A 570,693-nucleotide genomic window follows, 5' to 3' on the forward strand; every position below is an offset into this window, starting at 1 on the left:
AGGAGCGTTAGAAAGGTTTGTTTTAATCCAGTGAAGAAACTGGAATAGCTGGAAAGACAAAAGAGTATATAAACGACACCCATCATTGAGTGTGCAAGACTGGTGTATCTTCCCAGTGTAACCTAACATACCTGTTGCATCACCCCTATTCGAGGAAGACCAGTACCATGTTCATGCTAAAGGGGGGACAGAGCAGCTTTTCCTTATACTCCTTACCCTGTGACCTGCAGGCATCGATATTCTCGGGGATTATTGAGCCAGCGTGGCTGTATGTCTGCGTAGAAGTTAGACCTTTCATTTTATGCAGTTCACAGAACTATTGTTTTTCCTTTTGTTCTCTCACATTTTAATTTAAAATGTTCAGACCTATAGAAAAGTTGGGAAAAAAGCATAAAGAACACTAACTTAACTAGTTTCACCAATAGGACATTCTCTTATAACTATCATGTCATTCATACTCAAGATACTCAGCATTGATACACTAATAAAATCCATTCTTATTTTTATTTTATTATTTTTTAAAGTCTTTATTTATTTAAAGAGCGAGAACGATCAGGGGGAGGGGCAGAGGGAGAGAGGAACTCTCCAGCAGACTCGGAGATGAGCGCAGAGCCCAATGCGCTGCTTGATCCCACAGCCCTGAGATCATGACCTGAGCTGAAATCAAGAGCCAGACCACCAACTGCCTGAGCCACCCAGGTGCCCCATAAAATCCGTATTTAAATATCCCCAAATGTCTCAGCGATCTTTTATTATCTTTTGTGACATGGGCAATTTTTGAAGAGTCCAGGCTAGTGTTTTTTAAAATGTCCCTGTAATCTAAAGAAAAATAAAAATAAAAATAAAATGTCCCTGTAATCTGAATTTGTCTGATCATTTCTTTGTGAGTAGAGTCAGGCTGAACATGTTTGCCAAAAACACCACGCATGTGAAGGTGTGTGCTTCCCTTATATCATTTCGGGAGGCAGTGACGTCACTGTGTCCTGGTGTTGGTGATATCAAGCCTGATCACTCGGCTCAGGTGGTGATTGCCATATTTTCCATTGTAGAGGGAGTGTTTTCCTCTGTGTTTGAATCAGTTACTGCACGGGGTTAGCAGTGTTCATATTCTCATTTTTCATTCCTTTTGTAGATCTTAGATGGAATCCTTAGTCCTAAACCCAGGTCTCTCTCATATCAAAGTTCATGCTCTTTCTGCTACAGGAGTTCTCTCTCTACTATGAAAAAAATGAAACGGGTCACCTGAAGCTGCTGGGACAATAAAGCATTTTAATTTCATCTCTTGTTTAGCGCTCCATTCTCTTTTATCTTGGCAAAAATGGACCCCTTCCGGAACTTTGAAACCTCCTTTAAAAAAAAACCCCAGACCGTAGCACATGCAGGCTATTTCCAGGGCTCACACGTAGAGGAACATATCCAAAGGGGCAGAGTATCCAAATCAGCTTCTCTCCCTCAGTCAGCATCGGTGACGTTATCCCACATCTTTTGGGGGTCTGGATTACATTTTTTTTTCTTCTTTGTTTCTTCTTCTTCTTCTTCTTCTTCTTCTTCTTCTTCTTCTTCTTCTTCTTCTTCTTTTTAGTGGCAAAGCTGGATTTAAAAGTTTGGTGCAACTTCTGCCATTCTTTCCTGAGCGAAGGTTGCTGGATCCCCTTGGGTGAGAGGGAAGGTAGGGTCTGCAAAGCAGAGAGCAAAGACCTTGACCCCACCGCCTTCACAGAAGATTACAGATCCACCTTCCAGCGGTGCCGAAGGGGAGGCAGGGAGCCCCGGAGGGGGCAGGAGGGGGGCTCTGTGAGCCTTGCTGGCTGCAGACACCGGGAGCACAGATGACATGGCCCAGCTGAGAGGAAGCCCTGGTCGGAGGCAGAATTACACTTTCTCTTCTTTCCCAGTAGCTGCCCTCCCTGAAAGTCCCTGTGCTTTAAGGAAATTAGTGCGGATAGATTCCAGCGGGAAGGGGCGGCTGGGAAACACCTTGTGAGAAATCCCTAGCTCTACCTCTGCCCCTTCTCTTCGTTGCACTAAGGGGCAACGACACTTCTCATCATGGGTATACTCAGGTTCATAAGCCACACTGGCCATGTCAGGCTTAGCCTGTCAGTGTTACAAACACTAAAAAATCCCCCCCAACTTAAAACAAAAAATATTCTCTTTGTTTGCCATCCTTGTACTGTTTAACATGAGTATTTCAACAGTCTTTATTTTCCAAACATGCAAACAGGAGAGAGTGATCTGACCCATGGTATTTGACATGTCACATAGCTATGACCTTGAGATAAAAAGTAAAGGAAAAAGTCAAAACAGCCCAAACCGAATACTAACACAAACACGTCTTTCTTCAGCCCAGATCCCTTGCCTCTGTCACCAGGGGACACACTAGCATTGGCACGCAGCGGCGTCCTGGACACACACAGCTTTAGGCCGGGGCAGACCCTCGGGGCCGCAAGTACAGCGGGAAGGTCTGAAGTAGTCATTCATTAATTCAGCAAATGTGTGTTAAGTCTCTACCATGGGCCAGACACAGTTCTAGGTGTTGGGAACGTCTTATACATCTAGGGGATGCATAAGGCTCGGAAGGCCTCTACCCTCGTGGAACCTACCTCGTGGCATGAGGAAGAAAGAGAGAGAGAATATACTCCCGCAGTGTTGAGAGGAGATGGGAGATAACAGCTAGAGCAGAAAGCCTGAGCTGGTTTCCTCAGTCCTGTGGATCCAGGAAGCAACTGCTCCAAAATCTGGGTCCCACGGTGGAATGGCTATTAAAGGCAGAAAGACAGAAAGAAAAAAAAGCAGAGAATCCGAGAGCAGCTTCCCTCCTCCCTGGACATGGAAGGTTCCTTTGGGAGCTGCGTAAGATGCAGTACGATGCAATAAGATAATGTATAAAAGCAAGAGTAATGACAGGGCCTCTGTCCCTTGCCGAAATGCCCAGCGTAACAATAGGTAAAGGACTAAGCTTCTTCGTTCTGCGGAGCCCGGTGCTGAGCGTTTCACATGTATTGGCTCATTTACTTTTCTCAATCACCACCTGGTGAGATAAACACTAATTTTATTCCCATATGAAGAAACAGACCTAGAAAGCGAAGTGGCTTGCCCTTGCCCAGGGACACATACCTGGCAGATAATGGATCCTCCGTCTCATGCCAAAATCCATGTTCTAAACCACTGCATTTCCATCCATAAAATTATTTTTCATCATCTCATTTAAGGGAAAGGCATTTATATTGAATAGGAAAATTATTCAGATATCTTCAGAAAGTGGTCTGTGTTTCCAAGATTTTATCTTAGAAGAGACAAACATGTCCTATTAGTCAAAAGCAAATATGTACCACTTCCTCAAATGCGTGAGAAATTAAGAAATGAACTTTTACAGTCGCTTACATGTACAGGAGCCCAACATCCAAAACTTGAATTATGATTTAAGAATGATTGGAGGTCCGAATTTTATGCAGCTAATAATTACTCCTCAAAGTTTATTTCACAACTACGTACATGTCCATCTTTGTCCTCTACCTGATATTTGAATTAACTGTAAAATAAGGTAAAGCTGGTTTCATGAAAACAAGCCAGAACTCCATAATGAAGCCTATGCCTCTTTGGGAATGGAACCGTGTCAAAAATCTTTATCAAAAATTCAAAACTAATTGTCGTAGAATTGAATTTTGAAAGATGGGGAGAGGTCTTGTTTTTGCTCTAAATCATTTAAATTCCATGTAATGAAAAGTGATCAGAGTGCTTATTTTTACTTTGTTTTGTGGGAAATTGTGCTGGGAATGTGGATCTATTGTGCACAAAGGATGTTGGCTTTAGGCTGCAGCCACCAGGCGGGTTGAGTTGAGAAACAATGAGCTCAGTCAGCAAGCCTTTGAGTCTGATTAAGCCCGGAAGTGGGCGCTCACCACGACAGGGCAGAATGAAGGGAATGGAGGCCGTAGTCCAAAACAAGGAACGACTTCTCTCTCTCTCTCTCTCTCTTAGTAAACTAGTATTAGAATTTATCCTATCAAATTTATGTCAAGGATTATTTCATTACATGTTATTATCTTTGGTGAAACAAATAGAAGCTTGTTTCCAAGTAGATCAACAGTCCACATGTGTCATGGCTACCGTCTCTAAGACACTTCTGTTTACTGAGGCCTCACATACCCTCATGTTTTGGTAACAAAACATCTTTGAGATCGAGGACCCAAGTCACAGAAGAAAATGCAGAGCCTATACCAGGCTGCTGGCCGGATTCTCATTTCCCTGGGGATTCTCAGTGTGTTCTCTGGAGTTATCGCTTTCTTCCCTGTCTTTTCTTGCAAGATTTGGTTCACAGGATGGAGTGTCTGGATTGCTTGTCCCATCTGGAATGGAGCTTTGGTAGGAAAATGTTTGATTACGTATATTGAGAGAATAAAGAAAGAAGGGAGGGAGAGAAGGAAAAGAATAGCCCGTCCTTTCTAGGTTTTCTAACAATACAGAGAAATCCAAATTCTAAGGAAATGAGAATTTACCGTAGAACATTGATTTCCATTAGTTGCCTCTTAAAAGTAGGATCTTTCTTAATACCATTTTATCATATATACCATCATGTGTACTATAATGAAATGCTGTTCAAGAAATTCTTAAAAAGTTATTTTAATCTTCTCACCTTGGTATTCTCTTTTGTGAAATCTGAATTTATAAAAAATGTAAACCATAAAAAATAATGTAAAAATGGAGAACAAAGTAAAATAATTTTCAGACTAATGCTTTCACTGGAAACACCGAGGTGTGTCGACATGATCCAAAGATTTGCAAGCCCCAAATCTTAGTTCTCCCACATTTGTCCTTGCATGCACCTGTTTGCACTGAAAGTCATTCTAGAAGTTGGGTGATGTACCTCTCGAACGTCGCAGGTCATTAGGAAAGGGTGCATGGGCCCAGTACAAGCCCGCGCTCCACGTCTGCTGATTGAATGACTGCACAAATGAAGGGTTGCACTGGTACCCCAGCTCTGGGGGTCAAAGAAATGAACACATCTAGCCCTGCGAATGCATGTCTTCCATGGTGGTGTGGTTTAAGAGGAGTTACAGAGGCTTGCAACAAATCCTTCTCTCATTGCTTCCTGCGATGCCAGACATTCACCACTGGAGACTAGAGAATTTTGACTTTAAAGGCCTTTTGATCTTTAGCAGTTTTCTATTAAAACGTAGCCACTCTTGAGAGAGGCAATATCTTAAGTCTTAAAAAAAAAAAATTCAACTTTAGCTGGAATATCACCTAGAACATACCATTTTAATCTATTTATCAAATAAATATGTATTGATAGCCTACTGCATGCTTGAGTTACGATGGAAAAAAACAAACAAACAAGGTCTCAATTGTTAAAAAAAAACAAAAACAAAAAAACTCCATCTAGTGGGTTCAAGGATCTCAAGAAGATGGGAGAAAGCAGAATGGTGGGAGTGTGGAACTGAACAAGGAAAGGGTGGGATGGTGTTTTCTTTTTTCTTTTCTTTTCGAATACGTTCTTTTACATCTGCCTCCCCAGTCTTGCCCATCTGCTCTTTCCGCCATCTCCTGCCTGAAGCCATACGTTCATTCAAAGAAATATTTATTAAACATCTACTGAATGCAAAGATGACAGTTACATTGATTCAAGCCGCTGCCACACTTTTCACTGATCACCCAGAGTAAGAAAAACATTTCACATCAGGACCTACAATGTACGTAAATACATCTATATAATTCTCTCTAGGTAAATAGGTTGATTTGGATACATACATATAACTAAATCTATATAACAAAAGTTTCATAAAACAATATTTAGCTTTCTATGTGAAATGAATTCTGGCATTTTCTATTCTATTAATTTCTTTTAATTCTGATTTCAGAACTGACCCAAAGTTTAAAACCACAATTCTAGTCCAACACTGTATCCCTTTTTAAAAATTCTTTGTTTAGCCCTGCTATCATAGAATATTCAACAGACACTGAGATTTGATTAGAATCAAAAATTATTGAATGTAGGCTTGTTCTATGCCAATATCTGTTTTATCAGTTAGACCCAGAGAAATGACGAGATCTGTGTCCAGCATATAGCTAGTTGGTGGCTATTTGATTCCGAGATTGACACATGCGGAATTGGAATCCAAAAGGTAGGACTGGGGCAATGGGGCCTATGTTCAAGTCCAGATTCTGACATTCTTGGTATATGGCAAGAGCTGGACCCTCACTCAGCTAGTTCTTCATTGCTTTTACCTAGAGCACAAGGAATTTTGCAGGTAAAGAGAGTCTGTGTGACACTATCTAACCCTAAGATGGTCAGTGAGAACGACCAAATTTGAACAAAGCTTGTATAATAAAGAGCTTTGCCAATTTTAAAGCTCTACACACATGCTAGTTAATATCATGCCCTTTGTTTGTGCTGTGAAGGAGGAAACCTACCCTCCAGGTGCAGGGAGGGTACCCTTCACATGGGGACTTCATTTCCTGCTCTCAGGGAGACAGAGGAGAGTAAGTGTTCTTGCACCAGCTGTTTCTTAAATAACTTTAATTCAAAATAATCAATATGCCAAAGTTGCATATTTGGGGGCCACCTGCCCTGAATCCCATCAGTGCCCAATCTCTGTCCAAACCCTTCCTTCCTAATCTCTTGCCATCTGCTCACTTTCCCATTCCATCCCCTGATGAGCAGCCGAGTTCCCCATCCTGTTACCTTCCAGAACCTCATCTCCTGCCACTCTTCCCTTAGGTCATTCCATCCCCCTAGCCATCACACTGGCTCCTTGTTATGTTCAAATATTCCAAGGTGTGTTATTTGCCTCAGGGCCTTTGCACTGTCTGTTTTCTGCCCTAAGCCTCTTCCCACACATGGCTTGTTCCCTAACTTCCTTTAATTTTTGAAGACATGTCACTTTCTCCTTGATGCTTTCCTTCATTACCCTCATTATTCTACTTAAAATTGTAAATTTCCCTCACACCTGGCATCCCCAATTTCTCATTCCCGGTTCTGTTCTTTTCCCCATGGCCCTTGTTACCATCTAATATACTATATAATGTACTTATTTATTGTTTGTTTGTATGCCTCCCAAAAAAAGGTATATATTATGCAAGGGTGGGGATTTTTTTTTTCTTTTTGTTTACTGCTGGACCTCCAGCACTCGGAACAGAGTGAGTCACATACTAGGTGTTCAATAAATATTGTTCAATAAATACGGTTGAGTAAGTGAATGAGTCCCATGCTCTGGTGGTACAAAATTTTCACACCATTGAACTCTGATTAGGTTGCAAGGACTAAAAGTCAAGCTGGTATTGATACTAAAGCAGGGGGAAAAATCCTCATGAGAAGGAAAGCAATAAGAATGCTCACTCTTTCAGTGATGTCTAAGTTTGGAACAATGTGATTTTTTTCTTTTTCCTAGTGAGTTTCCTAGCGAACCACAGCTCTATCTCATCAGGGTCAACTTCAAAAGGTCTCTGATTCATTCCACAACCTTCTACCAGTCACTTTTGTTTGTTTTGTTTTTAAAGATTTATTTATTTATTTATTTATTTATTTATTTATTTATTTATTTATTTGAGAGAGGGAGAGAGAGAGAGAGCATGGAGGGCGGGGCAGAGGGAGAGAGAGAGAGAGAGAGAGAATCCCAAGCAGACTCCCTGCTGAGCTCAGGGTCAATGCAGGGCTCCATCTCACACCCTGAGATCATGACCTGAGCCAAAATCAAGAGTCGGACGCTTAACCAACTGAGCCACCCTGGCGTCCCTACCAGTCACTTCTTAACTTGCCTGCAGAGTGAATCTTCCTCTGGTGGAAAGACAATTTGTACATTTCAATCATATTGATATTTCCTTTTGCAAAAGGCTCCATATCTCTTTTGAGACTTACAAAAGATAGATTTTTATGAATGATACAGAACTTTGTATTTGTTCAGCGCTTTCATTCCAGACTTTCTAAATTCTTTGCAAATATCAGTCCTCAGACTCTCCTAACTCTCTTCTGACAGCCACATGATAAGCAGATTTCCTCTAATTTCTGAACTAGGTTATTTAAAGGCATCAGCTGCTAGAAAGTATGCAGCAGAGAGATCACAGTGCCTTAAGGACTGGGCTCTACTTGGCTCCTGGAGAACGTGGCTTGGCAACTCCGGTGAGTTAGTTAATGGCAAGTGGAGTGCTGCACCCAGAATCCTGCCTGGAGACAAGACCTTAGGAGAAAGGCCCCAGTGTCCTCCTCAGTCAGAGAAGGCACTTGATTATACCATCACTTGAGCCTCTTACAGCTTCAACAGTCCTATGATTTCCAAACACCTGATGGCCAATTTTCCACTTGAATATTCTAAACTTCTTTTTTTTTTAAAGAGTTTTATTTATTTGAGAGAGACAGTGGCGGGGGGGAGCACAAAGGGAGAGGGAGAAGAAGACTCCCCGCTGAGCAGGGAGCCTGATACGGGGCTCGATCCCAGGACCCCGAGATCATGACTTGAGTTGAAGGCAGACGCTTAAATAACTGAGCCCTCCAGGTGCCCCTAGAGATCCCAAGCTTCTTTAAGCTCAGCTTGTCCCCTCCAAATCATCTCATCACCAAAAGCAATGATTTCGTCTCCTGACTTTCCTGGCTCTGAACCCAATTTCAAACTCTAGAGTGACTTTTGACTCAATCCTTCCCACCAAACTAGTGCTTCTCAAACTGTAATGTGCATATGTATCACCCTGGGGATCTTGGTTAAATGTATAAAGCTTGGTTCAGGCCTGAGACTCTGCCTGTCTCACAAGTTTCCAAGGGATGCCAATTGGTTCTAGGACTGTGCTCTGGGCAACGGTGCCCTAAACCAACCTACCCTTGGCCCCACTCCTACCCCACTGCATCCAGTCCATTGCCAGCTAACTTTTATTTTTCCTGTGAAGCATATCCCTATGCACGCTTTCCTCTCATTCTCAGTGTGCACCACCTCCCCCTCAACTCCTTATCACTTCCCACCCCCACCCAGGTTTTATGCCTACATAACTTCAATAGCCAAACTGTGGGAACCCATTCATGAATGAGTTATAAAACCAATCTATTGGGTAGCTAGCGGCATTTATAAAACATGGATAGGATAGGATAGGATAGGATAGGATAGGATAGGATAGAATCAGACTGTATCTCACATAGTAACAGTATTATGATTTTGGTTAGATATAAAAATATTTATAACCTGGCCATGATGCAAAATATATTTCTTGCTATGGATAGAGGTTTAAATAAAAGATCGGAGAGGGGGGGTGCCTGGCTGGCTCTGTCTGTGGAACGTGCGACTCTTCATCTCGGGGTTGTGGGTTCGAGCTCCACATTGGGCGTAGAGATTACTTTATAAAGGTGAAACCTTGAAAAAAATAATAGTAAAGAAAAAGATTTGTTTCAAGTTCCTACAGAGACACCTAGACCTCCCTGCATCCCGACCCAAATGCACGTGCTCACAGGCTCCTCTTTCTGTCAGTAAGGCTCCTTCTTTAAGAGCCTTCAGTGTCACTTCATCGTCCAAAGTCCAGATATGTTAGCCTGATTTTCCAGGCCTTTCTCAACCTGGCCTCACGTGGCTTTCAAGCCTGATTTCCTACTCACTTGTGCCCAGAACCAGCCCTGCCCCCCATCTGGGCCCCTGTCGCACTGTCCCCCAAGCCTGCCTGCTGTGTTCCCACCTTTGCACGTGTCACTCACTCAGACTGCCCAGACTGCCCCTTCCTCAGCCACCTCCCACTGGAATCACATCCACCCTCCAAACCGGCTTCGGCTCCTGTTTCCCCCAGGGTGCTTTCATCAGCGATCTTTCCCGCGGAAGTGGTATCTTGTCACTGGGCTCTTCTCACACGGAAGGCACTCACTCGTCTTGCCTCATTCGGTGGACGCTCTTCTAGGTGCATGACTTTCCCATCTGGACTGTAAATCCCGAGGACAGTTGGCATCGTTACATCTATAATCATTACTTGGTGAGCTCGCTCATCTGATTCAGCCTCTCGGTGCCTCGTTTGAAAAGTAGGAGGACATCTCCATCATCATAAGGATTACATGAGTTAACACGTGTAAAGTGTTTAGTGTAGTGCTTGGCATACAGTCAGCGCTTATAGATGTTAATTGTTATGATGCCGTCTGTACAGTGCCTATCACACCCCTTGTTCGTAGTAGACCCACAATAGATGTTTGTAAGTGAATACATTAGTGCATATTAAAATGATTCCTCTAAAAGTTTCTATTTCTGTTGTGACTGTTCCCCACTTCCTTCAATTCATCAGCTTCTGGGAACTGAGTCCTTTACGTGGGCTTTAAAGATTCAGAGGGAGGGCTCACAAGCATCATGCAATCAGAGTGTTAGCAGCTACTCTTGCAAAACCCAAGTCAAGTCCCAGGAACTGCCCGGTGGAGCAGAAAGCTAGCCTGCCAGAAGCAGCGGAGGGAGGAGAGTGCAGGACGGGCCTTCTCTCCAGGCTCATACCTCCCCAGGCACCACCTCCTGGTCCTTCCTGAAACCTGACTGCCCTGCTTGCCTCTCAGACACTGCCTCTCCCATTTCCTTTTCCCTCTTCTCTTCCCTACCCTCAAAACTCTTCCTTTTACATTCTTTTCCCTCTCCCTCTCTAAGTATAAGGTTTTTAAAAAGAAAAGCGGGCCCCTGGGTGGCTCAGTCAGTTGAGTGTCAGACTCTTGGTTCTGGCTCAGGTCATCATCTGAAGGTGGTGACATGGAGCCCAGCATTCGGGCTCCGCGCGCAGCGGGGAGCCTGCCGGAGACTCTTTCTCCCTCTGCCCCCCCCCCCATATGTGTGCTCGTGCGCTCTGTCAAATAAATACATAATTTTTTAAAGAAAAAGAAAAGAAAGCAAGGAAAGGGAGGCTGTGACTCAGGGGACACCTCACCCTCTGTCTCACAGGCCCGGGGGGGGGGGCGCCCCAGGAAAGGTGGGTGTGCTCGCTCCTGAACCTCCCGCGTCCACAGGGTGGATTTCACAAGTTACTGAATGGCATTCATACACCAGCCGAGTCCATGAAAGATCTTTTCAAAGTTTTGTGTAAACAAAGCAAGATTCAAGCTGGCGGCTACCGCAGAAATAACAGGCCACTGCAAGGCTGCAGCATTTTTCAGCGTTCGAAAGGAGAGCAACGGTTCCTGCCAGAGTAGCTAAGGCAGCGTGCGTGCGGGCGTCTGCTAACGCCAGCTGTCTGCGCGCAGGCGCACCAGCAGCGACTGTCGCCTCTGCTTTTCTCCTGTTCGGGCCAGTGTTGCTGTCTCACACGGGCGTGACGCGCGCACTGACGGCGCCTTGCCTCTGAAAGCAAACACCGGCCCCGGCTCGGCATCGGGGCTCGGCTGCTCTTAGGAATTCGCCTGTTTTGGGGTGCTATATATGCTGGCTCGACCTCCGCAGGGTCCCTTGGAAACTTTCCTCTTGGAGAATCAAACCAACCTCTTTCGACTAGAGAAGGTTCTGTTTTTATCCACGGGAGTTTTATGCTATGGCAATGCCACGTCTGGAATTTCGGACTTAGCTATCCGAGAAGCCCGGGTGAACACACGTGTGTGAGCTTCCCCCCAGCCCTCCCCGCCCCCCGGCCACCAAATTCTCCAAGTCGGACATTCGAAATAAAATATGCCAGGAAAGGGAAAAGCTGGATCTCAAAAAAAAAAAAAAAAAAAAAAACCACCCGAAAAAATCAAAAACAACAGACCAGGCGGGACACCCCAAAAACCGTATTGCTAGAAACTGATTTTTCCCCACAAATTTGTTGATACTCTACATACAGTCATATTTGTTTCTCTGTCAAAAACCTAATTTGTAACTACTTTTAGTCCTGCCCTCATTCTGTATCTTGTTTCAGGCACATCTCTTCCTGGTTTTCTCTCTCAACCTCAAAACATTCCCCCACCAGGAACAAATGATTTATGGGCCAGGAAGACGCGGTTTCCAGGCTCAGTGACCACAAAGGTCTCCTTCATCAGACCCGGAGTGGAATCAAAGATGAGCCCAGAAATTTTTTTTTTTCATTATATATTGCTCAGTTCTGGTGATACCATTCCCTCCTTTGTTTAACTATTTTCATTCTGCACCTTCGGTCTTTTTCCCTTAGAGGAGACTAACAACAACAACAAAAACAACAAAACAAAAAAACCTCTTGAAACCTGGACACACTGCACCCAGAATGATTAACGTCCCACCACGCATTCACTCTAATTATAATCTTTGTTACTATTTGCATCCCACCAGCAGGCCAAGGCTGCAGAAGCTCGAAAGAAAAGCAGAAAGTAAAAGATAACGCTGTTGCTGGGTGGGTTTTCAGGGTTCTGTGGCATGTTTCCTTTCCGGTTCCTCCCATTTGTAATTTCAGCAATTTGTGAGAAAGATGAACGATAGACAATGAATCAAAATAAAACATATGGCAAGGGTTATAAAGCCAAGCTTTTATGCCAGTGACACCTTACAGTAGTGAGGGTTATAATTGTGATGGCAAAGGCAACACAGAAAATCAAAAAATGAGCTTGTATGAATCATGTCTTTATGACACTGATGGCTTCTTTGCCTCATTGTCATCCCAGATGAGGAGGAGATCAGAGCCATAAATCCATTTAGCCATTTGCTGTTCTTTCTAGTTCATAATAAAGTTGTCAAACCGTGAGACAGATTGAACTCTTTTCAGAGCTACCTTCTATCATAGATGTTATTTTCCCATTTTCCTCTCACAGGCCGTCAAGACTGGGATACTTCTGCTGTTGGCTCACAAACAGCGGACCAAGAGATACCTGGTAAATATGTAGACATGGAGGAGGATGGTTGAATAGATTTGAAGGTCAAATCTCTACCAGTTCAGGATGGAACATGGGGAACGTGATTTCCAATTATCATTGAATTCTGTCTGATTGATGTCTTACTCTAATGGATTTCAGCGATAAACTAGGTTTTAAATGGATAATTTTTATCTGATTTCTTCTCCAAACACTTTCTACAAGTTCCTGTGATTATTCTAAATATGTAAGTGTTCCAGTTGGGAGAGGACACAACCAATACTGATGGGCCTGAACTTCACTTTGAATAAATGGATCTTTGTTTTCTTATTATTTATTTTTTTTATAATAATATTTTTTATTATATTATGTTAGTCACCATACAGTACATCCCTGGTTTCCGATGTAAGGCTCGATGATTCATTAGTTGTGTATAACACCCAGTGCACCATGCAATATGTGCCCTCCTTACTACCCATCACCGGTCTATCCCAATCCCCACCCCTCTCCCCTCTGAGGCCCTCAGTTTGTTTCTCAGAGTCCATAGTCTCTCATGCTTCTGTAGGTTCCTCTGTTTTTAATCATGTATTTTTAAGGCTCACCTCCTCAGTTTGGGATCTCCTTCCAATGTCTCTGTTACTTCTCCCCCTAAAAAAGGATGCAAAGTCTATGATACCTTGCATTTCAATCGTATGGAGCCAAGTACTCCCACAGTATAGAAAGACTACCTTGATGTGATCATAGATTTAATGTACATGTGAATCTCGTGGGAGTCTGGTTAAAATGCCAAGTCTGATTCAGGAGATCTGGGTGAGGTGTGAGAGTCTACATTTCCAACAAACTTCCAGGGACGTCAGTGCTGCTGGACCACGGACCATGCCCTGATTAGCAAGGTACTAGGATAAGGCAAGGATTCTGTGTAATGTTTGTTTTTCCCAGCCCAGACTGGCTGTCAACACATGACAGAAGAAAAATAAACACATGTTTGTTGAATGGAATTCATTTCAATTTTGGCCCAGTTGGCTGATATGTTATTCTCCTATAGCGTAGATTCAGAAGGAGAACAAAGGGGCCTGAAAGAGAAAGTTGTAATGCATTTCTCCTTTGCTTCCCAGTAAAAGAGATTAATACCCGACGTCTCCTTCTTTCTTCATATTGCTGAGAAGCTTTTGAAGTATTCGTTCCCAAAGTAACAATTTGTTTTTGCTTTCTTTTCAGTGGGAAGCTAGCTTCACCTTTGTGATTGTAAGCATGATGGCATGTCCACTTCATTTTGCAGTAGCCTTGGAATCTGCTCTCCTTGGCCCATATTGCTTCTACTCATTTTCAGGGATAGCAGGGACCGGTTACCTCGGTTATGCAGTCGCCTTTCCTTTCCCATATGCAAACTTCCCATCAGCTTGTGTGGACCCGCCACACTATGAAGAGTACCACCTGACGCTTCAAGCCTTTGACCTCTGCCTGAGCTTTGCCATGCTCTGTGTGTCCCTGGCAGCATTCATCAAGCTTTCTGCAGGACTTATCTGGAAGAGACACTTACAGGTAAGTTTCCAGAAAGGGGGAACAAGTTCTTATTCCATCCGGAATGCTAAAATGGAAAGTCTGCCAGATTTGTATTTAATCTGCCTCTCTTATTTATCACTGTATCTTGTATAACCAAAATTTTCCCACCCTTTCTACCTTTGCCCCAGCAGAGAGGCTGATATAACATCAAATTTAGCTTTCTAACTTTTTCCCAGATGGTTAAGAATAATATTGATAATACGATAGTAATAGAAATATGAACTGAATGTTTACTGTCAGTGTTCTTCCCATTTTCTAAGATAGTAGACTGAGCTTAAAGGGTTTATGTAACTTGTCCAAGGTCACACAGCTAGTGAGCAGTAGGGTCAGATTCAGAACCCAGAACTCTTTCTCTCAACAGGCCAGATTTATCCTGGGCCCCCTTGTCACACACCTTGTACGCTCTCTCCTCCGTTAGATCATTAAGATGCATGGTTCCAGCCTCCAGGACGGTTAGGACAGAACCACTGGGAGTGATTTCTGATTCCAAATTCCTATGCCTGATGCTGGGTCACTCCATTGTGAGTTGAACAGCCTCCTCCTGGAAAGAGATCTTTCCCACAACAAACTCCGATACTGGCTTTATGATTCCAGTTAGTATTATACGAAGGTCAGGTGAATTGGGGTTATGTTAGCCAATTTTTTTTCCAGTTTGATCCCATCAACACAAATCAGCAAAGCTAGAAGACAAGAACTTGGCTCTCTCAATGCCTTTTGTGGTCAGTCTTGTCCTCTTCCACTTCTGCATAAGTCTGCAAAGGAAATCCTGTACATTCTTAGGAACAGAGTGGATTTTACAAGGACGCCTACTGAGAATTGAGGCTAGCTGACTAAAATTACCTCCCCTGCTGTACTGCCAGTGCATCTAGAAGTTTAGAATTTGAGATTTCTCCCTTTTAGGGACCATCCAACTTCCTAGAGCCCTTTGTTCAAAGGAACATAAACCCAGGAGAATCACACATTAAAGCATTGGCTACCCATAACCTCTTGGCCTGAACAGCTAATCAGACATCTGGCTGCCATCTTGGGCATGACACCCAATGTTTAACACTGAATGGAGGGCAGAGAGAAAAGAATGAAAAGATATCTGCAGAGCCTGGTAATTCAGCCTCATGGAAACCCAATAGTGAGGCTACCTAAAGTGCCTGGAAAGAGAAAAAATTAATTGAAAACAGAGCAAAGTTCCCCAGCTTCAGAATTTTGCCTTTGCCCATCTTGCTCAGAGTAGTTTCTTGGTGTGTGATTTCTAAACTAGCTGTAGGACCCAACACAACTACAACATGTTTCTCAAAGTGGATCAATGACAGCAGAATCACCATGGTTCTTGTTAAACCATATTTCTGGCTTCCGTCCTGGCCCATTCTTAGGGCAGAAACTCTGGGGTTAAAGGCAGGGGATACACATTTTTAACACATGCCCCAAGAGATTCTGGTGAAAATTCTCTTCCTAGCACAGGATTCTCTTAATGTAACTTCTGGACAGAATCTCAATTTTCCCATCTGCATAAAATGCAACGCTAGTTTGGGTGAGAGTTCTCAATAAATTTAATAAGCAGCAAAACTTCAGTGAGCATTTTTGGATGACTTGACACAACTTAATCCATAATGATGGCAGATCATGTTTCATTAGCAAGGCTGAGTGGCTGACATAACGGGACATGAGTTTCTGTATTAATAAATACGCCATTGCCCCCTGAGCCCACAAGGAGCACATGTAGCTTGAACAAACCTTTGTTACCATGTGGGACACCTCAGTGGCTCAGTCGGTTGTCTGACTCTTGATTTCAGCTCAGGTCATGATCTCAGGGTTGTGGGAGAGAGCACCACGTCAGGCTCTGTGCTTGACATGGAGTCTGCTTGAGATTCTCTCTCTTCCCCTCTGCCCCTGCCCCCACTTGTGCTCTCTCTATCTCTCTCTTTCTGTCTCTCCCTCTCAAAATAAATAAATAAAATCTTTAAAAAAAAACACCTTCATTACCATGTTAGCATGTAGAAATCTCAGCTTTTTGAGGCACAATTTCCAGCAGTGAAATAATGTATTGTTTGTCAAAATTCTAGAAAACACATAACTTTTTTAGAAGAAATGGCAAATCACTTGTTAGGATATAGAATCCTACAGGGTGATTCTGCATTTAATGAGCCTCCATATAGTTATATTGTTAGGTTCCCTTCATGCTGAAAGAGATAAGTAATATTTTTATTTTTTAAATATTTTATTTAAATTCAATTTAGTTAACACACACTGTATCATTAGTTTCAGAGGTAGGATTCAGTGATTCATCATTTAATGATTCATCGTTAAAATCATTTTGCATCCCAGTCAGCTCGAGCTGTTATAAGTAAATACCATAGACATGGCGGCTTAACCGACACATTTGTGTCTCTCAGTGCTGGAGGCTGGAAGCCCAAGATCAAGGTACCAGTATGGTCGGTCTTTGGTCTATGGTCTTCTCTTCCTGGCATGTGGACAGTCACCTCCCTGTGTCCTCACATGGTCCTTCCTGTGCCTGCTCCTGGACTGAGAAGATCTCTGTCCTCTTCTTATAAGGGCAGTAATCCCATCATGGGGGGTCTCATCCTCATGACCTCATTTAAACTTAATTGTCTCCCAAATCACTTACCTTCAGAGACCATCCCAGTGGGGATTAGGGCTTTAACATGCAATTGGGGAGGGAGACACTAACAGTTGATAGCGTCTCATGGAAGGTCACACAGTGTTGGTGTGTGAGCATGTGGTCAGTTGGTACCCAACCAAAACCACAGTGAGAAATGCTTGAAAGAGACATAAAGAGTGTGATGATTTGGATAAAAGCATTATACGAGCGCTACAGACCGAATGTTTGTGTCTTTGCAAAATTCCCTAGCCCCTGCTGTGATGATATTAAGAGGTGGGGCCTTTGGGAGATAATTAGGTTTAGCGAGGTCAGAAGGGTAGAGCTCCCGTGATGGGATTAGCTTCCATGATGCTCTTATAAGAAGATGAGGAGGCCAGAGTTGTCTCTCTCCGCCATGGAAGGAGACAGCCAGAAGGTGGCCATCTGCCAAATAGGAAGAGGGCTCTCCCCAGACGATGAATCTGCTGACACCTTGATCTTGGCCATACAGGCACTAGAACCGTGAGAAATGGTTGTTGTTAAGGCACCCAGCCTATGGTATCCGTGATAGCAGCCCAGGCTAAGACCGCGAGCCCTTCCAGATTTCCAGAGCCTCATGGGAAGAGGTGGAACTGGAAAAGGAATAGGAGCCCCCCTTGTGTGGCTCTGTGCAGCACGCTCAAGTGACCCTGTCGGCTTAGGACTCAGTGCAGGGGGCAAAGGGGCACCACATAGGATTAAGTCGAGAAACTAAAACGCAAAACAACCATAGCCGAAATTGTCTACATTCTTGGTCCAGTAAGTAATAAAGGGACGGGAAAGGAAAGAATTGGGACACCAGACGCGCCGCAGCTGTCCCCTGCAGCTACTCTGCCCCTCCTCCGACGAATGGAACGGCTCCGTCTGTTTTCCTTTCATTATTCATTGTTATGTTTGGGGTTTTGCTTTTTTTTTTTTTTTAATGAAAGGGGAAAGAAAATATTTTCCCCCTTATCATGTGATACAGTGGTTTTCTTCCTTTCCTTTTTTTTTCAATGAATTGGGAAATATTTAGTTCCCATAACAGATGTAGGTAAACCCTTTAAACAGTTCAAAAACATAGGAGGACAGAATATTTACCAGCGGAACAGCCTCTTCCTCCAAACAAAAGACAAATTTGCGGAAATACACTGGCCCCAAATCTTCCAGCAAATGTACCCTGTATCATTAGCAGTAGAAATGTGTTTTGAAACAAATTCATCTCTGACTCTCATTCTAAAGGTCTGAGACCTCATGTGGGGCTTTAGCAAGGTCTCTCTGGTGCTTCTGGGAACTAAATCCCCACGGGGAGATTCAAGTAAACCTCAAGCAGGACCACACAACAGTCAGCATCCACTGTATTTCTTCCTCACAAGTTCCTTTATGTGGTCTCCTCGAAGTGGTCAACAGAAAAATCAGAATCCAGAAAGATAATTGCGGTTCGGGGCATTAGCATTGCCTTCAGCTCATGATGTCGTCTGGAGTAATGATGGTGGTGACATGAGCCTGCGGAGGGCAGCGTAATTGTGGGGACTATTTATTGGGCAGTGAATACTTGTCGGGGCTTCACCTCCTTCATTCCTCACTGCCCTGCAAAGCTCATCAGCCCCGTTTTCATGGAGGACAACATTGAGCTGGTCAGGGGGAGTCAGGATTCGCTCCCAGGCTCAAAGGGTCCGGAGGCCAGGCCCTCACTGCTGGCCCACACCTCATAGGCGGTGTTTCTTCAGTTTTACAGGATCCAAGTGGCTTTGCATAGGCATGCGTTTTGTGGACAGTCTTTCTTATGTTTCTCACAGACAAAAAATTAGAAATGGAAGGTATTTTTTTTCCAGAATCTTTTCATTTCATTTAATCAGTGAGACCACACCAAGGATGATAGCAACGTAGGAAGAGAGGAAATGAGACCAAAGTGTCTACCGTGATGTGTTAAAATAAGCTTGGCATTTCGTCAGAACAGAAGCAATAGGTGAGGAGGGAAGTGGACAACTGCTTCTTGTCAGTTTTTACTTATAATCATTGTGCTCATCAGCATATTTTCCTTTTGACGTTCAGCCGGCTTAATCTTTTAATATAAAATGTCCTGCTGGGTTTTTTCCCCCTGCTCCTTACTTTTAATCTAAAATGGTATTGTTATGGGACGCCTGGGTGGCTCAGTCGGTTAAGCGGCTGCCTTTGGCTCAGGTCATTATCTCAGCGTCCTGGGATCGAGTCCAGCATCAGGCTCTCCACTCAGCAAGGACTCAGCTTCTTCCTCTCACTCTCCCCTGTGTTCTCTCTCTCTCAAATAAATAAATAAAATCTTTAAAAAAAAACACACACTGAAGGAATTTTGGCTTTATAAAAGGGCAGAAACTTAAGTAGAAATCAGAAGCCTCCATTCTCTATAATCCTATAAATTCAGTTTCAACAAAGAAAACTGAATTAATACTAGTGAATATTTCAGAATGGCCATGATGGTGCTAATATGTGAACACAAACCATTTAGGAAAGTAACTATGTTGGTGGGACTCTTCTCACTGTATTAATTAACCAGGAGAACATGCAGTGGTTGTTACTGGGTGTTACAGGGTTCATTCCCCCAGGAAAGAGAGAGAAACAGACGAAGTCATTAGGGTCAAACACAACGAAGGCTGTGAGGGGTGAGGAATGACACAATGTCACTTCCCCTCCCAGACTGGCCCTACAAGCCGGGGGCTGTGGACAAGGCCGCGGTTCACCCCTGCGTGCGTCCGTAGTTGCAAACTTGAGCCTCCTCATCTAAGACCGCAGGGCTTGGCCAGGCACATCCAAAAAGCTTTCCAGCTCTGCTGCAGTCTGTGATTTTCGTTCTTTCTTTTCTTTCCTTCTTTCTTTCTTTCTTTCTTTCTTTCTTTCTTTCTTTCTTTCTTTCTTTTCTTCCTTCCTTCCTTCCTTCCTTCCTTCCTTTCTTTCTTTCTTTCTTTCTTTCTTTCTTTCTTTCTTTCTTTCTTTCTTTTTCTTCCTTTCTTTTTTTCTTTCTGATTTTATTTATTTATTTGCAAGAGCACACGAGTAGGGGGAAGGATAGAGGGAGAGGGAGAAGCAGGCTCCTCACTGAGCAGGGAGCCCAACTTGGGGCTCAATCCCAGGACCCTGAGATCATGACCTGAGCCCATGTCAGATGTTTAACTGACTGAGCCACTCAGGGGCTTCTCAGTCTGTGGTTTTCAAATAAAACTTTATTCCACTGGAGAAGATTAACATTCAGAAGGGAGGACTGTTAGTAGCAAGGAGTGGCTCTTTACTTGTCCTAAGCCTTACCAGTACGTCCCTGGGGTACATCACACTGCCTTTACTCTGCTAGCTCAAGAAGCAATATATGCCAACAATATTACTCAAACGAGACGAGTATGAGAATTGTTACAGATACACGGATCACTTGAATCATTTTAGAAAAACCATTTTCTTTGCTCAGTAGTCAATCTATTGGGGTGCCTGGGTGACTCAGTGGGTTAAGCATCGCACTCTTGATTTTGGCTCAGGTCATGATCTCAGGGTCATGAGATCAAGCCCCACAAAGGGCTCTGCATTTGGCATGGAGCCTTCTTAAGATTCTGTCTCTCCTTCTCCCTTTGCCATTCCCCACTTGCACTCTCTCTCTCTCTCTCTCAAAAAAAAAAAAAAATCAATCTCATATCAAACCAACCAGAATTATCTTGTTGGTTGTCTTTCTTTTTTAATTATTTGAGTATAACTGACATACAGTGTTATATTAATTTTAGGTGTATGATATAAGGATTCAACAATTCTATACATTTCTCAGTGTTCAGCAAGAAAATGTACTCTTTGTACTCTTGTCCCCCTATATCTATTTTACCCACTCCACCACCCACCCCCCTCTGGCAGCCACCAGTTTGTTCTGTGCTTAAGGGTCTGTTTTTTTCATTTGTCTCATTTTTTTGTTTCTTCTGTTTCTTAAATCCAACATATGAGTGATATTGATGGTATTTGTCTTTCTCTGATTGACCTATTTCCCTTAGCATTACATTCTCTAGATCCATCTGTGTTGTTGCAGAACTTACCATTGTATTTCTAAATAAGTGACGAACTTAAAACTCCAGTTTATTTGCACAAATATTGTTCCAAATGTTTTTTTCTCTTGTTTCATATAATTAACCTAGTGTCATGGATGAGAAAGAAAGCTGCTACTTAAAGCAATAGAATTACTAGGTACTGGCTGGTAATTCGTACCTATTTGACAAGAGGAATATCTCGTGTTCACTAGTATGTGACTTTCCTCTTGTCATGTGTTGAGCAATATGCCTCCAAAGCCCTAAATACAACATTCATTACTTATACTTGCCTCTCAACATTTACTGAGCATATATTATGTGCCAGATACTGTGCTAAAGGCTAAAGGTGGAGACAGACATAGCCTGGTCCTCCACTGACTTATAGGAACCGAGGGGAATTGTCACCTGGGCCAGGAGGACCAAGAGCCCAGATGAGGAATAATGAGGTTTGAATTAGATAGTGCTAGTGGGCATGGAGAAGAGGTGATGCATTTGAGAGATATTTAGAAGGTAGAATCAGAGGCGCCTGGGTGGCTCAGTTGGTTAAGCATCTACCTTCAGCTCAGGTCATGATCCCAGGGTCCTGGGATGGAGTCCCACATCTGGCTCCCTGCTCAGCGGGGAGTCTGCTTTTCCCTCTGTTCCTGCGCCCCTTCCCCCTGTTCCTGCTCTCTCTCTCTCTCGCATGTGCACGTGTGTGCAAAAATAGATAAATACAATCTTTAAAAAAAAACAGAAGGTAGAATCAACAGGACTTAGTAGCAGTTAGCATGTGGGACAAGGAAGGAGCCCAGGGAACTATAAAGGGGTTTCTTGACCAAGACAAGACAGAATGATTGGATTTAATGTGTGAGTCCTACTCTTGTCACTTAAGGTTAATTCAGTTTCACATCTCATCATTAATAAAAAGCCGTTTTAAGAACCTAATAGAAGGCATTAAGACGATTTCTGCCTGGGATTCTAGCCAATGAGGTACGGAAGCTTGCCACAGGACACTCCACGGCTTCAGATACAAATGAAGCTTTGCTTTGAGTCCATAACAAGCCTAGTTCATAACAAGAGCACGTGCTATAAGACAGTTTCGATCTAGGCTACATTTAACAGCTTATCTCTCCTTTTCTTCTCCTGATGCTCCCATGGCGAAGATTGTCAACGAACACCTGTACATAGCCAAGCCCAATGGAGTCTTTTCGATCTGTGTTTTCCTTGACCTCTCCACAGCCTTTGAAACTATTGACCACTTTCTTCATGAAATCCTCTCCCCTTTGACTTCCACCCACCATTTGCTTTGGTTTTCTTCCTTTTCCAAGGCTTTACCTCCTCAGCCTATCTGAAGGCTCCTTTGCTCTGCTCACTCCTTAAAGGCTGGTGGCCTCAGTTATCACCTTTGGGCTGATACCCCACACATCCATATTTGCAGCCCAGTCCCTTCTCCTGCTCTATTGAGCTCTACATTGGACTATTTTCTGGATACTCTCCTGGGTGTCCTACAGACACATCAATCTCAAGACGTTTATAATGGAGCTGATGATCTCCTTGTCCCCAACACCTGCTCATCTCCCTGCATCTCCAGCTCGATTGCCAGCACTCATGACACTCCGGACAAGCCTAACACCTAGAGTCACCCTCGACCTCTGACCCCTGAGTGGATCACCATATCCTGGCAATAGCACCTCTTAAATATTTATTCCCTGTGTCCCCCTTTCTCTGTATGACTGGGATGGCCCTGGTTCAGCTCTCCATCTTCTCTCCCTCAGATAGCTTTGTTTCCAATCTCGTCTTTCTTAAGAAGTATCCTCCACACAGGCTCTGGAATGAGCTCTCTCAAGTCCAAATCTGCTCTTATTACTCTCCTGTGGAGTAATAGTAATAGTATAAGTAATAAATATTATTTTATACTAATAGTATAAGTAATAAATATTATCTCATTATATCCTTATGTGGCTCCCCTTAACACTCAAGACACAGCCAAGCTCCTTCATGTGACATTCATGTGTGCGCAGCTCCTCTCCAAGAATATGGACTAAGGTGAGCAGAAAAGGTGCGACTGGGAGTGTGGGGGTCAAAAGAGTAGCAGAGTGGCAGGCTGCAATACTAGATGTCACTCTTATGGCTTCCTAGCCATAGCTAAAATCTTACATAAATGTCTATGTCAGGAATGTTTCAAATTTAAAAACAATTCACACATCGTAGGGGAATATTTACTGTGGTCATGGAATCCAAGAAGAATCTGCAGGAAGGGAAACAGAGGAAAAGTCGATTTGAATTTCCATACCAAGGAATGGTGCCTTATTGAAGACGCATTGGGTTCAGCATTATTTATGACACATGGAGAACCTGATATGCCATGGTACGTTCGAAGTCAGACGGTTTGAGGTATAATCGTTTCCTTCATCACCTACCACCGAGCAGGCTTGAGCAAATCAATATTGAACCTCTTTGCACCTAAGAGACAAAATGTACCTCACATGTTGCCATATGAAATGGCATAATGACTAGTGAGAGCCTTACACAGGCTTGACACTTGATAGTTGCTCAAGAAATGCTTGCTTTCTTCCCCTTACTTCTAATCAAATTTAAATTCTTGGCTCTCATTTGAAGATTTTAGAAAGTACCCTTTAACCCTCTGTTAATTTTCTTTTTTTTTTTTTTTTTTTTTTTTTTTTTTTTTTTTTTTTTTTTTTTTTTTTTTTTAAAGATTTTATTTATTTATTCGACAGAGATAGAGACAGCCAGCGAGAGAGGGAACACAAGCAGGGGGAGTGGGAGAGGAAGAAGCAGGCTCATAGCGGAGGAGCCTGACGTGGGGCTCGATCCCCTAACGCTGGGATCACGTCCTGAGCCGGAGGCAGACGCTTAACCGCTGTGCCACCCAGGCGCCCCCCTCTGTTAATTTTCAAAGAGCCCCAAACCAACCCAAACCAGACAAAACAAATAGCAAATGACCAAAAAGGATATTCAATGGAGAGATCCCTCACTTCCTTAGACAGTCCCTGCCCACAAAAGTAATGGTTCTTCTGAATTGCTTTATGCTTATGCCAGATATTTTATTACACATCTATTTCTTTTTTATATTTTTCTGCCATCCCCCTCCACCAACATCGCCAATATTGTTCTCTCTGGTGATTCCTCTTAAATCCTTAAATGGTACCATGTTGCTGTTACTTGAATCATCCTTCATTGGGTTCCTGTGACATAAAAAAGGCTAAATTAAATGTCAGAAGTGACACTCTATTTTCTTTGATAAATTGTAGAAATAAACACTACTTCATTTTTTTTCTTCCTAGGGTCAAAAGAATGGACAATAAATTTGAAGCAGTGTTCCTCTTAAATTTGTTATATTCGTGGCCATTATTTTGAGATATTTGCAAAATAATTTTATCCTCAAACTTTTTCCTCTAAGGTCTTATGAAATAAAAAATCGAGAGAATAGTTCATTGCAGCCCTTTTAGATTGTTAACCCCTCTTATTGTTTTTCTGATTTACCTGTTATGATTTTAAAAATGGAAATTTTATCATCATTGTCATAGAAATTTTAAAATCTGAAATATAAATTTGGAGTGAATGGATGTTTTCTTTAAATTCTTCTTGTCCCTGTGTGATGTTTTATTAAACTATAATCCTATATTCTTACCTACACTAAGGAACCATTTTTCTCAGCATTTCGTCATTGCCATTACCAAGGCAACTGTAGATCTTCCGGTACAATTAAAACATGAAATAGTGCCCGTAACGAGAAGGTCCTTCTGCAGGGGGAGAATGACCCTCCCTCCTGGGCTCTCTGTAGCTCATCTATGGCACTCATGACAGTTTAATAGTTAGAAGGGACCTTAGCTGTCCTCTGAGCCAACTTCTTGTCAAATGTCCCAAGATCTAAACGCCCCTGACAGCTGAACCATTCCCAAGAGGGAAACTCATTCAGCTGTTATGTGGCTTTAAAGGTAAAGCTAGGGTGCCCAGCTGGCTCAGTCGGTAGAGCATGAAACTCTTGATGTCAGGGTTGTGAGTTCAAGCCCCACGTTGTATGTAGAGATTACTCAAAAATAAAATCTTAAAAAAAAAAAAAATGTCAGAGGTCTTTCTTAATCTGGCCAGAGATTTACTTCTTATATTCTCGATGTCATATATTCTTTTTTTAAAAAGATTTATTTATTTATTTGAGAGAGAGAGAGAGAAAGAGGAAGGGCACAAGCCGGGGAGGGACAGAGGGAGAGGGAGAGAGAATTTCAAGCAGACTCCCCACTGAGCACAGAGCTCCACTTGGGGCTCGATCTCACGACCCTGAGATCATGACCTGAGACGAAATCAAGAGTCATCTGCCAACTGCCTGAGCCACCCAGGTGTCCCTCTATGTCATATATTCTTAAGAGTCTCTATGTCTCTATGCCTGCAACTCTTAATAATACAGCACATTGGTTCTCACATGTGATTCCCATGCCAGCAGCATCAACCTCACCCAGGAACTTGTATGAACTGGAAACTTGAGGGTTGGGTCCCAACAGTCTGTGTCAGGAAGCCCTCCTCCTGGTGATTCTGATGCATGCTAACGTTTGAGAAGCACCGGTGGAGGGTAGCAGAAAGGGGGTGAGACTTCAGAATGAGAAACATCTGGTTTCAAATCCTGGCCTTCTTTTGGGCTTAGGCAAGAGCCTCAGTCCCTCCCCGGTCTGATGGCACTGATGAAGATAGCTAACTCCCAGTCTTGCTGAGAGAATTCAATTTCACTATAGAGGTAAACCACACAGCAGAAAATCTAACACTATTTAAGCACAAAAATAGTGTCTAGTGTTCTTGATTCAACTCAGCACATTAGACGCCTTTGGATATCAGTCTCTATAGAGTCCATTCATTTGAGAATGCACAAGTACAGAATGAAAATTTCAGACATATCATGAAAACTGTGATATGTAGAGAAGCTTAATGACATGTTCCAGGACACACAGCTCAATCATTGGCGTCTGGAAGTCCTGTAGGTGCCACCCAGACCTCAACTCTTCAATCAACCCATGTTCATCTGTCACTTAATGAAGCTACAAGACGTCTAGTTCTGGGCCTGGTGATTACACAAGTAAGGATTTAAATTTTCTCAGTATACTGTCTGAATTCATTTTAACCTTACTGAAGCATTTCTCCCCAGTACTGAGTGCCTGGCTATTTACTTATTTACTTCCATTTTCCTTTCTCAGTTGTATGCCTCTCTGTTCTGAAAGGGTTTAAGGTGACCATCGGACATTCTGTCAAGAGTTGGCATTCCGGCTGCTACGGCACCAACCGTGGGACCAGCGAGGTGCAGTGATTGCTTCCCAGAACTTTCGTGCTCAGTAAAGTGTGCACAGTTCTGAAGATCCCAAACTGATTCATAAGTGAAGTGGTCTAAGACCAAGTGCTTTAGGTTAACTGGGATCCCATGTATAACGTGTTAAAAATTATATTCAGTCATCAAGAAATATGTTATTTTTGGGTTATTTCTTGCCCTTGCTTTCACAAAGAAATGTGCAGACATTTTACTATGCCCTTGCTGGGGAGAAGTAAATTGTTAATGTTCACCATCACAGGCCAAAAACAGTCTGCTCTACAGGCCTTCCGGAAGGAATAAGGCACCTTTACTTTCAAACAGCCTGTTTCCAGTTTTGTGTGGTTGATGATATTACTGGACTAGTGACAGAGGCCGAGGTAGAAAAATAGACTGGGTTACTTATAACTCTTTGAATGTGGACACATCAGCTTGTGGGAAGGAAACTATTTAAAATGGGGCTTAGGGAAAGGGGGGAAAAATCCCCTTTCTCCATATGAGATTCTTCCACAGTGTTGTCATGCAATCTTGAAAACCTCCATAGAACAGTGGATCACTCTCATTGGATATATGCAAATTATCTGAGACCCAGTGGTTTCCTGCCAGGCAAAAACTTATAATAACAGAGCAAGAATGCAATCCGAGCCCTTGCTCTCTGAAATCCCTGAAAGAACAGAGTCGCTCTTGACAGGGCGATTTCAGCCCTTGACATTCCAGGAAATAGCTTAATAATGTCATTTAGGCTGGGGTTGTAACCAATCCTAAGATACAGAGACACAAATGCTGTGTGTAAGATTTAAAATATCAGTTCAGGAACCATTTTTCATTTTCACAGAGAGTTTAACAACAAAAGCGCCACTACCACAAAAACGAAGCAATGCATCCTAATTAAATTTAGCATTGTCCCCGCTAATTAAACCCAATCTAGGAAAAAGGAAGGGATTCTGCCAAGAAATTACAGGCACATCCTGAACACTATTTCTTTTCCATTTACTTTCCTAGCTACTAGGTCCGTGTCATATCCAGGATGTGACACCCAAACAAAACTGTGTTCTGATCATTAATATAGGTGTAGAAGTGAACCCCACCCTTGGGGCCTCAAAGGCCTTTATGAGACACGCTGGCCTTTACATTTCAATGTGTTTCATTTTCTCTGGGTGCAGCACAGCTGAAAAAGGTTACAAGACTCAGGTTAAAAGTCAGGAAGTGGATCAGGGCCCCACACTCTGACATCACTTTCTTACAATGCAATGATGTAATGACATTTCCTACAGGAAAATGATTCGAGCTGACAGGCAGCCTTAGTTCCCTGCTGTGGAAGGTGTCAGGCCTCCCTCACTCCAGCTCCTGCCTCCCTCCCTCCTGCCCCTTGTCTGGGGCTTCTCAGAGGTCAGAGAGAGAGAGAGAGACCCAAGCCACTTTAATTTGCGGCAGTCCTGATGTATTTAAAATGAAGATGTGCTAGAATTTAGTTGAAAAATTGTGAAATATTTTAACTGTTAAAGCAATTAATGCTTTTAAACACAACATATGCAATTTTGCCATTCACAAGACAGTTTCCAGATTTATTATTAAAAGCGACATGCAGGCAGAGGCACAAGGGATGGTTGTTCGTGTTGGCCGAAGGGAAGAGCCAGGGTTCAAATCTGGCTCACTCTCTGATCGCGAACCACGCTTGCTGGTGGAGCACTAGATCTGCCTTTTTCTGATGCACGCGCACGTCTCACCGCCAGTGATGGATGGATGGTCTTGTAACAGACCCAGGTTTAAGTCGAATGATGAATTCGTCTTCTGCTTTCAGTCCTGGGTGTCTCTATAGCTGCAGGTGTAACATCTTTCAGAGGAGTCTCCAGATGTGCCCATTTGAGGACCCGCCTGGTTCTGAATTCTGGGCAAATGAGTCTCCTGGCAGTATCACCCCAGCCCATACAGAGCCTTTGGGGAGGGGGGACTTATAAACAGGTGCTGCCCATGAACCCCCACAGGCTGTGTGAGGAACATGGCTTGGTGAGTAGCAGCGCTGAGCTGGGTTCCAACCTGGCCAAGTAATTTTATGCTATAACTGTAATACCGTAACGGTGCGCCTGGCCCCCAATATGGTAGACGCCGCTCTGGACTCCCATGCAGACACAGCTGCTCCAGCCCTTAAGACTGAGTTAGAGACCTGAATCCAGGCAAGAAGAATTTAAGGGCTGGCGCTAGTCCTGGGACTCCACATCAAACTGTCCTTGCTTTTGCATCCGTGGCCTTGTAACTCGGGTCCTGGTTTCTGCGTCTGTGTGAGTTCTAGTGGCTGGTGCCTGGGCAGTGCTGCCTGGGACTAAGCATTGATTGCCTGATTTACTTACCGTGCCTCTTCTGGAGACCTCAGGTCTGCCCCATAAAGCACGGAAGGAGGAGTCCAGACTTAGAACCTTCTGTCATTTTTCTTCTGTCTGTCGCCCTGCTTGGATCGCCTCGGGAGTTCATGGAATCTGCCAAGCCATGACTGCAGATAAGACAAGAGAACAGCTTCCTGATGCTTCTTTTGTCTGTTTCAAAACAAAATTCATACTAAGTCACGTTGATGTCAGAGGAGAGTCACCAGGAGAGGTCTCAACGACAAAAAAATCAAACAGTATGACTTCAGAAATGTAAAGTCCTACTATCCGTGATGGATTTATCTGCCAGAAGCAATGCTTCTAGATACTCTGCTAAGTTTGCCAGACAGGTTTAAGCTCTCTATGGCCGTTGAGTGGCTAGGCATCAGGGATGCTTTGAGACACGGTTTACGCAGCGCCCCCAAGTTGGGAGTGCCTCTTCAAATCATTACACTGTAACTGGATGCAGCTTGCAGTGACAAATACGCTATCTCTGGGAAAGTTCACCAATATCTGAAGACCTAATACATTCCTTTAGGATGAGTCAAAAACACAAGGCAGTTGTCACACCTTTCCTCATTACCCTCTGGCTGTTCCCTCAGACGTGTGGGGTCTTCATAAGTGAGTAACTGTTTCCAAAGTCTTTCAAAGTATCAGTGGTTACAACCTGGGAAGCATAACATGCCTAGAAAGGAGTATAGAATGTAAAATGTCCGAAATTACTGGGGTTTTACTACTCTGCCAAGTTTGCATTCTTACACTATCTAATCACTCCCTTTTTAAGGCCTCGTTATTTCCTATAGTCAAACTTCCGAGGAAAACAGGGATTTCTTTTACATTTGGTACATTTGTAGAGTCACAAGATCTGGGGCCTGTATTTTTCACCGTTTGAGGAAACTTCTGCTTGCCCGTACGTGTTGGAAGTGTCATTTCACCTGAAAACACAGATCAGACTTGCTGAAGACTGTACCCTTTCACCTTGCTCGAGGCGAGGAGAAAGATCAAAGCTTCCTGTTTTTTTAGGGATGACCCCTTCTTTGTTCCGAACACTTCTCACATCTCCTGTTTGTGGAAGCTTCTGCAAAGACTGAATTGTTTTTCTATTCCATAAATCCGCTTCGGATAAGCAAGTCTGTCATTGCCCATTTGGCCTCCTAGATGAGGGAACTTACTATGTGGTTAGATTCTTTCCTTTATAATGGCTCTTTAAAATCATAGTATCTAAAACACATGTTTTAGGAGAAAGAATTGTCGGAATTAGATTTTTTTTTAAAGGTATTTGTAATCAATACGCTACAATGATAAGATGGCTATAGACCAAGGAAAAAACTCTTGTTATCAAGTCTGCAATGAACAAACCAAATGTCTGAACGGCTTTCTGTATTTATTTGTTAATTTCCTTAGTTCTTTTTGGGTTGAAGTAGAATACAAACTAAACCATGATATATTGTTTCACTTAGTTCAGTCCCTGATTATTGATTAAGAATATGTGGAGGGATTGCCAGAGGACCAGGTGCAATGACTCAGGAAATGAAATCTCCTCGTTGACAAAAGAGAGATGATACAGAGATAAACACCACAACGACTACTCAGGTTCAATACTTCCCAGGCGAAGGACTGGAAAGCAAATCATTTCACCTTTTTTGGTCTTAGTTTTCTCATCTATAAAACGGAGGAGCCAAATAATTGTACGGTCCCTTTAGCTCTTAAATTCTGGGACTAAAAGAAATACAGGCCAGTGTTAAAAAGCACATTTAAAAAGCGCAACCCCTCACGGGCTTTGTTTGGCAAATAGCACGAGGGAGATAAGCTCAAATCTGAATTACGACCACTGATAGGGAGCCGGCCGCTATTACAGACACAGTGAACAACGGAAGGAAAACGATGGAGCTTAGCCAGCGGTGGGAGAAAACATCGAAATGGCACAGACAGACTGGCCGGGAGGGAGCCGGAGCAGAGAGCTATAGAGCAGGATGGGGCTGAGCGCACTGCAGGTCTCAGATCAATCAATCAGCGAGGATTTTATTCTACTCGGGTTACTCTATTTGTGAAGGGATTCTTAAGGGGGCGCCTGAGATAACATGGCCAAGGATTATAAGCCATACTAAGTATAGAAGACTGCGAAAATATCCTAGCATCCAGCTCTCTAAGGCTAGCGGAGGAAGGGCATGTGTAAGTAAAGAGGGCTTAGAAAATATTTTAAGAATGCTCTGAGGTTCCTCTTCAAACAGAGGGGTCTGGCTAAGGATTGGGAAGAAACGGCAGTTACAAGCAGCCAGGGGACGGCAACCAAAATGGAGTTACTCTCCCCAAGCGAAGACCTTGGACAACACCAACTGGGGAGGGTATTACCAAACTGTTGCAAGCCATCAGTGCGGCTGCCCACGAAGGAAGACTCCTCACATGTCCTCAAGACACAAGCGACACCTCAGTGTCGTAGGAAGATTTCCCGCAGGACTCATTTGTCTCAGAGATAGAAAAGTACATGATGCCGGGTAATGCTGTGTTCTCTTCCACAGTGAGAACTAGGTGAAGCCCACTGCATTGCCCTTTTTGCTCTGCTTGCTAGGAAGCCGGAGACAGACTTTAGATTCAATTTCGGGACTTCCACTTCAATATCTAACCTACTGTTTTAAAATGGGTAACTTCTCACCTGATCTGTTGTGCTTAGCAATTTTGCGGTATTTGTGTGTTTACTTACATGCCACCTCCTTCATTCATTTATTTTGCAGGGCATTCATAAAGCATTTATTATGCGCCAGGCACATCCAGTCATTTAGGAGGGCAGGTGGAATGTGGCTCTGGCCTGGCAGGCAGGAGACTCGGTCTCTGGCTTGTGCTGTGTTTAGGTCTTACGGCTTGGTGTTTATATTCGGGATACAGTTCAAGCATTTTCCAGATGAACAAGGGTTCTGGGACATATAGCTAGTTTTCCTAAAAACTCACTCCATTTCATCTCAGTTAGGAGTGGATTTTTCCCCTGAGGGTCTTTGATCCTACGGCTGCAGACATTCTGGCACCAGGGAGCCTTAGAGGTCAAGGCTCCAGGACACACAGAGGTCAATGAAATCAGGGGACATCTTAGAAACCGCTGACAACCAACAGGGGTGAGCTCTGTGGCTTCCAAGATGGATGGATGATGTCATGTGTGGTATAAATAAGTGTGTGCTTCCTAAGCTCTGACTGGGATCCAACAGGTGTGTCCCTGAACAGTGCTCTTCGGAAGAGACCCTCTGAGGAAAAAATAGTCAATAAACTTTGTGCTTCCCTGAATCTAGGAAGTCTCCTTTTTTATGTCAGCCTACCCAAAATTGAGCACCGTGACGTACAAAGGCAAGAGTTGGAACTTGCGTTTCAATTTCCCCATCTGTAGAATAAAGGAGCTGGACTTACTAGACTTCTAGCCCCTTCTAGCTCTAATCATCTGGCATTTTATGACCCAGTTCTCCTTCCAGTACTTTGGCCACACCGCTCCACACAGATAGTCATCATTATCATCCTCTTCAAAACTAATAAAGAGCAATACATAATATGCAAACAAGTCCAGAGGTAACACCTGTGTATTGGCAACACTGAACGACAAGCTTGAGACCTACTGAAAGTTATGGCAAAGACCTACTAGACACGGTTGCTTTTCAGGATAGATCATTTTCCTCATAGCATATCCAAGTCCATGGCAAAATATTGACACGAAGTCTTAATGTACACCTACATTCGTACCCACAGTCACATATTAGCACAGCAATGTGTATATAATACGTGTGAGAAGAATCCAAATAACGTGTGAACTTAGGAAGTGGTTTATCAACATTTTTATTTCATATCAGTGATTTATATATAAAACAAACATCTGGGAGTATAACAGACACAAATAAAGGGAAGACACAATTTCTGTCCCGAAGAATTTATGACTCGGCAGAAGTGTTTAAAAATGTAACCAGCATTGCGTGCAAAACATTTCAATAGGTTCAGTGATATTTAAAATATGTACAGAGGAAAGCAACACAGTCATTTATAGTGAAATATCAATATTGAGTACTATCTGCTATGCTAAATGCTGACTAAAAATGGTAACAGAGGGGCGCCTGGGTGGCACAGCGGTTAAGCGTCTGCCTTCGGCTCAGGGCGTGATCCCGGCGTTATGGGATCGAGCCCCACATCAGGCTCTTCTGCTATGAGCCTGCTTCTTCCTCTCCCGCTCCCCCTGCTTGTGTTCCCTCTCTCGCTGGCTGTCTCTATCTCTGTCAAATAAATAAATAAAAAATCTAAAAAAAAAAAAAAATGGTAACAGAGATCTCTGCACTTTATACCCTTAACATCTGATTAAAAGGATACTTATTTCATTCATTCATTCATTCATTCATTCATTCATTCATTCAATTTATTCTGCAAACAATTATTGAATGCTTACTATGGCAAAAGCACAGTGATAGGCACTTTGGAGGACAGAGGCATGATCTCTTAAGGATTCCTGTCTTCAAGGATCTTAAAATTTAGTGGCAGTAAGGAAACAGCTAACAAAGCAGAATGGAAAAGAAGTATCAGTAAAGGGCCAGGGAACACTTCGAGGACAGAGTAATCATGCCCAGAGGTTAGGAAAGCCTCCTAGGGGAGATGGCCCTGGAGCAAGAAAGATGAGAAACATTTTAATGATGGAGGCAAAGGGGAAGGTCATCTCAGAAGGAGAGTTCAGTGAGAACAGAGGCACAGAGGCATGAAAATTAATGCATGCCCTGGGAATAGCAAGTAGCCTGGGATGGCTGAGCGTGGTATCCAAAGAGAACAGGCGAGACGAGGCCAGGAACTTAGGATGGAGCCAGCACATGGATCACTCCCAAAGGCACATTAAACCTACTGATTCTATTCAGCTAAAGTAGGGAGTCAGCAGAGGTTCGTAAGGATCCGGACAAATAGGAGGCTGGCCACATCCTCCATATCGAACATGGAACTTCCGTAACGAACTACTGCTAACGAGTAATTAAGTAGGGTAGGGGAAAAAAGGGCCTTCTAGATTAGAAGATTTAGGGGCTCCAGGGCAACAAGAGGAAGTCTTGTGTGGGATGTATTCACCTAGCCAACTCCAACACATCCTTTAGATATCAAAGTGAACATTTCTTCCTCACGAAAGCCTCCCTGCACCCTGATTGAATCAGGTCTCTCTACTGTGGAACCACAGAGATCCTTGCACCTTTCTTTCACAGAGTTTGTGATTACACACTTGGCTGCATTTGATTCATGTGTGTGTCCCTCATTGGACTGTAAGGTCCACAAAGGCAGGGATTCTGTGTTTGTTTCGCCCTTCAATTTTACTGTAGGCTACTCGATATGTCTGACCCAGAGTAGGGACTAAAATATCTGATGAATGAATGAAAACGGAAGGACTGAAGGATTGAAGGAGGACAGAAGGAAAAAAAGAAAGGAAGGAGGGAAGAAAGAAGGAAAGAGAGAAATATGGGAATGGACACATTGTTGGAGAAGAGTAATGAACAATAATGTTTGGGAACTTACAAGCGGGTGTGGTGGTTTTAAAATACAGCTGCAAAATTCTTTGACATTGCTCTCATTGAAAGGTGGGATAGCCTTCTCCCTTGAACCCGAGCAGCCTTGTGATGAACAGAATGCAGTGCAGAGGATGGTGTATGATTTCCAAGGCTAGGTTGAAACTACTTGGTTCTCTTAATACGCTCACTCTGGGAGAAGCCAGCTACCATGTAAAAAGTTGGACCACCTTGAGACCACCAGGCTGAAGAAACCACCTTGCTGGACGTTCCAGAACAGACTGAGCTCATCTCTGCCAAAAGGAAAAAAAAAAAAAAAGTGAATCAAGTTGTCTCGAACCCTTGAGACCATCTCACTGCCAGCTGAGTGCCTTTGAGTGACCTTAGTAATTTCCCCGAGAAGCAAAAGAATTGTCCAGCTGAGCCCAGCCTGTAGAGCTAACCCACAGAATCTTTTGCACAATAAAATGGTTTTTGTTTTATGCCAGTCAATTTGGGATAATTGTTAATAGCAGTAGTAACTGCCACATCAACCAAAGTCTCGGTAGAATCCTCTCCAATCACCACCCGCCCATAGCAGTTCAGGAAACTGAGATCCAGAGAGATTAGCTTGTTTAACCATGTTTCTACATTGGCAGCAGTAAAGCAAGGCATACGAACAAATCTTCTGACCCCCAGGCCATTGCCTTTTTCTTTCTAATACATGATAATGCATTAAGAAAAATTTCTGTTTAATTATATGCAGGGTCCCGAGAACAACTCTTTGTCATGCCACAATTTTATTCCCATTGATGCTTTCTTTCCATTGATAATTAATGGATTAGTCAAACTCCTTGACGTATATACAAAAAGTGAACTGTGGGCTCCCCGTGTGCGGAGCTTACAAATGCTGTCGATGATTTGGACATTTGAATGCAACTACCTCCCAATTAGAGGAAGAAGCATGTTCAACTATATAAAACACAATAACATTTCTTCTCAAGTTTGTGGCATTCGAATTCTTAGCTGACTAGGTTTTCAAGGCTGTCAGTTCCAAATTCACTGAAAGATCTTTTCTGCTGAAAGAAAAATGCCGCCTCTATTAATATCCACCTTTTCCTCTGCAGACACTTGCTAGCTGGTGATTTATTATGGACAAGCTGCTTCCTGTTCCTTTTGAAATTTAGATTCTTTCTTTTCTCTTCTTTTTCTTTTTCTTTTTTTTTTTTTTAAATTCTGCAAGTAGAGGAAGAATGCCTCATCTCTTGTCCCCAGGGCGATTTAGTTAAAGCTAATCTTTAGGACAGAGTTTGGGTATTTACAACTCACAAATTAATGCGGCCTGATCCCACACAAAAGAGAGAGGGTCTCGCGGATGTATCCGATGTCAACTGGGAATGAATCCGAGCAACAAATAAGGAAGACCAGCTCTCCCGCACCGTGTATGGGAAAAGGTTCTTTGAGATTTTGGAACTCCGGGATTACATTGCAAAGATGGGAACCTTTTCCCTTAAAAAGATCAAAGATATTAATTATCCTTTTGTTAGTGATAATGTCACTATTTTTTAGAGAGACTCCATCTGAGGAAAACAACCAATCTAACACGTATGCTCTCCATTAACTCTATCTCAAAGAAAACCATGTACACTGGTGACTCAAAAGTTAATGTTTATCTTACTACATTTTTCCTATTCCTACAGTGAAACCCATGAAAAATCTAAGGAAAAACAATGTCGAATTCAATTTTATTCAGAATTTCTCATAATCACAGCTTCACAGATTGTAACGAATGCTAATCTCTTAAAAATCCCACTCGTGATGTAGAAAGTACTTGAGAAGAGTGTGCGGATGGGGCCATTAGGTGATGTTAGGTATTAGGACTCTCTCAGTTGCAAATGCCAGAACACCCAACTCAATCCAGTTTTAACAAAAAGCGGAATTGATTTGCTTACATAACAGAGAAGTACAGACTTAGAATGCGCCTCAGGCACAGCTAGAAGAGGGGGCACTTTGGGGCTAGGCTTCTACCTCCAGATGCTGTCTCCCTCACTCTGTTTTCCTCAGTGTTGGTTGGCACCTTTCTCAGGCTGAACCCGTGTAATGGAAAAGATGACCACTGGCAGCTCTCAGCTCATTCGGCCAGCTTCCAAACTCAGCAGAAGAATTCTGGGTCACTTCAGACACAGGCCTGGGGCCCTGATCCTGTCTGGTCCCTCTTGAGTCATGTGCCCACACTTGTGGAATTCTCCGTGGCCACACCTGTAAGGTACTGAGGATGTATTTTAGAACTTACCAGGAGTTGTATTTAGATTTTGGCATAATTTATTTTTAAATAAAATCTTTGCCTTAAAGACAGTGTGTAAAATGGCATGCCAAGTTATACAGCTAAGCTTTCCAGAAACTCTGCCTTTCTCTTAAGCTATTTTCCCATACATATCTTCACCTTCTTTTCAATACCAAACTTACCGAAAGCTTAATCTATATTTGCTTATTCTCCTTTCCTGCCACAATCCTCCTGCCATCTAATCTCACTTCTTTACTAAAGTGGCTTTCCCAAATATCACTCGTCACCTCTCCACAGCCAAATCCAATGGCATCTTTCTGGTCTCCTCCTGCTTGTCCTCTTGGCAACATTAGACACTCTGAGCCACTCCCCTATTTCTTGGCTCACTCTATTCCTGCAGCTTGTGCTCCTTCTTTTTCTCCAATAGATTCTTCCTGGTTTTCTTTACTAGCTTCTGCTAATGTTCAGCAAACTCCGTAAACATACATTTTCTCCAAGGTTCGGTCTTCAGTCTTCTTTTCTTCTAACTTTATAGTCTGTTATTGGGAACCTTCATTCAGTTCCATGGCCTCAACCTTCTCCTAACTGTTGTTGACTTTATGATCTCTAAGTTTAGTCTCCTGTCTGTTCTTAGGTGTTAGACAGTAATTTTTGAGTGTTCCTCAAAAATTCCACTTTGATGTCTGACTTTGTGTGTTCGGACTACTGTAACAGAATACCATAGACATGGTAGTTATGAGCAATAGCTCTGGAGGCTGGGAAGTCCAAGATCAAGGCATCAGCAGATTCGGTGTCTGGCAAAGACCTGCTTCCTGGTTCATAGCTGTCTTCTTGCTGTGTCCTCACATAGCAGAAGGGGTGAAGGCACTCTCTGAGGTCTCTTTGATAAAGGTGTTGATCTTATTCATGAAGGCTCCATTCTCATGACCTATCACCTCCCAAAGATCCCCACCTCCTAAGACCATCACCTTGGGCATTAGAATTTCAGCATCTGAATTTGGGAGAGGACACAAACATTCAGCCTATAGCAATGTCCTTCTATCGTCAGAAACTCAATATTTTCAGAAGCAAATTTATCAATTTACTCCATGCTGTCCTCTGTAGCCTTTGAAATGTTACCACCATTCTTCCAGTCATCCAGGGCAGAAGAAAGTGGAATAATTTCCGCTCTTCATTTTTGCCTAATATCCAGATGGACCTCCAAAGACCCCAACCTGCGCTTTCCTATTCCAATTGCCTCTGTTCTGGTTCAGGGCTTCATCCACTCTTCCCTGGCTGTTACAATAACATCCCAATTTCTTATTTATTTTATCTAAGCCATCTTACTAAAAAATCCATGTTCACTACTCTCAAAATTGTTCATTCCATCCCATGCTCTAAGTCCAAAATACTTCATTTTCGAGACTTTCTATTACTAAACTCAATCCTTCTTTCTAACCTCATCTCCCATATGTTCATTTCAGACATTTTCTGGTTGAGCCACACCACCCACCCCTCCACATCTCTGTTCATCTTATTCCTTGGGTTTCAACAGTGTTCTTTCATCACCTGTCAATATTCCGCTCATCCTTTAAGATCCACTTGTGGTAGACAACAGTGTGGGTCATCAAGTATTTTTGGTTCTTCCCCCTTCTAAACACATGATAGATTGTGCTCTTCTCACCCCTTTGCATTCGGCAGAGACATGTGACTCAATTTGGCCGGTGAAATATAAGTACAGTGACACATGACACTTCTGGACAGAAGCTATATAATTTAGTGTGAGTTGGACTATTTTTTCTTTCGTTCTTCTTTTTTTTTTCTTTTTGTTCACTGAAGTGATTGGCAATGTCCCAGATAACAATTGCTCAGACAGTCTAGAGTAAAGATGTCATGGACCAAAGCTCCCACTCGAACTGTGATGGGCAAGTAACATGAGCAAGAAATAAATGTAGGTTGTCTTCATGTAATAAAAAGTCTGACTCCATTTTTTGATGTCGGACTGCTGACATCTTTTAAGCCTCACCCCTCCCTCTTCCCTTCTGTCCCACATCTGCAGGAGATGATAAAAAACCCTGGGTGCACCTTTCTTTGATGGGAAGTTCAGACCATGCAAGCCTCTTCTCTCATCAGAGAACACTCCCCTGGCCCACCTTCTAACTATTATTAAAATCTCAGGCTGGTCTCCTTTTTTTGTTCTCTCAAGCCGTTTTTAGACCAGTTTGGGAGAACTTCCCTACTCCCCCCAGAAAGCCTCACTATGTGACAAACCTCATATCATCTTGCTATATGTGTAGTGTTATTACCCTTGACATCTGAACCAAATTTGGTATGGGAGGCCCCATCCTGCTTTTGAGAAATGACCATAATAGTTTGTGAGTTGGGCTTTGGTTTCCTTTTCAGAGGTCATAACTAGGCTCCTAGGAAAGTGCTATTTCTTGATCTACGCGTTTGTTATAGGCGATTGTTCACTTTGCAAAAACTAATTGGTCTGTATGTTTATGATCTGTGCACTTCTTATAAGCATGTTATACTACAGTAAAAGATTATTTTAAACATTTATTGGGAGTATCCTTAAATAATCTCTACCTTGTTTTCTTTATCACTATCTGAGTATATTTATTGAAATAAGGCCATGTATATGTATGTATATGATGAAAAAGTAGTTGATGATAGAAGAAGGAAGCAGACATTTAACAAGAAAGCTAATTATTAAGAAAGGCAGAATGATATAAACTTTAAATAGAAAAACAAGCAATATTCCTTTGTCATCGCAGAAGGAGAATATCAGATAAAGCTTCAGAGAGAGGGTGGCATTTTTCAGAGTGTATCAGTCAGGGTGGGTGAGATTATGCTGCATAACCACTATTTTGATATCTGTTACCATGACTGTCAGTGAATCTTGCCTGTCTGTGAACTTCATATAAATATAATCTTAGGGTATACTTTTCTTTTGTGTCTAGCTTCTCCCGCTTAGCATTACATTTATGAGATTCATTCATTTTGTTGCATATATTGGGAATACAATCTTTTTTGTTGTTCTGTAGTATACATTGTATGAATATACCCACAATTCATTTCGCCAGTTTCTTGATGATGGTCAGTTTTTGACTGCTATGAATAATGCTGCTGTGAACAAGTCTTTTGTACACACACGAATGTGTTTCTATTATGTTTATACAGAGGACTGAAATCATTTGGCATCTGATATACTTATGTCCTATTTTAGGAGATATCGCCAAATTGTCGTCTAGAGTGATTATACCAATTTACATTTCTACCAGCAGTGTATGTTTTTCTGTATCTTTGTCAGCTCTTTGTATTGTCAGTCCTCTTAATTTTAGCCATTTTAGTTCAAGTGCAGTGAAATCACATATGTTTTTCCCTAATGGATAGTAATATTTACTGGCCTTTTGAGTATCTTCTTTTGTACATCTTTGTTCCAGTCTTTTGTGCATTTTTCTACTGGATTGTCTGCTCTGTTTCTTACTGATTTTTAGAAGTTCTTTAAAAATTGTGGCTCTGAGTCATTTTTGAGTTCTATGCATTGCAAATATATTCTTCTGTTTTGTGGCTTGTGTTTTTATTCTCTTCAGGGTGCCTTTTGTGTGACAGAAGCTCTTACTTTTATCAATGTCTAATACACCAATATTTTCCTTTATTGTTAGTATTTTCTATGCCCTGTTTAAGAACTAGTTTTCTACTTCAAAGTCACAAAGATATTTTCCTGTTATTTTCCAGGGGCTTTATTGTTTTTCCTTTTACATTTAGTTCTATAATCCATCTGGAATGGCTTTTTCAGTATGGTGTGAGGTCAGGGGTCAAGATTCATTTTTCATATCTGTCTATCTATCTATCTATCTATCTATCTATCTATCCAATACATGTATGCACATCGATTCTTGGTGTAATTTAATCCATTAAACACATTAATTATTTCTCAAATCTCAGTTTCCATAAGTTTATTATATCATTCTTGAGATTCCCAAACCACTAACTATAAAGTGGCAGGCTCTGTTGAAAACTCCTCATGGTTTCCTGAAATCATTTTATTGATCAGGAGTAGGGAGAAACAGTCATGCCTCCTTATCACTAGTCCTAGAGATTGGTGGGCTGGTACTTCCTCCAGAGCCAGCAATTTCAAGGCTTTGAGGAGATAACAATAATTTTTGTCCACCAAAATAAAGACCCTCTGTCCTTCTTTCTTGGTCCTTTTGGCCCACCAGCAAATATATATTCTTTATTATAAATTAAGTTCCATTCTCTTGCACAGTATTTTGTGAAAATATTTTTTTCTTGAGTTTATGAGTTCTAGCAGTCTACATAGAGGCAGTGCTCAGCAAAGAGTGGACCACAGCCTCTTAGCTATGGGAAGATGTTCTCTTACCTCCCAAATGATGAGCTACAAGGAGCAGCTTGATGCAGCTGTGGAAGGGCCAAGGCCTGGCTTTGGATAAAACTGTCCAAGTTCTGATTCCAGTTCTATTTCCCATGAGCAATGCAACCCTATGCAATTCCCTTAACCATCCAAAGCTCAGTCTCATTCCTCTGCTCACTCAGGATAATACTACCTTAGTATTATCACGGGCTCTGTCTTAGTATTATCATGGGGTTGTTGTGCAGAATAGGACATGTAAAGCGGTGGTCTCACTGCCTCTCGTATAGTCTTCACCTAATAAATGTCAACTACTATTATTTTCTGCTATTAATGCAGAAGCCCAACCAATCCTCATCGTAGGGGCCCTTCACAAAAGGAAGTTAAAAAAAAAACTGTTACAAAGAGGCGAAATGCTAGTTTTTATTAGTGTACACATAGCCAAATGCCCCACGATATGTTCTCAGGTTTCTTCCTCACAACCCAATGACACACTTTGAAAAAAAGAAAAACATCCTTAATGTCAAGCTTTTTCCAGAGATAGAAGGAGTGAAATAAATAGGTAATAAACATGCCAGCAGTGAAATGAAAAAGAAATGTGTTCTTTGGTTACAGTCTCCTTGGATTATCACAGTGACATTGCTTTAGGGTGTCACTTTCAAAGTGACTTTTTCATAGGACTCTAAATCTCCAGGGAAAAGAGAGTCCTCTCTTATTGAATAGGCCCTTAATGGTATGGGGGGGGGGATAATTATAGTTATAAAAAATAAGTCAATATTAAGATTATAAAGTTTCTTAGACTTTAATTGATATAGTAATAGGGCTGGAAGGCCAAATTTCTAAAGATGGGGCTTTATGCGGACAGAAGATAAATGTAGCCATCAGGAGGGCTAAAGACAACTTTTACTTTTTCTTCCACACAAATCCTAAGAATTACTGTGAACCTATTTAACTAAGGTAGCCAAAAAGTCTTTCCTCAGAGAACGAAGGAGACTGGCCTCTTCAAATAAGAATACTTATCTCTTCCCTAGAAGTAACTTTTGAATGACTTTGTGCTTTGCTTGATTTGATCCTCTTTTTTTCTCCAAAAACATTCAGGGTTCCCAACACCCACTTGATGAGTAGTTTCAAAGATGAGGCCAAGACTATCTGAGCTGTGAAGACTTTACTAAGTATGCAAACTCCTCTTCCTTTTAAAACATTCCTTGATACAGAGAAAAGCAGAGGAAGGAGAAGAGTTACCTCTCCTCCATCCAGCTTTTCCAGAGACCCACCAAGGAGGGGACTCCCTTAAACCCAGTTAAGGTGATTCTTGGCTAAGGTGATTCTTCCACCTTGAAAAAGCGTGGAATTCTTTCACATTATCAGGCTTGTGGGCCAAGAATTTAAATATTGACAGGGACTCAGTATAATGCTTCATCCATGATGTTTAAGTTAGAGGAATATAATCTTGCTCCCCAAGCAAGTGAGCAGAAAACCAGGCATATCTGAGCGGAGATAGGATTTAAGTTGGATAAAAATCAATTTTACTAACAGTTGCACCTCTCCAGTTGCAGTCCTTTTCCCAAGAGGGAAACCAGTCACAGCCCAAGGGGCCTACTCAGAGCAAAATAGCATCCCAAGATGGATTTCTTTGGTCGTGTGCAGAGAAGCGTCTATGAATCACCTGGACAGATCTGGAGATGAAAAAAAATAAGGCTCCAGGTCACTGCAGGTCATTTACTGAATTCAGGAGTGATAAGTCAATGGGATGGGGCCCTGGGGTTGGCCTCTAGAAACTGAGATTCAGTGAGACCCAGTCACCTCGCTAATACCCTCCGCACCACACCAGAAGTCTGACCCCATCCTCCAATTCTCCCAATGCATACAAATCAACCCAAATAAAACAGAAAGCATAGAGCCTAAAACTGTTTAGGAAAGGACAACTTTGTTGTTAGCTTTTACATTGAGGTTCGATTATCTAGCTACTGTGGTGAACAACTCTTATTGTAGCTTTATATGCCCTTCTTTTTTTTTTTTTTAAAGATTTTATTTATTTATTTGACAGAGAGAGAGATGGCCAGCGAGAGAGGGAACACAAGCAGGGGGAGTGGGAGAGGAAGAAGCAGGCTCATAGCGGAGGAGCCTGATGTGGGGCTCGATCCCAGAACGCCGGGTTCACGCCCTGAGCCAAAGGCAGACGCTTAACGACTGAGCCACCCAGGCGCCCCTATATGCCCTTCTATACACAAAATTATTTTCTTCATGCACTATGTTACTCAAAACTTCTTCGATCAGTATTATTTTGCTGAAGTATCCCTCTGATTCTTCACAAATAAAAACCACAAACAGAAGACTTCTACCACCCTACAAATCAGCAGATAATGGGTAGCTCTGGGATTATTTTTCCTTCAAAATTAGAAAGGAAACATGGACAACATTTTTCTCTCGGGAATTGTGGAGCATTAATACTGGAGCACTGCTAGTAACATACTATTAAATTTCAGGCAAGCCACTTAACCTCTCTGCCCTTTCCCCATCTGGAAATTCAGAAGATAAGTAGCCTACATCAACAATACTGTTTCAAAGGCAGACTGGTAAAAGATTGGTAAGCACTTCACAAATATGAAGTACTCCATAATTACTGCTTGTCGTGACAAACTCTATTTTCAATCCATCCAGGATACAAAAAAATACTTCCCTGACTTCTAGTCTAAGCTGAACTGTATGATCTGGGCAAAAATATAGCAAAAATGGAAAATGAATCCTTAGTAGATATTTGGCTACTATGAGGAATGGTGCTCCCAAGAGAAATTTGAAGAAGCAAACTTTGATATATTGAAGGGGGATATGAAAGCACAAATAATGCTACTCCAGCCACTGATTCCTTCTTTCCCTATAACTGGTACGACACAGATGTCCTCAAAACCTCTCTTCTGTTAAAATATAGAACTTGAAATGGGTACTACAACCAGGGTGGCTCTTTTACCAATTAAATGTAAGGCATTACGACCAGAGCAGAAGTGGAATTATCCTCAACCTGAAATCACACAAACTTAAACCTTGAAGGCGTTCAAGGTTTCCTCCATAGAGAAAAATGTCTGGGCATGAAGATTATTAAATCTCCATCTTCTTTGGGCCAGCAAGGTGGGCTTGCAAAACATGTTCCTTTTCCAAATTTTTAATCAATTAACAAGTACTGATTGACCACCTACTACTGTGTGTAAAGTACTGTGCTAAACTCCTATGTGTGATACGGTTGAAAATAAAATAAAATTAAATTAAATTAAAAAAAACAAAAGATAGTTGCCCTTGCTCTTAAGAGCTCTGGATCTAATTGGACAGATAAGACATACACATGGGGCGAGATAAGTGGCACCACCAGGCTGTCATTGATACGGGCCAAATGGCTAGTGCAAATAGTAAGTGAGAGACCAACAGGGCAAAGCGTCCTGGGCTGGGGTGGTCAGGGAAGGCTTCTGAGGACAAGCGGGATAAGCACTGGATTTTAGTGTTTTGGGGGGGGGGAGCGGGGGAGCAGATTGTAGAGAATGAATTTAAGGATGACTGTGTGAAGTAAATGAAATGAAGGTCAGGCTATAAGCCCACTGTACCAATTCTCTTCTCTCCTCTCTCTCTCTTCCTCTCTCTCTCTCCCTCCCTCTTTCTCTCACAGGCAGGCACATATATACACATGAAATATAAGGGGAGAAAGTGCTCAGAGGTAAGCATGCCATACTTTTTGGCCATTAAACATTAAACAAATTTCCACTGTACTTATCTTTCCTCCCTTCTCCTCCCTGCCTCCCCCCCCCCCTTTCAATTCTTTCCCTCTTTAGCCCTGGTCTGCTTGGGAATTGGAGTACTGGTCACTTTCAACTGTCCTGGGGCACTACAAAAGACTCTAGAAATTCTTGCGGCTGCTTCTGGGGAATTCCAAGGCTCTGGGTCTCAGAACCACAGAATCCTATCAACAAAGGAGTTTTAAAAGCCACTTAGTTCATGCTGCTCTAAACAAGCCTGACACTGAACCCTTGCAACAACTAGCATGATGTTCTGGCCCATTCCTAATATGGCTCTGATGCTGTTAGAAGAAAATACCTCTGGGGACCCTTCAACTTACTTTGTGCAGAAACTAAGTCTAAGCTCTGATTGTGATCCATTTTTTTTGGCCATTTATTGTTTGCGTTATTACACATCACTGAAGTATTTTGGTAAAATGCTGATAGCATCAGTTTGAAGATCTAATTTCAAATCCAAGAGCAAGCTATAGCTCACCAGAAACCAGTTGCATACATTGAAGTATCTTCCCTGATTCTGGCCAGTGGACATCAAGGAAGAACAGGAGAGAAGGGGAAAGGGAAGGAAGGAAATGCCTTTAATTAAGGGCTTCCCGTAGGAAATTACCCAAAATGTGAGTTGAGTTACTAGAGAGGTCACGTCGTTCAGATTCATGTTCTGTAACACTTAGAAATAACAGCCAAGTCAGCTTGCTGGGCATTTAAATTAGGGGAGCAGTAGGCTTTCCCAGGTTTGACTATCTCACAAGTTGCACTTAGACTTGAGTGTGTCTTATTCCCTCCAACCTCCCCACCCCCACACATCCACATAGAGGGAGTCTTTGACCACCACCACCCGTTATATGTAGGGGGATCCGAATCTAGAAAATGAAACTGAAACTCATTCCTAGAATAACAGAAAACTAGCATTCGCCAAACAATAAACAAGTGACTTTTTATAAATCATGCTGTTATAATAACTGTGTTCGTTAATAGAAGAGTTTTTCACAAAATATATCCTTTGCTCCTTGAGCAAAGCATTTCAATCCTCAGAGGGGATTTGTGGGTCTTTGTGGTTTCGAGAACAGTTTACAAACTGGCATAACCCTGGATACAAGTTCTGAACAAAACTCAGGGAAGTATAGAAGCCTTTAAAATGGAATTTTAGCCATTTGGATTATAATGTTTGGTAAAGTAGTCTGTTAAAATCCACAACTAGGCCTGGTCATTTCCACCCACCTCTGGTAAAACCTAAGAACTTTATGATAAATGGATGTTTCTCTTAAACTAGTAATTGATTGGAATTAGCAGTTTTTATTCTTTTAGGAAAATTTAACACATGAAACTAAAATGGAAAAATGAAGGCATTGTGGCGTTCAATCAAGCAGGATCAAGCAGTCCTTTTCATTTTAAATGCCAGGTCAAAAGTAAATAATTGTGAGGAATTTTTATTGTATTACTAACATGTTCCTTTCTGAACCAACTCTTTATTTGCCCAAAAGTATACTCAGTATCTTACTGCAATACAGTGACATTCTCCATACATCCAAGGACTCTGTAAAACTGTCTTATTTTTATTTATTTATTTATGTATTTATTTATTTATTTTTAGGCAACTCTCCTCAAATGCCTGAAACGAAAGGGAGTTATTGATGTCTTCCAGGACTTTAATTGCAAGAACAGCTTTATCTCCCAGGCAGACAGACACTACACAAATGTTTGGTTTACTCCGTATCACACAGTTAACAAGGTTCTTGTAGGTTCAAGGAAAACAGATTGTGAGGCTTTGCCAGGAGGACTTAACATTCTAGGGGGGAAAAAAAAACCAACCCTGACAGATAACTCTGAAGGGAGTGAAATTAAAATAATTTCAACTTAGACATAATCCTCCAGGAAAAAGTAGAGTGTGGAATGGGAGTTTTTAGACAAGATGAGAAAAAATGTAAAAGGCAAAGAAAGAAATTGTGATTTTTGACTCCTGTGCCCTAAGTACAACCATCCTAAGAAGCTGGTCTGTGCATTGCAATTGCTCTCATTTCTGACCTAATAATCCAATCTTCCTAATTCCAAATCGTTCAAACTATAGAAAAAACCTGATGAACAGAGCCCTCTCAGCTGACTTGCGGGTGCCAGTTGAATACTAAGTAAATCTTTCAGCGGAGCTTTGGAAACGTCGATCACGTGTGCGCTGCGCAGCCTCGCTCCGCAGGCCGGCCTCGCACGCACGGGCTCCCCACGCCGGCCTCGCACGCACGGGCTCCGCACGCACGTGCTCCCCACGCCGGCCTCGCACGCACGGGCTCCCCACGCGGGTCTCGCACGCTCGGGCTCCACACGCACGGGCTCCTCACGCGGGCCTCGCACGCACGTGCTCCCCATGCCAGCCTCGCACGCACGGGCTCCCCACGCGGGCCTCGCACGCACGGGCTCCACACGCACGTGCTCCCCACGCCGGCCTCGCACGCACGGGCTCCCCACGCGGGCCTCGCACGCTCGGGCTCCACACGCACGTGCTCCCCACGCCGGCCTCGCACGCACGGGCTCCCCACGCGGGCCTCGCACGCACGGGCTCCACACGCACGGGCTCCTCACGCGGGCCTCGCACGCACGGGCTCCCCACGCCGCCCTCGCACGCACGGGCTCCCCACGCCGCCCTCGCACGCACGGGCTCCCCACGCCGGCCTCGCACGCACGGGCTCCGCACGCACGGGCTCCCCACGCCGGCCTCGCACGCACGGGCTCCGCACGCACGGGCTCCCCACGCCGGCCTCGCACGCACGGGCTCCGCACGCACGGGCTCCCCACGCCGGCCTCGCACGCACGGGCTCCGCACGCACGGGCTCCTCACGCGGGCCTCGCACGCACGGGCTCCGCACGCCGGGCTCGCACCGCGCCGGGGACAGAAGGGAACAAACTGTGTTCCCTCGCGTGTTGTGAGCGCACATGGCGTCTGCTTTACGGACTTACCGATGGGCGCTGTTTGTGAGGCAGTTACCAGACTGCCATTTATGGCTCTCCAGGCAACTGAGAACGAGAAGAAGAGATCCCGGATCTTAAAGCCGTTGACCAGCTGCAGGTAAAGGTCGACTTCGGGCACCAACCCCCGGACCAAATCCGAAGGTATCAGAGGCGGCTCTTCTCCTCGTCTCGGGTCAGGCTGTAAAACGCAAATGCTGCGCGCGTAGGGCGATCTCGTGCCGGCCTCAGTGAAGGCGGGGGGAAGAAATTCCATGGACTTCTGTGAGAAATGGAGTCTGGGAAGACCAGCTCTTTGCTCAGACGCCATGAGTTAAATTGCTTCAGAGCAGACGCTGTGGTTGTGGTTCCCCGCCATGTGGTGTTTGCTGAGCTCTCTCTGGATATCCTAAAACACTTAAGCCGAAAGGGTTTAGGATGTCTTTGGAGGCCGTAATTTGGAGAGAACAACTTTATCTTTGTGGGAGATGCAGGACACAACACAAATGCTTGTTGGATTCCTCCTCTTCTTCTCGACAAGGGGCTTATCAGTTCCAAGCACATGATTTCGTGGAGGAGAGCCATTGTGGTTTAGAACGCTGAGGCTCAAGGCTTCGGTCAGGTGATAGTCGAGGTTTACAGAGAATTAAAGACAAGCTGGAACACAGTTCATCAAAAGTCAGTAAGGTACGGGTGATACACCTTGACGTGGGATTTGTAGGGGAATGCCGAGAAATTTCAAACGTGGGGATTTGTTACAATGGTAGCGAGGTAAACATTCCAGACCAATGCGATCAGAGGTGGCGGGAGAGGTCAGCAGATACCTAGAAAGGGATTGTCTAAAACAAGGCCTACTCTTTAGATTGGAGACTTTTCTCTCCTATTGAAGGGGCTACTTGGGCCAAAGAACTCGCAGGGGGTAGTCAGAATAGAACTTTCAAACTGACAGGAATGTTGAAATATTCATAAACCACACAGAGATCATCTCATCTCTGCTTAAAATCTTCCAGGGGCTTCTTCCCACTGCTCTTCATGTGAAACTCATGGCCTGGCTCCCCCATACATGCTTGCCTCTGCAGCCTCCTCCCACTGGGGCAGCCTCTCCAACCCCCACCTCAAGCCCCCTCCTCCCTGCACCTCCCACCACCCAGCCCCACCCCTGGCACCCCCTCTGTGGGCGGTCCTCATACTCACCTAACTTGCCAGCCTCAGGGGCTCTGTCAAGCTCCAGTGGCCTGAGTGCTCTTTCTTTGCCTGAGGGACCCACCCCCATTTGTATTATTCATTTAATGGTTTATTTGTTTTCTGTCTACTTGCACTAGAGGATAAGCATCGTAAAATCAAAGACCCTGTCTCTCCTGTTCTCTGTTTTATCATCAGGGTGAATCACAATACCTGGCCCCTGATAGGGGCTACACAAAAATTTGTTAAACAAAAGCATGCAAATGAGGGCATTGAGGTTAAAAGAGGTACTTTCCTGGAGCTCTCCCAAACAGTTGGGAGTGGGTACTCAGGTTTCCTGAGAAGCCCTGGTTTCTGAGGGTAGCTGGAATACTCTCAGGTAAGAGTTAGGGTCGACATTTATACAGGAGTTGTGACTTATGCTTTTGGAGCAATCATTCAGGAGAACAAGTTTTGAGAATGAGACTGAATGAAGTCATCTGCCCTGGGGGTGTCCAGAGGTGAGCTGACACTCAGGACCACATCTGCCACCTCCCACGCCTATTCAAGGGTTCCCTCCTCTCTCTTCTCTTGGAGTTACTCTCCCATGGCTGCTGGTTCTCACTCTCTGGTTTTCTTTCTTATTTCTATCCATTGCTCTGCTCCACCCTTTGGAATGTCCTATCTATATACCTAGACCATTGCTTTGAGGTGAAATGACAGCTTTTACTTTCTTGTGCTTATTTTGGGGGGTGTGGAAGAGCAAGATGGAAGGAAGGGGCAAGGGATTGAAATAACACTTTGGTGTCAGCCAGGGTATGAAGCCAGCCATTTATGAGATGTTATCTTATATTAAGAAGAGGCCACTTTATTTATTTACTTTTCTATTAATATGTTAAAGGAAATCTCAGTCTTGATTTTGTAACTCCCCAGAGGACATTCAGTAGCACAAAGGGTGTTACAAAAAAAAAATCTAAGATCTCAAGCAGCTAAAATCATTTAAACTAATAAACGTGTCACAGGATACTTTGTGGGACCTTAGTATCGTGAAATCAAGCGATGATCAGCTTTTAAAACTCCCCAAAGGACAGTCATCACAGGCTGAGTGATTTGTTGGTGTTCATTTTTTTTTTTCACCTTGTCTTTCCTTTGTAATCATCCCAGTTATGCTCCTAGACCCTTTTGCAGGCAATAATACTAATGATAGCTACCCTTTATGGAATATCTACTATGAGCCACACATTACATTTTCTCTAATCCTTACAACAACCTTAATAGGTTGGACGGTTATTAGCATCTCAGACAAAAAAAAAAAAGAACATTTAGAGAAGTTAAGTATATTGCTCAAGATTATAGCAAGTCAGGTCTGTCAGATACTCTAAGTCTGTACCTAACACCAGAGGCTGGACCCTTGGTAGGGGATTGGGGTCAGGGGGGAGACTTCAGTCCTGCCCCACATCCCAATCTCCACCAGCCCAAATACACAATCCAAAGACAGAAAAACTGTGTTTGCAAACCCTACTTTGGAGTAATTTGCTTGGTCTCCTCACCCTTTCCAACAAGTTTGCCACATCTGAGATCACTTTATATGTATCATTATATTACATATTATTATGTCCTATAACATGCAAACAAAATCAAGTGCCAGGGAAATTTGAACAATTGGATTTGAACAATCTCGTGTACTGGATTTTGCATCATGGGCAGCAAACAAATTTTTACACAGCAAAATTTTCTTCAGCTCTCTGTATTTCCAAAATGCTTGTGTTTGACGCTCTCTATGCACTTGTGAACTACATTAGGACATGAAGTGCCCATTTGATCTTTCGGGAAGCATCGGAGTCTTGGGAAGCCCATTACATTAGAACTTCTTTGTTCAATATAAACAGGGAGAGAAACCAAATGTGTCTAACTGATGTACGAATCTTGGAAGTCTGATTGCTAGCAGCAGTAAGAAGCTGCTGAAGGAGATTGTAAAGTCGCTTTTGGTACACAGCCCCTCCCCCATTGCCCTTTCTGTGAAGCCAGCCCCAGTGAAGCCAGCCCCAGTGAGGTTGGCCCTCACAACCAAAAGAACACAACAGATCCTACACCCTTGTGGAATTGAAGTAACACAGCACTAGACAATTTTAGGAATGATAATTTTAAAGACTAGGTAAGAATATGGGATGTGCTTATAGTCGATTTAAAAAGTAGAAAGGAAAATTTTTATCTATGTTACTGTGTCAGAAGAGTCTTTTTGAGACATTAATTTTCCTCAGTTTTTCCTTTTCTGCCTTGACCCCTCCCTCTGCTCAAGCATCTGATTTGACCTTCGTCATCTCAGGAAAAAGTCAGGGTAGCATCAAGCAGAGAAAGGGAGTCTTCACATTTCTGAACGGAGTTCCTTAGGAGAAGAGAAAGGCCTCAGACTAGAAAAAGATTGGAAGAGGAGAATTGGAAGGGGAACAGAGATAGCAGTGACAGGGGCCCGTCCTTCATGCCACAGGCCAAGCTCTGGGGGAAGGGGGGATTCGAGGTCACAGAGAAGAAACGGTGGCATATTTAATGGTTAAGCTCCCCTTCCCAGCTCCCAGCCCTGCCATGGTGTGAGAGTTCAACAGTGATCTCCCAACCCACAGGTGGCGCAGAAGCAGTCCTGAAATCCCAGGGGCCACATGGGTTGTTACGATGGGAGTCTCTCCAGTGGCTTCTTCAACGGCTGGCACTAAACACTGCTCAAGGAACAGTCTGGGTGATGGACATCTCAGAAGATGCCAGTGTGGCAAGATGAAATTGAGGATCCAGCGCAAGCCCCCGGAACAAAGATGCGACCAGAAGGAACAGAGCTACGTATGGCAAATCGACCGAAATCACGTTTCCGCCACACCCGGAAGAATTCATATCCTGAGTCAGAGCCAAGTAAAGAAAGTTAGGTATCTTGCTCTTCTTCATTTAAGGACTAAATTTCATACCTTCTAACCTGTGATTAAAACCGTGGTGAGATTTGTGAAGCAACATTTTAAAAAATGAGGAAACATCATGATTTCTCTGAAACGTGTTTTTGTCTTCAAAATAGAGAGTAATAAAGATGTCTACAGTCTAAACAGAAGTCTATAATCTAGAGTTAGTGTGCATATAAAGAAATAATAAATTGCTATCAAATGATACTAAAGTAATTAGGCGTTGGGGTTGTTGGATTGTGAGTTTTTCTTTTCTTTCATTTTTATTTCCCATGTTTATGGGTTTTGTTATTGTTCCTGTTGTTTTAAGAAATAAAGATGAAAGGAGAAAGACGGGAGAGAGAGAGAGGAATGAAAGAAAGGGATTAAGAAAAGAAGAACCTTGAAGTAATATTATGGAGCTAGAACAGGAGGCCAGTGGTAAACGATGGTGTGGGAAATGCGGCTGGGGAGGAAGTGTAGAGGGTCTTAAATCTCAGACTAAGACATTTAGACTGTATCCTGTAATCAATGAAGAGCTTCAGAAGGTTAAAATAGAGGAGTAACATGGTCAAGTCTGTTTAAAAGCAGCACTTTGGTAGTTTGGGGTGGGGCTCCTAACAACAGAGAGGGGGAATCCATGCCCAAGTTACTGCAATAAGGAGACAGAAAATCGAGAAGAACTCAGGCAGTGGTAACAGGAATGGAGAAGCAGGGTGGAGGAAAGAGCTGTTTAGGAGGTAGCAAGTTGGTGATCGATTCGTGAAAACCATCACTGCTCAGAACTACACAGAGATACCAAATAGTCCCCCTCATCTTGATGTGGCTGGGTTGAGCAGGTTGGGTGACACTGTGAAACTGGACAGAACTGAGGACGGCTCAGGAACGCTGGCCACTTAGCAGCTGCCAAGTTAGCAGTTTGAGAGCACAGCTACCTACGGGCTCACCTGTGGCCCTAGGCCTCCTCCTCCCCCACGGCTCCACGCTGCCTGGCAGCGGATGGGAAATGCCTGCAACCAGAACAAAAATAAAGCACCAAAGCTTCCAGATCCTCTCCTCACACCGTCCCAACTAGGAGAGGAAAAGCTGAGTCAGGAGTTCCTGCCTCCATTTCTGTGAGATTCATCTCCTCCTTTCAGCAGCTCCTTTGCACCACGCTCCAGCTGGTGGAGCATGGCTCTCCCTAAGCATGGCCACAAGGATCTTCCCTTTTTGCTCTCCAAGCCGAAAGGAGGCCAGTGTGTTTGAACAAGATTTTATTGAAGGCTTGGGTATTACAAAAAATAAAACTATTCGGGGGACAACATGAATCCCCCAAATTCGTGAGCTACAGCACTCCGGGATCACGCAGCCCATTTCATCCCCATGGGCTCCAGGATAGAAGCAGGAACCCCCTGCACTCTCCATCCTTGGCCTCAAACTCCTTCCTCTTGGTAGAGGCCATCTCCAACTCCTGCCACTCCAGGGGCACAGCACTCCTGAGCATTTGTACTCTGGATTTACTGTTTTGTTTACAGTTGCCCTTGGTCCCTGGGAATTCTGAAAAAAGTAGTTGTGCCGTTTTTATTAATATTTTAAGTTTTGAAATAAGCCACCTTTAAGAAAGGTTAAAATTAGGGGTGCCTGGGTGACTCAGTCAGGTAAGCATCTGCCTTTGGCTCAGGTCATGATCTCAGGGTTCTGGGATCTAGCCCCGCATCGGGCTTCCTGCTCAAAGGGGAGTCTGCTTCTCCCTCTCCCTCTCCCTCTTCCCCCCACCCTGCTCATGCTCTTTCACTCTCGCACTCTCGCGCACTCTCTCAAATAAATAAAATCTTAAAAAAAAAAGGAAATTTTTAAAATTGCTCATAGATTTTAAAAACCTTCAGAAAACATGAACTATTAGTGTTTCTGTACATTCTTTCTTCTAGTGTGTATATTTAATATATATCACATAATTTTAATCATACCAAATATACATATACTGCTTTTTGTCATACTTACTATATCATAGTCATGTTTTCATACTGACTTTTATACCCTTTATCTTATCTTTTTTAATGATTCCTAAAGTTCCATAATTGTATTACCATTTCTATATTTGGGGCTTTAGATTGCTTCCATTATAAAATTACTTCTAACTCATTTTTTTCTGCTTCTATAAATAAAGATTCTCATTGTAGAAAATTTGGACTATCAGGAAAATAACAAAAACTACCTATACATGAAATTGTGATATACAGAGGTATGGATTTGATTTCAACTTTTTCTCGTTTACTTTAGCCTTATATGGTTCCGTGGCTTGCGCGGTTCTAAGGATTTAAGCTTATATGGTTATTCCTCCTAGAGGAAATGTGCTCTAAGGTTACTGTCAGTCATTTGATCCCGATGAAGCTCTTGTCTCAGCACAAAGTCCCAGGCTGTCCTTTCCCACATGGAGGCCAGCCCAAATATCAGTGTCTAGATAGTACCACTGCCATCAGCAGCCAGCAGGCAGCAACCCTGTCTCCCCTTTGGCCCACCCCTCCAGGCCACAGATCTTAGTCTCCCACTTTCTCTTCTTTCTTCCTGTGGAAGAGGCAAGTTCGTGTAGACTTGCACTCCTCTTGTGATACCAGCAGAATCTCCGAGAATGTGTCCTCCCCAGGGCTGGTGGTCCTACATCAAGAGCTTGCCTAGGAGCTCCCAGTCTGTAGCACCCAAAATGCTCAAAGCAGGAGCAGCAGATTTCTTCATTTCTACATTATTTTTTACATTGCTGAGTGTTTTATAATTGCTTTGCTCAGCAAGCCTGGGAAATATGTAAGTAGTCATCAGTTTTACAGATGTGGGAATTACGGTTCAGAAAGGTTAAATGACCTGCCTTGAATAGACACAAAGTGATATCATTAGAGAATCAAATGAGAACTCTCTCTTCTATCAAAATTACTTTCCTCTTGGGGTAAAGAGAAAGGAAGCTGTAATAAAGAGAGTACAGGTGTTGGTCTAATAAAGAGGTGGGGGGGCGAAACAGCAGAGGGAAGGTGAAGGAGAATGGACAAACGGAGAGCTGCAACGAAAGGCAGAGGTTATAGGGAGAAAACAATTTTGTAGCCCTGTCCTCTTAAAAATGTTCATTGTTCGTGGGGCTGCATGTCGGTTCCCAGTTTGATCTACCTGTGGGCTGTTTGCCAACTGGCTCACCTCCATTCTTGTAAGAGCAGGAAGGAGCCTTCCCTCCCATTCCCTGCCCCTTTCCATCAAGGGTCACTTTTCAGTTGCACATTTGTAGACGGAGGCTTTGGGCCTCACCCCAGATTCGAGTCAGTGCGCACTGCAACTCGCACCTTCACTAGGTTTTCAGCCATGCCTCCAAGCCATGCCGTGATCTTCTGCTATCCCTGCTGCTCAGCACTATCCCGAACTCCTGGACAGCTATCTCCCTCCACCCTACCCCAAATCATGCTGTCCTTGCCAAGCTGGCTACCGAGGAGGGGTTGGGCTGCAAGGCTACATGTCTCTTCATTGTCTCAACCCTCAGGTCCTCATAGCACCATTGAACAAGACTGCTCTGTTCAAGGTTTGAGGTTGATCAGAGGAAATGTTTATGGGTGAAGGGGGAGGGGAAGGTTTCCTTTCCCTGTGTACTCTTTGTGTAGCTTTTACATTTTGTATTCATTTTGTTTATTACTTGCTCAAAAGTAAAAACTAAGATAAAGTCATGAATACTGTATATAACTTTCCAGAGTCCAAATAAAGGAAACCTCTTGCAGAGTTCTCACCAGGTCTGACTTTTTTGTTTTAGGATCCCCTATTTCCTCCCTCTCTCCTGGTAAGGGTCACGTTCCAGTTCTTACAGTGAGAATCTCCAGTCATTCATAGAAACCCCAACCTCCTGGCCACAATGGTATGCCTTGACCTATGATCTGTTTCAATAACCAAAATGACCCACCAGACACAATAATCAACAGAAGTCTAATTCTCAAAATCTGAATGATTCCATCTAAAATAATCATTATAAAATTGTAACCTAGAACAATAGTAATCCAGGATGGCCTTTGCCAACCCATTTCCCAATATTTTCGGGATTCCCTCTGCCAGGGTCAAGCGGAGACACGATTTCTCATCCTCTTTGTGATCTTCTGATCTTGACTGTGTGTGTCCTATGGGTAAATACACACCCACACACACTTCTGAAATAATAATTCTTAGAGATCATATTGTCCAAATCATATTAAATGGAAAAATCTTTCTAAATGTTCTGATAATCTGCAATGACTTACCCTGAAATAAACTCTGAAAATAGGCCTTTACATTATTACCCAGTGTCATTATTCTTTTCCTTTCTTCAGTCTCCAACTTCCAGGGTATGGCTTTACAGGTGACAAACACATTGCCATCACAAGTCCTGCTCAGACAGAAGAACTATTTACCTCTGATCTTTATTCTTAACTACATTAAAAAAAAAAAAAAAAGCCAACCCTGACAGACACTTTGAATTCACAGGTTCTGATAAGGTCATTGTCATCTGCGAATAGAGATAGCTTTACTTCTTTCTTTCCACTCTGGATGCATTTTTTTCTCTTTAATTGCTTAATTTCCTTGGCTATAACCACAAGTACAATGTTGAATAGAAATAGTAAAAGCAGACATCCTTATCTTGTTTCTGATCATAGGAAGAAAGCTTTCAGTCTTTCACTATTGTGTATGTGAGCCATGCATATTTTGTAGATGCCCTTTATCTGCTTGAGGAAGTTCCTATTCATTTCTAGTTTGTTGAGTGTTTTTAACATGAAATATGTTGGGGTTTCCTTCAAATGCTTTTTCTCCATCTATTGTAAAGATCACATGGTTTTTATCCTTTATTTTATTTATACGATGTATTATAATAATTGATTTTTGCATGTTGAGCTAACCTTGCATTCCTGTGATAAAACTGACTTGGTCATGGTGTATAATCCTTTTCATATGTTGCTGGATTTGGTTTGTTAGTATTTTGTTGAAGATTTTAAGATCTGTATTTGTAAAGGAAACTGGTCTTTTGTTTTCTTGTGAGGTCTTGGTCTACTTTTGGTTTCAGGGCAATACTGGTCTCATGAAACGTGTCAGTAAGTGTTCCTTCCTCTTCCATTTTTTTGAAGGAGTTTGTGAAGGATTCATGTTAATTCTTCTCTAAACATTTGGTAAGAATCACCAATGAAGCCATCTGGGCCTGAGATTTTCTTTGTAAAAATTTTTTTGAGTATAGATGAATTTAATGGTGAATTCTTTTCTTGCTTCTTAACAAATATAGAATGATTCATGGTCCCCAGAATTCCACTGTACTTCAACTCCTCTTGGTCTGGGATTGAGGAGAAGAATCACTGTGGAAGAGATTGGATATGAGTTGTTAATTGACCTCAGAAGTGATTTCCTACACTCTCTTTGGTGCTTTTGCCAAGTGAGGATTTTCAGTCTTTTCTAACAAAGAGTCAGGGACATAGATAACAATGAGAATTGAGCAGTTATAGCTTCCTGACGAAAACTTTCTGTTATAAATTGCAAGAAAATTTAGACATAATATTTATAAATACTATTCCTATTTATTTTGAACCCTCGTTAATAGATGTTAAACTACTTATTTATTAAAATGTTGATAATCTAGTCAGTTGTAAAAATTTATTATTAGCCACCTGTCTGCACCAAAAGTATAAAAATATACATGGGTGGGATACAAACAGGATAATAGTTTTTTCTGGAGAGTGGGAACGAATTGGAGGTAGAACTTTAGTTGTATGGATAAATATTTGTTTTTTGCTTTTTGGGTTTTTTTAAGAGAAGAAGACAGAAATTTGAAGCAAATGTGGTATTCATGATGACATGTAAAATTTGGGTAGAATCCTGCGTGTCTAGTTCTGATGGGCAAATCAAAACGGAATATTTAAATAAAGAGAACATTGATGTTCTTCGTGGTACTTTTTAAATTTAATGTTATGATAATAAGTAAAGGAAGTGAACAGACAAATTACAAAGAGGAAATGAAATTGCCCCACCCTAATTACCCTTCTAGACTGAGGGACTTACGCCCCCAGCTTTGGGAATTGTCTTGGCTAAAGAAAGCTGCCTCACGCATGAGCATGGTCCCCTTATTCAGTCTTCCTTCATCCATTGATTGGTCAATGCAGGTATGAAAGTCTGTTCCCCTTGCTCTAACTTGGAACAATTCTGAGGAGACACCCCAGGTTCAAAATCCCCCTATGGTTCATCTGAGACATTTGTGAGACTGCCCCTCAGCCCAGCTTCTCCCTCTGTTGAGTCCTGCTTTCTTCCCCTCCCCCACAGGTTTTTTTATTTTTATTTTTTTGAAGATTTTATTTATTTATTTGCCAGAGGGAGAGAGAGAGAGAGAGCACAAGCAGGGAGAGCTGCAAGCAGAGGGAAAAGCAGGCTCCCCGCTGAGCAAGGAGCCCGATGCGGGACTCAATCTCAAGACCCTGGGATCATGACCTGAGCCGAAGGCAGATGCTTCACCAATTGAACCACCCAGGCTTCCCTGGGAGTCTTATAAATGAAACTTTGTCCACCTTAGGTATTTTAGCCACTTAGTTTAGGTTTTTTTTTTTAACTTTTAATATCTTTATTTTTTTGAAGTGTCTATTACAGTGACTTTATTCACTTGTTCCTTTGTTTTTGCCACTGTTAGTTTTTATTTTCTATCATAAACTGCCAAACCTAATTATCATTGAAACAAATGGATTATTTTATGGTCTGCAGGTGAAATAGAAAGTGAAAATGTAATTTTGGGAAATAATTTGGCTTGTAAACGTTCTTATGGGGTAATTCTATTTGCAGAAACACATCCTAAGGAGTGTGTGTGTGTGTGTGTGTGCGCGTGTATGTGTGTGTGAGGTTTTAACAACAGAGACATTTATATTATAAGAAAAATAGAAACTACTTAAACAGCAACATAATGGTGTGGGTAATAAAATATTATATATTCATTGAATTAAGAAATTAAAGAAACAAAGAACACTTTTATTTTAAAAAGCATTTTGTGGTAACAATTTAAAAATATAGAATTTTATGAAGTAAAAACAATGGTCTCCCTCGCCTATTATAACATCCTCACTCCTGACTGTTGACAGTCTAATGTATATCTTTCCATAATTTTTCCTTTGTCTATACAAATAAATACAGATATGCATTTACATTCACAAGGTATTTTAAAATTGGATTATAATACGCAAATAAAAGAAAAATTATCAGTAACATGTAAACATGCTCATAGTACAATAAAAAGTTTTATAAATAATATGTAAGTTTGATATACAGCAAGATCTCAATTACTTTTCAAAGCGTGCCTAGAAAGAAAAAAAAAAGACTAGAGTAAAATATATAAATAAATCTGTAAATGAATGACTAGTAAATTCTAATTGCCAGTATTAATAAATAGTTTATTATTAGTGATAAATATATGTTCTCTTAGAACTAATGCAGAGTTTTTTCCACAATCCCCATAAGGCTAAAGGTAAAAAAACATCTTACTAAATTTCAGGGGAAATACGGGATACAGAGGGCACATATTTGAACCACCTGCCTCTCAGTCCCATTCAGAATGACCTAGAAAATTTAAAAATATGCAAAACCCAAATCAGTACTGGAAGCTAGGGAAGGAAACCATACAAATGCCAGAAACTTCAAAGAATTTCTTCTAAATCCTGTGCAGTTGGGACCAGATTTAAAAAATACATCCAAGGCCAACTTACCAAATACCAAAGGCGCAGCTTAACCTGGAGGGGTGAGGCCTGGAAGCTGACTGCAGGACCACATCAGTGATTCTTTTGGCTCTGCAAAATTGTGCAAGCTTGAGAGTAGCAAAGGTGGCAAACAACAATAAAGGCTTCAAGCAGAAAGCTCATTCATGGTGGCCATGGTTATATTATTGGATGGTTTCCCCAAGCTTTGGAGACCTTCACTGATTCTGCTGAGCTGGGCATGAGGGCAAGGCCTGAGTGCCCATCCCCTCCCCCCAAGCAGCAGACTGTCACTAGCAGCAGTATTTCTTGATGATGCCCGGGGCACTGGGCTAGAAACCTTGGCCTGGGTAGTTATATCACCCACCAGCAGGGAGCTCAGAGGTGCCTCTGGAAGCCCTAGATAGGAAGCCCGCCACAAAATCTGTCAAATTGCACAGCCCTTTGACGAAATGCAAAGAAGAAACTTTGTAAGTTGAAATTTAGATAACCATATTTTTTTCAATTTTGACCTCACCCTCACACAGTACATAAGAATTAATTTGAGATGGATCATAGACATAAATGCGAAAAGTAAATCAATAAAGCTCCTAGTGGAAAGCTAAATGTCTTCATGATCTCTGGACAAAATTTCTTAAATAGAACATCAAAAGCAGCATCCAGAAAATACAAGATTGGAAAACGGAACTTCATTAAAACAAAGAGGTTACATTTGTCAAAAGACAATATTAAGAGAGTAATAATGCAAGCAACAGATGGGGAGAAGATATTTACAAAACATATACCCGACAAAGGACTCATATCCACACTATATAAAGAATTCCCACCAATCAATAATGGGTAAAGTACTTAAACAGTCACTTTAGAACGTACCCAGTAAGTGTGAACATTATTAGTCACGGGAAAGCAAATGGTTAACAATACCAAGTGTTGGCAAAGATGTACAGCAACCAGAACACCCATACATTGCTGACATAGGTGTCAGCTGATTTTTAAAAAATCACTTTAGGAAGATGTTTGACGATGTCCACTAAAGCCAAACATATGTATACCCTAGGGCCCAGAACTCCACTTTTAGGTATACATCCTACAGAAATGATTACATGTATCTATCGAAATACATGTGCAAGGATGGTCATAGCTTTAGTTATGAAGCCCAGCATCTATAGTAGAACAAGTATATGTATTTTAGAATATCCATATCCATGTCCATATCCATATGAAAGAAGAACAGACTATTGCTATATGCAAAAATGTGGATGAGTCTCAACATCATATTGAGCAAAACAAGCCAGACTCAAAAAAGTAGGATGACAGTTGTGTCCTCCAAGAAGCAGATGTCAAAACTGAGTTAGAAGCCCACAAGATTTGCTGGAAATAGGAATGGGCAGGGAGAGCCTCCAAGCCTGACATTTAGAAGAGAAAGGACACAAGCTGGGTAGAAGGAGCCTCAGCCTTCAGTGCGGCTCCGGGAAAATCTCGGTGAGCTCAGTGAGGAGCTTCAACATAAAGAGGGGTCTCTCAGTAGCCAGAAGTGAAAAGCCCTGGTACTGCCATGTTCGATCATTGACTGGTGCTACCCAGGAAGTACATGACCTTCACTCAAAAGCTGAAGGGTCACCAGGACAAAAGGCCCAGCTTAGGGAATATGGTCAATGTATTGGAATGGCGTTGTGCGGTGACAGATGGCTGCTACACTGTGGTGAGCAGAGCATGACATAGACTTGTCAGATCACTATACTGTACACCTGAAACTAACGTAACAGCACGTGTCAACCATACTTCGATGTAGATAAATAAATAACAGCAACATCAACAAAAACTGAGACACATACACACCTGGAGATTGTCAACTGACTGCACTCCTTGTGGTGGGTTATCTCTTGAAGATGATCTGAGTGACACACCCAGGTGGCTGCCACAGGTACACACCAAATGATCCCACGTGTACGAAGTCCAACCAACGTTGTCTAATCGCATCTAGTCCACAGCGACAGAGGTCAGAAGAGCAAGGATTGTGACTGGGAGGGGGGTGAGGGGGAGCCCGATAGATTGTAGGAAATAAGCTATTTCTAGATTTGGATGGTAAATACATATATTTGCATCGATATAATTTATGCAACTTATGATATGTAGGTTATACTACTGTTAAAAAGGGGAGGGAATGATAGGGATGGAAGTTTCCCTTCCAGGATTGCACATGGCCCTGACTCCCCAAGGTTGTTTGTCTAAGGAACCAGCCACACACCTCCTATTTAGATTTAAGAGGTCCCTAAAAGTATTTTTAAGAAAAAGAGTCAAAAGATTTTTTCAATCCCCTTACCTGGTTTCTGGAGACAGCTAAAAAATAATTCCCAATGTTTAAATGTAAAGACACAGCAAAGTCCCGTATCAAGCAGGACTAGGTTTAGCCGTGACAGACAATCCAAAGTAATAGTGACTTAAAGAAGATAGAATTTATTTCACTATCACCTAAAAGAAGTCCAGAGGTAGACAGTCCAGTCCTAATTTGGTGCTGATCAATGGGCTCCTTTTATCTTAACATTCCGCCATTCTTGGCACATGGTTTTTACCTCACTGTCCAAGAGGGCACCTTCAGCTGCAATCACTACATCTGCATTCTAGCTACGAGGAAAAAATGACAAAGGGACAGACACTCTCCCATATAGAGACATGACCCAGAAGTTACACATAGCGGTGGAACTTGTTCTATGAGCACGCCTAGCAACAAGGCAGTCTGGGGCACACAGGTTTTATTTCAGGTGCCGCGTACCCAGCTAGAAAGCAGAGTTCTATTGCTAAGGACAAAGGCAAAACAGATCCTGAAGGACAGCAAGCTAGTCCTGCCATAACCCACAGATGAATTTGTAGGATAAAGGAAAGAAAACAGCATGCAAAAGGTAGAAGAGGATCATATCAGAGAAACATATATACTTCAAGAACAAAACTTTTTAGATGCACCTGTATTATGCTCTTAATTTAAAAAAAAAATGCTATACACTCAAGGATGCCTGGGTGTTGCAGTTGGTTAAACGTCTGACTTGATTTCGGCAAGCTTCCTGATCCAGGGGTTGTGAGATCGAGCCCCGAGTCGGGCTCTGTCTGCACTCAGCGCAGAGTCTGCTGGAGATTCTGTCTCCCTCTCCCTCTGCCCCTCCCGCTCATGCTCTCTCTCTCTAAAATAAATAAATCTTTGTCAAAAAAAAAAATGCTATACCCTTGGAAACAAGTAATACAAGATAAATTGAACAGACAGAGTTTAGGAGGGCATCAGTTAAGAAATAGAAATAGAAAGAGAACTGGGTGACGAAGGAAAAAAGCATCTTGAAATTAATTCTGCAATGGCGAGATTTCGTACTTCATAAGAAGCAGCGGAGAGCAGAACTGACAATGTAGAAAACTGTATCATTAGTACAGTTGACGAGCTTGCTGATTTTTTGCATGGCAACAAGAAAGGGAAAGCAGACGGGAGAGATGTGCCTTTGGAGAGAAAACAGATGTGGAGAATTTACAACGAGGGGCCACTGTGTGGATAATCGTAGTTTTGAAGAAAAGATCTAAACAAATGGAAGAGGAACAATATTTAAAGCCACAAACAAAGAAAATGTTTATAAGTTAAAAGTAGAATTAAAAAAAAGATTTTATTTGTTTACTTGTGAGAGAGAGAAAGAGAGCATTAGAAAGAGAGAGAGCAAGAACGAGTTGGGAGCAGAGGGAGAAGCAGATTCCCTGCTGAGCAGGGAGCGCGACGCGGGGTTTAGTCCCAGGACCCCGGGATCATGACCTGAGCCGAAGGCAGACTCTTCACCAACTGAGCCACCCAGGCGCCCCTAAAGGCAAAACTTAATCTGCAGATCAACATAGCTTCCTAGATAGCAGGAAGAAAATAATAAATGAAAAGAAACCTAGACACATCCTGGTGAAAAGTCTGACTTTCAAGGTAAAATAAAGATTCCTACGAGAATCCAGGCAGAAGAAAAATATCCTTCACCTAGAAAGGAAGGAAAATAATTTTTTCTTCAATTTCTCCCTTGCTATACTTGAAGCCTGGACATAATGGGGCAACATCTACGGAGTGGAAAAGGTGCGAGCAGGAAGAGCTAATCCTGCTGGTGACTTCGCAGGATTAGGATACAGAGGTCGTACACTTGTGTTAAAGAGAGCCATGCTCCCTTTCTAGATGGATCCATTGTGTCTTAGATATCTAAGTAAAGACTTTGAAGATGGGGATATGTGAATACCTGCTAGAAAATCCCAGTGATTTCTGCCAGCTGTTTTACAGTGGATGAGTCCTACGGGACAAGAACAAGTGATTGGAAAATGATGGTGGACTCCCAGTCAGAAGAGCGGGAAAACCTTGCAACTTCCATAGCTGTTATCCAAGCAAACCTAGAGCAGTGGCAGTAGCACCAGGCCAAGTGGACTTCATGCGTGTGCAGGAACACACGCTCACTTTCTGAGCCTCTCTCCCTTGCTCTTTGATACTGAGCAGGGACAGAACTTCGTTTAGACCAGGAGTCCCTCACGGGGACAGGAGCTTTCATGTAGGGATCACAGAGATCTGAAGAGTTGGTCTGTGAAGTGATATGTGACTATGATGTGGCCATTTTGGGGAGGGAGGATAGAATCCAACTTTAATTGAGTTCTCAAAAGAGTCTGTGACCCCCCAAAAGATCCAGAACCAGTCCTGATGGCTTTGTAAACAAACTGAAAACAGTGATAAAATGAGAGAAAATAAGGAAAAGATAAGGGAGAGATCCCGGAAATACAGTCAACATGTCCTAAGCATCCAAGAAAGAGAAAAGAGAAGAGATACGATATTCCAATATTCCAATATTCAAAGGAATAACGGGGAAATTGCTGAGTTTATAGAATTAAAGATTACCAGGCGGTAAGAAAGAGACATAGGCACCTAGACATATCCTGTTGAATATTTCAAGATTTAAGGAGAAGTAAAAAACCTCTAAAAGCATCCAGGCAAGAAGAAACAGCTTATTTCTTAAGCAGTGCTTCTCAACCCCAGCTATGTAGTAAAATCATTGGGTGAGCCTTTAAAAAATACTCATGTCTGGGCTCCATCCTTAAACATTCTGATTTAATTACTCTGGGATTGAGCCTGGGCATTGACATTTAAAAAATCTCCCTCAGTGATTTGAACATGCAGCCAGGGTGGAGAATCACTGCCCCTAGGGAAGAAAAACCATCCACTTCTCCAGAGAACCAAAGAGCAGCAGTAAGGGGAGACTGGCTTCCAAGCTGGGGAGGAAAAGAGCGATATGCTCAGTCAAGAGATTATCTGTAGGGGAGACCAGGCTGGTGGTCAGAAAGTATTGCAATCACAGTTTAGAGATACGATCCAGCCAGCCCAGGGATGGACCGAGATAAAGACCTCGATAATGAGGGTAACATGATAAAAAGCGATGTTAGGAAGCAGTGGAAACTAAGTAAACCTAGAGTAATGTCTGGAAAACTGTCATCAATATGATTATAAGACAAAACAAATTTCAAAAATCAATCTCCAAAGAAAAGTTAATGTACAATAACAATAAAAATTTAGATCTAGGGCACACGGGTGGCTCAGTCAGTTAAGCGTCCGGCTCTTAATTTAAGCTCAGGTCTTCATCTCAGGGTGGTGAGATCCAGTTCCCATGTCGGGCTCCTTGACGGTCTGTCAGCTTGAGATTCTCTCTCTCCCTCTGCCCCTCCTCCACCCTGGCCGCTTGCCCTTTCTCTCTCCCTCAGAAAACAAAACAAAACACAAAAACAAAAAAACATTTAGATCTAAATTCCAGAGTACATCAATCGAAATTTTGAGGTGGGGAGAGACAGCAAAGACAGTAAAAGCCTGAAAGAGTTCTCATTTTACACAGATGATAATTAATAGTTATATTCTTAAGCTTGATAAGCAGAGATAAACATATTTCAAACTATGTTTAATTACAAAAAGATTCTCACTAATCGAAAAAAATGTAATTATAGCTTTAAACTACTAAAGAAATAAAAGCTAAAAAACCTAGTTGGTGAAAATATAGCAGGATATGAAAACTATTATATAATATGATCCAGTTTTATAAATGTATAAATAATACATATAAAAGAATACAAAAAAGAAACAGCCCCTTATTAACAGTGGTTGTCTTCAACAGGTTGGGATTATGGAATTTGTGGTTTATTTTTTTACTAATGTGTTTCAACTTTTTCTAGATGTTTTACAATTAGAATGCTATTTTTTGTAATTTAAAAAAATCAATGAACACTAAAATTTCAAATTAATACTCATCTATCTTTTATCTTCTATGCAATTCCATAGTGCTTATTTACTACGCAGGATAAAAGTTAAGTTTTTTAATGTGCTAATTATAGCAATTATAGGATTTAAAAAATCCGATCCTACATATTTCTGAAGACTAAACAAAACACCTATGAAGAGTATAAAGGTGTTTCTATTAACATTTCTTACTAAGTCACTTTCTGGAAGTAACATGTTTGTGTAAAATCTTGCCAAAAACAAGAATATTAAAATGTGTTCTGCATTAAGAAGGAATCCACATCACAAGTATATTAGAAGTTAACAAGATTTGGGAGTAAAAAACATGAAGCCAGAAGAACTTGGGGAAATGTGCTTGCAACTATAAATTCTGTAATTAATTTGCTTTACAAGTTTTTTTGGAGATGCTAGGTCACCAAGTAACATCTTGGATTTGCTTTTTATTCAGTAAAACATATAAAAGCTTACATTACTTGCGGCAGGACTGTGGTCTCAATGTATTTTCCAACCAACTCTCCAATTTTGATATGAAGAACACCGCACAAAGTCATATTGTTCTTTAATTTCACTGCAATTATTCCTTACATCTGTCCCACGCAGAGCTCAGGATTTGATTTAATCCATGTTTTCCCAGGCTTCCACAGCCTAAGGGTACTAATGGAGTCGCATTAAGAAGCATCCAAATTCAATGGGCCTCTAACCTACCTTCCTTGGGTACCTTCTGCGGGACCTCAATTGCCTGCGGCAATTAAGTACTTCTAGATGCCCCTGGGTGTATATACTACACGTGCTCCCAGAGGGGTCTGCCTTTGCTGGTTGCTCTTCCTGCTGTGCTGTCCCACTGGGCAACCTCTGCATGCTGCCACGTCTGGGAATCCCACTGCCTTTTGCCACAGTGGATTACAACATCCTTCCCGAAGGCTTAAAGCTTCAGAGTGTTATGGTGGGTAGAAGGCAAGAATATTTCATTCCTCTCTTGCCATTTTGCAGGCAGCCAGTTTTGCTCCTGCTTTGGCGTCGTGTTTTTAAATAAAGCTCCTCTTGGTTTTGCTTTCTGATAACCCTGCTCTCTCTTTCTCTATGTAGCTTGGATACAATTCCAGTGGGGCTTGGGCCTGGAGTGAAATCTGAGTGACAACCACCTCCCAAACTCATTTTTCCCTCCCCTCCGAAGTCTAAAGTGTCTTAGACTCAAGCTGGGACTCCTGTTGCATTCATCATACTCCAAAAAGGCTACATCCTCCTTCTAAAGAAATGTTTCACAATCTTGGTGTCGGATAAGTTTACTGTAATGAATTCATTGTGAATAGAGATAAATGTGGTCTTTCTAAAATAGCACATTATTAAGCCATTGAGTTAGCTATCAGTCTCATTCTTGGGAGTTGTTTGTGGTTTCTTTTCTGCACTCTATTCTGTGTTGGTTTTCATTTTAGAGAAGATTGCTACCTGGTCTAGTACTGCTAACTAGGAGATAAAATCACCCTGGGGTTAAAATGTATTTTACTCACCCAGCTAGTTAGATAGTTCTTCTTATCAATATAAATAGATGCATTGCCAAAATACAAGAACAAACAAACAAAAAACTTCTGGGAATGGTGAGGAAAGCCCTTGGCCCCCAAAGACCTAAAACAAACAAAGCACTGTGAAGTATGTGAATTAAAAACAACAACATTGACTCTATTATCTCTTAACCACCCCCTTTTTAAGTTGTCTTCTAATCAATCAAAATCCTTGTGATCCTTCCACATTAAGATATTAATTTTGTATCATCACTCACTACTACATAGAGATTCACGGGAACTCCCTATTCCCACCCCCCAGCTTCACAAGGTCTTGAATATTTGTGGCTTGCTTATTCCTTAATTTCCTTGGCAGCCAATGTTTTTATTTCCTGAAGGATCCCTCCTTCCAAAGCAAAATTTTTCTAAGCAAAGCTATCTTCTCTCTCCAATTCTGTGATTTTTTATTTTAAAGAATTTTCGCCCACTGAGCATCTTTCTGGAAGAGTCTTCAGACTTGTTCCTCAATAATTACTTTTTCTCCTTGATTCTCAATGGGAATTTCTCCTGAATTACTCTAATATATGTGGAATTTTAAAAAGTACTCTTCATACATGGAATTTTAAGAAGTCAAACTCCTAGGAACAGAACAGAACGGTGGTTGCTAGTGGCTGAACGTTGTGGGGAAATGGGAAGATGTTGGTCAAAGGCATATAAACTTTATGAATAAGTTCTGAGGCTCTAATGTACAGTTTGGTGACTATAGTTAACAATACTGTATTGTATCCTTGAAATTTGCTAACTGGGTAGATCTTAAATGTTCCCACGACAAAAAAGAAAAATGAGAAGATAACTATATAAGGTGGTGGATATGTTAACTAACCTTGTTGTAATCATTTCATCATGTATTGATATATCAAATGATCACGTCATACATCTTGAATTTATACAATATTATATGTCAATTATATCTCAGTAAAGCTGGGGGTAAAAAAATATTTCACTATAGTTCCTAGGATAAAAGCTCCAAAAAATGTAAGACCTTTTTTAGGTTTTGGTGTGAAATACCAAAGAAAATATAATTTAAAAATCATATTTATTCATTCGAGTACTTATTAACATCTTGGGTACTGGCTTAGAGCCTATGATTATAGTAAGTTATGAGATTCTGCCCAGGGTCTCAAGGAGCACACCATCTATTGGGGGCTCATGCTGTGCTCCAGGGAGAGTGGCCTCTCTCCTTTCTCCAGCATGCCAACCTCAGTCCTTCCTTGGGGACTCATGATCCAGCCCCAGTTCGGTGTATAGTTTTCCTCTCCTCCAGCTTCTGGCCTCTACTTGAATATCACCTCCCTCAGAGAAGCCTTCCCTGATTCCCACTTACATACCCGCAACACTAGCTAATCAACATTTCACCCTATTTATTTCCTTCCAAGATTTGTAACACGTTTTTATTGCAAAATAAATTGTTCATATATTTATTGTTCATTTACTTCCGCTACCAAGCAGATTCCGAAAGAGCAGGATTTTTTCCTGGCTTCTTAATGGCACCAGGATCTCTTAACATCGAAGAGCAGCTGGTAAGCACACTATAACAGCATTGAGAAAGAGAATGAATGAATGGAAGTTAGATGCATGAATGCGGCAATTAACTCGTTGCAATCCAATACAATTATTGCCATGGTGGAGGAAAGATCTGGGTACTTCCTTATATCTAACAATCGACCGGTGTGGTAAACAAGGATTATTCTCTAGAGGGCATGAAAACATGGACTTGAGAGAGGGGCCTGCTCTGGGATATCCTGTAGCTTAGTATGTCTGGAGATGAAAGGAAGAGGGGAGTGGAGAAAGGGCTGGAGAAGGAGAAAATGGGCAGAAAGCAGGGACCCACCCTGAAAGGGTTAGGGAGCCCCAGGAGGGCATTCAGCCTTTATCCAAGGAGCAGTGGGGGAGCGGATAGACCCTGAACACTGACAGGTGAGGGAGAGAGAGGGAACAGGGACAAATCTGTTTTACAGAACGCTCACCTCGGAAGCAATATGGAGAACGGGATGGGATGGAAGAGACCAATAAGCCAGCCTGATGATTCAGTCATTTGGGCAAGAAATGATGCAGAATTGAACTAAAGCCAGGGTTATGGAAACAGAACACAGGGGAGGGTGCAAAATCTGGAAGTAAAATCAGTTGCAGAGGGAGGAGTCAAGTTCAATTTCTTGGGTAGCTAGGGTTCCTCAGCGGAAGTTCTTCACTTTCCATAAAGCAGTCCCAACGGCTGCTATTTGTTCTTTGGAGACTAGACTGAGCCTGAGAAAGCACCTTCCAGATCAACCTGATGGTTGAAAGGAGAGCCTCAGGGATCAGGCACTCCTGCCAGAGGCAGAAAACTTGGACCACACCTCTTTGTGTTGGCCCAGAGGTCAGCTTTTGCTTGGGCTGCTTATATTCTGATACATATGGTAGGATAGGGTTTCTGAAGCTTCTAGTTCCTTATTCATCAAAATTCCTTTTAGATAAGGGTATCTATTCACTTCTACACTTACCTAAAAAATATTTGGAGAAAGCCTACTAAGTGCTGGGTTCCAGGAACAAAGCCCCCCACCCTCAAGCAATCCAGAATTTATTTATTTATTTTTTAAGATTTATTTATTTGAGAGAAGAGAGTGTGTGTGGGGGGGGTTGGGGTGGGGGGCAAAGGAAGAGGGAGAGAGAGAATCTCAAGCAGACTCCCCACTGAGCGAGAGCTGGACCAACCACAGGGCGGGACTTGATCCCAGGATCCTGATATCACAACCTGAGCTGAAATCAAGTTGGCCTCTTAACCGACTGAGCCACCCAGGTACCCCAGCAATCCAGAATTTAGCACAAGAGACAAGAAGACCATTCCAATGCCCTGTGATAAGTACTGTAATAGATGTCCCAGAGACCCCTTAAGTCAAAAATGAGTTTAGGAGTGGGGGGTCTTAGATCAGCCAAAGATAAGAATCCTCAGAAAGAAAAACAACTTGTAACTAAAGAAAAATACTCATTAAAAAAATAATGCCAGCTCATGTCTAAATAAACACAAGTGCATCAAAAACATCCACAGTTAATATGAATACGTGACATTTATTGAGTGCATGAAATGTGTCAGGAGCAATGGATCTTGTCTATGTTTTCCTCATTGCATTCTCATACCAACCTTATGAGGTAGTCACACCTCCTCAATTCGCAGGTGAGAAAGCCAAGGTTCACAGAGGTTAGACACTTGGCCCCAGGTCACACAACAGTGGAGCTGGGATTCACACTGGAGGATCTGAACGGAGTTCTTAGCAGGGATGTGGCCCTACCCTCGGCAGTTAGAGCCATCTGCCTACCCACCGGTCAGTGCTCCACAGTGTTTAAAAGAGACCTGCCCACTGTCCCCATGGTACGAATGGATGAAGAACTCAATCCAGTTGGCTGATCTCCAGGGCATCTGCTCTTTCCACAGCCGTGTCTTTGGGCTGAGCATACAGCTTCCATGGAGAAAAAGAATGAGGAAATACACTGTAGAAAATTCACTTTCCCCTCATTTTCTTTGTCTCAATTCTCTACAGGAGGAGCCAAGTGCCGCCTCCTGCCTCAGTGCCTCTGTTCCACAGGGGACTTTGTCAGAGGTTACAAGGCCAGGGGCAGGAGAGGGTGGGCTGGCTCACACGGTGCTCCACCGTTTGCCTGCGGGTGCTGAGAAAGCTGGCAGTCCATGATGGGAAGTCATTCTCAAGGAACATTCAACTGTAACTGAGGTATTGTGTGAACAAATAAATACTTTTTTTTCCCCAAAAACACTAATTGGGACTGTGCAGTTGCTATAGTGTTTATGAAAAACTGGAAGGTTAGCCAGAATTTATGCTGAGATTCTTCCGTGTTTGTATGTCAGCATCCCAAGAGCTGGCTCATCATAGTGATAGAAGTCCATATTACCGCATTACCATTGACAGCTCCCTCCCATATGCTGCAGGACCTAGGTCTTTCCCCACCTGAAGGAGGCTCCACGTTATTTTTGTGAGAGTCTGGGATGATTCTCTTGGATGTCCCTCTCAGGTCTCCAGAGCTCAGAGCCACTCCTTGTGCTCCCTGAGGGAGAGCTGCTTTCATGCCCCTTCCTGCTGCATCTCTCAAAGGCACAAATGAGCTGGGCTTTCTTTAGGTTTCCCTCTGCAAGAAGGCTGGCTCTTTCCATCAAAATTTGGACATGCCTTTCTCCTCACCTTTCCCTTATGTCTTTCCAGCTGGGACCTGCTCCAGCATTACTTGAGTCATAGCTCTTGGGAAGGCAAGGCCCTCAACATCTGCTCCCAGACCCTTTCTCCATGCTCAGACTGGAAAGAGGATTCCTTCCCCATCCTTCACCCCGCCTCCCTCCCAGGTCTCTGCAGCAAGGAGACTCTTTTGCTCTTATGCCTACTGAAGAGCCCAAAGCGAGGCCTCGTTCAAAGTGGGAACCCAGGGGGCCCATTCACCCCACCCAATCTAAACCCTTGCCTTGGCCCAGAAGCTACCTTGTCTAATGAATACAATCACCTAAAAAATGATTGAGGAGATACTGGATTATCTCTAGTAGGAGTAAGGAAGTCATGGGATGAGAAAGAAATGAGAGATGACATCAATACTGAGACGAATCCAAGTACCCATGAATCACGGATTCCTACAATCCCTGAAGTACATGTATATAGGGACTTCAGAAAATGGAGCCCAAGAAAGAAGCTTTCTCATGTCTTTTTGGAGCCTTTGGCCCACACTGGGAGCCCGGGCAGCATAAGGTAGAGGAGATGCTGTGGCCTGGCTAGTCGCAGAGCCTGCATGGTTGGGGGCAGGAGCCCAGCATGGAGAACAGGACGACATGAATCTGTGCCCAATGCAGATGATTCCACCATCCTGACTGGGTCGTTCATGCTCAATGTAATTATCTACATTTTGTAAACCACAAGAATCAAAAAATATTAGCTATTATAATATTGCTTGCAAGGAAGAACTAGAACAGAAGTTGAGTTGGGGGCAAGGGTGGGGAAAGGGGAAGGAGCAGGCGGTTGAGGCAAGGGGAGTGGCCTCTAAAGACTATGGGACACGGTGTGGGTAGCGGGGTATGGAGGGGGCACCAGTACAGGCCAGTGGAGGTACCACAGGAGGGGGGAAGACGTCCCGGGAGACAGGAAGAGAAGACTGAAGGAGGCAAACAGGGTCAAAGATGCAATCCAGAGGGAGGTTTTCTCAAGAGTCCTAGATGCTTTTCAAATGTTCCAGCCATTCCCAGCTTGGTGTCAGAGATCGTTCCTCCTTGGCATGCTGCAGAAACCTGAGGTCAGGAGCCTCGGAAGCCGAAATACAAGCCAGGAAGTATGAATCAGTGCCACTCAGACTTCCCAGCTGAAAATTCTGTGAGGTGTGTGTGTGCACCTGTCTCACAAGGGCAGGCCTCAACCCCAAGTCTGAGCTACACAGAACCAAAAAAGCAGAGGTTCCCCAGTTCACCTCTACTTGCTGAGCTCTTTTTAGTATTGCTGACGTAATATTCAAAATTTCCTTCAAAGGCCCAGTGTGATTCTGGCAGGAGGAGATGGTCATTCAGACTGGTAATGAAAACAAGTTGTTTTGGGGCACCTGGGTAGTTCAGTCGGTTAAGCGTCTGCCTTCGGCTCAGGTCATGTTCCCAGGGGTCTGGGAATGAGACCCATATTGGGCTCCCTGCTCAGCGTGGAGTCTGCTTGTCTGCCTCTCCCTCTGCCCCTCCCCACCTCTCGTGCTCTGTCAAATATATAAAATCTAAAAAGAAAAAAGAAAAGAAAGAAATTGTTTTGAAGGGATGGCTAAAATTATGTATGCTAGGAATTAAATATTCAGGGTAATATTTAATTGTGAGAGTGGTTTTTTAAGACTAATGCAATAAATGCTTCCCTTGAGACTTCTGGCTGAAGTACAGGGTTTCACCTCAGGAAGCATTTAAGTATAAAGTATTCTAATTGTAGAGGTTGCAAGGGAGGGCATTTAAAATATGCAGAGTGATTGGCACGCTCTCAAACTCCAGGTGCGACTCTGTCCCTAACTGATAAGGCAAGAGTTGATATCCAGAGGCCCCATTCAAGAAGTGGTTTTGTCCCCCAAAATGGGGGGAACCACTTTGACAGTCTTGGATTCTGGTCATGGTGGGGCAGCTCTAAGGAATTCCAGGCGGGCCCATCCTCACAGTCGGAAAGCAAACAAGGCAGAGAGTCAATTGTCTAATCTCAGTTCTTCCCATCTGCCTCACCTGGAGAGTAAATTACTTTGTGTTGTGTAAAAACAGTTCACACCCCTCTTAAGAAGTAGGAAGGAGGAAGAGTGGGCAGCAGGAACGAAGGAAGCACCTGCTTGAAAATCACCCTTTTCACTCGTTGCCTCAGGGGTCCCTGTGCTAGGAGCAATAACTCAGGTTTTGATACAAAAGAACTTTGGATGAAACTCTACAATGCTCCCCTACCCTAGGGTTAGTTAACAGGGTAAGGAAACTTTAGGGTGAGTGTAATGCTGACTACAAAGGAAAGAAGCAATAATGGTTGAATCTTAGGCACCTAGACAGGCGGTCAGAGAATCTTTGGGATGATTTCCCTGGCTCCTTGCACACTGCAAGCCACTGCCTGACACACAGGACTGGCCTCTGTGCATATAGACGTATGTCCAGTGTGCAGAGGAAGTTTGCTTTGGCTTCTCTTGGACGCATCCATATGTCCAGGGAGGTCTGGATGGCCAATGAAGGCCCTGCTTTCCTTGCCATCTTAGCAGCTTTAAGAGGGTGGAGTATTTTTCTTTGAGGCCAAGGTTGGCACAGACAACTTCCTCGCTGAAATTTTCTGCCAGGCTGGGTTGCTTTTCTTGCATAATTCCACCCCCCCCCCCCAGCCTTTGGTCAAATTTCTGGAGATTTTAGCATATGTTTGTGGGATTGTATCTATTCTTTCCTGATGTGGTGGATGCAAAGATAGGCTTTCTCTTGGGTGAAATTTACAAGCACGTTTTCCTCCTTGACAGGAACAGAGAGCCACAAATATTTCCTAAGGGGAGAAAAAGGCTTCCAGATGCAAGGCTCCAAATGTGAGGGTTGTTTTTTATTTCCTTTTTCTTTGGCATTTTTAAAGTTTAATAATTACACTGGACATATTTATCCAGAAGAAGGTCCACAATTTTCATCCTAACAAGGACTTCACAAAAAGCTCCAAGTCACAAACACATCTGCATCTCTGATCTTCTTGAAGCAGAGACCACAGAGGCCTTGCGTTTCAACCCTGACTAGAGACTGCAGAAGATAGGAGAAGGCCCCCTTTCCTCCCCTTTTCCTTAGCCATGGTAGCCCAGACTGCAGAATAAGAAAAGGGGGGGACCATTTCTAAACTCTTGAACTCTCAACAAACTACTTTTAAATTGTCTCTAGTTAAAGGGCTACTGGGAAGAGAATTATAAATGTCAAGAAGACCTTTTAGCAAACTTTTACAACCCACAGCAGAGTTTTATATTTTTAAAACTAAAGCATTCTAATTGGTGTCATTTTCTATTTTAGAATAGTATTTTCCAGGGTTAAAGAAATCTTTAGTTTATATGACCTATAATCTAAAAATGTTCTGTCACTATGATCAGAATAACTGTGGGAGATACTTCGCTCACATGTAGAAAATCACTATCACCCACAATTTAAAAAAAGAAAGCTTTGAAGAAATAAGCTACTTTATATTTGATTAGAAAAACATTTCTTTTTTAAGTGTTGGCAAAGAAAAAGACTAAGTCTTAAGAAATCTTTTTGGCTATATATCTTACCTTGACTTCTAAGCAATTGTGGAGACATTTAATGCAGGTAAATGGCTTTAGCCCATTTTTATTCTAAGAGGGACAAAACTCAGGTGCATATGAATCAGGTTCTGCCTTAGCGGGTCTGGGGCTAGAGCGATAGTCTGCATCTCTAACAAGCTCCCAGGGATGGACACACTGCTGGTCCATGGAACACAGTGCACAGAGAATGTAGGGGACAGTACATCTGCCTTTCCCTCAGCCTCCAGTCAAGGGTGAGACAGTGGATACTGAGTCACACAGCCCCAAGATGGCGGGAAAGGGACTGGACCCTCTAGAGATTCTCTTGGCATGTTCTCATAGTGAGGTGAAAAGTAGTTTGATCTGAACTATTCGAAAAATTGGTGAATCCCTCCTAAGTTCAAAGCCCTAAACTAGGTACCGTATAACATTACGTAATACTATATAATTTAAAGATAATAATCTCTTTAGGGGCACCTGGGTGGCTCAGTCAGTTAAGCACCTGCCTTCAGCTCAGGTCATGATCCCAGGGTCCTGGGATAGAGTCCTGAGTTGGGCTTCTTCCTCAGCAGGGACCCTGCTTCTCCCTCTCCCTCTGCTCCTCCCTCTGCTCATGCTCTCTCTCAAATAAATAAATAAAATCTTAAAAAATAATAACAATAATCTCTTTAAATTTAACATCTGTGCTCTGATTATCACCTCTATTACTGTTTCTCCTACACACACACACACACACACTTTCTATTTTGAAAATTTGCAAACTTGGAAAGATGAAAACTAATGTAACAGCTTTAAGTTTAGATTTACCAATCTTGAACATAAATAGACATATCCATTTATACATATATAATGTATATTATACATATATAAATAAATATATATTTAGCTTATTTTAATGTTTGTGGCCAAGTTGTTGAAAAATAAGTTGCAGGTCTTGGGGCTCCTGGCTGGCTCAGTTGGAGGACCATGAGATTCTTGATCTTGGAGTCGTGAGTTCAAGCCCTATATTGGGTGTAGATATTACTTAAAAATAAAATTTGAGAGAAAGAAAGAAAGAAAGAAAGAAAGAAAGAAAGAAAGAAAGAAAGAAAGAAAGAAAGAAAGAAAGAAAGAGAAAAGAAAGAAAAAGAAAGAACAAAAAGAAAGGAAAGAAAGAAAAAGAAAGAAAGAAAGAGGGGCACCTGGGTAGCGCAGTCGTTAAAGCGTCTGCCTTCCGCTCAGGGCGTGATCCCGGCGATCTGGGATGGAGTCCCACATCAGGCTTTTCCGCTATGAGCCTGCTTCTTTCTCTCCCACTCCCCCTGCTGTGTTCCCTCTCTCGCTGGCTGTCTCTCTGGCACATAAATAAATAAAATCTTTAAAAAAAAAAAAAAAAAAGAAAAAAGAAAGAAAGAAAGAAAGAAAGAAAGAAAGAAAGAAAGAAAGAAAGAAAGAAAGAAAGAAAGAAAAAGAGAAAAGGGGAGGGAGGAAGAAAGAGAGAGAGAAAGGAAGGAAGTAAGGAAGGAAAGGGAGAAAGAAAAAGAAAGTAAGTTGCAGGTCTCCATTGTTCTTTATCATGCTGCTATCATTTGTCTCCATTGACGGGCCCAGCTACAAACTGACTTGTTAACAGAGAGCTTTGTGTGTGCAGGAAACCAAAGCAGCTTGGAGTTTCCCAGACTTTCTATGATTGGGGCTTACAGAGGAGAAAGCGGGCGGTAGAAACATCTCCACCTTAAAAAAAACCTTCAACAGTTCACCCTTATGTTCTATCTAGTCACCCAGCTCTACACCATCTTTAAAAAGTTATGGAGCAATCAATCTGGAGACCACCAGAAACAGGGACTCGAAGATGAGAAGTGAAGAATGACTTATTTTGCTAAGCTATATGAAAATAGAAGGTGAGTTTATTTCTTCCTCAGTGAGTTCACATTTAGCTAGTGAATCTTTGTGTCTATGCTAGGAAAGGCAAAGGTCAGTCTTATTCCAATGTGATTAAAATAATTGCCTATGCAATTATTTTGTGACATTACAAAAGAAATGTTTCAATGCTTGCTTAATCTCTATGTACCTGACTTCACCTTTTTATTCCAAAATGGCCAAAAATGAGTGCCCTGCAGAAGATCTCTACATTACTTGAGAATTTTCTAGAGAAATACCCCAAATATTTTCCTGATCAAGTCTAACTAGTATTTCCACCCTAACCTCCCCATCCTGCCATCACACTGCTGCCTCCATGGCTTATGACCAGAGGAAGAGCCCCCATGCCCTATGATCCTCTTACTAACTCCCCTGCTCTGTACCACACACGTACTCTCTCTCTCTAGCTCCCACTCTCTCCACTGGTGCTGAGCCACTTCCCATCCAGCCTGGTTCTTAGAAAAGTCTACATTTAGATATGGTTAAACAAAATATCTCAAATTACACAGGGTAGAGTCTTACAAACACACCCAATTTACATTCCAAAACAGAACATTAAAATGTTCCTACTTGGGGCACCTAGTTGGCTCAGCTGGTAGAGTGGTAGAGCGTGCAACTCGTGATCCCAGGGTCATGAGTTCGAGCCCCACATTGGCCATAGAGATTACTAAAAATTAATTAAACTTAAAAAAAAAACCCTAAAATATTCCTGCTTAAGCAGCTGCACTGGATTACTTTCCTGCATTCAGTTCTTCCCCAAAGGCAAAAATCAGCTTGACGTTTTAAAAAGTCATAAAATCCAGTTTCTATACCATTATGCAGAAACCATGTACCACCTCCAAAACAACAGCCTAGCTACCTCTAGAATGCTCTTTGCTGCATTTGTATAAAGTTATCCCAGGTCTCTCGAATATTCTGCAGTGGTTGTCTCCTGAATTCCACTGGTCAGCATTGGTATATGGTGCCAGAGTCTATACCTCAGAGTGACTTTTAAAGGAACTGCCAGAAAAAAAACCACATTTCAAATAAAAGGAAAGCAACATTTTTTTTCTTGTTAGTTTTTATTTAAGACAATCACACTGAGAGCAAATAGTGAATTAACACAATGACAAAAATTTAGAAAAGTTTTTTACAGCATAGAAACATTTCAGGAGTAGAATAAAAAAAAACATTTTACACATAAAAACCCATCTTGACGATGTAGAATTTGAAACTAATAAAACTTAAAAAATAAAACTGTTAGCCTATGATTTGGACTCCCACTGAGGCCAAAATAGATGAGAAAAGTTTGAAGAGGATCAGATCCTTTTATATTGGATTTTTACATATGCTAGAGAAACACGACACTAAAATTCCAGCCACTGCCTTATTCATAAGAATGCACACTGAGATGTTATAATGTTGATGATGTTTTCTTTTCGACTGACTTGATTAACACAATAGCATAGTGGTTTATAAATTTGGGACAAAGTAGGACAACATATCTGACTGCCTTAACAGCAGCTGCTTGGCTAAATGTTTTGTAGAATGCATTGAGTTCCACTAAATGGAAAGCTGTGTTTTTATTTTATCATGGTCAAACCAGTCATCTAGTGCTAAGGCAGCTGTCATGGTTGGTTGGCCAGAACTCTAGCCCGTATGTGAAAGAGGACACTAGATTGATCATTTTCAGCTAATTGGCAGTAAGCAACTGTTCACAGCCACACAATGAGGATACTTCTGAAGCAATATCTTCAAACTCTGAGCTGCAATCTGTTAATGGTCATGAAATCAATTTAGTGGATTGCATTTAGCATTTTTTAGAAATTGAAATGGAATAAAAAATATTACTAACATAGTAAAAGTAAGCATGGTTCTGTGAAACTTAAGTTTCATCTATATATACACTCATATATAGATCATTACATATGGATATATAAATATATAATTATATATAAACCTCTTTCTTTATAATACACATATTCCATGGTTACTTTGGGCAGTGTATTTCTCACTGTACGTCACAGCCAAAATAACTTAAAAGCCACTGTTCTAATGGTAGTGGGAGAAACCATAACTATCAAATCTCCTTTTACCAATGGAAAACATTTTATTTTACTTTTAAAAAATATTTTATTTACTTATTTGAGAGAAAGAGAGAGCACAAGCAAGGGAGAGGGGCAAAGGAGAGGGAGAAGCAGGCTCCCTGCTGACGAGGACCCTGGGATCATGACCTTAGCCAAAGGCAGATGTTTAACCAACTGAGTCACCCAGGTGCCCCTAATGGGAAGCATTTTAAAGAAATACCTACCATTCTCTTTGTTCAGCCTTAGATTGTGTTTCAAATATGTTAATTTCCGCAACAGGTCATGAAAACCTCACAAGGAACCTCTCCATCTGCAAAACTAGGATGTCAACATTCCCAAACGCACCATGTCTCAACACTTTTTCTCCTAGAACACACGAGAGAAATGACGTTCACATGAGTCTGAGCCACACAATCCTTTGGCCATGTCTGGATTTCACAGCTGTGGCAGAGATAAGGTCTTGGGCATGTGATATTCCTTCCGAACTCTCTATAACGTCATTCCCTTCTCTCATTCAAAAAAGCACAAGGTGATAGAAATTAGTGACAGTGGCCAGGATACTTGCATCCACTCTAATACTTTAAAAAGAGAGAGACAGAGAGAGAATAAATCATTTGCAAACTTTAATTTCTTATAATCCTTATTTATAATGAATGTTTGAGATGCCTCACAACGATGTCATTGACACCATGTAGCAGAGCATTGCTATAGGGAGCTGAGGGTATATTCATGTATCTCTCTCTTTTTCCACAACTGCTCATGGTTTTCCACACAACTGGCCGATTCACTATCTTCTTGCAGAGGACATCCAGGTACGAAACACAAAGGAGCATACTCAAGGAGTAGTGTCTAATTGCTGCCAGAACAGGGAATGGTCATGATTAAGAAAGGCTCCAGAAGTTCATCAGTGTGGATGACTTGACCTCAGGTCCCTTCTTTTCTGGCTTAAGATCAGTCATGAAACATATTTATCTTCTTCCCTGTTTTTCCTTCTCTTTCGATTTAGGGCTTTGGATAAAGAGCAGGTCTGGGGTTGGAAGGTTTGGAGGTGATGGAAATGCAAAGAGCAGATCATAATAGGTGACAAATCCCTGTACTTTAGAACTCAAACTTCATCTGTCTTTGATGGGAAATGGAAATTCAGGGAATTGAAAGGACTTGCCAGGAGTCATGAGGCTTCCTAGTGGCAAAGACAGGGGAAGGGTCCTGGCACTGAGATTCCTAACAGTAGCCTCTCTCGGCGGGGGGGAGGGGGGGATGGGGGGTGGAATTAGGCCCCAGCCTGCTTGATTTATTAGAAGCTCTTCCAGCTGATAATCATTGTGCCTCTCAGAGTGAGGAGTGTCAGGCCTGGTGGCTGCATTTGGGAAAGAGATAACAAAGGCAAAATTTTGAGACACTAAAGAAGTGCTACTTAATTTATTCATTCACATGTGCACAGGATACAAAGATGGACAAGACCAAGCCCGCTCTCATAGAGTGTATACTGTAGCACAGAAAAAGATCATATATGCACCTAATTATGAAACAATCCTGGGAGGTTATAATGGTGGAATAAACCAGGGCCATATCTAAAGAGAGGTTGTGGTTCATTTTGCCTGGGCTTGAGCTGGTGTAGGGGATATGGGGGTATGTGCGGGTGTTGGGGGCTCATCCAGAAACCAGGTCAGCTGTGAAGAGAAGCAATTATGTCAGCAGTCCGTTTGAGAGGCCAGGTGGTCTAGCGACAGAGTCTCAAACTTTAATGTGGGAATCTTACTAGAACGCAGATTGTCATTGAGCAGCCAGAGGGGTGAGGCCTGAGATTTTGCATTTCTAACTAGATCCAGGTGGTTCCCTTGCTGGTTCTCCACAGTCCACACTGTGAGGAGCAGAGGTTTAGGAAAATGAGTAGGGATTTCACATTAGAGAGGAGAGAGTTTTCATCGGAGTCCTATCTCCTGTCGTTGGTGATGTTTGGGTAAATTCCTGAGACTCTGCTTCCTTACCTGTAAGAATGGCCATCATGTTATATACCTTGCGGCTTGTAAAGACTGAATGAGAATGTAAGCACGGTGCTCAAGACAAAGTAAAACTCAATTAAAATTAGTTCTTTTCCTATTGATTTTGAATTACACAATATAATTTGGCTCCAAAGAACAAGATTCACGTAGAAAGCCTTCTCATATGAATCCATTCAAAGTCTCATAACCCTTTTTCAAAGTAAGTATTCTTGATATGTATTTGTTTTTACAGCAAATTAAGGCATTAAGATTTTCCCTGAGGCAATAACAAAACAATGGCCAAGTCAGATAAGAATGCAGGAAGTATTATGCCTGGTCCCATAACTTAACCACTAACCCACTCAACCTTGCCCCTAATGAAGTAATGTAATAAATGGGTGAAACATGGGAAATTTTGGAGCTTCCCTATACAGCCAAGGGAAAAGGCCCTGCAATCATGTGGTTTCATAAACCTAAACTTTCTTTAATGTGTTTGGAAATTAGATAATCTGAAATAAACAGTAACCACATTTGCAAAGGGTTTTCGTGTGTCGTTTTCTCATGTATCAAGACATTGAACTTCAGAAAAACTGTGAGTCAGGAAGGTCAGATATTTTCACCTGTTTTGCAAATGAGGAAGCCGAGGCCCACAGCGGTGAAGTGACTGCCTCACTATACTCTAAGTCGTTGGGGTTTTTTAACGATTTATTTATTTTGAGAGACAGTGCGCATACGCGTGCTCAGGTGTGGGCGATGGGACAGAGGGAGAGAATCCTAAGCCAACAGACTCCCTGCTGAGTGCGGAGCAGAGCTCAGTCCTACGACCCATGAGATCAGGACGTGAGCCGAAACCAAAAGTCGTCAGGCACCCCTGTACTGCAAGTTCTTAAGGAACAGAAAGCCATGGCCCGTGTGGCTCATCTCCCAGGAATCTGCTTTGGTTTGCCGGGGGTGGGAGGTGATCATAGAGGGAGGTGGGAGTGCAAAGGTAGAGGTTTGTGTTGAGGGTGGGCAGCGGGGCAGCAAAGATTTCCTGAGAATGGAGTGTGGCTTTTGCCTTCTGGTCAACTGTGGTATTAAAGGCTTAGTGCCTGTGTTCACAGCTCCATTTGTTGGGCGAGAGTTAAATAAATCACATTGAAGGGGGAATGAAATCTCATATGAGATTTTAAAATGTTTTGGCAAATTCACAAGGAGCATTTTTGGGATTCACCCAATTTTTTTCTTGATTTCAATAAGCCTTCTTTTTTTTTTTTTTGGCTTCAGTTTTTTCCTGTTTTCTCTATTTTTTTCTGATAAAATTCCAATTTGAGGAAGTTGGCAAATTATGAAAACACTTATGTGAAATTCAGATTTCCTTCTTCCTGTATATATTTCAATATTTATTAATACCTGGGAAGCATAAAGTTATTTTAATGAAGAACATTTAAGTAATGGGATTAGCACTTTAAAGGTACAATTGCTATTTTGTACATGATGACAAGTCATTTTGATTCTTTTTTTTTCCTTCAGAGGAAATTTGTCCTATGAAAATTGAAAAAGGAAAAAAAGATAAGTACTTTAGAGAACTTTATAGCACAGACCACTGGGAGATAATGTAGTTTATTTGACATCCTACTACCAAGCAATCTTTAGTTACTAACTTTTAGACTCAATGATCATAGATGTTTATAAAAATAACACAAAGGGACAAGATTCATTGAACAAATACCCTTGATCAATGTTCACTGGGCACAGCTGAAACCATGTTAGAGAAGCTCCTGCCCTTAAGAAGCAGACATTCCAGTGCTTTCTCAAATATTTCTGTTTTTAAAGAAGATTTTATTTTATTTATTTGAGAGAGAGAGAGAGAGGGAGAGAGAGAGAGAGGGAGAGAAGGAGCAGGGGGGAGGGGCAGAGGGAGAAGCAGACTCCCTGCTGAGCAGGGAGCCTGACACAGAGCTCAATCCCAGGACTCTGAGATCATGACCGGAGGTGAAGGCAGATGCTTAACCGACTGAGCCACCCAGGTGCCCTCTCAAATATTTCTGATCATGAAATAATCTGTTCATATCTTTGGAGTTGAATGTTTTATTGTATTTAAAAAATCGTAAATTGGCAATTGATTATAACATGCTAAATGTCTGTCCTTCACTTTGTATTAAAGAGTCCTTGAAGGCAGGAACCATATCTTGGCCATCCTTTTATATTTCTGTAATGACCAGCAGAGTGCTTCGCTTATAATAGACACTCAATAAACACTTGTGAATTCAAGTTTTTGGATGGAATTATTCGGAGAATTTGACAAACTGCATTAAGTACCAGAATTTATTAGATAAACAGATCTTTTTCATCCTAAATTCTCTGTTGCTTTTCAGGATCAAATATGAGACTGGGGTGAATAGCCAGTCGATCTCTTTGAAAGAATATAAATAATCCTCTTCTAGCTTTAAAGAGGTAGGTAAAAAGCTGTTTGAACATTTTTCCCCCTGTAATGACCGGTCTGGCCCTCGTCATTGGTTCATTGTTGTTACAAAGCAATAAAGCCTGGTCACAAATACATAGGTGCCTACAGGTCAGCACACATCAAAGCTCAAATTCCAAATAGGTTATAAGATTCATCAGGTTGGATTTACATAAGCAATGACATTTAGGAATTCCCTACAATCACAAATAGCACTCACTGGTTGAGTGAGTGCTTTAAATGAACTTGTCTATCTCAAGAGTATCGAATATCCAGATAATAGAAAGGCTTATACCCACCCTGATAAAAACAAGCATCTCCGTGGAGGCTTGTGATCCACTTCTAATCTAAACGTGAAGCCTGAAGTCTAATATTTGCTTCAGTTACTTGTCTATTTCTTTCAAGCCCTATAAGGATCTGACAAATGATATGATTTCTTGAAGCAAAGATTATTAGGATCATATTTTATAAGAGTACTGACCCTCCAGACTTTATTCTTTTATACTCAGCACATTTCCATCTGTTTTGTCACCATTGCTCAAATAATTTAATAATTCAACTGGACTGTCTGGATCCCCATAAAATACGAGTAACAAAACCAGCTTTCCTACCTTGCCCATTGTGCTGAGGACTGACCAGCTGTAACAATTTACATTTCTTATTTAGGAAAGAGCCGTAGGTGGCGGCAATTGAATCTAAGACCATGCAACGGATCTAAAGCATCTGATATACCCAGTGGTGTGCTGGTAAATGTTTAACAACCAACTCCCTGAAAAGAAAAGAAAATAACCGTGATTTATAGCATTCGTTGATTTCATAGGACAAATACTGCCACCATAGCTGTTTTCAATCTGACAGTGTGAAGTCTCTGAACTCAGTCTTGGGAAGATATGTCACAATGGGCTCTCACCACTCGGTAGGAGCCGGCTCCATCACACTACTCAGTAAAAAACACAAATGGATCATCTTTTCACAAAACCACTGAAAAAGTTTTTAAGGTCTGATCTGATCTAATGATTGACATTCAGAAGAAAGGCATTCCAAGACATTTCTCGATCTATAAAGCCCTTATGGAATAATAGGGATGACATTTCACCGACTCAGAAGTCTGCAAAGATGGAAAGTTCGAGACCTCAGCTTTGGTAGCAGAGGTAAGTGTTATTACTTTTCTTTATCAAGATATTATTACCCAACCTTGTATGATTTTGATGGGTCAACCTTCACTAATCTTAAGAAGTAAAAAGTGTCTTATTCATTGTTGTCAGGGAATAAGGATTTTACAGAAGTGTTTTTTTAATAAGTAGAGTTTATCCCTCTAATCAAAAATGTTTAAATATTATTCTAATTGCATTGCGTTAAAAATTTGAGAAAATAGAGCAATTCTCTGACTTCTTAGAAAATGTATAATGATGCCATCACATTCCTGGTTCTTCTTTTAGGAGATTAAGAAAGACTTTAGACTGATTCATAAAACACTGCAGTGCACTGAGGAGTTATTTAAATAAATTGAGCTGCGGGAATCCCCCACTTACTGTTGTGTGCTTGAGTATTTAAGTTGGCTTTTTGTATTTCTCCCCTCCCTTCACCCTTCGTGCCTGCTGTGAGCTGTCACTTGCTGTCTGAGTGACGGCCTCTGGCTATTTCACTGTCTCCTCCCCATTTCTAATTTGCGGCTTCCAACCTGCTGAGGGCTAGGAAACAAAGCAGCTAGCCCACCTTCTTTTGCCTGATGTATCAGATAGACTCGGAGAGAGGGCCTGGGGGAGTTAAAGGGCAATGATTTCCATCCGTCAGTTCTGACAGCTGGTTTTCCTAATGGAACTTAATCTGTACATTTCCTAAGACAAAGGGGAAGGTACCAGTGTGGCTCTCATCCCGTACCACTGAAGTTGGGGCTGAGATCTATGTTGTCCACAAATTGACTAAGATATTAGTATTTTCTCTCATCTTACAACACCTTGAAATATTAAGAGTGTCTTTTTTCCTATCTCAGGACGTCTCAAAGAATTAGACCCATCCCACTATTCAGAGTTGGATTCCTGTAATGAAATCTGTCACCTCGCCCCCTCCCATTCAGAGTTCTCGATTGCCTCTAAATTGTCATCTGTAGTCACACACAGAAAGACAATTCGGCCTACAACTTGGGATCTTTCTTCCCTAGCCTTCCCTCTTCCCCTACCACAGGTAAACCTTATATACAGGAATGTGCAGATCTTAAGTGTACAATTCAGGGAGTTTGGGTCAAGGTATACATCTGAATATCCATCATCCCAATCATGATATAAAACATTCCTTCACCCCAGAGAGCTGTCTCATGCTCCTTCCGATCAGTTCCCACCCAAAGGCAGTCCCTGTTCTGATTGCCTGTTTCAGAGTTTTGTCTCTGACTTCTTTGGCTCAACATAGAGTTTCGGGGATTTAGCCATCTTGTACGCATCAGTGGTTCATTCCTTTTTTACTGCTGAGTACCACTCCAGTGTGTACATACCCCACAGTTTGCACACCCATACTCCTGGTGATGGACATCTGGGTTGTTCCTAGTTTGGAACTATGACGAAGAATGCTGCTGTAAATATGCTTGGAGAAATCTCCGTGTGAACATATTTTTTTTCATTTCTTTTGGGCAAGTACCTAGGAAAGGAACTGCTAGGTCAAAGGGTAGGTGTATATTTAGTTTTTTTCTCAATATTTTTTAATGAAAAATTTCAAATATACAGAAAAAGTGGAAAGAGCTATACAATGGACAACTGTTCCCCAGTACCTAACTCCTAAATTCCACAAGTAGCGTTTTGCTAATTTGCTTTATCCCATATCCCATATCTTTTCCTCTATTCACCCACCAATTCATCATATTTTCTGATGCATTTCAAAGTCAGTTGCAGACTTCAGTCTACTTTGCTCCTAAACACTTCAGCGTGTATCTCACTGACGAGAGTTCAGTATTCATTTACAGATTTTTTAGGTATAATTTATATACAGTGACATGCACCAATCTTAAGTGTGGTTTTGATGAATTTGGGCAAATATAACCCAAATTCTTACCAAGATATAGAACATTCCCATCATGCCAGAAAGTTCCCTCAAGAAAATTCCCTTTTCCCACTTAATCCCCACTTTTGTTCACCATATGCAACCACTGTTACGAATTTTTTTTATCATAAATTAGTTTTGCCTGTTCTAGAACTTTTTATAAATGGAATCAATCATATCAAATGTAGTCTTTGGGATAAGGCTTCTTTGACTCAGCATAATGATTTTATGTTGCCTAAATAAGGAGTTGTTCCCTTTTTTTTTTTTTGGCCTAGCGGTATTCCTTTGAATGGATATACCACACAGTGGTGTTCTTCTGTTCATGGACACCTGGGATGTTTTCAGTTTGAAGCTATTATGAATGAAGCTGTTATAAATTTTTTTTTCATTTTATTTAAGTAATCTCTACACCAGCATGGGGTTTGAACCCATGAACCCAAGACCAACAGTTGCATGCTCTTCCAACTGAGCCAGCCAGGCACCCCCCTTTTTTTTTCTGTTATAAATTTTCTTATACAGATCCTTTTGTTTTCATTTCTCTGGGGTAAATATCTAGGAATAGAATTGCTAGGTCAGAAAGTAGGTGTACCCTTAGTTTTACAACTATGGGACTGTATTTAAAATGGTTGCTCCATTATATGTACCTACCAGCATGTGTGAGGGTCCCAATTTCTCCAGAACCTTACCAACACTTGGTAAAGTCAGTCTTTTAAAATTTAGCTATTCTAACAGGTGTGAAATGATATCTCATTTGTGGTTTTTATTTACATGTTCTTGATGACTGATGATATTGGCTATGTTTCCATGGGCATTTTGGCCATCTGTACATCTTCCTTTTGAAGTGGTTGCCTATTTTAAAAAATTGAGCTTATTTTTATTGTTAGATTGTATCAGTTCTTTATATATTCTGTGAGACATACATTTGTAAATATTTTCTTCCAGTCTGTGACTTGCCTTTTTAATTTTTTTAACAGTATCTTCTGAGGAGCTGTTTTCATTCTGATGAAGTCCAATTTTTTACTTTTTTTATGGTTAACACTTTCTGTTTTGTATTTAAGAAAACATTGCCAATGCCAAGGTTGCAAAAATTTCTCTGTTCTCTTCTGGAAGCATTATAGTTTTAGCTTTTACATTTAGCTGGGTGATTTTAAAGGCCTTTTCCGAAGTCCCGAAAACACTATTGATACACGTATTGGTAATATACAAAAGTTAGAACCAACAGCTAAGTTCATTATCTTCATCGTAAATCTTCTTCTTTCTTGAACCATTTGTTTCTATTTCTAAATGCTACTGGAACCGTTGTGGTTGTAAACAACAAGAAGGAATTCGTGTCTCCTCATTCCTAACACCAGGAGAAAATCTATTTTGTAGTCGAGTCGTTCTGTTGAATGAATGCTTCCCAGTTTGTGAGCTGACCAGGAACGGGAGTCCGCAGAGGGACAGAGCCCAGAGCAACGTGCAATGCTCTACAGCACAGGGTTGCTTTTGGGCCAGGGCGCCAGCAGGTGTTGTGGGTCTGGTTGCCTACTTGGTGTAGCAGAATCTTCTCTTTTTTACTCATTTTTTTTTAAAAGATTTTATTTATTTATTTGAGAGAAAGCATGGGCGGGGGAGAGGGAGGGGCAGAGGGAGAGAAAGAAGCGGACTCCCAGCTGAGCACAGAGCCCCACGTTCAGCTCATTAGCAGGACCCTGCAAGATCACGACCCCAGCCAAAGTCAGACACTCAACTGACTGAGCCACCCAGGTGACCCAAGTAGCAGAATCTTGATTAAAATTGTCCAAGACTCTTGGATCAGCTGTGTATTCTTAACAATATAATCTTAAAATCTGGAACCTTTTGAAGTTTTATTATCTGAGAATGACGACAGTACACTATAGAACAAACTTGTGCGTGTGTGCGCGCCTGCGTCCCTAGTAAAACACACGCGATATTTCTCCTGTGAGGTCTCCAGCCGTCCTCGCTGACAAAATGTGAAAGGCCTTCCAGAATCTCAGGGAATTTCCTCTCTCCTTTGGGCAGCTTTGTTTCCTTTCCCATGATGCCAGTCCTGCACTGTCTGGTGCTCCTTCGCTCCGGGCCGTGCGGTAGTGGCTTGGGAGCAATTCTCTGTGTTCAGACACTTAACACCAATTACAGAGAGGGTTCTGGCTGGCTCTGTGCAGGTGCTCGAAGATCAGGCTTTTCACTTTTTTTTTCTTTTTGACTCTTCACCAACCTCTTTTCCACAACTCTGGCTAACCTCATATTAATCTTACAGAGCAAAAGGAGGTCCCCTGTGCCTCCTGCATACTCCACCCAATTCCTGGGGCCAGTTGTGCTTTTGGCCCCCAGGAGAGCAGCTAGGTTCTTGAGCTCTTCTCTACCCTTTTGCTCATGGTCTTGAAACGATGGCAGCGAGAGGGTTACATACCTCACTTTGGCCGTTGATGGAAGACGGTTTGTAGATATTCGAGATTGAACAGGTTTGAGACATCGATACTCCAATGTTAACTTTTAACAGCCCTTTGATTCTAGTGGCTTTGCTGCTCACTGTGTTCCAGTTAATTCCCTGAGTACACAGCCTCCATGGACTAGTAGGATTTGCTTAAAATAAGATAAATATTTAATTAAAAATCTATTTCTATCTTTTAAGAAATGGGATTCCCGTGATGCCAAATAATCAGATGAACTAAAATTTTAACTTTTTAACAGTTGTTTCGGTTTCTCGCCAACACAGCCTTTGTTGAGATACTTACTACTTTAATTTATGCAACCGTTAGTAATTCTCACTCCACGACTGGTTTAGTCTAAAAATATGGACATTTAATTATACCGAAGTCAGTAAATACGACCGTTTTTGCATGAGAATTCTCAGGAAAACATTTTAACCATCTAAAATATCATTAATTTAAAAACTAATTAGACTAAATAAGATTTGGCAAGTTCCACCCTAAAGACAAATCGCTCATATTTTTCTTAATTTGTTCGTGCACGTTACCATGGAGACAGTGAAGTCAAAACACACAAGCTAGTGCATTGTTCAGCTCTGCATTTCCTACTATAGATTTGATTAAGTAATTCTGGCCTACTCATTTGGAGAATTTGAGAACATAGCATTGTTTCTTTTGTAAAAACATGGTCAGCACTCAGACATGATCAATAATAAGGCAAGAAGAATTCGATCTTACTTGTAATCTTTGCTCCTTCTAATGTGATAAGAAAGAGGTAAATCGCTTCCTTCAATTAGTTATTTTTGTGGTAAATGTAATGCCTCTGATTCATTCCTCAGAGCAGCGGGGCTTGATCTTGTAAAAAAGGCTGAAAAAAACTGCTTATTTGGTGAATGAGGCAGGTGTCCTTTCAGACTAACGCACCAAAAAAGGCGATTTGGAGGCTCATTTCCTTTGCAGATGCCTTGAATATTATTCTCCATCTTCCTCCCCTACATTATACTTAGAACAATAGGAAAATGCACCTCCTTTTCAATGAAGTGTGTTTGTGGTCTTGTAATTTTGCCCTTATGAGACCCATTCGTGATGTGCTTCTGCTCTCTCGTGATAATGTCGTTTCTGTTTCCCCTGGAGCTCACCTAGAAAACCAAGATATTATTATCTCTGTATTCTATTTCCTTTGCCCTTAAGACTGGCAGAAGAGCCATTCTTAATGCTTTCACTTAACCCATTTCATGAAGGATGATACCAGTGGCTTAATAAAAGTAGGTTCTGCCCACGTGAAGAGTCCCTTTCCCGGCACTTTGGGAGGGCATGGAAACAAAAATGCCTTAGATTTGTTTTGTTTCATTTTTTAAGTGAATTGTCTGAATCCCAGAGAATAGTCAGAGACCACCCCATTCTGCCGGTCTCCCACCACCAGGAAAACAAAAGTGATCCTCTTTAGGTGATCTCTAGTTTCTTTGTATCCAAACACTCCTGGGGATTTTCAGAGCTGACCAATGGTAGCAGTCTGGCTTCCTAGCCAGGGTTTTATTCAGTAATGGTCAAGTCACTCAGGCAACTGAATCATTTTGGTCCTTTTATAACAATGTTCCTGCTGCAGCAAACAATGAAATGATTTCGTGGCGACTACAGTGAATGAGCACAGCCTCACTCTTCAGGTTTTCCTACTTGACTCTATATGGAAGATATTTCAATAATAGTTCATTAATGTATTTCTTTCCAATAATTAAAACATGAATATTTAATCCCATAATTACATTTCATCAGTGGAAAAATTATGGGTACAATTTCTAGACCAATTCATGGAGTACGAAACCGCGACCCCAATCCCAGAAACGATCTCTCTCACAGCACTTAACTCGGGGCAGGTACCAGATGTCCGCGGCACACATCTCAGCCATGGTCACTCTGTAAATACCAGCATCGAGAGTGAGCTCATGAGCAAGGAACTCTCCATTTGAATCAGCCCAGTACATGGTCTGTTGGAGAGCTCAGAGCTGAAGCAGGCCTCCTTCCCCCGTCTTGCTGGTTTGGAGGTGGAGGTCTGGGGACTGTTCTCTGCCTCAGGAAGCCTCGGCCCTCCCCTCCGAGGAGAGCCGGGACAGATGGGCAGTGTGTTTGACAAGGAACCCCTGCACCCTTGCTTCAACGCCCTTCTCCTCTACTTTAAAAGCAGTACTGTATTTTTTAAGTGTTGGAACTGGCAGCTCTGCCGGTCACTGGCTACAGTGAACAATCCTCCATTCAAACCAGGCAGCCCCAGCCCAGATCCAGGGGAAAGCTGTGATGCAGGACACAGAGGGAGGCCTCTCTGCCCTCCACCGTGCGGAGGGCGAGGGTTATGTCAGGCGCCCCGAAGATTCCAGAGTGGGGGAATTCAGCGGAGTCCTCATACAGCAGCTATTATACCAGTTTCACAAGGAGGATTTACGAACTGGAAAAAAAAAAAAAAAGACGAAGAAGAAGAAGTTTACCTTAGTTGGCTTCCTTTGACTGGTTCCACCAGGGTCTGAGCCTCCCCAAATCTCCGCCAAGCAGGAGGCCTGTCTCCCTCCCTCACTGGAGGCCTCTTCAACCAGGCCAGATTTTGTAGTGCTAACATTTCTAAGTAAACAGCAGAATAAAATGTCCCTTTTAAAGGAGCCAATGCAGAAAGAAGGTGAGGTAGGATTTGCAAGTTGCAGTAAGGCAAGGAAAGACAGAAGGGCAAAAAAGGAGGAAGAAAGGTGAAGAATCTGCTAGCCGTTTTAGACGGCTGGGGTCGGCTGAGTCTCCGAGGAGCTCATCCAGTACCTTCCAGCACCAGCAGCGCCTTCCCCGCACACACAAGTGTACGTGAGTACCCGCACACACGCACGCATGCCCCGCCCCTCCTCTGTGCAGCCCGCATCGCCAGCCTGAATCCTTGATGCGCCTCCCAGAGCGGCTATAACAAAGTGCCCCAAATTGGGTGGCTTAGAACAACAGAAATGTATCGGCTCACAATGCTGGAGGCTAGAAGTCCAAAATCAAGATCTTGGCAAGGCCAGGCTCTCTGTGACAGTTGTAGGGGAGACTCTTACCTTGCTTCTAGCTCCTGGTGGATGCCAGATCTCGCCCCCGCCACCTAACCATCTTCCGCCCGTGAGTCCTCACCTCATCTTCCCTCTGTGTGTGTGTCTCTGCGTCCGAGTTTCTCCTTTTGATGAGGACACCAGTCATAGTGAATTAGGGCCCAGCCCTAAAGACTTCATTTTAATTTGATTAGCTCTGTAATTGCCCTGTTTTCATATAAGGTCCCATTCTGGGGTACTAAGGATTAGGACTTCAACCTGTCTTTTTTAGATGACACAATTCAACCCATAACAGGCCCACATTTGTGAAGCACCTCCCACTACCTTGCACTTACCTCCTCAAAGTTTGCCCACAGTAGGGAGACGAACGTCTAGATCAGGGCAGTGGGAAAAACAGGGTAAGACTGGTTTTTCTAGTACACTGGGGTGTAGAAATAAAGGCATCAGGAAGGAATACACGAATAAACCCCTCGTGTCTTGGGGTCTCTGTGTACTAGGCCTGTAACCGGCACTTTCATGATCACCCTGTGTCTAAACAGCTGGATCACCCACTTCATTTTCACTTTGCCTTTTCCTCAAACCCCCCTTGAAGATTTTTGCTCTATAGGCGACTATGGATATGCCTTAGAAAAGAACATCACCCTGGACAAATTCTTAATTTTGTAGATGAAGAAACTTAGGGTCAGAGAGGCCAAGTAGTCTCTCCCAAGTTGCACAACTAGTTAGTGTCAGAGTAGGGCTAGAATCCAGTTTGATTCACTCCCACTCCAGCAGTCTTTGTTTCAATGTTGCTTTCCTATTTGACTTGATGTTATTTGCAGGTAGGAAATAAATCAACCTTATTTTACTCCTACCTTCCACAGAGATGAAATCACAGGCAGAGTAAATGGGAGGGCTGGCAGACCCTCCCTGGGATCATACCACTTCTTAGTTGTTTGTCCCCAGGATGGGAGCAAATTGCATATGACTAGGGTATAATATGTATGTCTCAGACCAAAATAACTCTGCCCTTACCAGGGCCTGTGTGGAAGGTCGAAATTCAGAGAGAAATGGATACAGACCCTGCCTTCAAGGCGTTCCGAGTCTTGCAGAAGATTTAGAAATGTAAAAAATAAATCATGCTCTGATGGAATAAGTGTCGCAATAAAGATTTTAAACAAGTCTAGAGGGAGTTTGGCAATGGCTAAGTTGTATGCGTCCCACGGACAAGTTTACCAGGCACAGTCAGTGGAGCAAGTGGGTCCAGGAAGAGAACCTGGGCTGTGGCCTCCAGTTCTGGGGACCAGCAAAGGTTTGTGATGGCTGATTACATAGGGGCTTTGGGGCAAACAAGTCATGAGTGTCAAAAAAGGAAAAAGGAAATGTAGGTTGGAGCCAGTTTCTTAAGATTCTTCATGCAATACTAAATCACTTAGACTTTGTCTATGGATAATAAAGGTGCAAAGTTGGTTTTAAAGCAGGGAAATGACAAGAATCAGATTTCTCTCCTCGGAAACAGGAAGAAGGCAGGGCTGGGACCAAGGAACCGTTGCAAGCACCAAACCTCACCTCCCTCGACCCCCAACACTAGTCCAGGGCCTTCAAGCTGAAGTAACCAACATCAGGTGACACCCCCAACCCCCAGCTGGGTTCCAGATCACACACTAGGGCTTCCAAGAAATGCAGAGGTCCGTAGTAAGCACTGCATACCCAGTTTACCTGTGGGAAAATGCAGCTCCAGTGCCACAGAGAAAGCCTCTGACAACTTGTTAGGGAAGTGTCAGCAGGAGGGAGTCCCTGACATTTCAGAAATCCCTTTCCCCCTCTCTTTGTCCTTCTCAGTCCGTGTCGTTAATTTCCAGGCCGTCTCCATAGCAGAGTCCAAAGCGCACCTCGGCATGTGTGTGGGAGTGTGTATCCGGCAGGGCCTTTTGGAGCCTTAGGTATGTTTTGAGTTTGATACCCAGTAAACTCTGAGTGGTAGACGCAGCCCCTTTCCTCAAAGGTTAAAAGCAATAAGACCGTCTTTGTGCCTTTGTGGTCTGACTTTTCGCAGGCTATTATGAAGGTTGGGGGGTGGGGTGGGGGAGAGCTTAATCCATATAATTTGCATGTTAATGTCCGGTCTAAAAATACTCACTGCGAGAGGAAAAAACACACTTTAAAATATGCTCCACGGGAACAACATTTCAATTCTTGTGATCCAAGTGCCTAGCGGTAAGGAAAAGGACATCAACTCATTTCAGATTAACTTCATTCATTACATGCCTTCGGATCAACAGTGGTATTTAGGGTTTTGGTAAAACGTCATGTTTTTACGCTTATTAAACTCAGAATAGATTAAGGAAGTTCAAAAAGAGATTCTTTTCAAAAATTTCCGTTCTTCTCGTCCCTCAGCACACGTCTCAGCCACGTGCTGGGAGCCCCGGACCCTGCAGCACACTGAGGGGCCTCTACCTGCCTCACCCAGTATTTTATCAGGAGCCGAAATTAAATTGGGGTGTGCTTCTGGGCAGTCCTTTCCATAACAGAAGGAAAGGAATCCATATTGCCGTGATCAAATTCACAAGGAGTTTTCTGATTTATGCAAATCAGGATACCGAGCTCTCCTAAAAGGAAAAACAAAATTCGTCTTTGAGGAAAATAGCACGGGCCACTAGGAGTGTGGTCTCTGTCCTCCGAGACTCTCTGAGAGGGTGAGCCCCTTGGGCGTTCCTGCAGGGCGGCATGAAAGGAACTGCTGTTACCTGCTGAATCACCCTCCCCACATCCTGGCCCGCCTGCCTGCTCCCCGGGGGGTGTCTGCCCTTTCAGTAATGGCCACACTTGCTCAGAGAAAGATGAGGTCACCAGCTGCGTACATCTCAAGGATGGCCAGAGAATGGCCTCTTCAGATGAACTGGGTCCACCCCCAGGAGGCAGGAAGACTACTACCTTTTCCTGTGTACTTAACCTAGCAATTTGGGCAAATAATAAATAGAACTTGGAGGTTCTTCACAGCTTTCTTCACAGTTTCCATTCCCTTAATGTCTTTTGAAAAGAAAACCTTTCAGGTCTCTCTCTCAGTCTTCAGGGGTGACGAGGGTAACACATGAAGCTTTAGCAATAACAATTAAACATGCAGTGAGAGTGAAAACTAGGGCAAAACAGATCAGGGAATCTGGGTTCTGGGTTTAGTTGTCATCTTCCTATGTGATCTGAGGACCATCAGCTGACCTCTGTGGAATGTCCTCCTCTTTGGGGATACTGCGTTAATTCACAGGGACATGCACTGTCGATATGTGTCATGAAAAGAGAAGGGTGATCTAAAATAATTTTTTCAAGTAAGCTCTATGCCCAAAGTGGGGCTTCAACTCATGACCCCAAGATCAAGAGTCGCATCCTCCCTGACTAAGCCAGCAGGGTGCCCCCCCAAATATTTTTTGAGAGCAAATACAGAAATAAACTGACAAGAAGGCAGAGGTTGGGGGGTGGGGAGAAAGGAATCAGGTCATGGACCAGTGTATAGAAGAAGGATATGGACGATATAAGGAATTGTCAGCAGAGAACTGAAGGGAGGAAGCCCAACATAGTTTTGCCCCTAGCTTTATTGAGGACCAGAAAAAGCATTCTTCTGCTGGATCAAAGCATGAGATGAAAACAAGAAAAGAATTTTTTAAAGACAAGATGGCACATGAGCATCTTTTTTGAAGCCTTTTTGATGCATGCTCACTCAAATCAGTTGTCTTGTCCATCTTGGCGGATTTATTTGGGGAGAACACATGCCAGCCTGAAGCCCACAATAACCCATAGGCTGCCTTTAATTAAAGATATTTATGTGTGTTGGTTTTTTTTTTTTTTTTAAGATTTTTTATTTATTTACTTGACAGAGAGAGAGATAGCCAGCAAGAGAGGGAACACAGGCAGGGGGAGTGGGAGAGGGAGAAGCAGGCTCCCAGCAGAGCAGGGAGCCCGTATGTGTATTGGGTTTTTATCCCAAGAAGCACTGGGAATTGATGAGCTTGTTGTCTTCTTCCCTGTTGCAGAGCGATGTGCATTGCTGTCCTCAGCTGGGGTTCTGAGTAGCGTGCACATGTCAGCTGTGGCCATGACAGATATTCAAATCAATAAACATTGATGGGACACCTTTTAGATTTTAGGTATCACTTGAAGACACAAAGAAAATACGACTTGGACCCTGCCCTCAGAAAGAGGCAGATGTGTAAACAAGCAAATTACAACATAACATCCTAAATGCCATGACACACGGTGGCCAGGGCAGCAAGGAGGAGGAAGTGATTAACTCCTTCTGGGAAGGCTTTGCAGGGATGACAAAGATGGGGGCAGGGAGATTGTATTACACAGTCTCTTGAATTATTTATAGAAATGTTTTTTTAAATGTGGGGAGGGGAGGGTTTCATAATCAAATAATTTAGACAGGCCCTTTACTGCAAGATTTACTATTACACGTGTGATTTTAGGTAAGTTTCTTAATCTCTCTACACTTTTATTGGTTTAAGTATAGATTGGTGATAGTAAAACACACCTCATATCATTATTGTGATCATTGCAAGATATATCTATATATACAGATATAGACACACACATCTCTAATAAGTGGTACAGGCTATGCCCACCCACCAGGAGACACCCAGTAACAAAATAATTAGGGTTTGTGTGTGATGAAATATAAGCACAAGAAAAAAAATGACAAAGATTTTCCTAGCAGTGAAGTGGTATCTTGAATTCTCTTACTTCCCCAAAAGAGAAAAAATCAGTGGAGAGAACAGAAAATCATTATGGCGCATGTGAACTGGAAAAGACATGTTAATAAATACGTGTTCAACGAATTCCAAATAGTCTTCTTCAAGATCAGATGCAAAGATGAAATTAGCAATACCTCCATTTGCATGACAGGATGGGTCGTGACTGGGGATGAACAAATGACACGGTTTTAGATGCTGGGTATGAAGAGAGCTTTTGGAATGGGACAGTTTGCTTTTCGTTTTGTAAGACCCTGAATGGAAGAAATGAGAAAAAATGTTGACCATATTTTGTAGAAGTACTCTTGAGTAGACTAGGGATAACATTCCACCAAATCTTTAGCAATGAAACATTGCTAGTTCTAATTGGACTGCAGGGACCTGCTCTAAGAGAAGAGATTTCATTTTTTTTAAACCTTGCTTTTTTTTTTTTTTAAGCTTGTTTATGGATGGATGGATGTATTCTCTACACCCAATGTGGGGCTCAAACTCATAACCCCAAGATCAAGAATCGCATGCTTCTCTGACTGAACCAGCCAGGTAGCCCCTATAAAAGAGTTAATATTAATAGCTTCTATTTTTTAAAAGCCAAATAGTTCAAAGCATTGGCTTTGGGGTCAAATATGCCCAGAAATTGAAATCCCAGTTTTCACTCTTGCTGGTGCAGGATTTTGGACAATTTACTCTCTCTCTCTCTCTCTCTCTGTCTGTGCCCTCATACATAGAAGAACTAGTAACACCAACTTCGCAGAAGATCATATGAGGATTTAATGAGCTCACATATGTAAAGCACATAGCATAATACGTAGCAAAGTCTCCAAAATTAGCTATTCTTGTAATTACTGTATTATTCATTCCTGTGAGAGCAGAGAGAAAATAGGGGTTGATTTTTCCTGGAAATAGAGAAAGAGTCAGAGATGAATTCACAGAAGAAAAGTATGTACAGTACCCACTAGGATGGCTGTAATTTTTTTAAGATTTATTTATTTTGAGAGAAAGAGAACATGCACACGGGGTGCAGGGCCAGAGGGAGAGAATCTCCAGCAGACTCCCTGCTGAGTGTGGAGCCTGACACAGGGCTCCATCTCACCACCCTGAGATCATGACCTGATCCAAAATCAAGAGTCGGACGCTTAACCGACTGAGTCACCCAGGCGCCCCTGTAATTTTTTTTAGAAAAAGAAAATAACGAAGTATGGGCAAGAATGTGGAGAAATTAGTTTGACCATTCCTCAAAAAGTCAAACACAGAGGTATGATACAACCCAGCAGTTCCCTTCCTAGGTATACACCCAAGAGAAATGAAAACATATTGATGCTAAAACTAGTACATGTTACTAGCAGTTTTATTCTTTTTTTTTTTTTTAAAGGATTTTATTTATTTGACAGAGAGCACAAGCAGGGGGTGTGGAAGGCAGAGGGAGAGGGAGACACAGACTCCCTGTTGAGTAGGGAGCCCCATGTGGGACTTGATCCCAGGACCCTTGAGCCAAAGGCAGCCGCTTAACCGACTGAGCCACCCAGTTTTATTTTTAATAGCCAAAAAATAGAAACAAGCCAAATGTCCATTAGCTGATGAAAATACAAACAAAATGTGATGTATCCATACAATAGAATATTATTCAGCCATAAAGAGGAATGAAGAACTGACATACGCTATGACATGGATGAATCTTGAAAAAATTACACTAGGTGAGAAAAGCCAGTCACAAAAGGCTATATATGATTCCACTGATACAAAATGTCCAGAAGAAGGAAATCCAGGGAGACATAAAGTAGTGGTTGTCAGGGGCTGGGGGGAGTGGGGAGTAGGTAGTGACTGCTAATGGGCTTCTTTGTTGGGCGACAGGAATGTTCTAGAATTAGGTAGTGATGACAATTGCAGATGTACTAGAACCACTAAAGTTTACACATTAAAATGGCAAACATATGTGAATTATTTCTCAAAAAATTTAGGGTGGGCCTTCAAAGACGAATAAGGATAGGCCAAGCAAAGGTAGGAGAACAGGGGCTGAAGGATAACCTAAGGTCAGAGTTCAAATGCAATAACAACCAAGGTTTATTCAAAACATAGTAAGCACCTGGTTTCTTTTCTTCCCACTGAGCACGGAGCCCAACATTGGAGCTCAATCCCATGAGCCCTATGGCTATGCTACTCAAAGTGTGGTCAGGGGACTGTGAATTGTTTGTTACGCTCTATGACCATATAAGGAAAGAAATCGTGAGTGAGCGAGCTATAGAAACGTTGGCAACTTGACACTGCACGGTCAGTGGCCTCTTGTCCTAGGACAGGATATGGACCAGGTGTGGTCAAGCTTGCATGGTGAGTGGCAGGTCAGCCAAGCTGCGCACTAGCCCTGCACAGTAGGACCACACAGCCAACCTTGATAGACGGGAAATGAGACAGCTGGTTCTGCACTTTGTGCAGTTTGAGAAGCACTGTCCTATGGGATGCATTATAGGGGGTATAGGCTGGAGAAGCATGTTGGGAACGAAGTGTGAAGGGCCTCATTAATAAAATAGTTTGGGATCACCTCTTTGTCCAGAATTCTTTACTAGGATGTGCCTCGTGATGCACCATAATTGTGACATTGTGGTATTTTAAAGCATGGATTATCTGTGAGGCCTGGAGAAAACAGAGCAATGGGGCAATTGTGGGGGAGAAAAAAATCTTTAAATACAAAACAAAACAAAACCCCCCGTGAAACAAGTAAGGGCATATCTACTCCTCTTGGAGTCAGCAACAAGTAGACGAAACAATCCCAAGGGTTAAGAGAGGCGTAGAGCACACTAATCAGCATCCAAAGGTTTGTTTCTATTTACTGAAGAAGAGAAACCAGAGTAAGCCATCCCAGGAAGAGAAAGAGTTGAGAGCGAGGTTAGTGGTCGAGAGACAAAGGAGGCAGGCAGAGGAGCAGGAGGAAATCCCACAGCTCAGCCTCCCGCAAAGGGAAAGCGCAAAGCCCGCCAGCTTCACGTGTGGGAAAATACTCAACCTCTCAGAAGAAGAGCGCTATATTGATTCCAGACATTGTTATTCCTGCGTGCAGGGGGGATGAAGAAAGGAAAGGAAACCAAGGTATTGACAGAGAAACCAGCTTCTACTTTCTCAAATGTCTTGGATGTCACTATGAAGCAACCGCGAGACTTCCCCTGTTGACTCATTCTTCCCCTGGCCAAGGCCATTTATTTAATGTCTTGTTTCGTTAAAGCCGATGAGAATTTGTTTCAGAGGCCGGGGCAGCGCTAATGTAAATGCTTGTTTGTCCGGGTGGCGCAGAATGAGGGAAGTTCAGGCGCTGCACAAGCAAAGCAATGTGTCATGTCATATTGCCAAAAGGTTGCATCATTTCTAAACTTTCCGGAAGGCTGGATGGATGAGAGGTCATCTATGTTTATTTTGTGAAGTTTGGCCTACCAGGAAATGTGTGGGTACAAGAGATATTTTAGGCCCAGGAGACTCTCACTTTAGAAGCTGAATCCAGCAGCATGTGCTATAAGCTTCAGTCTCTAACTAAATCTTTGAGAAGAGTGGCAAGTTGTGAAGTATGCAAGGTTTTTTGGCTGTGCTAACAGAGCCACGTATAAAACGCTGTTGCCAAACAGAGACTAGAACCAGATGACAAAGACTGAAAACACACACCATGGATTGACTTTCTCTATAAAATACTCGTTACAACTTGATCCAGTACTGTTCATTTCTAGAATTGCATAATCGCTTACCAATCCATATGAATTAAATTTGTAAATTGACCTTGAGAGAAGATTTTTAAACAGAATTTTTCATGTTGAGTTTCTTTAAGAATATAATGGAATTACTTCAACAAGGAAGAAAAAAAATGTGTTAAGGGAGTGATTTCTAGCATACAGGGTTTTGGGTTTTTTTAAGATCTATTAACTTATTTTAGAGCGTGCAAGACGGGGAGGGGCAGAGGGAGAGGGAGAGTCTCAAGCAGACTCCCCACTGAGTGAGGAGCCCGATGCCAGGCTGGATCTCCGGACCCTGAGATCAGGACCTGAGCTGAAGCCAAAAGTCGGACCCTCAACCGACTGCACCCCCAGGCGCCCCCAGCATACAGTTTAAAAGATGTGATCATTCGTGGCCCACCAGCAACTCTATTCCAGCCTGTTCATGGACGTTTTATTTGTAGTCTTCACAATTCTCTGTAATCCAGAAGGTAACACTATTCCTTCTCTCTACTTTTTTTCATATGGTTCTGGAGGGGGGAGGCTGCCAAAGAATATATCACGCATACACACATAACCCCCATGGACCTCAGCAAACACATGCACCCCTTCCTGCCCACATCACACTTGAAGCATAGGGCAAACCCAGAAAAGATACTCACACAGAGGGGAAGGTGAGGCCAACAGATGGAAAAAAAGACCAGCTCTATCCCTAGGAGGCACAGAAGTGAGCCAGTGTATCACCTCTATTGTTTCAGCTGTCTGAATTGAGTTTCTGTGACTTGCAACCAAGAGAATCCTAACGCCAAAACTCAAGATGTTCCATTCTGGAATGGGGGCGGTGGGGGCGGGGAGGTGGAGGGAGGGCAGACTAGAATAGTGCAGTGAGGAATACTAGCTAGAGGACTGGCTAGGGAATAGTGTTTATGTGACTGCCACCACCAGGAACATACCCCATTTCCATAAGCTACGTGTGAGTTGCGCCCCCCGGAGTTGTGCAGTGCAAGAATGGAAGGGATCATAAACTCTCCTTGCTATACCCATCAGTGCCACTGATTTCTCCGCATACCTCCTGCTGCTTGGGTTTGGGTGAGCCTGCTTCTTCTCGAGCTTCCTTCGTAGCACTGCTATTCCTGCCACCACCACAGCCGGTTTTCATGAAATGTCTCTAAGAGAATGTTCCTCCAGTATTTTCCTTCTCTGGGTCCTCACAAGGCAGGCACACCTTCTCTATGGAGAATCTTTTAGTTCAGTCTCCAGGTGGAACAAGGCCACAGCAGCTTCTTACAGCAGCTGGGGGCCGATTGTTTCTACCCAATTCCTGGCTCCATGATTCTTGCCCCTAGAAACCATTGTATTCCCCATTTTCTTAGGGGCTACAAATGTCCTTCTCAAGAATCATCCTCAAGTCAGAGGCCCTTCCATTTTTTTTCCAGTTCCGTGATGGTTTCTTCTTTGACCTGTCCTCTCCTTCCTTATCAGGTGTGAAAATCCATCTTTCCTCTCTGCTTTTAATGTAACAGTAACTCAGAAAATGTTACTACCTCTTAAAAAAAAGATTAAGTGTTGGAAGCAGTATTTATCATAACTAGAAAGTTTCTTTACATGCAGGAATTTGCAGGCAGCCAAACCCTAGATTCTTTTCTAACTGGTTGCAGATAAATCTTTCCAATTCACTGTACACACCTCCAAGGGTCCTGTTAATTTATCAATAAAATATCAGGACCTCCTCTCTTGAAGAGAGAAGAGGGGAGGGGCCCCCTCCCTTGACAACGCACTTGATAAATATGTAAGACAAACTTCCTTGTCAAACCTCCGACCAAAAGGTATACAGTAAAGGGAGAAAATTGGAAGGAAAGTTAAAGATTAACTATTAAAAAAAGAAGCAACAAATGGACAATGACAACAACAACAACAACAGTGACGAGAGTTGCTGGCAGGAAAGAATCATCTCTCAAAGACACACGTACACAAGGAAGTAAGCTGATATGTGGGAAACCAGTCCAGCCATGTGCTCAACATTCTTCCAGGGACCAAGCTGGAAACTCTCCCCACAGCATCTCACAGCTTCTGCCTCCCACCTGTCCCGCGTCGGTCATTTGTCAAGTCACATCAGTTCTATTTCCACACTAGTCATGCGGTCACTCAGCACATGTTTATTGAACCCCTGCTGTGGGCCCGGAACCATTGTAGGCACTGGGAGGCGGAGCGAGAGGAGAGACAAGGCTCCTGCTCTCAAGGGGTTTATCATCTGGTGAGGGGGAAAAACTGTAGCCACATGAACATACGAGCAAGGTCATTTCACATTGTGACAGATACTGCAAACACAGTAAAGCAGGATCTCCAGATCTCTTGATCCAACCTTCTGTACATTCTCACAGTTACCGCCCTCCGGTGACCTTGCTTCCTTCTTGGTTGGTTGGTTGTGGTCACTTCCTACCGGTCTTCCCATTCCCTGCCTGCTGTCTGATGCATGGCCGGTCATGTGATTTCTCACCTCCAATATCTCAGATATGTGCCAGAGTGGCGGCCACGTGAAACACAGATCCTCACCGTGCCATTGAAGACACTCATGTTGGGATCCCCAGCCCCCTTCTGGGCCCATCTCCCACCCTGCCGCTTGTGCATTCTGCGTTTGAAGCAAACTGGACAACGCAGGGGGCCTAGACACTCCACAGGCTCTCCTGGTTCCCTTCCCTCTCCCGCAAACAGTTCACTTCTGTACGGCTCATCTCAGAGGTCATCTACCTATGGAAGCCATCCTGATGCTCTTCTCCCCTGCTCCCCCCAAGGGAGAGAACAACTGTTCCTTCTTTGGTGCCCTGAGAGAATTTATTTGTTTTTGTCTCTTGGGCTTTAGCTTACACTGCCTATCTTAGAATTTCTGCTGCCCTAGCTAATCACCCCTGAGAGCAGGGATGGTGGCTTCATAATTTCTGGATTCCTAGTGCCCATCACTGTGCTCAACAAACAGTAGCTTCCATATATTCATTATGAAAATGATTTAAAATGAAGTGAGTAACTAACAGTAACTTCTGATGAATTATTCCATCACGGCTGTACCTGAAGTCCCTCTAGATTGAGGTTAAGTGATGCTCAAGGCAAGCCTCACAACACTTAGTCTTGGTGTGCAAAACCACCTTCATGGATTAGCAGCTCAAGTTAGGAAAGGAGCAAGAACAGATATTATTGAGCACCTATTATAGAGACTATGCTAGACGCTTCACATCTGTTATCTCATTGAAGCAAGGAGACCACCTGCATGACAAAAGCAGGATTCTCAGGGTATAATTTTACCTGTCAGAGTTCTGGACAATTATATATAACAAACTATAAATTTACTTGTTGATTTATTATTTTTTAAATATTGTCCATCTTCTGCTATCTCCTTCCCCAACTAGAACAGACTTGTCTCTGTCTGTCTTCTTTTTCTCCCTTTTTTTCTGTCCGCTGCCATGTTCCCAGCACCTAGAAGAGCTGGTGAACCAGAGTAGGCACTCAAGATACATGTAAAGATGAGATGATTTTACCTTCCTATTTTCTTTTCATGTCCCTGCAAACTCTACCCTAGCAGGTCTTGCGGTTGATTCCTGAGAACAAAATGACCATTTTGAACATTTGCATGTGAAGATCACATTCTTCTCTGCTGTAAATAAAACTCAAACATTTCTCCCAAGTGACCCAACTTCACAGGTGTACATCCTGAGAACCAGAAACATCTGGGGGAGGGGGGAGGGGAAACCTGCAACGTTCCAGCCCCACAAAATGCTTTTCAAAAGACAGAATGCAAGAAAGCTTTAGGCACAGCCAAAGCCTTTTGCAAAAAGAACTCCCTTGTGGAATGAGGGAAAAATTCGGAACAGAGGTTTCCCTGGGGCTGGAAGTGTTACTGGTCTCAAGAGTCATCTGAACTAACAGCACTGCTTGAGTGAGTGTGGGTTCCAAGCTCAGCACCTGCCAAGTCCAGGATTTCTCCTCCCCAGATCTGAGGACAAACCAGATAGAAATGAAATCTGTTGGAGATCTGAGGTACAAGGGGAAAGTACATGAAGCTATAAGGGAAGGAGTCATTTCTATTTATTTCTTAACACTAGGCTGTTCTTTGGTTGGCGTTCCCTACATTCTTGCATAATCGTGTTTCATTTACTTATGTGTGGGTGTTACTAGCAACTGCACACTCTTTCCTTCAATAAATAGGGCAGGTGGGACCTTGTCATTAGAAAATATATTGATTTGCCTTTGTTGTTGTTGTTGTTGTTGTTGTTGTTTTTAAACTTGTGGGATAAAGTAGTTAGCCTGTTTGTTTCAAGATACCTACCTAAAGAAACATTAAAAATTCTCAACAGTAAATATTTCTTAAATTTCAGCCCAGGAATTTGCTGCACTTCTGGGGGGTATTTTCTCCTCTTCCATTTGAGTTTGTACTTTTTTTCCATTTGAATTATGAAAAGAAAATCAGAAAAGACTTATTTCTCCCATCCTGGCTCATCCTTTGTTTTCAGTATCATCTTTGAAATGGCAATGCCAAGGTCAGGAGAGGCTTCTCCAAGGGGCAGGTGTTTTTCCCTTGTCAAAGGAGATAAAGGGTAAGGGTGGGGAGCATCTGGCTCTCTGGCCTTGATACGAGATGCAAGGAGGAAAGTCTCTTTGGTCCTTTATCCCCTTTAAATCCATCTCTTGGGGCGCCTGGGTGGCACAGCGGTTAAGCGTCTGCCTTCAGCTCAGGGCGTGATCCTGGTGTTATGGGATCGAGCCCCACATCAGGCTCCTCCGCTATGAGCCTGCTTCTTCCTCTCCCACTCCCCCGCTTGTGTTCCCTCTCTCGCTGGCTGTCTCTATCTCTGTTGAATAAATAAATAAATAAAATCTTTTAAAAAATCCATCTCTCATCTCCCTAATATTTCCCTCACCTAAAGTTCAAATTAAACTAATTTTTTATAAGTGTCCATCATATGTTATTCATGTGATTAATAGAGGTATTTATTCCTTTACTTAATAACTATTGAGCTCCTAATATGCACCAGGCACTGTCTAGACTCTAGAGTTAAAACCACAAAGAAGAAAAGGGTTCTTCCCTAAAGTCAAAGGGTAGACGGATCATTAAAGCAAACTTAGCACTGCGATGGAGGCAGACACATGACAGAAGATGGGAGGGACATCTAACTGTTACAAGGAGGCCATAGACGGCATCATGGAAAAAGTGATGAATAGGAGTTAACCTGCCAAGAGGGAAAGAACAGGGAAAAACATGTGCGAAAGTCCAGAGAAGGACACAGCGAACAACCTGATAGAGCTACAAATAGTTCAGTGTAGTTGAAGGATAAGTTGGGGGTGGCGGTGGTAAGTCACTGCGTGGGAGAGGACAGACCATGGAAAAGCTTTCTAGCCTGTGCACAAGAGAAAGTCAATGAAGAATTTTAAGTAGGAGTGAGGGAAGGGACAAGATTAAAGATTCAGAAAGATCACGATGGGTGGAACATGTGGTCGAATGGAAGGCAGGGGAAGAGAGGCTTCCAACAGAGAAGGGAGTGGTGGACAGTGTCAAATGTTCAGAGGTCAGGTCAGATAAGAAATGAGCACTTGTTCACGAGATTTAGCGATATGGCAACAGTTTCTGACCTGCGTGAGAGCAGTTTCTGAGGAGAGGTGTGGGCAGAAACAGATTGCAGTCAATTGAGAGGAAAGGGAGGTGAGGAAATTGCAAAAAATGATAACAGTTATTTCAAGAGCTTGGGTTGTGACAGGGAGGAGGGATAGGAAGAAAGTGTGGGGCAGTGAGGGAAGGGAAGAGTTGGGGGGAATGGTTTCTGCTTTTTGTGTTCTTTTTAAGATGGAACAGACTTGAGGATAGTTAATGGGAAGGAGCCAGTGAAAATGTCAAGATGGAAATAATAGAAGAGGATAATTATTGGAGGGAAACATCCAAAGAAGCCCAAGATGGTAAGAGCCTGGGTTCAGGTAGAGAGGTCAGGTAGGGGAAGGTAGGCACAGGTGAAGGGACAGGTGAGGTGATGGGAGGGGTGACGGGAAATTGTAGGCATTCTCATCGGGCTTCTATGCTTTTGTGAAGTGGCAGGCAGCGTCATCCGAGGACTGAGGTGAGGCAGAAGTACAAAGGAGCCAAGTGGAAGGTCTGAGGCGAATGGAGGAAAGGTATTTTAATAAATACTATGGAGGCTGAAGGATCATGCTGACCAGGGAAGCGAGAGTTCCAGGGCATGCTGATAGCCCCAGTGGCACAGAAGCAAATTTGGACCACATACGTCCAGAAAGCTGGGTGCTTTTCTCCAGCAGTGCTCCCCAGCCCAGAACATGAAGAAGGCAGACAGCTATGGGTGGAAGAGTTCTGCCTGAAAGCTCTGAGGAAAAGTCAACTTGAGGATGCTGCAGGGGAAGCACAAAGTTCAAGAGTGAGCCAGAAAGTGGAGGCAGTTCGTGGAAAAGTGGAGAAGTGGAAGGTGGGTGTGAACACCTTCCAAAAAGAAATGGAAATGCTCAGGAGCAGTGGAGCAGGGGAGTGTGAGTTAAGGAAAAGGAAACCCAGAGCAGAGGAGTGAAACAGGAGAAAACGGTTGTCCCAAAAGAGTCACACCTTGGCCAGGGACCAGAGAAGGCAACAAGATAGAAGAAATGGTGGGCTTAGCTGACAACCAAGTATCTCCCCAAAATAAAACCCAGCAGCCATCTTGTAACTAGGAAAATCTCAGTCCTCCGTGAAGAAGTGAAGCCAGGCTTGCATTGATTGTCCGGGAATCCTGGCCCGTTCCGTAGGCTTGTCGGGTTAGCTGGTTCCTGTGACACTCCTGTTACAAACCAGAGGGACTGGAACACTCTAGTGCCTTTGGAAGCAGTGAGCCATATGTGGTTCAAAGGTGCTTTTCTCTCTTGAGCTCTCACCTTGTGTGATGAGTGGTAGTATTTCCCATTCACAGGTAAGGCTCAGAGCGTTTAAGAACTTGCTCGAGGCCCTCAGCTAACAAATGGCAGAGGCAGCTTTAAGCAAGAATTTTCTCCAAGTTCAATGTTCTTTCAAATTATAGTCCTCAATCTTAGAGACCTATCAACCTCTCAGTTACGTCAAATCATATGGGGAGATGCCAGTGAAACATCTGTAATATTTTTGAAAATAATAAACATATATTTTTATTCCAATTAACTCCCAAAGTGTAGGTCCTCCTGATTCACATACTAGACAGGTTGTCAATGAGGGGTGAAAACTGCCTATCTTAGGGATGTTGCAGGGGCACCTTTGATTGTCACATTGACTATGAAGTGCTGCCAGCATTTAGTAGGTGAAGGTCAGGAGTGCTGTAATGTTCAGCAATGCCTGGGACAGTCCTACCTAATCAACAGTTGTCTTACCCCACATGTCAGTGCTGTTCCCATTGAGAAACACTGGCAGAACAATGTGGTGGACAGCCTCCAAGATGGCCCCCGTTGATCCCTATCTCCTGGTATTTACACCCTTCTCTTGTCCCTCCCACTTTGGAGTAGGGTTGGTCTATGTGATCAGTAGAATATGGCAGAAGTGAGGGTATGTCACTCCTGAGATTAGATTATCTGGAGTCACTCACTCTGAGGGAAGCCATGTCATGGGCAGCCCTAATGAGAGGCCCACCAATGAAGAACTGGAACCTCCTTCCGGCATCCACATGGGTGAGCTCGGAAAAGAATCTTCCAGTCCCAGTCAAGTCTTCAGAGACAATAGTCCTGGGTGTAGTTTGACTATGACCCACCCAGCTAAGCGACTTTTGGATACTTGGCTCCCAGAAACTGTGTGAAATTATAACTGTTTGTTATTTTCATTGCTAAATTTGGGGGGTAATTTAGTTCATGGCAGACTTGATATGACAGCCACACCCAGTAGACTCAGTTCATAGGGCTGTAACATGAGCCATAAGAATGGTAACTCAGGATATGACATAAAGGGAGTTTGTGACCCCAGAGAAAGGGGAAGTGGGAGCTTTTTGGGAAGGAGTTGAGAAGATAAGAGAAGGGAAGAAAAGAAAGCATTCAAATATTTGGGTTCTAGCTTCTTCCTCCAGCGCCACTACATGGGTTGTGCACTTTGCTTGCTGCACACAGATACCTTGCCAGGGAGCCAGGTAAGGATGTCTAACCAGGCCTTGTTCTACTCACCAAGCTTTGCAGCCTGGCCCAAAGGTACGTTGACTGGAGGAATGTCATTGTCTCATTTTCCCGAAGGTTCTATATGGCTAGTCACCTCCCTGCCCCTCAGATATGTTTTGAGGTTTTCCAGAGCTTCTCTGGGTTTTCCTAACTTCTCTGGATACACACTGTGATGATTTCAAGTCCCTTAACGGAACCCCAGCTTTAACATGGCACAGTCCAAGCTGTTTCCAAGTCTAGTTGGAAATAGCCGAGGAGCAAGTCCAGGTTGGAAATAGCTGAGGAAAGAAGGCCAGAGAAGTGCCCCTAAGGTCTCCCTTGGCTTCCATGGGAAGTTCCCACATGACCCTTGCTGGGGATGACTGAGTAGAGAGCTGGTGACCTGCCAGCAGGTTGCCGAGGCCCCAGGGTAAGAGTGGACTTTCCCAACCCTGTTGGCTGGGGATGCAACCAGAGCTCTGCAGTGCCAGCAATAGCCTAGATCTTGGCTGAGTCAAGAGAACGCACACCAGTTTCATAACCAGAGATTTTGGCAGCAGATGTCAGCAAGATATGCCTGTAACCAGGAGGGATAAGGGACATCATCCACAAGCCATCACAGGCCTATTTTAATCCAGCAGCTCTAGGAGAACTCAAGGACCATCACCCCCTCTCCCAGCCTCACCTAGGATCATTAAGAGAAGACCGAGGGTTGAGGGAGGGTACCCAGAAACAATGAATATTTACCCAAAATGCATGAATTACCAAAAAAGGCTGTTTTAAAATGGAAGATCTTAAAATGTCTTTAACTGACAAGTTTATGCCCCATCCCAGCTACTCATGGAGTGGGCTAGAGAGCTATAAGAAATAGTTTGTAGAGATTTGCTAAAGCTTTTCTTTTCCTTTCTTTTGCATTTTCCAAGTTGTAGTAGGTTACTTTTTTTTTTTTTTTTTTTTTTTTTTAGAGAGAGCACAAAAGTGAGGGGATGGGAAAAGGGGCAGAGGGGGAGGGAGAGAGAGAATCTCGAGCAGGCTCCACGCTGAGCATGGAGCCTGACACAGGGCTCAATCCCACCACCCTGAGATCATGACCTGAGCCAAAATCAAGAGTCAGGCACTTAACAGACTGAGCCACCCAGGCGCCCCTGCAGTGGGTTACATTTTTGCTCTCGCTAAAACGTCAATGTAGTAATTACAGCAATTGCTTGATTCTTTCCCTCTGAACTTTTTAAAAAGAAAACACTAAATGCAAATGCATTCTAAACTTCAAATAACATGACCATTGACTATAGTAGAAAAGTTATTTCCTGGGCGCCTGGCTCAGTCTGTTAAGCGTCTGCCTTTGGTTCGGGTCACGATCCCAGGGTCCTAGGATCAAGCCCCGCATCAGGCTCCCTGCTCAGTGGAGAGTCTACTTCTCCCTCTGCACCTCCCCTCACCCCCCTCGTGCTCACTCCTTCTCTCTCTGTCTCTCTGTCTCTCTCTCAATCTAAGAGAAAGAAAGAAAGAAAGAAAAAGAAAGAAAGAGAAAGAAAGAAAAGAAAGAGAAAAAGGAAAGAGAAAGAAAGAAAGAAAGAAAGAAAGAAAGAAAGAAAGAAAGAAAGAAAGAAAGAAAGAAAAGAAAAGAAAGGAAGAAAGATTTCCTAATAAAATGGGGAAAGATCTCAAAGATTAATAAATTTACCTGAAGTGGTAGAAGTCTGGGGTCTAAGTGCCTACAAAACTGTCTTCTGTTCCACAGTGGAATACAAAAAGGATGAGGAAGAGGTAAATTGGGGAGAATGATAATCCCACTTCTTAGCATTTACCCTCATTGTAATTTTACCTCCTTATTCTCCATTTATATATTATATTCTTCCACAGTCTCTTAAAACCTAGAAATAATCTTTCTCAAACTGAGGTCAACAGACTGTCAAGAGGTTCAGGCTGTTCTTGCTCTAACTCTTTGGAAAAGGGGGCAGGGATTGTAGCCCGCAAAGAACAACCAAAGAAAAAGAAATCTGTGGATGTGTAGGAACCTAGGAGACCCCCAAAGCTTAAATGGTCCATCTTCCTACTGGACTCGGAGTCACCAAAAGAGGGTGTGGACCCCAGTTTTGCTGTTTACTTCCTTTGTGGAAGTTCCCTGTCAGAATTCTTGGGCTACTTTGTATCTTGGCTTTCTCACCCATAAGATGGAAATGATAATGTCAATACTGCCTACATCACCGAGCTGCTGTGAGAATTCAGGGAGATAACATATACGAGGGTGATGTCCCAAATCACACAGAAAGTATTACGGTGCGGGGCGCCTGGGTGGCTCCTTCGTTAAGCATCTGCCTTTGGCTCAGGGCGTGATCCCAGGGTCCTGGGGTCGAGTCCCACGTAGGGCTACCTGCTCGGCTGGAGCCTGCTTCTTCCTCTCCCACTCCCCCTGCTTGTGTTCCCTCTCTCGCTGTCTCTCTCTCTCTCTGTCAAATAAATAAATAAAATCTTTAAAGAAGAAAAAAAGAAAGTATTACACTGCTATGCAGCTTATAGATGAGCAAGAAGTCATTCTTGTTGCCCCTTCCCCCACCACTTACCTCCCCAGCAAAACAAAGAAAATCTAAAGCACCAGAGAAAGCGGTTGCCAGCACCGGCATCCAAATGGTGCACAAATTAGCAGGCAGCAGCTGTTCCGGGGTTGACACGTCCATCCTGAGGAATCCGTGTCGTCAGGCACGACGCCCTGCAGCAAACGCAGACACCCCAGGACGGGCTAGATGACCTTCTAGCTGAGGCTTAGCAACAAGTCTGTGATGTTGGAACCAAGGGGTAACAAAGCCCTGGTACCTTTAGACGCCTGCTGCTGGAGTGGCATCGACCGAGCACCGCAGCAGTGTCGCCTGGGAGCGTGCTGGACAGGCAGCGTCTCAAGCTCTGCCTCAGACCCAGGGACCAGAATTTGCCCCTTCACATGCGCCCCGGGTGAACTGTGCACAGTACAGCTGGAAGGGCACCGCGCTGGAGGTCACTGGACACAAGCCCGTAAGATAAAGTGAATGCAGTGCTCAACCTGTGCTTCTGAGCGTTCGTGAGATGTCTGATTAGAGAACCCCGCTACGTATTATTACATGTAGACGTCTCCTGCAGGTGAACTCTCCCTGGCCGTTACTAAAGACTTGGATACACAGATGAGCGAAAAGATAAGCGTCCCCCTCGGGTGGATGTCTTCAATGCCCATCTGTGTCTGGGCCATGCTGCTACAAGCTCTAAGAGCGCTTACTGAGGACCCCAGTAAGAGTTTAGTTTTGTATCTTGAGCATTCATTTAAAAATCACTTATTCAGGGCGCCTGGGTGGCTCAGTCCTTAAGCGTCTGCCTTCAGCTCAGGTCGTGATCCCGGGGTCCTGGCATCGAGTCCCACATAGTGCTACCTGCTCGGTGGGAGTCTGCTTCTCCCTCTCCTTCTGCCTGCCACCACCCCCCCCCCCGCCTGCTTATATGCTCACTCGCTCTCTCTGTCAAATAAATAAATAAAATCTTTTAAAAAATCACTTATTGGACACATATTATGGGCAGGCTTCTATTCTTAGAGGAATAACCAAACCCGGAGTAAGTAATCTTTTTTTTTTCAACTTAAATTACACCAACCCATAAAAGTCAAAATCGACACATAATTGGAAAGCTTTTAAGTAAGGAAATTTAACGAATTTTACTCTTCTGTTTTTAAAACTGAAAAAAAATTAACAAAAAATTTTATGGAGAAATATTAGAAACCATAAAACACACACTTGAAATATATTTTCTGGTCAGTTGACATGAACAACCTGGGAAAGGAAGGAAGGAAGAAAAATGCACCAAGCAAAGAAGCAGCAGGTGGGCTCAAAGAAAGGAGGTGAAGGATGAGATAGTGAGAGGTGAACAGAAGGGAGGCAGAGACACACAGAGAGTGAGGCAGACACAGATGCAATGGTGGGTGAGGTATTAGACAAGTTAGAGCCACTTCTGCCACACCTGACAGTCATTTGAGTTCATGGTAAGAGATCATTTCCTGTCCCTTCCTTTTGTGAGATTCTGTACTACGTAACTATCCACAGCTCTTCACCGTTCTTATCAAATATTGTTGAATCTAAAATTGAGGGGTACAGCAGCCCTTTTGTGCTTAGAGGTACTCAAGTATCACCTCCAATTGTGAGAGGAGGATTAATTAATTATCAACAGGGATAATTTGTAGAGTTCTAACATTTGTTGTGCTCTGTAAGACCTGCTGCAAGGACCCTGCCTTCTAATTAACCATTAGTCCTCAAAGCAATGATGTAATTAAACTGATTTGCACACTACAACACCAGGCTAATTGTTGTCTATTCTTCTCTAAAAGATACAGGTGACATCTCAGCAAATAAATAAATTTTTAACAGTTAAGGTATTCATCAGAAATCTAAAATTTATTTTAGTAGAGGACACATCAAGCTGTCTGAAGTGAGACACAATGGTTTTATTATCCATGAACATAGAAAAGTCTTGCTTCTTTTTTTTTTCACTTTTAAGGTAGAAATTCTTATTCTTCTCAAGGCTTACGTTGCTCCTAGGATGAAGTGACGCGCACAACTTAGGCACATAAACTCACGCAGACCCCGTTTATATTTCATGCGTTGTGCCAGCAATGTGCAAGGAAGCAGAGAGACTAGTGAACTCATAGATCTAGAGAAATTTGAGAGTTCCCATACAAGTTATTCTAAAAACGGCAAGTGTCTTGTTTATGACAAACCAAGAACTGAAATGTTGCTTGTCATATTCTATACCACGCAGAGTGAAAGGCTTTCACATTTCAAATAAAATACACACGGGGGAATAAAATACACCCGGGGGCGGGGAGGGCAGGATTCATCTTGCTGAAGCTCTATTAGGCAAAATTATTTAGTTGGTTGTGAATGGAAATAAAATATGGTTGTGTATTGAAAGTAGAAAACATAACTTTAAGGGAGATCATCTGCTTTTTAGGAGATGAACCTGTGGGGGCTCCTGGGTGGCTCACTGGGTTAAGCATCTGCCTTGGCTCAGGTCATGATCCCAGGGGCCTGGGATGGAGCCCCGAGATGGGCTCCCTCCCTGCCCAGCAGGGAGTCTGCCTCTCCCTCTGCTCCTGCTCCTGTGCTCTCTCTCTCCCAAATAAATAAGTAAATTTTAAAAAGAAAATTAAAAAAGAAGATGAACCCGTGATTCCACAACAACGATATGGAAGCCAAAGTGTGATTTCCTCGTCCTTATTACATTTTAGCCGTCCCCGAAACTAAAGTAATGGAAAAATTATATTCCTATGTACAAAGTGACTATAAATTATCCGTTCATTACAGAACATTTTACCCCTTATCTATTTAGATACAATTATAGCCTTGCTCTCCAGCATTTTAGAAAACAGGATGTTGGTTAATAAAAATTCCAGTTAAAAGTAAGTATTCATTTTCTCTGAGCTAGCCTCACTCTTATTTTGTCCCTTATTCTTTCCTCCTAAGCTGGGCAAAAGACGTGTCCCAGTGATCTGACTTTACTGTTCAAAAATTAGCAAGAGCAATACAGAACTGTCTAGCTAAAGTTTCCACTCTTTTTATAGTCTTCTGACATTGTCATTCAGTAAAAAGTTTTATAGGATGAACTCTCCGATGCACCGAATCTAAATAGACTAGTAAAATACCGGATAATAGCATTTGGCTGAATTACACTTTTAAAAACTGAGTATACAGATGCATATTTTTTCTGTGTGATGTATGTCTGTCATTTCTACTGGATTGCAAGCTCTGTGAAGGTAGTGATGGAGCTTGTCTTGTTCACTTCTGTACTCCCAAAACACAGCATAGTTTCTAGCATATAGCAGGCATGTACTCATTGGCCAATCTTCATTGAGCACCTACTCTCTTCCAGGCACTGTTTCTAGATGCTGGGGATATAGGCTTAAAGAAGAAAGAGGAAAAGAAAGTTTCTACTCTCGTGGTGTTTTATTCTAGTAGGGATGAACGAGCAAACCAATAAGTAAAACACACAGTAAGCACTTTGAGAAAAAAGAAAGCTGCATGAGGGAGGCAAAGTGATGGGTATGAGAGGCTACCAGATCCTGGGTAGTCATCACGGAAGCCGTGCTACCCAGATCCCCCATCCAGGTGAGGCCCTCATTCCCCAGCTGCCATGACCATTGACTGCTGAGCAGTCATAGCTGAGTCCTCTCCAGGAGCCACTCTCTGTAGGAGGAAGCTGCCTTGCCCAAGGTCGTGGCCCTCCTGGGGCCGGGCAGCCTGCATCGATGACTAGCTCATGCCACGGTACAGATCTCTTGCCTCAACTGGAACGATTCTGAGGACCCATCCCAGCTCCAGAGCTCCCAGCGCCATCAGCTGAGGGCCCTGCTGTAACTGCATCAACAGCTCAGCCACTCCCTCCTTCCCGGGCTGCCTCCTTCATCCTCACTTGTCACAGATACTGGTCCCAAATGCACTCCCCCCAAGTCTCAGAGTGAGCCACGGGGAAAGTGGCATTTGGATTTTATTCCAAGTAGAGGTGCTTGGTATGTAATTCTGGAGCTCAGGGAAGAAGTGGAGCGGAGGATATAAATTTGGAAGTCGTCAGTGACAATGAAACCCATAGGACTAGATAAAAACCTCCCAGGGAGTAAGTATAAATAGAGAATAAAAGAGCCCCAAGGGTGGATTCGGGAGCCCTCCAACACTTAGAGATTAGCAGGAATGGAAAGAAACAGCAAGGAAAACTGAAAAGAAGCGCCATTATGATAGCAGAATCATGGGATGGAGTCCTGGTAACCAAAAGGGGGTAATGCTTCGAGGAGGAAGGAATGATCAGCTGGTCAAATGCTACAGACAGATCAAGCTGGTGAGAACTGAGTTGGTGATTAGATTTGGCCACATGGCGTCACTGACGACAAGAGTGGTTTCAGTGGAATGGTGGGGCAAGAGCATGATTCATGGAAAGAGCAGAACATATCTTAGTCAAGATTTATAAGATGCCTGCGATGTTGACTGCCTTTGTACTTCTTCCGTATTTGAGAGGGTAGGTGATCTGTATTCCCAGTGCCTAGGACAATACCTCGTATGAAGTATGTGCTTAATGCATATTTTTTAGGGAATGAGTGAATTACATGATGTCATTTTTGTATGTACACAAGCCTCACTGACCTTAACAGTATAGAATTTTTAACATGAAAAGAGATTATAATCTTTCCACTAATTCAACTGCCTCTTTTTACGATCCAATGAGCCGTAGCCTGGGGAGATAGCCATACAGCTGAGCTGGGACCAGAATTCAAATCTTCGAAGCTGAATTCTTCATTTTAACCACTGCAACATTCTGGGATATGAAAACGTTTGCTTTTACGTGACTCTGAGGACCTATAATCACCTTCAGTTCAAATTAGAGAAAAATCAAAGATTTTTTTCATGATGTTAAAATAGTTATTCGCCTAATCCCTCAGTGAGATTTCTTAATGCTTCTAACTGGAGTACATTGCATGAAACTTTCTGATTAAAAATTTTACTTTTTAATTCTGTATTTTTATTTGATAGAATACTAAGAGGTGCAGATTGTTCTTACTTCAAAAGTAACTCTTTGAAAGAAACAGCATGGGATTTAGGTTCTGTTGTTCTCACTCTAAGCAAAAAGTTAGGTTACTTCTTTTCAGATAAATCTTTAATAGAGCAATGAAACATAAACCTTATCATCTGAACAAACTTTAAAGTTCTTTCATATACATGGAAATTCTCTTGAAAAATGATTTCAGATGAAGCAGTTTGAACTGAAATAAATTTCTGTTGTACTAGGCACTTGTACTCAGAAGGGTCTACTTTATTTCAAAGACTCTAAGTATTTAACATCAAAAACCAGACAGTAAAAAGTGCAGTATTGTGAATTTCCTAATCTATTTTATAGAGGCAGATTTTGAATGTCATACTCAGAAAAATACTGCTTGTGGGTAAGATCACTGAACCAGGCTTTGGCAAAAACTTCAAAAAGAAACTGTCAAGTGCAGAAAAATAGAGACTAGATTAATAAAATTTTATTCTGGTAAGTTTTACTAATCAATACTGCTAATGCAGGTGCCAGAATCAAAAGTACAATATACTTATCGCATTGGCTAATATGTTACATTTTTTTTTTCCTGGAAGTGTCAGTCTAAGAGAAAACAGAAAGTATCAGCTGTGTTCAGTTTGGTCATGGAGACAATGAGCAAGCATGAAGTATAAGCCTATTTACGTTGGGTCTACGCAGGCCAAGACAAAAAGAAAGGAAGCCATTGTGTAGGTCATTCAGATTTCAAAACCCACCAAGGAACAAATACAAGGTTTTAAAAATGATTCAATGTACTTCAGTAAAGTTTATTTTAAATAATATAAGAGATACATTTGCAACCACCTAATGTAATTCATTTGGGCAAATATACAAAATCCACTGGATGATTGGGGAACAGGTTATTCATCTGGCCTCAAAGAAGCATCTCATATATTACTTGTTAAGGATAATGGGAAATGGTACTTTTATAAGGGAAAGCTGCAACAGATAGACACATTCATACACATATAGGCATAAATACGTAACTTTAAAAAAATCTACATACCTCCCTGCAACTTGCTTTTCTTGGACAGTAATAGCTGAAAGAATTTCTAAATCGACTAGTATCTCTATATTTTGCTATCTCTACCTTTTACAGTGATTAGAAAACATTCTGTGGTTGTGGATATAATGTGACTATTTCAACCAATTCCTCCATTGAGCTGCATTTTCTTTTCCCTCCAATCTGCCACCTCTATGGACAAGGCTATGAAATAAGCATCCTTGTGCATATTTCACATGTGCTGGTCCTTTATGTCAATGAAATTAACATCTAAGAGTGGTTCAAAGTGTGTCTGTATCTTATATTCATGCATGTTACCAAATTGCTTTTCAATGGCCTGATAACAGTTTGCAGTTAATATGAGGAAATATGAGATTTCCTATGAGGAAATATGAGATTCTTATTCTTCCTTAATCTTATTCCCACCAACAGTAGGAATTATTGCTCCATAATTTTCCCACTTTGATGGGGTAGAAAGTGATACCTCATTGATGCTTTAATTTGCATGATCTCGTCATGCTTCAGTTTATGCATGTGCTTAATTATCTATCTATCATCTATCTATCTATCTATCTATCTATATCTATCATCTATCAACCATCTGTCTTTGCTCTTCATATTCTTTACCTAATTTTCTTTTGGATTCTCTGCCATTTTCTTGTTAACATCTAAGATTATCTTGGGCTGTTGTTTGGGCAGGGGTGGTTTGGTTTTTTTTAGATTTTTTTATTTATTTGAGAGAGAGAGAGAGCACAGAGAGGGGCAGGGGGAAAGGGAGAGGAGCAGACTCCCCACTGAGCATGGAGCCTGCTGTGGGGTTCGATCCCACAATCCTGAGATCATGACCTGAGCCAAAATCAAGAGTCAGAAGCTTAATCGACTGAGCCGCACAGGAGCCCCTAAAATTACCTTGTATTATCAGAAATATTCATGCTTTGTCACCTGCTGACACTTTTCTTCAAATATATTATTTTCTCAGTTCATATCATTTATGGCATCTTTGGTCATAAAAGTTTTTAATTTTTTTGTATGCATATATATTGTTATAACATATAGAAGTGTACTTTAGGATTTCCTATCTTAGTTCACAATGCCTCCCACACCCACAGAGGGAGAAACATGATTTTACAGTTTTCTTTATGTAAGTTCTTCACTTTCCTTGTTAAATATATTTCTAAGTTTTTCATTTTTTGTAATAGTTTTGTTGAGGTAGAACATATATACCATAAATAACCCACTGTAAATATGTAATTCAGTGTTTTTAGTGAATTTATATAATTATACATCCCTCACCACTATCCATTTCTAGAAGATTCCCATCACCCCAAAATGTTGCCTCTGCCTAGTCAGTCAATTCCTTCTCTTATCTCAGCCCTTGGCAACCACTGGTCTTTCTGACTACAGATTTGCCTTTTTGAAACTTTTGTATAAATGGAATCACACAGTATGTGTTTTTTGTTTCCGGCTTCATTTTCTTAGTTGGATGCTTTTGAGGTGATACTAGTTTCCTAAGGCTGCCGTAACAAATGACTACCAACCCGGTAGCTTCAAACAACAGAACTTTGTCGTCTCACAGTTCTGGAGGTCAGAGTCCCAGATCGAGGTGTCGGCAGCGCTGCACTCCCTCTGGAGGCTCGATGGGAGAACCTTGCCTTGGCTCTCACAGCTTCTGGTGGTCGCCAGCATTCCTGGGCATTCTTGGCTTGCGGCCACATCACTCAATCTCCGTCTCAGGCTTTATATCACCCTCTTCTGCATGCGTCTGTGTCTTTTCCTCTTCTGTCTTTCAAATCTCCTTCTGCCGTTCTCTTATAAGGACACTTGTCCCTTGTCATTGGATTCAGGGCCCACTTGCATAAAGGATGTTCTCTTCATTGGAAGATCCATAATTGAATTATATCTGCAAAGGCCCTTTTTCCAAATAAGGTAACGTTCACAGGTTCCAGAAATAAGGAGTAAGACAATCTTTTGGGGAGGCCGCCACTCACCTCACTACGCAGGTTCACCCATGGTGTAGCATGTATTACGACTTCATTCCTTTTTATTGCCAAGTAATTCCATTGTATGGATACGCCACAGTTTTTATTCACTCTTCAGCTAATTCACATTTGGATTGTTTCTGCGTTTTGGCTCTTATTATGAGCAATGCTGCTATGAACATTCATGTGCAAGTTTTTGGTGGACACGTTTTCAATTCTCTTGGCTGAGAAGTGAAATTGCTGAGTCTTATATTTACTCTATGTTTAATCCTTTTAGATATTGCCAAGCCATTTTCTCTAGTGACTATAACATTTTACATTCCCCTCATCAATTTATGAGGGTTCCAGTTTCTCCATAGCCTCTCCAACATTTGATATTGGCCATCTTTTTTATTACAGTCATTTTAGTGGATACAAAGTGGTATCTCATTGTTATGATTTTTAATCTGTGTATTTCCTAGCTCTGTCCACTTAGAGAACCTGAAAACAGTGATATTTCTATAGCAACCAGCCACACCTAGTACCCAGATCTTGGCTTCTAAATAAATTTTCTTTTAAAGCAGTGAGTCTTTCTAGGGCCTCCGGGTGGCTCATTTGGTTAAGCGTCCGACTCTTGGTTTCGGCTCAGGTCATGGTCTCAGGGTCGTGAGATTAAGCCCCACATCAGGCTCTGAGCTCAATGAGGAGTCTGCTGGAATTTCTCTCTTCCTCTGCCCTTCCCCTCTTTCTCTCTCTCCCTCCCTTCCTCCCTTTCTCTCCTTCTCTAAAAAAAAAAAGGAAAAAGAAAAGGAAAAGAAAGAAAAAGAAATAGATACGTACTAGGACATCTGGGTGGCTCAGTTGGTTAGTCTGACTTTGACTGATGCACTTTTTATGCATGAAACAACATAGCAGCTAAATACATTTAAAAATATTAGAAATGCACGGGGCGCCCGGGTGGCACAGCGGTTAAGCGTCTGCCTTCGGCTCAGGGCGTGATCCTGGCGTTGTGGGATCGAGCCCCACATCAGGCTCCTCCGCTATGAGCCTGCTTCTTCCTCTCCCACTCCCCCTGCTTGTGTTCCCTCTCTCGCTGGCTGTCTCTATCTCTGTCGAATAAATAAATTAAAAAATCTTAAAAAAAATATTAGAAATGCAATATAATATTTTATACAAGCAAGAAGTACTTAAGTCTATAAGTGAAAAACCTGAATATCAGGATTGGCCAGTTCTGATAGAGGTAGATACAGGTAGACAGACAGATAAAGACATAGAGGAATGAAATAATATAGTCATTACACTTGTTTTATATAGATAGGATCATCTTCGTTATTTGTAGATTCCATATTTGTGAATTTGCCCACTCACTAAAATGCATTTGCAACCGTCAAATCAATATTTGTGGCACTTTTGCAGTCATTCACAGACATGTGGCAGGACGGCAAAAAATTTGAATTGCCCGATGGTCACGTTCCCAGCTCAAGTCAAACGAGGTAACACTCTGCCTTCTCATTTCAGTTCTCATACTATAAGCAAGTATCTTTTCCCCAGGATATTTAGTGTCATGTTTTCCACACTTTTATGCTTTTTGCTGGTGATTTCACTGTTTAAAATGGCTGCCTGCGTATAGTGGTGAAGTAGAGAGTGGAAATACTGTCTAATGTCCTAAGCACAAGAGAGCTGGAATGTGCCCTGATGGAGATAATACACATAAAGAGATACGTTTCATTCAGACATGAGTTATTGTGCTGTTGGCTGTGAATTCAACCCTGATGAATCAGCAATACCTATTAATCTGTCTTTAAACAGAAACACATATAAAGGAAGGTTATATATTGGTTGGTTGATGAAAAATGTTCTAATCAGAGGCTCAGGAAGCCTAACCCTGTGTTTCCCCTAGGAGCAACGGTTCAGTGTTCCCAGTGACTTTATAGAACATAGTTACTGTACCGGAAATAATGAGGATCACCTGTATACAGATTTAGAGAGAACTTTTAAGTTCTTCCAATATAGAATATCCTTTTTTTATATTCCATGGAAGATTTCTAAAAATTATTATGTGTATTTCCTTAAGGAACAGCTAATTATGGTTTTCTGATCATAATTTAGTAAATTTAGAAATAAGTAAAAGTGATAAAAACACCTTAACTACATTGGAATTGATAAGTACATATCTATTTCTTTTTTTTTTTTTTTAAGATTTTATTTATTTTAGAGAGAGTGCACGAGCAGGGGGAGCAGCAGAGGGACAAGCAGACTCCCCACTGAGCACAGAGACCAATGCGGGGCTCGATCTCAGAACCCTGGGATCATGACCTGAGCCCAAGACAGACGCTTAACCAACTGAGCCACCCAGGCGCCTCAAGTTTAGAGATTTTAAACTTAAATTCCAAGTTCTGCAGTATCAATATTATAACACCTGCTTTGAGAGTTTGCTCTCCTTTTGCATTGTGTTAATGGTTACTTTCCCAGCCCTCAGAGAAAGTCAAACCAGTATTTCCCTAGTATTGCATGAAAAAAAGACACCAACTTTCCCCTGAGTTTCATTACCCCATCGACACTCCCCACCCACCATACACAACTGGAGGAAAACGTCCATTGCAATTTCCTCCTCGATCACCTCCCAAGAGATAAAGCCTTTGGGATATTTGTGCTTCCTTCCTCCTCATGTCCCTCCCCACAATTCTTTAGTTTTGCTGAGGTCGTTCAGTTCTTTAAATCCAAGATTATTATTAGAAGTTTCCTTTTTAGTACACTTCTCTATTTCTAGGATCTTTATTTAGTACTTGAGTTACACGTTCCCACTCTATCCTTGTTCGCTCGTTTGAAAGTAGGTATCACAAACTCATTGCTCACCATAGCTTTCTCTCCTGGTCAAGTCTGTGTTTTATTTGCTTGGGTCTTTTTAGTATTATTATTATTATTATTATTATTACTAATAAAGTCTTTTTCTAGTATTTTTCCCAAAAGAGTAATGAGATGTGTGGCTTTTCTGAATTCATACATATCCGCAAACATCTTTCTTGTACCCTAACAGGTGAGATGTATTTTTACGTTGAAAATTCCATTGTCTTTCAGCTTCCAGTGTTGCAAGGGAGAATTTCAATAATAGTCTAATCTTTTTCTTCTATAAATAACTTACAGGCTTCTACACAGAAAGAATGAGATTTTCCACTTTATCTTTGGAGTCCAAAAGTTTTACCAGAATATGCTTCGCCATTTCAGTGTGCACATATACACATATAGAGAAATGTGATATGTATACATATATAGATGAATACGTACAGATGTCCTTATCTCTCTATATAAATAAGTCGATTTTCATAAGTATCATTCTTGCCTCACCCTTGGGGGTCCTTTCTTCAGTCCAGAGAAATCTGTTTTGTATGCTTCTTTCTGCTTTGCCTAAATATGTCCTCTCCTTCATACGCATCAACTTCTTTTTCTCCAGATATTCTCATGTCAATTTTCTTAAATCTCTCTTTCATCTCTCTACTCATGATTTCCTTTTCTTTTTTTTTTTTTTTGGCGCTGAGCTTTGTAGTATTTCTTGCCTCCAGTTTCTAGGCAATCCGTTGGATGTCAACAGTTAACCATTTTCTTCACCAGTGGTTTTGAATTTAAAAATCATGTTTTGTTTTAAAATCCAGGAAAGCCTAGTCTGTGTACCCCTTGTATCTGGGTAGGTACTGGCATTACCTTTTCTGCTCCAGTTTAAGTTATGCTCTCTGCCCTCCAGCAAGTCTAACTCAGAGGGAGCCCGTTCTGAACGTTCGGCTTGCACTTCTCACTCTGGCTGCTTGGTCTTGAGTGACGTGCTCATCCAGGCTCAGCTCCAGCTGCTGGAACATGTCACACAGTGACAGTTCAGTGAACGGTGGCCTGCCTGGAAGTCTCTGCCTGTGAGGACCCACATGGTGACATTGGGCAGGCCGTCAGTGCCCTGTGAAGGCAGCAGACCGACGGCTGGCTGCACCCCATTTTATGGTTTCCCAGGAGAGATGATTCGGTCTACCTGTCTAGCTCCACCTGGAAGCCAGAAAGAATGTGCACATTCCCCTCTCGGATGTTAGGGTCTCTCACGCCTAACTTCACCCATTGTATTCTTTCGCTGATGTGTATTTTTTTATTTTTCTACAATTTTATTTGTAGGTTTTTGAAAAAAATAATAATTTATTTTGAAATGCTACTGCCCTTTCTCTACTTTTAAGCTCTCATACTCCTTATGAAGAAACTGTACTAGAATTCCTCTGTTACCAATTTATATTTAGGGAAATTAAGGAGGGGCAGAAAGTGTTTCTGGGGTAGGAAGAGCTTCTGTTTGACATGAGGAGATATACTTAATAACAGAGAGATGTTGAAGTTACATTAAGCCTCGGTAATATATTGGTTTCACATGTACATTGACGGAAGATCGGTTGTAGAATTTGAAAGTGAAGTCCAGAGTGTATCTATAATTCACATGAGAACCTATTTTTATAGAAAAATATATGAAAATGATTATTGCCATGTTTATAAGTTTTATTTTTAATATATGAATTAACATTTTAAATTGCTTTTTGAAAAAAAGCAAAGCACAGCTTGATTGCTTTGCTGAATTATGGTCCTACCTACAATTCTGTTAAGAACATCAAATTCTGTAGCCTCCAAGAAGTACTGGGACCTTAGAAAAAGCATGCAGGATTTTTTCTTTTTTCTTTCTTTCTCTCCTTTTTGTTCCTTTTGCTTTTTTTTATTAAGGTGAGATTCACACAACATAAAATTAACCATTTTATTTATTTAAGATTTTATTATTTTTAAGTAATCTCTACACCCAACATGAGACTCGAACTTACAACCCCGAGATCAAGAGTCGAGCACTCTGTGGACTGACCCAACCAGGTGCACCTAAAATTAACTATTTTAAGGTGAACAGCTCAATGGGATTAAGTACGTTCACAATGTTGGGTAACCACCACTTCCATCTACTTCCAAACCATTTTCATCACCCCAGAATGAAACTCTGTATCCGTTAAGCAGTTATTCCCTCATCTCCCCTTCCCTCAGCCCCTGGCAACTACCCATCTGACATCTTTCTCTATAGATTTACCTATTCTGAACACTTCATAAAAATGGAATCATACAATATGTGACTTTTGTGTCTGGTTTCTTTCGCTTAGCATGTTTTCAGGACACCTCCACGTTGTAGCATGAACCAGGACCTCATTCCTTTTTATGTTGGAATAATATCCCGTTGTATGCATATGCCCCAATTTGCTTATCCATTGATCCATTGCTGGACATTTGGATTGTTTCCACCTCTGGACTATTGAAAATAGTGATGCTAGGAAAATTTGTGTACAAGTATTTGTATGAGTACCTATTTTCAATAATTTGGGTATCTAGAAGTACAATTACTGGATCATATGATAGTTCCAAGTCTGGCTTTTTGAGGAATTCTATTTGGCTTTATTTTTGCTTAACTAGCATGTAGCACTTAACTTGGACCTCTGTTTATTTCTGTTAGATCAATGAATTAACAGTTAATAGTCTAGGATTGTGACGACAATAATGATGCATATTCTTTTTTTTTTTTTTTTAAGATTTTATTTATTTATGTGACAGAGAGACAGCCAGCGAGAGAGGGAACACAGCAGGGGGAGTGGGAGAGGAAGAAGCAGGCTCACAGCGGAAGAGCCTGATGTGGGACTCGATCCCGGATGGCCAGGATCACGCCCTGAGCCGAAGGCAGACGCTTTAACGACTGCGCCACCCAGGCGCCCCAATGATGCATATTCTTAATCACAGTTTGGCTCATGGAGCATTTTCTCTTTCCTCATTTTCTCTAAAACTGCCTCATAAAGTATTAAAGATCCTAAGAAACCCCGCTGTTCCCAAGTATACACTAAAAGACAGATCTTCAGGGGTGCCTGGTTAGCTCAGATGGTAGAGCATGCAACTCTGGATGTCAGGGTCACCAGTTCTAACCCCACATCGGGGGTAGAGATTACTAAAAAATCATTAAAAAATAAAAATAAAAGCCAGATCTTCCACTCTAGAACTAAGAGAACTTGTTAATAATCAATAAGGGATTGACAAACACTCGAGCTACAAATTCCAACATTGTGTTAATTATCAAATAAGTCCGGGGGGAGGAGAGAAAGGCAAAAAGAATAAAAAAGTGTATAACATTTAATAAAATAATATGGAATTTTATAGAATAAAATGTTAAAATCCGACCCTTGACGTCCATGTAGTACCAGTTGATCTTAAATCTGTGCCCTTCAAAATCAAAACATAAGCACGTGCAGGTAAACCTTTTAGAGCATAATTTTTAAGGAGAACACCACCTTTTTGAAATGTTTTTAACCCTTTTGATGTTTCTGAGAGCTACACACACCTACACACACTAATATATACCCATGCTGTGGCTGTTTGTTTTCGCTTCTTTTTAAGAGACAGCCAGCAGTCGTAAGACGACTGGGTTTATTCCACAGGCGTCACTATTTAAATCATATTTCAATTTCCATTTTCCCTCATGTCTCGCTCTCTTCTTTCTTCTCCTTCTCCTTCTCCTCCTTCTTTCTTAGTTGTCTTGAATGACAAAGAAGAAGAGAAATCGAGAGTTGTAAAGCGTGCTGCAGGGGAAACTCAGGGGATATAACTACCTAATTATGAATTTCCTGAATGTGCAACTTGACCACCAGCAACTGGGTGTGATGAGTACAGTGGGCCTCACCTCCAGCTGTTCTACGAAAACAAATCAGTGAAGGATTTCCAAGGCACATTTTCCTTTGGACCTGGTTGGAGTTGTAACAATGCAAACAGTGCAGTGTTGCTCCTTTTTTTTTTTTTTTTTTTATAGGTGACAGATTGTCTGAAAAGAAGCAAGAGTTTCCTACAACAAAAGAACTAGCCTATGGCGCAATATACTTTGGCTTGCGGCGAATGTGTTTGAATCTGTATAAAAAAGTAAAAACTGCAAATCTGTCTCCTTCTATGTGGAACCAAATCTGGAAATATGTGCTGCAGAGACAACTGTAAAATCATATTTCATTCTGGCAGATGGGCCAATGATTGTGTTGTGTGAGTAATGAGTATATGTAATCCATGTGGCAAGCTTTGTGGACTGAGAGAAAGTCAGCGTTATTCACTGAGGCTTGGCAAGCAGGAACCATTGATTTAGAAAAATTTACATGGGCTGAAATAATCTGAAAAATGTACTGTCCGGTTTGTCAGTCTGTGAACATAGCAAAAACCATAGCACTCCCGATTAGCACAAAGGGTGAGGGAGGAAATCTCTTTTTGCTGTTTTCTAGTTGACACGTACAGAGGAGTGATTCCTCTTGTACAATAAGGGAATTTATAATTCGTACTATCTTTCAGCAAATCAAGAAATCCAAATGGGTATCTGTAGGACGAGAAATCCAAAAAAAACTTTAGCCATATGATACACTTAGAGGAAAGTAAAAAATCTTTATAGAGTTTATTGTCATTGTGTTCAGATCAATTCTTAATTGTTTTTAGCTACGGATTCTTGAGTTTCAAAGTAATTGTAAAATCTTTTTACTAAGTGCAAAGTAGCTTAAGTTCTCAAGGATGTACAGCTCCATAGGAGGGAAAAACCGTGATGATAAACTTGGAGAGGCCCATTTATCTTTGTGAATAACAAGTTATCATTTAGACAGCAATTTTTTTTTCTTAAGCCCAAAGGCATTTAAAAAAGTAGAATCTTCAGCTCATAAAGGACCTTAGAAGTGATGCAGAGCGGGTAGGAGAAGACAGCATGGGCAGTTGGTCGGGGAAACTGGGAGTAAAGGTGGCTGGAACTCGAACAGAGTGAAAGATGATCCAGAACTGGGAGTTGGGTGAGCAATTATTGTTTAACAGGTACCGAGTTTCCGTTTGGATTGATTTTAAAATGCTGGAAAAGGCTAATGGTGATGGTTACACAACAATGTGAATGTAACTCATGCCATTGAAATAGAGACTTAAAAATGGCTAAAATGGTAAATTTTATGTCATGTGTATTTTACCACATAAAACCATAGTATGTTATGTTATTTATATTTTGCATTTAAAAATATTTTTTTAAAAAAAGGGACACCTGGGTGGTGCAGTTGGTTGAATGTCTGACTCTTGGTTTCGGCTTGGATCGTGATCTCCTGGTCTGGGATGGAGCCCGACGTAGGGCTCCACGCTCAGCATGGAGTCCACTTGAGACTCTCTCTACCTTTCCCTCTGCCTCTCCCCCCACCTCCATCTTCTCTCTCTCCCTCTCTCTCTTTCTCTCTCAAGTAAATAAATAAAATCAAAAAAATACAAGCTACCAAAACTCATTAAAAAAATAGATTCTCTGTATCTATTAAAGAAATTGAGTTTGTAGTTAAAAACCTTCTCACAGGGACGCCTGGGTGGCTCAGTCAATTAAGTGTCTGCCTTCAGCTCAGGTCATGATCCCAGAGTCCTGGGATGGAGCCATGCATCGGGCTCCTTCTTGGTCCGGAGCCTGCTTCTCCCTCTGCCTGCTGTTCTCCCTGCTTGTGCGCGCGCTCGCTCGCTCTCTGACAAATAAATAAATAGAATCTTAAAAGACAAAAAAAAAAAAAAAAAAACCTTCTCACAAACTCCAGTTTCAAATGGTTTCACTGGTGAGTTCTACTAAATATTTTAAAAAGATAAAATATCAATTCAATACAATACAATTGTTTTTGTGAAACCAGTATTATGGTGAGGTTAAAACCAAAAGCATCACAATATGTATGTCAGTAGGCACAAAAACCTTTAACAAAATTTTAAATATATAAAAAATTTCAGTAGGCACAAAAACCTTTAATAAAATTTTAAATATATAAAAAATTTCAAATCTAGAAATATATAAAAATGATATTATGTCATATCCAAATGAAGTTTATCCCAGGAAGGCAAGGTTGTTTTATTATTGTTTAATTGAGATAGAATTTGTAGGCCATAAACCTCACTCATTTAAAGTGTACCGTGCAGTGGTGTTTACTTAGTATCTTTACAAACTTGGGTAACCGATCTAATTCCAGGACATTTTTATCACCCGAAAAAAGAAACCCTGCGTCCATTAGTAGTCACTCCCCAATCATCTCTTCCCTGTCACCGCAAGCCACTACTCTGCTTTCTGTCTCTGCATTTGCCTACTGGGGACATGTCATATCAATGGGATCGTACAATATGGGGTCTACTGTGACCGGCTTCTTTCAGTTCGTGTAATGTTTTTGAGGCTCATCCAAAATACTCAGTTTGTAGCATGTATCAGTTCTTAATTTCTTTTTACAGCTGAATATTATTCCATTGTATGGATAGGTCATATTTTGCTTATCTATTCATCAGTTGATGGACATCAGGGTCGTTTCCCCTTTGGGGGCTCTGACGAATAAGACTACCATGAGCGTGCATGTACAAGTGTTCAGGGGGATATATGATTTCCCTTTTTTGAGTATATATCTAGAGTAGAATTGTTAGGTCATATGGTGACACTATGTTTAACTTTTTGAGGAACTGCCAAACTGTTTTCCAAAGTAGCTGCACCAGTTTACATTTTTCTCAACAATGTATGAGCGTTTCGCTTTCTCTACATCCTTACTGACGCTTGTTCTCGTCTGTCTCTTTGATTGGGACTGGTAGTAGGATTGGCTTGATATTTGAAAGTCAATCATTTTAGTAGACTTAAGAAGAAAAATTGTTTGATCATTTCAATAGATGCAGGAAAATCATTTGACAAAATTCAATACTCATACTTTATGACTGAATAAATAAGAACTCTTAGCAAACTACAAACAGAAACTTCTACAACTTGATAAAAGAGCATCTTTATAGGGGATATCACACTGAGGGGTGGAAACACTGAATGCTTTTCCCTTAATTTGGGTAAGAAGCAAGGATATTTACTCTAAAACTTCTATTCAGCATTGACCTCGGAATCCTAATCAGTAAAGTAATACAAAGAAATAAAAGACATAGAGATTGCAAAGAGAAGAGTAAAACTGTATTTACTCACAGAGAACATGATCACATACATAGAAAAGTTTAAGAAATCTCCACAAACACTACTTGATCTAATGAGTGAGTTTAACAAAATTACAAGAAACAATGTCTGCATACAAAAATTAATTGTTATACTAGCAACAAACAATTAGAAAGTGAAAATTTTAAATATCATTTGCAACAGCATTGAAAACATACTACAGGAAAATTTTAACAAAAAGTGTACTAGACTTATACACTGAAAACTACAGAAGACTACTCAGAAAATTTAAAGAAGGCCTCCAGAATTAGAGGGATATATTATGTTAAATATTATTTATCAGTTAAGATGTCAATTTTTCTCAAACTTACCTGTAGATTCAATGCAATGCTGATCAAAACCCCAGAAGACTTTTTGTTTAGAAATTGAAAAGCTGATTATAAATTCTATATGGAAATGCAAAAAACCTAAAATGTGAAATACAATTTTTCAAAAGAAGAACAAAGTTGGAAGAGACTTACTATTTCAAGACTTACTATAAAGCTACATTAATCGAGATTATGGTGCCAGCATAATAGACAAAGAGATAAATGGAACAGAATAAGGAGTCCAAAGATAGACTCACACACGAAAGACCATTTGATTTTTGACAAACACGTACCAAGGTAATTCAGTAATGAAATAATGGTATTTTCAACAGACGACGATGGAACAATTGCATTTCCGGTTGCAAAGGTCTTGACTCTTGACTCTTTTACCATATTCAAAATATACCTACCGCCACAGGGATCTAGACCTAAGTGTAACGAATAAGCACATGAAAAAGTGCTCAACATCCAGAATTACGGGGGAGCGCCAATTCCAACTGTGATGATCCACCACTACGGGTCTATGAGAAGGACCCCGACTTAAAGACTTACCATACTCAGTGTTGGCAAGGGTGTGGAGCGACAGGAAATCTCATACATTGCTGGTAGGAATGTAAAATAGCACACCCATTTTGGCAAAGAGCTTCTCAAAAAGTGAAATGTGCACTGTCCATGTAACCTAACAATCTCATTCCTAAGTGTTTACCCAAGAGAAATGAAGACGAATGTCCACAAAAACATTTTTTTTTAAAGATTTTATTTATTTATTCAACAGAGATAGAGACAGCCAGCGAGAGAGGGAACACAAGCAGGGGGAGTGGGAGAGGAAGAAGCAGGCTCACAGCGGAGGAGCCTGATGTGGGGCTCGATCCCAGAACGCCGGGATCACGCCCTGAGCCGAAGGCAGACGCTTAACCGCTGTGCCACCCAGGCGCCCCCCACAAAAACATTTGTACATGAATGGTCATAGCAGCTTCAAGATAACAAAAATCTGGAAACAAGCCTAATGTCCACCAACAAAGGAATGGGTAAACAAATTTGGTCTATCAATTCAGTAGACCATCACTGAGCAATAACTACACATGGTCAGCTGACACCTGCTATAACAGTGGTGAATCTCCAGAACCATGCCCAGGGAAAGAAACCACACATAAAATGTGAGATAACATTTACATGAAATTCTAGATTTAGCCACCAAAATCAGATTGGTGGCAGGCTAGGGCCGCGGGCAGGAGTGGGAGACTAACACAGAGGAAAAGGGAACTTTGTGGGGTGATAGGAACCTCCCATGTCTTGATTACAGTAGTTACATGGGTGTTTTCATTTGTTAAAATCCATGAAAATGAACATCATGGATGCATTTTTATCATATGTAGGCCAATACCTAAAGAAAGTAGATTTTTAGAAAAATTGCACAGAGGGCAATAATTTTGGAGAATGCGTGAGTTGTTTCCCTCACCCACTTGGCTATCTTGTTCTTTCTCCCCCCACGTCTCCTCCCCCACACCCACCCCCAGTTTCTGCTCTTAAGCCACAGCCTTCTTTCATGTGCCGGCTCTCCAAATATTTGGAGAGGTCTCTATCAATGGCTTCCTTCACCAGCCTCCCCCACCAAAATCTTCTCTTCTGTGGGTTAAACATTTCCAGTTCTTCAGCCGTTCACATCTCATGTCGTTTCTACTCTTGATAAAAACAGAGCTGGAAAAGCTGGGGGGCTTGCACAGGGAGGCAAGATCTGGAGGGGTGGTGAATTCCCCAAACCTAGGGAGAGTATTAGAAGGGCAAGCAAAACAAAACAAACAAAAATGTGAGTGCTCACAGTGGAAAGGTGTACAGGGACCCAAATCATGGCAGGCACACAAGCCACAGGCAAGATTTTGTTTCCTCTTAAGCAGGTGCTCTACCCCAGGATACTCTCCTGCATTGGGCCCAGAGAATTTCTTTCACTTAGCGTCCTTGGTTGCACACATCAGGGTACTAGTATCTAAGCAGCCCATCATCCCTACCACTATTTGTCTTTTCAAATTTCCTGTACTCTATGAAGATCAGTATCTTTAAAACAGTATTTACATTTTGTTTTATCTCCCGTGTTCTCATCTCTTGAGCAGCTATCCTGGCTCAATTATGTGTAGGTTATTTAACTGCTCTCGGTTTTCCCACCTGTAAAATAAGGATAGCGATTGCAATAGTTTCAAAGTGTTGCTATGATGACTACATGTATTACTGTATGTGAAATGCTTTGAATATCTCCTGGCACGTAGTAAGCACTCTTTAAGTATTTAATGTTATTGTTTACCCAAGGATAAACAAGGGAAATCTTTTTTTTTAAATAGAGAAAGAGAGAGAGCAGGGTAGGGGCAAAGGGAGAGGAGGAGAGAGAATCTTAAGCAGGCTTCATGCCCAGTGAGGAGCCCAACGTGGGGCTCAGTCTGATGACCCTGAGATCATAATCTAAGCCGAAGTGAAGAGTCCCAACATTCAACCAACTGAGCCATCCAGGCTCCCCAAAGAGGAAAATCTTACGAGCTTCTAGAAGAATGAATAAGTTATCTGTAAAGAGGGTGGGAGTGGGGCTAGGGGGCGGGGAATAGGCTGGCAGTGAAATTCTTCTTTGCAGCATTAGAAGGTAGAAGGTAGTTTGAATACATTTCAAATTAAAGATCCTGTGACCAGTTGCTATATGTTTCACTTGTCAGAATGAAAGGTAATATTACATACATGTGAAGTGCTTTCCCTACCCCATACTAAGGGCTCTGGAAGGGTTTTCTGTTACTGCTACATAGGACCTCAATCTGAGATTTCTAATCTACCTTCCTGCATTGTAACTATCTTCCACACGCCCACTGCCACTCTTTCATCTGACCCACCCTCCTTTCTGTCCTTTCCTCATTTAGATTTCCATTATTTCAGCCCTGGGAAGCCAGGAAGCCAGGAAACCACGTTCCATCTAAATTAATGGACTATCTCTCCCAATTTGGCCAGCTTTGTGTTAGTTATCAAAAGACTTCGATTAGAGGAGTAGGAAAAAATATATATATATACTTGGCCTACCAAAAATCTTAGAAAATGTAAGAATCCTGGAAAATACCAGAAAAGATTAGGCCTGTTTGATGAGGAGATCTCCCTTGTAATTTTTAAACTCCTAACTATATCTAAAAGGATTTCATATAACTGGAAAGTTCATTATTTTTGTGATTTGTATTATTTTTCTAGTTACCCTATTCATTGATTCGATTGGCTTTATTTCTTTAAAAAATAGATTATTCCATTATTGCTAAATTGGGAACTGTTTATGAAAACTGTAATTTGAAAATTTAGACTTTTTTTTAAGAGGAAGAAAAGGTTAAAAAAAATCTAAAGCATATTTGCCAAGAATTTTATGTCTGAATTTTTTTTTTAAGCAATTTAAGGGAAAAAGTAATTCTTATGTTTCTGATTCATTTATGCTTGGATCATCAAATTGTTGTTTTTTTAAAAGCTATTTGATGTTCCACTAGCTTTTGAATCCTTTAAAACTTCTAATGTCTCTTTTTACGCCTCATTAAAGACGTTTTGCTCTCTCCGTGGGTTTTATCAGTCAAGTGTGTGTCTTGTATTTAATCCATCCTTATCAAACTGAGTGATTGCTTGAACAGGCTTATTCTTACCTTGGTGTCCTTGTGTGGTGCTTTTCTCCACCCGGAACATTCCTTTCTAGATACCTTCATGGCTAACTTCTTTATCTCCTTCGTTTCCAAGTCACATTTTCTTTCTTTTTTTTTTTTTAAATATTTATTTATTTATTTATTCGACAGAGATAGAGACAGCCAGCGAGAGAGGGAACACAAGCAGGGGGAGTGGGAGAGGAAGAAGCAGGCTCATAGTGGAGGAGCCTGACGTGGGGCTCGATCCCATAACGCCGGGATCACGCCCTGAGCCGAAGGCAGACGCTTAACGACTGAGCCACCCAGGCGCCCCCCCAAGTCACATTTTCAATGAGGCCTACCTTGACCACCCAATTTCAAATTACAAAAATAAAATGTTGTCTGTGATGACACGTACAAATAATTGTGTAAATTAGCACAAAAAACAACCTATCCAAGTAAAACTTAGAATCCAAAAATGTTAAAGAGACTTTGCAGTTCTTCTAGTCCAAATTTCTCACTTTACAGATGAAGGCTTGAGAGGTTAAGTGGCTTCCCTCAGATCAGACAACCAATTACATTCAGAAATAAGTGTATCTAATAGGCATCTTACACTCAACATGCCCCAAACCGAACTCCTGCTGTTCCCCCAATCCTATTCCTCCCACAGCCCTCCCTGTCTTGGTTCATGGCATCATTCTGCCAATCGCTCACACCAAAAACCTTGGACTCATCCTTATCTTTCTTTCTTTTACACCCCCATATCTAATCGTCAACAAATCTTGTTTGCTCCATCTTTGAGATAGATACGAAATCTTACCACCTTTCCATCTACCACACTGTGCAAGCGGCCATCACGTCCCTCCTAGATGACTGCAGTAGTCTCCTAACTGTCTCCCTGCTCCTGCTCTTGCCCCAATCATCTATTCTCAATCAGTAGCCAGAGGGACCCCTTCAAACCTAAGTCAGTTCTTGCCATTCTTTTTCTTTTTCTTTTTCTTTCTTTCTTTCTTTCTTTCTTTCTTTCTTTCTTTCTTTCTTTCTTGTTTCTTTCTTTCCTTCTTTCTTTCTTTCTTTCTTTCTTTCTTTCTTTCTTTCTTTCTTTCTTTCTTTCTTTCTTTCAAGTAAGCTCTATACCCATCATGGGTCTTGAACTCATGACCCTGAGACTGAGAGTTGCATGCTCCAGTGAGTGAGTCAACCAGGTGCCCCAGTTCTTGCCCTTTTGAGCTCTGTTCCAAACCTTGTGTTAACTCCTCATTTCATTCAGGTAGTGCTTACAGAACCCTCCACCTTTTGGCCTCCATTTGCCCCAAACTTGACTTCTACTACTCTAGACCTTGCTTGCTGCACTCTAGATATAGTGACCCCCCCGCTATTTCTCAAATAAGCCAGGCGCATCCCCACCTTATGGTCTTTCACTAGCTCTCTCCTTGCCTGGAATGCTCTTCCTCTAGATATCCCCACAGTTAATTCCAAATGCTTTGTTCAAAAGGCATCTTCTCAATGACCATATCAAGCTTCTTGTTGAAAATTTAAACTCCCATTTATATCCCAGGGGCACCTGATTTCTCTTACCACGTTCTTCTTTACTTTTTCTTTCAGAACATATCAACTTCTGGGGCGCCTGGGTGGCACAGCGGTTAAGCTTCTGCCTTCAGCTCAGGGCGTGATCCCGGCGTTATGGGATCGAGCCCCACATCAGGCTCCTCCGCTATGAGCCTGCTTCTTCCTCTCCCACTCCCCCTGCTTGTGTTCCCTCTCTCGCTGGCTGTCTCTCTCTCTGTCAAATAAATAAATAAATTCTTAAAAAAAAAAGAACATATCAACTTCTAATATAGTATATCATTTACTTAGTCATTATATCATTTAGTGTCTATCTTCTCCTTGTTGTAATGTAAGCTCCACAAGAATAAGAATGTCTGTTTTATCATTGCATCCTCAGTGCCTGGAACTAGCACAAAATAGGCATTCAATAAATATTTTTTTGCAAGAAAGAAAGGAAGAAAGAGAGCGAGGACAGGTCTCCTTTCCCCTAGACATAGAGCCATTGGAGTATTTTACATTGCCCATACCAAGTGGACGAAACTAACTTCATTGCAAAAAAGCTTAAATAGAAAACAAGGCAAACCTTAGATTACCAGGAATTGGGTAGTATTGTTCTTCACATCCCCTTTCCAGTGCCTTCTTCATCAGGCAAAACTACAACTCTTATCTTTTATTCCACTCAGAATTTTTCTCATGGAGCTATTCATTTACCTGAAATCATATGAATGTTCTCACTTCCGTTTGGGTTTCCAGTGCGCTACACTTCCTTAGGTTACTAACATTTTAAGAGAAAATAGCAGAAATAGGAAAATACGTAGCCTGAAGCAGTGAGTTTTTATTGGTAAAATTTTAGGCGGTATGGTATATGGATGGTGAGAGAAGTCTCAGTTGCCCAACATAAATATCTATTTACTCTGGGTGAAATTAGCCAACTAGTATGGCTTTGCCAAAACACTTTAAAATCAATGTAAAGTATTAATTACAAATTGCAAAATGGAAACGACTGACGAGCCCAGATATGGCGAGGTCAATGGCGGGGATTAGCTGGACATACTCAGTAAGAAGCTCATGAAATTTAATAAAAAGTGGTTTATTTATTTTAGTTTATTTCCTTTTTTTTTTTTTTGAGAGAGAGAGAGAGAGAGAGTGTGTGTGAGGTGGGGGGAGGGACAGAGGAAGAGGCAGAAGAGAATCTTAAGCAGACTCCATGCCCAGCGAGGAGCCCACTGCAGGGCTTAATCTCATGACCCTGAGATCACGACCTGAGCTGAAATCAAGAGTTGGATGTTTAACTAACACCCAGGGACCCCATAGTTTATTTACTTATTTATTTATTAAGTAATCTTTATCCCAACATGGGGCTCGAACTCACAACCCCAAGAGCAAGAGTCACATACTCTTCCAACTGAGCCAGCCAGGCACCTCATAAAACGTGACTTAGAAGAAAATTAAAATATGATGAAAGGTAAAATTGTATAACAGAAATGTAGACGTGAATATTGAGTAGAGGGAGAAGAGTTGCGCTAAAGTATGGATGTATAAGGGATGAAAGTTAAAACTTCTCTGATAAACAACGAAGAATTAAATCAATTTTTCAGATATTTTAGGCAAAACAACCTCTCTTGCATTTTTAACCAACCTATGCATTGCAAAGCATCAAGGGAGACAAGGTCAAGTTAGAACCACAGACAATGTATTAGAAAATAGATTTGGCTTTGACTGTGACATCTGGAAAGAAACAGAATTGATTGGTTGAAGTATAAGAATGAAACTGTTTTGGAAGGAGTTAGGAAATTAGATTGTTTAATTCTAAGAATAGACGTAATGTCCCATTTGTGTAATATATTGATTATACATTGTATATTTTTGCAACACACAAAAAAATCTCTGGAAGCTTACACAAAATAATTATTATGGTTACTTCTGAGGGGAAGATATGGAGTGTACGTGGGGCATAAATAAGGAAAACTTTACAAACATTCTGTGTACCTCTGTACTTCTTTTGTTTGAGCATATTCCTTTGAGGATGTATTATTATATAGGAAAAAGTTTAACAATTTTAAAGGACAATATTTAATAAAAGTTTAAGGAAAGATAAAGTAACTCTTGATACTACTTCACATCATACTTAAAAATCACAAATAGTGGGGCACCTGGCTGGCTCAGTCAGAAGAGCTTATGACTCATTTGGGGTCGTGAGTTCAAGTCTCACTTAGGTATAGCGATGACTTAAATAAATAAATAAACTAAAAAGATCATGAATAGTATTTCCCTTGGCAGTTATGTAAATTTCAGTACCACATTTACATTTTATCTTTAAATCAAATACAACATACACAATGTCAAATGGCTAAGTGCTAACAATTCTTTGAATGGTCCACAAATTCAACCCATTTTCATTTCTTTAATGACTGTAAACCAAGATGTTAAAAAGGTATTAGTCCTTTTTTGTTCATGAGTTTTAGCAAATAAAATTAAACTAAGAACACTGCACAAGGGTTCCTGCTGTTAATAATGGCATACAAATATTTCAATTCCATTTGTCAGTATTTAAGGGCCATCTATAATAGGCTCTATGCTAGACCCTGTGGGATGCAGAGCTGCCCTGCGCCCCTGACCAGTTCAGTGCTGTAAGAGATCACTGAGAGCGCATGATTATTATAGTAGGGTATGATGTGTGTAAAAGAATGCATACAAAGTACAAAAGTAGCACAGAATAAGAAAGGATTATAATCTCAGCAGGTCAGGGAAGGTCTCATAGAGGAGGGATGTGAAGGATGAATGGATTACCAATAGAATAAAACTTGGGGAAAGGTAGGGCGTTGGAGGCATGGAATATCTTGGTGTTCTCAGAGCACCATGAGCAGTTTGTTACTGCTGGAGCTGGGGATGGAGGGGCGGCGCAGCAGGAAGGAGGTAAGACTGAGAAGGTGGACAAGCCAGCATGTGATGCGGCTTTGGTGCCAGGCAAGGAAAATTGGTCCATGAGGGCAGGGCGCTGTCTGTCTCGTTCACTGCTGATATCCAGAGCGCAGTGCCTGATGCATGATAAATAGAACCTCAATACGTGTTTATTGAATTATTAAATGAGACAAAAATGGGGAGAAAACAAGGAGAACATGTAGCGTTAGGCACCGAGGTCAAGGCCAGGGAGCTTTGAGAAGGGGGTTGTGGATGGACGCGGGGAAGGCAGGGGTTTGGTACTCCGTGACACAGGCATCTTTGTGAATATGAAAGGCATTTATGTGTTAAATGTAAATATATAAAATATCCCACAACTTTTGGAACCTGTTTTTCTTAACCTTAATTTTTACTATACCCAGATCCTCAGCAGATGAAAACATGCTCCGAGTTAGCTAGTTTCTACCATCCGATGGTCACAGGCTGAAGACGAGCTGAGCTAGCGGCTGGAGCCACACCGTTAGCTGGATGAGGAAATGGTTGCTTTAGAAAGGTCCCCCGTTCTGACTCCCTTTTTGCCATCTGGCTCATGATCGCAGCACTGCTGTAAGCACAATGCACACACTGGCTCTTCTGTCACCCGCCTCGACCACTACTTTCATCGGAGGCTGCTCCGAAGGGAGAAGCTTTGTAGAGGGCGGTCCTCTGCTCCTGCTCCCCATTGGCTTAGGCTCAGGTGCTTGAACCTCTCTCAACCTCTGCGAGGCCTTGATTAGGAGTCAGAAACCACTTCCATGGAGTGCCACCCGGAGAGTCTGGTTGCCAGCACGGATGAGGGATGATTGTGAGCCCAGAGACCGTGGCTCTGCAGCGCATTTTGGGTCTTAAAGCAAAATATATTCTCTTCAGAAAGAAAAAAAAAAAAAACACAGAAAAAAGTTTAGCTTGGCTCTTTACATGGAAAATGTTCCTGTATTATAACAAAAAATATACTGCATGCCCTTTTTAACACTCTATCATGTTCACTTCACTCTTCCTTTGCTTATCTGTTACTGGAATGCCCTCCCTATCCTCCCTGCTTCCCTAATGTCCTTTGCTACCAAATATTCATTTCTCCACTTCTGGGAATATTTCACCAAATATCTTTTGAGAAGGCTTCTCCCCTGTTTTTGTCACTGGTTTTGGTGGGATTGACTCTATTCAGAGCTCCAGAACTAGGCCCAGATTGTTGTTTTTTTTTTTCTCTTTTCTTTTCAAGATTTTATTTATTTATTTGTCAGAGAGAGAGAGAGAGCAGCAGGCAGAGGGAGAAGCAGGCTCCCCACTGAGCAAGGAGCCGGATGTAGGACTCCATCCCAGGACCCTGGGATCATGACCTGAGCCGAAGACAGATGCTTAGCCTACTAAGCCACCAGGCATCCTGGCCCAGATTGGTTTAAAAGCAATCACTATATCCCTTTGCCCAAATCACCATGATTAGTTTAAGGATTGACACATAACCTAATTAGAGCCAATGAGGTGCTAGAATTCATTTATTAGGGGTTCTGGGAAAGAGGCACTTCCTTGCTTTCTCTCAGGCCTACTGGAAAAGACTTAATCTTCTGGAAGTTGTGATATGAAGTATGAGGTCTAGAACTACAACACACATTTTGCTGCCCAGAAGGAAACCAGCTAAAAAGCAAAGTTAATATTATCTCTCATTCCCTTTATCACAGACTTGGGTACTTTAGTACTAAATCATATCATTAGATAATAGGTATAGTTATTTATCAATATCATAATAGGATAATACCAAATATTGTCATTAGAGCTCATGGCAAGATTTAAAGATTTTATTAGATTTAAATCCTGCCAATGCCACTGTCTAGGTGTATGATGTAAGGAAAATTCCTTAAATTTTCCATGCCTCTGATTTCTCATCTATGAAATGGGAATAATAAAAGTATATATTAGTTGTAGAGATTTTCACTTCTGGGAAAGCAGTGGACAAAGCTAATGCTGACTACCCACCACAAACAGTGAGAAATACTGGACAAAATACAATAACAATAGTAAAGTCTAATGCACATTTGAGTTTGGAAAAAAAAGAAGCTCTTCTGTGTCATGATTGAAAAGTATCTTATTCTTCTAAAGCTTTACTGAGGTAGTATCTTATTTTTTAAGGAGCCTTAACATATCATAGAGTGTACAATTCAATGGTTTAAAGTGTACAATTCAGTGGTTTTTAATCTATTCCCAGAGTTGTGCGTCCATCAACATAATTAATTTTAGAGCATTCTCATTACCCCTAAAAGAAACTTACCCCTTTAGCCATTACCCCTCAAACTCTCCAAGTCCTGCCATTCTTATATAGCCACTAATCTACTTTCTGTCTGTATATTTGCCTATTCTGGACATTTTGTATAAATAGACTCATATAACTTATGGGTTATGAAACTGGCTTCTTTCACTTAACGTAATACTTTTAAGGCTCATTTGACATAATAGTCATGTATATCAGTACACTGTTCCTTTTTTCTTGCCAAGTAATATTCCATTGTTTGGCTATACCACATTTTATTTCTCACTTCATCAGTTGACTGACATCTGACTTCTTTCTACATTTTTGTTATTACGAAGACTGCTACTATGAACATTTGTGTACAAGTTTTTATATGGACATATGTTTTCATTTCTCTTATATATATAACTAAAAGAGAAATTGCTGGGTCATGTGGTAATTCTGTGTTTAATCCTTTGAGAAAATATAATCACAAAATTGAAAACCCAGCATGCAAGTTAAAGAGAAAAGTAGACACAGATGAAGGCAGAATTAGTGAACTAGAAGATAGATTTAAGGATATTTATGGGAGGCAACAAAAAGAGACAAAGAAAGAGATAAATGAGAGAGTAAGATCCTACATTTGCCTAATAAAAGTTCCAAAGAAAATAGAGATAATGGAGGAGAGACCATATTTGAAGTGATAATGACTGAGACATTTCCAGAATTGATGAGGGACTCAGATCTTCAGATTGGATAAGTACCCTAAGCCCTATGTAGGATAAATAGAAAGAAATTTCTGCCTGAGATTTTTTTTCTTTTTAAGATTTTATTTTTAAGTAATCTCTACACCTAACATGGCGCTTGAACTCACAACCCCGAGATCAAGAGTCACATGTTCTACCGGCTGAGCCAGCCAGGCACCCCCAGCTGGGATCATAATGAACTCAGAGAACTCACAAAAAAGAGTCTTAGCTTGGCTCTCATGGTGGCGATAATACAATTTCCAATTTGATGATTCAACAAATATTTATTGAGCATCTCTTATTTGCAAGGCAGTGCTAGACATATTGGAATAAACTAAGACCCCTATGATATCAGTTATACTCTCAGTCTAGTTGCTCTTAAAGTCATGTGATCATTAATTTTATTTTCCAGATTTAGCCCTGCCTCAGTACCCAAACATTTGGTCAAACACCAGTCCAGATGTCATTGTGAAGGTATTTTTCAGATGATTTAACATTTAAATCAGTAGACTTGGAGTAAAACAGATTATTCTTTATAATGTGGATGGACCTCATCCAGTCCGTTGAAGGCCTTAAAGGAAAAATGGCTGACATATCCAAAGGAAGAGTCTGCCTTCACGTTGCTTTCAGACTCAAGCTGCAACATCAGCTCTTTCTTGGGTCTCTTGCCTGCTGCTCTCATAATCACATGAACCAATTTGTTAAAATAAATCTCTTTTTTTTCTCTCTCAATCTTTTTATCTTTTCTTTTTTTTCTGTGTATCTGTGTATCCATCTATCTACCTACCTATCTATTCTATTGGGTCATTTTCTCTGGAAAACCCCGATTAAACAAAAACAGTACACGATCAAGCTATGCATTTATTTCTCAATGTGTGATGATGTCACTTAGATTACAAATTCTTTAAGGAGAGGGATGTTTAAACTTATTCAATCTTCTTTGGAATAATTATCATAAGGCTGGACAGAAAATGTTAGTTAATCTACGAAAAGTAAGTGAAAAATGTTACTGTATCCTAATAAAGCATAAACAATGTATTTGTTGATCCATCACTATAAACCATGGAATTAAAAATGAGAGAGTTATTTGTATTAGTACTATTTTGGTTCAGGAATTTTTTAAATTTTTATTTATTTATTTATTTATTTATTTATGGACTGCTTCATGGATTTGTCTGTCGTCCTTGTGCAGGGGCCATGCTAATCTCTGTATGGTTCCAATTTTAGTATCTGTGCTGCTGAAGGGAGTGCCTGGTTCAGGAATTTTAAACTGGGTTTAGAATAAGCTGTTTCATTCTAAACCTAATGTATTTTTTTCCTTCAATATAGTCTGAATTGGTTTCCTGTCACTTGAAGCCAAAAAGTTCTAAATAAATACCTACCTCCCATAAGAATTGAACAGCATATAATAAAACAGGCATAAGATAGGTTCATTAAAATAAGGATTAAATGAATATGAGGTACGCAATAAAACAGGAGGAAGAATGGTCTTACCAGAAATTCCAGGCTAAGGATAATTGCCATAATTGAGAACAAAATTTATCTTGACTTTCTTAGCAACGAAGGAAAAAAGGAACCTCAATAAATTACCTTATTCTCATTGTTAAATAAAGGAAGCCTATTTCTTCATCAAGATAATGGAATATTATCCAATCATCAGAAAGAAGGAAATCTTCCTGTTTGCGACAACATAGATGGACCTTGATGTTAAGTGAACTAAGTCAGACGGAGAAAGACAAATACCGTGTGATATCACTTGTATGTGGAATCTAAAAAAGCCAGGTTCATGGAAACAGAATGTGATTTATAGACCATGAGATACTGGGAGCCAAGGAACCTCTATTTGGTGACCCGTAAAACAGAGTTTGTCCGGGGAGAGGAAGTGAGTCTGTGGTGCTGGCCTTATGGGTAACTGGGGTGAACTGTCCAAATTCTGCCCATAGCAGGAGGCTCAGCACAGAGGCAGGTACAATATTAGCTGCCCTGGCTAGGTGAACAAGTTACTGAAGCCAGCTGAAGAACTTGCTCACAAGTTCACAGGAAACTTCTAGAAGGAACTGGAAGAGCACAAGGGGAGTGAGAAACCTTACAATAATGGTGGCTGTCAGCATCAGAGAAACGGTGTTTATTAATGTTAATGTGATCAGAAGGTAACCCTCACTAGGGAGGTCTGAGAGCCAGAGATTACAGGTAGTATACCAAAGGGTATGCTTCCAAGAACTAAAAGAAATAAAAAGACTACAAGTGATTTCAAATAGAATATCCTGCCCTTCACAGACACAATGGGCACTGAGGCCTTTATAGTAAGTTTACTCTGTTTTCAACTCATTGCTTCCTGGTCAAATTTCAGAATCTTTTCTTGATCAAAATGGTTTGTATCTTAAGCATGTAGCTAAGCTAAAGACTTTTTTTTTTTTTTTTTTGCTCCCTTTCTCTGTGAAAGACAGATATATTGAGCCATATCTATACCTATATGTGCATCTACATGTGTTTCTATTCAGGGCAAATTTTGAATCTGTTTGAGGAAGACAGTACTTAGCATAGTCATTATGAAGAGGCTCGGTATCATACAGAGCTCTCGCCCTTTTAGGAGGAGAAAATGACCACACAAGTAAATCAGGTGTGAGAGTGGGCAAGAGTGGTAACAACGACTCTGAAGGAAATCAGACCAACTTGCTCCTCTATGGTTCAGGAAAGTCAGGGGGATGGGCAGATAGCTTTTTAAAAAACATTGCCTCAAATTTGCCTCCCATTGGGGAAAAATTACTAGTGGTAGTCCTTGGCCTTGTTTTGTTTTGCATTTTTATTAGTGACTTGGATGGCAACATGGAAAGCATTCTTGTCATTCTTATCAATGTCACAAAGCCGGAAAAGGTTGTTTGGTGATAGACTCAATGTCCAGAAAGTTCCTGGTAGGCTGGAATGTGAGAAAAAAACTTAATAAAATTTAATGAAGTTAAATAGTCAACCAATTAACATTAATTAAAATCAAGTAAGATGAAATCAATTGCATTACTAATACACCCAGCTTGACCACTCTCCATGGAAGAGGAAACATGATGTAGTAGGATGGGAAGGCAGCTAAGGAAATCAGCATCGGATGAACTTGTAATGACAAAGCGTTTTGTCCAAATTGAGGCTGGAAAGGGTACCACTCTGGGGTTGTGTTCCGACGCTGCCTGAAGCATGAACAGAATATGGATACCCACCTTTTGGAGATGTTGAACAAGTAGGCCCCCAGACGTGGCAGAAGACAAGAAAGGAAAGAGATCTGGAAGCCATGTGATGAGATAAGGATTCAGCATATCCGAGATGTTTATCCAGGAAAAGAGAGTCTTCAGGGAGCATGTGACCAGGACGGGCAGTTCATTGGAAGAGAAGTCATGTGGAAGGCCACTGTTATTACTGTGTCTGCCCGCACAGGACCACTGGGGGAAAGTTGCAAGGAGGCAGGGGTCGGAAGACTTGGTATAGATCTGGAGTTGCTGATAAAAGGCCGTCTCGGCAAGAAACATTTCCCTCTTCCTGGTGGTGTTCGGGCTGGGCTGGGTGCTTAGCTGTCATGGACACGGGAACAAAGATTCTGCTTTGGGAGGAAGAGCAGGCCGAAAACCTTTAGCTCCCTATCAACCCTGTGGTTTTATGAGCCCTGGTGGTCATACAGCTTCTACCTGGATAATTTCTGATAACTGTGGGACAGATATTCTTGTTTGAAATGACTTTTAAAATATATGTATTGAACTACAATTTGCTCTTGTCTTGCCTTGAACAATAGTGAAGAAGGTGAAGTCGCTGCCCTGACTGGTTGCATTGTTCTGGAGAAGCGGGTTTGGCTGAAGTTGCAGTGTTGCTCTTAGATTGTCTCCTTGACTGAGCTGGCTGTCCTTTCCTCTAAATAGTACTCTAGTAAATTCTGAACCCTCTACAAAACAGGATTAATTGGCTTTTTGTCAATATTCATATTGAAACTGGTATCAGATCTGGCTCAGGACATTAGAACAAGAAGTAAATGCAAAGAGTTAATGCCCTCTATCTAAGGTCAAGATTGGGTTTCAAGATTAAAGGCAAGACTGAGCGTGCCTGCGAGAATCTAGCAACCCTAGCTGTGGGCAAAGAAAGGAAGGAAGGGTGCTGAGACTGAGAACCTGGCTAGGGCTTCTCCGTACTATGTATTACTGGCTGTTGTGATCTCTGAGACATTCAAATTTAGGCTGAGAGAAGTATCCAGAGGTGTAATGGTTTGAAATTTCTTTTAGTGCTAGTTTTAAAACTCATGCTTTCTGATATGTTAAAGTTGCATTTCTTTTGTTAGAAGGTATTTGAAATCAGGAAGTATCACTTTGAATCTTTTTTTTTTAATACGACTCAGCTTACATTGCACGCACAATAGAAAGACTTACAAGTCTGTATATTTTGTTACATGCCCTCACTTCCAGGCATCATCATTTGGATGTTAATTTTTGTATTTGAGCAAATCCTAAACTGCTTTTGGAGCAAAGTTATGACTACGGGTCCACAATGTAGGACCTCGGGTGGCAGGTGACTTGGGTCGTCAATACCACAGGGTGAGACTCATTGCCTTGTATTACCCTCCTTCCCATTTGCAGACCATCGCACTGGCTTAAGTCTGTCATTTCCCCTCCAGGCTGGGTTCAGGGCATGCCTTTCAGATGAGAGGCCTTGTTCTACATCTTGCTTCCAGAATAGTCAGCTTTGAAACCTACTTCAATCACTCCATGCCTCCGTAACCTCATTGTATTAAATTTAAATCCTTCAACGTGTAGTTGAGAGCCCTCTCAAAGGTCCCATCTTTTTCCTTGAAGTTTCCAATTTCTGTTCTCTTAATTCCCTCCAGGAACGACATCTTCATTCATCTTCAAAGAGGGACTGCTATTTATTTACACCTGAGTATCAGGGCTTTGAGGCTTTTAATTCTCAGGACCTGAACAGAAGGCAATACCACCATTTAACAAATAAATGTTCATTTAAATGTTTACTTAACAGAGGACTCAGAGAACTTGAATAACTTGCCTAACATCACTGGCTTTTGCCTGATTATAATTTCCAAGTTCTTTGGGCTACACCATGCTTCCTCTCATTTTGCACACGTTTACTGTGGCTTCTGTGCTGCGCCAACACTGGTGTAAGGTGTTAGGACAAGAAGATGAATGAAACACTGAAATCACATATATGAACATATATTTACAATCTTAAGGCATTTTTGTATACATTGATTCTTCACTAGAACAAAATCAGTCTAGTGGAAGAAGTAGGCAGAAATAACTGAAATCTGCAGAGAAACAGGAGTGTGCAAAGAGAAATAAGTTTCAAGCATTTGCTGATTTAGGACCCCCCCCCCCAAAAAAAGGAATACTGAGAAATAACTCCTTTCTTTTTGTAACTTACAATTTGATTTTGGAGACGTGTGGGATAATAGTGAATACAGGCAAATGGGGCTCTCTGTTCTAACTGGCTTCTTTCACCCAACGTCTCCAAATGGGCTCTTGAAGCCATCTTTCTAAAACATATTCCAATCCTGGGGGTAGTCCTGCGCCGGAAGGGCAAAGAGGAAAAGCAGTGGCTCCCCAGCTCCCACCTCTGCTTCTCCAGCTTCGCTTAGAGCCCTACCCTCCAGCCCAGCTGAACTTTCATGACTTCGAAGCACACCTCCGTCCTTGTGTACATACTTTCACTCTGTCTGGAGCGTCTGTCTTCCTCTTCCCTATCCTAAGATCGTTTCCTAGTCTTTGAGCTCCAGCTGAAATCATTCCCTCCCTCCCCACAGTCGCATAGCTCTTTTCCCCAGAAACTCACAATTCTTTTCAGTTCTTCTCACATTGCTCTGAAGCTGCTGTTTATGTCCTCCACTTGACTGGGTCTTGTTCATTTTTGTATCCCCAGCATCAACCTAGCATTGTGCTTTGAATAAAGTACCCCTTATATATGTTTGTTGAACAAATTAATTGTAAAGATGTGGAAGAATCCAAATGAGTAGATAACTTGAAAACTTCAGAGAGCACAAGGTTAGATTCAAGTGTGGAAGGACAGGCTTGGCAAAGGAGGCAGAAGCAGGCAAGAGAAATTGAGAAGACTCGGGTTAGGTGCTTGCCCTGAAATTTCAGTTCTCTGCCAGGTTCAAGAAAACTCATAAACACGAAATCTGGACACATCTTTCTTTCTTCTCCTCTCCCCGCACCCCTCCCTTCTTCAACAGGCAATTGTGATGCTAGTTCCATTTCTCTACATGTCTGAGCTAAGATCTGAGTGCTATACGTTTTTCATCTCAGTATTCTTTTATGTTTTTCTGGCTTTAATACAGTACTATGTACAATGACCTTATCTGATAGATGATTGTTCTTTTTAGGTCAATGAAAGTAATGCATTGCCTCTGGTCACTACTGAATACTGCTTTGTGACCAATAAATGATGCTGAATGTAATTATTTAGGATACTTGGGATGCTAAGGAGAGAAGGGTCCTCTGTGGGAGAACTTCTGCCTTCTTGCCTCCTGGATAATTTCAGGGGTGGGATGGGATGCTGCCTGTTAACCATTCTGAGCCTCTATAACAGGAATACATTACATTTAATAATATAAGCCTAACAGTTATCTAATGAATCACATTATGCACGATGCCATGTTTGACAGTACAGAAATAGATAGGAGTATGGATCAGTTTCTGCCCCTGTGAGTGCATATCGGGTTCTGAAAGGGGGAAATAGACATTTTTACTTTGGTGGTAGTAAAATCTGTTCACGCTATGTTAGTTGTATGAACAAGTGCTGTGGGAAGTAGACAAGCGAGTGACAAAACAGCTCACAAGGTTGTGGGGATTTAAAAAAGTTAGATGTGTAAATGAAAAAACGTCTTAGCTCTGATTATTACTCAGCAAACACTGCATTTATATCGGTGTTTGGCGATCTTTTGCAGAACATGCAGCCCTCGTTTTTTTAGGAGCTGCTAGATCCCCTAAGCCTCAGACTTCTTTAGTCTGGCTGAATCAAAGAGTTTCTCCTCAGCTGTGCAGGCCTGGGAGCAAAGGAGGCTCCCACAGTCCTGCGAATCTGAGCTTTTTGGCGGCGGTTTTACTCTGCAGTTTACGGCAGTGGGCGGGCCCCAAATCCCCATGTGGTCCCGACATCATTGACATGGCGGAATCCCCCATCAAACCCTCCTGGTAGTTATTTGAGCGGCGGCGGCGGCCGGAGGAGGAGGAGAGCAGCGGCGGCGGCGGCGGCGGCGGCGGCAGCGGCGGCGGCGGCGGCGGGAGCAGCGAAGGGGGCAGCGGGGATCCTCGGGGCTGCCGGCTGGGAAGGCGTGGGCAACCTGGTGTGTGGCGCGCCCGGAGCCCCGCGTTTCAGCCCGAGAGAAGGTAAGGCGTGCAGGATCGGGAGACTGGAGGGGACCGGGACCCCGCGCCTCGGCCGCTGGGTCCCGCGCGCTGGAAAGCCCCGGCCGGACGCCGAGTCCGCCGGAGTGCGATCCTGTCCCGGAGCGCTCCTGGCGCGCCGGGCTTCCCGGGGAAAACTTGGCGCCAGGCTGCTGGGGCGCCCCGCGCTCGTCTGGGCACCCCGGGAACACGGGGCCCGGGAGGGGGTTTGGCCTCCACTTTGGGACCGCATCTTGCTGGGCTCCGGTTCCCCGCCCGTCCCCCCAGCTTGCCTCGGCTTGGAGGAGGGAAAGAAGCGGGTAGATTCTTCTTGATGAAAAAAAAAAAAAAATCCGGGCAGTGGCTCCCGGGCTCTCCCTCCCCCCCTCGCCCTCCCCATCCTTCCCAGCAGATTCTGTCCGAGGAATCCGCTCCCCCTCCCGGAATCTCCGCGGCAGGAACGCTGCCCGGGAGGGGGAGGGTGGGCGGAGAGGCCGAGGAATCTTCGACGTGTCACTTTCAGAGGCTGTAGATTTCCATATGGTGGAGGGAGGAGGGCGGGCGTGCGAAGTGGGGCTGGAAGTTGGGGCCGCCTCTCCGCGCCGGGCGGGGGCGGGCCGGGACCTCGGACCCCGAGATGCTCGCGGGGAGGGTCCGGACCCGCAGCCCCGGGAGCCGTGCCGGCCCCCTGCCCCCGGCCGGGCCTCTCCAGGACACTCCCCGCCTCGCCGCTGGCCACCTCCGTGCGCGCCACGTCCTCCCTCTCCGTCCTGCCCCCCGGGCTCCCCCCGGGCTGGGGGCGGTAACCGGCGGCCCCGGCCGGACTCGGCGAGCCCTGCGGCTGGAAGATCGGGCGGGGGAGCGGGGCGCGGCGGGAAGGAGCTGGCGACCCGGTGTGTGGGCCAGCGTAGCTCCGGTCAGTCGGTCACCCCGAGGGGCGCCCCGGCCGGGGGTGGGGCGGGCGGCGGAATCCGCGCCCGGAGGCGGCCGGGAGGGGCCGCGCGGACCGTCTGGTGCCCGCGGCGGGGCGGGGGCCGGCCGGCGTGGGAAGGGCCTGTCACCCTGGGAGGAAAGTGGGGCCTCGGGCTGTGCCCGCGAACTTTCCCAAAGGTCCGGGCGCCCCGTGGGAGCCCAAGCACCAGGGCCCGGTGTCCCGGGAGACGGGGCTGGGCCGCCTGGCGGCGCCGTTGGCGGGGAGGCTTCCAGGAGTGCGCGACTGGAGTTGGAGCTTTTCGAATCCCAGCTCCCACCCTGCCATCCCAGACGAAGGGAAGCAGTGGCATATTATCCAGACATTGCCGTTTTGCTGACTTCCTTAAAAGTTACAACTTTTTATTTTCTTTTCAGCCTAGCATTTCCTTGGGAAAAAAAAATTGGCATTTGGCCGCGATGGGCCGACGCTGAGGCCCCAAATCCACACGTTTATCTCTCCATCCCTGCCGGTTTCTAGTCTCCCTCCCCTTCTCACACCCAGGCTTAATCATATTTTGGAACGGGAGAGATCTTTTGTTGGGTGGGCACCCTTTGATTTGCTTGTCCGTTTATTTTTTAATGTGCGGCTAATTTGATTTGAATTTCCTCCAGTTTCCAGGCCCTGCTGGGGAAAACTAAGGGAGAGGAATAAGCCACTTTTTTTTTTCTTTTTTTTTTTAAGAGTTGAGAGAGGTGGGGCATTGGGAAAGGGGAGGCACCGCGGTTGTGGGCAAAGAGTCAGAGGGAGCAGACAGACCCGGAAGAAAAGGAATCTGCTCTGGAATAACACTTTTTTTTTTTTTTTGAGGCTACAGGCCTTGGGCAAAAATGCAGCGCTCTGTTCTGATTTCTACTGTCTGAGTTGCTCTTCCACTCTTCAATTTAATCTGTGACTCTGGGGTCCTGGACAGGCGGGGGAAGAGGCCTGTGCCCCAAGGCAGCCAGTGACCCTGGTTTTGTGCCTTGTGTGGGGGCCCTTGGTTCCCCCTCATTGGAGGCAGGCTTTGTGGACCTAGCGTTCAGTCAGTTTCCTGGTTCCCAGGGAGCAGCTGTTAACCAGAGTAAAGTCTTTGGACATATTTCTGGCCCTGCAAGGGGACCTCACCCATGAAGGTGTAATTCTCACTTTGTTTAGACACTCGAGGTCACCCACAAACTGGGTAAGAATGAGGTATAGCTGGTTAAAAAAAAAATCATTAAAAAGTTCTGTTTAAACTCCTATGTGCTTTTGAAGTGTTCTGGTTTAAATACTAAGAAAGAAAAACTTATCTGTAAAGATAGTGTTCATTTAAAAGAGATGTGAAAAGTGCAAGATATCATCATGGAATAGGGGTTGTAGTTTCTAATTACAGTATATACAATTTCAGAAGGATATTCCCGTAACCTTTTAAGACCGACTTTATAAATAGCCCACATCAGACTGTGGACTGTTGGAGAGCCAATCTTCTGGGGTTTTTGGAAGAATGCTTGGGATTGGTTAGGAGGCTATAGGAGCCTAGGTAGTAATTTATTCAGTAAGAGATTGTGCCCCTTTTGCTTAATAGTTCATTTAACATGGTAGGATTTGATAGTGTCATTAGACGTTAGCCAGAAGACTTTCTTAACCTTTTCAGTTTAGGAAAATGAGGCTCGGGAGGGAAAGCGACTTGTCCAGGGTTGCCATTATTGGGTAAAGTCTAATATAGGATTGTATTAATAACTACTCTTTCTTGAATATCTAATGTGTACTAAGCCCTATGTATTGCACTTTTTTATATATTATCTCATTAAAATCGTAATAACAGTCTTTAAATTTACGTGATGTTATGGACCTTTTACAGACAAGGGTGTTGATGTTCACAGGAATTAAACTCACTTGTATAAGATCACTTTGCTCTGAAAAGGGTTTTCTTTGATGGCGGAAATGGCACATTAGTTGTGCCTTTGAAATGTGGCTAGTGAAACTGAGGAACTCCGTTTTACATTTTATTTACTTTTTAAAAAAATTGTATTTACTTTTAATTATTTCAAACTACTTGTGGCTAGTGGTTACCATATTGGAAATCACAATGTAGAACTCTCTGGCTCCCGAATGTGTTCACGTTTAACTGCATCGTACTGCTTTTTAGGTCTAGTGCACTGTTCTTACCACCAGAAGATGCTTAGACTCTGCCTTCCAATGGAATTTAAATGCTGAGTCAGCTATACCTAATTTTTGCTTTTATACCTTGAGTGCGTAAAATACGCACATGTTTTTTTAAATGCTTACATAACATAGTTTAAACTGATGGACAGAAATTTAAATGACATTTTCTTGTTTGGTTGAAATAATCGTTTATAGTAACTGCTGAAAAGGCAGAACTTGTTGGTTATTTTAGTGTAATAAAGGGTTGTAAATGGAGGCAATATGAAAAATCACTGATGGGGGTTAAAAAAAAATGACCCACTAATAACCATGTTCACCTCTTCACTGGGTGATTCTTTTCATGTGACTTCATGTCAGGGAAATTGGTGAAACCATCATTCACTTTGCCTTATATAGTTGCAAAATTAATCTGAAGAATTCAAATCATTGCTTTACTACCAAAGAATAAATTCAAATATAATACACTATATTTCATCTATGAATTGGGAAGAATATATTTAAGAGGAAAACAAACATCCAGAAATACTCTTGGTGGCAAATGGTGAAGTAGTTTTCTGATTAGTGAGTTGAATTTGCCTTTGTTGCATTTTAGAATTCATTTGATAGAAGGAATTTCAACAATTTTCTTGATTTTGTATGAAATAGAAAATTCCAGCTCCTGTTAAAGTAAGCATTTATCTGGATTCTATCTATAAATGTCCAGTAACTGAATACTTTTTGGAGGAGGGGGGCATACTACTTTCAGGAAAAGACAAATGATAAAGTAATCTTATTATTAGGATTTTTAAAGAAGTAACTTCCAGGTTCAGTATAAATATATCTGAATCTATTGTGCCTTGCATAGTTACTGTACTTCCTGGGATTAATTGCAGTTCATGATCCTGGTGCTAGAGCATTATTTGACCCTGAGAGACCTACACTTGTAAATCAGCTTTAAATTGATCTGTATTATTTTAGTGTTATGTGAATTGAATGGCCTCCATCTTTTTCAAACTTGTAAATTCAGTTACAGGTGAGTCATTGGTTAATGACTCTGTTGAGATAGCTGAAACACCCTTTTCATACCCATTCCTGACCCTGGGAAGCATAGTTATTTTCAAGGAACCAGGATAAAGACCATGATACAAATAGGATTACAGTGTTCTCGTGAGTGTGACCAATATAGGAAGCACCATTTAACTCATGATACACAGTTCCACTTGTCGAACGTCAAGGCGATTAATACAGACGAGAGACTTAACTAAAATCTTAAAAGACAAAAGATGTTGAAAGATGGGCAAATAATGGGCAAAGATTAGAAGTCTTAAATGTCTAGTGAGGGCTGCCTCTGAGCATGAGTTTGAAATCAGAATATCTATTCTGCCAAGGACTGACTTTACTTTTTAACTGTATATTTTTGATAAACTTCTGAACCTTTCTCGGTTTTGGTTTCCTGATTTTATTATAAAGAGAAAACACCTCATCCATACCTTTTTTTTTTTTTTTCCAAATGGTCGTCCAAGGGATTAATGAGTCAGTGTATTGAAAAGCGTTTGGTAAAGCCTTATGCAAACTCCATAGTCCGTTATATTCCAAAGTTTAAAATAGCTGTTCCTATTACTTTGCACATTTTTAGGGACCTCCAAATTACATGTGGACAGTTTGAAAAATAATTTATTTTTCCCTTTTTGATGAGTAAGTCAGGCTTAAAGCTCTAGATTGCTGTGTTCATTTTCTCCCTATTCTGATAGAATAGTTGATTTGTGACCTCTCAAAAATCGTACTGTGTATAAGTCATCCCAGCTCCATGTTTCGGGGAAGTTTTTCCTTAGATGTAGCTTATAGCTGGCTGGCATTGCTGACGTGGACAAGACAGTCTGCTTCATTTGGGGTTTTTCTTGAGATTGAGGGGAAAAAGGGCAGTCTCTTAGAGGAACTTTAAATACTGAATGATAGAGGTGTAAGGCTTTAGTCATTGTATATTATCTTAGCCTATTATTTGAGCTTTCAGTAATTACAGCTGAGAATGGGGGGAAAGAATATTTTCAGGTAGAGGGAGCTTTACAACTTACCTATGTTTCCATTTTAGAAATCATAATTGCCATTTCCTCACATTAGCGAGGTTAATCCATTAAATGAGAGTTTTTTGTGGTAAGACATTTTCAAGCAAACCTTAATTCTCATCCTATGGACGTTGGGAATACACTTAAGTGCTTGAGGAGAAGGTTGATTCTTTAGTTTACTCTGAGCACCTTTGAATATAGGAAAATATTCATAACTGTGTATATATATACTTTTTTGCCTTAAAATATAAAGTATGGTGGGGCCCCCAGGTGGTGCAGTGGGTTAAACATCCTGACTTGTGGTTTCAGCTCAGGTCGAGATAGCACCTTGAGATCGAGCCCCACAGGGGCTCTGTGCTCAGCGAAGAGTCTGCTGAAGTTTTTCTTTCCCTCTCCCTCTGCCCCTCCCCACACTCTCTCACGCTTTCTCTCTCTCTCAAACAAATAAATAAATCATTAAAAAATAATAAATAAAATAAAGAAAAATAAAAGGATAGGCTGGTGATGGGTATTAAGGAGGGCACATATTGCATGGTGCACTGGGTGTTATATACAAATAATGAATCATGGAACATTGCATCAAAAACTAAGGATATACTGTATGGTGACTAACATAATAAAAAACTATTATTAAAAAAATATAAAGTATGGTATGGTGTTATGTGCTTCAACAAGGCAGAAAACACTTCAGTTGTGATTAGACTGCGGCAGCTCTCTGTAGAAGTCAAGCAGAGCCTTACGGGGAGGATGACCTGATGGTACTTGGGCGCTTTACAAGGTACGGCTCAGGAGAGTCTAGTCCCTAGTTACGAGCTTACCTGGAGGGGAATTGTTTATGGTGCAGTTTTACTGTCTAGGATCAGTCCTTGTGGACCAAAAATATGGGGGGTTGGACGAGGGGATAGGGGGACAGGAAGTTTGTTAAGCCACCAAATGTCAATCAGGTAAGGTAGATAGACCCATTGTTTAGCCGTCTGAAGGTGGGGTATTTCTCATTTTGAAAGTGGATCCATCTGTGAATCTCTCTTTTTTGCCACTAGCTGAGTTCTGCAAGTTTAGCATTCTGTAGCTCCTGGATTGTAATTTTCAGTGCCCTTGGCTGATGAGATGCCCTTGGCAGTACTCACTGTTGTTTCAGGCACTGGCTCCTAATGTTTTGTTTCTTTGATATCTTGACAACTGCTTGTCAGTTTTAAGTAACTGGAGGGAGAAGAGTTTAGTGAGATGGTATTTAATTTTATTTCATTCACTTGTTTATTGCCTCTGAAAGCATTTATTGAGTTCTAGATTCTTTGAAAATAGAATATTCTACTCTATTGATTTTGGGGGGGCAAATGCAAAGCATTTTTTCTTAACTTACATGGGTATTTTGCTCATGTTTTTGGAATGTTGTGTAGAGAACGTTGTCTGCCACCAAACTCCTAGGGCAGGATGGTGGCAAGTTCAATTCTTTAATGCTTTCTGAAATTTGAGAAGTGCTAAAATTGGAGCACTTACAGGCTCTGTTTAAAACTACATTTATATTCAAATTTAAGGCTTCTGATACATCCTCGTTTTGACTCTGGAAGATGAAGATTTTTAGAAAGGCAACCAGTCAGAAAAGTTTACTTGAACTAAGTATAATACCAACCCATAGTCTTCAATTATAAAAAGCTTTCTGTTGAAATAACTATCTAGAAAATTGTCTTTGTACGTGAGCAAATGTAGTAAATTTGAGAAGTAATTGAAGACTCTAAAATCCCAGGAAATAGCGTGATTTAATTTATTCTTAAGGGACTCCGCTTCTCCACAACTGGTGAAAGAGGGGTCTCTATTAAAAATAACTCCATTGTTCTTGATGTAACTAATTAGGAATTTGCAATTATCCAGGCGAGTCTAGGATACAGTTTGGTTTCCTATTCTATATGAAAAGGTTTTACTGTAACAGAAGTTTAAATAGATCATAGGAGGGAATATTTTCCAAATTAGGAGAACAAACTACTTTTAAGCACTTTGAAAAAATCAGTTTACTTAAAAGCGGTGTAGACCTGCATAGGGATTGAAGCTAGTTCTACTGGGGGGCATTTCATAGAGCTGCAGGAGCCCTTGGGCGTTGTTGATTTATTCAATGCGCTCCCATGCTAGGAACATTTTACAAGCAAAAGTTAGAACTACATTTTTGTATGCAGAGTAGGTCACAACAAGCAAATATCTATCACACCCTACCCCCACCAATAGACTCCAGCTATGCCTGTTTATTTGTTTTGGAGTTTTTCTGTTGACATTTGCTTCACTGCTTGTTAATTTCTTTTATCACCTGTAAGCACTTGATGGCAGATCGGTGAGTGCAGGTGTTAAAGGTTTAAGAACACCGTTATTCCTTTTAGTTGCCCATCTCCCCTGCCTCCACTGTTTGGGCAAACTTGTGGAAAGTCCGGTGAGTAGTATTTAAATAAGCCTATTACCCACCCTCCTCCTCTGCTTTTACTAAAGCAGGACCTTCCTGCGCAGCTGAAGGAACTGACCGGTAAGAAGAGTAAATTTCTTTAAAAATACTTCCATATATTTATATCCAATTACTCAGACAATGAAGTTTTCTAGTGTATGACTTTTTAGGGGTCAGATTGACCAGTTTTTACAGTACAAGTTGTATGTGTGGGATACTTAATACATTTTTAGGATATTATGCTTCTTTTTATATTTTGAAGTTGTTTTTTTTTAACTCTATCTTCCATTGTTCAAGTTGTTTAGGAGGAAAATACTGTCTTTAGATATTGCTGTTTCTGGTTTTTCTTTTGTGGTTTTTCTTAAGAAAAATAATTCCAATTTAGAGTAATTGAAGTCAACATTATTCTGAATTAGTGAATCAGAAAAGACTTGAAAGTACATTGAATTGGAACCCTCCTGTATTGGTGTTGAGAACGTAAAAGATAGAGCTGCGCGGAGAATAGTTTTGTGGTTTCTCAGAAAATTAAATGTAGAGTTACCTAGCAACTCCATTGCTAGGTATGTACCCCAAATAATTGAAAGCAGTGACTCCAACAGATACTTGTACACCAGCGTACAGCAGCAGTATTCCCAACATCAGGAAGGGGTGGAAACAACCCAAGTGTCCATTCACAGATGAGTGGGTAAACGAAGGGTGGTATATACTTAAAACGGAGTATTATTCAGCCATAAAAAGGATTGGAATTTCTATACGTGCTACAACATGGATGAACCTTGAAAACATGATGTGAGTGAAATAAGCCAGACACAAAAGGACAAATGCTGTGTGTTTCCACTTACATCAGCTGCCTAGAAGAGGTAAATTCATAGTCACAGAGTAGAATAGAGCTTACCAGGGCGAGGGGCAGGGGGAACAGGAGTTACTGTTTAATGGATACAGGGATTCTGTGTGGGATAATGAAGTTTTGGAGATGAATCATGGTGATGGTTGCACAACATTGTGAAGGTACTTAATGCCACTGAATTGTATGCTTAAAAATGGTCAAAATGATAAATGTTTTGTTATGTATATTTTACCATAATAAAAAACAAAAACTGTTGAAGGAAATTTATTCCACACCATCTCAGCTTGTCTCTATTTGCTCCCCTTTGTTCTGCCTCCTTGCTGGTCTGTAAGTTGTTCCCCCCCCTTTCCTCCTCCTCCTCCTCCTATTGCATTCTAAAGGGAGATTGCCCTAGGCCGTTTTTAGAGATCAGAGTGTCCTCATTTTATTAACTGGCTTGAATTTAAGAGACTGTTTAAAAGTAGTAGATCTCTGGAGGGGGGAAAAAAAGACATCTTAATATTGAGATGAACCCGGTAGTTTGTGAACATTCACAGACTATGTAGGCACATAAAGGTAAAGTAATCTATCCTGAATTTCACTGTGAGTCATCTAAGAACGAGGGATGTACAGTTAGACGTGTCATATTTTCTATTCCGTTTGGTCATCTGCCGTACTTTAGGAAAAAGTTGGATTTCCACTCAGAAACGTTCTAAGTCATCTCAGTTAGTACTCATGTTGGAAGTGTTCAGGTGCTAACATTCTTCAGTTCCTTAGGCTTAAGCCCTGTTGGAAGGGATAGAGTGAAAGAAAGCATGTAGTATTCTGTTTTATTCATTATGAACTTGTCCTTAGCAGCTAATAATTTTGTGGTAGTTATTGCACTCTGAATGTTGGTGGTTGGTTTTTTGTTTTCTACTTCTGAGATACTGGTGTTCAGTTTGGGTAGGTCATTTATAAAAAGATGTCGGGATTTCCATTAAGTGATTAAGTATGAAACTTAAACATCGGATATAAAGTGCATGTTAGGAATACTAGAAATATCATAAAAATTCAAGTGGAAAGATTTCAGTTCATATACAAATAAGTTATAGGGAAAATTACATTACTTTAATTATATCTGTATGTAATTAAAGTGATTTAAAAAACGTATTTGTCATCCATAATCGTTCATTAATTCCTGAACTCCTGGAAAACAGTATGAAGTTGCAAGGGTTTTTATGATGGCAGTGAATGTGTGCTCTGCTGTCCCTATGGGTGTGCTGTATTTTCTTTGCTGTGTACGTAAATAGAATTCATGCCATAGCAGGCCATTTTTGTGGCCTAATTATTCCAGAGGCACTCTCATTACCACCTGATATCAAAAGGCACTGAGAGCCATGATCTCTTTATATCTCGGAGGGATATGAAGAATTATAACATGTTTGCAGAGTGCTCTTCATTGACTTTTGACCTCAAAAGAAAAGAATGTCCAATTCCATTGCATATCCTCATTATGTTCCAGAATCTCCTTCTAGGTCATTTGTGGTTTTCTTTAAATTCTTCTGGCACTTTATCTGTACTTTTGAGAACAGTCGTTTTTAGTGTTGTCTGATTGTCTCCTTGCCCCCCTAACTTGAATGTAGGGATGATAACTGATTTAGGGTCTTTCATGGTGAGTGCATAGTAAATGTCCCTTGGATGGTTGAAAGAATGGATTCCCAGGTTGAATGTGCCATTCATATATACTTCCTGCCTTTCCTCAGGTGCTCTGTCAGTATTTCTTCTACTGAAGTTGACCTCTTTAAGCATGGGCCATGGGCCATGGACATTTTTGTGTTTCCAACAGTGTTCCTGAGTTTTGTTTTTTTTCCCTCGTAGTAGGGATCTAATAAATATTTAAACAAAGTAAAACAAAGGCATGAGTCATCTTCAGTGCAAGTCTGGGTTTGCATTTATTACTGTTTTAAAGAAATGAAAGGGGCACCTGGCTAGCTCAGCCTGTAGAGCATGCAGCTCTTAATTTTGGGGTCGTGAGTTCAAGCCCCATGTTGGGTGTAGAGTTTACTTTAAAAAGGAAAGAAAGAAAGAAAGAAAAACAAATGAAGGTTTTCCAGAGAATAAATGGGCTTTTTCATGTCTATGTTAGGTTGCTCATTGATTCTGACAATTTTAACAAATAGCTTCTATTTCTGTTCCCTAAAAATGTGGTCCTTGATTATATATATTTTGCATATCCATTGGACTCAGTTTGGGAATTAAGAAAATTCTTTTATGAAAAAGGCAATTTTTAGAGATTTGTGGTAGTTTAAAATAATCCTTTTATAAGGAAATTCTAGAAGGGTGACATGAAGGGATAGAAATAAACCAAAATGTGCCTTGCTGAGGTGTTGGGGGCCCAGCTGAAATAGTTGATTCTGCTAGACTGGCGGCCAACGTGTTCGGTGTAAAACTAAGCCGTGGAGAAAGGGTCAAAGAGCATATCATGGAAACCTGAGGAGAGTGACCTAAGCTATTTGAAGGTAAGGGGTTTTACCTTATTCAGAAGGTGGAGTTAAAGTATGCTGGAGAAGAGAAGACTGTCTTGGAGCATTATAGTGTGAGTGGGGTAAGGGTGCCAGGGGCTCTTATTCACTGTGTCTGGGGTGGCATCTGGGAGTCTTTATTTTTTTTCAAGTGTTTCAGGCGAATGATACGATCAGGCAAGTTTGGGAATTTGACCTTCTTGACCAATGGCTGGAGAGAAGTTGTGGAAGGAGTGCTTAGGAGACCAGAGGGACTCCAGTTAGGAATTAGGGCAGAACTGAAGGGTTCGGACTTAAAATGATTTTATTGTCATATTCTTCAGGGCAAAATGATGACCAGCTCTTGGCAGTTTTATATAGGAATGAGTTTAGGACACTTGTCATTTGTGCACTAAACTTACAAACACTCTGTGACCACAAGTCAGATGTAAAACATAATAATAGTGACCAGTAATTGTCAAGCACCTGCCATGCACCAGCCATGTTCATAAACCTAACCCTGGAAGGTAGATGTTGTTCTCTGTTTTTCTGTGTGTTTCTAGTATCTGCAGCAGAAGCTGGTACATACCAGATGCCCTATAAGTGTTAAGTGAATCGAAGATTAGAAAGGCATAGAAGGTTCAAAATACCACCGAGACTGATTACAGAACTTTTTTCAGCTGCATCACACTGTTTCTCAGTAGTTCCCGTGAAATACCTTATTTGTATCTCCAGACTTGGAGTAGTGTCTGTGTTCCCAGGTAGCTCTCTGGATTCTAAGGCTAAGTAAGAGTTGAAGGCCTTCTATGTGCTCAACCTGAGAAACATAACATTTATTTTTAAAAAAAAAATAAGGGGCACCTGGGTGGCTCAGCCAGTTAAGCGTATGCTTAGGACTCAGGTGATTGTGGGGTTCTGGAATCAAGCCCCACGTGGGCTTCTTGCTCAGTGGGGAGCCCGCTTCTCCCTCTCCTCCTTACTTGTGCCCTCTGTCTCTCTCAAATAAATACAATCTTTAAAAAAAAATGAATAACACTCTTCTGGACATTTCCCAAGAGATTTTCCTAGATTGTTTTCTGTAATAGCAACTTAATCTTGGGATGAGAGAAACCAGAGAATAAAAGTATACTTTGTAGAAAGTAATATATAAGAAACTCAATATAGTGAATGGAAAAAATCTAGAGCAGTCGGTTAGGAAATGGTAGTGGAGTTTTTACCTTATTCAGACATTTGAAAAACTCTGAGAGGTTTTTCTCTGAGTGGTAGTACGATTTTGTTCATCTGACATCTGTCTCCTCGAAGGCTTTTTTTTAAGTTAATTTATACAGAGCAAGATCCTGTACTTACAATGTGCACCTGGAAAAGCAGAGCTTGCTCGTCCTAATACTAACCCTTTCTCTCCTTTTAAGGCTAATAGTTTGTGGTGTTTGGGTTGTCCCAGAGGCAACCACAGAGATGGGACCAGCACAGAAGGGACTAGAGGGAGCCTCGTCTCTGAGCTCAAAGCAGCAGCTCCTGTGGTAAATGAAAGGTGACCTCAGGATTCAGAGGGGCCCTGTTGCTGTCCCAGACGGCCCAGGCTAGACCTGGGGAGCTGGCAACCCTAAATGCTTCCTTTGTTAGAAATCATTTAGTTCTCTACTCCATCTTTAGAAAGTGAGTTCACTGAGGTGAGTTGAGGACAAGGCTCTGAAGTGGGGCCCGACTTGCTTTGTTCCCTGTGTGCGGTGGTGTGGACTCAGCTAATGAAGATGCCGCCCTCAGGCTGTCTTACCTCCACAGTCTGCTGCTTCCCGGAAATGCCCCTCTGGGCCCAGGAGGAGCTTTGCCCTGCTCTGGGAATTGGGTTCCCGCAGACCGGGGAGGGCTGTGAGAACCTCCTTTCCTTCTTTCTCTTCTGCGCAGGAGGGAGGCTGTAAATGGGGAAACGTGTTCCAGAACTGCTGCTCCAAGCCGGCTGCCTGAGCGCCTCCTCTTTGGGAAGCTGGGGGCTGGGACGCCTCAGCCCGCTCTGAGCTTTCAGGGCTGGCTGGTGGCAGGGCCGCAGGTGCAGAGTACCCTGGCTGTAACTCACAGGAGGACTGACTTTTCAAAATCTGGGACGCCTGTGGCTGTCGGTTAAGTGTCCGCCTTTGGCTCAGATCGTGATACCAAGGTCCTGGGGTCGAGTCCCGCATCCGGCTCTCTGCTCAGCCGGGAGCCTGCTTCCCCCTCTGCCTGCTGCTCCCCCTGCTTGTGTTCTCTCTCTCTGACAAATAAATAAAATCTTAAAAAAAAATAAATAAAATCTGTTATATCCGTTAAGATGTAAAGAGAGCAGTTTCAAGCATCTATTAAAAAAGGAATGTGTTAATTTTAGGATTTGGGCATTTTATTTGCTTATTTTTATTTTAAATTGCTCTGACTCTCTTCTGTCTAACACTTACATGCTTTTGCCACCATCACCCGAAGGTGGAAATTTACTTAATTTTGGGTAAGGGATTCTACAACTCGCCCATGTATGTAGACTCATGTTCAAAGAAATTATACAATCAGTAGTTTTGAGCCTCTTAGAAAGGAAGTAAGTTTAATTGTTAAAATGCTGTTTTCCTTTTCTTTCTTTCTTTCTTTCTTTCTTTCTTTCTTTCTTTCTTTCTTTCTTTTTTTTAAGGAGAGATAATGGGAGGAGAGAGAAGAAAGGGGTAGCAACTTTTAAGGCTTATGTTTTATTTCAGGGTTCAATTAGCAGCGGCTCTCTTAACTTACCATAAGATTTCTTCATTAATGAAGAAACAGTTATTTCCAGGTCTGTTTGCTTTTGCCATATTTTAATCCCTCTGTGTGATTACTGAGCCGTAGCTTTAACTGGATCTTAATGATACCTGTAAGAATCTGAAGAATTTCAAAACCTAGCTTTTTAGACTTGGCCGTTTGCTTGTTATATTAAATTTAAACATGGAAACAGTGTCACTTCCTATTTATATTTCATTTTCTGGTTCTCTTCACCTAGTTCAGTGTGCTCAGGAGTTTGCTCCGACCTATCAGGGCATAGTAGTTGGTTAAAAGGTGAAAGAATGAAGGATTCAAATAAATTTCACTGCTGCATTAGCGTTAGCTTCATCTCGTTTGGAGTAATTTGGGGGTCCCACGTGTTTGCCGTCAACTTGCTAGTTCGCCAGTCTCCCTTCTCTGCTCTTTGTGAGGGGCAGGGATTGTAGCCCGAGGAGAGGAGGCCAGCGTTTGGGCAGGATGTAGCAGCAATAAAGGTGAGCGAGTTTGTTCCTATTATATTTCATGTGGGATGGCAAGTTTTCCAGATTCTAGTTTCCACTGAGTCATCCGCAGGTTCAGTAGAGGGACAGTTCTAGGCTGCTGTCAGATGTTCTGCTTGGCAGATGGACGGAGAACCTTTTTTAAAAAAAGTGTCTTTAACACGGATTGCTGTGTTCGTGTATCTTCAGGAAGTTTCAAGAAATAACTTTCATAATGTTTTTCATGAAAAAGTGTAGAATGATTTTTCTAGAAAGTTTGATGGCAAGGTAAGGTAGACTAAAAGGAAACATCTTTTAAAAGAAATCCGTCTTGGGAATTTGTCAGCCGCTGTCTATAAAAGCAGATTGTCCATACGATTTTTATATTAGGAGGGCATGGGAAATTACAGATTTAACTTGGAATTAATATTTTTGGTAATAACTGTCATTTGTAGTGGAATGACTGAACCCGTGTGCTCTGGAGAAGAAGACCTAAGTTTGAGACCGCACTGCGTAGGTTTCTAAGTCTGACTTTGGTTGAGTTACCCAGTCGCAGTGGCTTTTTAAACTCCCTGGCTTGGCACAGAGCTTTGAACAAGGGCTTAGCAAGTGACAGATGCTATTTTATTATTCACTGATTACAGACCAATGTAACTGTTGGACATACTTCTTAATAGGATGATCATTATGTAAAAAATGTTCCCAATTATTTTAAGTGTATACGAATATTAGCCATTGGTTTTCTCTTGGCCTTGCCACTGACCCCTTGAGTTATCCTTGTATAAGTGGCAGCTTTGCAACACCTCTCTGCAGCCATACTTTGAGCTCCTTTGCCTGAGTAACATAGTGTGGGCAGAAAATGAAATAATGTATATAAGTAGCCCTTTGGGGGAAAAAGAAGCCTGTCTGAATGCCAAGCTGTACTAATTATTACAAGTGTTACTTCTCCCCGTAGTTTTCTTCCTTCCTGCCCCCTCAAAGAGAGGTTGTCCCTTTTTAAGTACATATATGACAGCTCTGCTTCCTCTCCTAAAGTCTAGGATCAAAGGAGAGTTGTAATAAAGGAGAGTCCCTCCCTCCCATTCCTTCTCGCTTTTCTTGTGGATGTTGTTCTGTTTTTAAGAGAGAAGATCAGACCTTGACATCAGTGGGTGAAACCATGGGGCTCCCAAGACCTGCCTTTCACCTCTGGGTCCCCACCTCAGACAGTGTTCCTCATTTCTGTAGTGGCATAAAGCCGCCACTGCTGGGGAACAGTGCGCTGCAGGTTGAGATCCGAAGTATTTCGGGAAATCTTAGCCACCCTTGCTGCTCACCGTGGGGACGCTCATTTCTTTAGCATGACACGTGTTCGGCAGAGGTGTCCGGGAGTAGAATAGTTTTCTCTGCTTTGGCAGTTCCTGAACCTCACCAGCTTCTTAAAAATTGGGAGCCTAGGTCCAAAAAAGTAAGAGAAGAAAAACAAAACCGAGTTTTAACGGGTTGTTTACTGGCAGGGTTTTTCTAGACATAAACACAGTTGAATGGAAAGGATAATAGGGATTGGAGCCTGTCTTGCTCCGTGAGTGTGAATGAGCCAGTGTTAGACCTCAACATTGGAGAAAAAAAAATAACCTTCACCTTTATTAGAAAAACAAAAACAAAACCCAGGCAGTCAGTGTAGGCTAACTGATGAAAATTAAAGGTCAGTTTCTTCAGTGCCCCACCTCAGTGCATGCCTCGGGCCATGTTAATAATGGCAATCCTATTATTTTCTTACAGTAGGCAGGAAATGCTGTCTACGCCCATTAGATTTGTTTGAGTGGCCCCTGGCTGGAAATGAAGAAAATTAAATTTTCTGACTTGCAGGGAGGGGAAAAAAAAATCATACAATGCAGCAAAGAAGTTGACTGTTGGGCTAGGAGAAGAACAGTGTCATTTAAAAAACAAAACGACACCTTGATACCCTTCATCTTGATTATGGGGACGTTTGGCCCTTATCCACATAGAAATCATGAATGGATTTCTGCAAGTTAGGTGTGTAGAAACCCTTTCTGAATCTTGTCAGAACCGGCACAGTTCTAGGCTTCATACTACAGGTCTGCAGACTGCCCAGTTTCTCACACCCCCCACCGGCTGTTGGAAACTTGCTGGAAGGAAGGCTTTGTCACAGCTTTTTTTTTTTTTTCCCCTCCCAGAACATGAGTTTGCTTTTCACAAGCAACATTCATGTTGAGGAAAATCTGTTTATTCATTAGGTCAATTACTTTGTGGTCTTAATAACAAGAAGAGAAGGTTGGTATTAGTTAATGTTACGGAGAAAATACGTCAGCCTGTCCCTGCCCATCCTAATCATACTGCCTTTCAGAGTTACATCTAAGCTCACAGCTCCCTTGGTTTCCACTGCTGCTTTTGTGTCTTTGTTTTGGACGATCTTTTAAAAGATGAATTTTTTCCCTTCTTTTTAGCGGGTTGATACCCCTCCTATATCTTTCTTGTTTTTTGAACAAGGTAAAAGGTCTTTATTGCTATTTTGATGTTTGCTTTATTGGGATGTTCGGTTACAGATTCTCAGTTGGTATATAATTCTTCTAAGACGTTCAAAAGCTATTGGATTTTCCCAGAAATATGTGATGAAAGGAGGATCTTAAGTTGAAGGGACTTGCTTAAAAATCACAGGAGTAGCCAGTGCTAGAAGAAGCAGATGTTTCAGTCTTTGTGTCTAGAGGAGGTAAAAGAAATCCTTCTATTTTAGTGGATCTGTCGTTCACGTGGAACAGAACGTCTCGTGTCCCATAGCTGAAGCATCAGAATGGAAGGCCGTGGCGTCTGTTGCCTTGACTGCACACTTAGAGCTTATTCTTTCCTTCCTAAGAAGATCTATTAGAAAGAAGTTTGTAACATCTTTTTAGGAAGAGAACAGTGAACCAAGGGAGCATTTATGAATGTTGTCCTTTCTCTTTGTCTTAATTCCTAAAACCTATAAGCAGTTTGCTTACAGTGGTGACCGTTCTGCTCCTAACAGCTTGCTTCTGGTTGTCACGAACCATGACATACTACTTTTTCATGACGTTTATTTTCCCCATTCGCTTGTCACTATAATTATGTGTAAGAATAAGCAAAGCATGGGATTCTTTTGTAGTAATTGTAGTATACATAGCTTATCTGTGTGTTTTGTAAATTACATTTTAACAGCACATGACAGAGAACATATCTTGGGGACACTTTTAAAATCCGTATTTATATTTCATTTGTAAAAGAAATATGGCTTGCTAATAGCTTTTTCCGTAATGAGGGTCTCAGGAACCATAGAATCCCATCCTACCCCCCCATTTTTGTTTGTTTTGTTTTGTTTTTGACAACTCTGAGATTAGTTCTCCTCAGGGCTTCTGACACGAATTGCGCCCTAAGGCATGGGGAATTTGAAACTTACATATAAAAATAGTTTAAGGGCTTTGGGAAATTTCACCTGATATTCAGAGAGTGTTTGGGAGTCAAACGTTTTGATCTGAAAGATTTTTTTCATGATTAGGAATTTAGGCTTGAAAGGGTTGTATTCTATTTGGATTATGTATTATGTATGGATTACTAACTGACTAGCTAGAATTTGTTATAGATTGTCTAACCTATTTATTTGAAATACATCTGGTGTATTTAAGTTTGGCAAGAAATCAGGGCAAAGATACAAGTTAGGCGTTATTGTTTATTTTCCTTAATCAGTAACGTAATTCGTGTTTTGCCATGGAAAAGTAATCATTGGAAACATTACACCTGATAGCCTATATAAACTTGTTTAACCTTTAGCGTAATAATATTTTTTCCAGGATACTAAACGGATGATTGCGTATAAGGATGTTTATCTATAGTTCAGTGAATTAAAACTTTTAGACAAATAGAAGCCATGTAGCACTTCTTCCTTCTTCCTGGCGCTGTTCATTTGAATGATTTGGTTAGTAAGAATCTTCATTTTGAAATGTTTTAAACCAGTTAGGCATCTGTTGACCTGTATCTTCCAGCCTTCAGCTTCAGGGAATACATGTTTGAATTTACAGGAATGTGAAGATTTAACCAGGTATTCAGTTCCTGTTAGCTGTGAGAGGTCTCTGGCCTCAGCTGACTGTTGCTTATTAAGTGTTGTTGTATGACACGCTTCCATCTTGAAGGGAGGACCCTCCTAATGAACCAGTTGACACTTAATTCTCAAGTGTTCTCTCTTAGGATTCTCATGACTCAGTTTTGTAGTGAACCTCTGAATAAGTAAGAGTGAAAGATGGTTGGGGTGCCTGGCTGGCTCAGGCGGTAGAGCGTGTGACTCTTGATCTTGGGGTTATGAGTTCGTGTCCCACATTGGGTCTAGAGATTACTTAAAAATAAAATCTTTTAAAAAAAGTGAAAGTGGATTTTAATTAGAAATGATAAATTCCTCTCTAGATGTCAGTCAGTCCCATTGCTCCGGGGTAGGGGGTTGGTGGTAGTTTGTTCACGGTTGTAGGTGGCGTTCAGGTGAGAGTTGGTGGTGTTAGAAGACAGTAAGGCACATTTATGAGTTGGACCCATGCCCAAGCTTTCCTTGGTGTCCCCTATGGGTTATGAGGCTGACTACCCACTGTGGTGAGAGAAAACCGTAGTGGCCCACATCCTACTTTTCATTTCTCCTTTAGAAGTAGAAGATTGGAGGAACTGATGGGTTGCATGAACCAGTACCTGAAGCTTAGGGAGCCTTCAGTTCAATTAGCAGTAGCCTTCGAGTCTCACGGTCAAGCTGTGTGGCGAGGAAAGGAGCAGGGAGACTTCTAATTCCTCTTTGTGTTCTTCAGTAACAGAAATTCCTTGAGGGCAGGGACCATGTCTTTCCTTTCTCCCTTTTTTTTTAAAAAAGGTTATTTATTTGAGAGAGAGAGAGCGAGAGCGCTTGTGCGCCTGAGCAGGAGTAGGGGGAGGGCAGAGGGACAAGCAGACTCTCTACTGAGCGGGGGAGCCTGATTCAGGGCCTGATACCAGGGCCCTGAGATCATGACCCGAACCGAAGTCAAGAGTTGGCAGCTCAACTGGCTGAGCCACTCAGGCACACCTCCTTTTTCTTTTTATACAGTGTCTGGCAAAGAATAAATACTCAGTAAGTGTTTACTGAATAAATGACTTAACCACAGCAATACGTTGACACTGATGCCCCATGTGTTTGAACCAGGAGAAAACTTGCTTGATATTAATTTTAAAGCTGTGTTCCAATTCTGATTCTTGGAAGTATATGAGATTTTTCACTTTAAAATACCTGAGGGTGGGGGCTGGTGCCTGGGTGGCTCAGTTGGCTCAAGTGTCTGACTTGGGCTCAGGTCATGATCTGAGGGTCCTGGGGTGGAGCTGTGGTGGGCTTTGCGCTCAGTGGGTGTCGGCTTGTTGTCCCGTTCGTCCCCCCCCCCACTCCTGCTGGCTCATTCTCTCTCTCTCAAATAAATAAAAATCTTTAACTGCCACCCCCCCCAAATCCCCAAGTTGCTTTAAAAAAATAAAATAACTGAGGTGGGGTGCCAAGGTGGCTTAGTCAGTGGAGCATGGGACTCTTGATTGTGGGGTTGTGAGTTCGTGCCCCACATTGGGTGTGGGGATGACTTAAAAATAAAATATTAAAAAAAATAAAATTACTGAAATGCCTGAAAATATGTGAAGAGCGAAAAATTTTTGGTGTTAATAACAGTCAAGAATTGCACCCCCCATTTGTCTTGCAAATAAATCCACTCAAACTAGCTTAAGCAGAAAAGTTGAATCTGTTGTACAAGATACAAGGGCAGTGTTCCTGGACCCCTTGCGGTCATGGAACCAGCCCTGGGAAGTTGCTGGGAGCCATAACCATGGCTTTTCGTTCTCTTCTCTCTCTCCTTCCTTTTTGATCAGACACTTCTTCCTCTGCAGCGTCCATTCTAGATGAATGGTTGATGCTTCTGAACTCGTAAAGGTTTATCAGTTTTTATTTTTTCCTTCCAAAATGGCAGAGTCTGCACATTATGTTTTAATAATGAATTGAAGGTATGGATGGTGGATATATTGTTACAGCCGTTTTGAAGCAAATTCTTTTCCCACTGTGTCATTTACAGTCTGTTTGTGGGAGGAAATTTATGTAAAGAAAGAATGACCACTATTCAACCAAACAATGATATCTATATTTTCCCGTTTCTTGTTTCTTTAAAATGAACTGCAGTCCGACATGGCCAGGTTGATTTCTTCCCTTAAATCCTCTTAGAAACTGTGCCCAGTCCATTAATTGCTTTGTTCAGTGGGCAGGAAGTGGTTATGTTTGTACAAGTTACACAGTCTTGACTAAGTTGGAGCAAAGAACTAAAGAGATCTCTGATCTTTTTTTCCAGAATTAACTTTTCTGTTCCACAAACTTAGGCATGATGTGTGAACCTGGGGAACACTTAGCAAAATCCTAATTTATTTTATGTATCAGCATAGCTGCCTGTTTAGGGATTCTGAGAAAAATGGTTGCATGAGATTCTCATGCTGGCATGGAGGTTAAGTTTGTGCAGTTCTCCTTCCTTCTTAACAGTTTCTCATGCATGCAATAAAGACGTCTGCCGGCGTTACCATGAAGAGTCAGGCCCCACTTTGTCCCCCCACTCTCCCTCGCAGGCCCTTTGGAAATTTGCTCTTTTTCTTTTCTGTGGTTGACACGTTCCCCCTCCCCACTCCTGTGCCCATGCCTGTTACCTGTCTTTAGTACCCCAATCATCTGCTATTTTTCTGCTTCCCGAAAGTGGGATTTTTCTCTTTGTCACTATTTGATGATTCTTTAAGCATTATGATTGACATTTTGCAATTTGAGCAGACTTGATTTTATGTATAGTATTTCTAAGTACTTTTCTCATCTGCCCATTCATTCATTCAGTCATCGTTCATCCTTCTGTCATTTTGATTTCTGCTATTTCCTGAAGCCCGTATATCACTGAGAGAAAATATAATCTTAATTAAGTGAATAACTAATAGAGATCAAAATGAGAGGAGAATGAACGAAGAAATGAATTTAGGTGGAGTCAGAATATAGTTTCCCTCTTTAAAATGCTAGTTATCGGTGACTCCTTTGAAGGAGAATTGCTGTTTCCTTTTTGCAGCAAAAATCACACGTTCTCTCTTCAGATCATTAAGGTTTCTCTTTGGAGTGATCCATCGCCATTACTTGTCTGCTTGTATCTTTTGCTCCCTTTCTTCCTTCTTAAATACTTCGGAGGCAAGCCTTGATTTTTGTATATTATTGTCATTTTTCTTCAACTGTTCTGTAGTATGTAGCATTCTTGGCCTTTTCTTGCTTGCAGTCTGTTTTTTGTACTTATCACCTGCCTCACCCCAAAATGTCTTCAAAAAGTCCCACTTTTCCTTATAAGTCTTCCTCTTGTTCAGAATCTTGCAGTTGTCGATGCCCTCTCCTCCTACTCCATTCCTCCCAGAAGTCTCCTTTGATGGTGATACTTGCCTTGGAATTTCCACTCGAGCCTGTTAAACCCTTTGGGGAAAGGTAATTCTGTCGGCATTCACTTCTCTTTCTACTGTGTCAAAGGACTAAAGGACAAAGAATCCTCCTTATGCATTCTTGTGCTGAGGATTCCGCTCTATAGTTTCTGCTCCTGTTTTCTTACCAGGATCTGAATTCTCTCGCCCCTGTGCCTGATTGCCCATCTCTCTCTTCCCTGTTCTCAGAACGGGACAGAAGGGTTCCATTTGGAATTGGCTCAGGACACTCAGATACCAGTAATTTGGTAATGATTATTCGATGCTTTGAAGGCAGACACACACAAGAGCTTCTCTAAGAGGTGAGCTGGGTAAAATCAGGGTGCGGTGGTCTCGGATGAGTTTTCCAGCTCTCTGAACGCGTGACTTCATCCTCAAGGAAGAGTTCGTTCATCAGAAGATGGAGACTCGTAATTGCCTCTCTTCTGCCCATTTGTGATCTGTCTGCAGGTTAACTTTGTGATTTCTATTTAGCTATGGTTTCCTCATCTGTAAAACTCCTTGTAACTTCTCTCTGTGAGCAACAGCCTGCTGCCAGACAGATTTTCAGTTTGTTCAGTTTTAAAATGTTTTTCTTAAAGGATAAGCTAGTTCCCCAGTGGAAAGTGTGACTTTGGAGATAACTTCCATGTCTTTGAAATCTGGAAAAAAATATTTGCAGGAAGTCCATAGCCATTGCCAGTCAACATCTTTCTGCTGCGTATGCTCCAGGGGAAGGTTACCAGATTTAAGCCTCTGAACTTTCACATTACTCTTATTCTGAGCATATTACGTGAAATTGGTTTTGAACTTTTCGTATTTATGTTTTTGGCAGAGATGTTGAGCAATTCTATTTCCATTCACCATTTTTGTGTGTACCTGGTATAGAGTAGGCTCTCCATTTGGTTCATTGGATGAATGAAGAAAGTGATCCTGCTTGTTCGGGCAATAGGGGTGAAAAAGAAGTCTGCACCAACTTTACAGATCGCCATTGATCTTGGCTTCGGCCCTGTTGCCCAGTGTAATACATGAGCCCACGGTTACTGCAATCTTACAGACGTCTCAGTCACTGTAGGGGACAGACTCAAAAGTACCTGGTAGATTTCCATGTGCCATTTCTGGAGAACTGAAATACTGACATACACAGATTTCATTCTAGTTTAGAGCTGGCTCTTTTTAGTGAAACTTGCAGGAGGTCCCACTTCCTACCTGGGAGATAAGGTAATAGCGTCGCACCCTAAAAGTGCCGCCTTGTTCAGAAGTGACATGATCGCTTTTCAGCCTGGAATCCCCGTAAGCGGGCAGATTTATGTGGAGGCACTTTGTTTTTACGACATGTGTAAAACTCCAGGGACGCTGACTAGGATATGAGGTGCTCCCTTCTGGCTGTGCGTTAGCAACGTGGCGGTTACTGATCTGTCATTTACTTTGAAAAGGAATCGCGAAGTTTTGGCCTCATGCCTGGAGCAGCTCCAGATGGTCAGAAAAGATTTTTGTACTGAGTATATTGCAGTGATAGAATTGGGCCTGTCATGTTTATATTAGAACGTTGGCTTCTTAGTTTATCCCTCTGTGAGGTTTTTATTTAATTTTTTTTTCCCTGAGGAAATGAGTGGAATAGGGAATCTAATATTTGGAATACCTTTGTTCAGGGTGCTGGTGATTCCGAGGTGGGATAGGGGGTCGGTATACGTGCTTTGTCAGTCTCAGTACCCCTGATAGTATTTACAAAGGATGCATGAAGAGTTGGAATGTAGAGGGGTACCCGGAGACCGTTCTAGCTGATTTGGGAAATGCGGGTCAGAAGCTTCATTGGGGTCGTGTGTGCTTATGTGATAAACTGGCTGTTCGCCCACAACTGTTACTTAGCGGCTTCCCTTAGCCGTTTGGCCCATCTCTGATGGGCGCTGGTGTTACTTCATCTCTTCTCATGGTTCCCCATGATTCTGTGGCTGATGGGACAGCAGTGAGGTATAGGTGTTCCAGGACGGGTGGGAGGGGGGGCCTGGGGAGATGCGCCGGGGAGAGGTCATGGTATTAACCAACACTTCCCGAGCTTTGCTCTTCTGGGCGCTGGAGCTCAAGTTCCACACGTGACCTTACTTACAGACCTTCATGTCAGTCCTCGAAGGGGAATGATGTGATTCCTGTTTTCTAGATGAGAAAGCCTAGATTCAGAGGGAGAATAATCTGCCCAAGGTAATAACTAGGTAATTCTCTTTTGCTGCCTGCTCACGTACAATTTTGGAGAAATTTATTACAAGTTTCCTGCCCTTTGAGGTTAGAGGTGACCGTGGGCTTCAGGAAATAAAGCTCATTTTCCTCTGGGAAACCTGGAGCTTGCTGAAGCTGAGCCTTTTAGTAAAGCTTGGTCACAAGGCTCAGATTAGGACCCTAAGCCTCCAGGACGCTGCTGCTCCCACACTGTTTTCGGTTACTCTTGTGGTTATTGGGTAACTTGGTGAGTCTGAAGAACGCGAACAAAATTTCTGTCTTCGAAGAAATGCGACCCATGGGGAAGTGACATTCAGTTGCATACCACACAAAGGAGTTTTTATCTCTTTTGAGATGTTGGTATGTAAGTTGAAAACAATGAGAAAAATCTAGAATTTGGGTTCTCGTACTCGCTGTTGATTGTCCAGGGGTTTGATAGAGGTCGCTCTTTTGAAACACTCGTATGGAGAGGCAGTCAGCGAGCACATGGTATTCCTCGCCCGGGGCTTGTGCCAGCTCCCCCTTTTCCAGCATCGGAGCTCCTCCTGAGTCTCTGCCTGGCGTGGGCTAGTTTCTAAATTGGTGATTTTCTCTGCAGACCCAAGACCTGGTTAGCACTTCTTTCCCCTCTGATTCGGTCTTCATGAGCGTCCAGAATCATCCTCCAAACTTGCTTCTCAAGTTTGTCTTCTTTTTAAATCTGCTGTTTGGATGTTGTTTAGGCAGTATTAATTTTCTGTCTAGTCTGTGGCACTGTCATCAGTTCATGAGTTCTTTTGCGATTGGGTCCTCAACTGCAGGAACACCCCGTTCTAGTTGATGGGCTTGTTGAAGTCGTGCTACCTTTTCGACGAGAAGGATCGAAGTGGAGTGGAGGTGGCTTAGTCTAGCTCAGTGTAAATCTGATCTCTGAGGCTTTTCCACATTCACCAAGGCCCGGACTGGGGCTTTCCTTTTAGTTGCTGTTACTTTATTACAATTATGAATGGCATATTATTTGCTCTTATTTTGTAAAAGATGATAAAATAAAGGTACATTTTCTTAGTGTTGGTGGGGGGGCGGGGAAGACAACTACCATGAGCCTTAGAGCTACAGTTACATCAGGAATTTTTTATCTGACACAGTCTCGGGTGGGTTTTTGGTGCAGTCTCCCTGTTTTGGGAGTGGAATGTCATCACCCTTAAAAAAAATTACTCGAGGCCTATTGAGAGTCTGTAGAAGATTGTCGTTTCCTCTGGTCTGGGAGGCAGTCCTATAGCACAAGCTCTTTCAGAGCCCTTGGGAAACCAGGTTCTTCCCTACTGCTTACCTGATGACAGTAAATACACTTGAAGGGGTTTCCTCCTCCTGTTCGTTTTGAAGAGACTTCTCTGAGAATGAAAAAATCCTTATTTTCAGGCATCCCCCCCCCACCCCGGAGAATGTGGTATTGTCAGTGTTTCAGGTTGTGTGTTGTGGTATTACCCAAAGGCTCCTGAGCGCAGGCAGCGTTCAGGGCGGCTCCTCCCCCCACTCTGCGACCTCATGCTCCAGTGCTCCCCGAGCCCGCTCTGCCGCCCGCTTAGGAATCTGCTTCTGGGCCCTTGCTTGGAGTGCTTCCTCGACGCCTCCTTTGCCCCTCAGTCATAGGGTGACCATCTAGATTTTAATCCACATTTCTTAACACTCAGGCCCATCCGAGTGGAACCCACGTTACAGCCCCCTACAGCTTTTTCCAGGGGCTTCTCTTCTGCCTTTTACGCTGCTGTCATCACCTACCCGTTCTTTCCCACCGAACTCAGACTACGGGCACCTCAAGGAGGAGGGATTTTAGGTAGATCTCCGGCGTCAGAGCTGATGCCCTGCCAACTGAGCGTGGAAGAGCATGAAAGAAGGTAAGAAATTCGTGGCTGGCTATCCTGAGCATGGCTCCGGTACCCTCAGCACTCATGCCCTCTGTTGTCTCAAGCATTCTACTTGAATGAGAGTGTGGTTCTGTCCTTCCAAACCACTGAGCAGGTATTTGGGCCACAGTGTTTTCTGAGGAGTCATTATTTATAGCAAGCATAAAAATGTTTTGTAGGGAAATTTAAGAATAATTTAAGAATAAGAATAAGAATAATCAACACAGACGGAGTCCTTGCTCTGCGGGACACTCTTCTAAGTGCTTCATGCGCATTTCTTCACCTCATCGTCACAGTTTCAAAGATAGGGAGCTTATCCTCTTGGTTCTGTAAATGAACTAACTGGCACTGAGAGGGCTGGCAAGTTGTGGAGTCCGGATTTGAACCCAGGCAGTTGTGGTCTTTAGGTAAGTTGGATTGGATAGGAGAGGGCGTAATAACATCCTCTCCCGAAATGCCATATTCCTCTTGAATTCTTGTCCGTGTTACATATTGTGGTGTTCCTTGTATATTTACTTGGGTGAGCGGCTTGTGTTTTTGCTGAGAGACATCATCGTGCACTTCCTTGACCTGGTAACTGCCTGTTGATGGGCCATTCCGGAAAGTAACCGCAATTAAGCTTCGGGAGATGGCCTTGTTAGGCTAGTTTTGCATATCTTAATGAGATCGAATCAGAATTTCTTTGGTATTTATTTATTCATTCTCCTTTACTGAGCAAAATGTTTTGTAAATGTTTGCTGGCTTTTCTGCAGCCCGAGTGAGCAAATAGAGTTAGCACTATTAGGCAGCTCCTTGAAGAATTAGTGAATCTTAGAAGTTATCGTCAAGAGCCTTTAACCTAAGTGACCGGCCTCAATTCCTGAGCCCTTCAGACCCCCTTGTTCACCGCTCAGGGTACCTTGATGCCTCACCTGCTGGTAGTACGTAGATGCTTTGGCCCTGAGTCTCATGTTTCCTCACCCTGGGAAGGAAGTCATGGAAACTAGCTAACAACTCAATTCAGTCCTCTTCATTGAATTGGCCTTTTTTTCCCTTCCCATTCTAAGTAGGGGGATAGCTTGAAACCACTTTTAGAGGGGCTGCTAAAGCCGTTTACAAGCTGATGCCTTTTATTCAAACAGCACTTTATTTGTAAAACAGTTTTCTACTTACTATCTATTGTGTCATTTTCACAGGACCCTGTGAAGTAAGCAAAGTGAGGATTGTTCCAGTTCACAGATAGGAAAACCTAACCTGAGAAGGCGTGAGGACGCCTCAGCAAATAAAGGGACGAATCAGGCAATAATTCCAATTGCAATTTCCTGATTCCAGACCGCCCTCACTTCCCAGTGCATTGTATGATCTCAAAAGTGAAGAACCTCTCCCTGAAAATCCGTAGGTGCATGGATTCTGCACTTTTAATGATAAGAACATGGAAAATATTTTTACTGTGCTAACATTTTCCCAGACTGTTAGTAGAATATTTTGACATTTTTATAAATGACAAATAGAGTTTGAAATCACTTAGGTTACCATAATTGTGTCATTTTAGATGTTTAAATATTAAACTGGGATCCATCAACAAATGCAGCCTCTTGATAGCCTTAAAAAAAAACACATCTTGAGTCAAGAATTATGATATTAAAATAAGGCCCTTGGCTATTTCTGGAGTATGTTAGCTAATCTACCTTGTGGTTTTCTTTCTCTGGAATTGGTGAAGAAAGAGACAAACAAAATCCCAAACCAAGTCACATGAAAGAATTAACACTCCTTTGGGCATACGGTTGTTTGGGATAATCATAAATTCTGCTGCCCGTAGTGGATGACGGGGGAAATAGGAGAATTGTAGCTCTTGGCTGTTGACCATGGACCAAATGAACATGTGTTCTGACTTTTAACCTGTACCTTTTACTTTAAGCAAGAGAGCCTTATAATTAGGTGAGTTGGGTTTTTTTAGGTTACAGTTATGAAAAATTATATTCAAAAGTAGAGACTAGTAGTGGGTCCCCGTGTTCTTGTCTTTGTCTCGACCAGCAGCACCTCACGGTCAGTCTGGTTTCGCTTTACCCCTGACCCTTCCTCACTTCCTGCAGTAACATTTTGAAGCAAATCCCAGACCTCTTATCATTTAATCTCTACATATTTCAGTATTTTTTTCAGATAAGGTCTTTCCAAAGTTTATTTTCTTATTTAGAAGAGTTTTACAAATGAAACATTGGAATTTTTTGCTGTACAAATTTGTGGTTGAGATTATGCAATTTCTAACTAATCAGCACTTTTCAGATTTTTGGCTGACAACCTTTTTCTGAAACAGGGAAAAAGTTCACGCTAACAAACAAATGTATGTCTTGCTAGTGCTAAAAATTAGTTTCTTTTTCAGACTTAACATTTGTTCTTATTGAAAATTAAGGTGTTTCATAAACTTTTGAACTGTTGTGCGGCACTATTCATGCTCTTCTGCTCCGTGTTGTTTTCAATCTTTGTATTTCCCAGCCCTTTCAAACAGGCTAAATAGTGCACCTTAAGCTTTAGGCTTCATCATTTAGGCTCTAATGGTAGGGAATTTTCAGTAAGTTGGGTATAACTTTAGTAGCAGGTTTCCATTTAGGGACTGTATTTGCTAATTGCAGGTGCTTATTAAGGAGAATTCTCAGGTTTTATAGAATAAGTAAATGGATTTATGGGCCTTATTTATATGTGTATGTATGTATTTTAAAAATGTTTATATGCTATGAATTTAACCGAAGTTGGGAAAACTAACCTAGTTTACATATAACCAATTAATTGGTTCATTGAAATTTTAATTTTATTGTATGTAATAAAGGATCAAAAATTAATCTTTATTCTTTGTAGGGGAGGAGCTTACTTCATGAATGGTAGTCAGACTTAAAAGGCACATTTTGGCTAATGAATCTTACCTTTTCACTTAAGTGTCCCGAGATAGCACGGAGACTGTTACAGGCAGTCACACATAGGAAAAAGAATAAAATACTCATTAACTAGAAAAAACTAGGAGCATTTTTAAGGCTCTGAAGCATACTGTCAGGCTTAATAATAACAGCAAATATTAGCTTAGTATTTGCTGTTCTGAGCACTTAACTAACTCATTTAATTGCTCCCATAGCCCTCTAAGGATAGATGTTGTAATGATCCTTGCTTTATAGATTGGGAACTTCGGCCCAGGGACGCTAGCAAGTACTAGAGTGAACCCCAGTTGGTAAGTTGTCAGTTAGAATTCAGCGGTTACTCCAGAGTGTAGGCTCTTAACAGTTCTGCTAGAGTGCCTCACTTGGTTTATAAGGTGAAATACTAATAGTTCATAGGCCTTGCATTTTTGTCGATGAGAACATGTCATTTTATTTTATTTGTTTTATTTTTTTTTAAAGATTTTATTTATTTGACAGAGATAGAGACAGCCAGCGAGAGAGGGAACACAAGCAGGGGGAGTGGGAGAGGAAGAAGCAGGCTCCTAGCGGAGGAGCCTGATGTGGGGCTCGATCCCACAACGCCGGGATCACGCCCTGAGCCGAAGGCAGACGCTTACCCGCTGTGCCACCCAGGCGCCCCAGAACATGTCATTTTAGAGCACTGCTCGCCAGCGGAATTTTCTGAAATGATGGCGATATCCTATCTGCGTTATCCAGTAGGATGAACACTAATCACATTGAACTTGAAATATGGCTAATGTGACTGAGGGGTGACATTTTAAATTCTATTTAATTTTAATGGCCACATGTTGCTGTAGTGGCTTCAGTATTGGACATTGAAGTTTTAGAGTCCAAGAAACCTGGGAGAATTTAGTTTGCGTTTTTTCCCTGGGGAAATGACAACTTCTTGACATTTTATGATTCACTATCTTGACCTCACTAGGGTAGTCAGTGATTGTATCATTAAACAGTAATGATTTTAATGAGTGAAAATATTTTCACAAATCAGATAATTGAATGTTTAAAACCGTAATACCTAACAACCAAATCCTGTGTGATCACTAACATAAGACATGGTCAGCCTACGACATCTGGAGGCATCCTTGTGTTAATATCCCCCCCCGCCGTAGCTGAGCAGAAATTGCTTTGACGTTCCCTTATGCTTTTCAGCCTTGGAGAGGAGTTCTTGCTTGTGAAGAGTCCAGCTCCTTGGTCAAGCTTAACATCAAGGAATGATGATAAGATAGTAAAATGGACTTTGTGGGCCAAAGGCAGCTCTTAAGAAGTAAGCGCTGAGCTTTTCATCTTTCTCCTACAGCCGTATTGTGTTCACAGAGCTCCCATCTATGAAATACAGCAAGAAAACTCATCGGTAATGAAGCCAGGTTTCATTTCAGATGAGACCACATAAACTATGGTATTGATGCCTCCTATAATGTGCTTTCATCCAAGTCTTTATGAGGCACTTAAACCTAATTATTTTAATCTTTTCTTTATGTCGATGAAAAGGGCCAGAGTGGTTGTTTGCATCAGCAGTGGTGGGGATCTGAAATGCAGGCCAGCGGAGCCTCCAGATGGTGGCGGGTTTTGGACCTTAGCCACTCAGCAGACATAATTAAACATGTCTGCAGTTCTGAAACAGACCTTTTCTTTGTTTATGGGATCGAGCTGTTATCATTAGCATTGAAGTGAAGGACTTGAAGTGCTGTAGCCAGGTGCTGTATCAGCTACTGTGTTAAGTCCTGGGTCTGGAACTCTGCTTTGAGAGGTTTGTGTGGAGAAGTTTCCGCAAACATTTGGGAATTAGGATGGCTGGGGGGTGTTTGCAACAGGTCTTGTTTGCTCACTTCTGTTTGCGATTCTCAAACGTAGCAGAGTTAGAATGCAGAGAGTCCGGAGTGGATGTGAAAGTGGACTGGGACTCCAAGGCAAAACGTAAGGAATGGGGGGTGAAATCCGCCATGTTTCTGGCTCCCGCACTGGCTTCTGTTTGAAGTTGAGCGGGGCACTCAGTGACTGTGGACTTTGACTTCTCCACTTGGTAAAACTTCTTTAGAGATGGGAAACCGCTTATCACGAGAAACTGCTTTGACTTCTTGAGAAGAGAATTGCAGTTTATTTGTAGAATGAAAGATAGCTGTGAGGAGTGAGGTCCCATGTTCACTCTAACTGCCCCCATTGCCAATCAACTCTCCATTTACACTTTTAATGCTTTAAGGAGCAGGTGAGCGTTATTTAAAGACACGTGGGGAGCGTTTCTCTTGCAGCTCACTGTATGGTGTGTTCTGTAGCTGGCTGCCTTCACTGAAGCTTGAGAGCTGAGTCGGCCTTGTGAGGGGGCGTGTCTGCACAGCTTAGGTCAGTTTAGGGCCTGACCTGCTTCATGTCCTCTCCCCTGAGAAACTGGCCATATTTTAGCCAGGAAAGACTATTCCCTTTCTTGTGTGTTTCCCTCACCTGCTTTCCTTACCACATGACCTGTAAGAACTGTTCTCTGCCCGGAAACCAGGCCTTCCCTCGTGAATTTAGGGCGGCGCTTGCTGCATCTCAGGCGAGGGCGGTATCCCAGGATGACGACTGGGGACGGGGACTTCATTGGGTTACGACCATGCAGAAGATGTGTTGAAATAGTTGCCTACAAAGGAATTGACATGTTAGACCCTGGTTTTTTTTTCAGTCACTTAGTGGAGTGTGTGCCTCTGTCCTGAGAAGGTCTTTCTACTGTTGACTGTGTATTGGCGCTGGGCTGTAGCCTGTGACGCTGGTGGCTGCCCCGGGGGTGGCCCTCTTGCTGTGCCAGCGGTAGCAGCGATTCCAAGATTGCGCTGGGCCAATAGGCAGGTCTAGTTCTCGGTTTACAAATCCTGTGTGTTCTGTGACTTAGAATCCCATACACGCCTGTGTGCTCACACACATCCCATCAGCCTGTGCGCACACACAGCAGCCTGTCCCATGGCCATGGAATGACAGGTGAGCCTTGCACTCTTTCAGCACGAAGTTAAAACTTGGCTCACTTAGAGATAGGTCCGTTCTGTTTTAGAGCAGCCCTTTACCTTGTGCTTTTGCATGTTCCTTCTTTTCGCGAGGTGTGTTGCTTATGACTGTAGAATCTTGCCCTCTTGGTATTGAGGCTGATTTCATGGTGAAGGATGTCTCTCCGATATCCTAGTTTGTGACTTGATAGCGTGAATTATGCTTTAAGGCCTGGAAAAAAATAAGGTAATTTAAAGTCTGTTTGAAACACACGCAAAGGAAGCTATTGCATAACTGTCGGGCACATGAAACTTGGCAGGCCCCAAGTCCATTAGTGGCCACAGTCACATGATTGATTACCAGTTGGGAACTATAGTTAGCTTATTGCAGACCTGCATCTGGCATAATTGATGTTGTCATCAGTGTCAGACTACTCACCCTGTTCTGCCAACTTCCTTCCAATAACAAAAGTTTCTTGCCTTGCATGTGTGAAAGTGTGCGTGACTATGTATGTGTATGGAATTAGAGAGTTTTCAACCATGATCCAATCACAACTACAGGCCTACCTTGGATTTGGCTTGGCTCCAGACCACCACAGTAAAGTGACTATCACAGTGAAGTGAATCCATTGACTTTTTTTGTTTCCCAGTGCGTAGAAAAGTTACATTTGTACTATCCTATAGTCTGTTAAGTGTGCAGTACCATTAAGTCTAAAAAAAAAATGTCCACACCTTAATTAAAAAGTACTTTATGGCTAAAAAAGTTGCTAAACCATGTGAACTTCAGCGAGTTGTCATCTTCTTGCTCAGGGAGGCTCTCGCCTTGATGTTGCTGACGGATCAGGGTGGTGCTTGCTGAAGGCTGGGGTGCCTGTGGCAATTTCTTAAAATAGGACAACGATGAAATTTGCCACATGGATTGACTCCTCCTTCACAAACGACTTCTCTGTAGCATGCAATGCTGTTGGATAGCATTTTATCTGTAGTAGAACTTCTTTCAAAATTGGAGGCAGTCCTGTCTAACCCAGTACTGCTTTATCAGCTAAGTTTATGTAATGTTCTAAATTTTTCATTGTCATTTCAACAGTCTTCACAGCATCTTCATCAGGAGTAGATTCCATTTTAAGAGATCTCTTTTCTTTGTTCATCCATAAGACAACCCCTCATCCGTTCAGGTTTGGTCATGAGCTTGCAGCCATTCAGTGCCGTCTTCAGGCTGCACTTCTGACGTCAGTTAGCTTGCTGTTTCCACCACGTCTGTAGTTACTTCCTCCACTGGCATCCGTGACATCATCCATGAAGGTTGGAATGAACTTCTTTCAAAATTCCTGCTCATATTGATATTTTGATCTCTTTCCGTGAATCGCGAATGTTCTTAATGGAGTCTAGAGGGGTGAATACTTTCCCGAAAGTTTTCAATTTACTTTGCCCGGTTCAATCAGGGGAATCACTGTCTGTGACAGCTATAGCCTTATGGAATGTAGTCCTTAAATAATAAAGACTTGAAAGTCAAAATTAGCTCTTGGGCTGCAGAATGGGTATTGTTTTAACAGACATGAAAAAATATTAATCTCATTGTACATTTCCATCAGAGCTCTTGGGGGATCAGGTGCATTGTCAGTGAACAGAAAGGAGTCTTTCTGCACGGTAGGTCTCAGCGGTGGGCTTAAGACATTCAGTAAACCATGTTGTAAACAGATGTTCTGTCATCCAGGCTTTTTATAGAGCACAGGTGGAGTAGATTTAGCATGATTCTTCAGGGCCCTAGGATTTTCAGAATGGTCAATGAGCGTTGCCTTCAGCTGAAAGTCAGCAGCTGCGTTAGCCCTTAGCAAGAGAGTCAGCCTGTCCTTTGAAGTTTTGAAGCCAGGCATTGCCTTCTCTCTACTTCTGAAAGTCCTAGATGGTATCTTCTTCCAATATAAGGCTGTTTTGTCTACACTGAAAATCTGTTGTTTAGTGTGGCCCCCTTCATCAGTTATCTGACTAGATCTGCTGGAGAATTTGCTGCAGCCTCCACATCAGCACCTGCTGCTTCCCTTCGTACTTTTATGTTGTGGAGACGGCTTCTTTCCTCTAACCTCATGAACCAACCTCTGCTAGCTTCGAACTTTCCTCCTGCGGCTGTTTTACCTCTCTCAGCCTTCATAGAATTGGCAAGAGTTAGGGCCTTGCCCTGGATTAGGTTTTGGCTTGAGGGAATGTGGTGGCTGGTTTGATCTTTTATCAAGACCACTAAAAGTTTCTTTAAATCAGCAGTAAGGCTGTTTCTCTTTCTTATCATTTGTGTGTTCACTGGAATAGCACTTTTTGTTTCCTTCAAGAACTTTTCCTCTGCGTTCGCAACTTCGCTAACTGGTGCAAGAGGCTTATAGCTTTTGGCCCATCTTGGCTTTCAATATTTTTTCCTCCCTAGGCTTAATCATTTCTAGCTTTTAATTTCTACGGAGAGACTTGTGACTCTTCCTTTTACTGGAACGCTTTGAGGCCCTCGTAGGGTTATTAATTAGCCTGATTTCAATATTGTCATGTCTCAGGGAGTCGGGAGGTCTGAGCAGAGGGAAAGAGTTGGGGGAATGGCTGGTTGGCAGAGCAGTCAGAATACACACAGCAGTGATGGATGAAGTTCACCATTTTATATGGGTGCAGTTTGTGGCGTCCCAAAACAATCACAATAGTGACATCAAAGATCACTGATCACAGATGACCAGCAAATATAATAATAATAATGATGATGAAAAAGTTTGCAACGCTGTGAGAATTAGGAAATGGGACCCAGAGGCACGAAGTGCGCAAATGCTATTGGATAAATGCTGCTAGTGTCCTTGCTTGCTGCCAGTTGCCACAGTCCTTCAGTTTGAGGCAAAACAAAAACCAACCAAAACAAAAAACAAAACAAAACAAAAACCCCAGAAAACCCAAACCAAAAACAACCCCACACAATATCTGTGAAGTGCAATCAAATGAGGTATGCTTGGATTTGAACTTGTTGATTTTAATAAGACATTAGAAAAATTGAGGATCCCATACTTCTCTGTTTGGAGAACCTGTGGGTTTCTTCCCATTGAGTTAATTAAGAGGGAGAAGGAAAGATTAACCCAAATCGTGTCATCTTGTGCCCAGGGCCTAAAAAAAATAAAAAACAAAAATAAAAAATGCAGGGACAGACAGGCCTCTAAAACTTAGTGACTTAAAAACGTGAATTAATATAATTTTAAATGTTCATTGTTGGGTCTTCATGGAAGTTAAGTGTTTTTTTTTCCTGAGGGGTTTGCTCTTAAGGAGTCATTTTGTGCTCTTATGAAAGGAAATGGAGGGGTGGTGAAAATGTGGGTGGGACTGGACTGGCTGGAAATTGGATGAGCAAGTCTCATCAATGCTTCCTTTCTACTTCGCTGCACATACTTAGAGATTGGGAGTTAATTTCTCTTCACGGGGGAAAGTGTGGCAAGGGGCATTCCCATTTCAGAGATTTTAAGTTTTGTGACTTAACGTAGAATTTCTTTTTCTTTTTAAGACTTTATTTGGGAGAGAGAGAACATGAGTGGGGGTGGGGGCGGGGGCAAAGACAAAGGTAGAAGCAGGTTCCCTGCTGAGCAGGGAGCCTGATGTGAAACTTGATCCCAGGACTCTGAGATCATGACCTGAGCCGAAGGCAGGCGCTTAACCGACTGAGCCACCCAGGTGCCCTGGGAATTTCTTTTATTTAAGGGTTATCGAATACTTTTGTGTGTGTGTGTGTGTGTGTGTGTGTGTGTCAAAAAATTGTTTTTCCTTGTCTTTGTGTCTTCTCAGACTTCAAAAGAAGAGGGTTTTATTTTTTTCCTTAATGGTTCTTACCATGTTTGAAGTCCTGAGTTCTCTAAGTAATGACATGTGTGCAAATGAAGCCCCCATTATCTTTTTATACTGAAAATTTATAGATCTGATTGTTAAAAGATAAGCTACAATAAAGTACTGTACTTAACATTAAAGAATTTTGATCTGTAGGCACCAGGGAGGCCATCTAATTCTTTATTCCAATGGGTGGCAAGGCCAGCTATGTGACATCTTGACACATGGTCACCAGCCTGTGCTAGAATCATTGTGATTCACTAACAGGATAATTGTACTAGGATCCTGGAGACCCACTTCCAGTTCCGGATGTGCTCCTAACTAAGGGTGAGGTATCTTTTCCTTTCCTGAGTTGTGAAATGAAAGAATTGGACCAGGTGGTCACTAAGGTTTCTTTCAGTTCTCGATCTCTGTGAATATCCATTGACAGAATGTCTTCAGCTCTAACAAGCAATCAGTTTTGTTGTTGGGTGTGGTGTTTTTTGTTTTTGTTTTTTTTTTGTTTTTTTTACAGCTTTCATTTTTATATTGAACCCAAATTGTCATGGTTAAGATAGGTTTTCTCTTGCACTGTTTTTTCATGTATTTTGATCAGGACACACTTTGAGACACAGTAGCCCAGTAAATACGCAAAAATATTTATGTATGGCTAAATCAAAAGTTTCATTAATCAGTACTTGTCTTTATTCTTTGTGATGCAATTCAATAATACTATTCTATTTTCTTTAGAAGAATGCCAGTCAGTGACCCACTAAATTGATTATATGACCCAAGAATGGGTCTTGACCTCTAGTTCAAAAAAACCCACTCCATAGCAACCTAGAGCAAGTTTGTTTCTTCAAACTCAACTCAAATTCAACTATAGTTAACTTATTTGCCTTTAGTTCTTCTCTTTTATGGGCTTTAAGGTCCCTGGTTTTTGAGGTTTTTCCTTGTATGTTTTTATATTTTGACTGCCCGCCATCACGGTCATCTGCCCCTATATACTTAAAGTTTGTGCCCATCTTAAAAGTAATGGTGCCCAGGAGAAATATAATCTCCAAATAAAATTTAACTACTGCCAGGTCTTTTTCCTATCTCCTTTCCTACGAATGTCTGCTGTGTGTTACATAATTTTTTACAAGTATTTATTCCACACACATTTACTGAGCACTGTTAGGACTGTTCTTGGTGCATGGGGATACAGCAGAGAGCAAAACAAAACTTTGAGCTTTCAGAGAGTGTCCATTGTAGAGAATTGTGCTAGCCGCTAGGAGTAGGACTGTGGGTCCATAGAGCTCTCCTGTGGCACTCAGTTGCACGTGGTCTTTTATGGCTCTGTTGTATGCTTGTTAGGTATTTGCCTTCTGAATCGTGAGCTCTTCCTGCCTTTCCGCTTGAGTGCACATCTCAGCAAATGTGAAGTGTCCATTTTTAGGGAGAGAGTGTATGTATGAAGTTTCCCTTTATTTGAATTCATTAAAAAAATTAAATGGAAATTAGTTAAAAAAATTATCAAAGTACAAAAATACTCAGTTATTTTTCCTGAGTTTCAGGGTGGTTAAGGGAAGGTTGGAAGTTTCCATTATATGTGATGAAAGCCTGTAGATTCTGTTCAGGTCACAAGGGCATCAAGAGGGGTCTTCAACTTTCTAGGACAACGAAGTATACTTTTAAAATAAAGTTACAAAAAATGAAATAAAATTACAACTATTTCTAGAGTAACTTTGGCATGGGTAAATTTGGACCAATGTTAAAATTAGTTTTAGAGATTGAATTTTTAAAAAATGTCTGTAAAGTTATATATTGGGGAGAAGAGGTTTAAGTGAACAAAATAAAAATGTGGTTCTTCAAAGTTTGTGTTCACGTTAGAAAATAAAATCTACATACACAAAGTTAAATAAATGAGTGATCAAGCTGAGTACAACTTGAATATGATTGTAGGTAAATAGAATTATTCAAGATAGTAACTGGAGGCTTAGCATTTGCAGTAGGTGGGAATGGATCGGTTAAAAAAAAATCATGTCTATTCTAAGTTGAATGTATTTTAAAGGATCTGAAGCACTTAAAAAAATCTGTGCTTAGGTGAAGTTGCATATTCATTTAAATAAAATTAGAATTAAAAAATGGAATTTCTATTTTTGGATTTTTTTAATGGGAGATGTAAATATATTTATAACATGAGAGAACTAATGTGTAGAATGAAAGAGCAAGGAAAGCAAGCCTTAAATGGGACCTTATTCGTTCAGATTGGGATTGCATTGATCGAGGGGCAGGAGAATCTTTATGAGGTGGCGATTTCACACAGGCCTGCCTCTTCCTTTACCTTATTCTGAATTACCTGTATATCAATTAAAGCTTTCTAGTCCAAGTTACCAGGTGGCAATTTATGCTGGACTTAAAAAGAAAGCCCTAGATCATTACTACACTTAATTGATGAATGCTCTCTTCCCCTTCCCTGGACAGAGATTTTGGCCTCCAGTGTGGTTGTCTGAGAGAGAATTAATGGATTCTTCTCTGTGATCTCATGTAGAAGGGCTCCCACTATAGAAATATTTGACTTTTTTTTTTCCCAAAGAAGAAAACTGGAATACTTTTAAGTTGCCTAATCATTTAAGTTCGCAGAGGTGAGCTGAAAAAGTATTTAAGCAGCTAGTACTAAAATCACCTTAGGAAAAAAAAAATCATATTTTTGTCTTCAGAAAGAATGATGCCTCGGAGCCAAAGATAGTAACCGAAATAAAATACACAGAAAAAGAGACTCTGTCTGGTTGTAGAATCCAAATTAGATTTCATCTTAACTTTTTCTGTCAACTTCCTTCCTCCACTTGACATTCTTTAAAGTGAAATGACACTTTGTACTAATTCTTAAAATGCCCCTGCCCTCCATTTAAAGCATGTGAAGACAGTTACTTTTTAAAATCGTCATGTAAATGGAATTTTGGGGTTTGGGAGGGTGAGCCCAGGTGTCCAAGTCCAACAGAATGCAGATTTCTGCCTCAGAAAAAAGGAAGAGGTGCCGTTTGACCAATATGACACCGTCTGTAGAAAGTGCTCATTTTCATTTGCATGGAAATGGTAAATTTCAGATTATGAAGGAATCTGCCTTTTCATCCTAGCTTCTCTGGGAGCAGTGGATTGATTGAGGTAAATATTTGAGTATACCGAAGCATTTAGATTGTGGCAGATGAAAACACAGGCGCCTTTGGTTGAGGGCAATCTGCACAAAATGCTTCTGACTTTAATGATAGCTTTCTGCCTGCTGCCACCCAGGCGTCTTTCTTCTTCTCATCCGTTTGAGGGGCATTCCCTAAAATGAGGGAGGAAATTCAGATAATAGTTTTGGAGATTCCTGGCCAAGGCAGCCTTTTACAGGAAGTTTTTCTGGTGATGAGTGTCCCATGATTGCCATGGGAATGTGTTTACTTGACTATCTGTTGACACTTTGATACAGGAGATAAAGGACACACTAAACTCCTCCCCCCCCCCCCCACGCAAACGCCTATGTAGGTATTTTAGCCACCTTTGAGATAATGGAACCCACACCCTACACAAACTGTGTGTGCTAGGGCAGGGATTGACATGTGTATAAGTCAGCATCTCTCCAGGATTAGGGAGACATCAAAAATATGATTCGTGATTTCTTACAGTAAGTAGTATACATGTCGTGCTGTACGCAGTTCGAATCTGAGATGAGGCCTCAGGATCTTTAGTCCTGTGCGGACTAGGGTAAAAGAATAGATCTGTGTACATGGCAGGAATCTAGAAGGTCCTCGTGCCTTTGAAATCCAGAGCAGGTCTCTGCCTTCCTCCAAAGCTGCTTGTTTGGCCTGGGTGGGATTTTGTTTGGGAGTTACAACTCGAGTGTTCCTGCTGGCTTAATAGGAGGAGAGAGCAGGAGGAACAGACTGGCAAGTGAATTGGGTGGATATTGACACACAAGTGTTTAGATGGCTGGAAGGAAATTTCACATTTCAGGACATTTTTACCACTGAAGCAGAGGCATGGGGATTATTCCTGTATTGCATTGTTGAGGTCTGTCTTTAGCACCCAGTTCTGTGCACACGAATGTGTGGAGATGGCAGATGATGCCTGGATAGCCACAATGTGGGAAATTGTCAGTATCCTTCAGAATGATGAAATTCAGCTTCCAGGCAAGACCGGACCTTGGGGCCTGTTTCAGAGTGAGGTGTTGGGTGAGGGAAGGCTGAGTTCTGATCAGTGCTGCTCCTTGTTTTTCGGGCTTCTGCTTTTCGTGAGAGAAGTATTGTTCCTGGAAATGAAAAGCATGGAGGCAGAAAATCTGTTTCTTTAAAAAAAAAAAAAAAAAGTCTGGGTTTTTGCACTGCTGGACTGGCTGTTGATTTGGCAGCCTTGGTAAGTGAGATCCTGGCTACGTGGCTGTACGAAACCTCCAACGCTTGATTTCTTTCTTTCTTTTTTTTTTAATTTTTAAAATTTATTTATCCAACGCTTGATTTCAAATCTGAAGTCACAGACAGGGTTCTAAAACAAAAGAATGGCTTTAGAATAATAGAGGGTGGAGAAAGAGAAAAGATTGATAAATAGGCCAGTTTTTATTTTTTAAAAATATGAATTGGGAGGTTGTTTACATTTCTCAATCAAGAAAACAGAACTACGGAAGAACCTCAGCAGAAAAATAAGGTTTATCTTACAAAAAGTTCATCCTTCACTCTTAGGCCTAGTTGCTAATGACATTCAGTTACCTGAAACGATTATTGGGGGGAGGGGCGCGTTACCCAGTTTCACTAATTGCCTTGCATCTGGGGCTTTGGAAGACGATTGGCTATCTCATGGATTGACTATTGAAGTTGAATGTCGTTCAGCTATGACCTTATCCTGAGACTTCTTGCCCTTGTAGGTTGAAGATACCCTGTTGAATCTTAGAATTTTCAGCAATAACCTGAAGGGGTGGAAACTGCCCATGTGAGGTTTCATCTTGGCATAAAGCCAGAAGGCTCTGCTTTTGCCTGTCATTTAAATGTGGTTTGCTGGTAAACCCATTAGGGTTCAAAGTTGATATTTACATAGTAAAAAGCCCGGAAGCCCCAAAGAGGGGTTAGAGTAGGGAGTTCCTATTGATTGTGTTTGTTAAGGACATCCCATAATTATGCATAAAATGTATGTGTGTAATAGAGTCTCTGTACCTGGTGGTTAGGTTTTTTGTAGGTCTAATTCATTTTCCTTATAGTAACTTCCTTAGGAATTAGAATCCGTTTAAAATCAGCTACTTAAGTTGTTTCTCAATATTTGGAAATAATGGATTAATGCTTTTTTGAAAATTGATTAACTGACCATCAGGATGTCATATTAGTGTAAGGTTTTAGTTTAAAATCGATATATAAAGGTTGGAGGTTGTGATTTATTAACTCTTTTTTTCCAAAGATTCATTTGTTTAGTCAACTTTTTTTTTTTTTTTTAAATCCCTGTTCTCTTTTCAGGACTGATTCAAAGACACTGGTTGTTACTAGTATTTTTCAGTTAATATTAGAAAACACGAAGAGTCAGATTACCTCCTGGATTCCCCCGTTTGGCAGTCAAAGAAATTTGCTCGTGTCTAACTTTACCTCACCAATCATCTCTATTTTCTCCACTAATCAGAAATGTAACCATGGTTTCTGTGTAATGTCTTTTGTTTCATTGTCTCTCTGATCTTTGTTCTCTTTGTTTTTTCTTTATGTGGCACAAAAATTGATTTGAGTCTAGAATTTGAGGTAAAGTTAATTATGCTAGTATTGTGCTTTTCCGTGTTTCTGCTTTATAGGTTAATAGGTTAAAATCTTAGGATCTTATTGGGGCGCCTGGATGGCTCAGTCAATTAAGCGTCTGTCTGTCTTTAGCTCAGGTCGTGATCCCTCGTGGGGTCCCACATCAGGCTCCCTGCTCAGCGGGAAGCCACTTCTCCCTCTCCCTCTGCCTGGTGCTCCCCTTGCTTGTGCGCCCCCCCCCCCCCCCCGCCAAATAAATAAATAAAATCTTAAAAAACTAGGATCTTATTTCATACATATATTTCAAAATAGGGCATTGACTTGATATAAAAGTTATTTTTCTTAAATCTGTAATATACTGAATACATTTCTTGGAGGTTTTTGTGTTTTTTTTAATTTCATTTTTAGAGCAGTTTTAAGCTCACAGCAAAATTGAGAGGAAGATTTCTCAAATACCCCAAAATAGAGATTTCTTAAATACCCCCTGCCCTCCACACACATAGTCCCTCACCAGAGCAGTGCATTTGTTAAAAGTGATTGACACTCTGTTGACACATCATTATCACCCAGGGTCTGAATATGTTTTTAAATGCAGAAAGTAAAATTGTGAGCAGTGTTGTAAATTAGAAGATTGAATGCCTGTGTAGGTAAGTTTAGTAATAGGTGACAGATTTTGTATTCATACCTGTTTGCCATTAGTCTTGGATTTTGTCAGTTATTCCTCAGAGCAATTCGATTAACACATTAAGGTTTTGGGTTTAAGAAATGGACTTCAAAGTGTAAGGTAGTTAATGCTTACCTAATTGGCTAGGAAGAGCTTTTATTTCTTTTCGGGAAAATAATTTCCTCTTGTTTCACGTTATCCAGCACGTTGGCTGAGTGAAATTAATTGTTAACTTGAAACACATTTATTTCCTATGGATGTGAATACTCCCAGAGTACATTTGACACTTTGATAGTACTTAATTGTGGATTAGGTTCATGGTTCCATGTGATATGTTGACATTCAAGTCAGGGGAGCCTATTACATTTTTTATAGAAGTTCAATAACAAGAAACTCATCATTAACTAGGATTGCAGGAAATAAGGAAATAGTGTTTTGGCATATGAGGTATGTATTGCAATTCTTTTCTGTACCAGTCTTGTAAACTAATAAGGAAGTCCAACCACTGTATATTTTTTTCTTTTATAAACATTTCTCCCCTCCCCAAATAATTTAAATAAAGTCCTTTTTATTCCTGTCTGTTGTAGTCATTTACTTTGTATGGATAAATAGTATTCCTTGTTATTTGCAAGGCTGATGTAATAGCACAGCTGTTGTATGCTTGGCATTTCTGCTTCTGGTGAAATGCTATTTGTGCGGGTTTATCTGATCCAGATGTGCGACCAGCAAGTTACATTTCTAATTATGAGGATAGCCAAATTCCATTATAAGCACATCATGGGATTATAGGGCCAGGAGGTATCTTGAGAGGACATGTAGTTCGTTCTCCAGCTTTTCAGCAGGACCACACTCCATAAACCACTCCAGCACTGAACAAAGCGGCAAAGAATGTTCCACCCGTGTATAGGCTGCGTGTAGAATCGTCAGAATTATAACTGGAGAGAGAGATGAGTCCCTCTGGTCCAGCCCTCTTATTTTACGGGTAAACAGATTCAGGCCCCGAGAAGTTTGACTTAATCCGCATTTTTTAGAACTCTTTGCCTAGCACTTTCTCTGCTATCTCCTCAAGTGGACCGGCCCGAGGGAGACAGGGTGGAAGACTTGATTGGAAGTGCCAGGTACAGATTCACATGTAGCTCTCTAGTTACTGAATTCAGACGAGGTAAGGGTAGTGATAACTGAATTCCATTGGAATTTATTAACTATTTCTGAAACCTAATGTGGAAGTACTTTATTATGTAGTAATATGTGTATATGTTTGAGGACATTGGTTCTAAAGTGCAGAAGAAATTAGGCCTGTATTTAGGACAAGATGGTTTGCAAGTGTTGTCACTCCCGGTAAACTTACATACATCCACGAATGAATATATGGTTCTTTAACTTGATTTGTTGAGTCTGGGTTTGACTTACCTGCAGCTAATCATTACGCTGTTGCTGTTTGCTCTGTGCTGGCAGAAGACAGGGGGCTCCTGTGCCACAGACAGGGGCATACCAAACAGCCCGAACACGAGCTTGCTTGTATCAAGTTCCTCCTTGTTCCCAAGGCCCACAGGGGTGATACAGAGTGTCCACACGGAGCTGCACACACATAGGCTTGTGTTTCTGCTGAGGGACGCTAAGCTGGGGGGAACCCACTGCTTTTGTAGTATGCAGCAAGTGAACTTGCTCTTGATCCGGAAGAGAGACCTTATCCCACCTGTCAAGGTTGTTTGCTGCACATGGAACTCTGAGAAACAGCCTGGGTGCAGAACGGGCAGGGCCTTGCATTTTTGGTTACCTGGCAGGACGTGTAGGAGCAAAAGAGACTGATGGAATGTGTCTCACAACAATAATGCCCTGTAATTTCTGTCCATTTCTTTGTGGCAAGAAAGAGATGATCAAATATAAGGCGTTATTAGCAACTTCACAGAGTAAAAGACACGATGTAGGTGTTAGGAAGCAAATTCGTAATAAGAGAAAATGGTCAATGCTGGATAATCAGGAGAATGAAAATGGGAGGAAAATATGAACAACTTCATTTTATTTCTTCTGAGAGTTGACATCTTATTACGGTACTTCAGGATGTGGTTAGATCATGTTAAAAATGATTACAACCAAAACAGGAGGGATTATAAGTCTTGTTTCTATACCGTTAAGTTCACGTATCCTTTGTGAAATGAAAGTGGTAGCCATGTGGACCGAGGGATAGGTTTAGCTCTGTTTCTTCACTGCAGTGTGGCCTTAAGTTTTATTATTCGTATTTTGTTAAAAAAAAAAAAAATTTAAACCGGGGGGGGGGCACCTGGGTGGCTGTTGGTTAGCTCAGGTCATGATCTCAGGGTGGTGAGTTCGAGCTGGGCATGGAGTCTGAGATTGCTCTCTTTCTAAGATAAAATCTTAAAAAAAAAAAAAAAGATTTAAACAGGGAGGTATAAAAAAGTAAAAGCTGCCTTCTCACCACACTCTCCCTAGCCCAGTCAGAGTTCATAGAGGTCACCAAGGTTCTGTGGCCTTTGGATCAGTCAACATCAGAAGGGAGAGGAAATGTTAATAGTTGCAGTGGCTACTTGTGGCATCTGAAGCACGGAATCTAATAAACTCTGGGGGCATTTAAGAGACCTTCTGAATGCCTAGACTTAAGAGGCAGTATTATTCTATCACTAAAATATAATATGTTCACTTTTCTCAAGTAATAGCTGGAGATTGCCTTATAATAAGGTGTGTTAAGTAGGCCGGATAACCGTATCTTTATTTGAGGGATAAGGGACCTGAAGCATGCAAAAATGATTCGCCCACTTAGAGGTCAGCCATGTTAGCCTTCATAACGGCTTAGAAAACATTTTGGCCCCAACAAAATCTTTGTACCACATGAAACTAAATTTGTAGTACTCTTTTTTTTTTTTTTTTTTAAAGATTTTTATTTATTTGATAGAGAGGCAGTGAGAGAGGGAATGCAAGCAGGGGGAGTGGGAGACGGAGAAGCAGGCTTCCCGCTGAGCAGGCAGCCCTGTACGGGGCTCGATCCCCAGACACTGGGATCATGACCTGAGCTGAAGGCAGACGCTTAACGACTGAGCCACCCAGGCGCCCCTAAATGTGTAGTACTCTTAATTCCACTTACTCTGCTCCGTTTCTAAACATCAGGTATCACTTTATTACATACTGCATAACTTACCTATTATGTTCATTGCCTGTTTCCTCTCACTAGAATGTAAACTCCAGAAGAGAGTTGTTTTTTCTCCTGTGCATTGGTGAATTTCCAGTGTCTGCAACAGCATCTAACTCACAGTAGGTGCTCAGTAAATTGGTGATTAAGGGAATCAGCAGGTGGTGTACGCATAGCAGATGGTGCCATAAATGGATGAGACTTAGTCTTAGATGATGTGTCCAGCCCAGAGCTGGGCAGCTCTGATTGGACATGTCTGGGTGTCATTGGTCGCTCCATCTGATTTGATGAGATTGAATTTGTAAACTGGGCTGGAGGATGGGGCCTGCAGATTTTGTTTTTTTGGCTTTGGACCGTGTTTGTTTTTAGTTTGGGACCAACACTTAGAAATGAAGGGATTTCACATGAAATGAGATTTCTGGTTTTTCTCGAAAATCTGGCAGTATGGGCCTGCATTCCTGCATGGTAGGAAGGGCTGAGTGGAGCTCTCTGGTTTTTTTTGTTTTGTTTTGTTTTTTGTGTTTTTTTTTTTTTCAAGATTTTGTTTATTTGAGACAGAGGGAGGAAGGGGGAGAGAGTGCACGAGGGCAGGGGCAGAGGGTGAGGGAGAAGCAGGCTTGCCCGGGATCTGAAGGCAGACCATGCTTAACCGACTGAGCCACCCAGGCGCCCCTGAGCTCCAGTTTGTAGAGGTCCCCGCCACTCTCTGTTGACTTCTAGAGACTGAGGCTGTCAGGGTTTGTTTGTTTGTTTTTTCCCATCATGTGTGTACTTTAATTTCTCAATTTTTAGATGTGAAGAGATCTTTCTCTCTAGCCATGTTTTCCAAAAGAGAAAAAAGGAAAGGTAGGCCACTTTGGTCATTGACGTTGCCTCCTTGGCTCTTGTAGGCATTTGAACAGCGCAGCCCCTTGATGTAATAATTATCTAAGATCTCTTCCTCTTTTAGGTCTAGCCTTTTTATGATTGTAGCTGTGATTGCGGATGGTATGTAAGGGGAAAGAGCGAGCTGCTCAGACTTACAGGAATGAACTTCAGTGCTTTGACTTCAGTGAAGTGGTAGCATGGAATGCGAGTCTGGGAAAAAAGGCTTCCTTTGTTGAACTGTTAATGCGTAATTGGTTCAGATGTTGAAAGTGCGTGGCCGCATGGTTGAGTGCTCAGGTAGGGCCTCCGAAGGGCCCTGGAGGGGTGTGTTCTCCCTCTGTACATTTCCTGCCCGCACGAGAGGCGAGTTTTCTATTCGTAGTGGTGGCCTGAAACACAAAAGATGGAGAAAACATTTGATTGTTTGGGGAAAGTGATACTTCAGGGAAAGCGAATATTGTAGATTTGTTTTTGCTTTGAAGACTTTTAAGTTGAGCCTTGGATCTCTTTTATTTCTTTTTTATTTTTTAAAGATTTTATTTCTTTATTCGACAGAGAGAGAGACAGCCAGCGAGAGAGGGAACACAAGCAGGGGGAGTGGGAGAGGAAGAAGCAGGCTCATAGCGGAGGAGCCTGATGCGGGGCTCGATCCCACAATGCTGGGATCACACCCTGAGCCGAAGGCAGACGCTTAACCGCTGTGCCACCCAGGCGCCCCTGGATCCCTTTTAATAGAACAAATGGCATACTATTCCTCGGGGAAATTTGAATAATTAGACAATTTCAAACCATGTTTAATGTGGAAATACGACTTATATTCTGATAGTATGTGGGTGAAGAAGACTGTACAATCAGCCCTTTAGACCTGTGAATTGCTTACTTGGTTATGGAGTTAACCAGTGGATCCGGTTTTCCTTGACTCTACCTGAAAGCTGGGCTAAGTTCTTCTGTGAAGAAACAACGTAAGTGAAGTGCTAATAACGTTTCTTATTAGATGACTCTATAAAATAGAGATTTCACATAACTTCATTAAGAGAGTTGAAAATAATTAGGTAGCTAGAGCAGTGGTACCCAAAGAGCATTATCTGGTGCCCGCTAGCTCTTGAGACAAGTTTGTTCAAAAACGTTTGACCTTGTTGAGATACTCCGTGCATATTAAGTTCGTGGAAGCCTGATAGTAAGAACCTCTAGCTGTTCCATCTAAAGGGTTCAAGCTTGGTTGATAGAATTCTCTTTCCATGTAAGATGTATATATACGAAGCAGAGTATTTGTTCCATGTCCTATACTTTGGAAATTCCCACCTGAATGGATTTAGGGGAAAAAAAACCCCAAAACTGATACAACATGTAGTTGGCTCCTGTTTCCATATGATTTTATCTGTTTCCCTTACTTTTACTTGGGTTTGCAGTTACTTCTCTCCCACACTACTCCCAGGAATATTTTACAGTGACATGGTTAAAACTTAGTGTAGAATCCGGATGGAACGTAGAGGCTAATTCGAGTCATCTCGTTTGTTTAGAAAACAAATCTATCTGTGATTCCCTATTTTTTAGGTAACGTGCTTCCAGTTAAGGCACATGACTTACCTGTATCATACAGTACCATTATTAGGTGGGGTCCTCTTCTCCTGGCGTTGTTGCTCTTTCCTATTACTAACTTAGGTAAGATTTGTTTTCTCTGAGAGCCGCAGTAGTTGCCTGGTTCGGGACTTTGCAGATAGAAGCTGATGGGGGTGTGGGAGATGGGAGGGGGAGGCAGGAGGATAATGAACAGTTTGGAATTTGATAAGCAAGAGTTGGTGTGTGCGTGAGTGGTGTGGTAAAGAGCCCATGACCTGGTTGAGTTTCCTTTATAAACTTAAGCGGAAAATACGTTCAGAAATTTGAAGTGATTGGAGAGGTGCAAGAAACGTTACCCCTCCATTCATCAGTGGTGTGACCTCTCAAAAATAAGGGATGAATTAGGTACTCTTGAAGGTGCTGCTGACTTAAAAACAAACTTAAAAAAAATTTTCATTGCAAATTTTTAAATGCTGAGGTTGCATTTTTGAAATCCGTGTAGGTTGTAACATGCTAGGAGGGAAATGAAACCCTCATGGTAGAAAAGTGAATGCCGATGTAAAAATATGATTTGGAATCTTTGGTATTTGCCAGGGGCTACAAGATTTAAAGGGCTCTGTATTTGTGACCTTCTCATACCACGTGAAGGCTGCAGGAGAATTTGGAGTTGTAAGCGGACCACATTCAGAGATCTTCAGGACGCAGTTCACTAAAGCAAGAAATGATAGTCTAGTATATACCGCTTCTGCCTTCAGATCTTGACGGTTTTAACATTCATCAACCGGCCACTCAGTGTCAGAGTTAAGTAATGAGAAGCGTAGCACCAGAGAAGTGCTTGCCTCATCTTGTTCCTGGAAAAGCCGACAGCCTATAAATGCTTCTCATTCAAGGTGTGACCCGAATGAGTGTTGTACAGCTATTGTAATTTTTCTTTAAAGATATGTGGCTAAACAAAGTACTTTCTAGGGAAAATTTCTTCTAAGTAGACATTTACTTATGACTTAGCCGAAATTAGTGAGACTGCTGTCTAAACAGAATTGAGAATTAGAAGGGAATCGGGGATCGTCTAGTCCAATCACATCGTGTTGCAGACGGACGTAGGCCCTGAGAAACCTAAGTCACACCGTTGGCATATGTGATAGAACTTGAATTAAATCCGGATCTTCCAATTGCCACCCAAGATCCTCTTTCCTCATATCATGGGGATTTCAGGCAATGTGCCCAGTGCTAGAATTTCTTGTGAACTCTTTAAAAAATTGGAAGATAATCTACATACAGCAAGTTAGCCAGATCTGCATCTTCGTATATTCTGATATGTAATCGATCATTAAAAACGATTTTTAAAAATTTTACAAAAAGCTGTCATGGTAGAGGGTATGATCTTATTATTTGTGTTGACAGCAATTCTCTTAGGACATATGTGGTATTTAAAACAATTAGCTTGTACGGAAGGTATAAAAAAAGTAGTATTTTTAGTCATTTATCCAGCAGTTAGACTTTTAAGATACCTAGACAATGGCCAAATAATATTCGGGGTTCTAGTTTAAGTGATAGGGAAATAAGCTTTCTTATGGACTGAGTGGGCATTGGGAGAGAAGTGATTTGTCATAGTGTTGAATTTCATGGAATTAGATATGAATGAATAGTATTTTCAGCGTGCTGTGAGTTAATTACTATTTTTTTAAAGTTATTTTTTAAAAAGATTTAATTATTTGATAGCACACAAGCAGAGGGAGCAGCAGAGAGAGAGGGAGAAGCAGACTCCCTGCTAAGCAGGGACTCTGATGCAGGGCTCAGTCCCAGGACCCTGAGACCATGACCTGAGCTGAAGGCAGACTCTTAACCGACTGACCCACCAGGTGCCCCTAAATTATTATTTTTTAAAGATTTTTATTTTTACGTAATCTCTGCACTCACCATGGGGCTCAAACTCACAACCCTGAGATCAAGAGTCACATGTTCTATGGGTCGAGCCAGCCAGGAGCCCCCACTACTGTGAGTTTTTTAAACTCTTAGTGAGTAACTCATCTCTGTAGGACTTTGCAAAGTAAAAATGAGCTCTGAACAAATGATTTCTTTTATTCTTATTTCTGAATTAAGTATATGAGTCAAGAATATGCAAAAACATCTTGTAGAATGTATGTTATAGGAGTATAATAAAGAATTTGGGGCAAGGTGGTTAGCACAGGATTTTCTTAAACCCTGGGGAAAAAACAGTAAGAATTTATTAGGGGTGAGCAAACTCCCTTAGCGAGTGTTGGAAACCGAGTACGATGTGGCACGGCTGTCGGGGGAGGTCTGGAGCATTTTCGTGGGACAGTGAGTACGGAGTCGTCAGTTGATGGAAAGTCGGGGGTAGCCGGCAGCATACACCACACACAGGTTGAATGTCAGCTTTGTTAAGCCTTAAGCAGTATGATTTTAGGTCATAATTTCAATCATAGCAATATCTTAACACCTTCCACAGAAGGATCTGGGAACACTAAAAAGAAAAGATTCCAATCAGGCTGTCTTGGAAAGATCAAGGAGATGGAGGTTTGAAAATCTCACTCACCATTCATTCTTACTGAGATTACAGCTCAGTCACATAGTTAGCCAAGTGTGCAAAGCTGGATTTCCAGCGTCTGCACGCGCAGTGCCAGGTGTGTAAGATACCCGGGAAGCGTTTGGACAGCCAAGGGAATGAATTTCCAGATCTGTCCACTCAACTTGTAAGGACTCCAGTCACACGTAGGATTTCCACGTTTGTCGTTCAGAGCGGTAGCGCTCTGCTTGTGATTCGTTAAACGAGTTGAGTGGATGTGCTTCATCCTAAGTCTGTGTTTTTTTTATAGTTATAAACCTTTTTTATCGAAGTATAATTAACAGAGTGTTACACTAGTTTCAGGTGTACGACATAATGATTCAGCTGTTCTGTGCATTGCTCAGTGCTCACCACGAGAACGGTCATCATCTGTCACCAAATGTTCCTGCGGTCTTACTATGTATACATCCTGTGCTCTGCTTTCATCTCTGCGACTTACTTATTTTGTGAGTGGAAGTTTGTACCTCTTAATCCCCTGATCTGTGTCACCCATCGTCCCACCCACCAGTCTGAAATCTTAATTATTAGATGTTGCTTAACATTTAAAAAATCAGTCACTTTTGAATGATCAGATAGAAATACGGTCTTTGAGGGGCGCCTGGGTGGCACAGCGGTTAAGCGTCTGCCTTCGGCTCAGGGCGTGATCCCGGCGTTCTGGGATCGAGTCCCGCATCAGGCTCCTCCGCTGGGAGCCTGCTTCTTCCTCTCCCACTCCCCCTGCCTGTGTTCCCTCTCTCGCTGGCTCTCTCTCTGTCAATAAATAAATAAAATCTTTAAAAAAAATTAAAAAAAAAAAGACGGTGTTTGAAATGTTGAATGAATTAGAGGCGGAGACGGGAGATTTTGTCGCCGCTTCTCGCCCCACACCAAAAGTACCTCTTCTTTTCTGCCCCCGCAGTTCTTGATGTACTGAGAACGCCTAAGTGGGGAGGGTCTGTGGTGCTTTTTCTAATTGGTGGGTGGCAAATATGTGACATGCCCCCCCACCCCTCCTTAATCTCAGGGCCGTGGCAGCTTTCTCTCATCATCACTAAGCTGGTGCAGTGACTCTTTCTCAACACTTTTCTCTAGGCAGGCTCCGAATTAATTGGAATGGGCCCCTGAGAAAACCCCTAGGGCTTTCACCAGACAGCGCACGGAAGGGGGCCGGAGAAGGGGCTGTGCCTGGAAGCTCTGCCTGGGAGCCGAGAAAGAACTCTCGGTGGAATCCTGATACTCAGGTGTCCTGATTCTCCGGGGTAGCATGTGTCCTCGCTTTGCTCTCGCGTGGAGCAGGATAGGGTTAGGAATACAGATTGATACCCTCACTTAGGGTCCAGCTCACAAAACCAGAACTAAATCATTCTTTACCTTGTTTGATCTGGGTACCGAAGATAAGGTGGCAAATTTAATTTTTCATGCCAGTCATCCCTTCATTGTCTATGAAGAGTTTGAAAAATAATTTAGCAAAATTAGGCCAGGATTGGGGAACTGGGGAGCGGGAGTAGAATATAATAAAACTTCTGAAGTACTTGGGAAAATCTTTCTTAAGCAGCAGTTGTTAGAGGTACAAGTGTATCTTACCTGTTAAGTTGAGCCGGCGGGGGGGGGGGGGGGTGTTCCACTTGGCAATGCTGTTGAAAGGTTTAGCTGCATTTGAATTTTCTGTTGCAGATGCTACTTTTCATATATTTAGATGGCCTTTCCTCAATTAATTTGAATTACCAAGGTTTATTCTATCTGTATAATATTAAAATGTAAGAAGACAGTCCAACCTGAAGAAGTAGATATTTCCTCTTAATTTGCAAACATCTGAAAAAATATTAGAAATTACTGAAGGCAGCTATTCTGTAGATTTAGAAGTGGGCATTGTGATATCCAGCACTCGGTAATTTCCTAGTATGAGAGCGAGAGCGAGAACACATGTGTGTATGTGTGTCCCTGTGTATGTGCAGAACGCGTGTGCGTGTGTCCCTGTGTACGTGCAGAACGTGTGTGTGTGTATGTGTCCCCGTGTATGTGCAGAACGCGCGTGTGTGTGTATGTGTGTCCCCGTGTATGTGCAGAACGCGTGTGTGTGTATGTGTGTCCCCGTGTACGTGCAGAACGCGTGTGTGTGTATGTGTGTCCCCGTGTACGTGCTCTAGGCATCTTGGAGTTAAGCTTTACGAAGTTAACGTCGTCACTGTAGTTGCTGGAAATATAAGCATGCATAGCTGTACCCATAAAGTGTGATTCAAAAGTTACTAGCTTCTTCAAAAAGTTGGCTTTTCTTAGTAGGCAATGCCTTTTGACACACATTTTCATGTGGAATTTGTGTTTATTCATCTTGACAAGAGTAGTCACTGAAGAGCAATTTTCAAAATTGTGTTGCTTCCAGTAATATTACCCGAGTGCTGTGGCATTTCGCTGACCTTGCGCTGTATGGGGGGGTGGGGTGGAGGGCTGTAATGAATGGCTGTAGCCGGTCTGAAAGAATAAGATTGCACATTGCTCAGAAGATGGGTCAGTTATCCTTGTTCATTTCGTGCCGTGGAATGTACCTCTAACCTTAACCACTTTCTCTCAAACACTGTCCTCCAGCCATCATTACTGGCAGAAAAACCAACACGTGTTCCCGGTGTTTTGGATAGGGGTTGGTAGTGTTGGAAAAGAGGAACAGCAAAGATCGTATGTTACACAGAAGCAGTACGGAAAATAGAGGTCTCCCCACGCAAAAGATCTGTACGGATACCTCAGCGAACCCAGAAGTCCGTGAATAGACTGCAGCTGCGGGAGTGACTTCTTTGGGACGCAGGAACTCGTCAAATAGCTGAGCCCTTTCCACTTGCCACATCCTATACCAGTACCCTGAGGACCCTTTAACATGCACACTTTCTCTAGCCTTTAAAAAAACAAGTTATTTAACTTCCCATTGCATTAAATTAAGTAGGGGAAAAATTTGCACAAGACAGTTTATTTGGATGAAACAAGTAAATTGAATGGAAAAGTCTGCTTGTCTAGAATTTTGAGTCTCTCTTTGGAGACGCTCAAGCTCTCAGATGTGGAGGCAAGTCCAGTGGTCAGCACACGCCTTTCACACTTGAGGCTATGAATGCCCAGAGGGTTCTCAGGAGAGGTCGTTGTGAACTGGAGTAAGCTTGAGGTAACTTTAAGTAGCAGGTCAGGCCCAGACAAGAGTGGTTGGATGTCCCAGGAGGCGGAGAGTAACAGGAGCAAAGGTCCAGCGGTTGTGTGCTCCCTGGAGAGTCACAGGTTAGAAGGGACGGTTGTGCAGGTTAGGGTAGGAAATACATTTATATGGGGTGGGTGACAAGAGTGGATGTATTGGGCCGGAGACACATTTTTGAGGTACAGAATCTACGAAGTCTGTGTGTATAGTGTTGGGAAAAAGCTCAGGCAGGGTTAACTTTAGCGCCTTTTATGACTTTTCTGGGGTAGTTAGTGAAAATGCGCATCCTCTGCCCTTGTTCAGAGAGGAGATTTCCAGGCCTCCCTCCAGAGATTCTGCTCTGTGGTGGAATTGGGGGGGATCGGTATTTTTAAACGGTTTTATTGAGGTATAATTCACATACCATACTGTTTACTCATTTAAGATATAAAATTCAATATTTTTAAATCCTATTCACAGGATTATACAACCATCACCACTGTCAAATTCTAGAACATTTTTGTACCTTCGAAAAGAAACCCTGTCCTAACAGTTAGCTCTCACTCCCGACTCCATCCCCGCACCTAGCCAGCCCCAGGCAGCTACCAATCTACTTTCTGTCTGTAGAAGTTCACCTATTCTGGACATTCGTAGAAAGGAAATCATACAATATGTGGCCTTTTGTGACTGGCCTTTTTCACTTAGCATACTTTTTTTTTTTTAAACCCACAAAAATGGTTTTTTTGGGGGCGAATAGCAGAGAGTTGCAATCTGGTCAAGCAGACTATGGCAAAACCATAGGCAAGCCCCTTACCATACTCTTTTTAAGGTTTATGTTGTAGCCGGTATCAGTACTTCATTTCTTTTTATCACCAAAGAATATTCCAGTGTATGGTTGTACTCCATTTCATTTACTCTAAAGTTGACAGATATTTGGGTGGTTTCTGCTTGGTTGGCACTTATGAATAATGCTGCTGAGGACCTTTGTGAGGAAGCTACATTCCTTAGCGAGCGCCCCACTTGAATTGGTCGCAGAGTTCCTGCATCTTAGCTGGAGAAACTCGAAGCTGAACGATTAGTGCTGTGGGTCAGCTCCTCCCACAGTATGAAGTCCCTCATTCCGCATCTCCCACGAGTGCTTCTCCAGCCTCTGCTGGAAGGATCGCTGGTTTCGAGCGAGTAGTGACTTAGTGCACATGATGTTCCAGAAATGAATTACATGGTCTGCATGTGCCAGGTAGAATGGATGGAAGGGGGTCATAGAGAGATGGTAGGCAGGATAAGTTGGTTTCAGAGGTTTCCAGAAATCTAGAAGTGATTTGATTTAATTCCTGAATGAGGTGGTAATGGAAAGGAGGGGTCAGGGATAACCTACTTCCATCAAAGGAAGAATCCTTTTCATAGTGGTGATTTAAAAATAATCAACAACTTATGTTTTTCACTGACTCAGACACAGTTCTGTCTAATTCTGACCGTATCTATTCCTATCATCCTGTTATTCCGAAGAACTGTATTTTTACTGACTGTTTGGGAGAGGAAATCCTGGGATCACTAACCGGAGGATATAGAGTAATAAAAAAAATTGGGTTGTAATATTTTCAAGCCTCTGGTCTGTTAGAGATGTTTAGATATCGTACAAGTCTGACTCAGAACTGAACTTTTCAAGGTTCCGTTTTCGACTTAGGATTCTCTGATCTATCTTGAAACTGAGAATAGCTTCTAGGAGGTTCACAGTCCTGGGCATCAAGCTGGTCTGCCCAGCTGTGCCTAGAGTGACGGGGACACCACACCTGCGAGCTATTGCAGAGCTTTAGACTTGGCGCTGTCACAACCAGCGGCCTTGATCAGGGAGTCAGAGAGGTGTGTCTTGTAGAGTAGGCTTGTCATTGACCAGATACCCATTATCCATTTCTCATTTTTCCGTTAGATTCTTTGACAAATAATAATGAGTACCCCTAAGAGGCTTTGTGTTCTATATAGACTGCACCCCCACCCCCAACAAAAGCATCATTAAAAAAAAAAATCAGAACACGTTGATAAAACCTCATCCTGCCTTCTCACCATAATCACTGTGAACACTTTAGAGTATATTCTATTTTTTTTTCTTTGTGAAAAATAAACATATTCCTAGTTTTGCACAAATAAGACCAGGGCATGGGGCGCCTGGGTGGCTCAGTCATTACGCGTCTTGGGATCGAGCCCCACATCGGGCTCCCTGCTCAGTGGGAAGCCTGCTTCTCCCTCTCCCACTCCCCCTGCTTGTGTTCCCCCTCTTGCTGTCTCTCTCTGTCAAATAAATAAAATCTTAAAAAAATAAGACCATGGCAAAGACCTTTTATTTAACATGTGATTCCCTTATGTTGTTATTTCCCTATAAACGGTGCGTTGTGAACATCTTCCTTTGTTAATACATCCATTTCTCTAGCATTTAAAATTAGTCTTCTGTTGTATGGATGAGGTAGTTTCCAATTTTTCATTATTCTATGCCGTGATACATGTGTTCAGACTTAATGTTAAGATACTTCTGTCACATCAGAGTCTTTGCCAGTTTGAGTCTGTTAATAATCTTCCTGGCATCGCTGCACCTAGCTGCTCAGGGATAAGTGTTTTGGGGTGTAGTGCTGTTGACCTTGATTCCTGATATATACGTTCTGCTGAGAGGCTAGGGTAGGTTTATAGTTGTGAAGGGAGTGTTATGAACAGTTAACTTAAAACATCCTACAGCTCGTAGGAGATAGAGAATAAAACTTTACTTTTTAGAAACATATGTATTAAACTTGGAAGTGAACTGAATTTACAGTAATTTGTGGGGGCCATTTACTTCCTAATTCTAGTTAAATAATTGTACACATTCTAAGAGTATCATGTCATTGATCTGATCCCGTCTAGAAAGAAGTTATGCCTCTGTCTGTGCACTGGGTTAAGTGTGTGTTGGGCATATGGGTTAAATATGTTTCCCCTCCCCTATCTTTCTGCCAAGGTCAAGGACCCTAGAAGAGGATTTTTGCTACCATCTCTGAAAGTGGTTTTTAGGAACCAGTTCTTATTTTTTTTAAGTTGTCACTGTCACTGTTATGATCATGAAGTAGCGAATAAAACAGTAGGCAGATTGATCTGTACTGTGTAGATTACAGCCCTCTGACAGTATACATTTCATGTGGATAGAAAAAACTGAACTGAAACACATCACCATTTTACCCGTGGAGGTTTCTTGGTGATAGGACTATGAAGAAACGAAACTTCTGCTTTTCTGTATTTCCAGATTCCTAGAGTGAACATGTGTTATATGTTATAATATATGGGGATGAGGGAATGAAAATATGGGACAAATATTTTTAGAAGGCTTCACATGAGGGAGGGTGCGGTGGCAAGAACCCACAAAGATAGGAGTGGGTAGTTACTTTTCCACTGAGGAGGAGGCCTGCCAACCCTGAGGGAGCTCTCCAACTCCACCCTGTACTTTTCAGAGCCAGGGTTTTGGAAATCCTTTGTGCTAGTTAAGGACTAGCATAGTTAGCACAGCTAAGTAAGTATGTAACAGATTTCTATTATTAGTTTATCTTTGCTCAGTCTCATTTGATTGACAGAGAGTTCTCCACCCAGAAAGTTTGATTTATTTTGGCAGTTGGAAGAGGATTTTTTGGAGTGCTTGTTATCTAAAAAAAGTAAGGCTGGGGAACCTGCCTTTTGCCTACTCCCTTAAAAAAAAAAAAAACCAAAAAAACCCAAGAAAAAACAAAAACTGTTTGGGTTGGTCCTGGTGAGCATGCCTAATCTGGGGATTACGCAGCAAGCATGACCTGAGGGCTGGTTTTGTAAATGTTACCAAATCTGTTACTTAACCGGAGATGTTCTTCCATTGTTCTCTCCCACAGTGAAGGTTGAGTGGTGGAAACCAGTTCTGTGAGACTTGGATAAAACCCTTATCCTTCTCTTTATGTTGGGTCTCCACTTTATGTTGGGCAGTGATTTGAAAGTGCGTTCATTACAAAAATGTAAACCATATCACGGAGCAAAGTAAATGGAATTATACCACATTTCTGAAAGTTGACTTTTATCATTATCATGATAAAAATTATAGTTGCTCATTGTAGGATACTTTAAAAACTATAGTAAGTACAAAGGAAAAAATATAGAACTCATCATTTCATTATCTGTAGGTTAACCAGTGTTAGCAGTTTGATTCTATTTCATTTCAGTCTTTTTAAACAATTAGATGTACCTGTATGTTCTGACTAGGTACATTTCACCAAACATTGTGTCGTGAGCATTTCCTCGTGGTATTTCTGGTTTACTTGTGTTTTATAAAAGTGACTTCCTGTGGCTAGTAAGTGGTATTATTTATGGTTGGCGTGGGTGCAGATAGCTTCTATTCTTCGGTGGCTGCCTTAAGTATTATACTTCTAATAAATTCAGGTATGTGTTAATTGTGATCGTCTTTGTTGCTGGGCCCAAACTGATAGACTATTAGAGCTGGCAGGGACCTTGATCGTAGAGTTCAGTCCTTTAATTAGAGAAATGAGAAAAACAGTCCAGAAGAGTTGCCCTTTGCCCAATATCATTAAATTATTTAATGGTCTAAAAATATTACTGTAGGAAACAGCTGTTACCTCTCTTTTGCAGGTTGAGAAACCGGGGCATTGAGAATTTAATGAACATTTTGAAAGAACCAGGTTGTGTTTTTTACGTCTTGAAGTAGGGAAGAAAGAGTTTGCAGTAGTTCAGTAGTTCAATATTGAGTTGACAGAACCTATTTACTAACTGTATTTTTCAGCCTCCTGTTGGTGCATTTGATGGCATGTAAGCGGTCACCGTTACCCCCTCACATACGTGTACAGAAGCCATTACTGATGTGATGTTGACCACGCCTGCTTTTCTGTGAGGCGTTAAATAATTATTTTTTCCCTTGCAGTTAAAAAAAAAAAAAGGTTAGTATTTAAGGAAGCATAATTTTCAGCGGAGATAATGAAGTAATTTTTGAAGCTTTGCTATTTTAAATTATATATTCAGTGTGAACACTTCTCATAGGACTTTGAAAAGCAGTAGATTCTTGGAGTATTTTACAGTGTATTTGAGAAAAAAGTTACAGCTTTGTGATATATATATATATATTATACACATAATATATATTACACACATATAATATATATCGTACACATATAACATATATATCGTACACATATATATCATACACATATAATATATATAGTACACATATAATATATATATTGTACACATATAATATATATATTAAAGTGATGTCCTGAGAGATTAGCTAGAAAAATGGAATGGAATTTGTGACAATTTGAATTTCACCTTGAAGAACTCGGGGCAGTGGTTGTGGACAACACCGGCTTTGTGGACCGTGAAGTGGAGGCAGTCAGGGCCTGTGAACATGGCATTTACAGTGGTTCACCGGCCCGCTGCCTTGGAAAAGTTCTCTCTGGAACAACCAGAGGTGCTCTTAGCAAGGCCTGCTTCCTGTGTGAGTACCTATTGTGGAGCCCGCGTTGAATGGGAGGTTTGTGAGAAGTGGTTTCCCACCAGCGCACAATGCGGCTTCTCGGCAATGTAAATACACATGCCACTCGGGGTCAGGCTAACATGGACTGGCCAGAACGCCCTTGCAGAGAAAGATATTTTGGAGTTCCATTTATTTATAGTGGCCAGTGGAAAATTAATATGCCTGTTAAATCTATTTTTAAAAATAAAAGGGAAGTCTCTTATCTGGTATTGTTTCTTGAATGCAAATCAGTTAGCTGTGCCATATTTTAATTTTGCTAATTTGTTGCTCTGGGAGGTGAATTGCAGTCTTGCTGACTTGTCTATATTTGAAACTTGAGTTTCTTGTTTTAAGAGTTCTACTTAGGCCACAGAGAACTTTTTTTTGGATTCTTTGATGAAAGACTTAATAGGCTGTGGCAAAAGAAAATAAGTTAGTGACCCTAGAAAATACTAGATCAAGTTGTCTCTGGGTTTAGAGTGGGCTCATTGAGCAGTAGTCTAGAGATCAGAGTAGGTACGATTCTTACTTGGGAATGGCAACATAACATTTTTTTTTTGTCTTTATTCCTTGGGCTTGATTTTCTTTTTTTTTTTAACCATTTAAACTTTTATTAATAAAATAAAACTAAACTTAACACACCTGCTTTTGTTCTTGCATCTTACTTGACCATATACCAGAGAAGTGATTTTCAGTGAGGACTTAGGTGAGAACTGTGAATATACAGGTTCCATCAAAAGTGTGTTCTTGCAATCTCTAATAAAGTTAGGTAAGTGAAATTAAAAAGAGAACAAATTAAATATTAAAAATCACAGAAATCTCTCCCTCAAATATCAGGGGCCTCCTTTAACAGTCTTCAGTGTAGCTCATTTGCAGTCATAAAAAATGCATCGAGATCAGTCATTATTGCACAATCCCCAAAGGAAAACTGGGGGAACCCATGGGTGATTTTTCACAGCTTCTTTGTAAAGTCCAAGATCAAAAGGATGGTTCTCTTCTGTAAACTGGACTTAAGACGCACACATAATGGTTGCCTTGGCCATTATTCTTCCAGCTACTTCCATAATTCCAGAAATTTCTTCAAGGGGCTCCATCAACTCAGTGGTCCCAGATTTTCCTTCTCCATCTGAAAGAATAAACATTTTTCCAGTAGGATATATCTTTCCAGCCTCCCTAACGAGCACACCAGCCTGTCAGTGAACTAAGCTAGCATGCTAGATGTGTGACCGGGGCAACCCCATCACGTCCACCATGATTGTGGTTCCAGTTGATCGCTTGCTTTAAATGCAGGGCATGAGTCTGACCATAGATGCTGAGCGCGAGTCCCAGCTAGTGGGCCTGGGATTTATTGGAGTCAGGTCCCACCCTGTTCCTGAACTCTAGTTTCGCTGACTGTCCCCACAGGGGAGGACCTGGCCCTCAACATCCATTTCTTATCCCTCCAGCCTACTGCTCTTACTTCCTTCAAGATTTTACCAAATGAATTTGGTTCACCAAAGTGCTTTAAAGAATGTATCATAAAGTCCTGGGGAGAGAAATCCATGCTTGAATTTGGAGAGCTTTTCATTTTCATTAATGTGTTTTTTGTTCAGACTCTTGTCAGGTGAGTTGTGGGTGTACAGAACATAAAATAGGGACCACAATCTTTGTCTACTAGAGAGTGAATTTAACATTTTCGTCTTTTTACATCTAAGCAAGTTAGTTTGGTGCCTTGGTTCTCAAAGTGTGGTATGGGGGACCCTTGGGCATTCCTGAGACCCTTTTGTGAGGTCCGTGAAGTCATAACTATTAATAACCCTAAAATGTTATTTGTCTTTCTCATTCTCTGTGCTTGAGTTCTTCAGTCACGTTAATGGAAACTCTTTCTCGTGTGTTTTTCATGCCTTCTCATACGGGGAAATCTGAAAATTGGAGAACACGGGTTTTGTATCAGAGTTGAAATTTAAAATTATTTTGTTGGAAAAATTTTGAAATCTGCCAACAACAGACTCCTTAGATTTAGAACTTGCATGATTTCAGTATAAAAGTAGAACCTAGATATGTATTCATTAAATAAATGAATGCAGCCCCCTTACATTTTCTTAACAAATTATATTAGTATAATTAAGGATGTCCTCATTATTCACAGGGAGTATTTAGAATATAGGCAAGCACCGTACATTCAAACATTTAGATTCATACATTTGCACATAAATTGTGTGTGTATACCAGTCATTATTTTCATCTGTTAAACCAGCCTCCTTAATGATCTGTGGTATGTGATGGTTTTTTTTTTCTAAAGAATTCCACATTTTTGTAGTTTAAAAAATGTCAGTCTGATTTAATGTGGTTTGCATACATTATCTCATTAAAATTTTATAGTAATGGGCTAATCTGAAATCATAAATAGATGTTCCCTTACAGGAGTCTATGCACCTGCTAATTTGTTTCTTTGCAAGTTTTGTCATTTCATGTGAATTTTCTGTTTCAGTACGTTATAAGCTCTAAGAAACACCTGGTGTTTGCTTTGTGTTCAATTACATTAAGTGAAATACAAAGCTACTTATGAGATTGTCATCAGTTGTAGTGATTCTTCAAGAAATAACACCATGCTTATAAACTGATTTTCAGTGTTTCATATACTGTTCTCTCATTGACACCCATTCCCTTCCTCATAGAGGTGGAGAAAAGAATCATATTTAAAACGTGTGTGTGTGTGTGTTTGTGTGTGTGTGTATATTTGAACCAACATCTACGGTTAGTAATGAAATGTCAGAAATCTTTAAAATACATATTTAAGTATAAATCAGACAAAACATCAATGATCTTAATGATGCAGACTGTTTTCCTTATAACGGATGTTATATGACATCTATATAAGTAAACAAAACTGAGTTTGTAAAATAAACATGGTTGGATCCTATATGAGCTGATTAAAGAAATAATTTTAGTATCCTCCTGGCTGATCAGAAATGAAGATTGAGGTGTTGGGGGCATGTTTTGAAGACAAATTCATCTTCTGGAACACTTAAGACTAGAAAAGAGGCCACAGCTGGGAAACCAAATTTAGACCCTGGAGCTTATCTCAGATGAAAGGTTGCATAGAGCATGGAGGTCTGCTGACTTTGTGTTGTTTCATCAGAAGTGTCCAGTGTGGATTTCGTTTTCGTTACTGAGTATAACGTTTCACTGTAATGCTGTTTAACCCCATGCCTGTATTTCTAGAATCCTAGGATTCTAGTTCCATGCCTGGCATATAGTGGGCACTCAGTAAATATTTGTTCCGACAACGGATGGTGATTTTTGTTCAGGTCCTTTGGTTTGATGCTATTTTAGAAGGTGTCTTTTCGACTAAGTCCTTTTTAGATAATCAAAAATAATAGAATCTTGAAACCCTTGGTAGCAAAGGCCTGTTCTTGCAGCCTCCTCAATACTGGCTAAGCTGCCTGCCTTTGTGAAGTAATTTTGCTTTTGTATTTAGTCAGGGCACAGCTCCTTAAAAATCCCCATGGAGGATATCCCTTTGGGAGTTTAAAATCTGGCTTATGCAGGGTTTGTTTTCCTCCCTGGTTAATTTCTAACCATCTAGACTACACGATGATACAATGAATTAGCTTAGCCTTCCTTAAGCTACTTTAAAAAGGTTCTAAAAATTGTTATATCTGCACCTGGGTAAGGATGTAAGGGAGCAGCTGGCTGGATAGGAGAGAAATACACTTTTATCAGGTTTCTTTGAAAGTTACTTTTTGAATTTTGTATCATGTGCTTGTTCAATTAAAAAAAAAAGAGGGGGGAAGAAATAGAGTTGACACACAGTAGCCTGTTAGCTGCAGGTGCACAGCAGTGACTCAACAATGAGATACACTGGGAAACACTCACCATGATAATGTTTTATCGAATTTTTAAAACCACTGACCTGTGAATTCTTCGTCAGCTTTTCCACTTCTCTGTTGGTTGCGGGATCCTTGAACGTTATAATCAGCTGGCCAAGAGAGCAGTGACTCCTGACCGTCGCTTCCTGTTTGAGTCTCCTTGGGCCGATTAGTCGATGGTCGCTCCGTCTGGTAAAGGGGAAGCCCGCCGACTTCAGGTGACACTGGTGAGGCTGGATGAGCACTAGTGTGCCGGTGCTTCGCACAGTGCCTTCGCCCCACCGGGCTGAAGGAGGAGCCGCGGAGCTCTTCTAACTTTTCCAGAAGCAGCCAGTCATTTGGTGCTCATAGCACACATTTCTCCCCAAATAAATGGTGTTAACGCATGGCTGTTAGGTATTCAGCGGTTGCAGAAAAGTGGCTTGAGTGCACCTAGAAACAATAATAGTGGGGCGCCTGGGTGGCACAGCGGTTAAGCGTCTGCCTTCGGCTCAGGGCGTGATTCCGGCGTTACGGGATCGAGCCCCACATCAGGCTCCTCCGCTATGAGCCTGCTTCTTCCTCTCCCACTCCCCCTGCTTGTGTTCCCTCTCTCGCTGGCTGTCTCTATCTCTGTCAAATAAATAAATAAAATCTTTAAAAAAAAAAAAAAAGAAACAATAATAGTACATATTGGGTTTTTTTTTAAAGGGGAATCTAGAAGTTGTGTTAAGGACCCCATATTACAGATGCACATGCTGAGACATGGAGAGCCTGTGCGGGACATCCGGACCCACAGACCACATGCAGCGCTCTGGGGATCTCAGGCAGATGGTTCTGCCCGAGGGCTGGGTGAGGAGTGAGATTCTGGTCCTGGGAAGGAGAGCATGTCTTCTGACTTCCCCTATCATCTCTTCCTACCTTCTCATGCAGCTGGGAGGTAGAGGGGTGCAGGGGTGGGAAGGCCTTGAACTGGAGGGGGCTTGAGAAATGACCTTTTCATTCTTGGACTGGAGTTTTCTAGCCTTTCTCCAATGTCCTACAGAAAAAGATAATAAACAGCCGCACAAGTCCGAATGTCATTGAAAATACATATTTTCAGTTCTTCTCATGCATGGATAAAATCTGTAGGACAGGTAGCCTGGATATATGTACGGATAAGTGCTCATAGCTTTGGAATGCTTCCTTGTAGGTGCTAGACTGTCGTCCTTGGGATGTCAGATTTATTGTGCTGAGTGTAGCTGGAGTCGAGGTGTTCTAATAAAAACGTCTAATTACACCTGTAAACTTCTTTAAACATCATTTAAAAACAATGAACAAAACAAACAAATGTTTGGTAAACTTTTTTGGTAGATAGGCCCCCTTTCCTTTTAGTTGATATTTGCAGAACCGAGTTGTAACTTATGCATGGATTTGGATCTCAGGTCCAGAGATTGCAAATATCTCGTGACATAATTTTTTTTCCCTTCAGGTTTTAGGTTTCCTTAGAGGTTTGGGACATCCTGGGGGGGGGGGTGCTATGGAAGCAATATTTCTGGAGAATTACAAAAGAAGCCTCAGATTACTATAATGTTTACACATAATCCTTAGCTATAGAGACTCCTCCCCCCACCGAAGCCTGTGCCTTCTGTATAGTAATTTTGAGTTCGGACATGGCTGTGCCTTGTCCTAAAGCCAAGGCAAATGAAAAGCACACCACAAAAAGCATCTAGGTCTTCTCGAAGACAGGGCCTATACATTAGATTACTTGGCACCCCTCCTCGTTTCCCAGATCACCGTGGACAATTCTTTTTTACTTGTTGCGTAAACCATTATTTATTTTAATCCAGGGCTGCGGCGGTGGTGGTGTTCTTCATCTAAACTCGATTTCACAGGATTTCTTTGTGGATTTAAACACTGCATCTAAATATCCTGTGTTTATAATTGGAGGCAAAAGGCAAGTGTGTTTTTAAGGTTGAGAACTTTTTTAGACGGCTGTGATTTAACTTCACTAATGAACCCATATCAGACAAGAAGACAAATTCCAGACAATTTGTGCCTCAACCAACCAGCTGGGTGCATACCTCCAGGTACTGCTCATGTCTCAAGAGGTTTTTCTGCATGAACAGTTATCACCACTCCTTCTTTCATTCAAGTGGCAAGCCATGGCAAGAGTCTTTCTTCCACAGCTGTGTGGAACTCAGCTGTAAAATTAGATTTCGTTGGCATAAAAACAGTGATTACCATCGCTATTTGCTCAATACGTTCTTTTTCCAACATTTTACTTAGATTCTTCTTCTCTTTTATGTATGAGGCTCAGGTTCTCTTTTACGAGTAAGAGTAACTATAGGTTTTCCGAGTTTCGAGTACACCTCTCCTAGCTTGCGTTTAATCCGTATGAAGTTGGCAGTAGTGTTTGAAACATGATCTGTTAAGAGCAGGAAGGAATCTTAAAGGCTAATCTATAATCTCGTTGTTTTATAAAAGAAGAAATTAAGTCAGATTCAGAGTCAATGGGCAAAGCCTGGATTAGAACTCAGATTTTGCAATAGCCAGTCCTGGGGTCGCTCTGCTGTAATTCTGTTTATCATAACACACTGGTCCTTTGAACTCTTAATTGCCGAGGAGCTGTGAAAATTTCTGATAAAAATCCTTAGTCCTTCTCCATATCCTTTCCCCCTCCCCCACAATCTAATTTGATTTATTAAAAAGCAAAGGGGCATGTTTGCCTGTACCCAAGTACCTTTCCAGCCCACAGAGTGTGGGAGAGGTGAGTGCAAGAAAAAGCCCTGAAGCCACCCCAGCTTTCTCGTGTCCAGGGTCATAAATGGCCACATGGTCATCTGCATGGGCAGAGCCAGGCGCGGGGCATTGGTTTCGTGTCGCTGGCAAGGGAAAACTGAACTCTGCTGTCCTCGTCACAGGGAGGTGGCAGAAACAGATGTGTGTTGATTGATGAGTGGCTTTTTCTCAATTTCGGAGGGAAAGATGGTTGTACAGTATTTGTTTTGTTTGAATCATCCCCCCCCCCTTGGTGCTTCCATAGTTATTATTAGAAAGCTGTTTCTAGTTTTGCTCAGAAGGCTAGAAATGACAACCCTTTTCAGAGTTTCTAGGTCTTGCAATACCAGTCTGGGGGTTTACCTCTTAAAACCCGAGTGGAGCAGTAAGGAAAGCGTTTTTCCTGATGAGGAAAAGAAAACAGCAAAGGGTCCTGTGACATCACATTAGCTGTAGGAATGCGTGCAGCTAACTTTCTTTCCTTCTCTCTCCTCATCTCTCCAGCTCTCTCCCTCCTCCCTCTTTGTCTTTCTGAATCTTGCTAATAAAGCTTACAAAGGAAGACCACACATGAGGAATTGTCAGTCTTTGTGACTGACGGCATACATGGATAAAGCCACGGGTATGAGAAGAGGTTCGTGAACACAGTTGTTTCTTTTTTTCCCTATGCTCTTTGGTTCTCTGTCAAAATGTGACTTTTCTGCGTTTTTATTTGTTACTACAGCCATGGCACAAACAAGTGTAAGTCAGCTGCACAAACGTTTGTCATGATAAATTTTTATTAGACTTAGGTTTTATATTGGAAGCCGTTCAGAAACTTGTAATCGCTCATAAAGCGTTAGCTTGCTGATAATTACATTCATTTAAAAGAGAATACAGTAATTTTTTAGTAACCTCTCAAACCCCTTTGCCCCAAACACAACCCAGCAAAGCAAAACCCCTGGCTTCTGTGCTGAAAAGTTGGTCCTGTTGTCTTTTTGACTACTGCTGTTTTTGTTTTGTTTTTTGTGTTTTTTTGCCTTCACAACAGGAAAAAAGTTGTTGGTTTTTGTTTTGTTTTTTTTCTTATTACTATTACATAAATCGCTAGAACATTTCTCTGATGTGTTTGTGACAATTTTCTGAAACTGGGCCCACAATATTAGAAGTCAATGGGTATTTTTAGCAGAGAAGGACATTTTCTTGAAGTATGAATCAAGCTTTGATTTTACTAATGTGCCCATGATGATATTTTTCTCAGGCTGTAGGACCGGCATGTTGCAAACAAAATGTTTACATGCTGTTTCGATTATGTGAATGTGATTGGTTAATCTGTATTTTATTGGAAAAAGATACAAACTTTATAGAATCACAGTTATCTTTAGTGGTGTGAATTTTGAAGATTATTTATTAGTATTTATTAGGTTATTTATTTGCCCAATTGTTTTATAATAGGATCCTGTAATTGATGTGTTTCCATCAGTTTCCCTTTCATCAAGGAACCATTTGGTTTCTGAAAGTGCATTTTAAATTGCAGAATGGAAGCAAAAAGTTAGCACAGATCATGTGCAATCTTCTTCCTGATTCCCCTACTGCATCTGCTTTTTTAGACACTTCCCTGGGACAGTCTAGAAGGCAGTCAGAACCCACATCAGAGCGTAGGTGAAGTGTGAGCCTGGGAGCCGATGCCTCCGCGCTGACTTGATTTAACACGGAGAGTCACCTCCTTCGCATGCAACCGGGATGGTTCCTTCCGTTCTGATGGTTATACTTTGTTCCTTTTGCTGCTGCTACGTTTCTTTTTCTCTTGTCATCTGAAACTAATTTGGGTACTGTACTGCTAATTCACATCTTGAATTAATGTAAGGAAATTTGGGTCATTGGCCCACGGAGTGAGGGACCAGGACATTTTGTTACTAATTTGAAGGCCAGGTCCACGGACTTAAAACTCTCCCAGCAGTGATTAGGGCTTTGGTTTTTTTCAAGTCAGAAAAGCTTCCTAGCATATAATTGCTTTCTCTGGCCTTTGGAAATGGATCTGCGGTTCTCTCCTGAGAATCAGGTTTTTCATGAATTTGGCCAGTCTGTTTCTTGGTATAGGCTGGGGCCAAAATACCGTGGAAAACCTTTTTAGACTTGGAGTGGGGGAAGCAACATAAGAGGAAAAGGTAATCAGCCAGTTGCCTAGAGTAATGTAAAAACTGAAGACCTTTTGTAATATTCTTTTAAAATAAGGTGTTCTTTAAAAGCTTTGGGGGCATATTTGGACGGAGTTAAATGTCTTACTAACAGTGAGGATCTGTTCATTTTGTTTCTTGGAGCGCCCAGCCCCCACCCCTGCCACTATTGCAGGAGGGCCTTCTTCCCTTCACGCCCGCCGGGCTGGCAGGTACAGAAGGTGGCAAACGACCTGCTCTCCTAGGAGAGGCGGAAGGTAACCACAAGTGCTCACGTGGCATCCCTCCCCTGGCAGTCAAAAGACTACAACTGGCTGGGCCTGAAGCACTTGTGGTTTTAGTGTTAGGATGTGTGGTTAGGGGGAGAGGTCGTGAAGGCCTGTGGTTGTTACCAAATTCTTTGAAATGGAAGTATGGGTAAGAACACAATGAAGAAAAGGAGTGAAACCTTGGAGCTCTGTGAGAGGAAAAAAAAGTTCAGAGGATTAGAAGCATTGTAGTAGGGGTCATCTATTTCCATTTTTTAATCCGTGTTAGTTTTGCAGCACATTTTTATTCTTCATGTGTGAAGGGTAGGTGGTCTAATGAATGGGGTCCTTGCAAGAACTTGGTTGTGTATGAGGGGGCAATGTGAATGTGGTACGGCCTTGAATAAAATACCTGAGTTCTGGGATCCATTTGGCCAGCTCGGATGCACATCTGTCTACGGGAGAAGGAACCCAGACCAGGAAAATAAGTGTTTTGTCAGGGTGGTTTCTCCTGAGACTTTCTGACTATAACAAAAAACAGTCATAGCTCTATTTTCCGGAGGTTACCCGTCTGGCCATTCAGCTTCCCTTAGAGCTGATAATCAGCAAATGATCAAGGAGTTTGGTTGAAGGCACATAGGGGAGCTTCAGTGATCCCGCAGGGATGTGCGTACATGTGCGTACAGGACTAGCAATCTGGCTTCTTAGCCCAAGGAAGATGGAAGACAGCAAATTTAGGATACGGTCCCCAAATGCACGGGGGGTGTGGTTTGCAGTATTGGCCAATGAGAAAGAGGAAAAAACCAACAATCACACATAAGATCTCAAAGTAGGGGTGAATTTCCCCGGATATGTAAGGTCAGAATGCCTCAGTAACTCCTTAACACGTCACCTTGTGACTGAGCACAGTATTGTTGGGAACAGTGACCCACATCCCTAAGAAAAAATCGAGTTATGGCCAGCCTGCTCTATAAAGAGCGAGATGTGCCCTTCCTATCCACAGTCATTACAGATAAGGGAAGTTTTGGTCCTTAAAGTTAACTGTTTGGATAATACGCCTTCCACATTTATTGCTTCATCTGTGACGCTAAACTGTTTGTAATTCATGATCATTTTAAGGGACAACTTGGCAGGCCGTCGCCTTGCTAAATAGCTGGGCATTATCTTGCTTAGAGAGAAGTTACTGACTTTTTTCATTATATCTCTTGCATTCCAGGCAAATGAAACTATTCTATGTATGGGCATAGAGCCTAGAAATGGGAATTTAAGTATTGCTGGCTGCATGTACCACCCCACCTAGATGAATCTTGTACCTGATACTCCACTCAGGATAAAGTCTGGTTTACCCCTGATAAAACTCTTAGGGATTAGAAAACAGGCTTTGGATTTTAGCAAGCCCGTGGCCTAGGGACAAGAGGATCAACAGCTTCGGTTATGGAGAAGTGAGGCTCCGTGCCAGGCTTCACAGTGGTTTTTATTCACTTTATTCATCCTTCAGTTTACTCCATGAGCAACAGTGTTGGTTGAGTTGAGACATTAGGAGAGTGTGATGTTTATAAATTCGCACTGATTGCTGTCTGAGTGATTGTCATGTAGTTGACTTTCTTATATGTACGGTTCCCCCTCTTCCCTTCCTGGCCCCCCCTCCCAGTAATCTGCAGCAACCACTACACATCTGTGAGGGAGGTAATCCATTGTAGTAGGAAAAAAAAAAAGGATTCAGGCATCTTTTTTCTTTATAGAATAGTTGCATTACAAAGTTGCCTGTACCGTTTTCAAAAGCAAATAAAATTATAATCATCTCCTTTCTCCAGTGGACTTCGTTTCTTTGGGTTTTTTTGTAGCTCTGTGTGGGTCCCCTACTCTCCCATCCTACATGGGACCTTTGTAGGCCTCAGGTCTATCCCCTTATCCCACAGTTGGCAGAGCCTGGAGCTTAACTCCATAATTTGGACCTGACCTCTTGTGCTTAAGAGTGTTCCTGTTAATAGCGAGCGCCATTGTTTAACTTGGCACCAACCAGAAGTTTTCTTAAATTGGAATTGTCACTGTTAGATACAGTGTTGGCATTGAGCTCTTCCTTGGTATTAGGGACAGGGGACCAGAAATACCGGAATCCGGTTTCAGATTACAACTGTCTCCTGCTACCCAGTACCTGCAGTGATCCCCAAGGGACAGAAATAGGAATAAAATAGCACCGGTTAATTGGATTTGAGTCTCAAACCCCAGTACTGAAAAATCGGGCAGCTGTGTTGGCCCACGTGGAACATAAGGAGCTACAGCCCAGAGCAGGTCCTGACCAGGGACCTCGGTCCTGTGCGTGTGCCCCTCCCCCATTCATTATTTACTATTCTCTGGCGTAGTGGAAGGACCTCGAGTAGAGGCTGAACGGACCTAGGGGCAAGCCCTGAAGTCAGTTTGCTCCTGCTGCCTCTTTGGGTGAGAAAAGAGGAGAGGTTCCGTCCTTGTGCTTGTCTGTGCGAGACGCCTGGGACTGCTCGTGTGCCAGAGGGCCTTGGCCCCTCACTGCTTCAGCAGGGAAGGGAGAGAAGACGGAGCCCTTATCTGCACCACAGCATCACCAGCAAGTGCCTTGGAACTCTCCGGGGCGTGGTGAGGGAGAGGTGGAGGAGAGGGCTGCCTCACCCCAGGGGCTTTATACTCAGACCCCTGATGTAAATTACTGCCCTGTTTATCCAACCTGCAATTTGGAAGAAACATGAAATAAAACATTCCACTTAAGAAACAAGCCTGGGTAATGTCAGCAGTCTGGGGCAAGTAGCTGTCCTTTCCTCATGCACTAGTAGGATTAAGTATATTAGAAATAAAATTGCAATGGACACCAGTTCTCCCTCCTTTGACCTACTCAATCAAACAGTGATGTCATGATAGTGTCAATGGAATTATCTTAGTTAATTTTATTGTGTAAGAATCTGTTTCCTTCATCAGGATAAACTATTGGGCTTTGGGTTTTGTACTTTTATTTGCTTAGGAACTAAGTAATTGCCCCATAAAACAGCATGATGGTACTATTAACGCTGAATTATAAGACCTGTTATAGAATGTGCTTCCCTAGTTGGGACAAGACTTCATTGTTTGGTGCTTAAAATAATTAGTTTCTCCAAATGGGGTTATAATGAATAGTGTAAAATTTTACCTTTTTAAAATGAAAAAGTTTACAGTCTCTTGGGTGGCTTTTATGCATCATTTGATACTTCCAGGGAAGGAGTTTCTTTTGGGTGGGATTGCGGGAGAGGGAAGTGTATTTAATGTTCAGACGGAGGGGTTTAAGAATGAGAAATATTTTATTTGTCATACCTGAGACACATTTGAGACAATCATCAAAGGATTTGTCCCACTGTTTTACCTGATTTGGATATTGGGGTTTCCAATTGGGATTTGGATTAAAGGTTTCATTGATCAGATAGCCTTGATTTGATATTTGGAGGGGACTTCATTATGAGTGATGATTGTACGTGTCCATTTGTTTGAGTGCATTTAAAATGTGTGTCTTTGTTTTGTCTTCTTTGCACATGATATTAAGCTTCTTATGCCATAAATTTTTAGGCATAAGTGAAGGATACGTGAATACTTCTTAAAGAACAAGTTAAAATTTTGAACCGGAATTTGTTGCTGTTTTCCCACTGTTGAATTGGCAGGCTAGGTTTTGGAGCAAGTACCATTTTGGAATGACAATGGGCTTTGTGCTGTTTTGAATACTTGCATGAAAATCATTTATTCTGTAGAAGTAAGGTGGTCTGCCTTTCAGCCCTTCTCCGTGCAAAGTGCTATGGGTTCTGTCTGAGATACAGGGAAGTTCAAGATCTGCACAGTGATAAAGACGTAAATGCACAGCGGGTTAAATTCAATTCAAGGAAATGACGAGAGCAAGAGATAATTAGAACATGATTAATTACCAAATTAGTGGCAAGGTCAGCAGTCGCAACAATTGCAGTATAAGCTTTGTTAACTTGCTTGGATTAACTGCTTATGAAAAGTATTTTTGATCCTAATGGAAGGGAACACCTGCTTTTACAGGTCATCCTCTTTGGCCTTATTTTCTGTAATTAAAGATAATGATACCACCAGTTTTGGTTTGACACCTGACCTTCTCGCAGTGTTGTCTCCTTTTAGCCCCTGAAAGATCCCGGGGGTAGGGTAGTTACTATTACTGATATATTTAAAAAATCTATAACTAAACGACAAAGTCTGGGTCTGGGAGGTGATGTTCACACGGCTGCTGGGAGACTCAAGTCGGGGGTCTCCTAGTTCAGGCCATTTCCTTGCTTTGGCTTTACCCGTCCTTGGGGCCTGGCACGGTAGTGCGGTCCTACAGGGATCAGAATAATTTGATTTTCAGCTGACTTCATGGTGCTGCGCTTAAATTGCTGATGTTATAGGTGACTTTTTGGGGTCCTGGATCCTTTTTTAAAAATGGTGGTTCTTTTGCAGGAAGCCAGTTGAGGGAAATTCTCCATGAATGTACGTCACAATGATGATGACCGACCAAATCCCTCTGGAACTGCCACCATTGCTGAACGGAGAGGTAGCCATGATGCCTCACTTGGTGAACGGAGATGCAGCCCAGCAGGTTGGTGTAGTGAGAGGGAAATTTAAGTCAATCTGTCTGAGCGGAAGCCGTTAACCCAGTCATTGTTCTAGTTTGAGATTCAAAGATCTGTGATTGTGAACGTTAATAGTTCTAGAGGTAAGCGTGTTTGCTGTAGAATTACTATATGAGTTTTAAAAATACCAGTGATGGCTTTTGATAACAGCAAATCTTACCTCATGCAGTTGGTATTACTACGGAAGCATCAGAAAAATGTCTGATTTTTTAAATGAATCATTTTGAAAATATGTACAAGTCTTCGGAATAAAATGTCTGTTTATTCATGTCCTGTATTGTGCTTGACTGGTTGGCCTGGTTGGCCAGAGCAGGACACTCAGAGGGTGGGTCAGGTTTTGATCTCACACTGGGGGTGACTAACCTCGGCAAGATGCACAGGTGCACGCGAACCCACCCTGGCTTCTGGAGCGGTCCTTCCAAACCTACAGCCCGCTGCTCGGAAAGTGACGGTATCTCTTCTCTGTAGAACGTCTCTGTCAGTATTACCGAATATCACAAAATAGAAAAGATATTTCTGAGCTCATTCATGTAGCACTTGGGAAGAAATTTTAATGGTAAGTAAAGCTTTAAAAATTTTTTAGATGAACTGTTTTGATAACAGATTTTTTTTATTGACTGCAAAAACCGGGTTTGCTCAGTCTTCTAAATAAAGAGCTACGCAAGGCAAAAGGATATTTAGGAGCATAAAGGTAAAAGTTTTTGTCCTATGAAAAGTAGAATTGGGAACAGTTGCATAAAAAATATTTGCCCAAACTCTGTCAGTAATTCAAATCAGTTATCAGCCATTCATTTGCTGTCCGTCGGTGCCTGCTTCCCCATCCCCCAGTCTGTCATAGTACGTGAACGCCCTTTATCCATCACAGTCCGTTCATACTCTGCCTCTGTTGGATCTTACTTTGCTGCCTAATTTATTTCTACTTTCTTGTGCTTTAGACCGTGAGCCTTTCAAGAACAAAGAATATCTAATGGGTGTTCAGTAAACGTTCATTGTTTGAATGCATTTCACCCCTTCTCACCACTGATACAGGCACCTCCCTTCCTGACTCTCAGTCTTTCTCTCTCTGTGCTGGATCATTTCCACTAGACATCCTGTAGTATCTTTTACCTCAAACCCACAAACAATTATCCAGCCAAACAAGATCCTCTCCCTGGACTCCACATCCCTGTGTAGTTACCACTTCCTGTCTCTGCTGCCCTTACAGTAGGTCTTCTCTAAGTAGAGCCTCTGCTTCCTTCACCCCACTGCTCTTAAGCTCAGTCTTCACTTGCGTCTTCTCATCCTCCTCTCCCAGGCCTGTCAGCAAGGCCTGTTGGCTTCATCTCAGGAACATGTGCTGAAACCATAATTTGCCACGTCTGCTTCATTTCCGCTACCACCACTGGACTCCAAGCCAGCATCTCTCTCCAGGGTACGACAGTCCTTCTCACTGGTCTCTCTCGTTTTTTACTTTTGCCCCAGCAGAAAGTATTGGCCACACAGCAGTCGTTTGAGAGTTTCCAAAAAACACCCACGTCAGGGGAGCTTGGGTGGCTCAGTCGGTTAAGCTTCTGACTCTTGGTTTTTCCTCAGGTTATGATCTCAGGGTCGTGAGATCGAGCCCTGTGTGAGGCTCTGTGCTCGTGTGAAGTCTGCTTGAGGTTTTCTCTCCCTCTCCCTATGCCCCTCCCCCTGCTTGCACATGTGAGCGCATCCTCTTTCTCTCTCTCTCTCTCTCTCTCTCTCTCTCTCAAATAAATATGTAAACAAAATCTTGAAAAACACCCACATCATGTCAGTGCCCTGCTCAGAGCTGCCCTATGACACTTGGAGTAACATCCCCATGTTGGGCTGAGGCCGTCAGCCCTCTGGGTGTAGCCCTTGCCCTCTTCATGGTTCTCCCTGTGCTCTGGTCACGGGAAGATCTCCAGAGTGCCAAGGACCACTTAAGGTGCAGTGTCTGGTCTCCCTTTTCACTGATTAAAAGGATAAAAAAACCAAGGTATTCAAATGTGACTCAACTTGGGAGGCATCTTGGGCCTCCGCTCAGTCACCTAATTCCTGCACATACGTACTTGGAGACCCGAGACCACCTCTCCATGTTACTGTGCACTGTTTTTGTGTTTTGATGATTTCTTCCTCAGTACTGTGATTCAGTTTGCACAGAACACCCTTTTGCAGTTTCTGATCTCTAGCACACCGAGTCCTTAGTTCCAGAATTTTCTAATTCTCTCTTCAGACGTAAACTTTTTTGCACCTAGAAATGACCAAAGCCTAAAAAAAACAATGGCTATCCTCCGGCCATGCGGCACTTCACTGCTCTGTATGCCTACCTCCTCTATAAGTAGAAGCTACTTAATAATTTTGGTTAATAAAAATCACATTTTTATTTTATCTTGGAAGCTTTCTGTAAAACCAGGAATAGGAAAATCTGCTAATTCGTTTGTTGTATGCACCATCAAATATCAAGCTTTCTCAAACTGGGGCTGTACTTACTCTAAAAATTCTTATTGGAAGGAAATGTTTTAGTCTTTCTAATTAGCAGATATGATTGTGCTAACAGCATTAACATTTATAGGTTTTGTGTGCCAAACTATTGATTGGCATGAACCTTAAATTTCTCTTGATGGAGCACACTTGTTAAGTGGGCAGAGTGTGTTTGAAATACCCCTGTTGGCAGGATCAGCCCAAGATTTATCATGCCTTGACGTTGCCTCTGTGTCACTGTGGCTCAGCCTAGGCACAGGCCTCCGGGCCTGACATATTTCTTCCTCTTGCTGCCCCCAGGGTCTCCATCGGTGTCTCCCTCATATCCTCAAGCCTCTGCCCTTTCCTTTGGGCCCTAACATTTAGCTTTGGCCTAGTTACGGATAGTAGAATCCTCAGGGCCTGTGCGTGGAACCTGGGCTAAGGCACAAGGTGAAGACAGACCCAACCAGAAACAGTGGGAAAATACCAGAGAGGAGGTGAGGAGAGAGGAGGGCCACAAAGAGAACAAGGACCAAAGGTCAGGACCCAAAGTCAGGGACTGCGTGAGTTTTGAGTGCTCGCCTGAGACACCTGTTGGTATTTGCTGCTTGCTCCTAAGAGCCTGTGGGTGTGGTGCTCAGGAGAACTGTGTTCAAGGATCGGGACACAGAGGACACACTGGAGAATAGGATCTCCATTCATGTTTTCTGTTTTGTTTTTTTTTTTAATTATTTTTCTGAGCATAACCTTAAGATTTTATTGTCTTCATAGCATAACAAAATACAAAGTGTAGAACTGGATCTCTTGGCCCTTTCTCTTGCATCTCCTCCCAGTTCAGAAGGCTTGCATCTCATTTTTTAACTAATCTCTCACCCAACGTGGGGCTCGAGCTTACAACCCCAAGATCAAGAGTAGCCTGCTCTACTGACTGAACCCGCCAGGCGCCCCGCTTGCATCTCTTAATAGCCCGCATTGTCTTGGATCTGCAGTTGGGCCCAACACGTTCACGCCTAGCACAGTCTGCTCTGTCGTTTAGCCTTTCTGCAGAAAATCGGCTTCGTCTGCCCACCATAGGCACCGTGCTTCCTCTCCTAATGCTATTTCCCCTGTGCAGAAAGAGGATCTGCCTTTCTGGTCCCATGTCCCTTTGTGGGGTTGGTGCTTGCCACACTCGTTGCAGAAAGCCCGGGTGGGTTTTAGGAACGTTCACCGTGTTCGCGAGAGCACAGTCGGCACGGAAAGCCCTACTCATGTTTTCTGAGGCTTCCCTGTGCTGTCCCTCGGAGACATTACCTTTTCATCTCAACCAGGACTTTTTGGAGACACAGGTTTGACTTCAGTGGTGGGCATGGTGGACACTGTCCGCAGACCCTTGCGGGTGACCTTTTCAGGGAGGGGCGGACAACATTTGTATGCTGTTGTGTAGAGCTGCCCTCCGGCCGCGGGGCTGTGCGGCTACCTCTGTGTTAGGGGTGTAGACGGCACAGCTTACCTTGTGTGTGTTCACAGCATTCTTAATACTTCACAGCTGTGTAGAGGACATTCTAAACATTTCCATATATGCAAAAGAACCACTGCAGTTATGAGAGAGCTCCCCAGTCCCCACAGGCCTCTTCCTCCGGAGTTTTGTCCTGATGGTTTCTGGATTTAGTTACTATGAGTTCTTGCCAAGATGTCCACTCTGTTTTGGCTTTCTAAATAAGAGACACTGTTAATTTTCATTATTCAGAGTCATGTTAAGTTTGAAACCTCAGTTGGTCATTTTATAGTGGTAGCAGGAAAAGGATGATTCTTTTCTTAAAATGAAAAGCCATCCTCATGATGAATGACGATTTAAAAAAATACATTATCAGCTAAATGAACACGAACAGCAGTAAAACACAGTGTGGATAGAAGCAACTTAACAGCTTTGCTTATTTAACAGCTTTATTGAGATATCATCCACATTCCCTATAATTCACTTATTTTAAGGTATACAGTGGAATTTGCTGTATTCACAGAATTGTGCAACCATGACCTTGATTTTTGAACCTTCTAATCATGATAAAAAGAAACCCTGGTCCAGTCACTTCCCAGTCCTTTCTTCCCCGTATTCCTAGGCAACCACTGATCTACTTTCTGTCTCTGTAGGTAATTGGCCCATTCTGGACATTTCATATAAATGAAATCATGCAATATGTGGTCTTTGCCTCTGGCTTCTTTCACCCAGCATAATGTTTTTAGGGTTTATCTGTGTAATAGCATGTATCAGTACGTTATACCTTTTTTCCTGGCAGGTGATGCTTCACCACGTGGAAATACTACATTTTGTTTATTCATTCATCAGTTGATGGACATTTGGGTCCTTTTCATTCTTTGGCTATTATGAATAATGGTGTTGTGAACATTTATGTGCAAATCTTTGTGTGGATGTATGTTTTCGTTTCTCTTGGATATCTAGGAGTGAAATGGAACAGTTTTATTTTGAGCTGTTGTTTTCTAAATAAAGTATCTCTGTTCCTCTTGCTATAATTTCTTTTACCTCTGAATAGATCAGCATAGCTAAATAAAGTTTGCTGCCCTAAATATGCCTGACAACATACTATTCTTGTCAGGTTTCCTGACCTGAGTTTTTGTGTATGGTTATATAAATTATGGCAAATACCCATCAGTGATCAGAATATTGGTGTCTACATTTTCAGAACCTATGGTATATACGTTTGTCTTTGGTCTTAGAGGTTTAGACATGTAGCCGCTAGTTTGAAGCATGAAAGTGTAAGGGCAGCCCAATTTCCAGCTTTTTCTATTGGTTTTAGTATTTTATTTTTTTCTTAAAAGATTAGTTATTTGAGAGAGAGAGAGAGAGCAAGAGAGAGCACAAATGGGGGGGGAGGGGCAGAGGGAGAGAAACTCCAACAGACCTCCCACTGAGCAGGGAGCCGGATGCGGGGCTCGACCCACAATCCAGAGATCATGACCCGAGCTGAAGTCACGAGTTGGACACTTGGCCGACTGCGCCACTTGGGCGCCCCTCTATTGGTTTAGAATTTTAATAATCTCTGAAGAAGAATTACAGCAGTCACCAGTGTTTAAATACGGAAACATTAGGTTAAGAACAGAAGTGTTACCACAGCCTCACTGATTTGCTAATTTCATCTGTGATACTTACAACCTACAGGAGGTGGTGTGTGTGCCTCTTTATATTCCTGTACTGTTGGTGACTCTTCTCATGTATATGTTCATTAGGGGGTCCCTGGGGGTGGGGATAGATTTAGATGCCTCTTTGTCCTCCTGTTCTTAGAGGGCAACTAGCAAATGTTTTGTTTGTCGTATTTCTTAGGTCTTTTTTTTCCTTTTAAGCTAGCAGGATATTAATTGCTAATGAGTGTTCTTACTGCCTCTTCTTCAGGAAGTAGATCTCCTTAAATGTAAACAGAAAACTTGTTTCTCCCAGTGGCTCAGGATAACATGTGAACAGGCTTGCCCTGAAAGACAGAAGGTTAAAGTACCTCATCCGTGTCCACAGTTCTCTTGACTTTGTCTCTGCCTTTTGATCAGCATTCAGCATGTCATTTTATCAAGAGTGAGTTTCTTCCCTCCTTTGGTTTCTTCTTGCGAAAGCCTTTGTTTCCCCTAGACGGAGTACACAGCCAGAGATTTCCTGGAGCATTCTTTTGAGTACACATTTCCAGACAGCACATTAAACATATTAAAACTTTCCACGTTCAGATGGTGCTCGTCATCGGCGTGTCTTTTACATCAAATGTGCTTCTCCTCCGAATCCAGTGACCTTTTCTGTTCTGGTTGATATCTTCTTAATAACTTTTCCTTGATGGCTCCCTCCTTGCATTCAGTAGTTCAAATCCTCTCACCATGCAGGTTTACTCTTGAAATATCCTGATAGCCACCATGTCAGGGAGCCCCAGAAAGCGTTCTGCAATCAGTATAGCATAGACAAATGAATCAACAGTTCTTGGGACGTTTGCTGGGGAAGAAGAAAGATATTCAAATGCGAACGGGACTGGCAGTTAAAATAGAGGCTGTAGCTGTTATCGTTGAACAATATTATATGACAACTCTCTTTATGACAGAATCCTGTTTAGAGGCTGGGGTTTGGGTTGAAAATGGAAAGAGTTAGGTTGGTCACGTGGTTGGGTTTGGGGAAACTCGGCATGGGGAAGCTTGGTCTTTGGGCAGACTCTTAAGGATCAAGATGTATGAGACGTGTACAGCTTGTGCAGATGGTAAAGAAAACGGCCACTGCAGACTGCCATCCACATTCTGTCTACCACTCACACTGAAAAGGCCTCAGGTGTCTGGATACTGTCGTTGTCTTGGCTTCGAGATTTGGGATAGAAAGGAGGAGCGAGAGGGCAGGACTTAAGACTGAACGTAAGGAGGCACTGAGTAATCGATTTGTTCATTTTAGTAAGTATTTGTCAGATGTCTCCTGTGCTCGCACTCTTATCAGGTGCGGGCAGGTGCTGGCACCCCGAAGATGGATCTGACCCTGTTCTTGCCCCGTAGGAATGAGCAGTCGAGTTGGGGAGCAAAGCGTGGTTCACCAAAATAAAAAGGCTGTATTTACACACATGTAGAGCCCCCGGAGAAGCGCTCGGATTGCAGAAGGTGCCCGTACCCTGGGAGCCCCGCGGAGGGGTGGGTCAGGGCGTGGATGAGGCGGACAGGAAGACAGACCGGCAGGGAGAAGTGTCCGTGGGGAGGCCGAGCCTGCACAGACCTCTCACTCGCAGTCCAGTCTGGAACTGTTACTCAGCTCGTACACCACGTCATCGGTTTCCGCTTCGTGAAGTGAGGCCGCTCTGTAGGGCTAGTGTGTTCCGTGGAGAGCTCATGTTCGTGGCATCCCAGACACACCGTCTCGGCACATTCCACCAGCTCTTCCCTGGAACTTTGGCTAGTCCGTGTTCTTGTGAGTGAAATTTTTTTTTGTCCTCTGATGCATCCGGTGTGGCTGTCCGCCCCTTGATGACTGTTCCCCAGAATTAGTGATCCCGTAGCGACGCTGACTGCGAGCAGGGCCCCCCCCCGCCCCCCGCGGGGCTGCTTGCCAGCAGCACAGGCAGCTACCCCTGCTTCTGAGGGCCTGCTGTTCACTGGAAATAAAAAGGTGTGAGTTTATCCAGGTCTGTGGTCTGATTTTACAGTCCTCCCTGCCTTAGGTCTGCCAATTCCGCTCACTACAAAGGCTTCTGGAAAGTCATAGCCTCTGCATAATCTCTGTCTCGTAAAGGAAAATGTTGATGCCATATTATCAGAGGGTGTTGTTTATGTGGCACCCACAATAATTACACCATACGACATGTAATTATGACAGCTCTGAGCTGTCTGGGTTGAGAGACACTTCAGAATTTAATTAGCCAAAGGCAGTAATAATAAGAGACAAACTGTAGTCCGTATCCTTCAAATGGTAGAAATTGAGCTGCCTTCAAAAAGGAGAGGATTAAGGAAAAACACTGGCGTGGCAAAGTTACGCTGCAAAATAACGGCAATTTTCAACTCTGCAGTGCTTTCGACATTATGATTGTTTTCAACTTACTGCAACATTGGGCTGTGCGGCTGCGCCGTGAACTCCAGGACAGGGATGATGCCTGGCGTCAGTCCTTCAGAATGGTTGAAGCATGAATGAAATGAACAGATTGAATTCATCTGAACCAGGGCTTGAAAGCTGACCATTTGTCACCATTTGTCATACAGGCCTTCTCCTCCTCCCTGCCTCTTTATAATTGATAGCATTATTTAAAAAAAATAATAATTAGGTGCCAGTACTTAAAAATTGGAAGATTTACATAAAATTCTGGATCTTTCTGTTTATCTGGAAAACCCAGAAGATCTGATAACCCTGGGCTGGTCTTCCCACTTGGCAACAGTGGATTGGCAAAAAGTGGCAGCTGCCTGCTCCAGCTGGGGACTGTCCTCCTCAGTCCCCACTCTGTCCCCTTCACTCTGTTTGTGTACTTGCCTGCCTTCTCGGGCTCTCCAAGGTTGGAACCTGGAAATTAATGTTTTTACCTTTGAAATTTTGTGCTCACGCATCTTCTGTTTCAGAGCAAAACTGCTCGATTTTTCAGGCACGCTCGTTTGTGTAACATACTTACCAAGTGATTTTAAGCCTCTTAGTTTTTCCCTCATGACTTGTGAAATGAACTGGTGTGGGCTCTGGTTCATCTGGCTTAGTGGGAGGGTTTCAGTTATATATCTTACAAGTTAGGACCCATGTATTGGTTTTTTTTGGCCTCTGCTACTCAGTGAACAGAATTTGAGCCCCCAGTCCGTGTCACACTGAGCAGTCACTAAAGCGTAGGAGGGCAGAAGGAACAAGAAGGTGCCTTGATTTGACTGTTTACAGACTGGTTAGGGATGTTAAACACAGATGCAAGCTATCAGCGTTCCAAGGGCAGAGATGCAAATCCTTGTGTTTTTATAATCTTGTTTTAGAGGCTCCAAGAATTGAGACTTCCTTAAATGCTTATTATAATAGAATTTTTTAAAAGCAGACTTTTTCTGGTATTACCTCGATGAGGCATTTAATACCATTTCTATATTGCCTTTCTCTTTGGATAAGATTAAATATGATGGCTTTCCAACCTCTAATGTCTATTGTCTTTTGATAATATGTATTTGTCACATTAGATGTGATGTGACAGCCGTGGCTGTATCTCCTAGCGCGGTAAAAATAATAGAGACACACAGAGAAGAAAAGATGGGATAGTTCTCCATCTACATGTGTTAAGACATATGTTTCCATATAACCGTTTTCATGTTGGCAGACTTTTTTTTTCTCCCAAATGATTGATTTTTAAAAATAGGATCCTATAGAAATGATATATGTTATACTCCCAACAAGACAATAGTGAGCAAGCGGCATAAAATTAGTAACATGAATCTTTAAGTTCCAAAGGCCTGTGCAAAAAATAAACGGCCTGCGGAGGAGCCGCTGCTGAAACCACACAGGATTGTATGGAGGTAATTCTGGGTTTAGCTGCCTTCAGACTGCATTTCTTTCCCGGGTTAAATCGGGATTGGCCAGAACGAGGTGCCTCTTAGTGATTTTCCAGCCAGCTCTACCTTTAGAATGAATTGAAGCTGGGCTGTAGTGGGTCTCCAAAAAAAACCCAGAATTCACGTGCCCCGTTAGTGTTCATTCCGGGGACGGGGGTTGCTTCACAGCCTTGGGCCTTTTTCCTTAATAGGAGGCCAGCAGATCAGATCAGTGCTGAGAGGACTGTATTTTATGGGCAGCAGGTGTGTTTAGCATGATCCTTAATTAGAATAATTTGCCCCTGCCTCTCCTAGAGCCACTCTTTATTGCCCATTCCTTACTCCTTGCGGCAGAGTAGGTGTGCATTTGGATAAAATGGACAGCCTGCGCTTAGAAAATTACTTCGCTAAGAGTTTCTGCTTTGCAAATAACTGGGCAGTTAAACAGAGACAGCACGGAGCGGGAGCAGACCGGTCTAGCTTTGGGGGCAGGTGGACTGGAAAGTATATATATCAGTAAAGCTGTCATCGGGGTTCCATTCCTATTATTTTCAAGAAATGGACATTAAATCGTGTGAGCCAAACCGTAGATTTAGAGAGAAAGCACAAGTCTTGTTACCTGGTTATATTACATGACTTAATTTTTCAGAGGTGTTGTTAAAATGTTCTTGTGTCTTCTGAGTAGTTGGAAAGATGCTGCACTGACTGAAACGCATTACTGCTTCAGATAGAAGTTTCGTGGGTCTTTGTATTGGATTGCTCTAGTTCATGGGAGAAAGAAGCCTTGACCCAGTGAAGCATGTGCTTCGGTAGCTGACTTGGCCAGAGCTGTGCACCCCAGATGCCTTTTCCAATTTCATCACTTTAATTTTTGTTTTAAATTGTCAGAATGGGTCTATTGGAGACCCATCTTCTTATTACCTTGCAAAAAGTCCATATAAAAAGCATCCTTAAAAAATGTCTGTTTATTTATGATTTATGTGGTAACTTTAGTCATGACCAAAAATAAAGTAAGATAAAACATGAGTATAATATGAATCATGAAGGAATGGCATCCGTATTTTTCTTTTAGGGGTTGTGATGGGAAATCAGAACTTAGGCTTCTATATACCTTGTCTGTGAATAATACCTGTTTTAAAGACCCAGGGAGTCCATGGAGGCTGGAGTTGGGTGGTAGAGGACATTATCCTTTCATAGATGGGTGTTCACATCCACTTTACTTCACAAGAGCCTCCGTTTTCTCGTTTTTAAAGTGGTTTTTCTCAGGGTCTGGCACAGAAGAGTTTTCTCATTTTTTATCGACTGCCCTTGCACATCCTGTTTCTTCAAGGGGCCTTGGAACGTCCAAGAGCCTCCCACAAGGAGACTGGAAGATGGGCACCACACCAGGAGTGTGCTGTTTCTTTGGCGGGAGGCAGGGGCTCATTTTCTAATTATTCCCACATCAAGGATAAAAGATTCTGTAAGGTTGCCTCTTCCAGAGATTTCAGGGCCTTAACAATGTAGAAGATTCATTAAAGGTCAGATGTTTGACATTGAAGGAATTCCAAGTGTCTTGAGTTTTTGGCATTTACCTCCACCCTACATGTTACTCTGTAAGCTTGCTGGTCACCAGCAGGCTTTCGGTGTCCACGTTTAGTTGAGTGGTTATTTGTGGGCAGTAAGTTGAGTTGTTGGCAAGAATGGCTTTTATTTGATATTTTGATTTCGTTGTTCCCTCTGCGGTGGAGGGAGTGAATAGTAACTGTTTGAGGGCTTATGAGGTGCTAGGAATGGTGCTAAGCACTTATATACATCATTTCATCCAGTAATCATACACCCCATAAGGCGGTGATCATTTTTACAGACAGAACCGGAGGCAAGAAAGGTTAAGTACTTCCAGCTGGCAAATCGCAGAACTGGGATTTGAGTCCATTTAGAACCTACCTTCCCGGAAGGGTAGAGTCACTTGGGTTGGGCATATCTCATTGTCTTGTTCGGGTGAACAGTTGGGAGAGATCTGGGGAGGGGGTTTTGGCTGATAGTAAATTACAAATTTCATTGCGAAGACTCTTCCTGTTCTGTGATCTCCACGGTAGCGCTGGATCTGGAGCTTCTGAAAATTGCCGACCAGGTGCTGGTGATGGTGGTGGTGGTGTCTGAGGCCTGGAGGCACGGGTTGAGTTTGGAGGAGGAGTTGGGAGTGAAGTCATCTGAGGCCCAGGTTACTAGAGCTCCTCACTTTCTTTCCTTAGGGCAATGCTTCTTTCCCTGAGACTAGCAGGGGTGGGGAATGGTTCCCTCTGGGGTCAGCAGCTTTGGACTGAGAGCCATGGTGATTGAAGGGTAGCTGGGGTTCCTTGTTGCCCCCCCCCCCCCCCCAGGCCCACCCTGGGAGCTAGGAGATGACCTTTTGGTCTGCCTTCCTTTCCTCCCAAACCCCGCCTTGCATTTTCATTCAAAAATTACATCATCCCAGAGGCACAGTTTTTGTGTCTGAAGAAATCTAAAAACTGATTGTAAGACTTGAACTTATTAGCTTGTTTGTTTTTCATTCTGAATTTATAATTATGTCTCTTAAGTAATGCCAAAATTACAAGAAAAAAAACACCCTAAGTTTATCCTTCAAAGAGAAAGAAAATGGCCACTTTGCTACAGGAGCGGTTCTTAAATCTCTCACGGCTGCTGCCTGTTCTCAGGGGGAGCACAGAAGTAAGTGTCCGGCAGGGTTTGTACCCTGAGCCTCGATACCGCACCCATTCGCTCGCCAGTTCCTCGTGTTCTTTGTTTGAGATTGATGAAGGGCTGCTTGGACTTTGTCTCTCCTCAAGATGTTAATTATATGTTTCAAAATCATGTGTTCTGTTAAAAATCACTTACGCATAGCCTTGGAAAGAGACCTGGAGGCCGGGAGTTGCTTCAGGGGTGCAGAATATTGTTTTGGAGGCCTTGGGAAATAAATCTTAAGAGTTAGTTCATTTACCACCAAGACATATTTAGTCAGTGTATATAAACAAAAGAAGTCACAGTGTGCCTGGACATTATTTGTCCCAGATGGAGTTTAAACTTGGCTCCTGATCCTGCGCTGATGTCATGGCGCATAAACCGGCCCCGAATGAGAGCTGTGCATAGAATCCGCTGTGTGCTTGTGTGTGCTGAGGGCGGGGGAGGACGAGGGGAGGGGCTGGCCGGAAAATCTTTGTCACATTTTTCCTTCGTTGTCTGCAGAGACTAGTGTCAGTCCTGAATTTGGACTTGGTGCAGAATGAGGGAAGAATTGGAATAATGTGTTCATTTGTACAAGTCGGTCTGTGTGTGCACCCAGGGATGTCATCATTCCAAGTCCGAGCCTACAAATGCGCGCCGAGCTTTCCAGCGGTTGCTTATTACAAAGCGCTTGGTACTAAGATCTAGAAAGGAAAATCTTAAAGCATGACATTTTTGAAGAGCGTTTTCAGTCTGTTTGTCTTGAAACCTGAAATCTGGACAGCTTCTTTAAACTTTCTAATGGTCTTAAGTATCCAGCTGTATAATTCTGTTTTCCTGGAATGTATGGTGGATAACCTCTCAAGCTCCTTGCTTAAGTGTTTAAAAAGGCAAATGCCTGATGCTCCGTAGAGAATCTAGCCAAGTTTAATTCTTCCTGTGTGCTTTGAGAAGGCAGCTTATGGGTCAGGAAAGGGTCTTCTGGAGTTCTGAGCAGTTAGTAGGAAATTTCCACCACTGTGGTGTTACTTTATTACCTTTCACGGCTGACTTTCATTATGAGAATCTTAATTAGACGTGTTTCCAAGGAATTCAAACCATTTCGTAGATGTAAAGGGCTTAGATTTCAGAACTTCTGTGAATGGATTCCAAAGTCACTATTGTTGCCTGAATCCACGGAAGCTGAACAGACACCGGAATGCAAATGAGTTGGGAGGTGAACCTTAAAGGAAAGCCAGAATGTTTCTCAAACAGAAAATCTGGTCAGAGGTGAGAATTGGCAGTGTGGTTTTTTGTTTTTGTCGTTGTCGTCATTGTTTTGAGAAGATAAAAACGCAGATTCCGGTTAAAAAAAAAATTTTTTTTTTTTTTAATACTCTCTCTTTAGAGGCCACATTTTTTTCTTAGAGATTGGTCACTGGTAGAAGTTTGAAGAAAAAGAAGAGTTAATAGTTCTTTATTGAGCACATATTATGTGTAAGGCCTTGTACCAGGGCTGCATTAGGGTTGCTCTTTTCCTTAAGTGCCCATGTGAGGTATTACCCTCCCCCCCATGAGGAGCTGTGGGGACGGGAAGGTTAAGCACCCTGTGCAGCAGAGCCAGACTCACCTGCCACCTGTCCCATTTGCTCTCCTCACTGTACCGTGTGGTTATCTTGGTTGATTTTTTTAAACTCTAAAAGTCACAAAATGAAATTAAAATAGGATTAGCAGAGAGTGAGTTAACCACTCAATATTTACAGTCTAGCATGTTACTTAGAAGACAGCTCTAGCCTGAGCTCCATTTAATTTTATCTCTGCATAGAGCATGGCAGGAAAAGACACTTAAACGTGTAGAAGAAATATGTGCTATTAAGTATTCATTTTTTAAAAATCTTTAAAGTGCTTAAGATTGGTTTTCTAAATTTAAAGATGGCGTTGTAGGTAGAATGATTTTATCTAAAATTCTGAGTCCTTATTCTTCAGACCTTGGCTGTGTATGTACAATATGATAAAAGGCAAACTTCAGCTTCAAGATTTAAAAAATGAATTAACTAGTTTGAAATGGAATTATTTAGGAATCAGAAAGTAGATGTTTTGGGGATATGATTAACTTTAGACCCTTGAAAATGAGTAGTGGTTCTCCTTTGACTCCTAATTATATCTACTTCTCCAGTATCCTGACAGTCCCACTAGTCCTTCTTTGCTTGTGGTGCACAAACCGATCAAAAATGTGGTAGGTGGACAGCCTAATTCACTGTGACCGCTTGGGGGAGTTGACTAGAAAGGAGGGAAAGGAATGCTAGGTTGGCTCTTGGGCTTAGCTTTTTAGAGTAAAGGCCAGGAACCCAAAGAGAAGAAACAAAGGCCAGAAAAAGTGGAGGAGGAGGTGGAAGAGGCACAAGACAGGGGCAGACTGTGGATGCCTATTGATGGTGGCTGGGTAGAAATGGAAGTGGCAGAATCACATAGAACAGAACCAGAGTGACGGGAAGTAGGAAAACAGGAAGTAGTTCTGGCTTGCAGAACCCTAGGTGTGGAGACTTCACCTCCATCATCTTAGAAACTTCAGTGTTGGTTGAGAGGTAGGGCGAGCTTGTCTGCAGCAGACCCCGTGACCCCGGCTCACCATAGTCAGTTATTTTTGAAAACTTAAACTTTGAACAGCATAATCTCTGAATTATGTCACAGGTGGATTTTTCATTAACCTCTCTACTGCTTTCCGTGTGCCCAGTGTCTCCCATCTCAGTTTGAGTTTCTCACTGCTGTCAAGTCATCTGGTAATGTTGCTCCCCCTCCTTGGGAAATACTACCGCTCACAGGATAAAGTCCAGACTTCTAAGTGGGGCGAACAGAGGCTTTTCCTAGGTGGCCCTGCTTGGCAGTCTCATCTTTACCCCCCTGGACCAGGCATAGGCCATTAGGGCCAGGTTGGGATTCTTTTTTTTTAAGATTTTATTTATTTATTTTTGTGAGAGAGCCAGCACAAGGCGGGTGGGATAGGGGAGAGGCGGAGGGAAAAGCAGACTCCCTGCTGAGCAGGGAGACAGGTGCGGGACTCTATCCCAGGCCCCCAGGATCATGACCTGAGCCAAAAGCAGACGCTTCACCGACTGAGCCACCCGGGTGCCCCCACATCGGAATTCTAAACACATCCTACAGTCCAGGCTTCTGTGCGTTTGCTAGGGCGATTCTTCTTTGGCTTATCCGCTTGCAGTCTCTCGCTCCTGCCTTAAATGTCACTCTCAGTAGTAACGTAGCCATGATTTCTCACGGCTTCCTTCAGTTTCCGTAGCTCTTAGTAGCAGTCATATTTTATTACAGTTAATTGTATTTTCTACCCTTGTACCAACACACAGATAAGTAGGATGTCCTCTTTCTTAGTATCACCAGTGCTTTATGAAGTGTCAGGCACAGAGTAACCACTCAGCAAATGCTTTTGAAAAATCAAGGCTTTGATAATTACATTAGGCAGTGATTTAAATAAGTTTCATTCATGGAAAGTCAAGGCCTGAATAAGTGAGAATATACGGTATAGTGGTGGGGAGGGGGAGTACTCTCTGTTCTGTAAAATCCTTCCCAAACCCTAGCATATGACCTGTTTGTGTTCACCTCTGATTTGATGTTAGTGGCATAAGCTGCCAGGCAATCGTAGTGTTCATTTTATATGATTAAAAAAGTATAGTAATATAGAAAAGTCAGCTCAAGAATATTGAGCAAAATAGTGGGAACTGCTTTCCTGTCAGTTATAAGGATGAGAACATTCTTCATGGGTACATTATTTCTTGATTATGCCTTATGGGGAAGAACCGTGTTAAATGAATGACATGGCCCACATCGAAATAGGTTTAAAAAATATTAGAATATTGGGGGGCACCTGGGTGGCTCAGTCGTTAAGCGTCTGCCTTCAGCTCAGGGCGTGATCCTCCGCTATGAGCCTGCTTCTTCCTCTCCCACTCCCCCTGCTTGTGTTCCCTCTCTCGCTGGCTGTCTCTATCTCTGTCAAATAAATAAATAAAATCTTTAAAAAAATATTAGAATATTGGGAATTTAGGCAGTTAAATATCTCTTCACTGAACTGCCTTGAGATTCTGAGAGGAGAGTTGTTTGCTTAGGTTCAGTGCATAGCTTAGCAGAGCTGTGTGACGGGAAGTATGGCGTCGACATGGGTCGTGTTGCTCTTTCCCAGCCGGTCAAAACTAGACATGAGGTGGCTGGATCTAAATGGTGGGAGACATTTTAGACAGTGTGCCAGCACACTCAGGGTAGGGCTGTTAGGTGAAACGTAGCCTGAACTTAGCCTGAATTGCTCGTTCCCCGTGGAGCGCAGCCTGTGGACACGGGGCGCGTTGATGGAATGGAGGGGCAGAAAGGGGTTGTACCTCACCTGATGGACGTTTTTGACAAGGATTAACCCTGAAGTGGTGTTGACAAGAACCAGATTTTGTCCTCAGTGAGCATAATTTTCAACTAAAGAAGAGTTACAGTTCCGGTACTGAGAGCTATGTGAAAAATGTATTTAATAAAATGGAAATTATGTAAGTAAATCTCATGGTGCTTCAAATGCACAAGGGTGTTTGGCGGCTGTTACTTTTAGCCAGGGAAAAACTAGACTTAAACCTACATAGACTTTTGGTCTTCTGTATTCTTGGTTTTTATCTTGAAAGTTCTCTAGTTGAAATCTTAGACTCTGGCATTTGTGGCTCTCTTAAAAGAGGCTTTTAACCTAGTTTTGGCCATCTATATTACATTTTGCATTTTTTCCATTTAAGTTAAGCCTGTATTTTTATTCTTAGCAAACAGCAGCTCTTTTTGTAATAGAATCTCTTTATTCGAGGCAGTATACAATTAGAGTAGAAATGTATGACTTCTTACAAGCTGCCATTGTATTCTCTTTATAGCCCTTACCACTATCTATAAATGTTTTTGTTTAAACTCTACCCCTTCGCTACCCCTCCTCAGCCCACATAAGTTCTGTCTGTCAGCCTGAGATGGACAGAATTTTGTATTGTCTAAGGCTCTGTTCCCAATGCCTGGAGGAATGCCTGACCCATTCTGGTCACTCACTGATATTTGCTAAATTAATAGAGATATAGTAGTTATTCTTCTGAGGACACTTGTTTCATGAAATGGGCTTTTTTTTTTAACTCTTTTGAATGTATAGATTTTCAGCAATCCCTGGCGTGATTTCAGTGCATAAAAATGTCCTCCTTGGTTTGTCTAGTTTCTCCTCCCTTGGTTACCTTTTAATCCATTCCTGTCTTTTTTGTTAATCATGGGTGACTTTGGGAAGATAGAAGCTATAGATGCCATTGTCTTGGAGTCCTCTTATTTTTCTTAGGCCTAGTGTCGGGCCGTGAGAAGTGGCATCTAGTGATTGTGATGGTCCGGGATTAGCTCCTTGGTCTGTTTTAGGATTTGAGGGGAATTTAAGGACTTGGCAAGGACTTTATGAGAGTAAACCTTGCTCAGTATAAAAGCCACTGTTGGTTGTTAGTTAAGGGTTCCCTTACCACCCAACCTGTTGTATCGGAAGTTATGGGCTGTGGCTCAGGGAGTGGGCTTGGATTTCCTAGAACAGATCCTGTCCTCAGAGCCTGTCTTGGAGACACGCCCTTGACCCAGTGAAGTGAGTTCTCTCCTGATAGTTTATATAGCTACAGCTTATAGCTGTTTATTCAAGTATCTTCATGAAGAATTGACTGTGGAGCCCATGCCTATCAGAGGGGGAATCTGTGTAGTAGAAGAGAAGAGCCTGCGTTTTGGTCTGATGGGGCTGGATTCCAGTGCTAACTCGGTCACTTTGTAGTTTAGTGACTTCAGACAAGTCACTTACCCTCTTTAAGCCTCCGTTCCCCATCTGTATAATTTGGTTAGTAATACCTACCTGGCCGACCACAGGGGTTTAGTAATATATATATATATATATATATTACTGTGTATATAATCATTGTAGGGAAAAAAGCTGTTAAAAGGAGTTGATAAAGTAGCCTGCCTCATTCTGAGTTCATTTTAGAGATATGTAATGGTCTGTTGAGGGCGACAACTTCTGAACCTTCCATTCTTTGAAGAAATCAGAGGACTAAAGATTTTGGAGCATTGGAGTATTCTTTGCTCCTTGCTTTAAACTGGACAGGTCCGAGGGCGCCTGGCTGGCTCAGTTGGTGCAGGGCGTGACTCTTGATCTTTGGGTTGTGCGTTCAAGCCTCACATTGGGTGTTAAAATCTTTAAAAAAACAAAACAAAACAAAACAACTGAACAAGTCCTAAAGCCCAGGAAGAAACAAAGCAAGACTATTTTGTGCTACCAGTGTTAGAGAGCAGGCAACAGCTTCAGTACCATGCGTGTCCCTGTGCCTTGACCCAGGGTGTAAGTACTCCTGGAGGCTTCCAGGTCTTGTGTGTGTTTTTTCCTGCCAGCTTTGGAGTCAGGATTCAGGTAGGACAGGTGAGCAGATGAGACAGTCAATACTTTCCCATTGTCTTCTAGTACCTTTCTATTTTACCTGTCACATTTTAATCTTGGGACATTTTCTTTGTGTATATTATTATACACAGATAATTATTGGTTATTTGCCGCCCATCTTCTACCTTTTCCTGATTTGGAGCAAAGGGAGGGGACTCAGAAAACATATGATGCCCACCTTTCAGTTTGCTGGAGACCAGCTCTGGTCTCTAACCCCAGGCACCAGGGTCTCAAAGGTGTGCACTGATGGATGGTTCGGGCCTTCCAGGGCCCGGGTGGAGCTTGCCAGGATTTCTCTGGAGTTTGGGAATCTGGGAGTGTGCGTGTGTGTGTATCCAGAAAAAAAGTGATATTATTCCTCTCATGTAATCCGAAGTCACTTTTTAAAAGTTCTTAGATATTCTTGGGGCTCCCGGGTAGCTCAGGCGGTTAAACATCTTGCGATTAAGCCCCAGGTGAGGGAGCCTCCTTCTCTCTGTTTTGCTCTGCCCCACCACGCGCGTGCGCTCTCTCTCCCTCAAATACATAACTTAAATCTTAAAAAAAAAAAAAAAAAAGTTATTAGATATTCTTGGATAGAATCCTTCCTTATGTGGAACTCTTCTGCAGCTCTTAGGTCGTAGCCTTTTTTCCCTCCTAAAGATGTCTGTAGGATAATGGTAAGTGCTGGCTGCAAGCGAGAAGTTCATTTATACCTAACACAGTTAAGAGTAAGGCAAGCCTCACAGTGTGGCAAGTGCAAGAAGCTCCCAGAATGGAACAGGATCTCTTCTCCTGCACGGTTTCTATCTCGAGTGTCTGGCTGTTGGATTTAACTTTCAAGAAAACCGCGCATGTAATGTTCCATCTTTGGTCAGTCACTGCACTTCTCCCAGCAGAAGCTTCTGTGATGGGCACATCCATGACTGTGGCTGTTTGGTTAGGGGGCTGGGAATTTTTTTATTGGAGGCGTAAATTAGGAATTTGCCTCCAAGAATGGTCTTAGATACTGTTGGTCTGGGTCATCAGCCACCCACAGTTGACGTGGCGGTGGTAGCTTGCTTTTTTCGCCTCTACTGGGTAAGAAACCGAGTTAGATTTACACCTTTAAGGAAAGATCTGTTGACACCTGTTTCATTGTCTTGTTGGGCAAAGCTTTCTCATGATGCTGTTTTAGCCTTTTGCTTAATTATATCAATTCTACCTCTTGTTTTATTGTTTCAGATTTTGGAAGGATGGTCACTTATTTTTCATTAATTTTTGAGAAACTTGCCTCTGGTTATTTTGGGCTGCTGGGTTCCTGTAGCCCTGACGGATTTTAAACTGATCTGATGAAGCAAAAGTAGCCTGAAGTATGCTGTTACGATTTGATTAACACGGTTCTATTTTAGCATCTCTGGAGAAGAAGAATCTGTCAGTGGTTAAAATCTTTCTTCCTCTGACGAGACACAGAATGCAGCGTGAGTTGTTTTAACGCTGACTTTGGAAAAGCAGGAAATGCTTAGTGAGTGGACAAAAAAATGATGAGGTTTGGGCAGTGATAGGATGTCTTACGTTCTGCATTTATGAGAACTTGTAACATTTCTGTCTGCCTTGTGGCTAGAGAGAGGAAGGAGGGAGGGAGACGGGGGCAGTGGGGCAGAGAGCGGAGGGGAATGAGAGAGGGGCAGGCTGCTGTGATAGGAAAGGTTAAGCGCCAGGGAGCCTGCCAGGGTGTGACTCACGTGCCTCAAGGCTGGGTGATTCGAGGCGGCTTCTGCCATCTCATTCATGGCTGTTGTCAGGGACAGATCACTGGGCTGGTGTGTGTCAAAACTTTATTTATTTTTTTTTAATCTCTCCTTTATTGACAGTGAAAGCAGCAAGGTGGGCAGTCGACCTCAGTATAATAAAATGCTTTCTTTTAAAATAACTCCGTGCCAAGATGAATACAGGTTGCTCAAATAATGACTTTTGCTCTTACTAAGAAAAATTGATATTGGGACGCGGGAGATTTGCCTGGTTTCTGAGGTAACTTAGTAGATTATGATCTGGTTGCCATAGCAACCCAGCAGCAGGGAAAATTACAGGAACGAAACATTTGAAGAGAGGTATTTTAGTAGGATGCTTAAAAGCTCTTTACCTATCATCGTTCCCCCTGAGCAAGCAGGGTGGGGGTCAGGAATTGGCCTCCAGAAGCAGAGAGGGGATGGCATCGATGGCTTTTGGAGGCTTTGAATGGTGGCCTGGTGTCAGTGACCGCTAAGGAACCGTTATAGATACTTTTCATGCAATGTGAGGAGCAGGTAATGTGACAGAATTTGGGGTGCACCCCAATTCAGAAATCCCTTTTCTTGTCTGGGACTTTCCATAATACTGGTGAAATGTACTTTCAGGACCTGCGTTCAGGACACGTTGTCTGACAATTACGAGAGAGGTGGAAGAGAGAGAGTACATGAATTTGGGATTGCCAGAGAATATCTGGGGCATAGTCTTGATGTCCTTTGATTTTTTTTTTTTTTCCTCTCTAACTAATTAATTCTACAGGTCTATATTATAGGTCTTATCCCTAGAGGTTTCAACACAAGCAAATTATTTCTGTTCTATTACAGTAATGTTGGAATTGGTCTAAGGACTTTTAAAAAGACATGGATAATTTTCTTTATTGTTTTTTTTTATTCTGTTGTAGTCGAGTTATGTTCTATGTTTATGTAAAGATAAAGTTAAATCAAAACTATTTTCATGTTAGGAATGACTTTAAAAGCTCAGTTGCAAGAAAGCAGTTGAAATGTTTTAATCACTCTGTAGAGATCTGAAGGGATTTCCTTTTGAGTTCTTAAAATGGCACAGTGTGTTTACATTGGTGAGAATTTGAATACTTAAGACTGAAAGATTATTGACACAGTTACTGTACAGGAAAAATAAATTGCCTTGAAACCACCGTTATAATTCAAGATAATGAGAAGCACCAGGGATAGAGCTTGGACTGCTTTTTCCTGAATGATCTTGTTTTCTCCAGTTAATGCATTTCCTGATTTAAATAATTTTAATATCCCAACAGTGTCTCCTGTGGTGAGTTGTTAGAAGAAGCAAAATACATGGATATTAAAGGTTTAGGTTTTAAAGATGAAACAGCTTTGGTCTCAGACATTTTTACGGAACAGAAATTATGACTTTTTTAAAAAAAAGTTGACTTTTTAAATAAATATTATGAAAGTTAATTTCTAAGTTAAAATATTGTTTGCAATGGCTTTCCTTGTGTTTTACAACTTTCATTCATTCAGTGGAAATGGTTATCAAGCACTTACTGTAGGCCGGGTACGGTTGTGAGCACTTACTTCATGCCAGACGGTGTCTTGCCAGAGTCGATATTGAAAAAGCAAAGACAGACCCTAGAATAATCGCTGAATTAATTGGAGTTGTAAGTTCCAGGAAGAAGTATAGGTGTGAGGGCACATGCGCCTGTGGTACAACGCATGGTGGGAGACCCGACCTGTCCTGAGAAGCAGACACCACTTCTTAAGCTGACAAGAATCAATAGGCATTAGTCACTCATCAGGGAAGGAATGAGGTGGGTGGCAGGCAGAGATGAGGAAGGACAGGGAAACCATTACAGATGGAGGGAACGGTATGCTTGATGGTTTCCATGCAGGGAGGGACGTGGCTTGCTCCAAGAACCCTAAGATGAATGGGAGACTGACATTCTTCCAGTTTCCAGAACTGTACAGTCATTATTTTAATGGTGTTAACCTTGCACATGGTGATTTTTAACTACAGTTTTTAGATTACGTCCTTTGATTTGTATTTAGATGTAAATTAGTGATTTTTCCTTTTGTTGCCTAAAGGAACTAGGTTAGATCTGAAACTGAGGCTCTCCAAAGAACATACCTTGCCATTGCTGTGCATGGTCTAGTCTTGGAAGTTGTCTTAAATATTAGGGGCGCCTGGGTGGCTCAGTTGGTTGAGTGTCCGACTCTTGGTTTCGGCTCGGGTCGTGATCTCAGGGGTTGTGGGATTGAGCACTTGTGGGGCTCCTTGCTTCAGCGGGGAGTCTGCTTAGAGAGTCTCTCCGCCTGCCCCTCCCCACTCCTGGGTACTCCTGCGTGTGGGTGCGCGCTCGCTCGCTCTCTCTCTCTCTCTCTCAATAGGTAAATAAATTTTTAAAAATAAATAAATATTAATGTTCACTGACATTTAGATAATAGATTTAAAAATGTGTTTAAGGCCTATTTATAATGTTGTTATTCATTTATTTTATAGTGTTTATTATTTCCAGAACTTATACAGATACTTTATGTTCCAAACATTTTTCTTATCACTTGCTTTCTTTTGTTCCACAGTAGGCTCCTGGAACCCAAGTCAGTAATGGACACTTGGGAAGAGTGTGTGCCACAGCGCTTGGCCAGAGCCACGTTTCTCTGTGCCATTTTCCTTTATAAGCATGGTTTCTGGTCTACTTTCTTCTTGATTTGTTGTTTCTAAATTAGTGAAAGAAAAAAAGGAATTGTGTGAAAGGAAAAAAAAATTGAGCTTTTTAGGTCCATAACATCATAACCAACACAGGAAAATTCACTGAGCTAAATTCAAATACATGTACTTACTTACCCCTTCAAATCTGAACCCCGTCTAAGACCTAAGTTTTGGGTTTAACAGGATTCTGTGCCACGTACTTCCTGTCTAGGACATAAATTCAGATAATAAAACTGTGGAAGAGAAACCCCAGATGCTCTAGTATTAAATTGAAATTAATGTGCTATTTTGCAGGTCATTCTCGTTCAGGTTAATCCGGGTGAGACCTTTACAATAAGAGCGGAGGATGGAACACTTCAGTGCATTCAAGGTAAGGAAATTCTTGTAAGCTTTCTAATCAGAGGAGTTTCTCTTTTATTTATTGTTTTAAGGACGTAAAGTTTTTCTTTGTGTCTCCATATTACTTTGCAGAAGTAAAATTTATCTTGGACTTTTAAAACCTTTTTAATCTTTCTGTAAAATAGGGTCTCAGTGCTAATACAGGCCTGCGATAAATATAAAAAGGACAAAGTTAAGCACCACCTCTGGTATTCTGTTGACTTTTAAGTGAGTTAATTTAACTTGGGAAGGCTTGCAGTATCTTTTAATATATTAGGGAATTTGGAAATGTTGAGATTTTGAAGGACTTTAAATTTTCAATTGAGAACAATAAGAACTTTTTCAAATTAGTTCAAAAGTTTCAAATACATATTGTGGTGCTAACCAGATGATGTTTTTTGAGGTAAAATCTGTATGAAGTATCTGTTGTTACTGGTTAACAGATTACTCCAAAATTTAGAGGCTTAAAACAACAACATAAATTATCTCACAGTTTTTGTGGGTCAGGAATTTAAGCAGAGCTCAGCTGTGTCCCATGGCCCTGGGCCTCTCAAGATACCGAAATCCAGGTGTGGGCTAGAACTGCCATCCCTGTAAGGCATGTCTGAGGATCAGTCTTTTTCCAGGCTTGCTTGAGAGGTTGTTGGTAGGATTTAGGTTTTGGTGGGCTATTGGCAGGAGGCTTCCCTCAGTTCCTAAGTTGCTAAGTGGCTTCTCTGTGAGACAGCTGGCTTCATCAGAGCAGCGACTAGAGGGCAAGGGGGCAGTACGGGATCCGGCCCACTCGAGAAAGGGAATTTGCACAATGTGGGAACACCAGCAGGTGGGAATCCCTGGGGGCCATCTTGGAAAGCTGCCCGTCATGGTCCACCCTCTGTCCCTAATAATTCACGTCCCTCCATATGCAGAATACTCCCTCGCAAGTTCTCTAAATGTCTTATTCCATTACGGCATCCGCTCAGAGTCCAGAATCTTGTCATCTAAGTAAATTCCAGGTAGGTGACATTCCTTGGGTGTAGTTCTTTAAGTATGGCTCCTAGGGCATGTCAGTTACTTTCTGGTTGTATAATCCAGCACCTCCTCCCTGTAGTTCACTTTGGAAAGAAATGACTTAGGTACTCTGAACTATAGGAAGCTCAGTCCAGATCTGTAGTTAGCCTGGAAACACTGCTGTGGTGGAAGACACTGTTGTAGCTATTTTTGGCAGTGATTGGGATTATAGGGCAGATGGCAAATTGGCATGTAATGGGGTTCAATACTGGATTATTGATTGGCCGAGAATCTGATCAGAGGCCTCATCTTTAATTTCTGGACTTGCTCACCGCATAAATGAATGAAGGGAAATGCCCTTTAGCTTTAGTTTCTCATAATGAGCTGCATGGAAGAAGCAGCTTTGCTTAATAGCAGAGTGTGCCACTTTGTAGGTTTGCTACTTAATTTTGTTCCTGCAGGTACAAAAACAAGGAAAAAAACTTTTGGAGAAATGAGTGTGTTTTCAAAGATTCAAGCCTAATGCTTTTTAATTGCAGTTAGACAATCTGAAATGACTTAACTATTTTATTAATGATTTTTACTGATTGCATTTCTCTGACCATTATGTTCCTGAAATTGATCTTTGGTGTTCTAAGCCATTTAAAAACTGAATCTAATCTTTGGTGATGAATCATACAAAGAAATTTTAGGTAAAAGAAGAGAAGAAATAAATATTTTAAAATAGTATAGGATATAGAATCTTCTACCTCCTTGTCGTTCTATAATAAATAGATATTGTCAACAAATAAAACCTCAAAATCCACTTTTAAAAAGAATCATGCTGGAAAAATCAGATAAAAAGTTATTTCACCTACATGGAATGAACCAGTGTTTTCGGTTCAGTAAGAAAGCATTTGAGCTTATGATCATGGTAATATTGGAGCCCTGTGAATTAATTGGCAGGTAGACTGTGTTCCTCTACAGTTGAGTGTGTGTAATAGAATCTGTAAAAGCAAATTGCTGAATAGATCTAAGATAGGAAATCTACTCTTCTGTGCCACCTGCTTTTTCTGTTCTGCGTGTATGCGTGCATGTGTGTTCATCAGGTTAGCCTCTCCCCCACTTTTTTTTTTTTTGGAGTTCATGTCAGTAACTGATGTATTCTGCAGGGAATGTTGCAAGTATATCACTCTGTTCACAATGGGAACTTTGTATTTATTCACGATGATACTTTGAGATAAGTGACATTAACACCCCTTCCAGTGATTTCAGAAATGCCTTTGACTAAAGCAGAATTGTGAAGCCATTTTTCTTTGGCTTCCCCAGCCTTCCTATCCTTTGTTCTCTTCTGAACACCCAGATACTGTGGTTATCTCCATTTGGGGCATGGTGGTACCTGGCCCAGTTAATTGAAATGACACAGGATAGGATGCAAAAGACCCGGACAGGGAACTAATTGGTTTTCTAGGGCTTGGGAAGCCCTGGGCCGACAGGATGAACTGCAGGAGCTAGAAGGAAGCTGGAGTCCAGACCCATTGACTGTCACCATTGCATAATAGGCAGTCACTGAATGCCCCCCCTCCCCACCCCCATAAGCCTTCTTTTGAGTTCCGGTGTAAGTTAGTGAATGCTTCACTCCAGGCGGGTAAAGCATATCAACATAGGATGTGGGAATAGGCAATATTTTTATACATTCCAACACAAATTGTTATTATCCTTTGACTGTGATTAACATCCCTAATACCTATTTAGCTCTTAGGCTGTGCTTTGTATTCTCTCAGCTAATGGGTATGATAGATAATCATGAGGCTGAGGCCCATGGAGGTTAATTTACACACCTAAATTCACATAGTTAGAAGAGGCAGAGTTGAGGTTTCTTCCCTGGTATGTCTTGACTCGAGAGCATGAGCTCTGCATTGTCTCGCTCTGTGGCTTTTACGTCAGGGAACTCCAGTGGTAGGACTCCATTCTCTGTGGGCATATGACAAGAGCAAGGTGGGTTCCTCTTCCTGGAATAACAGGATTCCGGGCAGGATACCAGCATGAATACTCAGATGGTCAAGACCAAGTAGAGATGGTCTGCAGAGACGGGGTCTTTGGGGTGAGACAGATGTCCTGTTAACAGAACTAACAGAACACAGCATGACACAGGAGTACTGATTTAGAATTCCTTAAATTATTTCTGCCCCAAGTTAGGACTGGGCCCAGAGCTGCGGTGGGCTGTGCTTCTAGGTGGGGTTTCCAGTTCCAGCTGCTGTAAGAGGAAGGGTCCAGGGGGAGAGGGCTGGTAATGTGGGAGGCAGTCTTCTTGCTTACCTTTTAAAAACCTATTGAGAAAAGATCTGAAATTGAATCATATTGTAATGAGAACTTGTGAAAGAACCATTTGCGTTCCACTGGAGATTAAAGTAAAGAGAATGAGGCCCTAGTTGTGCTCTTTCAGCCCCAGCCGGCAGGTGGGGAGGTGGTAGTTTTGGGGAGTGTGGGTGGGAGGAGTGGTGGTTAGAAGTGGCCGTTCTGGAAATTCTGAAGTCATAACCATTGCTTATCCCACAGTTGAAACTGTTGGTTTAATAACTTGGCTATTTCAACGCAGCTATTTCAGCAGGTTAGGGATTGCTGCCGGGGGTCGTGGGGGGTGGGGTTGGGGTAGGGAGCCGAGCTGGTTGCCTGGCCTTCCTGGAAACTTTGGAATTATGCCATTTGAGGTCAACCCTCTTTACTTGTAGTCAGATTTGCCTGCTAATGTTCTCTCTAAGACATTTATGACGTCACTAGAAAGACGGCAGAAGCTCACTATGATGTCATGAAGAGGCAGTTTGGAAATTCAAAGCAAATCAATATAAAGCATATGGTTACTCAGGGGGGAAAAACAAGATTTTGTTTTCATGAGAATGTCCTTGGTGATAATGAAGGAAGAAAAACACAGGAAACCTACAATATGCTGTGAAAGCAGATTCAATTCTAATGGAATATTTCTCAATATTTTCCATGAAACATGAATCAGAGGTCTTGAAGGGGCCACAAAAGGTCATAGTTTATTCTCACTTGGAGGCAGCACTGTACCTATGGCATCCTAGACAAAAGATTTTTCTTTCCTTGGCCAGATGAAAGTATAAAGAGCCAATTGTTGGGGTGGGGGGAGGAATCTTAGCAATCAATATGAATTCTTGCCTTTGCTTAAATTCAGGAATTAATAGAGGGCAGCTGCGGGTCTGTCCCATTATTTTCATATCCTTGTCTGTGCTGAGGTGCTGGCAACGCAGCCTTCCTTCCTGTCCACACATGCCATCTTTTTATCTGGGCCATTTCTCTGTTCCCTGTAAAATCCTTCAGCCAAAACAAATAGCACACTTCCTTTGGGGCTCCAGGTCTGTCTCCTCCAGGAGCCCTCCCAGCCCACTCCATTCCATTCCTGGAGGAGCAGGTGGAGGTGGCATTGTATACCACAGTCTGGTTATCTGTGTGGACCTCTCTTGAGCTCTTGAATTCGGCTGCGAACGCAGTTGTGACACAGTATCCTCACCCTACCCACCAGCCCCGCAGCCTCTTAATAATTGCTAACCAGATCCTTGACTGGCCCCGGCATCCCATCAGGTGTGATGGTCTTTCTTTTAAATTTTATTATTGTGCTGGGAGCTTAAAGATGTTTAGTTCGATACTTTTTCGTGGTCTCTCAAGTCTCCATAGAAGAACTTTACATTTCAAAAACGTTGGAAATTGAAGCTAATCAGTTTCCGTTAGAGAAACATGTTTAGAAGCTAAAGTACTTTCATATTGACCCAATATTAAAACTGTGATTAAAAAAAAAAAAGATTTTATTTATTTATTTGAGAGAGCGTGAGCATGAGCGGGTGGAGGGGCGGACTCCCTGCTGAGCAGGGAGCCTGATGTGGGGCTCTGTCCCCAGACCGGGTCATGACCTGAGCCTAAGACAGCTGACCAACTGACCGAGCCACCTGGGTGCCCCAGCTGCAGTTTTTTAAAAAAGATTTTATTTATTTTATTTGAGAGAGAGAGAAATGGAGTGGGGGAGGGGCAGTGGGAGAGGAAGAAGCAGCCCCCCGCCCCCCAGCTGAGTAGGGAGCCCAACATGGGGCTGGATCCCAGGACTCTGGGATCATGACCTGAGCCAAAGGCAAGACCCTTAACCGGCTGAGCCATTCAGGTGCCCCTAAAACTGCAATTTTTATTTCTGTGGTTTGTGGTGTTTTTGTTTTAGTTTTTTTTTTTTTAATTCGTGTTTTAAGACTTACATACAGACCGTGAGCCTGAAGAAAATAGGTGGATGTCATGGTGATAGAAGAAGAAAACATATTAAAGTAAAATGCTTGGGCAACACCATTATTTTAATAAAGAATACCATTTAAAGATATGTAATTGCTGATGTTTTTTGCCCACAGTAAGTAGACACCTTTTAGAGATGTGGTTTACTCTGCTCGCTTGTATTGAGTGGCTCGAGACCTTGAAATGACGGCAGAATGTGTGGTAGGAGGGGAACTCGAGGAGACCCCTGCTCTGACACGGGGGTAGCTTGGCTGCCATTAGAGTGTGGAACTTTTCCCTCCCCTCCTTATTCTCCGCAAGCCTCCTTCGGCTCTGTGTCCGATTCTCCTCCTGCCCCGCTGAGTGTGGGAACTGTATCATTGATGAACACCACGCTCTGCTCAGGGACTCTGTGAATGACGCCATTGAGAGCAGTTGCACATTTCTGAATCTCCTCGTTTGTCTCCCAACCCCCTCCCCTCTTTGTATGATTCAGCACTCAGGCTGCCACAGGGACTTTAATGTTACTTTTTTTTTTTTAATTCCCTCATTTGGTACTTTAAGTGCATTTATTAGACTTGTTTGGCACATTAAAACACTGACCTGTCATTCTTGCTAAGAATTTTATGACAGGTCCTGGGGAACTCTCGTCTCTTGCTTTGTGTATCAAGAAATGACATGAATGGTGTCAGAGCGAGGGTTTACAAGCTGAGGTAGACTATAATTTCGCAAGCAAAGCTTCATGTGGTCTACTCCTTTAAAGCAGACTTCGCATATAAATAAATTCTTGTTTTACTGGCTTAAAACCAAGGGAGAGACCTGTAGTGAATGAAGTCTGTCTTCCAAGGTTGATTGAACCCTTACGTTGGCTTACATCTGCAAACAAGTTTTCATCCATAATATTTGGGTGGTTTGTATGTGAGTGCCTTACCTTCTTCTGAATCTTGGCAAACTTTCATTACATTGTTATTTGACTAATATTTGTAGAATGTCTTATAAGTGGAAATATTTTTTTCTTATTACAGGACTAGGATTTTGAGAGGTTCTTTTGCTATGTAAGAAACTGCCCTGAAAACTCCCTTCTTTTGCAGTGGGGAGAAGGGTGGTTTGTCAGTGATTGCTAAAACCTGAAATGTCATTGTGAAGACTTAGGCCTCTCTTGAAAATCTTCTAGAATTGCCCAGGCTAGGTCCAGTGTCCTGTCATCTTTCTGACCGATCCAAAACTGTATTTGGTGAGAGATAGTTCACAGTCCTCCAGTGGGGTTCTAAGCTGGGAGAGTCTGAGTTTCTAGGAAAACTTTGAATTAGCCCATCGATTTCCCAGCTCATTGTATAGGTCTTAAAGGGTAGCTTCAGGACAAAGCTGTCTTTTGCCTGGTGTGTGTGTGATATTGGGTCACAAGTCACTTTTAGTGTTTTGGAGTATATCTGATCCCTGAAATGTTTGAGAGCTTTATTTTGAATGTGATGATTTGGCTTTTCTGTCATACAGAGACATGTTTGTTGCAAACAGGCATTCTGTAGATGGAACTGAGAGGCCTCTTTCAGACCATAGCTTGTTGCTGAGCAACTAGACGTTGACCAGTAGCATGGTCTCCATGAGGGCTAGTAAGTGTGATGGGCCTGGAGCAGAAAGTCCAGTTTCTGGAAGGGATGGGAGGCAGGTGGTGGTACTTGCAGCTGCCATCATGCTGGGATTGAGTAATGTCAGGAGACTGGGTTACATCAGTGCCAAACTGTGTTGCTTCCCAGGAGGTGTAAAGTCCCTCTCAAGGGAGGTACCCAGTGTGTCTGGTGCTTTCTGTCCTTCTCCTTCTGCCCTTGCCTGTTATCTTGGTGGTTTATAGCTGTCCTTGCATTTAGACAAAAACCTCAGCCAATATTATATTTGTCAGACGCTGGCCTTTTTCTCCAAGTAAAGTTTTAGTGATTTGAGTTGTTAGAAGTTATCAAGATGATGTTTTAAGAGTCAGTGCTATGCGGTAGGATCCCTGGTTGTTTTCCAGCTACTGCCTAACCTCTTAGCCTCCGTTTTCTCTCATAAGGTGGGTGTAATGCTAATACCTATCTATTGGAAGAGCCATCATCATCACCATTATCCAGTAATGGACGCAGCCTTGCTGATTATTGTTGTTCTAAGGAGATGTCATGATAAATTGTGGGCCATGACATGATTATCCGACTCATGGAAGTCAGTGGAAGAGGGTCTAGTCTCCATTTTACTGCCTGCGTGCACTAGGCTTGCTTTCATGGGGTTGATGGTGACGGCAACAGATCAGCCCTGGGAATGTATGTATCGTTCAGATGCAGGTTGTGGATAAAACCATGGGCCCACTGTTCCACGCTCTTAAAGTACGCTCTGTTGTAGTTCAGGCTTCAGTGGCTGCTTTCCTTTGGGGGTAATAAGTAGTTAACTCTCACAGCAGGCCTGAGCAGCTATATTCAGACAGGCTTACCAAGGAGTTCCTCTGGGTATGCCTTGCCTTTTAGATTTCGATTAAATTCCACAGTACTTTTTTTTTTTATGTATATATGTATGTTTGTTTGCTTGCTTATTTTTTAAGTTAGCTCCATGCCCAGTGTGAAGCTTGAACTCATGACCCTAAGATCAAGAGTCACATGCTCTGCCACCAAGCCAGCCAGGGGACCCAAATTTCGTACTACTTTCAACCTTCACTTAGCGCGTCCCACTCTTAGGCATTATTGAGGGCTGGTAAGGCATATGGGTAAGATCTGGGTGGGGTTTGGAGTGAATTACCTAGTTTAGAAATTACTTGCATCTTACTTGTATATCACAGGATCAGTTACTTCTTTACACCTCTGTTTCCTTATCTGCAGAATTGGAATGACCATATCGGTCTTGAAGTGTTACCCTAGGATTAAATGACATATTGTGTAGAGAGTTTGGGAGTCCTTGTAAGCTCCAGGAAATAGGAGCCATTGTTAGGCTCCCAGTCCCCGTTATGGCCAGACCTTGAACGACTCTTCATTTTTGTTGCCTGTCATTTCTCAAGTATTCCAGGAGAACCGATGTGAATTTGCGCGATTGGCTAGGATTTTCTCTTAGACGTCTTCACATTCTTGTCGTAATGCTTTAGATTAATACATTCAAAAATCAGGCGATGGGAATTTAGCTTGTGTGCCCTTTTGCCTTGCGGACTTGTTGAACAATGGTTAAAATGTCATTTCTGAAGGTAGCACTGCTTGGAGTTCCTTAAATGTCGCAGATCTTTGCGTGCCGGATAATTCAGAAGAGCAAACGGTGTCCCATTACCTCACTTGTCTGCCACGTTTCATAGCTTGTAGTCTTTGAGGTCTTGCTTGCTTGTTTCTGTATTTTTTACTCCTAGAACTTGGAATGGAAAGCGTCATGTGGGAAGTGTCTTTAAGGAAGACAGTAAAGGGTTCTTCAGAGGGTAGGTTTCTTCAAGGGTAGGGGTCAAATCTGTCAGCTGATCTTTGTATCCCAGTGCCTCTCCAGCACCTCGTAGGCATCCAGAATAAAGGAAAGTCACTAATAAACTGCTACAAATTCATGTCAAAGTGATGGGGAAATTCTGAGTTACCTCACAGAGGTTCTTTTTTCTTTTTGTTTGTTATTGTACTTAATTATATTTACTCTCAGTTTTTCAAATTAGGGTAATGAATGCAGGTGAGAGTGCTTTTTAAAAACACACGGCAATTCTGAAGAAGCCCATTATATGGGTTAGGTCCACTTACCTATGAAAAGCATAAGGGAATAATTACTCTATTCATTCTCCTGATAACTTTTTTCCTTTTGTGAGGAGTAGGCTGAGAACATCTTGGAAAATATCTTAAGGCTATTTAATAGTAAAAGATAGACCAACTTTATCTTGTGTTATTAGCAGTTGTTTCTGTGTAGATTACTCATTAATGTTTTATAAGTGTTTTTGTGCAGTTAGAAATTATCGCAGTTTTCTATAGTAGTAAACTCTCAAACTCTCTCAGACCCAGGAATGGAGAGAGTACACTTTAAATTGTAAATGAGCCTGGTTACTGAACTAAATGAAGTAGTTATTCTCTACCACCAGTGTGATCCAAGGGGGGTGAGGGAGGGAGTGAGATGGGTGACCGGGAGGGGCCGGCAGTGTCGAGGGCGGCGTGTAGAAGTGGGAGCAGAAATCAGAGGTGCCTAGGAGGTGGTCATGACTTGCTGGCCAAAGGGACATACACAGAAGAGAGGGCGTGAGCGATGGGCACTAACTAAATTATACATTTCTCCAAGTTTTCCTAAGATAGGTGGAATCTGGTCTTTTAGAAAAATTTGTGTCCTTCAATAGTGAACATTTTGTACTCCATCCTAATTGGACAAACCATGCGATGAACACAAAAGGGTTTAAAGAAAGGGCAAACTTCAGAAAAAAAAAAAAGTAAACACTTTTTTCTGCTTGTGAACTTGGGTATTGCTCCTCTGAGGCAGTTTTCAGTGACTTGGAAGGTATTTTGCACACTGTTTTTGAGGGTGTGAAGACAGGTGGGTAAAAGGGGAGTGAATTTTTCAACTCTTCAAGTCTTTCTGTGTAAGTGGAAGCATCACATGTTTAAATGTAACACCTCTATGGACACTTTATGTGGTGCTTTATAGAGCCAGGATTAACATCAGTTTTGTGGTCACTTTCTGGCTGTAGGAATGTCCACATTTTTACTTAATTTAAAAAGCTTCCAATTATTAGCAAATTGTAATTTCTTTTTTTTTTTTTTAAGTGTATTTATTTTAGAGAGAGCATGAGCAGGAGGGGCAGAGGGAGAGGGAGAGAGATTCTTAAGCAGGCTCCACGCCCAGCCTGGGGCCTGATGCGGGGCTCCATCTCATCATGACCTGAGCCGAAACTAAGAGTTGGACACTTAACCGACTGAGCCTCTCAGGCGCCCCAGTACTTAAATTGTCTTTGAGTATAAGCATGAAATAAAAACAAATATTAGTAAAATATAGCCCAAGCATGGCATGTTATCCCATACATTAGAAATCAAGATCTGATTGATTTGGTTAATTTATTCTTTTTAAATTTATTTATTTTTTGGGGGGGAGAAGCAGACTCCCCATTGAGCAGGAAGCCTGAAGCCAGCTCCCCAGCTCCATCCCAGGACCCCAAGATCAAGACCTGAGCCGAATGTGGACGCTTAACTGACTGAGCCACCCAGGCACCCCTGGTTGGTTAATTCTTGATGATAATGACAGTTTTTATTCTGCGGGTCAAGCGTTCACATTTTGAGTGACCTAGGTCCTGCATCATATGCTTAAGATAACCTCTCTGACATCTCAGAATTTTATTAATATTTTTTATTTATATATTTATTTCAGAATTTTAAAGCTGGTTGTATTAACATAGTGGTTTGTAAATTTTACACATCAAATTACTTGGGGAACTTGTAAAAAAAAAAAACAAAACACGCAGTTGATCCTTAGGGTAATTTTAGGAAATTGTCAGTTTATAGGGGGTAAGGCCGGGGCTTTAGGAGTTTCAAAACGTTTCACAGCTGATCTAATACGCAGTGGAGATTGAGAATCTCTGGTTCCCTTAATCCTCAGGCTAGCTTCAAGACCTTTCCCAGTGCATCGCACTGCACCTGCTGCGTCCCTGCGTCTGTCCGTCTTATTCAGGCTCCTGTTCTTTAGGAGGCGTTGCCGTTTCTCCAAGTGCTTAAGGGCCTTTCATCTCGCCTTCATATGCTTATTAAGGAACCTCTCCATGGTGGTTGTCTTTATTGAACTTACTAATTGAAATAGCTGTTCAGTTTTTGTTATAAACTTCTGTAAGTCATTAACAAGGGTCTTCAAAGAGAAATTTGAGTTTACCCCTCTCAGCAGGGTACAGATTTGTTTTACCTTTGTTTAGATATAAACACAACATTTGTTCACCTGTTCTGTTGTAAACTAATACAATTCAGAGTTGATTACAACAGGTAAGATTGTGCAGGGTGGATGGAGGTGAAAAAGTGAGATGGAAAATAGCCATCTTACAACTTGGTGTTCACAGAAGCTGCATTTAGCCTCTTTCTACGACTTAAAGAAATTGGGCTGGCGCTGTTGCTTCCCTCTTTGTTTCCTTCATTCTAGGTTCTGCCTGGTACCTTGAAAAGGGGGGTAAGTACCCAGGAAACATCTTGGCATTTGACTCAGGTGGTCCCTGAGCATACCTGAATCCACGGTATTATATCTGGTGTCAGATGCTGATAATTACCAATAGCTTTAGCATGGAAGGCTTGTTAAATACCCACCCCCAGGGTTTCTGAGTCAGTTTTGGGGTGGGGGTGTGCTAATAATTTGCATTGCCAAGAAGTTCCCCAGGCGATACTGATGTTCTTGGTTGTGGGACCAGGCCTTGATAACAACTGAAGTGAAGTAGGAGATTGTTGGGGTGAGGAGCCCCTGTAGGGAAACGGGACTTACGGAATTAGTGCCCTTAAACAAGAGAGAGAACTCCTGGGATTCAGTCTGGTCACAAATTGGACAAAAGGGGAAAAAGTCCCTGTGAATGCAGAAAAATAAGAAAGAATTGGCTCAAACTCTTCAGTCATTAGCTCAAAGATAGAAGTTTTTCTTGGTCTGAAATTTTTCCCCCTTCCTTTTCTAGAATTTTAACGAACTGATGTTTGAGTCGGGGACTCTATTTTCAAAGGATTTGTTTGTAAACAGTCTTTCAAGTTTACATCTTTTGATTCAATTGCCATTTTATCAGAAATTCCTCTTTCTTGGTGCTTCCGTTCCCACATAATGAGAATAAATATGATTGGCAAAGATATCCTAGGAATATTTTAAATAATTTTTTTAAAGATTTTATTTATTTATTTGACAGAGATAGTCAGCGAGAGAGGGAACACAAGCAGGGGGAGTGGGAGAGGAAGAAGCAGGCTCATAGCAGAGGAGCCTGATGTGGGGCTCGATCCCATAACGCCGGGATCACGCCCTGAGCCAAAGGCAGACGCTTAACCTCTGTGCCACCCAGGCGCCCCCCTAGGAATATTTTAAAATTTAATGAATAACATTATGTGTATTTGGGGATCATGGAGTTAGGAAACTTACATAAATATGGAATATATTGCAAACAGGTGAACAGTACCACACTGTATGCAGGTAATCAGCAAGTGCATTCCTTTCCCCAGTTAGCTGTGTCTTAGTAAAAGAAAAAGCCAAAAGAGGAGGATAAAAACTGGGTAGACCCATGCGGAAATTGGCTTCAGAGTGTATTCTAAAGAAACAGGAAGGTTTTAGAGCATAAAACTAGGGGGAAGGGAAGTGACTCAGAATTCAAAATAGATAGGACTCCACACCAGTAAGGATCTGGAATGGAGGAAGGGCTCTTGCAGAAGAGAGGAGAAGCGAGCCATGGGAGGCTGTTGGGGTTAGTGAATGACTCCATAGTAACGTGGAAAACAGGATTATACATGTTGTTTCTTTTTTTTCCTCCTGTGGACAGGGCACCATTGTAGAAATTTAGAACTTTGTGCCCTGTTGAAAAAATCTGTTTCAAGGGTCAAATTGAATTCCAGACCGATTATTAGTAATTAAAGTTACAGCTCTTGGGAGCTTTCTCATGGTCTCTAGTTCTGCTGCTGTTCTGTGACTTGAATTCATTGATCATTTTTCTACTCCTCATTGCACCTGTCATGCTGGTATCAGCAATTAACATTCCTCAGAGGCGAATAGAATGCCAGCCTCCATCTCAGATGGAATTCAAGAACAACAGGTGCATTCTACCTGTTTCTTGGCTGTACCCGGGGTAGTCAGAAGGCAAGTAATTAACCGCAGAGCAGACTTTGGAGAAAATGAGAGCCTTTCGAATTTGAGCCAGAGTGCTGAAAAGTGGCACTGGGTAATATATTTAGGAGACCTAGGGAATGGCTCAACAGGAAGAGTGAAATAGCTTTGCTAACCTGGCCTCTTTAAATTTATGTCAAGCCTGTTTCCCTTTGTCGATACAAATCTTAACTCTGCACCTTCCGCAGACCCTCTGTTTTGTGCAGCTTTTTGTTGTTGACTTAAGTTCACATCCAAGGTCACTGGACTTGAACTCACAGAGTAAAAATCAGCTGATTATATTGTTAAAAACTGAAGAAACCTGACAAACCCTTGTGGCTCTGATTAGAGCAAGAGTCCCCTGATACAGGTTTAACTCTCTTCTCATTCAATCTAGTTCCATTGATCAGAGCCTCACTTTCCTCACCTGAGAATAAGAGGATTGGACCAGAGGCACCTGGGTGGCTCAGTCCACTGAGTGTCTGCCTTCGGCTTGGGTTGTGATCCCGGGGTCCTGGGCTCGAGCCCCACATCGGGTTCCCTGTTTCCGGAGAGCCTGCTTCTCCTTCTCCCTCTCCCTGCCGCTCAGCCTACTTGTGCTCTCTCTCTCTGTCAAGTAGATAAAAAAATCTTAAAAAAAAAAAAAAAATTGGATCAGATCATGTTCTAAAGTTCTTACCTTTCAATTTCTTGTTCCTCTCTCACTTTAATTCCTCTGGCGTTCTCTGCCATTTATATGTTCCTAATTTTCATGAAAAGACTAAGCTCTTCTTAAATAGGTTCAAGTGTGGGCAGATTTCAAGAGCTTAATTATCTGGGATTTTCTATTTGCAAGTGAGATGGTAAATTATCATTTGAGACTCTTTAGGGTACTATATGAATTTCTCTAAAATTTATTAGCAGTAAGTTAATCTTGACTAGGAACAAAAAAGGGAAAGAAAATTACCCAGAATAATTTTTCTCTTGTTTCAATAATTGCCACTTTTTTTTTTAAATTTAGAGAATACTTATATTAGGTTCTGTAATCAAACCCATGTAGGTAAGACCTTACATATTTAATACAGTGAGTTACCCCTGTACAAATGAAAAAATTATGTTTAACATTTTTAGACCAATATGACTGTTAATTTCTGTACAATGCCAACCCACCACGGTATAACTGGGATACTTTTCCTAAAGTTGACAGCACAGCTAAAGTTTCCAAAAATTCAAATTTTATATAAAATGTGAGTGTATATATGTGTGTGTGTATATATATATATGTATTTATGTATGTGTATGTATGTTTGTATTTATTTATATAAAAAGACCAGTAGCAGTATGTTATGTATGAATAGCAGCAAAAGCTTTCAGGCTCTGCAGTCATCTGAACACAATTATAGAGACATCCAGCATATTCCGTTAATAAAAAAAGAAAAAGGTAAAAAAACAAAACCCCAGAAAACAGCAAAGTTCTGTTACTATTGTGATACCTGGCACCATTTTTTAAATTGGTTTCTCAATCAGTAATTGCCGCATTTTAAAATGTATTTGTGGGGGTGCCTGGGTGGCTCAGTCAGTTAAGCGGCTGCCTTCAGCTCGGGTTATGATCCCAAGGTCCTGGGATCGAGCCCTCCATTGGGCTCTCTGCTCAGCAGGGGGCCTGCTTCTCCCTTTCCCTCTGCCTGGAGCTCCCCCTGCTTGTGGGCACTGGGAGCGCTCTCTCTCAGCACTCGCGCTCTCCCTCTGTCAAATAACAAAATCTTAAATAAAATAAAATAAAATAAAATGTATTTGTGCACCTGCTGTATGCCGGACACTTACACCACTGGTCATCCCTGGCTGTCCAGCTGAATCACCTGGGATTTCAAACAAGTGATGCTTGGGTCCCTGCCTCCAGAGATGTAGGTATAATTGGTACCCCGTATATTTTTAAAGATAGAGTTGTCCTTAGTGTCATTAGTTTACATTGCACTTGGTAAAAACATTTGGTGGATTTTATTGTTGTCATCTACTGTTTAAGGTATTATTTGTGAATGGAGAAATTCCTAGAAGCACAAAAAGCGATGCTTTCTCATCCTGGGTGTCTTGCCTCAGCTAAAGGGTCCGTGTTTGTGTCAGGGCGCTCACCTTGTGCTCACCTCTCCTCCGTGAGCTGGATGGCGTTGCCTTGCTGGTTGTCTCTCATCTGCGAGACAGCACACACGCTTGTTCACTTTGCATCGGTGTCGCAGAGGTATTTGCTATCGTGTTACTGAATCTAGAATGCCACTGATGTTCAGGTATGCCATTATTTTACGTACTCTACAAAAGAGGAGACCCCATCCTCAAATAACGCCTTGCCGTTAATGTAAAACGCATTCCTATTTCAGGAGATGTTAAAATGAGGGGAAAAGTTACTTGGAATCAATGAAATACACTAATTTAGTTTTTAATTTCTCTTCCAGATTTAATTAGGTTTTTTAAATAACAGATTGATGTGGGTTTTTCCCAATTCTGTGTGTGTGTGTGTGTGTGTGTAAGAATCGGAATAGCTTACTATTCTACTTTTCAGTTGTAGAAATGTGACTCATTTGTTTAAACATTATCCCTTCTAAATATGTCCTGGAGGATTTATATACAAATCATAATCTTGTGATGCTTATTGTTCGTTTCAGCTTCTTACCAAATGTAGCTCTCATTAGGCCAAAAGACTTTTCAAAAAATGTGCGTGTGTGTACGCACGTGTGTGTGCGTGTGTGTCTGTGCGTGTGTGTGTGTGTGTGTATTCTTTTGCCAGTGTTATCACTTGTGTGTGTTCTGTCTGAAACTTTTGGTAAGATTTTCACTTTGGGTTTCTTTTTACAATTTTCAGGGCTCCTCTGTGGTTCATCCTATTAAAAACAATATAACCCCGTTCAGCAACCTTGTCATGTGCTTCTAACATTTGTATGGAAAACATTTAGTTCTTGTGACTTACCCCTGCCCCCACCTTTTTTTTTTTTTTTTTTTTGGACTTTCAGTGTTAACCAAGAAATATATTATCTTTGGATCTAGACCATCTACCTCTAAATACCTTCACTGCCTAAGAACTAATTTAAACTTAGTCCAGGTGTACAAGCAATATATGAGGTTTGGTAGCTTTTGTTTTTGAGATGCTTTTAAAGCTTCCTTGTCGTTTATCAGGGCATCGAGTATTTTTCTTCGGTGAAAATGTTAGATTTATGTAAAGCCTGTGGTAGCCAGTTAAACTTAGAATACTTGTTCGGTTTTCAGTCAGTTACTGAGGTAGCTGAATCTTACATTTTCTTTCTCCGCCGTAAGGAGGTGCTGATGAGATCTGCTTAAGCTCCGCGGTTCCTGTCCGAGGACCCGGTTTGAGGGGCCGCTCAGATGAGCCGTGCTGTGGGTGTTCGTTTTCTGAGTAACTGAAGATGAAGAGCGTACCTTCTGTATCACTGATCTCTAAGTACCTGTAGTGTGTGGTCTGCTAGTCTCTAGTTCTTCACGGAAAAGTGAGTCCTGCGGCCACATGGAGCCTCCGGGCTCTGTGCAGTTTTCTTCCTTCTCTTGTTTGTTCCTAATGCTTCTATTCCCATGGACTCCCCTTGGCAGCTCCAGTGTCCCTTTTGCGTTTGGGTTTGTGTGTGCACCTGTGCGCTCGGGGGACTTAATACCTTCTCTCTGCAGTGTAGCTCAGTGCCTTCCAGAACTGGCGGGATCGGACTGCCTTCCTTCGCTGTGTCTTTGCAGTGTCGATGTGACGTGCTGCCACTCTGTCCTCTGTTCTGTGCCTTTTCCCTCATTAGCACACCCGCCTCCTTGTCTTCACTTCCTTTCTCTCCTATTTTCCTCTGTGAATACTCTCCATCGGGAAGGATCTTTTTTGAGCACACATGGTGTTTCTGAGAAGCAAGATTGACTTTTTGGGCTGTCCACTTAAGAAGACCTTCCAAGAGTGGAGGGGAAAGCCCTCAACTTAGGAGGTTTCTGAGGAAGAAAAAAAAAAATCACATTTCTTCTTTTTACAGGATCCCTGTTCTCATTTGCAACAAATCAAGAAACGTTTAGGTATCGTGGGTGCATAGGAGCCCTGCTGTTTTAGCATGTTAACCTTAATCCTGTTGGTTTACGTGAGCGGGATTGATTTTGGCACTTGCTGGACGGGCTCCATGAACTATGGCTCAGTAGTCCCCCACCCCTTATCCAGTGGGATACGTTCCAGGATCCCCCGTGGATGTCTGAACCTGCAGATAGTACCAAATTCGGTACATACTACGTGTTTTCCTATGCATACATACCTGTGATAAAGTCGAATTTATAAATTGGGCACAGTAAGAGATTAACAACAATGACCAATAATAAAATAGAACAGTTATAACAGTATCCTGTATGAAAGTTGTGTGAGGATGATCTCTTAGAATGTCTGGTTCTGGGCTCCTCCTCCTTGTGATGATGTGAGATGATAAAATGCCTCTAGGATGCGATGCAGTGAGTGACGCAGGCACCGTGACGTCGCGTGAGGCCACTGTTGATCTTCTGGTGGCAGGTCAGAAGGGGGATCACCTACTTTGTGGGTAAGGAAGGCTGCTGAGCAAAGCCTCGGATAAGGGGAAGCACTGTGTTGTCACTCGTTCGTCGTGTCTCTTTGTCCAGGGTGATTCATGTGCTGGTTGTCATAAATCTCTCCTGGGAGCTATCACGATGACAGCGGGCACACCTTATTTGTTTACTGTTTTTACTGTGTGTGTTTGGAAGGAAAAAGACCCGCAGTGACCCCTTTGTGTGTCAGCCCCTTAGGTCAGGTTTTCCGTCCTGATTCAGTGCACGTCGGGGCCGCTGAGATTGGTCGGGTGTGCAGAATTTCCTCTGTCGGACTCAGGAGCCAGAAAGCCACGACGAAGTTTGATTTGGCTTGTGGCGGCCTTTTCCAAATATGAATTTGGAGGCAGTACAGTAAGTCCTCTAAGAAAAGAAGGAGAAGGGAAACCAATAACTATAATTGGGAATATTTGGGGAACATTTAGAAATGGGGCAAGCACCCCGTAGTGCTTGGAGTCTCCCCTAAGCCTGTGTTGCTGTGGCCCTCGGAGGCCAGCCTTTCTTCCCCGGCTGAGCGCTCCCTGCCCCTGGGAGAGACCATAGAGCCGGCTCTGTCCTGCGGGTGCTGCGCGCGGACTTGCTCCAGACGGTCTCGAATGTGACCTGGCAGCCAGCGCTGTTTCCTGCTGACGTGGCCTCCCACCGCCGAGCAGAACAGAGCCGCCTCAGTGTGCTGAGGAAGGAGCGGCCGAGGGCATGAATCACCAGCGGGATAAGGAACAAATTAAGAGGGGAAAGCGCCTAGCTGTTCAGGTTTCCTTCTAGATATACTTAAAAGACACCTTTTTTATAGGAAGGGAGGAGGAGGAAGGAAAACAGGAGTGGTGATTTGCTTGGCCATAGGAAGGGTTTCTTATCAGCAGGAGTTGACTTCTGGGGTGAGAGCCGGTGTGCTGGAGACATCGGAGGGGTGCTTCGGAAGGCCGGGGCGGCGGCGCGCTCGCACAGCCTGGGGGGGTATGGGCTCCCGGTCATACGCTGCAGACAGACTTGCAGAAAGACCCAGGAGCACTGTGGTGTGTTGCTTGGTGGAAACCACTCTTGCGGCTCGGTAGGCACCGGGGAAGAGGCTGCGAGAGACCAGAGAGGAGCAAATCCTGCCTCGCGGTGCTCACGTCCGTGCTGCTGGCATCCCACCTGCCGCTCAGTGTCCGCCTGTTCCATCCCCTGCCTGGTGCTTGTTTGCTGCTTCGAGAAGGTCCAAGGACAGCTCCTTGTTGCCTTCTAATAGGGCCGAAAAAGTCACGTTAGCATGGAATTTCTGATTGAGGTGGGACTTCTGTTTGGATCTGGACCTTTAGTGGCTTCCTCTATTTCTAAAAGTTGTCGTAGAATCTTTTCTTCAGTTAGTCTTTTTTTTCTTTTTTTAAATATTTATTTGTCAGAGAGAAAGAGAACACAAGCAGGGGAGCAGCAAGCAGAGGGAGAAGCGGGCTCCCCGCGAGCAAGGAGCCCCGATGCAAGGCTGTATCCCAGGGCTGTGGATCAGGACCAGAGCCGAAGGGAGACGCTTAACGACTGAGCCACCCAGGCGTCCCAGTGGTTTAGTCAGTCTTAAGTGGAACTGCACTCCCCGGAACAGATGCTGGGGCGGGGGCGGGGGGGGCGGTGCGGGCTGGGGCTGGAGAGGCCTGGGGCATGCCTGCTCATCTTTCTTCTGGCAGTGGGGCAGTGGCCCTTAAAACTTCTCCCCTGACCACCCTGTGCTCCTTCCGTCCATACATTGACAAACCACTGAGCTAACCTGCCTGTCTCATTTTATAGATAAGAAAATTTCGCCTTTCGGGTGTCCAGTCTGTGGGGTAATATTATAGAGACTTTCAAGGTGTTTTAGAATAAAGTTCTGTTCTCTGTCTTCTGCCTTGGAGCCTTCATCATCTCTCAGCTATCGTAAAAGCCTCTCCTGGCCTCCCTGCCTCCAGCGCAGCTTCCGGACAAGCGGTGCATATTTGTGGGCTGGAGAGCTAGAAATCATGGAGTAGGACCCAGATGGTGTCACTGCTCTAGGTGTGGGGTGAATGTGGGGTGCAGTAGGATTGCAGATGAAAGGAAACCTTTGAAAGGAAGACCCATCAGCACCTTTGAGCACGGTTTAAATTTTTTAAGTATGGTTTAAATTACAGAAACTGGAAAATAATAAAGAGAAAGTCAGAGATGACCCTCAAATACTCAGCCAAAGCGATAGGGAGAATGTGGGGCCCATCTGTCGCAGAGATTGGGAAAACTTTTTCAGTTTCCAAAAAGTTCTCTTGATCTTTTAAGCTCCTACGAGTTCCTCTCACTGAGGACTCTGGCGATGGCCGAGCAATTTGACCCCTGCTTTGCTTTCTCGTTGGAGCACCCCTGAGCAATTGCTGCTGGGTGGCTTTTGGCTTGTGGTGGAACCCTGAGTTCCCAGGGTACCATTACCGTACATAATTCACTGGAGTGTGTGAATTGTTTGGTGGGTTGCTGATCCTTGCTTATGGAATAAAACCGAGGCAGGTGCAGGTCTAGCCTACGGTCTCATTCCTGCTCCAGTGTCGGCTGTATGTGGATTTGTGCTTACTGCACCTTTTGGAAATCCTTTACATTGGCCATGTTTTCCAGCATTTCTTCTTCCCTGTAAGCCTTTCTTCTGTTGCTCCCCAAATTACCACCCTCAGCTCAGTAAACAGAAGCCTCTGCCCATAGCCAATGAATTCGTAGGAAAAGCAAGCCGGATAAGCGTGGCATGGGGAGGATGTATAATAACTCTATTAAATGTATAGTTACGGGTGTACTTACATTTTCAGGAAAGTCCTCTGGTTTCCTCTAAAGAGGCTTTGGTTTATTTTCCATAGACCATGCATTGGTGGAATTAGAAAGTTACCCCAAATCGTTCATGGTGTTTTGTTGCTGTTGCTGTAGGCTGGGCTTACACTCTGTGAAGGACTAGATGGGGAGAAACAGCTTTATCCGTTAATCCTATTTCAGTGGCAGAGGTGCTGTATATGGAATTAATATGCTTTTTTTTCCCCCCTCGCAACTCATACTGTGGGGAGGAAAAAAAAGAGACTCTTATTTCCAAATGTTCTTGGTAAATCTATTCTTCAAATACAACTGTGAGTAGGAAGCCAGGGCAGTGGGAGTGATCATTCTTTTGTGTGATGGTAATGAGATAATTTGTGCATTACAAATTTTCAGGACATTCTTTGTTGAGATGAAACTTCAGAGACTTTGCAAAGCCACATTAGCAAGTCTCTTCACTTTACTGAAAAAAAAGTCTTTATTAATTTCATATGTTTTGCTGTCATCAGTTGCATCAACTAATGCAATTATTTTGGAAAAAAGAACTTAGGCCTTCGTTTGTTTGGTGTTTTGGTTTTTTTCCGTCTCTTCCCCAAATTCAGTTTGACTAAGTCTGGGTAAGAGTCGCTGGTGCCCCCACCATTCGCCACCCAGCCGAGTGGCAGTTGATCGCGGTGGTGGAGGAAGGCGAGAGGAAGTGTTGAGGGGTGGGTGCAGGAGCATGGCTGGGCCCTCGCAGGGGCTGCCGGGAGGGACGGCCGCAGGGACGTCGGTTACGCTGCCGGAGGGAGCGGGTCGGCCGGACAGTCACCCTGCTGGCCCACATCTGGAACAGGTCTTTGCATTGTTTGCTGATCAAACCTGGAAAGCCTTACTGTGGAAGGGGGATCTACAGTGAAAAGTGGCCGTTGCTGATTTTTGGAATTTTATTTCTGTGCCCATTCTCCAAAGCAACTGGAATTTATTTGGTTAAAAAGAAGCTAATTAGTCTGTTTGATCTTCATGTGGAAATGAACCATATCAAGTTCCAGGTCAAATCGCTTCCCTTTGTAGAATGTTTGCTTAACCTTTCGAGGTTTATTTCATCAGCTCATGGACTATTGGAAGTTTATTTGTCCTCAGTATTCTAATCTACGTGGTGGCATGGCTATTGCTGTCATAATGCTCTTAAGTGTAAAATGAATTTTGTTTACAAATAAGGAAAGTCACATTTACAAATGGATTGTAAAAAGTTGTAGATACAGTGTGACTTAATCTTATAGGCAGTACCATATAACCATTTTTTGAAAAATATTTTGCCGTCTGGTCCCATTTATCGTAGATGAAATGCTTACCCCCCCTTTCACATTCTCATTAAGCTGCCAGCTAATGTTATTAAGCTTATTTAAAATATGAAGACACTAAAGTTCAGAATGGCCAGATAACTTATCCACAGTAGTAAGTAGCAGAACTGGAATTTGAACTCAAGATGATTCTAAAGCTCCTGATATTTAAAAAAAAATTTTTTTAAATTTGAAATAATTATAAATTTCACAGGAGTGTGGGGGGGAGGCGGGTCGATTCCATGTATTCTTGATCCAGTTTTGCATAATGGTAACATCTTGCATGGCTGTAGTACAGTCTCAGAAGCAGAAATAACACTGGTACAATCCAGAGTTTATTCACATTGTACCAGCTTTACATGGACTCGTGTGTGTGTGTGCGCGCACACGCGTGCATGTGTATAAGTGTGTGCTTAGCTTTGTGTAGTCCTCACCACAGTCCAGGGTGTTCTTTTTTTAATTTTTTTTTATTTTTAAAGATTTTATTTATATATGTGACAGAGAGAGAGACAGCCAGCGAGAGAGAAAACACAAGCAGGGGGAGTGGGAGAGGAAGAAGCAGGCTCCCAGAGGAAGAGCCTGATATGGGGCTTGATCCCAGAACTCCGGGATCACGCCCTGAGCCGAAGGCAGACGCTTAACCGCTGTGCCAGCCAGGTGCCCCACAGTCCAGGATGTTCTTTCACAGAAAAGCTGCCTTGTGTTATATTATAGCCTCTCCCTTATTCTCTTACCACCTCTGACCTGTTTCCATCTCCCTGATCTTTTTACGTAAAAAATATCCTATACATCGAATCTTACAGTATATAATTTTTTAAGATTGGCTTTTTTTCTCTGAGCTTCTTTTGAGATCCCCCCAAGGTGTGTGTACTGACAGTTCTTTTTATTGCCGAGTAGTTGTTCTGTGGTATGGATGGATCGCAGTTTGATAGTTCACCTGTGGAAGGACATTTGGTTTTAGGTTTGGCAATTATAAATAAAACTGCTGTGAACAGAGGTGTACAGGTTTTTGTGAACATGCTTTTCATTTCTCTGGGATGTACAGTGCTATGTGGTATTATAATTACAGACTTTGTTTTATAAGAAACTTCCAGGTATTTCCAGACTTGGCTTTACCATTTTACATTTACTGGCAGTTTATGAGTGGCCCAGATTCTCCTCATCTTTGCCAGCATTTGGTCTTATCATACCTGTCCCCCAATCAGTGTTCACTTATTCCAGCACCATTTGGTGAAAAGATTTTTTCCATTGCATTGCTTTTGCACCAAATGCTTTGCATTTGGGTGGGGGCACCTAGGTGGCTCAGTCGGTTAAGCATCTGCCTTTGGCTCAGGTCATGATTCCAGGGTCCTGGGATCGAGCCCTGAATTAGGCTTCCTGCTCAGAGGGGGAAGTCTACTTCTCCCTCTCCCTCTGCTTCTCTCCCCACCCCCTTGTGCTTGCTCTCTCTCACTCACTTTCTCTTTCTCTCTCAAAATAAATGTTTAAAAAAAAATCATTTGTGTGTGTTTATGTATGTCTGTTTCTGGGTCCTCTGTTTCTGTTCCATTGATCTATATATCTATCTCTTCTTTAATACAAAGGGTCTTGGTTACTATTGCTATGTATAGTAAGCATTAACATTGGCTCCTGGTATTTTTTAAAATGATGTTTATTTTAAAATGATTTTTAAAAAATGGTTTAGATATTTAGAGTAAAGGACCAAAAGAAGCATGTCAGTTCTTCTTAAACAAATACTTGTAAATATGAGTTTTCTTTTAGGAGTTTTGGTTCAACTCTGACTTACTCTGAGAAAATCAGTAGGAAAACCACAAAGGAAGTGTGCAAAAAACATGAAGACAGGTTAAATAATAATTGGTTTGTGGGTCTGAAGTTCTGTATGGCTGTCACTGAGGTCCCCGAGCGACTTTATATCTAGAGTGACCATAAAGACCAGATCTTTGGGTCTGTTTGGCTTTAAATGCCAGCTCTTGATAATCAAAAAAAGGAACTACATGAGTAGAAAGTTAAAAAAAAAAAAATTAAGGTTCAAGTCCATTTTCAAAAGCTCGTCTCTTATTTGTGCATTTTAAGGTACCTCACCTGCACTCAAGCCTTGTCTGTGTTCTGGCATCTTCTGAGAGCTGTAACGTTTCAGGCTGGGAGGATAGGTAGAGGTCAGTGAGTTTTGCCTTCACATTTTACAGGTAGGAAACAGGGTCCTTCTGTAAATGGGCCCATACCTCATGCGGGGCGGACAGCCTGTCCGTGTGGAGAGAGCACTTTGGTCCGGGGCAGTTGGGTGTGTGCTGTGAACACTCAAATATTCACTTTACCAGCCGTTTCGTAGGGAAGCCCCTCATCTGGGCCCAGCGGAAACATTTTCTGGCAAGCATGTGCCGCAGACGGAAGAGTGGGATCTTAGCTGGTTCTGTGGCCGGCATGTGTGTGTCTGCATCTCTTATAACCCGTTGCTCACACCCTAGCTTTACCTGACACTCAGGAAAATTCGTGGGTAGCCCACCCGTCCCTGCCGTGACCCAGGGCCATCTCCTCTCTCTTGAGCTGTAACCTGACTGTCGTTGTGGGAACCTGGTTCAGGAGCTGCAGCCTCATGAACTTGGAGATTCGAAGTAGTTTTCTGTGACTCTAAACCGAGGGCCACGGGCCGAAAGCACACTTTCAAACGCAGCTTTTGCCTGGAGGTGGGGGCCTTCTTGGACCCGTGTTGCAGGTGTATGAGATGCACGTGGGGGTCTAGTCTGCGTACCTGGGTCTTCTCCTGCCCTGGGCTCCTCTGCGGACAGGATCTCTGGCAGGGGGGGCTGGGAGGAGGGGTTGGGGAGGCGGCAGCTGATGACCGGGGTCTGCCTTGCGAGGAGGGTGTCAGCCTTCTGCCTCACGGTAAGCGGTTCTGTGGCCTCTGACGTGGTCCTGAAGCCAGGCGCAGAAATGGGCACCACTGCTCTGCAGTTCCACACACCACACGGGACTCAGCCCCCAGCCTTTCCCCCTGAGCGGAACATCTGTTCCTAGACCTGTGCCTGGAATTCGGTGGAAGTTTGCTGTGCTCCTTGGACCATACCTGGCGTGGATTTGACTTTCCACCTGCCGGGAGGAGCTGCCCCTTGTGCCCTGCAGGTGTCGACTTGACATTTCCTCAGGTTCTTCTCGGTTTTTTTGTTCTTTTTTATGGTCACCAGTTTGAGTCTGGTCCTTGCTGTGGTTTATTGTTAACATCTAGGGTTTACACCCCGACTCTAAGAAGTCCTGTTAAATCTTACCGGAAAAAATGCTAAAAAGTTAAAGACCTTAAAACTGCCTTCTAAATAAAATTGGTCCTCTCCTTTCAGGATTGTCGTAGAACAGAGAAATGAAAAGGCCAACTGTAAATCAGAAACGTCGGTTCGATGAGCTAGGGAGGTGAGATCCAATAGTGGAGTAAGATTAATAGAAAAATGTATATGATTGTATTTTTTGAAGTGTACTCATTGCCTGTAAAGATGAGGGTTACACTCTTATGACGTTGGCTTTTGGTTTTTTTATGGGGTGCTTAAAATAAAGAAGCTGCCTGGTAAACTATTATTGAACCTTTATCTTGGCCGTCACTGTTACAAATGCAGAACGATGGAAGGAATCCCTTTTGTTCAGCTTCGGATTTTGTGTTTTCACCCCAGCCTACTGTTGAGTGGATTGTGGGCAGCCTACAATTATGCATATTGTATGTTGAGATAAAATAAATTTAAAAGAGGTGGAAAACAGGGGATGTCAAGAAAATAAGGCCTCCAAAGGCCACCAAAGAGGAGGCCAGGAGTGATTTTGACTTTCATTTTTAGGAAGTTCTCAAAAATCTCCTTCTTGTTTCTGTCAGTGATTATTCTTGGGACAGTATTTCTATACTTTTTCAGCTGTGTTCATTTTTAACTGTTAGAACTTTCATTAGAAATAGTACGACACGACATTGGAACGGTTTTACTTTCACGTCTGCATTCGGGCAGGCTGTTGGACATTGGTGGGCTGGAATGCAAACTAACTGATCGCTTTTCCAATCCTGTTATTTTCCAGTGTGGTTTGGAAAAAAATCTCTACATATGAAGTCAAGAAAGCACAAGGAAGCCTTCTGGTTAACGAATTTAGTGAGTTTCAGATTTTCCTCTCGCGGAGAGTCCTGGAAAATCACTTCAGAAGAGAGGTTATGGGTCGCTTATAGAAGAAACTGCTTTGCGTGCATGTAAGACTTAGCACGTTCTGCAGGCAGCCGTGGATTCTTGCCCAACCTCTGATGGATAAAATCAAAACCTATTGATTACCGTACCAAGAATTGGAAACAAAGCCATTTTGTGCAGCATTTAGGTTTATGACGAGTCAGATTTCTCCAGACTTGGGGAGAACATAGAAGTTCATTTGACACATGCATGTGTTTACCAAAGCCTGACAAGTTCTAAGCACTGTTGTGTTATTAATGGCAGGGATCACCTGTAATGCATTTTTTAATAACAGTTTTATTGAGGTATAATTCACATACCTTACAGTTTGCCTATTTAAGTGTACAATTCAGTCGTTCAGTGTATTCACAGTTGTGTAACTATCACCGCAGTTAATTTTGGAACATTTTCATCACTTGCAAAAAGCCCTCCACCCACCAGCAGTTGCCTCCAATTTCCCCACATCCCCAGCCCTAGGCAACTGTGAATCTACTTTCTATCTCTAGAGAGTTGCTTTTTCTGGACATTTCATATTAACGGAATTGTAGCATATGTGGTCTTTTGCCATTGGCTTTTTTCACTTAGCATAGTTTTTAAGGTTCATCTATTTTGTAGCATGTATCAGTACTTCTTTTTTTCTTTTTTTAATTGCCAGGTTAATATTCTACTGTGTAGGTATACTGTACTTTATTAATCCATTCATCAACGGATGGACATTTGAGTTGTTTCCACTTTGCCATTATTAGTAATAATGGTCCTAGCGGCATCTGTGTACAAGTTTTTGTGTGCATAGATGTTTTTATTCCTCTTAAGTATGTACCTAGGAGTGGGATTAGCTGGGTGATATGGAAACTCAGTATTTAACTTTTTGAAGACCTGCCAGACCGTTTTCCAAAGCGGCTGCAGCAGTTCACATTTTCACTGGCAGTATGAGCTTTCCCAGCTTCTCCACATCATCATCAGCACTTGTTGTTATCAGGTTTTTTTGTTTTTTTTCTTTAGTGCACTTTTACTCCCCCCCCCCCCCCCGCCGCCCCCCTTTGCCTTGTTAGTATTTCTTCCTTTGAGGGCTGGGTATTTACATACTAAAGGAAGTAGAATGTGGTTTACCTTTGGCATGGGTTTGAGCTCTAAGGAAGCTCTGTACCCGAACCAGCATGGTTCCTTATTTCTGACCTTGACCCCAACTCAGAGCATTGACAAAACCACAATGGTACCACAAAAAGTAATTCCTTTTTAGAAGCTCAAATCTGATCTTTTTAATGTAATCTGGAGCTATCAGACATACATGAGAATGCATAAAAAACATATAAAATATGTGTTTATATGTAAAGCATATACATAAAATACGTGTTATAAATACCCGTATAACCCATCTAGATCATAAAATAGAAATCTGCAGTTCTAGGTAACAGTAAATAAGAAAGGCAATTGAGAAAGTATATGAATACTGTAAACATGAATAATCACTAACAAACAAATAAATCTTCTGTGCCCTTCCTTATCAAATCTGTTCCCCCATGCCCCTTTCCCCCAATCACTTACCTTTGGGGATAATCATTTTTCTTGTTTTTCTTTGTTGCTTTACTGTATGCACACAAGCTCTCGTAGACACCTATGTGTGCGTACACACACACGCACATACACACTGAGAAGTGTAGTTTAGTTTGCTTGTTTTTAATCTTTACGTAAATGAAACCATACTATATGCATTCTTTCCTGACTTCTTTTGCTAAATATTATTTTATGAACTTCAAAAATAACGTGTAGGTCTTCATTCATGCTTTGGTTATAGGGTTTGAGTTCCTTATTTTCATGTTCCTCTCTTGACGAACATTTGGGTTGTTCTTGGTTTTTGGATATTACGAACAGTGAAGCCACATACATTCTCATTTGTGTCTCCAGGCCTATAGGAGTTTCTCCAGAATATTTACCATGGAATGGAATTACACCTTCACTAAACAATGGCAAACTTTCCCCAAAATGCTTCAGTGCTTGCTTCCCCAACCTTACCAGCCTTATATAATGTCAGACTTTAAACATTTGGCAGGGGTGTCTGGCTGGCTCAGTGAGTGGAGCATGCCACTTTTGATCTCAGGGTCATGACTTCAAGCTCCACACTAGGCATAGAGTTAACTTAAAAAAGAAGCCAGCAAACATATATATACATTGTGCCAGTCTAGTAAGTAGTTCTGTAATGATATCTCATCATGGTTTTAATTGGCACATCTCTGAGTGTTTTACTACTTTTAAAAATTTCACCAGTTATACAGATGCAGTTATATTTTCTATTTCTTCAAAGGGAAGTCGGCATTGAGTTACATGAAAATTGTATCTGTGCTATTGGAAAACTCCTTATATATCTTATAACTTAAACTAGATCACTTAGATGTGCACCATGAGATTTCTTTTCTTGCCATGTAAGTAACTCGTGTAACAAAGTTAAAAATGTATGTAATTGTTTATCAGTTGCTTGGTATCTTTTACTGAATTTACAGGCAACTACAAGCAGTAAGTCTGTGGTTTGCCAACATTTATTCTAAGCCCACTTTATTTTTTAAAAAAAATTTTAATGTATTTTTTTGGGGGGAGGGGCAGAAGAGAGACTATACCAAGCAGGCTCCACAACCCTGAGATCATTACCTGAGCTGAAGTCAAGTGTCGGACGCTTAACCTACTGAGCCACCCAGGGGCTCCTAAGCCCGGTTTATGTAAATTGTCATTTTTTATGTTGAATCGAGAACTTATACTTTAGAGGAATTCACAACATCTAGATACTAGGAAGTAATACTTTTTGTGTGTGCATGATATGTGTCAGTGTGTGTACGTATATTTGTGCATATGTGCAAGGAAGTACTGAAAGATGTGGCATTTTGATCGTCTTGGTTATTATTTGGTGCCAGAAGCAGGAAGTTATTGATTTTAAAGGGAAAACTAATAATTTGAAAATTTAACAGCAACCTAAAAGGAAATCTTGCTGAATTTAATGAGAAAAAGACTATCACTTCAAATGTGTGGAAATGGGCCGAAAGTGGAATTTTTTTGGTACGAAATTAAGAAAAAAGGACTTATGAATATGACTTGTAGAAGTGGAAAATTTCACTATAGTACACTGTACTTGGGGTTTTGCTATTTTGTGTGTGTGTGTTTTCAACTTGAAAAAAAAATAGCTACAGGTGAGCATCATCTTGTTGGGGGTGGGTTGGCGTAGTGCTTTAAGACAGAAAAAATAATGAATTACTGCCGTTACTTTCAGTTCTTGGAATATAGATGAATATGGATGAATATTAGGTTGTTATTTGGGAGAACATACTTTCTGTCCCATCACATCAAGTATTTTATTATAGTTTTCAGTTAGTAGCATAAATTATTTTCATACCTTACTCTTGAATATTTGTATTTTTCAAGATATTCCAGGAATACTGCACTCGTAGTACTATAAGAAGAGCTTACCCAGAACAGAATTCTGTATTTCAGCGAATTTTTGTGGGGGAGAAGGGATAGTCTCAAGCAGTTTCCCTCATTGATACTGGAAATCTAAGTAGGACTGTTGAATCACTTTACATTTTTTGTTTTTATAATTAAATATTTGACCAAATTACAGTTTGTTTCCCCATGTATACAATTGCAATATATTTTACAGACTTACTCTAGATTGAAAATTTGTCCTGCACCATACAGAGCAGAATTAGTCTTTGTTTTTTCAGTACACTAAATTTCAGTTCTAAAGTCACATAAATTTTTATTGTTTTCTACAAGTAAAATCCTATTTTATAAATTGTCTCATAAAAAGGTCCACTTGATAGAACAACATTTACAAATGGCGATGGTAGGTACGAAAAAAAAAAAAAGGAAAACTGCCAGAAATTATTTACTTACATGACTTGGGTGTTCACAGACTTGAATTTTGCTGTAATCTTTGTGAATCACATTAAGTCAAGAAATGCAGGAATATTCCAACATACATCTATTTGTACTAGAAAATAACTTGGTTGTCAAGACAGATTGTTTCATTTTGTTCTTTTGAGAAGTGCTTGCTTTTATTGTTTGGAGGGTATTTCTGTTTCTCCGGAGAATGACTGAGTACTGTGTACGTTGGAGACTAAGGGTGTCTGAAGATGTCTTCTCAGTATTATTTGATACATGAAAGGCTTAAAACACTCTGATTTATATTACTAGATGTATTGACACTTCAGGAAATTATATTTAATTCGTTTCAACAAATAATTTTTTTTAACCTATATTACATCTTGCCAGGGGCAGGGTATGCTAGGCACATTGCAGACTGTTGAAGTTGAAATGAAGGAGATTAAATTGTATGGAATCCAGGGACTAAAATATGTACATTTCAGAGTAAGCATCTCTGAAGTTTATTTCAGATTTTTATATCCTAGATTAATTAATCTAGATTAGAGTGTGTGTGTCTGTTGACTTTGGGTGAAAAGTCAGCATGTTAAAGCTACCTATTTCACTCTCAATTAGGAGGATTGCAATCTTATAGCTAAACTTGGGTATCTTTGGCTATTTCCAGTATGTATTGGACTGTTTGGATCACTGCTGTATTTCTAGTGCGTCAGAATATGTCCTCTAAATTTTTATTGAATGACTTCGTAGAGTGAATGAATGAATGAGTGAGTGAGTGAGTGAGTGAGTGAATGATTATTAGCCCGTCTTTGATTGTTTGAGAGCATGTGAGGTATGTTGAGTTGTTGCGTCTCTCCCTATTGAAATGGTTCTTATGAGTATAGTCAGAAGTAATTCACTTGAATGCATGTGCTCTCGTCATAATCTGCTTGTCCACACACTCTAGAATTGAGATCCATAGCTCTCCTATGTTCATTTCTCTTTTAAGAATAATTATGACTGTCCACAGGACACCAAGGTGGCACAGTTGGTTAAGCATCCAACTCTTGATTTCGGCTCAGGTCATAATCTCATGGTTGTGAGATCAAGCCCTGCTTCTGGCTCCATGCTCAGTGCAGAGTCTGCTTGGGATTCTTTCTCCCTCTCCCTCTCCCCCTCCCGCTTATGCTCTCTCTCTCTCTCTCAAATAAATAAATCTTAAAAAAAAATAATAATTATGACTGTCCAAGGTAATGACTAAAGAATCAGAATCTGTAAGAACTCTTGGAGGTCAGAATAGTCATATCTTTATATACCTACTCAAATGATTTAGAATTTTGGAGGTCTCTTTATCTCTCTTCCTCTTTAGCTTTTTCCCAGGAAGATAATAAAAAAGATCAAAAATGTTAGTGTCACTTACTTTTCTACAAAAGGAACACATTTAGATAGTGACATAAAGAGAAAAGTTCCCTTTGTTTCATTTGCATTTATCATCTTGCTCATTTAATTACTCTATTGTTCTACTAGGTTGGAATAGTGATGTTCTCTCATTTTGTAGTATAGTGTCTGGTGCACGGTGTTCTCTCATTTTGTAGTATAGTGTCTGGTGCACGGTGTTCTCTCATTTTGTAGTATAGTGTCTGGTGCACGGTGCGTAAATACAGATTGGCTTTACTCTTGTCTGAGATCACACCGTTAGTTCTCTCATTTTGTAGTATAGTGTCTGGTGCACGGTGCGTAAATACAGATTGGCTTTACTCTTGTCTGGGATCACACCGTTAGTTGAAGCAACCGAGATTGCATGTAGTTTTCTTCCATTTTACAGCCTATTCCTCTTTTCGCTGGAGTTAAGTTTTCAGAGAGACGATTTTGAGTTATACTTTTCTGAAAAAAGTGATCATATTCCAATGGCATGCTTATCCTGTATTTCCCAACATGGACAGGATTTTGGCCTAGCCCTGTTTTCATGCTGTGGCATAGGTCTTTTCCCTACACGGAACATGCTCCTGACCGTTTGTTGGCTGCTTGCGGTGTGTTCACTAATACATCCTCTGTAACACACTGTTTACCCTCATTTTTCAAGTTACAGTTTCACATTGTTACGGTCAGTGAAGATAACAGAAAATACCTGATATTGGCCATTGTGACCCATATTGCCATATCGTGGCATGGTTTGCTGCTCCCTTGAGTCGGCTAGCTACAGACTATAGTGTGCCCCTCCCACTTTCCTACTAATGTTATAAAAGGGCTCTGCCAGCGTAGCCCTTCTTCTACTCTTTGATTCCTGCTATATTGAAGTTGGGGGAGGCAGAGAAGGTGTTGCTATTTCCCTACCATTCCATTGCACTTTAGCCCAGGACGATGCAGTGGGACTGAGCAGGCCACGTCACTGGAGTGCCGCAGATGGCTTGTCCCATCTCACAAGAGCTGGTTGTCAAGTTTTCAGACATTTCATGAGCTGGTTGTTAAAAATCGCCATCATTGGGGCGCCTGGGTGGCACAGCGGTTGGGTGTCTGCCTTCGACTCAGGGCGTGATCCCGGCATCCCGGCGTTGTGGGATCGAGCCCCACATCAGGCTCCTCCTCTATGAGCCTGCTTCTTCTTCTCCCACTCCCCCTGCTTGTGTTCCCTCTCTCCACATCAGGCTCCTCCACTATGAGCCTGCTTCTTCCTCTCCCACTCCCCCTGCTTGTGTTCCCTCTCTCGCTGGCTGTTCCTATCTCTGTCAAATAAATAAATAAAATCTTAAAAAAAAAAATCGTCATCATTAAACCATACAAACGTACAGCTTAAATTATATTTAATAACAAAGATAATAATTACTTAAAACTTCTCACTTCCTGGTTATTTTACTCCATGTTGATATGGTCTATGCTCTCAAGGTTTTATAGGTCAGGTGTATCTAGATGGTGGAAATGCTGGATAGCAGGGTGTTGCTCTACTTGTCTTTTCGAGTCCACGTTCAGTGCTGTCATGTGGTGGTTGATATTGGTCCTGGACTGTTTATATGGAGGAAATTGGCAAACACTACAATCTAGGACGTACCTCCCCCTTTTTTTCCTGGAGAGCCATTTGTTATTAAATATTTACAACCACACAATGCCTAGAAACGAGAAAGAGATTGATACTGTCATCTTTTGTGTTATTTGTTTGGTTCTCTTGATAATATTTAGTCACAGTGAGGGAAAGAAACAGCTAGGAGATAAGGAGACAACAGTGAGGAAGAGAGTTGAGGCACAGAGGCACACCTTAGCCTAGGAGCCAACACAGAACCACCTCAGATACATGCGTATGGTAAAACTGTACTGATTTCTTCACTGGCATTAGAGGTTATTTTTAGAGAATTTTCTTTAAAAAGATACAGTTTTGTAAAACAGTAATTACCTAATATCTCATTCTTAGCTGAAAACCATTTATCATAATTATTTAGGTTTTTTGTGCATAAATGTTATATAAACAGATCTAGAATAATTTAATAAACTTTATTTTTTTTAAACAAGTAGGATGCTTTTGAAGATTTATTTATTCTAGAGAGAGAGAGAGAGAGCAGAAGGAGGGTCAGAGGGAGAGAATCTTCAAGCAGACTCCCTGCTGGGTGTGGAGCCCCACACAGGGCTCCATCTCACAACCCATGAGATCATGACCTCAGCTGAAATCAAGAGTTGTTTGTTCAACCAACTGAGCCACCCCAACTTCATAAACTTTTAGAGCCCAGGGAGCCAGGCTTGATTTTGAGACGCATTTTGGTACCTTTACTCATTTTTAATGGTGTTGGTGGTGTATGTGTGCATGACTAGTAATTCAGCATTTCATAATTTAGGCCCATTTGTAGATACATGTATATGGGCCTCACTGTCAAAACAGCTAAGCTGGATTGTTCAAGCCCCCTCCCCCACCTCAGTGTCAAAGGTTTTCTTGGGCCACACAGTCATATTTGCTTAAGTGGCATCCCAGAATGCATCACTGATGTTTGAGGTTCTTCACCGGCAAGCCCATGTCAGTACCCATAGTCCTTTCTGTTCCATAGGGGCCTTGAACACTTGTAGACACCGAAAGCCTCGTCGATGCTGCCGGAGGTGCACAAGAGTGGCTGGAGGGGTTGCCTGAGCAGGGCTCTGGAATGTCATGCAACCTTCTGCTGAATGCACATTACTGAGCGTGAGGCCTACGGGGGGAATGAAGCCAGTTGGTGCACTTGGGAAGGGCGGGGCTTGTGTGTGCTCACAAAGTGGTTGCTACATATTAAAATAAATGCAGGGTTAAATGCTTCCTAAAGGGATGTTTTGTTAAGCAGGACGGTTTTGTTTACTGCAGAGATTAGGGGACTTTGTTGGGAAAACAACATGGAAGAGCAGTAGAGATGAGTCATGTATTTCCTGGCTACTTGACCAATATCAAATAATTAAGAACCATTTCATGGATAGGGCCAGGCAGCCAGAAGAACCTTCTACAGGAAACGACTTCATGATACCCGCTTTTTGAACAGAGGGGGCTGAGGTTAACTTGCTCTCATTGGGAAGCATGCCCCATAACGCTGCATGATGAAAGCCGCGTGTGCGCCGAAGAGGTGGCCCAGGTCCGTTCACTTCTGTCGGATGAGTTACCTTGTCCCCCGTCCTGAAAGCTCAAGGCTGCTGTTCCCATTGCAGTAGCGCTTTATGAAAATTCTCACGTGGTATCTCATATTTTATGCTTACCATAAGGAAGGAAGTTCATTGCTTAATTAGACTTAAAAGTGGGATTCTTGAAAACTGAAGGAACCTTCTGCCTCTCTGACTCCAGCACGTGAGTTTAAGCCCGGGTGGTCAGGCTCTGTCCTGCTTCTGCTGTTTGACGCAGGCCAGCTTCCTGGCAAGCTTTGCCATTTACCTTCCTTCAAGTAGGATCCTTAACATTCAAATCTAAGGGTTTTTTTGTTTGAATTTTATTATCTTTGTTATTTAATTGATATATTTCAAAATATTAGCCAAGTTCCACTCTTCTTCCCCCCCAATGACTCTTATTAAAAATAGACATGTGAGGCTAGAGGGGAAAATTATTTCCTAATCCTGTAGATTCCTGCAGCATTTTCCTTCCAAGAAGCTGGTCGTGCCTTCTCTGTCACTCTTCAGGTGGGTGGAGAATATTCAGAATTGTGGACAAATCATATAGTTATTGTCACGCATCCCCCCCCCCCCCCCCCCCCCCCCGCTGTGGTCAAGGCCACACGTGCCACATAGAAGAGAGGCCTTTGGTGAGTCAGGGCAGACACCCAAATTTGACCTTCGCTGTGGTAATGGTTGGGGTTGGGGGGGGGGTGAGGACGGTTATGATTCATTTCTTTCCTTCCTGGAGTTGCCCCCAGTCTCCATTCCATGGTGACGTCCAGAGCTGATGGAGAGAGAGGAAGGAAGGATATGATTTGTTCCCCTCCCACTCCAGGAGCCAAGTGGGCTTGGTGGGGAATGTGAAGGAGCCGAGTGGATGGAGATGATTGGGAGTGTCCATGCGTAGTTTCTGTTCCTCTCACTTGGTCTTCTCCATGGCCCCTAGTAAACCAGCAGAAGTCCGCGGCTGAAATGAAACACGTTCTGTAAATGCAGCTTTCACGTATTGAAACCTACTCTTCCCACTATTGACCTCTCTGTCTCTGTCTCTCTCTTTTTACTAGCTAGTTTTGAGTTCAAACCAAGACAACGGAATTTCATTATGCAAATCTTTGAGCCATTTGCATGGCATCAGCGCCTTAGTATTGCTCTAATGTTAAAAGTCGTCTCTGTTTACTGTAAGATAAAACCTTTGTGTTTAGTTGGAAAAGAAAGGGACTCCTTGGAGGCCTTTGCCAGTGGCTGTATGAAGATCTGTGGCTGAGACCTATACACAAAGGCCTTCTGTGCTGGGTCTCCGTGGCCCTACAAAGGTGGTAAGCCGAGCTGAGAGGGGAAGGCTGTGGAAAAGCAAAGCCAAAACTCCTACGTCCATTATTTCAAAATGAAGTTGCTCCTTTATTTAGAAAACAAAGTGACACACCAGACAAGTACATAAACATTTCATATGATTATATGAAGACAGGCTAAAATGTACTTTACAAACACGTGGTTCAAAAGCACACACTCCTTCATCTTCTCTGAAATTAACTGCCATTTTCTGTATGATGTAGCACGCGCACTCTGACTTAGTAGAAAATTCTGCTTGCTTTCCGTGTTTTCCCTTGCTGTAGATGTGGCACGTATTACTGCTGGATACTTAGATGCCCAGCATTTTTTCCCCTCCATTTTTTTATTAAAGAACGGGATATCTTTTTAAACCTCCTCTTCATATATTAGTAGGAACAGGGAACATAATACTGGTAGAAGTGGGCTTGGGGGAGGCTTGGAGGGAGGGATTGCATTCTTTGGACGTTCCTGAGAGGAAAACAGCTGTATTAACTTTTTTTTTCCCCCCTTCTTCGGGGGCGGGGGGGGGGGGTCCCTGAGGGGGGGGGTGGAGGCAAGTACAAGGGCATCTCCCCTGACACTCAAATTCCAGCTCTTTACAGCTGAGCACAGACAGCTTGGCACAGCTCTGCCTGGAGCTAGTGTGCATGTGTGTTACAGTTCTGATTATTAGCCAACAGAAAACAGCTGTATACATTAGTAATGAAAGTACTTTGAAATAAAAAATCCAATAGTAGTGTTTTCCCCTATAAACACCAGATGTGTGTAGGGGTTTTACCCCATGTCTGCCCTGTATTTTAGCACCATTGTTCAGGGATATAAATGGAAGCCAGCATTTGAAAGGTCGACATGTGGTAAAAGTAGATATGTTTGTAGCAAAATAGGTATGTTGTGGTTGACTAGAAACATTTTAAGGTTTATTATTTTAAGGAGAGCCATTGCTGCCTGGCCAGTCATTCCATTCCTCCTCTGCCTCTTACAAAAAGAAAACATTGTGTGTCTGCAAAAATATGCTCTACTATCAGGATTCAAACACCCCCTGGTCTAAATCATTTAGCAGCTTTTAGTGCTGTCAGTAGGTAAATGATGGTTTAACGGATGTACGGTTTGATACATGTTTTCTAAGGCATCTCTGAAAATGAGCATTTTCTTTTTGATGCCTGTGGGAATTTCTGTACTTTTGTTGGAGTGTATTTAAACCTGATCAAAAACTATCTGCATCTCATTTTCTGGATTAAAAAAAAAAAAAAGTGACCAAGTAAGGAATATTTCAGATTAGAAGTAGGAATATCTTGCGTTCTTAGGTCTCAATTTCTGGATTTTTTTTTATGTGACTAAGGGATGTCTGAATTTGCAAATCTGAGAGAAAAATCAAAGATTCCCTCCTTCTCCCCCCCCTTCCTCCTTTTCCTCCTCCTCCTTTTTTTGTCCCAAAGCAATACGTTCCTGGAGGAAAGGAGCATTTCCTGACTGGTCCTGGGGAAGAAATGAAGTAGAACTGGTATTGAAAAGGAATCTTTCAATGGGAACACAGCAAAAATACAGTTCCAAAAACTCACCTGGGGAATTCCCAGATTCTTTGAAACCTTGCATGTCAAATAGCGTAATATAAATACAGGTTCACACAAACTGGTTTGATGTTTCAATACCTATTTTTGTATGCATTTGCAGTTGTTCTGTGACATCATGGTTTTAAAAACAATCACGATTTGAATATAAGGAGCCTTTCTTTCCTTTCTTTCATTTTCTCAAATTCTTCAATGAAAGATGAAAGGCAAGCCCAGGGGTGGATTGCTAAGGGTTTATTCTAGTCTGAGTGACGTCAGTTTTCCTACAGCTGTAATTAATCTTCTATCTTAATGCCTCTCGTCCGTAGAATGTGGGCATTGAAATGATTCTTCAGTTTGTTGGGAGAAAATTCCAGTAAAGTCACTTATAGAAAACTTTTAAAGTTAAATTATTAACTTTTCCTAAGGAGTCTCTTAAGGGAAGTTTTCTTTCCCCTTTGCATTAAGTGAGAGAAAAAGAAACCGGGATACAGTAAAATGAAGGAGGAATGTTATGAGCCTTTTGCTCAGGGGTGAATGATAAGGGAATTAGGAGAATTCGCTTTTCTGCCTGTTATAAGGGTTATCTGTTCCTTCCTTTGGACATCTCCCTGGTGGTCCCAAGGCTTGTATCACATTCTTTTTTATCCCGAGGGTCCTGAACTTGACCATTACCATTTTAAAATCAAGCCCAAAGGGTTACCACACACCTTCATGGCAATTTCTCCATTCAGATACAAGAAGTAAACAACAATTCCAATGGCTTCTTTGAACCCACTGTCTGTAGAAGACCCGATGTGTAATTTTGGAGCTACTGCGTGAGTCATGCTGGAGATGCTCGAAGCCTCACGCTGCCCGAGGACAGAGGGGCTGTTGCTGTGGCAGGAGGGCTGAGATGGGAACCGGAGGAGCTGCCAGTGGGATTCGTTCAGTGTTGATATAGCCTGGCTCAGCAATGTGTTATTTACAGGGAAAACTCTGAGTCCATCCTCGAACTGAGAATCCATTCATGCATGTCGTAAAAGATGCCCTTTGGGGGAATGTTTCTGTGCTCTGCGGCCACCTCCTCTGACACGGAATCCGGAGCCTCTTGGTGAGGGCTCTGAAGGCCCTGCCGCTTTCACACCTCTAGGCACAGAAAGATTCCCGTTTTCCCGGACTAAAGGGTGGATTCATCATTCAACTCGTTATGACCAAAAGCATTTGAACATATTTGGAGAAGACTACTCTTGTGTTCTAGTGGGAAAATTCTAAAAGACCAGAAGTTTCCAAATACTGAACCTTATTCTGGAAATAGCTCAGTTTCTGCCTGCTTTGTTTTCTGCTGCAGGGTGAGACCCCCATTTAGTTTAGTCTTGTGAATTGAAGCCTATTTATACACTACGAAGTCTGATAGACGGACTGTTATTTTTAGCCTGAAAATCATGTATTTGAAACTCCTAAAGCTGAATGACAATCTCGTCTTGCTTAAAATTCCTTCTAGTACTTTTCAGCCAATGGAAGGGAAAATATAAACAATTTGTTAATTGCAACAGCTGGTCTCTGATTATTTTTATGTTAATGTTTTGAATGGGTGGATTCGGAAGATTTTTAGAAAGAGCATCTGGCTTAATGTAGTCCTATTCAGACCTCAATCTTGAGAAGTGGAACCAGCCTCTTCAAAACAAACAAACAGAAGCCTCATACGGAATCAGAGGGTGACTGCAAAGGCACGGTGAGCTTTCTGTACGGTCGTAGAGGAGAGGGAGGACAAATGGTCCCGGTTAGGCTGCGGCCCAGCAGCGTCTTACTGGATTTAGCATGGTGTTTATCTAACTGCTGTGGTAAATGAGGTGAAGTCTTTTGCGTATACAGTTAATTCCCAATTATTCATACATGCTTTGGCCACATTGCTGATTCTCTATGGACTTTGGAGACCTTTCCTCTGAGGACCCCCCCCCTGCCCTCCGATTTGTTGTCCATCCGGTCCCCTTGTCTAATTTCCTCTCTCACCATGCTTTCTCAGAGGGGTTCCCAGCTGCTCTCCTCATTTTCATTTTTGTTTCCTTCTCAGGCCCCTGCTGCTTTGCTTTCCCTGCTCTGGTCCCTGGATTTACCTGACAGTCCAAGGCTCCTGTCTCATGGCGCTTTTGTGGCTCAGTTATGTCAGGTTTGTGACAGAGAAGCTAGTTATCGTCAGGGAAAAACTCCAGAAGATGATGTCTGCTGCCCCTTGTTTCTCCTCCTGTCATCTGTGGGCCTTGGCGGAGTAAAGGAGGGGAGACTGAGTGGAGAAAGTATTTTCCCCAAAACATTTCTGAGCTGTTCTTTTAAATGGTTTCTTCGGGATTTTACAGACCTGTGGAGGAGCTATTAGAGCCAAATGCTTGAATAGTCTTTCACCCTTCATTTTCTCAACTCAGACGTTTCTCCGTCCCATTGCCGAAAGGCAAATAATTAGAGAGGGGCCACTGAGAGTGTGTTTATCTGAGGAAAGTCCAGCTTTGGGAGTGAGTGCGGCTACAGCAGCAGGAACAGCCTCGGGTGGTTCTTCATTTAGCAAATGCCTAATTTATTGAGTTCTTTTTATATTTTGAATACTGTGGAAGATAGAAAATGAATTTGACCTATATTCTTTCTTTAAAGAGGTTTAAATAAATCTAAGAGAGGAGTCTGCCCAGAAAACCGTAAGTCGAACGCCAGTACATAAACACTTGATGACCATAATATGTGAGAACCTTGTTGAGTGTAGATGAGGTGTTGGGGCTCGCCCAAGAGGACACCGTTTCTCCTGGGGAGGGGGCTAGAGTTAGGAGCTGTAAGAACTTCCGCCCTAATACTCCTTTTCTGCACGAGGGGATGGGAATGAAAATTCCTGTGCTGAATAGTCTTATCTAGATAGTTTTTATGAACCCAGTTTTGTATTTTAAATGTCTACAGAGAATATAAATTTTCTCCCATCATATGAGTGCTCCGTTCCCAAACCAATCCCAAGCCAGGTAATTGGTTGAAAAGCCTTTGATTAGCCAATCAGATTTTGGATAAATCGACACTAAAGCAGTGTACATCGGATTCACAGAAGAGTCCTTCCTTCCCTCACCGATGCCTCGCGGTGTTTGGTTGATCTGTGCTCCCAACTGAAGCTTTGGTTTTCTCAGACCAAGCGAGATGAAACTCAGCAAATTTTAAGGAAGGGGAGCTGTAAAAGACAGAGGTCTGGTAATAACAGGACTGAAAACCTACAAGGATTCTGAGAACATGGTAGTTTTCAGTGAGATTTCTGTTTAAAGTTTGATGCTTTAAGAGGCCTAACCTTCCATGGAATGTCTCAACTCATTCTTGGTGTTCATGAGATGTTTTTGTCACCTTTAAATATGAGCCAAATAAAAATCATCTCTACGTTGGGGTAGAAGACTTCATTCCTGCTGTAACTACGGATTTCATGGGGAGGATGAGAGAGGGTCCTGGGATTAGAGATGATTTTGGTGCATCCCTTTAGAATTCCTGTCCAGGATGGTGATGGTCAAGTGAGATCATGTGAGAGTGCTTTATAGTTGGAAAGTGCTAGAGGAATCATGAGTTTATCAGAAACTAGTTCAGCAGTTATTAAAGTGTGACCGATGTCACTTTTCTGAATGACCTATAGTGCCTGTTAAAGATTTAGGTTCTTGGGCCTAATCACGAGTCTGCTGGTCAGAATCTCTGAGGGCAGGGACCTGAGAATCTGCATTTTAACACACTCCTTGGGCCTTCCTTCTGCACTTTAGACCAGAGCACTTACCCTAGAGCTACAGCCTTTGGAAGTGTGAGGTTGCCAGTTGTGAAGCTTTGCTGTTGGATAGCAGGGGAGTGCGAATATAGCTCAGAGCTGACTATAGTGTTAGCTCGAAGGGGTTGCAAACATCTCTTCTGTCTCGGAAATAGGTGTGAAAGACCTTCCTCTTGAAAGCCTATTATGTGCTCGACATAATTTGCTTATTTGATACCACTTTCCCAATAGCCCCGAGGAAGGTCTGATTCTTTATAACCCCTGTGTTTTGCACAGGGGCAAGCTGAGGGTCAGAAAGGCTAGGTAACTTGCTTAGGACCACGCAACGACTCATGAAGGAACTGACCTTGAATCCGATCGGAGTCTGAAACGTAAGCTCTCGGCTGCTGTCTGTTCTAGATTGCCAAGTGTCGATGGTCCCAGCCCGTGAGGGTGAGGGGGGTGAGGAGAGGCGGGCAGAGGCTAACATATCATTGCAGCTGTAGGCTAGTATGGCCAGAATGCTGGCCCGTGGAAGCCAGACAAGCTAAAATCCTGGCAAACCCATTAGGCATGATGTACTGATGGGTGAATTGGAGGCCTAGGGAACATTTGTAAGAAGTTGGCTGCCTGTCACCCGAAAGCTCGCATGCTGACTTTCTAAAGCAGGTGGGAAGAAAAGATCACAAGCTTTGCTTAAAACTGCCTGTGAACTTTTTATGAGGCTTTTTAAATCACCACTCATAATGCTCTTCCTTGGCAGATGGTAAGACACAGTCCGGTAAGAGTTAAGGAGCTCCAGTTTTGCAGGGGGTCAAGGCTGTCTCGTTAGGAACAACAGGTAAATGGGAGGGACAGAAGGCAACAAACAAAAGCTTGATGTGTAGAAACCCAGTGAGCTGGGATATCCCTGCAATCCCACGTTCTTGTCATTTTAATATGTCTTAGAACCAAAGATATCTGTGGAGAGATGGTAAAAAGGATAAAAATGCAGATTACGATAGAAGTCCACAGGTAAGGAAAATTGGAAGAAGTCCGAAGTTGTTTGTGGGTAGAAAGCCTGTGCCACACTCTGAGCCCCGCGTCCTTTGCTCCCGCGCTGCCCGTTAAGTTCAGCTCCCTCACACAGCCAGTGGTGAGCGTTCGTGGTTTTCATCGTCCTGGCTTGGGATGTAAGCATGAATATACCATACATCTTCGTGTTTGATCAGGAAGTTGTTTGTTTTTGGAATGTATAGTTTTGAAAAGGTTTACTCTGTATTTTGATGTTCTCTGGGGACCAGTGGGCCATGGAGTATCATAAAAATAACAGTTGTGATCGAGGTAAATATAGGATGTGAGGTTAGAAATTACGTTGAGGCAATCACAGCATCTATATTAAAACACTCACTTCATATCTATAGGGGAGATGGTATGAAGTGGGATTACCTGGGTTTTGTGCCATCCCCTCCCTGCTGGCAACATACATATAGTCCCCAAATACAAGGGTTTAGAGAGGTAATTCTGTCTCCTGGAACTTATTTTCCTCATCCGTCTGAAGAGGGGAATGACTGAATGACTTCGTTCAGGTTTTGCATTCTATAGTCCTCAACCACAGCTTTGTGGTGACCCTGACTGGCCCCATTCTGACCTAGCGACTTACGGAAGCATTTCTGGTCTCTTCCTTGCTTCACATTGGCTTCTTTTGATGGCACTTGTTCCTTAGTGGGTCCACAAGCAGAACTACGCGTCTCTTCCTCTGACGCACATGGCAGTGGGTGCGGGCAGCGTGGTCCCTTGGCTCCCCTTGTGCATCGGCTGTGCACCCAGCTCCGCAGTGTTTCTCCAGTGTGGTTGGTGGGTCTCCTGGGTGTTTGGAAAGCATGCAGATTCCTAGACCTCTCTCATCCCTATTGAGGATGAATCTCTGGAGGTATGGCTGTCTGCAGTCCATATTTTCCCAAGCCTCCAGAATTCTCTTCGGGCTCCCTGCACTTGGAGAGCCTGAATGATTCACCTCCAAGTATGTGCTGTGGTCTTCGGCTTTAACCCGCGTTTCCCTGAAAGCAAGCAGGCAGTGTGTGTGTGTGTGTGTGTGTGTGTGTGTGTGTGTGTGTGTGTATGTGTGTAAATAAAACTTCTGAGAATAAGTTGTACTCCTCTGGTTTATTCCCTCATGTAACAAATATTTGCATGCTTACTGCGCACAAAGCCCTGTGTAGTGGCTGTAGGGGTGGAGACAGGACAGAGCTCCGCAACGGATGGCATGTGAGGGATGAGGGGGAGGTCCGAGCACGTTTCTAGCTGGGTCTGGGAATCTAGTTGTGCCACCGAGAGAACTGGGTATACGGGGAGAGCAGGCAACAGCCCTGGAAGAGAAGAGGCCCATATAACTGGGAATTCACAGGGTGATGGTCAACTACGCCTGGACTTCTGGACCCGGTTACAAACTGGTACTACTTACTAGGGTCATAGTATCTTCGAGTTGGGAGGTGATGGTCTAGGTCCTGTTCAGTCTCCTCAGAAGCGGGAAAACCTGAAATCACTTGGAGCCTGTGGTTTAGGTTGGGGGAAGAAAATCCCGAGGGGAGCCACGATGTGTAAAGGTGACCTTTCCTTTCCCACTTGACAGAAACTGGTTTCCTTAATAATCTCTAACTGATTTTGGATCTTTACCAGAATAAGCTGGAAAAAGATTCGAAATGAGACAGGCCTTCCTAGCAGATACATTCATTTGATATTTAAAAAAAATGCTTTTAGAACGTACTGTGGTCGGTCAAGTAGTGTTGGTATGTCTTCTTTAAAGATAGCCACTCAGTACCTGCCTCCCTCCTGTAGCTAAGAGAGAGGGAGGCATCGGGGCCTTTCGGGGAGACAGACCGCTGCTCACCCGCTGAGTGGATGTCCTTGGGAAGCCTCCTAGTGTCTTCCCAGACTGCTTCACAAATCAGGATGTGTGCTTGTGTTTGTCCTTACTCTGGCCTGTTGAGTTTGAAGGGGTCTGGAGCTTCCACACCAGAAGTAGTTTCCAGTGTGTGTTCCTGTCTCAACAGCAGCGACCTCAGCATGGAGGTGGTTTTGCCCTTAGGGCAGTGACTTCCTTTGACCCACCAGAATCAGCAAGGTCGATGGCGAGAAATCCTTTGCCAACCGGACGGGGAGGCCGCAAGCGGAGGCTGGGTCAGCGGAGAGAACAACTCACGAGGCCGATTCGGTCACAGGATGGACAGAGTCAGGAAAGAAGTGTGAGTCAGGCTGGTGACTGTCCGTGGTGTCCTCACAGCAGCAGCTGGAGAGCCGGGTAGGAAGGCTGAGTCAGAACCGCCTGGGCCGAGGTCTGGACTGCACGGTGGGTATGGCGTGCCAGGCTCCAAGGGGACTTCCTGAGGCCCCGAGCTCGCTGGGCTTTTCCTCTTGTGGGGAACTAGTGATCAGCACCTTGGGGGCTGTGACCCAGTCCCTGTCCAGAGTGTCAGCCCAGGCAGAGTGTGGTGGCAGTTCCAGGCACGCTTTTGCGAAAGGTATTTGCAAGATGACTGGTCCGGGTGTGATTTGCATAGACCGTAGGAACTGTAGCGTCCCTCAGCAGGGAATTCGAGCCTGGGATCTTGAGGAAGTTTCTCTCCCTTAAGATGTCATCTATGTTTTTTTTAATACCAGTGCCAGTAAAACATGGTGATATTTGGAATAGATTATAAATGTTCTTATAGAATCTGTTTACTTTGGTGCCAGGATGTAATGAACTTGAGGTGCGAGAATGAGAACTAGAGGTGAAGTATGTTATTAGTGTAAGAAAGGGTTAAAAAGGAACTCAGAGTGTTATAAAAAGTTTTCTGCTCCTGAGCCCCGCCCTTTTGCCACACCAGCAGCAGAGAAATTATAGAAAGCTGATTGTGTTGTCTGTTTGGCAAGTCAAAGCAAGATGCAGCAAGCTAAAAGATGAGTATTCTAGATTGCTTTCACTTTCTGTGACATGAAGGTTCTAAATACAAAAAATAAGAAGCCCTTGGGCGGTTGCTCTTTGGAATTTGTATGGACAGATTCAGGTCGTCCTTATACTTCTTTGTGCTTTTTAAGAAGTGAGACTTCTGATTACTGAGTCAGAATTTCTGATAGCTTTTAAGTTTGATTATTTCAAAACACAGTTGGTTATATAAAATTTACATTTATAAAATGTCTGATTTAGTAGGAGGTAAAAATTGCCGTCCTGCTCCCAATTTCATTTCCAGAGGTTTATAATTGCCACGTACCGAAACCTAGAACTGCCCCTCTACTTAACAATATATTTGAAAGACGGATCTTTCTTTCGTTTTGTCATTAAAGTGAGTTGCTTCACTTAATTGTAGGTGCAGTACGGTTCTTAGAATGTTGTCAGATTGTGTGTCATTTTAATCCACTTTTGATTGTTGTTGGAAATACAGTTAGGCGGTTTTATCCATCTTACTGCCTGTTTACTTCTGAGAAAATTTTGTTTTGTCTTTGGATGACATTACCTGTCTTTCAGTCTTCTGTGGCATTTCATATTTCCTCTTATCCAAGTTTTGCTAGTCTTAGCACTTTATGTGCCTGGTCTATTCTAGTCCTTGACTGGGATACCCTTTCAGTATTGGTAAATTCAACTACACGATAAGTTTATTAAACTGTAGGAGAGATGTATCTTCTTCCTCACTCAGCCTCCCTTCCAGGGAGGAGATGTAAGTCTAGAAGTCCAACCATCTGATAAGTCTGGTAACTTTCCAATATTTCAACCGGTTACCTTGAGACTAAGGATTTCTTGTGTGGTTCTCCCTCTACCCCCTGCACCTCCATTTTGGCTTAGAGTTTTGCTCTAATATTGCTAGCTAGCTTCTATTCATTCTAGTGTGTCTTAGGTGTGTGGCTAGGTGTGTAACCTGCTTCTGATCCCCATGACGACGTTGAGATAAGTGCTGTTATTTAAAATACCAATGAAGACATAGAAATATAGAAAATATAAGTAATTCATCGAATTACTATTAAGAGATGGAGTGGAAATCTGAAGCCAGGTCTCAATTGACCTCAAAGCCTTCACTTTAAATTTCTGCTGCCTCTTGCATTGTTCTTTTATTCAGCTCATCCTAATGAGCTCTGACCGTCGCCATTTTGGGTGTTCGCGTTGAGAAGACCACAGCAAGTGGAACAGAGGATACAGACAGTAAAGAATTAAATGAGCGAACATGTACCATTACGAGAGGTGGTGATGGCTATGTAGAAAAGATCATTGCATAAGAGGGATGACGGGGGTATGCTTTCTGGCAAAACTTACAAAAATAAGAGAGAACTTTTCTAGTTATTGGTTCTGTTTAACATCCTAGAACGGTATGAACAAAAGCAAGAAAAAAAAAATTAAAGCCTTAAAAAATATTCAGGATCAGTAAAGTTTCAAGTCTTAAATGAAGTGGTGATTTTACTGGCAGATTGGCCTGTCAGCCTGCACACCGGAACGGCCGATTGCTCGTATCCCTCCCAGGGCGGTGTGACCAGCCAGCGGGTAAAGGTGAAGGAGCTGAAGGTTTAGAGGCTGGGAGCACCAGCAGTCCAGTTATTCCCAAGCCACAATACCAGTCTTTCAGATACTGGTTGTGAGAAATTTTCTTCTGGGGTTTTCTTTTCTTTAGGAAATACTGTTTTAAAATTATCTCACTAGGAAGTGCTAACAGATCTTCTCTGTTAGCCCTTTTGATAATTCTCACATACGAATATTTTTTTCCACTGTTCAGTGTTTGTTCTAGTCGGCGTGACACTTGGATGGTTGATTGCACTGTTTATATGCAGATTTTTCGTTTTACAGTGTCTGGCAGTCCACTATTCTGAGGCATAAGGCACAGAAAACAATAGCCTTCAGAGCAGTTGTGCACAGTCTGGGCGATACTGGATCGATACCTTGGATCCCAGGATGTGACTGGAGAAAAGCAGTGGACTAGCTGTGTTGGGTGAGGGAACCGAAGGTTCTGTAAGCACGCAGCGAACACGCATCTGGTTTGAAGAGCAGCTGGGGCGTCTAGAGCATTGGCAACGGGGCTTCCGAGGTGCGCGGAGCTGTTCGACCTAAGTTAGCTTAGGTCTACGCAAGATAGGTGCCACCCAGCATCGGGATATAGCTGCACGGTTTCGTGAGCCGCTCCTATTTGTAACGTTAGGAGATCGATGTTCTTCCTAGGCCCTTTCCACATTGCTCCTTGCAGCACTGGTCAGATAAAAAGGACAGGATGCACAACCGCTAAGCAAAGTCCTGTTGCAGCCTAGACAGCCAAGTGGCACATTAGAGCCTCAGAGCTGCAGCTCTCTTCCGATCATTCTGGGTGTGTCTGTGCTCTTCCTCAGATGGGCCTCTTCCTCAGGAGTCCGTCCCCCTCGCAACGTCTGAGATTCCGTTCTGTCCCACGATGTAAGGCACACCAAGGAAGACAGCCTCTTTGATTCCATAGAGACCCTTTATCATGGTGGAAATTGGACCCACCCCCCTCAGATTCTTCATAATACTTCCTGCCAAAATTGCCACAGACAGTCCGGTGGCCCAGGATGCGCAGCCTTTCGGTTGGATCACTTCATAAGCACTGTCAGCCACCTGTTCCACAAATGAAGTTTTTAAGATTCAGAAGTAAAGAAAAAAAAAAAAAGACCACAATTCAAATATTAAGAATGCATGTTGTTGACCATTCTGGAACTTGGTGTCCAGGCAGTGAACTACTAGCTATAAATTTTTTCCCCCCGGGGATGGTAGACAAAGGCGATTACTGTTTGCCATTTTGAAGATGCGGACTTTTATTAATGACTTTTGTCATCAACATTGATCTATCACAGAAAACCATTTCAGCTCCATTGTCTACTTGGTTGGTTCTTCTCTGGTAGGTTCTGTCAGTTTTATAGCATCTTTCATGTGACACATAACCTTTTCATTTACGAAAGGTCAGAGAAAGGATTTCCCATTTCTTTCCACTAGGTAGACTTAAAAAAATGTCCTAGCCTCATTCTGGCCCTTTTTCTTTCTCTCACCATACCCATTGATTGGCCCGATAGCCTAGAAATCTGTAGGCCAGCAATCCAGATAGACATAGAAGACCCTTAATCCTGTGTAAGGCCTCACCTCTGAAAAATAATTTGTGCTAAATCAGAACTTTTCTGTTTTCGTTACTCACATTCTTATTTTAGGGAAGTTGGAGACACTCGGTTCTTTTACAGAATGTATTTATCTTATTTTCAAGTGTTTAAAGATGGAGTTAGTTCTTTTGCAGTGATCTGTTCCTTACTGAGATTGGAAAGCAAATGTTTTATTTAAAAAACTCATGAAAAAAACTTAATTCCTTTCTATTTGCAATATGTCATGTTACCTTATATCATTTAATTTAGAATATGTTTATCATAGTTACGGGAAAATTGAGCTACTGTTGCCACAAAACAGGCCAAAGGATTCTGTGAACTTTGTATTGGTAATTTAGTTCCTTACAAAGACAGATAATTTGTCTCATGTATTCACTGTGTTTGAATTATGAGGAAGTAATTATACTGCACTAATTTAATGTAGATTTTGTGCCTTCTTTGCTTCTCTTTAGAAAACTTAATAAGTGTATATTGAATTCTTACTGAATTGCTAGCTCTTGCAAACCATCACTACTTTTGGGGACCATACCTTCTATTTTACTCAGAGACTAAGATTCTTGAAGACCAGGCAACAAAAAGGAGAGTGACTATAATTGACAAGAACCGAATTGTCGACGTTGAGGCTGGAAGAGGAAGAGCGCTGTGAAAGCTGAAGTAGGGCTTTCAAAAGTTGGGGAGCTTCACGAATTTCCGTGAAATAAGTGTTCTTAGAATTACTTGCCTCACTGCCCTCCTCCAGCAATGGTACTTTTTCTGTGTTGTTCCATCTGCTGTGGTTTTTTTAATTTATGGAAACTGGAAAAAGTAAATAATTGAGTTCATAAAGTCATCTGTTTCTTTTGATGTCTAAATAAAATCCGGCATTGCATATGCTCTTATCCTCACCTCCATGGCAATATTTTGTAGAGAAAAAACCCCCAAACAAACAAACAACCCCCCCTGAACTCCAAATTTGGAATTTGAACAGTGTGGCAGAATCCTTCAAAAAGCATCTGAAATGCTTGCTTTTTATTCAGTTAAGAATTTAAAGATTTATGGGTAGGACACATTTATGGGTGTCCCCTGTCACCCCTGAAAACAGCCCCCAGACTCATTGACAACCCCCACAGTCTTGGAAAGGCCTGACAAGCTGCGTAAATTTGACCAAGGGGGAAAATGCACATGCTATTTCCCCAGATTTCTGGTTTCTAGTTCCTTTGCACTATGCTATTTTTGTTCCTACTTTACAAGGCCTCCGCCAGCATGAGAGAGTGAAGTCGATGGGAGGAGAGAATAATGGATATTCTAAGTGTCCTCCTCTAGCATCTCCACTCTTTGTGTTTGTCTTTAACAGATGAGGTGGTGAGGAGAGGCTGGGGTTGAAGATTTTTCTGTTTCCTCGTTCTCTCCCTTGCCCTGTTCTCTCTCATTCATTCTGTGAGCTGCGTTATCAATTCATATTCATACAGGCACCTCCCTGTGGCGTTTCGGTGTTGTCATCAACAACCAGAAGGGGTAACATGGCCCATAGTTTGGCTGATTTGAGTTTCAAAGCCAAAGTTGTCGTTGGCAACATGATTTAACTTGTTTTTTATTTTTTAACTTATTTTTGTTTAGCTGCTGGAGGTATGAAACTGTTGTAAAATCTTGTCTCCAGGGGCGCCTGGGTGGCTCAGTCGTTAAGCGTCTGCCTTTGGCTCAGGGCGTGATCCCGGCGTTCTGAGATCGAGCCCCGCATCAGGCTCCTCGGTTGGGAGCCTGCTTCTTCCTCTCCCACTCCCCCTGCTTGTGTTCTCTCTCTCTCGCTGGCTGTCTCTCTGTCTGTCAAATAAATAAATAAAATCTTTAAAAAATAAAAAAAAAATTTTAAAAATCTTGTCTCCGGTATTGCTTAAGGTGGTGATAAACTTCCTGGTTTTTCTAAATGAGTTCTTCTGGGTTATTACCCAGTGGCTCGCCTCACAGAACCACGTGTCCTTGCTTCTCCAGTTGTATCAGAAGTATATGGCAAGAAGTAGAATCCTTTCGAATGTTTGTATTGCTCCTTCTAAAACTGGATCTTAAAATCCTATTATAAAAAATCCTATTTGTTTTGAAAAATGGATGCAGTTCTCTTAGGTGAAAACATTACTTGACCTCTGCTTATTTATTACGTAGTAGTAATGTGTAACAGAATACCTTTATTGGTTACTGACCGTTTGAGTGCTCTCAGCCGCCCAGCCAAAAGGGTGAGCTTCGTGTGAGTAGCGATGGCGGTGGTCTTGTTCACCTCTGTGTCACTCAGAGTGATACTTGCCACTTGGGCACTCAGTACATGTTGGAGAAATAATTGTTTTGTTTTTGCTTTTAAAGATTATTTATTAGATAGAGAGAAAGAGAGAGCGCACGATATGGGGGAGGGACAGAGGGACAAGCAGACTCCCTGCTGAGCAGACAGCCCCCATGCAGGACTCTACCCCAGGACACTGAGATCATAACCTGAACTGAAGGCAGATGCTTAACCAGCTGAGCCATCTCGGTGCCCCGGAATGATTTTTTTTTTTTTTTAAGATTTTATTTATTTGTCAGCGCAAATGTGTGTACATGAGTGGGGGGGAGGGGCAGAGGGAGAGGGAGAACAAGCTCCCCGCTGAGCAGGGAGCCTGATTTGGGACTTGATCTGACCCTGAGATCATGACCTGAGCCGAAGGCAGACGCTTAACGAACTAAGCCACCCAGGCGCCCCATATTAGCGTTAATATTTGCTTCCAAGGAACGGTGAACTTGGCTAAACTTTGTAAATTTCAGTCATAATAATGGGATAGTCACAATTTGTAATACTCATTTCTAAGATACAGTTCGCTTTCTACCATGGTGACATTTTAAAGGGGGAAATTTGTTTAAAAAAAAAGGTTCATTTTTTGATTTGTTTATTTGTTTCTCGTGTATTGAGTTTGAGAAGTTCTTTGTAGATCTTGGATACCAGTCCTTTATCTGTAGTGTCATTTGCAAATATATTCTCCCACTCCGTGGGCTGCCTCTTAGTTTTTCTGACTGTTTCCTTGGATGTGCAGAAACTTTTAATCTTGATGAAGTCCCATAAATTCATTTTATCTTTTGTTTCTCTTGCCTTTGGGGATGTGTCATGAAAAAGGTTGCTTTGGCTGAAATGGGCAGAAGATATGAACAGACACTTTTCCAATGAAGACATACAAATGGCTAACAGACACATGAAAAAATGTTCAAAATCATTAGCCATCAAGGAAATTCAAATCAAAACCACACTGAGATACCACCTTACGCCAGTTAGAATGGCAAAAATAGACAAGGCAAGAAACAACAATTGTTGGAGAGGATGTGGAGAAAGGGGATCCCTCCTACATTGTTGGTGGGAATGCAAGTTGGTACAGCCACTCTGGAAAACCGTGTGGAGGTCCCTTAAAAAGTTAAAAATTGAGCTACCCTATGATCCAGCCATTGCACTACTGGGTGTTTACCCCAAAGATACAGACGTAGTGAAGAGAAGGGCCATATGCACCCCAATGTTCATAGCAGCAATGTCCACAATAGCTAAATCGTGGAAGGAGCCGAGATGCCCTGCAACAGATGACTGGATTAAGAAGTTGTGGTCCATATATACAATGGAATATTACTCAGCAATCAGAAAGAATGAGTTCTCAACATTTGCTACAACATGGACGGCACTGGAGGAGATAATGCTTAGTGAAATAAGTCAAGCAGAGAAAGACAACTATCATATGATTTCTCTCATCTATGGAACATAAGAACTAGAATGATCAGTAGGGGAAGAAAGGGATAAAGGAAGGGGGGTAATCAGAAGGGGGAATGAAACATGAAAGACTATGGACTATGAGAAACAAACTGAGGGCTACAGAGGGGAGGGGGGTGGGGGAATGGGATAGACCGGTGATGGGTAGTAAGGAGGGCACATATTGCATGGTGCACTGGGTGTTATACACAACTAATGAATCATCGAGCCTTACATCGAAAACCGGGGATGTACTGTATGGTGACTAACATAATATAATAAAAAATCATTATTAATAAAAAAAAAAGGTTCAATTAAAATATTCTCATTTACATACTCTTTATTTTTCTGGATGTCATAAAAACAAATTTTCACTTAGGGCAGGTTTGTTAGAGGGCCCCTTATGCCCCTCTGGCTTTCTGCTGGCGTCTCCTCTGCAACACCCTTCCTTGAGAATCCACTGCTTTCTATTTCAAACTTTGTATGACAAGGTGCTCCCACCTCAACAGGTGCTCACCATGGCAACGGAGGTAGTTTTTTCCATTTTTGGAGTTGAAAGCAGTGCTTTCTTATCTCTAATAATAAGTAATAGTCCCAGAAAACCAGTGTTTAGAATAAATTTGGCTGTTTGCTTCCTTTAAAATCACATCATTCGGTTAAGTTTCTTACGTTGTTTGGAATGAAGAGATACCAGGGAACTGATCGAGTTGTGATCCTTTATCATTCTCACATACCTAGCAGCTGGTGTTTGCTAGTTGCTCAGTGTGTCTTGACAATAAACCGTGTTTATTCCTGTTGCGCAGCTGGGGAAGCTGAAGCTCAGTGAAGTTAGGCGCCTTGACCAAATGCACAGAGCTGGCAAGAAAGGGAATTGGAAGGTCAGCCCAGGCAGCTGGACTTCAGCTCTGCGCCTCCAATATGGCTCTGTCCTGCTGGAGCCTTGTTTCTCTCTTGTGAGTCCAGCCCACTCTGAGCGCCTGATCCTTTATAAAGGCGCTTTATAAGGTGTGTGGCCCCAAGCAAACAGGACTGGAGTGACCAGAACAAAGGGCAGTGAGCGTGAGGCTGTGGGAATAGTGGCAATGCAGAAACACCTTGAGATTCATGTAGTGAGCTGGCCTCTCACGGAGCTTTAAAATTGTACAGTCTCAGGTGTAGCCTTCTCAGCAAAGGCTGCGGATGGCCACGAACTATGGGAGATATCAGACGATGAGGTGGAAGGGCTTACAGTGTTCTTCAAAACAGTAAGGTAGGAATCTGATCGCAGCATCTGTCGCACACAGCATTTGTGATGAAATTCTTCCTTTCTGTAGTCAGCTCATAAATTTCATCCCTGTAAATAGTTGTAGGCATAAATAGATAGGTTAAACTAAACCGTAATGGGTAAGTTTATTCAGTGTAACATCTGGGTGTGGGGAGGTAGAAGATTAAATATTCAAAAATTTGGTGGATAACCACTGTGTCTCATTTAATGAGAAAACATTGAACTTGAAATTATCTTTATAATCTCATTTCACTTATAAGATCATACAGTGTTAGAAGTAAATGAGACCATGAAACATAACCAAGCCTCTTTATTTTCCAGGTGGAGGGACTGAGGCTCAGAGAAGCTGTGCCATTTGCCTAAGATCACACAGCACATAGCTGATGATGATTGGAGACTGAGTCCTCTTGGTCTCATGTCACTGAGTTTTTTCCTGTGTCTGTGTGTTTAGTTACTGTTTTAAGTTAGTCCTGGTCCTCACTATTAAACTTACAGACTCGCTTACTCTTGTATCAGTATTTGGTGTATGTGCTGCTGTTAATCTCAACACAGTGGTATATTTTGGGGGCAGTGGGAGTGTCTTAGAGGAATTTAACATACAGTAAACATTCGCTTTGGGCCGGGCAAATTTTGCTCTTAATCTCAACCATCGCTGTTAATGCTATGAAAACTGACATGGTCATCACTAAAGGTCAGGAGGCCCGAGTTTCTCAGAACTTAAACAGACTATTTAAGTGGTGGATCGAGGTTTCAAATTCTGACTTTCCAGTTTTGTCCATTTTGCAGCAAGGAAAATGCAGTTTCCACTTTCCTGCGAACTCTTGACTAATTGATTGTAGTTGATTGGAGTGCCGAGTGCAGGATCCAGAAATAGTCTCTGGGCTCAGGGGGAAAGGTGCAATGTTTGGTGAGGTCTGCCGTGGTCTCGGGTTGGGGTCCGAGGTGGTACATGTGACATATATGTTGCCAGACTGTGTCTCCTAACATAACAATCTGATTCTTGGTTTCTCAGGGTAGAAAACTCAATTTCAAGCTTCCATGGGAGGATGGAGGTAGGGTTTGTGATCAGGCTCTAGAAAACCAACTGCTATTAATCAAATTCACGGAAGACCGTTTTATAAGTACTGGTGCTAGTTCAGTATTTTGCCTTTCTGTTACTGGGTATGCTCACATGCATTTATTCAGGAAGGATTAATTCTGTAAGTATTTTATCTCCTATTTTATTTTGACTGTTACGACTTCATCCTACTTTTTGGTATTTCCCCTGTGAAGAGTCTGTAACCCCCCATGTACTTACTGTGGTAGCAAGGACTTAACTGCAGAGCTCTGGAGATACAAATTATTATCTATCAAGGTTGGATGTGTCAAATGCAGCTTATTTCAGGCTAGAAACAACAGTGTCTTCAAAATTCAGATAACTATTGGAACGAGTTCATTCTCTAGATCTAGCTTCAGTATCTAGAGGGATGCAGTTTATTTGCAAAATAGCGAATGTCTAAAATGTACACTTGGGATTGTCTGTTCATTCCTCATTTCAGCCATTTGATTCCTCTCTAAATCTGTAATGCTGTGTTCCCGGTGTTAAATCCTAGGCGGCAGTCTGTCTTCTGTCCTCTTCCTCCGACCTCCTTTCTCACTTGTACTATCATTTTTTTCCCCATGATATTTGAGCTGTTAGTCTTAGATATATTATTGAAAGCTACTGCAGAATCCTCTTCAAATGCACAGCAGGATCATATTACTCTTGTTTTTAGAAGAGCGATGATTTTGAATGGCTTTTATTTGGCTGGGGCTCCTAACTGTTGACTTGTCATCTTGGTCTTGGTGGCACTTCCTGCTGCACATGCCCCGTAGCATCTTGGTTGCTGGCTGAGGACATCTCTGCTATTCACCACCTCTGCTGGACTCTGTCTAGGATTTGGGATGCCTGGATTTTGTCTAGGTTTGCTTGGTCTGGTGCCTTTCTTCCTTCTCATGCTGGGACGCTCTGTTAGAAGGGAAGATGTTTTTGATGTCTAGAAACGAGTCCTCGTGAGGAAACTACAGTAACTCAAGGTTGTGCCACAAAAGGAAGATCAGATAAAGTTTTTCAAAAATTGCATCATCTTTATGATAACTGACATGCCCACACTGAAAGGCGAATGGCAAAAAGAATATGTTAATTACGGGTGAACAAGCAAAGTTTATACGATTGTATTAAGATTTATACTGTTGGTGGAGTAGTCCCGATTCAGGCATTTGTCCAACCGGCAGGCCTTAGTGAGCTCCTGCTGTTTGCTAGGTACTCCAGTAGGTATTTGGAGAGCTGTAGAGAAAGGATTCTTGCCTGAGACGAGCTTTCCTGCCATGTGAAATAAGACAGAAACAGGATCTATATTATACAACTACGAGTGAGGTTATGTGTAACTATTAAAGATAACGGTCCCATTTGATAATCAGGCTTATATTTCTTGTGGAATATTCTTTCATTGGGTGCGATGAGACCGAAAAGCTCCTAACATGACAGCCTCGCATTTGTGAAAAACATTCTGTTTTTATGAATGATTAAGTGATCTTAGGTACAGGAAATGACTGGGGTTGCAAGTAAAAATTGAAATAAAAATTGAAAATTGAATAGCTCACGTCACTCTTCATTGCAGTGTTAAACGTATATTTTCCCGACACAAACAATGTCTGCTGTAGATTTTGGGAAGTGTTATTTATATAAATTCTAAATTTCTTTCCATCTATAGAATGTTTATTAACCTTTTGTAATATGTGAACAAATGTTTATATAAATATTTGACTTTAAAAGCAAATTATCACTCTTGTTTCATGGATGTTTTTAATGAATTGGAAATCGTTGTGTTTTTTTGTTGTTGTTATTTGTTTGTTAATGGAATTTTTTATTAAAAGATTTTATTTATTTATTTGACAGAGATAGAGACAGCCAGCGAGAGAGGGAACACAAGTAGGGGGAGTGGGAGAGGAAGAAGCAGGCTCATAGCAGAGGAGCCCGATGTGGGGCTCGATCCCATAATGCCGGGATCATGCCCTGAGCGGAAGGCAGACGCTTAACCGCTGTGCCACCCAGGCGCCCCTGTTAATGGAATTTAAGACTACTTTCATATACACTCCAAAGTTTTGATTTTTTGTTTGAATTATAACTTTCTGCTTCTGCAAAATCATCTTCTCATCGAAATTATACATTGTACTCTTAACTTTATACTGTTGGTGAAAAGACTCTGTTGAAAAGAATCTAATTGAACAGATATCATATACCCTTGCTCCAAATTTCTTCAAGAAAAAGGTATTAAAAACATCAAGGATTGTTGTGCAATTGGGAATTATGTTTCTACATATCTCCTCATCCAGTCTGGCACTGAAAAGTCACAGAAGAGCTTAATTTCATAGGCGAATCACAAGTGGCATTTTAAAAAATGGTGTTTTTCTAGTTACCTTGGGCCTATAGATTTAATGAGTTTGAATTATTCCTTTGGCCTCTACCCGGGTGGGTAACCTAATTCTAATACCATGGTGAATGGTTACTGTGACTACCATTGTTGCTAAGAAACCTGTTCTGTTATCAGGTTGCCTTGGTGAGGCGGTGGCTTCTTGGGCCTCCTTAGCACGGGCTGGGAGGTGGTTCATCGGAGCTACGAAGGGCCTGCATAGAATTTGTTTCCCAGGTTATAACTAATTTTTCATCAGGACGGGTACCAAACCTGGGTCTGTAAAAGTTGATATAGAGAAAGTCCAAGTGATTTTAAATTAAATCATGACCTTTAGTTAATTTTTTTAAAAGTTGTGAGCGAAGGTACAAAGCTGCTCTTACCCGTATTAGGTTAGAGCCATTTGTGTATTGAATGGTACGTATTTCTCTTCCTCCTCAACTTTGCGTTGCGTTTTTGTTTTCTTGGAGTGACTCTTGGCAGTGCCTTTACAATGGATGGATGAGTGTTTGAATTGAGACTGTGAGAAAAACAATGTGTGACATTATTTCGCTATGAAATGAGTTTATAAGAAAACAAATGCTATACTATGTTGCTTTTTTCCTCTTTCTTTCTTTCTTTCTTTCTTTCTTTCTTTCTTTCTTTCTTTCTTTCTTTCTTGATTTCTTTCTTTCTTTCTTTCTTTCTTTCTTTCTTTCTTTCTTCCTTCCTTCCTTCCTTCCTTCCTTCCTTCCTTCCTCCCTTCCTCCCTTCCTCCCTTCCTCCCTTCCTCCCTTCCTTTCTTCCTTTCTTCCTTTCTTATTTTTATTTTTTTTAAATGTGCCCAGACCTGCTATTAGGTGAAGATATTTCTGTTCAGGGCAGGGACCTGGCTTTTGCTGGTTTTGCTCCGTGGCAGAAGGCTCTTAGATAAGTTTGTCATCACTGCAGCTTCTTCAAGCTCCACACCGCAGGGTCGAGTGTGGAAGGGCCAGAGAAGCCGTGTCGTAGGCTCTTCACTGTCTGGGTGGGTAGCTGTGGTTCCCTGCATGGTATTTTCTTCCCATTCCCACCTTTTCGATGGGCTCGTTTTTAGCAAATCCAGTTCTGAGAGCCCTTGTCCTGGACCATTGTCCCAACTGGAGAGTGCCGAAGGAGCTCCTTGCCCTTTGACTCCAGCCTTCTTGGGGTGGTGGCGGTGCAGTCACACGGTGGTGGCGCAGGGGGGCGGGCGGGTCAGGCACCCGGCACTGGGCACAAGCAGGTAAGAGCCCAGGCTTTGGACGTCAGCCTGTCAGGGTTCAGTTTTGGGTCTTCTGCCTCTGATTTTCTGAAACGAGGTGCATACTGACCCTAATCCTGAATTTCCTCCATGGTGAAAGAGGGGTGATAAACGTCTGCGTCAGAGGCTGTGAGGGTTAAATGAGATGATGTGACGTGCGTTGCATGATTTGTGGCATGTAGTAGGAGCCTTCGTAAATGTGAACACTGTTCATTATGGTTACAGAGGGCAGTGAGTGGTTCCTTCAAATCTGAAAGAGTTAAGGTAGCTGGCATTTGACAGGCCTCCCCCGTGAAAGCTCTTAATTTTTGCGAAGAGCTTTTACATTTTGATGTTTTACTTTCTGTAGTTGCTTTCCATTTGTCCTTTTTCCTTGAGCTTGGTGTTGCCCTAATTCTTGGTTTCTCTAGGGCCTCAGTTTTCTCAGCTGTAGAATGGAGGGGTAGAGGTGGGATCTGGTTGACATCTCCAGTAATGCCTAACACTGTGATCCGAACTCTGGGAGCACGTAGTGAACGGTTCCATTCTGAACAGGAGAAGGGGATCTAGAGTTTAAGGCCAGCCTCAAAGTCTGATGAAGTCAGAACGGGCCACACAAATGAGAGCATCTCGCTTTTCTCTTTTCCCTAAGAAAGCAGCAAGAGCTCTCAGGGGACAGTGAGCACTCTTTACCATGTTTGGGCTAAATATATGCTTTAAGCCATCACTTTCGTCTTTTTAAAAAAATAATTTTTTAAAATTTACGAAATAATCTCACAACTAATAGAATTGTTGCAAATACAGTACAGAATACCTTGTAGCACTTGTTGGCTAAAACCAGACTTTTTGCGGGGGATGGGGATTGAATGGTACAAAAAACTGAACTATTCAGTTCAGAATCACGTGTGGCCTTAAGTTGGTGTATCTGTTTAATTTCTTTGGGATGGGGACAGTTACACAGTGTTTCTTAGAATTCTGCAGACTTCATACTTTCGAGGATTACTGGCCAGTTATTTTGTAGAATGTCTTTCTATTTGGTTTGTTGATGTATCTTAGATTCACATTATCCATCTTTAGCAGGAACATCACAGAAGCGAGGTTATGTTCTCATTGTCTCCCATCGCGTGGTAAGGTTGATTTGTCCCATTACTGATGATGATCATTTTGGTCAGTTGATGAAGGTGGTGGTATTCTGTATTATAGATGTTCTCATTTTCTCTTGAGGTAGTAAGTATTTTATAGGGATGTAAATAAATCAGTGTCAAAATGTCTGATTATTCGTTTATTCATTCAAGTGTGAACTCATGGTTTTTGGTTTACTTTTTTTTTTTTTTAAAGGAGGCTCCATGCCCAGCGTGGGGCTTGAACTCACGACCCTGAGATTAAGACTTGCGTGGACTCATGGTTTTAGTTTAATTCCGTGGGTTATAATCCATTAGTAACATTATTTAGTATGATGTACAAATAAAATCTCTTCCAGCCATCTTCCTTGTCCTTTTAAGATGTCCCCATCATTCTTGGAGTACGTCCTGTCTGATACAAAACGATCTCCCAGGCTTATCTGAAATTTTCCTGCCATAGTCCTGAATTAAGCATTTTCCTAGGAAATCCTGGTTTCTTTTAGTAGCAAATGGTATTTAGAAGCCAAGATCTGGGTAGTATGTGTGTCTGTTCCTGGAGGGGTTGTACTTCTTCAGGACCGTCAGTGGACAGAACTGGAGAATATTTGTATGTATGTATAGACATACACAGTCACATCGATATAAATGTACATAAAAACACAGACCTACATACATAGTTTATATTTATTTTTACATCTCACTATAATATATACCTTGAAATCTGTGTTTGCACTGATATATCCAGTTCTAATCCAAAACCAAGGGTTCATTTTAATTTCCCTTACTATGTTTGTATAAAACTCTGTATGACCGTGACAAATCTGACTCCGTCCATATGTAATCAGCCTCCTAATGCTTCCTCTCCCTCACCCCTTGGGCCCCTGCTACCACATGCCAGGTCTCCTCCTTGCCCCACTCAGGCTCTGACACCAGTGCCCAGTTGCCATTATGCTCGATGTTTTCTTCAGCCTGGTCTCCAGATTCCCGTGCTAGGCCACACTTTGATGTGGACACCCCATCTGGGCTGCTTCCATCCCTGGACATCCTCCTCACCCCACTCCAGCTGTCGTTCCCCATGCTAGGCTGACCCCCTGGCCCTGGGTTGCCTGCCTTGGGGATAGGGACTCGGAGGAGGAAGAAATGAATGAAGAGCTATTCTCATGTTTTACACCTGCCAAGTGAAGGAGTGGTAACTATTAGGAATGCTTTGTTTTTGACAACACTATTAGTGACCACACTATTGTACTAGTAATTGTTCTGTGTCATTTGAGTGGAGCGTAAATGCGTGAATGCAGTGGTGTATGTGCCCTGAGTTTATTGGCTTAGTTGGAAACCTAAAATTCTACCTGAAAACCGGGTGAAAGTGATTTTGTAGTCTGGGCAGGGGAGAGAGGAGCATTTGAAGCAGTGCCGATTTTTTTCTGAAAGTGTACCTAAGTACCTTTGCTTTGATTTAATTTTTAATAAAAAGGCTACCTTTGTGGCCATTGTTGTCGACGTAATTGCTTCCGTATGCCTATGTGGGCACAAAGTTAGAGTTTGAGCAGCACTTGTTAGCTAAAACCAGCTTCTTAGTGGATTCGTTTGAACAATGCTTCAGAATTTCTACGCTTATGATCTTCTCCCTGTGTGGGTGTTCGGGCCAGCCATATTTTCAGAGCTCCCTGTTCCAGCCAGCCTCTGTAAGGGCTCCTACAGTGAAGTTCTGTTCCCGCTTCCATTGGAAACCTAGCAGAGGGGCTGGGCCCTGGCCGAGTGCCCCTCTCAAGAAAGCCATAGGCCCAGCGGGGAAAGTGCAGGGTGGAGTTTTTCCACCCAGATTCTGGCTGCTTTCCAGACCTTTCAGTGTCTGTGGGGTTTCTCCTCTTTTCTTTCTCCCTTTAAAAAATACTGTAACACTACTACTTGGGCACATTAGGGATGTGGGCAACGTTTTTTGCGGGGGGGGGGGGTAAGGGTGGGCCTTGTAGCAGGCTCCCCAGCGGTGCTCTTCTGCCACTGTTTTTCTTGTGAGGGCGACCTCATGAGAACTCATTGCAGCCCTGTAAGGTACGTCTGTACGTCTTGAGGGTTTCCCAGTCATGGTGTTTTATTTCCCTGTGGTGGTCTGAGTATGGCAACGAGAATCTTCTGCTGGGTCTTTAACTGCTTTTCTGTAGCATTCTTTGCACAGATTGCTGACATATTGAGAGTCTAAGTCACCCTTACCTGTTTTTCACCTTCCAGCCTATAGATGATTACCAAATGGCTGCCACGTAACAGATACTGGGTTCCCCTTCACGTCTTTATGGACAGCGGCCAGGTTTAGCAAATAAAAACCCAGTTAAAGTTGAACTTCATAGATACAAATAATTTTTAGCGTATGAACCAGGCAGTATTTGGAACACAGTGACGTGGAAAATTACTTTGTATCTGAAATTCAGATTTAACTGTCTGCTGACTGTGTCTTTTATCTGGCAACCCTACTTCATAAGTTTTTGCATGATGCAATAACTTGGATCCAAGTTGTACTTAAAGTAATACATATATATATATGCGTGTGTGTGCGTACACACATAAAATCAGTTTCTGAAGAATTGGCAGCCTTCACACAAAAGCCCTTGGGTGTATAAAAATTTGAGGCTTGATCTTAGCCCTCCATAAGAGGCAACTTGAACTGCAGTTGAGCCAACAAATCACATTTGCCGGATTCCCGGACGAAGTCAAGTCGGCCATCTTGAGGTAGGACCCTGAAGTTGTAGCATCCAGAATTTCTAATTATCTCTTCATTCCTCCCTCTCTTTAATGACTCTTCAGCTTGTAGGTTAGACATTTAGGCTCTCTAAGCATTCTCTTCATAAAAAATCTCTTTCCTTTATTTACTGAAAAAAGCTAGCTATCAGGTTTATATTTGTGCATGTAGGAAACAAAAAAAGTTTTGGAAAGCCTTCTGCCTTTTTCTTTTATTTGTTCAGTATTTCCTTTGGCCTATTCTACAAGAAGACCAGAGAGCCCCATGTGATACAAAGATCTTTCTCACCCTCTGTTAGGTACTTCTTTCATATCCTTTGACTCACTTGATTCAACTACCACCCTCTTGTAAGAGCAAGTGGTTATTATTCCTAATTTTGTAGGTTAGGAATTCTCCCAACTTGAATGATTTATTGGGTACATTTCCAAAGGATAAAGAGTTTGTCTTATTATGAAGGCTTAGGATTGTCTTATTAACTCTCTGTTGTTGAATGAGTAAAATCCTGGTGGGGGCACTTCTGTCCTCTGCTCTGTCATGGAAGAGATTATTTGAAAGCATATTCGTAAGTGGGCATCACATCCACGATTTGGCTTAAATAGTATCTGGAGTTATTATTTGAGGCTTTTTAATGATTTACTACAGGATTGGCAAACTTTCTGTAAAGGATAAGATACTGAATGTCTTTCAGATGTATGGTCTGTGATGCATATTCCTCTTTCATTCTTCTACAGCCTTTAAAAACGTGGACACCATTTTTAGCTCCTAGGCTGTACAAAAAACAAGCCATAGGCTGGCAGTAGTTTTCCTGAGGAAGGGTGTTTACTCTTAGAAATCTATTTCATGGAGAATTTTCTGGGTTCTGAGATTTACCCTTCATTTTTGACATATATAGAAGTGATGTTGATGGGGAGGTCAGGTACAGATGAATACTTAGTAACAAGAACAGGTTATGAGCTATGGGCAGTATAACGTCCTGGGGGACACTGCCCCCTCTCCTTCTGACCTTCCCCTGGGACATTGTATCACGCTCCTGTTTTCATTCGATTTCCTGTTTATGCTAAGTAAAGTGACATCTCCGGCAGATTTCTCTTATCAGGAATGTAGGACTAAGTGATCATACAGCAAGTTCATGCCCAGAGTGGGAGAAAGCAAGATAGGCTTTGAGTTTGTCTTGGGTCTTTAGGGTTTTCTTTTACTCAGGCAGGATTTGGTGTAAGGTTGGGGGGAACTGGATGTCTTAATGAGTTATGGTGTGTTTCAGAACCGACAGTTCTTAAACAGCGTAAGCTTATTATTTCAAAACCTCATGGGAGGGGATGTCATGTTCACCTGCATCCTTTACTCCATCTTCCCTCTGACTTCCCTTTGAGAGGTTACACTTGGTGTTCAGCCACGTTGCAGTGGCAGCAACATCCGTGCTCCCCAAAGCACCCGAAGGGGAGAGCAGCCTATTAGAGTCATCATACACTTTATACCTTTCCTGCTGCTGTTCTTGCTGATTGGTACAGAGCCGTTCAGTCATTCCTTGTCTGTTATTGTAAATGGGAATTGGGGTATTTCCCGTTACTTTTCCTTCCAGACCTTTACAAATGACTTTTTGGGCCCGCGTGCAATTGTGAATAGTCAGAAATAGCTTCTAGGAAAGCCGTTGGGACCCACTGAATTGTGACTGTTGGACAAAGGCATTTTGTTTAGAAGGCTTGTCCCAAAGTGGTGTTGGAGTCTGAAAGAAGGGCCGCCAGCGTCTGGTTCTTTCTGCTGTGAACTAATAGGAAAGCTGATGTTTGCTGAGTGGATGGCTGTGCTCACTGTCCAAACAGATCTCTGTTTGCCAACTGTGAGCATATTGCTGCCTCTGTGAGGCACTCCATCATGCCTTGAATGGATCCTCTTGTGTTCAGAATTTTCTGACTCAAAGAGAGGGAGAGAGAAATATTTCTTTCAGGCTTCAGCGTTCACTGTAGCATCCACAGTCTCATCAGACCTTTAGAAACCAAGCACACACCAGAGACACTTCTTAAGGAGAATGAATGAGAAAGGGGTAGAGAATGAGGAAGAAAGTAAAAGACAGCCCCACTGAAATGCCTTTATGCTGGCCACTTGTGGCCAAGTTTTCGTAAATAAACCAGGCCGCCTTGGTAAATAGAAAGGATTGTGAGAATATTCCTGATTTCTCCGGAGCAAAAGAAAACTCTCAGCACTGAGTTTCCAACCCACGATTCATTTCTGTTCACTTTTATGGACACACACCTCCCAAGGCATGTAATGCATTCATAATCTGTTAATGGGTAATAGAGTTTTATTCCACCCGGATAATTTCTTTAAAAAGGTTAATTGATGTAAGGAGGTTTTCCTTACTTCATAAACTCTTTTAATTTTAGAGTTCCAAACTTCTTCTGTATTCAAGGGTGCAAATAAAATGTCACTGTTGTTGTCATTTTAGTCACTTCAGTTATTTTCTGTCCCAGAGTCCCTGCTAGTATTAGTGGCGTGAAGTGAGGACACTGCTCAGAAGGACAGGGTTAGGCGTTCCTTGCAATTCCCCGTTGGTTGTTTTAAGGTGTAGAAACCTGGGTTGAGTGGGGGCGGTTGAGAACCAACTGTGTTGACGAGCATGGGCAGGACACATCCGTTTGGGCCTGACTTATTTCCAAGAACCTGTGATACGCTGGGCAAACATTGCTTGGCATTGTGGGGGAGATGCAGAGGGTGGTTATGGTTGACGGGAAGGACAGATGCTTTTATGAAGGGGAGGGAAGATTCCCATGCAGCAGTAGACCGCATTGCTTTCCCTCAGGCAATGAGAAATCAGCATTGATTTGCCCACTGGAGTAAGTGATTTTTAAAATGTTATTTATTTTTTTGGCTTAAACTGGTAAAAAGCTTAGTGTCAGAATCACTACCCCATCCTAAGCTCTGGTATTAATCACTTTTGTTGTCTGGATATTTTTATTCACAACTCTGTGTACCCGTAGAAAAGTCTGGGTCCTTTACCGGTGAAAACTGGAATATGACAGGAATAGTTGTAGGGACCGTTGGGGTAGGAGAGGACACGGCTGCTGTGGTGTAATGGTAATGGTCTCAGCTAACCCACCTGGCGAGCTCCACACGTGCCAGGCCTCCTTCTAAGCACTTTACATCGAACTCACTTCTTCGCACGATCTCGTGAGATTGGTACCATTGCTTTCTTCTTGGTAGAGATGAGGAAGCGAGGCACAGAGAGGGCTTTAGTCATCTGCCTAGGATCGCACGCGGATAACTGGTGGAGCTTGGAATGAAATCTACAAGGGCTCGGCTCCAGTGTCTGTGGCACAACCACTTCACTCTGGGTGGCCAGTCACGAAGCCTGCATTCTCTGGAAGCAGCCCCAGAGTCCATCAATAGACAAATGGATAAAGAGGTGCTGTATGTACACAATGGAGTATTACTCAGCCATAAAAAAGAGTGCAGTCCTGCCATTTGCAACAACATGGATGAAGCTAGAGTGAAAGAAGTCAGAGAAAGACAAGTACTATATGATCTCGCTCATGTGGAATTTAAGAAACAAATGGGCAAAGACAGAAAAAGAGAGAGAGAGAGAGACAAATTAAGAAACAGATTCTAACTATTATAGAGAACAAACTGATGGTTACCAGAGGGGATGGTGTGGGTGGGGGTTGGGTTATAGGTGATGGGAATTATACTTGTGATGAGCACGGGGTGGTATGTGGAATTGTGGAATCACTATACTATACAGCTGAAACTAATAAGACACTGTAGATTTTTAAAAAGCACCTGCATTCTCCTTGCAGAGTTCTCAGTTTACCTTTGCTTTGCAGTGTGATTATGGCTAAATGTTTAAAGTTGCTCCAAATGCAAGTACTGGGAGGCTGAGATCACTTCAGAGAGATAATATATTCTGTAGGTAAAGGAATTTGCCTCTGTCCTGTAACTGTTTTTATCACAGAGGGATGTTCCATATTTAACTTATTCTTTAGTAGTTATTATAAATCGATACTGTGGTCCAGTAGATAGGGGTGGGCAATAATACATTCTGTTCAGTGCTTAATTGGCATCTTGATTTTAAACTTAAAACCAATCATTATGAGGTATCTTAATATAAAAGCAGGATATTTATGTATACTTGCATGCTGTGACTAAAAAATGAAAAGCAGATATATAAGTTATTCAGCTATGTATTTCTTTATGATGTGATGATAGAGAAAGTAATAAGGAGTATAAAGCTTGGAAGCAATGTTTTTAGACTTTCACTGCTGTAAGGTTATATGGCTATTGGCAGCATAATTAGTTTTGCTCAAGGGACTTTAGGGCTGATTGAAATTGACCAGTTTAAGATGATTTTTATAGGGGCGCCTGGGTGGCACAGCGGTTAATCGTCTGCCTTCGGCTCAGAGCGTGTTCCCGGCGTTGTGGGATCGAGCCCCACATCAGGCTTCTCCGCTATGAGCCTGCTTCTTCCTCTCCCACTCCCCCTGCTTGTGTTCCCTCTCTCGCTGGCTGTCTCTGTCTCTATCTCAAATAAATAAATAAAATCTTAAAAAAAAAGATGATTTTTATAGGAGTTGTATTTATTGCAGCTCATTAATGCTGTTTTAGTAGTTACTGGTCATCTGAAATGTTGCACCAAGTAAAGAGGAAGTCTTTCGACTCCTAAATACGAGACAAAATAGTTTTGCATGAATAACATAAGGCATGTCTTGTTTATTTCTAGGAGCCCATCAAAAAGTAAGTTTGTTTGGTAGTACATCCTAGAGACTGTGTTCCACAAAACCAGTTATAAATAATAAAAGTAGATCATACATATTGTGAAGTTTTATGTAGTTGTAAGCCTTGTAGCTGATACAAAAAGTTTTGCAAATGTGTTGAGTACATGAAACTTCTACAGAATTTTTAGTATGGGGTTTGCTCAGACTACAGTGTGTTCAAGAGTCCTCTCTTTTGAGGGAGAAATTGGGACAGAAAAATATAGCTCGGCTTTCTGCCTCATTGTCCATAGGAAGCTTTGTTTTAGCCATCTTTGCCTTTGTTAGTTTTGTCAATTTTACGTGTGTTGGGTCTGTCTTGCCTGTCTCGAGCCTGTTTTTATGGAGCTCTGATGTCACACCCAGAGAATTCCCAGCCCAACTTTCTGATCCCATCTGCAGTCACTACCTTAATATTCCCACAGTTGCCAGCTGGGACGTTTCAGCAGTCTTCTCTGTTCGGTTTAGGATTAGTCTGTGAGATGCAGCTAGGCTGTTAATTTATGTGAAAACCTGGAGAAATCAGAAAACTCGGTTGGTGTTAATTTTGCCTGATGTCTGTGCACTCAAAAGTAGAAGTAATTGGTAGCATTATTAGCACTTGCTCCCCAATCATTGAGAGCAAATGGACTGTGAATATCAAAGAAACAATAGAAAGAACTGGGGGAAAGTGACCGCAGTGCCTTGTGGATCAGATGTGACCGCCTCTTGCTTTCGTGTGCGAATACTTCAGACTGTTACGTCTGTTTGGTAAATTTTGATAGGCCAGGTCTTGAATCATTTCGTGAGTAGTGAATTTAGTCAAATTAGGAGAGTAAAAGATAACTAAATAAAATTTTGGCATTAACAGTGATTCTTTTTCCAGAGTCTTTAGAGAGAAGATTTCTTTTTTAATTTCCTGGTAATTCTCCTTCTGTAAAGTCCAGGTTAGGACTGCACTTGCCGGGTAAAGTCTGAACTCTCATTTCCTTTCATTTAGCTGACATTAATAAGAATATTTAGGTAGGAGCACCTGGGAGCAAGAAAAACAGAGGGTATGATAAAGCTCAAATTGAAGGAATCTGACATTTCTCCCGACTACAGAAGAACAGTAATAGTTCACACGGTAATTTACCACGTGGTTACAGCAATCATAGGTAGACATACTTACTGTCCATTGTCAGAAATGGCTTTTTCAAAACATGAATAATAATACGTACATTTTTTTTTAAATTATTTGAGAGAGAAAGAGGGAGCATGTGCATGGAGGCCTACACTAGACTTGATTCCAGGACCCAGACAACCAAGACCCCAGCTGAAACCAATTGTCAGATGCTCAACTGACTGAGCCACCCAGGTGCCGCAATACATGGATTTATCTTAAGCTCCTCCCCATACAGCCTTCTTCAGAGGTTAGATAGGGGGACAGGGCCGGGGTAGGTAGGAAGAAAAGAAGAAGCAGAGTATGATTTAATTTTTTTTTTTTTTTTTAGCAGAGAGTATTGTTTATTGGTTATTACATTCCAACAATTAATGAGACTAAGGGGGGATGTAGAACTGTTTAAAACATGGGATAGAGCAATATTTTTCATTATGTTGAGACTGAGTTTTTGAAAACACATGCATATGTAAGATACAGCGCTTTAATGCAAATCAGATGTATTGTAGAGTTTATGGGATGACGGAACTTTCCTAGGACTGCTTATACTCCATCTGTCCAGAGACACCAAACTTTTTTTAAAGTAAATTTTTTTGCTTTGCTAACCAGTTGTGTCGAGACTTCTGAACCAGTGGTTGTATGCTTTCAGAATATGAGGACACTAGATTAGTGGCTGCTCGGAAATTATCTTCAATTTTAGATTTAGTGGATAGTAAGACTGCCAGTCTCTTCAAGGGGATAGTGACCCATCTTTTTATAAATTTTGGATATTTAAAAAATTAGACTAAAAATTACTTGGCATTTGAAGTAAAATGAATGAGTTGGTTATAGGCCTACTAAGTTCAACCGAAGTATAATAGATCCTAATTTGAATTTAAAAGAAGGGGGTCAGTTGCATTTATTTAGATAAGCTACCTTATTGTGGCATTTTGAAGGTTTTGTGCACGAGATGAATTCAGGTGATTTCTGAGACATCAGACTTAAAGCTGGATAGACCCGTATTGGGTTGTTCACAATTTTGTGATCGTGTCCACGTATGTCTTATATGCACGCTGGTCGTCATTGGACCATCAGATGGCTCTCCAGATTTGGTTTATGAACTTGCTGATTTCTTTCAGTTTATTCTCAAACTGGATACCATAGTTCATTAATTTTTTTTTTTTAAAGATTTTATTTATTTATTTGACAGAGAGAGACAGCCAGCGAGAGAGGGAACACAAGCAGGGGAGTGGGAGAGGAAGAAGCAGGCTCCCAGCGGAAGAGCCTGATGTGGGGCTCGATCCCAGAACGCCGGGATCATGCCCTGAGCCGAAGGCAGACGCTTAAGGACTGCACCACCCAGTCGTCCCCATAGTTCATTAATTTTTAAAAGCACACTTCCGCTCCCGTTTTAACATCTTTTAAATTGGCCATCGTCTTAACAATTGATTGAATATCAGTTGAAGGCAGTTTCGGCAGTGGTTTTGTCTTTTTTAGTAACATACGCAATTGTTTTGCATCTTACCATTGGTATCCCAGATTTGGTGAAATAATATGATATTTATTTTAAAACGTGGCCCTATACTACACACGAAAAGATGCATCATTTTTCCCCCTCTTCCTATTCTTTTGGGTCACAGTAGGGATTCTAGACTTTGGACTGCTAATAAAAATAAATGAATGTTTATTTTTATTTTTTTATCATTTATTTATTTATTTATTTATTAGATTTTATTTATTTATTTATTTGACAGAGATAGTCAGCGAGAGAGGGAACACAAGCAGGGGGAGCGGGAGAGGAAGAAGCAGGCTCCTAGCAGAGGAGCCTGATGTGGGGCTCAATCCCAGAACGCGGGGATCACGCCCTGAGCCGAAGGCAGACACTTATCGACTGAGCCACCCAGGCCCTCTATTTTTATTTTTTTTTAAAGATTTTATTTATTTGAGAGAGAGTGAGAGCAAGAGAGAATGAGCGAACACAGGAGAGGGAGAGGGAGAGGGAGAAGCAGACTCCCCACTGAGCAGGGAGCCCAACTCAGGGCTTGGTTCCAAGACCCTGGGATCACGACCGAGCTGAAGGCAGATGCCCAACCGACTGAGCCACCCAGGTGCCCCTCTATTTTATTTTTTTGAATGGATAATCCCTCTGTGAACGTCATCAGTTTAAACAGTTTTGTAAGTTGCTATAAGCCCATAGCAATATGATTATATGATTATGCCACAGTCTTCATGAACAAACCCACAGACTGGGGTAAAATGAAGAAGTGAGTTCTCACAAAAGGAACATTTTGTTTTTTAAAGTAACAAAATCAAATAGAGGCAAGCATCTGTAAGTAAAACCTTTCCAGAATATTTCATGAATTATATTGGCACTTTCAAAAAAATTTGTGAAATTTAACTGGAAAGTATTTACAGACCTCCTTGCTACGTTGTAAGCTGTTCTATTTATTATTTCTTTTTCTTAAGTTCTACATTTGTTGTGGTAACTTTTAAAAAACTTTCTAGCCATGTGCAAGAAATGAAAAGATTTGCTTTATGAACACCCAGGTTATGAACAGGTTACCAGAAAGGTCCCCTTGCTTTCACTGCTGTTTTTTTCTAAGCCGAAAAAGCAGCAGGCTTCTCAAGAGAATGGGTATGTATTTTAGATACACGTTTTAAAGTTATCTCCTCCGGACAACCACCAGCCCTCAGTTTACTAATCGGGAGTGCCCAAAACTGTGCTTACACCTTATTAGGGTGGGTAAGAAGGGGAGAAGGCAAAATTACCAACGTGTTCATCCAAATGGGAGTCTCCCATACAGCGCGATGAGTGGTTAAACAAGAGCGTCACCACCAGCAGAGTGCAACGACTGGGAATCCACACCTTGTTCTCACAGAGGGATAGACCAGTGCTTTTAGAACCTAATTTTAAAAAGGGCCATAGAAAGGTAGGTTGTTAGAGTGACCCATAGGAATGCCGTGGGAAGCCATTCGATAGAAAGAAAACCCAAGTGGATTTGTCTATAGAAGAGGAGGCCTGATGAGATTTCACTCTCCCAAAAATCTGAAGGATTGTTTTACGGGATTGAGGTTACATTTAGTCTGTTTGTCTCTTAGGAACAGAATTCAGATTTCTGCTTGTTGAAAGGTTATTAAAAATAACAAAAATTCAATCTAGTACATTTTAAAGATTTAATTGGCTTTATTAATTGATTAATGAAACAAGCAGCATCCCCTCTAGCAAGTGTAAGGGAGCTCCAAAGAGCTACAGAAAGGGAAAGGTTTTTAAAGCTAAGACAAGGGAGTCATAAACAGAAAAAAGGATTATTTCAGGTGAGGTCACCTTCCTTTGGGGACAAAAGGGTTTTAGTGGGTGGATTACATCATTTTCCTTTGGGGGATACAGAGGGCCCATGTGACAGATTACCTTATTGGTGCTAACCAGAAAATTCCTGACTGACTGGGTAAAGGTTAAATTCCTGAGGGGTTGAAACTGCAGTTAGATTAGGTATTAAGTCTTGGCGTACTGATTTGGGGCCTTAACCTAGGAGACGCCATTTTGGGCCTGTGGTTTTTTTTTAACAAAGGAGAAACCATTTATCAGTTAAGATGACTAAAAAATGGATTTGCTGCATTTTGAGGAGGTGAACTTTACATTACTTGAAGTATTCTGGTCCCTTGCTGGAGCGTTTGTTCAGCAGTTCAATTCTTAGGTGGGGAACTGGACTGGATAACCTTTAAGATCCTTCCCACCCCCAGGGGAATTCTGATTTCTGTGATTTGGCTGTCCGCTAAAAACATTTATAAAGATTTTATCTATCTGCTCTACCTTTTTACCTGTTCTTAGGTGCATAGAGTTTCATGGTCAGTCATCACTGGTGGCCAGTAATCATGTAAATATGACTGCACTGCTTACAAAGACTGCTGCTTCAGAGTGCTTATTGTTCTATATTATAGAGAATCCTGTGGTCATTTTGTTGTTGCCTTGAAGTATACTGTTAGTTGCTTTATTGTGATTAAAACAGGAGGACTAGTTTTCACCAAATTATAGTCCTCTTTGTTAGTTGAAATGTATTCAGTTCAATACCATCAGTGGGATCAAATTTATGGAACTCTGCTGCCTTATTTTCTCTCTTCGCTTTTAAACATTATGTTGAAATTAAGACTCAGCTAATTTTGCTTTAAGTAAGTACAGATGAGATGTGCTCAAAGATCTTGAATATGCTTGATTTTTTTTCTTCCTTTTATTTATTTTTATGGTGCTCTTTCTAGGTCATTATTCCTCTGATCCGTAGAGCACCCATATCAGAATCAGTGGAGTGTGTGGTTGGTGGGAGGTGGGGAGGAAGGGAGAGATGCGTAGCCCGTGAAAAAAAGCAGATTCCAAAGGCCTGGAAATCTACATTTTCAAAAGTCTCAGGGATTCTAATGTAGCTCACATTTGAGGTTCACAGCTGGATTTTAGGGATTGTCATTAACAGCTGTTTTCTAGAATCTGCAAGCATAGACATTAATGGACAACAATGCCATGCAGCATATTATTCTTCAAGAAAGCATAGAATTTATTAGGTTCCCTTTCTTTTACTTTGCAGTTGAGGCAGTTAACATAGACAGTTAAGTGACTTGCCCAAGGCCCTGCAGATTGGAACCCATATCTCCACTGAGCACTACCTGGTTTGGGGATGGGGGACATGTTGAAGAGAAGAACTTTTACAAATACCATTCAAAAGCTGAAATGAACCAGTGACCAACCTACAGTGATGCTCTTTATATGTTGCCATTTTGAATATCGTGAATGTGTAGTCACCATAGACCTTTTAATACGTCACATTGAATTGGAAAACAATTCAGTTGAGATTAATTGGGGCCATATATTTTCTGAGTGTGGTTTTCTGCCTGGTTTGTAGCCGTCCCCCCCCCCACCCCTGTCCCCCAGCCCCACCAAGTCCACAAGATTATTTTCTCTTCCTGCTTCCCCTACCCCTTCTTCCATGTTAGGTTATCCGTCTAGATCCTCCCCTCTTTTCAAAGAGAGGGTCAACTTTCTACCCCAAACCCTTCCCATTATCAGATTATCAGCTCTTCATTTCGTTCTAGCCACACATTGCCCAACAGACCTAACCTGCTATCTGTGGCCAGGAAATTGTTAATCAAATATTTTGACATTGTTTTTGTTATCTAAAAGTGAGTGTGGTACTCCTGGATAAGTATGAGGCTGAAGGTGTGTCTTGAAGCTCAGGACATGCGCGCATATATACATGGGGTGGTTTTACAGGTGAAATCAGGAGGAAGAGAAGTCACAAGACAGTGGTTTCTCAAAGGCAGTGATGGAGAAAAAGACAAAAATTCATGCTCACAATTCAGTCTGAGTAGCAGTTCCTGGAAAGGGAGGGGTACAGTCCTAACATTCTACCTTGAAGGAGTTCATGAGTTGCTCGTGGTTTGTGTATCATGCATTCTGCTGGCGGTGACGCTTTGTTTAACCACTAATCGTGCTGTATGTGAGATTCCCATTTGGATGTATTTTTGTTTGTTTTCATTGAGCATGTTGATAATTTTGCCTTCTCCCTTTCTTACCTGTTCTTATATGGTGTAGGCATAGTCTTGGCCATTCCTGATTAGCAAACTGAGGGCCGGTGGTTGTCAGGATGACATAACTTTGAAATACATCCATCCTCAGGGGTGCCTGGGTGGCTCAGTCAGTTGAACGTCTTGATTTTGGCTCAGGTCGTGATCTCAGGGTCGTGAGATTGGGCCCTGCGTGGGTCTGCTTGAGATTGTCTCTCCCTCTCCGCCCCCTCTCTAAAATAAATAAATAAATCTTTTTTAAAAAAGTAAAATTTAAATAAAATATATCCATTGTCTTGAGAATCCTGCTGCTTTTTCAGCTTAGAAAAAAAAACATCAGTGAATCATCGAGGAGACCTTCCTGATAACCTCTTCCCTAAGCATAGACCCTTTATCTTCATTGGTCTCAGGTCCCCTTAGTGAAGGGAGGGTTGATATTTAAAAGTGAAATTGTAGCCTGTTCAGTAAAATTGTTTCTGTGAAACTAATGTGCCAGGACTAAAAAGTATTTATGCCATAAAGCAGGCTGCTGCCCCTCGAACAGTAACTACGTCAGTACATTTTTATAGCTGAGAAAATAGCTGGCCAGGGTGACCCAGCCTTCCCACAGTTACTCGGAGGTGTTTGCTGACTCCTTTGATCAGACTTCAAATGAGAGCGTCTAACCTGTTTGTGGTTGTTTACTGTCAGCCCTCAGCCTGCCCTTTGTTTTTCCCATACAAACAAAGAGTAAAAGCACCAGGCTGTGTAAACATGGCTGGTCTATAGGAACTCTCATTTACTTCCCTGCCTTCCTCTGTGTGGTTTGGTAAGGCAGAGACCAGAACTATCCATTCAACTCGTCATTTCAAAACCTATTATTAGATCCCAGCCCCTGGACCATGTAGAGAATTTTTATTAGCAATCAAAACACTTTTGTAAAATTAAGCTAATTTCGGAAGATTGCCGGTCTTGGTTGTGAGAGACCCTTTCCAGTCTGGCATTGGGGGGTCGTGAGTGAGTGAGTGAGTGAGTGGCCTCCTAGATTGGAGAGAAAATGGCATCAGGTAGGTAAACTGTCATTGGTGTCTTATGAAACAGGAAGTTCCCTTTTTTCCGTTTCCATAATAACCATTGCTTTAAAAAAAAAAAAAAAGAGTTCCGTTCCGTGGATCTCAGACATTTCTCTCTTGCCTTTAGATTCGAGGTGCATGAGTTCAAAGAACTAAGCTAGTAAACCGTGGTGGGATGTTGTCAGTAAAATGCCTTTAGAATGTTGTCAGAGGCCTTCCCTTTATGGCAAACACTCTTGCAGGGGCAGCTCAGGAGCCAGAGTGTAGTTAAAAGGGATCCTCTTTGGTTTGTTTCGTAAACCTCATTAGAGCAATGGATAATTGCACTCCCCTAAATATATTGAGAAATGGTATGTCGGTAAAGCGGTGTGCATCGTTATTATTTGTAATTCAGCTTTCACGTGGGTGATGTTTGTAATGTTCTTTCCTTTGTAATGTGACTGATGTCACACAGCTACGAGGAATGCGATCACATATTGTCTGGTTAATAATTTCGGTACTGTTGGCACACTTGCCCCTCCAGAGCATGATCTTGGCATTGCGAAGCGGAGCACAGGTAGATATGAAGTACACATGTGCCCCCTCAGGTCTTCACAAAGTTGTTACGAAAATAACCATTTGCTGTCCTGTGTTTTGCTCGCTGTTCTTTACCGCTCCTGGGAGAAGAGGGCCTGTGGCCAGCCAGATGGGGTGGGAGTGCGGGTCTAGGGAAGAAGAGCGGACGTTTTACTCATCCTGCTTCCCCTTTACAACCCTTCTGCAGAGAAGGCTGGCGAGAGAATGTAGGCAGCCCCTTTAAAATACTCAGGGCCACCGTGAGTACGTTCCGCCCCGTTCCTGCTGGCCCTTCGTTGCTCTTCTAGCCATCAGCTTTTAATGAACAGTCTTTCTGATTCTTTCCCCTACAAAATTAATAGTCTTTAATGCTTTCTTTAAAAACAGCAGTTTGTGTTTTGTTTTAGGACCTTTAGAAGGAAATGTAAAGTACTCTGCTCTAATAAATTGTTACCCTCAACAAGACTGTCTGAGGGGCTCCAGTGGAATTACGCTCAGCTCTGTCGACTCCCTCTTGGGTTTGTTCTTAGCCAGAATACCAGCTGTTGGGTGAAATGGTCTTCTTTACTCTGTGTGGGGAAGGGGCGAGGGCCTCTCTGATGCCCTTGATGGGCATAATAGGAAATATGCTGCGGAAGAAGGCTTTGAAATAAAGTGCTTAATGCCCTGTTTGATCCCTTTGTTTTAACTTTGCTGCTAATATTTGCAGAGACTTTAAGAAAAAAATATCAGAAGCCCTTTCTTAGTATTATTGTGTTGTATTTGTATCATTTCTGAGAGCTTTGAAGTTTATAAGGTTCTGGTTTAAATGTAAGTAAGCAAATCCATGGATTATCTGCCATTAAAACCTGACATTAAAAATCAAAGGCAGACTGGATGTTAGTACTCATTTAGATAGTTTAACTAACAGGGTGATAGTGAATGTGGTTCACTTGTAGACTGGTCAATTGTATTCTGAATTTGGATAAGGCAGTAAGGATCAACTTGAAAGCTGGGCCCCAACACCTTGGGAGGTCCAGCTTCAGCATCAGTGTGAACGCGCTTTGTTTTTTGTTTTGTTTTGTTTCCAAAGCGCAACTTCTTGAACTATTCCTCGTAGACCTTCCACCTAATTCTTGAATCATTTCTATTGCTAGACTACGGTTTCACCAAATAGTCCTGCTGCTTGAGATGCCTGGGCTATATGCCTGACTCCATGCTGAGATACGCAGTGTCGCAGAAGCCTCGGGCCAAGAGCAGGACCCAAAGCTGGGTTGCCCCTCCCCCACGCACTCTGTGCACCTGTGCATTACTCATGCTGCATGCCATTCTCCCCATAATTAAGAACAGAAATGCTTGTTCTCTTCAATGTCATTGTGTCCTTGGCGTCCTGCACAGGGTCTGGCAACTAGATGGGGTTCAGCAAAGGTTTGTTGAGCTGAACAAAGCAGCAATCAAGGGTTCTAAAATCAGGAATTAAGGGCTGTGTTACTGGCCTCTCATAGTACCTGATCTCTTTGACACTCTTAGTTTGTATTCCTGAAGCCTTGAATGTAAATCAAGTTCTTTTTAAAGCTGTCAGATCACCATGCCTGTTGTGAATGGATTCACCAACTTTCTTCCCTCTTCATTGCCAGTCCCTGGGAGTTTTCAGTGTGCTCCCCTTACGTACCCCATGGATAGTATTTATTGTCCAGCTCTAGAGCTCCTGGCCTCTAATACAGCAGTTGCTGCTTATTTATAGTAGTTTATTGCTAACCTAGCTGTCGTAAAATCCTCTCTGTGGCTTTTATTCCTTATAACATCACGGATGATAAAGGTTTATTGAATCGAAGTCAGTAAAATATTAACTAGTGTCAGTGGTTACCCTGGTCACCCAGTAATTATAGATGGGTCTTATTAACGTTTAGGCCTTCCAACAACTTGATAAGGTAGATTGGGTAGCTATCTCAATTTTATTGAAAGTGAATAAATTGGGATTCAGGAAGTTTAGTGTCAGGTGAGAATTAAACCCTCCCAACTCCTGATGCCCTTAAAACAGCTAAATAGCAAGACAGGTCCCAAGAGAAATATTTGGAAAGGAAAGACTTGCATTTCAAATGGGCAAAACAGGCTTGATAACTAACATAGCACCTCCTGTGTGTTGAAAGGGTTACGTGATAAGAGGCGGCCAGCCATTATTGATGAATTCTGTCAGGGAGTCGGTTTTGGTTCTTGGTGTAGTGGTTGCTTGAAGCAGGTTTCGGCAGGAATGTGTAGTCATTAGGCAATTTGTTGTTTTGGTCACTCGCTACTTTTAAGGACAGTGGCTGAGCCAGACGAGAAATTCTCGTAGTAGGGGCGCCTGGGTGGTGCAGTCGTTAAGCGTCTGCCTTCGGCTCAGGGCGTGATCCCGGCGTTCTGGGATCGAGCCCCACATCAGGCTTTTCTGCTGGGAGCCTGCTTCTTCCTCTCCCACTCCCCCTGCTTGTGTTCCCTCTCTCACTGGCTATCTCTCTCTGTCAAATGAATAAATAAAATCTTTAAAAATAAAAAAAAAATAAAAAAGAAATTCTCGTAGTAAAGCCAGTGTCAGAGAGCTGTAGAGGATGACTTCCAGAAAACACGGGCTGATGCTTTGATTTAGAGCCGTCTCAGGACATTTGGAAGTTAGGCACACCCAACTTTGTAAGGTTTCCTGGAAATTAGGGAAAGGTAATGGGTAACTGGGGAGAAAGGTAGAGAGCTAGGATGAGGATGGGGAAGTAGATAACCACGGGAAAGCGTCCTTCCTTCCCGTTTTCAGATTTGGTTCTTATTTTTTTCATCATAATTAGTATATCTTGAATGCATTACATTTTTAAATGGAGGATACTGTTTCCAAGCTACAAGATGGGAACATTGTTTTAGAAGAAAAAATGTCAAGAACAAAGCAGTTACCTTGCTCACTTGAGAGACTGTAATTCTTTTCTCTCTGGTAAATGGTTGCACAATGTTAATCTTTTTGTTCATAGAGTATTTTTCTTCTTGTGGCACAACGTTAACGTTTTTGTTTTTGTTTTTAAAGATTTTTTATTTATTTATTTGACAGAGAGAGAGACAGCCAGCGAGAGAGGGAACACAAGCAGGGGGAGTGGGAGAGGAAGAAGCAGGCTCACAGCGGAGGAGCCTGATGCGGGGCTCGATCCCAGAACGCCGGGATCACGCCCTGAGCCGAAGGCAGACGCTTAACGACTGAGCCACCCAGGCGCCCCACATTAACGTTTTTTAAATACTATTACTTGTCCAGGCACCCTGCTAGGTACTTTTATATACATTACATCTTGCTGTCCTCAAGAACAGCTCTGGAAAATACCCTCTGGTCGTCCCTTTTTTTAGGTCAGATAAGTGCTAATCATGGAGAGATTTTAAGAAACTTGTCCAGGGTGGTGCCAGAAGGTGGTGAGGTTCATTCAAAGCCAGGCCTCTTCAGCTTCCTGGCTTTTGTTCTTTGCAGTGCTCAGGTTCTGCTCTTCCCAGCGTTATTTCCTCTCTGGCAGGATGCCTTTGGGACGGAGTAGTTACAGGTCAGAGGGACCAGCTTATCTGAGCCACAGAAATGTGCCCTCTCCACCTGGCTTCTGTATGAAAATTACACCTTGAGGGAAAATGACTTCGCAGCAACATTTTCAGGAATAACAAATCTTACTCCCGAAGGAAAGTAAAATTAGAAACAACTAAACTACTCTACTAAATCCAAAGGGCCTTATAAACGCTTATTTCTGTAATTACAAACGTGTCCGTGGGATGACAATCTTTTAAAATTTTGCTAAATTTAGACAGTGCCTGAAATGCCTCCTTGTGTTTATTTGTTTATATGTCTGTATCCCTGTAATTAGACTATCAGTCCTTTGAGGATAGAGAATGTATCTTCTGGTCTTTGCAGAGCACAGCATCTCGAAATAGCATCCTCCCGAATACAAATGCATAAGTAATGAAGACATGCTCCAGGAGATTTCTACTCTGTTGCTTTTTGGTAGTTTATTAGAACTCCAGTTTTCCTGTCTTACATTTTTTTTTAAAGATTTTATTTATTTATTTGAGAGAGAGCAGGTGAGGGAGAGAGAGAGAGGGCATGAGTAGGGGGAGGGGCAGAGGGATAAGTAGAGTCCTGCTGAGCCGAGCTGGGATCGCAACCCCGGGACTCCATCCTGGGACCCCAGGATCATGACCTGAGCTGAAGGCGGACTCTTAACCGACTGAGCCACCCATGCGCCCCTGCATTCTTTTGGTTATATGCTCATCGTCTTAAAAAAAAATGAAGTAAAAATGCACATAACATCAAGTTAACTATTTTAATTCATTGGCATTTAGTAAATTCACAGTGTTGTGCAATCACCGCTTCTATTCTTAAACATTTTCATCATCCCAAAAGGAAACCCTGCACCCCATAAGCATTTCTCTCCAGATCCTTCCCACCCCTCAGCCCTTGAAAACCACAAATCTGAATTCTGTCTCTGTTGATTTCTTTATTCTGGAAATGTCATATAAATGGAATCATATAATGGGTGATCTTTTGTGTCTGGCTTTTACTTAACATGTTTTCAAGGTTCATCCACGTAGCACGTATCACTACTTGATTTCTTTTTATGGCTGAGTAATATTTCATTGCATTATATCATTTTATTTATCCTTTCGTCGTTGAACGAATGGATGTTTTGGCTATTTCCATCTTTTGGTTATTGTCAGTAGTGCTGCTGTGACCATGTGTGTTTATGTATTTCAGTCCCCGTTTTCTGTTCTGGTTATATACCTAGGAGTTGTATTGGTGGGCCATGTGGTAATTTGATGTATAACTTTTTGAGGAAGCACCAAACTGCTTTCCACGGGGGCTGTCCCATGTAACATTCCTACCGGCAGTGTAGAGGAGTTCCAATTTCTCCACATCCTCCCCGACACTTATTTTCCATTTTTCTGAGAATAGCCATCGGAGTGGGTGTGAAGTGGCATCCCACTGTGGTTTTGATTTGTGTTTCCGTAATGACTAATGACGTTCAACATGTCATGCTTGTTGACTGTACATCTTTTTCGGTGAAATGTCTATTCAAGCCTTTTGCCCATTTTTAAACTGGGTTGGTTTTTGTTGTTGTTGTTGTAAAGAATTCTTTATGTATTTGGGATACAGGTCTCTTATCAGATACATGATTTGTAAATATTTTTCCTCATTCTGTAGTTTGTGTGTTCATTTTCTTAAGACTGTCTTCTACACGAAAGGATTTTATTTTGATGAATTCCAGGTTTCTTTTTCTTTCTTTTCTTTCTTTCTTGCTTTCTAATTCATTCTTTCTTTTTGCTTGTGCTTTTGATATTATCTCAGAATCCATTGTCACATTCAGTATCATGAAATGTACCCTGTTTTCTTCTAAGAGTTTTATGGTTTTAGGTCTTATATTCAAGTCTCTGATCGATTTTCATTTAATTTTTGTATGGGATGTCAGGTAGAGGCCCAGCTTCATTCTTTTTTCCTGTTTGGGGCATTTGGCAATTCCATATGACTTTGAGGGTCAGCTTTTCCATTTCTGCCCAAAAGGTCATTGGGATTTTGATGAAGATTACCTTGCCTCTGTCCATAACTTTGAGTAGTATTGCCATCCTAACACTATTCAGTCTTCATCCCCTGTCTTTATTTAGGTGTTCTCTAGTTCCGTTTATTTAGGCTTTAATTTATTTCAGTAGTGTGGTTTAAGTGTGTAGGTTTCATGCACCCGCCCCTTGGTTAGATTTATTTCTAGGTGTTCTTCTGGATGCTGTAGTAAATGGAATTGGTCTTTTTAAATTTCCTTTTCAGATTGTTCATTGCTGATGTATAAAAACTCTGTGGACTCGTGTGTTGCTGTTGTACCCTGCAGATTTACTGAATTCATTCATTAGCTCTAGTAATTTTCTTAATGGAATCTGTAGGATTTTCCACATACAGGATTAGGTCATCTGTGAGTAGATACAGTTTTACTTCTTCCTTTACAATTTGGACGCCTCTTCTTCTCCCCCCACCCCCCATTGGTCTGTTGAAGAGTGGTGGTGAAAGTGAGCGTTCTTGCCTCGTTCCTGATGTTAGGGGGAAAGATTTCTTTACCCATTGAGTACGATGTTAGTGATGGGTGCTTATCCTCTTGTAACCCCCCAAGTCAGAGGTAATCAAAGTGTGGCCCTTTGGACAACAGCAAGTCTATCACCTGAAAACTTGCTAGAAATGCTAATAGTTGGGACCTGTCCCAGACTTTCTGATTATAAAACTGTGGGAAGTAGAGTTTAGCAGTCTGGATTTAAAGAAACCCTCCGATGATTCTAGTATACACTGAAGTTTAAGAACCATTGCACTAGATTTTGTTTCTTTGAGGTCAGGACGTGTGTTTTGAGGACCTGCTTTATTTCTTTGTATTCTTTTTAGCTCTCTTGTGAGATTAGTCAGTGTTGAATAATTAAAAAAATAAAAATAAGACAAAGAATGTCAGTTTCCCAAAGTGCCTGCACAATCTTTTAGCTTGTCTGCATGTCTCGAGTCACCATAAATAATTGGAGATTATTAGTTTTTCACAAGATTGGTCAGAAAACCTCACATTTCATATTCAGTCTTAGATCCATGGCAAACAGCACAAGTGCACCTCTATGTAGACCATTTGTTCTGATAATTACTTTCTCTCCTAATTATCTGCTTACCATCTAGCTATGGACGCATGCTTAGGCCCACTACTGCTGGCAAGAATGTCTCTTCCGGCTATTTAGAACAACACAACGGTAACTTTTTACAGGGTTTATTGAGTTTTTGTCACATCATTATTTTGCCTTTGTTTTATTTTTCTCAGTTTCTTTTATCTTGCACTGTTGTCATCTGAGCCCCTTTACATCTTTTTTGAATAAGATAATATTTAAGTATCAAGATAAGAATGTGATCCATTGCTATTAAAGGCTGTTGTTGCAAATAGCCATTTGGACACACAGGTGCCCGTTTGTAGACAAATGTACTAATAAATTCCGTTTATTCACTACTTGTTTACCTATTGGTGAATACTCAGCTTTTTAAAATACCATTTAAAACTGTCCAAAATCCTGGTGTCATTATTTATTTATAGCTGGTCTTTTTCTAAAGTTAGTTTAAATGGTAATTTATACCCCTGTACTCCAATTTTCCACCACTTTCAGATTTCTGTCCCACCTTTGTGCATTCACCTCAAGTCAATCTAGGTAACCTTGTCCCCAGAATAGGTGAATATTCTGAGTTTAGCATCAGAGCATGGATTATGTACATGTGTGAGCTCTGGGGGGTCACTGGTAGGAGGAAGAAGAACAGAGTGAGGCAGAATGTCCTCACTCACAGCCTTGGCAGGGGCTCAGAAGCTCTCCATGGACATGTGTGGTCCTAAAAATACAACACTGCTGGGCTTTCCTTCAGTCTCTTTGATGTGGGAGTGAAGTCCTAGCATCTTTGCAGGAATTACTGTTGATTGACTAAACTGCTCTCCAACCTTTCTCGTTCAAGGTTTGCTATAAGCAAATGAAAAATCAATTCACTAACAAATGGTAGTGGACTTTTAAGATGTTAGACCATGTACTTGCATGTTGCAGTTAAATTTTTTAATGACTATAAACAATCATAGTTCTTTTTGTGTCTCACATCTTGTTCAGCGAAAAAAAGGAAATCTTGACATTTGAAGTCATAGGCTAAAACCTGAAATTGATCAAATTTCTTCTCAAGGCATTTTTCATGGAATTACTTGGCTCTTAGCGAACATTCTACTTCCATTCTAAAAATCGTGCATGTGACGTTTTTCATCTGTCTATGGAAGAGTTCATGTGGTCTCTAGCTGAGCTTGCTGCTTAATTACTTTCTCAAAAAAAGAAATCTGACTAGCTTGGAAGTATATGTTTGTTTACTTTTGTTTTCAGATTATTTAATCTATAGATACATATATCTGTGTAGACCCCCTATATGTAACACGAGTGTTTAAATAAAGGGGGTTCCAGATACCTCAGAGATTTAAAGTTTTGCTTTGTTTTGTTTTGTTTTCAAAAGTGGAATAGGTCAGTGATTTCCCAGTAAAGTCAGGAGGTTGGCTTGTTTGAGAAAATTATGTGGCTTCCCGGCCTTATATATCCAGTGTTAGTTTGAATAAGAAGAGAGCATTTTCACCGTATGCTAAGAGGCTTATCATTTAAGTCTTGTGTGTTGGTTAAAGGGTATTGATTAAAAAATCAAAAGGAGCCTAGCAGTCCTGGAAGTTTAGGAGGAGAAGTTTGTTTTCATGAGGGGAGGGTTGTAATAAGATCAGGAGCTTCTCAAACACAAACAGTGGAGCAGAGGCAGTAAACTTACTCATCGGGAGGTAAGTATTTAGAGACACAGTAACTTCTCCTACCACCATTGTGAATGGATTTCATTTTGGTAGCGTTTCCACTCCGAAATGCCTGTGGGTGCGGTGGTCGATTTCAGAAAGGAGAGGAACTTAGGGCTCCAAGGCACAGTTGAGTTTTGGGAGCCATCACTATCTGTTTCGCGATGCCCTTTGAAAGGGTTTGATGACAGTGACAAGAGGAAGGGGGAGCAAGCATGTTAAAGTCATTTGGCTACTTTGAAATCAAGGCCAGGAAGAAAACATTTTCTGGCTGTAAATCACTTACTTGTCCTACATGCTTTAAAGCATTTTCTACAAATGACTTTAACAGTTTTAGGGGTCATGCCTGGGGTTAAGAGACTGTTTGCCTGGTATATATTTCGGCGATTAAAAAGCAATACTTTATGGAGATGGTAGCATTTCTGTTCACAGTCTGTACTGCATTTATCCCATGAGCAAGGTTTGCCTCTTAAGTCAATATTGTCCATAGTGTATACTTGTTGATTTTATGGATTACGGGAACGTGATCTATTGAAAAAAATTGTACTCCACGTAATTGTAACAAACAAGAAAAAGCAAAAAGTTATGAAAAAAACAAAAAAACTTGTGAAGATTGCTAACATTTTGATGGCAGTCATTGTGCCCTGCAGTGCTCTAAGCACTTTTGCACGTATTATTGAACTTAATCTTTAAACCCGATTTGGCGAGGTAAGAATTGTTATTCTCATGTGCACCTGTTGAGAAGTGAGGCTCAGAAAGTCTACATGAGTTGTCTGAGGTCACACAACCAGCGTGAATAGTGAGCTAGGGACCGAAACCCAGGCCGAGGCCATGGTTTTGACGCCTGTTCATGGAGCCGAGTGCATTGACTCCCAGGTTTCACAGACGGTGCTCAGGCGAAGGCTGATGGACTTGCCTCTGACCTTTTTTTCTTTATAGGTGAGTCAAATCAAGTAAAAATATTTACTAAATACCTAAATACCTTGATGGCGATGGCCAAACTGCTGAAGCTGACGAGAAAGATGGATTTGGGAGCTGATTTGGAAAGTGCCTTCAGTGGCTGGTGGATGTATCCGTTTAAATCCTACTTCAGAATGGAATGGGGTCATGCAGTCATGCGCTCTCATGTTGTTGTCTTTCGTTTTGATCGATTACCAGTGTGTCAGCCGGTGAGCCACTGCTGTGGTTCTGTATGTGTTAGAGCGTCAGACGGTGTGGCTGTTTCGGTGTGTTGTGCATGGAGTTGGCTTGAACTGTAGTCATACCGGGCTTTACGTGAATCCTAGCCTCTTTCCTGTCCTGCCCCTAGTTGTTTTGTTTGTTTGTGTTTTTCTACACTTGCAGACCTGCTGATAGGCACCCAGTAGCCTTGTCTCTCCACACCCTGCACTGGTCGTCTCCCGCAGGTGTTAGAACACTGGGTTGTACCGTGGGGTGAAAGGTGCCTTGTGCTGACGATGTAAACCAGCACTGGTGGAGGGTCTGTCTTCTTCTGCCAAGGAAAGTGTTGTGTTTTTCTTGGTTTTTGTTACAGCCGAACAATTTTAATTACCGGCAGCACAACACACATTAGGAGAAAGCAAATAAACAATACAAGGCCCTTGGAGCCAGGAAGTCGCATCTCAGACTAGAAACACAGCTTTGGATTGACTTTGGGGCAGTGGGTTGCTAACTAGGGGAGCCAGGTACCAAACTGAAACCCCGTGACTGTGAGGTTCTGGCGCTTCTAGGGAAACCATTTAATCATAGGATCGTTGGAAGGGTGTTAGAAGTTGATTTTAACGCTATGATGATCAGTTTCTTTGTAATTAAATACTCAAACCGTGTCTGAAGTAACTAAGTGCTGCTTAGCTACTCTTCATTTGCCGTAGACATGTGATTAACATTTATTGACTATAATATTTTGAAACTAACACCTTGTTAATTGAAAGCTTTACTTTGAAATAATCCAGGTGATTTTGACATGAATCTTCCTAATTATGCCTCGTTTGAAAATATGATCTGTTTTCCCCCTGCCTTATAACATAAGAGGCAAACGAAATTCATTTGGAATATTTTAAAGGTTTCTTCTATTTCAAATAATTGGTATGTTATAGTAACCGATTGAAAATTATAATTGAAATGAAAATGAAAATTATAAACCCAAAGTATATAGGAGCTTTTTAAACCGGAGGAGATGGACATATTTAAACATTTATTTAAGCATTTATTAATCATACATTCTATTAAAGGCAAAAAAAAAAAAAAAACCCAACCATATTACCCTACTTTGTTAGATGACTCTTAACTGAGCAGCCTTGGTTTATGGAATTTGAGGCTTTGGGAATCATTAAATATTTATAAAGATGCTCATAGTTTTGTGTTGTTTTGTTTTGTTTTACCCTTGATTTATATAGCTGGAGATTTCTTTTTCATCCATGATTTCAGTTTTTAGGCATGATGTACCACTTATTGAAGACAAAATAGTCAAAGTAATTCTCTTCATTTTTGATAATATATTAATTTTTAAAATACCAATAATCATTTTGAATAATGTGTAGTTCTTCAACGGTTAATATCTTACTGTTGTCTCTCATAGGACCTGCTGAAGTTCCCATGATGTCACCCAATGGATCCATTCCTCCCATCCATGTGCCTCCAGGTTATATCTCACAGGTAAACCACAGGACAGGCTTCTCCACCCACTATGGGCACTATCATTGTTCCAAGAGAATATATGCTAAGGCTTCAAAAATTCATTCCAAGATTAATTGAGTTAGGGGAATGTGAGAGTTGTCGTCATTTTGGTAGCACCACATGGCCCTTCCCAAGTCTTGCTTCTTGACTTGCCAGAGAGTCAGAGGGAAAGAAACACAGTAGGACTATCAGGCAGTCCTCAGCCAAGGTGTGTTCACACTTGATTGTGCCGTAGAGATTTCCTTCCATCTGTACCACAGATTGCTGGGGGAAAAAAAAAAAAGAATTTGTAGACTTAATTGGTAAAAATACCAAAGGAGATATTGTTAAAGCAAATAGAGAATGGCCCTTTATTATCGGAGTCCCATCTCTCTGTGCCGTGGCCCCACCTGGGCTTGGTGAATTGCTGAGTATGATGTGAGAAATTGGCTGTTTGTACTTAAATTTCTCTGAAATTTGACTTTTTTCTTAAGAAAACAGCAATAACAATTAAAAAAGTAAAAGCAGTTTCAGAGGTACACTGGAGGGATTTTTTAAAATGTTCCAGGATGAACTAGACAAGGTACACCGTGTTCAGGGTGCCTGGAACGTGGGTGTCTGTACGTTACTGTCATGTCGTCCTGTGCTTGGTGCAGGGCGAGCACCTCCCTGCCCCTCTCCCTGGACAGCTTCCTTTCCAAGTGCCTGACTGTCTTTCTCTCTCTGCCCATTTTGTTCTTTTTTGTGTGATTATAAGAGCATTCTATACTCCTTAGAAAAAAAATCAGAAAAGACAGAAGAGAGACAAAAATATTTATAGTTTTACTACCCACAGAAGATAATCATTGCATTAACATTTTTTGGATTATCCTTCTGGATTTTTTTTCCTTTCTCTTCTTTCTCTGTCCCTCTGTCTGCTTTTGAAGTGGTTTTAAAAATCTATAATTTTCAGTTCTTAATGATTTTGCTAGGGTGAGAAAAATTGGCAGCTGCATAGGAAAATTGCTAAAGTGCAGGCAGGAATCAAAGATTTATCCTCCTCTGATGTTAAAACTTAGCCATTTCTTCACTGTCTGAGCCACAGTGCAGCCACTATAATTTCATTTTTTCCATCCCTACTTTTGTGTGAGCCAATTTGACATCTTTTTTTTTTTTTTTTTTTGAGTAGTCAAAATGTTGGCCCGTCTCCCCACTGTTGCAAATAAATGACTTGTTTTATACAAGTCTTTGTAAATAAGAATCATGGGGAGGAGACAGGGTGCAGAGCAGGCCCTTCCAGCCGGGACACGTGATGATGGATCACGTTCACGTCACCAGTCAGTTAACAGAAAAGAACAAGGAATGTAGAATGCCATTATGTCTCCTGCTCATTTATTTTGAGGAAGCGTTTCATTCCGTTGAACCGAGTACAGTTCTTACAATTGTGATAGCAGAAGTAACACCTTTTATACTAAAGGCCCATTTAAGAAATAGCAGTTAAAAAGTTGGGACATTCTAGTGAAGAGAAGCTGCAGTGGGCTTTTTCTTGCTGGTGGTGTTGCTGTGATCACACTAATTGCAAAACATTTATTGGGAGTCCTAGGAGAAATAGAGAAGTTTATACTGTGGTCTATTTCTGATTCTATAAAAAACTTCTATAGAAAATCCAAGCAGAAGGATTAATAGCAGAGCTGTAAACTCACTTTTGTAAACCTGAGATGGAAGTAAAACGAAGCACTTTTTCAGCTGAAAATTATGGCAGAAAATGCTAGAGGGTATTGGAAGAAGAGTAGGAATGGAATAATTTGGATTCTGAATTGAGAAAAGAGAAAAAAGGCAGTCTGTAAGGCATATATTCGACTTCCTGTAGATGGGCTCCCGGATCAGAGGATGGGCCCAGAGTTAAATGACCTTCGGTGGTAGCACTGTCCCTTTAATGATACCCGACAGGGAAGTGACCGGGTAAAACCGATTATTAATAAGGAAGAAAACTGAGAAACTGGTAGAATGCTTGTACAACATCTTTTTAAAGCTCACGTGGCACATATCCCTCAAAGAAATGAGGAGGGTGGGACCTGGAACCAGGTGTCAAATGTCTTAGGAGACTTGTTGTCACCAAGGGATCTAAGGAGCAAAGTACGTTTTGTTGTGTAGTTCTGGAAAGAAAGACACACACACACACACACCACACAGATTCTCCTCCCAGCTGGACATATTTGAGAAGTGCCCAGCACTATTCTGTCCCTATGCATATCAATTCTGCATTGGATCCCCACAGTTCTTTTCCTCAAATATCTGTGACTCCCTCATTCAGATCTAGAGTTGGGTGTACATTGCATCAAAGCAGAGTTCAAGTTCTCTTAGTGTGCTGGATAAATTTCTAATAGTTAACTTTGCTCTCCTTTTGAGGGTCACCTTTTCCTGTGGCCTGTGTTGTTACCACCTTAAACTTCGGTCCCTTGGATATGTCTGGCCTTTTCTCAACTACATACTTTTGTGCCCATTATATCCCTCTTCTTGGAATACTCTAGAGCTGTTCTTTGTCTAACAGTTCAGTCATTCTTCTCATTCAGATGGCCCTCCTCAGTGTAACCCTTTCAAGAACCCCCAACATGGAAATGGTGGTTCTGTTTTTTTCAGCATCTTTGGTCCTTCGTCTCCATCTTCAGCACGAAGTACAATACAATTTTATAACCGTCCTCAAGAACTCCTAGTGCCTCGTTGGTATTATATCTGGGAATCTAGAATACTGTCTGGTACATAATAGTAGGTACTTGATAAATGTTTTTAAATGTAAGCAGCTGGCCAAGCTGAAACAAAGTGAATGTAGCATAGATTTGCTTCAAAGATTTGAAGGTTCAAGGAGAGTAACAAAATACCTGATAGTTGGAAAAGTAGTAAGATCAGAGGGATATGTACCTAACAGGAGTGAAATTCACTGAATGTGGATTTAAGAGAGAGGAATGCCGAGACAGTGCAGAAGAGGAAAGAACAGCCTCTTCAATGAATGGTACTGGGACAACTGGATATGCAAGTGCAGAAGAATGAAGTTGGGCCCCTACTCCCTACCAATAGACAAAAATTAACTCAAAATGGGGTATAGACATAAGTGTAAGAGCTAAAACTATATAACCGGAAGTAAAATTTCGTAACCTTAAATTAGGCAGTTGTTTCCTAGATGTGACACTAAAGGCACAAGCAGGAAAAAAAAAAAGATAAATTTAATGTCATCCAAATTAAAATTTTATGTGCTTCAATCAAAACTTTTTCACCATCAACAAAGTGAAAAGGGAATTGAAAGAACAGGAGAAAATATATGCAAGTCATGTATTTCAGAAGGGACTAGTAGCTAGAATATGTAAAGAAATCCTACAACTCAAGAATAAAAAGACAGCCCAATTTAAAAATGGGTGAAGGATCAGAATAGACATTTCTACAAAGAAGATGTATGAATTTGTCAATCAGCACAGAAAAAGATGCTGAGCATTGTTAACCATCGCGGAAATGCAAATCAAAACCACGATGAAATATACTTCATGCATATATACTAGGACGGCTGTAGTTAAAAAGATCGATAATAACAAGTGTTGACAAGGATGTGGAAAAATTGGAACTGTTCTATACTGCATGTGGTGATATAAAATGGTACAGCTGCTTTGGAAAACAAAGCATTTACTCAAATAGTTGAATAGAGTTACCACATGACTCAGCTGTTCCACTCCTGTGCGTATACTCAAGAGGAAGGAAAACATGTGTTAACACAAAAACTTAGAGGTGTTCATAACAGGATTATTCATAATAGCTCCCAGATGGAAACACCCAAAGGTCCATCGGCTTTATGAATGAATAAGCATGATGTGATATATGCATACAATGGAATATTATTCAGCCATAAGAAGGAAATACTGATTAACGCTAAAATGTGGATGAACGTGGAAAATACTATGCTAAGGGTGAAGGAAGCCAGACACAGTATCATCCCATTTATTTATAATGTCAGGAAGGGGCAAATCCACAGACACTGAAAACAGGTTAGTTGTTGCCAGGGTCTAGGGGAGAGAGTATTAGGGGGTGACTGCTAATGGGTACGGTACTTCTTTGAAGGTGATGAAACTGTTCTGGAACTTAAAAACAGTGGTGATGGTTATTCAATTCTGTGAATATGCTAAAAACCACTGCATGAGATACTCTAAAAAGACAGATTTTATGGTATGTAAATTATATCTCAGTAAAGCCTTTATAAAAGAGAGAGGGGGAGAGAAGATGTGACTAGTCCTGCTAATGGTTCATTATGGTACAGCTGGGAAACCTGGGCCAGCCTGTTCTGACATGGTTGGCGATCGCAGTCGTAACTACTGTGTATGGTGTCCCCTGTGCTAAATGCTTTCTTTACTTCTGCACTTTACATATGAGGAAGCTGCGGTCCTGAGTAGAACCAGGACTGCAGCCTAGGCACTTCTGAGTTCACGGCCTGTTTCCCTCTGTGCTGTGATTTCAGAGTCAGCTTCAGAGCCTGCCTTGATGTGTATGTTTGCTTTATGTTACATTACCTTCTGCCAGTGCGAGTGCGGACGTGTGCCGTGCCTGCTTGCGCATTTCCAGTGCTAAAATACCAGCTGCTCACATAGTGAGCACGGTCCATGGTTGGAAGAAAACTGAAGAGGGAGGCAGGTGAATGATTCAAGATGTTCCATTAGTAACTCTCATCTGAGTCAATGGAGAAATTCTTGATTATAGCATTCATGACATAATTCAGTAGCTGAAAGTGCTTTAAAGATAAATTGATGAGATTGATCAAATACAAATGTCAGCAGTGAACAGATCATCTTACAGAAAGCTAAACATCGAGCGGTAAAGATAGCTCTGCTCTGCACGGTCTGGTGTTTTTTGGAGGAGGGTGTTGAGAAGGACTGAACCCATGGCCCTGAAATAATGTGGACTTGGGGTCGGGCAGGAGAGCCATGGAATCTTGTCCTTTCAACTCCGTCGTCTCTGATACTGCGGGTTTTTATATGTTACAGCGTGTGTGTATTTTGTGCTTTACTTTTTGGTGAGACGCTGGGAGAGGTATGAGGAAAAAGTAACCTGACCTTTTCAACTTAAGAGAAAATAGAGTCTAAGCTCCCCCCCCTCCCCCGCCAACTCTGAGAAAGTAGACTTAGATAAGAGGGTATTTAGTCTTATCACTTTCATCAGCATTATTTCCATTTCGTAAAAACAACTGTGAATGTGATTAGGGTTGAAAGTCCGGGGAAGGGCGAGTACTACAGCTGGGAAGAATATGGACAGTACTGGAGGAGGCCTGCCTTCAAATTCCACCAGATTTCACCATGGCTACTTTCCATGTAACTTTGGCAAGTTCTTTTCACATACTCGAGTACCTACCTGATGTGGTAGAGGTAAGGATTAAGAGGAGTGTTAGGTGAGGCACGTCGTCCACAGTGGGCATTCAGGAAGTGGGAGATACCGTTGTGAAGAGGACTGCTAGAACAATTTCAGTGAAAGTTTGGCAGACTTTGCCTTCCTTAATACATACTGAGATTGCACGGGATGAAGCAGATTTTTCCTTTCCCTGTATACTGGCCATGGTGTTCCTCAGCTTTTTTAACCTCATCATTAACTTTATGAATAATTCTATGTAAAAATTTCTTAAGCAGATGTCTTGAGTTTTATTTTCCATGCTTCCGTAGTAATTTATGAAATGTTTTTCAGCTGTTATGGGAAATTTTACGTAGACCAAAAGATTTAAGCATATGAATAGAAAAGGTGAAACATCCAAGTTAATATTCTGTCATTTAGGAAACTACTCTTAGGTTAATTGATGTAACTGAAACACTTCAGATAGAGTGTTTTTTTCTTAAAGCACAAGTACGCACTTTACCTCATTTCTTTGTTTTGGGGATTCGTTAATGGGTCGGTACCTGTTGAAATTGTATATATTTCATTTCCCTTGACCGGGGAGAAGCAAGAAATGTGTTGAAAAATGCATTTAAATTTTGGTTGGTCATTTTCCAGTGGGGATTGTTTCAAGAGTTGGCCAGAAATCAGAGCTCCTGTGAAGAAATAATGGGGTCTGTTAGATGGAAACCATGGAATGCTTTTCCCCATTTTGCTCAGCCAGGCCAGCTGAGAGCTATAAATATTAGCCTCAACCACTTCCTTTGGATAATTACAACCTGGGATTAAACCAATGCTGGGTTCCACCTTCAATACTGTGAAAATGATGAGCAGAAAGGAGCTCGGGGATTGCCCTGAGCCTTGACAGTCTGAGAATCAGACCCCTTTGGTAGCCAATGATAAGAGAATTAGTGTCTCTTTCAAGACTTTAAGTCCTTGGGAAGAATAGATTTTTTTATAGGAAGTTAGGAAAATTTCCACAATGGGCAGAGTATGTGCACGGCAGTCGGGAGCTTCTGTGGAAAAGAGCAGAGAACTTACATGTTCGTTCTGTTTGAATTCCATTATTAACAGATTCACAGCAACTTTCTTTTTCGTTTTATGGCTTATTTTGTCTGAGGAATGAATTACAGACAGGGTTGGCAGCGCAAAATTAAAGAAATGTACCAGGGACGTACCCTCCCTCAGAGCACGGTGTGAGTTTCTTCTTTCTGAGCTTTTTTCTTTGTCTCCCTGTTCTGCCTTCTCTCCTGAATTTCTTCCGTTTCTCAGATCCTGACATTGTGGCATAAGAGAACGCAGGATTAACAGAAGGAAACGTGAGCCCGGTGGGCTGTGTCCAGCCCCTTGTGTGATTTTAGGAATTTTTTTTCAAATTTTTATTTAAATTCTAGTTCGTTAGCATGTAGTGTAATACTGATTTTAGGAGTGGAATTTAGTGATTCATCACTTACATATTAGGAATATTTTAAAATTATTTGGGTGTTCCACTTGTTTGTTTACTTGATTGTGGGCCTTCCTTCCCTTTAGCGCGTAAGCTTCACAAGTCCAGCGCTCCTCTGTGTCCTGCATCACTGGGTCTCTAGTTCCTTGAAAGGTGCCCAGCACATACCAGGCATTTATCGCAGTTTGGCTGGCTGGCTGGCGTTGTTTTGACCTTATAGAGAGAGGAAGGGAAAGGAAAATGTTGGAGGATCTCTGAGGTTTTTTCCGGATCTCAATTAGGTGATTCACTCTACTGTTCATATTGTTCCTTAAAAAGGAGACTAAATGAGAATATAAGTAAGTTTCCACGAGCAATACCAAAACTGTGGCACCCTCTCTTAGTGTTTAGTGTTCTTTTGACGGAATGCTGTCTTTTACTTCAATAGGAAAATGATAGTTGATTTTCACAATAATATTGAGACAAGGGCGCCTGGGTGGCTTAGTTGGCTAAGTGTCTGACTCTTGATTGAAGCTCAGGTCATGATCTCAGGATCCTGAGACTGAGCCCTGTGTCAGACTCAGTGTGGAGTCTGCTTAAGATTCTCTCCCCTCTCCCCTTTCCCCTTCCCCCCTTCTCTCTCTCAAATAAATACATAAATCTTTAAAAAAATAATGTTGAGGGGCACCTGGGTGGCTCAGTCATTAAGCATCTGCCTTCGGCTCAGGTCAGGGTGCTGGGATCCAGCCCTGCATCGGGCTCCCTGCTCTTCAGGGAGCCTGCTTCTCCCTCTCCCACTCCCCCTGCTTGTGTTCCCTCTCTCGCTGTCTCCCTCTCTGTCAAATAAATATATAAAATCTTTAAAAAGAAAAGAAAATAATAAAAAATAATATTGAGAGTCGCATGTAGAAATGACTTCTGAATCAGTAAGTGTTAAATTATACACATAATACTATATTTAACTTTATTGCACAATTTGTCTTTATAAATTAGTAACCCACGTTTGTCATATATAACAGCCTTTTTTGGAAAAATACCTTTGCTCAACTTGTGTACAAAACTTTACCAAGGTTAGGTGGATTTTATATTCCTGCACACTCTTTGAAATCCATCTGGTTTATGAAGTTGGACTTAGAATTATAATATACTTATTTTGCTCTGTGATAAATATGATCTGAGTATCGTCAGCACGGATTCCTAATCCTTGTGCCATGGAGCCCATTGGCAGACTGGTGAGGCATTTGTGAATGTAATACATAAAATTCATAGATACAGTCTAGAATAGTCTATGTTTCCGTGGGCATGAGTGTGCCTGAGACGTTCGAGAGAAGAGATGTGATTGGCTGTCTCTTGCGCGCAGGTCCACGGAGACCGCCAGGCCAGCACACTAACCACCCGCAGACTCCCACAGTGATGTCTTTAGTAATGCATTAAAGGCAGCTCAGTTTGGCACAAATTACACCATCAGACGTCTACTCACCTATTTGTCTTCTGACAAATATTCTGTTCCTTAAACCAGCATTTCCATTTAGTCTGAAATAGTTGGTCCGTGTGACTGATTGAAACTCTGTGGATGTAACTATTCTCGCTGTCCAGTGTGCTTATGTGCACATTGGGGAGGATTCGATTTGGGTTTTGATCTCAAATGTGGTCCTTTTTACTATTTAGGTTGGTGATGTACAAGAAACTAGGCTAGAAAAGGCACCGCATTTCCAGAGTCCTTGGGTGTGAATCTTGACAAGCGCTCACCTGGCCTTAGGTTAAGTTACTTAATCGCTCCTAAAGGTACTTCACCTCGAATCGAGGATGGTGGTGTTGCCTATGTTAGAAGTTAGAGGTTTGCTGCATATTATGCAAGTTAAGTTTTGTGCCAAATGCTTTATAAGCTGTTAATTGACACACAGATCACAGGCATTGTTACTGTCACCTTTCATTGTACACCAGATGAAGCCATTTGCCATTTTGCCGTCAGCCGCAGCACAGTGCTGATTTGTGCTTGGAGGAGGCCTCTGGCTGTCTGCAGCGTCTTGAGACCTTAGCTCTTCCGAAGCAGGGACCTCTGTCTCCCTGTGGGATCCTCAGGTTGCGGCAGCTGAGCCTACGATGTTTCTCCGATCTGGCTGGGCATCCTGTGTAATTTGGGGGGTCTTAGGTCGTTGCCAGTGTCCCCTCGACTACAGCATTTGCACGCTTTACCAAGCTGATGGGTTAAAGAGGTACTATAGGCCATGTGCCTGTTTCCATCCTCCTCTCTAGCTCTCAGTGGTCTTAGTTCTAAATCACTGGGTAGTTATCCAGAAAGAGCTAGTTGTGTTTAGTAAAGCACTAAATATTGATTTTATTTATATGGTGCCTTCATTGTGTTTTTTCCAGGTTCAAGATTTAAAGAAGTGTGAGTGGCTTGACATGTTTCTGTGTGTGTAAGTGTTGGCATATATAAAGCCAGCAGCGGGGCTGTGACTGTTTATGAGGTTATTTCCTCATACTGGTCACCTCTGGAGCAAGCCTGTGTGTGAGCGTCATCCAGAAGTACTGAAGACAAACGCCACGTAATTGTGACCCCCAGAGAGGGAAAAAATAAGATGAAGTCAGAGAGAGAGTTAAACCATAAGAGACCCTTCATCATAGGAAACAAATGGAGAGTTGCTGGAGGTGGGGGGAACGGGGTAACTGGGTGATGGGCATTAAAGAGGGCACGTGATGTCATGAGCACTGGGTGTTATATAAGACTGATGAATCACTGAACTCTGCCTCTGAAACTAATAATACATTATATGTTAATTAAATTTAAATTAAAAAATCCTTAAAAAATTAAAAAAAAATAAACTTAAAAAAAATAAATAATTGTGATCTCCTGTACAGCAACCTCAGATTTGTATCCGGATCTAACCATTTTCTGCTTAGTCTATACTAGCCATTGCCTGGAGCTGGCATGTGGGTTAAAAATTAAGGACCAGTGGAAAACTGAAGGTTTCTAGATGTAATGAGTGTGTAGGTAAAAATATTTGGGGAATTTTTGTTTATTCGTGTATCACCTTATTACTTAAAACCTTACGTTTAGTTATCGATAAAGTAAATGAAATGAGTTGTTTAACCATTGGCAAGAACTGTTTGAGAAAAGTAATTGGAACTTTCATTTCTTGATCCAGGGAAGGATATTTATTATCAATCTGTAGCTCTTCTGCAGAATAATCTTATGATACCATTGAAAGGGTTTTTAGAAGAAACCCAGAAACATCATCAATGATTTATTTTTCCTTTTGGCTACAAAACTAGCCACGCTGTATGGCAAAAGGAGCTGGTCCTCAGCCTGCTAGAAAGAGCAAATAATATTTCATCAGTGTTAGCCATTACGGATAGGAAGAGTAGTGAAAATGGGAGGTAGTGTTTGGTGTTTTCAACCACAGTTGTAATCATTAAATTTGTAAAGACAGGAAGAAGTAAGTCAGGAGATTTGGGAAATACATTCAGTTCTGCCACCCTTTTTAAGTCCAGTAACTAACTTCTATCAAATGGAATGACTGCCTGCTCCTGTAACTTTTGGATTGCTCTTTGAATATTCGTTTATTGCCAGTTTTCACTTTCTTCTAATGGCACTTGGGGGTGGTTGTGGGAGTTTCCTCCAGGATAGCAAGAAGGGGATGGGCTAGGGGAAGGATGGTCTTTAAGTTTCAAATCTCTGCCTTCCATGGAGAACAGACCTGCTTTTACTCTTTTATGCTGTTCACTATATTAGAAAATGCCGAGTGAAGCATTAGCGCAAGAAAGAAATGTGGGAGCTAACACTTTTGTATGAATAAAATTTCTCAGCTGCATTTGGGATTGAAGTAGAACTTATATTGGAAATGTACATTTGTCCCTGTCTTTCTTTTGGTAAAATCACATTTATGTAAAATAAGAGAGTCAGGAGTGACAAGTCTGGAATTAATTGGGTTTAGATTAAATGAGATTTTAGAATAGGATGTACTTACCTGAATTAAGGGAGAAAATTTGATAAGGAATTTGTAAATAAGTCTTGGTGGACATCAAATCAGAGTCATCTTCCCTCTCTCCCTCTCTCCATCCCTTCTTGCTCTTTCATTTATTTGTTTACTCAGCCAGCATTTATCAAAAGCCTCCTGTGTGTCCAGGTGCCCTTGGGGGACTTGGAGTGCGGGCAGGAGACAGATCTGTGACCTCTGCTGCAGGACGGAGGTGCTGCGGGGGCAGGGGGCACCAGGCTGGCTGGGAGAAGCCTGGACTGTTGGCCTGCCCATTCCACGCAGGGGTTTTGTACTGCCTGGCCTTTTCTTCTCCTTGTTCACTGCTTGCGTGCTTAGTTTTAGCGGAGACTTCTTCCCTTCCTGGAATAGCCTGGGAGCCCGTTTCAAGTATGTTGGCAGCAGTTAGGAATTGAGCTGGAGCCTGACTTTCACGAACTCATTTGGTCCCAGTTTCCTGTGTGCAGGCAGCTCGGTGTTCTTGCCGCTGCAGCAAGCTGGCCACCCGGCCTCACACGCTGCCTGAGTGCGTGTGGGTTCTTGCGTGTCCGTGCGCATTCTGCTCCACCCGCCCCCTGGATCATTCTCGGCTGTCTGCAGCAGCCTTTTATAAAACTTCTCTTTTGTTACCTACCATTTAAGCTCTTCTTTTGATTGTTGTTGCTTGCAACCCAGAAGTAGAAGGGAGAGAGTTGGAGGAACAGAGGAGTTAATTAGAATTTCCTGTGGAGGGGCGCCCGGGTGGCTCCGTCGGTTAAGCGTCTGACTCTTGATTTCAGCTCAGGTCATGATCTCAGGGTCGTGAGATCGAGCCTCATGTCAGGCTCCGTGCTCAGCGGGGAGTCTGCTGGAGACGCTCTCTTCGCTCTCTCTCACTCTCAAATACATAAATAAATCTTTAAAAAAAGTTTCCTGTGGAGCATTTTATTTCAGTAAGGGGAACTACCTTCCTTCTCTGTTAGCTACGAGAAAAGACGCTCAAAATATAAGTGTTGTTAAGAGATCTGTTTTAATTCTTGGGACTCAGAATCGTTCCCTCTCTTCCCCCATCGCTCTCTGACCTTGGGCCAGTTGCCTGAACTTTCCCGAGCTTCATTCCTCTTCATCTCTAAAATGGGGATAACTGGCCATGCCTCATAGGATTGTTGGGAGGAGTTAATGAGGTGTAATCTTAATAGCAGTAATGGCTAGGTAAGATTTTTCTTTGAGGTGCCTGTAGCTGTTCCAGGACCTTAATGTGTGTTGCCTTATTTCAGACAGAGGGTATTAAAGCAGCGCAACGAGTAGTCAGTAAATACTGGTTTGTCTGGAATCCTTTCACATCTCTTGAGAACCCAACTATTCTGTTTCCCGTGGTTCATTATTCACATATTTATTTCTCAGCATACCTAACTTCTGTATAATTCTCCACATAACAAAAACTTTGGAGTGCAGACCAGATCAGGTTCTACAGCTGAACTAGTTGTACATTTGAATCATGCCGTGCCTCAGTTTCCTCATGTGCGACAGGGATGCAAACATCTGTGTAGGCGCTAAGGAAGTTAAACAGATAAGCCATGTCCCCCCCTGGCGGACCCAGCCCTGGCTGTGAGTTTCTTCCTCTCCCTCTCCAGGCTGCTCCCCTGACCGCTCCCTTTTGCTCTCCCCCCTCCCCCACCAGCGACGTTATTTTGTTTTAATGGTTCTCTTGGTCATACTTACGAAAACACTGGTGTGCTAGGACAGAGATTCTCCCTCTTGGGAACACCTTGTTCTCCAGCCTCTCATCCTTGTGTCTAGATCTCCGCTTAGGAAGAATACTAGACACGTACAAATTTCTCAGTATTTATATATTTTTAAAGATTTTATTTCTTTATTTGAGAGAGAGAGCACAGAGGGACAGAGGGAGAGGGAGAAGCAGAGCCCGACACGGGGCTCCATCCCTGGACCCTGAGATCACGACCTGACCCGAAGGCAGATGCTTAACTGACCTACCCAGCCGGGCACCCCTGTGAACCACATTTTTAAACAAAGAGCAGTATTACCACGATTTCCCGAGTTATTATTTTGTGCATTTTTATTGCTCCTTGGACTGTCTTATTCTTGGGAGGAGCGTAGGCACAATTTCCTCAGCCGTAGATCAAAACTGAATTTGATCATTAAATATATTGCAGTCTGTGTTATGGAAGAACAATGAACAAAATATTCAGCATATTTATTTTTGTTTCTGATTATTTCAGAAATATTTTATTTTTGTTTCTGATTATTTCAGAAATATTTAATATTTGATTTCTTTAAAATATTTTTAATGATGAGGTAGGCCTTGACTGGCGAAGGAGCAGTTTTCTGAAAGAGTCCCATTACTCAAGCACATGTAAATAGATGTCTTACACAAATACCGCAGAATAATTTAAGATAATTGGGGCTGTCAAACAATTTTCATATATGTAGGCAATTTGTGGTGTCAAAAAGCTATTTGGTTTTCTGACTGGAAACCTATTTTTTTTGTGAAGGGTAATTTATGCATCAGATTTATGATTTTTTCAAATTAACCATAATACTTATTCTTACAAAATACAGTGGCAAAAAACTAATGTATTAGTTGTGTATCTCTTATATTTTTGGGTGTTTTTCCCCCCTCTCGAATTCTTTGTTAGTGCTTTTTGTTCACCTCATTTTTTTAAGTGCTTTGTTTTTGTGATGAAATTAAACTAATTTCTTCTGGCTATAAGTGCTCCTGTTTACAAGCCCAGAGCTCTTCCTATTTAGCGAGGGCCCAGTTCTTGTTTTACTGCATTGGCTGGGTCTGTGTGGCTGGCTCACCATTGGAAGTTTTACAATAATGAAAATAATGAAAGTTGCAAATTTCAAGAAAACAGATACTTTGCTTCTGTGGACCTCCCAGTGTCTAGCACAGGATTGACTTGAAGGTTCTGTGAAAGAGAAACAGCTGGAACATACCTTATTTTCTTCTTACTAGTCAGTGGCAGAGTCGGGGAGAAAGAAGACTATAGAATAAAGACAGATAGTAAGAAATCTGTACACATGCAAAAATTGAACGAAGTGCACTACCAAATGTCCTTTTCACGTGCTGCATTTTTTTTTTGAAGATTTTATTTATTTATTTGACAGAGATAGAGACAGCCAGCGAGAGAGGGAACACAAGCAGGGGGAGTGGGAGAGGAAGAAGCAGGCTCATAGCAGAAGAGCCTGATGTGGGGCTCGATCCCAGAACGCCAGGATCACGCCCTGAGCCGAAGGCAGACGCTTAACTGCTGTGCCACCCAGGCACCCCTCACGCGCTGCATTTTAGATGATATAGAAGATGCCAGCATGTACATTAGAATTTCTGACGTCATAGCTTAAGCATCATTTCACCTCTACCTTCAATTGACAGCTGTGCCTTCGTAAATGAGGTTAATGTGATTAGCTTGCCAAAACCCAGAAGTTACATTTATTAAAGAGTACATAAAAAGCCACATCTTGAGCTCTAGTAGGGAGTATGATGCAGAATCTTAATTTTAAGGAGTTAATATTGTTTTCTTAATGAACTGTTAACATAGTGGTTAATTCTGAAACTGTTCTGTTAATTGGCTCATTAATAAACATAAAGATTTTTGCTTTCTTAACATAAAGATGAATGGCTATTTATTCAAACAAGACCTTTCTTGTACACTCACGTACAGGCTGACATTGATAAACTGGACGTTTTGTATCAAACAGTATTTTAAAACACAAAGCTTATTATAATTTTTTTTTATTAGAAGTTTTAGACATGATTAAGTAACTTTATTTTGGCCTGTAATCAGCCTCCCGAGGTGTAATGAAATCCATTTCAATATACAAGTTTAATTTTCAATGTTTTTTGGTGGTGGTTGTTTTAAATTTTTTTTAAGCAAGCTCCCTACCAGCATGTGCCTGATTGTCTTAAATACTTGATTAGGCCAGCTGGTCTCTTTGGCATCTAGGTTTACTCTTAGGCCCTGACCCAGGGGCCTCTCTCTGAGCCGTCCCAGCAGCAGTACCAGTTCTTTCAGATCCCTGAAGCAACTCTGACTCTGCCTTTCCCTGCTCCTGTTCTCGGCACGCCTCAGCTTTCCCTCTTGATTATGGTATCTGTTGTATTATTTCTCGTCTTGCATCTCAACAAAAGCCTTTGTTTTGAGAGCAGGTCGCGTGGAGTTGGCAGAGAGGCAATAAACGTTGTTACTGTACTGCCTCAGCTGCCTCCCTTGGGGATTAGAAGGCATTTGAAGAACATGTGGAAAGAGTGTTGATGGGGCTCCCTTTGCTCATAGCAGGTCCCCCGTCCTCATGTCTCCCTTCACAGCACCCGTTACATGGTCAGGACATCTTGGAGCAAAGGTGTCTGTCGTGATTTGGTACTGCTCGAGTTTTTTATTGGTTGGAATCCCCTCATTTCATCCGCATCCTTGGTCCCAGATTAAATGAACCTTTGGCACGAGAAACAAATAAACAAATCAAAAAATGGGCAGAAGATATGAACAGACACTTTTCCAATGAAGACATACAAATGGCTAACAGACACATGAAAAAATGTTCAAAATCATTAGCCATCAAGGAAATTCAAATCAAAACCACACTGAGATACCACCTTACGCCAGTTAGAATGGCAAAAATAGACAAGGCAAGAAACAACAATTGTTGGAGAGGATGTGGAGAAAGGGGATCCCTCCTACATTGTTGGTGGGAATGCAAGTTGGTACAGCCACTCTGGAAAACAGTGTGGAGGTCCCTTAAAAAGTTAAAAATTGAGCTACCCTATGATCCAGCCATTGCACTACTGGGTGTTTACCCCAAAGATACAGGTGTAGTGAAGAGAAGGGCCATATGCACCCCAATGTTCATAGCAGCAATGTCCACAATAGCTAAATCGTGGAAGGAGCCGAGATGCCCTTCAACAGATGACTGGATTAAGAAGTTGTGGTCCATATATACAATGGAATATTAGTCTGCTATCAGAAAGAACGAGTTCTCAACATTTGCTACAACATGGACGGCACTGGAGGAGATAATGCTTAGTGAAATAAGTCAAGCAGAGAAAGACAACTATCATATGATTTCTCTCATCTATGGAACATAAGAACTAGGATGATCGGTAGGGGAAGAAAGGAATAAAGAAAGGGGGGGTAATCAGAAGGGGGAATGAAACATGAGAGACTATGGACTATGAGAAACAAACTGAGGACCTCAGAGGGGAGGGGGTTGGGGGAATGGGATAGACCGGTGATGGGTAGTAAGGAGGGCACGTATTGCATGGTGCACTGGGTGTTATACACAACTAATGAATCATCGAGCCTTACATCGAAAACCGGGGATGTACTGTATGGTGACTAACATAATATAATAAAAAAATCATTAAAATAAAAAATAAATAAATAAATGAACCTTTGGTACTCCCCTGGCCTCTGACGTTAATGTTCCCTTTGTTTCCTAAAGCTCTTGTACGAATGGAATGGTCATGCTAAAGCAGGAATCGGTCGGAAGTCGTCAGGCCGATCTGGAAAGCTCTGCCCTGTAGTACATTTCTGTTGCTCAGAAATCTCTTCTTTCTGGAAAACCACTGAACCCTTAGTTATATTCAAAGTCATTCCTCAAATCAACTAAATCACACATTAAAATTCAGTTGTCTTAGTTGAAGTCTTCAGAAGTATTCTTCCAAGTCTTCTTGGAAAATTTTATGAGACAAACAAGATTTATTATCAAGCCATTGATCTCTCCAAAAAGTTTTGTGTAATTGAATCAAGTGGTTGGTGAAAAGTTTATTTTCATAAATTTTAATTGTTAAACATTATTATTTCTAAAACTCATTTAAAAACTGGTTGAATTAGAGAACCAGAATTCAACATGCACCAATTTTTTATTCCTTGAGGAGAGAAAATTAAATTAAGGAAAGTAATTAAACAGTATATATGTTCACAGGATGTTTGTTAATAATACATACGACATTCTTCTTTCTGCTCTTTTCTTTAGGTGATTGAAGACAATACTGGAGTCCGCCGGGTGGTGGTCACACCCCAGTCCCCCGAGTGTTACCCTCCAAGCTACCCGTCAGCCATGTCTCCAACCCATCACCTACCCCCCTACCTGACTCACCACCCCCATTTTATTCATAACTCGCACACGGCTTACTACCCACCTGTTACTGGACCTGGAGATATGCCGCCTCAGTTTTTTCCTCAGCACCATATTCCCCCTACAATATACGGTGAGCAAGGTGAGTAGATTATTGCTGGCATTGGGAGCTCTTGAAACTGGGCAGTAGCTTAGGAGAACCAGAGAGCCCTTTGTTTCTCCTGTAATGAGCCTGTCGAAGGGGATCTACGTGCTGTTGAAAGCTCACGAGAAATTCCTAGCTTCCTTTGTCTCCAAGTGTGTCTTGCAAAGATTCCTTTGTGGAATCTTTATATTTTCCAAGATTCTGCCCCCTGTTCCACCCACTGCACAAAGAGAAGGGGGTGGGGTAGTAAGAAGCAAGTGTAGTAAGAAATAAGTGGCGTGTGCTCTGTTCCTGTGTCCCATTTACGTATTTGTATGTGACGGTGGCCCGAAGTTCAACTTCGGCACATTGCTGCCTCGGCATCCGGATGGTCTAGCGGTAGCAGGGAAATTAAGTGTTTTGTGCCCAACTTCCAGTGATAGAAGACTCTGAGGTCTCAGTAATCCTTCGTTTTCCCGGATGCTCTGTGTTGTAGTCTCAGTAGAACTCAGAAGCCCCTCGAGGTGGTCCTCCTGATGCCTGTTTTTACTTTAGCCAGTTTCACTGGCTGGTAGCCAGATACTCACCTTGACGTGAAAGAGTCTCAGACATGACGTCCTTCTAGTTTCGGCCTTGGTGTTGGTTTAGTCTAAGGCCTTTTTCTATCAAATTGGATACCAAGAAACCAGATAATTGACGTAAAAAATGAAACTTTGACGTCTAACGTGTCTAAGGCTTTGCAAAGTGATTTTCTTCTCTGCATTGAAGCATTTTATCACTTCAGACATTTTTTATATTGGTTCAAATACGAGAATTGCTGTTACACCATAGCGGATTGTCACTTCACTGTCTCTTATCAATCATGTATGTACATATATATATTTTTCCCTGTATGTTTATTTCACATTGTAATTTTTTTTTCTTAACAAAAGAAAAATCTGAGGTGGTTATTTTAAGTGGAATATCCTGTCCCAACTTAGGGATCGAATTTGATTTTGTTGTTTTGGTTTTTTTGTTCGTTTAGTAGTTAGAAAGAAACTTAATATAAAATTCAAAAGAATCAAGTGCTGTCATAGCGGGGTATGGAGAAATGATGGCATCGAAAACTGCATCAATATAATCTTCCTGCCTAGTGACATAACTAACACCCCAAAACATAGGAGATGCCATGATTTGGATAAAATCTGAAAAAAGTAATTGAATGTCATTTTTAAGAAAGTATTCAGTGCTTCGACACAACGTATTAGATATTTGAGTATTGTCAGAGTTGTCTGATTTGGTCCGAGCTTAATGACCAAAAGCCTGGGTGACTGTCTAATTGCTTGATGAAGGGTGTGTGACCTGCCGTGTGCTGGCGGTGTGTTAGTACGATGCCGCATAGTTACTGTTTGTAAATGATGTCCTCGGCAATTCTAGACAGCAGTATGATTTAAACGGTCCTTAGAAATAAGAAAAAAATAGCGTCTTCGTTTCATAGGGTGTTTTGGTTTAATTTCATTATAATACCACAGTACAATAATGTACAAATGAAAGTGCCTCATTGATTTCAAATTAAAGAAAGCAAAAAACAAAATCCTTTTGCTTTATAGATAAAAAGCCCTTTATATATTCCCTTACCGTACTTCTCAATGCACATATCTAAAAACAATGTAAACATTTAATTTCCTACACCAGAGGAGTAAAGTTTCAGTATGTTTTAAAAGATTATTATATTAGTGTCCATGGTGAATATCTTAAATCTCAAGTGTAACGCATTGTGATATTTAAAACATTTACTCTCCTTTTTGTATATTTGGATATGATTTAATTGGGCATAGGCTCTTAGATCAAGAGAGTGAGCATGGGGGGTGGTGCAGAGGGAGAGAATCTCAAGCAGACTCCTCGCTGAGTGGGGAGCCTGACGTGGGCCTTGATCTCATGACCCTGAGATCATGACTTGAGCCGAAATCAAGTCTGACGGGTTGCATTTGTTTTTTCACATTCTTTAGTGCAAATTGGCTACCTTGTGAAGATTTGCTTTTTAAAGATCTTCCTTAAGCAATGTGAACAGAAAGAAAAGTGGAGCTTTACCATCCATCAGTTGAAATGTCAGTTAAGTTATGTAGGGTGACTGTACATTCCTAGTATGCTTAAAACAGTCCTGGTTTAGGTGTCTTGTCCAGAGCCATAATTAGGAATGCTACCTTCCCACTCTCAGAAGTATTCAGTTTGGAATGCTAATTTATTTGGTCATTCTATACATATGGGGCCCTTTTTTCTTATAAACATTTAAGGACCCAATCTCTGTGTTATATATTGTCATTTTTATTGATGCCTAAATACAATTTTTGATTTAACATTTTTAATTTAAAATAAATGTTTTCCCCTAAGATCTGAAATTGTTTTGTGGGCTCCCATTCTTTTATTTGGAGCCACTTAAAAATCTACATAGTAGGGGCACCTGGGTGGCTCAGTCAGTTAAGCATCCGCCTTCGGCTCAGGTCATGATCCCAGGGTCCTGGGATCAAGTCCTGTGTTGGGCTTCCTGTTCAGCAGGGAGTCTGCTTCTCCCTCTGCCTCCTCCACCTGGTAGCTCCCTACCCCCCCTTCCCCCCACTCGTTCTCTCTCCAATAAATAAGATCTTAAAAAAAAAAAATCTACATAGTGAAGCCAGGTGACATTCTTAGTCGGTTTGTCTTGCCTCTCGATGACGCCAGAATAGAAGTCTAAGACCACAGCCTATTATGTGCAGCACCAGGTTGCAGAGATGGCTTCTGTCTACCCCTGTCTCTCTTTGAACATCTCCCCGGATTCTGTGAGCTTTGATTATTTTTAGTGGAAATTTTTCATCTCATCATGTTAGTAAGTTTTATTCAAACGTTGGCTCTTTACATTTTGACTGATTTTGACAGGAAAATCAAATTAAATATAAATTCAACTAGATTATGAACTCTTCATGGACAGGAACTTTGTCTTCAGTATTTTCCATAATTTCTGGAACATTCATGAACACACAGTACAGTTATTTGTTTTTTCACACAATATAATTTTTAATGATTATTCCTCGATTGGTTCAAAATGAATGGGAACATTTTAAACATGTATTTTATATATATGTAAAATTAAAAATATTTACTCTAGTAGTTTTTTAAACTTCTTCTTTCAGGAGCCAGGTCTTTTGACCATTTAAAATTTCTTATTGAAAATGTAGATTCAGGGACGCCTGGGTGGCTCAGTCAGTTAAGCATCTTGCCTTCAGCTCAGGTCATGGTTCCAGGGTCCTGGGATTGAGCCCCATTGGGCTCTTTGCTGAGCAGGGAGTCTGCTTCTCCCTCTCCCTCTGCCTTCTGCTCCCCCTGCTTGTTCTTTCTCTCCCTCCGTCCCTCTCTCTCCCTCTCTTTAACAAATAAATAAAATCTAAAAAAAAAAAAAAAAAAAAATGCAGACTGAGCTTATATTTGTCACCATCTTCCATTTCAGAAATTATACCACTCTACGGCATGTCAAGCTACATTACCCGGGAAGACCAGTACAGCAAGCCTCCGCACAAAAAACTGAAAGACCGCCAGATTGACCGCCAGAACCGCCTCAACAGCCCTCCGTCTTCTATCTACAAAAGCAACTGCACACCCGTGTACAACGGCTACGGGAAGGGCCACAGTGCCGGCGGTGGCGGAGGCAGCGGAGGGGGCAGCGGTGGCGGGCCAGGGATCAAGAAAACGGAGCGGCGAGCAAGGAGCAGTCCAAAGTCTAATGACTCAGATTTGCAAGGTAATGTGCAGAGATGTTTGCTGTAAAGAGTGAACCATGGAGCTGGACATCCTAAAAGAAACATCTTGTACATAACAGTGTTATTTCATGGTCTTCCTACTAGGAATGACTGGTTAGACCCTCTCTGATCGTTTTCTGAGTAAGGGTAGAATATCGTATCCTCTTTTTTATTAATAGTTTGTGGCAGAAATATCTTTTGGTCACAAGTGCCATGTGACATTTTACATAAGCTCAGTGACAAGTATCCGAACGGGTTTTCACATTAGCCCACTTCCTGTTGTTTCACTCCAAATAGACAGGCAGGGAGGAGATCCAAAGTAAAACGGTCTTTCTAAGAAGTAGAACGGGCTAGTTTAACTCTGAAAATAATTATACCTCATAAAACCAGATGTAATTGCTTGGTTCTGTAGTGAAATTTATCATTGTGGAATAGGAATGTATTTCTGCTTAGTTGAGGCATGAGTTCTTATTTAATGCCCCCTTTGCATTCTGAATAAAGTGTTCATTGCCCAAGAATGAGACGGAAGAAATAAGGTCACCGCATATGAGACATCAGCTCCAAAGGGCATGTGTTCTTTTGTAGCTGGGTCTTGTGGCTATAGATCGGTTAATTTGGGGAAGAAGGTATATGTGCTTTAAATCAAGTTTTTAGCCAAGATTTAGAAACCACCGAATTTTGATGCCACAGGAGTTAAAAACAGGCTTTTATATGGGCACGTAAAGAAGGCTGACTTAATTGAAGCAGAATAAGGTAACATTTCAAAAAGCAAGCTGAGTTTACAAATATAAGTATGTAAAGATATGAGCGACTATGAAAGACAGAATAAGAAGTGATTATAGCACTCATTAAATATACTCCATTTTATCAGACCTATCCAGATAGGAAGAGGGACTCTGTGTGTGTGTGTGTGTGTGTGTGTGTGTGTGTGTGTGTGTGTGAGAGAGAGAGAGAGAGAGAAAGAGAGAGAGAGAGGAAGTGTTTGTGAATGACAGAGATGGATGTCGTTCATGTTTGGTTGTGTAGGGAAGACTGGACTCTTTTGGGGCTGAGGAAACTGAGGTAGAACCAGCCATTGGCAATAACATTTTCCCCCATTTTATTTTTGAGTGAGTGAATTGTAACATTAAAAAGAGGAGTAGTAAGATACAGTAAACAGTGACCAGTAATTTCTCTGAGTAAAATGTGTTATAGATTCTTTTAATTTTGTTCTTTATTTTTTCCTATATTTTTCCAAGTTTTATGCAGTTATCATGCATTTTTATCTTACTAAACAAGGCATAAACAAGATATAAGAGACCCAAAGTTTAAGAGGCCTTTAAGTCGTTTTTTAGGTATAGTGCTATTTCTCCATTTAAAGTAAGTTTTAGTCAACTGACAATACAAACTCTTGTTTGAACTTAGATGACTGGCAGTGTTAGACTTTTTAACTATGGGCATGAAAGGGAATTCACACAAAAAAATTAGAAATAAGTTTTTCTAAAGAGAATTTTAGTTTATAAAAAAGAGAAAAGGAACATAGAAGCAGTCTTCAGAGAGCTTAATGAGGTTTGAACTACCTTGATTATTTGATTCATTCTCTAGTAATTTTTTCCCTGTCTTGCACCAACAAAGATTTCAGACAGATGACATAGATACATATGACAGAGTCAGAATACATTTGAGTAAGATCAAGGGGCAAAGAGAAAAGGAAAGAAAATAAGATAAATCAGGGTCACAGTTAGTAAATAAAGCTAATGTAATTATGGATTAAGTATGGCAAAAATAAATATCTTCCTTATCTATGCAGTTATTTCATATCACATGTCTAAATGTGTAAGTGCCTCTAGTTTTTAATATACTCACAGCTGTAAGAGAGGATATGGATTTGCACTGCAGTCTATACTGAAATGTTTGCTAACATCTATATATTTACAAACATTTGGGCCTTTTAGGTAATGAATGAGAGTATAATTATTTTGAGCACCTTAAGCTCTTTGCTATTATGTAGAAAACATGGTGATGATAGTAACAAGTGAGATCACTTTCGCTATGCACTTAGAGGAATGTGTGTTTTGCAATGAAAAATTAGAAGAAATTTATTATATCAGCTTTAGTCTGGACTCGGTCTGTTGCTCCTTTTCTCATTGCATTTTTTTACGTTCTCAAAACCACTCAAAGTGCAACTCTCCACATGGTTTAGCCATGAAGTAAAGAATCAGAGTATTATGTTTTCTGCCTCATTTCAGTAAGGATCTGAGGGGTTTACATGTTGGATTTAAAAACTAAGTATTCATGGGGCATCTGAGTGGCTCAGTCGATTAAGCGTTTGCCTTCAGCTCAGTCATGATCCTGGGGTCTTGGGATGGAGCCCTGCATCGGGCTCCCTGCTCAGTGGGGAGCCTGCTTCTCCCTCTGTCTCTCCCCCTGCTCGTGCTCTCTCACTCTCTCTCTTTCAAATAAATAAATAAAATCTTTAAAAAACAACAACTAAGTATTCACTTTCCCAAATGAATTGAAAACTTAGGTCCTGACAAAAACCTACACCCAAGTGTTTATAGCAGCAGGATTCATAATTGCCCAAACTTGAAAGCAACCTCAGTGTCCTCCAGTAAGTAAATACACTATGGTGTATGCAGACAATGGAATATTACCCAATGCTGTTGAGGTATAAAAAGAAATAAAACCACCTTAAATGCATTATTACTGAATGAAACATGCCCGTCTAGAATGACCACATTCCAAGAAGGTAAAAAATATCTGTATTCCAAAAACTAAGACAGTGATGAAAGAATTTGAAGAGGACACAAACAAATGGAAAGATACTCTATGCTCGTAGATTGGAAGAATTAATATTGTTAAAATGTCCGTATTATCCAAAGCAATCTACAGATTCAGTGCAGTCCCTATCAAAATACCAGTAACATTTTTCCCAGAAACTAGAACGAATAATCCTAACATTTGTGTGGAACCACGAAAGACCTTGAATAGCCAGAACAGTGTTGGGAAAGAACAGAAAAGCTGAATGTGTCACCATCCCAGATTTCAAGATACACTACAATGCTGTGGCAATCAAAACAATCTGGTACTGGCAGGAAAATAGATACATAGTGCAACAGAATAATGCAGAAATAAACCCACAGTGATATGGTCAGTTAATCTACAACGAAGGCAGCGAGAATGTACAGTGAGGAAAACAGTCTTTTTTATAAATGGCGCTGGGCAAACTGGATAACTACATGCAGAAGAATGCAGGTGGACCACTTTCTTACACCCTACACAAAAATAAACTCAAAATGAATTAAAGCCCTAAATGTGAGACCCGAAATCGTAACACTCTTAAAAGAAGGCATAGGCAATAATCTGTTGAACATGGGCTAGCAGCATATTTATGGACATGTCTCCTCAGGCAAGAGAAACAAAAACAAAAATGAACAATTGGGACCACACAAAATAAAGAGCTTTTGCAAACAAAACAAAATGAAATGGCAGTTTACTGAATAGAAGACATTTGCAAATGATACAACGGATAAAGGTTTAATATCCGAAATATATAAAGAACTTCTACAGCTCAACACCCCAAAAAAACAAAAACAAAAAAACCCCCGATCCAATGAAAAAATGGGCAGAGGACCTGAATGGACATTTTTCCAGAGAAGATCTGCAGATGGCTAAGAGGCACATGAGAAGATGCTCATTAGGGAAATAGAAATCAAAACCTTGAGATGTCACCTGACACCAGTCAGAATGGCTAGTATCAAAAAGATGAGACCTAACAAGTGTTGGCGAGGATGTAGAGAAAAGGGAGGCCTCATGCACTGTTGTAGAAATGTCAACTGGTGCAGCCACCGTGGAAAACAGTATGGAGGTTCCTAAAAAATTAAAACTGTATCTACCACATGATCCAGTGATTTCACTACGGGTTATTTACCCAAAGAAAAACATTAATTCAAAAAGATATGTACCCCTATATTTATTGCAGTATTACTCACATTAGCCAAGATATGGAAGCAACCTACATATCCACTGATAGACATATGGGTAGAGAAATAGAGAAAAGTGATGCATGTATATAAAATGGAATATTATTTAGCCATAAAACAATGAAATCTTTCCACTTGGAACAACATGGATGAATCTAGAGAGGTCATTATGCTAAGTGAAATAAGTCAGACAGAGAAAGACAAATATATGATTTCACTTATATGTGGAATCTAAAAAACAAAAAATAGACTCTTAAATACAGAGAACAAACTGCCAGAGGGGAGGGGGGAGGGGGATGGGCAGAATAGGTGAAGAGGATTAGGAGGTGCGAACTTCCCATTGTAAATATTTTAAAAGAAAAAACCCCAAATGAATCAGATATTGTTTAAAAATAAAATATGAAAGAATAAGCTGATGAATCAATGTACAAACAAGAATAGAATTGAATAAAATAGAGTAGATCGAATGGAGTAAACTAACATTCTGGATTCAGAAACAAAAAACCCAAAAGAGATCCCTGAACCTCGTTTTCGGACTTATTAAATCAGAATGTCCTCACCTGATCTGGCCTCATGGGTTTTTGTTGGTTCGTTTGATCAGTCCTCCACTGGAGGCGATGTCAGCCAAGATAAGAACTACTGTCCTAAAGTTAAGGATGGTTACAGTAGGTGTGGTTCACTGAGCTGTGCACAATGGGAGGGAGGAACTTTAGTTCCCTGTGTTCACCTCCTAGAATTACTTCCGGCACATAGTGGGTACACAGCAAATATTTGTGGAATGAATTCTGTATTCCTAATTGGTTGGTTTTCTAGAACAGCTCTTCCGTTTGAACACACGTAGCTGTTGTACCATTTCTTCCCCCTAGGAAGAGTTCTGTACCCCTACAGATACTGCCCTGCAGCCAGCCCTTCCTTTCATTTACTGGTACCTTCAGGAAAACAGCTTAGGCAGGACAGAGTCCCACGGTACCTCAGAGGAATGTCGGCTTCATGTTTCTTCGTACTACCTGGAGTTGGTGTGCTGTGGGCATAGAATGGTTGGGACTTTGTTAGTAGGCTTCCTTGGCTTAGAATCGATCTGGCTTTGTCACTCGCTAACTATTTGCTTTTAGTATTCCCTGAATCTCTGTATCATCTGTAAAATAGGTATTCTGATTCTCTTTATTAAATATTACAAGTAGCCTAGTTCAGTTCTTAACACCCCAGGATAGCGGTCACCCTTGTTACTTCAATATTTTCGCTTTCTCCCTCGTGTCGTTTTAGGATCACCCTTCATCCAGGACATCCCCTTCTCGAAACAGGTGTCTGTCTACCCTCCTGTCCGGTGACCCTCCTTCTTTCCTTCAGGCCCTCCTCCTGCAGCTCCTTCCGCTGTAAGCCAGAAGTGCCTTCCGTCTGCTCAAGCCCACCTTAGACTTTGAAAGCTACAGCCTCCACTCCCAGACATGTGTATACGTTGCTGAATGATCACGGCACTCAGTCTGGTCACTGTCTGTCACCACGCAAAGTGACCAAAAAATTTTTCTTTTGATGAGAACTTTGGAGATTCAATTTCTTAGCACCTTTCAAATTTGCAGTGCAGTATCCTGGACAGTAGTCCCCATGCTGCACACTACCTCCCTGTGACTGTCTGCTTTTATAACTGGAGGTCCGTACATCTTGATCCCCTTCACCTGTTTCCCCCATCAGCTAACCCCCTTCCTCTCTGGCAACCACCAGTCTGTTCTCTGTATCTGTTTGGTTTTATTTGTCCACCTGTTTGGGTTTTTTTTTACATTCCACATGTAAGTAAAATCATAGTATGTATCTGTCTTTCTCTGTCTGACTTATTTCAGTAAGTATAGTACCTTCTGGGGACATCCATGTTGTTGCAAATGGCCAGATTTCATTCTTTTTTATGGCTGAGTAATATTCCTCTGTGTGTGTGTGTGTGTGTGTGTGTGTGTGTGTGTGTGTGTGTGTGTGTATGTTCGTTCAGTTCATCCGTCAGTGAACACTTGGGCTGCTTCCGTGGCATGGCTACTATAAATACTGCTGCAGTGAACACAGGGCTGCATATATCTTTTCAAATTCGTGTTTTTGTTTGCTTTGGATGAATACTCCATAGTGGAATTGCTGAATCATATGGTATGGAAAAATTTGTTCTCATCTGCAGAATATTGCCCAATGCATGGGTCTTGAGACTGTTCTGTGGCCAAGACCCAGTTAAAATTGTCCTGTTGTCTTTCATCACAGAGACTAAAGAACTTACTGGTGTGTGTCACTGAGTGAGAAGGAAGTTTCCTTCCTTCCCTTTTATCCTCAGTAATGAACCAAAGCATATGACATTAAGGAAGTTCCCCAGCAGTTACAGGTTTGAAACTGAAATCCCACAATTTTCAATCTGAGTTGTAGTCCCATTATCATATATCCTCAGAAAGGAGAAAAAGGTTAACCACCAGTGCTGTTCTGGAAAGGATTATGTGAATCCAGAGTGAAAAATAAAAACCTTGGGGAGGATCCACTGTCTGACGATACAAAAGACCTAAGCAATCCCTTTAATTATGGGTGTGTGCGCACGTGCGTCCGTCTGTCTGTCTGTGTCTGGGGTGGGACAGGGAGAGAGCGTTAGCACACAGACACGCTCACAATCTGCACTTCATGTGCGGGGGTGTGTCGTGTGTGCAGTTGACACTGCCGACCTTTCCCTCGTCAGTAGGCTTAGCCCAGCAGTGAGGTTGTCTTTCTCACTCATCACTTGTGCATTTTACAACCTTAGTGGAATTGTAAGGTACAGTAGTGGGGCCCAGCGGTCTGTTTCCCTAGACTCTCCAGCTGGGGAGTAGGCCCAGGAACGCTTGAGAGCCTCCGGCCCTTTGAGTGCCAAGCAATTTTAAACTGAGTTTTTAATGGACTTTAAGGAGGGCACGTGATGTAGTGAGCACTGGGTCTAAGACGGACGATCACTGACTTCTACCTCTGAAACTAATAATACAGTATATGTTAATGAATTGAATTTAAGTTGAAAAAATAAAATAAAATGGAGAGACTCTGGGAGGCACTCAGTTAAAACACTTGACTTCGGTCGAGGCGCGTTCCTTTTGCAGTATACCAGGGTAACGATGAGCATGTTGGTGGAAGAGCTCCAGTTTTGTCGCTGGCATGTAGGCAGTAGCTGATGGGGAGGCCTCTAGAACGTTCAGTGCCACGTGGGAAAGAATTGGGACAAAATGGTAAGAATTCCAAATATAGAAGAAAACGAGGATACAGCATACTTTTGGCATTTGACCTTTGACCTTTGGAATTGTCGACGATCCAAAGATTCAGTTATACTTTAGATGAAATTCTACCACATAGAGTCATAATTTCTGGTTGTAACACTGGAAGCTGGTGACAAAAGCATTATTCTTATGCTTTTCTCCTTCGGAGATCACAAATTGCCTTCTGACCCAAGCAGTTTCCCTTATTATCAGGTTTTTGTGTTCTAATTCCTTCTCAGATGGGCCTCCCCGACATGTTTTTCTCTTTTATATTTTCCTATCACTGCTCAGAAACCAGAATCTGACCCCAGCGTCTGTTTACCCAGACTTAGCTTGAAAGCTCATTCATTCTTGCAGATAAGAATTACAGTAGTAAGGTGGGGGTGGTGTTTTCCTCTCGAGGTCTGAGACTGTGACCATTTGGGAGTCCTTGGAGTTTCTCCTCTTGCAGGATGCCATAGGCTCCGGGAGGGAGTGGCTGCCTCCACCTGTGCCCAGCGAGCGACAGTGGTCCCCTTTGTTCAGAAGGAGGAACCGAATGTTAATAAGATCTGGAATGTTGGGAGGCAAGGCAGGTTTTCTTCTGGAATCTCTGGTCTTGGCTCCCTATAAGAGATAACACTGGTGCTTTTCTGTTTAAAATAAGCTATTTAATGGGACTTGCACACTTCCCGAGTAGCTGATGGCTTCTTTCACTTGCAAGCTCTCGGATCTCCTGAGCGCATACCCCCCTGGGCATGCTCAGACAGGGTGTCTGGGAAGAGAGTCTGGTTGTGGCGGGGCTGTGGGGTTTCTCCTTGCTCCTGCACTGGGCGCTTTCCGTACTGCACTTGAAAATGTGCGGCCTCTACGTGGATTCCCATCAGTGCGCCATCTCTCTAGTCTGTCGCTGCAGGTAAATCCTCTGTGTTTTCACTTGTCTGCAGCTGTAGATGAATCCTGAGCATGGCAAAAATATCAAGAAAACATGAAAAAAATTAAAAGTGAGCTCAGGTCAGTGGAATTCACCCATCTTTCTGCCAAGTACAGTCTGAAAGTGAAAATAATCCAAACAAGCCCAAATAACTTCGATTTTTTTTTTTTAAAGGACAATATGTGGACCCCTGGCTCAAAATGCAAGAGACATTCTTTCTAGCAGGAAACTGGGGCAGTTAACACCCTCTTTTGCATTTCAGATGTGGGCTGCCAGATCCCTTCTCTGGTTTTGGAGGCCTCTGAGTGATGCTGGTGGAGGTCTGAGCAGACTTCCTGCAACAGCTGCCTACGTGTGGGATGGCGAAGGAGACAAGCCTGGGGATAGAAGGCTGTTTTCAGAAGGAATGTGCTGTTTGTTGACATGTGCTTTCTGACCTGGGCATTATCCTCTGAAGGCGGGAGCTGGAGAAATCCAAAGACGAGTGAACTCTCTTTTCTGTTAAGATTCCAGGATGTTGATTTTTTTTCCTTACTGAGGCGTTGACTGACTTTCCTGGTGCAGAGGCCCGCGTGTGGCTCGGCAAGGAGGAAACTGGGGTGGCCCAAGTTGTTGCTAATGAGTAGTGTGTGTGGGTGTGTCTTTATCGAGCCCCATCGCTTATCTCTCTGCCTTTGCCCTCTTCCCCCCCCACCCGCATCAGTCTTGCAGTCTGGAATGTTTTAAAGATGTTTAACGACCTGATTCTTGGGAGGGACAGGATGAGATATTTTTGTCATGTCAATTGAAGGAGTCTTAACCCATTAAATCATACTTGAAGTTTCACATTTTTCCCTTACATATAGAAAGACAGATAACATGGGAAAACATTCTCTGAGTTTTCTTTCGAAATGAATGTTCACCCGAAGACCGGGGGCAGAATTTTGATGAGTTTCTACCATACGTAGTACTTAACTCCATGCATCCATATTATTCTCTCAGCCTTTTTGCTTCTTGGGAACTCGTCCTAGTGGCACTCAGATGACATCAGAACCCGTGTTGGTGAAATACATGGCATTCCGAAGAACCCTTTACACAGCAGGTCTAAGTGATGACATGGTTTGTTTCTGGTACATATGGAACCTTCAGTTTTATTGAATTGAAACTTTTACACGCTATCCTGTCATTTAGCTAAGTTGAATTCTGAATTTACCTGGGTCAGAGGTCATCATCACACATGTGCCCGACTTAGAAGCAGAATGACTTACTAGCTGGGACCCTGCAGTTCTAGGTTTGTCCCACTTGGGAGCTGTGTGCCTTTGGGCAAGATGGTTCATCTCTCAAAGCTTCCGTTTCTTCACCTGTGTATAAAATGGGGGTAATTAATAGCATTTATTTCAGAAGCTGTTGTGAACTTTCCATACAATTTCAGACGCTCAGTGCTTTCAAAGTGTTACAGAGCAGGGCTGAAGAGAGAATGAGAACTGCCTCCTGTGGGTCATGTGGGCAGAACCCCAGCAGCCTGGGGGCGTGCCCCTCGGAGTGGCGCGGGACGAGGCGTCCTACAGTCGGGGTCAGTGTTGAGTAACACCCCCTTGCCAAGGACTTGGGATACGAGAGGATCCTGTGGAGCATCCAGGCCCCCCAAATTCTCTTCACTGTTGCTATCCATAAACAACCTGAAGAACCCTGCGTAAGAATGGAATTCAGCCCTCCTCATCTTTCCTCTGCCTCCCGTGGGCGGGATTCCCTTCTGAGACCGAGGAGGAGAGCGCGCTGGGTCAGCTTGACTCCATGTCTGAACCTGCTCAGCCTCTGGACTCCTTTAAATAACTTTGCCGGTGTTGGAAAAAAGTGGGGGAAGAGCTTAGCTGGAGATGACTTGGGCGAACAACAGCTCGTCTGTACTTATTTTGCCAACGCTGACACTGCTTGCTGTAGGACAGTTAGTTAACCCACGTGGATAAGCTAACTAGGAAACCCAGTCCATTTCGTAAGCTTTCACAATTTTTCCTTACACCTCAGAAGTTGTACAGCCATCCCTTCCACATCCCATTGCTCATATCCTGTCGGTCATACGTTGTGTCTGTTGATCGATCGCAGAAGGCACAGAGGTATGAATACCACGAGGAAAAGATGGTCATGGGACAGGGGAGCAGAGGACAGCATCACGGAGGCTGCCCACCACATGGTGTGTGGAGCCAGAAACCATTTCTATTAATACTCCATCTGAAATAGTCTCACCATTTGTGATGGAATTTGGGCCACTTTCCAGCTGTTATGTCAACATTGATCATGTCACTGGATCTCCTTCTGTGGGGTGGTCGTCTGGGATCCCTCCGTATAACTGCTGTATGAAGAGGCAGGGGTTTGTAGGCTCGGTGCACTATAATGTGATAGCTGTAGTCAGAAAAGTTCCTCTTTTCTGCCATGACCAGCCTTGGCATTTAGTTTAAATTTAATTTGCCGCGTTGTCAGACACACCACATACCACAGACACCACACTGTCACAGACTGTATTACCGTTTTCCAATTTGGGGTGCTTTAATAAGACCTTGAAATGCTATTAAGAAATGAGTGGAGAACACAAGTGTGAAATAGGACCCGTGCAAGGGAAGCCATGGTGATACTAGCTTAGTGAGTGTGATTTAGGATTTGCAAAATAAAGTGTTAATGTCTTTGTAGCTGATTATAGAATTTCCTCCTTTTTTCCACCTCTGGTGCTAAATTCGCATTTCAAAAAACTACACCCTCCCCCCCCCCCCCCCCCCCCCCCCGCTAAGGTCCTAACTTCTTTCCAGCTGTATCAGAAGAATGGGGCTTTCCATGTAGGTGTTCTGCTCAGAAAAGGGCAGGAAAGACCAGGTGATAGTGGTGGGGTTGATTTGTTCCAGGCACAAAAGGGAATTGTGATGCTTCGGGGAGACCGTGGAAATCAGGAGGCAGAGAGAAATGAGAAGGGCCCCCAGGGAGTGACACAGTGACAATAAAAGGAAGCGGTAGAGGCAGGAGAACAAGGGAATGAAAGGAGCAAACAGTAGACAGGGACGATTAGATGGAAGGTGGAATAGCATTACTTCGGAAAAAACGAGAGACAGAAAATCAGAGGGGATTCCAGGTTCCATTTCTGTACCTTCCATTCCTCTCACTGGGTGAACATTTTGCAGCGGAGTAGGGTGGAGAGGGGAGAGCCTCTTTGCTCCATTGTGGTCCTGGAGTCCTTTTGTTGGCGGCTCCGGGGAACAAATTTCCGTGTGAATAAAACTCTTCTCCTATCTGGACTTGCCGACCCTGGGGCCTTCCTCCTGTGCTGGGTTAGAGCATGTGCTGTGAGGGTACGTGGATTTGATCAGCGAAATAAAAATGCAGCCTTCTATGTACAGGTTTGAAAGGGTTGGCCGCACATGGTATTGAGGTAGTAGGTTTTTGAGTAGTGATAGGTAGTACAAGTGATGTCTCGAGAGCTTTGATGTGCTTACAAACTGGAAATGTAGACAGTTTCCTTTTTTTGGTTTTAGCTAAAAACTGACAAGGAAAGGGTTTCTCTTTACCCTGGGGTGGTGGTGCTTTTGTTAAAAGTAGCCAGCTTTCATTGAAGATGGTGTGATTACTTTCAGGTCCTGTTACAAACCGAGGTGACTTTAAAATGCAATTGTTCTTTTCTGAATAGAGGAAGTTCTCTCTTATTTACCTTTAACTATAATAAGAAGGAATATGGATGGCATTTCTGTTAAATGACCAAATTTTGCTTTCTAGACTTATTAGAACTACGCCATGAAAGCAACATGAGGAAGGAAGAGAGAAGAGCTGGGTTTGCCAACAATTGGGTTGTTGTTTTTTTTTTAATTTTCATAAATGCATTTATTACTGCTAGTTTTACTTCACACAGTGAACTTAAACTGACCTCTTTTTTCTTATGATTTGAAAAGACACATATGATTCTGTGGAACAGCAAGATCCTTTAAACCAAGAGGGTTGGAGGAATTGCCATATTTTGGTTCACTGAGTTCCTCAAAACTATTGAAGTATTTTGCCAAGCACGTTAAAATATTTAGTCTTTCACAGAGATTTATATTTTGGTGGAATGTGGCTCCAAGAAACTCCGTAAGACACCAGCAGCTTTTGAAAACTGGTTAAAAATCATGTGTTACTTAAGTCAAAAATGCCTTAGTTCTTCAGCTGTCAGGGTTTTTTTTGAAGCCCATTGACACCATTAATTTATTATTTACTTTTCGCAGTATCATCCGTGAGAAGATGGCTCCAATTTGATTGCAGACAGTCTTCAATTTGAAACCATGTTTTCATTTCCGTGAAGGTTTCCGCGTCCGTGAAGTATTATTCTCCATTGATTCCTCTGAATTTAGTGGATTCAGTACCCTCTGGGAAGATCACGTGTGAGGGCAAAGCTGTCTCTGTTAAGTTTAAGTAACTGCCATACTAGTGTTTTACAAAGATAGGTTCGATTTTAGGTAGTAAGATACATGCGTTGTAGAATCAGTAAGATTTCCTCCTGATGTCCGTGAGTCTGCAGTGTCTGTATGCCCGTTTGCTGCGTCATTTCTTCTAAATCGTTTCAAGGCCAGTTGGTTAGCATTCGGCGTCCTGCTGTCCATCGTGGGATGGGAGGTACTCACAGTCCTTTTATACATCGGCCTCTACATAAGCTTTCAGAACTTCGGGTTTCTGCACTCGATAGTCTGTGGAATGTTGTATACCTGGAAATTAGGAGTCTCACACATTCTTCTCTTTTTCTCCTACTTTGTACTTTATTCCTTGCCTTTTTAAGTTCTGTGAATTCGTTTATGCCCCTCCTTGCTATCCTTGCCCTCCTGGACCTGCTATATTTATCATCACTGATACTTTTAAAATTCAGAACTTTTTATCCATTCACTTGTTCATTTACTACTGGGGTATGTTCAAAATACTGGCGTATTTTGTTTTGCTTTCAAGGAAGTAGAATTTTCTAGAACTTGATTTTTATTATAGCTGTAGCTCTCCACCCATTTACTTTTAAAGAAGAATAGTTCAAAACTTGCTCTTATTGTAAGACTAGGTTTCAAGCTCATTGAGCTCATCTGAAGAAAACGATAAAGATAGCCCTTCGGTTTAACTTCATGGCCCTTCTTTTACAGGAGTGCAGTCCACATGGTCGATTATCTGTGTCCCCTTCCTTTCCCGTTTCCTTCCCGCTCACCCCTTTTGTCCATGTTGTTCTTCATTAATCTCCCCAGTGAGTAACCATCCCCAGATAAGAGGATAAGGGGGTATGTGTCCAGGCGGCTGCTGTTCATAGCTCCTGTAAAGGTTTGGTGTGTGAGGAGAGCCTGACACTTCCAGTGACATCAGAACTATCTGTAGGGTTCATTCATAATATTGAGTAGGTCCATAGGAAACTGGCTTTTTGGGGGTTTTTTTTGGTCAAAAACTATTGAATATTACTATGATTTAGGGACCCCTGGGTGGCTCAGTCGGTTAAGCATCTGCCTTCAGCTCAGGTCATGATCCCAGGGTCCTGGGATCAAGTCCCACATTGGGTTCCCTGCTCAGCGGGGAGCCTGCTTCTCCCTCTGCCCCTCCCTGCTTCGTGTGCTCTCACACGCACACACTTTCTTTCTCTTTCTCTCACAAAAACAAATCTTTTTTAAAAAAAATTCTATGCTTAAAAAAAAATGTACGATTGAACTCAATATTCCAGATCCCCAGTATGATTGGTAATGATCAGTATCCTACAGTGTGTATCTCTGTTCTGTTTTTCACCCATTGCTCTGCCTCTCTCAGTGTTACTATTTCCCGTGTTAAGAGTAAGAGGCTTAAGAAGAGAAAACCGTGAACACTGAGGAGTGCAGATTTACCCAATTAATAGGCTAATTTCTGTAGTCAGCGTATCACAAGTGATATATTTTTTAAGATTTTGTTTATTTATTTGAGAGAGAGAGGGAGAGTGCCTTTGCACGCACAAGTTGGGGGGAGGGGCAGAGGGAGAGGGAGAAGCAGACCCGCCGCTGAGCAGGGAGCCCAACGTGAGGCGAAAGCCCAGGACCCCTGATCATAACCTGAGCCGAAGGCAGATGCTTAACTGGCTTAACGGACTGTCACCCAGGTGCCCCACAAGTGATATTCTTGGGGTGCAGTGGATCAGTTACGTGTTTAAGGCAGGGTATTGATGGATTTCAGAAAGCTACCAAGGCATAAAATGGAATAAGGTTACAGTGTCCAAGATGTCTACTTGAAAACAGTGGCTAGAGTCCTATTGATTAATGCTGGTGACTAAGACACCAAAATGAAAAATAAACCACCCCTAGACAAGTGGTATCATAGGTAACGGTTGTGTTAATTATACTTTATTTAGTTGGTGGTTTTGTTCCTGGAAAATTACTTTTTTTTTCCAAGAGGAATTTGAGGCATTAGAGAGTTGAATGTTTTGTGGAAACTCTTGTGTGTAATTTTTCAGTTTTATCCGACTTCATACGTCTTCAGGGAATATTTTCAGGCCTAGATTTATGGGCACTGTACATAGTATCTGCTACCAAAAGAACATTCTGCCATCAGGCTCATTGGAAAGCATCTTGTCTGTCTTTCTGTTACACTGTTGTGAGCAGATGTTCCCTCAGCATTTTGGAATCATTTTAATGCACAAGATGGAAAAAATGGAAAATCAAAAGAGAAAGATAGGCATAAATTTCTGTGACAAAGAAACTGCATTTGAGCAGGGGTAGACGTCAGTATTTTCAATCTTTTTTATCCCTGTACCAGATTTGGGATAATACAGTGCGGTGACAGTCTGTCGTCACACCCTAAAAATTCAATAGCAAATTCCAGTTCTGTATCAGGAGAAGAATGGACTCAAAATAAACGTCTGTGATTAAACTGTAGCACAGTCCTGGCACACAGTTTGAACCCAGTTCATTTATTTTGGCTTTGTTCTGTCTGTCTTCATATGAGTACCACTGTCAGTGAAGATGCTTAGCACAGTGGAGCGTTCCTCTGATAGGCTGTGTATTAGCTTCCTGGGGACTGACAAGTTACCACACAGTCAGTGCTTAAAACAGCAGAAACGGAATCTCCCACAGTTCTGGGGAGAATCTAGAGAGGACCATTTGGGAGATCGGAAGTCTGAGATTGGTGTCACAGGGCTGCAGTCAAGGTGGTGGCAGGTCAAGCCCCCTCCAGAGGCTCCAGGGAAGAATGTTCCAGCCGGTGGCTGCCACATGCCTTGGCTTGTGGCTGCCTCGTTCCCATCTTCAAGAGCAGTGTCATCCAGCCTCTCCCTGCTCCATCTTCACGTTGTCTTCCGCTCTTAGTGTGTCAGATCTTCTCCTGCCACCTCCTTACACGACTACATATTATTTAAATGAGGGTCCACTCAAGTAATCCAGGGTAATTGTCACATCTCAGAATCCTTAATCACATCTCCAAAGGCAGTATTCTCAGGTTCCAGAATGTGGATATCCTTTGGGGGCTTCTTTCAGCCTCACCACAGACTAGTTTCAGTATCACCAGGCTGGAACCCTGGCCAGAGCCAGCGCCTTAGCCTGCTTACTGTTCAGGTCTGGTTGAGGTAGTCCCTCACCTTCTCAGCATTCACCACAGGCTTTTCAGTGACTTACAGTTAATACAAATGGCCGCCAGGAGCACCTAGTATCTGTTTCTAGTAACAGAGGCCAAGAAGCATTCAGCAGAGCTACCTCCTCTCTGTGGTAGTTTGCATTGGGGGGATACCTGCGTGGTAGGTTAAGCTAGTTAAGGCAAGTCACAAAGTTGAATGCCGTAACAATTGTTCACTTTAATTCCGATAGTACAAGTGGGTTGTCTCATGGATATACGTGCATATAAACCTGTAAAATGGTGGTTGTGTATTTTCAGGACATGTTTAATGGAAGTTAAATATCAGGATGTCTGTAACTACTTTCTTTTAAGATTTTATTTACTTGAGAGAGAGAGTGTGTGCACACATGGGGGAGGGTCAGAGGGAGAGGGAGAAGCAGACTCCCTGTTGAGTAGGGAGCCTGATGTGGGGCTCCACCCCAGGACCCTGAGATCATGACCTGAGTCGAAGGCAGATGTTTACAAACTCAGCCACCCAGGTGCCCCTGTATAATTACTTTTAAGAGATGAATAGGTAGGGCACCTGGGTGGCTCAGTCAGTTGAGCGTCTGCCTTTGGCTTGGGTTATGATCCTGGGGTCCTGGGATCAAGTCCTGCTTTTCCCTCTCCCACCGACCCCCCCCCCCGCCTCATTCTCATATTCTCTCTCTCTCTCTCGCAAAAATAAATAAAAATACTTTAAAAAAAAGATGAATAGTTAATGGCATTTCCCAAGAAGTAGAAGAAGCCTATTTGGAATGAATATATATATATATATTTCCCCCCAAGAAAGGAAACTAAGATAGTTTTCACTTAGCGTGAGATAAAGAGTCACAAAGCTTTTAAAATAATTCCTAATGAATCTAATAATTCTGTGATAATGATTAATCATTACAGAATTCTCCTAAAGAAATTCCATACACACTGCACTTGTTAGGCGTTAACCAGATAGCTAACGTGTAGATTGATTACATGCGTCCTTTCCGTGGTGACTGTTGGTAGATGCGGTCTAGTCATTGGTTTAATTCTGAAGAAGAGGTAGATGGAGTGCAAGCTGTCCTAAGGGTTATAAATTCTGCATCCTTGTCGTCTGTCTTGCTATGTTGTGGATCACTGCCTGATGTAATAAAACTTATGTCTTATAGATCTCCTTTTTCACCCTTTGGTGGGTGTTTTGCCTGAAGTGGAAAGACACAGAAGATTTTAAACCTCATACAAGATAGTATCTTAAATCCGTTCAGGTTCTTTCCTATTCCAGAGACTTGGTGGGAAATACAGGTCAAAGTGTATACTGTATGTCTGCAGAGTTTCAAGCAGATCACTGTCGAACGAACAAATCAGAACCTTATATCTGCTGTAGGTTTTCAAACTTTTTTTTTAAAGATTTTTTAAATTTATTTATTCGACAGAGATAGAGACAGCCAGCGAGAGAGGGAACACAAGCAGGGGGAGTGGGAGAGGAAGAAGCAGGCTCATAGCGGAGGAGCCTGATGTGGGGCTCGATCCCAGAACGCCAGGATCACGCCCTGAGCCGAAGGCAGACGCTTAACTGCTGTGCCACCCAGGCGCCCCTGTAGGTTTTCAAAAATGACCTGGGCAGTAGTTGTAGAATTACAAGGAGTCCGAAAGCAAGAGGTGAATGAGAATAATGAGGTTGAGGTACAAAGCCCAGATTGGTTAAATGAAGAAAAAAAAAATCTAGCAGGAAAACAAAAACGAAGTTTTTGCCCATACATTGAGAACTCAGCTGGATTATCCAGTCTCCACCAAGATGATACATGACCGAAGACAGCGGGTGCAGATGCCAGTCTGCAGACAGGAAACGGAGCCCTCGAGGCTAACGCACCAGGCGTGTGGCTCCCAGGCTTGCTTGAGCCAGGCTGAAGCTATGGCGGGTGTGCTAGTTGAGTTGTATAATTACCTCTTACGGTTTTCAGAAAGGGGGAAAAGAAGCTGAGGGAATCACATCATGTTACCTGCTTGGAATAGCTTCTCTAATCTTACTTTTAATGAACTTAAAACATGAAGTCTGTCCAATTTAAACCATTTAACTCTGCCCATAGTCACGAGCCTTTGGTTTTGGCTACTTACGTGTTTTTTCCATAAGAATATCAATCACTTACTGCATATACTATGCCCTGCCAGTTCCTTTTGGAACCAATTTAAATGAGAAAAAATAAAGGACTTTGGGAAAAACTATTTAAGTATGTCTGGTAAGTTGTTTTACTATTTGAGAACAACTCTGGAGACCAAAATACATTTTCCATTTAGTAGAATTTGCCTTTTTTTGTGAGCCACAACATTCATGGAAATATGTTGAAATCTTAAATGTAGAGAAGGACTTATTTTGGTATTACTGGCTGTCTAAAACGACATTACCGTCTACACTACAATAGGTCGCTGATGAACAGCCTTCAGACTACAGTGAAGCTTGCTTATCGTGAGCCACGAGTTTCTTCCTGTTCTCAATTCTTTTGCTTGTGGAGCAAGTGTGCTGCAAACCCGTGCTTTTCTGTGGGTGGTTAAATGCGTATTTGGTGTCACTTGAGTTCCAACTCTTTTACGATATTAATGCCATATATAAAATATAGGTCTAGAAAATCGCATTGATTATTACGAGACAAGTAATAAGTTTCTGAATATCTAAAATATCTTTTATTAAACATGACCCTTTTCTTAATTTTCAGTGTTATTGTAGTTCTTGCTTATTTTTTAAGGCTATTTTTTAGGGGTGCCTGGGTGGCTCAGTCGTTGAACATCTGCCTTCGGCTCAGGGTGTGATCGTGGCGTTCTGGGATCGAGCCCCGCATCAGGCTCCTCTGCTAGGAGCCTGCTTCTTCCTCTCCCCCTCCCCCTGCTTGTGTTCCCTCTCTCGCTGGCTGTCCCTCTCTGTCAAATAAATAAATAAAATCTTTAAAAAATTAAATTAAATTAAAAAGTAAAGACTATTTTTTAGAGCAGTTTTAGGTTCATGGCAAAATTCAGAAGAAGGTACAGAGTCTTCCCATAGACGGTGCCTGTGTCTAACTCCACGTGTGTGTGCGTGTGTACTTTCATAGGTTTTATTCCCTGAGCTAGTCTCTCTGCTTTAACTTTTGTTCCCTGACAGTTCATTCTTCCCGCAGCAACCGGGGAGACCTTGTTTAAACCCTGCGTGTTTTCCTTTTCAATTGAACATAAAGTGCAGACTTTTCCCCCATATCCAAAGTCACCCGCAGCTGGCTGCTGCCTCCGCTCCTTCCAGGCCTGCTCCAGCTCTCTGGGCTCGGGACGCACCGGGTTCCTCTCTAGTGTCTCTAACATGCAAGAGCCCTTGCTCTTTCTGTCCCCTCTGCCTCAAAAGTTCTCTGGTTCGTTGTGGGGGGGCATTCCCCCTCATCCTTCCCGAAGCCCAAATGCTTCAGAGTCAGCGAGGCCTTGGACTACTCCATCACGCCACCCCTTCACAGATCTTCTTCCTGGCACCTACCACTAGCTGAGCTCATCGAGTTTGTTCATGGATATGTAGGTTATCTATATTCAGCCCCGGAGTTCACACTTTGAATGTATTAGAAACGGATTGGAGTTGTCAGAAGTTCAACTGCGGGGCTCATTCAAAGGGACTTCCAGGCATCTTTTATGGGTAACATGAATTGCTGAATTTGTTTTCTATTTAAAATTTTTCATTTTATAAGGCTCGAGTTAAAATACAGAATTCCGTTGCAGTTGGAGTAATCAGATGGTTGATGGTGAATGTGCGTATGTCTGAGTTGCGTAGCACGTAGCGTTGAATGCTTTCTTGAGGAACTGAACTGCCGGCTAAGAATTTTATGCTGAGCCTTTTTCAGCCCCACAGATAAAGGCCTTTCCTATAAATGAAGTCTTCTATTTTCCTCCTTCTAAGTAAATGAAATAAGCTGTTGTTCCTGCACCCCCCCTTTCCCATTTTTGTTTACGAAGAATTAGCCTGTTTGGGGGGGTTTCAGAGTCCATTTTCACAGCCCGTTATCATTTCTGCTATCATTAGCTTTTACCCTCAGGTGGAATCTGGACTTCGTGTTTTCCCTTATGCAATTTTCATTGAGTTTCGTGTAATTCAGAAGAGTTGAAATTCAAACTTCACTCAGATACTCCTCACTGCATGGCAGTAAATATATTTTGGAATGTTAAGCCACAGTTTTTATATGGAAACTGATTCGACCTTTGGTTTTAAATGGTTGATTCCTTCCATAGTTTGGGGGTGTTTTTCAGACAACAGCTTTTAGTAGTCGGTTTCTCTTAGCCCTTTTATTAAAGAATCTTTTTTAAAAATGGTATGATAGCTTTTGTATTACTGAGCACCTTTGGCCCTCAGAGGGTTTTATATGTGCTCATTCTAGTGAAAGATGAGAGGAAAATCCTCTTTCCTGATGGTTGGGAAACATCGTGGAACCTGACTCTAACCACTCCGTACCCATGTTAGGGACTGTTCACCCACTTGCTCCCACTTGGCTTTTCCAGCCAGAGCTTCCTCGAGTGGTTACCATGCTCAGATGAGGGAGTTCTTAAGTGGACTTCCTGTCTGTGCCAGAAATAAAAATGGGGATGTATCACCTTCCAGATGTTAATAGAATGAGAGAGCAGCACATTCAACTTTGAGATTATTATTATTATCCATCCACGTATGAAAGCATTCTCCACCAGACATTTTGGAACAAGGATAGACTCTACCATCTTGGTTCAGAGACACCTCCCCCCACCCCCACCCGAGTAATAGTATTCTAGGAAAGAAAGCCTCTGTGACAGGTGGCCTAGGAGATAAGCTTGTTCTGGAAGAACTCATCTGAATAGGAAGCAAATCCTCGCCCTTAAACGATATTGTCACTGAGGTCCACATCACCACTGGGCTTGAGCAGAGACCTCTAATTCCAGCTCTTTTTCTCAGAAGAGTCTGGCAATCTGAACTAAACATATAGGAGATATTATAAACCTGTGTTTGCTTGAAAACCATGTTGTCACCAAGATCCAGAGTCAGAATCATTCCTTCTCCTGCTCTCTGCAATAACTCTCTGACAGTAGGGGGTAGAAAGGTGTTTCAGTGTTTAAAAGTAATAAAACGTAGTACCATGAGTCATGCTTGTGACTTTAATAAAATTTGGGTATTTTGTTTGGTTAGAACCTTTTCTATTCCTGCATTAAGCTATGGTGACCACCTCTATAGAGCCTAGCTAGACACTGCCTGTAGTGCCTTAAGGAAAAAGTGGCCGAGCTTTGCGACAATGGGGAACAGTTTACGGCACCCTGACCCTGTCAGTGGTCGGAGACCCACAGGCAGAGGTTATAGATCTCAGTGGGGAACAGGACTGACTGCTGCAGGAGCCATAACCTCATTCCAGACACAACTGGACGTGACCTTTATTTAGATGTTGCCTTTTACAAGCTTCAGGGAGTTTTTAATTTCACGTTTCGGGCAAATATTCTTTATTTGAGCCTTTGGATTTTGCTGGAGAGCACAGAACCTTAAAAACTCCATGTGATGACCTTGGAACCTCCTTAATTTCTGTCTTCCCATTCTTAATCTCTCTTCCGACTTCCTTTTGCTCCTCTGAAAATTAACACCTGCCAGCGAAATCAGCTCTCTGCTGCTTTCACTGGAGCCTGGTGTCTCAGAATCAATCCTGGCAACTAATGTAAAATTTGGAAGACGCCCGGATTCTCATGGAGTTGTGCAAGCCGAAGTTATTAAAGAGGATTAGGGACCACAGCTGGTGAGCAGATGGAATGCTTCTAATTTCACAATCTTAGGTAGCAGTAAACCTAAATCTGCACAAAACCTATTTGGTTTTTCTCTAGTTCATTTCACTTTATCCCGCTGGAATAGAACCCTGGTCAAATGGGATACCTTCATTGTTGTAGATGATGAGCCCTAATAGTTCACTCCCTTAGATGATGTCGGTCATGATTCGGTCATGCCATTTCTGACTCCATTGCACATTGCATTGTAGTAACCACTAGTTAATAAGGTGCTTATGTGAAGCTGAGTGGATGAGGAAGAGAGAATAAGACTTTTACATTTCATTCAAAATGCAGAGATAACGACTAGCTCACAGTCACATGACCAGTGTAATCACATTACGATGAAGACTGGTTCACATTGCGGTAATTAAAACTAAGTAGTTCAACTCTTTGCTGCTGAAAGAAACTCCTGAATCCGTTTCCTTGGCTCTTTTTCTGTGTGTCTACTCCATTAGAAATTCCTTTGCCACACAGTCAGAAAAGTCCTCTAGGCCAGCCACCTTCCACTGCCCCGCAGCCTAATCATAGGCCACCGCCCTCCCACCCCTACCCTCACCCGCACCCCCAGGTCCTCTCTGGTGTATGCCGGCTTATGATGAGGGCCTTCGAACAGAGCAACTGTTAATCTCAGAAACACAGGCCTGGGCCGCACCGTTCACAAAGGAAAGTATTGGTGAGACTTTTGCTCAGTGGTTTTAAGAAGGTCACATTGGGAACTCCATTCTGCTATTGCTGTGCAAAGATACTAATTTATGTTTTAATGGCTGTTATTTCATCTAAGAACAGAATTCATGTCCACTATACAGTTTAGCCACTGATGAAAGACTTAAGAAAAATGGCTGCTCTCCTTTTGAGCTAATGCCGAGTGTCTGAAAATACAGCAAAACAGCTGGAGCCATAAATAAGTTGAGTAGTCTGGATACACTGTGTACTAGCCAGTTGGGAAGAAAACAACACGCAGATATTTCAGGTGGCCCCGCACAGCGAACAGCTGTAGTTTATGGTCCAACTTAGTCTCTGTTCTTTTGGAACCAGTATGTGCTTCTTCTCTAAAGCCACAGTCAGCTGCAAAAATATTGTAACATGTGTTTTGGAAGCAATTACTGCATAATAGTGTTCTAGCCTCAAAACATCCTGAATGACCCATTTCTATATGTGGGAGGGGGAAGGGGGAAAATCTTACGTTACTGATGGACTGGCGTGGACGAGTCGGTAGAATCATCATAGGAAGCCGTCTTTTTTTGGATCGGCTTTACAAACGATTTTCAGGAGCTTCTTTCTGGACTTCTAAAGTGGCCTTCTGTAGTTGGATGTGACCTCTTACGGGAGCATAGTATAAACATATTTTAACTTCCAGTGTAATTATTTTGTCCCGAACCAAGTGGTCCAGCAATCTCTTCAGACTGACTTGTTTATCTATCATAAGTAAAATTGTTCTCCCCACCCTTCTCTTATTCCCCTTGGATGTAGCGGATGGCAGGGTGAGAGGAGGTTTTGGAGGTCCTCCAGGAAAAAATAGACTGAGAATCAGAAGACCGAGGGTTGATACTGGGGGTTCTTTTTGATTTGCCTGCGTGATCTTCACCAAATTCTTAAAATCTCTAGTTTGCAGAGTCCATATCTAGAAAATGGATGTACTAATACCAGACGTTACATTCGCAGGTACATGGTACATGTATTAGACTCCTTGGGCCCCCATAAAAGAGCACCACAAACTGGGCAGCTTAACCAACAGATAGTTTCCCACAGCGCTAGAGTCTAGAAGTCTAAGATCAAAGTGTTTTCAGGGTTAGTTGGTTCTAACGGCCGGGAGGGAAGGATCTTTTCCAGATCTCTCTCCTTGGCTTGTAGATGGCTGTCTTCTCCTTCTGTCTTCGTATCATCTTTGCTTTGTATATGCCTGTGTCCAAATTTCTTCACTTACAAGTTATGACATTAGTCATATTGGGTTTGGGCTCACCCTAATGACCTTATTTTAACTTAATTACCCCTGCAGAGACACTGTCTCCAAATACAGTCCCTTTCGGAGGTACTAGGGGTTAGGACTTCAATATATGAATTTGAGGGGGAACACAGTTCAGCTGATAACAATACAATATAGAGGCCTGTCTGATTGTAACTGAATATTCTTAGACTATACTTTATAATTCTTTGAGTTGCTCTGGCGATTCAAACTATTTTAATAAAATTTTATTCTAATGGATACGTTGATAGAAAAATAATCATACTTTTTTAAAACCTAAAATCTGAGATTCACTTGTGTTTTCATTCCTTATGGTTAATTTGCAAATGAAACAATACATCTTTTCCTCTGTAGGCATTAGATGGAACGTTTGTGCTCACACCATTCTGGTTCTTACCTCTCAGGACATCTTTTTGTTTGAGTCTTAGTTTTAGAGGTTTGTTTGGGAGTTTATTGGGAAAGTTTCAGTGGGTTGAATTGCTTATTGCCAACAGCATCAAAGAAATCTCAATTTTTGCCTCAGGGTAAATAGACTCTCGTTTGGAGTTAAAGTTTGAGCAAATGGCACCGTTCTACTCCAAGTATCTAGCTGCTGGATGGCTTGCTGCAGGTGGTAAGCCGGTAAGGACTGAGCCTGCAGCGAAGCCAACGACTTTGTGGGCCTGGGATAGAGAGCAATGCAAAGAATGAGATCCCTTAATGGAAATTGCTGAGCTTTTCGTTTACTGGGATTGCAGTCGGAGGACTGTTAATTATGGGAAGAAAGGCAACCAGATGGTCACATACTCCAAGGCGAAAAGGAGAAAGGGTAGTCAGGGCGATTGGAAGCATGCATTAAGATTGCAAAGAGGGAGACTTGCAAATACTTTTGCAGGTCAGACTTGCCTCTTCGGCTGAGTAATTAATTGCTAAATAGGCATAATAGAGTCATCTCAAATGGTTCTTTACAGATGCAGGATTTGTGCACACAAAAAAAACCATTGTGGAGCAGGAAAGCTGGAAAACAACTAACTTGACTAAACAAAACCAAGGCATTTTAGCCACTAAAAACAACGTTGTGCATTCTGATTTAATTTTCTGCAATCAGATTAGTACATAACAAATTAAAAAGCTACCCCGAGTAGGTAAAGTGCTCCGTTCTTTTCCAGGATACCGTCCAGTTTGAAATCCAAGAATTCTCCATTGCTTGGTTAGTTATGTACTCTGTTGCATTTTTTCATCATGGCAATGACGCTTAATGACTTTATTGTGGGTTTTTTTTGTCAGGCCCACTTAGCTTTAGTTATAGAAATGTTTCTAATCCACAACAAATTTAGGATTCTTAATGTATTTAATATGTACGTACTGGTTTCCTGTGCAAAAATAAAGATCTGCAGGTGTTTGACGCAGTTTGGTCATAATATGTTATTTGGTAACCGTCATGAGTTATCAAGGTGTCTTCCCCATATAACTCTCCCCATCATGATGCCTATCATGGTGCTTGAAAGATGAAGCAGATGTTAAAAACATAGTATGTGCGTTGTAGGTAGTGTTTCTCTGACCGATTATTCAGTCATACACGCAGTAACGTTGCTGTGCTGGGCGCTGAGCTAGGCCCTGGGGAACCGATGACACACAGCACAGACCTGATTCCTGTACTCAGGAAGCTCACCCTTCCCACTTTTGTAGAGGCAGAAGGGGTTTACTGTGAACAGGAACGTGCAGTGGGACATATGCTGAACTATGGAGAGGAAGACAGGATGTTAGGAGAGATCCTACGAGAACACCCACGCGGGTGGGTGATAAAGGCAACACTGCCTGGAAGAATTGATCTCTCAGCAGAGGCGTGAGGGAGGGGAGGAGACAGCGAGACCAGGAGGGGAGGGGTAGATTCATGTGTGTATTATTCCATCTGTGGGTATCTTAAAAGCCTTTTATATTTTGGTGTTTTATAATAGAAACTTTATCATTATAATCTCTAGGAATTATTTTAAAATCAGTTACCTAGATGAGAAATTGTCAGTTTAATGTATTTGCTGAGAGCCATATTGTGACTCTCTTTATCCCTGTCATTCATTCCCTTTTTGGTGACCCCCGCCCCCGCTTTGGCCATCTCTTCTATTTGTTTCTTCTGTGCTGTCTTTTATATTTTCTTCTTGTGCGTTTTTACTTGTTGTCTGGTTTGCTCTATGATCCAAGTAAAATGGCTGCTTTTGCTGATGGATTTTCCCCAGACCTGATGAGCTCACCGTGATCCAGGAGTTGTACACCTTAGCTGTTAGGAGGTGGAGATCAGGTGAGCACGATTTTTCATCTGCCGACATTAAAACGTGGCTGGTAAGATAGGCCATGAGTAGAGCTAGTTTGGAGCGTAATGTAATATTGCAGGCCTCAGACCTTTTGACTGAATTTTTAATGTACATGTAGATGGCCTGTGTATTAAGGCCTGTGACCACTCTGTTTTGGATAACTGGGGTGGTCCATTTGAAAGCAGAGTCACCATGCGCATAGCTTAAAAGAGCCCTTTATTTTGTACAGAAACTGAATACTTCAAATTCCAAATGATTTAATTTTAAGAAAGACTTACAATGAGACAGCAAGATCAGTGCGTGTGACTTTGGTACGGAGTATGGTTTGCCTGAAAGCAGCACACAACTTCTTTCATGTTGAGCTTGGATTTGTGAGGGGTCTGCTCTGTCATAGGTGTTTTAGAGAGTAAAATCAGAAAACGTTCGTCGTAGAGGGCTTCTGGTCATCAAAGAGTGGTCCCAGTCTCGGAGAAAAGTCTCTGATTACATCCTCCATGTAGACATTGTCTGCTCCATGTAGACATTTTCTACCCAATCTAACTTTCCATTTTAGTTTGTTCCTCAGTACGATGCGTTTAGAATACAGTCCATTTTCTTTTCTGAATTGGGGCAGATGGTGCTGTCTCTTTTGATTATCTGTTTTATAAAGGGAAATGTTGATTAGAAAGAACAAGAAATGAAACATGGCCAGATTAAATTGAGAACAGAAATTGTACAGTCTAAGAAGAGCCAAATGTGTTCGGTGTTTTTCTACTCGTAGTTTACCATGACTTACTTGACTTTCTAGACTTCAAGTTTGCTGTAGGGTGTTTGTTTTTGCTTTCTTAGGTTTATTTAGGTCAGGGACTATATAGTCATTTTCCATGGAATTTATAACCTGCTAAATTGGATAATGGCTTGACAAACTTTATGTTTAATCTGGATTATATCTTTTTTATATATGAATTTGGTGTGTTACATTGTGTTAGTTTAAGGTGTATAGTGTGTTACTTTGATATATTTATCTTTTGTAATACAATTGCCAATATAGTGATATTTATCACATTCCTTAATTATAGTACATATTATTGTCTATATTCATTATACTGTGCATTAGATCGCTGGGGCTTATTTACTACTCATTATAAGTTTGTACTCTTTAAATACCATCACTTTTATCTCCTCTGCCACTCTCTTCCCCTTCCACTCCCTCTTTCCCCAATCCCCTCGCACCACCATTTTACTCCATTTTTGTCCAGGCTTAACATGTAGAATCTACATAAGTGATATATAGTACTGGTCTTTGACTTACTCGCCTAGCATAATGTGCTCAAGGTTCATCCATGTTGTCGCAAATGGGAAGATGTCTCTCTTCCTCGTGACTGAGTAATATCCCATTGAGTATATACACCACAGCATTTTTATCTGTTCATCTGTTGATGGGCGTTTGGGTTGCTTTCATATCTTGGCTCTTGTGAATAATGCTGTGATAAACATGAGAGGGGATATATCCCTTCAGAATCCTGTTTTCATTTCCTTTGGGTATATACCCAGAAGTGGAATTGCTGCATCATATGGTAGGTCTCTTTTTAACTTTCGGAGGAATTTCCATATTGTTTTCCATAGGAGTTGGCCCAATTTACATTCCTGTCAACAGTGTATAAGGCTTCCCTTTTCACCACATCCTTGCCGGCCCCTGCTGTCTTCTGTCTTCTTGAAGATAGCTGTTCTAACAAGTGTGAGGTAATAGTTCATTGTGGTTTTGATTTTCATTGCCCGAGGAATAGTGATGCTGAGCATATTTTCATGTGTCCGTTGGCCATTTTGGTGTCCTCCTTGGAGAAATGTCTGCGTAGCCCTTCCTATTTTTTAATTGAATTTTTGTTGTTATTGAGTTGACTAAGTTCTTTTTGTATTGTAGATATTAACCCCTTATTTGTTATATCATTTACAAAAATTTCTCTCCTTCTGTAGATTGTCTTTTCATTTTGTTAATTGTTTCTTTTGGTGTGAAAAGCTTTTGAGTTTGATGTTGTCCATTTATTGATTTGTTTTTCTTTTGTTGTTTATGCTTTTAATGTCATGCCCCCAAAATTATTTCCAAGACCAATATCAGTGAGCTTCTTCCTGATGTTTTCTTCTCATACCTTTATGTTTTGACCTTCAATCCATTTTGAGGTTTGGTTGTTGTTGTTGTTTTTTTGAACAATATGAATTTATCATTTTATAGTTTTTTAAAGACCCTTGTGATTACATTGGGCCCATCAGGATAATCTAGGATAATCTCTCTATTTTAAGATCTGGTCATCAGGAACCTTAATTTCTTCTGTCACCTTAGTTCTTCTTTACCATGTAACCTAACATATTCACACACTTGAAGTAGTAGCACATAAACATCTTTGGGGACGGTTGTGCTACAACCTATTGTTTGTTTATTCTCTTATTTTTTTTTAGTACAGTTGATACAATGTCACATTAGTTTCAGGTGTACACATAGTGATTGGATAAGTTGAGACATCATGACATGTTCATGACAAGTAGCTGCTATCTGTCCGTATACATCACTGTTAGCATATCGTTGACTCGTGTTCCCTGTGCTGTGCCTTTCGTTCCATGACTTACTCCATAACTGGAGGCCTGTATTTCCCACTGCCTCTCACCCATTTTGCCTGACCACCCCCCCACCCCTCTGGCAACTCTCAGTTCTCTGTATTTATAGGTCTGATTCTACTTTTTGCTTATTCTTTTTTTTTTTTCTTTTCAGATTCTGCTCCCATTTTGAGTTAATTTTTGAGTGGTCTGAGATAGGCATCCAGTTTCATTGTTCTGCATGTGTTTCTCCAGTTTTCCCAGCATCATTTGTTGAAAAGACTGTCCTTTCTCCATTGGGTATTCTTGTCTTCTTTGTTAAATATTAGTTGGCCATATATGCCAGAGCTGAATTCTGTGCTCTCCAATCTGTTCCATTGGTCTGTGTATCTGTTTTTGTGAGTGTACTGTTCTGATTTTATTACTGTGGCTTTGTGGTATAGTTTGAAATTTGAAAGTGTAATACCTGCAGCTTTGTTCTTTTTCTCAGGATTGCTTTATCTACTCGAGATCTTTAGTGGTTCCACACACATTTTAGGATTGTCTCTTCTCCTTCTGTGAGGAATGCCTTTGGTATTTTGGTGGGGTTATGTTGATCCGTAGATGGCTTTGGGTAGTATGGCCATTTTAACAATATTAATTCTTCTGACTCAGGAACATGGGATATCTTTTGTTTGGGCCTTTGATTTCTTGCAGCAAAATTTATAGTTTGCATTGTACACATCTTTTACTTCCTTATTCAGATTTATTCCGAAGTATTTCGGTTTTGATGCTATTGTGATTGGAATGTTTTATTTCTTTTTCAGATGCTTCCTCATTGGTGTAAAGAATAGCAATTGATTTCTGTATTTTGATTTTGTATCCTGCCATTTTGCTGAAATTGTTGGTTAATTCTAACAAATTTTGGACTGATTGTACAGGATTTTATAATGACGATTTTACTTCTTCCATTTCAGTTTGCATGCCTTTTATTTCTTTGTCTGGCCTAATTGCTCTAGCTTGGATAGCCAGTACTATATTGAATGGGAGTGGTGAGAATGGGTATCCTTGCTTTGTCTGTGACTGAGTAGAAACCTTTTATCTCCATTGTGTATAATGTTTGTTATGTATGTATGGCCTTTATTAGGTTGAGTTATCTTCCTTCTATGCCCAATCTGTTAAGAGTTTTTATCATGAAAGGATGTTGTATTTTTGTCAAATGCTTTTTCTGCAGCTATTGAGATGACTGTGTGATTTTTATCTTTAATTTTTTTGATATGATGTATTATGTTTATTGATTTCACGTATGTTGAAGCATCCTTACATCTCAGGGATAAATCCCACATGGTCATAATGTATAATCCTTTTAATGTGTTCTTGAATTTGGTTTGCTGATACTTTGTTGAGAATTTTTGCATCTATATTCATTGGCGATATTGGCCTGCAGTTTTGTAGTATCTTTATCTGGTTTTGGTATTAAAGTAATGCTGACCTTGTAGAGTTAAGTTTGGGAATGTTCCCTCCTCTTCAATATTTTAGAAAAGTTTGAGGAGGGTTGATACTATTTCTTCTTTAAATGTTGGATGGAATTCTCCAGTGAAGTCATCTGGTCCTGGAGTTTTCTAAGTTGGGCGTGTTTTGATTACTGATTTAATCTGTTGTGATTGGTCTGTTCAGATTTTCTGCTTCTTCCTGATTCAGTCTTGGTAGGTTGTATGTTTCTAGAAATGTATCCATTCCTTCTCAGTTACATAAATTGTTGTTAATTGTTCATAGTAATCTCTTATGATCTATGTATTTCTGTAGTATCACTTGTAATTTCTCTCATTTCTGATTTTGAATCTTCTTGTTTTCTTCATCTAGCTAAAGATTTGTCAATTTTGTTTATCTCTTTTGAAGAAGCAGCTCTTCGGTCCATTGATTCTTTCTGTTTTCTGATTTCTATTTCATTTATTTCTGCTCTGATCCTTAATATCGCCTTCCTTTTGCTCCTTTGGGCTTAGTTTGTTCTTTTCTAGTTTCTTCAGTTGAAAGTTATTTATTTGAGGTCTTTCTAACTTCTTAACATATGTGTTTATTGCTCTAAACTTTCCTCTCATAACTGTTTTTGCTGCATCCCATAATATTTTATTTGTTATGTTTCATTTTCATTGGTTTTGAGATAATTTATTATTTTCCTTTCGATTTCTTCTTTTACCCAATGGTGGTTTCAAGTTTGCTGTGTCTTAAAATGCCATTTAAGATGGCTGGCTCTTGGGTTATTGGGTTGCTTTGTTTTAACTTTAATTTCTAAGAGATTTAGAAACCAGAAATATTTACATGTTATTTTTCTTCCTAGTTGTTTTTAAATAAGAAAACCCTTGGCTAATAGTGGCTTTGACAAATCCGAATAATTTGGATAAATTTTGGATAAATTCTATTTTATGCTACTAAAATATCTCACTAGCAGTCTGCACATTTTTTGTGCTGTTGGCCAAGTGACCTTTAGCCAGAATATTTAACAGGTGTTCAAAACAGAAGTCTTAAGAAGTGGACAAAGGGGCATAGAAAACAGCTTGAAGGGCCTCCCACTGGCTACATTTGGTACAGTTTTAGCATTGAAAAGAATGATTGCAATGGAGTATTATAATTTTTTTGATTTAAAAAAAGGCGGGGGGAGCGCCTGGGTGGCTCAGTTGGTTTAAGTGTCTGCCTTCGGCTCAGGTCATGATCTCAGGGTCCTGGGATTAAGCCCCACATTGGGCTTCCTGTTCAGCAGGGAGTCTGCTTCTCCATCTCCCTCTGCCCCTCTCCCCTGCTCATGCTTGCTCTCTCTCTCCTGCTCTCTCTCAAATAAATACATCTTAAAAAAAAAAAAAAGAATCCATGAATTCATAGATATAAGGTGAAGAAAGAACTAATAAACATAGAAAGAATGATAGAATTAGGAATATCACCATCTTGCAACTATTAATATAATAACATCTGGCAAAGATGATTAGTGTTAAACCATCAAGTGAAAGGAGGAGAATGTGCTTTCACTGTGGAGAAACAGATTACACAACACTGTAACCAGGTGATCACAGCACAGAGCATCACCAAAAGGTTCCAACTGGTACTGTGTGCTTCCTCATGTAATGGATGGGAAGTACATCTATATAGAATTCTTGCCAAAAGGTTTTAATTTGAATCTAATTGTGAGGAAATAGTCACACAGTTCAGATAGTCCTACATGCTATAAGAAAATTGGTCTAGACTCTTCAAAAATATCAACTTCAGGAGGACAAAAAAATGTAGGGGACTTCTGTTCTAGATTAAAGGAGACTAACAAAACCTGGCAGATGAATCCGACACGTGTTCCTTAATTGGACCCTGGATCGGGGGGGAAACATTAAAGATATTATTGAAACAATTGGAGTAATTTGAATATGGGATGTATATTAGATTTTATTCTATCAGTGTTAAATCTTTTGGTTGTGATGTTATGGTTATGTATAAGAAGGTCCTCGTTCTTGGGACAGATGTGCTGAAGCTTTCGGGGTAAACTTAAGATCTTGTCATAAGACCAACAACTTCCTCTCAAGAAGTGGTTCTCAGAAACAGTGTGTGTGTGTGTGTGTGTGTGTAGAGACAAAATGTGAGCGTGCAAGTGTAGCAAAATTTTAGCAGTTGATCAGTCTAGGTGAAAGGCATATGGGTGTTCATAGTACTCCACTTTTCAATAGATTCAAAATGTTTTTCAGTGTATAATTGTACAAATCAGAAAATTTCCTGAAAATTTTTCCATTTCTAGGTTCTCTGGAAAAATGGCAGTATTGGTCAACCTTAGACCAATGACCCTGCCTGGCAGTAATTGATTGCCATACACAGCAGCTCCCCCAGTTAAATAGAGTGAGGGCTTTTCTCAGTTTTCCAGTCTTTACCCTTCCCTTTTGCCTAACATGTCTACCCTTTTTTTACTCATTGACATTACCTGCCTGGTGCTGACATGCATTTGAGTATGTACCTACACGGATATCCTTTGCTGATTTCCTGGGGGAGGTCAGTTGTAGGAGCGGTTGGTAAGGACTTTTGCATATGCTAAAACTCTGGGGAATTCTCTGGAGCCCTAGCACACGAAGTTAGCTCTGAATTTGATCCCCATGTCAGCCGATGAGCTTCACTGGGTTCTTTGGCCATTGACTGAATATCTGTCCTCATCCCCAGATGTATATGTTAGTCACGTGGGACATCAGTTAAGAAAATGTAGGTTAAAAAGTGTCCCAAACTTGCTGTATAGGTGGTATAAATATTAAAATTCTCTTTCAGATTTAATGTGTTACAAAATTGTTCTCTCTGGATTCTGCCTGTCAGTTCACACAGTCTTGCAAAAGTTTTGAATAAAGCCACTTGAGAAGTTTTCAGCGTGACATGCCAAGTCTTAATGAAAAAACATTTTGTGGAAACGTTTACAGATGCCAACGCAGAAAGTAGTGTATAAACTTGAATTATCTTTGTAAGCCGTTCTATCCTGTGTTTAAGCGATTGCCTTCCTGTTACACACCCAGGGAGGGTACCAGCTCTTGCTGGATAATCATGGAGTTGAGCCTTCCCCCAAAATAAAAGAGCTATATCTGGCACAGGTTAGGACTCAGCGAGCCAGTGAAATGTCTCAAACACGCACGGGGAGGGAAAGGACAGGACTGGTGTACAGTCAAATTGCCAGCAAGCATATCTATGTAATACTTCATCCATTTTCGTGGGGTTTCATCTCTGTTTAACTTGATGTTCTTAAAAATATGAGCTGTGTTTGTCCAGTTCCATGTATAAATACGACTTTTGTGAAGTGAACACAAGAAATTTTCTTTGGGAATTTGACAGAAATGACCATAGAATCTCCTAGTATTTCAGGTAGAACCAACCCAGTTTAGTTGGCACTTCAAGAAGAGGGTTGAAAGATAAACTTTGAGTTGACCTGGGAGTCAACAAAGGGATTGTATCTGGCACTTTCTCTTTTCATTCCACTCCCAGACCTACCACTTTTGGGTTGTCCCTCTTACTACTCACAGTGTTAGATAACTTTTGTCTGAAGAGACCCATTTTTGCCTATGAGTGGATTGATGTGAATAGTCCCAGTTGGATTTTGCTCAAACCTTGGGCCAGGAAAGAAAATCATTCTTTCTGCTCAGTTCCAGAAATATTGACAAAAGCTCAGAGAAAATCAGCACCCCCCCCTTATCCCATTTACATTCTCTGGCCATCCCTCCTGTCCAGCCGGGCACTCCACCCGTAAGAAGAATTCATCTCTCCTCTGCTCTTTCTCTTAAGGCTCCAGAATCTGTTGGGAGCCCAAGTTCTCCTGAAAATATTTTCCTAGACTGGAAGGCAACTTCCCACAACATATGTTCACCTGCCCGCTGCTTTCTCTTTAGTGTTGAGAATCTGGTATTCCCTTGGCTATCTTACAGAATTTCCAATAGAGGAACCAACCACTTAGCCAGCTAAATGGCTAAGAGATGTTTATTTTTGCATTTATAAGCATCAGCTGATCGATACCTGAAGGTATTTCTGGAATATTTGTCCTTGGGGATTAACTGCATTGTCCCGGATTATGTAAATTTATTTCTTGTGATTTTGTACATTTTTAATATTTGATTTTTAACACCATTAACTTTGGATTATAATCACTAAATGGAGGTCCTTAAGTAATTAATACTACTTTTGTATGCGTTTATTGATTCTTCTTTTTTTCTCAGCATAAGTAGTGTTTTAGAAATGAAGACAGTGGATTTTTTTTTCTGATTGGAAAAGCAATTCAGCAAGCATTCTTAAACTGTCTTACCTCGTCCCCATTCATTCTCGTTAGCATTGGTAGGCAGTGATTGCGTATTTAACTCTTCCTTACTGTTGAGTCATATTTTTCTTTTTCGTCCAAAAGTATTTCTTTCCATTCATTTAGTTCTTTTATTGAGTATTTAGTGATTTTTAAGCCTCTTATCCCAAAAATGGGCATGACCAGAAGTTGCATATTTTCCATGCCCCTAGCTTATTATATATAATGTATTAAAGATAGCAGCTAAGTCAGCTCTTTGGCAGGTCTGAGAAAGCATATTATGTTATGCCGGGCATATCTGTAAATGAGCCATGCGGATGAGAACTAGACAGAAGGTTTACAGAGAAATAATGTGATGTCATTCCATTGGAATGAAGGGGCTGTTACAACCCGAAATACGTTCTATAGCTAGCAGCTAAGTGTCTAGCTGTATTTCTTTTCTAAGATGGAAAAAATGTGAAGCAAACCAAAGAAGTAAATTGTGTTTATAAAGGGGGATATTTTAATTAGTTTAGGCCTTACAGTTATTCAAACAGTCTGAACTTACGGTTCTTTTTGGAGCAAACACGAAAACCATTATTTGTGGAAAGTTTAAATTTCACATGACACATATTCCCCTCTATGTGTGTGGGTTGTTGTTGTTTTGGTTTGTTCTTTTCTTTTTTAAAAAAAGCGTATTTGCTTGCTTTTGTGTATTTTTATTTTAACTTTCCCTTTGCTTAAAAAAATGCTTTATTTTCTTGGGAGAAGCTTTGTTTTTGGGAGAAGAAACATGGAAGTTTCTGAGCTGAAGCCCCCTTCCCCCTTTATTTATTGGCATTTCCAGATTGGGTGGTTCTCAGCTCATTGGGGTATGTTTAAACTAAGGGCTTCCCTCTTCACTCCTTTTTAAGAAATTACCTGTCCCCAAAGGTGTCTGTATCTGCGAAACAAAACGCCCATTCTCTGGTTGGAGCACTGTCTGCCAGTACCTGGTAACCCTTCTTACTGATCAGCAGTCTTCACTGCAAAGAAAAGGCTTTCAAATATTAAGAAGGTAGTGATGTGAAAGGTGGGTTGTCGTGTCCATCCACGTCAGCCATGGTGGCAACAAAATCAAAGCAGGTGGAAAATGATTTTAATCTGTTTGCTTAGCTCATGGCAGCTTCAATGCGAGGAGAAAGAAATACAAAGTTGGCCTCTAAGATTTGCCTCTGGAGTAGTTGACTTGCTGCAAAACCAGAGGGAAGAAGGCAGGCCTGATAATGAAGAGAACCTCGTCCTACAACCTTGTGCCAAAACCTTGCTTTTTTCCCCCCTCTTCTGGGACAATCTGCTGTTCAGTTGTCACACACCAGATTCTTTAAGGAGGTAAAAACAGAAACAAACGGGACCTAGTTTTCTCTTTAACTTGACATAGAAGATTTCCTGACGGCAGGTCAGCAGCACAGTCCTTTTTGGTTTTGTTTGTAAATTTTCGTGAGAGCGCTAGCTACTCTGTAGTTGCCCTTAGTCACGATATGGCATTTGTGCGCGTGAGCAGAAGGGAGGGAGACAGAGCCACGGTGGAAAAGAAAGCAGGGCGAGCAAGCGAAAGCTTGATCCAAACTCGGAGAGATCCTGGAGAGCTGAGCTCCGAAGCTGTTTAATGGAAAGGGTGATAATCCGTAGACTTCTCCGAGGCAGAGTTAAATCTTGCTTCGGGAGAGGCGGCCAGGTCTGCGTGAACCGGTGATTTGGGTGGCCGAGTTGGGAGTTCGGGCGTTTCATACGGGGCTGCTTGCACGCGAGAGTTGACTTCACGTGCGTAAGAAACTGTCCCTTCAGCTCAGGTCCGCGGATTTTATTTTCACTCTCGTGTGTGCACATTGTATGCCTGGCATTTCTTCCCTCTTTTCTCTTAGTCTGGGCAGCACAAATGGAAAAGCGTTCAGTAAATGTGGTGTGAATGCATCTTTCTCTTCTTTTTCCGTACTCACCATTTAGAAATCTTGAAAGAAAGGAAGAATGCGGTCTGGCTTTGAAAGTGCGTTTCTCCTGACATAATAGGGCAACGATCGTCCCATCACTACCTGTCCCCCCTCGCCCTGCCCTTTTTATTTTTTGATCTTCTCAGAAGCCTTTGTTTATTTGACTCCATTCATGGCCTACTTTTTCTTCCTTTTCTCACATACCTTCCCCCAGATCCAAAGGCCTTCGCTCTATTTCTTTGACAGCTTTCTTGGAGATGAAAAAAAAAAAGAAGCAAGCCCCACAACCCAGGCCCTGTCGTGGGACCCAGAGGGGGGTTCTGCCGCCACCTTCTTGCTTCCACGCGCCCCAGTGCGAACACCCACCACCCTCAGCCCTCTGCTCTTCTCTCTCCACGTGCTGTCCCCGGTGACCCCCAGAGCCCTACTCCTTTGTCACCGTGCAGTCAAAGGTTCTGTTTGCTTTGGGGCCACATGCTAGTCTGTGGCCCTGGGGAGATGGCGTCTGCTGGCCAAGCGTCTGTTCCCTCCTCCTCTTTCTCAGTCGACGAAGACACCTGCACGTGTAGTGCTGAGCCCCGGAGGTGCAAACTGTGACACACAAAGTAGGCCTCAGCCCTGCCAGCTGCTGTGAGGTGGAGCGGACATCGTCCATCTTGCTCAGGATGTTGTAAAAATGAGCCCGGGATGGTGCCTCGACCAGCACGTACCTGGCTGCTCAGGAAATGTCAGCGTTCCTCGCTGTAATCACGGACGGGCTGGGACAGTCCTGACCCCCCTTTGGAAGTTGTTTTTATCCCAGTCAGGACCTTTCACTTGTATTTCTGGCTCTTACCTGAAACCCATTCTTTCCTGTTTTAAACAGATCTCCTCCCCCCGCTTCCCCCCATCCAACCTCCTTTCCCATTTTTCCTTTTTCTGTCAAAAGCCTGACCATTTCTCCTGTCATCTGTGTTTGAAAGTTGGCGAGGGGGAGGGGCTCTCCATATTTGAGGGACAAAGCGTCCCTTTTCATTCCTTTCTTTCATGCCCTACCTCTAGTACGTAGCGCTGAGGATTCTTCTTTTGCTGAGCCCTTTCGTTCTTCCCCTCTTCTTTGTCGAATAGGTGATTATCTCCGTTCTAGTCTAAACCTTTATTACCTCAAGGATAGTGTCTGGCTTCGGGCTTCTTGTCCTTGTGTCAATGACAGCAGAAGGAAGCAGTGACCTCCTTCAGCTAGTTGTATGAATGTAGCTATTTATGTGAGTGTTTGAGCATAGGGTCCTGCAAACTCTGGAATAACCAGAGATTCAGAAAGTTTGGTCTTTAACAACTGAACCAGTTCATTTACTGCACCTGTGCTTCATTTATTTTATTTTTTATTTTTTTACTAATAATTCTCGGATACACATTTTTATAGTTTAAGTAGGAGCTTCTAGAAATTGTGAGGGCATGTACATGTGTATGACTTATGGGTATAAACTATTATCTATATGTTAATATGAATACATGATTATAAACGGGCTTGTCATTTGGTCTTTTGAATGTGATGTTTCTCTCAGTTGTGATTTAAACACATACATTGCCACCAGCCCATTTCTTTTTCTCACCAAAGTAAGGGTAAATACATTCTACTAAATAGAATGCAACAGGAAAAAAAAAATGAAATGATCCTTTTACAGTGTAGGGTGGTGCCAGCTTGAAGTCTTAGTATTCTTTACTTAGGCTTGGTTCACTTATTTAAGCAACGAGAATGTTCACTATCTGGTTCTTCACAGATAAAAATGTATTTTGAGTCTGTAGCATCGCTGCATGCCTGAAGTGTTTATTTTATTAAGAAAGACAAGTTATAAACAAGGGAACACATAAACAAGAGGATTTTTAGATTTTGGTAATCAATAGAAAGGAAATAAGTAGGATATGAGACTGACTGGAGGCTGGGCGAGGGGTAGAGTTGAGGATTCTTTGAAAAGGTGACTTTGAGATTAGACCTGAGCAGTGAGTATGAACAGCCCTGGGAATAGCTGGGCCTCTTAACTTCTCACCCAAATGCCTGCTTGTCCACAGGGTCAGTGAGATGTTGGTTCCCAAGAAGCCTTCTAGAATGCTCTCTCTTGGGTTACCTATACCAAAGCACCTATCACATGGAATTGCCTCTTGCTTTCAGTCTCCCCCCGCTAGACTTGAACTGTTTGAGGTGAGGACATAATGTCTTGGCAATCATGTAACTCTAGCATTTACCTCATAAACGAGGTTTACCAGTTAAATAAATCTGTAAATTCAAAATTAGATTACATCAAGTAGGTTGTGAAAGTCAAGGGGTTTCTCTACAAAACATAGTCTTAAGCTTAAAATCTCTTATTTTCTTTTTAATACACATTCTTCCCTCCCCATCCTCTCTACTTCAGGTACTTTTCCCCTTTTATTTTTAAAATAGTTCTTGCCCCACTGCAAAACCTCCCCAGTTCCCCATCTTATTTAAAGACATCATCATCCATCCAGTTGATCAAGCCAAAAACTGGGAGGTATCCTTGATTCTTTTCATTCCCTCACCCTTGCTTATCACAGCCAGTCCTTCAACACCTATACCTCTAAAGCCAGTTCTGTTCTCCCCGTCTTTGCTACCATCCCCAGCCCAGGCAAGCTCTATCCTTCACTCGGTCCAGCGCAGCAATGTACCGACTGATCTCTCTACGTTCCCTCCCACCTTCTGTATGTCCATTATTTACGCAAAGCCAAACAGATCTTTTCAGACTTAAAGACCAATCAGTCCCTCCACTTAAACACCTCAATGGCTGCCCATCAAACTTAGAATAAAAATTGAACTAAAAAAATCTGAACTCACTGCCCTGGACAAATTGGCCACTGTCTCTTCCACCTCATCTCTTCATAGCTCTCAGCTTCTAGCTGCTCCAATCCCCCCCTTCTTCTTAGGATCTTTTATTTTCTGTTGCCTGTTGCATAATTAGGAGAACTCTTGTCAGCTTTGTGAGTCTGTAAACCGGTATAGCGGCAAGTTCGCACAACACAGTGAAATCCCCACCCCGGCATCGATCCCATTCCCAATTTTTCATTTTCCTGTGACTGATACCAAAAGCTCATGGTAACAGGCAACGGACTCCATGGTAGCTCTGGTTAAAGGCCTTGGAGAAGGGACTGGACAACCTTATTGCCTTCTACTGGTTTTAACTGTTCTTCTTTTTTTCTCTTTTTCCATGCAGAGTATGAGTTGGAAATAAAGAGGGTGCAAGACATTCTTTCAGGAATAGAGAAACCACAGGTATGTCTTCTGGATTTCTCAGCATAAATGACACAGTCTTAAGCATTTCAAGTGTGCTTTTTCTCTCACCACATAGTAGGTAAACAAAAGGGCCCCTTCCTATTGCTGATTATTTATAAACTATGAAGCAGTGTTGTTATTAATGGAGCATGAAAATACAGAACAGCAGTTTTCTATTCAGTCGTAATCCACTGAGATGTCTTCTCTATTTAGATGTTCTGAGTGCAATTAGGGCAATTAGGTAGTCTTCCCTACTTCCAAGGGTACATATCCTCCCCCTCATGCCCTTCCCCGCCACAGGTCCACAGAACAGTTTTCTTTTGGTGATTTCCTTTAGCCTGTGTAAATGGAGTCATAATAATTTTTGAAAACCTCAGTGATTCCAAGTATTTTTCCAGGTAAACTTCAAAAAGGTATTTAAATATTAGCTGAGAAGAAGTAAGTCCAAAATATTGAGTATAATGGCAAGAAAAAAAATTGGTAGGAGTGATGATATTGTGAGGTTTTAAGTTTGATTCTGCCAAATGCTTTGAAATTCAAGTGAAAAATGCGAAATTTGGACTCAGCCTTTCATCTGAGGTTAGAGAGCCGAAGTTCTTTGGATGTGTTCTGGTCCAGTTGGAAAATCTTGATCTTTCGTGTGTGTCAGATACTGAGGCTTTTTAACAGAAGAGTTCACACATGCCTCGGGGTACACAGCTGAGGTTGACTAACCCCTACAAGCCTGAGATACGCTGGAGGACGGGGCCAGCAGGGGACTTGCAGAGGAGTGGGGCGTCCGTGTTGAGTTGTGGAGTCTGTCCTTACTCTGGTAAGGAGCAGGTAGCCATTGCGAGTTTTTGAGCAGAGAAGTTACGTAGTCAGGGCATATGAAAGTTGACAGACGCACTGGCTTGGGAAGAGGGTGAACCCAGGAAGGCAAGCGTCAGGAATCTGTCACTGTCATGTGGGTGAGAAGCTACAGGAGGCGGAATTCGGGCGGTGGCCCCAGGTGTGGCAAGGAGAGGAGGGATGCTAGAGCCATGGAGAGACATCAGTCAGGTCAGTCGGGTGTCGCAGAGAGCTGGGCGCTCGGGCTCCGATGCCTCCACTGGGGACTTGCTTCCTTGGAGAGTCTCCCCGGATTGCTGTCTGTGCCCGTCAAGCGGGATTCTCCGCGTAGGACTTGGAACCAGTTACTCCCCCAGCCTCGCTGTGCTGTGGGTGTGTATGTAATAGACACCATTTACTTGTTGCTGTGTCTTCCCCGATCGTCCGTGAGATCCTCTAGAATGGGCTCCCGTCTGCGTCCTTGGTGCATCGTCGGTGCCGTTTTTAGACATGTTGAGTTTGTTTCACTAGCAGGGCACCCAGGGAGGTAACGCCAGCGGGCAGTCGCAGGTGTCTGGCAGGGCAGTGGGGAGAGGGGAACCAGACATCCATCAGGAGATCACGTTGCATGGAGTTATGGTTCAGGCAGAGGCGTGGGTGATAGCGGTGGGGCTGGGGGTAGAGCATGGAGAGAGGTTAGAAAAGCCTGGGGGACAAAATCGTGGGAAACGCTTACATTGGTGGTACAGAAGAATGAAGAAAACTCCACGAGGAAGACGGGAGCCATAATCAGAGCGTGAGGGCAGAGCATCCGGTCAGTTGACTGTCTCAGATACAGTCACAGAACGTTGTAGTCCTGTCTTGCTCATGTGAACACACACCGTGTTTGTCTTGAGTTATTCCTAGTCGTTTCTCGACTGCAGAAGTGACAGTCTGTGTTTGTTAGGATCAGGTGGCTCTAGCAAGGTAACGCATTAGTCCTTTCCTTGATTCAGCATTTATTAAGCACTCACTCTTTATGCTTCTTCGAGCAGGATCGATAGACCAGCTTTTATGTAAACAGATACGGCATGAGGTGTAACATTTTTGTTTTATTTGAGAGTGACAGAGATAGCGAGAGATACAGCATGAGCCGGAGAGAGAAGGAGAAGCAGGCTTCCCACTGAGCAGGGAGCCTGATTCGAGGCTCGATCCCAGGAGCCTGGGATCATGACCTGAACCGAAGGCAGACGCTTAACCCGCCGAGCTGCCCAGGCGCCCCACGAGGTGTAATATTGATAAGATTGTCATCTGAGTGGTCAGAAAGTCCAAAACAGGTCTCACTAGGCTAAAATCAAGGTGTTGGCAGGGCTACATTTTTTCTGGAGGCTCTGGGTGTGAATCTGTTTCCTCATCTTTTCCAGCTGCTTCTAGGGGTTGCCTGCATTCCTCGGCTTGTGGCCCCTTCCATCCTCATAGCTCCTTCTCTGACTCTGACTTTCCTGCCTCCACCTTTCACTTATAAGGACCCTTGTTATCACGTCGAGCCCACCCCAGTAACCCAGGAGTCCCTGTCTCTCGAAATCCTGAGGTTAAACATCTGCAGAGCCCCTTTTACCTTGCAGGGCAATACATTCATAGGCTCCAGGGATTAGGATTTGGGGGGTCCTCATTTCCCCCTCGTCCCTACATAAACCTTGTCTGCCTGGTGATCGCCCCTCGTCCTTCCCAGCACAGTTCATTGTTTTACACATTTTTTCCTCCCTTTCCACCTCTCCCTTCCCTTCTCTCCCTCCCTGCCTCTCCTCCCCAGTCTCTGTCTGAAGTTCTTATTCATGATTGTGTCTTATTTATCTTTGTGCCTCTAATACCTAGCACTGTCCTTGGCACATCGTGAACCCTTAACAAATATTTGCTGAATAAATGTGGGGCCGACTGCAGTGGCTGCAGCTGGGTTCTGGCAAGGGAGACAAATGCCTGAAGGCTGGCCGGCCTCAGACGAGGCTCCGCCAGCATGGTGGAATGTGGGACGGCCCGGTGCCAGAGCTCGAGGCAGCAGCGTGGAGGGGAAGGGCCTCTGCTTTGCAGGCTGGCCCTCTGGGCCATCAACTGTCTCTGTGATCTTGGGTAAGTGACACAAGCTCCCCGAGCCTCGGTTTCCTCACCTTTGAAAGGTAGGATAATAAATACCACAGAGGACTATCTGCGAAGTAAATTGTATACAGTGTATAGAGGACTTCTGTGCAGTCTATAGGGTATCATTAGGCGAAAGTGAAATGCCCTGCTCCGCTCTGAAATGCGAAAGGGGTGCCCCGCTGCTTTCCAGGGAAAGACACAGAGCGGCAGCAGTTGGGCACTTTGTTCATTTGTTTTTTTCTTTTAGCCATGTCTGATAACACCTCTCAATAAAAGGCACATATTTTTCTTCGAGATTCTATAGATGATTTGTTTTAGATGTAGAAACAATATTTAGGATTTCTCGATTCCAGCCATCTTTCTAGAACTTTGGGCCCCCTGAGTTAATAAGCAAGTCATTGACTCTTCAGAAACCTGGATGCTATAGAGATCCAAATAACTTAGTCATTGAGGAAGAACAGGGTTCGAATTGACGAGGTTTTTGTCCTGAGACTGTGAGAATTAGGTGCCTTGGGATCTGGGGTCCTAAGCACCGCCATAGCACAGAAACAAGCTTGCTGCCGTTCTAAGTGGTTTAGGAAGAAACCTCTGTTAGTGCGTGCCATCTCCAACCCAGCGAGGTTTCATCTGCTCTGATGATGGTGCTAGACGTTGTCCCCCACATGCCGCTGGTTTGTTTATTTTCAGGGTGCAAAAAAACGTAACCTGCATTGTTTCCATCCACTGATGTTTAGCTTGTAGAAACAATTGCTTTGTCGGTTCCAGAAGTGAGTAAACTGACCTCAGAGAAGCCACTGTCCGTCCAAGAAGCCATTCCTCGAAAAAATCAACAACAGTGTATCTGAAAAGACTCGAGGTCCTTAGCACTAAGTGCAATGATAGAAACAGATGACTGTGAAATCCTAGATCTGAGTATTTTTTTTTTAATAATGATCTCTGACCTTTTCCTTTTAAATTTTCCATTGTGTTATTATTTTTCATGATGGTACTTTTGAAGTGAAGCCAATATTTCCATGGTAATATTTCCTTAACGTACTCCCTAATTGGATCCGCAGGCCTCCCACATAGTTAACTCTGAAGTCCTGACCAAATTTAGAAGCTACTAACTTACATAGAAATATTTTTTTTAACATGCGAGAAACAGTTACTAACTTTATGAGAATAAATGGTATTTCTGATCCAAATAATGAGTGTCATTTGCATATGATATAATCTAAGAATTAAGATAGTAAAATTTTACAGAAAAGTCTTAAAATACTGAATGAACAGGAGAGAAAGGGGGACAAGGAGAAGGAGCGCTAAAGACGATGTACCGAATGGCTCCCGGATCGTGCCGTCTTACTCCCTAATGTGTGTGCACATACGTGTGCTTTTGCTAGCACCTGCCCTCGAGTTGGAGTCTACGTTTAATAAATACGTAGACAACAACGATTTCTAATCAGTGTATGATTATTTAGAAATAAATGGTGGTTTTATGAATCCTTCCAGATCCTTCAGAGCAGTTGAACTTCTGTGCAGGCTTGCACTGGTAACCTACACAACGGACCCTTTTACATCTCTGATGCCGAAGCAGGTGTCAGCTTGGGTCTTGTCCAGTGATTTTGTAGCTAGAAATCACCACTTTCATCATCATGGTGAAGGAGATGGACTTCAATTCATGGTAGAGTAATTGAACATCAGGAAGTCAGTCAGTTTTATGGCATCTACACTTCTTTTTTTGGATGTCGGCCGTGAGGATCCTTGTGATCCATTAGCTGCCCCCGTTTAGTTCGGTGTTCATTGCTGGTGAGAAAGTGTGTCGTCCCCCCCCCCCCCGCCCCGCACGACAGAGAGAGAGAGAGAGAGAGAGAGAGAGAGAGAGAGAGGAGAGATACTTAGAAGGTGAAGCTCATGTGAGGCCGAAGGAGGCCTGAACCGGCCAGAGTTCCTAGAGCTCGAATCTCTCATTAAGATTATCACCTCCCTGGACACTTGAAGTATGCGTCTGGGGCTGAGGAGTCCCCCTTAGGTGACATTCTCTTGAAGGCACCGTGTAATGTCCTGGCATCATCCTTGTATTGGAAGTAAGTTCCAAGTTCTGCCGGAGACAAAGCACTCTTTCTCTCAGGATTCTAGTGCCTAAAGAAAGCAAACCGGAGGCCCGGGAGTCTGTGAAGGGGGGGAGCAGGAGCACAGGAGGGAACGTGCTGTTGCTTCCAGAACAGTGCTAGCCATCTAGGTGACAGGCCTTAGCTCTAGGAAAGAAGTCCCCGGAGCCACGGTTGCTGTTCTTCGAAAATGAGGGGGCGTTCTCAGAGTGCACTTCTGAAAGCCTGGCCCATCGGAAGAGCGCACGTGCACAGAGAGCTGCGTTCAGAGGACCCTGTCCCTGCTTCGGACTTGCTCAGGGAAGCTGGAGAAAGGCGGACGATGCTTCAAGTGCTGGACGTCACTATTCCGTTAGTAATTTAACCAAGTGTAAATTCTTAGTAGCTGATGACAAAGAATCTAAAGGGATGTGAGTTTATGGGTACTTGTCAGGATCTAAAGCACTAACGTTTGCCAGCTATTTTGAAACGGGGTGTTATTTCACACCACCATTCATCGAATTGGTGTTACTACACACTGTATTCTTAGAATTGTGCACAGCAGCCGTTTGTCGCCTCAGCTGAATGATTTTCAGGACTTAATCAGCCTTCTTCTTAATTGTAAGCTAAACTTCATAGCAGAATATCTCGAAGTTAAAAATCAGTTATAACACCCCAGACCTCAAGATGGCTCATTAATGGTGTGTCCAAGAATTGCGCAGAGACGCTGGTGTATGTTGTAGAAATGTATAAATGCTGCCTTAAAATCTAGTCAGGAGAACCAACGCACAGGTAACCAAGTAAGGACAACATCATGAAACGACCGGCAAGCACAGGCACCGGCAAAACGTGGCCCGAGCACAGAGAAAGCGGAGGTTGATTCTGAGCGGGGGTTCCAGGCAGGAGCGGACAGAAACCCTTCCTGACTTGCTCTCAGGTTGCTGTGGGTCTCTCTCTGTGCTGTGTGCCTGCTGCGAGATCATCTCTCATGCGCCCGTCTCTCTTCAGCCGGTTGGTGCTCTTTGAGGCAGAGGTCCTAGGTTACAAAGTCGGAAAGTCAAAAGCCAAGTTACAGGGGGAGAGGGAATGGCATCCTGAGGGGTGTCATAGAGCAAGAGGAGGTGCTAGTCTGGAGCCAGAGCAGAAAGGTGGAGTTTGATTTCTGCAGCAGTATCTCGGATTTGTTACAGAGCTGCGTGATGCTGGTCTGTCATCCATTGTGTCACCTGTATCAGAAACTCAGACTATCTTGTTCCCTTTGGTTTTTGTTTTCATTCAACAAACGTTTACTAAGCCACGGCTACTCATAGTTGAATAGGACTTGGGTCCTGTCCTTCGGGAGTCCCAGAGTCCAGTGGGAAAGGGAGACAAATGCCATAAACGTGATTCGCGATAGTAACGATAATAGCAAGTTGCTGTGGAGCAGAGGGGTGATGATAGGTGCCATACTTCAGGGAAGGTTACTTGGGGACAGTGAGACCCGGCTGGGGTTGTGAATGATGAGTAGGAGTTTGACTAAAGAATTGGTTAAATATATCATGAGGCTGTGTCTGTATGGAGAAGAAATGTTGGGGGGGGGAACTCTTTGAGAAATGGAATGAATGACAGACTGAAAAGGGAGATTCAGTACTCCTATTCCATGTTATTCATGTTTTTAAATTATTTTATATTAAATTTTAATGCTCTGTAAAGATCAGATAGTGACAAAAATGGAAGAAAAAAAGGAAACTGAACAGTTTACATATCTCTGTCTGCAAACTAATAATAATCTACCACTAAGCGAAGTCTTTATGAACATGGAGCTTTAGCGTCTGTATTAATAAGTCTTGTTTTTAATATTTTATTCAGACCAGTATCCAGAGAGCAGCAAAATAACCTTTAGAAACTTAGAGCATCAAGGTCCTTTTGACTTTTTTTAAAGAATTAGAGTATGCACGAGGTTGGGTTTCTGTGGAAACAGACTCTAAAACAAAGCTTGGAGTGTAAGTAGTGTATCTGGGAGGGTAAGCGGTCCCCCAGGAAGCCCAAGTTCGAGTGAGCCCCTGGGTGGAAGGGCAGGAAGCCCACGGCAGGGTCTCTTACCGAGCAGCTTACAGCTGAGGGGGGCTGGAGCCCCGTCCTACTGTGAACGGCAGGCGGGTGGAGCAGAACGTGCCTTCTTGTGGCCCTAAGTAAGGGAAGAAAGCTGGGGTGTTCGAAGGTGCCAGCGTCCTCTCTTCAGATGAAGTCTTACACAGAGGCTACCCCAAAAGGGAAAAAAAACCAGCTGGGAAGAGGTGAAACATCACCTCGGCACCCATTTCAGCCTGGGCTTGGGTCCTACTCCCCCGTCGCTGGGTTCTCCTGGGAACTGAGGCCTTTAAGGAGCCTGGTTTGAAAGGCACTGGCTTTGAAGATTTGCAGGCCACCAAAAGTACCTGCGGTTGTGGCTCCTTCCATGTAACGCGATGGCCGTCGTGGAGCTCATGAAAGTCTCCCATTCAACTTTTTACCTTTAAAAAAAATTCCCACACAAGACTGACGAGTTTACTTTCTGGAAGATCAAATGTGAATTACGTTATAAGGACAGATGTTCCAGAGCTATTGTGGACGTCAGGACCTAGACAAGAGAGTACTCCATGTGACGGTGTTTGCATTGTAGTTACAACTGTTTACCTGACATTAACTCCTCAGCCCGTCTTAGGCCACTGCTTGTCATCACAACAGTGTAACTCGAAGATGTAGCGTCTGATGTATATATAAAAATGGATTTGGATCATTTTGTCTGTGTTTGTTTTTCCTCAGGTTTCTAATATTCAGGCCAGAGCGGTTGTGCTGTCCTGGGCTCCCCCTGTTGGACTTTCATGTGGACCCCACAGCGGTCTTTCTTTCCCCTACAGCTATGAGGTTGCCTTATCCGACAAAGGACGGGACGGAAAGTACAAGATCATTTACAGGTAGCCTATATCTCCACATGTTTTCTTCGCTGCTGAACGGTGAAATTGGAATCATTAAGGAAAATCAGAAACAGGAAAAATTTAGAGGCTTTGCAAGCTTTTCTTTAAATAGTTCATTTTAAGAATTAATGATAATTATAATGGCAAGAGTTATTTTTGTCCAGAGTCATTACCAATCAGAAATGACTTTTGTAGAGCTCCTTGGTGTTCATGAGCTATCCCTTGGTTAGGTTAGCTTGTCAGGATGGTGCTAAAGAAAAATTTCCACTAATGCCTATCAGGGTAAAAAGTGAGCATGACTTTGAGTTTTTATAGACATCAGTCATGCACTCACATGATTGATTACCTCTTTTTAGACCCAGACCATTTTCTAGTCTGGTTTTTTTTAATTCTATATTATGGTTTCCTTCCATTGCATTCTATTTGTTACCCTCCACAAGAGTTTTCTAGCCTGTAGTATAGATTCTTTGAAAGCATTTCAGTCCAAGGCTTTCTTAAATAAGTTTAGTTCACAGGGTAAGGGATCGTCCCACACCACAGAAAGCAGGTCACACCAGCTCACTCCCGGGTGAGGACGCTGCGGTGATTCCCCATTGTACTTAGAATAAAACCCTAACTCCTTATTCCAGCTCACAACCATTTGGGTCTATTTTGAGAAGTCCAAATTGGTAGGGAAATACAGCGCACCGTTTGCCCCAGCCACGCCAAGAAACAATGAGATTCTATCCAAGCAGGATGACCGCTGGTGGCAGGAGCTAGCCTCAAGTGCCCAGAGGGGCTAGGCAGCTGACAGCAGTGAGGAAAGGAGGAAGGTTGGGGGTGAGGGTTACAGGAGCACTCCTGTCTTCCTCTGAAAGGAGCAGCCGCCGCTCGCCTAAAATAGGTCGTTGCCGTAAGGGAGTGCAGGCCTAGCGTTGCCGATTTGTTTGGATTTTTTTTCCCAAGAAATACTGCAAATCTGAATTGTTATGTAAGTTTTCCTAATGTCAGACTCATTCGGCAAATTCAAAAACACATTAAGGATGCAGCGCGGGTCACACTTGAGAACTGTAGGCACGGTGTGGACATTGGCTTCCAGTTTGCAACTTTAAAGAAGTATTTTTGTTTGAAATAATTTCCAGCTTATAAAATGTTGCAGAAATAAAGAGCTCAAGGAATTTACACAGATTTTGCCTATTAGTATCTTTTTATCCTCTTTGGTTTACTGTTGGAGTTACTCACTCTCCCGTTTTTCTCTCTTCCCAACCCGTATTTTTTCCCATTTGTTGTCTATGGCATGGCCTTGTACTCCTAAATACTTCAGTATATTTCCCAGGAATAAGGGTATTTTCTTACATAGCCACAATGCAGTTACCAACTTCATGAATTTACATTGATAACAGACTTTGGTTTAGTCCACCATCCGCATTCCAGTATTATCAGTTCATTAAATAATGTTAAAGCATTTTTCTTCCCCTCCAGGACAGAATCCTGTCCAGGGTCGGATATTACGGTTTGTGATCATATGTCTTTCACCTTTAATTTGGAACACTAACACAGCATTTGTCTTTTGTGGCCCTGATGTTTTTTGAAGAATACAGTCAGGCCCCCACCCCTCACCTTTTAAAAACTTTTAATGGAACATTCCTTATTTTATGTTTGCCGTTGCCTCATGATTCAGTTGAGTTGCATTTGCACCTTCTGATCATAGAAGTGGTTTTGTTTTATGTAAAAGAGTATTGATTTGTATGTGTATATATCAGAGAGCTATTAGCGTTGATATGTGAGGGAGGCACACTGAGATTTCTTCCAGAGAGCTGAGAAGTTGAAGCGTTTGGGGTTCCTGCCAAGGTGAGTCCAGGAGCTACCTTCAGTTGACAGCTGGTGTAGTTATTTTACACTTAATGTTTATCTCTCTATTTAATTTCCTTGCTTACTTACTGGTTTTTATGTATTTACTTTGAAGAACTGATAAGACCTTTTGGAACTTCATTAGTAAGTTAATCTTGCCATTTTCCTGATCTAGGACGGCATCATTAAAAGGAATCTAATTTTCTAGTGCAAAAGGGTAATAATACCAGATAGGCAAGTTTATTTCCGGTTTATGGTGGAATCGGACATAAGAGTTCTAGAATCATTGCTCTACATGACTATGAGACCTGTTGAAACTGGTATCATTGACTAATAGATGATTTTTCTTTGCAGTGGAGAAGAATTAGAATGTAACCTGAAAGATCTCAGACCAGCAACTGATTACCATGTGAGGTGAGTTAGGATGTGAGACCTGACCTGTGTTGGAGAATTCAGATTTCTGAAATAAATCATGTGCTCCTTTTGAAAAGTTTTTGGTTGAGGGCACTTGCCTAACAGAAAGTTGCAGTACCTTAGCTCATTGGCCATTCCTTAGCGTTTTGCACTTGAGAGCATAGTGACTGGGGAGTACACAGAAAGGTTTCTGGTAATAGAAAAATAGATGGCACGCTGAACTGAATTTTTTAAATGATTTTTAAAATAACTTTCGTAGGGATGCCTGGGTGGCTCAGTTAAGCATCTGCCTTCAGCTCAGGTCGTGATCCCGGGGTCGTGGGATTGAGCCCCACATGGGGCTCCTTGCTCAGTGGGGGGCCTGCCTCTCCCTCTGCCTGCTGCTCTCTCTCTCTCGCTGTCCCTCTGACAAATAGATAAAATCTTTTAAAAAAAAATAGAATAACTTTTATATAGTCTTCTAAGATCTGTTGGACTGTATGGTTTAACATATAATATTTCCTTTCTGTAAAACAAATGAATATTTTGCCCCTGGTGTATCAGTATACATATAAACTGTATATTCAGCACAAATGAGTAAGCCCTGCCATGTTGTAAGAATGCCTTTGGACCTTAAAAGACAGTAGGTTTTGAAATGAGACAAGTAATGCAAATATTAAATTGTCTTTGATAAGAATTAACCCAACTTGGCAAAACAGTGAATCCATGTAATCTGTACGAAGTCTGATATCTGTACTGTGATTTTTCTGGAATCTCTGCTATGACTGCTACGAAAGGCAGAGCTAGCTAATCTTAGGAAGAAACCCAGCCAACCATAGACTTGTGAAGAGGAGAGTATTACGTGAACTTTTACAGAGCTCAGCCAATCATTTAAAGATACATTCACATATCCATTTGCAAATAGGTCTCTGAAAGTGGTCTGTAACATTTTTTAAGTTTAAATATTAACTTAAAATTTTATTTAATGTATAAGCTGACCAAAAATTGTGATTTTATCTGAAAGAATACACAACAGCGGAGTCTGTCTTCATTCTTCATTGATGTGGGTGTGTATCAAAGTGTGTGAGATCAAGCACACCTTCTTTATCATACTTCCCAAAGGTTCCTTCCTGATGGAGTAGAGGGAGCATAACGTATTAGGAAGGGCATATATTAATTATGAGGCGGCTTGAGTTCTAGTTTGGTTCTTCTGTGAATTGACTATTTTAACTATGCTTAATCACATAGAATCAAGGCCACAATCTTTCTTAACAAAGGTAGGGAAGCAGGGATGTGTTCAGATTATAATGCCTTAGTAACCACGGAAGTGTTTAAAACTAAGCTCAAAGCAATACCTAAAAGGGCGAGGTGTTTCACATTCAGTCTCAACGTGCTGATCTGTCTGGTTGTTGCGTTGCTTAGAGCTCCGTTGCAACTATCTCTTCTTATTTAAATCAAAACATTTGGATTTTGAATCAGTTAGCTTGAGCCCAAGCATATTGAACTTTTCCTGTACAAACAAAAAGATGGGTGTAATTTATGAAACTGAGATGATAATAGAAATACTTTAGTCTTTCAAATGGTTGATTTAACAACAAACCAGAAAACGTACCACCATATAGGGAGCCATGTAAATGTTCTTCTGCTTTAGTCATTGTTAACATATGTTTCCTTTTCTCTCCATCTTTTAACAGTTTATTGTTATTGCTTTATAAAGGTTTACTTTATTAATTTCCTGCTCATTCATGAGCTAACAATGTCTTTTTAAAGAAACTTAAATATCATCAGGAGTCTGCCCTTGATTTGCCGTTCTGTCTGTTGTCTCCCTTCATTTCTTTTTCACTCGTCTTACAAAGGGTAGATCCTGACAACATGGGCTCATTGGTTCGTTTTACTGCAACGTCTCATAAGCATCTTGAACTTCTGGGCCGATAAAAGGCATAATCAGTGGTAGTTACTGTGTAGACGCTTTGGATCCAGACTCTCCCCTGACACGTCGGAGACCCCACTCTGGGGACACGCACCACGCCTCTGCGACACCACGCAACCACCGAAGGCACCGCCAGCTGGCGTTTGGTCTCTGTCTCTGCGTGCCAGGGAGTTAGAAGATGCTCCCTCTTCCTGGTCATAATCCCTCTTAGTATTTAAAAAAATTCTCTCCTAATAAACATGTCTACAGTCCCGATTTTACTTTTCCCCTGCTGGTCCACAGTTCTGTAGATCATTCACTCCCTCTCGTCTGACACGGTCTAGAAGAAACATTGCTTGCAACTCCCGCTCCAGTTTCGCTTCCTCTGCTTTGAATTGCTTTGGCGAGGCTGCGTGACAGCAGGGGACAGAGCTTGGACTTCGGGGTTAATGGCTCAGTCCCTTAGTAAGGGTGTGTGCTTAGGCAAGCCATTTAAACTTCAACGGCCTTGTTCCCTCATTTATAAAACGAGAGTAAGAAGGCTACCAGCCTCAGGAAGGTGGCGTGAGAACAAATGAAGAATACGTGCGAACCGATCCTCAATCTGTAAAGTGTATAAACGTTGTCTCTGTTCGTTCTGTTTTTCCAAAATCGTTGCAGTGTTTCCACACTCTGACAATAAAAAAGACTTCGTGACACAGGCATGGCTTCAAAGCCTGTGTATGGTTTGACCATATCACTTAACTACTTTATCGGGATAAAGATATGTCATGCTTGGCACTGAAGAGAAAGGAGCAAAATCTCTTTTGATGGTACAGCTGCATTAACATTCACAACGTCTTAGTTCCAGGAATGGAAGCTCCTATCAAACACAGTAGCCTCAAATATAATTTTAAATATAACAGTCACCCCTAATTGCCTCAAAAGGCTGGGTGGAAATAATTTTCTCACTAAATTTCCATAACAGAAGCTGCAGAAGAATTCCATTACTGTATAGCTGCGAAATAAGCAATTATGTTCATTGCCATTTTTATTTATTCATGTTACCAATTTAGAAAGTGTCGCCCTGGTGCAAGTCTGTAGAGCCAGTGATGGAAACGACGAGAGAGTTCTTTCAGCAGTTCCAAGCAGGCTGCCTTCTCCTTCCAGCTCCTCAGGCTGCACGTTTCCATGAAGGCCTGCAGAAGTCTCCAGGCATCACTCTGCAGTAGAGTGAAGGGTTTTCTTTCTGCTGTCATATCCTGAAGTCCCGTCTCAGGCTTCTGTTCTTACATGCCTTGTTGCCTTCGATTTTGCTACTCTGATTTCATCCCCTTCATTCAGATCGTTACGCATCTTCATTCAGTGCTTTTTCTTATTTTTACCTCTTTTCTCCCTCCTGTTAGTATTGCTCGAGTTCACCCATCATATAACACAAACCTTTTTTTAAGTAGCCGTCTCTCAGTCGTGGATGTTGTCACTGACTGTCCGGTGCTCAGCTGGCCCCAGTTCCTGGGCAGGACAGCTCATGACCTCTTCCCGTCAGCCCACTGGGATTGGGAATCCTCGAGACAGTGCTGCAGGCCGTGCATCTGTGGCTGTTTGGACCGGCACTTGCCATGCCATTTAGGCCAAATTCCACATGGAAAATTGTATATGAAGACATACTAGGTTTTAAAGATTTTTTTTTCTTACTCATTTTTTGCTATGAGTTTCTGTGTGTCATTTCTGCACATCTAACATCTAACCAGTCAACCTCCCCCCCACCCCCTCCTGGTGAGACTCTATCACGTTGACTTGAAAAATTTAGGTCTTGGGTCTTGGGTTAGATTGTGATTAAAGTCGTCACTTTTATATTTCTTACCAGGTTCTAACACAAATTGCTTTTTGCGTTTTAATGTTGGTTGAACGGTTAAAAGGAATCAGTTTGTAATTACCGAAGTGTAGTTACTCAGTGCTTCCGTAGAGGGCATTGCATTATTTATTGTATAAAGCCACCAATACAAAATCCTGCTTGTGTGTGTGTGAGACAGAGAGAAAGACAGAGACAAAGAGTGTGTGTGTGTGTGTGTGTGTGTGTGTGTGTGTGTGTGTGTGTGTGTGTGATTGTATGTTGAAGAAGGAGAAATGAGAAGAATCCTACCTACATACATATATCATACATGAATAACTATGTTTTATAATACTTACATGTACATTTATAAGTTTATATACATAAACATTTATATTCATTTATTTATATGGATATTTATACATACACAAAAATTCCATACTCCTGTCCTAATTGGTAATTTTAGAATTAATATTGATATTGAACTAACCATTTTATTGTGGGAGTCAAGAACAGTGATGGGATAATCAGGAATTTGAGTGATGGAATGGGCAGCAATTTCATGGCAAACTTTGAAGCAGTTTTCCAGTCATTGGCATTAACAATTTGGCAAAGACGTTGCTCAGAAATGATATCACGTAATAACATTTCTCAGAAAAATTACATGATGAATCGTTTCCAAAAATATGGTTGACCCTCTCAGTACAGAATTATGAAATAGGTGTTATTGACTAGAAACCGTGGCTCTACCATGTCACAGATGTGCCGGAGGAAGTTGGAGGCGAATTTCTGAAATTTTTTGCAGCACCTGTTTCATAAGCATTTAGTCAGTATTTAAACTGAAACAAATGTGAAAACCCAGCACAAGATTAATCACATCATTAGAAAAACGTATTCTTCTTGGCTGGGATGAATGCAAGAGGAACTGAACTGTTTGCTGATTTATTTAACCCGAGAAACTGATACTCTTCCTCTGGTCCTCCTTCCACATGATGATATTTAGAGAAACACATCACCATCCCATGAAAAACATTATTGCAACATTTCTTGAAAATAAAGCATCATTTCCAAAGACTTTTCTGTAAAAGTTACTGCTAAAAACGGAGCAATTAGTTGCTGTCTATTTACTGAACAACTTTAATTGACGGATATAATCACGGGACACTGGATATAATGTCAGCTTTTAGATACTGTCTGCTGCACGTTTACACTGCCATATAAAATGGATCTCGTTTCCTTTGTGGACAGACTTGTACGAGTGCAAAGCATCGACTCCTGATTTAAACCATAACATTCTTTGAGTTGTAAGGCAAGAAACTTAACTCTCTGTGGCCCATACAACTGTCCATCTTCAGCGACCTCAGATTTTTATTCTGTCGCCGGGATCTTCGGTTCCTCCCATCAGTAGTCGTCCTGCCAACTGGCTTTCAGGAGCCTCTATCACTCATGTTTCTCAGCCTAATAAATGTGGATTTTGTGACTCCCAGAATCCCGTTAAAGAGCAAGAGCGCACTTGACTGAGTCCAGATCTCCCCAGATAACTCACTGCAGTCAGCCAGCCCCCTTTGTAGGCCCTTGTCCCTGCTTCCTTTCCTCTGCTGTATGCGCCTTATAGATTCTGGGGGCTGTTCGTATGAACATTCAGGACCCAGTCGACCTGAGTATGGTCTGAATTTGCAAACACATGCCCAGTGACTGTGAACTGAAATTCCTCCGAGGACCCTAAGTGGGTCGAGAGCTGGATACAAGGCAGCTGAGAAGGGATCTCCATGCTGCGGAGACAGCTGCTAGTGGTGAGGACTCTGAGCTGGACAGCACCCGCCCCACCTGGAGGGGGATTGCTCTCCCCTTTATCTGGTTACTACCGTGCAAGTATGCAGTTGCGTTGCTAGAACTTCTAAGAGGTTTATTTTTCTAAACGAGATCTCTCCAGAACTTTAAGTGTTGGCTTGATCTTTAACTTTTTATTTCAGAAAATTTCAGATACAATCAAAAGTAGACAGTAACTGATGGACTCTCATAGACCCATTGCCCAACTACTCATTTCCTTGCTGGTCCCCACCTACTCCTCCTGCCCCCACAGCTGTGTTGAAGTCCAGACATCATCATATTTCATCAGTGCACCATATGACCATCATCACACACCCATCCAAAACAAGCAAAAAGGATAATTCCTTCATGTCTTTAAAATTCAGGGACTGTTTCCATTTCCTCAACTGTCCTAAAAATGAAGGTTTTGTTTCTTCAGTTTGTTGTAATTGAAATTCAGACATGGTCTCAATATTCCGTTGGGCTGGTATCTCATAAATTTCTTTTCATCTCTAGGTTTCCCCTCCCTTTCTTTTTTGTCCCTTTGCAATTTATTTGTTGGAATAATTTCTTTTGTCCTGTAGAATTTTCGGCAGTATGAATTAGGCTGATTGCATCCCTACAGCTTTGCTTAATAAATTCTCTTTGTGTTTCCTTTATAGTGGCAAGGAGGCTTAATCTGATACAGGTTCAGTTTTTCTGGCAAGGGTTTTAGAGATAGTGGCATCGTCTTTCATTAGGAGTGTATAATGTCTGCTTATCCTTTCTGTACTGACCATTGCCTAGGTCCTTCCATTCATGCATGGGTGGCTGTGGTATTTTAAAACACTATTTCTTCCCTCTCCCCCACACACATCTTGGGCCAGATGTAACCCGTGAGCCACCAGCTGTAGAATCCAGCCAATCTATTAAAGTTTAGGCAGGAACCCTGCCCATGTCTGGAATGTTCTGTGATTCATTTCAAGTAACGTACTCCTAGTGAGCCTGTCCGGATACATGGAAATGATCTTGCCAAATCTACCGTTCACTTTTATATGATCATGTTCCTATTTACAGTGAATGCAAAAAGGGACATCTCTTTTCATCAGGTTGGGTGAAGAGGGCCCTAATAAGTATCCTTTGTTTGGATCAGATGTCGTGGTGTCCTCCCAAAAGCCAAACAAGTCAAATATCCAGTAAATAAGTATCTTACCTTTTAAGATGGGAATACGCATTAGGACTTTTAACATGCATGACCTCTATAAATTCTTTGTGATAGACCTTGAGGAGAAAGGACCTTGCAAATAACACACCTAATTAGGTCCTGTTTTCCATAGTGTTATCTCTAGCCATTTTTTATGTTCATTGGGTAGATGAGGGGAGATGGATTGTGGGTGTTCAGAGAAGTGTTAATTTCGGGATGAGTAAGGACAGTAGGCAGTAGAGTACAGCAGTTAGATTTCCACGACTGTTCAGTGGAGGCAGCTTTCCAGATGTGTAGCTTTGGGACATTGACTTCCTGTCTCGATTCTGAGTTTTCTTCTGTCTTTAATGGGACCTCAAGAATTAGGGCTCGATATATTTACCAACTCTGATTAGCTTAATCCTTGCATCCTTTTGGGGCAGCAAAAGTTTTTGTGTTGTCTTTTTAAAAGAGTAGATTTTTCAAGTTGGATTTTTTTTTTAATGCTCAATATTAAGAAAAATGGAAAAATAGGAAGATGATAAAAAATCAACATAACCCTATTTTATGCCATTTGAAAGAAGTCTAGTTTTTTTGTTTTTTTAAGATTTTATTTATTTATTTGTCAGGGAGAGAGCCAGCCAGCGAGAAAGGGAACACAAGGAAGGGGAGTGGGAGAGGAAGAAGCAGGCTCCCAGCAGAGGAGCCTGATGTGGGGCTCGATCCCATAACACTGGGATCACGCCCTGAGCCGAAGGCAGACGCTTAACAACTGAGCCACCCAGGCGCCCCAAAAGAAGTCTAGTTTTTAATAGTACATTACATGCTTTTTCTTCATAGCTTCTCTGGAGAAATTGGGCACATATGTTCAGCATTGAGCCCAGCATTTTAATGCACAGAGTACACAGCTTTAATCTCGGCGCCGGGTGCAGAAGTAAGATGTTCACATGGATAAACTGTACCTGAACGTGGTTTTTGTCGAGTCAGAGATGCACTTGGCAGTGGCAAGCATGTTTCTATGTATGATACTTCCATATTTCTACCTAAATACCTAGTGTTCGGAACAGTTAAAGATGGTATCTATTCTACCCCGTTGTTTATACTTCCCTCTCCAGTTGTAGACTTTTTGCACTACTTCTTGTCTCTTTCCAGCCAAACCTTAACTCTGCTTTCAGCCTCCTTCCACACAAAGTCAGCTGGAGAGTGGCTTGATGGTTTTAGAATGTATATTTGAAGACCAATTTGGGGATAAGGATATTTATTTTCTTTCTTTTCCTTTTCCTTTCTCTCTCTCTCTCTTTCTTTCTTTCATTCATTTATTTCAGAGAGAGGAGGTAGGGAAGGACTGGAGGAGCAGAGGGAGAGGGAGAGAGAAACTCAAGCGGGCTCTGCGCTCAGTCTCACAACCCATGAGATTGCGACCTGAGCTGAAACCAAGAGTCAAGAGTCAGGCACCTAACCGACTGTGACACCCAGGTGCCCCAAGGATATTTTCTTATTTAGCATATTGTTTTCTAGTCAACACACCCTGCCTATCTTAATTGGGGCAGAGGGTTCTGACAATTAGTGGAAAGAGAGAATGAGTTGAGGCACATTCCCTGCTGGGGTCATTATCTCCTGGAGTTGCTGGCCAGAGTTCCGTCAGTATAAGACCAGTAGATAAGAAAAAGAGTCATGTTGTATATTACATAAATTCCGTTCTTCTGTGGAAAGCCCTGGGGCAAACCTGAGATAAAAACCCCAGTCTTCTGCAATGGGCCACGGCCACTGACCGTCTTTGTCTGTTTGCTTTCAGGGTATATGCCATGTACAATTCCGTAAAGGGATCCTGCTCTGAGCCCGTTAGCTTCACCACCCACAGCTGCGCACCTGAGTGTCCCTTCCCACCTAAGCTGGCACACAGGAGCAAAAGTTCGCTCACCTTGCAGTGGAAGGTGGGTAGCGCAAAGTGTCGGGCACAGTCTGACGTCTAGCCGTTCGAAACATTTTTATTGAGCACTACTCCAGTCTGGTGATGGTGTTTGATTTTCTGCATAGTGGCTGTGTGAAACAAATTGTTATGATATTGAAAGCTGGTATGTCTGTAAAAACTGGGCAAAGCAGTAGGGGGTAGAAGTACAAGAAAGTTCTGACTCTCTCTGCAGGGAGAAATCTTTCAGGTTCATGAGCAACACGGTGTCCGTGATATGAATACTTTAGATACCTATTCATCACTTTCTAATGGTTTCATTCATTTCAGCAAACGTTTGAACTGAAGACTTCAGTAGAAAGTTTTCATAAAGATTTAGAGATAAGTTGGTTTTGACTTCATTGGCTTCTTTCAGTGGCGACTCTGAAATGTTTAATATTTAAAACTGCCTAGAATGTTAAGTGTTGTAACTACATTAAGACTTAACCAACTTTTACTGATGAGGGCTTAGATCAGTTAGGGTTACTCATTTTTTTTTAGAGTCTGAATTGTGTAGTAGTTTTCATAACATACAATTTACTGGCTACCAATAACTCTTGCCAGAGAGAGGTCTTTATGGTGTATCATTAGCTTACTAGCTACGCTTCTGTGTTCACAAGAAAATAGCAGATTCTGTTATCAATGTCTATAGTAATTATTTCTCTATGATTATAGTTTAAATGCAGCTTAAGATGCGAAATTTTTAAAAGTGGAGATAAAGATTTGTGGTGTTCGGGAATAGACTAATGTGTGAAAGAAGTAGGGTGGCTAGGGAGATCTCATATTGGTGAAGACAGACTTTGTCCTTTGGTTCCCGGTGCAGAAGGTTGGATTTATGCAGGGCATCCAGAAAGGCCACTGAGAGCAGTGGCTAGCAATGAAGCCCAGGCTTCTGGAGACCCCTCTCGTGTGGGCAGCTGCGTTCTCATAGCCACTGGCCAGCCTGGAGTGTGTTACTTGGCAGAGGCAAAGTTTAGACTGGCTTAGAATCTGAACTATTTTATTTTCCTTCCTGGCTTCCAGGGATAATCCAGGTCAGTGATTCCCTGCCTTTTCAGAGTTGTAACACCCAACTGGTCATCATTGTTTAAGTCCTTGGAGATACACATGCATTTTAAAACTTGGTCTCTATTTGCACATATACATACATAAACATATCTTTTTTAAAAAGGAAAGAATTAAAATTCATTTTGTTTAGAAAATATAAGAAATCTTCCTAAGATCAACAGAGGGACCCCGGGGTCTTATAAACCTAAAGTTGGGAATCACTGATACATACTCGGCTTAAAACCTGGGTGAAATTCAGGTCTTAGGCAGACCAGCATCTTCAAGAAAAAGTTTACTTATTAGGAGGAAAATATTTCACATTTTCTTTTCTCCCTCTATTTAATTGTAAATCAGAAACATACTCTTGTTCCATTAAGTCGTGTACAAGCTTGAAAGCTCTGGATTCGGTTCAGTTTTCATTTAAATGTCCTTCGGACAGATTTCCTGATCTCGGTGCACCAGCTGGAGGCCGGAGGAGCGGGGAACAGGGCTCCGACTGCCCCGTGTCCTCGAATCCACGAACACACGGAGTGTCGAGACCTTCTGGCCTCTTGGCAGGCAGCAGTAGGAGATAGGGCAGTCAGTGCTCCCACCCTCAAGGAATTAAGAACTCAGTGGGGGGGCACGGGGTCATAGAAGAATCTGCTGGAAGAACAGTTTCTCTAGAGAAATTTATAAACATCATAAACATAGTTCTTATCTTAGAAATGGGTTCTCCTCTAAAACTTTGTCCCTTATTAGAACTTCAGCTGTATCCCTGTCTCCCCAAATGAGCCGCGAAAGCCTGAGAGCCCCGTTCAGTAGAACAGAGAGCAGTCCCCTGAGATCCGGGTTTGAGACGCAGGGGTGCTATGACCCAGAAGGCAAAAGGAGGGAGAAGAGTTTCTTCATAAATGAAGCTAATATTTACTGAGTCCTTGAGGATGATTTATTATTCACAAAAATAAAACAATAGCTATTGTTCCCTGAGTGCTTCCTGAGTGCCCCGTAGTTGAGTAGGTGATTTATATATATTCTCCCAATTACTTATCACATCCATTTATTCTTGGAACATGAAATTAAACAGTGATATCAAGTGCCTGACAGAAGACCGCACTTGACAAACAGCCGAGCTGGGCTTTAGATGTAGTTCTGGGGACCGGTTGCCTTCTGCTGGGGGCCGGACAATGCAGTGGGGGGGGCTCCTGCTCCTTCCTGGGGGAGGGCCAGGCCCAGACACATTTGTGCAGTAGGGAGACCTGGTCTTCTCCTCCTAGCTGCCTCCTCCCTCCCTCCATCTTACTGCCCTGGGGCAGTGAGGGACCCCACGGCAGCACCCCCTTTAGCAGGGCTAACCCTGCAAAGCACTCTTCTCCAAAGTTCTCCACTCCCCTTCCCATCGTGCAAGGCCTGTTTTCTCAGTGAAGTGCATCTCCGCATGCTTTTAAGAGGAAAGCAAATGATGAGACTTCTTTTTGCTAACATGCAAAGAGCTAATTGCTCCTGGTAATCCCACGGGGGATCTCTTTTTTTTCTTTTTTTCTTTTTTTTTAAAGGGAAATCTCAATGGCACAGAAGGCTTTCTAATCTTAAGCACTTAAAAAAAAGTGGGGGCGGGGGGGTGGGGGGCTGTGTGGAGGAAGTTACAAAAAATCGATACTCTTAACCCTGAACCTGGCTGGGTCAGATTTACCCGCTGGACTCCAAGCAGCGTCTACATTTCAGCTGCCTTTTTTCTCCGAACCCTGTTCCTAAAGTGCCTCTTGAAAGTCTTATCCCGGGAGGAAGTAAGGCACCACGTGGGTGTGAAGGTGGAGGTGGAGGGGAAAGCAGGTTTGGCTCTTTGTGGGGCATGATTTATTAGTAGTGGGCCTGTCTCTGCAGTTGAATTATATTAAAATTCATTTGTGATAATGTTTCCCAAGGAAACGCGGGAGCCACCAGGGTTCTCTGTCCGAGGGGAGAGCACAGGGCTAGCGTAGATAGTGTGTTTGAAACAAGTGGAGAGTTCGTAAGTTTTGTCTGTGAACTGCTTTCTCTAAACTCATTTTACTGTTTTTCCTTTTTTAGGCACCAATTGATAATGGTTCAAAAATCACCAACTACCTTTTAGAGTGGGATGAGGTAAGCATATTTTCATATCCACCCATCTAAAACACCATTTCAAAAATAAAATTGCTGAACAAATACCATTTTATTCTTTTTTAAGATGTGCTAAACACATGGGAAAAAAGAACGTAAGTAGAGAAAAATTTAAACCTATAGTATTGACTGTGGAAAAGGAAGACAGACTAAAGTAGTGTAATGAATTGTATTAAGTTGCATTAAGTGTGTATTTACTTGGCATATGTGCAAGAAATGTTACCGAAAGAAAAGACAGGGTCTTACCTCTTGTGGAGTCCCTAGTGCCTAGCCAGCCATCAAATACGTATTAAGAATCGAAGGCCTTGTTATCTTGACTGCTCAGGGCCATTGTGCATAGATGGTTTTGATAAGGTAAACCACACTGCGGCTTGGGAAGCATAATTTGTTTCTTCTTTTTGAAGCCATGGATGTAGTTTGGGGCTGCACTGTTGGGCATTCTCTGGGGGAGAGTTGGAGCCGTGCCTGGAGGTCTCACTCTCCCAATGGCGTGTGTGACCACCCTGCAGACTAGACCGTCCCATAGCAGGCGCCCAGAGGCCCTAGGACGGTATCCATGGTGAAGTTTCCTTATTCTTGAGCCCACTCTGTGCTGAATGGTGACCCTGTGCATTTCTGGCCTTGCTAACACTACCCACAGAATCTCAGGCAGGAAATAACTGGATGCAGAAAGCAGCCGTTCGTTTCTAAAAAGGAACTGTACTTTTTGTTTCTGTAGATTTTAATTCTAATCACTCATTTACCCTTGCTCTATTCTATCTTTCTGTGAGTGAGCAAATAGACGAAGGATTTCGAAAATAGGAAATGTGAAATTGGGGGAGAAATGCAAGTTAACTAGTCTTTGTGACTTCAACTTAGGGGGATTTCAAAGATTCAGAATACAGGCTTAGGCAAAAAATTACTTGTTGAGTGTGGAAAAAATATTTTCACCAAATGTAAAATGAAATTGGACGAAACTCTCAGGATGAAATTTTGATGTGAAAAGGGGGGCCCTTCATCACTTTCTGCGTTAGTGTGTTTTCCCATCTGGGTTGCATCTGAAAGCTGGAGTTCCAAGTTACCCAAGACAACGATCTATTGTTCCGGGGATCCTTGTGAATAGTTCCTACGTACAGATTGGTGAAATCTCAGACTTGACAGGGATATTTTACAGATTAGGTGGGTTTCATTTTAAGGTGGTTTGATTGGAAAGTAAAACCACCCCTACGGCCCTTGTGGAAAGAGATTTTTATAGGCAGTCCAGAAGTCTGGAAAGGAACCTGGCTGACCTGTGAGCACATGGCAGCATCTTGCCATCTCCTCTTCCTCCGAAAGGACAAGTGAGAGTTTGGTGGAACGTGTTTTTAAGCGTGTGTTGGTTTGTTGCACTGACCTGCCTGATGTTTTTTCTCATATCTTGAAGTTTTATATCAAGACAGAGTTTACCACTAAAGAGGAGGCATTTTTCGTTTCAGATCTCCTCTGAGCTCTGTGTGTGGGCGTGGGCGTGTGTGTGTGCGTGCACACGCATGTGTGTCTCCTATGTTTTTTTGTTGCTTTGGACCATGGCCTCATTAAGTTAAGTAAGGTCAGAGAAGTTGAGTATTTGAATGGGAAACCTCCAAGGAAAACCCAGGTGCTACAGGAAATGGTAATGGTGACTCAGTTGTTGGCCTCCTTCCCTTTGAATTTGGATTGAAAGCGTCCTGGCAGGATGCATGGAGGAAATAAGCGATAGCCGCAGATGAAATGGAGAAGCTTTGTCTAATGACCATTTATGATCAATAGCATCTACTATAGACTAGTGAGCACACAATGTTAGATTGTTTATTTTTGGCCTTCTCCTGCCTTTTCCCTGCTTGCTCTCTTTCCATCCTTTCCTTGTTCCCATCTTAATTCTTTGGCCTTCCCCTTCCTCTTCATTTTCTCTCCCACCTTCTAATTCCTGCCGGTGTTGGCTCCGTTGAGCCGTACCGAGGATTCCAGGTTAGTGGACTCTCACCTACTATAGGCCTTTTGCCAACACAGGAATCTTCTGTATTCTGTGGCCTAATAATACCTTGTAGAAAAACTTCTGGACCCCAAACTCTGTGAAGTGCTCCCTGGCCTTTAAAGACCGTGAGCTCCCTGGAAGAATATAATTGAACACCAAGATTAGGAGTTGTGGATTCTGTTCCAGGTTTCAGATGGACAGCTTGACCCCTCCAGTCCTCAGTTTACCCATTAGCTCATGTATATTTACATCATCCATGTTCTGTCAAAGCTCCTTATTTAGGATTGTTCCTTGTGAGAAGAGTACGTTTTAGGATCGTTTTCACTGTTGTTTGGCCTGTTCGTTAATTAAATATTTCAGATTTGTGGAGCATACCCTCAGTGCCTCAACACTGCATACTGTCCCGTGAGGCATCTGTGACGCAGGGAAGGTAATGTTCTTACCCTGGGAGCTGAAAAAGCTATAGTAATGCTATCCTATTGTACTTTTAAACAGACATAAATAAAACAGACTTAACCACATGCTTCTCAAATTTTTCCATCCAGTAGGTTCTTTGCTTGATCTGTTCCTCTCCTTTTCAGTCCCTCTAAAAAAGATTTAAAAATGATATCGTTGGGGGCGCCTGGGTGGCACGGTCGTTGGGTGTCTGCCTTCGGCTCAGGGCGTGATCCCGGCGTCCTGGGATCGAGCCCCACATCGGGCTCCTCCGCTGGGAGCCTGCTTCTTCCTCTCCCACTCCCCCTGCTTGTGTTCCCTCTCTCGCTGGCTCTCTGTCACATAAATAAATAAAATCTTTAAAAAAAAAAAAAATGATATCGTTGGGTTTCCTGGCAGTGAGAATAGAAGCAGTAGTAACCAATTCATTCCTGCCTAGTCTGTCATTTCAAAAGTAAAGTTTCTAACAGAAGCATCTAACGGTTTGTGTTTCTAAATTTGGGGCTAGGTTAGGGACAGCAGTCCTCCTGAGCCAGGAGCCAGCTCACTTGGGTTAGTTTTTGCATCCCACATCTCCATGTTACTCATGCCTTGACTTCCTGAAGGAAGAAAATCAAATGCACAGAGAACAACATCCACCCTCCAGGAAATAAGAGCACATGCAGCTCTGGCTGTCCCTTCCAGACCTTCTCCTGGTAGTCTCTGGAGTCAGGTACTCCTGGTACACACACTTTCTAGAATCTGCCCTAGTGGAGTATGGTGGCAGCAGAAGGGAGGGGGTGTTTTGCTAGAGTCACTCTCCTCCCGGCACCCAACCCTCTCCAGGGCCAGAGCTCTGCTCCCCCAGGGCACGTGTCCCAGCCACACACCTGTCTGTTGTCCAGGGGACTAGAAGGGCAGGAGGACATTAGGGTACACAGGGGAGCAGTTTCCTGCCTGAGAGGGGGACAGGTATCACTCCGAGTCTTGAAGAAGATTGCGTTCAGGAGTAGAACTCCACCCTGTTTCCGCTCTGACAGCTGGTTTGAGAATCACTGCTTGGAGTGAGACGGCCCCATCCATGTCTGGGTGTCCCCATATATTTTTTTAAATAGTATTACAGCACTGGTTAGAGTCCTCAGGATACTTGATTCTTTTGTTCGGTTTTTAATCACCATTCCAATAAAAACTATGAGTGGGAAAGTTTGAAAGAGCATCCAGTCCTGCTGTCAAGTTTCTTTGAGAAAGACCTTCATTAGTGAAACAATAGCAACAGAGAGGCCAGTGAGTACCTGGCCTGTATTTCTGCTAGGACCTGGAATGGTGTGTGCAGTTGACCAGGGGAAGAGCTAATAGTTCTTGTCTCTGAGGGCAGGTGTGGCCCTGATGCGGAAAAGAAAACAGAACCCTGTTATTGCGCAGAGGGAGTCTGATTCTCTCTCCTGAAGTCGTTGTCATTCCTGTCTCATCACTGTTCCACAGAATTCGCTTGGAAATAACTTCTAGTTCTGCACGAGGTTTAGCTACCTCCTTTCTCTGTTAGTAATTGTAACTAGACAGTCCCTTAAGTTTTAAGTCCGTGTGGGAAGTAACTCTGACGGGGAGATGGTAATGAGTCACTAAAAATGGAACACACGGGTGTCACTGGCTTTTCAGCTGCCACCATCAGTTTTGATCTTCTCCTGAGAAAGGTCAGTTCTCATGATGTGGAAAGGTGCACACTTGTCAGGTCACGTCCCCCGGTTGTGGTGACTGAGGTGAGTTGTGGTGTTCTCAGCCATGGCACCTGACAGAGTCGACTTTGCATTCTTGTGGGCCTTCAGCCACTGCGTTCGCCTCCAGGAGTTTCCCACACTGGACTGCCTGATGAGCCATCATTATGTTTGAACTCCTTTCTGACCACAGTGCGGTCCCTCCCTCCACATTTACCCCCATGTTTAATTTTACAAGTCACAGTCATTCTGAAGGCTGGCAGAAAGCAGGCCCAGAGCCTCAGAAGGGTTTCTTTCTTCCGCTAGATTTGAATATTATACCTAGCGCTAACTTTAAAGGAACAGTGACAAACTTTCTCTTCCGTGAGCTAAGTTTTAGTTTAATCCAGAATTATGAATGGGAGAAAAGTTTCTTCATGTTTTAAGAGCAAAACAAGGCTTGGATGCTAGACGTCTCAAGGTGGATGTTCTTTCCCACAGTGGAGAGATTTGGGAGTAAGGGTTCAGGAAGGAGGAGCCAGTGCTTAAAGCTCACTGCCCCATTCAGGGGCCACCCCTGGAGCTCGTACCTTTGACCTGCCCGCGTCTGTTTCTTGGGCACCGACCCGAGCCTAGTGGGCTCCTCCTGTTGCTTCATCTGCTTGGTGGCCCTGAGGTATCTAGTAGGGGCAGGAGTTTTTCTCTAGAAGCCGCTGAGAGGGAGGGGTGGAGGACACAGGTATCTCTAGGATAGGGAAGGGCTCTTAGAAAAAGAATTAGGAACCTTGCGTTGACTTGCACTTCCGTTCCTGCCCAGTCTGTTTGAAGGGATAGAGATCTGGCCTTTTTTGGGGGAAAACTTGAGTAAAAGAGCAAACTTTACAAATAGGAACTTTCTTTTCCATTTTAGAAAACATAAGTTCTGTGAAGGCGGTATTTATGGAAACTCATGGAGAGTTTTACTCTTAGATAAGGTTTTCACTTGTGCCACACCGAAGTCTGACGGGCCCTGGCGCAGCCGGTCCCTCAGAGCAAATGCCGGTCTCCTGCGGCCTTGCTGGGATCGTGTGACGCGGGTTCGTACTGATGTGTATCGGTCCCGTGGTGTTCGCTCCAGGAGCAAGCGGCTTAACCCCCGAGCCTCCGCTTCTCCACGTGCGTCAGTGTCAGTCCCCTCCCCGGTGGGTTGGGGTTCGGTGGGTTAGCCTGGGGACTAGCAGATGCAGTCCCTGAGTATTTCCTGTCACCCAAGCACATATCAGGGTCTGGGGTAGGAAAAGTCAGCCAGCAGAAGGATCGTACGACCTTCTGTGGAACTTCAACAGAGGAGCCCTAGGGCCAGCGTCTCCAGTTGGAACTAGACAAACACGGATGTCCATGCTATATATAGATGTTAATTTGCCATTAGCTCGGCTTCCGGACGTGACATGTAGGGAACATACAAAAGAACCAGAAAAATAGCTTTGTGGGAATGTGACTAGTACAGTTCCCAAGAATCTTTCTCACATGTGACTCAGCTAGCCCAAAGAGGAATTTCACATCTGGCTGGGCTGGTGACTAATGAGCCCGCACAGCTGTAAAACACAGGCGACTGAGAATGAGATAAGTGCCACAGAAGTCAAGGGAAGTATAATTTGAAGTTGAAAGAGCAGAGAAGGCTAATCGAAGAAGGTAGAGCCCATACAGCCCCTGGGGACCCATGAGCAAGCCAGGGCACGCTCACCAGTCCTGTTGCCCAAACCTCGCGGAGCTGCCAGCAGGCCGTGGATTGTCGCTTCTTAGACACTGAGTTTGGAGGAGCCAGCCTAGCTCATTTAGGGATTGAGCTGGCCCCTGAGCAGGTGCTTGGTAACTGGTTTGCAAAACAGATAACTTTTTAGCTTAGGTGTTGCATAGTTAGTATTGATAATCTTTCAGAATCCTTCTTGGCACGAGGGAATTTGCCCATGGCTTCTCTGGTTGGACAGCAACCGTTCCTGGAAGGGACTGGAGCTTCGGCAAGCACAGTGACTTACTGGGTCTCCCACAGTGCATGAGGAGAGCTCCCTGAGGATGCGGCCGCCCTTTCTCCCAGGTGCCACGCTGCCTTGGATTGCAGAGCATCGGGCCAGCGAGAAAGCTGGGAAGGCCGGTTTGCATTCCGCCAGCCATCTCCAGGGCCCGACCGAAATGAAGGTGCCGCTTGCCAGACCCATGTGCTCTCTCAGTCGTTCTTGGGGAACGCCCTCGTGGAGATGGGAGAGTGGGGTGCCAGGGTCGTTTGGCACTCGGTCCGTCACAAATCATCCTCCACACGAGTGTCTTAAGCCGAATCAGTGACCTGGCAGAGCACGCCATGTTTCGCCACATGACAGACCTTTGCTGCCACGTGCAGGGGTGGTGTCAGAGAGCCAGGGACCAGCTTCCTCCACTCCAGCTCCGGTTGGAGGGAAGTAGGCCAGGAGGGATATAAGAACTCCGAGACGTTCAGGTACCAAAGGCAGACAGCTAAGTTCAGAGGAGCCCTCTCTTTTAGGGACCTCAGCCCCAGACATCCGGACCCCGGGAGCAGATTCTCTCCCTGCTTTGTATCATTTGTCACACGTATGCAGGATGGCGTATTATGTGTTTGGGTGGCAGACTTTGTGGGCAGCTTCTGGCTGTTCCAGAATTATAAATACCTATCTTGGTCCATGGCCCCTAATTTATCAACTCATGTTTTTCGTGCTGCTTGGATGCCAGCTGGAAGATGACCGCCTTGGGCCTTGGCTAGGTGGATGGGCTGAGTACTCCATGCCTTGGTTCACGCGTAAATACTGTAGGCAGCCTGTTCTACAGTCACCCCCTGGCTTCTTTCCTCTCCCTTCGCTGGGCCAGTCTCAACATTCTGGTCTGATCAAAGCGCCGGACATCAGGTGATCCTCCATATTGGGAGGGATATATAGGAACATTCTGTTGGTTTGTTTTAAATCCGAGGACCTGCCGATCGTCCTTGACGATTCAGGGAGCTAAGCCTCTCCCACTAGTAGAAAAAGCTAGTGTGCCAAAGGGTAAAATGCATGCAGTGTTTATTTAGTAACATGAAACACAAACTGTCCCACCCCCTTTTCTTACCTTTGAAAGTTCCTCTCTGCCAGAATGCTCAAAATGAGAGAGCCGTCACTGAGGGGAGAGTGAAGTTTGGCACAAGGAACCTTGGAATCCACCCAGATGTGGAGCGTCCCCACCTCCTTGCTAGGAACCCCTTCTTATATATGGTTATGCTGCACACATACACGCTCTTTTATTTCTCAAGCCAACATTTATCTTTGATGTTGCCTAGGGTCGGCCAGTGCTGGAATAGCTTCTAAATATAGACGTTCTAGCAGACTAAATCTTTGAGGCTGGCAGTAGTTCAGTTGGCGAGTGCAACTTTATTTTTTATTTGATCTATCGTTGCCATTTTTGACAGGTTACACTCTGCTGTCCCAGAGAGTGCCCCGGCCCAGAGTCACTCAGCCCCTGTCTGGAGCCAGCAGCCCCTGGGCCACGAGCACATGACAGCTGATAACCGAATGCATGTAGCTTAGTTAGCAGGTGGTTATCAAACGTGGTAAGAGCAGCCCCAGAAGGCAGGCCAGGCATGACTGTGAAGGATCCTGAAAGAGAAGGAGGTCAATGGAAAGAGGCCATAGATCAAGGAACAGCAGAAAGAGCGCTCATGACCAGAGGGAGGTGGTTCACTGCAGATTCTTACACCCTTGTGGTGGCCATTCTGATTTCCTTGTGCCAGGATTGAAGCCGTCATAAAGAGGAACAGGAAGGATCATTTCCAATTTACTAATTAGAAGGCAGTTGAAAATATCAGCCAACTTCATCTCTTAGTGCCAGCACTGGGAATACCAGCTTCCAGGGTGGTTAGTGCCAGGCTAATTGGAAATGTTAGCCAAAGCAACCACATTCCCCACGGGCTACAGAATTACTCTTGGCGGAAAAATACTGTAGCCTGAATTAATTGAATTATGTGTGAGTTATATGTACAGAATCAGCCATGGGTGTGTGAAGTGCCTCAGTCGGAAAGCAACCCATTGAGAGGATTCATCTTCTCAAGTACCGAGGACAGACTGATGAGGACACATAAGTTAATGAAGAGAGAAAACGGACTTGAAAAAGAAGTTCTGTTTTCAGCGTTTTAGTTATGTAGTTTTACAAATGAACACAGTTACTTTTAAACATGTTTTTAACTTAGGGCACCTGGGTGGCTCAGTCAGTTAAGCGTCTGCCTTCGGCTCAGGTCATGATTCCAGGGTCCTGGAATGGAGCCCCACGTCGGGCTCCCTGCTCAGCGGGGAGCCTGCTTCTCCCTCTTTCCCCTCCTTATGCTCCCTCTTCCCCTCTCTCTTTCTCTCAGATAAATAAAATCTTAAAAAAAAAAAAAACACGTTTCTGACTAGTTACATTTTATTAAATGGATCAGATGTTTTTTATATATTTGGGTAGCAGTTTCTAAATAAGCAGACCCACCTGTAAATTGATTTCTCCACTGGAACGTTATTCCTTTATGTGTTCGTAAACAGATACCACAGAGAGGCAGAAACCCGGGTACGTGTGGAGGGTCCTTTGCAAGGTTATTTAATTTGCTCACTCCGGTGGCCTTAGGTTATGTCATACCTGAACCATCCCCAGAAGACTGTTGCGTGTCTGTGTTTAAAAATCTTCCCGCAGTTCTCCACAGCCTTTGGGGTAGTATTATTAAAAATCTTACTTCAGTCTGAAATGTAACTCCATAAGATGAAGTAACTGCATTGTCCCTGCCTAACAGTTTTAGTTGATTTTATCATCTAGGAATCTGGTTACATTTTTAGCTGCTACAAAAATTTTTTAAATCTCTTCAGAGGCCTTACTTTGTTTGTTGGCTTTGAGGAAAAAAGGCATGTACCAAGCGCACGTAGAAAAGAGAACCCTTTATTCAGTCAGACGTTAAACATTTGGGTTCTAGCATGCTCACTTCCACTCCCTTACCTCCTAGCTATTTATAGCATGAGAGGAATTTATAAAAGTTTACTGAAAAACATCATACTATTAAACATAATATGGACATCAAAATAGATGAGTGTAATATTGTATAAGAGATTACTTCAAAGCTTAATGGCTTAAAACAGTCACTTTCTTATGCTCGTGGATTCTCCGTTGGGAATTTGGACCAGGGTACTGGGACAGTGGCTTGTATGTGTTCCACAATTTCTGGAGCTTCAGGTGGGCAGGAAGGCTCATTGGCTGGCCGCTGGAATCTTCTGGCAGAGTCTTCACTCACAAGTCTAGCGGTCACTGCTGGCTTGGATGGAACCTCGTCTGGGGCTCCCTCACAACATGGCAGCCCCAGGAGAGTCAGAATTGGGAAAGTGGGTGTTCTGGGGAGAAGGCAGAAGCTTCATCCCCTCTTTATACCTAGCCTTGCAAGTCACCCAGCTTCATTTCCACTCCACTCTGTCCATTACAAGCACATCACAAGCCCACTCAAATTCAAGGGAAAGGACACATACAGTGTTTTGGGTACTATGCCCTAAGATTGTTAGATACAAAGTCATGGACTTTGAAAGGCAATATAACTCTTGTTCATACTCCTGCTTCTCTTCCAAGTGTTTTGGGAAGAGGGAGAAGGAAGACAAATGTTCACCCAGAGATGCAGTGGTAGGTAGGGTGGGACTTATCCTTGCACCCAGCACAGTTCCGCTAGCCAGCAGGGTGTGGCTTGGGGGTGCTCAAACACGGCTCTTCTCAGTTAGCATATGGAAGAGATCACTGCCTGTTCCCTTAGCGATAAGGAGAGGGAACCCGGGAGATGACCGTATTTCTGCCACAGGTGTCATACCTGCAAAGCAGGATTATGTGTCCTGTATTCCCTTGGGTAACTCCCAGGCGGTCAACAAAATGTTTAATCACGGGGTGGGGAGAAGTTAATGAGGGAAAATGTTATAATTTGATTTAATAGCTATAAAATTCGGAAGTTTTTTAAACTATAGATTAGAAAGAAATGGAAAAATATTTAAGTACATAGTAAAAGGGCAGAAGATAAAATAGGAAAATAGAGATTATGTTCCTTAAAATATTTAAAGCCTTTTACATTTATAATTTATCTCCAAATTTTATTTTTAAGAATGAAATGTTTGATAAGACATTTCCTTTCCCCCAGGCCTCCCAGTGGTTGTGGGAGGACGTCTTTGTCCCTGATGTTATTAACACATCTTGAGAAACCCTTTCCAAGGGTGAGTCAGTCTTGGCACACGGGAGGCCACGTTTTACCTGCTCCCCTGTGTTTCTTTCTCTTGTCCCTGCCCTTCCACGGGCTGGCAGAACAGTGGAGGTTATTGAGTTCTGACATTCTTCAAAAGTTAGCAGGAACCTGGTAGGACCTAGAAGAACATCTGGACTCTGATTGCTGTCAGTACTTGTAACCAAATGTGTGACCTTTCTAAAAAGTGAGTGTTGGAAGGATTGTAAGTGTTGTGAGGCGGGCACTTCCCCCAGAGATGGTGCCTCTCTTTGGTATGTGAGTCTAAACTGAAAAGAGGCGCTTGCTCACCTGCAGGGAGGCAAAGGGGATGGCCCGTGGACATCAGCCACGGGAACTCCGGGTGATTAGAGTTGCAGTGGCACAGGGGAGTGGGCTGCCTGAGACCTGCTCGGCTCGAGGGAATGGAGAGAAAGGGCCAATCCACTGGGGTCTAGAATATAGATAATATGCAATGCGCTTTCTTTTTCATGGTACTAAAGAGGAGGTAGAGGCAAAACTGAGTAGCGGGGGCCTAGGGAAGGGCCGATGTGCGATAGGCCATGTATATGCACCAGCTCGCTGGCTCCCCTGGAGAGCAGTGGTGACCAGGAGTGGGGGACAAGCACCCCGGCCCCGGCTGGAAAACAGCTCTGTTTGTCTGAAGGCCACGGGTGCTGAATTGGTGCTCTCGGGCTGGGATGATGATAGATTACGAAGATCTGTGGATCGAGTCAAGTGGGAAGAGGAGCACTCAGCTGAAGAGGGAGGGAACCCAGGTTTGTAGTGCCGCGCCATGCGCGGAATTGAGTGCCTTGACGTTAATCAGCACGCAGTGAGTTCGTACTCCCAAGATTCCTTCACGTTCAGTAAAGATTAGACTTGTCCTTGAACTCAGTTGTGCTGTAGAAACAACCATTTGGGCATACCCAGGATTCTGAAATGGAAACAAGCCAGGGAGCCCTGAAAATGTGGACACTGGCGGTAGAAGGTTCGGTCAGAACACGGCTGGGGATTGTATCGCTTCCTGTCAAAGGCAGCCCAGCAGCTAGATCTGTTCCAGAATGATGAAGGGTGTGGACCTGAAGCCTCCTTTCTGCTCTTTGTCTAACTGGGGTGAAGTTTTCTTTCCTTCCTCAGGGGAATAGGAGCTTCGTTGCTCCTCGTAGGGAGGTTCTGATCCTGATTGCTCGCACGCTGTGCACCTGACCTCCGCACGCACGGAGAATCGGGTGCTTGTAAGGTATCCGCACTCCAGCTCTTCCCCTTACAGACCAGCCAACAGCTCGGCCTTTTGAGCCCTGCTCTTACATTCCTCTGTGTGACACAACACACGTGGCCTCATAGTAGTCACCAGCCAGGACAAGGCCAGGGCCACTGGTGTCCCTGCCGCCTGTGTTTGACCAGATTATTGGCAGCAGACCTAAAAAGCATCAAGAGCTACTCCTTTCTATTAGGACCACGTTTTAGTAGGAAACTTTGCACAAGGCTCACCTTAAATGATTAAAAAGTAAGTTTCTAAGTAAAGCTACTATATTCCAGTAATCCTGTGCAGTTTAGATTAGGTTTTATTAGAAGGGGGTACCTGTCAGAGATCATAATCTCTCAAAGTCATTTGGAACCACACTACCTGTAACATATGGAAGTTACAATTTGCCATCTGTAAAACGTCACCGACAGTAATGCTTAGACATATTTAATTTCTGATAAACAATGATAAGCACTCACATTCCCACCCCCATTGGTTCAGCTGAATCCTTCAGTCTTCTAAAGCATTATCTTTTTTTTTTTAATCCTACTCATTGCTATCAACAAGAACCGGCTAATATCTTATTTACAAATGCTGTTTGCGGCCTGGCCTCCTTGGTGTACAGACCAATTCTCCACATCAGCTGTACCTTTGAACGTGTTCTTGCCCCAGAGCCTAAGCCCAGAGCTCTCTGAGGACCTGGCACAGTCTGTCCCGGAAGACCAGGGTGACTCCGGCCCCCGTGCTGTTCCCTGTCTTCATTGCTAACCTCTCAGCTGTAGTTCACTGTTGCACTACAAGGACTTTCGTGAATATCCTTTTTTTTTCCTTCCCAGATACCCCTTTTATATTAAACTCCGTGTCATCCGTGAGTATTCCCTTACTTCCTTCCCTTTGAACTAGGTGTACTCTTACCCCTTCCGACTCCACAGATACAGTTTCTAAAACTCCTAAGGTTCCAGCAACTCTGGGTCTTTTCTGCATATTGTTAAGGACCATGCACGGAGTAGTACATCTTGGAAGGTACAAATTTTCTGGCTTTATATAAACAAGTGGGAGTTTATTTAGTAATTGTTCCTGATACCGAAGTGGGGGGGGGGGAATGTTAGCAACATAAGAAAAATGTCGTAAAGGTCACAGAATGCCTCTTCCCCCAATTCTTCAGCAAGTCCCAGTGCTATGGCCCTTCAAAAGAAAAGTCTAGTCCCCATCATCGATCTTCTCCATTCTTTTTTCTCATTTCAGCCACAGACAGTCCGGTTTTTACCATATTAAAGCAAATCAATCTAGTAAGGAACAGACTGACTTTTATTTACTGGCTATAGTTCTAAGCACCAGAAATGGGCAAAGGAGACCAAACAAAGAAATAGGAAAAATGAGGCATTGAAGGGGAGCCAGCGTCGGGTTTGGAAGGGACGAGGCTTCCGTGGCGGCAGGATGTGCCTTTCTTGTACTGTTTACTCTGAGCTCAGAAATAGAAGAGGAAAGAAGGTAGATCACGCTACAGCTTGAAATGGATACAAAACATACCAGGGCGTGCATAGAGTGTAATCAGACACTGGATGTAATTATGCAAATGTATGTATAAATGGTTTTTCTATGAATAAATCGTCTGCAGCAAGCTGAACACTCAAGGTTAAAGTAAGCATAAGGGCATGGTATGCCAGCCACTAAGTGACTTTGCCCCGGTAACAGCTGAAGAATGTTATGCTTTGCTGTTTGCATCTGAGTGTACTTTGAAACCTTGATAATATGAACTTTGAATCTTAAAGATTAATAGGACTTCCACTCCCTTCCTGGAAAGGGCACCACCTTGCTTGGGGAGGGAAGGGGAGGGCGGGGAATTAGTCTGAGGATAAATGTGCCAGGGTTGTTTTTAATCTGTTCACCCTAGTGGCACTTGAAGCTAGTTGTATGTTTATTTTATTTTTAATTAAACTTCACCTGGAATGTGTTTCAGTGGTAAGCATTTTGGAGGCCTGCTTAAAGGAAGGAAATGCTTAAATTTGCTTAGGAGAAAAATGTACTTTCATCTTTCTTTATAAAATAAGTTGAGAACTTCAAACATTATTTCTGAAGGCCCTGGGCCCAACCTGTCTGATTAGAATGCTAAGACTCATTCAGTGTTAGCATGTGGTTTTCTTTGCGTGAACACCGTGGATTATGGGTGTGAAACATTTGTTCTGCCATACTCCTGATGTGAGGATTTCGTGCCTGAATGCGGCACAGGGCAGGAGAGTTTGCTTCTTACTCGTAAGTCTATTAAGACAAACTACCAGAGTGTTTTTTTTATTTCAAAGAATTTGAAGTATCATGTAAAGCTAGAAACACATTAAAAAATGTATTTCCAGCCTGATAAGAAACATAAAGAGTGGCGACCGTACATATAGGTGAATTCAGCCAATTTTGTTCCTCATTCTTATCGGACCTTCAACTCTGTAAGCAGTGATTGAGCTCCCTGACCGTCCAAGGCACTGTTATGAGGGAAGCAGATATGGGCAAGATGGGCAAAGGCATGTGACCCGTATTTAGGGATCCGTGAACAAGCAGCTCACCACTGCAGGAATGCACGTGTTCAGGGACTGGGGGGCCAAGTGGGAAAGGAGAGAGAGGACTGGGGAGAGCTTGCTTTCTCTGGCACACTAAGCTCGTTAGACTGATCCTCAGGTGTTTGGCCATTACTGTGCATTTCCAGAACTAGCAGTCCCTGAAATAAGGCTGCACACTTACTCTTGGTTGGTCAGACTGGGCAGTTTGACCAGTCCAGGTGAGGAAGATCTTAGAAATTGTGCATTGCCTTATATCTGAAAGGACTTAAGCCACTTTAGAAATACCACAGGCACGATGTATGACTTGTCTCAGTTACAGATTTCCTTTTTTTTTTTTTTTTTTTTAGATTTTATTTATTTAAGAGCAATTGAGAGAATGAGTAGGAGGAGGGGCAGAGGGAAAAGCAGACTCCCCATTGTTGAGCAGGGAGCCCGACGCGGGGCTCCATCCCAGGACCCTGGGATCATGACCTGAGCCGAAGGCAGACACTTAACCAACTGAACCACCCAGGCGCCCACAGATTTTTCTGTAGTGCCTTCGTGTTACGGATGACCTTGCACTGTCGAGTGCTTCATGTGTGCACACCCCTAGAAGCTTTCCTTCTCTTGGTTTTGTCCATCCAAACCCAGGAAGCGAAACAGTTATTCAAAATGCCTTCCTCAGTTTCTTCTTATTTATTTTTTAAAAATTGCGGGCGTTGTTTGACTGTTGTCTTTCAGGGAAAGAGAAACAGTGGTTTCCGGCAGTGCTTCTTCGGGAGTCAGAAGCACTGCAAGTTGACAAAGCTGTGTCCGGCGATGGGGTACACGTTCAGGCTGGCTGCTCGGAACGACATCGGCACCAGGTATGGCGCCCCCTCGCCCTCCTGCCGCTAAGCACGTGGTGAGTCTGTGTCTCCGTCTCGCGTGGCTGGAAGGCGTGAAGACCTCCATGCCTCCGCACTGAACCCACGAGATTTTCCAAGAGGAATCCTAATCAGAGGGTAGAAGGTGCCTCCGGAGGCCATGAATGCTGCCGGCCGGCCTCGGTACGGTCTCACAGGCTGGGGGGCGAAGGCCCCCGAGGGGTCTCTGGGAGCCCAGACGAAGGTAGCAGTTCAGATTTTGAAAGCAGTCTCTCTTGAGGCTTTATTTTTTTTCAGAGCACATGCCTTTTCCTTTGATCGGTACTCATGCAGTTGCGTTTTTCAGTTATATTTGAGGTTGCCTGATAGAGAGGAAGGGGTGCTGGGCCGGCCATTGTTGTCAGGCCCTGGGCAGACCCTCACAGGATGTCAGAAAGCCCACCCTGGCCAGGGCACCGCAGCTTGCCTCCGAGCTGCGGAAGAAAGGCCAGAGCAGGTGTCCGGGAGAGCGTCCGGGGATTAAAGATGCTTTGAAAAGACCATATTTCAATTGTACTTCCTGGGTAACTCTTGATTAAGGGAAAAATCCTTTTTCTTTCATCACTGCTTATTGAAAATCTTAAAGGTTCAGCACGTTATTGGTCCTCAAGCTTTTTTCCAGCCTCGAGAACATCACAAGGTTTCCCAGCCCCCTCTCCCCACCCATGATAGCCAGTACGCGTTACAGGTCTGCCGGTTGAAAAAGTCGTAATGTTAAAGGCTTTAAGAGTTAGTCAGTGAATTGGAAGCACCCACAAACTTCTGAAAAATAGCACCGTATATATTTGTAAAACAGTGTATTTCATCAGCAGACAATTATTTATGCTCACATTGATTTGGACGTTCCTTGGTAGCCGTGGGTCATAGCTTAGTGACATTGCATGGTGCTGTGCTTTCTGCTGGGTGCTTTCAGGGGGAAATAAATCCATAAGTATGTTGTCCTGCAATGTGCTGTGCTTTCTTAGTAGCAGACTGAAGCAGGCAGTCAGGCAAATGGAAAGTTGGGGTGGGGAATATCACGTAAAGGATGCTCGTGTTCCTTTGTTTGTCGAAACTGTCACACCCCAGACTTTCCAACCCGAGCAAGTCGGGCAGTAGGTAGGCTTATCCTTCCTCTTTTACAATGCCAAGACTCCTCCCATGTTCCTAAATGTGTGTCTTACTGGGTTTATCTCTCTGTAGTGGTTATAGCCAAGAGGTGGTATGTTACACATTAGGAAACATTCCTCAGATGCCCTCTGCGCCAAGACTTGTTCGAGCTGGGGTCACATGGGTCACGTTGCAGTGGAATAAACCAGAAGGCTGTTCACCTGAGGAAGTGGTCACCTACACCTTGGAGATCCAGGAGGATGAAAATGTAAGCTCTGCAGATTTTCTACCCTTGCATGTGTTCTGTATATGTCAGTATTGTCGTAATGGACAGAACAACCATAAAATTACATTAGCTACGTAAGTTCAAAACCAAGCTCTTAATTTTTACCGCTACCACCACCGGCAGCAACCTGTCTTTCCCACAGTCCTCCCATCTCAGGAAGTGGCATTCCTGTCCTTCTGCTTGGGGAAGCCAGAAAATCTGGAGTTGTCCTCGACCCCATCTATATAATCAGTCAGCAAATTCTTCTAAATCTCTCTTCAAAAACTAACGAGAAATCTGGCCATTTCTCAATATCCAAGGCTACTACGCTTTCCCAAGCCACCATGATCCCATCCCTGGAATTTTGCCGTGGTCTCTTCCAGTATTTTCCCTCCCCTCGCTCTTTTTTTTTTTTTTTTTTAAAGATTTTATTTATTTATTTGACAGAGATAGAGACCACCAGCGAGAGAGGGAACACAAGTAGGGGGAGTGGGAGAGGAAGAAGCAGGCTCATAGCAGAGGAGCCTGATGTGGGGCTCGATCCCATAACGCCAAGATCACACCCTGAGCCGAAGGCAGACGCTTAACCGCTGTGCCACCCAGGCGCCCCCCTCCCCTCGCTCTTATTATACTACAGGCTGTTCTCCGCAGGAAGCCAAGGTGATCTGTTAAGTAAAATAGATCCTGTCAGTGCTCTGCTCAGAAGCCCTCCTACCCCTGGGCCTTCCCCTCCCTTCTAGAATAGAAGCCAGAGCCCTTACAAAGCCTACAAGGTCCCATGCTATTGGATTTTTCTTCCATGGCCTTGTTTCTGCCTCAGTAGTCTCATAGAACACAGGCATGCCCTGGCCTCAGGGCCTTTGCAGTTTCTGTGCCCAGGAGCCCTTCCACTTATCTTTGACTCATTCCCCTCCTCACCCTCAGGTCTCTTCTCACACTTGACTTGTGGAGAGCCCTTTCGTGACCGCCCTGTAAAACAGCACTATCCAGTAGAACTTCCCACGATGATGGAAATGTTCTTTGGTTGTGCTGTCCAGTGAAGGTAGCGCCTAGTCACACATGACGATTGAGCGCCTGAGATGTGGCTGTGGGCCCAAGGAACTGAAGTTTTCATTGTATTTAGTTTCAGTTTAAGCGGCCTTATTACCCGGCACAGCCCCAGAGGAGCATCTCACTAGATCCGCCGCCCTGTCCTTTCACCCAGCTTGATTTCCTTCGTCATCGCACTTAACGCCACGCGACGTGCTTCCTATTTACATATAGGTTTTCTTTGTTTTAATCCCTGTCTCCACCTGCCGTGTAAGTTTCTGGTGGGCAGGGCTTTGTCTGTTCTTGGGCAGTGCCGAGCGCCTAGAAGCTGCTCAGTAATCATTGATGGATGGGTGGAGTGATGCCTGATCGAGAAGACTATGGAATGAATTCTGTACCTTCAGCTTTTAGTGGGATACTTCTCTTCTTAAAGGATCGTGCCTTTCCCATCCAGACTGCCCTTTCTTCCTTGGCCAGAAGAGGACACTGTGTGGTCACAAACCTCAGCCAGAGTTCATTACATAGCACATTGCGGCTTCACGGGGAAGACCTCAAAAGAAGAGGCTTTTCTCAGAGTAACGTTAAATAATACATTTTTTTTTTACAGTACATACTGCGTTGTCACATAGCACTGCTTGGTGGTGTAATGCTTTGTTTAAAGTGCTTACTGAGCAACCAGAAGTTTGCTCTGTGAGGGAAGCATATGGTGGCATCCAGTCCAGAGCCGATTTACATTCTCTCAAGGGGAGAGCGTTGTTCTCCTTCGCATTAGTATTAGCCTCACAATGAGGTTCCACAGACCCAGGAGAAACTACAAGGAGATAAAGTTAAATTTTTACTCAGAGCCCGAGCGGAACCCGCAGCACCGTGGACTCTGATACTCTTTTTTGCAGTCACTGCCAGACCTCTGGCCACTGGTGGTGATGGAAAGAGGCAATAGAAAAATCCTAGACATAGAGGTATTTAATAACGCCCAGATTGTATGTTACTAATGTTTCTTTCTGGCTTTGTCTTTGCAGGATAACCTTTTCCACCCAAAATACACTGGAGAGGACTTAACCTGTACTGTGAAAAATCTTAAAAGAAGCACACAGTATAAATTCAGGGTGAGTCCGTCATTTTGGTACCTGAACTGCTTTAAAAAAGCTGCTGTTTCATGTTTTACCCGTTTACCATTTCAAATGGACTCCATAGGTTAAAAGAGTTTTAAGATTCACTGCATTTCACATTTTTAAAGTAACACTTATAAAAGGCACACCATAGTTTAACTTTAAAACCCCGTTTTGAGGGAGGAAACTGTTGTCGTGTGCTGGAATAAATCGCATTATGGCGTGGCCCAGCGCCCTCAGCCGGGAGCCCCCACCCTGAATGCGCGGTGCACCTGTCTCTCACCTGCACTTCACACCTTGCCCTTCCACGTTTCTCCTTCTAATTCGATCGCCCTTCCACTCTCCCTCTGCCTTTGCTCTTCGGCCCATTTTTTTCCTCCGCTATTTGTATTTTTCTCTTCCATTACCCACTCCGTCCCTACTTAGGCATTAGCCCCCGCCCTAATCTCACCGTAGGACTCTGCCTTGGAAGGGAAGACGGAGCTCCGCAGCAGCTGTCCAAGTGGCAGGGCGGTGGGCGGCATGCTGTGCCACAGCGCTGCTGGTCAGCGCTCAGCGCCGTGTGTGCTGGTGTAACTGTCCCTTCTGGAGAGAGGAGTTCTTCTTCTGAGTCTTCCCTTCCTTCTCTAATCCGGGGGCCAAATGGCATTTGACACTTACTAGTCCTTCAGTAAACAGCTGTCAGATGATCATGTGAAGCGTGCGACTGTTGGAGGAAGGTGATCCGTTGAGGATTTTTAACAAAGGCTTGTCATTTGCAGCGGGCTCTGAGAACATAGGGACACTGCTAGCGTTTCTCCACAAGGTGGCGTTGCCCTCCTCTTAAATAAGTAAGGGTATTTTTACCTGTTTTCCCCTCCCCTATTTTCCTTCCACAAAACAGTAAGAACCAGGAGATAACATACTGGTTTTGTTCTATGTCTTCTTGAAAGGGTAAACATGTCTTTCGCTAAAATCCACCTGTATTGTTTTATTTTTCATTGTTCATAGCTAAGTCTACAGAAAATAAGTACCTCATAAAGGAAACACTTGTAAATCAATCTGTTGTTTGAGATTGAGAGAGAGGAAATGCATGTTGTGTGTCTGCGTGTGTACAGATTCCTTGATCTTGCCACGTTAAAAAGTCCCCATTTGGGGGCTCCCGGGTGGTTCATTCCGTTAAGCGTCCACCTTCAGCTCAGGTCACGATCTCGGGGTCCGGGGCTCCAGCTCCACTTTGGGCTCCCTGCTTGGCGGGAGTCGACTTGTCCCTCCCCCTCTCTCTGCACATTCTCTCTCATGTGCTCTCTCTCAAATAAATTTAAAAAATATTAAAAAAAAAAAAAGTTCCCATTTCTTTAATACCTGATATCTAAAGCATGTTAATATTTTTTTGGTTGTATTACAGCTGACTGCTTCTAATGTGGAAGGGAAGAGTTGTCCAAGTGAAGTTCTGGTGTGTACGACAAGTCCTGACCGGCCTGGGCCTCCCACAAGACCCCTCATTAAAGGACCAGTTACATCTCATGGCTTTAGTGTCAAATGGGGTATGTTTTGCTGTTGCTTATTTTTGACAGACTTTTAAAAACTGATTAACTTCAGTAGTGACAAACCAAAATAAATAAAAGGTATAATTTGTGGGAGTTTTACAGATTTGGAATATATGTATGAGAAACATCCAGAAAATTCCACCAGCTGGTAAAATGGACAATTTTAAGAGCATTTTACTTACTTTATGATTTTTCCTGTACTATTAATGTGTTACTGATTTGAATGTAGTAATCTCTGAGTATATATTCATTCTTCAATAGCTTGCCCTTACCAAATGGTAGTGATAGTTAATGTAAATAATTGATTTATAAAATTAATACTGAAAATAAATTTGAAACTTTGGGTATGTCATCATAAGTAAATTTTGACGTACAGAATGTTCAAGTTAAGAAGAACTAGGAATACTTTAGTTTTTGTTGTTGCTTGTATGTAACCAGAAGTCTTGAACTTCAGGAATTTTTCACGTTGAAGTTATCATCTGTGCTTGGGAGTATCGAGTGGAAGGATAGTGTGGCTCACCTCTGCACCGTGGGTTATTTCCGTGAAATGAAGGCCATTAGAGGTGCACCTGGGTGGCACAGTTGGTTAAGCATTGCACTCTTGGTTTCGGCTCAGGTTGTGATCTCAGGGTCGTGAGATGGAGCCCAGCATTGGGTCCCCGTGCACAGCTCGGAAACTGCTAGAGTTTCTCTCTCCCTCGTCCTCTGCCCCTCCCCCACATGCACTTGTGTGCATGCTCTCTTTCTCTCAGATAAATAAATAAAACTTAAAAGAAAAAGAAACAAATGCCATTAGAATGTTGATAAACATTTGCAATTATATGTAAAACTATTATGATATATATAATTATCACTAATGTGACATCATAGCTACCTGAAAGGCAAAAAATGAAAGGAGAAATTTAAAATAAGATTTTACCTGGCAGCCAAGTAATGTAAAGGGGATTTAAAATACTAAACTGTTGGGGCACCCCGCTCAGTGGGAAGAGCACATGACTCTTGATCTTGGGGTCGTGAGTTCGAGCCCCAGTTTGAGTGTAGAGATTAATATTTTTTTTTAAATAAAATATTATTAAATTGTTCTTGGAGGATCAACCATTGAGACATAAAAACTGTATCAAGTTACTTTGAGGCAGAATTATTAGGATATCTATTTCCTTGGAAGGTAGATATGATTAAGAGAAACTGTAAAAATCTAGGCGTGCTTTTTGCCAGATTGTAAAGCTTTTTTCTCAGAAAAGCCTAGAAAGTCCTGTAAATACTAAATATTTACTTATATTAGCTATCTGCTACAATATTTAACTTCATTACTGTTGTTTTAAGTATCTTCTTACTGAAATGTGTATACATTAATGGAAATACCAAGTGAAAGAAGGGAAGAAAAGTTCCTATATCTATATCCAAAATACAGAAGTGGCAAACTGAGGGGCACCTGGGTGGCTCAGTCGTTAAGCGTCTGCCTTTGGCTCAGGTCATGATCCCAGGGTCCTGGGATCAAGCCCAGCACCGAGCTCCCTGCTCAGCGGGAAGCCTGCTTCTCCCTCTCCCACTCCCCCTGCTTGTGTTCGCTCTCTCGCTGTGTCTCTCTCTGTCAAATAAATAAAATCTTTAAAAAAAAAAAAAAAGTGGCAGAGTGAGAGTAGAGGTAAATTCTGCATAGTCTTGCAAAATTATAATGCAAGGTATTTTTCTGCTCAGAAAAGAAAACTCTTGCAGGCACAGAGTTAGCAGTGGAGTAAATACGCAAAGTCCACAGGGCTCTGGTAGTAAGCCAGCACCCCTTCCTCACTCCACCTCTTCGGTGCACGTTCTTGCTGATCCACACTTCGGCTGCATATCAGGCTCACTTAGGGTATTCAGTGTGCTTTGTAGCAAACTGTGATGGCACAGATTTATTACATTCTGAGGTTTTACTGATCTTATCAGTAAATTTTGCACGTTTCTTTTCTTCCCTCTCCATCTCAAAAGAATCTGGTCCCTGGTAACCTAAGTGAAGTACAGAATAAAATAATAATAAAAGAAATATATATTTCATCTTATATAAAAATTACTAAATATTAAAGATCAGCCTTCAAAATTCTCAAGTAGATTTATTAACTCTTAGAAAAATCAATTTGTATTTTGAATTTTGCTCATGTTTCACTAAATAACTCTTTGACATTTCTAGCTCTAGAACTTTGAGTAATCTGAGCACATTCGGGGTTTCTTAATGTGTTTTTGTTTCTTTTGTTTTTCAAGACTAATACAGTAATGATTTTACCTTTTGCTTAAATCCAGAATTAAGGCAGTATAATGTTACATGACTTTCTGGGTTCTGATGATATTTGCTGATAAAAAGCAATGCCCTTTCATAACTAATAAGGCATTTGCTTACTTTCCAGATCCTCCAAAGGACAATGGTGGTTCAGAAATACTCAAGTACTTGCTGGAGATTACTGATGGAAATTCTGAAGGTAAAGTGTTGGGAAATCGTTTTACTCGAATCCAGTAGCACCCCCGTCATCTAATATGATGAACATCTGTGTGCTCACAGTGGGCACAGTGAGCCGCCATCAATTCTAACGCTAGTGCCCTTACGACAGATAAACCTTAATCACACGTTTATAGTTTTCTCTCTTACACACAGCATCAGGGATCAGAGTATGCTTAAAAGGTACATTTTTATTGTTTTTAAATTTTCCATGTCCTTTCCTTAAACCAGTGGTCCTAATTAATAGAATAATTACATTTTCATCCCCTCTCTTGGCACACTTTCTCTGGAAATTCTCATAAGCAGAGGAGTGTCAGAAGCAATCAGCAGGAAGGATAAGGTGGAGACAGCAAGCAAGTTCAATAATCTACAAATTCCCACAGGCAGTGACAGCAAACAAAATATAGTGTTGTCGTGAGCTAGTGACAGTGTCACGCTTGCATATCAAGTTTAGCAAAGGTCTTTCCATCTTCGTGACATGAGCCAGGTTATTCATCACCTGTCACACTGTGTGGATTACAGCAGTACAGTGTTCAAAATCGAATTCCTTCGGTAGTGCCTTTTAAAAAATTCTTAGATCTTTTTCTAGTAAAAGTCATTAGACTTTAACAGAAAAAATGTATAGTCATCAGAACTTTAAAAATGACATATCTCACCACTCTGATAATCCCTTTAACCACTCATTTAAAAAAAATGATTTATGGCAAGTGGCAAAAAAAAAAAAAAAAAGCGTTAACAGGGACTTTAACAAACAGGCTGTGCAGGTGCGTGCTTGTCTTTTATTCTGTACCTCAGTAACCACCTGGAGTACTTTGGTTTTCATGTCAATCAGCTTCTCTTTTAAACTAAAAACAGGAGAATGCTTTGAGATGGGCACAGCTGTTCTGATAGACATGAAATCATATCTGGGCTAAAAATTTGATGTAGTTCTTTACATTAGAAAACTTCCCCAGGAGAGAAGTCAGGTGCATTGCAGTGGCTCCTTGTGAAAACCTGAAAACCTGCATTTTCGTGGCTCTCTTGACCACTGATATCAAATCAAAAGTAGACACCATTCTCTACTTAAAGTGGACAGTTCTGCCAGCACAGGAAGTGAGCACTTCATTGCATCTTTCCCGCTGTCCTTGCTCCCATTTGCCCATCTTGGGTTTTCGACCGGCAGTGTCAGAGTGAGGCTTCCTGATACCCCCGCCCTTGGCCCTGGTGCCGTGACTTTGTGGTAAATCTGTCCTTACAAGCATCAGGTGGGATAGGATAAGACTATTTTCCCTCAAACAACCTCACAGAGAAAAGGCTTCTGTGAAACAGTCCCCCGGCAGCCGAGCCACAGGGGAGAGCGACACAGAGGACGGAGCACGTGCAGCCGCTCCGACGTGTGAGGCGGGCACCCGGCAGCCACCGACGCTTTCTCGCTGGTGGCCCCAGCCTCACCAGGCACCAGATCTATCCCAAGGCCCCGCTTGCTTTCTTTAACCCCCAGAACTGGGCAGATAACTAGGGCACACAGAGTGCTTCAGCTTTAAGTTGTCACTCTCCCGGGCACTTCTGTCTTCACGTGAGCTCCGTGGAGACCAGCAGCCTTGGCCCCAAAGGCCTCCCGTCTGTAACGGAGGATTTCACTTACCGTGACCGCCCGACAGATGAGAGCAGGCTCTGAGACATGTTCCAGACTGCCCAGTGGCCTTCCCCACGCCTGGCCACCCCCAAGGCCTCCTCACCCTATGACCGGTTCGCCGCTTGCTTGACGTTGCCCTCTGTCGCTGCTTGTGGCCCACCCCCTCCCTGTGCCCACTACAGATTTTGTGTGGGTTCCAGCATCCAGACCTCATAGTCAGCAGATTAATAATGGTGGTATTAAGTAGTCTAGCCTGCAGTACTAAGTATTAAAAATGACTCCATGTGATTTTAAATATTTAACTTTGTGAAGGAAATGGATAGAGGTCCCTTGGCTATTTAAAAAAAATAAAAGAAAGAAGGAAAGAATAGGAGATGCTGGTTCTCATGGAAACCACTTGGAGCTTTTTCCCCACAGTAAGGGTCGACCCGATGGCATTTTTACAGAAGGTGTAAACTCCGCCTGCATCTTGTCTTCCAGCGAGCCAGTGGGAGGTGGCGTACAGTGGGTCGGCCACGGAGTACACTTTCACCCACTTGAAGCCGGGCACTCTGTACAAGCTGCGAGCGTGCTGCATCAGTACTGGTGGGCACAGTCAGGTTGGTCTTGTTTCGGTGTAAAGGTAAACTTCTTGGCTCAAATTCAGACAACCCATCCGGACCGTCAGAATAAAATTACTATTTTAAAATACACTGCGGTAATGCAGCTCGCCACGGTGTCACATCAGGAAATGAAAACTAGAGTTTCTTAAATTGTGCTTTAGAGGACAAAAAAGATAGGCCCAGACGATTCTCAGCTGAGTTGTGGTATTGTCTGGTACATTTGTCGCTGAGTTATTTCTTAGAAGACTTTGGCATGATCCCATGTGACAGCTGAAGATTGCACGTTGCCTGACAATCATATTAGTTAACAAAGAGGAATGTCCGTCATTGCAATGGTAGAAAAATAGAATTTAGAGTCTCAAAGAGACGCCCTCTTGTACTGCTCTGGCAATTTTGTGAGCGTGAGATACACCTTCCCCAAGGTACTTTACTGCCATCTGCTGGAAAATTATTACAAAAACCATATAAATCTAGGATGACAAAGATGAATGACACCTTTGCGGTTGTGCAGTGCCCAGCTTACACAACTGTAGGCAGCAGTGTATTCCTTATTGTCTGCTCTTTATTTGACCTTAGACCAGCCAGTTTAATAAATGTCAAGAGCCTTGCTTTCAACCACACCGTGTTCTCATCACGCTCAAAATAACCCCATAAATACACAGGGAGTGCCCTAGAAATCAGATAATTGTTGTCTAAATGGCTTTAACTTACATTCGGAGAGTGAGTGAAAGGCAAGATAGTAAAAAGCCATTTTCTTTGTAGGGATATTTAACACTATGGTTTGACACCATTCTGAGAGAGAGACTGAGAGATGGTGGCTTAGGGCCCTGTGCGGGGTTTATTTTTCACAAGAACGCCCGCCATTAGGGCGCCTAGCTTTGCAGTCAGCAGTCGGCATACCTCCAGTGTTGGCTTCTGTTTCTTTTCTTTCTCCCCTGCAAGGATGGCAGTACTGTGATGTCTAGACTACCCGTATAGGGAGACTGTGTGAAAAGAGGATCCAGTTAGACCATTCTCCAGTGCCAGAGCTCTCTGGAATGCTTCCCAGGGTGGGGTGTACCCACGTCAGAGCCACGGGTTGTCGGCCGGCACCTCCCGTGTGCGGCGCGGCCCAGGGCCCCTGCTGTCTGAATGTACGGAGCTGTGTCCTCGGCACGCTGCTTCGCAGGGAGGAGGAGTGTGGTTGAGCTGCACGCCCCCTCCCCACCCTGTTTTCTCCTGTCTCAGAAAGACAGTCACCTTCCACATCACCAGCCTTACACAACCAGATCCTCCAAAAAGAAGGCCAGCTTATTTTAGCGCTCACAGAACCTGCTGGTTAACGTCAGACTCGGTTGATTAATACCGAATTTATTTGCTTTTCTGCCCTGCGTGTGGATGGTTAGCCATTTATGGCGCCATTTACAGATTTCCTCCAGCTGTTGTTTTGTGTTCTCTTCTGTCCTCATGAAGGATCTAATTTTGGTTTAAGGGAAAGAAATTGTGTGCTTAGAATAGACAACCCGTGTCTGTGAATCTGACTTCAGAAATAATCATTTTTACCAGTGCCATGTGCAGTATATGGGCACACTTACACGCACGTGCCCGCACACGAGAGAAGATCTTGTTGCCTAAAAATTACGCGTACACAAGTAGGGCATGGTGTCAAAATCCGAGCTCAGGCTTCAGCAAAATCAAAGAGGAGGATAAAGCAAAAGTCGAACCATAGCGCAGGAGAAGGTGGGATGAGGGGTAAGAGAACCCGACCGGCCTACCCATGTAGACACTCTCCGCTCTGTAGCTCCTCGAACCGTCGTTTCACCACCACCCACTCATCCCGGACACTCACATCCGAGAAATGATTTCCCCCACCTCCTGTCTTCCTCCCTTTCCCCCACCTCCTGTCTTCCTCCCTCTCCCTCCTCTTCATTATGGTGATCCATCACCTTGTCCGATCTTGTTTAAGTTTTCTGTTTGCTTTACCCATCCCCCTGACAAGATCCAGCTTTGCAAATCTGTAGCTCTTCTTAGATGGGGTGGGGGGGGAGAAGGATGGGAATCCTTGTCCTCAGTGTACTTTAATAATGTCTTGAATTATTTCCTCACCTTTTCAAGTCTTATGAATTTATTTCCTCAATTGAACTAAAGATTTTTTGAGAAAAAAAGTGATGTGATACACATTCCACACGTAGCCCCCTTTTGGTAGCGTGTTCAGTTGTAGGTTAGAAATTGTCCAATGTGTGGAGGTCTCGTGAACTCACAGGAACTAAGAGATGGTTCTCTCCGCTGTTTCTCCTGCAGTGTTCCGAAAGTCTCCCTGCTCGCACACTAAGCATTGCACCCGGTCAGTGTCGACCAGCGAGGGTCTTGGGTCGACCAAAGCACAAAGAAGTCCACTTAGAGTGGGGTGAGTGAACAAATCTTGACATTGACAGTTGGGACAATTGGAGATTGAATTGAAGATTTCATGTTTTGTTATTAAGTTATCAGTCTCCTAAAAACCATAGTGTTTTTGGTTGAAAATGTCTATTTTCTGTTGAACGTGCGTTGGCCTGGGTTTGTGTTCGCCTGTGCTCTGTTGCTCATCCTCTATTCCCCGGAGGTGCCGCACGTGCTTGGGTGGGGGGGGGTCCTCTGTCCTTCAGGGGGCACTTTCCCAGAAGATCTTGCAGAGCGGCCAGCCTTGTTCAGGAATTTTGCAACTTTATTCATAAAAGCAAAGTTGTGCTCGATGTAGAGGTGAAAGCAAGCGGTGGTTCGTAAGGTAACGTCTCATTCTTTTGTCCGGTGGGTCCTGGCACTTTGCGATGTTGAGTCACGCTGTCTGAGCATTTCCTGTCGTGTCAGCAGTTTACAGCATGTAGAATTGCCAATATACAGAACTCTGACTGCTTTTTCCCCACCACTTAAATGTCTACAACATAATATTTCATCTTGATTTAACGAGACCTTTGGTTTTAAGTTAAAGAGAAGATTTTCTTCTTCTGTAGCTTCCTTTCCTTAGAGTGTAAAGGCATTTGCCTGATGGTTCTGTGGTTTTCAAACTATTTTATTAATGTAATTAAATGTACTTAAATGTATTGTTTGGAAACTACAGATAATATCCAGAAACTCTTCCGTATCTCTTTTCTTTTGGGGGATGGGGGGGCTCTTCTGTAAGAAAGGTACAGAGGACCAGCCACCCACATGATGTTTTGCAAACCTGGTGGGAAGCCAGGTGTGATGTGGTCAGCTGGAAGCACAGAAATGTTAAGGTGAAAAGCATTCTGCATTCCAGATGTTCCTGCCTCAGAAAGTGGCTGCGAAGTGTCGGAGTACAGCGTGGAGATGACGGAACCAGCGGACGTGGCTTCGGAGGTGTACCATGGGCCAGAGCTCGAGTGCACCGTTGGCAACCTCCTGCCCGGGACCATGTATCGTTTCCGGGTGAGGGCTCTGAATGACGGAGGGGTGAGTACAAGCTTGTACGGTGCAATCCAAGTACAGCGTTCTGACTTCCAAACCCACCTTCCTGAAATTCCTCAGCGGTACCAATCCAGCCTTGGCAACCATTAAGGAAGTGTATGTAAAATCTCTTCTCTGAAGTGGTGCATTGCTGTGATTTCCTATTGACCCAGCATTGCTAATTTTGTGTTGTCCTCATATCGTTCTTTTTTTTTCTTTTAAAGATTTTGTTTATTAGAGAGAGTGAGCACAGGCAAGGGGAGGGGGAGGAGCAGAGGGAGAGGGAGAAGCAGACTCTCCACTGAGCAGGGAGCCTGATGTGGGGCTCGATCCCAGGACTCTGGGTTCATGGCCTGAGCCAAAGGCAGACGCTTCACCGACTGAGCCACCAAGGTGCCCCCTCATATCATTCTGTTAAGAAAGAGTTCACGGGGGACGCCTCAAGGTTAATAAGAACATCACCCTTTTGATGCTTTGGTTGTTGTAAAAATAATTTCCTACTTGCTCATTGACTATATTAATCAGTTACGGGAAATTAGGACTACATAGTAACTCCTTTACTGTATTGTCGAAATGACCCAGCAGTATCTTAGGTCAGTTTTTAGAACTGAGTCGGGTAGAGGGCAGGGAGGTCAGCTTCTTGTTCTCTTTGCTTCAAGTGAAGACTGGAGAACTCTTCTCGGCCCTGCCTTCTGCTGCTGCTCTGGGCCGTGCGAGGTGGCCTATCAGAGACCGAAAGTTTATGTCTGTATTACACCCAAATTTTAAATTGCAGGGTGGGTTGGGGGGAGATTCACGATAAGAACAAGGTAACCAGATACTGTCGGGCTTTCTGGTACAGACTGCTGCTACAGACCCCCAGGCTTACTCGTGATTTGTTCAGTTGAGTCCATACAAATAAATAGATGGAATTAATTGATGGAATTTTTAAAAGTAAAAGAGCACAGCCAACAGCGGCATGAAGTTGGCGGTGACTTTTTCTCATTCATGGTAGTCTTGCGTGAGCCTGGCACATGGGAGCACGTTGTCTCCAGTCCATTTCCTGCGAGCCACGCTCACAGTGAAAACATTTGGTCTAAAGTCGGATCTCAAGCTTTTAGCAGGAGCTGAATTCCTTCTAATTCCCAGTTGGGAAGGAATTTCAGACACAGCACAACTATTGAAATTTTTTAAAAAATCAGCATAAAGCTAAACAATAAAGTTTTGAAGAGAAGATAGGAACACTTATGCACCTGAACTTTTAGAATTAAAAAGAGCATGGAAGGTGATGACCACAGGTGCTGCGGAAACTGTTGTACTGTTGTTTTTGCTCATTTTCCGGTCCGTTCTTCAGGGCATCTCCACCATAACAAAGATAAATGTGCAGCTCTGTGGCTCTGAGTTTTACTTTCTGCCTCCTTTCACTAATTTATCATCTAAAAAAAATTGTCATCAGCCTCAGTTTATTCCTGTCCTATTGAAAGTTAACCACACATCTGACTGTAGTCAGCTTCTGAGGTCTGTTCCAGAGAGCCTCTCTCCCATCCACCCCCCGCCCAGCGTATTTGCAAGTTATCTTGGAAAATTTGAGTGGTTTTTTGGTTGTTGGGGTTTTTTTAATCTTCTTTTCCCATTTTGGAAAAGCATAGTCATATACCTCATTAGCCTGGAAATTATTTTATTTTTATTCTTTGCCCCAGCTCTTTGTGGTATCACAAATTCCACTGTTAAATGGGGTGATTATGGTTCTCTCAAAATAATGGCAGTTGGCTCTGAGTAGTGTGATCACCGAAGGCCGTATAAAGAAAAGAGCAGTGTGCTATAAAACTTCCAGATAGTTGAGATGGTGGGGTCATGCTGAGACCATGTTAACAGGAGCATTCATTTTCAAAGTGGAAAATACCAACAACTACAAGAAATACTTAGACTTTGATAACCACCAATTTCAACTAGATTTTTGTGTGTTGAAAATTAAACTGTGGTGTACATCTGACTTCGTTTTCTTTGATGTCCTGTGAGAAATGTTAAAACAGAAAGCCGTGTTTCAAAAATCAGCATGCTTTTGTTTCTGATGTCACAGTAAAGGAAAAATGACGAACCATCTTTGTGATCCTTTGGAATAAAAAGACTATACATATATAAGACATTTACCACTCAGGCAATGTATGTAGGAAAAAAACCTTATACACGTTCAACTGAAAGTGAAAACCATTCGGAAATATTTTTTAATCAGTTGTACTGATGACGGTGTTAACCTGGCCCTTACATATGTGCACATACACGTGTGTGTGTCGTCTCTTTCAGTATGGCCCCTATTCTGATGTCTCAGAGATTACCACTGCTGCCGGGCCTCCTGGACAGTGCAAAGCACCTTGTATTTCTTTTACACCTGATGGATGTGTCCTGGTGAGTTGGGAGGTAAGTCAGGCATGTGTTCTGCATCGATTTCTGTTTCTTCTACTTTGTCTGCCACCAAATTCAAGTTACGAGAAACCTACAAGGCTAAAACTCACAGGTAAGTGATTTTTACACATTAATCTCCCTTGGCATTTGCTTATATCATTTAGAGTTGTGCAGATTCTGTCAGAATTGAAAGGAAATTGAGTATCTCTTTCACGTCTTTCTTCTGTATTTGAAATATCCAGGGGCATGTTGCTGTTTTCCCCAGTTTAGTTCGTTGAACACAAACATCATAGGATCATCTTCTCAATGAAATGAACTTGAATTTCTGCTTTCCAGAGTCCTGAAAGCTCTGGTGCCGACATCTCAGAGTACAGGTTGGAATGGGGCGAAGATGAAGAATCCCTAGAGCTCATTTATCATGGGACAGACACCGGCTTTGAGATAAGGGGTCTGTTGCCCGCTGCACAGTACTGCTGTAGACTCCAGGTAGGTGGGCACCACTCAGGTGTTACTCATAGACACTGGTGTTCCCAGAGAGACTCCGGGGAACTTACTCAAAGGCCTGTGATGGAGGCTATCAAGAGGGATGATATGGAAAAAAAAGAGTCCTTTTAAATAAAATAAATTTAATTGTTTTGGTATCTTATAATTCATAGCTGCTTCTCTAGGAGGTCCTGCAACATAAGAACAAAACCCAAGTGCACACCACTCTATTTCTCACCACCCTGCACTCTTGCTTGTGAATTCACTGAATAAATGACTGAGTCCAAGGCAAAGGTGTCACAGCTCCTTAGGTTAGATTCCTTCTGTCTGAATTCTCCTGACATGCACATGTCAGTGGGAGAGATGCTTAAAACTGGCAGAGACAGAAGATGTGTATGCAGGGGGTTAAATGGAGCCAGAAATGAACATTAGAGCGGTTTGGACTAGTCTGCATTCGATTACGGCATCTACCTCCCACTTCTCAGTGACCGTTAACAAGGCTGGTTAGCCGTAAGCTTTGACTGGGGAGTCCAAATGGCATAACATCAAGAACAGTTGGCTCCTAGCCTAACCCCTAAAAGTGACAGTAATCAGGAGATTACTTGTACTTTATTGACTCAGATAAGTTATTTTTACCCCCTTTGTAAAGCCTTACTGTCCTAAGAAAACAGGGTTCTTTGTCCATTTCTTTCCATTTGTTTAGTAACATTTTTTGAGCACAACTTTGTGCCAGAATCAAAGGCCATCAGGATGATTGAGAGGATACAAAGGTTAGTCAGATGTGGTCCTGGCCTTGGAGAAGTCTGTCTTCACACATGTTTAGACTTAAATAGATTAAGAAGCAAAGATGCCAGATTTAGGTTTCCACCTGATTTAAGTGATGAATCAAATTGCTTATTACAAGTCCATCAACATACCAGTGTCTCTGACCTCTTTGGAGAAAAGATTCCCTTCGTAAATTAATTTTCCAGATCAACTGAGGCCTCTCTGTTGAATTCTGAAGCCTGCTTTATCGTAAACATTCTGATTAAACTCTTTTGTTATACGCCTTCCTTCCTTCTTGAATGGAGCACCTGGGACGTAATTAACTCTTTGTCAATGAGTCAGGGTCACAGCGCATTATCTGATCTTTATAATAGCAGTGCTGAGTCATTGGGAAAAGGTTACAAAATATGTGCTACACTCCTGTTTTTGGAACAAGGCAGGATATAAATAAAGAACTGTCTGCCACCACAGGAAAGAACTTCACTAGGCTTTTCGAGTTTCAGAATTTTACCAAAAAGAGTTGAAGTATTGTCATGAAGTAGGATTAGATATGACAAATATTACAGTAGAGTTTCAAAAGTGATTTGTTAGCAAATGAGTGCTCTGAACTTCTTTGAAGCTAACAGTCATACGTAAGTGTTATAGGGGCACCTGGATGGCTCAGTCAGTTAAGCCTTTGTCTTCGGCTCAGGTCATGATCCCCGGGTCCTGGGATGGAGCCCTGCATCCGGGGGCTCCCTGCTCAGCAGGGAGCCTGCTTCTCCCTTTCCCTCTGCCCCTCCCCCAACTCATGCTCTCTCTTTCTCTCACTCTCTCAAACAAACAAATAAAAATTTAAAAATTAAAACATTAAAATAAGTATTTGAGCTCACTTTCATTTAGTTTTGTAATACGTCCTCATAAACTCTCCTGTGAATTAAATGAGAACTAGATTTTAGAGTACATTCACTTTTGTAAGGAGTCTACTGAATGTTTTTGTAAGGAAAAAAATACATGTTTAATGACATTCGTTGAGCACATAGTCTGTGTCAGGTACTGTTCTCATTGTTGGGGCCACAGCAGTGAGTGAGACAGACGGCTTTGCCTTATGGAACTTGCATTCTCATCAGGGAATAATGTAATGAAATATACCCTATGGTGGTGATAAATGCTATGATGAAAAAGAGAGAAGGGAAATAGGAAATGAGGATCACAGTGGGTGGGGGTGGGGTGGGGTGACTGCAAATTTAAATACGGCGAGAGGGCTTCAGAGAAGGCCTACAGATGATTGAGTGAGCTGTGCAGATGTCTAGGGAAAAAGCTTCCTGAACAGAAGGGCAGCAAATTGCAAAGGCCCTGAGACAGGAGCAGACTTGGTGTCTTTGTGAAACAGCGAGGAAGCCAGTGTGGCTGGAGCAGAGCAAGTGAGGGGGACACGAGTAGGTGATGAAGTCAGAGTGGCAGTGGGTTTTGGGGGGGTGGTGGTGGTGGTGAGCAGATCAGATAGGGTCTTGCAGGCTTTGTGAGGACTTTGAAGTTTATTCTGAATATGGTGGGAGGCCATGGAAGGGATATGAGCAGTATCACTGTGCTTGCTGTGAATACAGAATATCAGGCAAGGGCTGACACCCACATACCAGTTAGAAGGTCGTTACCGGAGTCAGATGAGAGTTGAATGTATTGGACCAGGCTTTGGTACAGGATGTGCTGGTGGCCTGGATTGGGGTATGCAAGGAAGAAAGATGTCCAATGGTGTCTCAGGGATATGACTTGAACAACCTGAAGGATGAGACGGACTACAGCAGGTACAGTGGGGGTTTTTTTGGGTGGGGTAGAGATGAGGGAACTGTGTGGACGCTTGAGTTGGAGATTCCTATTTGACGTTCAAGTGGAGACATCCAGAGGCAGTTAGATATACTGGGCTGGCATTCAAGACAGTGGTCTGAGCTACACAAGTAAATTTGGGAGCAGGATATAAATAGCATTAGGATATAATATGACATTTATCCCTGAGATATGATATAAATGGCATTTACCCCCGAGACAAGATGAGATCTCGAGGAGTTAGAACAGAGATTTAAAAAAAAAAAAAAAAAAAGGAGGGGCGCCTGGGTGGCGCAGTCGTTAAGCATCTGCCTTCGGCTCAGGGTGTGATCCTGGCGTTCCGGGATCGAGCCCCACATCAGGCTCCTCTGCTAGGAGCCTGCTTCTTCCTCTCCCACTCCCCCTACCTGTGTTCCCTCTCTCGCTGGCTGTCTCTCTCTCTGTCAAATAAATAAATAAATAAATCTTAAAAATAAAAAATTTAAAAATTTTAAAAATTTTAAAAAGAGAAGAAGAAGAGGTGTCCAAGGCCTGAGCCCTAGTGGCCTCCAGTGTTGAGAGATCCAGGTGATAAGTAGCAGTGGGCAAAGGTGATTGAGAAGCAGCAGCAGGTAAGTAGAAACAAGAGTATGGCCCTGGAGACCAAGTGAATAAGTATTTCATAGAGCAGTGAATAATGAACGTCTCAGCTGTTGCTCCCAGGTAAAATCAGAAAGGGCTGAGAATTGACTTCAGATAGGAGTTTATCATTCATGTGGAAAACTCTAGAAGAATACTTGCCATTTACTGTCTACCCCAGACAGTTATTGGGAGGATGTCACAAAACAGCGTATAACCTGAAGTAAGCTATACAAATACAAAGTGTTATTTTAAAATTATTTTTCATAAAAGGTGACGATGGTGATATTATCTTCTGCTTTATTAACAGGAAAGTTGTCATTGGCACTTTTTGGAAAAGTGGTTGTTAAAGTGAACATTCCTGAGGTTTATTTCTATGCATATTTCTAGAAGTAAATTGTGTACTTTGTTACATTTATGTGACAGCACCTAACATGGAGGCATTAGAATTTACATTGGGGTAATGTGGACTTTGTCTTGCTCTTGACTTTTTAGGCTGTCAATCAAGCTGGAGCAGGACCGTATAGTGAGCTTGTCCTCTGCCAGACACCAGCATCTGCCCCTGACCCTGTCTCCACACTCTGTGTCCTGGAAGAGGAGACCCTCAATGCCTACCCTGATTCACCTTTTGTGTGCCTTGTACTGAACTGGGAAGAGCCGTGCAATAATGGATCTGAAATCCTTGCTTACAATATTGATCTTGGAGACGCTAGCATCACCGTGGGCAATACCACCACCCACATTATAAAAGACCTCCTTCCAGAAACCACCTACCGGTGAGTGCAGGGAAGCAGAAATACAGTTGCATCAACACATAATACTTGGGACTATTATAGACCCTTCAGGTTCTGAAGGCCAAACGAGTGAATTCTAATCATTCTTAATTAATATATTTAAGGGTACTAAATGCAAATACATCTTTAAAACTTGTAGCTTTGTACTTTGTGAGTCAGTTACAAATTTGTACATTTCCTAACCCTTGAGGGGGAATTTTACCTGCTGCTTTAAATTAGTTCTTCCCTCTTGGTCTCTTAGCAGCCACTTTCAAACTTTGTGCTTTTCCTGTGACTCATGTCCCTCCGGACACCCTCTGTGCTCAGCATGTATTTGCCCACCTCTGAAGCCAGGCTTCACCATTCTTTTGATTCCCCAAAAGCAGACACAGTGTTACAAAGCATTCGTGATGTAGCTTTTACTCAGGGTCGTTGTAAGGGGCCAGAGAAAAAAGTTACATTACACACTGCTGAGCAAAGCTCAATTAGCATCTGCAGTCTTTCTCCCCGACCCGGAGTACTTCTCTGAGAGCCAGCAGCTTCCCCTTCCTCTGCTCACGCATCTTTTTCTCCAACTTGGCCTCTTAAAATTTCAAATTATTTAGCTCTATCTCCAAGTTGCCTTAACTCCTTGAAAACGGAAAGCGTACGATTAGTGTTAGAAGAGTCCAGGAACAGCTGTGGTTACTGAGATGGGCCTTCTCAGAGCATCATCCTTTGTCAGGTTCCGGACGGCCCTGATTTACGATGGCGGCAAAGCAGTGCACGTTCAGTAGGAACTGGACTCAGATTTGGAATTTCGATCTGTTCTTGGGCTAGCGTGGTCTGATCCTGTCTCCCAGGATGCCGGGCAGTGGCAGCGAGCCGCAGCAGCCGGGCCAGCCACGCACTCAGCAACCATTGCCCTCACAACCTTTCTGTACCCGTGCAGCCTTTCTGGTTTTCACTTTCAGACCAGTACGCAATACATTACAGACGATCCTTAGTACTTGAGTATACAGTAGGCTTTGCGTTAGAAGATTTTGCCCAGCTGTAGGCTAATGTAAGTGTTTCTGAGCACGTTTAAATGGGCTCGGCTAAGCTTCACTGTTTAGTAGGTTAGTTGTAGTAAATGCATTTTTGATTTACATAAGGAGGGGCGCCTGGGTGGCTCAGTCGGTGAAGCGTCTGCCTTCAGCTCAGGTCATGATCCCAGGGTCCTGGGATGGAGTCCCGCATGGGGCTCCCTGCTCAGCGGGGAGCCTGCTGCTCCCTCTACCCCTCCCCTTGCTCATGCTTTCTCTTTCTTTCTCTCAAATGAATAGAATCTTGAAATTAAAAAAAAAAGAAATTGACTTATATAACGAGATTTATTTTACTTTTCCAAAGCAATGACGGGGGTTTTTTGGCTTTTTTTTTCTTTTTTGATTTTTAAGATTTTTTTTTAAAGATTTATTTATTTATTTATTTATTCGACAGAGATAGAGACAGCCAGAGAGAGAGGGAACACAAGCAGGGGGAGTGGGAGAGGAAGAAGCAGGCTCATAGCGGAGGAGCCTGATGTGGGGCTTGATCCCGTAACGCCGGGATCACGCCCTGAGCCGAAGGCAGACACTTAACCGCTGTGCCACCCAGGCACCCCTTTTCTTTCATTATTTTAAAAAAATCTCTTTTGGGTACAGTACTACATACACCGTGGGTCTGTAAAACAATACTAGACCCTACCCTTGCCGTCAGAGTGCTCACAGAGCTGAGGGACACTTAAATAGCAATGGTAGGACAGTAGGTTATTGTGACATCACAGGCTGAAAATAAAACCGTACAGAATCGTGTTGGTGTTCCAGAGAGGAAGACCCAGGTTCAGAGTGTGATCGGGATGCTTTGAAGCGGGACTTCAGAAAGAAACTAAAGTGGGATATGACTGACTTAGATGAAGAGGCAGGCCAAGGGCGTTCTTTCATTTTTTGCCTTTTAGCCATTCTCAAAACCAGCCTTCCCTCTTGTTTGCTGACCACGTGCCCAGTGTCTGTTGTGTCTAGAGCACTCTAACCAGTTGCGGAGGAAATCCAGGGAAGACTAAATCCACACCTTGACCTCAGGGAATTTCCCCAGTGATGACACTCTAAGGAAACTTCACCATGAGGTGTCCCCCTGGGGAAAAATGACCAAGGGGATGTCATTCCCCAGCCGGCTGGAATATCGCCTGCCCTAATCCCTCTGGCTGAAAAGCCTCGGAAGAAGCCACACTGGTTCAGGGACTCAGAAAAGTTTTGCGTCCATTCTGATCCACACCCATGTCTACGCCAGAGTGAACTCAAACCCTCAGGTCAGCTCTCAGGATGTTGGGATCAGAAATCATAAAAGGTCTTTTTTTATAAAAGGTCTTTTAGGGCAAGTTGTTAGCCCAAGAATTTTGTTGCTTCGAGACATTATGCCTACCTTAAAGGTGATGTAAGTGACTATAAAACATCAAGGTTCGTGGAAGGATCTGATCATGGGGCATGCTGACTCTTCTTACTCAACATACAGTCTGATGACTTCGAGAAAGAAATCTAAAGCTCAGAGGTTTGAATGAAGGAACACATACAGGAATCTTAATGATGAAGTAGCATTTACAGTGGAAATTACCAAAAATATCTTTCACAGAAATGATTTATTTAAAGATATGTTTAAAAGTCCCTCTCAGGGCACCTGGTTGGCTCAGTGGGTTAAGCATCTGCCTTCAGCTCAGGTCATGATCTCAGGGTCCAGGGAGCAAGCCCTGTGAGCCGCACATCGCACATCGGGCTCCCTGCTCAGCAGGGAGCCTGCGTCTCCCTCTGCCTCTGCCCCTCCCTCTGCTTGTGCACAGGCGTGTGCTCTCTCTCTCTCTCTCTCTCTCACAAATAAATAAATAAATAAAATCTTTTTTAAAAAATCTAAAATCCCTCTCAAGGTAAATCTATTTTAGAGAGGTAAATGTTTTAGTAATGTAGGGACAGTGGAAGCATGAGTTTTAGATTTGGATGGTAAAACTTCAAGACAATTTTAAAATTATTTAGTGGTTGTAGCATAAACAATTCAGTATTGATATGCAGGGCTAGTATATTGAGCTGAATGTGGAAAGTCCCTCTTTCACATGCAGGGTACTTTCGAAGATCCCATTTTTGACAGATTGCATGAGAATGGAACGGCTTTAGAAAAGTACCTCTTTGGCTCTAGTTGTGCTGTGTGTTCTCGCCGCCCCTTACTCCCCCTCCCTCCAAAAGAGTCATGGTCGGCCAAGCAATAAGTAAATTGGATGTTTCCTATTTAAGATATTAAGGTCGTTATTTATATTTAAGATATTTTTTGTACAACTTCAGACCAGTACGTTGTAGAAGTCTGACCAGCCCACAGTCTTGTTCATCATATGTTTCAAAAACACAATTGCCGTAATTATAATGAAATACAAAATGAGTATTTCAAGTAACTAAGGGTGTAATTTCGGTCCGATCAACTTTTACCTCACCTTTTTCTGTTCCCTAAATTGGTAAAAGATAAGTGAACAGGTCATGATGTTCAGACAAAAGCGTGGAAGGAAACATTTTAAGCAGGCTGTGCAGTTCGGAGAAAGCACTTGTTTCTTTTGTTTGTTTTTAAACTTCAGCGGTTACACTTTGTTCTCGGCTGAGTTTGTCTTTCTCTGTTTTGCCAGAAGAGAAGCGTGCACCTCTGTCAGCAAACCTACTGACACAGAAAGGGGTTTTCGCGGGTTTGTTGCTTTTCTGTTGGTGCTTACAAACTGCCCCCCCCAGGCTTACTGACACCCTGTGGGGAATTTGGTTGGAATTACAATGCTGTTTTTAAGGGCATTACTTTTAAGCTTAGAACTGAGTTTGGAATTGAGTTTGTGTTTTGGCTTGAGGAGAAGAAAATGTTATTGGAAACAGAGAAACAGAGACATAGCTTTCTTTTGACACATGGTGTCGTAGGCTCTGCAAGCGGAGAGAGAGAATGTCACCTGGTATCACCCCTTCCCAGTGCCCTTGCTCGACGATCTCCAGTGACCGAGCGGTGGTTCCAACGTCAACTCCCCAGGCAGCCCATTCCATTTGTGAAGAACTAGTTTTATAGCGTTTCCGTTATGTTTTGTCGAAACTCTGTACATCCGCATCCGCTCAGTTGGTCTGGGCCTTCCTCTAGAGCAGTGGTCATCGCAGTGTGGGTCCTAGACCAGCAGCAGCAGCATCACTTAGAAGCCGGCTAAAGTGCAAATTATCAGGCCGTCCTCTAGACCTGCTCAGTCCAAAATCTAGGAGTAAGGCCGGCCCTCTGTTTTAACTAGCCCTGCGGGAGATTCCGATGCGTGTTGGTTTAAGAACTCCTGCCCCAGGGGCGCCTGGGTGGCACAGCGGTTAAGCGTCTGCCTTCGGCTCAGGGCGTGATCCCAGCATTATGGGATCGAGCCCCACATCAGGCTCCTCCGCTATGAGCCTGCTTCTTCCTCTCCCACTCTCCCTGCTTGTGTTCCCTCTCTCGCTGGCTGTCTCTATCTCTGTCAAATAAATAAATAAATAAATAATCTTTAAAAAAAAAAAAAAAAAAAAAGAACTCCTGCCCCAGAGCAGTGATTCTTGGATGTTTGTGTATATGAGAATCTCCCGGACAGCTTGTGCAGCCTACCGAAGTCTGAGCCCCATTCCTGTAGCCTGTGGTTTCCTAGGACCCAGGGGGTCTTAGACATCACCGTCGTACAGTGTCAGCTGTCCTCTACTTAACTATCGCCACTCCGTTCAGATCCGTCTTCACTAGCATGGGCTTTCAGTTAGCTCCTCCAGCCTCTTCATTGGGCGAGTTCTGTTTCTTGACGGATTCTTTAATGAGTAGTGCCCACACCTCCAGGAATGGTCTGGTTGGCTGGCTCAGACAGAGCCAGACTGTCACCTTCCATGTTCTCCATATTGAGCAGTTAGGAAGATTGCCTAAGATTACTTCTTTTGGCAACCTCATTATGTGTCTGACTCATACCAAGCTACCAAACGACTAAAACTTAAGGTAGTTTTGTTCATTACACTCTTCTATGATCTTTTGCTAGGTAAAACAGAGATGAAAATAACATCTGTTGAGTCCTTACTGTATGTCAAACACTACGTTAGCCTGTCAAAAAGGGAGTCATCGATCGTTTCATTGTAACAAGACGAGGTGGGCTGTACTAGGAGACAAATTCTAAGTCAGACAGCTTGACTTCAGTCCTGGGTCCCTCACTTACTGTCTCTGTGACCTCTGGCAAGTTATTTACGCTCTCTCTGTGCCTCAGTTTTCTGATCTGTAAAATGGAGATAATACCTTTAGTTACCTAGTAGGGTGTGTTTTAGATAGGATCCCCAGGCACCTCATACAGGACCTGACACACAGTAGGTCAGCACTCAGTAAATGATTTGTTGCTAATGTTTGGTAGGGAAGAAATGAGCTGCAAAGTGGGTTGTGACCAGATTGTAGGTCTGTGGGAACCTGGCATCATTTCTTAAGCAATGGAAGACGTTGAAGGTTTGGCTTCCTGTGGAAGGCAAGTCTGAGTGCCTGGAGACAGAAGGTAGCACAGGCACTGAATCCCTTTACTCCGACGGCGTCATGTCCCCCAGAAGTTTCCTGAATTTAGCTACTATTTTATATTCCTTCAGAAGTTATCTGACGATTATTCCCTTCTTTCATATTTTTGTCCTCAATGATTAGACGGCAGGTTGTGGGGAGAGGTGGGGTATAAAAAGTCCATCTTTTGCTCTTAGGCCTCTCCTCCCAGCTATCCTCACTGCCCCCAGCCCCGCACTGGAGACGCCCTGAGTACTGGGATGGCTAAGGAGGATTGTGAAGTCACTTTCCCCAGTTGAGGAAGTTTCGTTTTGAAAGTCATTCTTCTTTTCACATGTGGAGTATCAGAAATTTGAGTGCGTGTGTGTGTGTGTGTGTGTGTGTGTGTATAAAAGGTGTTGTGGAAGGCTATGATTCTTTTTTTATTACTATTTTATTTTAAAGATTTATTTATTTTAGAAAGAGCATGGGGAGGAGGGGCAGAGAGAGGGAGAGGGAGAGAGAAACTCAAGCAGACTCCACGCTGTGCACAGAGCCCCACAGGGGGCTCGATCTCACCACCCTGAGATCACGACTTGAGCTGAAACCAGGAGTCCAACGCATACCTGCCTGAGCCCCCCAGGCGCCCCTGGAAGGCTACGATCTTCTGAATGTATTTAGCATCCACAACTGGTAGTAGTAGATATTTTATTAGGGGATCTTTCAATCAAAAGCTATGAAGAATGTGCTGCTTAATTGAATGTCTTTGCTCAGAATGATCGGTGTACTGATGGGTACGGCAGACTGCTGGGCACTTGACGTTTTTCACATCAGCCTGGCCAGCATAGTTTCTCAAGAGTTACAGATCACTTCCCTTAATTGGAAGGCAAAATTCCATCTCCCTTATACTTAATTTGCAGAGCTTAAGATTTCAGAAACTGATGCAATGCATTAAAAAAGAAGAAGAAACCTGGAGATTCTATCTGAATTTCAAGATTAACATATTACTTCAACTAAAGAGAAAATTCTCAAGTTTGGGTTTGGGTTAGACGTTAATTAATCTAATAAAACTTGAAAAGTCAGTTTTTTCTGAGGTGAATTCTTGGAATTGTTCCTCAGGTCAGTGTTTGTTTTGCTCATTAGTCCAGAATGAGCTCTCACTGGAATTAGGAAATTATTTTCACACTGCATTTTTCGCTCCCAAATAAACAGCAACTATCATAGCCCTTGTTCAGCTTTCTCAGCTTCCTGGACTCAGAGTATGTAATATTTTTACCAAAATGCAAGAAGACATGGCCTCATTTCTTTCTTTCTTTTTTTTTTTCCTTAAGATTTTACTTTTAAAGTAATCTCTACACCCAATGGGGGGCTCAAACTTACAACCCTGAGGTCAAGAGTTGCACGCTCTACAGACTGAGAAAGCCAGCTAGGTGCCCCACGCATGGCCTCATTTCATCAGTTCCTCAGTTGTATTTCAGTTTTGAGTTTTACTTTGTCATTAGAACTAAGGAATGTTAGTTCAGTGCGTCAGCCACACAGAAGAGAACCGTGCATTTTTACTGAAACAAAATGTGTTGTGTAAAAATGTAGATAAATTGAGGTATTTTAAAATTTAAGTAGTTGACTTCGAGGCCAAAAGGTGTTTAAATAATGTAAAAACAATTTTATTTTTATTTTTTACTGTTCTAGATGCCCGCTTTACTGGCAAAAGGCAGTTGTTGAACTGAAAGTGTGGTCTGAATTAAAATTACCCCTTGATTAGATCAGAAACTGTCTTTGACTCAGTTATGCTCGGAGACTATGGTGTGCTGGAATGGACGAAAGACTGTGAGCCTAAAAAAGACAGAGTTCACACCAGATCTGACCTCTGTTGTGTGGCTCAGTGGACATGGCTGAACCCAGCCAGGCCTCAAGTCTCTTCGTTTGTAAAATAGAGTAATTCCTACCTCATGGGTTCAGCCTAGAAATTAGGGATACTGTTGTACATATCGAATTTAGGCTTCAACACCAGGAATAACTGTGTCATTGAAGTTGAGCTATTTAACCTCTTGGAGTTTAACTGCAGTTTTCTCCTCTCTGAAAGAGGAAAGACTGGCTGCTGCTGCAAGCACAGTCCTGTGAGCAGAGCCCGTTCTCAGCATGGCTCGCGGCGGTGGTCTCCCAGCTCTCTGCCTCTCCCTCCCCTTCTGAGGATGCTTTACAGAGACGTGAATCCCTTTAGGTGTTTTCTGGTTCCTTGGCCATAATTTGGAGGAAGGAAAAACATAGATGGTATTAACAAATGACTCAAGTCATAAAGTGAGTTGGTGGTAATCAACCCAAATGAGGCCACACGTGTGCATGCCCAGCACCGTGCCCTCCTCATGGATGCTTGACCCAAGTTCTTTCCTTGGGAAAGGAATGACAGTCTCAAAAGAAGTCCTAAGAATGGCAACTCCAGAAATTAGCACTTTAAAGTTCACCAAAGTGCTTTTGCCCATCGTGAATCCTTTTCTGGTCGTTTGGTGAAATAGAAAATATCTACAAATGGGAAATGCTTCCTATATGCCTTATCTTAATTAAGTAATCAAATTGGTTTGTAAATGCAGCAAAGATACTAATATACCCATTTTGGAAATAAGGAAACTGTTACCCAAGGTCACACCAAGGTGAGCAGGATTTTCAAAGAAGCTTCACTGCTAAAGAGGGTTAAAATGCACCACGGTGTTCTTGTGGTGCTGGTGGTGTGTCATTAAGGCCAAGATTATGTGCCTACCAAATACATACCAGTAAGAGGTCAGAGAACCATAGAGTTTCAATGTAAGGAACACAAAACCTGTCAAAATAGTATAGAAGCTTTGGGGAAATAAGTGCATTTACAAAGAAGTCAAATATTAAATCTATTTAATAATTTATTTTTGTATCTTGATACTTGTATTTTGTAAACTCGTGTTTAATTCTTCTAAATGAGTCAGATCTCTCATTTTTCTTCTTGAGCCGAATAACAATCTTAAGCAACCCATTACCTTGCTTCCTGTTGTTTATTTGAGTGGCCCAGGGCTGCCTGGGCTGCACAGAGCAAAGCGGTGGGGTCACTTGGACCACATTGTAAGGGCAGCTGGCTCGGGACGATGAGCAAGCAAAGAGAAGAAAGCGTCTTGGCCTCTGGGCTCTAGGAATACCTGTACCTACAATGAAGGGAGGGAATGGCAGTCTGGACAGTAGAAAGATGTTAATACAAACCTTGTAAGTGAGGAAATTTGTCACACCGCTGAAGAAAGGCTAAAACTTAATGTCTGGCTTAATTCTCCTTTCCTAAGAAGAGAGAAAAGGTAATTCCAACCACCACGATGAGCATCTTTTTAAAAAGATTTTTCCTCTCCAGTTGCAGAAAAATTTCTTCCTGTCCAATCACAGAAAAAAAGCTCCTCTATTACCACCATAAAGCTGTGAGGTTTCTGTCGAGAGGTGAGGCAGAATTCATTTTAGTCTTTCAAGGTTATATCTACAAGAGACCAGAGAGAGCCCCACGTTTAATAGAATCTGGGAAAAGAACGGCTCTTTTTAGTGGAATTTTTGCTGTACTTTATCAGAGATAAGTATTTGCTGCGTCCCAAACTATAAGACAGATATTTGTTCGGTTTGGGGTGATACGAACAGAGCTGCTGTAATCATTCGTGTGCAGGTTTTGTATGAACATAAATTGTAATTTCTCTAAAGACCAAGAAGTGGAATTGCTGGCTCATATGCGTGTGTATTAAGCTTTATAAGAAATTATGTAGGACAACTGTCTTCTCCGATGTGACTGCACCCTTGTGCTCTCTCACCGGCAGTATGTGAGGGTTGCAGTTGCTTCTCATCCTTGCCAGCATGGTATTGAGGGTTTTTAATCATCTCAATAGGGATGTAATGGTATCTCATCGTAGCTCTAAGTCTCGTCGTCCGAATAGCCTGTGATATTAACTGTGCGTGTGCTTATTTGCTAGTCTTTGGCCCATTTTTAATGGGGTTGGTTGTTTTCTTACTGTTGACTTTTGGAGGTTTTTATACATTCTGAATACAGTCCTTTTGTCAGATATATAAATTGTACATATTTCCTCCCATTCTGTAGCTTGCCTTCATTCTCCTAACAGTGCAGATGGTTTTAATTTTGATTCAAGTCCCAACTCTCCTTCCTTCCTTCCTTCCTTCCTTCCTTCCTTCCTTCCTTCCTTCCTTCCTTCCATCCTTCCTTCCTTCCTTCCTTCCTTCCTTCCTTCCTTCCTTCCTTTCCTTCTTTCCTTCTTGATCATGCTTTTCACATCATGAGTAAAAACTCTTCACCTAATTCTAGGTAACAAATACTGTTTCTTTTCTTCTGTTTTCTTCTTAAAAGTTTTCTTTTTTACAGTTTATGTTTAGATCCATGATCCACCCTGAGTTAAGTTTGGAATAAGATACAAGATTTAGATTGAGTTTTGTTTCCTCTTTAAACCCAGTTGTTCCAGCACCATTTGTTAAAAAGACTACTCTTTCTCCATTGAATGACTTTTGCACATTTGTCAAAAATCAATCATTCATATTTATGTGGTTCTATTTCTGGTGTCTGTATTCTCTTATATTGATCTGGGTGTCTGTCTCTTACCAGTACCACACTGTCTTGATTACTGTAGCTTTATAGTAAGTCCTAAATCAGAAAGTGTGATTCTTTCAACTTTATTCTTACTTTTCAACTTTGTGTTTGGCAATTTTAGCTCTTTGGCCTTCCCACATAACTTTGAGAATCAACTTCTCTGGATCTACTAAGAAGAATCCTGCTGGAATTTTATTAGAATTGCACTCTCTCCGTAGATCAGTGTGGGGAGAATTGACATTTTTTTTCTTTGCAGTCTTTCAATTCATGAACGCAGAATGTCTCTCTCTGCTTAGGTCTTCTTTAAGACTTTCGGCGGTGTCTTGTAGTTTTGGTTTCTTTCTTATCTCTATGCCATTTTTCCCACCAGTGGCTGAGACTTCTAGGACATAAAGCTGAGTTGGAGTGTTGAGAGTAGATATCCTTGCGTTGTTCCCGATCTTAGAAATTATTTAGGCGTTCACTGTTGAGTATAATGTTACCTGCAGGTGTTTCTGTAGATGCCCTTTTCAGGTTGAGAAAGTTTCCTTCTGTCCCAAGTTTTCTGAGAATTTTTGCATTATGAATAGAAATTGGATTCCATCAGGTGCTTTTTCTCTACCACGGGATAGGATCGTTTATTGTTTCTTCTTTAGGCTGTTGATCTGAAGGAATTGTGTAAGGGCTGGGGAGTGAGAGAATGCAGAATAGAAAAAGAATGGGGGATTTTCCTCTTGCCCTCTGAACATCCAGAGAGCCCTTTCCCCGAGCCAGGCTTCCTTCCGTTAGAGCCCTCGGTCCATGCAGATGTCTGCTCCTAGATTTCAGGCTGCATTGAATCCAGTCTGGGGCGTCACGGAGCCGAAACAGTGGTGAATTCACTGCTGGTTAGGTGGTAGTTTACATTCTTCCCCAGATCCTCCAGCTACCATTTACCGTTCGGAGCTTTTAAATGGCTGCTGCGTTTCTTTTGTCCCGGTGTAATGGCCACATCAGTGGGGGAAACAGGCGGGCTGTGCTTGCTTCCTCTCACCTGTAAGTACCGCAGCTTTGCTTCCTTCTCCGCAGTCCACGGGCACATTGTTAGACTGACTTGAAGAACTATGCTATCTATACCTTTGAAGAATTAATGCTAATTTGCAGTCATAAGATGAATTTGGGTACTGTAGCACCTAAACAGTATTTTCTAGTTAAGGGTACCCAGTAATCGCTGTAACTGAGAAGTACATAAAACTAAATTATAAGAATATTTTAAGTTGATCTGTTTCCTAAGAATTTATCTCTGACTCTGTTTTTTATTGTCATGTGTTTTGGGGCCTGGGTGGTGGGTTTCACTGGAGGCCTGGGGGAGAGGCAGACCCGGGAGTATGTGTGGAAATGTCAGGTTACTGAGGGGCGCCTGGGTGGCTCAGTCATTACGTGTCTGCTTTCGGCTCAGGGCATGATCCCGGCGTTCTGGGATCGAGCCCCACATCAGGCTCCTCTGCTGGGAGCCTGCTTCTTCCTCTCCCACTCCCCCTGCTTGTGTTCCCTCTCTCGCTGGCTGTCTCTCTGTCAAATAAATAAATAAACTTTAAAAAAAAAAAAAAAAGAAATGTCAGGTTACTGAGAAAATTGTCCATACCGTAGAGGAGAAGAGGGGAAGAACAGGTGGTGGGGCCGTGGCATGAGAGGTTTGGTCTGAGAAGCAGAGGAGGAAAGCCTGAACCGGGTGTGCAGGCTGCTGAGGGCCAGGAGGAAACAAGCTTCCAGAGCCTGTAGTCACCGCGGGGAGCAGTGCTGAGAGTGAGGGTGGGGCAGAGCCGTCCTCGTGTTGTATGAAGACCTTGGAGGGCTGCTGCAGTCAACCAGTCAGGAAATCGAGGAACAAGCAAAAAAGTAAGAACAGGATATTATTTTATTTATAAGTTATAACCCTGATTTTAAATACATAGACTATGGGGGCGGTGTTAATACAACTTTATTATCCGTAACACTTCACATCGCAAACATCGGTTAAGGTTTTTGCTCATCTGAATGACACCCCATTACCAGCAGTGTCTGCACACGAGGTCTGGTTATGGACTTGCAGAGATTGTGGGTGAGGCTGGAGAAATGTCCTGTTGAAGAGTTGTCCTTGGTTTTTAAACTCTGGAGGAGACCCCTTTGCTTTCCTATTTCGTTCGTTCTTTGTAGCCCACTCTCTTCCAAAACTGACTTTGAGGCAGCGAACAGGCGGCTACAGCAAAAATACAGTAGCACATCTCCAGGATGTCTTCCCTCAGACAATGGACCTTTTTTTTTTTTTTAATTAAAGAACTCAGAGGTATCTTGCTAAAGCACTTTTGCTGTTTTTGGAAGGGAGAATACAATCTGTTTTCCAGGCTGTTCTGCTCTCTATTTGTCTTGCATTGCTTCAGCTTGTTTTTCTGTATTCCATAATGCTCCTTAGAAATACCCCACACGATGTTTATTTGAAATGGGGAATTGCTTGCCGGCTTAAACCTGCAATGTCTGTCTTTTTTCCCTTTTCCCAGGATCAGAATTCAGGCCATCAATGAAATCGGAGCTGGACCATTCAGTCAGTTCATTAGGGCCAAAACTCGGCCATTACCACCCTTGCCTCCACGGCTCGAATGTGCCGCAGCGGGACCCCAGAGCCTGAAGCTGAAGTGGGGCGACAGTAACCCCAAGACACACGCGGCCGATGACATGGTGTACACCCTGCAGCTGGAGGACAGAAACAAGAGGTGAGACGGTGGGGCGGGCACGCGGGACGGGTCCGTGCCTTTGGCTTGCGGAGTGAGTCCTTACTCGCTCGTTGGTCCTCTGGTAAAGCACTCATCCTCCTGGTTGAAAGATTTCCTATCCATCGGGGTCCTGCATTTTGTACCCTCCATCCTCCATGTAGAATTTTCTAAACTAACATTCTGAAGACCCTGATTTGCTACGTGTGATTATCTGTGTGTTGTTTTTCCTTTCATAAAGCCAGATAATGGAGAGAAATTATCTGAAAAGAAAACTGCCCAAGTCCATGCTGTGTTAGAGAGTTCTGTTAGTCCCAAGTGCAAAGGGAAATGAGACTCAGGAAGAGATGTCAGCTTTTTAAATATTCAGTAGCCGTCAAGACAAACATGTTTACTGATCTGAAATAGCTGTAGTGAAGTACAGATGGGGACCATACTCTGTAACTATGGGCAATGCAAGGTCAAATCAACCAGCGCCAACAGGAGATTGTTTATAAGACTCCACACCCAGGAAATACTCTTGGCCACAGAAATCAAATCCAGCCTTTCACGTGTATTTATTTAGCCTAACTTCATTTCCTCTGAAAATGGCCAATCAGAAGATGGGCCTCTGAACTGTATTTAGGAATAATTCTGATGCAGAGTAAAAGGTAATGATGACAGAATGTCCTGTGACCAAAAGCCCAAATTAGAGAATCAGGTGAAGGAGGTCGGGGGGGTGGTGGCCATAAATCCGAGACACCCGATGGAACAGGTACGTGCTGCCTTTTCCCCAAGGCGTTGCCGAACACAAAACCATTTCTGTCCTTCCCACGTTATGCGTTATAGTCTCCTCCTTTAACTGAACAGGAAACTGGTTTAGTCAGCACAGAAACCCCTGTCCCATCCTCGCCCCCCACCCTGTGCCCAACTACATCGATTCCTTTCAGTGCAGTGGAGTCCTGCTGTGGGGAAGGCACTGTTTGAGGTGGACGGGCAGTGGAGACCAAGATCAAGGAAAGACAAGCCCCTGCCTCCAGCAGCATAATACCAACCCCCGAATGGTCTCAGAACTTGACCGCCCTTGGGGAAGAGCGCTCTGGGAGGCTGGAGGAGGCAGAGAGCATCTGGTTGCAAAGACCAGGAACGGCTTTTTGAGATAGATGACATTTGAACTTGACTTTGAAGGACCTGTCAAGCCCAGTAATTTGACTATAAAAGAACAAAAAGTGATTGTCCTGTTGGAAACTAGTGCTGGTGTAGAAAGCACAGAGAAAATGAGGCTTCTTTTGGTAGGTTCATTAGAGATTAAATGCACACTCCCTCATAGACAAGATCATTCATCTTACTCTGCTGTGTACCTTTGGGTGCATTTTCACGGGTTCATTATTTTACTGGCAGGGGACTCCTTGACTGCAGAGGGCTGGCAAGAACAAGAATTACGGACTAACAGAAATCCTGATTTAAAGCTAGCAATGGGGGACATTTGTAAATGGGCCTTTGTTTTTTCCCTGGGCTTTTGGCTTCCTTTGGTGATTGAGAGAATCTTCGCTAGAGAGTATCTTCTAATTGTGTCCCTGCTTTAGAGGAAGTCGAGTCCAGAAACATTGAGACTGGTAGCAGAATTGGGATCAGATGGGGGCTGCCTAACTCCTCGTGCAGTTACCTCTACTGTTAACGTCCAGGAATGTGGGGAGAGCAGCGGCTCTGCACCAGACCAGCTGGCTGCATCCCGCTGCAGGCCTGCCCTGTGGTGGGTGGGCGTCTGCTGGGGGCGCCTCATACAGATGCTCAGAATAAAAGGGCCATGAACGCTGATCCAAATAAGTATGCTGTCGTGAGACATTTAAATATGCCAGACAGAAGAGAGTGCAGAATCTAGTAATCAATTCATGCTATTAAAGAAGGGGGGGAGGCCCAAAGATGGCACCGTTAATCAAATAAATGACTTGGCTAAATTTAAATGGCAATTTAAGAAAACTTACCATTAGGAACAGTATTTTTCTTAATTTTATGACCTGGAGTCCAAATTTATCTTCTTTAAATTAGATTTGTCAATGCTCTCAAAGTTATTAAAGTGATGGGAGTAGAGAGCGTAATAAATGCTCGTTCTATTTGTGGATTAATTTTCCTGTGATTTAATAGGATGAAACTTGGCCTAATTTGGAGTTTGAAGATGACCTTCCTTAGTGTCTTGAAACTGAACACTTGTATGGATTGGCCCCTTAAATCCAAGCGTTTGTTTAACTTCGAGTCTTGACTCATGAGGATTAGGGGGAAATCAGCTGAGTTGGGTGCGTTATAATTCTTGTGATTAGCATAGTTTTTGTCTGTGCTGGTCTCCTCGAGGTTCTGTAGGACTTGGACCTGGCTTGTCCAACTGAAAGGAAGTGCCTTCATTCAAGGAGCAGATTTTTCATTGAACTCATTGCCACGGTGATTTCCAGTAGTGACTTCTGGGAAAAGTTTACATATTCCCTAGTGTACACATTGACTGCGTTAATCACTAATAAGTTCTTGTTACGTATGTGGCAAAAATATTATATGTCCTGCTTGTGGCCAAGGTGAGAACCAGAGGGAGACTTAATTGTGGTTTTGGTTTATTTTACTCACCGGGCACTGTGGGCATTGAAAGGGGGAGCTGCCGATGCGTGAGTTGTCCTGCTGTCCTAGTCAGCTATGAAAGTAATGTTAGTCTTAAAATGTTTTGCAACAGAAGCACAATGAAAATTAATAACTTCATGCTCGGTAATTATAAAATTAAAGAGTTGGTTTGATTTGGCCGCTAAAGTATCGGTCTACCCTAAACAGCAGTAGAAGGTGAGCTCTGAGTCCCTTCCCGCCTTTTTCACCTGAAAGTGCAGAAACCTTGTAGATCATTTGTGAGCTACGTCCCTTACCAAAGGGTGTCTCTTGCAAATGATTAGGGCACACTGTCTCTTTTTTCTTCATATCTTAGTCTCTGCTTTTGACAAATAAGAAAGATACTTTTTTTTTAAGATTTTATCTATTGATTTGAGACAGAGAAGGAGAGAGAGAATACAAGCAGGAGGAGGGGCAGAGGGAGAGGAAGAGTGAGAAGCAGACTCCCCACGGGGCAGGGAGCCTGACGCAGGGCTCGATCCCACAACCTGGGGATCATGACCTGAGCCGAAGGCGGACACTTAACTGACTGAGCCACCCAGGCGCCCCAGATACTAACTTTCTTTAAGAGTGACCACCTAAGGTCTCAAACCCCTTAAAGTTTTGCATCTACACTTTGCTGATTTGTTCTCAATCAAAAAATCTGAAATGAGCCAGATTTCTAAGTATAATGTTGGGCCAAAAATGTATTTCTAAACTTCTTAAAGGACATTTCTATTTATCAAGCAGCTCCAAAGTGCCAGACATTGATAGCTTTTATCTACGTTTAGTTTTTGAATAAAAAGTGAAATATTTTCTATGCCGATAGGATTGCTACCAAAGCCTTCCACTGGCCAGATGAAAAAAAATGGGTTGTTTTTGATAAGTTGACTTGAATTTAATTTTAATGATTATTATGATTTCAACTTATGATTATAGGCTTTAAATTAAATGAGCAGAGAAGGCTTCTTAGAGACAATAATAGGGTGAGTGAGTCTTAAAAGGGTCCCAATCATATAATCTCATGCAAAAGAGCCTTAGGTTGGAGGCAAGTGATAAAGACTCAGGGTCGGGTGGAAACTGAGGATACAATCTGCAAAGCACAGAAATGTGCCCTGGATTTTTCTCCAGCTACATGCCTCTTTCTATTCTCGTTCTACCCATGGCTCTTTTTAAGTTTGGGGCTATTTCATGTAAATAGGGATCCCAAAAGGTCATCTTGCCCAAATCCTTGCCTTCAGGTAAATCAACCTAGAATTCATCTGGGTCACCTGGACTTGCTACGTTGACAATTTTTTGCCTCTTGCACAGGACATTTGTTTTCCATGTATTCAACGCTTTTGACTCACAAGGCTCCCAGTCCAAGGTCACTGACTACATATTGATGTAGCAGCTTCAAAGCAGTGCTTTATATTTATAGGGCCAAGTTTATTCCTAGCAGTTAGATCATAATCACCCAATCATCATTTTTTTTCTTGAATTACTATAATGCGCTAAGTCTTTTGAGGTATGTGGCTACCTATAAGGAACTTACGTTGCCGAGAAAATAAGTGAATGGGAAACAATAAGCAGACAGCACAAGAGATTTTATTTAATTTCAGCAGAAAAACAAAAATTATACTGGTGTGACTGTAGAGTGATTAAGTCTGTTATTCTTAGCAAATCTAGCACAGAAGATCTGAATGTCTTTGGTTCCTGTGTACGCAAGAAGAATATACACCCAAAGTAAACATTTTCATAATGCTGCATTAACCTAATACAGGGATTAGAATAACAAGATCAACTCATGCATTTTAAGATCGTAATGCTGTACTGATGATTTCGAAGGTGCATTTGTCTGTGTTACTGGAATGAAACGTTATGCTGCCCTAACAGAATTTGAGTTGGTGCTGATTCTCGTCCTGACCCTCATGGGTCCATGTTCCTGATAATTGTACACAGCTCCGAGACGAGAGGAACTTAAGTTCCAGGAATGCATTTATGGCTAATCTGTTGTTCAGGTTTAGTCAGATAGCCAATGTATTTTAAAGCCAATGTATTTCCAGCAAAAGGGGGATGGGGCAGAGGGCTCTGATAGAATGGATAATTACCAGTTGCTCTCCATTTAACTCAGCCCATAGCCCGTGACACTTTTCCCTTCATCAGGCAAAATTGGAGGGCTTTGTTAATGTGTACAATACGACTGTTTACTGTTAGAGAGGGACAGAAAATCATCTCTACAAAGAAACCCTGGAAAAATACACACTAGGCAACTAATAAAAGTCACCGGGGTGTATGAGCCCTACAGGAGAAGTGAACTTTCTTAATGTATGCTTACTACGGAACCAACCCCTGCTTCTGTTTCTCAAAGCATATTGTTGATACTAGTTTCCTTTGTTTCTCTGGAATAGTCCTGATACACATGATCTCCCTTGTTGGATAAATGACACTTTTGTATTACCTTCAGTCAGTGGAAGGCAATTGGGTTCTCCACGGGGGTGTCAAATCTCTGCTGTAATCCTGGATCTGTTACTGAGTTTCTAGGTGGCTAGAGGCATGTCCCTTCACTTTTTTGCCTTAGTTTCTCCCTCTACAAAATGGAACTAATGATGCCTGTCTCCAGTCCCTGATTGATGGGCGAAAAGCATTCGTTTGTCTTAGAAAGCATAAAAATTAAGCCTACAAAATAAAGAATACTGCTGGCTTAGTCGGTTTGCAGGCTGAAATGTCAGATACGGGCAAAAGTGAGTGATGGTAAATGAACTGTTAGAGATCTTAATTGGACCAGAAATTTAAAAAATTCAGATTACAGGGTTTTGTTTTGTTTTTTCTATTTGAAAACGGAATTTTTATCTCTTTAATCATAAATAGAATGGAAGTGGATAGCATTTCTCTCAGCGTTTTTTCCTGAATCAGGTAAGATTGAGGCAAACCCATTAAAATAGAAGTAGAAAAACCGAAATCTGAAGGACTCTGGGAAGAGTATCCTTGAAAATGAGATGTGCTTGGAAAAAAAGCAGAATGGGAGGTGTCAGGGTTCTCAGGGGGGTCTTCATCTTGAGGTCGTTTTTTTGAAAATAATCTTTTTTAATATACCAATAACGAAATACAATTTGAACAAAAAAAATGAAAAAAGGAATTTTTTATTCTCTGTAGAGTTTCATCGGCAGATATATAGACATTTTATTTCTTAGAAAAGGAGCCTGAAACTAAACCTAACCAAAAAGTATTAGAGCTGGATCACTCACGAGCCAGTAGGCACATACGCAGCCGAGAACGTGGGGGAGGAAGGAAACTCCTTGGCACTTAGGTGCTCAGTCTGCAAATGGGTTCTCTCGCCGACATCAAAGCCAGTCTAGGAAACGCACCTTCCCTGCCTCAGATGTCCCCGCACGATGCCATCTGCTTCCGTCTGCCTCTGCATAGACATGACAGGACTCCGTGTTCCCGGTGGAGTGAGGACACATGCTGTCCATGCCTGTTTTGAACATCGTCCCTCCCAAACATGGCTTCAGTAATGCAGGAGATCCTCTCTCACACACACAGCCCATGCGGCCCAGGGAGATTCAGAGAAAATAGAAGGCAGCGACATGTCATTGTGAAGGAATATAGCTGTGCTGAGCTCACTAACAGCTGTCGGCTTGTGATATTGTGGAACAACTTTAGAAATGTGCCATTTGCAGCTTTTAGTGGACTGGAGGCCATTTTAGGTCAGCAGAGTGGATCGTTGTGAGGAGTTAATAGTAACGAGCTGCTGTTAGCCTGTAATGGGCCTGGGGATTATAAGGTAGGAACAAGGTAGTAAACACCAGAACCTTAGTGTACCCTCATTTTCTACTGTGCATTTACGTTATGAGCCATCCAGGGCATTCTTGGGTTTTTTTTTTTTTTTGAAACAAAACTTTTAAGGAAATAGATTTTAAAATTGAATTCATTACATATCAGTTCACTCTAAAATAGTTTAAACATTCAAAGGTGTAACATGTCTGAATTTCTTCCCTCAGTTACACTTCACTGCAAAAAAACTCATCTTTCACAATGTGTTAAAACCTAAAATACTGAGGTTGAAATACAGCCTTCCCCTAGAACGTCTTGAAAATGTCAAGATTCTGTTGTTTTGCCTTCCTAGAGTATATTTAATAAGAAATTATAGAATTTACTTGGTCCTCTCCCTTGGCTCTCATAAAAATTCCTGCCAGGTGAACAAGACAGTTATTATTATCCCAAGTGTCTGGAAGCTCAGCCTGGAGAGTATCAGCTTGTCCAAGTTCATGGTGAAGGTAACGGAGTACACATTGTGGCCAAGGTTTTTGTCGTCTTCTTACCAAAGAGGCATTCTGACAGGCACGCAGAATGAGCAGTCATTTTGTTTTCACAGATCTGTTGGAACATTGTTTTAAATCACTGTTAAATTGGCAACATTGAAACCCACGCGTGCTTGCTACCCTAGAGGTGTTTCAAGACATCACAGCGCTGAAGCCATGGAGAATTCATTTAGACTGTAAACTTTCAGTGACCCACCCAGCCTTCTGCCTTGTTTGTTTCCCCTTCCAAGTAAATAGTTTCAGTACCAGAGAGCATTTCTTCCCACTTGTCCTTGTCCTGCGTAAAAATGCGCCGGTTCCACGAACAGCCGGCGCTCCGGGGCCGCGGGTCCCACGAACAGCCGGCGCTCCGGGGCCGCGCGTCCCACGAACAGGCAGCGCTCCGGGGCCGCGGGTCCCACGAACAGCCGGCGCTCCGGGGCCGCGGGTCCCACGAACAGGCAGCGCTCCAGGGCCACGCGTCCTTCCTCGAGCAGCAGGTGCTGGCCGGGGCTCAGGCGCACAGCTCCCTCTCTGGCTCCGGAAAGCCGAAGGGGAGGTCAGGAAGGGATGCCGTTGTGGGGGCGTCCTTCAGGCTTCCCCAGCGTTGAGAAACAAGGGAAACCATTCCTAAACCTTGGTGTTTTGTTATTAATGAGTGTTAGTGTTACCGCAAGCGCGAGGCATTTCGTCACGAGTCTGCCTGCATGATCCCGTTGGATTCTCACAACCCGCTCTGAGGGGAGGCACTATTATCACACCCATTTTACACAGATGGAAATAGCTTACGTGGCTGTTGAGCCTAAATTCAAACTCAAGGCCGTGGACTACAAAGATTGTTTTCGCCCCCTGGACCTTCAGCTCCGGAGCCAATGGGGCAGCTCTCTGGGTGTTTCCACACCTGTTCTCTTGGTCTTCCCAGGAGTCCTGGGTCCTAGGGCTGATGCCCCCCAAGGTACGCAGCCATGGGCGGCAGGGGTAGAGAGAGGCAATGCCGTATGAGCGCACGGCTCCAGGACGCCCTTTAAGGATATGGTTCCACAGGGGTGCCTGTGGCTACATATGCCTCAGCCTGAACTGACACTGAAGTTACTCAGTGACTTTACTGAGCACGTAGTAGTCCAGGGACCGTGCCACCTGTTACACATACTTCATCATGTTTCTGTAGCATCAGAAAGTCTCCACGTCATGGATCCGTTATGGCCCAGGCCATCCTCTCCCCCTCAGAAATGAAGGGATTTAGGTGTTGGTGAGGGTTTTTATGACCATCCTTTGATTATGTAGGCACCCCAGCTGCTCCAGATAATCCCCCATCACAGGTGATTTTCCCCCCTTCCAGGGCTCTCCCTTTCCCCAGGCTTGGGGCAGCGCACCCTGAAGTAGTATGTTTCAGGGCCTTCAAGCCAGTAGGAGTCCCGTTGGCCTCTGGCAGTGCCGCTTGTCCCAGGCCCTGTAGTGCGTGAACCCAGGTAGAGCCCAAGCACTGACCCTGGATAGTCTTAAAAGGGGGAGGGAGAGGGACCAGCAGAGCGGGGTGGCTCCTGTCCTCTTTTCATGGCAGGGCGTGCTCTCTAAGTGCTGGGTCCTTGGTTGCGTTTAAAATGTGTAGTCTGCAGTCACTGTGTCTTAAGACACATAGTGTATGTTTAATTCTATCACCAAAGGCCTCTGGCTGACTATAACGAATTTTAAAATGAAGGTGCTTTAAGAAAGAGAGATTTAGGAAAGAGAAAAAATTTGACTGGTCTTTGTAAAACAAATATTTGATGAATATTTTTAATCTCTGCCGGGTGGTTCTAGCCACAGGGCGTTCACCTACGGAGCCACCTCGAGAGGCCACCATGCAACTGGCATAAATCACTGGCTCCAAAGAAAGAAGATTCTTTCTTCTCCTGCCTCTTGGAATGATGGAAAATAATTACAGAATTGCAGTAAAAGAGGGACCCTCTTCTTTTTGTGTTGGCTCATGAGCTTTTTGTTTTGTTTTGGTGAGCTTTATTTGAAACAGATGTCCCTGTCAGCACGTACAGAAAGAAATTTAGGATCCATGACATTTCCTTAAGGTCTGCTCCATGTAGGGACTGGGGCACTCACGTGAGCTCTCAAACCAGATCCCACCACAGACCTGTGAGGGAGGCACTGCTGGCCACATTTCACCGGGGGTCCCAGCACGGAGGGTAAACGGGCCCCACAGCTGATGCCTCCGGCCGGCACAGGGCCCGGCTTACAGGACGGTCTCTCTCCCCACACAGCCAGCTCTCTACCCAGGAGAAAAGAAAGTAACCTCGGTATTAGCCTGCAGGGATGTAGGTGGGCTCTCAGAAGGGAGAGTGGAGTTTGTTAAAAACCCTGGCATTATAGTAATTGTGACTGGCACCTGCGGAGTGTGGTTACAGGTCAGGACCGGGCTGAACGCTTCTGTTAACTCATTTAAACCTGAGCGCAGTGCCGTGAGGGGCGCAGAGACCCTACGGCACAGAGGAGAAAGCGGAGGCACAGAGGCTGAGGAAGTTGCTGGCGGCTCAGGGAACTCGGTGCCGTTCTGCTCGTGGACCCCGCATTTACGAAGAGTGTCGGGGTGGGTGTAGGAGCAGCCTACAACCAGTGTTAGCCCTTAAAGTTGTTTTTTTTCCCTTTAGTATCTTTTTTTTTATTAAATATGATATGTTAGTCACCATACAGTATATCATTAGCTTTTGATGTAGTGTTCCATGATTCATTGTTTGCTAGCCTGGTGAAGGGTATTAAGGAGGACACGTATTGCATGGAGCACCGGGTGTTATACGCCCTGAAAGTTTTCAAAATTAAAATTCTTGAAATCTCTAAAGTTAGACTTAAAGTGCCAAACTGGCTGTTAACATACGAAGGTCGTGTCTCCAGAAACCTAAAATGGAGAGGTGAGATTTTATGAAGGATTTGGGCTTTTGATTGACACGCGGACTTACAAGGAGCATTTAACTAGAATCCATTGACTTATGCATTGGATACATTTCTTTGTTAAAAGTAAAGCAGTGTGAAATTGGACATGACTGCGGTCAGTGATTTCCACATTAGACAGTGTGCATACCCAGTCTTTCTCTTCTCTCACCCCACAGTCTCATCCTTCACTTCTCTTTCCGCTCTACCTCTCGTGTGTCCTCAAGAAGAAGGCGGGTATGGGAAGCCATTAAAGGGATAAACGTAAACTCTTACAACCCTTGGCAGACCCGCTGTCTTCAGTGGCTCTCAGTCACCCATCAGAATGAGGTGTGTGGGGAGAAGGCCTCAGGAGACAGGAGTGCAGCTGTCTCGCTTCATTGCTCAGCTCCTACAGACCTGGGGCCTGTGCGCCTGCCTTAGGACACAGGCCCCACAAGGACAGGACACCCCTTTTTCTCTAAGTGGGCCTTTAGGGTAGAGTTGGCCCCGCTAGCAATTTCGTAATGCTTCTCCCAAAGCTGCTAGGATTCCTGGTGTCTCCCCTTACCGCCCCCATGCCCCTTAGACTCAGGAGAGAGTCTGTCACATGCCCATTGTCCTCCCTCCACTGACTGAGGCTCTGTACTTGGCTAATTACATAACCTAGGAATTAGCCCCATCCAGTTTTGTTATTCCCCCCAGAATTCCTTCCTGTGCCTTTTCTAAGTGGAGGAAGGTCAGAAGCGCGGCAGCAAGCGAGTCATGATCTACTATTGCTAAAGTAGACAGAGGGCTTAATTAAAGACTGATCAGACACATGCTTATTCTAGAAAAGACTGGAGGGAGAAAGAACTACCCCTCTCCCTCTTGTTCTCAGGGCTCTTCTGCTGGGTGCATCAGGCTGCCAGCCCCTAACTTGCTCTGCAAGGGGAGTAAACTTGAACCTGAAGTCCACTGGGTAAATGTCTCCTTCAGAGTCATTCTAGCTGTTTTCCAAAAGCAAATGTAACGTCTCTTTTTTGTAAGTAACACTAGCCCCAGACTTAAACAGATGCTCTAATGGTGAGATTTCAGAGTTCTTCATTCTAGCACCTGTTTCTACAGTGCCTTCTATAAATTGAGATGCAATTTTTAAAAACTGAAATGCAGCAGTGAAAGAGCCAAACAATAAATTAAAGGGAAAAGGAAAACAACAGTCCAGACGCAGATTTTGATGTATTTGAAAATTGGTATGTATGCTATTTGCCCAATTTAGATGACACTACCAAATTAGAGTCCTGAATCTGCTTCAGTCCATTTCTCTGTGACGGTGAGTGCTCCTGCCCACGTGGATATATTGACCTTATTTTCAAAAGGAACAGTCTCCTGAGAGCAGGGCATGGCAGGGAAGCAGTACTATCGCTAGTAACCATCTCCAGATTCTTTCAAAAATCAGGCTTTTATTGCAGGTTTGTAATGAAGATGTAACACGTTTACTTCTTAAACCATGACTTCCATTTTGCGGTACAACCAGTGATTCTGGTCAGAGATTCTGGCCCAGGTGAGGCTGAGTTAATGAGTAGCTGTTTGCCTCCAGCATTAGCAAGGGTATCTTCATTAAGGTGGTAATGTGTCAAGAGCACTAAACAGGTTGCCATGGTATTTGTGAGTGTCAGAGTGGACTCTGGCTTTCCCTGAAATTGAAAATGTTCAGCCCTCAGTAAAAGGTTGTTTCTTGCACAGCGCGGCAGAGGGAACCTTAGTGAAATGGCTAGGGCTCAGGAACTCAGTTGTGAAGGCTGATGAACGCATGGGTGTCGTAAAATAAGTATTGACTCGGAGAGGTTTTCTAAAAAAGTTGTTTAATTTCTAGACCCACCCACCCACCCATCCATCCACCCACCCACCCATCCATCCATCCATCCATCCCTCCAGAGGAACTGTTCTCTGGCACAGGAAAACGCTGCTGCTTTCAGAAAACTCTGACCACACACAGGACCAACCAGCCCACGGGGATTTGGTCTTATTCATCTTTGAAGCCACAGAGCCTGGCACACAGCAGATGGTCAAGAAATGTTTGCTAAATGAATTCATAAATCCTGCCTGCCCCTTAGGCCAAACTGGCCTAAGAGATGAGACGTTTTACACTGTGATTCTGTCCGACCGACTTCCAGCAGTTTCTGAAGACAGCGGATTGTCATCAGACACTGGCAGTGGAGACTGGGGGAACCGATGGGCCTGTGTCAGACCAGGTCACGTCGTGGTTCCCCAAACGGCCTTGGGCCAGCAGGATTCAAGTCCCAAACCTACAGAAGTTCTGGATAATTGGGGGGAAGTTATTTCCAAAATTTTCTCTTTAACTATAAAAAGACAAACGATGATAGTATATGACTAGTTGTAGGTACTCCAGTTTCATTGTAAAAATACATAGTTTTCAAGACCCTGGGGGAAGACACTTGAAAACGTAAGGTCTTGTTTCTATCTTCATGCATTCTACACTTCTGCCTTTTGGAGATAATAATTAGAGTACAAAATATTCCAGGTTCGGATTGGAGAGGGATCCAGAAGCCGCCCGTTTAACTGTCCAGTTCACCTGTGCTGCTTTTCCATTATGTTGACTAACCTGATGGAGGATTCTAAGTATCTTTTCCTTTTAAAAATGTTTTCTCAAAGATCTGTAATCTTAAAATGTCTTCTTACTAGTTTGGGAAAGGGGCTTTGAAAGCTCTTGCAAAGACAAAGGTTAAAATTTAAGGAATTTTCAAGCTAAACCTCAGTTATTTGGAAAATCCAGGTAAAGAGGACATTGTATTTCTCAGGTGCCCAGTTAACATTAACTTCATCACCTCACATATAGTAGAAGGTAAGTGAACAGTGACGATTTCTTGTCACTAGTAAGAGTTCAGGCGGCTAATGGATTCTGCTCCTTCCTCTAGGTTCATTTCCATCTACAGAGGACCCAGCCACACCTATAAAGTGCAGAGACTGATGGAATTCACGTGCTACTCCTTCAGAATCCAGGCAGCGAGCGAGGCTGGGGAAGGGCCCTTCTCAGAAACCTATACCTTCAGCACAACCAAATGCGTCCCCCCCACCATCAAAGGTTTGTAGGCAGTGAATTCTGGCACATTCTTCTGTGAGAGGAAGGAAATGTTGGAACTTGGAGTAGGAGGCTCAGTGCTGACCTTAAATATACTCTTCTAGTATTTCTAGTATCAGCAACATAGAATCGTGAAGAACTTTCTGAAAGAGAAAGTTGGGGAGTGGGTTCTCTGTGGAAAGGCCTTTCCTCGGGTCTCTATAAATAATTCTGCAAATAATGTAAGAGCCTCATCCCCACGGGAGACGGACAAAGGAAAGGACCACACCGAGTGACACACTTGGGGTTAGCAGTGAGGGTGAACCCCCGGTGTTGATAGCACTTACGACAGCTCACCGTGGAGGGCTTGAGAGTCCCCCTTCCCGGAGGCTGTCAGGAAGAGCAGAGGTTGGTGTCCATCCCCAGGTGACTCTGGTGCCCGGAGCCTGACCCAGGCGACTTCATCAGCCTGTCCCCCGGCCGCAGCTCTTACTGTGGAGAGGTGCCTTTGAAAAAAGAGCGGCAGTGGCCTGGTCTCATCTCCTTGAGTATTTGTCTTGAGGTTGGCCAGTGACTGGTTGACTCCATCCCTTTGTGGGGACAGGGAGTGAGCAAGCACCACTCTTCCCGGGCTGCCCCCCCCCCCCGGGTCTGGTGAGCCCTTGTCCCCCTGGTGCACCGCGGACTCGCAGGATGGGCAGACGGCAGTGGGGTGGAGCTGGCTCGGCCCTCCCACCAGCCCCCTCACGGACTCCGAGCCTGTGCCCCTCTGTTCCCCAAAAGGGTGATTCCAGTGAAGCTTCCTGCTGCCTTTCCGAGGTCGGCCACCCTGGTGGCTTTATCCAGCTGCTGCCCAAAATGACCCGGGGCTGGTGGACACACAGGCAGCTTATCTGACCTAGCTGTTATCTGGTTAAGAAGGGTTTGCTAGGTATTACTTGGGTGGCCAAGGGGATGAGCACGACCTTGAAAAGAGGTCCTTTGTATGTGTGGCCCCAGGAGCAAGGCCGTTTTGATTCAGAGCTTCCTGAGGGAGGAGCTCTGTCAGCCACCGCCAGGGCGGGTCCGTCGCAGAGGGTAAGAGACCTCGGGGCCTGGGTCGGGGTCTGGCCTGGATTCTGTGAAGGCTCCTCTGGCTCCTTCCGGGGTGCTTCATGGCACCCCCTCCCCTCAGCAGTTGAGAAGTTCTTTGGCCGTCGCCTCTTCGTGTGACTGGGAGACTAGCACAGGCGCACGTGCACGTGGGGGGCTCCCTGCATCACTTGGGTAGTAAGTGGCCCAGCGCTTCGGTACAGCTTCGCCCGGCGGCTGTAACCGAAGAGGTTCCTGAACACACCGGGGCTGACGGATGTGCTGTGACAGGGAAGGCTGGCCACATGTCCCAGCTAGCAAACGTCAAGGGTCTTGGTGACACTCCTTTGCCTAGGTGTGTGTCGGTGGAGATGCGTTCGTGGACAGTGGAATACTGAATTGGAAGCACTTGAATTTCATGTGCGTTTTCTTCAGAAGGACCGTTTCCTAACACTGCCACGTGATCAGATCCTCTTCCTCTTCTTCTCAGTTCAGGAAATGATTGTCTTAGCTCTTTGGAGGGCGGTTTGGTCTGACAGCATCCCTTATTTTTTCCATAAATTGCATGGAGTTTTGGCCAACTAACTGTAACTTATTTTTAAGAAAACCTTTATTTTTCTGAAGCACTGTTGTACAGAATTGCAAGTAGAAACCACTGCCTCTATAAAGATTAAGGGGGTTCAGAGAGGAGTTCCGCAGTCTAGTTACAAAGTTGAAGAATCTCAGGCATTGAGTTAAGCTGTAGAGATGCAGCGTAAGCTATGAGAAATATTTTTAAATTCTTTCATTTTTCATGCTTTACTACAAACTAATATAATCTTCCTTTAAACCAGAATTATGAGTCTAGTAGGTGAAAAATGAACTTAAAAAAATAGAAATAGGAGATAACTTGATTTTTAAAGGCTTTCTCTCAATGCTGGCCATTCTCTGGGACTTAGTCTCACATGTCACCTGCTTCTCATGCCTTCCTCAGACTCTCACACAGAGGAGACTCTCCCTTCCGTTTTGTTCATACACCCCCGTTTAATCTTCTTTACGTTATGTCCCTTTGTATTTGTCTCCTACCTTGCTCGCCCCTTCCCTCAGCTTGATCTTAATTCGCTTGAAAGCAGGGTTTTTACAGTCCCTATTTTTGCATTCTCCAACGTCTCCGGCTCAGGGCCTAATCATAGAACATGCCCGATAGCTACTGAAAACATAACAAAATTTCCAGGGCACCTGGGTGGCTCAGTTGGTTAAGAGTCTGCCTTCCACTCAGGTCATGATCCCGAGGTCCTGGGATCGAGCCCCAGGGCGGGCTCCCTGCACTGGGGAGCCTGCTTCTCCCTCTGCCCCTCCCTCTGCCCGCGCTCTCTCCCACCCTCCCTCTCTCTCAAATAAATAAAATCTTTTTAAAAATTTTTTTAAAAAATTAACAAAACATAACAAAAATGCAATCCAAGCCAAGCAGTTATTAATGGGATAACGAGCAAAGGATTTTTTCACCAATAGCTTGCTAGTCATGGAGTACCTTCTCTGTGTAAAGGGTACCCTGCAGGTTTTATAGGAGGCTGGGCAAATAAACTCCCCTCAGAGCGGGCACAAGCACTCTCCCACTACCCCCCACTACTCCCATTACCAAAATGTTGACGGTTATTGTGATGCTTTGAATTTTGAGCTCGGACATGTGGATTTGTATTTCAGCACCTCGAGTAACACAGTTGGAAGGAAATTCATGTGAAATTTTATGGGAGACGGTACCACCAATGAAAGGCGACCCTGTCAACTACGTTCTGCAGGTATTGGTTGGAAGAGAATCTGAGTACAAACAGGTAAGAACTAGTATGCGTGGCACGTGTATGGCTTCTCAGTCCAGCCTCTGCCTCTTGCCATGAGCAATTCAGCGACTGGTGGGCGTCATTTTTCTTAAAATCAGGGATAGAAACTGCCTAACGTGTACCCCTTTATATAAGCCGTAGTTTACATTTTGTCTGTGGAGGTATTAAGTTTTCAGTTCCCAAGCATGACCCTATGAAGAGCTTTAAATTCCATATTTGTATTTGATACTGGCACTGGTGTTTGCAAATATCAAAGTCTTCATACAGTTGAAAACCAAAGTGCCAGTGGTTTACTATAGAGGGGAAGTAGTTTCAACTGAAGTACTCAAGCCTTTTTTTTTTAAGGGGCAGGACCTGAACCCACAAGCCTAAGAGCAAGAGCTGAGCTGAGGGGCACCTGGGTGGCTCAGTCAGTTAAGTCTCTGACTCTTGGATTTCAGTTCAGGTCATGATCTCAGGGTCATGGGATCGGCTCCGTGCTAGGCATGGAGCCTGTTTGGGATTCTCTCTCTCCCTCTGCCCCCCTCCCCCAGAAAGACCTGAGCTGAGCTCTAGAGTCTGAAGCTTAACTGGCTGAGCCACCTCGTTCCCCCACTCCCTTCTGCCTTTTCCACAGGAGTTACAACAGAAGAAGGAACATGGCTTATCAGCTCTTGAGGCCTGTGATTGAGCAGCTCCAGGTCACTGTCCCCCTTTAATGTGCAGGGGAATCCCCAGGGGATCTGTTCAAATGCAGAAGGTGTGGGGTGAGGGCTCAAGCTCCCAGGCGATGCTGGTCCGTGAACCATAATTTGAGTCAGCAAGGCTTTACAGATCACATGATGAACCCATGCAAGAGAGAGTGTAACTGGAATAGAGCCGGAGCAGGAATTTGGTTTTATTATTTTTCACAACACTTTTTTTTTTCCAAAGATTTTATTTATTTATTCGACAGAGACAGAGACAGCCAGCGAGAGAGGGAACACAAGCAGGGGGAGTAGGAGAGGAAGAAGCAGGCTCCTAGCGGAGGAGCCTGACGTGGGGCTCGATCCCAGAACGCCGGGATCACGCCCTGAGCCGAAGGCTGACGCTTAACCGCTGCGCCACCCAGGCGCCCTTTCACGACGCTGTTTGATCCGTAATTCCTCCAGCAGTACAGATTCTGTCACTGGCCACAGAAGATTAAGATGCCCCATTGGTTTCTGTTACGTTTCCAGGAACCTTTTTTTTTTTATAATTTTTATTTTGTTACATTAGTCACCACACAGTACATCCCCAGTTTTTGATGCAATGTTCCATGATTCATTACTTGAGTATAACACCCAGTGCTCCATGCAATACGTGCCCTCCTTACTACCCATCACCAGCCTATCCCAGTCCCCCACCGCTCCCCTCCGAAGCCCTCACTTTGTTTCCCAGAGTCCACAGTCTCTCCTGGTTCATTCCCCCTTCTGTTTACCCCCCCTTCATTCTTCCCTTCCTTCTCCTATGTTTCCAGGAACTTAATAATTATTTTTATCAGGATAAAATCAGGATATGATACTATTACTCTAAGGAAAGGTGAAGCCCATTCCTTACCAGAACTTTTAAAGGAGGCCCGCGTGTATATCAAACTTGGAAACTACCTTCTCAAACATTAGCATGATTTGTAAAGACCTCTCTATTCAGCTCTAGAGGCTCCAGATACACAAAACAGGTAGAAAATAATTTGATTCAGAGTTTTTGTTAAATGCTGGTTAATGTTCCTTATTTAATAACGAAGAATACTTGCAAATGTGTAGAACAAAGAAAATTTTGGTATATTTAATGTACTTTGTTAATATGAAGAATCAGATCAAGAAGAATGAATTGCTTTAACCACATTTTGCAAAAAACTATTTTTAACTATGACATCTACCAAGTATTGATTAACATCAGCGGATGATGTCATCGTCCAGTTTCCATCATTCCTCGTTAAGAGCAAAGCACTAAAAACAAAAAAAACACTGTTGTGTTGTCTCACTTTCCAATCTCTTTCTAGTAGATGTATACCGTTTCAGAGTAAATAATTTCATGTGTTTGTTTCAGCTTACCAGAAAAATAGGATTGGTTGCAGGGTCTCAGCTCAGATAGGGAGCAGAGGGTTTTTCCCACCGGATTTCTTCATCTTAACGCCAGCAGCATTGTCCTGTTCCATAGCAATGTGATGATGGTTAAAAGATAAAATGTTACAGAATTTCACAGCATATCATTGAACACTTAAGAATGATTCATATCCCAACAGTACATTCATTGCATGTTTGTCATTGTTATTTTAAAAACATTATATTCCACATACCATGCTTTCCTGCCTGTTCTTAGAAAAATGTTCTGCTTCTTAAAAGATAGTGATTGCTGTTTGACATTGAAAAAGCAGTATTTGATCACTATCTATATATTGCAAGCATTGCTAAAACACAGGTAAATCCATTCAATAATTTAGATTTTAACGGCAGGTTGGCTGTTTTTAATCAGCTATTTGTTTGGGACACCTGGCTGGTTCAGTCAGACGTGCACGTGACTCTTGTTCTCGGGGTTGTGACTTCAAGCCCCATGTTGGGTGTAGAGATTACTTAATAGCTTTAGATTTTGCTGTTTTTTTGTTTAATGTTACATGTGTAGACCCATGGACATACAAATCCTAGTATGGCACCTAATCACATGGGTATATTCGGAATTTCTTACTGTAGCTGTAACTGAGTCTCTTGTTGGAAATATATGAAAACATAGTACCGCGGGGCAGGCTCAGTAGACCGGGATTAGCATTCTTCACATAACCATGTGTTCACTACATTTACCAAGAACTGATTAAGGTGCGTAGTGTACATAAAGAGCCACAGTTGAGTCCGGAACAATTTGTACTGAGTTTTTTTGCTTCCCCCTATTCAGTAGGCATTAACTTACACCTGATGTTTCGAGTACTTCATTCACTTGTTCTGGACATGAACTAGGGAGTGAAACCTGTTTATATTACGGCTGCAGGAGTAACGGTTGAAATCATTATGGTCCAGAGAGGATACGTAGAAGCAAACACAGGGGAGTGCGAGGTAACTAGTGCTGAGCGTACAGCACGGCCGAGCTCCGGGACTTCGAGGGCTGTGTGTACCCCGTCCCAGCGCTGATCAGACAGGATCCGCTCGCATATGGGCTTGTGGGCCTCATTTTTATTTGCTCAGCACTGGCACGTACTTAGGCACTCCGTAAATGTCTCTTGCATGCGTGAAAGAGGCAGTTTCCAAGGAACAGGTTCCTTAAACTGTGGTGGTGAGCAGAGTCAGCTTCAGCGTGGGGTGGATGTAGAAGTGTTTTAACTTAGGTGAAAAAAGATTACCTCTAATAGAAAGGGTCTTTCTGCTTCCCAGACCGAGGTTTACAGGCAAATATGGCAAGCACGGAGGCTTTCCCTGATGTTTTGCTTGAAACGCGGACTTTAATTGTGCCTTGGTTCTAGCTTATTAGCTTTCTGTTGTTCAACTATGACAATATGAGGTGAGCAGCTGGCCTTAATTATAAAACAATCTCTCAAAGTAGTAAAGCCTCACCTAAAATGTTACTGTATAGAATCCATACATACATTGATTTGGCTTTCTGCCATTAATAAACATGTTTTCCAAGCAGCTTAAAACTTCTTTTCAGAAAGTATTAATTACGAAGCATTCTAGACTGAAAATTGTATGTATATGTAGGTGACTGATTTTTTTGCGCAAGGTATAACGTAGACAGTTTGATACCTACAGAATGTAAAGCAAGATGATTCATATTCATATCCTGTTCAGACTGCAGTAATTCTTTTTTTGTTTAAAGATTTTATTTATTTATTCGACAGAGACAGCCAGCGAGAGAGGGAACACAAGCAGGGGGAGTGGGAGAGGAAGAAGCAGGCTCCTAGCGGAGGAGCCTGATGTGGGGCTCGATCCCATAACACCGGGATCACGCCCCGAGCCGAAGGCAGACACTTAACCGCTGTGCCACCCAGGCGCCCCTAGACTGCAATAATTCTTACAAAAAATACTTAAACAACACTGAAGATGAGAAAAGAGCAACAAACTAACAAATTGTTACCTGTTAGGGGACAAGATTTGTGGCAAGTCATTAATATTCTTAATGCTCAGATTTGTTGTATTAAGGAAACCTTTAAAGCATCTGAAATTTGTAGACCTTTACAGTTAATTTGATGGCATCTTTGTATAAATGAATTTTCATTTTGTATCCTATTTTAGACTATAGTATTGGGACCTGAATTGATTCTTCATGACATCCCATTATGAACTATGAGGAAAGATCTTCTCTTAACGCAACTGTCTGAAAGTCTTAGAGCTTACCTATTTTTTAATGTCTTTCAGTTTAATTCCCTAACACAGCTTGTTTTAATTTTTGCCTGAATAAAGGGTCATATCCAAAACAAAACAACAGATCAGCATGGGGGTATTTAAAAGCCATCATTTGACAGATTCTTAATTTTCTTAGGTTTTTAGCTTCCTTTAAGTATCTGATGAAGGCCATCAGAAAAATGTTCATATACCCATTTAAAATGCATGAGACAGGGGCGCCTGGGTGGCACAGCGGTTAAGCGTCTGCCTTCGGCTCAGGGCGTGATCCCGGCGTTGCGGGATCGAGCCCCACATCAGGCTCCTCCGCTGTGAGCCTGCTTCTTCCTCTCCCACTCCCCCTGCTTGTGTTCCCTCTCTCGCTGGCTGTCTCTATCTCTGTCGAATAAATAAATAAAATCTTTAAAAAAAAAAAAAAAAAAAAAAAAAAAAAAAAAAAAAAAAAAAAAAAAAATAAAATGCATGAGACAAATATATCTTTAGTTTCTTGGAGCCCAGGTGTAGGACCCTGGTGTATTGAGAAACTGTTAGGTCCTCTGTCCTATGAGGGACGCCCGGCATATAACAGAAGAGCATGGTTAGTACGCCCAGAGCTTATAGACGGGTTAGGGTGAAAACAGCAGACCCTCAAGAAACAGTTCAGGAACAGCCCCTTACCTGCCCTCCTCAGCTCAGGAACCACAAGGCCTGCCCCGCACTGCGCCCTCGACAAAGGAGGCTTGCAGGTTGGTGGGTTCCGTCTTGCACTGGAGGGTATCCCACAGTCATGTGAGACTAGAAGAATGAATTCACCTCACTGAGCCTCGGCCGCTTTGTTGTACAAGGAGGGATACTCGTCCTCTAACTCGGGGTCACCGTGAGCTTCCGCCCCTCCAGTAGTGAGAACGTGCCGTGGAAACGAAAACGCTGTGCGGTTCCGTCTGCCTTTGCAGTTCCCAAGAGGGGCAGCAGGCACTGGCCCAGAGGCGGCCCCCGGTAGTCCTCCCCAGAAGACACTGGGGTAGAGGATCCCAGCTCCACAGTATGTTGTTCCGAATCAAGGGACAGATTCTTCATTTTAGTTATCTGGGTATTACTTTAAATCCTCCTCTTTGGAATAAACATGTCAGAATTACTTTAAAATATATCGTACATCAAATCAAGAACAGAAATAGTCTTTATAAAAATAATATCGCTTCTCTACGTCTTGCGATATTATGATTGGTTACTTCAATAAAGACAATCTTAAGTGAAGCCATGCCTTTTAAATTGGGTTGAGGCAGGAGGAAAAACCCATAATGGTGCCCCTGTCAAAATGAATGAAAATAAAGGGACACAGGGCCCGCGGCCTGCCGTCCTCAAGTGGAGAGCTGCGCGGTCCCACGAAAAGTCCCCCCAGTGGGGGCGCAGCTGTGCGGCAGACAGGATGGGCCTGTGGTTTGGTGATCCCCTGGCTGTAACTGTTTCCCCCAGAACAGATCCGTTAGCTCAAACCTCAGGAACGAGAATCATCAGGAAAAGGGGGTATTGGGATTGTTTTAATTTTTCCTTAGTTCAGCATTAATCCAAAAGGCTTTAAGACATTGTTGACCATTTTTAAATACATTAGAAACTCTGTATTTTCTGTCAATACACTGGAAACAACTTACTGTTAACGATTCGATTTCTTTACAGGGATGGCTGCAGCCCTATGCTAAAAACTCGTTCCCGTTGCTCTGTGGTTTGCGTGTATGCTCCAATACTTCATGTTCGTGTTTACCTGGTTCTCATAATGATCCTCTCTCTTCAGGCACTGTGGAATAAGAATATCTACTCTTGAGTAGAGGGTTCTAAGTCGAGAACATTCACTGAATTCAGGCCATCCATGGTGCTGGTTGCTGTGGCGTTAATAGAACACAGTCCCACAGTCAATATGTGTATCATGTGTTTTTTTTTTTTAAAGATTTCTGTGTTGGCAATGCTTGTAAAAGCGGGGAGCTGTTCCAGTTAAAACAACCAGAATGGCTAAAAGAAAAACATTTACAAATTGAAGCCTAAGTTTTAATTGGGCTTATCATTAAGGAAGTTCCCTTCAATTAAATATTCATTTTTCCCTCATTAAGCTTTTTGTCACATGGTATGAGGAAAGTAGCATTCCTCTTTGCTCTCTAAATACGGTTTCAGAGATCTTCATTCCAGAGAATTAGAGTTGAGCAGAGCCATCACAATGAAAATATGAAGGTTCTTTTCGAGATTCCATGAATTGGGTTCCTAAGAAATTAAATATACTTCTGGGCCAGCTTTCTTCAAAAGCTCTGGCTGTGCAAATTCCGGAAACCACAGAATTCATTTAAAAGATATAAGTGAACATTTATATCCACTTGCCAAAAGTCTCAAAAACATCTGTGGGGATAGCTTATTAACTGGTTTTCGGCAACAAGGTCATTGTTTGATGGCATAAAGTAAGAGGCCACATCACAGATATGCTGCCCAAGCCTTTGCTTGGCACAGACGGAGTGGGGGAACTGCTTTCCATACCTCAGAAGAGCAAGACAGTGTTTTCCTTCTGAGACAGGAGGAAACCAAGATGGGGTGATCTGAGAGGTGTTTAACGGAAACACCAGAAAGATAGTGGAGCTGTCTGGGAAGACAAAATCAGGCCAACAGAACTGGACCTCATGTCATGGACCTCATGTCAGACCATAGACATTAGACTAGGACTGAAGCAGAGGACAAGTGGTGGCATCACTGCCTACCAAAGGGGATGGGAGAGCCAGGGCTGGGGCGGTTCCAGTGGTGAGCATGGGTGTTTAAGAGTGGGATCTCATTGGGGGTCTACCCCTGCCCTTATTTGCTATGAGTCCTAAAGAAATTAACAGTCTCTCTGATCCTCAATGTCTTTATCTCTAATCAGGAGGATTAAATTTGATAAAGTTGACTTACCTTCATTATGTTCCTCTCACAAAGCACTCTTTACTTCCAGTTTCTCATTTAACCCTCAGTCCCTCTTAGGGTTAGCTTAGGTACTGCTCCTATCCCCAGGTTAAAGAGGAGAAAAACTAAGACTCAGAGCTGTTAGTTGCCTAAGTTCACAAACCTAGAAAGTAACAGAGCAAGGACTTAAACCTGGGATCCTGATTCCAGTTCCTGTACTCAAGAAGGATCTGCCCAGTGCCTCCCAGTCTAACCAGGCCCAGTTCGCCAGGGTTGCATGGAGGAGAAGAGCTCCAACAGCTACCGTCTTTCAACCTTTGATAAGTGCAAACAAATGTTGCAAGAAATGTGGCCTCTAAGAATCAATCAAAGAGGTATAGCAGGAGATCTTGCAGCTAAGGCTTAGATGGCAGCTTCTCTCCAACTCAGTAAACATCCCCGTGGTAACTTATCGCCGCAGAATCAGAATGGATTGTTTACTGGGATGTTGCAGATGAGAAACCAAAGCTCAGATGGCAAGTGTGGAGGGACCTTCTTTATCAAACTGGTATACTGGTCCCAGGGTTGCAAGTCATTCCCTTCAGGAATGGTCCCAACAGTTTCCAAGAAAAGACTTTTCTCAGAAAATAGCAACTTCAGTGTTTAAAGTTAAGAAATTCAATCTAGATTGAGAAAGCAAAGAACATTCACAGGTACAAGATCTCTTTAAAGAAAAAAAAATGTACACCACTGTTTTCTTGAGACCACTCACATGTTGGGAAATAATTCATAAAGAGCCAGTTCCATTACAGTGTAGGTGGAACTCTCGAATAGCTGGCGGTGTGTGGGTTGGGGCAATCAGCATGACAGCCCGTCTTAAACCATCCATTTAACTAATTCATCATTGGAACAGTGAGAAGGGAGTGGCCTGGGTCTTCTTACAGCTCATTCATTTATACTTGGTTGCTCCAGCCCAGTTCTGTCTACGACTCCAGTTGCTAATGCTCTTTCTACAGCCTTTAAAGAAATAGGGGAACTCACCAGGAGGAGCGTGCTTAAAAATCTTACAAAGAAATAGCAAAAGCAATGGTGATTCTGGATCAGCATAAGAAAAGGGCAGAATTGGTTTTCTGGCACTTGGGCACTAAACAAAAGTATAATAAGACAAAGTCTGCTTATGAAGTTTGAGAATGGGAGGAAAAATCTTAAGAAAAAGGCTAAATATCAAGTGAACATTGGAAGTAGGGTGGCGCTTCTAAACTGTGAGATCCTTTTGCTGTCTTTGCCCAACACTAAATTCATGGCCAGTGCACCTGTGTTCACTGGTGGAACGTCCTATTTTTTGGTAGAAGTTTATACACCAGGCTTTAAAAACACATTTATAAATTCTTACTGGAATTTATAGCTGGCGAGTGTTTCAGACAAAGTGGAGATCATTGGAAATACTTTTTATTTTCTAGGGGATTTGTATTAATGGGCAAAGTTGACAGCTTTACTAAGTTAGCCTGTTGCCAGGCTGAAAATGCTTATGCCTATCACTTCTAATTGCTGTGTTTTAGTAATATTTTTGGAGTTGTTTTAAAATTCTCAGTAGTTTACTGTGCAGTTACTATGTGCCAGGCCTGTTTTAAGCACTTCATAGATGCTAACTCAGTACCCACTCATACAGGAAAGATTCAGTTCATTTTACTTTCTTGTTTAACTATTCATCAGCCAAATCTCTTACTGACTTGGTTGAGTTCCAGGTACTTCTTTCCTGTCTTTATTCACTGATGCCAATGTAAGCCATGAATTTTTATGTAATTTTAATGCGATTATCATTCTCTAAGTTTGAATCTGTCAGTTTGATACAAGAACCTTGTGAGACCTCCCTTCCCATTCTTCATCTAAAACTCTCCTTAGCTTCAGTCAACTCAAAGGGTGATAATCTCTAAGTAAACTGGTAGCTTTCAAGTTCCTGTAAAAGTAAGCCTTGTGGTGATTATATTAGATGAACAGAGGGGAAGAAAATATCCCAGATCCTTAGTAGAAAAAAACAGATTGTCTTAAGTGTGTACTCTCTGTATGACCAGACCGACCATTAAATAATTTAAATGTTAATTTGTGATAAATTGGACTGTATCAAAATTTTTTTACAAAAACAATTAGGCAAGTATCTCCCATAAAACTGGGAGAAAATATTTGCAACACATATCTGACAAAGGACTATCCAGATTTATATAAAGAGCTCCTACAAATTAATAAAAGCCTTGAAAATACTCTTCACAAAAGAAGATACATGAATGACCAATAAGCACATGAAAAGGTAGCAAGCATCTTTAGGCATCAGGCAAATGCAGATGAGATAGCATTAGCACCCACGATGGGAATTATTTAGCTAAAATATAAATGGCCAACAGTAACAAATGTTGATGAGAATGTGGAGCAACCGGAACTCTCATCCTTTACTAGCAGGAGTACAAAGTGACAGGATCACTTGGGAAAATTATTTCTCGTGAAATAAATAAATACTTAAGTCCTCAAAGATTTATACAAAAATGCTCATAGCAGTCTTATTATATAAAAGCTCCAAACTGGAAAAAAGTACCAATGTCCATCAAAAAGAGAATGGATACACTGAGATACAAGATGATGATGGAACACTACCCTGCAGCGAAAGGAACAACTACTGAATCCATACCATGGGTGAACCTTGTAGGCTCAAGAACAGACATGAAGGAGCATTCCGTTTCCATGAACTTCTAGAAACAGGCCAAACTAATGACAGAAAGAAGTCAGAATGGTGTGTACTTCTTAGGGGTAGAAGTAGGATGTCTTAATGGTGTAGTGTAATCTGGTGTGCAACTGTCAAAATCATCCAGCCGACGCTTTGCATCTGTTTGTACAACAGTTTTTAATTGTTTCGGCTTAAAAAAAATGCTGACTCATTCTGTGGACCAAGACCATGGAGCCCTTTCTAAGAATTTAGTCATCTTCTAGTTTGTAGTCTAAATTATTAAAATTTCATTAGATGTGTATTACTCAGGTCAGCTGCAATTCCAGTCACTGGATTTTGTCTTCTGTTTGTTCAGGGTGGGGTGGAATGAATACCTATCTTTGGTTGTTGTTGAATGAAATACAGATTAGGAGAAATGCCTCTCCATATAATTTTTGTATTCTGGAGTAAACACCAGGGGCCTGGTGGACCTGGCTTGTCAGATTATTAAGTTAGAGACCACTGTGTTGTTACAGACTTATTGACCAGGACGTTTTTGTTTGTCCTTGAAGGTATACAAGGGAGAAGAAGCAACATTCCAAATCTCAGGCCTCCAGACCAACACAGACTACCGGTTCCGCGTGTGCGTGTGCCGCCGCTGCCTAGACACCTCCCAGGAGCTCAGCGGAGCTTTCAGCCCCTCTGCGGCTTTTGTATTGCAACGAAGTGAGGTCATGCTTACAGGGGACACGGGGAGCTTAGACGATCCCAAAATGAAGAGCATGATGCCTACTGATGAACAGTTTGCAGCCCTCATTGTGGTTGGCTTTGCAACTTTGTCCATTTTATTTGCCTTTATATTACAGTACTTCTTAATGAAGTAAACAAACCCAACAAAACTAGAGGTATGAATTTAATTAATGCTACACATTTTAATACACACATTTATTCAGATCCTCCCCTTTTTAAGCCCTTCTGTTCTTTGATTTATATACTTCTCTTGTTTTACAGATTTAGCTAGGAAAAAAAAATATCAGTGTTTTGGTGCACCTTTTTGAAATGCAAAACTAGGAAGAGATTAAACTGGATTTTTTTTTTTAAGGAAAAAAAAAAAGAAAAGCAAACCAGATACCAAAAGCTAGCTTTCTTATGTTTTCTTTTAAATTTTCAGATTTGCCTTTATTCTGTTTTCACTGATGTCTTTTGCAAGCCTTTGATTTTTTTTTTTTTCCCATGTTACGGTTTAGTAATTTATATTCACCGGTCACTTCTTTTGTCTTGATCATCTGTCTCTGTGAACATGAATCACAGTGTGTGTACTTACAGGTCTAGGATGTCAGTGTTGGCAGAGTATTACCACACAACTACAAGCGCAACAACGTACGGAAGATGTGTTCACTCAGATGAGGCTGCCCTAAACTACCCGTTGGTCGCTCCTATTTAACTGTTTAGCTCATTTAAATCAAAATGTGTACTTTAATCTGAAACGTTTTAATAATCTGTATTTCTTATGATTTTAACACTATGAGCTGCCTGTCTAAGAAATCAAGTAACCAAAATGCACCTATAAACTACGGAGCATTGTAGCGGTCACCCCAGCGATTCATAGCAGTAACTTTAAGAGGGCATTGTGCAATAGTTAGTTGTCTCCCTGTTCAGCTGTTTTCAAAGCTGCTTTAACGTGTTTGTCTTTGTGTATAACTTCTAATCTAATCACTTAGAGTTATTATATTGTTATGTTTGACCAGAGTTATATGACGAGAACTGGTGACAGTTTAGGGCCTCTGCCCATTGTCCGTGATTTACACTAATTGTGAGCAGTCTTCTTACACGTCAGCTCATTGTTTTTGGACGATTTGCCGTGAGGCTGTTCTTTGAGGTATCAAGGAAGTGATTGAGTTTCAGTACCTTAATTCGGTGCACATCCTATTCATTAACAGCGGATAAAAACTGGTAAAACCCGAAAGAGAGTCATCTAAATTTGTAGTTCCTATTTCTGGCCATGTGTGGAGAGGGGATGATATTTGGTGGTAAGCACAGGGTGTTTTGGGGGTGAAAGAGCCTAGATTCTCTCCCTGGATCTGTCACTAACTTGCTGCGTGACCTGAACACGTCACTTTACCTCTCTGTGCCTCAGTTTCCCATGCATTAAAAATAAAATGAAATAAAATGAAATGGGGACTCTAATGTTTGTAAGTGCTTTGAGATCCTTCATCAACAGGTGCTAGCGGAGTGCAACGTGTTACTCTTGCATGTTTATTCCGAGTCATGCGATAATCAGTTTTAACCCAAAGTCATTGGATTATTTATATGAGTCCATAATGTTCGCGTACCTCAGGGACGTTTAAGAGTTGGAGGTGCAAATATATTCCAAAAGGGTGCAACAGACACAGTGTATCCCCCTGCTTCTGTTTTTGTATATTTTTGCTACTTGGTTTTTCTTGATCATAGCGATTTTGTGCTTGGTCTGTGTTGTCTTAAGATGCAGTATCCTGTACTAGCTTAAAATATTCCCATACCAAAGTCATGGGGAAACCAACATTATTTTGTTTTTGGTTTATTTATACTATATTCTGCATACAGTACTTTAAATGCCAATTACAGTGCAATCTTTATTTATTGTAAAAATTTTTAAGTGTACTTATGTACTAATTTTCCCTTGTAGCATGTTATTTTTTTGTGTGTTTTATACTTTTGTAATTTTAGGTCAGTCTCATTCCTCGGCAACACCTGTAGTATTACCAATCTTCTGACATTTTCTTGTGTTTTTAAAAGATAAGAGCATCTAGTGCATTAAATGCCAAAAAAAAAAAAAATCCATTATCAGTGATTGAAACGTTTACATGTACCCAAAAAAACCATAATCATCTCTTGAAAGAAAGCGCTAAGATCAATGAATTATTCTGTGTGCCTATATTGATGTAGTAAGTACTAGAGAGTTTTGTATTTTGTTATTGACTATAATAATTAGTTTAATTAGCCTTGCAAAGTGGTGGCATCAAGGTAATCTATTTTTGCCAAAGTTCTGGCCTTCCAAAACTCGGCCCTCTCCTTGTGTGTTTGACCCGCGGTAACACCGCGTCTGCATTTTCTGAGGCCATCCCGGGCAGCTGGTTTTTGGAGGGGAAAGGCGTTCTTTAAGCAATGAAGTCAGCGGAGTACAAAATCCCTGGTCGCGGGGGGGGGAAGAGTCCCTTTTTGGAAACACTTCAGAACTGCTGCTATAAAGAAATTCTCGGAATCGGTTGAAATGTTTTAAATGAAATAATACGTTAGGCCAAGATTGCGATGAGTACTTTGTCTTTTTGAGATTTTCAGCCTGTTGAACCTTACCAGAAAGCCGCAGTGTGTCAAGACCAGCTGACTGCACTTTATTTTATTGTTCTCCGTGATCTGGTTTTCATTATCATCCTTCGGTCAAAAAATTATTACTCCATCTGCACTGTTTTCTATCGCAGATCTGCATATGTGACATTGATAACATAGCTATGTGGATGTTACTGTTACACACGAACAATAAAAGGGTGAGATTCACCTTATTTCTTTGCCCTTTTGCAATACGTCGGAATGAGTGAGTGGCTGGCTTGCGATGCTCTGTATGTCAGACTCATCCCTGGCACGAGAAACTCCAGTCACATGAAGCAAACTGCCCTTTGTCCTCAAACAAATGGTCTCGAAAACTTCTTTTTTAAAAGATTTTTTTTCATATTATCTGCCTTGTTCTTATCAACTTGAAATGTTGGCATTTTCTAACTGTGTTTTGTTGGCTACAGTAATTCAGTATTCCTGTCAAAATTGAAAAGTGCCCTAATTGAATGTGTTTGAATGTTATCCTTGCACAGTTCTTTAAATTGAGAGACAAAATGTTTTACCTCACTGTTGGACATACATTCCAAGCTTTTCAACTTTAGGAGGAAAAAAAAATAATCATGTTTTCCTGTATTGTAAATTTTAGACTATTTCATATACGTTGTATTAAAACTGCCATATCAATTTTAATGTATAGATTTTGCAAATACTATGCTATATGTAATACCTAACTGTATCTGTAGTGTATATGTAATATATTTATGCCCAATAAATGTTTTAATTCTTTCTGACTTAAGTAGGGTTTTTCTGCCATGAATAGGATTGCTGTTGTTGTTGTTGTTACTTTTTAAAAAGTTGAACCACATCCCCAAAGTTGCAAATTCCATGCCTTGGGAGGCCGGGCAGGTGGCAGAGTGCTTGAAGCTTCCAGTGCCACCGAAGGGGGCAGCTGCAGCCCAGCTTCTGCTGGTTGAGGTCCTGCAAGATCGCAGGCACAATCACACAGGCCAATGTTTCAAAAGAAGCTAAAAATTCTGATTTCCCTCTATGGGACAGCTAAAATGTGATTGTGGACCACATAGGCCCAGGAGCTGCCATTCATTCTTTGTCGGAGTCTGCGTTCTTAACATGCTATCCAAATGCCAAGCCTTAGGGGCCCAAGTCTACCTCTGGACACCGAGGCCCAGAACGCTCCCCTTTCCCCAACTAACTCCCACGGTTTTGACTTCCTTCCTCCCTCCTCTGGGTCTCATTCAACAACAACAACAGCAATAAAGCACAGTGTCCCTGCTAGGGCCGTGGTTACATTAGGTTTAGATTGTTTTGCTATTATCTTTTTTATTTCTGGGGGGAAAAATGTATGGAAAAACTGTTTATATAAGAAAGTGAGCTTTGTGTTCGAAAGAATGATAGCCGTTCTTACGGGTAAAAGTGACCAGTTGAACACATCAAATTTTGCATGCTCCTAACACTCCACTGAAAATATTAGTAAAGGAATTTTTTGGTCTTTTAAGTCCCAACTCCCCTCAACACTGGGAAGAATGGGAGAGCTTGCTAGCTCCAGAATTTTGGAAACCTGACTGCAGAAGGCTGAATTCTAATTTCGCAGGGGGAAGAATGAGCACCACCTCAGCTGACATGCAGAAGACCCCTAAGGCTCAAAACGGATGGAACCGTGTCCTTTTGAAGTGATGGCGAAGGGGAAAGGAACCTCAAATACTACTAGTTGAAAGCTGTTTAAAACGCCATTAGTTCCATAAAATTCCTTCCCATTTTGTTTTTTCAGCTGGACAACTGCAGCCATGCAGAAGCCTGTAAGTTTATCCTCCGAAGGTAACACAGAAAGCCCCGAGACTGGAAGACAGTCCACAGCAGGTGGCCAAGGTACCCTATCAAAAATGGGATTCCGCGAGTGTAGACATCCAGGAGAGTATCAACAGTCTTACCTAGAGAGCCTCCGGGGCCAAAAGGAAGTGGTTCAGCTGGAGCACCTTTGGGTGGGTCTTCTCAGCCTGAGCCGCTCAGTAATATCACCTGGGGAGCTTTTCAAAACCCCTACAGCCAGATCTGACTCTGAACCAATAAAACCAGCATTTCTGGAGCATCGGTGTTTCTTAAAGCGCCCCCCCCCCCCCCCCGCCCAGGTGATTCCAGTCTGCAGCAAAGATTGAGAACCACTGCCCTAAGCTGGAACGCTAACTCAACAATCCCGTCAGCTTTTTAGTCCTCCAGCTTAATGAAGAGTGACCCGACATCTCATAAACATGAGTTTCAAGCCCAATGCCAACAACTTGGAAGAATCAAAAGACTAAGGAAGGAGCAGCTTCAGAAAACAATTGTTATCTTCAGAAAGATGAGGAAAAAAATAAGTCCTCTTTAGAGGGAGGATTGAATGCTATTGAAAAAGAATGCTCGAAGAACATGGGAATATTCCCAGAGATTAAAAATTCAGAAGGGTTACAAGGTGGAATTAAGAGAATAACCTCGAAAACAGAAAACAAATGAAAAGATAAAAGATTAGGATCAGACCAGGACATTCACTATCCAAGTAATAGGAACTTGAGAAAGAAGAGAGAAAATGGAGCAGAAATCAGGAAACACATGTATTTCCAGAATGAAAGGGTGGGAGGGTGCCAAACACGATGGATGGAAATGGACCAATATCAAGGCACACCATCTTGAAATCTCAACACACTAGGACCAAGAGAAGTTCCCCAAAATGGAAAACTGGCCACATAGGGTTAGAAATCAGACTAGCTTCATACTTCTCAGTAGCAGCTCTGGAAGCTAGAAGTCAGGCAGGTAGGTCAAGATTTGAAAGAGAAAGATCTCACACCTGCTTACCCTTGGCCAAGTGTGAAGTATCATGGAGACATTTTTAGAAATGTGAGATCTCACAAATTTGCCTCCCATACGCCCTTTCTCAAAAGCTACTAGAGGATATGCTCTCCCATAGAAGCAAATAAACTAAGAAGAATCCATGGGATTCTGCCCTCACAGTGATTCTCGTGCAGGTTAGAAGTTGGCTGTCCGGCCCTTTGCCCGAAAAGGATTTATGTTAACTTTCAGTTTATCTTTCTCCTACCCCCAGTCGCCATGTTTGTGTAACTGCCCCCCATGCACCCCAAAACAGGGACTGCAAATGACCCTTTTAAACAAATGTCTCAGGCTATCTTGCCTTGTGCTAATTGAAAGTAGAAATTAGATCTGTGTACAGGTCCACTTTTTCAAAGAGTGCTGACTGGAGGGAGGGAATATATGCTCGGGACAGCAAGTCGTCTTCAACTCTGCAGCATAGAGCCCATTATCTGGCAAATGATAGAAGCTAAAAAAAATTTTTTTGAATTCAGTAGACTAATTTGGTAGGAAAAGTTCACATAGCAGTGATGTGTTCCCTAAAACTTGTGGCTCCAAACCAGTCTTTTTGCCATGGGTGTGTTATTTTTGGTGCAGTATTTTTTAGTTTCTATTTATTCATTTGAGACAGAGAGCTACAGAGAGGGCAAGCATGAGCAGGGGAAGAGGCAGAGGGAGAGGGAGAAAGCAGGCTCCCCGCTGAGCCAGGAGCCCGACGTGGGGCTTGATCCCAGGACCCTGGGATCATGACCTGAGCCATCCAGGCGCCCCTTGGTGCAGTATTTTGATTTTAATCGAAGCAGTTGTCAATAGTTTGTGATTTTAAATGCGCAAATTTCATATAAAAAACCCTGGAATTCCAGATTCTACTAAAATTTGAAAGACCTGGCAACTCTAGGTCTTATTCAGGAATGATGGTGCTCAACAGAGGTGAAGAGTAGCTATCCTTGTCAGTCGGGGCATTTGCTGTGCAGATGACCCATTCCCACCAAATTCTTGGCATGAATATGGATGATGACTTTAATAGAAAAGCATCACCTTGAACATCATCTCTGTCGAAAGTAAGTAAAAACGGATGGCAAGGCTTCCAAGAATTTGATGGAGAACGTCTGTAAATCCACTTCTCCATAAAAGCAACAAAAACAGTAGCAAAAAGAAAAACGCCAACGTCAACTTTTTCAGAAGTGTGGAAATTAACTAAATAAAGCCTTTGTAACAATCAGAACCCTGGTAAGCAGAGCAGGTTTTCTGGTGTTTACCTCCATCTCTTCCCCTTCCCCCAGCTCCACGGTAGCCTTGACAGTCAGCCCTGCAGCCACCAGGGGGAGCATACCGGGTTTGCGGCTTCTCAAAATCTCATTCCCAGAGCACTGTCACTACTTACCCAGACTCAAAACTTGCTCTGTGGGGAAAACCTTCTACCAGGGCCTTTGTTGAAAACGCATCAGTGCCATCATGTGACACTGCGGCTGCTTGAGGCTGCGGTACCAGTAATCGAGAGCCTGGGCAAAAACTCAAGACCTGGGACTGAGATAAGCATGGGTGGTGGTAAAGCTTAGGACTTAGCCCTCAGGGGCTAGAAGGTCCTGTGCGTGTACGGGGATATGAGCGTGCGCAGGGAGGGACCTGAGCAGTCCCCAGCCTCACTTCCGCCTGATCACAAGGACTCGCCCAAGCAGGAATGAAGGGTAGGGCAGAATTGCAAACTTGCTGCAGGTGGAAGGTGTCCTCCAGCACACAGCGCCCCTTGAAGAAGACCGACTGGTTTAAGGCATTGAAGGAAATCTGGGAGCAGCCATGAACGGACATTAAATGGAAAAGAGATTCCAGGGGCCAGCTGCCAAGAAGGAAGTCTGGAAGGATACCATCTGAATTCCTAACTCGGATTTGCCCTACTAGGAAGTGGGGAGGGGATGATCACAGAGGATTTTAGCCTTAACTGTAATATTTTGGCCTTTTAGATGAAAAATGCATTTACGTACTATGTAATAAAAATTAATTTTAAGGTTACAAAACCAAGGTGAAGAAATAAATGTCCTTCCCCCTTTTTGAGTCAAAGGCTAAATAAAGGATGCTTCTTAGTTGTTCCCCCCCGCCCCAGGACTGAAGGCATAGATTTTTTGTTTTCTATTCAAACGAGTTATATGAGAAACATGTTCAATTCACATTAACGAAGTGTCTTGAGTATACGAGCTATTGAATGCTTATGAATTTCCACCACAGCATTGTTTCCCATAGCGGGGAGGTATATAAGATAACTATAAGGGGTACATGGTTTAACATCCTTAAATCATGTAGCTTTTGTTGAATGTACTAGGAAAAATTGTATCCTGCATATCAAAGAAAAAAAGATTAAAGTGGTTTTTAAATTTAGGAAAGAAGTAAAATAAGTAAATTATACTGCAGGTGCTACTGAGCTATGGCAGCAATCACAGGAATGATAGCCAATGACCGAAGTTTGAGAACAATGCCCCACAGGCTGCTGCCTCCTGCGTAGCATGGATCTATACCGTCTGACGTATTTCTAAGTTTGCACCTGCAAATACATTCTTTTATCTTCATGTGAAGCGTTCTGTTCTATGGGAGAAAAAAGGAGTGGGGGTAAAAATCAGGATCCACAAGGAACCGGAAATTGATCAGCTACGCAACTTCTCTCATTCAAAGTTTGCATAGCTGATCGCTACACCAGCCTCAGTAACCTGCCCAGACCTTCCCATCCTACCACGCATATATTCATTTCAGTACTTAGGAATATTCACATGAATGAAAATTGGCTTAGCTAAAGTTAAGGTGCTTTTGCCCAAATCCTGAAGGTTCTATGATGTTATTTTCCCAGAACCTGAGCTAAGATGGAGTATTTTGCTTTCACCGGGCATGGGGAAGAGAATAAAAGTATGACCGTCCAGGGTTTTGTCTGCCATGCCCTCCTGGGGCTGTGAGCTAGGAACACCCTCTCCCACCCCCAACCCCTTCCGATTTGTTCTCTGCAAGTTGCTGTGTTCTTCTAAAACCACTTGCGCAGACGTCATGACGTTATTCTAAGGATGGCTCCCAGCCATTTGGGATTACGACTCAAGGTAGTCTTGCTCTAATGTCTGGAACTCAAAGAGGAAAAGCTTGAAAATCTTGAGCAGCTGCTTTTCTTGATGTAGAGAAATCCAGTATTCAGTGAGAGAGAGCAATGAAGACCACAAGAGAAGAGTAGGGGCGCCTTGGTGGCTTAGTTGTTAAGTGTCTGCCTTCAGCTCAGGGCGTGATCCTGGTGTTGTGGGATTGAGCCCCGCATCAGGCTCCTCTGCTGGGAGCCTGCTTCTTCCTCTCCCACTCCCCCTGCTTGTGTTCCCTCTCTCGCTGGCTGTCTCTCTCTCTCTCTCTCTCTCTCTCTGTCAAATAAATAAATAAAATCTTTGGGGGGGGGGAACAGAAGAGTAAGAGGCAATTATGCCTTAACTAGGACCTAACTTACTCTGTTCTTCGGTTCACTGACCCCTTTTACAGTTTCCCTATGACCCTTTGTGTTTAAGCTAATTGGACTTGAATTTCTTACACCAAGGACCAGAACATTCCCAACGAAGACAGAAAGCACTTGAAACCTATTTCATATTGCAAAGGGGGCCTATTTAGAGTAGATTATTCAATGCGTAAAAAGCACAGCTTCAGAGATTTCTAGACTAGGAAATCATGCGGAGTTGGCCTTTTGCTGTATGTGTTTTGAGGTTGTTTTGTTTTTACTTTTCAAGCAATATACATTGAACTTAGGAAAGCTATAGATTTTTTTTTTAATTAAAATCAAAAGGTGCTGAATCTGAGCATTGTTAATGAGCCCTTGCAGCATGTCAAGCACCTGACATGAATTATCTTACGTATGACTCATAACACCGAGGTGAGTCCAGCTATCTTCTTAAAGCACAGGCATAGCAGTAAGTGTTGATGGAGGATTCAAGTCCAGCTCTAGCTCATTTCTGAGGCCAGTTTAGCCGTCTGTTTTGCAGCCTGTCAAGAACTCTTCAAGATCTCTTCTGTTACTATATTTAAAAGATGTGAACAGGGGTCCCTGGGTGGCTCAGTCGGTTAAGCATCTGCCTTGGGCTCAGGTCATGATCCCGGGGTCCTGGGACTCCCTGCTCCGTGGGGAGCCTGCTTCTCCCTCTCCTCCCCACTTGTGCTCTGTCTCGCTATCTCTGTTGCTATCTCTCTCTCAAATAAATAAAAATCTTTAAAAGATGTGAACAGCAGCGGTACTAGCATTGGACTGGAGCTTATAAATGTTGTGGTGTTAAAATAATTTTTAAACAAATATTAAAGCACCAGCAGCTGTAGCTTTGACCTTCAGGCTGTAGTCCATCCCTTTACTGCCATTCTCTCCCCACCTGATAAAAGAAAAGGGACCAGGTATACTCATCCACGGGTCAGATGTGTGAGTAAGGGATGGTTGGCCTTATAAGAAAACAAGCAGGCTCCCCTGAAATGAGGAGGGAGAACTCTGGGTTCTGAGCCTTGGTTTCCTCCAATGTAAGGCAACTTCAACATAGTCTCAAGTCCTAATTTTGTGATCCTATGAAGACTGCACTCTTCTGGGATAGATGGGCTTCTTTCCAAACTACAGTTCCTTGAATGACAGGATCAGAGGACATTCTGCAAGGTCCTCCACATATGTGCAGCCTCCAGCTTTGAGAACGCGGGCAGCCCGCGCTATAAACTTCTGTAATTGGGATTACAACACTGCCAGCCAGGAAGGCCGGCCGCCCGAGGGCTGCTGTTCTGGGAAGCACCCTGTTTCTACAAAGCTTATTTCGGATGCTACCACAGGGGGCTTAGGGACTGAAACAATGGCATAGGAGAGTAAACATGTGGTACTCAGGGCGTAAAGAGAGAATGCAGGAATGCGCTCTGAAAGTCCTTTTGTTTCATAGCCTAACACAACACATTATCTCCTCATGCCTTTGGGTCAAGAGTCTGCATGGCTTAGCTAGGTGGAAGCAATGTGAGGACCAGGGAGTCTTCTGAGGCATCCTAAGAATTCTTTTTTTTTTTTTTTAAAGATTTTATTTATTCGACAGAGATAGAGACAGCAAGCGAGAGAGGGAGCACAAGTAGGGGGAGTGGGAGAGGAAGAAGCAGGATCATAGTGGAGGAGCCCGATGTGGGGCTCGATCCCATAACGCCAGGATCACGCCCTGAGCCGAAGGCAGACGCTCAACCATTGTGCCACCCAGGCGCCCCCATCCTAAGAATTCTTGCTAGGTTTTTCCACAGGGGTCCAGATCTCCAGGAAATGGACCAGTTCGCCCACCTGCCTGCCCTCCTGAGGTCTTCAACCTTGCAACAATGTCAAGCCCTTCAAAACCAAGCCCTGGGATTTCTTTCCCTCGGTCCTCAAAGCAGTTTTGTCACAAGCACCTTCCAAGCATCTTTCTGAATTGGTTTATTCCGCTTGTTTAATTAAAAGGGATTAGCGGCCGTTTGTTAGATAATAGGAAATTTAGTATTTTTAAAAAACATATACAATATGTATGTAACCTTGGGATGCATGAGGTGATGATTGTAAGAAGAAACCTACAATCTAGAAAGGAAAAGATTAATACATTTAACTAAATAAAAATAGAGAAAATAATTGCAAAACATCACTGATGAAGGTTGAAAATCCCTAATGTACAAAAACTCCTATACTTTATACAAAAACAACCCAATTTTAAAAAGTAGACAAAGCAAAAAAATGGGCAGTTTATAGAAGAAATATAAATTGCAACTATCATAGGGAATAATGTTCAATATTGGTACATGTCAGGAAAATTAATATTGAAGTAATGAGAAATATTTGACACCTAGGGAAAAATTCAAAAGTTTATCATACACAGGAGAAAGTACAGGGAAATAATCGCATATCTCTCTGGGAAAATGTAAATTGCTATAACATTTTTAGAAAGTAATCTGGTAATATTAACATTTAAAATGAACGTACACTTTGACTAAGCAACCATATAAGTCGAAATAAAATGAATATGTATATAAGTATGTGAAAGGATGTTTATTTTAGCACTGTTTATTACAAGAAAAAAGCAATTTAAATATCCCTCAATAGAGCAATGCATTCATATTATAGACTACCTTGGTCTGTTAAAAATGAGCTAACATCTCAAGAAAAGATCACTAATCCCTATGACAACTAAAGATGCCAAAAGTCTCAACACAATACTGGCAAGCAGAATCCAGTAACATGTGAAAAGTAGTATAAACCACCGACGAACGGATTTTTCCCCAGGAATGCAAGATGAGATCAACATATGATAATCAATCAATGTAATACATGACATTAATAAATGACAAAGCAATATGATCATCTCAGTAGACATAAGCATTTCACAAAATCCAACAGTCTTATATGATAAACACTCAACTAGGAATAGACAGGACCCTCCTCAACCTGATAAAAAGGATCTATGAAAAATCCATAGTAAAACTCCGTGCTTAATGGTGAAAGAAAAAGCTTTCCTCCTAAGATCAGGAACAGATCAGGATGTTCATTCTTGTTACTTCTATTCAACACTGTACTGAAGGTTCTAACTAGGATAATTAGGCAGGGAAAAGAAATAAAAGGATCCAGGTTGGAAAGGAAGAAATGAAACTATATTTGCAGTTGACATTATCTTGTATATAGAAAATCCTAAGGAATCCAGAGAAAAAACTAGTAACACTAATTAATCGGTTCAGCAAGGCTACAGGATATAATATCAATATACAAAAGTCAATTGCATGTGTAGACACTAAAAATGAACCTTTCAAAAAATAAAACTGAATTTCATTTATGATAGCACCAAAAAGAATATTTAGGAATAAATTTAATAGAGTATAAAACTTGTACACTGAAAACCACAAAACACTGTTAAAAGAACTAAATAAAAAGATATCCCATGTTCATGGATTGACAGTCTTAAATTTGTTAAAATGGCAAAACTTCCCAAACTGATCTACAGATTCAACACAATCCCTATGAAAACTCCACACACCTCTTTATTTTTTATTTTTTTAATTAACATATAATGTATTATTTGTTTCAGGGGTACATGTCTGTGACTCATCAGTTTTATATAATACCCAGTGCTCATTAAAACACATACCTTCCAATGTCCATCACCCAGTTACCTCATCACCTTACCCCCCCTCTCCTCCAGAAATCTTCAGTTTATTTCCTAAGATTAAGAGTCTTTTATGGTTTCTCTCTCTCTCTCTCTGGTTTCATCTTGTTTCATTTTTTCCCTTTCTTCCCCTATGATCCTCTGCCTTGTTTCTTAAAGTCCACATATCAGTGATATATGATAATTGTCTTTCTCTGACTTATTTCACTTAGAATAATGCCCTCTGGTTCCATCCACATTGTTACAAATGGCAAGATTTCATCTTTTGATGGCTGCATAATATTCCATCATGTGTGTGTGTGTGTGTGTGTGTGTGTGTGTGTGTGTGTGCGTGCGCACCACATCTTCTTTATCCATTATCTGTTGATGGACATCTGGGCTGTTTCCACAATTTATAGCAGCAATGTCCACAATAGCCAAACATTGGGTTGCAGGTGCCCCTTCGGATTACTACATTTGTATCTTTGGGGTAAATACCCGATAGTGCAATTGCTGGGTCATAGGGTAGCTCTATTTTCAACTTTTTGAGGAACCTCCATACTGTTTTCCAGAGTGGCTACACCAGCTTGCATTCCCACCAACAGTGTAGGAGGGTTCCCCTTTCTCCACATCCTCGCCAACATCTGTCATTTCCTGACTTGTTCATTTTGGCCATTCTGACTGGTGTCAGGTGGTATCTCATTGTGCTTTTGATTTGTATTTCCCTGATGCCAAGTGATGTTGAGCACTTTTTCATGTGTCTGTTGGCCATTTGGATGTCTTCTTTGCAGAAAGGTCTATTCATGTCTTCTGCCTATTTCTTGATTGGATTATTTGTTCTTTGGGTGTTAAATTTGATAAGTTCTTTATAGATTTTGGATACTAGCCCCTTATCTGATATGTCATTTGCAAATATCTTCTCCCATTCTGTCTGTTGTCTTTTGGTTTTGTTGACTGTTTCCTTTCTGTGCAAAAGCTTTTTATCTTAATGAAGTCCCAATAGTTCATTTTTGCCCTTGCTTCCCTTGCTTTTGGCGATGTGTCCAGGAAGAAGTTGCTGTGGCCGAGATCAAAGAGGTTGCTGCCTGTGTCCTCTTCAACGACTTTGGTGGATTCCTGTCTCACATTTAGGTCTTTCATCCATTTTGAGTCTACTTTTGTGTATGGTGTAAGGAAATGGTCCAGTTTCATTCTTCTGCATGTGGCTGTCCAATTTTCCCAACACCATTTGTTGAAGAGACTGTCTTTTTTTCCATTGGATATTCTTTCCTGCTTTTTTGAAGACTAGTTGACCATGGAGTTGAGGGACCATTTCTGGGTTCTCTATTCTGTTCCATTGATCTATGTGTGTGTTTTTGTGCCAGTACCATACTGTCTTGATGATTACAGCTTTGTAATAGAGCTTGAAGTCTGGAATTGTGATGCCACCATCTTTGGTTGCCTTTTTCAACATTCGTTGGCTATATGCGGTCTTTTCTGGTTCCATACAAATTTTAGGATTATTTGTTCCAGTTCTGTGAAAAAAGTTGATGGTATTTTGATAGGGATTGCATGGAATGTGTAGATTGCTCTAGGTAGCATAGACATTTTCACAATACTTGTTCTTTCAATCCATGAGCGTGGAACGTTTTTCCATTTCTTTGTCTTCCTCAATTTCTTCCATGAGTATTCTGCCTCTTTTTTTTTTTTTTTTTGATAAAAAAAATTGACAATATGTTAAAATCCATACAGAAGTTCAGGGCCTCAGGTTAGCCAGAACAATCTTGAAAAAGAACAACAAAGTTGGAGGTCTCACACTTCCTAACTTCAGAACTTATTACAAACCTACAAAAACTAAAATAGTTTGGTACTGGCATAAGGATAAATGTATAGATAAATGAAATAGCACTGAGAGTCCAAAAATAAACCCATAAAGTTATGGTCAGTTGATATTCAATAAGAGTGCCAAGATCATTCAATGGGGAAAGGACAGTTTTTTCATCAGTGGTTCTGGGATAACTGGAAATACATATGCAAAAGAATAAACCTGCACCCCTACTTCACCTCATATACAAAAATGAACTCAAAATGGAACAAAGACCTAAATGTAAGACCTAAAGCTGCAAAATATCTAGAAGATAAGATAAGGGTAAAATTTCATGAGCTTGGATTATGCTATTTCTTAGATAGAACACCACAACCACATATGTATGCACACACACACACATACACACATATGCACACACATGATAAATTAGACTTTATCAAAATTTTAAAACTTTTGTCCTTCAAGGACACTATCAAGAATGTAAAACTATGTGCTCACTTTAACAACACATATACTAAAAAATGAATGTAAAAATACCACCCCTAGAATGGAAGAAAATATTTGCATATTATATATCTGATCAGGGATTGGTATCCAGAAAACACAAGAACTATTACAACTCCATAGCAAGACTACCCAGTTTTTTAAAAAATCAACAAAGGTTTGAAAAGATCTTTCTCCAAAGAATATATACAAATGGCTAAGAAGCACATGAAAAGACGTTTGATATCAAGTCATCAGAGTTGATATCAAATACTGTCAAGGATATGGAGAAATTGGAGCCTTCATAGATTGTTGGTGGGAATGTAAAATGGTACAGCAGAACACAGTTTGGGAATTCCTCAAAAAGTTAAATATAAAATTACCATGTAACACAGAAATTCAACCCAAGAGAAGTAGCAAAGGTCTACATGAAACTTGCACATAAACATTCATAGCAGCATTATTCATAATAGCCACATGTCTATGAATTGATGAATGGATGAACAAATATGGTATATCCATACAATGAAATATTTGGCCACAAAAAAAGTACTGACACTACAAAATGAACCATGAAAACATTATGCTAAGTGAAAGAATCCACACAAAAAAGGCCACAAATTGTGTGATTCCATTTATATTAAATGTCTAGAACGCGTAATCTATAGAGACAAAAAGTAGATTAGTAGCTACCAGGACTAACAAGGAGACAAATAAGAAGTCACTACTAATGGGTTCAGAGTTTCCTTTTGGGGTGATGAAAATGTCCTAGAATTAGATAAAATAATAGTTGCACAATCTCGTGAGTATCGTAAAGACCACTGAATTATATACTTTAAACAGGTACATTTTACAGTATGTCAATTGTATCTTAATTTTAAAATGGGAAAAATAAATTCGACCATTTTTTAATGACCTAGAAATATATCCCTGACAAAGTACTAACACAGGAAAGCATAGAAGGTTTATCAAACTTTTTAAAAAATATTTATTTATTTTAGAGAGAGAGAGTATGCTTGAGTGGAGGGAGGGGCAGAGAGAGGGAATCTTCAAGTAGACTCCCCGCCTAGTGCAGAGCCAGGTGTGGGGCTTAATCTCATGACCCATGAAATCATGACCTGAGCCAAAACCAAGAGTCAAACACTCAACTGACTGAGCCACCCAGGTGCCACTATCAAGCTCTTAAGATTACCTCAGTAAGCTTGAGTAAATACATACACATAAATAAACACATAAACACATAAAAAGCAGATACAAAATCCTGGCACTTAAAAGGTTTGAGACCTTAAGCAAGTCATTTGTCCAAACTAGACCTCAGTTTCTTCCTGACAAAAATTGATTGGACTGAATCTTAACAAGAATGTAAAGAGAGACTTCAAACATCCCTAACTAACTTGATGCCAGGGAACAAATAAGAAATTGCTGGAAGAAAGGTGAAAACAGGCATCAGTGTTTTGCAGAAACAACTTCCCAAGAGATTGATTCTCTTTTAATATCCTGCCTTCCAGTCCCTCTACCCATAATACTCCCTAATGTGAGCCTTTCAGAAAAAAAAAATTCTTTTAAATGTTCTCTACATCTCCTTCACTTTAAAAATCAAACCACACAGGACTTTTAGAGAAGGTGACAGAGTAGGAGGAAACTAAGCTCACCTCGCCCCATGGCAATGACTAGATATCACCCACATTGGTGTAACTAACCCAGAAATGACCCAAAGACGGACAGAACAAACTCTCCACAGCTAAACATAGAGAAGCAACCTCAGGGAAGAGGGTAGGAAGGGTGGAGAACATGGGAGCCAAATGAACCCACAGGACTGTCTGGAGGAGGGAGACACACAGCAGGCACCAAGAGGGGAGAGAAACAGACCCTCACACCATGCACCCCAGACACAGGGAACCCACATGAGGAAGATGAATCCCCATAACAATCAACTTTGAAAACCAGACGGACATAACTTCCCAAGTTCTTACAATCAGGAGACCTAACATCTGGAACCTTAAAAATCAGCAGGCTCAGCTCAGAGCTGTCAGGGCAAAAGGAAAGAGTCTCCACCCTGAAAGACAACACAACAAACATCCTCTCAAAATACAGCATAGAAGTAGCAGTTTGAAAAAGGCCTGGGGTATATAGGAAGGAGATTTATTTACTAATCTCAGAGCATATGGGGGAGGGGAAGGGATCTTTAGGAGACTCTCTTCTCCAGCAGAAAAGGAGCTGATGAGCATCATCCTCCCCAACCCTAGATACACAGACACCTGCAGGAACCACACAATGCCAACATTCCACCTAACTTGCTAATAGACACCCCACCTCTGTGTTCTCCTATAAATATGCCCCCCTCCAGCCAGGCCTAGTCATCAGGTCTCCTCCCACAGTGGACCTGTGCAATCCTTGCTAACGCCAGGCAACCCGCACCCTCTAACATGCCCTTGGCCTGAACCATCCATAGCAGTGCCATGAACCTGGAAGTGTGTAAGTGGCCCCAATAGGGACCAGCAGCACTCCAAAATGACTCCTGCCCCGGAGGAAAGGAAGATATGCACTCCAGTCTGACTGCAGCCCCATCAGTGGGCTATGGCAGACATCTGATTTGACTACAAGCCCCTCCCACCAACAAAAATTTCTCAGGGGACAACACAGAAAAAAAACTCTATAGTTCGGTGCTATGGCATCTTGGACAAACATCTGGTCTGACTCAACTCAAGCCCAAGGTGGCCCCAGACTGGCCCACTAACAAAACAGGGACCAAACACTGCCTACAATAGGCAAAGAGAGCCATCACAGATGACTGGACTGGGGGAAAAAGGCAGCTCAGACACAGTAGCCCGGAGTATGCAACACACATAAGAGACACCTCTGAAGCACCAGGTTCTGGTTGACAGAAGACATTGCACTGTAGGGCACTACAGGATCTCTTCTTCACAAGGCCACTACTTCAAGAGCAGGAGACATAGCTGACTTTCCTAACACAGAGAAACAAATACAGAGTTAGAAAAAATGAGGAGACAGAACAATAGGTCCTAAATGGAAAAAAAAAAAAAAAAGGATAAAATCATGGCAAGAGAGCTAAATGAAATGAGAAAAGTCATATGCCTAATAAAGAATTTAAAATATTCATCATGAAGATTTTCACTGGACTTGATAAAAGAGTGAGGGATCTAAGTAAGATCCTCAAAAGGGAGAGACAAAACATAAAAGAGAACTAATCAGAGGTGAAGAACTCAACTGAAATTAAAAATACACTTATTTCTTCAAGTATATTTTTAATTTAAATAATAGACTCAAGGAAGCAGAAGAATGGATCAGCAATGGACAGAAAAATGGAAAGTAAACCAGTTGAACAGGAGGGAGAAAAAAATAATAAGTAGGCTTAGGGAAATCACCAACACCATCAAGCATAACAACATTTCATTATAGGGAAATCAGAATGAGAAAAGAGAAAAGGGAGCAGAAAATTTTTTGAAGAAATAACAGTGGAAAAACTTCCCGACTCTGAGGATGGAAACAGAAATCCAGACCCAGGAGGCACAGAGAGCCACTGGCAAAATCAACTCAAGAAGGTCCACACCAAAACACATAGTAATCAAAATGGCAAAATTAATAATAAAAAAAGAATTGTAAAGGCAGAAAGAGGAAAGAAAACAGTTACATACAAGGGAAGCCCCATAAGGCCATCAGCTGATTTTTCAGCAGAAACTTTGCAGGCCAGAAGAAAGTGCCATGATATATTCAAAGTGCTGAAAGAAAACAAAACAAAATAAAACCTGGAACCGAGAGTACTCTATCCAGCAAATTTATCATTCACAGTAGAAAGAGAGATAAAGAATTTCCCACACATCCATATATACAATGAAATATTATTCAGCTATCAAAAAGAACGATTTCTCAACATTTGCTGCAACATGATGGCACTGGAGGAGATAATGCTAAGTGAAATAAGTCAAGCAGAGAAAGACAATTATCATATGGTTTCTTTCATCTATGGAACATAAGAATTAGGAAGATCGGCAGGAGAAGAAAGGGATAAAGAAAGGGGGGTAATCAGAAGGGGGAATGAAGCATGAGAGACTATGGACTCTGAGAAACAAACTGAGGGCCTCAGAGGGGAGGGGGATGGGGGAATGGGATAGACCGGTGATGGGTAGTAAGGAGGGCACGTATTGCAAGGTGCACTGGGTGTTATGCGCAACTAATGAATCATCGAACTTTACATCAGAAACCGGGGATGTACTATATGGTGACTAACATAATATAGTAAAAAAAAAAATTTTTTTTAAAGAATTTCCCACACAAACTAAAGGAATTCATGATCACTAACCCAGCCCTACAAGAAATGTTCAAAGGGACTCTGAGTGGAAGGGAAAGACCACAGGAGCAAGAAAAGTAGGAAACACAAAAGCAGTAAAATTAAGTATATCTATAAAAATTGGTCAAAGTATTCACAAAATAAAAGGATGTGAATTATCACACCATATACTAAAACGGGGGTCAGGAAGAGAGGAGCAAGTATGGGTTCAAATTTAAGTGACCATCAACATAATATACACTACTATATGCATAAGATGTTGTCTATAAACCTGATGGTAACTACAAATCAAAACCCAGTAACAGATACCCAAAAAACAAAGAGAAAGGAATCTAAGTGTATCACTAAAGAAAGCCAGCAAACAGAGAAGAGAGCAAGAGAAGAAAGGAATAGAGAGGAACTATAAACACAATTATAAAACAAATAAAATGGCAATAAGTACATACGTATCAATAATTGCTTTGATTATAAATGGACCATATACTACAATCAAAAGATATAGAGTGAATGGGTAAAAAAATAAAATAAAATAAAATAAATCAAGATTCATCTATGAGCTGCCTACAAGACACTCATTTCAGACCTAAAGACACATGCAGATCAAAAGTGCAGGGATAGAAAAGCATTTGTCAAGCAAAGGGAAGTGAAAAGAAAGCCAGGGTAGCAATACCTATACTGGACAAAATAGACTTTAAAACAAAGACGGTGACAAGAGACAAAGGACCCTACGTAATCATTAAGGGGACAATCCAACAAAAAAAGATGTAACAATTGTAAATATTTATGCATCCAACATGGCAACAACCAAATACATAAAGCAACTAATAACAAACATAAAGGAAGTCATCGGCAATAGTAGAGTAATAGTAAGGGACCTTAACACTCCCCTTATATCAATGGATAGATCATCCATACAGAAAATCAACAGGGAAACAGTGGCTTTCAATGACACATTGGACCAGATGGATTTAACAGACATATTCAGAACATTTTATCCTAAAACAGCAGATTACACATTCTTTTCAAGTGCACATGGAACATTCTCCAGAATAGATCACATGGTAGTCACAAGACAAGTCTCAACACATTAAAAAAGATTGAAGTCATACCACGCATCTTTTCTGACCACAACGCTATGAAACTAGAAATCAACCACAAGAAAACATCTGGAAAGAACACAAATGCATGTAGGTTAGATCACATGCTACTAAACAATTAATGGGTCAACCAATATATTCAAGAGGAAATCAAAAAAATTCATGGAGATAAATGAACATGAAAATACCATGGCCCAAAATCTTTGGAATGCAGCAAAGCTGTTCTAAGAGGGAAGTTTAAAGCAGTAGAGGCCTACCTCGAGAAGCAAGAAAAATCTCCAACGTTGTAACCTTATACCCAAAGGAGCTAGAAAAAGTAGAAATATTAAAAACTCAAAACTAGTAGAAGAAAGGCAACAATAAATATTAGGGCAGAAATAAATGAAATAGAAATTAGAAGAACAATAGAACAGATCAATGAAACCAAGAGCTGGTTGGGGTTTTTTGTTTTTGTTTTTGTTTTGTTTTTGAGATCAATCCAATTGATACATCTTTAGCCAGACTCATCAAGAAAAAGAAGACTTAAAATCAGAAACAAACGAGGAATATTATGAAAAAGTATATGCCCACATTAGCTAACCTAGGAAAAAATAGATAAATTCCTAGAAACATGTGACCTCCTAAAACTGAATCAGGAAGAAATAGAAAATTTAACCATAACAATTACCAGTAATTAAATTGAATCAATAATCGAAAAACTCCCAACAAACAAAGACCAGATGGCTTCACAGGTGAATTCTACCAAGCAGTTAAAGAGTTCATATCTTTCTCCTCAAACTATTCAAACAAAAGAGGAGGAAGGAAAGCTTCCATATCCGTTGTATGAGGCCAGCATTACCTGGATACGAAAACCAGATAAAGACACTACAGAGAACTGCAGGCCACTATCTCTGATGAACACAGCTGCAAAAAATCCTCAACAAAATATTAGCGAACTGAATCCAACAATACATTTAAAAAAAAATCATTCACCACATGGAATTGGGATTTATTTGTGGGATACAAGGGTGGTTCTATATTTGAAAATCAATGTGATACACTGCACCAATAAGAGAAAGGATTAAAACCAAATAATCATTTCAATAGATGCAGAAAAAGCATCTGACAAAGCACATCTATTTATGATAAAACAACCAAAAAAGAACCTTCAACAAAGTAGGTTTAGAGAGAACATACTTCAACATAATAAAGGCCATCCATGAAAAACCCACAGTGAACATTATACTCAATGGAGAAAAACTGAGACCTTTGCCCCTAAAATCAGGAACAAGACAAGAATGTCCACTCTTACCACTTTTATTCAACGTAGTACTGGAAGTTCCAGCCACAGCAATCAGTCAAGGAAATGAAATAAAAGGCATTCAAATTGGTAAGGAAGAAGTAAAACTGTCACTATTTTCACATGACATGATACCTTCTATTAAAAAAAAAATGCAACCCTAAAGAATCCACCCAAAAACTACTAGAACTGATAAATGAAGTCAGTAAGGTCGCAGGATACAAAAATCGATACACAGAAGTCCATTGCATTTCTACATGCTAATAATGAAATAGCACACAGAGAAATTAAGAAAACAATCCCATTTATAATTGTATAAAAACAAATAAAATACCTAGGGTGTCTGGGTGTCTCAGTAGGTTAAGCATCCGACTCTTGGTTTTGGCTCAGGTCACAATTTCAGGGTCATGAGATCCAGTCGTACACTGGGCTCCATGCTCAGCATGCAGTCTGCTTGGGATTTTTCCCCTTTGTCTTTCCCTCTGCCCTTCTCTGTACTCACTCATTCTCTCTCCCTCTCATTCACACATACATACATACATACATAAATTCTTTTAAAAAAAAAGAAAAAGATATCTAGGAATAAACTTAACCAAGGAGGTGAAAGACCTATACTCTGAAAACTATAAAACACTGATGAAAGAAATTGAAGCTGACACAAGCAAGTGGAAAGATACTCCACGCTCATGGATTGGGAGAACTAATAGCATTAAAATGGCCATACTAACAAAAGCAATATATATATGTAATGAAATCCCTATCAAAATACCAACAGCATATTTCACAGAACTAGAACAAATAATCCTAAAATTTTTATGGAACCACAAAAGACCTCAAATAGCCAAAGCAATCTTGAAAAAGAAGAACAAAATGGGAAGTATTACAATCCCAGATTTCGAGATATACTACAAATCCGTAGTTATCAAAACAGTATGGTACTGGGACAAAACAGACACGGATTAATGGAATAGAATACAGTGACCAGAAATAAACCCACAATTATATGGTCAATTAATCTTCAACAAAGGAGGCAAAAATATGCAATGGGAAAAAGACAGCCTCTTCAACAAATGGTTGGGAAAACTGGACAGCTACATACAAAAGAATGAAACTGAATGACTTACGCCATACAAAAATAAACTTAAACTTAAATATTAAACTTAAATAAACTTAAAATGGATTAAGGACCTAAATGTGAGACCCCAAGTTATAAAAATCCTAGAAGAAAGCAGTGGCAGTAGTTTTTCTGACATTGATCATAGCAACATTTTTCTAGATATGTCTCCTGAGGTAAGGGAAACAGAATCATAAATAAACTATTGGGTCTACATCAAAATAAAATGCTTCTGCTCAGCAAAGGAAGCAGTCAATAAAACTAAAAGATAACCTAATGAACGGAAAGAGATATTTGCAAATGACATATCCAGTAAAGAGTCAATATCCAAAATATATAAAGAACTTATACAACTCAACACCAAAAAAACAAATAATCCAATTTAAAAATGGACGGAAGACATAAACAAACATTTATCCAAAGAAGACCTACAGATGGCCAACAGACACATGAAAAGATGCTCAACATCACTCATCATCGGGGAAATGCAAATCAAAACTACAATGAGATATCACCTCACACCTGTCAAAATGGCTAAAATTAAAAACATAAGAAACAGGAAGTGTTGATGAGGATGTGGAGAAAAGGAACACTTGTGGAAATGCAAACTGGTGCAGCCACTGTGGAAAACAGAATGGCAGTTCCTCAAAAAATTAAAAATAGAATTACCATATGATCCATATTCCACTCCTGGGTGTTTACACAAATATGAAAACACTAGTTCAAAAAGATATATGCACCCCTATGTTTATTGCAGCATTATTTACAATCTCCAAATTATGGAAGCAGTGCATGGATCCATTGACAGCTGAATGGATAAAGAAGATGGTATTTATATACAGTGGTATATTACTCAGCCATAAAAAAGCATGAAATCTTGCCCTTTGCAACAACATGGATGGATCTAGATGGTACAATGCTAAGTGAAATAAGCCAGAGAAAGACAAATATCGTATGATTTCATTCATACGTCAAACTTAAGGAAAAAAATGAACAAAGAAAAGAAGAGACAAACCAAAAAACAGATTCTTAACTATAGATAACAAACTGGTGTCTACCAGAAAGGAGGTGGGTGGGGCAGGGATGAAATAGGTGAAGGGGGATTAAGAGTGCACTTATGATGATGAACATGGAGTAATGTATAGAATCCAGTCCTGCTCTGGTCTGCGCCAATTACTATTGTATACCTGAAACTAATATAACACTCGATGTTAGCTATACTGCAATTAAAATTTAAAAAAGAAATCAAACCTCTCAAAGAATGCATTAGCCTTACTCCTTATTACCTGCTAACATGGAAAGACACTGGGTTTTACAATCACCACATGGGTCGAGATCCTAATTTGACATCAGTATTAGCTATTTCTGTTAACAAGCCACCATTTTTTTTTAAAGAGGGGGTAGGGGCAAAGGGAGAAGGAGAGAGAATCTAAAGCAGGCTCCACTCCCAGTGTGGAGCCCAATGCAGGGCTCGATCTCATGACTCCTGAACCAAAATCAAGAGTCTGATGCTTAACCAACTGAGCCACCCAGGTGCCCTGTAACAAGTCACTTTCAGACTCAGTGGCTTAAAAGGCCTCAGGAGTTCTTCACAAGAACAGTTTCCAGAAAGATGGGGCAGAAGACAGATTCCAGAGAGTGAAGAATGCTTGGTGATGAGGCTGACTCACAGAGTGAGGTCCACGACGATGGAGAGGACAGTATCGTAGCTAGACAGGGAAGCAAGACTGAAGAAAGGGTGTGGTTGGTTGGTTGGTTGGTTTTGATTTAGTAAACGAGCGTGGAATACGTCAGAAGGTGCTAATCTAGGATTGCAGTTGAAGATCCAGAAGATACCATCCGTGTAGTGATGTTCCATAAAGGTAGAAAGAATAAGAACTGAGTACATGACCGAAGAACTAAGCCTTCGAAGAAAGAAGAAACGTGCCTTCATTCCGAGACAAAAGGCGGGAAGACAATGATGGGTGCAGACATGGCTGAGTGTGGAAATGGAGGAGAGGGTTTGGAGGCGGCCTCCATTCTTTCAGTGGGAGAACGCCGGGAGCGTCTTCAGGGAGTGAAAGGCCTGGGGGCCTGGTCTGGAGCTTGGGGAGAGAAGACAGGGGTTAGAAGTGCTGAGCAGCCTTTGTGGAGAAGTCCTTCAGCAATAAGTAATTTTCTCCTGCAAAGATGGGAGCCAAGGAGCAGTGTCAAGAAAGTGAATGAAAGGGCTTAATGAGGATTTGACATCATGGGAGGTCAGACCCCAAGAAGGAGAACGAAGTCTCCTCCAGAATTTGCAAGGAGTTAGGGGCACTTACACAGTGAAGATAATTACAAAGAGATGGGAAATGATTTTTGGATTTGTATCCAAGGCCTGTAAAGCGGGAGCTAGAGTAAGGGCCACGAGATCCAGGCTTCTCTGTTGATAGAAACACTGACTAAGCACCCACTGGGTTCTCAGCACAGGGCTAAGCCTCTTATAAGGATAATTTCACTTATCAATTTCATTTTACAGGATATTGCTGTTTTCATTTTACAGACAGGGAAACTGAGCTTTCAAGAAGTTACTTTCTCAAGGCCACTGTGGCATATTTTATCTTAGAAAAGTGGCTGCAGCCCTCTCCCATCCTCCACGGCGTGACCTTCCCCCTCCCCCGTCAAAGGGCAGAGTCTGATTCTCTACCCTCGGGGTCGTGACTCTTTCTACCAGCGCAGTGTGGCTGAAATGACTCCGTGGGACTTCCCAGGCTTTGTTATAAAATGGTCTGCACCCACCACCTGCTTCCATTGGAGCGCTTGCTCTGGCAGAAGACAACCGCCATGGAAGAATTTTGCCATCCCAAAGGCTGTCATGTGGGAGCATCACCTGGATGTGATGAGCTCCCAGCGACGGTCAACATCAACTGTCACCCATCTAAGTGAGCCATCTTGCTCTCATATCTGGTTCAGCCCAGTCGATCTTTCAGATGACCGTAGCCCCAGCCGATATCTGACTGCAAATTCACGAGAGACCCCAAGCAAGAACTGCCCACGGAGTTCAGCCCTTCCTGAAGTTCTGACCCACAAAACTGGTAGCAAAATGAAATAGCTGTTGCTTTACAACAAATCATAGGCTACTTTGTTATGCAGGAACTATAATCGGAACTGCCCGACACCATCAGAGAGAGACAGAGGTAGGACGCAAGTGCCCACTTGGCAGACTCTTGGAGCCTAGCTCTGAACTCATTCTCCTTGATACTCCCCTACGCCTGGCACACTTTCTACCTCAGAGCATATGCTGAGCAAATATTTTACCTACTTCTTAGGTAGATGCCTTCTTTCCACCTGTCTCCTCTCTTCCACTTCCAATCATATGTCCTTGTCCAACATTGCCAAAACACAGCAATGGTTAGCAAAATCTTTGATGTTATTGCCCAGTAAATCTTCAATACAATCAACCAGTCACATCCTATTATTTTAATGCTTTAGTAAGTCAAAAAGCCTTCAATTTCTAAGCTTTGAGAAAAAGACTGTGTTTTCTTCTTACACATAGTAAGCAGAAATTACCTGAGTCTTCATATTTCTCTTTTGGATTTTTGCCAGGCATATTGAACTTGAAGAGGCCAAAAGCACGAGATAGACCCATTAGGATTGAGACAGTTATGAATTCAGTAGAGTTGAAAGTTTAAACTTATATAGAATGCGGATCTTTAGCTCTTTAGCGCTTTCTTTTCAGTATGACCACCTCTCTCAACAACAGGACATCCTCTTGAATGCTCTATCCATCCTGAAAACACCTGTATCAACACTCTGCTGAACATGCTAGGAATCATGAAGCAAATTAAATGTCAGGCAGAGGTGAGTCAATGCGCCCTGGATTTCATTAGCACCATGCAGTGAAGTCACAAATCCTGCCTGAACTGAAATCTAAGCCACACCAAGATCATGGGTCCTGTGCTCGGATCTGTTTTCCTCTTGAGTTCTAAACGGCCGAGTTGTTACTACTGAACTAAGACGAGGCTGTCCTTGAGTCAACAATGCCCATTTTAAATATCATTTGGTCAGAATCTGTCTCTGTGCTCTTACTCCCTTGTCATTAGGGTCTAAACCGGGCGGTTTATCCTCATATCAAAACGGAGCAGAATGTCCATCCCCTTCATTACTATTTCATTAACTAGATTTCTTCTCTAATATTCCTGAGCTCTATCCCTACTCTTGACATGAACGATTGGCACAATCTTCACAGAAGTCCTCTTTCACATCACCTAATGGCAGTCACTCTCAGCAAGCCTTGCGTGAGGAATGATGCTGTGTTTTCTCTCATGCATTAACTACTCCAGAGGAGTCAAGGGTCTGGAGCCCACTTGGGCCACCTGAGAGCAGAGGGATGGCTTTATAGTGTCTGCAGCGACATCCAGCTCTTCCTCACCGTATTCCTAAATCCTGCTGTTTCTCCTTGTTCTCTTCTGCAGCTTGTCCCCTGCTTTCTTGTGCCTCCTAACAGCAGATTCACAAACAGGTTGGCGAGGAGGAAGATATTATTGTGAAATAGCAAACATACATCACTTGGTAATCATAAGCAGAATAGGTCCCCGGGAACGGTCACAAGCTATCGCAAGTCTCATGTTTCATTATTTGATGTTTATTACTTCCCCAGCTGAAGATCTGGGGACAGAAGATCACAAATAACGTGAATTCTGGAGGTTAGTCCTGACTCATCTGTTTTACTGCTGATAAGGTCAGGCTTATCTTGCTCCCAGTTCTGCAAAGATGTCCTTGGGTCCTGGATACCAGGTTTCCTATTTCAGGAATTTTAGGCTTTCAGTAGAGCAGGGTGGTGGCTAGGAGCAAGGATCTGGAAGCAGAGCGCTGAGGTTGGAATTCTGCTCTGTTGTCCCTGTTACTGTTACTCCGGCAGATCCCTTAAGGCAGGTAAATGTTTATCTATCCTGATTCTTCCTCAATAAAATGGAAGTGCCACAAGAGCATACAGTGTTCTTTTCGCCATCCCTAGTACCTGAAACATTGCCTGGAACATAGTGCCTGGGCACTTAGTAGTTACTGAAAGAGTATATTTATATGTAAACATGCAAACAATGCCTGCCATATTGTTTTTGTTCATCTAATTATCCCTATACAGAGAACTCCTCTCTTTCCCACAGCACTTGACCCAGGGGTTCTTAGTATCCGTGGACACTTATGAATATGAATGCATTTGAACTGGAACCCATCACTGCATAATCGAAGCATCTTTCAGTTCCTTCCTAGTGGACAGCAGGACTCAAGAGAAAGGATGCCTTCAGCTCTTTTCTCCTTGGATTGGGCCCCTGCAGGGTAGCCCCTGGACATTTTTTCCCCCTGCATATCCTGCTCAGCCTTCAAAAATCAGTAACACGGATCCCTCCACGATGAGCATCTTTCATAACAATCAGGCACTAATCCCAGATTCTAATCCTGATTCCTGTGTAGCCAACCTTTATAACCTCAGCAAGTCACGTCACCTTATGGAACTGTGCCGGGCTCTGCTCACTGTAAGGAGGAACCCTACTTCACAGGGACATTGTGGGACAGATGAGAGAGGGAGTGTGAAAGCACTGTGAAAAGAATGACGTAAGTAGCAGTGCTGAATTTTTTTTTTTAATTAAGAAACCAGAGACTCATTTTTTCTAGGAGATTTAGGGTAAATACTCATGATGAGACATCACAAGGCAGTGTTTTTAAAGACTGTGCTAACAGACCTCAACAGAGATATTTCTACTACTATTACACAATTTTAAAATCATGGTTTGTTTAGTAGACGTTCCTGCAATCACTCCACAAATACATATGGAGCACTTTCATTGTGTCAAGTACTGTTTAAAGTACAGAGAAAATGTTAGGGAGGAAAACCCGACTGGGTGAGTTGACACTCTGCTGGCAGAGCCAGACATGTAAATAGATAGTTACCTCATTGGTAAATACAATGAGAGAAAAATGATCAGGATATTTCTACTATAGACGCCTAGAGAAAAGACCCCTCCCTGGAGTTGGGGAGGTGGTGTTGGTGATGGAGATTAGGAAGTAATACTTGAGATGTGCCTTAAAGAATAAGTCAGCACTCCGCAAACATCGAATGAATGAATGAATGAATGATGCTTATCCCATTCCACTTGATACTCAAATTCCTGGAAGGTAGAGTCCAGCAAGGGAATGAGGACGGGAGGAAGAGATTTCATAGAGTCACTATCAGCATTCAGTTTTGAGAATGCCAAATAGGAGGCTGAAATGGGGGAAATGAGGCAGAAGAATTGATTCAGGCTTCCTTTACTTCATGGAGGGATTCAGGAATTACCCTGCTGGAGATGGAGGGTCATGCTTAGCTGAGATGGCTCACTCTGCTGGTACTTCTTCAGCAGTCATTTCAGTGACTGCAGACAAACTTGACATTCACATGTTCTCCATGCCCCATCCTCCATCCCACTCACCATAGTTTTCTGGAAATGATGACCCAAAGTCAGTCCACACAAGGGAATTTTATTTTGATCTTGGCTTGTTTTCTGTATGGAACCTGGACTGGGCTTCTAGTTATAAGCAGGCTTTCTCCCAGGGTCATGCTGGGCAAGTAAACCCGCTATTTGTCACGGGCATTACTATTCAACTCCAAGATACAGTCAGATTGAGGGTTGGTGAGGGCAAGGGTGAGGTGAAGGTAGTCAAAAGGCACAAACTTATAGTTATTAAATAAATAAGTCCTGGAGGTGTAACGTACACAAGAAAAAAATGTGCAAAACATCTTACTAGATGCTGACCAGACTGGAAAAATACCATCAATCACAAAGTAATCAGTACTCTAGAGAGATTCATACTGGAGAATGTTAAATACGTCATTAACTTTGACAATAAGTGAGCATTAATGAATACATGTTTTGCTCAGAGATATCCATGCATTCCTCACCAGCACCTGCACCCCATACACTCATTACCCTGGTCATATTTTTCAACTCGTCTCCGTTGTATTACCAATTTATAACTTACAATGTGCTTTAATGCATCATGTCTTTTGATCATATGGATCTGGCAAAATATTAAATCTGCTATTCTTAACCCCATCTGACAAATGAGAAAATTGAGACATTCAGTGAAAGAACCAGTACTAGCACCCAGTGCTTTCACAAAATGCACAGAGCCAAGACTAGCTCTCCTTGGCCTACCAAAGAGAGCTCAAGAATTTCCTTTAGGATCGCTTACTTTCCTCTTAAAGTGCATAAGAAATGCAAAGTGCAGGGCGCCTGGGCGGCTCAGTCGGTTAATCTCTGCCTTTGGTTCAGGTCATGATCCCAGGGTCCTGGGATGGAGCCCCATGTCAGGCTCCCTGCTCCGCTGGGAGTCTGCTTCTCCCTCTTCCTCTGCCCCTCCCCACTGCTTGTGCTCACGCGCTCTCTCAAAAAAAAAAAAAAAATGCGAAGTGCTCCTACAGCAATGAATTCGATTTTAGAAACCATGAAGGGAAACCTCAGCCTGTTTTTAATCAATGTTTTTGACTTTTAGAATCAGATATACCCTCAACAGTGAAGACGTAAGGTGTAAGCTCATGGGTGCAGGGACTTAAATGCAGCCATGCCTGCCACAAAATAGGGCCAGGAGTATCTTCAGAACCAGGGCATCTCTCTTCCCTCCCCCTTCCTCCTCTTCCCATCTTTCTGCTCCTCTTCCTTTCGCTTTCTCTCCAGTCGTAACTTCCAAGCCTTCGTAACTTAACCCACACAACTTAATTTGCCTTAACTTCAGCTCTAACTCCATATGATTTCAGAAGTCTAGTCCTCAATTCCAACTCATCTTGGTTTCTATTAGTTGAAAATCTCAGGAGAATATAATTGGCCCAAATCACCTGCCTATGAATGAGCTACTCTTGAGTCAAATGATTATTCCTGGTTCAATCACTTGTGTCCAGAAAGAATAGATTCCCGTGGTATAAAAATGTCTACCACGGCAAGTTTTTTGAGAAGTGCCTTTGGTGGGGGTGATCCCCCTCTCCTTATCATACGGAGGATGTACTAAAACATGTCTTCTATACAGACTTAATTCTAACTATGTTTTTGTATGTTGAGATGTTGAAATTATCTCCTAGAAAAAGCATGTGTACTGGTAAGCATTTTTTTGAGGTTAAACTCATGTAACAAAATTATTTTAAAGTATACAATTCAATAGCAATGATTATAGTCACAATGTTGTGTGGGAAGGCTTTTGAAACCATGTAGCACGCAGATTTTCAAATTTTTGAATTTTTGTTCTTCCTTAAAAGATTAAGTAATCGATACATTCTTAGAATAGAAGTAACAATCAAAATCAATCAATCTGACTGTATTATTGGCTTGTTATGCAGGAACTCTTGCTGTGGAAATTGTTCCAAATACAGTAGCAAACAGTGGGAATAATCCCCCCCCCTTTTTTTCTTTTCAGGAAAAATAGAAGGAAGAAAGGAATACTTTATTGTTTGAAAATGGCTTTCCTAACAACAACAACAACAAAAATACGTGGACAAAAGCTTCTGTTATACTCAGAATGATTGCTCACAATGATACTCCAGCCAGAGTTGGAGCGGCTTTCTCCTGAAAGGGCTCCCTGAGAAAGGAAGGCACTGTGCTCACCTCTGCTCTGAACTGTGTCCCAGAGATGGTGGCCATTGGTAGGTTGCATGAGAGATGTTTTATGTCTGGTGTTTGGGTGGAATGGGGCCAATTGAAAGAGCTAGGAACTCATGGACAGAGGGATGGTTTCCGTCAATATAGGGATGCATGATGCTGTCATGGCCCTTAGTCTCCTCCAGGAAGAACTAGAGAGCACAGGAGACCAAGACTCTGTCGTTAGCACACATGAGAAAAAAGTAGGAATGGCTTTGCTGAGCTCTGTTGGGCACCCACTCTGTTCCTCTCATGAAGGTAGCCTTAGAGCACAAAGGATCTTGCGAGCATTTGCTCTGGATTTTCACAAAGTATGTTCACAGTCTCCACCACTTACCAGCTGTTTGATTTAAGGTGAATTATTGAATGTCTCCGAGCCCCAGTTTTGTCCTCGATGCCTCTCTTGGTCTTACACTCCACCCCTAAGACTGACGCCAAATTAGACAAGAACACTCGTACACTGCTGCATAAGAACATAAAATATTGCAACTACTTCAGAAAGCAGTTTGACAGTTGCTTTAAGAGATAAACATACACCTACCATACAACCCAGACGTTCCACTCCTAGATATTACCCATGAGAAATCAAACCACATGTCTGTACATAGAGTTGTACATGGAAGTTCAAAGCTTTATTTGGAATAGCCCCAAACCGGAAACCACCTAAATGTCCATAAACAGATGGATGAACAGACTGCAATCTATCCATGCACTGGAACACTACACAGCAATGAAAAGACATGATCTAGTGATACACGCAACAAAGCAGATGGATTTCAAAATAACTACGCCGATTGAAAGGACGCAGAACAAAGTAGATACTCTAGGATTCCATGTATTGAAAAATATAAACTATAAATCCCATTGATAGACTGTTCTACAAAGTCCAAACAATTCACTAGTACCAGAGACTAGATCAGTAGTCACCTGGGGCCAGGAGGTGGGGGCAGAGGAGGAAGACCATGATGAAACTTCTGGGAGTGATACTTATCTTGTGATGAAGATTTCATGGGTGTATGCATGTCAAAATGTATCAAACTTGAAATATGTGTAGTTTATTGTGTATTTATTATTCCTTGATAAAGCCATTTAAAACAAAGTACATCTAGGGAGTTCAGGTGAGAGACCTGGGCTACTGATGGTATTTGTAATCCATTTAGAACTTAGTGGCTCTTAACCCTGGCTACATATTATAGTCACTGGGGAATGTTAAAATATTTATGCCTGAGCTCTCCACAGGAACTTATTTATTGGTTTAGTATGTGACCCTGGCGGGCCTCAGCTCTGAGGATGGGAAGAGCAAAAGAAACTAAAGGAAATTTTTCTCGGTGGAGTTTTGATGGGACAACAAACAATTGGCCCAGGGCAGCCAATGCAGGTATAGTTTGGGGTATCTTTCTAAAACCTGAGCCATCTAGGAACTTCTAGATTCTTGCTCCTCCAAAAGGGACGCGTGGCCTGGAAGCACTGGCAACATCTAGGATCTTGCTAGAAATGCAGAATCTCTGACCTCATCCCAAACTTACTGAATGAGATGCCGCATTTTAACAAGATCCCCTGGCGATTTGTATGCTCAGTAAAGCTCTGTAAGCACTCTTTTGATCCTAATAGAAAGACAACAAGGTATTAACTGATGAAGATAAATGTTCTCCTTTTTAAAAGGAGGTGTGTTTATGGCAGAAGAAACCTTGGGCCAGGAGTGGCTCTGCTGTCTGGTCTCCGTTCCTCCACAACATCCTCTGTGGTCTTTCCATTTTTTTTGTATTTTTCTAGTTGGAAATGCCCTTCCATTCATTAACAAGTAGGTGTATGGTATCGACCCTCGTTCCTTCAGGTTTGTGCTTTAAATAAATAATAAAACAGGGAAAGAGGGATAGGCTGCCCAGGGAGGCTTTACTGATATTTGAGCAGGTGGCTGAGGCAAGTGAGGGTTCAAGTCATTTGCATATCTGTTAATGAAGGAGCATTTCAGGCTGGAAAAGTAGAGAAGAAAAAATAACACGAAGGTAATTAGAGAGGGTTAAGTAGATTATAATCAATACATTTACTAGAATACTGTGCAGACATTTACAAAGGTCATCTTTTTGTTTAAGATTTTATTTATTTATTTGACAGAGAGAGACAGCAAGAGAGGGAACACAAGCAAGGGGAGCGTGAGAGGGAGAAGCAGGCTTCCCACCAAGCAGGGGGCCTGATACAGGGCTCAATCACAGGACCCTGGGATCATGACCTGAGCCGATGGCAGATGCTTAACGGCTGAGCCACCCAGGTGCCCCCAAAGGTGATCTCTATTAGTACTTGGTAGCATGGAAAGATTTCCTTAATAATTTATTGAGTTATTATAAGGGTATAGTTTATCTTATTGATATAAACGTGTACGGACACTTTGGGGGAAGATAGTAGTAGGGGATCCTAAGTTGACCTCACAGATACATCTAGAAAGCACCCATATCAGTGTAAATAACCTAGAAAACAACTGGAAGACTGGCAGAACAGACTCTCCACAGCCAAATGTAGAGACTCTGTTCCTGAAAATGTAGACAGTCTGTTCCCAAAAAAGGTAGGAAGGGCAAAGCCATGGTCAAGAACCAAACTGGCCCAAGAGACTGTCCTTGGGAGGGAGGGACACTGCAGGCATGGAGAAGGGAAAGCAGACCCCACACCAGGCACACCAGGTATTCCAGGCATGGGGGAATAGTTCTGGGAAGATGAATCCCCAGAACATTTGGCTTTGAAAAGCAGAGGGACTTAACTTTACAAATTCTTATAATCAGTGGGGCTTAACACCTAGAATTTAAAAAAAAAAAAAAATCAGTAGGCTTGGCTCTGGACGAACCAAGAGGCCAAGAGGAAACTGACTTCCCATCCTTAAAGAAACAACACAACCAAAAGCCTGTGGAGATAAAGCAGCATAGAAGCAGTTTGAAAAATGCCTGGGGTATACAGGAAAGAGATTTATTTGCTAATCTCAGAGCCTGTGCTAGAAGGGAATGTATCCTTGGGAGACTTCTCTAAGAACAAAAGAGCTGGTGGGTGCCCCTGGCTTCTCCTGCCCTCTGGCCTAGATACACTGACATCTGTGGAAAACAGTGTGGTATGAACAATCTCCACCTACCTTGCTAACGGCATGCGCCCCTCCCCCCACCATGCCTTCTGTGAACCCGCCCTCTCCAACCCAACCTCAGCAGAAGTTTTCCAAAGCAGCTATAGGCGCATTCCCACAGCAGAGTGCTGTGGATGGTGCTGGCAGCATCCCCCTGTATCTGTGTTCTTCTGCAGACCCGCCCCCTCCAACCCAGCCTCGGCTGGAGTCCGTACGAGGCAGCAATACAAGCCTGGCAGTGTGCAAGCAACAGCAACAGAGGCCAACACCAACCAAAGTGACTCCAGCCCAGGGAAAGGGGAAGATAACCACACACACCACAGCAACTTTGGCCCCAGGAGTGGGAGGGGGGGGCAGACATCTGATCGGACTGCAAGCCCTGCCTTCCAACAAAAGCATCTCAGAGGACAACACAGGAGAAGTGCCCTGCAGTTTGGTGCCACTGCAGCTCTGATGAACACCTGGTCCAACCCAACCCAAGCCCAAGGTGGCCCCAGACTGACCCATTAACAACACAGGGACCAAACCTGCCCACAACAGGTGAAGAGCCACTGCAGATGGCTGGGCTGAAAGCAAAAGTGGCTCAGCCACAAGTGTCGGTGCATTACACACACATAAGAGGCCCCCCTGAAGTGCCAGGTGCTCGTTGACAGGGGACACTGCACTGCAGGGCACTAGAGGACTTCCTCTTCAAAAGGCCACTACTTTCAAGAGCAAGAGACATAGCTTACTTTCCTAACACGTAGAAACAGAGACAGAGAGTTACACAGAATGAGGAGACAGAGTAAATGTCCCAAATGAAAGAACAGGACAACATCACAGCTAGAGAGCTAAACAAAACAGATAAGTAATAGGCCTGGTACAGAATATAAAGTAATTGTCATAAAGATATTCACTGGACTTGAGAAAAGAGTGGAGGACATCAGTGAGACCCTCAACAGGGAGATAAAAAAATTAAAAAGTACCATTCAGAGATGAAGAACTCAATAACAGAAATTAAAAATACACTAAATGGAATAAATAGTAGACTTGAGGAAGCAAAGAAAACCAGATCAATGACCTGGAGGACAGAGTAATGGAGAGCATTCAAGCTGAACAGGAGACAGAAAATACTACTACTACTATGTGAAAATAGACTAAGAGAAGTCAACACCGCCATCAAGCCTAATAACATGTACATTGTAGGGATCCCCGAAGAGAGAAAAGCAGGCAGAAGATTTGAGGAAATAATAGCTGAAAACTTTCTGACTCTGAAGGAGGAAACAGAAATCCATATCCGAGAGGCACAGAGAGCTCCCCACAAAAGTAACCCAAGGAGATCCACGCCAGACCCAGTAATTAAAATGGCAAAAATAGTAATAAAGAAAGAATTGTAAGAGCAGCAAGAGAAAAGAAAACAGTTATATACAAGGGAAGCTCCAAAACGCTATCAGCTGATTTTTCAGCAGAAACTTTGCAGGCCAGAAGAAAGTGCCATGATATATTCAAAGCGCTGAAAGGAAAAAACAAACAAACAACCTGGAACCAAGAATACTCTATCCAGCAAAGTTATCATTCACAGTAGAAGGAGAGATAAAGAGTTTCCCCACACAAACTAAAGGAATTCATGACCAATAAACCAGCCCTACAAGAAATGTTCAAGGGGACTCTGAATGCAAAGGAAAGACCACAGGAGTAAGAAAAGTAGGAAACACAAAAGCAGTAAAATCAAGTATATCTATAAAAATTGGTCAAAGTATTCACAAAATAAAAGGATGTAAAGTTTCACACCATATACTAAAAGGGGAGGGGTGGGGGAAGAGCAGTGAAGAATGGGTTTAAGCTTAAGCAACCATCAACTTAACATACACTACTATATGCATAAGATGTTGTATATAAGCCTAATTGTAACCACAAATCAAGACCCAGTCATAGATACCCAAAAAACAAAGAGAAAGTAATCTAAGTATATCACTAAAGAAAGCCAGCAAACAGTGAGAGAAGAGAGCAAGAGAAGAAAGGAACAGAGAGGAACTATAAACACAACCATTAAACAAATAACAAAATGGCAATAAGTACATACGTATCAATAATTGCTTTGATTGTAAATGGACCATATACTACAATCAAAAGATATAGAGTGAATGAGTAAAAAAATAAAATAAATCAAGACTCACCTATGAGCTGCCTACAAGACACTCCTTTCAGACCTAAAGACACATGCAGATCAAAAGTGCAGGGATAGAAAAGCATTTGTCAAGCAAAGGAAGTGAAAAGAAAGCCAGGGTAGCAATACCTATACTGGACAAAATAGACTTTAAAACAAAGACGGTGACAAGAGACAAAGGACCCTACGTAATCATTAAGGGGACAATCCAACAAAAAAAGATGCAACAATTGTAAATACTTATGCATCCAACATGGCAACAACCAAATACATAAAGCAACTAACATAAAGGAAGTCATCAGCAATAGTAGAGTAATAGTAAGGGACTTTAACACCCCCCTTATATCAATGGATAGATCATCCATACAGAAAATCAACAGGGAAGCAGTGGCTTTCAATGACACATTGGACCAGATGGATCTAACTGACATACTCAGAACATTTTGTCCTAAAACAAAATACACATTCAAGTGCACATGGAACATTCTCCAGAATAGATCACATGGTAGTCACAAAACAAATCTCAACACATTAAAAAAATTGAAGTCATACCATGCATCTGACCACAACGCTATGAAACTAGAAATCAACCACAAGAAAACATCTGGAAAGAACACAAATGCATGTAGGTTAGATCACATGCTACTAAACAATTAATGGGTCAACCAACATATTCAAGAGGAAATCAAAAAAATTCATGGAGATAAATGAACATGAAAATACCATGGCCCAAAATCTTTGGAATGCAGCAAAGCTGTTCTAAGAGGGAAGTTTACAGCAGTAGAGGCCTACCTCGAGAAGCAAGAAAAATCTCAAACAGTGTAACCTTATACCCAAAGGAGCTAGAAAAAGTAGAAAAATTAAAAACCCAAAACCTGGGGTGCCTTGCTGGCTCATCAAAGAGTGTGTGACTTTTGATTTTGGGGTCATGAGTTTGAGCTCCATGTTGGGTGTAGGGATTACTTAAATTAATAAATAAACTTTAAGAAAAATACCCCCAAAACCAGAAGGAAGGAAATAATAAAGTAGTAACAAAATAGAAACTAAAAAAAAAAACCCAATAGAACCAAAAGCTGGTTCTTTAAAACAACCAACAAGTTTGATAAACCTTTAGCCAGACTAATCAAGAGAGAAAGGGGGTGCAAATAAAATCAGAAACAAAAGAAATAACAATGATACCTAAGAAATACAATGATTATAAGACAATATTATGAAAAGTTATAGGTCAACAAATTGGCCAACAAGGAAAAATATGGATACATTCCGGGAAACCCATAACTTCCCAAAACTGACCCAGGAAGGAATAGAAAATTTGAAAAGGCCAATTACAGCAATGAAATTGAATCAATAAAAAAAAAAAAAAAAAAAACTCCCAACAAACAGAAGTCCAGGACCAGATGGCTTCACAGGTGAATTCTATCAAACATTTAAAAAAGAGTTAATACCTATTCTTCTGAAACTATTCCAAAAAAATAAGAGAGGAAGGAAAGCTTCCAAATTCATTGTATGAGGTCAGCATTACCTGGATACCAAAACCAGATAAAGACTCTACCAAAAGAAAAAAAGAGAGAGAGAGAGAGAAGGAAGTACAGGTTAATATCTCTGATGAACGGAGATGCAAAATTCCACAACAAAATATTAGCAAACTGGATCCAACAATACATTAAAAAAATTAGTCACCACGATCAAGTGGGATTTATTTCTGGGATGCAAGGGTGGTTCTGCATTTGAAAAAAAAAAAAATCAATGCAATGCATCTCATCAATCAGAGAAAGAATAAAAGCCATACGATCATTTCTACGGATGCAGAAAAAGCATCTGACAAAGTACAATATTTATTCATGATAAACCCTCAAAAAAGTAGGTTTAGAGGGAAAATACCTCAACATAGTAAGAGCCATCTATGAAAAACCTACAGCTTACATTACACACAATGGTGAAAAACTGAAACCTTTCCTCTAAGATCAAGAAAACAAAAAGATGTGCACTTTTAACACTTTCATTCATCATAGACTAGAAGTCCTAGCCACAGCAATCAGACTAGAAAATGAACTAAGTCATCCAAATTGGTAAGGAAAAAGTAAAAGTGTCACTAAAACTGGCATGATACTCTATATAGAAAATCCCAAAGACCCCACCCCAAAACTACTAGAACTGTTATATGAATTCAGTAAGGTCGCAGGATACAAAATCAATACACAGAAGTCCATTGCATTTCCATATGCTAATGATGAAGTAGCCGAAAGAGAAATTAAGAAAACAATCCCATTTAAATTGTACCCAAAACACTAAAATAGCTAGGAATAGACTTAACCAAGGAGGTGAAAGGCCCAAACACTGAAAACTATAAAACACTGATCAAAGAAACTGAAGATGACACAAACAAATGGAAAGATACTCCATGCTCATGGATTAGGAGAACAAGTATTGTTAGAATGACCATACTACCCAAATCAATCTGCAGATGTGATGCAATCCCTATCAAAATACCAACAGCATTTTTCACAGAACTAGAACAAATAATCCTAAAATTTGTATGGAACCACAAAAGACCTCAAATTAGCCAAAGCAGTCTTGAAAAAGAAAAGAAAAGCAAAGCTGGAGGCATCACAATCCCAGATTTCGAGACTTACTACAAATCTGCAGTAATCAAAACAGTATGGTACTAGCACAAAAACAGACACATAGATTAATGGAACAGAAAACAAAGCCCAGAAATAAACCCACAAATATATGGTCAATTAATCTTCAACATAGGAGGCAAAATAAGCAATGGGAAAACGACAATCTCTTCAACCAACGGTGCTGGGAAAACTGGACAACTACATACAAAAGAAACTGGATCACTTTCTTACACCATACCCAAAAAAAAACTCAGAATGGAATAACGACCTAAATGTGAGACTTGAAACCATAAAAATCCTAGAAGAGAGCAGAGGTAGTAATTTCTCTGACATCAGTCATAACAAAATTTTTCTAGATATGTCTCCTGAGACAAGGGAAATAAAAGTATACATAAACTATCGGGTCTACACCAAAATAAAACGCTTCTGCTCAGCAAAGGAAACGGTCAACAAGACAAAAAGACGACCTACTGAGTAGGGGAAGATATTACAGATGATTTATCTGATAAAGGGTTAGTATCTAAAATATATAAAGAAGTTATACAACTCAGCACAAAACACAAATATTCCAATTTAAAAAATGGGCAGAAGGGCACCTGGGTGGCTCAGTCGGTTATGCATCTGCCTTTGGCTCAGGTCATGATCCCAGAGTCCCAGGATCGAGTCCCACATCCGGCTTCCTGCTCAGTGGTGAGTCTGCTTCTTCCGCTGACCCTCCCCGGCTCATGTTTTCTCTCTCTAAAAAAAATTTTTTTTTAAAAATGGGCAGAAGGCATGAGCAGACATTTCTCCAAGGAAGACCTACAGATGGCCACCAGACACATGAAAAGATGCTCAACATCACTTATCATCAGGGAAATACAAAACCACAATGAGATATCACCTCGTACTTGTCATAATGGCTAAAATCCAAAACATAAGAAACAACAAATTTTGGCAAGGATGTGGAGAAAAAGGAACTCTTGTGCACTGTTGTTACGTAAGAATGCAAACTGGTTCAGCCACTGTGGACAACAGTACGTCAGTTCCTCAAAAAATTAATAGTGGAGCACCTGGATGGCTCAGTCATTTAAGCGTCCGACTCTTGATTTCGGCTCAGGTCATGATCTCAGGGTCACAAGATTGAGCCCCTCATCGGGCTTCATGCTGGGCATGGAGCTTGCTTAAGATTCTCTCTCTACTCTTCCTTGCCCCTCCCCTCCAGCACACATGCACGTGCACACACACACACACACACACACACACACACTCGCTCACTCACACAAGCACACTCTTGCTCTTAAAAAAAAAAAGTTAAAAATAGAATTACCATATGACTCAGTAACTCCACTACTGGCCATTTTCACAAGAATATGAAAATACTAGTTCAAAAACATATCTGCCCCCTTATGTTTACTGCACCATTATTTACAATAGCCAAAGTATGGGAGCAACCCAAGAGTCTACTGATAGATGAATGGATAAAGATGAAGATGTGGGGTGTGTGTATGTGTGTATATATATTACTCAGCCATAAAAAAGCAGGAAATCTTGTCATTTGCAACAACATAGATGGATCTAGAGGGTGTAATGCCAAGTGAAAGAAGTCAGAGAAAGACAAATACCATGTGATTTCTTTCACTCATATGTGAAATTTAAGAAACAAATGAACAAAGAAAAAAGAAACAAACCAAAAAATAGACTCTTAACTATAGAGAACAAATGGATGTCTACCAAAAAGGAGGTGGGTGAGGGGAGGGGTGAAATAGGTGAAGGTGATTAAAAATACACTTATGATGATGAACACAGAGTAATGTATAGAAAATTCTTGAATCACTATATTGCACACCTGAATCTAATACAACACTTTATATTAATTATACTGGATTTTTTTTAAAGTGTGTGTGTGTGTGTGAGAGAGAGAGAGAGAGAGACCCTGTGTGTGTTGGGGGCGGGGAGTATAACTTATGCATGCAGAATTATCTAGAAAAATGATCACAAAATGTTCACACTGGTGATTTCTCAAATGTTACAATTTACATTGAATTAAAAATTTTTTAGACATATAAAAACACAGATGATCAGATGTTATTACCCATCTCTTTCACGGGAACTTCAACTCTATAAAGACGGGAACTCTGCTTTATTACTTTATTCCTATTATCTAGGCACATAGTGAGTGCTCAATAAATATTTGTTATATGAAAGAATAAAAAGAAGAAAATGCAGAGCCTATACAGAGACGAATGCTAGTTGAGATTGCTGGAGCTCAGGGGCACGCATGGGAGCAGTGAAGATACAGTAGACATCTGAGCAGATCTCACTGGTCAGGGCCTTTAATCCCGAGCATAAAACTTGGGGTATCAATCTCAAGAAATGTGTAGCCCTTGCTCAACTGAGATGAAGGGTGGAGGACAGATATTGTGTGATTTGGCATCAGCCTGTAGCCTGAAGAATGCCCTTCTCTTGCTCGAGAGAGAGAGAGAGAGAGAGAGAGAGGGAAGGAAAGAAGGAAAAGAAAGAAAAGAGAAGAAAAAGTATTCTCCACAAATAAATAAGACATTCAGACATCGCCTTTTGGGCTCCAAATCTCACGCCAGCTCTAGGGTTTGACGTTCACTTCACGTGCTGGTTGAAGGAGGCCCTGACACCAAAATGAAAAGGCTTCCATTTCTCTGCTCCAATCTGTGCGCCACCATCTGCAGTGCTGATTCTCATGGCGGCTGCCCCCCTGGGGAGGGAATATAGATGGCCCACAAAACCAGAGATTCATCAGTGCCTACGCAAGATAGACCCACAGCCCTGAGGCCAAGTGGAATCTTCTTTTGGACAGTTTGCCTTCAGCAATGCTAGGGCTTTGCGCATCTTATGCTGAGGACTTGTGTGGGCAAGCACAGCCCCTGAATCTGTTCCACTGGCCAACACTGTGATTTCAGTATGTGTGGAAAAAATACTACCCATTGTCTCAAAGGCTTTTCTCCCTTTGGAAAATGCTTAATTATTGTTGAAGAGAAGTTTCCTGATATTCAATACACCCTCTTCATCCTCACTCCACCTGCAGAATGGTTTTCTTTAAGTGCAAATGCTACCTCATCACTCACCCCCTCCAAACCCATCACTGGCTCCACAAAGAAATAAATAACTGGACATGTAATAATTCTGCTGAATCATATAAAAAGCACAAATAACCAAGCATTGGTGAATTTCCACTTTGAGTTATATATAGAAACAATCAGAGGGATCCTGATTCTAAAGGAGTAGCAGTGACAACAATGGTCCCAAGATGCTACAAACTGGTATCCAACAGTCACTCCCCCACCGCCACCCCCCTAAAAGAACATGAATCAGCATCCTGGTCATGATAATCAGTATATAAACAAAGTCACTAGTTCATAGATCATAATAAACAAATAGCACTTATTGATCACATTCTGCAGGACTTTGAAGCAGCCTTAACACTGGTTAAGCTAAAGGGTATCTTTCATCAAGTAAATACTGCTAGGGGCAAGGCACTGCACTATGCTGGACAGCGGCTGCAAAGATTAATCACTGATTACACTTCTAGAAAATTGATCAAAGTCCCTGGTATGGCCGTTGAGACCCTACCTATCTCTCAGTGTCCACCTCTTGCCCCCTAGGCTCCAGCCCTCTGACCTTCTTTCTGTTCCTCAAATACGTCATGCTTTTCATAACTCAGACCTTTTCCACATTATTCTTTATGCTTGGAATTGTTTGCCCCTTTTCAGCAATCTGATAAGCTCCCACCCATCCTCATACTATGGCATATACGTCATTACCCCTGGGAGGCCCTCGGTGGTCTTAGGCCCCCAACCGGGCTGGGCAAGTGAAAGGGCTCTCGTAACATCTACCCGACACTTCTCCACCGTAGCACACAACTCAACAGCATTAAATAATTATCAGGCGCTTACTCATTTGACATCTATTTCCCCCACTGGGCAGACCAAGTGGGTCCTAGCACAGTGCTGGCCTGTGTAGCCTTACTTAAACTTTCTTTTTCAGTACTATTATCATTCTGTGATGTCAGGGGCTAATAAACGAGCAGAGTAGAGAAAGTGGGACTGCATATTTCAACAGGTGTGACTGTAAAGGGGAGGAGAGAGCTAGGGTGGCAGCTGGAAGTCACTGTGGGCTTGACTAACTCTGTTCGGGCTGCCCTAACAGAACAGTATAGACTGGGCAGCTTAAACCACTGAAGTTTATTTCTCACAGTTCTGGGGGCTGGAAGTCCAAGATTAAGGTGCCAACATGGTTAGCTTCTGGTGAGAGCTCTCTTCCTGGCTTGTAGATAGCCTCACATGGTGGGGAGGGTGGGGTGGGGGCAAGCGCTCTGAGGTCTCTTCTTATAAGAGCACTAATGTCATCATAAGGACATCGTCTCCAGATACATCACGTCGAGGGTTAGAAATTCAACATACAAATTGCGGGGTTGGGGGGAGTGCACAATTCAGTCCACAGCAGGAGTTAAGTGAAGACTTTTTATGGTTAAAAAGTCTTGCGCAGGCTTAAGTGCTGATGACAGAGGCCAAGAGAGAGGGAAGAATGAAGCTTCAGGAGAGAGGGGTTAGTCGTGGGAGGCGGGAGGAGAAAGGAAGTAAAGCACTGCCGGAGACAAGGGCAGACATGGCTCCCGCGGTAACATGACAGGAGGGGCAAAAGGCATATGCAGCTCCACGTGACCTTTTCCCATATAGGGCCAACTGGCTAAAGGAGTTCTCACCTGATGACTTCTTGTTTCCTTTTGAAGTAACATGCAAAGGTATGTGCTGAGGGGCTGGCATGGTTTGAGGACAATGGAGAAGATTCTAAATCGGCTATGTAAAGAAGGAAGAGAGCTGAGTCAGGACATCCTGGCACAGTGCAGGTGATCAGGAGAGTTTGTTCCACGGAGGACTTGGTGCTAGCACAGGTTTCTCCGGCATCTTTCAGCACGTGGAGTGTGGAACAGGGAAGGAAGACAGCTGCCTCAATCCAGAGCCAGGGACATGGTGGAAAGCAGCCATGTGAGCCAAGAACATTCACTGGAAAGTGGCTGATGCGAGGGACATAGATTGAATTAGGATCATGGAGATGGGAGCGGACTGACAGGGAGAAGTAAAGAGGCTGAAGACCTTCTACGTGAAGGGAGTAATGTCTGAGAGACCTGGAATGGGAGAAGTTTGTGGTCACCGATGGGATGTTTCAGTGCAAGTTTTCAACACCGTGCAACATGTCAGCTTAGGAGTGAGTGGCTGAAGTGGAGTCATGGTAAAGGTCCCAGAAATCGACCAACAAGACCAACACTGGAGATCAGTCCACCAGAGTCAAATCTAGTGCTTAGTACCACCATGTCCAGTAAGCAGCCTCCTTACAAAAATTCCGTTTTGACAAGGCTAATTTCCTTCTGGGAGGGCCGCTCGGGCCACAGCGCTCATTCTCCAGATGGTGATCAGAGCTGCCAGTCTCTCCCCCCCTTTTCACTTATCAGTGCTTTACATCTTGAAGGTCTTGGGACAGATAAAGGCAGGGGAAGCGAGAAACTGATAAAGGGAGGTCACACAAGCCACCGAAGTCTCAGAATCCAGGCGGCATTGACACTTAACCTGATATGTAACTCTTGTTCCTGTCTCCCAACACTAAATGGGAATTTCTGCCCTATAACACCGGTGTTACAGGAGACCTTCGGGAAAATCCTCCTTTGGGGCTTCCCTTTAGGCCCAGCACTGCCATCTCAGCATTTTCCCTTCATACAGGACAAGTAGGGATTAATAGTTACTAGAACTATTGGTCTCCAGCCAGAACTGCCAAAATTAGAAAATTGTCCAAGACCATCTCACTCACAGCAGACATCGCTAATAGATCATGACACTTTTTACTGCACAGGTAAGATGTAGCTTTACAATTAAGGTGACAATTAACTTCATGGCCCATACTACGACACTTTGGAGAGTGAAAGAGAACATAACTGTGTTCCAAGCAGCCTAAAGGCTCCATATCTCTCTTCGCCTGTGCCTCGCTTGACTTACAGCTTAGAGCTTGAGTAATTACAGCTACTGACCCTGGGAAAACAAGGATCCAGGTGTTTCCAGAAGATCAAGCTTCGCCCCACTAGAAAATAGCCTTCCCTGATGCCAGCAAGTCCGCTTGAGACTGAGTGCTTTCCCTGCATGGTGACCCTCCTCACTTCCCTGTGCTCCCTTTTTAAAAAATCTCCTGCTTGGTCCAGGACTTTGGAGATGGTCTTCGGACAGTAGTCCACCATCTTCCCAGGTTGCCAGCTTCCTGAATAGAGCAAATTTTTCTTTCTGACACTTGTCTCTCCAGTATTGGCTTTTGCGTGGCAAGCAGCTCAACTTGAGTTTCAGTAACAGATTTCGGCGAAGCGGCCAGGAGGCTGTGACACCCCATAACACCGACCCCCCCCACGATGGGGTCTCCCCAGGAAGGAAAAATTGGCTGTGACAGCAATGCCAAGGCTTACCTGGTCCCCGGCAGGAGGGAGTTGTCTGCAGAAGCAGCACCAGGACCCACCGCTGCTTTCCCGAGCTTGTGGCGTTGCATCTGGGAGCCGGCTGCTCTCGGTTACCCTGCCCGAGGCAGTGGTTTTAAGGGCGGTCCCAAACAGCTGCAGACCCTTAGTTTTGTTTGGGGGAGTCTCCTTTCTGCTCTCGACTCCAGCCTCAGCTGCCTGCCTTCGCTCTTGGCTCTTCGTTGGCGGAAAGGAGCCGGCACCGGGATCAGCTGCTGGGCTCTACAGCCGGGTAAGTCCATGGCCATGCCTGCTGGGAGGCCAGATTTTTCTGCCATTTGGCTACTAAGCTGTTTGGACCCTTCTGAGCCAATCTGTGGTACTTCTCTCTGGTCAGGGAAATGACTCGAAAGTGACTTCGTACCGGTCTCTCTTCTTAGGAGGGAGTCAGCTTATTTGAGAGATACCTGGTTGATTTTAGTTTTGTGTGAAAATCGGAACTTTTAAGGAAGAACGATTGCTAACAGAGGTACTCTGAGCTTCATGTAGTCATAGTTGTGTGTCTTCTGTGTTCTTTCTGAATTTTTGTCCAGGATGATGGGGGTTACTCCTTCTGTTCCCAAAGGAAGTCCAGTTGGACATATTCTGAGTACACGGTGCAGAGGGCTGAAAAGCAACCAGACTAAAGCTTGTTTTGCAGGAGGGAGAGACAGCAGACAGAGATAAAGGAATGGAAGTCCAAACTTTGAGTCGGCCTCCAGTCTCGCTGGCATCACCCCAGCTACTCCCCTTCCCCACCCCCTCCCACAGCACTACCACCTGGCCCGCTCGCACAGCCGGCTCCTTTTCTTCTTCTTCTTCTTCTTCTTCTTCTTCTTCTTCTTCTTCTTCTTCTTCTTCTTCTTCTTCTTCTTCTTCTTCTTCTTCTTTTTAAGATTTTATTTATTTATTTGAGAGAGAGAGAGAGAAGCAGGCTCCCCACTCTGCAGGAAGCCCAATGCAGGACTCGATTCCAGGACCCTGGGATCATGACCTGAGCTGCAGGCAGATGCCACGCAGGCGCCCACACAGCCGGCTCCTATTCTGCCATCTGTGCCTGGGGTGCCAGGGGCTCCCGTTCCTCCTGCCCTCACTCTCAAGGAACAAAAACCACCCAAAGCTGTCAGGCTACCTCCCGAGGTTCAAACTGAAGAACATCGCAAATCAGCATGCAGGCGCCCGGGGCTCCCCTGGACTTCAACTCCCCAATCAGATTCCCCCCCAGAAGCTGTGGGTAAAATTGAGTGGGGAACAAACGGATTGCTCCCTTTGTGGACGCAGGTGCGACATATTTGATAGTAAAACTAATCCACGGTTGTTGGTTTAATTAAAATAGACATGCCTTTAGAGTTATCAGTATTAACTATAAAACTTATTCTATCAAGGTTTACCAAAGGTCAAATAAGCTCATGTTATATCTGTTGCAATTTGTCAGCAAAAATTACTTAAAATGATGGTTAATTTTGTCCCATGAAGTTTTCATGCGTAATTCCGAAGAATAAATAGGTTAAATAAATAAAAAGGTTTATAGGTAAACTTTTAAATAGCTTTTCAAATCTTTGGTAACCGGAAACTTTGAAGTTTTGCTATTCAATGATAAGATGGGTTGAATTCATTGGATTTCTAAGCCTTTTCCAAATAGTTACTAGCCATAGGTTTATCTGCTTTTGGCTTCTTATTACAGAGAAACTAAAGATACTTGGGTCTGCTAGTAAACATGTTTTATGCTTTATTGAAAGTTGTACTGTGAAAAAAAGGCCTAAAAATTATGACATATTTTAAATTTGCCAGTCTAAAGAATTATGGCTTAACAGTTCACAATTAGTTACTATTTAGTTTTCACTAGAAACTAATGTTTCTAAGAACTAAAATTCTACTAAATGTAATTATGACTGCTAGAAATAAGGATAGCAACTCTAATATGTAGAGACAGTAAGATGTGGTTTTGACAAGGACTGGGGAATGGGAATACATTTTTGTTGAAGGGAAAGAAGGTAATTTTGTCCTAAGATGAGGCTGGTTTTTTAGAGAGAAAAGGCTTAGGAAAAAATCTGAATGTTTAAAAAAAAATTGTAGAAAGTTTTTGAAGAGGAATCTTTGGACAAGAATTTTATGTGTGGTGAGAGAGCTAGTCCAGGGGGCCACTTTAGACTTACTGTGGACTGAGAAGGGGGTGGTAAGAGCTTCTAGCAAGCAAGTGCCCCCCAATGTCCAACTGTTCAAACAATCGGATGTCCACGGGGTGTTTTGATGATCCGCACAGAGTAACAGGCATGAAAGTTGTCTGTACATGAGCTGTTATGGCAATTTCTCTGAAGTTGACCTCAAGTTGTCTAGCTTAGGCAAACAAGAACCATTTAAAGACAATCAGAACTAGAATCGAACATCCACAAAGGTGTGTTACTGAAATACAATTTTTCTCTCTGAAATCACTCTCATTCCCATCAAAGATAACCAAATTAAGGCTAAATTATTTGTAAAACAAGTCCAGGTTTAATAAAATCAGCGTGATTATTTACATAAGCACAGCAAGAATAGTGATTGACCATATAAATTCTTTTAAGTCTGCTTTGTTGGAACTTTTTATAAGGAATTTCAGATAAAACTTCTAATAGTCTCTCGAGGCCAGAACCCAAGTCAAATACTTGCCATCAGATTTGCCTGTAATACCTCTATATTTGGGTGAATTCCTCTTCTCTAGGTCCCCCAAATATCCTGACATGCCTGCACCTGCCAGGAAGGGACATTGTTTACTCACCTCGTAAGGCTGCTGGGAACTCTGTAAGCGAGGTGTCAGGCCAACATTTCTAAGGGGCTTTATTGGCTCCACCCAGTCAACCTTAGTTCCTTAAATCTGTCAGGTCATATCTGAGTCTATGCATGTCTCTCTCAAATATAACATTCCAGTCAAAGCCTTGGTAAGCTAATCACTGTTTTCAATGGTGTCCTGTTGTAAAGAGAACAGACTCTTACCGAACTTCTGCAAATAATTATAATTGCCATGAAATAAAGAATAGTCACGGAGAGTATATGAATTCTGGAGGGTTCAGGTAGAGAGAAAAGATAAATGTTTCCGTTTGTTCACAAAGGAATATTTTATCATATTTCTATAAGTCAGAGATACCTTAAGAGAAAAAGTTTCCTTAAATCTGGAAGAGCAAACATTAGAGAACCAGCAATGTTTCAAACAAGTCATAAAAACTGTAATCATCTTCCTCTATTCATTCAGTCCCATGTTACTAACCTTGAATGCAGATTTTCTATTAGTTACAGAAATTCTTACCCAGTTTCGTTTTATAATCTTGAAGATATCAGAAACCCGTATTTGTCAAAAGTCCTTTTATGAATCTCCTTAAAGATGAAACACATTTTGTAAGAGCATCAGAATCATTTCATCAGAATCAAAGACTAAAAAATGGACATAGTCAAAGATCTGAAGAGTTTATTATATTGCAGTTGACAAGAAAATCCAGTTTTTGTGTGTGTGTGTGACACACATTTCAATAATTAGAATATCAAGTAATGACTTTATACCAGGACATATTACAACTTTAGGAATTTCTTTTTTTTTTTTTTAAGATTTTATTTACTTATTTGAGAGACTCAGAGAGAGCATGGGGGTGGTGGGGGGAAGGGCAGAGGGCGAGGGAAAGAGACAAGCAAACTCCCTGCTGAGCAGGGAGCCTGACATGGTTTCAATCACAGGACCCTGGGATCACTACCTGAGCCAAAGTCAGATGCTTAACTGACTGAGCCACCCAGGTGCCCCATATAACTTTAGGAATTCCATATAATTTCTAGAACAGTTATAGCACCAATCCATACAATATAATCTAAGAAGATTTGCCATCATTTGTTTGGCAATGCTTCCCGTGTAATTTAACATACCAAATAAAAAAGCCTAATTAGTCAAAAAGACTTCATTTAGAATTTGAATTTAGGGGAAGTTTTGTTAAAAGCCTTAGACGGTTTTAAAGTTCTTGCCTAAATAGGATTACAGATCATTATAAAAGTAATTATCTGTTTAACCAAGGTGGCAATAAGAGATTCTACAGAAGGTTGTATAGCTGTTAACAGAACTTAGCTCCTTTAATATTGAGAAGTTTTAACTTTCTTAAGTAATCAAAAACCAGATAAAGACAAAACACAGAATCTTTGGTTTTCTGAACAGGTAAAAGAAAAAACATTGTTTATAAGTTCTTATCAGAAGCAGACCAGGACACCTGTGGCTCAGTCAGGGAGCTTTGCTCAGGTCATGATCTCAGAGTTGTGAGATCAAGCAAGCCCCATGTCAGGCTCACACTGAGCACAGATCCTGCTTAGGATTCGTCCCCCACCCCCAATGTGTGTGCGCTCTCTATCTAACAAAAAGAGCAGACCAATAATCCAAGAAAACTTTGTCTTTTTAACAGAGAGAAAAGCCAAATTTCAATCTTATACAAGTGTACTTTTAAAACTCATTCCTTCCAATCTTAGCCTTGACCACACATAAAATTCTTGTCCAAAGATTCCTCTTCAAAAACTTTCTACAATTTTTTTTTGTTTAAAAAAAGGTTTTTTTCCTAAGCCTTTTCTCTCTAAATAACCAGTCTCATCTTAGGACAAAATTACTTTCTTTTTTTTTTTCTTTTCCAGCCAACACTTGTCTCTTGAGTATTGGCTTTTGAGTGGTGAGCAGTCAAACCTGGGTTTTGATATCAAGAATACTAAAAATAATTCAGTGTAAAATTATTGATTTTTATTTATTGATTGACAAGTTGAAAATAGTTTGTGAGTAGAAACTATTTTGTAGTTCCACCAATAAAATAAAATCAAAGTGTTTTCTAAAAATAAAATCTGTGTACTTTAAATCAAAATAAAAAGACTTTTTTTCTTTCCAAGTTTTTATTTAAATTCCAGTTAACATACAGTGTAATATTCGTTTCAGGTGTACAATTTGGTGATTTATCACAACACCCAGTTCTCATCACAACAAGTGTCTCCTTTAATGCGCATCACCTGTTCAACCCACCCCCCTCCCCTCCCCTCCAGTAACCATCGGCTTGTTCTCTGTAGTTAAGAGTCTGTTTCTTCGTTTTCCTCTCTCTCTGTTTTAATAAAAAAGACTTTATATTGATTTTCAGAATGTTTAAAAATAACAAATAGGAAAATTATTCTTGGTATATATTTACATACTTAAGTCAGGCTTTTCTTGGCCTTATCTATCTCTCATGCTATATCACTAATATTTTGATGAATACATCTTTTTCAATATAATCTATTCATTTTTTAAATAAAGTTACCTTTGATCTCCTTCTCTGTTATATTTGTGGCTAATAAATTTGAAATTCTTGACATCTTTGATTGCTCTTTTTAGTAATGTCTGAGCAAATCCCAAGAAAAAGGAAGATCTTCTTTTTCTGTTACTTTTTTTCTTATTGAAATTTTAATTTCTGCCCAAATTTCTTTACAGATTCCATCACTTTGTCCCTACTGAGAATGCCTTTCTTTGGCAAATATTTTTATAAGACAAAATCTGTCAAATAAGTTGACTCTGATTCTTTTGAATGTTTTACCATATTTAGATCTTGGAAAATAGTAGACCTCAATTTCGTTCCATCAAAAGATTCAACTCAAACTTTGAGATATTCCAAAGATCAATTATAGAATGTCAAAATTAAACCTACACAATTTTGAGTCCTCATTACATAATTTGTTCAGTTTCTTCCTGTTTTCAGAGGGATATATTTTAATGTTTTTCTGCTGCAAGCTGTGTTTTCAGTAACTTTACACATTTCTCAGAGCTTCAAATGCTGATTTTTTTTTTTTTTAGTTTTTAGGGGGCTTTTTTTGGTATTCCATTTGCTGACTACTCTGATTACACATTTCAACTGATTTGAAGCAAAAGACAAACATAGAAGACTCATTTACAATTCTATTTGAGAACAGTAAAGTTGATTTACAAAGTAGTTATTCAAAAGCGCAAGCATTTCTGAAATTCAGTTGATGATGGGTAGCCAAGACAGACTGGATATTACTGTTCTGAGACATTTTGTGGCCCAGTTACTCTGTGTGTTTTGTAAATTTTGGCAATACATCTTCTATTTTAATTGGAATATCACAACTTCTTTGGAAGGTACCACGGTTCCAAGTTCTGTTGTCTGTTCCATAAGATTCATCATTTACTAAGAACACTATTTTTATCATGGCACTTTGCCTCACCAAAAGTATATTTGTATTATCAGCCCCAAACAAATACATTTAACTTCACTGGGAAATATTTAACCAAAATTATGATTATTCTCAGTAACATAAGACGCTTCACTTTGGCAAAATGACTCCCAGAAGCTTTATTTCATCAACTGGATGAGAAAACTCAACCCATTAGCGAGATTAAATAATCTTTAACGTGTCTGATGGCATTGGTATAAAACTGGCCTCATTCAACCCTGTGCCTGGATCGTGTCTGACAATAGAGCCAGCACAGTAACCGCTGTCATGAACTTTTGGTGCCTGTGTGAGAAGCTATACAATCAACAATGAGTAAGATTAATTTGGAAGAATAATTATTTAAACGAAATTATTTACATTTCACATACCAAAATGTAAATGTATCTTCTGCCGTGCTATGTGTTAGGTTATTGGCTCAGACACAGTTTTCTTAAAATAATTACTGATTTGAGCAGCTTTCTAGCAACACGAAAAGCCTGTTAGCACTGTAACAAGAGTATCTGAAGTGTTCTCAACAGGAGGACTGCTTGGCCTCTATTTCCTGAACTTAACGCACCTACTTCTAGAATTTTCCCCATTTCCCACTGACCCTGCTGACTGGCAGCCTGGTCACTATGCAGCTTGAAAATTGCGCTGAGAGCCATGGCACACGGAAGGGAAAAAAAACAACAAATAGCAGCTACATATCCCGCCTCACCCCCACCGCTCTTGAGATGGGAAGAAGTTGACTTTTCTTACAACATGTATCAGAACCCACTTGGGTTTTGTCAGCGAGTGTTTTGCATGCTCTACTGGGAATAGAGATGGGTTATACTTGGTCATCTCTCAGTGCACTACGTGTTAAGGAGAGAATGGAACATGCCCTGCACATGTTATGAGACAAGACCATGGCAGAAGCTGGATATGTCAATGGAAGGTCTGACAGCTACACCCCAGCTTTCTTTAGTACAACTACTAATGATAAGTCCTTAAAAAAAGAAAAAAAGAAAAATCCAGCATGAGGGAAAACCAAATGGGATGCCTGGACAGTAGGAGTAACTGGTACTGTCACAGGCAAAGGGGACACTTGTCCCCCTAATGTCCCTTCTCAGCCCAATGTTTCTGGGAACCACTACCAATGGATGGGAGCTGGCCTAGAGCATGGAATCCAGGTTTCATGCTAAAGTCCCCTAGGACTCTAGACAATCTCTAACGTGTTCTCTACTAGGATTTATTCTGTTTGAATGAAGCCAAAAAAGTTTCAATATTCGAAGAGCTTTTACATGGGAATTAGAAGCATTCTTAGTTGGGTTGCTGGGATCCAGTGTTCTCCCTTCCCGTGTCACAGGTCCTGACTGTGCCACGTGCCGGGAGGCCACGCTCTAGCACACCCTCGCACTTCTGCTCCAACGAGTAATTTGTTCTCAAATCTGTCTCCGCCAAAGTGCCCTGGTTATTCTAGCTACTGGATTAAAATTACGTAAGTTGATGAAACGTGCTTGCAAAAGGAGAATCACCATTTCTTTGAAAACTATACTGACTTCTTTGGAAAGTCGCAATAAAGGAGCTCACTAAAAAGGTCTTCATTAGCTGTGGGTAAAACCACTGTCAAAACTGGGGTTGGGGAGACATGAAAACTACAGAAGGATTCTGCATTCAGCTTTCTTCACCCAGGGTTTGCATTCTCGCTCTGCTTTAAAGAAACTCGAATTGGAAATTGTAGATTGTAAACAACCTAATAAATTGTGGTAATAAAAAGTTAACGGGTATTGGGCTCCTCCATGTGCCAGATGCTGCCCCTTTATATATATTATGTCACTGGATCTGTCAAGAACCACAACCAGCAGATACTTTTATGATTTCTAGTGCTATTAAATCAACCGAGACCCAGAGAGGTTAATGCTGAGTTACTGCCCTGTGCCACAAGGCTGGTTGATTTTCTCCCAGGAGAAAATTCTATAACTGTTTGGCTCCAAAGCCTATGCATACTCCACTTTTCATGCTTTGTTCCTGGAAGATAAATTCTGAAAGAAAGAAGTTTCCGTAATAAAGGTCCTGAAGCAGTTAACCAGGCCCAGATAGTGAACACGTGGCCTTGAAGAGACATCTCTGCCTTCAGGAAAAGGTTTTGCCAAGCTCTTGTGCCCTCTCTTCCACCCCCTGCTGACTGAGCCTGAAATTGTTTCTTTCATTCCGTAAGTAGAGATGCAAATGTCTCCTGAGAGAGGGTCCAAGGGTTCACTCCAAAATATATCTGCTGCATTTCGAAAACCTGGCAGAGGCCTGTCCACACCCTGGCCAGAGCAATTATCCAGCATTGTTAAATTCGCAGCTGCTTTTACCAGCCATTCTAAATATTTGTACCTGGTCAATAAGGTTGTGAGGACACATCTGACTGATGGCATCAGGAACAGACAGGTAAGTGAGGAGAAGGGTTCTAGGCTGCAGACCACCTAGAGAGTAGACACAGTGGAGCTGTTTCGTGCTGTACCGAGTGACCAAATGATAATAGCGGCCACTTAACAAGCATCTGCTAGGGTTGGATAATTTACATAGGGGGGTAGGGTAAGGAACTGGCCCAAAGCAATGCAGTTCCAGAACTGGGATGCAAGTTTGATTGGTGAACCCTGGCTTTCCTCTCCCACCACCTCTCTGAAACTTTGTCCCGTGGAAGATCAGGTGTCCCAGTGAGGAGCTGCGGGAGTGAGTGTTGGGTGTGGAAGATGTCACCCTGAAAGCCAGGCAAAGCCAAGGTGCTAGAGGGAGAAAGCAGAGAATAAGATCTGGAGCAGGGCTGGGAGGAAAGCCAATCTCTGAACGGTAGTCGTGCAGTTTGCCATTTACCGCTATTACAAGGATAATATACATTCTTTGTAGAGATGTTAGAAACAATGGAAAAATACAAGAAAATATTTCCATGGACCGGAGAAATACTGTTAATACTCTCTATTCTGGATCTTTTCAGTCTCTGGCTCTGTGAGCATCTTTTTATTTTCTTTACAGGATGGGACAATTTGTTTTCACTTACTAATATCAGGTAAACATTTCCCCACATTATTAAAATTCTCTTAAGATATCACTTTTTTAAAAGATTTTGTTTATTTATTGGACAGAGAGAGACACAGCAAGAGAGGAAACACCAGCAAGGGGAGTGGAAGAGGGAGAAGCAGGCTTCCTGCTGAGCAGGGAGCCCGATGCAAGGCTCGATCCCAGGACCCTGGGATCATGCTCTGAGCCGAAGGCTGACGCTTAATGACTGAGCCACCCAGGCACCCCTATGATGTCATTTTTAATGCCTGTGTAGAACTCTAGAATAGGGAAAGGGAAAACACTAGAACCCAGCTGGTCTGGGGTCAAATTCCAGCTCTGCCATTTCCTGTCCATGTGACAAAACTCTCAGTTACCCCTTCACCCCCCAAAGGGATAATAATAAAACGTCCTCTTACAAGTGTGTTGGGATGATTACATGAGAAAAGGAATTGAAAGCCCTTATCGCAATGCTGCATAAATGTTAACTGTTATCATTTCTCGAATTGATTTAACCAATTCCCCATTCTCCAACACTGGGGTTTTTTCAGGTTTTCAAAGTTGTAAATAAGATGCAGTGAGCACCATTACAGAAGAATCTTCGTGTTCCTCTGTAATTATGTCTTGATGTGAAATTACTGAATCAAGAAGTATGCAAAATCTGTATGTATTGATGCTTACTGTCAAACTATTCTTCAGGAAATGTGTATTGATTTATAATTATTTGGATGACCCCTTGAAGGAAGCTGGCTATGAGATCAGGAGTTGATGATGAACTATGAGTCAGGGAACAAGGAACAAGCTGCATTTGAACACTGGCCTCAGAATGTGAGACCTGCCAACTGCCAGACAGGCCTGCTGACCTCTCTTCTTTGACTTCAGGACACCTGCCACAAGGATGGACCTGAGAGGGGTCAGAAGATACTGGAAAGTGGGACACCTGGGTGGCTCAGTCATTAAGCATCTGCCTTCTGCTCAGAGCGTCATCCTGGGGCCCTGGGATCGAGCCCCACATTAGTCTCCATGCTCTGCTGGGAGCCTGCTTCTTCCTCTCCCACTCCCCCTGCTTGTGATCCCTCTCTCGCTGGCTGTCTCTCTGTCCGTTAAAGAAATAAATAAAAATCTTAAAAAAAAAAAAGAGAGAGAGAGAGAGAGAGAGAGAGAAGATACTGGAAAGGGCCTTAGCAGATCAATAAAAGTAAATCCCATGTTGGATTACTTTAGTGTATTAGTAATTACTGCCAAGTGTTATTTATACACTTTAATTTAGATACTGACTTAAAGTTCTCATGAACTCATGTTAATAGCATATGTGTATGATTTTGTGGTATGTAGAATACATTGAACTTTCACATTATGATTACCCTTTATTCACTTCTGATGTTCTTCCTAAGTAGAAATGATGGTGGCAATAAGTAGTAGGGTATTTTAAAGTCCTTTCATCAGTAAATTAAAGTTGGCCACATTTATTGGTCCTCCAATTTAGGTTTCCATTTTATTGGCCCCTGGAATCCATATTTCTAGAAGCTAATGCCCAGGTGACACGTAATCCAGTCTTTAAACCTTCATTTATCCAACCAACATTCAGTGAGTGGCTGACTACAGCATATAAGATGTGTAGGAATTCTTCCTTTGACTCAAAAAGCTTGTGATCTCTAGGTCCCACGTTAGGGCAACAACAGGCAGGCTGCAACGCCATCAGCTCTGGGGGTGACAGGTTGTAAGGAAAAAGAGGTGGAGAGGGCATGGGGGTCACAGTCCATCATGGGGTCCTCAACTTTTCTTAGTATTGAAGCTACCTCTTCTTCTAGAAATTGTTTAATTCATTATTCAATATTGGAGCCCTTGGGGAAATAAATTTCACTATAACAAACACCTCTTCACAGTGGCAAAATACATAATTCATTACTCAGCTATCAGAAAGAACGAGTTCTCAACATTTTCTGCAACATGATGGCACTGGAGGAGATAATGCTAAGTGAAATAAGTCAAGCAGAGAAAGACAATTATCATATGGTTTCTCTCATCTATGGAACATAAGAACTAGGAAGATTGGTAGGGGGAGAAAGGGATAAAGAAAGGGGGGTAATCAGAAGGGGGAATGAAGCATGAGAGACTATGGACTCTAAGAAACAAACTTAGGGCCTCAGAGGGGAGGGGGTGGGGGAATGGGATAGGCTGGTGATGGGTAGTAAGGAGGGCACGTATTGCATGGTGCACTGGGTGTTATACGCAACTAATGAATCATTGAACTTTACATCAGAAACCAGGGATGCACTGTATGGTGACTAACATAATAAAAAAAATTTAAAAAATACATATTTCAGAAATTAAAAGGACAAAGTAGAACTGAATCTGGGAGAGGAGTGGAGCTGAACTAACCCAGACACCAAGATTCATAAGTGTACATGGAAGAAGTTTGCTATAGGCTTTAAAATTATATTTATTAAGCAATTGTTTGGTGTAGGACACCCAAAGGAAGGAAAAGCAGTGCCTAATTTCATAAGACATGACAGTTACAAACTCTTTGACTTTCACAAAAACCTTAAACAAAAAGCATCACAAATCGAAATATCATTAGTGACATTTATGACACATTGTAACAACACACATCAACAAAGCTGTAAATTCTATAACACCTAGAATACAGCAGGTGTCAGGGAAATAGGAGACGATGCTGTGGGGTATATTTAAATGAGCAAGTGCTCTCAAGTATATGCTAGTTCAAAGTGTTAAACATGCAATGTTTCTGTGGTTTGAGTCAGAGAAATGTTTGGATTTGAGATGTTAAATATGACAGAAAGTCTTTCAAACTGTTCTCCCCATATACTTTCTGTGGGGGGCTGGGGGCAGAGGATGGGTGTGGGAGACTTCTCTTGGGAGGAACATCTGTAAACATTTTGGCAGAACCTTCTGAGCAGTTATGTGAGGCATGTTTTCTGGGGGCTTCACTGGTTTGCCAGTTTTGGGGTTAGTCGGTAGCCCCTTGTGCAATGAGCATACTATGTCAGAGCATAAAATATTAATTGGAATTCCAGCAAGTATCCAGGCAACTGGGAGGGACATAATCATGGCAGCTTTTTTTTTTTTAAGATTTTATTTATTTATTTGACAGACAGCCAGCGAGAGAGGGAACACAGGCAGGGGGAGTGGGAGAGGAAGAAGCAGGCTCCCAGCAGAGGAGCCTGATGTGGGGCTCGATCCCAGAACGCCCTGAGCCGAAGGCAGACGCTTAACGACTGTGCCACCCAGGCACCCCCCCCCTTTTTTTTAAGGATGATCATTGTCTCAACCAACATGGCTAGCTTCCAACACACAACAAGAGTTTGCATTCAAAAGGAAAAACACAAAATAAGCCTTACGCAAACTTTCTCCCTCACCTGTTTCAAACTTAGATTACTGCCAAGAACTAACAGGACTGAATTCATTTAATATGAATAAGTAAGTGACGTGAGCCGAAGGCAGCCCACGCTTACCATCAGCACATCGCTTTCCGTTGATCTTGACTCGCAGCTCAGTCTCTAGATAAAAATTGTGTTCTATCAATGCACTGAATTAACATCGGTTACTAATCATCTAGTTAAGTTATAACTGGAGAGATTCTGGCCAGTGTTGCAAGTTAAATTGCAAAGAAATCATAGGAGGATCATTAGATACACATTGTCTTTATATTTAATGACATTATTTACATTAGATACAGTGTTTCTGAAAGCAGAAGGCTCTATTCTACTCAGACAATGGGAGAAGAAGCTTTGATGTATGTACATATGCATATGTCACATTTTAAAGATGTACACAATGTTTTTTAAAAGACAAGTGAGTCTTTTCAGGCACCAGTCTTGCAAAAAGTCTCACAGATTGGTTTTTTTTTTTCAAACTAAGTTCAAGTATATCGAGAAATGAAACACACCAAAAAAGTTATAGCCAAAATTGCCAATGTCAACTAATAATTGTAAATTGTAATGGTTTCAGCTTCTTAAGAAAAGCATTAGAGTGAAAAAGCTGGAGTTTCAAGTCAAATCCCATCTCTACGACCTTCACTGCAATAAGAAGTTGACTATAGAGAAGTGGTTCCCAAGGTCTGACCAGTAACTAAGAAGTGTTTCTCAATGTCATTGCCACAAAACTACGATTTTAAATGATTCGTGGCAAGAATGTTTTCTTTAAAGAAATTATTTAAAAGTTTTTACTCATATAACAGTCACTTTGTATAACGAAAAAGGCCCAACCCTTGAATCTGTGACCTGGTGTCAGGTGTGGTGACAGATACCTCATTGCTGATAGTACCAGGATGATGGAAACATGAATTACAAATGAAACCAATTCCTTTACTTTGCTCACATTAGCAAAGCAACCTGTGAGTGTCTTTACCACTAGCACACACACTAATCACATCTATAAATTTGACTGGTTTGTGTAGAAACAGCCCATTTTGAATTTGTTTTGAGCCAAATATGCAGTAATACAGGGAGATGAATAGCCCCTTAAAATGCTGGAGCATCATTTGATCCAGTGTCAACAGGAGATGTTCATTCATAACTTAGAGTATTTGTCAGTTACCTACTGCAACATAACACGGAAGTGATCATGAGCGCATTAGGGATAAAATAGTTGGCTTATTGGTCTCTAGAGCTGAGAAGGTACCATGCACATACTAAATGTTTGTGAAATGATGGACTTTCAGAAACAATTCTTCTCCATCTAAGTTCCTCTTTTCCCTGAGTCTTAAGCAGTTATGATGATACAAAGATATTATGAACAATAAAAAGGCAATGATAGGAGTGCAAATTTAAGATCCATTTCTCTAAATACTATCTCTGAGTTCTCTCATCAAGACCAGTGAAGGACTTTGGTGGTCCTTGCTATGTAAACTCTGCCCTGTAAGTGAATTAGGCTGAGACTATAGACCTGAACTCATGAGAAAGGGGAGACCATTGAGTAGGTAGGCAACTAATTAAAAGTTAGGTTTGGTTTTCACCAAAGCAATCAACTGTGTGATGGAAATCAAGCCTTCTTTGCTTGGTTTCTCTCAAGTAGGATATACCTGTAGACAAAACTCTAAGAATTCAGGAAATTGAATTACCTCTTTGGGATTTGCTGGACCTATTTAGGACACTAATGCCGAATTACCTGCCTAGTATTTCACAAGCTTAAATGAATGAGAGTGTTTTAAAAAATGTTGATACACTCCCAAGAATTAACTGAATAATCAATTTGATGAAGTTCTGAATTTAGACTAACTGGATAGTGCAGTTTTAGCGTCAGGGAGGATTTCAAAAATATTTTTCTCCAGAAATTTTTCTAATTATGGTTATGTTTTTCATTTTTCTAAGATAAATAGTCAATTATTTCAACATAATAATCTTTGCTTTTGGTAGGGGAGAAAATCAATCATGGCAATAATTTCCCCAACTGGCTCATTCAGTTCCATAGTTGAGCCAATAACTTCATGTGGTAATTGCTTATATGACCTAATATTGTACAGGATGGTGAAGAAATAATTTTTGGAAGAATATATTTAATAATGCAAAGAGTTGACTATGGGGGGAGAAATGTCAATACAAATGAAAATTTTAGCTTTATGACCAAAATGTTCAACATTTAGTTGAAGGTGTCTAATCATTCATAAGCATGATTCAGAGGGAGACTGGCTATCCAAGTAAACATATCTATCAGATAAGCAGTGGATGTAAATAGCAAAACGAATTTGGAGACAGGACATGGCATAGGCATTTTGAAATAAATGGCTATAAGATTTTTTAAAGTTTTGAATATCAATAAGCAGTAGCATTTAAGGAATTCTGAATTTTTCACCATTTGAAAAATATCTATGTTCGCTAAGTTCCTGAAAGCTTTCCAGAGTGAGTTATAAATTATTCCTTTATTCACAAAGCCAGGCCTTACGATTGGCTTAAGTATTTTTGTTAGCCAAATAAGGCAGTTTGTAATTTTCTATAATTTTTATAAAATCTCATTTCCTGAATATTAACACATGTAATTCCACCTAATTTAAAAATTCATCTCATATTTCATATCCATTTTCTTCCAAGCATGAAGAATAGGGCATTTAGGTATAATTTTGAGGATTTATCATGCTAACATTCTACTAAGTTCACTAGAAAGAACATTTCAGGGAATGAGTTTTATCTGTAAACATTTTCATAAGATTAACAATAATCTTACATACACTCTAGAGCTGCACTGTCCAATATGGTAACCACAAGCCACGTTCGGCTGTCGGACACTTGAAAGGTGAGTTGTGCAACTTGAAGAACTGAATTTTTTATTTTAACTTATTTTAAATTTAAAAAATTATAGTGGTTTTAGTTATTGGAAAACTTTTAGGTCTGTTGGGACAACTTAGACTTGCGAAGAATCTTTTTCGTTTGCAAATTTTGTGAAACCTAAATACATCAAGTATTACTGGTGAAAACTTCACGTCCAAATCAAGGTGCACTGCAAATGTAAAGAACATTTCAGAGACCGTACGAAAAAAAGAATATAAAATTGTCCTAAGTTTTATACTGACTACTTAAGTACCTTGCATTATATTTCTCTTGGACAGCACTGATCTGGAGGTATATGAAAATTTCTAGCCTTTAAAATTATGTTTTAAATGTTTTAGTTTAATGTCATTCTCTTAATCAAAATTTTTTTATCATTATGAAAAAGTAAATCAGATTTAATATTTACTGAGTAAGCGGGGCCCTAATTGCTCTCTCTGCACATCGTCCTTTCTCCAAATTGCAAAATCCTTGCTAGCACCAACAGCAAAATGCAAACTCATAGACAGTGAATATGCAGAAATAGTGTATGAGAGCACTGATGAGTGTGTAATCAAATCAAACTGCTCACACACTGCAGGTTCTATCTTTTCTTTCCTCCCAATTGTTTCCAGAGCTGTGTGTTCCTAATTCCAAAATTAACCTTCAGCTTCTTCCCAAGTTCTGCTGTGCTATGGCTTCTGGTTTCGAATAAGCGATGACTTTGCTCAGCAGTGTGCTTGGTCATGTATTGATACTAGACTCTGTCCAGACCCGAGAACTCTCATCCTTCAGAGTGGAGAGCTTCCTCTGGGAGAAGGGTTCGAATCCCAGAAGTTTGAACACCGCCACGCGGTACTTCTTGGACATGATGTTGTACAGAATGGGATTGATGGCAGCGCTGAGGTAGAAGAGGACAAAGGAAACCAGGTTGCAGTATTGGCTGATCTGAGCAATCTCCAAGGAGCCAGGCTCGAAGGACTTGGAGAATAAATATCGCCCCACGTGGAAGGGCAGCCAGCAGAGGATGAAAGCGAACACCACGACAGCTAAAAGGACAACGGGAAAGAGAGCGTGAGCTCAAGAAATGCCGTAGCAAGTCACATTCTGTTGTGAAGACACAGTTTTGTTTTGACTGTGTATAGACTCACCATTGACTTCAGAGAAACACGATGTTCTGCTTTTCCGTGTTCCTACTTTTAACCAAGTCTGGGTCTGTCTGGACTAACAGTTCAACATTTTTATTGAGCTTCCCAATCATTTCTATTTAACAACTATTGGAGTGTCTTTGTGACTAGCTTGCTGTATTGACTCAACAATTTATTCACAACAGTCCACCGTTTCATGTGTGTTCGATACAACCAAACACACACGGAGTGCAGGGTTATACTCAACCACAGCTGTGTAGCTGAGTTTCCTGGGGGCACGGATTCCTCTTGTGTGTAATACAGACTCACAAAATTAGCATCTTTGGGAAGGAGACCAGGACACCTGCTTTCCTCTTTTCTTTTTTCTTTTTAACATTTCACAAAAGACTGAATATGCGGTCAGGATTGAGGACCACTGAGATGGCCGATACTTTGCCACCTACGTAGACATAAGTAAGTCAAAAGACCATAAAACCCACTAACGTTAATTATCATCCATCCGAGTCTTCATTTTACCCACTTAAGATAATTTTTGCCCAAGACCTCTGAATTTCTAGATTAAATTTTTAAAATTCAGAAATCAAAGGAAAAATAACAGCAAATAATACTTCGGCCCTTGTACCACTTTAGTGATTCCCTTCCTAAGGTCAAGGCAAAAGAAAATTAACATCAGTGTTGAGACACCAGTGAGGATAATGGACAGCTTAAAAATAAAATTGGAGGAAATTACTAAACTTATCCTCAAAACGAAGTTGCATAGTAGCAATTGACTGCCCCGGTAGACTCCCCTGGAGGGCACTAATGGGTTTACGATCTGTTAGTCATATTGTGAGAATCACTGGTCTAGAAAATAAAAATTTTTTACATTCTTTGAAAAAACTGTATCACTTTAATATAAGGATTCCAGGAACTGTAAAATTACAAATACAAAATCAACCTGGAATGACTTCTAAGAGGCACTAACTATGCAAATAAATACAAAATGTTGGACTATGATGAGGAATAATAAAATTTACCGATTCTGGTTTTAAAAAAGCAAATAGAATTAATATTTTGCTTGGATGTGAACACATTTTGTATTACTTCACTTGTACCAAACTCATATACTTAAATTTATGTAGTAAATATGCAGTACACTCAGTCTGGAGACTGCACCTAGATGTTCTTTGAAGGACCATTTAGGGAGGCGTAGTAAGTCCTGTCAGCTTATACAAAGTCTTTTATTTTTTTCTCATGTTGGGAGAAGCCTACCTATCTTAGCTTATCCTAGTTTATCCTAAACTATCCTACAAGAAGAAATAGGTAGTCATGAAAACAAATGGAGACTCCAGCACTGATTTGTCATTGACTTCCTTTCAAAGCTATACAAGCAGCAGCAGGGTAAACAGAACAGATGCAATTATCTTTTAAAAAATGCAGGTCAGAAAGCATACCACAATGCTGAAAGAAAAGTGAATCATCTCGGACAGAATTATCCACATTGATCATATCTTTGGTTAAATTTACCACTGAATACTTTCTAGATCCAATGCCTACTCCTCCCCTAACCCCATGCCTGTCTTTTTAAATGCAACTTAGATATCCACAAACTGAGGCAGGAAGCTTAACCTCACCTTTAACAGTTAAAGACCACAGTAGACTTATGAAATATCTCAGTTTTGAAGCAATGTCTCTGGGCTGATAAATTCATTTAAGGGAAATACAAACGAGGGGCATCTTTCCCTGAAAAAGAAATCAGAAGAAGAAGACAGAAAGAGGTAGAGAGCAAAAGAGAGAGTGAAGACAGTGATAAAGTGGGGGTGGGGGGAAGACAGATAAAGAGAGAAACAGAGCAAAAAACAAAACAGAGAGAGAGAAAGAGAGAGAGAGACGCACACACCACGGAGAAACTAAGACACCAAAGAGTGCTTAAGACAGAAACAGGAGAGAATCATTGATAGATATGCAGATAGAGACCTAGAAAAACAGGGGACGGAGGTAGAGGCTCCGGGAGAAGGGAGGAGGGGGAAGGAGAGAAGGCAAGGGGAGAGGAGAGAACGCGGGAGAGCGAGCTCGAGGGCGCGCTGAGACCCACCCAGCATTTTCACGGTTTGCTTGTGGTTCTGGTCCCTGAGCGAGGCGCCCACCGCCGCCTCGCCCCGCTTTCTCCGCCACAGCTTCCTGCCGATGAGGCTGTAGAGCACAGTGAGGCAGAAGACCGGCAGGAAGAAGAAGACGCTGGACACCCACACCATGACGGTGAGCAGTCCGGAGCGCACGGCGAACTCGGTGGCGCGACACTCGTTAGTGTCCCGAGGGTCGGTGCCGTTCTCGTGCTCGACCCCTACCAGCACGAAGATGGGCCCGGCGCTGCAGAAGGCCACGGCCCAGATGACCAGGATGACCAGCTTCACCCGGCCCTTGGTGACTACCACCTTGGCCCGCAGCGGGAAGCAGATGGCGAAGTAGCGCTCGACGCTCAGCGCGGTGATGGTGAGCACCGTGGCGTAGGTGCAGCTCTCGCTGACAAACTGGAAGAGTTTGCAGAGCAGGTCGCCGAAGTTCCAGGGCCGGTACTGCCACAGGCGGACCAGGTCGAGGGGCATGCAGAGGAAGATGAGTAGGTCGGAGAAGGCCATGCTGGACAGGTAGAGGTTGGTGGTGGTGCGTAGCTCGCGGAAGCGCGACACCACCAGCATGGTAAGCAGGTTGCCCGCGATGCCCACCACAAAGAGTGCCACGCAGGTGGCGGTGACACCGGCCAGCAGTGGCGCGGGGAAGAGCGGCGGGAGCTCGCCGGTCAGCGAGTAGTTGTCTGGGAGAGCGTCCCAGCCCAGGTCCTGCAGCGTGAGGTTGTACCCCGGCTCCTCGCTCGGCGTCGCGTTCCACATGCTGCGGGTTCAGCTGCACTGGCTCTGGGATGCGACTGCGCTGAGAAGCTGGCGGCGGCTGGCCCCAGAAGGTCCCCTTAGGCGCGGGAGAGTGCGAAGGAGGAGCCGGCGCTGGTTCGCAGGGAGGATGCTTGGAGAGGAGAGAGAGGGGAGTGAGAGGCAGAAGCTCAGGGATAAAGTGAGATTGAGAGCTTGGGACGAAAGAGGGGGAAGGGAGGGAGACACGCACACGCACGCACGCACTGGTGGTAAGGACAGAGTGACCCACTGGTCTTTCTGGCACCTCTGTTTTCCCCCACGATCTCCCCCAAACCTAGCCCCTAGCTGGCCGGTACTCGCGTACCTGTCACCGGGGCAGCCCCGCCAGTTCTGCCTCGCCTGCGTGTTCTTGATCCAAGCGCATCTCGCAGTTTCTAAAGCGTCCTGGCGCGCGGCGGCCTCGGAGACCCTACACTGCGAAATGAGAGCCAAGGGAGCTCTGGTTCCAGCCTTGGGCGCTGTCTGGTTAGTGTGGTCCAGAGGGCAGGTCACACCCAGGGGTGGGGGCGGGGATGGTGGAAGTGACGGGGAGAACGCCTTCAGTGGCCCGGACCCGGTTCTTCCCCGAAAAGGAGTAAGAGTTGGTAATGGACCTGGTGGGGAGAGGAAGCGAGCGTGCCCCACTGGACTTGTAAAAGGGAGCTGGGGGGGGGGGGGAACACCCAAAAACCTAATCTTTGTGCTCCCACCTGAGAAGAGACCGGTGCGCACCTGGGAAGAACCTCAGGTGATTCTAGAACCTATAGTCGTGTTAACCAAGAGAAACAAGCTCAGAGTCGTGTGGCCACTTGTCCAAGGTCACACAGCGAGTTGGTGGCTCAGGAACTAAACTTGGGGCTCCCTCCAGATTTGGACTTCTGAGCGTGAAGGGCAAGATGTGTGAATAAACTCTGTTCTGAATCCCAGCCCTTCCTTTGTACAGTCCGTCACCGCGGCGGTGGTAAGGGAAATGTTGTGTAAGAGATTACTTTGCCTTCTACAAACCTGGGGCGGGGGAGGAAGAGCAAAGGGAACGCGACCTGGTGGGAGGGTGTTCCAGGGAAAGGAGGAGGAGCACAGGCTGTGAGTCTGACACGTGAAGAGTGCGCAATAAACATTTTTTTGAGGCATCATTGAGTTTTGTGTAGCTGTGTTCACATGGGCAAGGTCATCAACCTTTTTATTTTAATCTTCGACGATGTTTTGAAGACCACTGGGAGTGGGTGTCAAGTGTTGGGGACACAGCTGGATCTCAATAGAAGCATATATATATATATATATATATATATATATATATATATATACTGCATTACTGTTATATATATATATATACTGCATTACTGTTATATATATATATATATATATATATATATATATACTGCATTACTGTTATTTCTCAATAGAAATATATATATACTGCATTACTGTTGTTGATGTTGCTGTTGAGGGGCAGGGGTTGTGCCCCGTGGAACTGTGTCCGAGGCCACTTGCGAGGTGATGCCCCTGAGCACGACCTGTATGCCCCCCTGCCCGGAGCCAGGAAATCGACAACCTAAGATCTGAGACTGGCGGCTGCCAGCGATCTCACCAACCCCCTGGGCCTCTTCCGGCCGCGCATCTTGGGAACAACGTGAGAGCGTGTTCAGCACCGCGGCCAGCGACCGGTCCCTCCTTACATCTCTCCACAGCTCTGGGAGCTGCGGCCAAGCCGCCCTCACCTCTTTCCACTTGAGCCTCAGCACCTCAGTCCTGCTCCACGCGGAGGCTGGGGAGATTCCTCCCAAGCACAAACGGCATGAAGCGGCCGCGCTGACCGCATCTACTGACGCTCACCTGCCCCTGGCCTAAATGAGAGTCCTTTCACTGTGTGTAAGAGGAGATTTCCAGAAGCATTTTAGTGTTTGCACATGACTTTGACAAATGTTTTACATCATATCTAGCATCTCAGTGTTAATGCTTAAAAGTCCAGAAAGACCTAAGGCTGGATGTAACCACACATACATATAAGATTCCACATATAGCGAGAGACTGCATGAGGGAGATTTGACACGGGCAGCCCACTAGAGAACACACTAGTTAGGTTACTACTGGTGTGTTACAGATGTTGTACCAAACAGACATTTTAAAAAATTTATTTCAAACTACCAACTACTATCTTCAAAAAGATTGCAACTAGGTCAGGCCACCAGTTACAGTTGACTTTAATACTTCCCACCCTACATCATTAGGAGATCTATGTGCGTGGACAGATCGTTGGCTGGGGAAAATAGACTGGGATAAATAAAAATACTGTAGGAAGTGATTGTCAAAGAATAAAAATCAGAAAAAGACTGTGGGGCATATTTCTAGTCTATGTACAGCTAAAGCAATGGATGATGGAGAACTCTTTTAAGAAATCTATGGTGATAATAAAAATTGAGCATATTGACTAAAATAGCCAGCTATTTAACTGCATTTGATCATTTTCTAAAATACAGACAAATCTGCATTGTGTGATGAAGAAGAAACAAAGGATAATATTGAAATTGGTCCTTTCATTCACAAAACGTAATGTTATATAATATAAAATATAATATATAATATAAAATTGTCTATAAGTGTGTGTAGGCAGTGGGAACAACAACATAAGTAAAACCCAGACAGGTCTTGTATTTATTCACTTACAGTCTAGAGAGAAAAATACAGTTAAACAAGCAATTCCAGTACAGTATGTACGTGTATTTGAAGAAGCAGATACAATGAGCTCTGTTGAAATATGGAGAAAGAATGAACTACACAGATTTTTTTAGGGGAGGCTTCTCAAAGAAAGTGGTATCTGAGCTGGATCTTGATTGAACAACTGGGTTGTTCAGTTGATGGAGCACCTGCCTTCAGCTCAGGTCATAATCTCGGAGTCCCCAGATCAAGCTCTGCATCAGGCTCCCTGCTCAGAGGACAGCCTGCTTTTCCCTCTGCCCCTCATCCCACTTGTGTTCTCTTTCTCTCAAATAAATAAATACAATCTTTTTTAAAAAAAGTTGAGTTCTGTCAGATTAAGCAAAATATGCTCAACTGTTCAGACAGGGACACAAAGCACATTGGAGCAATGAGCCCAGCATCCTTATCCTTTGAATGGTCAATTATCATGGATTTATGGATTTTTGTATAGTCAATGCATACCAACCAAATATCGTTATTTCTTTTTTTCTTTCTGGTGCTCCGATTGTCCTGTGTTTGGCCTATAAGATCTCTTTCAAGCTGGTTCCAGAGTCTTTTGACATGACTCATTTAGATTTTGAGAACCTCCTGGTTTTGTGGTACAATAAGATACCCCTAGCTCACCTTGTAAATCCTCTACTCTAGACCTGAGGGTAGACATTTCTCCAAGAATTTCTGGTACTTTCTATTGGTGAATGGCACTTAGAGACCTACCTTTGGGCAGTAGGGGTGGTTATTGCCCCTGGAGCATTAGGGACCAGACCCTGTCTATGGACAGAGCTAAAACATGTGTTTTTTAAAAAAATCCTGAGATGATAATGATACAATAGATGAATCAAAAGTACACTTATGAGGTGATTAAAATTAATACCACCCACATGATGCTCTGGGAAGGGCATAATGTCACTTATATAGTGTGCTAGCTAGGAATGTACAACCTCAATCTAATCATAAGGAACATCAGACAAATTCAAAATGAGGAATATTCTATTCTAAAAATTGTGAAACCACAGGAAATGACACTGTGGATAATGGGGGAACACTGTATATTGCCACATTTTTCTCCATGGGGTTGTACCAAATTTTATCTCCATTAACAATGATAAGAAGTTTGGTTTCTCCCAACCTCTACAACGGTTTCAGCAGTTCTTAGATTTTTGCCAATTTTTTGGATGAGAAATGGTTTTTCAGTGTGTTTTTAATTTGTATTCTTTTATTAGGAGTGAGATGAAACATCTTTTAATACGTTTAAGGGCTATTTGCCTTTCTTTTGTATGAGCTTCCAGGCTATGACTTTTGCTCATTTTTCTATTGGGTTGTTGTTTGATTTGGGGCCTCTGGGTGGCTGGGTCTGTGGGACTCCTGATTTCCGCTAGGTCGTGATCTCAGGGTTGTGAGACTGAGCCTCCTGTAGGGCCCCTCGCTGGCTGTGAAGGCTGCTCAAGATTCTCTCTATTCCTCTGCCTCTGCCCCTGCCCCACCACTCTCCCTCTCTAAAAAAAAAAAAAATAGAATAAAATAAAATAGATTTTTAGGGGCTCTTTTTGTGTTAGGGAGACATCTCTTTGAAATAACAAAAATTGAAAATATTTTCTCCAGTCATTCATTCGTCTTTTTAATATTGCTTATGGGGTTTTTATTTTGACATTCAAAAGTTTAAAATTTTGGTGTCATCAAGTTTGTCAGTCTTTTTTGTTATTCCTTCTGGATTTTGAATTATATTTATAAAAGCTTTACTCATTGCCAAGTTGTGAAGGAATTCATCCACGTTTCATTCTATTATTTTGTGCTTTTTTTTAACACTTATATTTCTGATCCTCTTGCAATTTATCCTGGTACATGAAGAGATATATGGATCTAATTTTATCATTTCCAAATGATTATGCAGTTGTTTTGACATCGTTTATTAAAAATTCCACTTTTCCCTAATAATTTGAGTGGCTCCTTTATCTCATACAAAACCTCCCTCCGTGTTTTCAGGATTCAGACTCAACACTTGGACATTGTATACTGCCTCTCCATGCTTTATCTGTGCTTTTCAATAAACAATAAACATGTGCCATTTCTTCTTTTAGCAAACTGCAATTCTATATTATTCTTGAATATTTTGCTTGATTATATCTTATTTCCTATATTAATTAGAACTAGAATTGGATACATTGGGAAATTAAAAAGAGAGAGATTGAAACATGATTCAAGTTCATGGATTTATTTTTTTTCCTAAAAGAAATCAGAATATAGGATGTGCAGGGCTGGTAGGAAGTGATCAGGAATAGCATTCCTTCTGCCTTTCTTTTTTTTTTTTTTTAAAGATTTTATTTATTTATTTATTCAACAGAGATAGAGACAGCCAGTGAGAGAGGGAACACAAGCAGGGGGAGTGGGAGAGGAAGAAGCAGGCTCCTAGCGGAGGAGCCTGATGTGGGGCTCGATCCCGTAACATCGGGATCACGCCCTGAGCCGAAGGCAGACGCCCAACCGCTGTGCCACCCAGGCGCCCCCCTTCTGCCTTTCTGCTCTGTCATGCTTTGTGAGTGGCTTTCAATATCAAGATTGCTTCATGGTCCAAGATTGCTGCTGTAACTATAGTCATTCAAATGAGTTCTAGGCAATAAGAAGTGGAAGAGGAGAGGAAGAGGGCTTTCTTAGAAGCCCAACTCAAAAACTCCCCCTTACATCACATTGGCCAAATCCTCTTCAGGGTAGCCTGGGAAATGTACGTTTTTAGTAGGACACATTATCACTCCCAAGGTTCTAGATCTGGCTAAACAATTTGCATGCAATCTTTGCCATATTTTTCAGCCAGATGGTAATTTGAGAACAAAAATATTTCTTTCCTTAAATGACCCATTAAACTTAGTATATAGTGACTTACAGATAGAAGATCATTTAAAATAAACATTTACGGATTTGATTAAATTTATATTTCATTTGAAATCATATATATAAACATAGATACATCAGAAGGCTCATAAGGAAATTTAAGTGTTACATTGTACCTTTAAGAAAATACATAATTTTTTGCACATTTCATTCAGGCTTTGTATGTACTGTACTAATATACTTGGCTTCATCATTTTTACTTTTTCTATCACATCATGTAGCCTCATTTAAAGAATATCATGCACGTATTTCAAACTAAGAAATACACTCTTTTCATATGGGCAAGCTGTAGGAATCCAGATTTAATATCAAGTACATCGATCGAAGAGAAAATTTATTTTTTTACAAAAAATTTAATCTTAGCATTTAGGCACCTAAAAAGCATTTTCTAGCTAGTAAATGAGATACATTATCATGAATGATCACTATGAATAATTAATTATGCATTTTAGAAATTTATTTATAAATATTTGTGCTATTCTGATTATAGAAGTAACATGTATTGCTTAATAACTCAAACAGGTTTAAAAAACCCCAGATATTCATTTCTATCCAAATTTTCCCCATAGATATTCCAGTGGGACTTATCATATTTTCTATTGATACTCATAGAACACAACATCTGCTATTAAGCATTAAGACTTTCACCATGGTCATTTCAAACACAATACCAAAATTTGTCTATTAAATTTATTAAAGTTATACGTTGGTTTATAATTTTAATTATAAATTATTTTAAAATTTATTTTATAAATTTAATTATAACTTAGTTATACAAAGCTTATGAAACCATGCTAACACTGGTTTATGTGTTATTATTTAGTGACCTATTGTTATGGAAGAAGAGTATTTAACTCTTTTACATTGTTAACCCATGCATCAGCTGTATTCAGGGACACACACACACACACACACACATAACTTTTTCATCTTCTGAATACAATCACACTGTAATTTTGGGTTAGATCTTTCTTATTACTTAATCTATATTTATATCTATATCCAAATATAAATATTACTAAATCCAATAAGATAACATTCTCCTTTCTTGAACCATGTTTTATTTTCCTTGCCTGTGCAAGTGAAAAGTATAGATTTGCCGTTAATAGAGATAAGCAAGATTGGAAGTGGAACAGGTTTCAAAGGGAAGATTAAGAACTTAGTTTTGGATGTGCAAAGTTAGGGAAGCTTACTAGAAATTTAGAAATTTAGAAAGACAACCTAAGAAGGGCGTTGAATAGACTAGTATGGAGTTCAGGACTAGAGATAGAAATCTGGAAATAGTCAGCAATCGGTAGCTTTTAAAGTCAGGATGCCAGCTGAGATAACCTAGGGAATGATTAGCTTGAAAAGAGAAGAGGTTTAAGGGCCCTTGAGATTTGGAGCCCTTCAACCTTTAGAGATAGGAGATCATGAGAAGGAACTAGCAAAACATACTCATAAACAGTCAGAATAGAATTACAAATGTGGAGGATGTGATGTTCTAGAAGACAAGCAAAGTACATTCAGGAAAAAGGATTGATCAATTGCATCTGCTACTTCTATGGGTCAAGTAGGATGAGACTTGATCATTGTATTTAGCAACATGGAGGTAATTGTTAATTGATGATCCTGGTGGCATGTTGAATATAAGCATATTTGATTCAAGTAAGCATAGGAGAAAATACTTTGGAGATGGTGAGTATAGTTTCCAAAGAGGGAACTTTATTATACATATATATCCCTTTATTATAAAGGGAAGGAAACCAATGGAGTGGTAGGTAAAGGAGGGTGTGGGTCCAGGGAATTTCTTTTAAAAGCAGTGATAAATGGGACGCCTGGGTGGCACAGCGGTTAAGCGTCTGCCTTCGGCTCAGGGCGTGATCCTGGCGTTATGGGATCGAGTCCCACATCAGGCTCCTCCGCTATGAGCCTGCTTCTTCCTCTCCCACTCCCCCTGCTTGTGTTCCCTCTCTCGCTGGCTGTCTCTGTCTCTGTCAAATAAATAAATGAAATCTTTAAAAAAAAAATAAATAAAAGCAGTGATAAATAACAGTAGTTTGTGTGCTATTGGGAATAATATGCTCCAAAGGGGAAACTTGAAAGCGAGATAAAAAATGAAGGGGAAAAAATGAAGAATGGCTGGAGAGGTGTTTCTAAGAGGCATTGGACCTAGTACTCAAGCAAAAGGGATGGCTTTAGTGGGAGTGTGGCTAGTTCACTCCCAGGGACAGGAGAGAATGCAGAATATGTAAGCACAGATGTAGGAGGGTAGGTAGGTATGCAAGGTGAGGCTTATGGGAATTCTCTGACAGCTTCCGTTTCCTCAGCAATATAGAAAGCAAGGGCAACAGCAGACAGTGGGTGGGGAAGGAGGTAGTGGAGGATGGGGGAAAGAGATGCAAGTATGAAATAGTGGTCTAGGAAAGTGGGAAAGTGAACACATGAGGGTAATATCATCTGATTGCTGGGCAGCAGGAAGGGCCCACTTGAGGTTAATGATGATGAATTTAAAATGGCACCCATCAACATGACTTTGTTTTCCCATCTTTATGTTCAGTTGCGCTGGGGCAGAAATGGAATGGAAGGAAATTTTCATTTAACCACAGTTATGATTTTGTTCAGGACAGATGAGAAAGCATAAGAAGGACAAAGACGTGGAGGTTCTATCCAAGGAATTGATTAGAATTATTAACCATTGAGTTTAAGCTGAAGGAAAGAAAAAAGTACAGGAGGAGAGTAAGGAACTGAGAAAAGATGATTAGGTCAGCGAATTGTCTCTTTGTTTCCAGGCTATCAAAATTTCCCAAGATGTGCCTTAGTGTGGATCTTTCTCCAATCATTATGTTTCATGATCTTTTGGCTTTTCAGTTTATGTCCTTCAGTTCCAGAAAATATTATTGAATTATTTTTTTGTTATTTACCTCCCCCTCCACTTTCTCTAGTCTCCTTTTTAAGACTCCTGTTATTCATATATTGGACCTCCGAAAGAATCTTTTGTTCTTTTTCTTTCTCATTCTTATTATATGAATGTAATATCATCTTATAGTGCCCTGGAAATACTAATTATCATTTTGGAAGTTTTCTTTTGCTCCTGTGCTTTGTTTTTTCAAAGTTCTTGTATTCCAATATAATAAAACCCTATGCACCCATCCTCCACTTTCAAATTTTGCCAATTTTGTTTCGTCTCTTCCATCTACTTTTGCATATATATCTTTTAATACAAAATGAAACAAAACAAAAACCCCAAATCAAATAACAATAGGGGAGGTATTAAATAAACTATGGTTCAACCATACAAAGAAATATTGAGAGAACCAGTGGAGGAAGGGAGCCCTGGGAGAAGTGGATTATATGAGACAACAAGATCTCTTGGACTCTAAGTGTATTTGTGAGTTTTTAGAAGTAATATTTTATTCTTTTAGATAATTGACTATAATGCCCATTATTTTAGACAGTAGGGAATAATGACAAATCTACATATAATACTATATATATATCATGATGATGTGGAAGAGTGAGATTCTAATTAATATTTTAAATTTGCTTCATGTTAATGATATGACATAGTACTCTACAATTATAATTTATTTAATCTTTGAGCTTCAAAATCCGCAACAATGTATCAAAAGCATGAAGGAAAGCCCCTAACTCCCACAACAACCTCTGTGTAGTAGGATTACAGGTTAATTTTCCTTTGTTTTACTCTTCTGAATTTTCAAATTTCTACAGTGGAAAAGTATTACATTTATAGCAATAGCATATGTGACACGTACTTAAATTCCTTTGTCTATTTTCTTAAAGAGGAAAAAGTTTAACCATGAAATGTGTGTTCTAAGGATAAAATTGGGATGATGGAGTTTACCACAGTGTAGTCTCCCTTCTGAAGCCTCCCTTAGCTGCCTTTCCAGATGACTTTTTTGGCCCTGTCTGGGAGAAAAATGAGGGATCATTCTTGGGAAGACATTCCTATAGCCCTATTCCTCAAGGCTCCCCGGAATGATCCCTCTTTCTTCCTTGCTTCCAGCCTTGTGCGCCATGAGGTCCATCAGTACTGACACTGCAGTGTGATGAACGCTGGAGGCCCAGTCTCTGATGAAGTGCATGTGCAGAGTGATGCATTTATTCAACTGATTCGACTCAATTTTAAGCCATTTATTAGATTCTTCCAGTCATTAGAATACTCCTCTAGGTCCCTTTGTCTCTTATTGTGCTAAAATATACTAAATTTGTGTGTGTATTTCTCTAACCATTTTTGAGTGTCCAGTTCAGTGGCATTAAGTACATTGACATTGTTGTGTTACCATTACCACCATTCATCTCCAGAACTTTTTTCATCTTCCTAAACTGAAACTCTATACTCCTCATTCTCCCTTCTCCCCAGCACCTGACAGCCACCATTTACATTCTGTCTCTATGAATTTGACTCCCTAGTAACTCATATCATTGTAATCGAACAATATGTGTTCTTTTATGATTTGGGTTATTTCATTAGGTTGTTTCATTTAATGTCCTTGAGTTCGTTTATGTTGTAGCATATGCCAGAATTTCCTTCTTTTTCAAGGCCAATATTCTATTGTATGTAAATACCACATTTTGCTTATTTGATCATCTGTCAATGGACATTTGAGTTGCTTCCACCTTTAGACTATTGTAAATAATGCTGTTATGAGTGCTGGTGTACAAATATCTCTGAGTCCTTGCTTTTTTTTTTTTAAGATTTTATTTATTTATTTGACACAGAGAGAGACAGCCAGCGAGAGAGGGAACACAGGCAGGGGGAGTGGGAGAGGAAGAAGCAGGCTCATAGCGGAGGAGCCTGATGTGGGGCTCGATCCCAGAACGCCGGGATCACGCCCTGAGCCAAAGGCAGACGCTTAATGACTGCGCCACCCAGGCGCCCCTGAGTCCTTGCTTTTAATTCTTTTAGGTATATACCCAGAAGTGGAATTGCTGGATCATAAGGCTGTTTTTATTTGTTTGAGAAAATGCCATATGGTTTTCCGTAGCAGCCCACCATTTTACTTTCCCACCAGCAGTGCATAGGGTTCCAACATCTCCATGGCTCTGCCAACGCTAAGTCTCTGTTTTTCTGGCTTGTTTGTTTCGCTATTTTGTAGTAGCCACCCTAATGGGTGTGAAGTGGTGTATCCTTGTGGTTTTGATTTGCATTCCCCTAATGATTAGTGAGGCTGAGCATCTTTTCATGTGCTTATTGGTCATTTGCATGTCTTTGGAAAAATTTCTAGTCAAGTCCTTAGTCCATTTTTTAATCAGGTTGGTTGTTCTTTTATTGTTGATTTGGCCCTTCGACTCTTGAGATTGTGTTTTTTCTTACTAATTTATTTTTTAATGATTCTAATAGAATTGGAAAATAAAGGGAAAGATGAAAAGTTAGTAAAAAGCAGTATTCCATTTTAATGGCAATGATTGTTACATCCGGTTCTATGGAAGCAAGGCAATTTCAAAGCCACAACAGATGGTGCCCAGCAATTGTACTTTACTGATGGAGTTATAACAAATTCCATTAAATTAAAAATCCCACTTAGCAGATGCCTTCAACAGTTGTTATCCACTCTGGAGCTAATTTCTGTAGGAAAGACATTGTTCTTTTGGAGTTTCTAATTTGTAGTGTTTGGATCTTTGAAATCTGAGACTTTCCACAAAATATTCTATTAGTATATTGGTGGTAGTTCATTTCAGGAGAATTGAGGGACAGGAGGACAGAGGGATAAAGATTACTTTCATCTCTGACAAAAAGGCACAATGGAAGTGGGGTATTACTAAAGTAGAGAAGGTTAGTAAGTAAGATATGATTGTATGAGTTTCTCTATAAAAATCAACAATACATCCTGAAGCTGTTTTGCTATAGATTGCAATATACATTAATTTTAATGGAAGTTAAATACTATAGGTTATTTTCTATCTCCCCAAGCTCACTAAAACAGGATTCTATTTATAGTTCAAATTTTCTAAAAATCAGTAATTACTTATTAAAACTGGTAAAGAATACAAGCAAGTCTATGACAGTTTGGGTAATTCAATTTTGTTATGTCCAAATATTATTTAATATGAAATTAAAATGATATATTAAAAGATTTCATTCTGTAAAGTCTTGTCAAGTGCTTTAGAAGGCAGAAATTTCTTTTGAGCAAATAATGGAGCATTCCTTTGGGGAACACTAATGAGGAAAGACGACATGGGATTGTAAACAGTGCGGAAGAATGCAAAGAAAATCATCCAGTCTACATTGCCCGTTGGACATTTGTTACTCGAACACTCATCATAATTTTTTTTAAAGATTTTATTTATTTATTTGAGAGAGAGAGCCTAAGCAGAGGGGGAGGGGGAGACGGGAAGGGGGAGAGGGAGAGGGATAAGTAGACTCCCTGCTGAGCAGGGAGCCCCATGCAGGGGCTTGATCCCAGGACCCTGGGATCATGACCTGAGCCAAAAGTAGTCAATTAACTGACTGAGCCACCCAGGCACCCCCTCTCGTCATCATTTCAAGCTCATCATGTGTCTAAAGCAAATTCATCATCTCCAACCTGTTGGATGTTCCTAATATCCATCCCTCAACTCCATACCTAATTGCTACCACCTAAGTCCAGTCCACCATTCAACAACCATGCAAAGAGCAAGTTTTTCTCAGTCTAATTAACCACAAGAGTTTGGTTAAACTAACCTTTTTTAAATGTTGCTTTCATCTTGTACTCTTCCTACATAAACCATTTGTAATGGCTCATTCTTCAATCTCACACCAAGTCTTTCAAACTCTGGCCTTTTCAAGTTCTCCTAATTTGGCCTCACCCCACATATCCAAGAAGATTTGTTCTTCCCCCAATGTGCTATGTCTCTACAGACCTCTCCCCTCATTGTCCTGCCTCCTGCTGCCTTTTGCCTCTGGCTTGTCTCTCTAAATCCTAACTATTGGAACGCTGACCCATTTTTCACTATCAGTTCCTGTGTCCCTCAAAGTTTGAACTTCTCAGTTTACTTCCTAATTATACACTGTTTCTGTGATTTCATACCTGTGAGTCACCTCATCAGTTACATTATAAGCTCCTTGAAGTGTTTCCTGGGAACCCCAGTGAGTTCAGATGTGGTTCCAGATACTTCTCACTATTTCCTCTGCTAATGTTCTGGTTTGAGCTTCCATAATCTCCCACCAGAATGACTGTAAAAGCCAAAAGACTTATCTCCTTCTGTTTATTCTTCCCATTGCACTATTCATTGTCATCTGCAGCCAGTGGTCTTTTGAAAATGCAAATCTAATCCTGATACTCCCTTGTTTAAAACCCTTCACATGTGTCCCCATTATTCTTAGGCTGACATGTTTTTCCCGGCTCTCTTGGAAAACAGATTTCCCTAAAATACAGATTTCACATTGGTAGTCTCTCTCTTACTCTCCGCAATCCAGATACAGTGATTGTCTTTCAGTTCCTCTCAGGGTTGGCTGGTTTTCCATGCTTGTATTCCCACCATGCTCAATTTTATATTACCAAGATCAATGAACAAATTTTGAAAGTAATGCTAGCAATCAACACTTAAAAATCAGTAAAAACTGAATGTAGCACACCACTACAGAAGCAGCATGACTGTTGGGAAGGTCAGTGATTTGATTTTATGTGGGTATGTTATGTAGATTAGGTTTTTTCTATCACATGGGAAATTGGTAAAATATATCTAATCACGTAACTATAGATGAGATAAACTTAGGTTTCACTCTGTAGTTGTCAGGGTTCTTCAGAAAAACAGAACCTATGTGTGCGCACACACACACACACGCACACACACATACATATATACCTATGTACATATGAATGTGTGTGTGTGCGTGTGTGTGTGTGTGTTTGTGTGTGTGTGTAGAGAGAAAGAGAGAGAGAGATACTATGAGAAATTGGCTCATGTAATTTGGAGGCTAAGTCCCAGCCTGCCATCTGCAATTTGCAACCTGGAAACCTAGAAAGTCAATGGTATAATTCAGTCAGAATCTGAAGACCCGGGGCGCCTGGGTGGCACAGCGGTTAAGCGTTTGCCTTCGGCTCAGGGCGTGATCCCGGAGTTCTGGGATCGAGCCCCACATCAGGCTCCTCCGCTATGAGCCTGCTTCTTCCTCTCCCACTCCCCCTGCTTGTGTTCCCTCTCTCACTGGCTGTCTCTATCTCTGTCAAATAAATAAATAAAATCTTTAAAAAAAAAAAAAAAAAAAGAATCTGAAGACCCAAGAACCAAGGGAGCTGACAGTATAAACCCCAGTCCAAGGGAAGGAGCTGAAGAGATGGGATGTCCTAACTCAAAAGTGAAGCAGGAAAGAAAATGAGAATTCTTCCTTCTCTGCCTTTTGTTCTATCCGGCTCCTCAATGGATTGGAAGATGCCCACCAACAATGGGGAGGGCAATCTATGTTACTTAAAACTTGCCACTTTCAGAAGATAGTTTAAAGCAAATAAAAAGAAGTACTGCAGTTAACTCTAGATCAGAGTTGGCAAACTCTTTCTTTTATAAAAAATCAGATAAAAAATATTTTAGGCTTTGCAGGCCATATGGTCTCTGCTACAAAAACTCAACTCTATCACTGTAACATGAAAGCAGAGATCAACGATACATAAAGAAATGAGTGGGGCTGTGTTCAATAAAACTTTATTGACAAAAACATGTGGTGGGCCAGATTAGGTTGCTGACCACTGATCTCGATTAACTAGAGTTATAGAGATAAGGAGATATTGATGATCCTGATCACAATGATGACAAACTCGAAATCAGAATTCTCACACCCTGGATGTTTACTAAGCCCATCCCCCAGGCAGTAATGGAGTCAGGAGCGGACATAGGACCTCTCTGGCTGGTGAAACAGGAGAGGCACTATGATGAGGGGCATCTGGGAAAAGCCTTGCCATTCCTAATGGGCAGCTGCTGTTTGGCCCCTTTTGAAACCTTGCCTTGACTAGCTGTGACACCTGGAATCACTGCAGCCATCAGCCTGAGGTTGAAGCCAGCGCTGAAGAACACAGAACCAAGAGATAGAAAGAGCCAAACCAAGGGTGCCTGAGTGGCTCAGTCAGTTAAGCGTCTGCCTTTGGCTCAGGTCATGATCTCAGGGTCCTGGGGTTGAGTCCCGCATCAGGCTCCCTGCTCTGTGGGGAGCCTGCTTCCCTGCTTCTGCCTCTGCCTCTGCCTCTCTCTCTCTCTGTCTCTCCTGAATAAATAAATTTTAAAAATCTAAAAAAAAAAAAAAAGAAGAAGAAGAAGAAAGAGCCAAATCAAACAACATGGGAGCCTGCCCTGCCTCTGGATTTCCTGCGATGAAAGATGGATTTTCCTATTCTGTAAGCCTGTCACAAATGGGGTTTCGATACTTTGAACTGAAAGTATTTTAGTTGATTCAATTATGCTTCCCCCTCAAATTTCTTTTAGTTACAAATTGAATATGGAACCACTGACTCCTCCGTGTAGGGAATTTCTTGTCCCTTTTGAGAGACATAGTCACACAGTGTTTTATCTTTCCCTAAAAAATCATCAGGGGTTGAGACTGCCATATCAAATCAGAAAGAAAAAAGCAATAGTATTGCCCAGTTATTCTTTCACTTTTATTCTCCTCCCACAAAGCAAATAGCCTGAAAGCACCAGCCTTGCTTTTGAAGCAGATTCCTTTTAAGCTCTTCCTCTGACCCAGCATAGCAGACACCGACCACCCACTTTGCAGCCATTCCATCCACTCATCCTCCCTTTGATCACAACTTTGATTTTGTTCAGCTATCAGGAGACCGCAGAGTTCAGAAAAGGGTGGACCTTTCCCCAGCCCTATAGAGGATCATAATTAATCTAATCCAATCATGGAAATTCCATTTTCCTTGCCAGTGAGTGACTTAGGAATGGGCATGTCTATAATTATGAATAGTGAGTGTGGAAGAGTTTTTCTCAGTCTTAAAAAGGAGTACAAGGGAGCCTTTTGAAGTTGTAAAGTACAGTTGCATTGTGAAGTACGGTAGACTCTTGAACAATGGGGCTGGGGGAGAGGAGCTAGGGGTACCAACACTCTGGGCAGTTGAAAAATACATGTATAACTTGACTTCCCCCAAACTTAACCACTAATAGCCTACTATTGACCAGAAGCCTTATAGAGAACATAAATAGTCGATTAACACATATTTCGTATGTTATATATTCTACACTGTATTCTTACAATAGGAAAGCTGGAGAAAAGAAAATGCTATTAAGAAAATCATAAATTCATTTACAGTACTGTACTGTATTTATATATTTAAAAAAAAAATCCAGGTATAAGTGGACCTGTGCAGTTCAAACTTGTGTTTTTCAAGGGTTGTCTGACTTGAATCTGTGGCAGCCCTTCTGCAAGCCTGTGGTCAAAAGCCAACCTGATGAGCAAAGGGCAGCAGAAGAATGAAGAGAACCTGGATCCTCGGGGAAGGCAATGAGCCACTGACTTAACCAAGACTGGAATCACCCTACCTCGGGATTTTTATGCTATTGGTGCCAATTGAATTGACCTGTCAGATGCTGCTGAAACCACACCAACTGGAACACTCACTAATTAATAAGCTGCCTTGGGCAGATTGCGTCTGGATTCCTGCACTTGTCTAGACAGGTTACGAAGAAGCAGCAAGATGCTTCTACTGCCTTGATCTCTCTCTGAGATAACATGTATACTATGCATCGGTAAACGATTTTTTGGAAACTAAGAAGACAATGTGGCTACAGAATTATTTTAAAATAGTAGGCAAGCCTAATGAATAAGTCAGGATGTTTTACACTTCTAGGACAAATTCAAATTTGTATATAATTTAGATGATAAGCTATTAAATCAATCACTTTAAAATGTGCATCAGGAATTATAGTAAGATAAGCAGGTCTCCTAACAAATTTAGAAAAGTTACTATGAGGGGCAATTGGGTGGCTCACTTGGTTAAGTCCCACTCTTGATTTCGGCTCAGGCCATGATCTCGGGGTCATGAGATTGAGATTGAGCCCCACTTGGGCTCTGCACTCAGCGCCTCCCCTCCCCCCCCCCCCCCCCGCTTGCACTGTCTCTCTCTCTCAAAATAAATAAACAAAATCTTTTTTTCAAAAGATACCATGAGATAATTTGAGCTTTTGTCATTGTTTCACTCAGATTTTTCAGGTAACTTGTTCTGTTACTTAGCATTCTTTAACTATCAAAGCAAAATAGGAGACCCAGCTTTAGGTAAAGCAGTTTTGCTCTTATTGCCCCATCTTTACCAGCAGAAAATATTTTATTTGTTTAAAAACCTCTTCTCTAATGCTGTATCTGTGAAATTCTTGTTTCATTCTTTTTTCTTTGAACACATCTTAGAGTTCCCAAAATGTGGTGATTATGACTTTATATTGCATTGTCACAAAGAAAAACAAAAATAATTATCATCTCATTAGTATAGAGAATATGGAAAATCATCATTCTCTAGAATACCCCAAGGAATGACAAACTGTCTACATTTCCTTTAGTGGTAGTTCATGGAAGATGAAAGAGTAAGTGCTTATTATTTTGTTTAATTCTTCAGTGAAACATTCTGGAGAACAAAACAAAAGTAACCATATATTTTTAACGCTAAATAGAATAATTCATTATGACCAAGATGATACAAATGTACCATCTCTCTTGCTCCATATTCTCAGCTTTAAGGAAAACTTTTTCTAGAAGGGATCAGCATAATAATGAGGAGAAGGATTTAGCTGTGGAATCAGACAAACCCTAAGGTCAAGACCTGGATCTTTCACGCACTGCAGCTCTGTCCCGGGCTTCTTCATATGTAAATGGCTGATTATCCCCGACCTTCCATTTCAAGGCCTTTGCAGGGATTAAGTGAACCTGCAAACAAGCGTACCCACAGTAGTGAAAGTGTTCGAGAAATGCTTTCTCCTGCTCTTCCACATTATCATCCCGCCAGAGTGAAAGGTGTCTCCAACGAGAAGGTTGCCCAAGTGCCAAAGCACCACGTTCAGGTCACCTGTCACTTCCTAGTCCTGCGAGGAGCTTCCTGGGGCAGGGGGAGGGGAGGGGGGCTTGGGATTTTATTACCTCCCAATCTTCATCCATTGTCTGTACCCCTCCTGGAGGGGATTGGAAGACAAAGGAGGGCGGACTGCACGCAGATAGCCTGGGGAGCTTTATAGGAAAGGGGAAATTTTATTTAAAAAAAGGAAGCAAAGGATGCAAAAGCCAAATTATCTGCTTCACAGCTCATCCTGAGGAATCCTTCATCTCACTTCACAGAGCAATTAGAAGCAAACGGAATTTAATAAATTGAACCAGGAGCGCCTGGGTGGCCCAGTTGGGTAAGCAACCATCTTTTGGTTCAGGCTCAGGCTCAGGCTCCTGATCTCAGGGCAGTGAGATTGAGCCTTGCCTTGAGCTCAAGGCTCAGTGTGGAGTCCTCCCTCCCCTGCCCCTCCTCCTCTGCCCCTCCCTCTCTGTCCAAGGTCCTGCTCAAGCGGACTTTCCTGCATGCACCCCCCCTCAAATAAATAAATAAACAAATAAATAAATAAAATCTTAGAAAAAAAATAAGTGGAATCAAATTCTTTTTTTTTTAAGTTGAATCAAATTCTTAAGGCAGAAAGGCGACTTACTTTTTAAGGAAGTCTTTGATGAATCTCTTTTTAAAATCAACACTCTTGCAATCTCTTGGATTTAACTGCTTTAAAAACTTGGGGGATATGTACATTGATTTTTCTCAACACAGTAAGTATTTGGACTTGAACTGTTTTCTACTATTTTAAACTAGGTCATTTTTTTCTTTCTTTCTTTCTTTTTTTTTTGAGAGAGAGAGTGGGGGATGGGGGAGGGGCAGAGGGAGAGGAGGGAGAATCTCAAGCAGGCTCCATGCCCAGCACTCAGCCCAAAGCGGGGCTCCATCCCACAACCCTGAGATCATGACCTGAGCCAAAATCAAGAGTCAGATACCTAACCAACTGAGCTACCCATCCCCAAACTAGGTCATTTTCAATTTTGACGGAGATACGATTTTGTAGGGGATTTTAAGGACAAATAGGAACCTGAAGAACAGACTGATGGTTGCCTGAGGGGAGTGAGGGGACAGGCCAAATGGGGAAGGGGAGTGGGAGGTGCAGGCTTCCAGTTAGAGAATGAACAAGCCCCGGGGATCAAAGGTACAACGTACAGAATATAGTCAATGCTGTGGTAATAGCGTTGTATGGTGACAGATGGCAGCTACACTTGTGAGCAGAGCGTAATGTGTGGATTTGTCGAATCACTCTGTCGTACACTTCAATTTAAAACAAAAGAAGAAGCAGAAATCTGATGGAACTCAACATAAAAGCAATCAAAATGAGGCGGTCATACCAGAGGCTTTCTTAACTTTAACTTTCCATTTTTCAAAAAAGAGCCTTATCGAGTGCTTGGAACTTGCCAGGCAGGGTCTCAGCACTGCACACATAGTAAGCATTTCCTCACCACTTCCCTGCAAGGTGGGTGATATTGTCTGGGACACAGGGAGGCTACGACAGAACTACTGAAGCCGCGCATCCTTGTCCCCTTCACTTTTGTTTTATCCAAATAGGGAAACTGAAGTCCTTGACTCTCTCCCACTTTGAAAGCCCGTTGGGCTCTGAGGAAAATAAGGGAACCTCGCCATCTGGTGGCTGCTTGTGGTATGTGACAATAAGGTGACCTCCTTCTGCTCTCAAGGAGGTAAAAAGTGAGAAGGCCCTTGCTACTCAAACCTGTCAAGGCACTTCTCAAACAGCTGACCTGTCCTCTCCGGAAGGGTCCTTGTCTTTAAACAATCCTGCCCAGACCCATCCTAAGGAAAGCTGAAATAGCAGGTTTTTTCTCTGTTCATGGGAAGAGGTTTCATGGGACGGAGTCCCGCAACAATGGGCCAGAACCCCCCCCCCACCTCCCACATCTTATTTCATTTTCAAAAAGATCAACTATTCGGTGCTCATGCTTTCTGGAAAGGGATTCACAGTTGGCCAGAAAATTCTTATGCTAAAATATCGACTTTGTATTTGCCTCCTGTATCGGGCTTTATCTCTACAGCAGAGAAAGGAACACACAGGTATCCCTTATTTTAAACGAGTCATGGAATTAAAATGTCACATGGAAGTTGCATATTTGAATTTCTAACCATAGTGATTCTGTGGGCACATTGTTTTCTTACATACTTGATTCATATAGCACAGCTTTTGAAATTTGGGTTTCTCAGCCCTAGATAGGTTCTGTTCATGATTTTCAATCGCTTGTCAGGTGTGTGCCCTGCTAGCTGTATCAGAATCACTTGGGAAAATTAAAACACAAATACAAAAAGATCCCTGGGCCTTTCTCCAAAGATTCTGATTCAGGAGGTCTGTGGTGAAGTCCAGGCACCTGTGTTTTGAGATGCCCCCCAGGAGTTACCGAAGAACCGGGAGCTCAGGGAACCCTAGTCCCTACACCACCTTTGCTGACCATAATAAAGAATATTAGTGGAACTGGGTGTTTACCCCAAAGATACAGACGTAGTGAAGAGAAGGGCCATATGCACCCCAATGTTCATAGCAGCAATGTCCACAATAGCTAAATCGTGGAAGGAGCCGAGATGCCCTTCAACAGATGACTGGATTAAGAAGTTGTGGTCCATATATACAATGGAATATTACTCAGCTATCAGAAAGAACGAGTTCTCAACATTTGCTACAACATGGACGGCACTGGAGGAGATAATGCTAAGTGAAATAAGTCAAGCAGAGAAAGACAACTATCATATGATTTCTCTCATCTATGGAACATAAGAACTAGGATGATCAGTAGGGGAAGAAAGGGATAAAGAAGGGGGGGGTAATCAGAAGGGGGAATGAAACATGAGAGACTATGGACTATGAGAAACAAACTGAGGGCTACAGAGGGGAGCGGGGTGGGGGAATGGGATAGACCGGTGATGGGTAGTAAGGAGGGCACATATTGCATGGTGCACTGGGTGTTATACGCAACTAATGAATCATCGAGCCTTACATCGGAAACCGGGGATGTACTGTATGGCGACTAACATAATAAAAAATCATTAAAAAAAAAAGAAGAATATTAGTGGAAAACACACCAGTTAGATACCGTTTTCACTCCTCAGGTTGGCAAACCAGAAAAGTTGTTAAACTACCCCCTTCTAATGATGCTGTGGGGAATAGGGTATTCTCATGCCCTGCTACTGAGAGTGTGAGTTGTGGCCAAAGTTTAAGAAAGTAATCAGACATTATTTTTAACACCTAAAATGTTTAATTGGCCTGGCAATTCCAATTTAAGACTCAGAACACAAGGATCAAGGCCAAAAAAATGTCTTGTAGCGACCATTTGTAGTGACAAACTGGGAACCAGCTAATGGTGGAATAAGGAATTAGGATTTAGTCATTCAGTGAGGTATTAGGCAGTAGTTTTTTAAAAAATCAATTAGACCTGAATGTTGGAAAGGGGTCTAAATACTATTAAATCAAAGAGTTATTGAGGTTTTTTTTATTAAAGATTTTATT

At 42.1% G+C, this 570,693-nt stretch overlaps 3 protein-coding genes, 1 non-coding gene and 1 pseudogene across 6 annotated transcripts; 2 read left to right on the forward strand and 3 right to left on the reverse strand.

Annotated features, from left to right (window-relative positions):
* The first annotated feature begins 4,206 nt into the window (after nucleotides 1–4,206).
* On the forward strand, nucleotides 4,207–36,987 carry TMEM212 (transmembrane protein 212). Its single transcript, XM_087861374.1, has 5 exons — nucleotides 4,207–4,365; nucleotides 12,686–12,745; nucleotides 13,943–14,337; nucleotides 36,149–36,328; nucleotides 36,981–36,987. Exons 1-5 carry the CDS (start codon nucleotides 4,207–4,209, stop codon nucleotides 36,985–36,987), a joined length of 801 nt encoding a protein of 266 aa, XP_087717500.1.
* A 104,289-nt stretch (nucleotides 36,988–141,276) lies between these two features.
* Nucleotides 141,277–141,380, reverse strand: LOC123786472 (U6 spliceosomal RNA). The gene has a single exon (XR_006777972.1). It is a non-coding gene; the product is annotated as a U6 spliceosomal RNA (small nuclear RNA).
* Nucleotides 141,381–147,341: 5,961 nt separating this feature from the next.
* On the forward strand, nucleotides 147,342–486,587 carry FNDC3B (fibronectin type III domain containing 3B). 3 transcript variants are annotated; one of them, XM_045788650.2, is made up of 26 exons: nucleotides 147,342–147,499; nucleotides 219,477–219,615; nucleotides 242,931–243,006; nucleotides 328,415–328,491; nucleotides 345,244–345,487; nucleotides 348,930–349,220; nucleotides 388,391–388,449; nucleotides 396,225–396,376; nucleotides 398,561–398,620; nucleotides 407,085–407,223; nucleotides 410,334–410,387; nucleotides 425,230–425,354; nucleotides 426,576–426,750; nucleotides 428,796–428,882; nucleotides 430,273–430,411; nucleotides 432,796–432,867; nucleotides 434,980–435,098; nucleotides 437,382–437,487; nucleotides 438,358–438,530; nucleotides 440,808–440,921; nucleotides 441,243–441,392; nucleotides 445,071–445,351; nucleotides 457,943–458,155; nucleotides 470,850–471,016; nucleotides 473,747–473,874; nucleotides 484,344–486,587. In XM_045788650.2, exons 2-26 carry the CDS (start codon nucleotides 219,505–219,507, stop codon nucleotides 484,653–484,655), a joined length of 3,624 nt encoding a protein of 1,207 aa, XP_045644606.2. In that variant the 5' UTR covers nucleotides 147,342–147,499; nucleotides 219,477–219,504; the 3' UTR covers nucleotides 484,656–486,587. The 3 variants fall into 3 exon arrangements, with proteins under 3 accessions (XP_045644606.2, XP_045644607.2, XP_045644608.2); XM_045788651.2 differs by lacking the exon at nucleotides 147,342–147,499 and adding an exon at nucleotides 147,529–148,412; XM_045788652.2 differs by lacking the exons at nucleotides 147,342–147,499; nucleotides 219,477–219,615; nucleotides 242,931–243,006 and adding an exon at nucleotides 285,980–286,313.
* Nucleotides 206,887–207,283, reverse strand: LOC148110205 (replication protein A 14 kDa subunit pseudogene; annotated as a pseudogene).
* A 59,754-nt stretch (nucleotides 486,588–546,341) lies between the features above and the next one.
* GHSR (growth hormone secretagogue receptor) lies at nucleotides 546,342–549,615 on the reverse strand. Its single transcript, XM_045788743.2, has 2 exons — nucleotides 548,820–549,615; nucleotides 546,342–546,646 (listed from the first exon to the last, which is right to left on the reverse strand). The coding sequence occupies exons 1-2, from the start codon at nucleotides 549,613–549,615 to the stop codon at nucleotides 546,342–546,344; spliced, it is 1,101 nt and encodes a 366-aa protein (XP_045644699.1).
* Nucleotides 549,616–570,693: the final 21,078 nt, after the last annotated feature.

This window comes from Ursus americanus, chromosome 4 (assembly GCF_024610735.1).
Source record: "Ursus americanus isolate L20-20 chromosome 4, mUrsAme1.1.p, whole genome shotgun sequence".
NCBI classification, from domain to species: Eukaryota; Metazoa; Chordata; class Mammalia; order Carnivora; family Ursidae; genus Ursus; species Ursus americanus.

What these genes read in the sequence shown, in the direction of transcription:
- FNDC3B (XM_045788650.2), top strand. Translation starts at nt 219,505, where the DNA reads ATGTACGTCACAATGATGATGACCGACCAAATCCCTCTGGAACTGCCA. An exon ending in ACCTTTTAGAGTGGGATGAG is followed by an intron (nt 410,388 to 425,229) that starts GTAAGCATATTT and finishes GTTGTCTTTCAG; the next exon opens with GGAAAGAGAAACAGTGGTTT. An exon ending in GTACTGGTGGGCACAGTCAG is followed by an intron (nt 435,099 to 437,381) that starts GTTGGTCTTGTT and finishes TTTCTCCTGCAG; the next exon opens with TGTTCCGAAAGTCTCCCTGC.
- GHSR (XM_045788743.2), bottom strand. Translation starts at nt 549,615, where the DNA reads ATGTGGAACGCGACGCCGAGCGAGGAGCCGGGGTACAACCTCACGCTG. An exon ending in GCAAACCGTGAAAATGCTGG is followed by an intron (nt 546,647 to 548,819) that starts GTGGGTCTCAGC and finishes TTGTCCTTTTAG; the next exon opens with CTGTCGTGGTGTTCGCTTTC.
- TMEM212 (XM_087861374.1), top strand. Translation starts at nt 4,207, where the DNA reads ATGCAGAGCCTATACCAGGCTGCTGGCCGGATTCTCATTTCCCTGGGG. An exon ending in CCATCTGGAATGGAGCTTTG is followed by an intron (nt 4,366 to 12,685) that starts GTAGGAAAATGT and finishes TTCCTCTCACAG; the next exon opens with GCCGTCAAGACTGGGATACT. An exon ending in ATGGAAAGTCTGCCAGATTT is followed by an intron (nt 14,338 to 36,148) that starts GTATTTAATCTG and finishes CACCTTTCTCAG; the next exon opens with GCTGAACCCGTGTAATGGAA.